The sequence below is a fragment of the Rhodnius prolixus genome, unplaced genomic scaffold (genome assembly GCF_049639745.1).
Source record: "Rhodnius prolixus isolate KJV_2025 unplaced genomic scaffold, Rpr scaffold_1, whole genome shotgun sequence".
In the NCBI taxonomy this organism is placed as follows: domain Eukaryota; kingdom Metazoa; phylum Arthropoda; class Insecta; order Hemiptera; family Reduviidae; genus Rhodnius; species Rhodnius prolixus.
Genome location: NW_027411581.1, coordinates 25,670,856 through 26,226,578, shown reverse-complemented (window position 1 = coordinate 26,226,578; position 555,723 = coordinate 25,670,856). Strand labels below are relative to the sequence as shown.

Below are 555,723 nucleotides of genomic sequence, written 5' to 3'. Positions count from 1 at the left end.
TCAGCTCTTTTTTTTTTTAGTCTTTTAAGAATCTTTTTTTGTTTTTTTCTATTTGATAAAGTAATCAAGTAATCATTATTATCAACTCCTCATATTCTCTTCAATGACCTCTCTAAGTCAGGGGTGCTTGTATTCTGTGAGAACTGACAGTAAATGTTATCGTAACGCTCTGTTTGCAGCGCTTAACATCACCCTTGAACTCACTATTCGTTATTTTAAAAAGTTTTTTTCCCCCATAACTCGGTAATTCAAATTATTCTATAATCTTTAAAATCAATTTCCGGAAGTAATATTGTAAACGCTTAAGGCTTACACCGAGAAGCGGAGGGGGGAAGATGACGCAAACACAAATTCTCTTACGCGATATGTACCCGAGGGGGCACCGCAATTGATTATAGTATGTAAAGCAAAGAAAATATATAGCAATAAAAAACGGCCTAGAAAACACTTACCTTTGAAGTACCGGAAGCGAGCGCACACAGCATCCGCCAGGCGGTGAAGGATCTCTAAATAAGCGGTAGAAGGGAATAGGAACTATTAAGGGAAGGGATTCGCTTTGCGGTTAGCGTACTGGACTCCCACGCGGAGGTCTCGGGTTCGAATCTAGCTGCTGACCCTTAGATTTTCTCTTCCTAGGAGCTTCTTACAGCTCACTGTCCGGTAATGGACAGTGTTGTCTGTAACGAGAGAACACTGTCCGGAGGCCGGCAGTGCACTGAAAAAAGCTGCGGGCGCCAACAACCTAAGATGTTGACGCGCCTTAAATCATTAAAAAAATAAAATAAAATAAAAAATAAACCGTTATAAATGATAAATGATTATTAGATATTAACTGATGAATAAAGAACAATAATTGTTGGAATAGGAACTATTAAGGAGCTTAGTAGAGATGTGTGTGAGTAATGTGTAGTTGAACTCCTAGAAACGGAGGAAATATTTGGGTTTAGGCCCAAAGAGGCGTATTAGAATTGGAAGTGGGGTAAAGTGGAAGAGTGAAGGGTAATAATGCACCAAGTGCACTAGATGCGGATGAGGAAGGGGTAATAGTACAAATCAATGCACTAGATGCGGATGAAGCGAAGTGCTAGATATCAGCGGAAGTGAATCGTAGCAGGCTGAGATGCGGTACGAAGTACACCAACAGGCAGACTCGAGTGACGGAAGGAGACAACGACGAAGCGTTGCGGAAGTACGAGAAGCTGTACTTGAAGCGGTGCTCCAGCGGACGTGTACTATATCTGATGCGGAGCAAGGCCAGACGTTGACTCACTATGAAGCGGTATGTAATTCAGGAGCACAAACTTATTAGCACAGGAGTCAAAGGCACACTCACAGACAGCAGTGGGAACCCTAAAGAAATAAACTACAAAAGAGTAGACAAATAAAATATTTAGCGGCGACAAGAAAGGAAAGGATTACCGCAAAATAACGTGTAGTGCGAGAAAGGGAAAAATGGGAAAGAGACAGAAACAGAAAAACAGAAAGCGGTACCGCCAAGAGGGGACGTCACGCGCCTCAACAAATATTTCGTTCAGATTTAATTAGACCAGCGCTGTTGCATGCCTATAAGTGGTCGATTACACAGATAGGAAAGCTGTTAATCAGTAAAGGTATCGGGAGGATCCTGCAACAGACTACGTCATACAAAAGAAAAGTGAGGCAGAGATAGCGCGACGTCGCTGTTCATAAATTAAGATTAAAAGCGAAGGAGCTCCTCTTTCCGATCCAACTTGCAATATCAGCTGACAACTAAGCCCATTGTTTGACTTATGAGTCACGGAAAACTTGGTACGGAATGCCCTACAATATTACTATTGTATTTTCACAGAACCACTAAACTTTTACATTTTTTTTTTACTTAAAAAAATACTTTTGTAACGAAATTATTCTTAATTTGTGTGCCTTTATTAAAAATAGTTCTACAACAAAATAAATTATTTATAACATTGATATAAATTTTTTGTTAAAGTTGAAAATAACTTTGAATAATTATCTTAAGAAATTATTTCTTTCACGTCGTAGCAGAGAAACTTATAATTTTCCTTTAAAAAAAATAAAATAAATAAAGTTTGTAAAAATGTATAAAATATGCAACAGACTGGGGAAAACAAGTCAGGGAAACCTCACATTTCAAAATTATTCTGGCATAAAAAATAAAGAAAAATACAAGTTAATTATATTTATCAAGTTGGGATACATTTACATAAAATAATTTTTCAGAAAAATGATTTAAAGAAGATTCGGTTTTTTTTGTGAGTGTTGAATTTAAATGTTTGGAGTTCTTGAAAAAATAATTAGTAAGCTAATATTTACAGTGTACACAAAGCTACTGAATCATTCTTCCAATTCTTTCCATCCTGTGAAAGGAATTCTCCAAATGATTCCAAAGCCCCACTAGCTCATTATCTTCGAAATTCTTAACGAGCCATCTACTATTAATTGCAAACTTATTCCATTTTCTTCACATAAACGTTTCTATTTTATTCTTTATATACATATCATTCTTACCTCCGCCAATTTAGATTTCGCAACTTTTAATTTCGTATAAAAGCTCTACTTTTCAATTTACTCCTTGTGAGGAAAGTTAATACTAGATTTGTCTTTTAATTTTAAAAGGAAGTAATAAATGCGCCTCTACAACTTCGCTTTGTTAATTTACCTTTGTAAATTTAACTCTTTATTGTTTTAAATTTGGTCCTACAATATTAATGACTTCCAAAATTAATTATAACCTACTTTATAAATATCTATTAATATTCTATTTTTACATAAAAAATTCTACTAATTATGCTGTTTTATTTCCCTTTTTGCGAATACTCAGTAGTTGAAATGCTGCAAATAAATAAATATTTTTAAAATAGATTATTTTTTTTTTTTTTTTTTTATTTGTTTATTTATTTTGCAACTGTATGCAGTACAATAAGCAAAAGAGATGAGTGATAAGGATGGCGCAAATACACATGCACGCATATGCATATCCATACACATACGCGCACATGCATGTGCGCCAAGGGTGTGATTGGAGTGAACGACGACCATCCAGTGATGGAAGCCGTTAGTTCGCCAGATTGGCAAGCTTACACAGCAACCATCCTAGGAGGTCGACGTTGTGTTGAGATGGTCGCGTGGCCACCGCCGCTTTAGTCTGCGATTAGGATTAGAAGGAAGTGTTGTGGTAGACATGTTGTGGATCAGAGGGTTGTAGTGATCGTGTAGATTTAAATGGAGTTTTGTGTATCGAGTTTGGGCTATTTCAGAAACGAGAGGAATGTTGAGATCAGAGTGTATAGTATGATTGGAGACGTAGAAGGGAGCGTTAACTATTGTTCTCAAGATTTTAGACTGTAAGGTTTGGAGTCGGTTGATGTTAGATTTTTTGGCGCTTCCGTAGAGCTGTATTCCGTACGTCCATATTGGGGCAAGTAGAGCGGTATATAGTGTTCGTTTGTTCGTCAGGGTCAGTTTTGATCGTTTGTCAAGTAGTCTTTTCAACATTTTATACCTCAGATTGAGGTCAGTTCGTTTGAGTCTCGTGTGGGGGTTCCACGTTAGTCGTTTGTCAAGATGTAGTCCGAGATATCGTACTTGGTTAGTGATTGGTATAGAAGTATTGTGGAAGGAGAGAGGAGGGAGAGTTTTCTTGTTTAGAGTGAATACTATGTATTTAGATTTCAATTCGTTCACTTTGATTCTCCACTTTTGCAGCCAAGGTTCGAGAAGATTGAGGTGAGTTTGGAGTGCACGGCATGCTATAACAGGATCTAGATGAGGAGAAAGAATTGCAGTGTCGTCGGCGAATGTGAAAGTAATTGTAGTCGGGTGAGTTGGTAAGTCAGCAGTATAGAGAATATAAAGTAAGGGGGCTAGAATGCTTCCTTGAGGAACTCCAGCGAGTATTGGAAGGATAAGAGAAGATGAAGAACCTTGTTTGACTTGGAAGAAACGGTCGGAGAGATAAGACTTAAGAATGAGGTAAAAGGTAGAAGACAGTAGGCGTTTGAGTTTATAAAGCAGTCCCGTGTGCCATACCCTGTCGAATGCCTGAGATATGTCAAGGAAGACACCCGGGCAATACTGCTTTAATTCAAGGGAAGTAGCGATTACATCCACCACTCGATGTGCTTGGAGAACAGTCGAGTGGCAACTCCGAAAACCGAACTGATGGTCAGGAATTATGTTTAAAGGTGCTATTTCAGTTTGAAGGCGGAGTAGTAGGAGTTTTTCAAGAACTTTCCCCAGGATGGGTAGAAGGCTGATTGGTCGGTAAGAGCTTGGGATATGAGAAGGTTTATTTGGTTTGGGGATCATTGTTACAGAAGAGAATTTGTAGAGAATAGGAAAGTAAGTGGTTCGAAGTACAGCATTATAAAGAGTAGTAAGAAATACTATTGCTTTCCTGGAGAGTTGTAAAAGGATGTTAGCTGTAATTAGATCATAGCCCGGACTTTTCTTTTTGGGAAGACAGTTGATTATGTCCATGATGTCTTTAGGAGTGAATGGCTTGGGAGGAGGTGAAAGTTGTAGAGGGATGTCCAGTTCTTTGAGAATATTTTCAGTATGTTGTAAGTCTTGTACGTCGGGATGAGGAGTGAAGACAAAGAAAGATGTTCGGCAAAGTACTGGGCTCTCTCTTCGTCGGATTTAGCCCAAGAATTGTCCGGGCGTCTTAGTGGGTGAGAAGTTTTTCTGTATTTGAGAATTCTTTTGGTTGCTGTCCACAGAGAGTTGTCTTCAGTTGTGAGTGATTGTGTATAATCAGAGAATTGGTCGTTAAAGTAGTCCCTTAGTTTTGTTGTCAGTTCTCTAGTGAGTTGGTTAAACAGCCTTTTGTGAGAGGGATATCTGGTGCGATGCCAAAGAGCTCTTGCGCGACGTTTGCGCGTTATCAGTTCTCTCAAGTGTAGAGGTAGATTTAGAGGTAATGGTGCAGTTCTGTTGTATGAAGTCCGTTGAGTAGAATGCCAAATACTTTGTTGAATAGCGGTAGTCAAGTATGCCACGTTATCGTCTAGTTGTTGTGGAGTTTTTAAGGACACATTTAAGTTCAGTTTTCCGTCAAGAGTTTCTCGAAATAAGTCCCAGTCAACAGTTCCGTTTATTAGGGTTTGTCGGGGAAGAGCTTGTTTTGGGTGAATGTCAAGGGTTAGAATGATGGGGCTATGATCTGAAGACAAGTCGTTTAATGTGTGTATATCAGTGTGTAAAGAGGTAATATTAGAACAGATAAAGAAGTCAAGAAGGTCAGGTCTTTTGCGAGGAGAAGTTGGCCAGTAAGTCGGTTGAGAAGGAGATAAAGGAATGTAACTATTTTGATTGAGGATAGTCCTAAGAGTTCGACCTCTCGGATTCGCCACCCGGCTGCCCCAACTCGGATGCTTAGCGTTGTAATCGCCACCACATATGAAACGAGAACCAAGAGAAGAGAGAAAGGATGAGAAATCGTTTTGATGAATATTGTGGTTAGGAGGACAGTAAACAGCTGCAAAAGTGTAGGAGAAGGGCTCTGTCAGTAAAGAGACTACTGTAGATTGTAGGAAGGGTGTAGCGTTGTAGGGAATTAAGAAATGTTGTAAAGAAGTTCGAATAAGTATTGCAGTTCCTCCGTGTCCTGTTCCGTCGGGGTGATTGGTCTTGTAAGTCGTGTAACCTGGGATGAAAAATCTTGATCTGTCAGTGAAGTGCGTCTCAGTTATAAGGGCGATGTCAATACGTTTGTCTCGAAGTAATATTTCTAGTTCATGTCTGCGGTTAGTCAGTCCATTAGAATTCCAGAGGATGATGGTGAGAGAGTGTTGTGAAAGAGCCATTAAGGAGATTGGTTAGGAAGGAGTCTGGAAACGACAGTTGTAAGGAGAGATATCAGAGGTGTGATGAGGGATTTGAAGTCTGTTAAGAAGCTTGTGAGAAGTGTATTGATGTCTCCTGTGGATGAGGTTGTGGGCATTTGAGAAATAGGAGGCGGCTGAGGTCCCGCGGCCACCCTTGCATAAGATAGATTTTGGTTAGTGATGGGAGTATGCAGAGGAGGAAAACTTCTTGACTGTTGAGTTGTTGGCGGTGGTTGTGGAATACTCCGTTGCGCTGAGCGATGTTCGTACACAGGAGGCTGTCTCCGAGCTCGCTGTAACTCTCTGTACACCATACATCCTTTATAGCTGGCTGTATGGTCGCCGCTGCAGAGAGCACACTTGGCTGGTGTGGTTGGCATCTTGCCGCAATCTTGGGTAAAGTGCTCACCGGCACATTTAACACACCTTGGTTTGTGCTGGCAGTAGCTCTTTGTGTGCCCGTACTCCTGACAGCGCTTGCACTGCACAACAATCCGCTGCTTGTGTGGCTCTTCGACCTTAATTCTCGAATAACAAAGAGTATCAATATTGAAAACATCTCTGTTATTTGGCCGTGGCTCGAGATCCACAAAGAAGAGAGGCAGAGTTTGTTTGGTGACTGGGTGAATAACTGGTGCCACATTTCGAACAGTGTGGCCCAGCTCATTAAGTTCTTCCTTTATATATTCGACGGGCACGCTTTGGTGGAGGTGTCTTAAGACTACCCTGTAGGCTTTGTCCTCCTCCAGTTGGTATGTGTGGTAGTCCGCCTTATTTTGTTTGAGGTACCTGATGATGCCTCTGTAACTGACAACGGTTTTTGCGTGGATGACTAGATCTGTGATCCTTGCTTTGCATATAAAGGCATCTCTTCCCACGAGTTGCGATAATGCATTGCATAAAACAGTATACTGACTGAGATTTTTTACGTAGATAGGAGGTGGCTTGTGGACACGTGTTGAGCCAGGTGGAGCAGTCTCCATGTCCTGTAGATCAGCCAAAGGAGCAAAGGGATTATTAGTCAGCACTCCTGGAGGAGCCGTAACAGTTGCTAGGCCTCGAGCTACATCGGGTTTCTCAGCTGAGGGCGTCGCTGGTTGCAAAAAGGCAGGAAGGTTTTGCGGTCGATCCATAGGGCCCTGGGGTCCTTTCTTGGCTGAGGCATTCCTTGTGCTTTTGGTTTTTTTGCATTTTTTGGGGGAGACACCGGAAGGATAGTTCCTCTTGTAGGATGTGGACGTAGTGGACTCGTTGTCCGTGGAAGTTGCTATTACCGTGCGATCACTAGAATTACTCATCGTGAAAGAGAAATAAATAAGAGAATAACAATATAAACGGAAAGAGAGTAATAAAAAGTCAGTAAACAAAAAAGAAAAGCGAACTAAATGCGTATCTACACTGCTTAACACTAATAATAATATTTACAATAATATTTACAAATTAACATATGATCATAATTATAAACAAAATTATTAAAGTTACTGTCCAGGTTAAATTTATAAAATTACTTTTTTAACTTTTTTAATACACTGCTATGTTATTTATATAGTTTATTAGGTCCTTAAATCGAAATACTCACTAAAAATAATAAATGTCACATAACTTAAGCTAATAATATTGTTAATAAATTGTCACAAAAAAAAAAAAAAAACTTCCGAACACAATGTACCGGAGAATGTTTTAGAATCAAGTACCACTTGAAGTAAGTTACTTACTTACCAAAAATCGGCACAAATAGTCCATGAATTACCGAAAAACTTTTAATTTTAATAAGCACAATAAATAATCGCGTCTTGCTTTCATTAGAGCAGTCAGCTAAAATAGATTAAACCTGATAATTTTTGTAAAGGTGTAAAAAAAAAAAAAAAATCATATTACAAATACTTATAATAATGTAACCACTTTATAAAGTGGTTTTTGTTTTGTCTCTATTTCTATCAGCCAAGGTTTCATCTGACATCAAATATAATTTTCACCTTACGCCAGTGAAACATGTAGATATTTTCAATAAAAATAGTTAAAAGACTATTTGAAAAGAATTTTGTTACAAAAGGTGTTGAATTGTTTTGTTAATTTTGTTTTATTTTTTATTTTTCTCTACAGCAAAAAGAATCAATTTACATACCTTCTTTTTTATATGAAGTTAATGTATATTAATAAATGTATTCTAAGTTGGTTAACTGTCAACGACGCCTTTTTATACAGCATTTTTCTTTTTATGAAATTTCCTTCAGTTGTTCTTCATATTCTAAAGGAGAGTGTAGACTACCTGGATGGACTGGCGTGATTCTCATTCCAGATTATTTGGAAGACAAATATGAAATGTCGATATTTCCTTTTATTTAGATTTGAAAATATTTTTTGCAACAAATTTAACTTAAATTAATCTTTAAAATAACAAAACCAAAAAACTATACTTGGCTTTCATATACTACACAATCATTAACGAGACCTCTGCACCTCTCACAACGATCTCTCACGTCCAGAAATAGAGAACAAGAGCAAATTAAATAAAAGATGGAGAGAAAATGGCAGTAGATCCTTCACTTTTAGCGAGAATCTCTTTTCCATTTTAGTTCCATCTTATGTAGGCAAACAATAAACATGAAATCGTCGCATTGAATCGATAACAAAAGAGGATAATTTCTAAAAATAGCCCGCCTACAACGTTATCGAAATAAGGAAATAATAAAATTTCTCTTTTTTTTCGATTTTTTCCTGTGTCTGCAACAAATTAGCCTAATTAGGTATAATCTTGACAATGATTCTTTTCAAGTCAGCGCTCGTTATTATACAAATACTTTTTTTATCCGTAATTTTTCAGATAATGTACGGTAGGAGTTTGTCTCTAGGATTGTTAACAAGATGTCTCATCAAATTATTCTGTGGAATTTAAAATCAGCATATTTAAGTATTTGTTGAGTAGAACTTTGTAGAACTTATCTTCTCAGCTAGAGTTGGACTTGACCTCTTAAATTAGTTCGTCAGATGAAATGGACAACGCAAGCGGTTTTGGCGCGCTTACAAGGAAATTTAAGTGGTGAATTTGGGGCCAGTAAGGATTTAAGTAAGAGGAAGCGCTATCATTACCTCTTAGTCATTATACAATATATAATTCGCATGGCTGACACCCAAAAAATGGCGCAACGTTCCAAAAGTGAGTACAAATGTTGACTTGCGTAGATCTTTTAAGGATATGAAAAATGCATTTTTTAACTTGATCCAATCTGCAGAGGAAATGGGTCCTCTCATCAGCAAAGTTCAAATAAATGCAAGCATAAAGGGCTGCAAAGAGCTGCGATTCATGCGCACAGAAGATACAATATTGAAAGAATTGACTCTTTCAGTCATCTTGGCACTAAAGTCATCACCGCAGACACGGATGTATCTGGCAGAAAAAGGAAAGGTATAAGCAAACAAATATTAGTTTGGCAATGGCCGTTAAATTGAAAGCGAAATTTTGTCTTGGATGAATAAAGATATTATTCATCAATAAATACTTAATTTTTTATCTTGATGGACTTTTCACAGAAACATTTGTGCTAAATGCAGTGGAAAGAAAAGGAAAGAAGTTATAGCTTCTTGCAAGTTCGCCATTAGTGCGCTATTTTGAATGTCCGGTGTTGTATGTAGTTTTTAGCCAATTAGACCCCAGCATAAAACCTTTACAGTTAAATCCTAAATTAATTTTTTCCCGCAACATCAAGAGGAATGATGTTGCATTACCTTTTTTATCAAATCATGCTCCCATAAAATATTTAAAAAAAACAAAAAAAAAATCAATTTTAGGTTTTTTTAAGTTACCTCAAAATGATTACTTATTGTGTATGGTAGATTTCCTGGTCGCTGCACTTTCTGCTCCAGAAATGAGAGAGATGGTAACTGGCCGAGACCTTGCTGCTTGTTTACGTAAAATACCTAATTTCCTTTTAACTTTTTATTTTATTATTTTATTGAAGATTTAAGGAAAAGGAAGATGAGATTTAAATTTATTGTTGCTCATCCAAAGTTCAGTGTCGCACACTTTGCCCTGCACAGCCTCTTTACCATTTAAATCTTGTTTCAGGACAGGCGGCTAGGGAATTTCTTTTCCTTGCTTGAAGACACCAAACTTTAAAGCTTTTAACATTTCAACTCCATTTCATTTGCAGTTTAAAATTTGTTTCTTAACTTTTGTAAGTTAAATGTTAAAAAAGCTTATTCTAATTTTAAATTATTATTTGCTTTATTTTGTCAATAAGTACAAATAAGATATAATTTTGTTGTACATTTTAAATCTTTTAATAAATAATTAAAAAAATAATAATGCAATGTTATAAATTTAATAGACTGTTAAATTATTTATTATTAAGTCCAATTTTATTTTATTTCTTTTAATCAATATGGACATAAATTAGTACAATATGAATGTGAAGGGAAGATGCGAAGGTGCGTGAAGGGCATGAGAAAAAGTACCCAGTGCTAGCACTCACTACAGGAAATGGATGTTATTTGATGATCTTTAGTTCTGAAAACACAGTGAGGGGACTAACTTCACGCGAATGTGATGGATATATTACTGAAAATACTACTCCAAAAATTAAATCAATTGCAGAAAACTAATAATAAATAATTTTAGGAACAAACTAATAAATTTTATAAGATTTATTTATAAAATAAAATGTGGGAATAGAGGCTGACTAAAAGAATATTGCAGAGAGCCTAAGAGACGTAAAGATGATAATGATTTTGGACTGGAGCCACTTCCACCAAACTTAGGACACTTTCTAGAAGCGACTGTCGATTTTTTTTTTTTCACACAATGTAATATATTCTACACTTTAAAAACAAGAAGACTGTAGTAAATCTTTAAACATACGCTGTTTAAAAGTCTTATAGGGATGTTTAAAATTCTTGCGAATTTCTTAAGTTAGGCTTACGTAAAGTTTTTCTGAGATTTACATTCTGAAGTGTAGCTGGGCAATGTTAAAAAACCATTAAGTAAAAAACTACTATTTTTTTACATTCATATGTGAACGCTAAAAATTCTAGCACTTGTAATGTTATCTTTTACTCGATCGTTTCTCTGCAGAAGACTTAATTATCTAATAAGAGGCAAATTTTTTATTTAACAAATTAACTAGGTAAGAAAACCATTGCAATCACGTCAAAATATCTCAAAAAAAAGTTGCAGCAAGCTGAAACTTAATATTTAGATTAGTTCAGGGCAACCTAGAGGGCACAATCAATCAATCGGGAGAACGCCGGCGAATGCGATTTTACTTTATGTTTTATTTTAGAGATTGGAGACCAAAATAGACTCCAAAGATTTCCGTAAACTACTTAAAACCATTTTATTCATAGTAATCTACATCTTTTTTTTTATTGAAAACATTTTTCTGTGTATTTGATCCCCGCCATTGAGAGGGAAATGGGTAGGCTGTTCTCTTAAGAACCATTCGAGAAAACTGGACGATTTGAATGTGCGGGGAAGGGTTGAATGTGTATCTGAAAAGTCCAAGTTTAAATGAGACAATAAGTTATCCTAAGTGAGGTTCAGGTGACAGATCTCTGGATAAAGGAGCGGAGGTCCCTCATCTTCAAGATCCCGCACCAGTTCCAAATGAGATTGATTCATAATTCATTCATCTAGGAGTCTGTATTATAACAAATTATTACGGAATCACCACCACGAAAAGTCCAACAAAACTGCTCCGCAAAATCTAGGCAATGTCAAAATGAGTGATCGCTTGATTGCTCCCTCTCACTTGCTTTCACTGAGAAAATGAGAAATTGATGATATTCTAGAAATGAATTTGGTTTAATTTAAAAGAGAGTCATCATCTGAGAGTAATCATTGGCCTTTTTCAGTGCACTGCCGCTCTCCGAATAGTGTTCTCTTGTTACAACAACTCGTTACAACATTGTCCATTCCCGGACAGAGAGCTGTTAAAAAGCTTTCAGCAAAAATAAATCCAAAGTCCGCAGCTGGATTCTGGACCCAGGATCTCCGAATGGTTAAAATCAACAGGCGTTAACTTCATTCTCAACTTACCAACTTCACGTATAATTAGGTAACTCTTTAGGATGTATACAGTGACGTATGATTGAAGAAGAGTATAATCCAGCGTTTCCGAACCTGTGATACGCGAAAAATAATCAATAATGGCGGACATAAACAATTTTTAAAAAAAATTAAGCATAAAAATATCATAGTAATGTTTTTTTCTACAATACATAAAAATTATTTTAATTAATAAATTAATTTACAGTAAGGTTATTTGATTATTTACTACCAAGTGGTACGCGAGCCAAAAAAGGTTGGGAAACGCTGGTTTAATCCATTCCCAACAGAAACTACAATTTAATCATCCATTTCCTTGAACATTCTTACTTTAAAACAATATTTTTTGGATAGTACCAAACCAATTCATATATCTTATAATTAGGGAACGGATTCGTATGTATTTACATATTTTTTTCTAGGCAATTTACAGACGTTTTTCAACTAGAAGTATTCATACTGACACTTTTTAAGCCGTTTGAGTCTACTTTTATTTCACATATTTCCACATATTTGGATGTTATCGCATATTTATACATATTTGATTAAAATAAATAAATATTTCTACATATTTAATCAAAAATATGTACTTATTTTTCATATTTTTCATTTTGGGCATATTTTCATAATTGGGAGGTGGTTGACAGGAACTGTGAACCACAGACTGTGAATCACAGTGGTTAAAAAAGTGTTTTTAAAAGCACCAAGTCGCATTAAAATGCTAAAAGATCTCTATCCAGACTTGTGCCTTCCACCAGAACCAATATTGACAAGATGGGGTACTTGGATGGAAGCAGCTCAGTATTACTATGAAAACTACAATAAAATCAAGAATGTCCTTTCACATCTCGAAGACGAAGCAGTAGCGATAATTACAGCCAAGTCTTTATTCGAGAAACCTAATTTAAGGAACGACCTTGCTTTCATTTCTGACAATTGCGTATTTCTTGCACAAGCCATTACCCAACTTGAGTCCCAAAATGTTCGACTGACAGAAAACGTGTCCAACGTTAAAAAAGTCATCGAAAAGGTGGAAGGAATACCAGGGAGTAAGGGAGATCTGACCAGATCAAAACTGGTAGAAGTACTGAGCAAGAACAAAGGGTGGGAGACCATCTGACAGATTTCTAATATTATCAGTGGAACAGAAGTCACCTCAGTACATCGTGTACCCTTTACAGCCAACGAAATAACTTCTTTCAGCAAGGCACCTATAACATCTGTAGATGTTGAACGATCTTTTAGTTACAAGTCCATCTTACGCCCAGATCGTCGTCACTTTACGTTCCAACATTTGAAATTTCATGTGGTTGCAAACTATTTCGAAGAGTGAAGTTTTCAAAATTGAAAATTTAACACATCTTTTTATAAATAGTAAAAATGTTCTTTGTTGTATAAATCATCATAACTTGTAAAAACAAATTATTTTGTTCCTAATAAATTATTATAAATTGTAAAAATATTCTTTTCTTGTATAAATAATTATAACTTGCCCCCCCCAAAAAAAATCCATTTTTATAAAACAAAATGTCCATTTTACTTAAATATTCCAGAAAATATTTTAAGAAAATCACATATTTTCCACATAATTGACGAAAATAAATGCATATTTTAGTTAAATATTTGGCATTTTTAAATACATAAAAATCCGTTCCTTAGTTATAATACTTTTAAGTTTTTGTAATTTTACAGAAATTATATTTTAGCCATCACCATACTTTTCTAAAAATTTTTAATTTTAAAAATAAATATAATAACGATTTTAATAGGATTAGGTAGGATAAATATATCGTATTTTCTTCTGATCGTTATCGTTAAGTAATATCTATTCAAGTAGTGTATCTATTATGTATGTAGCCACATCTGTTGATCTGTTAATCTCGAGAATAGTAAATTACTTCATTATAAGCCAATTATGCTGTCGCCATTGAATACAGAAAGTATGGTTTCCATTTTAAGAGCTGAGAGTATATCCCCTCTCTCTCAAAAAAAAAAAAAAAAAAAAAATCGTTGGTTCCATGAGTAGAAAAGGATGAAAAAATTTAAAAAAATCACAAAAGAGAAAAATATTTAATCTGAACCGATTTTAGGTACGAAATATCTAGTTTTCACTATCTATAACTTGCGCAGAGGCAATATCGTAACCAATGAAGGCCACCGAAGGTGCGATTATTGCCAGTTGAAAACTTCGACGAATACCCCCTCCGAGGCGCCGTGATACACTAACTTCATAATTTTTTAGGTGCCACGGTAGCCGAGCGGTTAGAGGCGAGACCCGTAAAGCTAATGTGAATCGTGGTGCTGGGTTCGATTCCCGGTCTTAGGCCTAGGATTTTGTTTAACGGTTAATAAAAGAAATTTACAGTAAAGTATGTTTGTTAGTCGCCTCCGCCTACGACACTTAATTGGTAGTTGGACGTAAAGCCCGCCTGAAAAAAAAATAGGCAATTACTTTACTTTTTTACTATTTATAACTCTTCATTTGTTAAAAATTCTGTTAAAGTACCCACAACATCTAACGGCTACGATGTTTATTTAAACTCTTCATTCTAACTGTTTGGATTTAGTTCAACTTTCTTCTATTTGGAACGCAAACCCTTCCCTCGTTAGCAGTAAGAGAAAGTAAAAATCTATTAATTTATAAGTATATTTAATTAGTAAATATATTTATTTAGTATTAAGCATTATATACATGTATAATGCTCTCTGAGTATTTAGGTCAGTGAGTTCTAGATCTCAGTATCTAAGGAGAAACCACAATTGTGAAGTCAGCAACTTGTACAGTTATGTGATGTCTGATCGATAGTAGGACAATGTTATTGGCTTCTTGATTTCTACATCAGCTTTGATAAACTGAATTTCCACAATGTCTCACTCACAACTTCTCTTTAGCTAAACCGCTTTTCCTTTGTTTTCAATTTCATCTTAAAATACATTTATAAATCCATTCTATTTATCGGACCTTATCTAAATAATAATGGTAAGCCTTCCAAATAGTTAGCAAACAGTTTACTCCATTTTGTCAATGTGTTATCTGCGAGCTTCGTAATTAAACAAAAATGATAAATTAATGTTCCCTCACCATAAACTATTTAACATATTTTCTTTGATTATAAAAAAAAAAATATCTCAACGATGTTCATACGAAGGTATGAACGGAAAAACTGGTTTAGTATGTAAATATTTTTTTTTTTTTTTTTTTTTGCGCATCAACAGCTGAGGTCATTAGCGCCCGGAGCTTTTTCCAGTGCACTGCCGGCCTCCGGACAGTGTTCTCTCGTTACAGACAACACTGTCCATCACCGGACAGTGAGCTGTAAGAAGCTCCTAGGAAGAGAAAATCTAAGGGTCAGCTGCTGGATTCGAACCCGGGACCTCCGCGTGGGAGTCCAGTATGCTAACCTCATAGCTAATCCCTTCCCTAGTATGTAAATAGCATTGCCTTGAAAATTATAAAATTTGTTGGAACTATGTACATAAAACAGAAAACAAAAAAATAAAATAAATGAATAAATAAAAAAAAGAGTAACAAACTGATGTTTACTTTGACATCTGGTGACTCACCTGACTTTCAGTTACAGAAATAACCATCCTAATTTTGAAACGAAGATTAAAATAAAAAAATATCTTTTCTATAAAATCATTTAAAAAAAGTGAAAAAACACGTTGAGTGGAACTGCCGAATGGGGATTTCCTCCAAATTTGAAAGCAGATTTCAAAAGGCCCCACAATAAGTGGCACTTTAAAAGAAAGCCTCGCATAACCCAAAATTGCTCATATATGCTCAGGAAATTGTCACATGTAATAGATAATAGTAGTACTAAAAATAATGCATACTCTATTTGCTGGCAAGGCGTTATATATTTGTATTAATGTAGCTATTTATCTGTAATGTATCAGAATGATGACCTCCATCTTCCAGGCTGTCCTTCCAACTGGACCTCCTACTAAACTTCTTTTCAACAAGAACACCGAACAACCCCTTTACAATCCCCATTCCCCAAATACTTAACAAGGTTTAGTAGAGATAAATTGAAGACCATTTTCAGTGGATCCAGGTGTTAAGATTGGTTTTCTAACATTCCTTAACTTTTCTCATTCCAAACTTCTTCTTCTTGTTCGCTATAAACAATTGTAACTTAGTTACGCCAGTTCTTCTTTAAAATCAGATTACAAACCGTACATAATTTGAATACATTCTTAATTCCAAGGAAATCTGTTTGTAACTTTTCCATTTCCGGTTAACTGCAGTTTATTCATGAATTAAAAGAAATAAAAAAGAAAACTTTCTCTTTTTTGTTAATAAAATGAAGTTACCCTCGGTTTGTCTGTTCCACTTGTAGTTGGAAAGTTGAAATGATGTACAGGTAAACTCTAAATAGTGTATGATTGTAAACTATAATTAACCAAGCCAAGAAATAACTTGTTAATAAATTAAATGAAAATGTATGTACCTTTTCCTTCTATGGTAAGAGATATTAGTGGGAAAACACTAGTTTTTACTTATTTAGCGAGGTAGTCTGGTAATGCATTTACATAGCAACAAATTTTTATCCTCTCTAGAGCTACAACAGTCCAGGCCAACTTTAGCTACAAAGCTCTAAAATTTGGGTAAATATCGCAACCAACACATGGTTTAAGAGAATAATCTATTTAAAGTAGAGTTAATATGGTGCAAGAAATAATTTTACGATTTCTATTTTTGCTGAGTTAAAAAATAAAAAAATGTTAGCTAGTTAGAAAAATTGGGCAAGAAACTGAATTTCAAAAAGGTCAGTGTCTAGATTTAAAGCTATACGAGTATTTAGCGCTGAATGAGGGTAATGAGAAGGCGATCAAACTGATAAGAAACAGTTAGTCCTTTAAACCACCACAACTCTTAAGACTTGCTTCTGTCAGTAAAGAAATCAGCTTCAAGTTCTAGGTTCGCAATAAAGCTGATGCCTGGTGCTTATTCCAACTAAAGGCACTGAAAATCCGAAATTTCTTCAAAATGGGTGTATTTTCAGGTTCCTCTTGCTTGTGAGCCGTTGCCTCCGGTTGTCATATATCTGAACTGGTATAGGACAAAGTGTAACAACCACTGTGAGACCTAGTTACCGTTGTGAGAGACAAGTGCAAAAGGTATATTAGGAGAAAAATTGGAAGCACTTCCTTCCTTCGGACATTCAACATTGTGCGCTAGCCTTTTTGAATGTTTGAGAGGATGCTGAAGATTCTTGCGAAGTGATTGCTGCTGATGGCACTTCCTTCCTGGAACGGTGAGGATAAACTGACCTTCCTACTTCTCTCATTCTAAACTGGGCACTTCTTTCTCACAGTCGTAAATGTTTCTTGTTATTTTTCCTGTCATTTAAATTTGTAAAGGAACATTATTTTGTTGTTTCGCCAATCTAGCAATTTGATAAAGTACCAAATTATGGATATTACTGTCCAAAAGAAAGGTTAATAAGTAAGACTTCGTAAAATTCTTAGATAAAAGGGAAAAAATTAGGCATTTATGCAAAGAATTAAAAGTTCGTATAAGTACTGCAGCAATTATGAAAGAGCATCTAATTTGACATCTTAAGTATTCAAATTACAGCAGGGAACAGCTCAAGGCTCTAATTTTATAATATTTGCGGAACAAATAATGAAAAGCTGTAAATCAAAAATAAAAAATGTCTTCTTGGGAATCTGGCAAATGCTACACGAAAAAATTGTCCTACTTAATATAAGCAGATGACCTGGTTTCAATGGCAGACTCGAAAGTGAAACACAAGGGAGCTTTTGAGATCAAGTGCTCGAAAAATAAAATAATTAAGTTTAGAGCTGAACAAAAAAGAGAAATGTAATTAAGAAAAAAGAAAAGCCACTGGAAAAGGTAAAAGCCTCTAAATACTTTTCAGAAGTATTGATGAGTTCTGATGGCATATTTAATGATGAGCTAAATGGATTAGCTGCTTCATCAAATAGGCTATCCCAAGAACATTAATGAACCGTTCTTCAGCAAAAGAGAGGTATCAAAAGAAACAAACTGAAAGTATTTGATATGTTACAATATAAGTTCCAATCCTTACATATTGTAAAGTTTTTCCCCAAAAAAAACTTTACTTACACAACTAGTGCCTGCCACTAGTTATTTTAAATATGTGGGTTTGATTAACTAATAAAACTCGCTAAAGTTGTAAGTAATAACCTGATTTATTAACACGTTAACATTACTCACATTAACATTTACAAGCAACTAACGCTATTCATTACAGTCACCATTTACAACAGTCACAACAGTTTACTGTTACTTACTCACTTCGTAACGCCACAAAACTATTCCCCGACTGACCACTGGTCCGCACTGCACCGAATTGCCCTAGTCTCAGCTACACTAACACAGTTCTACTCATCAACTGACTAATTGCCCAACTAGCTACCACTGAAGCACTCCGCAACACTGACTCTCCAAGACTAACTCATAAACTTGACTAATAACTATAAACTCTAATAACTCCTTAAAACTTGCTTAAAAACTTAATTGAAACTAACTTGAAAACTGACTTCTCCAGCTGTGTCTGCCTCCTTTTAACTGCGTGCCTCCCTCCAACTGGGACTGCCCTCCTCCAACTCTCTGAGCATAAGTTTCCACGCCCTCCTGACGTTCATTGGTTGGAAAACACATACCGCCACCACCTCAGCTGTGAGCTGCCTCCTCCCATTCTCTGTCTCTCTCCAACTCCGTCTGTCTCACTCACACCTGTCAATCACAGGCTGGGAAACACATATGCCACCACCCCAACTGAGGCCTTTCTCTTAGCTGGCTTTTACACAGGTCACTAACTCCTTGAACAATCTAGCCCTTTCCTTTCTAGTTCAATAAAGACCGGCCCTTTTGTCTACACAGTGGTGGCCTGTTACCGACTTTGGTCGTTCAACCTCTAGAACAATCTAGGCCTTTCTTCACCGCCCAGGTCAACTTCGTTACACTGCTCCCCTCTTAGAACTGTTCGTCCCGAACAGAAGTCTCCTTCGTGATGTAGGGCAGCAATCGGTCCAAGTGTACCACCTTCATCTTGGATCTGGGCGTGCGTAGAATCCGTTACACCAGGTCGTTGAGCCGTGAGACAGTGGTGTAAGATCCTACCCAGCAACTTAGGAGGTTTTCCCTTTTTGCGGACACGCTTGTACGACAAAACTTTCTCACCCCTCCGGAACGTTCTTCCAATGACCTGCCTGTCATACGATGTCCTCGTCCGGTCGCTGTCTAGTCTTTTCCTGCCGCGTGCCTTTCCACGTGCAGCTCTCCACTTACGGCGAAGTTCCCCAGCATAGCTGTCACCGTCCGATTCGTCCGTCTCTGGGCTGCCAAATAAAAGTTCACTGGGTAGGCGAAGCTCCCTACCGAACACAACGCTGGCAGGTGTTCGGCCCTCGGTCTCGGTCTCCTGAATTGCCGATCGGTACACCATCATTATGGGGGGTGTGTGTACGTCCCTATTCTCCTGTTGATCTTTCCCCAAAGTCCTCTGATGGCCTCCTAGAGTTTTGTTGAGTTGCTCCACCATGCCGTCAGAGTGAGGGTGTAGCGGCGTTGCCCTTTTCCTCCTGACGCCGAGGATCTGGTAGACCGCCGATGCCGGTGACGAGTCCTGACCTGCTAAGTCGTGGGCCTCTGCCCGCTTACTGAAGTGGTCCTTCACAACCGGAATGTTGCGTATCTCTCTTCTGGAATCAGGAGAAGGTCCTGCCATATCGAAGGCTATCCTCTTGAGCGGTAACCCAACCTTGTCCTGCCTCAGGGCGCCATTGGTTTTCCGGCTGGTTCCCTTTCTTGCTACCCACTCGGTGCTACGACTACCCCAGTCTACACCGTCCTCGTGGTAGCCTACCAAAGAGAACCGCTGCCTCCGCTTGGCCCATGCCCTCTTCACTCCAAGGTGACTCCCGGTGATACCTTCGTGAATTCCCGACAGCTCCTCTTCTTTCCTGTCCACACTTTTCCGGTCTCGCGACAAAATGCCCATTTCAATGGCGAGCGAATTCCGCTGGGCACAGTAGCTCGGTACTTCCCGACTGCTGGGGACCACTTTCCGGACCGCTTCCTTCTGACACTTGAGCACAGGCCCCGTATCCTCACCCAGAAGTTGTTCCTCCCTGGTCGCTTCAGGGCTCCATTCCACTCCTGGTTGAACAATAATGGTACTCTTACCTCGGTCTTGCTCTTCCTGTCCGCTGCAGTTTTCCAGCGCTCCTATGCTTTCTTTTGACCACGCAGATTCTTGAACTTCTACAAGGCTATTTCTTCCTTTAACCTGGTCAAGTTCACCTGTACATTCCGACCTGCTATCTGCGTCATCCTTCCTGCCTTCGTCTTCTTCTTGGATGTTGCCTGCTTCTTGGACCTTTTCACCTTTTATTCCGTCATGGCCTGTTTTCATCTCGTTCCGCCAGTTTCTCATATCTTCTATCATTCCGTCTTTCCACTTCCTATGATCTTCTTTTATCTCCTTCATCATTGCTATTAACTCTTCCATGCTGGGCTTCTTAGTACTCACGGGCATACAACACTCGTCGGTTTTCTAGAACTTCCAGCAATTTACCCGATCTAATAAAATCAACACTTACTCGTCTAGCGGTTTTACTATATCCCACTTCTGACACCAATGTAAAGTTTTTCCCAAAAAAAAACTTTACTTACACAACTAGTGCCTGCCACTAGTTATTTTAAATATGTGGGTTTGATTAACTAATAAAACTCGCTAAAGTTGTAAGTAATAACCTGATTTATTAACACGTTAACATTACTCACATTAACATTTACAAGCAACTAACGCTATTCATTACAGTCACCATTTACAACAGTCACAACAGTTTACTGTTACTTACTCACTTCGTAACGCCACAAAACTATTCCCCGACTGACCACTGGTCCGCACTGCACCGAATTGCCCTAGTCTCAGCTACACTAACACAGTTCTACTCATCAACTGACTAATTGCCCAACTAGCTACCACTGAAGCACTCCGCAACACTGACTCTCCAAGACTAACTCATAAACTTGACTAATAACTATAAACTCTAATAACTCCTTAAAACTTGCTTAAAAACTTAATTGAAACTAACTTGAAAACTGACTTCTCCAGCTGTGTCTGCCTCCTTTTAACTGCGTGCCTCCCTCCAACTGGGACTGCCATCCTCCAACTCTCTGAGCATAAGTTTCCACGCCCTCCTGACGTTCATTGGTTGGAAAACACATACCGCCACCACCTCAGCTGTGAGCCGCCTCCTCCCATTCTCTGTCTCTCTCCAACTCCGTCTGTCTCACTCTCACCTGTCAATCACAGGCTGGGAAACACATATGCCACCACCCCAACTGAGGCCTTTCTCTTAGCTGGCTTTTACACAGGTCACTAACTCCTTGAACAATCTAGCCCTTTCCTTTCTAGTTCAATAAAGACCGGCCCTTTTGTCTACACAGTGGTGGCCTGTTACCGACTTTGGTCGCTTAACCCCTAGAACAATCTAGGCCTTTCTTCTTTGCCACAAGTAGATACCGCCCCTTTTGTTTATGCATTGGCGGCCTGTTACTGACTTTGGTCGTTCAACCTCTAGAACAATCTAGGCCTTTCTTCACCGCCCAGGTCAACTTCGTTACAATATATTAAATATGAGTCTTGGGCATTCATGAAAAGTTGTAAAAGATGGTGGAAATGAGATAACTTGTAAAATTAAAGGTAAAACAGAACAGACTAAGTTAGGAACAACCCCGCCATTTCAAGGTATTTTAGGGTGTTAACCAGACATGGTACAAGTTATGTAAATACAAAGGACGTTGATTTGGATCCCTAAAAAGAATTGAGGAGGCGTGACACTCAAAAAGGGTGTAAGAGAACAAATGTTTGGTAAATAAACTGATGGAAAGAGAAGGAAAATAAAATAATAATGTAGAATGTTTGAGTGGTATAGATCCGACGATCAACCAAGCCACCTCTATTGACTGAGAAAGAGATTTCTGGCGCCTCTTCAGCATATCTTCGACTCTCCATGGTAAAGGAGAGAGAATAAGTAAGTGATTGAGAATATATCAATAACAGAATTTTGTATTTACTTTTTTCAACTAATATTGATTCTGAATCATCTTACTTGTCTTCGAGTTCATCCGAGGCATCTTTAGAAGCAAAGACTAAAAACTTTCCTAGATCTTAGTAGTTTTCTCAGGTATCTGAATCCCTAGTAATTTCTACCATCCTAGCTTCATTTATGAGTTAACTGAATTCTGGAATGCCTCGAACTTATGTTCAACTAAACAAGTAAATTCGCAGCAAGGTTGGAATTTCGCTTTTCTAGTTTCTCAATTTAGGTAGAATGCCAAAACCAAATTCTCTGAAGTAACTGAAGCCTGAGAATAACAAAATTCAACTTTAGCTCTGCGACCTTCATTGGTGATATATTATAATAAAGTTGTAGAAAAGTTATTACTTATCTAGTTATTGTTAACTATTTCTTTCAAGTGCGGTGTTGAGCTTTGCAATAATCTTTGATTAGAACAATAATAATAATAAAAACAGTTTCTATAAAATATAAACTAATGTAGCAATTTTTCCTTAATTGTAGTTATCGTCTAACCGCCTGAAAAAATAGGCGATTTCTTTACTTTATAGCACTTTTTCAAAAAGTTATTGGTCAAAACCCCATCAAATTATATTTAAAATTAAAATCGAAACGTGCGAAACTGCTTTGCAGACTACTTGGACGACGTTCTAAATTACCCATTGTCCTAAAACGCTTAATATGTAATAATATCCTCAAACCTATGTGGACTTACGTACTAGAGCTGTGGGATTCAGCCAAACCTACAAACATACGGACAGTATGGACATTTCAGTCAAAAGTACTCCGACAGATAGATGACGCTCCTTTCTACGTGGCTAACCTTCACAACGACCTCAATATTCCCTTCGAACACCCAACTCGCCAAGACTAAATATCAAAAATTCCATATTGCTCTCTCCACTTGCTCCAATCCTCTCGTACTTCCTCTCGCTTCCTCTGACATCTCTAACATACTCGCCGACTGAATCGCCAGTGGCCCTGCGACTTCCTCGCAGTCTGAAGGCCTAAAAATCATATCCTGCAGAGAGTGCTACCGCTGGGTAGTTTCTCTCCTCCTGCCTTTCACGCATCCATTTATCCTTCATTCTTCCTATTGATTTATTGCATATATGTATTATACAGATTGTTCATAACGAAATAAATTGTTTTTAAAAATTACAAAGTAAAATAATTTACGATAAATAAAGACAATATTATCAAATTTGAAAAACAAAAAACAAGGAATGATTTCTAACAGAACAGACACCAGGTTAACAGAGTATTCCAGGGTCAAACTAAATAAATAAGGGCAGGGTAAAAAAAGAAAAAGTATTTGAAGTAACCTAGAGGAGTTTTGGATCAACCTTCTCGAATGGTGGGACTTCGCGATGTTTACGTTAGTCCCGTACTCCCGGGTTGGCATCCCAAGTTCTTGCAGCAGTCCTAGCGTTGTTTACACAGGCTCAAAATGGCCTTCCTATTTCTTTAGACGTAAATTCCATTACTGAGGAAAACGTAAACTAAATATTTAAAAAGTTCAACAAACGAAATAATTTTCTTATATTTATTTAGCATGCAATAATTTGCAAATTGATTTTTAATTTGTCGGAGCTCTTATTTTTGTAGGAGGTAGTTTTGGAGTGAGTCTTGTCTATCTCCTATAGATAGCAGAAATTTGTTACTCATAAAACGTATTTGTTATCATTAACATGATAGAAATTTGTAATAAAAATTACGGTTAATAATCTGCGTTAAAAATATGGTGAAATGAATTCAAAAGTTGGTTGAAAGTTAATTTCAGAAAAGTAGATTACAAGTTGGAAAGCATGACAAGCGAATAGGGAACCTTCGCCCAGTCCACTCATCTGTATCCTTCCATCTCTCGTGTCTACATAATTAAAGGTAAAAAGCTCTCTCATATGATATTAGAGATGTTTGAATAACATTGCTTCTTGTAATTAATGTTGAAAATATATTCAAGTACTTACGAGCACTTTAATCATTAAAGAATTCCTCTCCATCGCACAAAATATTATTAATTTATTTATTTTGGCTTATCGATTTCGGGGTCATTAATGCTTCATAACATTAATTTTTCATCTTCATGGTTTCTCGAGCTGGGATGGGCACGCAGTCTTTAATGTTCAAGAAAAAATGTAATATCTACCGTTCAGAAAGACAAGCTAAAAGAATATTTCAACATTATATTATAAAACTAATATGATTTCATTTCGATAAATTATATTACTACTTCCCAAACATTGCCTCTTCTTTGTTTTGGAGAACAATAGGTATTTATAAATCAAATAACGTAAAATAAAACTAAAATATTTTATTTAAAAAACAAACAAAAAACGGATATTCCACCTTCCAAAGCGCTGATAAGCGTTTCCTCAGCATGAACGAAAAAACTCCATTACACTAATAGCACAAAAAGTAAATTCAGGTTTATATCTCTATATATATTTTTTCCCTTACCAAGACTGAAACTCTAATCTAATCGGCAGTAAAATTCACTCCGGATATTGCCGTGCTTCCTTGCGCACATGGTACACCCTCAGTGGGATTAGTACCAAGCAAAGCCCAGATTAGCTAGGACAAATCCTTTGAATCAATATAAGTAAATATTTACTTGCGATACGGTTAACACAAAATTTTGTGCTACTTTTTAGCAAACCTTTTACTCGAATTTATACCTTCACTCATGCTACTTACCCTTCAAAAATATTAAATTAAATACGAGTATTTTATCCAATCATTTATTTTTATTGCTGTCTTTATTTATTTAGAATTGAACATACGCATGCGAATAGAGAAAATAGACGACTAACTCCTAGTGATATGTCGCAGGAGTAGGACATTATCTTTATTATATGATCAATAATTTCCTCGTAAAGAAAAGCATAATAATAATACATAAGTGATCCAGTCACAACAGAAATAAATACTTGAAATAAAATCTTAGATTTCCCAAAAACATAAAATAATTAGTCCTTTCTAATAATAATTATAACAAAACAAATCAAATACAATAGCAAATATTCCCAATAAAATAGGGAGAATAAAAAAAAAGTGAAAGGAAAAAGTGATTAGGTAAGCATTGAGTCTGGGTTTATCGTATCATTTCTAAAGGAATAAGCTTTTAAAGTGTACTTAATAATGATAGGACAATCGCAAACGTTTGCCATTTCTTGGGTAGAACTGCGCTTTTCCTTAAACATTCAGTTCAAACTTCAGTTAACTTGGAGCATTCCACCAGAAAATGGTAGAACGTTTCTATTTCACCAGAACTACAGTAGATGCACAAATCATAGACATTACTTCTGCTTTTATGTTTAAAAGTAAAGTAATGGCCTATTTTTTCAGGTGCGGTATCGTGGACGTGGGCGGAAGCTCATACTTTACTGTAAACAATTTTTTCTAACAATAAAAAAATTGTCATACCTGGGGATTCGAACAGGGGACCTCCCACTCATTAAGTCACACACTTGACCAGTAAACCAACATGCACGCCTTTTTTAAGATTGTAAACAGTTTAGCTTTAGGTACCACAACTAAGCTTTGTAATCTGAAGAAGGTAAAATCATTGTTTAAATAGCTTCTTAAGTCCGGACCAAAGTTTGGTGCCCTATAATGATAATAATGATTCAGAGTTTTGTTATCACTTATTGTTTTAACTTATACATTTCGTAAAGCAAAGATGATTCTGATATTGCAATTATGCATACAAAAAAGAAAAAACTGTGACTGTGCCATGGACACGGCCGAGTGTTGTACGTGAATACGTTTACGTAACGGGTTATATTTTTTATATAAAATATTTTTATTTATGTATTTAGGATGAAATGAAGGAAACAAATCGACGATCGAACACAATCTATGCCTATACAGTCCGTTGTCGATGTAGAAGTGATTTCATCATCCACTTGCATAATTTCAACCGCCCCAGCTGCAGATGTACTGACACCGTCGTTGATCCGCTCGGCCGTATTCATTCTTTTACGTTCCCGGTACAGCTTGACTCGGTCATACGGTGTTTTATTATTGCCATTCGATTGTTCTTGAGAAGCCCTTTCCAACCGTATACGATCTCTGTAGTTGGTTTTGGCTTTTCGACGCGTATAGGCCGACATTATATATTTTATTATTCTAACACCTTATTATATTCACGGTCACTATTTTACACTTATGTTTTATATGCAATCGATAGATTGTGACGACAGCTCACGATTAAAACTTAAACGAACAACGTAGCTTCTCCGAGTCAAAAGTTATACCATTTGCAAATCTCGATACGCAGCAAAATGATCTCAAAATGGCGGCGCTTCCCTCTCCACCGCGCGCGATGCGCCACAGTCCTCGCTTATCGTAATGAATTCTTTGATCCTTTAGCTATCCAGAGGTCTAATTTAATTTTGGATGTAGACGATAGATTCGAAGCTATAATGCCAAACTGTATCCCCCGATTTTGTTATCATTAGGTTTTTTGGATTGCCTCCATATGATAGCAAATTTAAAGACGTATTCACGTCAAAATGTGGGTCAGTAATTCTCTTACAAAAACAAAACTAATGATATATAAACAAATTATTTAAAAAAACACCCAGTTTTTTAACAAAAGGAATATACTTAACCCATTAACGCCCTCTGTACCTGCTCAGGTACATCTAATAAAAGTGCAATTTGATGTATTGTAATGTTTACTTTTGAGAAAGTAGTTTCATAAAGTGACGATAGATGACTCTAGTAATCTATGCAAAAGTCAATTTTGCCGGTGGCGCGAAAACTAATGTCATATTTTATGCATTGTCACGTGCAGTCCAAGCAAGATTACTGAGGTAAGCTATTTGCTTTTATTATTTGTACAAATAATACATTATATGGACTTCTTTTTATTACAAAGTATAATAATATCTTATTCTAATGTTTAACATAATAAATGTGGTAATTTAGTGAAAACACTATGCGTTGAGCGACCTTGCTTCGGAGAATTTCATTCCTGAATCCGCCCATTGTACACAGCTGTGTACAGCTCTATAACTACAAAATTATATTTATATATTTTAATATTCTATAAAAAATGTTTAATTTTGTCCATATTGTAATAATTAATAGCAATAAATTTCAAAAAATAGCATTAGTTTCATTTTGGGCGTTAAACAATACGATTTCATTAATAATTTCGACAGTCTGGGAACTATAAATATTAGGTTCATTGTAAAAAATAAAAAATAAATTGTATTTCTTTTGTTTAATACTTTTAATTCACTAAATCTACAATCAACTTGAAAGATGAATCTTAATGCGGTCTGACCAACAATAAAGGGTTATTAACAGATAAAAGTTTGACAATGTTCTAAATTTAGTGGAAATAGGAACAGAATTATTATTATTAGGAGCGTATAAGGAACAAATGCATTTATTTACGCTCACTTTTATAGATTATATTCTAATAACGATGACAAACATAATAAAAAAATAATTACACTTTATAGAATAAACTTTGAAGTTTATAAAATAAGTACATCAACATTAAAATGAAAGTAAAGCTATAAAGAAATGCTTACTTTACCAAGCTGGCTTTTCGTCTAACAACGGAATACGGTACGTGGACGGTGGCGGAATGGTATACACACTTCGCTATATATGAACACATAGAAAATATCCAAGCCGAAGAACGAACCGAGCACCGCAATGAATCTTACTGCATTTCTCAAACCACTCGTGTATACTACTCGTATAAAAAGGGCAGTACTTATGAAAGTAAAGTTTGAGTCACGCATATAAGTTTGCATATAAGTTTATAAGTTTGTCGTCTAAAGAAGAACTCTAAGTGAATAATCAGAGAAGGGTGTTTATATAAGTACTTACTCCGGAGTATAATAAAGACTAGATGAAGGCTTTAGAGAAAATTGGAAATAAATGAACAGTCTGTTCGGTAGAAATAATTCTAACTTATTAAGAATTAAGTCAGCCATTGCAGCGCGAGAAGAAAAACGCAAATGAAGACTAAATCTTTCCAACAAACTGATTATTCTACCTATGGTGATGGATGAAGGTACGAAACCGGTAAAAGATAGAATTAACACGCGTGCTATAACGGTTGAAATTAAAGGCGTTTCCGTTATTCTGACTTACTGAATTTTAGAATAACCTTAAATAACTCACCGAACCTCAAACAGGTGGTTTAATCAACTATTCTTGGGATATTAGATTCTATCAATATGTTTACTTTATGTTAATATGATTTCTCTCATTGAATTCTCCGCCACATCAGAATCTTATTAATCTAGTATCCGTGGTTTATTCAAACAGTGTAGAGGAACAGAAACTTTAATAGAATTTTGTTGATGAGGTGAAAATAGTACACCAAGCACTAAGGCTCATTAATTCTTGCAACTAAGTCTAGATGGGTAGTTATCGTAAAACTACAGAGAGAACCCTGTCCGGAGGCCGGCAGTGCACTGCTCCGGGCGCCAATGACCTCAGATGTTAACGCACCTTAATTTAATTGATAATCATTTTCATTCATTTCATATAGAAACTTACTGAATCAAAGATACAGAGAAAATACAATTTCCTGATGTCATAGTGATTTCCATCCATAATTATGGAATTGCCTGGTTCTTAGCGCGAAAAAAACAACAAATTTATATAGACTTTCCCTAGAAAACTTCTAAAAATATTCGAAACAAAAATTTCAATTTCCTACCTTCTTTTCGCGTTCGGTGAAGAGGGATTCAAGCGTTTTATACAAATACAACGTATTGATTATTGATTTATTGATTATTGATTTATTTAATTTAATTTATTTATTTATATAATGCTTTATAGAAAATACATTCTGTAGCAAGAGAGTTGGCCTCTGCTAGACAATAAGAGCTACAATGGAAAATGGAAATACATAAAATAACATGTAGGCCTTAAAATACGAAAATATAAATGTTATAAAACCAATAACAATATTATATTTTAATGAAAGTATTGATTGTTATTGGTGCAAATTCCTTCTTATAATTATTTTAAGTAACTGAAAATGTTGGTTTATTCTTAAAAAAAGATATCCTTATAACCTTAGAAAAGGTTATCTACCAAAAATACAATTAATAAAGTTTGATCTCTCAACTGAAGCGCCCGCCAAATACAAAATACATTTCAACTTCAACTTCTCATTTAATATCAAATAGAGAGAGGAAAGGATCAGAGCAGGCCATTAAATACTTGTGGAGCCATTTCTCCCTTAATTTTCTATAATAATAGCAGCTTAGGACAAAATGTGCATCATCTTTTTGATTACTAAAACAAGTAAAACAGGTTCTATTAGGATAAACATGGTATCTTACACCAATGTACAGTACAGTTGGATAGTTATTACTAATTACTCTGAATTGAACAATTTCTCTGATCATTACTAAATTACAATTAAGACTAATAAGTTCATTATTCTGCCCTAGAGCCCGTAATAATCAGCAATTTTGATTGTACGTTGAGTTATTTTCAAAGTCTATATCCCTGCTAAAACAGTTATTAGAAAATTTTAAATTTAGCTCTTATAAGTTATAACTATCCGCGTTTTACAGTTGCCACACGTCCTGTGCTCCAATGGAGAACAGTAGATCCCTCAGGAAACCTGCACAATTAAAGGGAACATTAGAATTAGGTAAAAGTTATTATTGATTTATTTTAATCTTTTAATAAGGCCAATTGACAATATCAGTCGTTTGAGGGATATTTTGAACATTTTTTTATTTTATTCTTAAATATCGTATAATGAGAGTGTTAATTCAACTAGGAATGAACTTGTAATAGATTATCTTTCTTCCTTCAGACTTCTTAGTTTGAACAGTCAAATGTAATTAATGACATTCTAATTACAGAGACTAGAACATTGGTAGGACATTTAGCAAATTACAATTTTGAGAAGTGTATTCAAATCCAAATACAAGGTTTAGGAAGTCAGGAAAATCTGGTAGTATATTGTATATTGATGCTGCAGTTCTAGTGGTAGAAGACGTAAAAATTTAATTACTCATATAGAGAGAAATGGTAAATCAGAAGTGTAAAGAAATTATAAAGCCAACTGGAAGAAGAACATTGTGAGCTAAAGAAACAAAGGACGATTTTAGAAACTGCTAGAAGAGAAGATTGAAAGCTTAAGACAGTGAAGAGGAGGAAGTGGAATTGTGAAGAGAGCCAGGCTGTTCGAGAACAGGGGTAAAAAATTAAATTCCCACGTTTACTCTCTTCCCTCCTTCATAACCGGTATGAAGTGAGCGTATATTCTAGTTTTTTCCACTTTATAATCAAAGTTAAAACTAAATAATAATAATAATAATAATAATAATAATAATAATAATAATAATAATAATAATAATAATAATAATAATAATAATAATAATAATAATAATAATAATAAGGGAAGGGATTAGCTATGAGGTTAGCGTACTGGACTCCCACGCGGAGGTCCCGGGTTCGAATTCAGCAGCTGACCCTTAGATTTTCTCTTCCTAGGAGCTTCCGGTGATGGACAGTGTTGTCTGTAACGAGAGAACACTGTCCGGAGGCCGGCAGTGTACTGGAAAAAGCTCCGGGCGCTAATAACCTCAGCTGTTGATGCGCCAAAAAAAAATAATAATAATAATCTCCTTAACAAAAACTTTTAAGTATAGGGGTTGATTAATCGCCAAAAGGTTTCAAAACATTTCATTAATGCTTAAGTGATATCATTTAAGTAATTTTACTGCATTAACTTTTCAGTAATATTTTTTTTAGAATTTATGTGGCAAGTTCCATCTTTTTAATGAAATCCTTCATTCTACTTAAAACCTTGTCCACTCTTGCCAAGGCATCCTCTATATCTTTCTCATCGGGAGAACCAATCAAACCAGCTGCAAGTACTCGCGAGATTGCCGGGGTTTCACGCCTCTCTTCATTCACGCTGCGTCAAGCAGACGTCAAGTCTTCCTTGGCAGTATATTTGTTATCCCTTCTGGTTTCGGGTTATTCGTCATCCCCACCACACTCCCAACCATAGGCGGAGTGGAAGGCGGCGTTCTCTTTAATCTCAAGCTCCGTTGAAAGGGACTAGAATCACCTCTAACAGGCGGCGTCGAGACTCCATCAATCGGGGCCCTCGCCAATTTTTTTTTTTGGTTAGGGATCCCTCACTTCTTGTCTCTTGCACTTTTAAAACTATTTTCTTTGCATTACTTTTAATAATTTTTAATTTTTTTGGTTACATTCTTCTCACCACTTAAACTCTTGAACTCAATGGAGAATAAGATGTATTCAACCCTCCCCCCGAAGAGGAGCCATACCCTCGAAACCGCGGCCCCTCTAGCCCAGCGCGCCCACAGGTGTTGGCCACATCAGAGCCCCCCGCCGACCCCTTTTTTCTTAATCCGGTCGTCATCCGGAACTACCACCGCCGATGAGATTATGCGCCGAATGATAAGGCAGCCAAGTCGTGAAGGCTACTCCGACCCGGGCCAATACACTGTCCGGCGGCCTGGGAGCACAAGAGTAGAACCCAGTTATTAATCTGTACCGTACACCATACCGCGCGGGAGGAGCCACGAACACGGGGAGCATCCCCCCATGAGAGAACAGGCCGAAAAGGGCAAGGAAAAAGAAAGGAAATTAAAGAACGATAAGCAATCGATTTTAGGATGGGTAAAGAATGGGGAAAAAAGGATAACAGGTATCGGATCATCGGATAGTTGCCCCTTTAGACGCCTCCTACGTCAAGCGGAAGACAATGTGGCAGTATTCTACAACCCCGGAACCACAGGAGGATATAACAATAATAATAATAATAATAATAATAATAATAGGGAAGGGATTAGCTATGTTAGCATACTGGACTCCCACGCGGAGGTCCCGGGTTCGAATCCAGCAGTTGACCCTTAGATTTTCTCTTCCTAGGAGCTTCTTACAGCTCACCGTCCGGTGATGGACAGTGTTGTCTGTAACAAGAGAACACTGTCCGGAGGCCGGCAGTGCACTGGAAAAAGCTCCGGGCGCTAATAACCTGTTGATGCGCAAAAAAAAAATAATAATAATAATAATAACTACTAGGTACCACATCCCTCTTGTCGGCAGGACCGATAACCTATGAAGGAGAGTATGAACCTAAGTCGGATTATCCGGGGCTCCACCATACCTCACTGGCTGAGATATTGGTTGTACGCTAATCAGGTAGAGAGACATGTGCCATCCTAGTCCGAGAAAAGAACATAGCTCTAGGGACGCTATGACCGTAGTCGACGATGCGCCCCCCAAAAAAAATTAATAATAATAATAATAATTAGATAAGAGCACTAAGAGATGGGAGCTGGAACGATAGACAGCTCTGGAAAGAATAGGTTTCAGTCAGCAGCATATTGTAAAAGCCGAAGGAAAATAAATACATTCTAGATCACAGCATCATCAGAAGCGGGGACAGCTGCCCTCATAGATCCCTGAACAAATTGATATTTGCAAAATAAAAGAAACATGGAAAACTTTCGAAAGAAATACGTTTATACAACTGATGCCAAAACTAAAATCTCTTTGTATATTGAAGGAAGTAAACAGTGCTGTGTTTTTACAATTTGCAAAATCACACCTACGAAGATTCTCCACGGTAATACTAGTGTAATAGTGCTGATAACTTTCTAGGTAACTTTTCTTAGATTAAACACCTTCATCTTTTCATGATACTTGGTTCTTTCAAAACTAATATCATTATGAAAGTGATAGTGTTGTATCGTTAATGAAAGAATAAATCAAAGCTTCCGAAAAATATAGACGCTCCTACGTCAAGCGGAAGGCAATGTGGCAATGTGGCTACAACCCCGGAACCACAGGAGGATATAATAATAATAATAATAACTACTAGGTATCACACTCCCTCTTGTCGGCAGGACTGATAACCTATGAAGGAGAGTATGAACCTAGGTCGGATTATCCGGGGCTCCACCATACTTCATACTCCACCATACTCTACCTGATTAGCTTCCGAAAAAATCTGGGGTGGCACCTCTGATCACCAATAACACGATGGATAAAAAAAGTTAACAAAAAAGCAGGAAGCTTCTCTGAGTGGACATAGAATACAGCACATTCAGAATAGCTACACTGTATTCGAAGTTCAGCTTTCCTCACTCTTCAGCAGCACTGTCCAGAATAAATGAATTTACTAGAAGGAAGAATAAATAAATCCCATTTCTCATATTATTTTTGTATTTTTTGTCGTGCTTTCGACCAAGGGGCTGAGTTCATAAGCATGTAGGACAGAAGACTCACTTACCATGCATTTAACAACATAAAAAATGTTGTAATTATCAAAAGCATAAGCCTTGAAAATGACCTAGTCCGCAGTAAAACCTACTCGAAGCTTAACAAAAATTAAAAAAAAAAAAATGCCAGAAATGGGCAGTATTCTCTTTGCTTCTGAATTAATGAATCAGTCACCAAAAGCAATTAACAATATTTGAGTTTACTAGTTTGTTATAAGAATATACATTCTTATTCATTGTTATACATTTTAGTTTATAACAAAATATACATAACAAAACTTTGCTTATTTAAATATATTGTTTGATGTATGCCACTGATTGTAGTATCCTTTTTTCTTTTTATATTTTCTTATTTCTTACAGAAATCTTATTTACGGTTCAATCAGTAAATTAATGTAGAGATCTATAAATTAATTTCGATTGGTTTCCCATGAGTGACTAAAATTGAAAGTACATTAACATATAGTGCTCGAACTAAAGCTCAAAATCGTCTTAGAGAGAATTGTTTCATGCGTCAAATTGTTCCCAAATAAGTTCGCTTTCATTCCAACTGAAGAGCTTCCGACCATTCTGGAGAAGACAAATGTTCTTGTTGTCCTAAAGTTTGGAGACACCCACTAACTAACTCTTTAGGCCCTGTTTATAGTGCATAATCCAGCAGCTGAATGAAATTGTTCATGTTATACCGCGAAAGACACAGGGACCTAGTTCTCTGAAGAAGTAGTTAGTCCAAGGCTATCCCAGCCCCAAGAAATAAATAGCATCATTAACATTTCTAGGAACCGCATGCTATTTTCAATAACAATTCGAGCCCATTTAATGTAAATAATAATAATAATAAAAATAATCAAAAGTTTTTTAAAAATTTATTTTGGACAGTTCTTTACATAATATTAAATAGCGTTGCTTTTGTTTTTACCGTCATTCCAAAACAGTCTGTTTTAGAAGCATGCAGCCATCTGCGAATTTAAGTCGACACATTACAGTTGCTGGTTTCACAAAAAAGTGACTAATCTAGAGATCTGAGTGAGGAGATCACTTTTTTTTGTAAATATGTCAGCCCTCTCAGTTGATATATCTAATTTCCACACATTAAACCTTCTATATTCTAGTAGCTTCAGTTCTGAATTATTTTTATAACATTCTCTGTATTAAGTATTATTAAACATACAGTGATACTAAGGTTGCATCCTAAGTTACTACAGTTTCTATATCGTATTTTTAGTGCATTCATTTAGCTAAATTAGAATTATGAATATTTTCATAGTTGCTTTTTACTTTAGTTTCTTCCGAGGAAACATACAATAAATCTATTTCACTACTTCGTTGTAAATCTTCGCCATTTCTTCCTAGACAAAGTTTACAATAGATTTCGTTACTTTTAGCAAGTTTATGCGAGTAGTTAATGAACTCGTCCCTACAATTAAATTCATAATTATGCTCAAGAGATAAATTTATGCTCATGCCAACGTTTAAATCAGTTAGATGTGAAGCTGCTGGCTGTATCTCATCTTCTTTAATCTTGTTTTTTACTTCCATCCCATATTCTCTCACAGGCTGTTCTTTATTATTAATTGTGAATGCAGAATTAGGCTCAATTATTAAACATTTCTGCCCAATAACTTCATCCAAAACTTGCAGTCTACCGTACTGTTCTCTGTTATAATCTTCCCAATAGACGTACCGCTTTTTTACGCTTTTTCTCTCGTTATGACTATTCTCAACATCTTCAAATTGATTATTTTTCTTGATTTCCATTTGAGCTTCCTTCATATTACTTTCGTCAATCACACCTTTACTGACAACTTTCTCTTTTTGGCCTCTTTTAAAGTTGTTTTTTGTAGAAAGACTCTCATTAGAAGTATTTGCAAAAGTATCAATTAATTTTTCCATTCGAGTATTTCTTCCGTCCTCTTTGTCGAGAATATCTACCTCATTTCTGTCCTTTTCGTTATAGTACATGTCTGCATTCAGATCAATAAGGTCAGTATGATTTTCGAATTGTTCCATTGGATGAATATGTAATGAACATTTTTTATTCGTTTCCACCGATTCATGCATTTCGTTAAGGATTTTTTCCAGTTTTTGCGCAGATTTTACCAGTTTAACTTCACTTTTGCTCTTGTTCAAGTACCAAACAAATTGTGGTTTATAAGTAGTTTCGAGTAATTTACATAGAGAATGAAAAGAGCAATTAGATGAAGTATTATCAACTTGACTCATATTTGTAGATTTACGTTTTCTTGTTTGGAATTCATATTGCCAGTTGATATACATTTTGAAAGCATCCATTATATTCAATGATACCTGAAACTAGCAAAAAATTGAATTTTTTTTCATACAAAGAAACTGACTGTTCATAATTGCTGCATACAATGCACTTTTTCCAGTTTTAAGGTAATAGATGTACGAAAATACTGGAATATCCATAAGTTCTTTATATTTAAAAAATAAATCAATGCTCCTAAAACGCTTTTATTTAAGAGGCAAACAATTGCATGGGAAGCATATAAAGTAAAGAGTTCTCAAAACAAAGAGGAATTCATTGGCTAAGGGTATGAATGAAATAAGATACCAAATTATTTATGGTGATAACTATTTAAATATAATCAGATGTGATGTGATGGAATCAGGAGTTGGCTTAGAAGTCATGAACATAGATTTGAATAGGAGATCTCAAGTTCAAATCCCATGTGTAGCTACTTTTTATTTCATAGAAAACAAATTTGGTAGTCAAGTATTGCTTCCACCCCCGACCACGACACCTAATCGGTGATTGGACGTTAAGCCTCGCCTGAAAAAATAGGCGAATACTTTACTTATAATTAGTTGTGATGCTTGCAAAAAATTTATTTATTTAAAAATTCAGAACTAAATTATTTGTATCGTTCCAGAAATTTTGGTGACTTAATGGTATTTAGATGCACCATTTCGCTACGAAGACATAATATTCTCCACCAACATATATGTACTTAAATCTGTAGCAGAGCTAGAAATGAAATATGAATGTATTTAAAAGTTATAGAAAGAATGTAAGAAAATGATTAGAGAAGGATTACGGTGATTTCAATTTGGGTTAAGCTATAAGGATGGCAGGAGCACAGAGTACTGATCCATCCATTAGCTGTAGTTTAAGTAAATAGTTGTGTATAGTAGAGCGATGAATGTGTGAAGCGAATGTATTTATAAATAAGAATGGAGAGTGAGTGATATTCTAGTGATAAGCACCTAGATGATGCTGGCTGTATGGCGAAAGCCAATGCCAAAGAAAAAGCAAAACAAAAAAAAGTCATGGTGAAATTGAAATAAGGGAATATGTTTGTAATGATTTATTTCGGTGAAAATTAAAATTACTATAAAAAAAAAATAATAATAATAATGACAAGGTGAAAGAAATTACATTGTCACTTAAGAGCTTCATTGTGCTTAGTACCTGGTCGGTCAGATAACTCTTCAACAGTAGTTGTAATATATTCTGTGAAAACGTCCTTAAATGCAATCTGACAATATGAGGATTTAATTGTGGGGCAATTAATATTTTGCGTCTAAAAATTGACAGTGGAGTATTGAGTAGAGATAGTCAATTCATAGCTATGATTTCCCTGTATTCATAATCTGTGTAATTGAAGTGGTCTTCTGTTAAATGTTGTGAAGTAGACCATGTGAATGGTGGATACATTGGATTGAATTATTTATAACTTCTCTTTTTATTTATATAAAAGAAAGAGTTTTAAACTCTATATGATACAGAACGTTTGAAATATTCAAGGCGGAAAAGAAACGTAACAAGCAGAAAGACTTAAATGTTTCATCACTTCCCCATATCACGGAAACATCTATTTTCGCTAGAGTACTCCTATTATATCCCCCTCGGATGAAGTTCCTCGTTCACACTTTTACATCTGCCCTAGTTCTACCAATAAGAGCCCAGTTTCTAGCACTAAAAGCACTGTTTCTAGCAATAGGAGACTAGATTCTGAAATAATACATTTAAAAATATAAAAAAATGAGAGTGTCCGGATTACTAATTTGCTACAATTTTCTAAAGTTTTTATGACTGTGAACTTCGCACAATTTCTAAATTGCCCCTTTTTATTGACTGAAGCACTGCAATAATTTAAAAGCATGAACATGCAATACATTTACCTCACATTCTCTCGCTCTTAAAATTTCCAACGCTTTTCTACAAGTTTTCTCCACCATTGGCTTCATTATCCATTCCTGTTTCCTCTTATTCCATCGGAAACATTCTCTCGTCAACTTCTTTAAAAAAAATAATAATAATAATAATAATAAAACATTAATTAGTAGTCAGTGAGGAAGTGGAAGAGAGTGCTTGATTGTTAAAGTACCTATACCTATACGAGTGGTGTGAAATCAGAAAACCTGAATTGTTTGGTTTCAAAAGATTGGTTTGAGGGCATCGGACTGGAAAGACTGCATTCTCTGAACATTGTAAAGTTTGGAGAATCTCATGGTTCTGCTCTATACGTCTATGTATTACATAGCCACCGCGTATTTTTTTTTGTTTTTTGTTTTTTAACTCCAAAAATTAAGTAAATTGTATATTTGAAGCATTAGGTTCTTGATTATATTAAAACAAAAACAAATGCTGCACTACACTAAGCTTTTTTCAATCAGCATAGATTTCCTAACAACTAATTCCGATCTAACTTTCTTCTATGGAAGGACCTGAGTATTTTTATTAATATTAAAAATTTCACTTACTCTGCATGTTTGCAGGTCAGGCACGCCAAAGTTTTCTATCATTTTTGCATGTCCATAATTGAAATATAGCTTTTTGACCTTATTGATATCATTAAAATAATATTTCAGTATTTCAATAAAATTGTAAGACATAATTTTCTTTTCTTCATTAGTTAATTTTTTAACAATTTCGATGTCACTATTAATGCGTTCTAGTTCTTTCTCAAGTATTTCTATCTCTGACTGCTTACCACTCTAAACAATAAAAATAATTTGTTTGAATCTGGAAATATCATAAAAACTTACGTGGCTATGCGGGTTGGTTGAGTTATAGAAAACTAGGAGCCAAAAATGGAGTACAGAAATATATTTAAAAATACCTGGACTTACATGGACAAGTACAATAGAATAATTACAATGTTAGCTCTTCATTTTTGGCTCTTAGTTTTCTGTAAGTCAACCAAACCGCTTAGTCACGTAAGTTCTTATGATTATAATTTATTTCGTTTCTTATAGTTTTAATGCGATGTATTAATATGTTGTATTTGCAGTGGTTCAATATTCTAAATTGTTGTATTGTCTTATTTGTAATATCCAGGCCCTGAAGAAGGCAATAGATTTGACGAAACGTTGGCAAAAAAAACGGAGTTGTTTTTTTCTGTTTTTGGATCGATTCCTCGCCAATTAAATCCTCAACATAAATATTTTACGGTCACTAAAAGCTGATATAAATTCAAATTTTAAAAAGTAAAATGAAAATACAACTCTATGTATGCACAAAATTGCAATTGTGGCACTATACGGGCATCTGAATAAAGGGGAAGGGTAAGGAAATGATTGAAAAAGATTCAATACTAGACAAGAATCTCGATAAAAAAATAATTAAATATGAAATTTGCTTTAAAAGGAACTCCATCAATGGTGATCGTTCACCATTTCCGAAGTTTCTGAAGAATCACTTTCAAATGAAAAAAGTACTTGTTAAATACAGAGCATTAATTAAAGATCATTACCAAATTAATATTTTGCCCTGGTAATTGATTCCTCATTTTTTCAAAATGTTCTTGACTTTTAGATTGCCTGCAAAAAGCAAATTTTGACAAAGAAACAATTTAAATTTTTTTATTAATACAAATAATTTAATAAATTGTATTTTTATAGATCAACACAGTGTAACAGAAATATTTCGAGGGCATTTAAAATTGTTCTCACTTCCAACCTAAAATGATGTAAGAGGAAGAAGTAAGTTTTGGACTTCGAAACAGTCTACTTCTTAATGGTTCTTTCAACATGTAGGTTAGGTCAGTCTAATAATACGTTCCATGCATCATCGCTGACATATACTTATATGTGTAAATAAACTAATATAAATATTCAACCAACCCCTTCATCAAAGAGGCATGTTAGGGCCAATGCCCTCCTACAGATAGCCCTAGGAAAATTAATATTAAAAATAAATAAAAAGAAATGTGGAGAACAAAACAAAAGAAATATATTCAAACAATTAAAGAATATTTTGCCAGGGATGGGCGGGTGTTGGTCTAGTGGTCAAGAGCGTGGCTTTGTGAGTTGGAGAACCCCAGTTCGAATCCCGCGGATGCAGTCATTCTTATTACTTAATACTTTTTTAAATAAAATGCAGTCATAGGCAGGATTCGAACTGAGGACTTCCCACTTACAAAGTCATGCTCTTGGCCACCAAACACTAACACCCTGGCAAGAGATTCTTACCGTAATGTTAGGTCAAGAAGTCTTGCATACTGGGTGCTTTAAAATGATGTGATGATTGCTTTTATTTGACGATAAAACAAATTTATCCTGGTTCACCCATAACCATTACATTACACTACATGTTTTAAAATCTTCAATTATTATTATTTTTGTTATTCGCGTCACAAATAACATTTTTTGCAGTCAGAGGACCTCCCAAAACGTGTATTTGTGGTGGAAAATTAATATTGAAAACCGTTCACGAATAGATAAAATTGTAACTTTGATCTTAAATATCTCGACAAATATTAGGGATATCGAAACGGGGTTAACGTCATTTTTCACAGTTTTTATGTAGTTTTCATAATCATGGTCAAAACCAGTGGTCCTTATGAAACCTCAATGGGGTTTTTGGCTGTATCTCCGTGAAAAATGAAGATATAGCATCGGGGGAGGAAAATTTGAAAACTAGACCAAAAAAAAAAAACATATAGTTTACTTCATGGGGTTTTTCGAAATTCCGCTTCCCTAAAAAGTTATTAGCGATTGGTGAGTTTGAAATGGATCATCCTGTATACATATATGTACTACATCTACAACTTATGCAAATTGTAATTATTTTTTGAAAATATTTATTTCGGCTTAATAGATTGAAAGAATTTTATTTGAATAATTTGGAATAAATTAACTTACTTTATCAAAGCATCACTTTCTCGGTTTACTGCCCAAGTTTCTGTTGACTCATCATTTGGTACAATAATTCTATTCGATTCGTGCGATAATTCTCTCAACCCTAATAATTTAAAACAAAAACAACAAAATGAATTATCACCATGCGAATTAAAAATTAAAATAAATTACCAAAGGGATGAAAATCAATTTTAGATTTCAATTTGACTAAAGGATGGTTTCTGTTGTAAATTCAAGTTTCCATGTTAGCTTCTTCAGATAAATTGTAGCTGCTAAGTTTAGGAGGTGAACTTTAGAACTACTTTTAGGAAATCTATACATAGAAATGCAAAAAAAGATTGGCAGGATACTGGAAGATCCGAAGACGAAAAAGTAGCTTAACAAGAAATTCTGCTGCAGAAAATTAAAAAGAAAATAACCTACCAAGACGGGATGTATTCATCTAATACATACATTTAAGCCAAAATTGCCTTAATATTTCAGCAATAAAAGTTTTGGACCTTTACCAAAATTACCCAAACTATACAGATATTTAGGGAATTGAAAAAAGCAATAACTATAATAAATAGAGTTTACAAACGATAATCAATGTACATTTCAAATATAATTTAAAATAAATTGACTGCACTTCAATTTACCTCTAAAAACATTCTGAATACTTTTTTGGCCCAACTTCTTCTTTAGATCTGCTATTTCTATTTTACATTGTTCGATCAGTCCATCTCTATAGTCCTTCGCGTGGGCAGGTTTTTTAGGTTCCTCCTGGAAAAATTTCAGAAACTGTTTTTCACATAATTATGTCTTAAATTTATAACTTTAAATTAACTCTAATACAAATTTGTAAGCTGCTGCTTAACATTCTATTTGAATATTTCTTCGGCGATTTACCCATATGGCAATATTGTAATGATATGAAAGTAAGGTGAAAAGTCTTTCTACCAGAAATACATGAATACTGCTAACCCCAACTATGGCCTCAGCGGCACCAAGGTGAAACTCCGGCAACAAGCTTTGATTTAATTAATTTTAACATGAACAAGAGGGAAGGGATTTGCTATGAGGTTAGCATACTGGACTCCCACGCGGAGGTCCTGGGTTCGAATCCAGCTGCTGACCCTTAGATTTTCTCTTCCTAGGAGCTTCTTACAGCTACCTCATGTGGTGATGGACAGTGTTGTCTGTAACGAGAGAACTCTGTCTGGAGGCCGGCAGTGCACTGGAAAAAGCTCCGGGCGCCAATAACCTTAGATGTTGACGCGCCTTAAATCATAAAAAAAAAAAAAAAAAAAACAAGAAAGAGATGAAATTGTGGTTTATACCAGCGACTTGGTAAGCTGAAAATCATTAAGACTTAGAAAATGCAGACACGCACGAAAATCGATATGCAGTTCTGCCCAGAAAAAAAACGCTGGCGTTGGCCAATGCCCAATCCCCTTTCAATCAACGCCACCGTTATTAGTCAATCACAGAGACAAGAGGTAGCACACTCTCCTAAATTACTATTATATAGTAATTATTTCAATAATGTTTTGACTGTGCCATTTTTGAGCGTAAACTCCTTCAATCGCTCTATTTTTGGGAATAATTAATCAATTGGCAAAATTAAAATATTAAAAAAAGTTTTCTTATTTAACATTGGTTTGTAACCATTTCTCTCAGTAAAGGCAGAGTAAAATTTGAAAGTATATAAATGAAATAAAATTGATTCCTTTATTGAAATCGTTTTATTATTTACATAAATTACACAAAGATTGTATATTTTATTTTTTTACTCAGAATAAAAATGATTCCTATATTAGGCGACACCCATTCAAAATAAATAAATTATAAAATTATCAGTAAGTTTCATGAAATATTTGTTTTTTTATGAGTATTGATTTAAACCCTCATTTTAATATTTCTTTGTACAGTTAAATAAATTGTTTAGAATCCTAAAAGAAAGAGAATCTTGATGTAAATACCTATCTATTATATCGGAATAAATGAAATTCAAATTTCTATATTATTATTCATATAGGACTTCTTTTTTTGCATTTTAAATATATTCCAAGTAAAATAGAAAATTTCAAAACTATTAAGCATCACTTTACTGAATGGATCTTTTACTTTTGATTTCTTCATGAATGTTTCTTATGATTATTTATAAACTTCTTATAAATATTACATGCATTCTGTAGAAGACAAGCTTTTATTTGAATACTCATCCTGGAATATTCTTTTTTGGCTCTTTGGTGTAAGTTGTAAGTTTGTGTAAATTGAAGTGTTCCTATAAGTAAGCACCTCGAGAATTGTAATAAGAGGAAGTGAGAGTCTTATGAAATTATATTTTTTTAAGGAATAAGTTCAAGGGAAAAACGCTTCATTTTTTTTTCGTCTCCATCTACAAGCTAAATAATTCAAAGCGTTTTAATTATTTTAAATTTGATATAAGAATAGAAAAATAGGTGTAAAGAAGATAAAATATCAATACTTACTTCTACCTGGACTTGTTCCTTCATTAACGTCTTGTACAGAGAACGTGTGTCATGAAATATACTCTTAAGCAGCAGGTCAAAGTGAGAAACAATTATTCTTTCCCTTAATAAACCGGTCTGTCAATATTTGTCTGTATGAATTACAATCTTAAAATTAAAATTTTGTAAATCTAAAATACAAATATACAAATTAAATGTATTTAATGTACTTAAGTAACTAAATCATATGAATGTAAATTAAGTTTTGCTGAAATTATCTTTCTCTCTGACCAATGTACTAGAGAAGAGTAGCTTACAACTCTACGCTTACTTTCTTAGAGCATGCCATTGTTTCAGCAACTATCATGTCACTATTTTAAGAACCATATTTGTCCCTACCAATGTTTTTAAAAGAGACAAAAAAGATCCAAGTCTATCTGGTTCATCTTTGCAGTCGATAAGCATACTTATAGATCTTCTTTCAGCTTCTAGTTCATTCTGTTAAAATATAGAGAGTATTAACATAAAAGTAATATATAGCTAAAAGCTATTTAATAGTAAACAACTGCTAATTTCAAGTAGCGTTGCCTTACTCATTTCTGTCGTAATTTGTTATAACATTTCACGTGAAAAAGAGGTACAACAATAAGTGAGATCTTCTTTATTTCAGAAAACTTGAAGGGAAATATTTTTTGTGAGAACTCGCCGCTTACTAAATACTCAGTTTGAAAATGGTCCTCAGTACCAGTTTCGCTCTTATCACCTCTACATTGGTTTGAAAGCTTGTAAGATAAAGTTAGCAGGTGAAATTACACACCTTCCGTAACCTATGCTAAACTTTTTACAGAAATTACTGGAATAATAATCTGGAAGAATTCATATCTGTACATTGATGACAAATAAACGCCATGGTAGCCAAGCGGTAAGAGGCGAAGCCCTCAAATCTGCGGTATATTGTGATACTGGGTTCTATTCCTGGTTTCGGCGTTAGATTTTATTTCATGATTGTCATTAAATTTATTGATAAGTATATTTACTAACTGCGTCTGTCCAAAACACCTAAAGGTTGAGGTTATTGTGGATGGATAAGAAAAAAAATTGTACACAAATTGTTGAGAAGCTTCATAAAACCGTTCGTTAGTGTAAGCCTTGTTGTTTGAAATTCTCAAAAAAAAAGGCCGAGCTAGTTTTCGAAACAAAACTATTTCCTTAAATCTACCTCTGCTAAGAGACAATTTGGTGACGTAGAGCTTTTCATTAATTAAATAACTTTTAATACTTCCCGGATTAAATTGAGCAGATTTGTTCCTAAATATGGGGCTTTAAAGACATTATTTGCAAAGAATCACCATGTTTTGCCCATTATAAAATAATTTTCCCTAACAAAAATGTATAAATAATTCAGGCTACGCACTGTAACGTAGTTAATTAGCTTCTAATTCTAAAAATACCTGGCTTAAGAGGCCAATTACAAATCTTAGTCACACATTATGAGATATGTTTATGAGATACAGACAAAACAATTCATCAAAGTTGGAAGAAGTTGAAACTTCTCAAAAATTAAGGTCTTAATAATATCTTCAACATATAAACGATAATACAAAAATAATAATAAAGAAAACCTTAGAAAATGTAATTCTTATTGCGGGTTGACCAATTGTTCGCAAGCGTCCTGCTATCTTACAGAATGGATTCTCTGTTACAGTTATGACTATGACGCATAAATTCATTATTTCTTTTGGGAAATAACAGATTCTTTTTATTCCTAAAATAATATCAAACGAATTGTCAAGATGGAGTATATTTTTAACTGCATATATAACATTATTTAAAAAGATTACTGAATTTGACATAAAATAAAATCTTCAAATTTAGAAACATAAACTTGCCTGGAAAGTGGCCAAAACATACATACATTCAACATATAAACTGAAAGGGGTGTTTAAACTGAAAAGCTAACGTTCTATTATGTCCAATCATGTACATTCCTCGAATGAGGCAAATATAATGTATTACTTAGATTTTTGCAAATAAAAAATGTTAGCATTCCTTCTTTATTTCTATTTATTATCAGTTTCATTCTTAAAAATAAAAAAAATAATATTGCTCATAGCACTTTGCAAGCATACAATTTTGTTTGTTTGTTTTATTGCTATATAATAAGTACATATACTATACATCAGGCAAAGTGTACATACAGTGAAAACATTCCATGACGAAAACTGCCCAGCAAGGCTGATGCAGAACGCAACCTTAGGGACACAGGAAGAGGGAGCCAGTGCTGATACTCTCGAAGATTTAAATGATTGAAATTGTCTAGGATGTGACATCACGAGACCAACATCTTTTTAGACATCGCGGAGGATTATCAGAATGGATTATAGAGGAAGGAATTAGAGAAGTTGAATTGGCATGGCAGGATAGGCTTCTGTGGAAATTAAGGAATCGTGAATGAATTGTGAATAACGATCGTAAATAATAAATGAAGATCAAACGAGTCCGGCTTAATTTGTAATATCCATATGGAGGTTCTATTAGCAACATCCGGAATTCGGAAACAAAAAAATCTTTTAACCTCATATTCACGATTATTAATTACACAGGGCAGATCTGAGCATTAATTTCGGAAGCAAAGGACCTATTTGTGGGCTAATTGCATTCTTTATCCTCGACTGTTGAAATAAGAGGCCATCTTTGCCTTCTACTTGGGAGGATAAGACAGATAAACCCTTCTTTCAACGCAAGACACAAGAGGCTATGATATTAACTTGTTACATTAAAACAGTTTTTATAGCAACATAAATTTTCCTCAATAATAATATAGAATAACCAATTTGGGGTTGTCGCGGTGTCCTATACCAGGGGTCGGCAACCCGCGGCTCTTTTATCCACATTGTGTGGCCTGTCCAAAATATATTGTATATTTCAATTTTATTGAAACAAATGAAAATTTCATTTATTAAAGTAAAGATATTTTTTCAAAAAAAATTTTAAATGAGATTTGGTCTGAAATTGAATAGAATTACATTAAAATACAGTACGTAATATATAGGACTGCCGCCATTTTCATTCAAACACAGGTTTAGTTGTTATTTATTTGTATATTTACTTTGCAATATGTGAAAATAAATATATAAAACATTTAAATGTTATTGAATATCATAAAATAATAATTTGAGAATACAAATGATCTTCAGAGTTGTTTACACTATCATCCTTGCGGCTCTTGGAAAGATTTATTAAAATTATTTAAGGAGAAATGGCTCTCTACTTGAAATAGGTTGCCGACCCCTGTCCTATACCATAAAATTTAGCTGGACCTGTTATAAACCGTACGGTTTCAATAACACATTGTCCCCTGCAAATGGTAATGTTACTTGACTTGGGTCCAAATTAATATTAAATATGGCAAGCCTACTTTGAGTTGCAAATGCTCTAAAAGCCTTTTTCAAATCTTCTGTAGTTTTAATTCTCACACAAGTAATCATTCTCAAAATTGGCCCTAGATTGCTATCCTGGAGGAATCTGACCTTCTTGCCGTCTCCAAGCATATCAATGTAAGTCTGCGATATCTTTGCATAAGCTGAGCAGCACACATGTAAGTTCCTGTACAAAATAATAATTCCAGTATAAAATAAATAATCATAATAATCACTGTATGAAGATGGAGAATGTGTCTGTAACGACAGAGCGCTTTCTAGGGGCTAGAAGTGCACTAAAAAAAAAGCTTCGGGTTTAGCCGATAACCTGAGATGCGTCTTAAATTAAAAAAATTATCATAATTGAAATAGACAGCAATTATGAAAAGAACTAACTATAAATGCCATCATTTAGAAGACATGTAGCAGATTGTTTGATTCATTTTTTAAAAGTAAAATTAAAATGGAATTATTTCTACCAAGAGATAAAATAAAACCACATTCTGAGTCGAAACACGTGTATAAGCGAAGTTCTCGAAATTGCGAGAATTATAAGTGACGACACAGTTCCTTTGTCTTTAGGGAAATGTATCATAACGCTATATTAACGCATTTAAGATTATTTTTATAAAATCTATCTAATATGGGCTTTCATTTTATTTTATATCAGATGCATTTCAATTCAAGAACGAGAAAAATAAGCTAATTTTACAATAAAAAAAGTTATATTCATTCTATTCTATTTAACCTGGTTTTGGATTTTTTTTTAATTCGTTGAAATTAAAATAGCAGTAATTAATTTCTACCTTTTGCTGCGGCTAATATCCGAGAACAAAATAAATAGTAAATACTTGGGAGAGAATTATCTCAGAGGTTAACATACATGATTCCAACGCGGAGGTCCTGGGTTCAAATCAAGACGTTGGCCCTTAGATTTTTTCTTGCCTAGGAGCTTTTTACAGCTTAGAGTGTGTTAACGAAAGTAATTGTCCGAAGGTGACAATGCACCAAAAAAATCTTTGCTTCAACCTCATATATGACGCGCTTTAAATTATACAAAATATATAAATGTACATACTACTTGGTCAAAGAAATATAAAATGAAATCATTCAAGGCGATCCGACGAATATCTTCAATTTTGAAATTTTAGCAACACTAATACTAAGTAATAGCACATTAACAATTTCAGTTTAAAACATTGAAAAATCAACAAGCATTAAAAATCCATTCATATTTTCTTTTCAGCTAGTAAATTCGCCCAGATATAATCGTTCAAAAAGTTTTTTTTTGTTTTTTTTATTCAATTACTACTACTGAAGAACATTCGCTTTCTAGATAAAATTTGCCTAAAAGCAGAAATCACCAAACAACAGTCCGTGGGCCAAAATAGTCCCCTAGCACCATTAATCCCGCCTTAGTTTATTTTGATTACAACTTAAAATTTATAATGTAAGTTAATCATATAGAATAATAATCAGATGTTTTTATTTAATGGCCAATTATGTAACACAATAACTGACATACATAGAACACGTTAACTTCATTTATGATATCAGATTTATCCGAAAAACTTATAATAAGGGACAAATATAGGTAATTCGCATAATGAAAGTAACATTATATTTGTAATTAATGAGATTTATGTAGCTGTAACGTTACACTAGTCGCACTATATTTCGCTTTTCAGATCGTACTTATCAATCCAAATAAAGACGCGAGGGGATAGAGGCGAATCCCGCAAAGCTATGACGTATTGCCTGGATTCGATTACCGGTCCCGGTCTAGGCCTTGGATTTTATTAAATGGATGATAAAAGAAATTTATGATAAAGTACACTTGCTATTTGCCTCCGCCCATGACACCAAAATTGGTCACTGGACGTAAAGCCCGCCTGAGAAAAAAATTGGCATTACTTTATGGTTCAGCATTCAAACTCTGAAACTGCCCACCTCTCGGTATACCTCTCGTATCTGTTATATGTGACCCTAGTGCTTAGATTAAATTCGCAAACCCTAATCATCAGCCCCTAATGCTAGCCGTTTTTATTTATTTTGTTAAAATATTAAAAAGTAAATTCCTGTTCTGGAATAAGTGATAAATAATTTATTTTAACTATGTTCATAATTTATTTCTCCTATTTATCTTAATAGTGCTCATCATTTTAACCCTTCAGACCAACTGTCTCTAGAAAATCATTAAAATAATTTTTGAAAAATAACGAAAAAATAAAAAAATCGCATCAGTAAAATCTCATTTCAGTTGGTTAATTTTATCAAAAAAGGTAATAATAGCATACGTAGGAAATAAAATCAATACAGAATACAGAAGTTTGAGCTCTCTAAGAATTTTAAATAATTAAGATAATCTGACTATCCAGGCGATCTATAAGAAGATTTTAAGCAAATGTAATAAATCCGCTTTCTCAGGTGTAAGAATTTAACATAGTAATAAAAAAAAAAAAAATGTTATTTACATTCTACATAGTTATCTGTATATTTTAAAAAATTCTATCAAAATGACTTAAACAGTTTAACAAAATAAGAATGTTAATCCTCGTTCACTTATGATAATTAGAAATGAGTAATCCGTAAACATAAATAATTTAACAAAGAAAGAGTGCAAACATTACATTAGGTCTTAAATTAGTACTTTTTTTTATGATTTAAGGCGCGTCAACATCTGAAGGTTATTAGCGCCCGGAGCTTTTTTCAGTGCACTGACTCTCGTTACAGACAACACTTTTCATTACTGGACAGCGAGATGTAAGAAGCTCCTAGGAAGAGAAAATCTAAGGGCTAGCAGCCTTAAAATAGTATTATTAATAAATTAGAAATTAAATAATTATTTTTGCTGCATGTCCAGTGTCTTTACTTCTACATATCACGAGCCCTAATGCCATGAGGTTATGAAGCAATTCGTGATATTGCTGAGATTTAACTTTTCTACAACATAATCGTATTTAATATTAAATGGCTTTGAGAGTCTTTTAACTGGTTCCACAGATCTTCATTACGTTGCCTCCCAAATTCCTGACGAATAAAATACGCTAGAAATTAACCATCCAATCGATAAATTTTACTTTCCCATGGTTTGCGTTAAACTCATAAAATAATTATGTATTTAAATTAATTAGAGGAAAGGAAGTAATTTAACTCACTCAACTGATGGCTCTGGTTTCTTGTAAACACCTCTTGCTGAACATCGATATTCGGGATTTTCAAGGTTTAGAATCTGGAGGAAAGGGGAAATATTGTGAGCTTGCGTCGTGGGAATTTTGATGTTTTTTTGAAGTTTAGGACATTTATCCTGTTGACTATTTTTTTTAATATTCTGACAGTACTGGTCCATTTTAAGAATTACTTCCTCTGGTCTCTGGGCAACATCTTCTAAAAAATCGCGCCATTTATCAATATTAAAATTAATCATTTTTTTTTACTTTCTCTATCGACAAAATTACAGTTTCTATAGTGACTAAAAATTAGTTTAGCAATGCCATTATAATTTTTTGCCTAATTCTATTAATATAACTCAAAACCAAACAATCCTGGTTTCCTCGGAAATATAGGCGCATTTTGTGACCAGAAGATCAAGCTTTAAGGCTAGAGGAGCATCAGACAGCCACCTGTTCGAATTAGTGCGCCAGTGAGAAAGTGTAAATTTTTTAAGTCATTATTCCATCACTTTTTTAAAGTCATTATTTTTTAATTTTTATCATTGTAGTAAAACATAAACATTATTATAATTTTAACAAACCAGAATTCTGTTAAAAATACAAATAAAAGTATTAGGTTTTATTTTCTTTCAAATTTTTTCACATAATAACCACTTTTGAGATAGAGCTCTAAGAGTGGGGGGCGCTTAGCCCTCAGTAAGTTTATTATGTACAGTAAGTTTAGGTCTACTGTCTAATAGCACGTTTTATAAAACTACAAAAATATTATAATTACTAGCTGCATCCGGCCACGCGTTGCTGTGGCAAAAGTAATGTTTAAATGGTATTATTCCGGACGACGCAAGAGCTAAGGCTATGTCATTTTGGGGTCGAATTGTTGCCAGAATCAATCAAATTAGGAACGTTTTAGCAGTTCTTCTTGGCGCATCTAAAAAGATGTCTCCAACCCCGTAAATTACAATTTGCATTTTTGATTGTAAATGCTTTTTTGCTCAAGCGTTAGCCTGGGAATATTTAAACGCACATACGAAAAAAGATCACTGGTGCTGAAATTTTGTTCACGACACAGTATTGAACAAAGCAGCAGGAGATCGATTCGGTGATGGATTTTCTGATTGATTGTGAACTATATTCGCGATTTCTAAGGACAAACCTTCAACGCTTCGTTGTAGATTTCAGCTGACCTCAGTTTAGACTGAGGTAAAATAATTATATAAACAAGAAATAGAAGATAATAATTAAATAATTTCTAGGTTGTATAAAGCTTAGAGAACGTATATATTGAATAATACGTTTGGAAATTTATTACAAAAAGTCTTATAAACGAATGAAACATATATAAAAGGTCAAAATTAAATATTTTGGAAAGAACAAGGTGTAAAAAATAAAAGTATCTAGAGATATTAAGAAATAATTGGCAAAAATTTCCATCTAAAGACGAGGTAAAAAGCAACCTTTGTATTAGTAGAACATAAATTCGTAGTATAGGAGCAAATAGTAGAATCTGAGTGATGGGTGGGGCAGTGGAACGGGAAACATCAGCCAATGCGTATTTAAGTGCCCATCTGTACAAAATATGGCCACTATACTTCTTTCTGAGAGTTGACCTGTAGCTTTCGTAGTGAACGGTTGTGCTAGTACGCTCTGCATTTATTTTATGTTTTAAGTGATAAAAAGGATTATTTTTAATTGTTTTTTATGATCAAACTTGTTAAAAAACTATTTGCTACATAAATGTCCAAAATTTGTTGACAATTTAAAGTGAAATCTGTGAAAAATCGTCTAAATTTGAGTGGAAACTGTAAATAATAGTTAATTTTTATAAACATAAAAGGGCAAAAGTATCATATCAGTTGAAAGTTGGTGGGGTCTTTATCTATTCTGAAGGAGTGGGAGTTGAATAGTTGAGATCTATGTAGTGCCACGCCCACCGTCATTCTCGCTGAAGTAAGAATACAGATAACAGTAAATTGGATATATTATGAGCCAATGTTCAGGTAATGAAAAAATTAAACATAATATTAAAAAGAACGGTACTCCTAGTAAAATAACTAAGCGAAGAAGGTGTCTTAGCTCACCGGAAGAGGCCTCGAAAATTACGAAAAAATTAAGTTCCGATATGATGGACATTGATGATACCGTTATGGATAAATTGAGTGAATTGTTAGATTCAAAACTGTCTATTCATTTTCAAGTTTTGAAAAATATTGAGTGCAAATTAGAAAACGTTATGGAAGTTAATAAACAGTTAACTAAAGAGGTAGCTGAGCTCAAGGAACAAAATAAGGAAGTAAAAAGAAATGTGGAATTTTTGATGAGGAGATCAAAGGCCAAAAATATTATATTTAGGGGATTTTCTGAAATTAAGGAAGGTGAAAATATGACTAAGTTAATTCAGGAAATGTGCAAAAAATCATTTGGTATAGAAAATGTATTGATTGATAGAGTGTACACCATAGGGCCGGATCGTACATCAATTCTAGTTGAAATGATTAAAACTTCTGATGTACAGCATATATTGAAAAATGGCAAAAATTTAAAAAATACAGGAATATGGGTACACAGAGATCTCATACTTAAAGATAGGATAAGAAGGAAAAAACTGCTGGAGATGAAAAGACGCATATTGGAAATTGATAAAGAGGCTCGAGTACTGGTTAGAAATGATTACTTTCTATATCAAAACAAAAGATTTTCTTGGGAAGAAGGTAGTGGTTTTACAGCGGCTAATGAAGAGGATATGGTGTTAATTAACGGCTATCTAACCCCAGAGAAGAGGAATGAAGAGCAAAAAAATGTGAAGTAGTCCGTTTGCAGAAGGCGGAGAGTTATGTGTGTGGTGTTAGTGAAATTTGTGAAAATTCTGAGATTAGTTTTTCCATTGTCAGTTATAATGTGGCAGGTATTCGTAATAAGTTAGATAAAGTAATGTTCTTTAATTTTATTAAAAGCTCAGATATTTTTTTATTATTTGAAACATTCGTAGAAGAAAAAGATTTTAATTTCTATGAAAATTCGTTTGAGGGATATGATTTGTATTGGATAAGTGGTTTATTTATTTATTTATTTATTTATTTATTTATTGTTATAGTGGTCTTGTTTGCACATTAACCATTACTTTATATGAGGGCTGGAAAAAACCAACATATTGGCATGAACAATTACAGTTGGCTTCCAGCGCCTCAATTTACCAATATGTTGGTGGAAAAAAACCAGCCCTATCTTTTCCAATATTCAATTTGAGGAATAGCGCAGCCTCTTTCCCTTCTTTCTTCGTCATGCCAGCCACTCTTCTACTACATTCTGCGTCGTGGCTTCCATGAGATAAGGATATCTTGAGCGCTGCGTACTGACATTCCTTCCTAGAACAACACAATGGTCTCTGAATGTGACTTCGTTATTTGATGTGAGCTTAGAGTGGTGTAATTAGTAGTGTAGTTATGATAGTACTTGTTTGAGTAATTAAGAACTAAAATCGCAACTATGGAGTTTAGCTGCATCCTATATTTTTATTTTATTCTCTCTAATGAATTTGTAAATAATTCGTAGCGCATCAGGATTCATTATAGCTAAAATACTTTTAGCGCTACAGGGAAATCGTACATGTGTTGCCAATTCCTTTAGGAACTTGTCTCTATTTTTATTATATCTGCTGCATCTGAAGAGGAGGTGATCGATGTCCCCATCCTCCCCGCTATCGCAATCACATTTGGGACTATCTAATAACTTAATTTTATGCAGATGCGGATTTGTGAGATTATGGTTGAACCTCAGTCGCATTATTGTTGTGTAAAATTGCCTTTCCCCCTCCAGTACTTCTACAAACCATGGCTTGTTGGGAATCCTAGGCTGTAAATCAGCGTAATATTTACCCTTAATTTCTTTTTCCAGATCGTAGAGCTTTTGCCATGCGTCATAACAACGCTTTCTTAAAGCACCTTCGAAATCCGCTAAATTGAGCACTGGAGTATGTTCCCCTAATAAGATCGCTCTTTTTGCTAGCACGTCGACTTTCTCGTTATCAACTATCCCAGCATGCCCTTTCAGCCAAACCAGATGCAACCTACCCATTGCATTAATCAAATGACTTATAATTTCTATAATTATGGGATCAAAAACATCGCCCGGACGTTTTATTTTTTGGAGTGCACTTTTAGAATCACTAAGAATGACTATTATGTCATTACTTTGTATTTGTTCCGCCAGGATTACCGCATTCCAAATCGCTACGATTTCTGCGGTAAATATTGAGGCATTATTAGGGAGCTTGTATAGGCGAAAACTTCCCGTTTGCGGGTCAAGCACAGCACAACCTACTCCCTGCTCCGCTTTTGATCCGTCCGTAAATAGTAAATAAGGGTTGATTATGATTTCCCTCATGCGCGCTATAAAAGCTAGGTATGTTAAATCCCCCCATTCTTCTTTCACCTTATCATATAAATCTAAATGGACGTACGGAGATTCTTTACAAGATACTTCATAGTGAAGGGATCTGCGAGGAGACGCGTGCAACACCTCTAGGCCAGAGTATAATTTCTCCGTTACTCTAAACATTTCACACATTAATGGCGTTTTCTTTTTTAACCAAAACCTGTGTGAGCGAACCACTTCTGAGAGCTCTGAGACTCTCATCAAGGAAACTTCCTTAAACTTAATTAGCCTTTTGCTTAAGAACTTTCCCAACAATAATTCTCGACGTATCTGTAGAGGCATAATTTTAGCCTCCACCAGGAGAACATTTGTGGGAGTTGATCTCATAGCTCCCAGACAAATGCGTATTGCTTTGTACTGGACCTTGTCCAGCCCAGATAGTGAAGTTTGGCAGGCATCTCCGTAAATACCGCAACCATAATCTATTTTAGATAAAATTAAATTTCGGTAAAGCAGAAGGGCTATTTTTGGGTCGGTACCATATGTGACATGTGCAACATATCTAAGCACATTCAATGCTTTTTCACAACTTTGGATTATTCTCTTAATGTGAGGTCTCCAAGTTAATTTGTGGTCTACATAAAGTCCTAAGACCTTAACTATTGGCGATTGCGAAACTTTAAACGGCCCTAGCTGTATAGTGCCAGCAAGAATATTCTGACGCTTTCTACTAAACATGGTGACTGAGCTCTTATTTCCAGAAATGCGAAAACCCAAGTGGTTGCACCATGCATTGAGATCATGCAAGGCCTGTCCCATTATTTCTACCAAATTTTCTTCGGATTTTCCTCCAGTGTATACAGTGAAATCATCAGCAAACTGGACTATCCTGATTTCCGGAACGAGCCAGTCTCTCAAATCAGATGTATATATATTAAATAGCAAAGGGCTAAGCACGGCACCTTGGGGGAGACCAATGCCTGTTGTTCTGGGACCCGTTACCAAAACTCCCCTTCTAATAATTAATTGTCTTTGTTGTAACATATTAATTATATTTACTATTACCCTGCCAGGTACTTGCATTACCAACATTTTATCCTTTAGTATTGCGATATTTACGTTATCATATGCTTTATGAATATCTACGAAAGCCGCTAATAAGGGTTTGTTTTCCGTTCTATTTAAGTGCACTTCATTAACAAACGCTGCCAAACAATCTAATGTGCCACGGTGCCTTCTAAAACCCAGCTGATGTGGGGCCAGCTTATTATATTCCTCCACCCACCAATCCAACCTATGCTTTATCATCCGTTCATACGTTTTGCACACACAGGACGATAAAGCAATTGGCCGATACGACTGGTACGAGTTGGGATCTTTACCAGGCTTTAAGAGAGGAAATATTAAATGGGTTCTCCAACTTTCAATCATAGTTCCCCCAACCCACATTTCGTTCATAATTCTAAGAAGCGATAAAAGGGCCGGAAATGGAAGGTTTTGTAGCATTTGATAGTGAATACCGTCTTGGCCGGGCGATGTACTACCTCCTTTTTTTAGAGCATACTTCAATTCCCACAATTGGAATGGCAGATTCAAGTCCTCATCACCAATTGGGATATTTGATAGGTCGATAAACTGGCTAGCATAGTCCGGAGTCAGAGATTTATGGAATTCTTCAACCCAATGGCCATCATCAGTGACTTCTACTTGGGGAGAGTAACCTTTTTTTAGACTTCGAATTCGCTTCCAAATGACGTTAGAGGGAGTTTGTCTATCTAAACTATTGCAAAATTCGTACCACATTATTCGTTTTTTTTCTTTGTACGTCCGACGACTGATTGCTAGTTTTCTGTTTAAATTGACGTAATTTTCCAAGGTGGGTGCTCTCTTATAGCTTTCGTAGGCTATTATTGACTCTTGCTTGACTCTATTGCAATCATCATCCCACCATGGCTTGATTGCTCGATTTGGGTTTAAATAAAGCCATTGTGGGAATCTAGGAATGGATCCTAAGGCCGCTGATCTTATTTCTTGAGTCAAATAATCATAAGTGCAGCTGGTGGATTCCGATGTACTGAATTTTAAATCCAGTACCATCCGATACTTTTCCCAATCCGCCTTACTGAGATTCCAACCTCCTGCCTTAGGGTGCCTAATGCGTGCACCAGAGGTTGCCTGCCGCCCATTAAATGACTTCACCAGAATTCCCAGGTGATCCGAACCCAAGGGCTCTTGTATTACTTCCCAACTGAGCTCAGACATCAGATCTGGAGAACATAAAGTTATGTCCACAGGTTGAGCTCGAGCCCCCGGTCGGGGAATCATAGTGGGTGACCCATCATTTAATGTACACAGATTGTACGAATCTATTAACTCTGCTAGAGCTCGTCCTTCTAGGTTTTCCCGATGTCCCCCCCACATTGGATGAAGCGCATTAAAGTCTCCACCAAGAATAAGAGGACCCGAAACCTGATTTAGTACATTACTCCATTCCTCTACTGAGGCTTTATGCCCAGGACGGCAGTAAGTGCCAAGGACCGTAATACTGACGCTCCTAAATAGGATTTTAGCCCCACATATCTGAACTCTGCCCCTTAATGGATTATTCAGCACTATTGGGTCGAAAGGCAATTTTTTACTGATAAATATGGCACTTCCACCATATCCATCCTCACGATCGTCTCTGACAACGGGATAAGTGGTGTGAGAGATAAATCATTTGGCCGAGCGAAATGCGGAAGTTTGTACGGTATTAAGAAATGTTTAAATTCCCTTTTTAAATTTATAAAACTTGATAATTACACCGTGATTCATTGCAAAGTAGACAATCATGAATTCTATATTATGCCAGTTTATTTGAGAGGTGCGAATTGGTCGGAGGATTTTGAGGTAATAAGCAATATTTTAAATAATAATGCAAATAGTAAATTTGTCATTTTAGGAGACTGTAATATTAGAATATCTAATGCACAAGAAGTGTATTCTGACGTGGTTTTAGATGAATTTAAATTTAATTTAAAGAGAAATTCGAAAGATTTTGTTAAAAATAAAAAAGGGGATACTTTTTTGGAATTGTGTGAAGATTTTAACCTAGTAGTTTTAAATGGGAGAACGCCAGGGGACAGTGAAGGTGAGTTTACGTTCATAGGAGGTCCAGGGAGCTCAGTGAACGATATATGTGCCGTATCATTTGATCTTACAAATACTATTCATGATTTCAAAGTATTGCCTCAACATTACTCCGATCATATGCCCATTCAGTTATTGATTGAAGCTGCCTCCAAAAAAAGAAAAAATGAAGTATTTCCATTACTGCCTAAATTGATGTGGACAAATGTCGATGAACAAAATTTTAAAAAGAAAGCGGAAGTAAAGGTAGATAGTTTGAATTTGAGCGTTTGTAATGCGCAAGAAAATATAAATATATTAACAAATATCATAAGAGATTCAGCGTGTTTAGGTCATTTTAAACAGAATAGTGCATGTTCCGTTAGTAAACCAAAACAGATATGGTATGATTCAGAGTGTAAAAATAAAAGAGTACAATCATTTGCCCTGTTGAACCTTTATAGAAAATATAATTTAGACCTCTTTAGGCGTATGTATGTTCAGTGTAATAAACAGTATAATCAGTTGATTAGGAAAAAGAAACAACATTTCTATTTATCATTATATGAACAGTTCAAAGAAATAAAATATGGAAACAATTTTTGGCATATAATTAAATTTTTTAAAAAATCTAAATTTTTGTGTGGAACTCAAATTCATAGCGAAGATTGGGTTAAACACTTCAATAATTTATTAAATCCGCATCATGATATTTGTTCTATTAGTTATGTTTCGCCTTTTATCACCTTACCCTCTGTTGATAAAAATTTTACACTTTGTGAGCTAACAGACGTAATAAATTCCGCAAAATCTGGAAAGGCACCCGGAAATGATAGAATTCCGTATGAATTCTTTAAAAACTGCCCAACTAATTTTATTGAAGTGTTACTAAAGGTATTTAACAATATGTATGGCACTGCCAATATTCCGGAAACGTTTTCTCACTCAATAATATTCCCACTGTATAAAAAAGGTGATGTAAATGATGTTAGAAACTATAGGGGTATTTCATTTTCTGATTGTGTTTCGAAGCTATTTACAGGTTTGCTGTTGAAAAGAGCACAAGCGTGGGAAAACGAAAATAATATTCTTAGTGAGTCGCAGGCGGGTTTCAGAAAAGGATATTCTACAGTAGATAACATCTTCAATTTAACGAATATTATAAAGCTTAAAGTGGGCAGGAAGGGCCACAAACTGTATTGTTTTTTCATTGATTATAAGTCTGCGTTTGATACTATAGACCGAAATTCTTTATACTGTAAACTATATTCACTAGGGCTGTCTACTAGATTTATTGAAACATTAAAGGGTTTGTATAGTGATACTAGATCATCGGTATGGACCCCTAACGGATTAACTAGTACGTTTAAAACTCTAAATGGGCTTAAACAAGGATGCTTATTATCGCCGTTATTATTTTCATTGTACTTAAACGATATCGAACATTGTTTGGGAGGTGGTATACGTGTGGCCGGTGTAACTGTAAAATGTTTGTTATACGCCGATGATGTCGTGATTGTGGCTAGTGACCCAATAGTCCTTCAGAGTATGATAAATAGATTGTCCGCTTATTGCGAAACTTGGAATTTGTCGGTTAATCTTGATAAGTCGAAGGTTATGGTTTTCAGACGAGGAGGGAAATTAGCCAGGAATGAGAAGTGGTATTTTAACAGAACGGAAATAGAAGTAGTCAAACAATATAAATATTTGGGTGTTTGGTTAACTCCACAATTAGCTTTCCGACACCACTTTGAAGATCGACTTCGTGCGGCTAAAGCAAGTATTATAACGAATTACAGTAATGTATTCAATAAAAATGGTATACCGATTTCAGTTAAATTTGAAATGTTTAATGCAGTAGCTAGAGCCATAGTTAGTTACGCCGCGCAGACTTGGGGGTTCCTGTGGAGTGATAAAATAGAAAGTTTAAATACTTTTTTCATTAAAAGATTGTTTCTGTTACCAAAGAACACGCCCAGTTATGTTATATATTTGGAGTCGGGTTTGACACCTATATTCGTTTTTACACTGAGCTTACATTATCGCTACATCCGGAAAGTGCTTACTTTACCAAATACACGATTACCAAAGATTTTAGCGGAACAAATTATAAGAGAAAAAATATTTTGGTTTAAAGAATTTAATGATATTTGTGAAAGGCAGGATATGGAATTAATAAAATATGACAGTGGAGGAGAGCATCAATTTGAACTTTTAGTTGAGAAAATAAAACAGTCATTTAAAAGAAATTTGATGGCTAAAGCTGCGGATTCGACTTTTCATTGTTTGTATAAGGAGTTAACTATAGATTTGGGTGAAAATCATTACATTAAAGATACTAACAAGTTACACTTTATGCAAGCTATGATGAGGTTGAGAGGGCAGCTAATAAATTTAAACTACAGAGTGGGTCGTACAAGCGAGAGTCACCTCTGTTCAATGTGCAATCTCAATGTAGTTGAGGATTTATTGCATTATGTGGCTGAATGTCCAGTTCTTAAAGAATTTAGAATCCGGTGGTTCAATAAGAAAACGCTGACAAAAACAGAAATAATTAGTTATCTGAATGGGCAGAATAATAGTTTTAAGCGTCTTTATTGGTACCACTTGGAAGCAGCTAATTACAGACAGTTTTTGATTTCTAATTATAATTTTTAATTTTATTTTTTTATAAGAAGGTTTTTAATAGAATTTAGCGGATTTCATTAATCAATTTAAATTTGTTTATATTATTTTTGCAATTATTTTAATTTTCTGTTACAAAGAATCTTATTTGTTTATGTAGTAGTTTATGAAAAATATCTATAATAATGTATAATTTTTGTAAGTGAGGTCAACCTCTGCAGACGGACATAATGTCCATGCATTGTGTGGTTTTCTTAGTTTTCTGTTCTTTATTATTTTGTATCGTTATTTAATATTAAATAAACACACATTATTATTATTATTATTATTATTATTACTTCTTTCTGATTGGCTGATAATATCTTGATATTCTTCCACACCTCTTTACTGCGATTCTACACTCAGCTCCTACATTATGTTCTCCGGATACAAACTTTGCTTTTTGCAGCAATTTTAAGAGGATTTTTTAAAATTTTACTTCTCGCCTCTAACCGCTCGGCTACCGTGGCGCCTTACTTTCTTTTTAGTATATTAGTAGTTTCTGTAATTAATTTACTCTTAATAATTATGTTTTAATCACAAAGTCATGCATTATTATTGAATTCAAATTGTAAACGTTTAATTTTTACCCTAATTTGTAAACAAAATCAATAAAAGAGTTTAGTAATCATTCGTAAGAAAGCGTTTTAATAAATTTATGTAACAATAAAGCGTTTTTTATTTATCTCCTATTGAGTTTATTTTCTTTACTTTTAAGTTAGAACGTAAATGTAGACATCATTATTTCTGGTTGGGATTACATCGTGTGATTACATCTGAGAAACTTCTTTCTATTTGCTGATAACATCTTGATATTCTCGCACACCTCATTACTGCTCTCTTTCATCTCCAACAGAATTATGGGAGAAATATAAATCGAACATGATTAAAGATATTTTCCGTAGAATTCACAAGAAAAGTTCAAATATGAACATGGATTTCACAACTGAAATCCAACGATGCGTTGATCATTATCAAGATCAATCATTCAATCTAGATAATGCGTTCAATCATTATTGAAGATTTGTGCTTAGAAAAGGCGTACATAGTTCACAATCAATCAGAAATTACCTCACCGAATCGATTTCCAGCTGCTTCGTACAATATAGAATTGCTCGTGAACAAAATTACAACACGGGTGATCTTTTATCGTATGTGCAGTCAAATATTCCTAAGCTAAGACTTGAGCATAAGATAGGTTGGAGAAACTGATGTACCTAATTACATTGATGCTGGCTGCAATTCGATTCCAAACTGACAGCCTTAGTTCTTGCGTCGTCCATAATAGTTCTATTTAACCAGACTGTGCCATAACAAAGCTTGGCCGGGGATACCACTAGTTTTTAATGTAATTTTACTAATTATTATTAAACGAATACTTTATTTATGAATTATATCTATAAATGTTACTTATTATTAGTAAATAACCAAGGTTTCTTAATAATTATAATTTTTTTGGTAACTTTATAAAATGAACTATATACTGAATTACATGAGCTAACGTTACTATACATATGTCTAAGTGCCTCTCGCTCTTAGTGCTCTATCACAAGAACGGTTGATTGTATGAAAAATTGCATGGAACAAAATTTGTAGAGAATTTTATGTTCTATAACTTTTGTAATAACTTTCAGCAAATTTTCGAAAAGTAAACATTATTAGGTGATTGAGCCAAAACATCTCAAATTACTGAGTATTGCATTGAAATTACTTGCATATCTTTATGATATTTGTTTATCCTTTTCACTTTCTTTTTACTTTAGCACGGTAAGAAAAGGTACTGCTGTAATCGTGCTGGTTTGTCAATTTGATTTTTTATCAGAAGTATCCGTTTAGATGTCCCCTGTGTCCGAAAACATTTAAAAAATGAAAAATCCAAGAAAGTTGAAATCTGATATATCGCTAACAGAAGATTCTACTATAAGGAAAACCTTGAAAATCAATCAACCGAAAGTCGATAGTTCACAACTATGCTTGAACATTTGGCACGACTTTTCCAGACCTTCATAAACTGCAATTCAAATGTCAAAACTACGACCAACTTTCGACGCAGATTTAACTGTTTCCCAAAACGCTTTTACAATCAAAATAAAATACACTTTAAAAGTAACGCCCCAGAGGTGCATGTCTTTTTAACAATCAGGAATGGACTATTATCTCTCCGTCTCAAACACTCTTTATTATAGAGTCTATAAGAACAATGTCCGCACCTCGGAACCCTTTTTATTTTAACTAATTTATTATTTTATGCCTGTAGAATTTTATTACCTGGGAAAGGTAATTGCGGGATATTACTCTTAATCAAGAAAAGGTTCCCGTGAATGAAAGAGTAGAGAAAGCAATAATTTTTTAATATCTTGCTTGTATGCTTCGATTTTTCCGTTCCAATATAAGCTGAGATTTCTCGGATCTCTGTTTCATAAATACAGCATAAATCGGACTTCTTTTTTTATTTAAATCACTTAAATTTATTCTGCAGAAAAGTATTCTTTCTAAATGACCATCACACTACTATTCATTTTTACAATGTATACATCTTTCTTTTTTGTTTAATAATTATTTTATATTGTACACAATTTTCAGAATTTAAAATAAAATAATATGGTAACTAATTAACAACACTCATATTCTTTTTGGAATATAATGTAACATAATTCTTTAAAAATGCCAAAATATAAACAATTTAATTGCTGTTTAGGTCTATTTAATTATAATAATAATATACCAAATTCACAGCCCTAGACATAAAGGTTAAAAAAATCATAAAGTTTAATATTTCTACATAATATTGCAATTACAATTTATATCACCATAATGGCGTTTTTAACCATTCATCAGTTAAGTTTTATAGTACATACAATATTTATCATTGAATTTAATTTTTTGACCTAGTAAATACAGTTGATTTTTTTTTTTTTTTTTAAATATATAGTTAAACCAAAAATTTTAATTGCTACTTTCTTATTAGCCCACTCTGTTTATCTCGTGCACTCCCTCTACATATGCATAAACAGCAAGAGAAATGTGACAAATAAAATAATAAAACAAAAAGAAAACAAAAGATCAATATTTTTTTTTTAAGATACTTCAAATCTGTGATATCTAAGTGATGTAAGTAAACAATGTAAGCTTAAAAGAAAAAGTTATTTACATGGAATGACTTCAAGTTCGTCATTAATAAGAGAGGGATCGAACAATTAATGAAAACATTGGGTCACAATCTTAATGTCGTCTTGGATGATAATGGCCGACAGGGAAAAGCTCAATCTGGGTATTACTATTATGAGCAAAATAGTATAAATAAGAAGAACAAATATTTGCACTAATTTCGAAAATTAACACAATAAATATGTCTCGAAAAATGACTAAATAAATCTTATCAACTTGAGCCCGTGCTTTGTTTATGGTTACTTTGGAAGGGAAGGAAAAGAAAACTGCGAATATAATTAGATTGAAAATAAGAAAAAAAACAATTAAAAATTCACACTCTCATAATGGCCTCAAGAAAATGGGGGGAGAAGGAGAATAATCTGGTGTGATAACTGAACCAGATTACTCTTACTGCAAACATTATTACTACACTTTTATCACTTTGTCGAGGCGTTTAAATGTTTTATTTCTAATAAAATATTAATTTTAAATCAATGCTCAATCAAGTAGATTATGATTTTTATTGCAGCTAAAATTGTTGAAAATGAGCGACATTTCAAATTTACAATTTAATGCAATATTTATTTCATTTTACTTCAATTCAAATTCTCGTCGAAAAAATGTTTACTCAAGTTTTCTTGGCCTAAACAGGACATTTTTAATAACAGTAGAAAGGAATTCTCGATTTCATGGCTATTAACCAAACATGAGCAAAATATTTCGCCTAACTAAGTACTTTTGAAGAAACCATAAAATCAATCTCAATAAACCTACAATAAATTTGTCCCATTCAAATTCTTTAGAGAACGTAGATAAAATATGTTTAAAGTAGATATATTTTTCCGATTCTATCTTTCAAACAAAAGTAAGTAGAAATAAACTTGGAAAGAGGTAGCTTTCTAAGTTCCAAGAACTTTGGGGCTGTTTTTGGGGATATTCCATAAATTTCAGAAAAAAAATTATCAAAAAACTATTCAATAAACTTAAATTAACCCCTAATAGTTTTTCATCGCATTCAAAATACATGCGTAATAAATGGCCAGGAATAACTAGTGTACTAGTTTATAATAACCCGTAACTATTGTACGCGCTAGAAACGAGAAGACATCACGGCCAGCATCTAGCGGGACTTAGCAGATATCGCTGTACTTTGCATTAAATGAGTCTTTTTGAGGATTAGGCGCAAAACGTATTTTTTACACACAGAGTGATGAGTACCCGCAGAGTGCATGCACGTGCTGCCCGTTTTTTTGACCTTGAAGAGACTTGTAATACGACGTGGAAATATGCGATTTTGTGGAACTATTTATGTGTAAGGGTTACAGGGATCATTCCGAGGTTGTTCACTGATTTTTCACAATTACAAAAATTCTGAGTACGTTTGGGATGGGCTCTTTCGGGCCCATATTCAATGGAAAATGGAATAATACAGAAATTAGTATTAAGCGTTACTCTGATCTCGATGGCAATTTAACTGTCTAGCCGAAATTATAGGGCACTTAAGTAAATATCTTTGTATATAAATGACCTCCCATTTCTTTATCAGGAATTGTTCTCGGTGAGCTCTAAGTAAACTTACAACTGGATGATGAGGCTTCAGGTATGGATTTAAATTTTCGGAAACAAAGACAGTGTGTCTACTTTTTTCTTTTTTTTTTTTGTCCAAGACATAAGCATAGTACTCAAACATAGTACTCTTGAACGGCACTAGCATTTTTCGTGATTGTTCTAATATACATATATTGTGTCATACCATTACCTAAAAAACTATTAAATTTACAACTGCCTATTGGCAACAAGTAAATCAGATTACAATAAATAAATAAAAACACTTTTTTTCCAGACCAGGTGGTTTCTAAACGGATATTTCAAATGAAAACTAAGTTCATTATCGGAAAGATGGCACGATCACTACACTTTCTCTTACCTGTAGTACGAAAAGAACCCATATAATCCAAGTTTACAAGTGAATAGTTTCGAAAGACACTTACAGCACAATAGATAGGATAGTAATAAAAAGAACTATGTATTGGAAGAAAACCCAGATTTGTAACCTTTCAAAATATATGTAATGGAACTTGAAAGCCAAGAACCAAGAATTCCTAAAATAGAAAAACATTTAAGTAGCAAATCAAGTTTTAGAAAAAAATTGACAATAGCCCTTTGGAAGAGCTGTGGTTATACTTCCAAAATAAATAAAGACAAAATAGCTACAAAATAATTACTTTAAAAGATAATATAAACGATAGAATAAACACAAAAAAAATTGCACAAAAAATGATACAGTGAAACAAAACATATCAATAAATAAACTCTACAGAAATTTCCATAAAATAATTCTCTAAAGAAAGCCACAAAATCTACGAAAGTAATAATTATCAATGATTATTTATAAAAATAAAAAATTATCTATTTTTTTTAATCATAAATAGAAATAGGAATGCATGATTAAAATAAAATCAAGTAAACCTACATTACTTAGATTCAACAAATATCTTTTACATTCCCTCACTGACTTAGGATTTTATTTTTTTTTAGTAAATTGTGGGGAACTGCTTTCAGCACCAGTTTCATAGGTATATCATCTTAAAAGATGTTAAAGCCCCTTATTAACCCCCTATACATATACGAATATTAATTTGGCATCTAAAGATTATAAGTTTTTACATTGAAATACACAAAGTGTATATATATATTTTTTTAATTATTATACTTGTTTTAGTTGACAACTAACAATAACGGAAATACAAACTTTTGTTCTTTTTAATTTGTGATTTACCGCAGGTAGAGCTTTCATCCATTAAATTTCATTAATGAACATTCAGAAATAAATGAAACAGAAGAGGAATAATTTCTATGTATTTCCCTCCAAGTAAATAATATTGGACCCAATATAACAAATTTCTAATAATTAGCATTAACTGAAATGTAACCATTTAACCAATCGTATCAAAGATAAAATTAAAATAAATTTTAAGAGGCCGTTTCCAATTAATGACCCGTTTTACACAACGTCGATTTCTTTTTTTATCTATAATACATCTTTGTAATAGTGACACAAAGGGAAACATTAATATATTGAAATTATTCCTGATTTCCTATTATTTTACTGATCAGTCTCAAAATTTATCTCCTAGTCATTTTGTTGGTTCCAAAATTGATAACGATCAATTTTGATGTTTTTTTTAAAATAAAAATAGGAAATAAAGAATTAATCAATTATCATTTGTCGACGTATTATTATTATACATATAAGTAGAGCTTTATGACATAGAATCTCTCTACAATTTGTTTTCTCAGAAAGATTAATACTGTTATAAAAAGGTTTATACCGTATACCGCTTTCGGGAACATTAATTATTGTAATCTAATTTGCAAGAAGTTATTGAATTTTTCTTATTCGTCATCCATCTTATTTACTTTAAGATTAATAAAAATTGAATGTCATGTCAAGAGAGATAGGCCTGCCTTTTTAGATTGATATATTTTGTTTACAGTTGAAGTTGCCATTTGAAAATTCAATATAATTCACCAATAAAATAACAGCATTAAAATTTCTTCATATTCAAATATAACCTTTCATTTTGAAACTTCTTGTTAGTGTAAATTTGTCTTGAATAGCAACTAATAAGAGCTATTAAAATTTTTAACTTTAGCATGAACTTTACAAATTATTCAATTAGCTAATCTGATTAATTAATAAACAAAATACTAATCACCATGAGGGTTTTCAAGAGGTACCTCTGGATAAGTCGGAAACTCAACTGTTTCAACTACTTCATCGACCTAGAAAAAAAAAAAAAAAAAAAAAAGTTATACTTTTTCATTAAACTGCAATTTACACTACCTTGAGTAGCAAAGGCCTTAAGAACATTAACATAACAGAACCAGACAATCATTCAAAGAGAGAGAAAGATTAGGAAATTAGTGTCGGAATTGTGGGTAAGCCCCAAGACTGCTAGGTACGGCAATTGGATTAGAAAGGAAAGGATGCTCGGCTTCCTTGGAGATTTTGACACGTAATAGAGGCGCAAATTTAATTCAAACTTCGTCACCGGTCATTTTCACATTGGTACCTCAGTGACTATGGCAAAAAAGACACAGTCTATAATTGTACATGTACAAGAAATGCTAAGTCGATATGGCACTGCTTTCTGAGTTCGGTGTAAGCGGGGAAAACTTAATAAAAAATATAAATAAATAAAAAAAATAATAATAAATAAAAATAAATAATAATAATCATCATCGTAATAATTTTTTTTTTTTTGAAAGGAGGTGAAATGCTTTTTACGCACGGAGTGCCGGACTCCCAACAAAATGGCCTACCGGCTAAAACACCCCCTTCATCCCTGGACCTAGCCTGGATTCCTTGTGCAGCATTACATCAGGCTAGGCCCCCCCATCCTGACCCTAATTAGGGATTCGCTTCCCCCTCATCCAACTCCCTTTTTTTACCTATTAAAACTTCAGTGGCAAAAGTGGTGACCGCACTCCAATTCGCTCTTGTGAGCACTATACTTTGGAATCGGTCAGGAGTCCACCGGCAGACGCTCCCCTCCAAATCCCTTCGGAGACGACCCCACCTTTCACACTCAAAAAAGGTGTGATGGGCATCGTCTCTCATCCCTATACAATGGGGGCAGTCCCCTCCCGGCCTCTTGCCCATTTTCCGCAGATAGTCTCGGAAGTAGCCGTGACCAGTGAGGAGCTGAGTGAGATAGTAATCTACCTCACCGAAAGACCGTCCGGTCCAGCTATTCACGTCCGAGACTAACTTCGCAGTCCACCTTCCTCTGGTCTTCTCCAGCCATGCAGCCTGCCATTCCGACATAGTACGCAGCCGCTCCTCTCGAGTGACTGCTGCCTTGTCCACTTCTCTCCTTCTCCCGAAGATTCTCTTTCGTTCGAAGGCGAGAAATGCAATAGAAATGACCCCCGCAATTGATAATAATAATAACAATAATAATATTAATAATAATAATAATAATAGAGGCGCTAATAACCTCAGCTGTTGATGCGCCGAAAAAAAAAAAAAAAATAATAATAATAATAATATACCAATAATACTGGTCCACTAGAATTTGTGTTACTTATCGTCAGTCAAAAACGTGCCAACCAGGAACTACTTACTACCTGCTAGCTGGGGTAGACGGTGTACTCAGATACATGCAGTCATTGGCTCCAAGTGGATCTCTAACCTTGTTCTTAAAAGTGGATACTAGCAGATAGCACTGTATCCGGATGCTAAGAAAAAGACACCCTTTTTTACTGACATAGGCCAACGGTATTCACAATAATGCCCTAAGATAATTACTGCCCACAGTGTAAACATAATATTACGAGTATGTTTCTCAAGTGGATTTAAATAATTTTTTGTCACAAGTTTTATAGACAAACACGTAATCTGTAGGTAATAAAGAAACATAATTGTAAATTTTTCTTTTATATTATTGCGTTTTTCTCTCCAGTAATTATGTTATCATGCTGTAAATGTTTTTATTAAGAGATAATTTTAAAAAAAGATAAATGAAGAAAAGAATTTTTTCATATTGGAAAAAGGATTTTTACTAATATGTAAAGCAAATAAAACTGCCATCGAAAGAAACTAAATATTACAGTTACGGCCACTTCCCCTCTTCCATAAGTTTTACTTAAACCAGCACAGTTGTATATGTTGCTGACAAAGAGGCAATATGTACATAAACTTGCAAATACCTTAAAAGAAGGATACAATCCTATTCTATTGGTCCTCAGATTACGACCTTTGGAGTAACCATCCCAATGATTGCCAGCCACTCCAATTATGTCACCGATTTCCAAATCCATCTGGTTTGGTGATGTTGCTTTATGTTTCAATTTTGCCACTTTCCTAGAGGACAACAATTTAGCCATTAACAAAAAAAGTATATATACCTCAATTTCGATATATTTAAAATATTTTTCAAGTATTTAGATGTGCCTGTTGAACTAATGTTAATTTGCAGTCTCTATGGTTCAGCTTGTATTTATTATGGAAATGACGAGAAGTCGTTGAGATATCCAATAATCCCGCAACTCTCTACTCAAATATCATAAGCCACTGTTCACAGCTTCTCTTCAAACATAAAATTATTACTAAATACTCGTCCTCAAGTGATCACACAGTGGGGTAGGTAATAGATATAAGGCTATTAGAAGTATGAGTTAATTGTGCACTCTTGTGCACTTAAGTACACTGAAAAGATGTGCAAATCACAGGAAATTAAATTTGAAGTTGCTTTTCTGCTTCTACTAATGTTGGAGCTGATTAAATTGTGGGAAACCAAGACACGCTGGACTCGAACTTGGGGCCTCTCAATTACTCTTAATCTGTACATCAAAATTCCCCCTTTAGTAATTATTAATTAAATCCTTTGGGTTGATTTAGATATAAATAATTGACACCTAGTTCAACTTCCGTAAGACGAAACGAAGGCCTTCCACATACTACGCGGAATATTCACACGGTTTCTCTGTTTCGTGTAAATATTAACAGCACTAAAGTTTGAATCTTCTTGATATGAGTTGTAAGTTTTCATGTTTTCAACGCTGGAATAGATCTGAGAAGTTTTAACACTCATCATATTATGACTTTCGGAGCAATCATAAAAAAAAAAAAAAAAAATGGCAGAAAAAGGTTAAATCACCAACTTTCAAGTCCCCGGGTTACATATCGAATGGGAATGTACTTGATCGATAAAGAGAGACATACGAAAAAAAATATCAAGAAGACTGATGCAATGTTATTTAACAATGTACATTTAAATGGGCTCTTATGAACACAAAGTTAATTAAACACTCGAAATACTGAAATAAATTCAATATTTTTGTCCAATGCGCCCTTAGTACTTCGGTTGATATTGCTAAATTGTAGTTAAAGTTACTGACAAAGAAAAACCCAGGTCGAAAATCACCTACCTGAGGGGGAAGGATTACTAATCGGACGCCCAAGTTGATCTGTAGCCTAAGAAGACTGATCCTAGCTAGATCTAGGGCTCGCCAATGCTTTCGCAATAAAACAGTTAGGGTTTTGCTGATACCGTGCTAGTGCTCATACAAGAAGCTCTTATGGTAAATAAATGTTACAGGAATGAGGGGCTAACTTGAACACTCAGCAAGGAGACTTCGTTGGTGTCAAGTCCTTACAAAAAACTGATATATCAATTTTTGATGACGAATGTAAGTCCTTAATCGTTCGAGGATTAAAAACAAAAACACACGCGCTATGACGGATAAAACCAGTGTCATAAGTACATTTTTTTATTAGTTTCAAAATGACTATAGCACTATTTGACTATCCTTCAACAACTTCAAAGTTTTTGCCATATCTACAGGTAAAAATCATACATCGTCAATACTGAAATAAAGAACATAAAATAATTTTCAGTTAAGCTAAGACTGATTGTAAAATCCATGAAGAATATTATAAAGCAATAGAGAGCCAGAAGCGAATCTCGGAATCACTTAGGCTTGAAATCAACCTAAAAAGATGATTACTTTCTTGTAAAATAAGTCCAGTTTGGAAAACTGGATAAAACATGATTTGTAAGATATTACTGCACTATATGTGCAAGTTTTTTAAACTAATCTGGGGAACGAATCAATTATATGATAATCAGCCACTACTTCAAAGCACAGATTTTTCATCATTCATCGCCTCACCCACTTTGTACTTGATTGTATTACAGGAAGAAAAATAATAACCTTTAGTATTTTTGTGACTTCCCTCAACGTCATGTCTAACATTTTAGTAAATATTTAACTAATAATCATGTGAGAAAAAGTTAGCAATAACCAATAATTATTTTACAATATGAATAATTAGCCATGCGAGAAGAAATGTTTAATGCTTACTGATGGACTCCTTGTCCTCCAAAATAATAAATATCATCCAAAGATCTAAATCTGGTAGAAGCATCGTGATGTAGAGATTGCATTATTTCGTACGCAACCCGGCAAACCTGCCAAACAATTTGTTCTTATTTTTTTTGTATTCTTACTTCTTGTATTGTAACTATTGCTGGGTTTTAATAGCAACATTGTCAGAAGCATTGTTGACAGAACGATTTTTCACATTTAAAAACTAATGAAATGAGCCCTTTGTACTTTTTTTTTTAAACAGGAAATTACTGTTAAAGGGATTATTTTTCACATGTACCACAATAATATATCCTACATAGCATGAGGGAATACTTTCAACAGATATCCGAAATTTATTGTGCAGCAAGAAAAAGAAATCATTTTTTAATCAGTACACTGTAATTGCGCAACTTCTTTCATATTAAATTAGAGAAAATATATTTTCTTTCGCCAAAAAATATTTATCCCCCAATACCATGGAATTTTTGAGAAATACTATTCACATCTTTATAACTGGACGGAATGTCGCTATTAACATCCAGCCAAAAGTATCACAGATAATTTTTAAAATAAAACAAAAAATACTATACAGTCTTATATTTATTAGGAGCAAATGTTGGGGTAATGATTGAAGTATGGATTTGTGAGTGGGAGAACCATAGTTCGGAGTAGCTCATTTTTATTAGTTAGAAAAAAATGTTAGAAAGTAGTGGTTCGGCTCCCATCCTCGATACCTAATTAGAAATTGGAGGCTAAGCCATGCCTAAAAAAATGGACGACTACATTAATTTTATGTTTTATGTAAACTTGATGAGTGAGAGGCAACCAGCTTAAAAATAAAAGTTCTAAACAAACTTTTTTTAGTAAATGTTGTATTATTCGTGTTAATTATGGTACGCTTTCATATTATAATAAAAGCTATTCAAAAACCTTCTCACAATTGAAAGCGAACACAATAATCGGTAGGCGGCAAGTAGACGGGTACTCTTTGAATACTCGTCAACTGTAATGGCGGTACACTTCATTTCCGAAAATGTAATGATGTCACCAAGAGAAGCAGGAACTAGATTTTGGAGTTGGGTTTCCAAACTTGAAACTAATTTAAAGGGCCTCTTAAGAAGTTATTTTGCAACTAGCACTGGGTGATTACGATTACACTAACTCGGATCCAGTGGCGAAGTACTGGCGGCTAAGAAGGGTGGTATACCTTGAAGCTTTTAGGCTAGAGAGGTAATACTTACGATACTTAGCGAGATCCCAGCGATTTTACTTCTACTGACGGTGAGTTTGAACTGAGTCAAACCGTGATATTTCCAACTTAATCTGGAACTTTTTTGAAGGACAAGACACAAAAAATATGTTCCCTGGATATCACACAGTGAGTGGTCCAACCTATGAGCACACACACTGTGGAGAAAGAGTCGGATTTAATTTTCTGCTTTGCAATCGCTAGTTTACCTTTATGAGACCTCTGACACTATAGGAGATACATAAAACCCTAAATTTAGTAAAGAAGGAGAGGCCCCCACTCATTTGACTAAAGAGTGGTACAGGCTCGCCCCATTTTCTAAATTAATCCAATCAACAGTTTAATAATTTTTACTGATACAATTCTCAATAATCAAAAGTGCTACTGTAATAAACGAAGAACCTGTGAAGAAAATGTGCAGACAAGATAATCTGTTTGCGAGAGGAAGTAAATGTCCATGACTATCCCATTCAGAGAATTTCCGGAATATCTTGTAGATAGTGCGGCAGATTTGGCAATTTTGGAATCTCCAAGAACCTCATAGTCTGGATACCTAAAAAGACAAATTAATAAACCAAATTTGAATATCTTTAAAATTCTTTCATTTTTTTTTTTTTTTTTAATTCTAAACTTAATAAAAAAATTAAATAAGTTTTAAATTCTTCCATAAAGCATTTGATTTCAAAATTTACTGTAGTACTTACCGAGATCTTATTTCAGAAAAAACTTTGTCATCATCTGAAGCGAGATATATTCTTTTAGTTATGGGTTTAGTAGAATTGAAAGCTAACTGTTTGTAATAATCTTCCACATGTAACATATATTCATCTGATGAATGAAATGCTGCTTCGGTGCCCACTTTGTCTGTTCTCCGAATGTGTACCCTGCATATATGAGACAAAACTTTCAACATTCTAGTTAATAAAGATGTTTGTATTATTAACAATATTTATACTTATGTTTCTTGGTAAGGACTAAAAATTTTTAAATTTTTAAATAAACGTTATAATTAAAATAAAACTAAAAGTTTTTTTTTTTTTGCCAACGAAGATTCAGGAGCTATCCCTTTCTCATAAAAAAATGATTGATTCCTAGATGATTAAGATGATGATGAAAAAGTCATTGATGTTTAGGATGCCTGTAAAGTGAGTTTTCATATCGATAACTCTACTTTTTTAAAAAAATTTTAAATAAAAAAAATCCGTCATTTTCAGAATCTGAGTAAGAGATTACTTCTCCCGCAACAGAGTGAGGCGTCAGTCAAAGTCAAGCGGCTAGAGAAGCAAATCACAAAACTATGGAAGAGTTCTGACACTATTTAAAGCGATGGTTCACAAACAAAAAGACCCTGGACAAGAATGTTCTATAACAGAAAGGGATGAACCTTTTTTGTTTTTTTTTAATGAAAAAAAGTCTTAAAATTAAGGCAAACTACCAATACCGAGCTTTAGAATTTATTCAAAAAACGAAGTGAAGTACTGAAGTAAACAATTTCTAATTCTACCTTAATAAGAAGGCTTTGTCTCGTGTGTAAGCACTAAACTGGTAGGCTTAGTTTTGCCAGAGAACACCTTAATTGGACTGTTGAAAACTGGGAGTGGTGCACTGTTTTCTAACGTCGTGAGAATTGGTTTGTTGTCTTTCAATAGGCGAACTGGAATGAAAACGGCCAGGAGAAAGATTTCCCCAGAGCAATATTGTCCCATTTCTTGGTTTCTAAAGGGAGTGTGTTAGTTCTAGATGAGTGGGCCCGAGCTGTCCTTGTGCCATTGTCTTCGTGGATTATATTATGGTACATCACATTATGGTACTTACTGATTATTACGATATACCATGTTTATGATATAAAGGTTATTTCGAACAGTTCTAGAAGAGATTTCTATGGGGCATCGTTGTCATTCGAAAAAGAGTTTTAAATGCTGAAACGTATGTGAAAGACGTTCTCCAAGAACATGTTATGCTTTTTGCTCTTGGAAAAGGCTTTAATGCAAGATAATGCGAGGCTGCACAGAGTAATAATAACTATCTCTTCAAGATAAGGATTAGAGGTAGAACAAGCTTGCAGGAAATTAGACTAAAATCCAACAAATAATGTTATATCTCCTAAAACGACGTGTTACAGCTCCAAGAACTTTGGTTACTTGGAAAAAGCAGCTCTGAAAGAATGGGAGAATATTGCTCAATATTTTATAGAAATTCTTATAAGAGGATGTCTAGAAAATATGAGAGGATGAGAAGTAGGTTAGACACTATTATAACGCGTTAATAATTTTTTCCATTTTATCGTAAAAGAGAAGAATAAGTTTGCATTTTATTGTTATTGTTTTTTTGTTTTTGTTTTTTAAATTAATTAATTAATTTAATTTTAATCTTTTTATATTTTTTCAAAATTAATTTTTTCCTACCTTAAAATGAATTTTTTTTTTCATCAGTTAATAACTACTTTTCCACTTTTCCAATATCCTCTACATTAGGATTTCTCCAAACTGTAGAGAAATCCATATTTTTCTTTACAGTTCACTGTCGTAAGTTAATAATCAGAGAAAGGAGAAAAGAAGACAATATATTTGCTTCATAAACGTTAAATGTTTAATGCACTCTACAGCGAAGTAATAATTGCTAGTAGCATTGAACAGAGCTCATAAAGCGTATTAAAACTGTCCGGTAGTAGGGTTTGTTGTATAAAGAGTACTGATTTCAATGACGGACATTTTCATAAAGGCTTTTGTATAAATACATACAATTGTTGTATATACTATGTACAACATAATTATTGTATACTCGTATATATATTTCATAAATATACATATAATTTAATTTGAAATATCGTACCCTACTATAGGTCGCTGAAATTTAAATTTGTTAGCAGCATCTTTGAGCAAGTCAGTTGTAGCAGGTTGAGGTCGTAAAAGGTACTTCAAAAACTGTCCCACCCACCAAACCGATGGCTGTCCATGAAGTCTTTCAATACGTTCAGCTAAATCCTTAGGAACTACTAAAGGTATAAAAGGAGGTCTAGGAGTTACAGAATCCACTATTCCAAGCAATACTGTAGGAGAATTAAATGTTCCTGAACCTGCAATTCATAAGAGATCAGAATATTTTAATTTAATAAATTGATAAACCTAATTTGTACGGTTTTTTAGTCACAAAATTGAAGGTCACTTAAGTTCTAAAAGCTTATTTTTATTTTATTTATTTATTTTATTTTTTTTAGAATTACCAAAGTGCGATCAGCAACTCAAATTTGAAAGATTAGAAAAAATTAAACCTCTACGCCATTTCACTGTTATCAATTGGCAAGTAAAAGACATGTATGGTAAAAATTTGTTAACCGAAGGGTTATATAACTAATAATAATAATTTTGTCTTTTCTTTTTTTAACACGACTTTATTTAAACTCGTTAAATTTATTTTGGCATATTAATCCGAGAAAACTGATTTTGGAAAAGTGCTATGAGAATGAGTTAACAGTTATCTACAAAATTCTTTTTGAGATAAAAAGTGCGGAAAAGCAAATAAAATGAATTGTGAACTTAATTTAGAATGTAGCAATGGAAGTATTGAAATATTTGACGACTAACTGATGTTTTTTTCACTACTAAGGTAATAAGAGTCCTAATGATGCGTCAACATTTTTTAAAAAATAACGGTAAAAATCATAAAACAAACATTTTTGACATCACAAAAACATTTAAAAACGTCTGACAAAACATTTTAATTTTTTAGTCACACAAAAGTGAGGGTAAGCATCGTAAATATATTAATAGTACTTAAATTTAGTGTGCTTAAAATCTAGGAAGACATTATTAAATAAAAACCTGGCCATTTGTGAACTGGTTCAGTAACCGTAGTACATGTTTCACTCACAGGTTTAAATACCTGTTCCCAACCTTTTCTGTTATATTTCCATCCTTTACTTTGCAGAATTAACGTACGCTGTGTTCCATAAGCGACTATTAAACAATACACAGCATGATGTAGCTGACATCCATAACCACAGCCCTGCAGAACGTAAATATCGAGTATGATTTGCAAACCTATTTTAATTGCTTGGTAATAAATTTGGTAATTACAAATTTATTTATTACAATTATGACAATCTACCAAATGGTAAATGTAAAGAATAGCGCCCGGAGGTGTGGCCTAATTCGAAGTGATTCTAATTCGCTGTTACCATATAACCCGCCAAATTCAAATGTAAATATAAAAATATTTCTTTATTTTATATTTACATTTAAATTTGGCGGGTTATATGGTAACAGCGAATTAGAATCACTTCGAATTATTGATTCAAGATTATTAAACATTTTTCGTGGGGGGCTGTGCCCCCCACACCCCCTTTTTGTGGGGGCTTTGCCCCCACTCCCCCTGATCTATTTTTTTTATTTTTATGGGGGGCTTCGCCCCCCACACCCCCTCACTGCCCCACTAATCCACACGCAACTCTAATTTGTAATTCAGACACATGAAAAACAAAAGAAAAGAAGCCTACCTTATTCAATGCAATCCCTATCCTTCTGTTTCTACACTTTATTCACTCCCTTAAATAATGCTCTCATTTGATCGCCCATGGAAGAATGACTCCTTTTCATACTTATCTCACTTCCACACTTCGGACCTACATATCTATTACTAATTAAACCAACACTTATTCAAAATGATAAAACTTTCATCACTTTATCCTCCCTCAGACTACATTCATGCTTTAAATTAAAGAAAAACTGTAAATTCAAAACGCTCATCTTTTATGAAGTTTCAAAAAAAAGGAACCTAAAGTTACACACTGGCACTAGCGGGAACTGATAATACGTTGAAAAAGAAGCAGTTACTATGCAGTAAGTGTACTGCGCATGCGCGCTCAACATAAATAGCTAAGAAATTCAAAAAAATTATATACAGCACATTAGCGGGAAGTTGAGAAATTTAAAAAGCATATATTGAACATTGGCGTGAAGTAGTTTAAAAAGTCAACGGTAACTGTGCTGTACTGCGCATGCACCAAAAATAAACAGGCCACACCTCCGGGCGCTATTCTTTACATTAGCCCAATCAAATAATTACAAATTTATTTATTACAATTATGACAATCAAATGTAATGTAACAGCAATAGAGATAAATTGAGGCAAATAGGAGATTGTTTACAATTATCACGTTACAAAAGTCGGTCATTAATGAAATAGAACCCTAAAATTATAGCTTTTCATCTTGAAATTTAACATCTATATTCTTTTTAGGCTATTCAGTATATCTACTGGATCCATTGCATCCATTGGAGACGTAAACACTGATTTATGCATAATATGCATACAGCTGATCATTTGGACAGTAGTTGCCCCAGTCGCTGATAAGATTGCTGAAGTGTGTAAACCATTCTTGTTTATCAACAGACTTTTACATAGGATACATTCGACTTTACGAATTGACTTTAAGAACAAAGTAAATATCGTCCATTTTATCTGTCACAGCTCGCATATTATTGTAACCCTGACCGGTTTCGGATTTTCATTTATCATCAGAGATATATTAATCTGATTATCCAGCCTGCGGACCTAACCACATTTTCAAATTATAAGTAACTTTATGTTATAAATAACTTTTAGTGGGGCTTGCAATTCGAGGAAAATAAAGGAAAAAGTTAAGGGGAACTTTTAATAGTAAATTTAGTCAGGTAACCTCCAAATAGAATCTCTATTTGCTTAGTTTAATGGTATCTAGCACAGTTGTAACTAGGTAAACCGAAATCTTGAATTTAATTTTCGTATATTAAAACAATAAATTGACTTTAAAAAAATTCAAATTTGCATTACTCTTAAAACTTGCTTTCTGAAGAAAACAACAAAAACTTAACTAGTATAAAGTTTTGAACTACTTTGGTGGCCTTATTCAGAAACTAGGTTATAGGTACGGTGACCATACGTCCTTTATTTAAGAGGGCAGTCATTTATTTCACTGTTCTATCCACTAGTTTTATTCAGTAAAGTCCACACAAAGTTTAAAAAAAGAAATTGCATATTTTCATTGGTGAATAAATAATACGTGGACGAAGGGAAAAAATTCCAAAGTACCAAATATAATGTCTTTAACATAATTATTTATAAAAATTAATTTATCCAGTTCGGACACTTATTTTTATGTTATCTACACTAGAGTTCATAACTTATTGTTAATTAGACTATTTTTATGCTAATTTTAATTAATGTTTTCATCTAGGATAGTCGGTAAATTATTATTATTATTTTTAAATGAAAATTATTTTGCACATACAATTTTTAAACAGATTATACACGTACAATGCCACATAAAACATTTAGACAGATTATGTACGTAGTCACATTAAACTATTAGACAGAATATATATGTATGTATATTGTCTCAGAAAATAAATAGAACAAATAATAGAAGTCATTCTATTATTCCCATATGGTAAGGCAAAACTCTTAATACAAGGGTTAGTCATGGCGTGATGATGCAGTTACAGCATAAATAATAGTAATGTATACCTATCTAAAGTACTACTAACTTTATAAACCAACCTCCAATTAGTGTGAATAGATGAACTGTGAACAATGTGATCAGATTCAACGGCAATTATTGAGAAAGGAATCTCCGATTGAACTCCTCTTTAAAGAAATTTTTTATCCACAGTAGGATAGATAAAAGCTGTCTTAATGTATTTTATGTACCTCTAAAAAATACTTTACTTATATTTGAATTATTTACCATTGAAAAGTAATTTTAGAGCCTCTTTCAATATAAAAAAAAATATTTCTTCAAGCAATTTATGATTATGAAACTATTTTAACCATTATATCACGAAATTTAGTTACTTACTTTGTTTAATTTGCATACAAGTTTTTTAGCTTCATTGCAATCAGGTGGATTTTGGAGATGAGTTATCCTTCTTTGAACTAAATCGGACAACTCAACTGCTTCTTTTAATCGCCAAGCACTGTATCCATCAACTTCAGCTAATTGGAATACATCATTCAATAAAGCTCTGAGAAAAAATAAAAATAGAACTATTTTAAATAAGGATAAAATACTTAAATTTTAAATAAAATTTAGATTTAAAGATAAGTTTTTTAAATAATTCAAAAAGATTTAAACTTAGTCTAAAATATAGATTCCTAATTATTAAAAAAAAATCACTTGAAAAAATAACTGGATAAATTAAAATTACCTTTTATGTTCAATTCCTTCATTTAAAATAGTCTTCAAATGCTCAGCAATAATTGGAGATTTACCCTCACTTTTCCGTTGTAATAATTTGACTTGAGAACTAATAAAAAACCACATTTCTTCAATACCCGACTGTAAGCGTCTCCTAAGTTTTTCGTATTCCAGTGGAGGCTTTTCTCTAGATCCTGATCACAACCGAATTAATAATTTATTACAACAAATAAATAAATAAAAAAAAAAGAAAAATCACAAATTCAAAATAAATATATCTCACAAAACGTTTTTAGAATTTTTGAGGCTCCTTTAATGAACTTTTTATTAAATAATGATTGAACGTCGTTTTCAGTAGAACTATTTTGTTGTCAAAGCATGCTCAGTAATTTTTCAGCAGTAAAAGAAACTAATTGAGATTAACTTCGAAGTTTTCACCATTAACACAGCATGTGAACGTTAGGGTGCAAGATTAAGAATAATATACTTCAAAAGTGGTGGAGCCCAAGGAGCTCTCTAGGGTTGTAGGAAAATACTTTAGGATCAGGATTACTCACTTTTTAAAATAAAATAAAAAAAGAAAAAGAAAAAGAAAGAATGTTTGATAGTGAGGCCGAATGAATAAAAAATGAATTGAACAATAATTTGGTTGCCATGTTTGCTACTTAGCTACAACATTTGACAATTGTCTATAAATAGTGACATTTAGCGCTGAAGTGTGGGGACAGCAAATCAATGTATGGGAAAAGAGTTGTCTTGCCCAAAAATATACAATTCCTGCTTGGAAAAAATACCTACTTTATTGAAAACAAAAGAGAATTAGCTCTCAGAAATAATTAGTGCACTGTCCGTCACACGAAGTTCACCAGGTTGTCCTAAGATTGTCTTTTACTAGCAGACCTTTACAGCTCTCTAGACCTTAAGGTCCTCGAATAAATTAAAATTCAAACTTGTATGGATATTATAGCTAAACATTATCTTACATTGCCGCAAAAGCTGACCACAGTCTACTTCCCATGTAACCCAAATTTTAGTAGCACTATATATTAGAACTCCGAAACTCAATTTTCCTAAAAAAAATTCTTATAAAAGAGATACACTTAAATCACGTAGTTAGTACCCAAAATTCAGAGAAAATCATTAGAGAGGAGATAAAAAAACACCTACTACTAATTGCGCTCTTCTTATTTTTGTACGGATATCCTTCAACGTGCAATTTTAGCCCTAGCGTACACTATAATGAAAACAGTAGAGCACCCTCTTCACAAAAATAATGATAATAATAGATCCAAACTTATCACACTTATTTTCTCTCAAAACAGCTAGAAAACAGAAGTAGGGTGATTAGGTATGCAACAGAGTAAGATCTCACTCTGTAAGGTTAAAAACATTAAAATCTCAAGTCTAATTAAACAGATAGAACTGGAAGATATGCTCTAACTAGCGAGTGCCACTGAACAGAGCCCTAGGTCGTGGTGGCATAGGCTTTCAAGCCAACCCTTATAGAATCTAATGTAAGGTTCGGAATTCAATTCAAGATTTCATGTTATTTTTTGCCAAGAAATCTGCTTCTTGAAAGCTGTAAGAAAAGGAATGGAGTCTTCGATTAGGGATTGCTAGATTTAGAATTTAGCATTTAATAAATCATAATTTTCATAATTGCAGAACAGAATTTTCAGTTTGGATAATGGAATATATGGACACACAAGACTCATTACGGTTAGAAATCTTATTAAATATAGATTTATCACTAAACTTTAAAATAACGTCAACAATTATTACAGGGCTGCAAAAATCTTAAAATGAGTTATTTTACAAAAAAAATAAAGAATAAAAAGATTTAACGAAAACTTCCTTAAAATAAAAGGTCAAGGTCTCTTCTGATAACATTTAAAAGTTTCATTATTCCAAAAAATAAAAAGATAGCAACACAATTTTTTTTATTTGTATCATTATGTCACTGTATTAAATGTCAAATGCCAATATAGCAACAACGTATTATAATTTAATGGTTTTAGGGGTTCCCACTTAATATTTTTAATCTCATTAATATTTATTCCAGTTTTTCCATGTTTTTTTTTATTTTGTAAAGTAAAATATATCTTTTCTTTTTTTTTTTTTTAAAAAAAAAAGAAATTAACGGTAACTAGTTTTTTTGAACTGGCGACTGAAATTTTTATGAGCTTCCTAAATGTAACAAAATATGAAGCATTAAAAAAATATGAGCTCAAAATAAAATTTATAAAGCTTTTTACCCTTGAAAAATCCAAATAGTAAACAATATTAAAACGAAATACTTTACCTGTAGTAAAATCATTAAAGTCATTTCCAAAAACATTACTATTTTTCATCCGATCGTGCAAGTTTTTGAGAATAGTAGCTTTTTCTTCAATCTTCAGAGATACACTCCTAAAATAAATAAATACGATTTAAATGAAATACAACCAAACGAAAAGTTCTCTGCAATATATTGCTGTTTCAGCCTAAACTCTGGTTTTACTGATAGCTTTAAAATTCAGAGTCTACTTATCAAATACAATGAATTCAACCTTTTTTTATTTATTTTTTTTTTTTTTAAGTACAGACGTGAGTATTGTAACTTCACTATTTGCAAATAATCAGAACGCAAAGATTATAGATAAACGACCGACTTTTCCCGAACTTCCAGATGTTCAAATTGTGGATTGACAGTTTATATCCAATAATACACGAATTGCTGAATTGATTGGTATTGTTTATCGCCATTGTTAAATGATTTTTACATAAACCTTTATTTTTTTTAACCTTCTGCAAAGTTTTTCCTGATTCTAGAATTCACGGACATCTATTCCCAGATAATTTTGGATGAGTTAAAATGGACAAGAATACAAACTAGGTGGACCCCAATGAATAATAACTAATTGAACATGTACTTTCGATTCCCTCACTATTATTGCATTAAAATTTAAAAAATTAAATTTGCAATGCCACCAAATAATTATTAACTACTTATTACTAAGATCAGTATACCCATTGAATTCGGAAAGTGACTGTAACTAAAAAACAGCGGAACATTTCCTCTCAATCACAACACTTTCTTTAAATAAAAAGATCAACTCGAAAAATCTAATTGTATACGGATACATCAGGATTCTGGAAAAGGATATGTTATTCAATGTGGATGTACCGAACATTACTGTTCCTAACTAAATACAAGTGCCGATCCAAGGTTTCATTTACCTTCAAAGCCAATAAAAAATATAAACAAAAAAATCCTGTACATGTTTTATTTACATCTAATTAAAATAACATACCCAGAACTATAATCAGATAAAAACTTAGTAATTTCTTCCCGCTGCTGATGAAGATACTGAAGGTCACGTAAAGCTTGTGATATTCGTTGATTTGTTTGTTGATCAGGTTCATGCCTCACAAAGCTCAAAGCAATCACAATGAATATAAGCCACACTAGTAGGAGCAAAATCATTGTAATACCCCAAGGTATTTGCCTCATTAATTTGACCATCTTAAAACAGAAATAGCATACATTAATGATTATGATTTAATTTTCAATCAATAAGAAAAACAAATGACATACACATACCCAAAATAAAGTTACCAAATAATAGAAAATAATTAAAGAGAATAAATTAAGTTACCTTCATTTCGTTGTTATACTGACATATCAGTTACAGCTTAATTTAATATATCTTCTTACTACTTAAAACTTTTGTGTCAGAGAAAGTCCAATGAACTCACGCTATAATTACTTTCTTTACCTACATTCTTATAATACATTATGATTATTTACTACATTAGTTCATTCATCAAATACTACCTGCCATTAGCATTATACGGCAAGTCTACATTTTACAATCACAGCGACTCTCTTGACAACATACTGACTGATAAAACATAAAAGTAAAACCTTCACTGTTGTCATCTGCCAAACGGCCAAAGTAAACAAGCAATAGTAACCCACTAAAGGTTCCAGACAACATTAAAGCAAAAAATAGTGATAAAAAAGAAAATAAATGTAAAAATTTAAATTAAAAAAAAAAACAAGTTTGGCTGGATCTACCTCTGAAATAAACAAGGCGACGAGAATTAATGAGCGCTAAACGCATTACTATGTATAACAATAGTGGCGGTCTATTTCAAATTAAATATTCAGCCTAGAAATTATTTTTTCCAGTACGTTGCACAGGTTTCTAATTCCCTTCCCAATGAATAAACCTTAATTAACGAAATCCTATTATACAGGGTGTCCAAAGGTGTATGGATAACGACTTTTTCTCGGAAACTAAGATAGCTTGAAAAAAACTGAAAAATACGTGTCCCCGTAGTTCTTTTGTTAGAAATCCAAATTAAATTTCTAAATTTGTTTTGGTGCTTCCAGAAGCGAGCTGCAGGCACCAACTTCATTTTTTCAAATGGGGCGGTGTGGTTATTATTTAAGAATTAGATTCCTCTATTTTTAGTAAGAAAAATTTACTTGAACACTATTTTTCTGTGAGCAATATTTTACAAGTTATGAATGAAAACATGATTCTCATAAGAAATTTCAAAATGATAATAATATAACGGTTTTAGGGAAGGGATTAGCTATGCGGTTAGCGTACTGAACTCCCACGCGGAGGTCCCGGGTTCGAATCCAGCTGCTGACCCGGCAGTGCACTGAAAAAAGCTCCGGCCGCCAATAACCTTAGATATTGACGCGCCTCAAATTAAAAAAAAAAAAAATTATAACGGTTTTTTGATTGAATAAGAAGAATAGTTCTATTTTATTATAAATTTTACTCTTCATTAAAATTACAGTCTCCACCATTAGAGATCCATAAACAAGCTCTTTCCTGCCAATTGTCCCTTACTGCCAAAGAAATAGATTCGGCTTTAACAGAGTTACATGCATCTATTATTCCCTTTAGTTCATCTACAGATACAATCCCGGCTTGATTCTGATACACCTAGATTTAGAAATGCTTTTAGGTAAGCAGAAATAAGGAAAGAAAAAAAAGTTATGAATAATCACCTTGTTATTCAGGTATCCCCAAAGGAAATAGTCCATTGGTGTCAAGTCCTATGAACGAGGTGGCCACTGAATCGTCCCCCGTGTCGATATACTCGTAACACCCCCATCAAATTGCCTATCAAAATATCTCTACATGTCTTGCATTATGAGCAGGGCAGCCGTCATGCTGGTACCACATCCTTCACTCCGCTCAAAGGGTACATTCTCCAAGTGTAAAGGAAGAATGTTAGTGAGAAGTTGAAGATAAAAGTCTCCATTCATATTCCTTTCATAAAAGTATGGTCCTATAAGTTGATTCCAAACAAGACCACACCATACATTTATTCCAAGGACAGTCTGATGACGGGTTTGACGTATGTGACTCGAGGATTTTCTTCGGCCCACACTCTGAAATTCCTTCGGTTTATGATGCCGTTACTGGTGAATTTAGATTCATCCGTCCACAGAATATTCATTAAAAATTCTGGAACTTCTGACAATTCCACATCGATCATTGTAATAAATTCTATTCGGCGTTCATGATCTGTAGGGCGCAATCCTTGTATGATATGGGCCCTACAAGGTCGTAAGTCCTAGCTTTTTATAATCCTCCAAACAGCACTTTTAGAGATTCTTAACTTGGGACTGATTGCACGACGGATGAAGAGGAGTTTCAGAAAAGTACATCAAATTTATTGTCAAATGAATGGACAGGTCTTGGAAAAAACTTACGACAATATATGAGTTCGGAATAAAATTAGAAAGAAACTGTAGAAATAGGTTGGGTTCCATCAAAACTTTCTTGAGTACTTCAAAAGGAAGCAGCCCCAAAGGAAAATAGTAATACAACCACAGTTTACATATAGCAAACAATTAATCAGAACTCAGCTGTGAAACCCGATACAACCGATTCTCTCTAAAATTCATTTCACATTTATCTTTTAAATTGTTTTATTTAAAATTTATTTTACTTTTTTATCTATCTTCTGTTTTTGGCTTTAGGAATACTTTATGAAAATCACAACATAAATAATAAGCCAACTTGACCTGCACATTAAAACTAAACATTACTTTTGACTCATTCATTCAGAACTTCTATGTATAAGGTCAAATCTAATTGCATCATCTTTCCCCGACTTTAAGGAAAGTTGTCATCTCTCACCAATACCCTTTTTCTAACCAGACTAGCTATAAGATTCCAAATTTTCAATCATTTTAAATAAATTATGTCAATATGAGGTCAATTCTAAATGTATCAATATAACATATAGCTGTCATCTCCACAAAAACCAATATCTTATGTCCAAACTAGCTATAGGTTTCCAATTATTTCTTCATTTTTGTATAATTAATGTCAAAATAAGGCTATTTCGAGTTGTATAATTTATACCCGTTGGTATTAGCAGTTGACATTAGCCCAAAACTAACCATAAACATTCCAGGTTATCCTTCTTTTTTTTTATCATGTAAGTCAAAATAAGGATTATTCTAGATGCCTAGCCCTAATAGTAGCTTCATCTCCCCCAAATCACCCTTATTCTGACCGAACTTGAGATTTTAATTTTCTTGTTATCTTTTTGTCATGCATGTTTTTGTCAGTATAAGGTCAGTTGAACTTAATCACCATTCCTTATACTTACCAGTAATTATCATCCCAAAATATCTTTTTTATGCCCAAACTAGCTACAAGATTCTAATTTTTTTTATTGCATTTTTATAAAGTATGTCAAAATTTGGTCAATTCAAGTTTTATGTTTTTCTCCTGGATCTTATTATAGTTGATATTTTTCCAAAACACCGTTTTTCTGACCAAATTGTCTCTAAGTTTCCAACTTTTCCGTTGTTCTTTTAAAAATTATGTAAATGTACAGAAGATGGCAAGAATAACATACATATTTTTCGTTAACAATGGCGAGTAAGTAGTGCATTAAAGTTCAACCGTTCTTCAATAGCGTATAAATTAGGTGTGTTTGCGGAAGGCGAAAACGATTTAAAATAAAAGGAATGGATAAAATTTTTTTGTAATGTTCCGCCGAAGAGAAAGTATTTTGTTTCAATTAGTTCCCCATAATTTTTATTTTACCTATTTTCCCCTTTCTCCCGTATGATATATTTATTTATAATCATTATTTTATTTTTATCCAAAATGAAAAAAGAAAAAATGAGAATATGACTTATTTTATTTATTCATATTTTGCATGTTGTCTTTAAATGTACCTCCGAGTGACAGATTTTTTTCAAGCCAAAGATACTTGACATTTATTTATTTCTATATGTTACATTTCTTTTTCTTTTTTTAATTAAGTATTAAGGTTTCTTGAAGGCTTGGGCTCGCATATGTTGGTAGCGTGTAGCTGAGGAAATAGTTGGAAGAGACAGGAAAAAATTCTGTTAATTTGGTCATGATGTGTGGATATCTTGAATTTCTAGTTCTCTGTGAACTTATGATTTTAGTGAACCAACCTCGCCTCATATAAGTGATTATATTACTTGAACTTACATCTCGCATAACAAATGGAGTCCTAAAAGTAATAAATTACAAATGCATCTATAATTTAGTCACAACTGACTTTTCACTATTCATGAAACGCTCTCATTTCCCAAAACGATTAATGGGAGAGGATGTGTTTTGAATTCTTAATGAAAAACGTAAACTAAAAATTGTGGTTAGGTCCGCAGTGCTGGTTAATATTTTCCAAATGTATTTTTTTTTTATTATTTATTTCGTTTATAAACTATGTTAACATTTAAGCACAATAAAATGAAATATTTGGAATTCTTGCAAATAGGCTTGGCTCATACAACGGGTATCTTTGACGAAAAATTCGATATACGATAATGCAAACTGTATAGACGTGAATTCTCAGGCCACTTCACATTTTAAACTTAACAAGAGTCTTTTATACATCCAATTATATTGTGGAATAATGGATGTAAGTACGAAAACGCTCAAGGGTTCGACAAAAATGCATGCTACTTGGATTAAATTTGTTTTCAAAATTGAAACATTTGGTGAAAATGTTGTTTTCCAAATGTATTTTTTTTTATTATTTCACTTCACATTTTAAACTTAACAAGAGTCTTTTATACATCCAATTATTTTTAATTAATCATTTAAAAGAATGTTTGTTAAAACATGACTTCACCATTTTACTTCTTTCTTCTACGTTTGATAACTTCATTCGGATTCTTTCTCATCCAATATTTAATGTCACTTCTGTTATTTGCATGGATAACTGCGGCCCTTGAACTTACATCTCGCATAACAAATGGAGATACTCCTAAAAGCAATAAAGTGCAAATGCATCTAATCAAAAATTTTTAAACTTAACTTAGAATATCATGAAAATTTACCTGCTATGTAATCTGGATGCATAGGATTGTTCTTAGTGAGCGCCAACTTCGACAACCTTTGTTGTGGAACACGTTGGTCTTCACACAATATCGGATTTACAGCGTGTTTTCCGCCTTTGGGTCGTGGAAGAGGAAACTTAAAAAAACATAAATTAATAAGTTTGATAATATTCGCCAAAATTTAATTCAATTTAATCCAAAATCTCAACATTTGTCTAAAAGCCAATTTTTTTAAACTGCATATTAACTCGCTTCAATATTATAAAAGTTTAATAACAGTCACAGCGCGATACCTTTGAGGCACAGAAATTTCAGAACCCCTTTAAGATTAAAATGTCTGATAAATATAGTTATTAAATAACTTCCAAATAAACAGTTGGAGAAAATTATAAAAATAAAGTTTGGTAAAGATGTTGATTTTTGGCTCAACTTTAAGTCGCAGTGCCAGCCCTAACTACATAGTAAATTATGCAATGCAGGTAGCACTTCCAATCAACTGCGAAATGAAATGATCACTGCGATATTAAGAGATTAAAGAGGCTATGCGCTTTCAGCAAAGAGGGCGGTAGAACCAATTTTTGGCCGAGCAAATATTTTTAAAAGTATAAACATGTTGAAAGAACATAATTTGCCTTATTGACTCGAAAAGAATTTATTACCAATTTAGCCTAGCCTCCAATCACCTATCTTCCGGGCCACTTGTTCAAAATATGAATGAAAAACGCCCCCAGTTATCTTTAAGTGAAACAGGTGAGATAATAGGTGCTAAACCATTTTCTGGCACTTGCATTCAAAACTGAACTGGAAGCGACCACCAATTTATCCTATTTGTGGTCAATGAAAGAGGGCCGGAAAAACATCCTGCTAGGAAAGCCACTTATGTAGAACATGAGAGAACTAACCCAGAAAAATCGAATGGGAAATGTTGGGGATCAAGAATGGCAACCGAGAAGAAGAATATACATATACAGAAGAATGGCAACTGAGGAGCTGGTCTTTTCCACGATAAAATTTATCAGAAAGATCTGCAAGGCGGTATCTACGTCTCACAAGAGACTTCGACTTCAGAAACGACCTGTTTTCAGGTGGATCTCTGCCTTGCGGAAAGAAATGCTTGAAGTAAAAGAACAGCAGCAGGGTGTTTGAAGATGAGAAGCCAAAAAGCCTAGGACCTGACGGAGTTCCCTCCAAGATTCTGAGGATGGTTGCTCAGCACAGATTGCTCCTGAACATGTATAACGCGCATCTGAGAATTCCAGCGTTTGCTGGAAGTTCGCAAGACTGGTCCTGATAGGCAAGGAAAAAAAGAGACCCAGTTCAGCCGTCATTAATACATACGGCAGATAGGAAAAGCTGCACACATCTAGACTGCAGGAGATTTGAATCTAGGAATAGAGGTTTCGAACAAAACGTTCTTCTGCCCACGCTATTCAGAAGGTTGCGAAAGCTATGTGTAACGCAAAGAATCATTAGCAGATTTCGCGACGCGTATTGCCATCAGCCTACAGTGGATGTGAAGAATGTTTTCAATTTTGCCAAGCGATGTGAGATATGCTTTCGGCGTCGGAGCTTATCTTTTTCATCCCCAAATATCTTCAGAAAATTTTGGATGATTATCTGAAAGAGCGCTCGATTATCTTCGAGACTGAAGCGAAGTGGCGAGGTTTGGTGAATATGGTGGACGGAGTAGAACATCCCAACCGAGCTCCAATAACTTTTGTCGAGTTATCAAAGACTCATGAAGCCGCGCATTGTCCTCATGAAACACGACGCCCTTCCGATTCACTATTTCTGGAAGTTTTTGTTCAATTGCTATTTTTAATTCGTCTAATTGGGAACAATACTTCTCTGAATTTATCGTCTCGTTATTTGGTACAAGCTTATAATACAGGATTCCTTTCCAATCGCAACAGACACAGAGCATGACCTTCTTTGGTTGAAGGCCTTTTAGGTGGCTAAAAAGAAGTAGAATCAATAAGGGTCATAATAGCAGGCTCTAAGATATCTTGCAATAGCAATCACAATGGGATACATTTTGAGATCTGTATATATTTATATTTTTAGCGCATAGTCTGCTTATATTTGGGTGGGTATTATAATGGATCCCAATAATTTCTCAAAAATAGTAGGAAGTCCAAACACTTTTCAATCTATTGTTGCTTCCGTCTCAAAAGTTCTGATCAAAATCCTTTAAATCAAAAACCTAGATCTTTCATTTTCAAAACTCTTGTGCAGGAAAGTTTACTTATTTCCGTTGCCCTCATTTTAAAAGTAGTTTTTCTTTTAAACGATGATCCTTTGGGAAAATTGTGAACCTTAGTCTATAAAAATGCATCTTTAATGGTATTATTGTCATTTCCTTATGGAACCCTTATGGCTTCATTAGTAATTTTACATCATAGAAAATTGGTTTTCCTGTCAATCCCGATCTTTTAACAATCTAAACAAACCTCCAATCACGCCCAAAAACTCAAACATAATTCACTTAGGAACCCTAGAGGTGGTACAACTATTTCGGTTTTTGTATATAGCAAAAATCTTGCAGATTAATTTGCACTGTTAATCGAAGTAGAGAGCTATCACTGGCCAATAATAGTTTTATATAACGTGAGATTAGGTATCTCCAAGTAGACATGAATGAATAATACAGCTTTGATTAGAAACGAGAACACACAAATCTAAAGATCTACTTACCTTCTTCCCTCTGGCCGTTAACTGGCGACGAAAGTTGATCTTTATATGTTGTTTGCCCTCTGTGTCTACATATACTGTCACTCTTTTGAGCGTTTTGTTTCCACACTTTGGGCAAAATAAGCGTGTAGTTTGTGGTACTATTTGAAAACAAGCGTAACATCGTAATACAAACATGTTTATATTTCTAATAATTAAACCATCTTTTGCTACTACATTCAATCCAATCTGCTTAAGCACATTCTGTTAGAAAAAAAAAGAATAACAAGAATACAATAGTTGCTTTCACTTGTTTTTTGAATAATAAATTCTGAAAAATTAAAAAAAAATAATAAAAATAGTATAAAATAATAATCTCTGCTTTCATCCGCCTTAGAATGCAAGGTTTTACTATTTCTGCCTAAAAAACTTGCGTGCCACGACGTATGAAATTTGCGGTATAATTCAGCACTGCGGACAAACCACTTTTCCAAAACTTTCTATATTATGCAACTATTTATTTAACATTCTTACTTGCATTGAAAAATCTGTAGTATAACAAGCTACAGTTGCTGAGTTTTCTGCAGCCAAATCTGATTCAATGACACCTCTACTACGTGAAATTGACGGGGTAATCCATCCTTTGATATCATCATCTGTTATGCAAGGATCTAATCCTTCACAATCCTCGCCTTCATATTCATCCTCTTCTTCTTCATTTTCTGCTTCTTCTTCAACATCGTTAGGATCTCCGTACACTTTATCGTCACAGTCAGCATATGCTATAAAAGAGCAAAAGTTCGCGTATTTATATTAACATATTTTTTAGTTTAAGACACGTCAATATCTGAGCCATTGTCCCCATAATTTTTTCCTGTTCACTGCCGGCCTACGGACAATCTACTGCCGTTCAGACACTGATTGATGAACAGGTGTCGAGAATGAAAGAATGGTGAAAAAAAAGAGAGAAACATCTTCGTTTTATCGCTCTTTTTTATCACTTTCGAAGTCTAGTACCACTGTTTCGACAATCTTAGTTTTGTTTTGTAACGGATAAGTAGGAAATGATGTGTAGAAAACACCCAAACACAATTAATTATTTCTTTATTTATTTCGATAAAAAAAAAAAATCTATGTCTCTTTCATTTTAAAATTTTACACAGATTAACTGCCAAAGGGTGTGCCTAACTTAATGGTATAAGCGTAGTTTGAAGAACATGAAGGTTCCGATACACAACAATTTGTAACGCTGCAACGAGAATTCAATTCTCAAAAATTCTTATTAGAAACATTTAAATAGTCTCAACAAGCTGCTAGGACAAGACGGTCAAACAAAACTTCCACACGGAACACATCAGAACAGAATCACTGAAGAAGTCAAACACGTGTGCAAAACGTCGAAATAAAAAACGATCTTTCAAGACCTATCACCAACAAAGTTCTGATATTGCAGAAGTAAGTCTTTCAAGGCATTTCCCCCGAAATACCCCAAATTATCAATTTCCATAATTATATGTTTTTAATAAAAGCGATGCCTCTACTAAAACGAAATTTGAAAATGCTTTAGTAACTACCACTCCCTGAATGCTCTGATCAACTTCAGGAGAGCATACAAATAATTTTTTAAATGGGTATGTGGTATTATCACTTTGAAAAACCGGCTTACAAATATTTCGAGAAAATTAAAAGATCGTAGAGAATATTCAGCCAGCAATTACAAAAATGAAAATGGAGATTTTTGCAATCTGATGATCGAACCAGAGTGAAACAACATTTTAATTATTGTAAGAGACTAAAATTAAAAAATAAATAAAATAATTCAAGCTCTTAAAATTGTTTTATCAGTAAACAAAAAATCATTATACTAAATAGTTTTTATAGAAATTTATAAAATTAAATACGCAAAATAGTTGTGGTTAGCACCTTGGACACCAACGAGGAGATTACGGGTTCAAGCCCATCTACCAACTCTCTTCAAACCTCGCTCTGTCCATTGATGCCATTGTTGACTTAAATAAGAGAACACTTTCAAGGGCACTGAAGAAGCCTCCAAATCCCATAACCTAAAATGTTGACGCCCCTTAATAAATATATATATGAATACCTTGGTCACATTCAGGCTGACTGCCATCGCATGTAAGTTGTGAAAACGGTTTTAACACTGTTTCGTCGAAATCCTCAATGTAAGGAACCTTTTGTAGGTGGCTATCTACATCGTTTTCATTTCCCTGCTCCTCATTGTTCATCTTTTCTCCATTGCTCTCCTCGTCCTTGGCCAAGCCCTCTTTTACTAGCTACAATTAGGAGGGTTTACATAAATTTACTAATTCAAATTTGCTATTGAGGCAATTAACAATAAATTATAAAAAAAATAACATTGTTAAAGCTCGTACACTATCAGGCATGTAGAATCCTGGACAGTTTAAAGTCCCTTTGTGGCTAAGTGGTTCCACACTTTTACAGGCTATAATAGGTTCTGTTCTTAAATGGTCGGTACCAACAATTTCCTTTTCTAATTGGTACGTTAATGCTATTAACTTTATATCTGTTGCAGACAGAAATCTATAATCTCCAGTTTTCTTGGCAAATAGTTGTACTGTAAGTAAAAAAAAAAGTATAAACATCTATTTCTCTCTGAAAATTATATAATAAGTTAAAACTAGAAAAAGATGTAACAAACTAACAAGATTTTCTCTTACCACAATTATGATCGAAAAATAGTAAGTTAGTTTCAACAATAAATACAGATGATGGAGACAAAAATATCACGGAAACTGAGTGGAATCCATGTCCCCCCTCATTGAGCTTCTGACCATAAATCTCAATATTAATTCGCGTCCCTCTGAACTTTAGGGACTTTGTGCTCTGGTCTCCCAAGCGGTTGAGGCACTCACAGTACACTACCGACCTCCTTACAAACACCATTTCAAAATCACCTGTGGACTATAAAAAGTCCTGGTAAAAGAAAATCTAAGGGTCGAGATGGAATCGTATTTGTGTTCTCCGCTTGGGAGACCAGAGCACAAGATGCTTAGCTAATCCCTTCCCTTATTCATTTATTTAATATATCGCACCCCGCTAAAAAAGAGTCACAACTCAAAAAACATTGTTTTGAGAAAATTTATGTTAAAGAATTTAGTTCACTTGAGCCATTCATTTATCAGTTATCATGACAAAATACAAGTTAACATGTTGTTTTACTGTGTCAGGAATATATTAGCTCAATGTTATTGGTGCAGTAATTTTCTCAAAAAATAATTCGATTCTTGTTTCTTTTTTTTTAGTAATTTTTGAGTTGTGACTCTTTTTTAGTGGGGGTGCGATATATACATTTACATATACTTAATGAAAAATCTTTGTGGATCTAGAAAAAGGTACCTTGTGCTCTCCATTTTGAAGATCTTATAAAAGTAGGAATAGGTGAGCATCTCGTAAATATAACAAATGAAAGTAATCTACAATTAAAATAGAGTTAAGGATCCTTCCACATCTTAATTTTTGTATTGTTAGGGCGTACAATTATTATTAAAAAAGTTAAAGTGTATTAAAGAGCTAATCCTTTAGCCCTGCCGAAAGAGTTTTCCTCTTGTAAAGATCTGCTGCAAGGGTGTCCAATGTTTTCAACTCTATTCAAAATATATATTCATGTCGCTTTGAAAAAATGAAATCAAGCTTGCGCACTGATGACCATTACAATTAAGAATAATCTGCTTCTCAAAGCCTGATGTTTGTTAATGACCTAGTAATAATAGATCAAGATGAGAAGGATCTGGAATATATGACGCACAAAAGGAATAGAGGTACTTAAAAACTACGATATAAAGATAAATTTAGCAAAAACAAAGTACATGTCTATTACAAGCGGAGAAAACCTTACTATAGAAGAAATTATTATCATCACAATGTTATATACGTTGAAAATAAACTAGATGAAGATTTGCTATAAGATGAATTCAACCCAGAAATTTCGTTCTAACTCCATGGTTCAAATTACGACAGTAACTGACCAAATCTCACTTTCTCTTTTTCTACTTTTATGTTCATGTGAGTATGTGATGATTATTCAGAATAACGAAATAATGCAGATGAATAAGAAGTAACGTAGAATAGAGTTAAAACAAACTGCCTATTTATGAAAATATAATATACATTTCATTATTACTTTAACAAAAAATAAATTAAGAATCAAAATAGCATTAGGGTCTGCGACGTCTAATAAATTCTAAAAGAACATTAATAAAATTTTAATGCAATAAAATTACTTAAATGATAACTGATATCGCTTTAAAAATTCCAAAAGTACATTTCAATATTTACAAATCTTCTAAAAGAATTAATGAGAACAGTGTTCAAAGGCGAAATTAAGCTCAAACAGAAGTGAGAGAAATCAGTTTAAAATAGATTAAAAATTAGAAACAAATAAGCTTTCTTAATCGATCGTTCCTTCCAGCCTGAAATTAGGAGCTGTAGTATGAATGATGTCGTGTACTAGCTAATTGTGTACCATTGCCGTTTCCTAATCCTTAACTTTTGAAACTGTAAGTTCTTGTTAAGGAGATTACTATTAGAACTTCAAAAGGAAGTATTACTTAAGTCTGAGCAGAGCAAACCTTGTCTAAAAAAATTTAGTTTTTCTTGACATGAAATACAGGGTGTCCCAAGCTATATGGATAACGACTTTTTCTCGGAAACTAAGATAGCTAGAAAAAAACTAAAAAATACATGATCCCTTAGTTTTTTGTTAGGAATCCAAATTTAATTTGTAAATTTTTTTCGGTGCTTCCAGAAGCGAGATACGGGCACCAACTTCGTTTTTTCAAATGGGGAGGTGTAGTTTTTATTTCAGAAATAGATTCCTCTATTTTTTTTAAAGAAAAATTTACTTGAACGGTTTTTTTCTGTGAGCGATATTTTAGAAGTTATGAATGAAAACATGATTCTTATAAGAAATTTCAAAATGATAATATTATAACGGTTTTTTCATTGAATAAGAAGAAAAGTACTATTTTATTATAAATTTTACTCCTCATTAATATTACAGATCATGCTCGAACTGGCCTACACCATTAGAGATGCTCTTTCCTGCCAATTGTCCCTTACTGCCAAAGAAATAGATTCGGCTTTAACCGAGTTAAATTATTATTCTCTGCTTTAGTTCATCTACAGATGCCATCCCGGCTTGATTTAGATTTAGAAATGCTTTTAGGTAAGCAGAAATAAGGAAAGATAGAAAAAAGTTACGAATAATCACCTTGTTTTTCAGGTATCCCCAAAGGAAATAGTCCATAGGTGACAAATCCGGTGAGAGAGGTGGCCACTGAATCGCCCCCCGTGTCGATATAACATGTCCATCAAATTGCCTATCGAGATATCTTTTTACATGCCTGATGGTGTTATCTTGACACCTCTCTCACCGGATTTGTCACCTATGGACTATTTCCTTTGGGGATACCTGAAAAACAAGGTGATTATTCGTAACTTTTTTCTATCTTTCCTTATTTCTGCTTACTTAAAAGCATTTCTAAATCTAAATCAAGCCGGGATTGCATCTGTAGATGAACTAAAGCAGAGAATAATAGATGCCTGTAACTCGGTTAAAGCCGAATCTATTTCTTTGGCAGTAAAGTAAATTTTTCTTTAAAAAAAATAGAGGAACCTACTTCTAAAATAAAAACCACACCTCCCCATTTGAAAAAATGAAGTTGGTGCCTGTATCTCGCTTCTGGAAGCACCGAAAAAAATTTACAAATTAAATTTGGATTTCTAACAAAAAACTAAGGGAACACGTATTTTTTAGTTTTTTTCTAGCTATCTTAGTTTCCGAGAAAAAGTCGTTATCCATATACCTTGGGACACCCTGTATATTATTTCTCCCAACAATTAACTCGTAACAATAATAATGACACAATTAGTTTTAAATTTTAAATATAAATTAATGTTTTTAGTTACCAAAATTAACACAATCAGCGTCCACATCTTTCACTTGCAAATCGTAAGGAAGTACGATTAGATTTCTATATTGTCGTTTGCACCTAACCTCCTCAACCACTTCATGTAACGTGAATAAATTATCAGCAATTTCCTGAAAAGAGTTTAATAAAAAAATATTTAAAACAAAACAAAATCAACAAATTTAAGTTATCCTTATTGTACTATAGCACAATTATTTTATAATTCACATTCAAGCAGAGGAACCCAGACGTTAGTTTGTGACTGGATAAATCTGACTAGCTCCCAGAAAGAATGCTATCATAGCCATTAGGTTAAGAGAAGGACGGGTTATCTGCCATGCTCTAATGCTGATTTGAGCTACCGGACAAAGTTTTTAGAGTGTAGGACGTAATCTCTCTCTTGTATTCATTGATATTGTATAAGCAGGTCTTTCAACATTCTGGGATCCATCCTTGAGATTTAGTCTTATGGCTGATTGGTTCTGAGGAGTTTAGATTCAGAATCTTGGGTCGAACATAAGGCTAATACTGATGCTGTGAGCTGAAAGTCTGGACTGGAGATTTTAACTGTACACTGTGCAGCTGGTTGGACCCAGAGAGCCATTAGATAGCGTAGACCAGTGGCCGGCAATCTATCTAGGTCACCTAATGACCCAATGGGAAAATTTTGTGACCTAGTAAACAACGGTAGGTATTCTTGCCAACGAATTTAAGTGTGCTTGTATAGAGATGTACTGCAAAATGTGTTGAAATTCTATTATTATGCAGGGAGTACATGGTTCAAAATTTACTTTTCTGCCAACATTTTATTATTTCTTCCAAATTATAATTAAGGATTTGATGATAACCCCACCTGTAAACTGTGTTTATTATTTGTACTCTAAGATAATATGTAATCTAAAATAGTAGTGATATGACGCACCAGCAAAGCGTTTTGTGAAAAAATTGAAAAATTACCCACTTGTAAAAAACGTTGCCGACCACTGGCATAGGCCTTTAGACAGATCGTTAAATAACACTCAAAGCTAATTTAAAAAAAAATTATAGAGATTATATATAACAAAATAAATGGGTGATGGCGCAAGTGGGTAAATCACTTAACCATAATGAAAATTTAAAATATAATTAAACATATTTAGATAATGAAACAACATATTTACTTGCAATTGGACGTTATTGATAAATGCTGATGTATCAACAACTAAATTTTCAATTTTCCGCGACATTCTTTAAACAAACCAACACATGCTAGCATGCAACAATTGTAACGCTTAAGTAACCTTCTGTCAAGTAGAACGGGAGGTTACAACATTGCAACCAATATCTCTTAAAATTTCCCTAAATATATTATTTGTTTAAAAAATTCCTTCAATAAATAATGAATTATTAGGTGTTTTTATACAGCTAGTTTTCCATTTACCACTTAACTTTACAATGTTAAAACTAGTTAAAATTTTACTTTTTAAATTACTGAAATATTTTCTGTTTAGACTATTGATGATGTTGGGTCATACGCCTTATGAAAATCTTCAAAAGTTAAGTATAAGGATTTATTAAACGAAAAAAGGGCATAAAATTCGCAAATACCCAACATTTCGTTCATACTTCAGCTAATTATTTCGCCCATTTAGAAACGTTTTAAAGCTTATTAGCCCATAGTACGTTTTATCAAGTCACAAAAATATTATAATTTTTAAGATACCTTAGCTATTAACTAGTAATAAGTAATATTGATAGATACTGTTCATAAATAAAATATCCGTTTAATATTTAGTAAAATTACATTAAAAATCAGCTGTACCCGGGGCCACGCGTTGCTGTGGCTCAGTCTGTTTAAATGGAACTTTTCCGGAAGACACAAGAACTAAGGCTGTCATTTTGGGATAGAATTGCTGTCAGAATCAATCTAATTAGGAACGTTTAATCAGTTTTCCTAGCGGATTTAAGATTTCTCCAACCCCATTGTTGACAGTTTGCATTATTTGATCGTAAATGCCTGTTTGCTCAAGCGTTAACGATTCGGTAATGGCATTCCCGATTGATAGAGAACTTTGTTCGCGATTTCTAATTACAAATCTTCAATCACTATCAAAGTTTCGTTGTAGATTTCTGCTGTGAAATCCATGTTCATATTTGAATTTTCCTTGTGTGTTTGACGGAAATTATCTTCAGCCACATGCGAGCAGGCGGTCAATACTCGTATGACATTTGCGCAAACAATGCATGAATTTGTTTAGGATGTGGATTTTCCTTTTTTCTGAATCACTGCGAACAAAACCAACCGACTTAATGTGTATAAAATAAGGTCGTCCTAAAAATAAAAATTTAGAAACAGAAATTAAGGAACTTCCATCAAAATTAGTGATGATTTTGTATTTTTCTTTTTTTCTAAAACCCTACGTGCGAGACTAGCTGGCCTATTGTGTATACATTGACCTAGTGCCTGTTTCTAACATTGTATTATTTTTTTGTTATTCACGCTTGTTCAAATTCTTAGTTTCTGAAAAACGTTGAACCGAGCTTATTTAAGAAAGAAGCATTCATCTTGATTGGAACGCAGGCCTATTGGGATTCAGGGCTATTTGTTGCACTTTGAAATCTGGTGGCATATTTGTAAAATAGGTACATAAAAACACCCCTGCATTCGAATACAATCTTGTGTCCAAATTTCAAAGTAATCGGTGAAAAACTTTCAAAGTTTTAAGATTTTGAACAAATGAACATTTACATTTTTATTTATATAGATACATTAATTAGTTAGTAACTAAGATTTCTTAATAATTATATTTTTTTAACTTTATAAAACGTACTATATACTGAATTACACAGTTGACCTAACGTTACTACAGTACATACATGCTTATTATACAGCTAAGCACCTCCCACTCTTCGCGCTCTATCACAAGAACTGTTGATTGTATGAAAAAATGCATACAACCAAATTTGTAGAGAATTTTATACTCAACTTTTGTAATAACTTTAAACGTCATTTAGAGCAAAGAAAACAAGATATTTACAAAAAAAACTATTTTAGTGACCTTTGGCTACTGATTTTTGGTGACGCGTGCCCGAGATTTTATTTTAAGCCAAGTTATAAAATGCCAAAACAAAGATTTATACAAGTTTAAAGCTTATTATCTTCTATTCCGATGATAAATTTTAAGTTGACTGGGCTTTATTGGTTTTATTCAAATTTTATGACAATTTATTACATTTAAATAATTTTATTGCCTTACATTTTCATTAACTTAGGATTTATTAGCTATCGTGGCGCCCGACAAAGTACTTTTCAAGTACGACAAGCTTTTGAAGAATGGTAAATTATATACATTAAGAGAATTACAGTACTGTATAAACGTGAGAAAAGTCTATTCAGAACGATTATAAAACAAGAAAATATATTTTAAAGTATAGGAGGACCTAGGGAACTGTGTAAAGAATAAGATGAAGTGTTAAATAAATTAATACCAGGCCATGAAATGGACTTCCAAAAGGAATAAGACGCTATAAGGGTGGCGTTGGGAATTTGCGACTAAAAGAGCAAATAATGAAAGTAAGAGAAAAATAATTCAGAATCGGAAAACCAAACAATTATTAGACGAGACTATTAAGTAGATTGAAAAAAAGAAAATTATAATAAAATGATTAACAAGGCAGCAATTCAAAATGAACATGCAGAAGTGAGGAATCTAGTGAAGAAGAAGATTAGAACTGATCTAAAAAAATATGAAGAAATTATATTTACAACTGTAATGGAGGAAGGTTCAACAAAAAATGAAGAAAGACATTTCTAGTATAATGAAACTCTGAATTCAAAAGCTCAACGCCAGAGAGTATAATAACAGACGGAGAAAAAATACAATTGTACAACTGCTATGAAAAAGTTTATAAACGTTGATTGTCCGAAGCAACAATGCAATTTTTTTGAAAGGCTTCCTCAGGGCACTGCCAATCATCCTCTTCATAATATAAGTATGCAATTTTAAAATGATGGCAAAAATAGGTTGCTTTTTTCAATAAAAAAAAATGGATGTAATAATAGCAATTTTTAACATTTTAAAACTTCTAATTTAATTAAGAATTTGTAAAAATTTATATTATTTAATTTCAAATAATGTGAATGAGCGTTTCCACTCATTTTAAAAACATTGACCAATGCAGAGATTTGGACTTTATTTAATCTAAGCTGATTGTAAGTATGCATGAAATAAATGACTTTCATTGGCGACAGAGAAAAAATGGTTGCGCAACTCTTGTTCAAAATCCTTTCTTGATTGAGTCTCTTTCAACATATTCTTTAAAGATTCCTCGTTATTCTCTTTGGTGCAAACTTTGATCAGATTTACACAACTCAAGTTGAACGCAATAGCGGCCATGGCAATAGGCAAATAACCTACAAATTTGTTCTACATATTAACTTTTCGGAATGTAATTAATTTTAAATAAATTGATTAAAAGAAAATTTAGTCTTTCTTAAATACTGCGCAATTGAAAATTGATGTCAAATTCACCACTTAGGTGAAAAAAAAAGAAGCTGACTGTAGTAACCGTACATTTTGTTCATAAGATCGAAAACAGTACTACCTATACACCAACCAAGCTCCCCAGTTCGAATCCCGCGTATGTCTATATTTTATTAAATCAAGTATTATGATGTATTAAGTATTATAAATGACTGCATACGCGGGATTCGAACTGGGGGATCTCCCACTTACAAAGCCATGCTCTTGACCAGTAGACCAACACCCTGGCAAGAGATTCTTACCGTAATCATACGTTAAGAAATCTTGCATACGGAGTGCATTAAAATGATGTGATGATTGCTTTTATTTGATGATAAAACAAATTTATCCCGACTCACCCACAACCATTACATTACACTACATTTTTTAAAATCTTCAATTATTATTATTTTTGTTCTTTGTTTTTGTTATTTGCGTCTCAAATAACATTTTTAGCAGTCATATACATTTTTTGCAGTCATAGACATTTTTTGTAGTCAAAGCATCGGTGGTGAAAAATTTTAAAACTAGACCCAAAAAAATATTTTATTTAATGGGTTTTTCCGTATTTCCGCTTTCCTAAAAAGTTATTAGCGATTGTGGCATTTTAAATGGATCACTCTGTATATAAAACGATTAATGAAAACGCCGTTTTTGCCCGGCTTTGGTAAAGTTATTCTAAAAATCTTATTTATCTGTAAGAGTTACTGCAAGGGTAAACTCTAATTTTACTAAAAATATTGGGAATTTTTTCTGCATTAGAAAAAGAATAAAAAATTGTCTGTTATGTTAGGTTGTTATCGTTATTAATTACAGGCTAATACTGTTATCGTTAGTCGCTTTTCTGACGGTATTTATGTTATGAGTGACTATGTGTACACATACAGATATACAGAGCAACATACACATATGAACAGTTCCTATGATGTAACAGATCAAATACTTCACAGAACTGCAAAAATAAAAAATAAAATAAATAAATAAAAATATTAATATATAATAGACTTTAAATAACGTTGAATAACTTAAACGTAGAACTTACTATCCCCATTGATAATAGATGGTAACTATTTTAATGTACATATATACAAATGTTATCCAGAGCATCATCAATAAAATTGCAGCAGCAGTAAGATATCCAATATTGAGCTGAAAAGGTAAATAGAATTGCGAATAATCCAATAAATCAAGCATTTATTTATATAATTCTATTATTATGAGTAGAAAAGATTTACAATTCTCAGCATTTACTCATTAAAATAAGCAAAAAAGAAACTGGCCAAAGAAAATACATTTAAGCTTTTAAGCGAATAAGATCTTTATAAATAGATCTACTTGAAAAAAAGAAGAAAAGATGCATAATGTAAAAACATACTATTCACATATATTAAGGAAGAAATTAATAAATTAAAAATTAATATATGACATAAATATCTTATATACTCTGGAGACATTTATTTATTACTATCATCTTATTCTGGTGGAACAATATTCTATTGTTAACTGAATCTATCTTTTGAGTTAAAAACATAAAAGATTGAGTGCCAAAGAGTTTTTTTCAATAAGAATTATTACCTCTCTTACCCCTATGTATATTATGATACATTCAGGAGTAGTACTGGCAATTACCCAACATATCAGCATTATGTCTGAAAAAAGATTATTGTATGAGAAGTTACCTTAGTTCGTGATAGTTACACGAATTCTAAGTTAAAAAACTTCAGTTAAAAGTTATAGTTTAGTGAATCATATTTCAATTGGCAATGAATGTTTCTTCTTTTTAAGATTTTTCTAGATTGATTTTCTAACGTGAACTGTAGATTATATCAAAGCAAATAATTCAGGGAAAATAATTTTGTTATTGTTACTTCATAAAGTCGTTTTGGACAATCTGAGTCCATCTCCAACATAATACTCATTATGTATAAGTTAACACTCATTTAAAATTATGTTTTTTAATATTAAACCATTCAACTGACTGCCAGAGAATATTTTGACTATCCAAATCTACCATTTTAATGTAGTCAATTGAAGCTTTTTTTAACATTATGTTTCCTAATGTTTTTAGTAACAATGTAGTTCCTAAGACTTTATACTCAATCATTTTTTTTTTAATTCATTATAAAGAGGTGGGAAGATTCAGTGTTTGGTAAACATATTTTTTGAATCTCAGAAAAACAGTTCCAATAAATTTTACTTTACAAAACTGAGGAGTCTATCTGAGTGAAAAAAGTTTCTTTCAAAAAACAATAAGTTGATGCTTCTGGTAACATAAACGTTTACGTTTTGAATGTGGATTTCTAATGAAATACTAAGAAGTATCATATTTTTTTTTTTTTTTTTTGTCCTAGCTCTCCTAAATTGTAAATAGTCGATGTGCTTACACTTTGGAACAACTTTATATTATTTGCTTAGTTTCCGCTTGGATGATCACTTTAAACTTATAAGTCAATTAAAACTATTAAATACCATACCAGTTAATGAATAAATACCCAAATCCTCCAGAAGTAGGGTGAAACACGTTATATGAACCTGCATTCAAAAGTAATAAGTTTTGCATTATTAGTTTCTTAATCCTGGAAAAAAACTTTTAATGTTTTATGGCACGATAACAATATTTTGCAGAAGACAATTTTTCTTGAAGTTTTTTAGATATTTACAAGACTGAACAAAGCTTAATTGCTCTTTATAGGGAAGGGATTAGCTATGCGGTTAGCATACTGGACTCCCACGCGGAGGTCCCGGGTTCGAATCCAGCAGCTGACCCTTAGATTTTCTCTTCCTAGGAGCTTCTTACAGCTCACTGTCCGGTGATGGACAGTGTTGTCTGTAACGAGAGAACACTGTCCGGAGGCCGGCAGTGCACTGGAAAAAGCTCCGGGCGCTAATGACCTCAGCTGTTGATGCGCCAAAAAAAAAAAAAAAAAATTGCTCTTTATGGCAGTTCAGTTTATATGAATCATAACATGTTTTACAACTGTACAAAATACATCTCTAATTGATCATCTGATACTTTGAAAACTCAAACTATTTCTCAACTATTAATGTCACAGTTCATTTTGGACTTCCTTTATTAACTATAATATCCTTAATTATTATTTTATCAATTAAAACTATTAAATACCACACCAGTTAATGAATAAATACCCAAATCCTCCAGAAGCAGGGTGAAACACGTTGAATTTTATAAATATAAATATGTATATATGTTATATAATTATATATATACAATGTATGTATATAATTATATATATGCTTCTTTATTTTTAGCAGGGGGAGATGTACATTTATACATGCAGGCAGGAAAATTCTATCAGAAATATCCACCAAAACACTCTCCTCATCAGTGGGGCACTGGCCTAAAACCGTTAATGACATCATTTCAGACCAGTTCCTTAAAACGCCTGACAGGTTCTCTCCTGACATCTCCCTGGTCTGATCCAAGTTTCTTTAGCCGGAGAATCCCCTGCTGTTAATGCAGCAAACGATTCCATGTATCTTTCCCACCTTTCAACTGTTCGATGATAGAGCCAACCTTTCTCTCTCATAATCGGTGATTGTGGGTCTATCTATCCCTTACGAAGAATGTGTAACCCGCACCTTCCGGGCTTTAAAGTAGTTTAATGAAACCTCCATCCCCATTAGGTTGAGATACGACCTTAAAATACCAATGTCCTCTAAAGAACTTGGCAAGATTATAATAGTTGATCTCACCAGATTTCCTTGCAGCCTATGGTCTCATTCGTTTGGCGAGCCTCGCCGACTAGAATCCTCGTAATTCCCCGTTTATTTATTTGATTTTGGAAAATTTTGATTCTTTCATCCCGGAAACCATTGAAAATTTAGTGTTTTATCGTTAAAAATCAAATTTAACTCTAGTAAACTCTGAAAAAGATTTCTTAAAATATTACAAATCACTATTTTTTCATCAGTCAGTGTTTTCTTAACAATTCAATATCGTTGACATTACTTCGTTGTGAACATTCCTAGTCGACTGTGATAAATGTATATCTATATTTATGTATAAGCTAAGAAAAGTTAAGTTATAACAAATTTATAGAAATTCCATTAAGATGAAATACAAAATTTATCTATACTTGCCAATGTAAGCATTCCATAGTATACGCTAGTTATCATGGGATTTCTTAAACAAAAAATAAAAATATCTATCATTCCTACCACTAAATTTGAGCAAGCTAATCGTTATTTACTCTATTACAACATCAAAATGAAACAAGAATTATTAGTATCATCAATAAAAGACATGCTAAAGGTACATATGACGAGTTTATTATTATTATTTAGTAGAAATGGTAAGATATCACAGCTGTAGTGGAAAAGAAATACATTTAAGTTCTTTTTAAGATAGCATTTAGTATTTTGGGTCAACACTGACATAATATTGCTATTTTGACTTACCTATACTAGTTTTCTTATTGGGATTAAACGTTTTAAATAACGGGTTGTAAGTTTGTATTTTGTGATTTTCAGCTTTTAAATTAAATTCTTTTAAATTTCAGCTTTCCATCAGTGGACAATGAGCTGTAAGGAGCTCCTAGGAAGAGAAAATCTAAGGGCCAGCAGCTGAATTCATATCCGGGATCTCCGGGTGGCAATCCAATACTCTAAGTACAAAACTTCTCTTCAATTTCTTGTAGTACTTTTATTATTATTTAGTAAATGTGAGAATCTTTAGACAATGGTAAGAGAAAATGTGAGAATCTTTAGACAGTGGTAAGAGAAAATGTGAGAATCTTTAGACAGTGGTAAGAGAAAATGTGAGAATCTTTAGACAGAATTTCATTTTTAATTATAAAATTTCTGTATTTAACATTTATCGTCAAATTAGCCTTTGCAATTTAATCAAAAAGTGTGGTTTTAGATTTGCGAGTGGGGTGAGTCCCATACCAAGATAATTGTAAAAATTAACCTTTCCACACCCTTTCGGAATACCATCACATTTGATTTTGTTGAATTAAATTCAAGATTCCATGTATTACAGTAACTTATAAGCCTATTAATCATCATCTGCAGGACTTTTCGCTCAGGTGCTACCAAAACCAAATCATCAGCGTACATGAGACAGCGGACATTCACACCCCCTATCCTAATACCACCTTCAATGAAGTCGTAGAAATCATTTATAAATAAAGAAAAAAGACTAGGAGAGAGTAAACATCCCTGCCTCAACCCCACCGACGTAACAAACGTTTCCGATAGTCCTTTACTGGTCCAAACAATTGATTCCGTGTTTTTATATAAAGCCTGAAGGGCATTTATAAATTCATTTGACATACCTAATGTAAAAAGTTTATAAAATAATGAGTTTCTATCCGGCGAATCAAAGGTAGCCTTCAAATCAATGAAACAGCAGCATTTTTTGTCGTTTTTTACGAGTTTGTAGTTTAATTAATCAAAGAAAATTAAAGATATGGTCCACAGTAGAATATCCAATCCGAAACCCCGCCTAAAATGTATTTTAAACATTATTTTCCTCCATCCACAGTTGCAATGTCAACAATAGCAAACCAGAAAATAACTTGGCAATATAATCCATAAAAGATATTCTTCTGTAATTACTTACAATGTTGGTTGCCCCTGTTTTGAACTGCATGATAATAAGACTAGAAGGGAAATTGTCATAAAGAATGATCGATTACAAAAAACTAAATATTGAAAAATTAAATATACTATATGCCCAAATTCAAATAGTCCCTGTGGTGTACGCTGACTGCTTTTGACTTATTATATGCTACTTATGTAAATAATTATATTAGATTACACGTGATTAATTCTTTATGTTTGTGCTTAGCTCTAATGATGGGCTATCGTAACCGAAACGTTGGAAAAGAAATATAAAAAATGTATATAAAAAGCTGTGTTTGAAGCTATATTCTTTATTTTATTTCAGGAATACTACAATATTTTTTATTTAAACCATTACCTTTAGTGGTAAATTAATTTAACTGGGAAATGGGCACTCTTCTTCGGCTAGGCCTTCCTTCTACCATTATGACGCCTGGCAGATTACTACCAATAATAATAGCATTTAGCACCATAGCCGACAAAGCGATTGGCATGAAAGCTGCAGTATGATTATTCTATTAATATTTATTAAGATAATTAATTCTATTTTTATTGCATTTTTCTGATAGTTTTTTAATTTGTACTTACCCATGTGTAGTGTAGCTAGAACGAAAGACATCATATATTTAGCCGATCTAATGTAAATATAAAATAAATTGTTAATATAATTTTTTACCATGAATAAACTTCGAAAATCAATTGAATAGTTAAACCTACTTTCCCCACAAATGTTTGAAGGAAGTTAATTTAATGTACAAATAAGCAAAAACTATCCACAGTTGCAGCAAAAGAAATATAGCGGCGATAAGAAATCCAAGTTTTACCTGTAAAATTAATAAAGTATTAATAAACAATAAATATGATGCTGGCTAATTTAAAATCTATTTTAAAAAGAGGAGTACATATTGTCCCGGTGAGAATGAAAGTGGCGTAAGTCCATTTTGCATTGAAATCAAGGTAACGACAGCTTTCTATTCTACAACAACTGTTTTGTTTAATGCAGTAAGTTCTTAATGCACTTATTGGCCATCAGGAGAAGCACAAGTTTTAGTACTTAATCAAAAGCTCATACTGTTGAGAATGACAGTGGCGTAAGTCCACCAGATTGTTTGTTTCTTTATGACTGTTCTTCGTGAAGTTTATTGTCGTGTGGTGTTAATTAGTGAATTGTTATATGGTTTTAGTTAACTAAAAATAAGCCTTAGTTTTGATTTATTAGTTAAATTTTAATTTAGATTTTTTTTTTTTTTACTTCATTTACTTTCACAACTACACAATATATTTCTGCAATAAGTGAAGCTGATACATACAACATGATAGTAGATAAGTACATAAATAGCATGAGGGGAAAATTCACCTATTCCCAAAGAGGAGTTCACTGTTGTGCCCTGGCACTTACTTCATTTAGAAGATCGCGTGGTCACCTGCACTTCAACCGTCTTGGAGTATTTCCATGCAATGCAGTAAGTTGGGATACTACAGGATTAGGATGTGAGGGGATTGATGTGTGGAATTTAATATAACGGGATCTTACAGCTTTTGAAACATAAGGAACAAGGAAATCTCGGTGCAAGGTAGAGTTAGAGAAATAGTAAGGAGCATTACGATTCGTCGGAGTGTTTTTGACTGGAAGGATTGGATTTTGTAGATATTGGAAGCTTTGGCTGAGCCCCAAAGTTCCATTCCGCAAGTCCAGGCAGGTTTCAGCATCATTGTGTAGATAAGTTTTTATTCTGTAGAGAGAGTTTAGATCGCTTGTCGAGAAGTCTAGAGAGAAGTTTGAATCGTCTGTTCAGTTTATTGGGAGAGAGAGATGACTGTTGATTGAAGAGAATTGGTAGGATTAGTTGAGATCAGTTAGTGTTGAAGACAGTTTTTTATTAGAATTGCAGTGCCCATAGGCAGTAACATCAGGGTGATCAGTTCTGTGGATAGTATAGTCGGTTATGTTGAAATAATATCTGCTAGTAAAATGAGTCTTTGAAATAAGATCTGTTAGTAAAATGAGTCTCAGTGATGCTGATGAGTCTTCTGCAATTTGAAATAAAACCCTTATCATTGGTTTTAAAATGCCGTTGTGTTTAATCTTACGCCAGATATGTTGAGAATGACAATGAAGTAAGTCACATTTTTGCATTTTCCAAAATAATTTAAAATCCCATTACATTCTAATATGCACCAAAAAATTTGATTCTATGTAATAATAATAAAAACAAAAATAATAAAGCTATTTTTATTATCTGCATTTTTTTTACAGAGCAAATCACAAAACTCGTTTTATCTCAAAACTGCTCAAAATGGACTTAGGCCACTTCCATTCTCACCGGTTGTTCATTTTAAGATGGCTCAAATGCATTTTATGCTTAAACGGTTGATCTAAGCAAAAAAAGGCAAAGGCAAAATTTGTTGCCTGTCGCTTCTAGAATCAGAATATGATACTTGATTTTAGATTCCTGCCCGTGTACGCGGCAGACGCGCGTCTAAAATTAAGGGTTCGGATGACTCCCATTTTCATATACACAGTTTTAAAGAGTATAAAAAGGAAACCACAATTCGATATCTTTAAAATTAAAGGTGCTAGGCCATTTCAAAATCTGATATCAATTTTTTAACTTGTTATCAAAGAGAAAGAAGAGCACGCGATAGGTCATTTTTATGTATTTTTTTCATCCCCTTTCTACTGAAAATATTGCCAAGACAGTAAAGCAAGTATTTTTCTTAATATCGGGAAATTAGTATGCAATAATCAAATGTTAAGAGTTTTAAATGTTCACAAGCATAGAAAAAGAGTGCTAAAAAAATAATATTATATTTATTTAATGATTTAATATTTATTTATTTAATAATTTTAGCCAGAGGAGGCATCTTTGAAGGCAAAAGCTGGTAAAGTGCATTACTTGATAAATTAAGGAATAAGCTTGAACCTTTAAATGCGAGATATTGAACATTTAAATATGTGGCTGGAGGTTTCCAATATTTTTGGTAATTAAACGCAACTCTCCCAAAGTTACCAAAAAAGCCTGCTTGTACACTTTAAACCTGCTTGTTTGTAACAGAAATAAAATCACTTTTTAGGCATTTTTATCTACACGCATATAAGGTTTTTTCGAAATCAATAAAAAATAAAAGAGGAATACTGTGATATTCTTATGCTTTTCGAAGTAAACTGCGAATTACTAGAATTGCTTAAAAACATATAAATTGATTTATGTTTAAAACATTTTTACTGGAAACTTCGAATAAGAATACTTTAGTGGTATGGGTTGGGAGTTAGATTCCTTCCAAAGTGCAATTTTTCTATATTGTACGGTACTATCTCTTCTGTGCTATTAATGGGGGTTAAATGCACTTTTGTTATCCAGTTTAGCAACAGAAGCTGTAAGTGTTCACACTAGATCTTTGTGTTATGAGGTCGACTTGTATTTTTATTTTGTTTATGTTTTTTCTTATTTTTACTTACTGTCCTTCTTAGAGAAGGAGAGATAACAGAATTTAGGGCAGGACAACTAGCAAAATATTTAAATTAAGCAACTGTTATCTGACAGAAGTTTAAACTTAGACCTTAACTGGAGTGTTAAATTTGCAATTTTTTCCTATTCCCACTGATGGTAGGAAGATGTGAGATTATATATATATATATTATATAAAATATGATTCTCTTTAAGCATATAAAATCAATTTCATTAATTTATTCAGAAAATGTATTGAATTTCAGATTCATTATATAGATTGCGCGATTTCTTTGAGGTACATTTTCATAGAAAATAGTAATATTAAATATTTTTTAAATATAGGAAACTTTGTACCTTGTTCATTCCAATATAAATTAGAGCACATTCGGGAAGTATGGTCACCACTATCCATCCCAGTAGAGCAAGATCTGGAAACAGTGATTTATTGACATAATCTTGTAAATAAAGGTGAGGGTAGATTCACTGGAAGTCTGTTTACTAGCAGCATCTGATTGAAAGTCTAATGGTCGTCAGCCTAATAAACCATCACTAGTGAATCATATTATTAAATGTTTTCTTCTTTTTTTTCTACGGAAAAAAATCTATTCATCCATTTTGAAACTGATAAAGTAGAAAAGATTGCGAACAGATTCGGAAAGAAGGCGTTTCAAGCTATTGGTAAACGTAGATAAAATAGTTTTAGAAGTCAAAGGAATGGTCAAGATTCTTGTTCATGCTCTCATGAGCATGTTTTATAAATGTAGTACAGAGAGTTTTATGGTTTAAAATGTCCATGTGTCTTAAACGTAGGAGTAGTTTTGATTCGCCTGTGTAGCAGGAGACAACTCCTTACTACAAAGTAAGGAGTAGCGCAGGAAATCGGAGACAGAATTAGTTTTGTTAACGATGTCAACAGGGTCCATGAGAGCCTGAGGTTTTAGAATGAAAAAACGGATTGAAGGTTGGGAATGCAGGTTATTCAGGAACGATTAATTTTTTAAGATAGAGAGTCCCAGTTGGTGAGAGTGCGGAAAATAGGAGGAGAGAGTTGAGTGGGAGGTACTTGTTGAAAGTTTTATGTATGAGATGATAGAGGTTATGGTTTTTAGGAGAGGTGATAAGAGTTGAGATACGATGATGGTCACAATAGAATGGGTGTTTTGTAGTGTAGGACAAGGCAAAATGGAACAGAATGAAACAAAATGCGATTTAACAGAGGTGTGGTAAGAGAAATGGTAAAGTTAAGGGTGAAAATTCAGTTAACAGATCAAAACAAAGAAGATCATTAAGTTAACTAGTATTAGTAATTAATTTGTGCCAGTTTAAATTGTATAATATGTTGTAAATAATAAAATAAAACAACAGTCTCTTTATTAAGCAAAGGCTTTCCTCTTTCTCGAATCTCAATAAAGCTTATGACTATTGACATTATTATAGTTGTTTAAACGGTGGCAAAAATCATACAATAATTTGAAAGTTAACTTATTTGTTAAATGAATACTCGTACTATATAAATATTATATGATAACTCACCAACCCATGTATTAGATTTTAAGTCCTCCAGCATCAGGAAGTAAGAAGCTGAATGTGCCTGTGATAAAATAAAATTCAAAAGTTTGAAAGTAAATACAGTTAAGCGAATTTCTTAATGTGTGGCAGAATGTGGAGGGTGTGTAATACGTAAATTGAATTTAAAAAAGACGTGTCAAACGCTGATAAAAGATGGACTTGTGAAAAAGTTCGAGTGAAATTGTTTTTATGGAAGAACTCAACAAACTGGTGCCATTAACATGAGAATAAGTCATGAGAGAGCCTTGATTAATTGGCATAATATTAGGGAAACTGAGTTGAATCGGACCTCGGGTAAGTGTTAATAATTGTCGATTTAGAGGGAGTTTTAGGATCATTATTGGTGGGGAGTTGTACACAAGGTGCAGGGCGGAAGACGACTATGTTAGGTATGGAGCCCCGGCTAAAGGATTTCAATTGGTGTTTGTCAGTGAAGCGAAAGGAACTTTTTGAAGAGAAAAGAAAATTTAAATACCCGGGTGCAGTGTAAGCAGAATGGCTACTAGGAGTAGGAAATTACTCATAAGAAAGGAAGAGTTCGGTGTGTCAGGTAATGTTTGGGACGCATAATGTAGTGAATTTGCGAGGTTTGCAATTGGCAACAAAATCGGGTACTCTTGTATTTTGAGAGATATTGATAAAAAAGATATTTATTTGATGTCAGGCTATTTTTTTTTCGACGTTAATACTATGTCAAGGTAAATTTGTGTATTTTTGTCTGGTGGAATATAATTTTAAAATTATTCTGAAGCAACTTGTTAGTAACAAAATCGAGGAAGGTACTGATTATTTCCTAATATACTATTCATAATTTTTTTTTTGAATACGTCTTTAAATTTGAATCATATGGTGGCAATCCAAAAAATCTAATGATAACAAAATCGGGGGATACAGTTTGGCATTATAGTTTCGAATCTATCGCCTACATCCAAAATTAAATTAGACCACTGGATAGCTAAAGGATCAAAGAATTCATTACGATAAGCGAGGACTGTGACACATCGCGCGCGGTGGAGGGGGAAGCGCCGCCATTTTGAGATAATTTTGCTGCGTATCGAGATTTGCAATTAGTATAACTTTTGACTCGGAGGAGCTAGGATGTTCGTTTAAGTTTTAATCGTCAGCTGTCGTCACAATCTATCGATTGTATATAAAAGATTAGTGTAAAATCGTGACAGTGAATAAAATAAAGTTGTTAGAATAAAAAAATATTATCAAAAATATATAATGTCGGCCTTTACGCGTCGAAAAGCCAAAACCAAATACAGTGATCGTATACGGTTGGAAAGGGCTTCTCAAGAACAATCGAATGGTAATAATAAAACACCATATGACCGAGTCAAGCTGTGCCGGGAACGTAAAAGAATGATTGCGGCCGAGCGGATCAACGATGGTGTCAGTACATCTGCAGCTAGGGCGGTGCAAGTGGATGATGAAATCGCTTCTACATCGACAACGGACTTTATAGGCATAGATTGTGTTTGATCGTCGATTTGTTTCCTTGATCAAAAATCATGATATTGATGCTATGGGATCCTAAATACATAAATAAAAATATTTTATATAAAAAATATAACCCGTTTCGTAAACGTATTCACGTACAACACACGGCCATGTCCATGACACAGCCACACGTTAACGGCGGGGCTAGCTTATATTAAGTTGCCTTTAAGTATTAAAAGAGACTCCACCACTTTAATTGCGAATTCTTGCAAAACGACTTTTTGTCAACAAATTTGGCGCAAAATTTTTCATCAGGTCCGATTTTGGGTCGATAGATTTATTCGGTCGAGTCTCGGCGAACGTCTGCACATGTGTTTTCCTTGTGTTTATTGTAGAATCATAAAATCACCTGTCTAATATGTGTAATGATGTATAGTTTTATTTTTGTCAAGTAGAATCATGTACAAATGATTAGCGGAAATGGACTCTCCGTTACAACCAAAATAAAAATATGGAAAATTTAATGTAGTTTTCAAACTTAATGTTGGAACTAAAAGTAATGACTTACCAGTGATAACATCCCATAGTAAATGCAAGTTATCAAGGGAGTTCTAAAACAATATTCCATGAATTGCACCATTTTATTTGTAATAATAACATTAAGTTCATTGAGTTGAATCTGTTTAGTTAGTCATAATAAAATTTTTACAGATAGCATAGTGATGAGAAAATCATATGGCGGCAGTTCCGTACACATGTTGAACAAATAATTTTATTTATTTATTTTTATTTATTTAAAGAAAACAAGTTTAAAGAATGAAAGTAAACAAAATAATGATAAATCTATATATATATATATATATATATATATATATATAAAACTAACCTCAATGACAAAAGCCAAAATTTAAGATATCTTGCTGTATTATTCATAAAGGATATGGGAATGAAAATAAATATATCAGACCGTAATGAGACGTAAATACGTACTTAAAAAGTAATGGAAGATAGGTATCCTCAATAAGAGAGTTCGCTAAATCTATCATTCTATAAAGTAGGCCTGTTTTAAGAGTTTTTGGATTATAGAAAAGTGAAAAGAAGCATCGCTTTGTAAACGGTGTTGCTGTTCCTGAGTGAAAAAAGAATCGAGGAGACGATAAGTTGTTACAAAAAATGTAGTTTAAAACTGTCGGATTAGACTATTCTTCTGTATGTTATCGCCTAGAAATAAATGAAAATTTATTACAGAACTTTAAAATGTTTTAATTTGTATTAAATCAACACGGTTTTACATAACCAGAACAAGGCGCCACGGTAGCCGAGCGGGTTAAGAGGCGAGACCTGCAAAGCTAATATGCATTGTGGTACTGGGTTCGATTCCCGGTCTTGGCCTTGGATTTTTATTTATTATTATTGTCTTTATTTTATATATGTACAAACTGAAACTACAACTTTTTACAAAGAAAGATAAACTATAAAAACTGGCTAGAGGGATGGCTTTGGATTTTATTTAATGGTTAAATGAGAAATAGTAAAGTACGTTTGCTATTCGCCTCCGTCCACGACACCTAGTAAATGGTAGTTGGACGTTAAGCCCCGCCTAAAAAAATAGGCGATTACTTTACTTTACTTTAACCAGAACAAAATTTTAAGGAACACAAAGTTCATCACACAGTCTATTCTCAAAATCAATCTCTTTGTCTTACAATAAAATTTGCCGTTAGGAATTATATGATTTAAATCGATTCATAAATTTATCACTTATCAGAATTTGAGTCAATAAACATGTAAGTTGAGGAAGTAAGAAGTAAAAATTTTTATTTATCAAAAAAATACTAGGAAATTTAAAATATACAAATTAAAGACACAATAAAGTCAACAACCTTAGGCTTAGTGGAGTCCATCAGTGGAGTCTATTCTAAGTATTATTTTTAACAAAAAAATTGAACTTTAATTTGGTTAATGAAAAAATAACTAATAAAATTAATCAACTTTGTCTTTCTATTTTGCTAAATATTTGTTGCTGATTATTTAATGAACAATTACACAAAAAGTTAAATGAAAAGGTCTTTTTTAAAGGAAATTTAATCTAACACCTTCATTCTTCAGATGAATGCCATCCTACAAAAGTTAATGAGGGCATCTCAATCTCCTCTGTTAATATAATCCGCAGCATCGCTTCCTGAAAGAATAGGATCCTTTCTTCATTTAAAAAGAACCCTTTGCAATATTTTTTCCCAAGAATTCTATTTAAATAAACTATTTAAATTTCTCGTTTAGGAAGAAAATAAAAACCTCACTGACACACCATTTCTGGCACTTTTCTAATTAATGAAATGTTTAAGATATAATTTTGTGGAAAACAAATATTTATAGAAAAAAGTATTCAATCGAAGTGAATTAGTGGAGTTTTAATATATTGTGCTTTTTCCACCTTCTTTATTTTCACCCATTTCTTTTTCAAGGAGCTAATAAATATTTAAAGGCATTTGAGTTGATACTGCCGGTTGGTGGGTTGGATGAAATGAATAAGGGGTAAATGTATTTACCAAGGAGGCCCAAAAGAGTGCCTTCAAACAGTCAACAGAGTGGAGAGCCGCCCAGATGGACTTCTCGTGTAGCATGGCAACACTTAAATAACACAAGAAACAGATGAACAACTTAAAAGGATTTTTTTTTTCTTTTCCATTTGGTTTGTTATCTTTAACGCCATTATTCTTGTTTCTATTAAATTTTCCTAAGACTTTATAGGTAATAATAGCTTTTATTTTGAATAGCAAGTTCTGAATCTTCAATTGAAAATTGTATTACATTATTCCAAGAATGGTTTACATACTCAGATCACAGTTTAACTGGCTAGCTATAAACTAGTTACAATCTTAAATGTAAAAAATTTTCTGTTCAGAAATCCAAGTTTACTGCAAATCCGTACTTGTAGCGTAGAGAGATTATTTTATCAGCGAAAAATACTGACTACAGTCAGGATTATTCTAAATTTTATCGATTAAAACGACTCCTAACAATCTCTTCAGAATATCAAATTTGATGCGTCGCGGCCATAATATTCGTTTCATGAGAACATGTCGAGAAATAACGGACGCAGATGAACTCTAAAATACTTCAATTTAGCAGTGAATTCATTTTTTCAATTTCCTAGCAGAACTGTGTCCTTTTTTGTGTGTACGAAAAAACATTTTATTAAAGTATCCGTTAAATGTTTGTTTTCAAATAAGCCATGGTATCTGTCATACACAAATTATGTGACAATTCACTAAAAACTAATTTTCATTTTCTAACTGATTATTACTCACAATTGTAAGAGAGAAGGAAGGCACTCTAATAGCGAAAAAATAGATCCAGAAATCTAAATTTTTATTACATTAATCTTGTAAAATATTTTAATCCAATACTCTTTAGTAGAATCATACCTTAATAGAAACAATTTCTAAGTTACTTTTCAACTTCTACTACAATTTTATTCACTTAAAAAAGAGGTGTTCTTCTTGGTTATTGTATATAACGTAAAAAGAAAACATCGCCTCTTATAAATGGTCAACATCTAAAAGAAAGAAATAAAAGTAGATCTCTAAGAAAATGGTGAGCGAATGTTTGATAGTAAGAAAGGATAGGTTGGTTGAGAATGCAATTCTAGAAAGAACATAGATCCACCATCAAACAGAGTATGGTCGAGAAATGGTAGTCATAGCAAGGAAAAGTAGAATATCTGAGGCTATGAGGAAACGCTGGTGGATGTTTTATGTATGAAGGGGCTGACCACTGTTTATACAATGTGGTCGAGGGGTCTGCAAAGCGTCGCTCCTTGATATTGCTACTGATCTCAATTACCTAGAGATACTGTATACACACACACACACACACACACACACACACTGCTCTCTGAAATACTTCCTTTGATTTACTAGAAAGCTTACTCTTTGCCCACCAACCCTGCATATACCTAATTCATCAACAACCACCAACTCTGCCACCTCTTCAGAATCTGAAATGGAATGCACATGAATATGCAATATTAATATAAAGTCCAAAATATCGTCTTAAATTACAGTAAGCCCAATTTAAATAATTTTTTTAATTAATTTAATTTATTACCAGATCAACATTACAAGATTTTGTTGTTCTAAATTGGTAGTTGGGTGTTAATCTCCGCTTAAAAAAATTGCCAATTACTTTACTTTCGTTTCGTTAAAAGATGTTCAACATTTTAGTTTTAAGAATAACACAAAAATCGATAGAGAAGCTAAGCTTTTACTAACCAATAGCTTTTATTTTAATAACATCCGTGACTTATTATCTGTTTCACTATAAAAAGGAAAAAAAATTATAATAAATATATAAATGTTTGGAAAGGTAAGAAAAATCTTACCTCTCATCTTCAACCAAACTCCTATATCAACTGTGGACAAAGTACGCTACCTTGGATTACTCCTAGACAAACGGTTGACATGGAATCCCCCATACTAGACTGAAAAGACTAGAAACTAACCAAAGCTACAAACTTCTCGCCAGACTAGTTGACAAACGTTAGAAACTTAACATTACAAACAAAAGGCTCTGATACCTTCTGTTACTGCGACCTATTTGGTCATAAGGCATCGAAGTATGGGGATCAACTAAACGTTCCAACTCACTACGCCTCCAGACTTTACAATCAAAAATACTTCGAAAACTACTTAACGCTCCATTCTACATTTCTAATCTCACCATTCATAATGATCTCAAAATCCCTTTCATTAAAGATCTTGCTCAAACTCGTTTTCTCAAATTTCTTTCCTCTACAGCAGCTCATCATAACCCTCTAATAGAACACCTATCTTCTGCAATACCTGGTGATCTTCCGAGAAGATTGAAGAGAAGATGGCCTCGCGATCATAAGAGCAGACTAACGTATGTCCACGATAATCGAGTGACACTACTGGGTGCCATCTCCACTCGTATACCCTGATATGTTTTTTTATCATGTACCACATTTGCTTGTTGCAACAGTTGTAAATGTCAATAAAAGATTAAGAAATAGTTTACAACTAAAAAATAAGTATATACCCCAATTGTCTTATAACTTGCGAGATTCCAGTCGAACTTGCTATGTCCTATTTTACATTTCCTGCCCCACTAACTTGGGATAGATTGACGTGATCATTTCTAAATTTGTTACGGAAGTATTCCGGAATAGTTGGCATCTTTGGGCCCTGGTGCAGTTGGCTAATATGGAAGAACCATTGTGCGTTCACTGCTATTATTTAGACCTTACTTTGGAACGCACTTCACCTCCACAGGTGAGTAAAGCTTGAAAATAAGTACATGAGGGTTTTTCCATTGATGATTGGGACAGAACAAGTCTCGCATGGGTTTCTGTCGATGATGTAAATAGATAAAGATTATTCAAAGATCTAAAGTGAGAGAATGACTTGTTTAATCAAATGTATTAATGTGTAGGGGGAAAAATCAAATAAAAACTTGATCGAATATGACGCGTTTCCCATCACAGTTATGGAAATAGTTTAGAAATAACACAGTTATTATATGCATATAAATAGTAGATAAAAATGCGAAAGAAAATAGCGAAAAACTGAAAAATCTATTCAGGAACTTATAATTTCCAGGTGGCTGATCTTGCTCTGAATTGCAGGAGCCCAGTTTTTGAGTGATGCTTATATCACTCCCCATTCCACTCGAACCAATCAATAAAAACAAAATTTTCTGCCCCTAGAGGACAGAAAATCTGTGAAAAAGTGCATTACTTGTTTTTATAAAATTGAGAGAAAGCAAATAGAAAAATATTTCTCCATTGTCTTGAACACAACGTTTAAATTAACTATCTATTTGCTGCAAAGCTACTATTGAGCATAACTGAAGTTACTAAAATAAGGGATAAATAAATAATTTTCAGAAATTTTTGTTTAGCGAGATTGTTTTCATCTCAAATCTGTGTGCAAACTTACAGACTCATTCGCCAAAATATTAAGTTTCTATTGACAGAAACGGTTAAAAACGTTTCATCTCTTTACTAATAGGGATTCTTTCTTTTAAAACTATCAAATCTCAACTGCATTTAATACTATTTTATACATTTAAAGAAAGCCAATCAATGAGAACGACGTTTATTGCAATAAAAGATAGCTCTTTTTTTGTTGTAAGTTAGATTTGCCAGTTATGAAACGAAATAGAGCTTCTTTTAAAAATCCTAGGAAATGTAGTTTTAGAAGGAAGAAATGTTAAATGTCCCTGAGTAGAATGGATGACAACATAGTTCGTGATTAACCATAAAATCCATCCAAACGTTCATTAATCCATCAATATCAAAGTCCATTAACACATTATAACAAGAAGCTCACATCATTTAATTCCAAATACCTCTTTTACTAATAGGTAGTTTTGAGATCTTGTTAAATGTTTTGTAATCTCACCCGAAAAATAAATACCCTCTTGAGACACCGATTATTTGTCACCTAATATTTGTAATCTATTGTCTTTAATATTGATATATTTGGGTAAATGACTGTAGCAGACACTTTTCTAACACTATTATCAACGGTTACACCAGTACAAATACAAATATATGATTGGTATTATTGGTATTGGCTGTAGCCCGAAGTCTTCTTAAATAGTAGTACAGTGAGCAAGACAATTTCAAAGAGGCGCTGAAGTAAAGTCATAGACAACTACGAGAGAACGAGTAATTTGATTGGTTGTTAGGCGAATCAAAAGTGGCATCGCTTTACTATCTATTAAAGAATGTTAATTGTTACAATTCAAACTAAATTTTAAAATTTAATTAGTTGTCTTACTATTGCTATTTGTTGGCAACAAAAACGCTTCCATAACTTGTCTCCAATGTATGTATGCAATTTAATAATTTTACAACGGAAGTTTTTGTCGTAGAAAAAAATTTTGAGATAGAAATGTCTATCGGTAGTAAAAATATATTGAATTGTTTGCTTTCGCTGTAATAAGTGAACATATTTGTCTAAACGCTGTTTCCATATGGAACTGGTGACTTTATTACATAAAACAGACTCCTTTTAGTGAGTCCTGTCCGGCGCCGATCTTCTCAATTCCATCGTCGCCTTTGCTTTCCAAGATCTCGTTTGACCATACTACCGTCCCCAGCGAGTAGAACAACCAAGCCCTATCTAATCTAGTCAGACCTCTTCAATTGACCCTGGATGACCAATCCCAAGAGACCCACTATCGCCACCCTTAATTCTACACTATCAGCCAGCACTCTAACCCTCAATATCCAGTTAAACTACCCTCCTTATACATTTTATGCTACCAATTCCCTCTCTTCTCCCTTTTTTGGATCCCTTTGTCTTCTGACTTTATATTCAATTTCTACGGGTCGGACCACAATTGGTATCCACATTTAAGCTTCAAACTAAGTCCATCTAAAATCAAATTTGCATACTGTGCTAGTAGATGTTGTTGTTATCTGTAGCAGCAACATTAGACTGCTGGTAAGTAAAAAAAACAACCTGTCCACAAATTTAAATTAAACAAAAAGTTCTGGCAAATAATTTCTCTCCATTTATCAGCAACTGGATTCTGAAACTGCGATTTTCCTTTTATTTTTTCAACTTTTGTTTAATAATTATCTAGAAAGAATATTTTTTGTTAAGTGATGCGGTCCTCATTGCCTACTGCATCGATTGTATTGGACAAGGTAAGATTGGGGAGCAGCAATCAGGGATCCCTTGTTTCCCAACGGCTTTTCTCCCTTCGTCTCAGCAAACATCTTAAAATGTTCTGAGATTCTTTTGCTCACCACTCAGGCAGAAGAGAATTTGGAGCTCACCTTCCAAGTGCAGCTGCAGACGTGAAGATACAAATAAGATTTTACCTCAAAACCTTCTTTATGGAGGTCCCAGTTGCTGATAAAATTAGTGAAATCAGTGAGATAGGAGTTTATGATTAGATAGTGTTCCGAAGAATAAGTTCCTTCAAGTAGCCTTTTAGAGCCGCTTCGGACAGACTTTGGTCACGTCGATATGCATTCTGCAGTAATATTGTTTTGCTACTGGTGTAGAGAAATCCACTACTTGTGGCACTGTAAAATAAAAGTTCATCGTTGTCAAGAACGAACTAAATATGAAATGAACCAGGACGATTTCGCAATTTCAATTTAATGGATTTCTTTTACTTTTTATTGTGAAGCGAAAGATATTTCCATTTGCGGTGAGGAGGTTAAAGTATGAAAATGAATGGAAAAAGCCATCCGAAGTAGCCGTTTGTCCGAAATGCTGATGATCTATCATTATCATTACCAACAGTTACTGTTTATAATAGAGACAACTCGCGCCCAATCTTCTTTCTCTTAGTTTGTCTGTCTGTTTTAGCATTTCTCTTTCTAACCATCTAGCATCAGACAAACTGACTGATAGAATTCGTGCAAACATTGAGTCTTTAACTTCTGTAACCGTTTAATCGGATCTCAGCTGAATATGTAATGACTGGTAATCCAGTTTTCATCCCTTAAAAGCATACTAACAAACCAGAGTGGTTGGGATGAACAGAGTAAAGAATAGGAAACGATGTTTTCTACGTTAAGGGAGAAGAATAAATTTTAATTTCATCCCCACAAGAGAGCTCAAAACAAATGATGTCTGTTCGAAACTTTTCCATTTAAATCAGAATATAGTTTTTTTTTCCTTGATTTCTGCGGCCATCTTTGTGCAAATATATTTTGATGAGTAAAATCAATAATTTAAAAAAAGACGGATGCAGTTACGTGGGAGGCTGAACGTTCTGCAATTTGACTGCTACATCTCGTTTGTTTACCTTGGAATTGCAAATAAAATTTTATTTGAGAAGGTAAGTGGAAATTTTTCTTTTCATAAGAAAACAATCCCGTACTTTTGCTCTCCTTATTTTATACTGTAATTCTTTTTTGGGAATCTTTCAAAGAAAAAGTTCAGGCTAGGCGGATTCTTGTAGATGGCGACGAAATCCTGAGCTTTATTTCAGGCAGCACTCTTAATTTACCTTTCCATTTCATATTTTATTTAATCATTTACCTAAGGCTTGGAAAATTCATAAAATTAGTGGAAAAACACCAAACATTAAAATAAAGGAAGTTAAATCATCGTCAAATTGCAGGTCAAAGCTGCTTATCGCTTCAAATAACAAGGCTAAATTTATTGATTAGTCGGAGTTTTGGTGGTTGAAAATTCCATTCTTTACATTTATTTTGTACCTCCGTGGTCTAAGCACTTCAAGTACCCCGGCTTAACTTTAGGCGACAAACTAACCTTTTCTACTCACGTTCAGGAAAAAGGCAATTTGGTAAACTGACAGCGAGACTATTTTTCCTTTTACTCTCACGAGAAACGAACTCTACAAAGAGGTCATCAGGCCTATGATCCTCAATGCCTGCTCTACTGGAACGTGATCTTTTGCAGTAACATCAAGAAACTACACAGAACAGTGAACAAATTTCTCAGACTCATTTCGACATACTAGAATCGGCTTCCTCCAGTAGATAGCTTTCCTAATCCCTGAAAAGTCCTTTATACAAAATCTTCTGCTAAGATTTCTCCTCACTCTAGATTGTTAGCTTTCGGAAATAGCGACCAACAATCTTTCTATTCCCTACAGAAACAAATGAATTAAACATTTCCTCCTCTAATTTTCTCCTCTAGCTGCAAGTTTCTTTGTCTGTGTTCCCTGCAAATTCTTATCCTGATGTCCTTATTACATCCTAAACATTTCCTAAACCATGTAATGAAAGTTGTAATGTAAAAACATTAGCACTTCATCAGTTTTAAAATAAATATTTTAATAAGAAAATGAAGTATTTACCTTGCAATAAATTGGATGTCTATCAATCTTAGTATATTTTTCTTGAAGCTCAATGTTTTTGAGATTAATGTCATTTAGGGATTGTGATATATATAAACATTCCTAGTTTTCAATGTGTATTCATGGGTGTTTGCCTCTTCGCTAAACCTCACGTCTACTAAAACAGCACGATGGGGATTAACTCAGATTGTTTTGTATAAATACACTTTCCGTTTATGTTGCCTATGAATCATTGAAACTGACCTGAGTTTTGTTTATTTAAACGTCAGTAAAGAAATAAGTAAATGGTAAAACATCACCACACTAACCGAGATGTTAGAAGTGGGACCACAGAGTAATGTGTACTGTGGTACTGGATTAGATTCCTGGTCTAGGCCGTGTATTTTATCTGATAATTAATAAAAAAAAATTTATAGTAAAGTATATTTGCTATAAGTAGGTAAGCCACGACACTTAATCGGTAGTTGGCCCTTTTGATCGTAAAGCCCGCCTCAAAAAATGGACGTTACTTTACTTGATTTGAGTGATAAGTAAATCTAAAGCATTAAGTTTAAAATTACTTTTTTGCAATAGCTTTTACTCATTTTGTAATTTTGAAATCACTCGTATGCGTTTATGGAAATATAGACACATCTCCAGTGCTACCAAGATAAGATACTTCGTACATTTGGTAAAAGAGGGAACAGCTTGTTACTACATCTGTGAAAACAACCTATCAAACGTTGCTAAAATATTCACTGGACTTTTGCTTCGTCGTCTGGAATCGTTTGTTACAGACAACTCCCTTTTAAGTGAATTCCAGTCTGGTTTCAGACGTGGTTACTCCGCGATTGACAACTTGTTTGTTATAACCAATATAATTAAGCTTAAATTTATGCGACCAGGGAATAAGTTGTATTGCTTTTTTGTAGACCTAAAAGCAGCCTTCGATTCTGTAGATCACAATTCACTATTTTTGAAGCTCTTTAATCTTGGGGTTTCGTCCAAATTTATTAATACTTTGAAAAGTTTATATGTCCAGGCGTCTTCTGCTGTTAGGTGCAAAGATGGCATTTCTGACTTTTTCAGAGTCACTAGTGGGGTTCGTCAGGGCTGCCTGCTCAGTCCGTTATTATTCTCGCTTTTCCTGGACGATTTACCTCTGGCCCTTGAAGGTGGTGTTCGTATAGGTGGAGTTGTATTCAAGATATTAATGTATGCCGACGATGTGGTGCTTTTAGCGGATAACCCTACTACTCTCAAAAGAAATATTAAAATTTTAGAATCTTATTGTGATCTCTGGAATTTATCCTTGAATTTAACAAAATCTAAAATTATGGTATTTCGGAAGGGAGGTAGACTTGCTTCTTCTGAACGTTGGCTTTACAAGGGTTCACCCGTGGAAGTTGTTAACCAGTATAAATACCTGGGTGTTTTGCTGTCTACCCGATTGTCTATGACTTCACACTTGAAAGATAGAATCTCTTCGGCCAAATTCGGGCTCAACAGGTTTTGGTCCGATTTCATTGCAAATAATTCAGTCCCGCCTTCGGCTAAATATACTTTTTTTAATGCTGTTTCTCGTACCGTGGTTTGTTATGCATGTCAGGTTTGGGGCTTTCAAAGGTATGAAGAATTAGAAAAGTTTCAAAGATTTTTTATTAAAAAAGTTTTCAGATTGCCTTCAGTGACCCCTAATTATATGCTTCCTATTGAAACGTCCACAACTCTTATTAAGGTTTTTACTTTTTCTTTACATTTTAGCTACTGTCTAAGAGTTCTTAACTTGCCCGATTATCGCCTTCCCAAAATATTGGCTTTGGAGATTATTAAAAATAAAATTTCTTGGTTTAAGCACTGGTCTTCTTTAGCTCAGCGCTACTCTTGTGCATTTGATTCATCCATTGCAAATATGTCTAATTGGCGGACGCAACTAACGGCCATCGTACAAAGAATAGGGGTTCACCATCTTGAGGAGTGTGTGGGGTTGGCTCGTTGCTCTACGAGGTTTTTATTGTATAAAGAGTTGGATTATTCTGTCAAGCCTTGTAGCTTGGTGTCCAACTCAATGAAACTAACGCTTAGTCAACTTGGTTGGCTATTCAGACTTCGTGGTGAGCTACTCTATTTAAATTATACCCCTTGGGTTGAGAGAAGTAACTCCTTGTGCTCTCTGTGTAACTCTCGGGCGAGGGAGGATGTCTGTCATTTTTTGGCAGACTGCTCCATTCTCTCGGAGATACGTAGGCTTTATGTTGGTTGTGGCAGATTATCTAGATCGGAGTTAATATTGATGCTCAATGGCGAAAACTGCATTGGGATTATTAATTTTGCGAGACACGCCTGGCAATATAGATACAATTTGATCATGGAATTTAATTTTGATTAAGCTTTCTTTGTATTACACTATACAGGTTCTTTTTGCTTTAACTAAGTGTACTTAGTTTAGTAGTTCATATATTTAGTATATTATTGTTATTATTATTATTATTATTTTTTTGATTATATTTAGTTTATTTTTTTATTATTATTATTATTTTTTTTCTTTTTTATTATTTATTTTTTTTTTTTTATATTTAGTTTATTTCATGTATTTTTACTTAAAAAGAAAAAGAAGAAGAAAAAAATAGAAAATAATAATTTATTTAAAGAGAATAACTTTCTTTTCTTTTTTCTGCTTATTATTACTATTTTATTTGTATTATTATTTATTTATTTTTTTTTTTCCTCATCTTTTGTATTCTCTTTTAGAGTTTTTGTTTTTAATTACTTAGTCAATTTATAAAGCAATTTGTAATTGTTATTTTATATATGTATATCAACCTCCGGCAGACGGTTTTCCATTGCCGTAGAATACTTTTCTTTTCATTTTTTATGTTTGTATTAGAATTTCTTTTCAAATAAAGTATTATTATTATTATTATTATTATTATTATAACTTTGGAAGGGTAGCGATAAAATGGTAGTTTCAGAGGAAATGTAACAATTTCTAAAACATAATCGTAAGACTTCTTATGATTATGCAAATATAAATATTTAGCAGCGAAAGTTTTAAAACAGTTAGGGATTAAATCGGAATATATTGTATAATTGGTAAGATTCATGTCGTTGACAGGTATTAAACTGCATCAATGTGCGTTCATTGATAGGCTCTCATCCTTCTATTGAAATATCTTTTCGTTCAACTGTTGCCAAGAGAGTGACCTTTGAACTGATTAATCCCTGTTCTCTCTATGGTATATTGGCAGAATGGATAGATGAAGACTGTGGTGTTTGACGGAGTCTCAGTCTTGGATTTTATTCAATGCATCACTGAGAGATAAACTGCAGTTCCCAAGTGCAACTGCCTGAATTTATTTTCTGCACAAATAAAAAGAAAAGTTACATTCCGATTTTATTTCACTCTAGTACAACAGCAATAATTTTGAAAATTTTTTTTGCAATGGCTTTTACTCATTTTGTAATTTTGAAATCACTCGTATGACCTTTATGGAAATATAGACACATCTCCAGTGCTACCAAACTGGAGCTTTGATTAATTCACCAGATGCTCTTATTAAACCTGGGCCAGATGAAAGGGAGACAGCACTCTAGGCTCCACCCCCTCCAAACTCTGGTGGCCCCCTTTTGAAATTCAATATGTCTCTCTATTTCGCAAGATTGCCAGTTGGTAATTCACCTTGTGGCGCCACATCTAAGATCTAATTCTGTTTACATTATTCATCCAAGACCTAGCTGGATCTCTCACTGCGTGCTAACTACATCTATCATTATTCTGTGTTATTCCTTGTACGACGGTCACATTAAACCCTGGAGATGTTGATCCTTTGCTGACCCTGTGATTGAAGTTTGTTTTACATACCATGTTCTAATATAACTCAACTTCTATTATGCTAAATAATATCATCTCCAAAACGGCACAAGAATAGGGTTTTTTGTTGAAGGATAAATTGGACATTACTGCATACAAAAAATAAATTAATTGGTTAGATGAGTTATTAACTTCTAGTTTTCTCATTTTAGCCTGCTTCCTTTTTTTAATTACTTTTTTTATATAATTAAAGAAGACAATCTTAGCTGGGTCAAAGAAAATTTAACATTAAAGTGAAGCCTTCCGAAAGGGTGATTCCAACTCCCACAAAGTAACTAGGGACATACCCAGAATTTTTATTTAATTTATTTCATTTTTGAAGTAAGTGCATTACGTTTTTATTTCCGAACTTCTTTCATCTAGGATTTGAATACCATTTAGGGTTTCCATTTCATAACGCATTGGCCTTACTTATGAGAATGTTTGTAAGGTTTACTAATTAATTTAGGGAAAATAAACTCTTATAAACATGAAACAAAATTAATAATTAGGTAACTACCTCAAGCTCTTGATTTTGTGAGATTCTCAGACGACTCGCGTCAAAAGAATGGGTGCCGGCCGGGGCAGCTAGTCCGAGTTATGATATCTTGGTAATCCTAAGAAAGCTTCCAGTCAGTACTACTTGGAATAGATTTAGGTTGCTGTTATTCTAAGAGAAGGCTAATCACTTACAGGCTCTACTGCTTTCAAGTCCTGGGAAGTTAATTCTAAGTCCTGAGAGATCCTGATCAGTATTGGTTCATCGACAGCCATGTAATCGAAAGAAACGTTGAAATTGAATTGATAACGATTATCTAGCTACCTACTGATTACTATGGAGCAAACATTAAGTCAAGTACTTTACTCAACTTGTCGTCAAAATATTCAGCATTAATTGCCTCTTTTAAACTCCTTAATAAAAGACAATCACCTTGAAACTTGAGTAGTTTTTCGCTGCTTGGTAACTTCTAGCGTTTGGAAGCTGAGTAGTGAAGAGCATCCTTGGTTGGAGGAGCTAATTACTTTTCTTTATTACAACAACATAAAGATACTGAAGACCTATTTGTCTCTATGAGCAAGTTTTTAAAAAGGTTACTTATAACTCGAGTTAAATGTTGAGTAGAAGCACAAATATCCCAAACCGCCAAAACAGATTTAAGAGAGACGTTTTACAGAATCATTGGATTCTGCAGTTCCCTAACATAACGGATGTCCTTCACACATTTGCAGTTCTTGGTAACTATCAATTTAGAATTTACATTATGTATGTAATATTACATATCTACACAATTTGTCAGACACCATTGATTCTCCTGTGGGAATATAGCGGTTTGCTGTTGGTTTGCTGAGCGACAAGTCTGATTTTTTGATTGTTCGCCCAACAGTTGAAGTTTTTTTATTGGAAAGCGGCCAAACCTCCATCTTACTCAGAAGTTTAAAATTTTATATTGAACTTCTAAAAAGATGTATTTCTGTTAATAAAAAAGATTAATAAAAAAAAAAAAAATGTAAGAACACAGTGTGGCAGCATAATGAAATGTTCTATTTTTTAGTTCTACATTTTTCCTCTTGGTGTCACATTCAAAACAATATATTGAAACTGCAGCAATATAGTAGCAGTTTCCATGCAAAATCCAACCGTTCCAGAATGTCTGACTACATTCATATAAGTAGTTCTCCTTGAGGTGTTTTTGGTCCAGGGCTATTATATAAGTTACATATATGATATTGGGGAGCGTTACGTTTCTCTAAACCCTTCTAACTTTCTCCACAAGACCATCTTTATAGACACGTGGATATAACATTTACTAGATTCCTTTTTTCCATAGCTTTAACATAACTTCCTCATTTCCTTCTGCCAGCGTTCCTCTTCTTTACATATGTAAATACCAACAAAGAAAACATTGCCTATCTACCGATACCAAAGCTTTGTTATTTTTCGTGTTACTGCCACTTTGTCTTTCTATCGTAGATATTGGATTGAAATAGAACAAAAATATGACAAGACATTGAATTACGTAGCAAAAAACATTCCTTTTTCTTCTGGCAAACTAACATAACTAAATTGAATTGAATTTACTTATTCTGCTTAATTTACATTCTCTCCAGACTCAAAACCAAAGGAAAATCATTCCATTTTTACGACTAAATCATTTATTATTTTATCCTTATTATCTGAGTGTTAAGGCATATAAATGTTTAAAACTTACCCAAATTTTCATTAAAAACTCTGGTTTAAGTTTGGGTCCCAATTCAAAAATAGCCGATCTTCCCACGAAAACTTTCCGCAAAATAGCAGAAGTTAACATTACCCATCAACTAATGTTTGCAAAAATTGTTTTGCTGTATTTCATTATTGATACGTTTCGATTCCCAGTCGATTTCTCTATTGTGGGTAAAATACAGTTAATGAAAAAGCAAAAAATAGTGAGTACGTAAGATGAACGAAGAAGCGGATTCGCTAAATCTTCAAAATTCCATCGGAATTCATTACACAACAACTTAGAAATATTCCTCCTTAAGGGAGTAAACACTTTCAGACTTAAACCCATGAATTTTTCCTTGTCCTGAGTGTTAAATTGATGATATATGACACCTTTTTGGTTCACACTCTACTCAGTTGCAAAAATTCTGTTAAAAAAATAAACTAAACAATGCGCAGGAGTATAAATAGAAAACTCAGAATTTGAAAAATATAGTTTAAGACGTTAAGTATAATTAACGATATTTTCTTATCTTAAGTTTAAAGAATGGATGGAACAGAAATTATGCAGAGATATAATTAGTTTAATTAACTTTAACTAAATTTCTTACAACTCATTATTGAATCTCCTTAACAAAAACTTACAGTTTTAAAAGTTAAGTATAAGGGTTGATTAAACGCCAAAAGGTACACAAATCAGCAGTTCCCAACATTTCATTAATACTTCATTGATATAATTTAAGTAATTTTACTGCATTAACTTTTCCTTCACATTTTTTAGAATTTATTAGATGTCACAGACCCTTATGCTGGCCATTTTCGTCTACAAAATATTTACTCAAGTAGCACACCATTTAACTTAGATTGACTGTAATATCTATTTATCTATAATAATCAAACTATTAATCACAGGTGAAAAAGAAAACGTTATAAAAAATATAAAAAAAATAAGAGGCTAAAAAATTCATAAACTTTTTTTACATCAATAATTTTATGCATTTATTTTTATTTTTAAATAAAAATCATTGGTTTAAGTTCATTCTTCGATTAAAGTAATTGTTATTTTATGTTGTAGTCAAACGTTTGTAATAATAAGTAATAAATAATCTGGCTTTATCGCAAATAATATAGTTTTCTTCAATTACATTCTCAATCTAGGTGTTCTTCCCACAATGTTATATATATGTAATATAAAATAAAGAAAATAAAGATATGCATATTTTTAGGACAGCTAATTATTCCAGTATTTTACCATAAGTAAAATTAGGGGGACTAAATTAAATTACAATTGAGAAATGAGTAAATATTGTTGAATAATCTACTTGTTATTAAATGTATGTTATTTGTGCTCACGAATATTTCGGTAAGACGAATTTAAGACTGAAATATTGTTTTGAATCCTCCGTGATTGAAATTTAAAAAGTGGCCGACTCTAACTTTGTTTTTTTCTACTTTAACATGCATGTATATGTGACTACTCAGAATAATTCATCACTCATTTTATCATAATTATAATAAAAAAATATTATGAATGAACTGGCCAGCATAAGGGTCTGTGACATCTAATAAATTCTAAAAAATGTGAAGGAAAAGTTAATGCAGTAAAATTACTTAAATTATATCAATGAAGTATTAATGAAATGTTGGGAACTGCTGATTTGTGTACCTTTTGGCGTTTAATCAACCCTTATACTTAACTTTTAAAACTGTAAGTTTTTGTTAAGGAGATTTTTGTACCTTTTGGATAGATTTTCCTTTTTGTCTATTTGCAAAGTTACGTCTGCTTTACAGATTTTTTAAAATTTGGAATAAGGTATTCTATCATTATAACCTGATAAGGTGTTAAATCGGAACCGTAACTACCACTGGAGAGATCTTTTTAAAGAATGATTATAGTTACGGTCCCCAAACCATCCTCAATAACCATTTTTTTGAGAAAGCGTTTTGAATAAAATAGGAAGGTATTTGTACGTAAATAGCAAAATTAAACTGCGATTTCAGTACTTCCTTTTAAGAGGAGCAAGAAAAATAAACTGCGATTACAGTACTTCTCCCTAAAAGGCAAAGATTTTGAATCGAACGACAATTCATTGATGTAAATCGGTTCACTCATTGATAATTTTAACGATTGCAGTACTTCCTCTTAGTAGGTGTAAGAGCATGATGGCACTTCACAGCCACATAGAGGAGCTTTAATCACTTCTTCGTGCTAAATTTTATCAAAATCGGACTAAGCTTTGTAGAAATATTGGTAATAATAGTTTCAGAAAGGGCCTTATTTGGGTGGGGCGAACTCCCCTCCTTATGAGGCATAGCGTCGAGACTTTTAAAGTACAAATCTGTACAAAATTTCGATTCGAATGACACTTCATTCATGAAAATCGGTTCACGTGTCGATAATTTGAAACGATTGCTATACTTCCCCTTAACAAGTGTAAGAGCAGATCGTCGCTTTATTGTTAGGTAGGGGAGCCCTAACCCTATCATCCTACCAAATTTTATCAAAATCGGGCCAAGATTTACAGAGTAATTAGTAATAATAATTTTGGAGGGGGCCTTACATAAAGGGGGCTAACTCCTCTCCCATTCAATGTACAGGGCCGAGACCCCCAAAAGGCACATCTACATAAAATTCCGAATCGAATGACACCTCATTCATGAAAATCGGTTCACGCGTTTAGGCGCTACGTTGTTTACAAAAAAGGTAACAACAACAAGAAGAAGAAGAAGAACAACAAGAACAAGAACAACAACAATTTTTGAAAAAGCCGTTTTTGCTCATTTTCAGCAACTTTTTTCTCAAAACCTATTAGATCTGGGTTGTTGCAAAAAATTACAGTCATAAAGGAGGATTTGCCCTTTATTTTAAAGAAAATTTGGGAATTTTATCTTTTATAGAAAAAGAGAAAAAAATTGTCAAAGTTGGGTGTTTTTCAACGTTACGCTTTTTCGTGCAGTTTTTGACCATCAACCCTTATACAACTGTCCTACCGGACAGTTTTAATCTGGGCCTATCAACCTTCTTCCGCCAATCATATCTATTTGTTGGAGCAACCTTCCAGTTTCTTACCTGGAACAATTTTCTGGTATCTTCCCTTACTCCTTCCGTCCATCTCAATTTGCGTCTGCCCACTCGCCTAAGTCGGTGTACTTCTTCTTCCATGAGCACATCCAACATCCTTACCTCAAGTTTGATCGTAACGAAGTCTACTTCCTGGGAAAAATATTGTAATTCTTTCTTCTTCTCCAAACGATGCTCTCTCGGAATAGTGTATGTAACTGGACTTGTGGAATATGGTGCTACTCTTTACAATTATCGTCTCTCGCATCACCTTTATTAAGGCCAAAACCAAAAAAGCCAGGCTAGATCTGCTCTGGCGTGCTTCTGCCTCAAACCCTTGATGGTGCCAAATTTAGCGGAGAGTTGTCCCTGTATACGTACAACATACCTTGCATTGTCATTCTAATTAGGCGCTCTAGTTTTGGTTCTAGTTAACTCCAATAGTGCTATACAAAGCTCCTCTATTTGGATACTGACTAGAAGTCAATGAACAGGTGATTTTCGTTGTTCTGCAACTGTATTTTTCATTTCAACATCGTGTATATAATTATATTGAATTACATTGTAATCTCTGATAATAGTAAAACAAATTTGCTACAATTGAAAGTAAGTTTTTGAAGAAGTTGAAGTAAATCTTGAAGAGTGCGTTGAAGTGTAGGGCGAGTTAAATGTAAATTGGGAGTATTAACAAAACTTTATCATGCAAATTGGGAGCAAGTCTGTGGTGTATGTGTTAATTTCCACTAAACTCGTGAGATTAATTTATAGGGCAGTCCGAGCTAATAACTTCGCTTCACCGTGTGCCTTACTTACTTTGTTCACGTAACTTTGCTTTAATTCTACAACGTTTTATAAACACAATTACTCCTTTAATAAATCCGTTTAAATCTGTTTCTTGATAAATATATTTGGAAATAATTGGCTAATTAAATCTGTTTTTATTGAGTAAATGTGCTAGTCTTTATTTTAATTTTTTTTTCCATCTATGGAAATAATAGATTCAACATTTTCCACCATTTTTAGATGGGAAGTCTTGTGTTGCTGGACAATGTTCAGTTTTGTTCAATGGATTACATCCATTGGCATCTCTCTTCCTAACCGCAGACTTCAATCTTGATGTCAGCTACGTGATCGACATGTAGGTTTGAGAATAGTGTTGTATATTAAGCGTTTGAGTTCTATGGGTAATTTGGAGCGTCGTCCAAGAAGTCTGTAAAGCAGTTTCGCACGTTTTGTCTTTTAAGTCTAGTGTGTGGGTTCCACGTGAGTCGTTTGACTATGTAGAGCCCAAGGTAGCGCACCAGATCTGTACAAGGAAGAGGATTGCTGTTGAAGAGGGCAGGTGGACAGGAGCCCCGCCGGAGAGTAAACGTGGCATGCTGGCATTTCTGTGAGTTCATTTTAATTCGCCACTTCTTGGCCCAGGATTCTATTTTATGTAAGTGTGTCTGTAACTTGTATGAAGCTGGTGAAGGATGTGTACTTGTGGCTAATATGGCTGTGTCGTCTGCATATGTACAGAGTAGTGTAGAGGGTTGTACAGGTATGTCTGATGTGTACACTGTGTAGAGAACGGGGCCAAGTATACCCAAGTATTTCTAAAAAATAATTAACTTTTTAATAATCCATTTGTATTTAAAAAAACAACTGTATTTAGACTACATGCTTTACACTTGAATGCTGGACTCATTTTGTTGAAGCACCGTCTTCGCAAGAATATTTAGGTAACGGCTTCACAAAACTTTCTGCAGAATCTCGCAAGTATGACAAGTCTTCAAAGCTCACCGTTCCCCTACTCATCATTGATGAAATTCATTAGACGTTTGAAAAAAGAAATGTATTCTATAGTGAATAGTGTAACTTCTATAGTGAAAACCTGTAAGAAATGTATTTTTCACACTAATTTCGATTGATGAGTTTAAATTACAATGTACATAATTACACTTTTTGAATTACAGCGTGCAAAAATAATATCATTAATGAGGATACTTTTTTTCATGTTACATTGCAATACTTTAGTTAAATTGGACTTGATAAATAGTAGAGGGAGCAAGGAGGAATTTAAAGAAGCGGACGGGAACAAAGAGTCACTAAGTTTGAGATGGCTGAAAGTTAATAGATGCAGAGATATGTTCGTTATGTAAACTAATGCTTTCTGTATGAATATTCAGGGAATTGCTCTTCTGAAAAGCCAGAGCTTTTCTCGCGCGGTGCTCCAACATGTTGGCTAACTATTGTTCTAATTGTTTGTTCAAACTCCAAACATTTCTCAACATGGTACACATCTGCATCAGAACATCCTGAGTCTGTTAACAATAAAGTAATTTCAATTTTTAGATACTTTTAAGAACGTACATAAAAATACTACTTTAGAAAGACGCCTAAAGTAAATTAAATGTAATCTAATATTTAGTGTTAAAGGTTATGAACTACTGTTAAATTTATGTCTGTAACAATTAAATTTATCATAGTTTCTTTGTATTTCATTTGTGAAGAGAACTTATTAGCAGTGCGTTTACTGTATTTATTTATATTATATTTTGTATTTCGACTGGAAAACACCTACTAAAACAGCTAAATACTTGAGCCGACAACTTCAATTAGGAAGAAAAGTTCGCTCCAAACCTTTAAAAAGTCGAAGGGAACGTCACAGAGATTTTAGATTTGACTAAGACCTAAACATCATTATTCTTCTATAGAGAGAGCAACTGCTGGGTAGTTTCTCTCCTCCTGCTCATCAGACTTTTCATATTTACTCATGTATACATGTACACATGTTGTAGATTACTAAATAAATTGAAAAAAAAAGAAGATTTGGCTATTGAACTGCCAATGTGTTCTTGGACACTTCACACACCTTTAGAAGTAGTTAGTAGTAGTAGTAGCTTTGGAAATAGTAAGATTTAGTGTGCCCAAATTCATGGTGTCTCTTGCATCACTTATTAAAATTATTTCTTTACTTTATTATTATACTTCAGTTTCTTTTTCTCAATGATTTATTTTATTAAAAAGTCAAAATAAATTTGTATAGAAGATACTGTTTAAAGCCACAGTCTGTTGTTAAAATTACAATTTTAAGGATGGGATTATGAACATTGTAAATATTTTCTCTATCAAAAAGATCAACTGTATAACTTTAGCACGGGTGTAGCCAGATATTTGTACAAGTCTGGTCGAATGGGCCCAGTCGGTATGGTTCGCACCCGACAGACCGTAAACTTTGTGCTCTATGAGAGATTTTGTGTATGTTGCCCGAAGTAGGGAGGGCGCACCTCCAGGGCCGCCAGTAGGGGCGAGGGATGATCGAGTAGTTGTACGTCTCTTGGAAAAATACAAACGTTTGCCAAAGGGGAAAAACAGCCCCCAGTCAAAACAACTTATTTAAACAATGAACTTCTTTTTTTTTTTTTTTTTTAAACATTTTATGCAAACAGGATTTCAAACTTTATAATTATTAAAAATAAAAATGTATGAATTCTGAGAAAGCAGAAAGAAAAATAAATAATAATTAAAAACTATGCGGCAGGGCATTGAAAAAAAAGCCCCGAGCACCAATGACGTCTATGTTAAAGCGTCATAAATTAAAAAAAAAAATAAGAAAGAAAATGTTCACATTTAATACTGTTAAAACTAAAAGTGTAGGACAGTTGTAGATCGGTTGATCTGTTGAATAACTGTTCGAAAAACACCCAACATTAACTTAACAATTTTTTTCTCTTTTTCTATAAAAAATAAAATCCCCAAATTTTCTTTAAAATGTAGGGCAAATCCTCGTTTACAAGATAATACAAATGAATAAACCAAAAAGACTTTCGAATCAAAGGTACAGGACTGAGGAAAAATCCGCGACCCAGTCAAATCTAATGTGCCGATCATTGCGAGTCCAGTAAATCAAGTCAGGACATTTTCTCAGTCGATAAAATACAAAATTTCAGACAAATCGCTACCTAGCTGGAGATACCGAGCACTAGTAGAAGCGGATCTTCCCCTGGTAAATGGTAGGTCCTCATGAGCATTATCGGAACAGATCAGACATTTTTCTTGAACTGCATTTTTCTTCTTTTCTTATCGACCAGTGATTACAATTTAGTTACAATCGTTTTTATCTGATTTTAGAGAACAAGCGAATGGAGTCAAACTCAACCATTATATACCTTGATCAGGATACTTTAAAAATTAAATAGGAGTATGAAAGAAATTGAACAATCAATTTACATTCTAGCTCTGTGAATCACTTAAAACGATAAAAATTGAAATGTGTAAAATAGATATTCTGAGAAAGGCAGAATTGGAATGATAACAATGTGGTATACCAAGTTGGCATTTCCATACCAACATCCCTCTAGAACACAGTTTGTTATGGGAAAGGAACGTTTATATACAGAAATATAAGGTTTCGTAACATTGGCTAACCAACATTGTAACCAAGGTGTGGAGGCAGCAAGTGTTGTTGGCAGATTCTCCATGGCAGGCCGTTTCTCCTTCGCCCACAACTGTGTACATTCCCCACAGCCAGCAATATACTCTTCCTAATATTAAATGTCAATCACATATTTCCCATATCTGTAAGCTAGCTAGCACTTGTTTGAATGATAGCTCGCCCTTTTTCTCAGTGAGACATATTAATTTTAGTTTAGAAGTGCTAATTAATTGATCTCTAGAACCAAAATTCTCTTAAAAATAATTTCTTTTAAAGAAAACCATGAATTAAAAACAATTCAAAATTATTTTTCTAACCGTGAAACTGAGGCGTATTAAATTTTTGAAATTGAATTTTTAAAGAAAGAACTTCTTCTGAGGTTACTTGGACTCGAAGAACGAGTTTTGAATTTCTGGTTTAATTAGACATGAATTTATGAGTAGTAAATTCTTTAAAACTTCGAACTTTAATCTTAATGGAAGATTGTTGACTCTCCACTCGGTATATTCATTGCTTACTCAATCTATAATACATAAACATCTTTTTGTGTAATTAATTTGCACAATTACTCTTACTGAACGAGTGAAATTGGGCCTATAGTACGAAGTGATTTTATAACGTATATCCTGCCGTACATTTCACTGATATGACCCTTTAAATGGAAGCCTCCTTCCATTGCTCTCCAAAACAACTCCTACATGAATTTATCCAGGCAAATGTTTCACATAAAAGTTATAAATCTCCAAATAAGTTTTTTTTTTATTAAATATATCATCACCCCCACACTATACTTAAAAGAACAGAACTAAACTGACGCTATCGACTACTTAAAAGACTCTTAGACGATAGATCAAAACTTTCTCTGGACAACAAAAGACTGATTTATACTTCTATTTTGAAACCCATCTGGGCGTATGGGGCTGTGGGGTTCAACCAAACACTCCACTCTCCAAAGGATTCAATCGCTACAATCTAAAATACTTCGAACTATCGTACACGCTCCATTTTATGTCTCCAACCTGACTATACACACTGACCTTAACATTCCTTTTGTCACCCAAGTTGCTAAAACACGATACAGAAAACTCCACTTTAGTCTGCAATCTCATATAAATCCTCTAGCTCAAAATCTTTCTTCTAGAACTCTTTCTGATAACCTGGACAAGACGTCTTAAAAGACAGTGTGGCCTCGTGATCTCCTCTCAAGTGAAGGGAGTGACTAACCATATAATGTTTTGGAGTGTTACCACTGGGTAACTTCTCCACTCATTTACTTCTACGGTTTACTGTTATCATTGTTACTTATAGCGCTAACGCGCTGATTGTAGAACAATAAACGCAAAAAAAAAAAATTATCATCAGTCAATTTTAAACTGTATTAAATCGATTTAGTAAAGTGACATATTCAAAATAATTTGTAAAAACCACCTTCTTCGGGTTCAGGTGACCTAATAACCGATCTTTCCGCTAAACATTTAATTTTGGAAATTTAAAACGATTGCAATATCTTCTAACTTTATCTAGAAAGAGGAAGTGAGATCTCGTGTGAAGTAGAACATTTTTGGTTACTTGCAAATCATCAAGTTCTAGTTTACAAACTTTTAGTCAGAACTTGTGGATGTGCTGATGCAAAGAAGTAAGCGAAATAATGGCTACATTTTCCTTAGAATTGTTTAAATTTATTACGTTATATCTATACGTTAAATCTATTGGTGAATCGAAGAGACAAGGCCTGCGAGTGGTTGAGAGCTGAGCCGTACGCACCATAAGATTGCTCTGAAGAAAAGACGCCGTCCGTGCTCCCTAACTTGGCGTACCTGAAGGAGAAGACCCATCTAGTTTTTCTCTGACTGTTCGCCAGTTTTAAACACCTTCCTGCTATTTGTTTCTATTCCACTATTCGCGATAGATGGCGAACCACTAATAACTCTAGAAGGGCCTTAAGAGTAACAGTTTAGTAGATATTCTGTAACTGGGGCGATGCGTTTGTTTAATTGATCTGCTCCCTCTGGTGGAATATCCCAAAACTCATGAACATTGCTTCAAACAAGATTCGATTGAATACCAAACAGGAGCAAACAATATTCCTAAATTTCCAAAAATTTTACTAAAAATAGACGCTGCGGTTAGCCACTTTTCTTGAATTTGGATTTCTACCTAAGTTTTTAATGAAATTCATTTTAAGTTGATCTGAAAACTTAATTTTAATGGAGAAAATGTGTCATTTAAGGCATATCACTTAGTGCACTGCACTATCACTTGTAAGATGTAGATTATTTTGATGAAAATGATTTCGAAAGTTGGACGCCTAAGCCAAAAATTAGTAATCAATCCACTTTGTACGCCACACATGGTGGCCACTGAGGGATAGGCTCAAAACGGCACTCATTGAATTCCTTGATTGCTGAAGACCAAATTTTTACAGTTATTTCTATTAAATTGAAAGATTATTAATTGAATTCACAATTTTAAAGAATGCTCTCTGAGACTCGCAAAAATTTACTATATCGTGCTGTATAACAACTTCTGCAAGCACTTCCTTAACTTTCCTTGTCTATCTCAAAGTTATCTTTAGTACAGAATAAGCACTTATTTTTATCTTTCACTTTATCTGTCGTAGTACGCATATTTCTTGTATCCCTGACGGATTTCAGACTTTCATTCATTGTCAGAGGTGGATTAATTAGTTTACTGTAGAGCTTTAGACTTCACTTGAGTTTCTGTCTTGAGTCAACAAGTGTCAGCAAGTGAGATGGTAGCGAGATGGATGATAGTTGGATACCGGTCAGGGACAAAATACGCGCTACAACGGATAAAATCAACAATATTAGCCACCACTGCGGATCTAACCACTTCAATACTTACTTTTACATAGAACTTACTCAGTAGAACAATCTGGATCGCTTAGACTAAATCTTGCATGCAACCATAACTAGATGGAATAATTTCCATATCCTCATCTTTTGTTTCATTTATACCGTTAAAGGACACAATCATTGTCCTGAAATAACTCTCTTTTTCAACGAGGAAACATTTTTTAATAAGTTGCTAAACTCTACTTTTTTATACTTTCAATGACGAACACACTTACTAAGCGAAGTTTTACAACTACTGGTCTGATGGAGGCGTAGTGTTTTCTTCTATTGATGCAGCCTAAAATAAGAGGGACTCAGCTTAATCTTGGCCATTTTGCTTTAATTTTAATAGTAATTTCTTATTATTGTGTTAGCTTTTATTTTATTTTTATTTCGTTTGGTGGCAAACTGTTTGGTATGGGAGAATATACCTAACATATAATCACATAAATAAATCTAATCTAATCTACATAAATGATTTACGTAATAATAATTAAACTAAGGATTCAAGATTGGCGAGGAATCGGTCAAATCAAAAACAACTCGTATTTTTGCCAACGTTTCGACAAATATATTGTCTTCTTCAGGGCCTGGATATTACAAATACACAAATACAAATAATTTAGAGAATCAGTAAAAGTCATTAATACAAAAATAAACAGTAAAATACAATAAATTCTTTATAATTATTGAAAACTTACGTTTTATGCGGGTTGGTTGAGATACAGAAACTAAGAGCCAGAACTGGAGAAGCGGGTATATATTTTTTATACAGGTATGTATTTTTTATTTGACCGATTCCTCGCCAATCTTGAATCCTTAGTTTATTAATTTAAGGTTACGAAACCTACGTATATATTCATAATAATAATACAAAAATCAATGCAACTAAAATTATAGAGTGAAAAAACGGGAACAAGTGAACAAAATTTTAAAGCCTAATTTGCTTGAAGTTAATTTCAAAATTAAAGAAATATTTCTAAAAACCAGAATTTGTATAAAAAGATCACTGTGTTATTATTATTTTTGTTTTTTACCATATAATCGTATCGCGTTTATGAGCTCCTCGTGAATTTGCCCACTTCGGTCATTTAACCTCTAAAGTATAGGTATCAGTGGGATTTCTATTTTAGTACTGTTCCTGCACAATGCGAGTAATCCTTTACGTGTCTGCGAAGATGGAGGCAAAAAGGTGGACAATGTCTTGTTCAAATTGTTGAATTTGATTTAGCTGTTGATTTCAAATTTAGAACTAACGATTACTATTCTGTTAATTATGTTTTCGCTTAGCAGGCTTAGATTTTATTTGAAATTAAAACTATCACAGATTTAATATTTAAAAATCTTCATTTTTAATTAACTGTATCCAAAAAGTTGATGCGTTTAAAATTCATTTGCATTTACCTTTTTTCTTTTTTACACAAAATATTTATGAACTTTCTTGTTAAAAAATATTGAGATAATTTTATTTCAACCTTTATATATTCTTTATGTAATAAATGTTACTTTTTTCAAGATTATGTATTTTGTTCCCTTGTGCCAGTCTCTTTTTTTAATACATTTCATTAGAAGATATATTTCAGTACATTATTGAAGTTGGTGGAGCAAGTTGGCAGGGTGGACTTGGTCGATATGTGAAGGCACCTGGTTGGTGAGTTCGGCCATATTTGCCATAAATATCTTCTATCTTGGCGCGTTTTATCCCACAACCTCTACCTCTCTTCAACCCCGCCACTAACCACTTGTAATAATACATTTTTATTGACGGTACTTTGGATTTGGAGGCGGCAACTGGGGGCGTGTTAGCCCCGCCTTTCTGCGCCGCCGCTCGTAACATTCTCTGGAAACTTCCGAGCCGCCCATCCACATTTCTCAATTCCACCTTTATCCTTATTTCTTCTTCATATCGTTTCCTTCTTCAAGGGCTATACTTTGGAAAATATGCAATTGTACACTGGATTTAATAAAAGCTTTTATAAAAGAAGTAAATGTCAAAAAAATTATTACTTTACAGATATTTTTTATGATTTATTATTAATAATTTTACCTAAAGTACAAGTTAATAAAATTCATCATATTGTCTAAAATTCTAGTTACTACTTCAGTTATTCGATTAAAATTAAAGTGGGCAGCGATTCAGGCTTCGCATATAATACCCAGTGCTTTATGAAATGGCTGGAAGAAGGATAAAATCATTTAGGCTTGCCGTCTTTGAACCCGCATTCTGACGAAGAACTTTACATTGAAAGGTTTGGGTTCTCTGAATGCTGGTATAACCATAATTCCAGAAGTGTTTTGTACAGAATAATTTGTTTAGAAATAAATTCCTATAATAACGAAACATTGTTTGCAAAGATATTTTTGTAACTTTTAGATTAGTTAGTTGAACTTGTTATTAATTATTAGTTCTTAGTTTTTACATGTATTAAATGCTCGCCATAAGGTTTTATCGTTTAATTTACGTTTATTTCTAGTGGTATTTATATAAAAAGTAGTTTAATTTGTTTTAATAAAGTAAAATTAGTTAACAATAATGCAAGATCTATTGGTTTGGTTATTAAAACTGTCCGGTAGGACAGTTGTATAAGGGTTGACCATCAAAAACTGCACGAAAAAGCGTAACGTTGAAAAACACCCAACTTTGACAATTTTTTTCTCTTTTTCTATAAAAGATAAAATTCCCAAATTTTCTTTAAATCTTACTCCAAACCCTCCTTTATAACTGTAATTTTTTTGCAACCACCCAGATCTAATAGGTTTCGAGAAAAAAGTTGCCGAAAATGAGCAAAAACGGCTTTTTCAAAAAATGTTCTTGTTCTTGTTCTTCTTCTTGTTGTTGTTGTTGTTGTTGTTGTTCTTGTTGTTACCTTTTTTGTAAACAACGTAGCGCCTAAACGCGTGAACCGATTTTCATGAATGAGGTGTCATTCGATTCAGTATTTTATGTAGATGTGCCTTTTGGGGGTCCCGACGCTGTACATCGAATGGGTGAGGAGTTAGCCCCCTTTATGTAAGGCCCCCTCCAAAATTATTATTACTAATTACTCTGTAAATCTTGGCCCGATTTTGATAAAATTTGGTAGGATGATAGGGTTAGGGCTCCCCTACGTAACATTAATGCGGCGATCAGCTCTTACACTTGTTAAGGGGAAGTATAGCAATCGTTTCAAATTATCGACACGTGAACCGATTTAAATCAATGAATTGTTCGATTAAAAAATCTTTGCCTCTTTGCCTTTTAGGGAGAAGTACTGCAATCCTAGTTTATTTTTCTTACTCCTCTTAAAAGGAAGTACTGAAATCGCAGTTTAATTTTGCTATTTACGTACAAATACCTTCCTATGTTATTCAAAACGCTTTCTCAAAAAAATTGTTATTGAGGATGGTTTGGGAGCCGCAACTACAATCATTCTTTAAAAAGATCTCTCCAGTGGTAGTTAACACCTTATCAGGTTATAATGATAGAATTGCTTATTCCAAATTTTAAAAAAATCTGTAAAGCAGATATGTAACTTTGTAAAATAGACAAAAAGGAAAATCTATCCAAAAGGTACAAAAATCTCCTTAACAAAAACTTACAGTTTAAAATGTTAAGTATAAGGGTTGATTAAACGCCAAAAGGTACACAAATCAGCGAGTCCCAACATTTCATTAATACTTCATTAATATTTAAGTAATTCTACTGCATTAATTTTCATTAATAAGTTATTTTTTAGAATTTATTAGATATCACAGACCCTTATGCTGGCCACTTCATTTATATTATTTTTTTGTTATAATTATGATAAATCACATATACGTACATGCATATTAAAGTAAAGATAAAGTTAGAGTTGGCTACTGTCTTGAATTCGTCTTACCGAAATATTCGTGAGCACAATTAACACACAGTTATAACAAGTAGGTTATTAAACAATAATTATTCATTTCTCTATTGTAATTTAATTTAGTCCCCCTAATTTTACTTATAGTAAAATACTGGAATAATTAGCTGTCCTAAATATATGCATATCTTATTTACTTTATATTACATATATACAACATTGTGGGAAGAACACCTAGATGGAGAATGTAATTGAAGAAAACTATGTTATTTGCGATAAAGCCAGATAATTATTACCTATTATTATAAACGTTTGACTACTTCATAAAATAACAATTACTTTAATCGAAGAATGAACTTAAACCGACGATTTTTATTTAAGAAATAAAAATAAATAAATAAAATAAACAAAATCATTGATGTATGTTGGTGTAAGCATTTTTTTAAACAAGGTTTTGAATTTTTTAGCCTCATATTTTTATTTTATTTTTTATAACGTTTTTCTTTTTAACCTGTAATTAATAGTTTGATTATTATAAATAACTAGATATTACAGTCAATCTACAGTGCTACTTGAACATATATTTTGTAGACGAAAATGGCCAGCATAAGGGTCTGTGACATCTAATAAATTCTAAAAAATAACTTATTAATGAAAATTAATGCAGTAGAATTACTTAAATATTAATGAAGTATTAATGAAATGTTGGGACTCGCTGATTTGTGTACCTTTTGGCCTTTAATCAACCCTTATACTTAACATTTTAAACTGTAAGTTTTTGTTAAGGAGATTTTATAAAGTATCCAGGCAATAGATTAAACTCCAATATTGCACATTCTGCCTATAGCACACTTGATAATAGATTATTGTAAGAACATACAAAAGTTAATGAAAAAGGGAATAGAATTTTATTAATAAAAATTTATTGATAAAAATGAAGTAATTAATAAAAATACTGTTGTAATTAATACATTTGAACTCAATTATTAAGAAAACTATCGCCCGAAGAGACATTGTTTCTTATCTTGGCATAAAAAGCCATCTTGTTAGCCATAAAACAAGAAACTCTGAAGCTTTGAAACTAAAATCAAAATCTTTATTTTACAAAAATGTGCCAGTTAACTATCAAAATCTGCTTTCAATTTCACTTAATCAAAATTTTACAGTTGAAACAATCAAGAACCAAATAAAACTTTTTTTTTTTTTAGGGGTTAAAGACAATTCCTAAGGAATCATATCCCCAATGCCCAAAGTCCAAGATTTCCTTTCCTCCCTCTCCCCTTCCCGAAGGCCTCTAGAGGCCATTCCATCGGTTATTCCCTCCATCCAAGTTTTCCTAGGCCTGCCTTTCCTTTTCCTCTCACTAGGAATGAAATCAATCATCTTCCTAGGCCATCTCTCACCACTCATACGCATCACGTGGCCGTACCATTTTAATTTCCGTGTTTCAATGGAATACAAAATGTTCTTTTGTATTCCAACACGTCTTCGGATTTCCGGATTGGGCACGTACCATATCTTGGAGACCCCACAGTTTCTTCTCCAGAAATCCATTTTTAAGGCCAATAGCCTATCTTCCATTTTCTTCGTTAGGCTCCAAGTTTCTGCCGCGTAGATGGTTACACTTGCCAAGAAAACGTGGAAGAGCCTTTTTTTTTTTATCTCCATGCGGATAGATTTACTCCAAAGTACCGAGTTCAATGATTGGATAGCTTGCTTTCCCTTTACAATTTTCTTTTGGATATCCCATTCTGAAGACCCAGTAGCCGATAACCAGGCAGCCAGGTCGATCTGAACCTCAATCAAGAAACCTCAAAGCTCAAGATCATTGTCGATTGTTCAATTTACAAACAATCCCCTAATTTAACATTGTGTTAGTCTTGTAAATCACAGTAGTTTAGACCTGATGTCTTTCCATCTAGCAATTTCATCATAATAATTGTTCATAATAACTGTGAGCACTTTGTATAAATGATTAAGAAGTTTGAACTCAATGTACTCGTCTTGGACAGTAACTAATTAACTTCATTTATTAATTAAGTTTATTTTAGTTGAATTAATTATTCAATTCTTATTAAAATGTTTACTCCTGTATTCCCCTCACTGACTTAACGTCAAGATCTTTAAAACGTTACTTTTTTCTGGCACCACCATTGCATAAAAAATAATCTAAACTAACTTTAAACAAGTGATTTACTAATTACTAACTTAAGCTATAACGTTCGCCTGAAGTTATAGAGGCGAACTGTAGGGGGTTAGCCAAGCATCTAATTCGTATCGCCTTTGATCTTCAGAATCTAAAATCCTTAACAGAATAACAAATTCTCCATAAAGTGTATTATTCCTAAAGATCTTAACACACCGTTCAGCAAAGAATTCTTCTTAGTTCGCTACAAAGTTGCATTCTCATCTAATTGTACATACCGATCCTGTATTCCTATTTCTTGACTAAAAGTAAAAAAAGTAAAAGTAAAGTAATCGCCTATTTTTTCAGGCGGGGCTTAACGTCCAACTACCAATTAGGCGTCGTGGACGGAGGCGACTAGCAAACATACTTTACTGTAAATTTCTTTTATTAACTATTAAATAAAATCCAAGGCCGGCCTAAGACCGGGAATCGAACCCAGTACCACAATGCATATTAGCTTTGCAGGTTTCGCCTCTAACCGCTCGGCTACCGTGGCGCCTTATTTCTTGACTAAAACGGCGCTGGCTTCGCGATGTCCTCGAGATAAGGAGTCAATGGATAAATCCCGCATTTGGAAGTTACCACTAGGTGAGTTTCTTTTCACGAAACTCTTGGTTATGATCAAGAAAGATCAATTTCAAGATCAATAATTAGGACTCGTTAAATAGTATGCTATCTACTTGTTGCAGGAGATCTACAGTTGCTGTTAAAAATTAAAAAAGAAAACATTGTTCAATAAAGTTCAATTGTTAGATTTGTTTTCATCAAATCAATATTAACAAGGCTCTTCGAATTAGGTAACTTACGTCAGCATTAATTGATTTGAAATACTTGAAATTTACCCTCTATCTGTCTGTCCAATAAATTTTTACTATTATTAGTACTTTATTTTGAGGCGATTGTAACCTTCTCTTGAATAAATCCTAGGTACCCATTAATCTTGAATCATTTCTCTTTATTTTATTATTATTGTTTAAACCACAGAACTTCTGAAACTCACAATAGTTAATTTATGTAACAGAAATTGTTGAAAATATTGTAAAAATACTTACACATTGTCTCTATTTGTCTCTGATAATAATAAGGACTCGTTAGGGGGTTTTCCATAACTATTAAAGAGCTAGCTAATGAACTTTACCTCAGTAATGTATCTGTAATGTATCATGTATCTCAAAATTTCCATCTTCGATGGTGTAGTTTTATTTTTATGGCATATTATGTATATATTATATAATTTGAAATTGTCAGTTTTTGAAAGATTGTCCAGATAAAGTTTTTATTTTTAAAACTTTGTCAATTTTTATGGTAAAATCATTTTAAATTCTGACAGCCTTGTGGTTATAGGACTCTGTTTAATGCAATCGACAATTTCTAGACCGCAATTTAGCACTTATTAAAGCAATTATGAATCTGTTTCATGGTTTATTGTTCTTAATAACAAATAGCATTTTCTGTTTTCAAAACTATGGTCCAGTTTAATGAGCTGCCATTTTTTTAAGTAAATAACTTTCAACATTTTCTCCCGTTTCCAATGAATGTTCTATTGGATTTAGCACGATATTTACTCTTTTAAACTAATAAAAGACCTTGCAATTAATAATTCAGACAAACAAAATCCATATCTGATGAAAACATTAGGCCTTATTTAATAATAATTGTAAAGATAAAATTTCTAGCAATGGCACGAGTTATTTAAAAAACTAATTTTTAAAAGACTTCTTTACGGCCTTTATGGTTTTATTACATGATTCCTGTTCTTCTTAAAGAATATCAGAATTGTAATCTAATAAATTGGGCAAATTAAAAGCTGGAATTCTTCACTCTTTCTGAAGAATAATTATTAAATGATAATGAATTATTTATTTATTGATAAGAATTGTTTTTAAGGAGGTGTTGTGCTACAACCTTTTTAGCAAATTTATAATTCCTTAAAACATGTCAAGTAGCGAGACTGCGATGCCCGAAGGAAAGTAAAGATCGCTAAAGAAGTGGTTAGTAAACTCCTCTCTGCAGGGAAGCTGAGGTAAGCATACCGGAAAAATCTCTAGTCATATACTTTCAATAAGTAGTAATAACAATGAAATAAGAGAAATGAATTAACTCAGTGGTTAGTGCTAAGGATCTGGGGGACAAGTGTAACGGTATGCTTTAGATATATTTTTTTTGCTGAAGTCTTCTTAAAGCTCATTGCGATGGTTGTTTTCTATAACAAGAGAACACTTTGCGGAGGTGGACAGTGCTCCAAAAGTTCTGCGCAGCACTGTAAATATTATTATGAAGCACTTTAATTGAAAAAATATTTGGTTTTTCTTTTTGTAGAAAGCAGATTTGTATTTCATTTTCTTTTTTCTGAAAGGAAAAAGAGTGTTGAGGAAAGTGAAAAACTTAATAATTAAGTGATCAAAGTAATAAGTTCACTCAATGAATAGGATCTGACTTTAAACAAAGTTGGTTCTTTTCTCTTGAAAGACCTTTAAGCAAAATTCAAGCAGAATCACATTTATCTTTTTGTTTTCAAGAGACCTAATGACTAATTTTCGGTGAGATTCGAGTTTTCCTTCGTAAGGAATTAAAGAAGGAAATAACTTTTATTAACATTACACTGATCTTGACTGACCCATTAAATCAATACCTTTAACGTAAAAGCAGAGATTTGTATTATATGTGAATTAAAAGCGGCTATGATTTTATTACAGTAAATGTAATGTAGTAAATTATACATCTCTCAATATTACAGGAATTGCAGCGTGTTCAGCAATGTACGCGTCATATTTTAGAATCATTAGACGATGTCGGCAATCCTTTAATTTAAAACGGTGTTAAATAATTAACTAATTAAAAAAAATGGGATAGTTAAGAAATTCAGTTTCAGTATGATTTTATTTATTGCCTAAATAGGTAGCAGACGAAAAGATGCTGCGAGTTTTCAATGAAAGGTTAATCCGGATTTCTTCAATAGATTGTAAGGAAAGGAATCTTTCTTAATCAGAAACTGTAACTTTGCCTTCGTTATCACCAAGAAGTAACTATCGGAACTTACGAGAAGATCTGGATATCAAAGCCATAAATCAGGAAATGACTGATACTTTGTTGTACAGTAATTACTTGGAAAATCAACTAATATTTCAGATCCATTATGGGCAGGAAGCACTTTGAAAAAAGTCAAACTTGAAATTCCGAGAGCTCCATCTTATATTTATAACCTGGATTAAAAAAGGGCAGACTTAGGTAGCACGGTATTATAGGGGTAAGACTGTTGCAATAGTTGATTTTTGGTTTTATGAGATATCTTTAGAATGGTGGAGGAACGTTTCTCGAAGAAGCCAATGTTGATCACTTGTGGAGATCAACTTTTATCAGATATGCTGCAATTAATCTGGAAAAAATTGAGGGAGGAAATTTGGCCAGATGTGCGAGAGGGTACAGCGGTTGAGCAGGAGCAGATTCTCAGAGCCATAGCCAAGACTGGGACATAGTGGGAGAGATACGTATATTAGATATAGACATTGTAATTAAATCAACTAATAAATAATCAGTAGTAGAAATGTGGCTTTCAGAATAAGCTGGAGAATAGGCCCCTCGAAGTTAGATATTCTGACCCGCAACACAGCTCTGTATGACAAACAGTACTATAGCATAGTCACTAGTTTAACAGGCTTTTTAAAATTTTTGCTGCCAGTTCTTTAATCGTTTCAGTCGCTTTGTTATAATCTTTGATCAATAAATATAAAAGTTACCGACTTTGAGTTACATTATAAATCTAATACTAAGTTTTCCACCAATATTTGGCGATCAAAATTACTATTTTACTGTTGTTTTTTTTTAGCTAAAAGACTGATTATTTTTTGAATTAATTAGATTTTTTTCACTGTTATCTTTCCAGTCATCATTAACTACTTAATTGAGCCCCCTCACTAGCTTAGCTCGCAATGTTCTATTGTTTTCTTATTTAAATCAGAGCTGTATACTAACATTAAACCTTGAATTAATTGTATTTGAAATATGTTAGTAACTGTAAATAGAAATATTCCTTAGGTTATCGACAATTTTACAATCGAAACTGTTATAACTGCTTCGAAAACACTTTTACAAAACTTGAACTCAAAATTTCTGCACTTCACTTGTACGGCTTTTGAGGATCCCCTTACAATTATTGTTGATTGGTGATTTATTTGGTATTAATAATACATATTAATGGTTTAGGATATGATATCAAATATTTGGAAGTTTAATTTCTTCGGCAACCTTTTTCTAAAAAGCTATTTTAAAGTAAATCTCATATACGAGTATGTGCGGGGAAAAACATCTATCCTTGAGAAGGATTCGAACTTGCGTAGAAGTCTAGGAAACTCGTAATTACTGGGTTAATTTCTTTCTATTCAGTAGTTATAATTGTTTTCCCGATAGACGGTTTTACCGTCCTGTAAAATGCATAAAGTTTTATTTGTTTTTAATGATTGTATCTATAAAATACTGTTATTATTATTAATAAAAATAAAATAAATCTTATTTAGTTCAGTCCTAACATGCCTTATTTAGTTAAGAAACGGAGTCAAACACTATAGTTCCCAAAATGAATACTTCTGCCATCGCTAGAACGGTTGTTATGTAAGGGCTCACTTTAAAAGTTTGAGCCCTCACTGCAGTGAAAGTTTTATTTCTCACAACAAAGAATCAACATTAGGCAAGTAGCCTAAGAGGGGCATTATTTAATTAATATGTAATCACGTGATTCGAAAATTACTGCAGAGTAACTTCTTTCTAGATGTAACTGCTTTTAGTCCGAAGGGCTAAGAATCCTCTCTATGTTTTATCAAGAATGCATTGCTTCTGTAATTGGTGTAAGAAATAAAGTCTTTTTTAAAAGGGAAGGTGTTTTTTTAAATGTATCTCTCAGCAAAGGCGGAAATCCAAGAAGATTTAAATATTCAACAGCCATGTATTTAAGAGGATGAGAGTAATATTAGAGCTCATTTACAAGTTTGAAGAAGATTCCCAGCTGAAGGATATAGGAGGATAGAGTTAAGAAGTTGGAATGTAATGTTGTCAAAGGAAGATTACTTGCTCCTTCTATTGGCTGTAGAATAAAAAAGAAGTCTTTTACTCCAGCTCCAGCCACTTTAATGAATGCATATCGGCTTAAAGTTGGGCGGAAGTAAAGAAAAAGAAGTCTCTTAGGAAAATACTCTGGGAAAAGCGAGTGAGCGCCCCCTTGGCCAGAAATCTTCCACTTCTTCTCACTCTAGTTTCCTATCGACGGTCCCTATGCTAATTCTCAACGTACTCTCCTGACTCAAAATTCAAATTCTCCCCTTCCACATTACCTTCCCCATCTACCTCATTTTGTCCAGAAAGTAAAGTTTTCTTTATCTTTTAACCCTCCGCCTGGAGGACCCACGCCTGTCTAGGGGCTTTTTTTTAAAAAAAGAAAAAACTCCATGTAGCTAACTTGTCAATGGAAAAGTTTGATTTTTTTATTTATTTATTGTGCTTGCACAGCCATTTCCATTTTTTTGACTTGATCAGCAAGAAGACTTAGTTAAACATGGTAATTGTAGGATAAACATTTTATGAAAATATATCAAAGAGAGAAATGCTTTATTAATAAAGCAACTAGAAAACCCGTAGCCAACTAAGGTGGTGATAACTTTCATGCATAAAAATAAAATTAAAAAAACTGCAAAACAGGGAACTCAATTTTAAAAATAAATTTTTGCTTTTTCACTTTTCTCTTAATAGTTATTTTTTAAAATTTTATTTGGACTTTGCAATATTTAATTTGTATTAAATTTACAAACAAAATTCTTGTCGTGTATGAAAAGTAGTAGAATTTGAAAACAGAAATCGCCATGAAACACAAAAATACTTTAGTTTTTGGTAGAAACGACACTATAAATTACCTGAATGTTTAGCTATTTTATTAATTTAATGTTCCCCCCCTTGACAAAAACCTTATGAAATGCTAACAAATAAAAAGGGTGTTTTGTATTGAGAAATAGAAATGTGACATCAAATTCTAGCAAATATTAAACTATACATACTTAATGCCCTTGTTGTGTTTAATTCTTTGTTGTACACCCTAGGTGAAGGGTTCCTGAAGTAGTGAGGGTTTGTGGTTCTTCGTGAGAAGTCATTTGCACGGTCAAAGTTCATTCATCTTACATTCGGTTCTTAGGAGATTGGAAGAGAAAACGAAATTCTTGCACATTTTAGCGTGAAATATACCATGAAATTGGTTGCGTGTGGACTATCGTGGTTTCTGCACGCGCTGCGGAGGAAGTCCACAGGCTGGCCACATCATTGGATACTGAGTGGAGGAATTTAGCTACGCAGACTTCAATTACACTTTAAGAAGGATGTGCAAGAGGGATTTTCCAATGGGATTATAATCCTTAAGGATAATTAATTGAAGGAAACTTTTTTATCGAAGCAAATAGAAAAGCTGTAGATTTCCCACCGGTTAACTGTTCCTTTTACAGCTCCTTGTAGATGACAATGACATTGATGCCGTGCGGTGAACAGCTGAATCAAAATCACTAACAATGCCCCAGGTCATCAGCAACCAGTGTCTGTATTTACAGCGTTAAGAAAGATACATTCCGAATTGCGTATCTAAATATTTACTTTCTCATTCTTTTAAGTCATTTTGTAATGTTTTTGGTAGTTTGAGCAATGTTCGTGGTGTTCTAGATGTCAGGTTAATTTCTTAGTCTAACTAATCAGTAATCAGCAATAAAATATAATGAAAAAATTGTTGCCTAGACTCCGACTGACAATTAACTTCTAAAATAATTATTATTACAATAACTACCGCACTGAATTCATTCTATTTAATTCTAAAAAAATTTAAATGACGTATGAGCTTATAGGGCGGCAAGTATTAATTGAGCAAAGTGAAGAGTATTTCTGAAGATGGTAACAGCAGGAAAAAAAGATTATTGAGGCAGTTTCAATAACCAGTAACGCCTTGAAAAACCATGCTGTCAGAAATAGATTGACTCATTTCCTTTTAAATTGAGTCCACAGCAGGAAAAGACTTTGATCGGCACCTCATTGCATTTATATAGGGTAGTTGGAGCAAGAAGAAGGAGGTGAGGGTGTCAACGCCTCTTTTACCACACTTCGCCTACTTCAGTTAGAAACGTTTTCTTGGCTGGAAAATTGTAACAAGAACAACGAATAAAATGGGATCAGTACTTTATTTTGAAGACGTCTTCTCAAATATCTCTAACCATGTAACGACACAATCTTCTTGTATCGACTTGCGGTAATTGATTATGTCAGGATGTCAGTTCGATTCTTTTCCCACCATCGCAACAATGTAGATGACAAGTTGCGCTCCATTTTTATTTTATTACTTCTCTTAGTGAAGTATATTACGGCTTTCTTTAACTGTAAGCGTACATTATTAAAAAATAATTTAACTTAAATAATCGAAATCATGAATTATATCGATAGGAAAATTGATGATAAATTGCAAAAACTGAACTTTTTGTTAAAAAACATTTCCATGATTTTTAGTTTTCAGTTTTTATTGAATACCTTGAGTTTTTATATCTGTAACGTGTGAAACAAGCACCATGTAACTTATCGAAGAGTTTCACAATTAATTAAAACAACTTGGTTAAATATTACAAAGCATAACAATAAAAATGCCGTCTGCAGGAATAGCAGAATGTTTATTATTACATTTTAGTGCAAAGTTAGTAAAGCTGCGACTGGGTAAAGTTGTGAAGAGTTCTACCAAAACATTATTCTGAACAAGATTTCTGAACATCATCCCCGTTACCCGAAATTCTATTTCAAACTAGCTGCACATACAAATCCGCTTATCCAAGTCCTCTTCAACTTCCACTCTCCAAGACGTCTGAGACGTTAACCATGTCTAGCCGGAGAGCTAGTAGCATTCCATAACGCCTTAATGGCTATTCTGGCTTTCATTTTTGAATGGCCGCCGTTTACACAGTCACAGTTTAGTGGTAATCATTGTGGAGACGCTTCATGTTCACATCCATCTGTTTTACTTGTTGGACCATTTAGTAGTAATAGTAAAACTGTAAAATTCTTAAAATAAAATGAAGAACAAAATTTGTGCAAAAAAAAAGTCGAAATGAAGCACCACTTCTGCTCAGATATATTTTTCAAAATTTAGGATTAGACCCAATTGTTGAATTTATATTAATTCCATCCAGGAAATAAGGCTGCACACTACTCATTACGCTTTTGTGGGTAGCTTAACCCCGCCACAACCCCAGAACTACCTTAAGAAGCATTTATTGCGTACAATATTCTAAATATTTTCAAGTTTTCTGGTCTTGACCAAAAGCATATTACCAGTTTCCATAGTGACATCAAATCAAAATTTCCGCGATTTTCCTTTTTTTCCTCTTTAGCTCAAGGTATCTCAAATCGAATATTTCCAAACAATCAATTCTCTTTCTCATTAAAGAGTACGAAAAGGCAAATTGATTCACATTTCATTCTAATCCCTAAAATCAATCTTCCATAACTACGCTATTCATGTTAAAAAAAATGTAAATATTTTTTAAAATAAAAAATGCGAATGTCACTTAAATCTTATTGTGTTCAAGTTAATCCCCCATTTTAAAGGTAATTACAAGAAAAGTAATTAAAATGTACAAAAGTAATAAAATTTAATTATAGTTGAAGAAATTAGAAAACTCATTTAATCGTTAAAGTAGAACAGAAAGGAGAATGGAAATACATTTAAGTCTTTTTACATCTCAATTAACTATCTCAATAAAAAGCAAATCACGAACCAACTGCGCTATTAACACGTAGCGTAATTAACATATCAGTGATAAAGGGTTAAAGTCAGTTTCATTACAATTTTGTTTCACAATACGCTTATTGAGCAACAATGAAGTTGTTTGAATTATTTAACATTAAAAAAAATATGAATAAATAAAAGAAAATAACTCGCGTTTAGACAAATTCTGCCGAAAATATAATAATTTTTTTATCAAATATTTGTAAAATTGCAACGTACTTGTTAAAAACAAGAAGGGGAATGTTGTATAATTAGGATTGAACAGGAGGAAATGTTGTTCAGAAAACTTACCTCCACTTACGGAGGGGAAGGAAGATTAGGTGGTTCGAGGATTCTGTTGGCGCGAAGTATGATAGGCGCTGACTTGATTTATACATCTTCTTCTTCTTTCTTCAGCGGTGTTTTCTTCTCTAACGTCCTCCTTTACCCATCATTGAGTGATAATGTTATTTCACCCTCAGTAAATCCACTGATGCGGATTTGTGTTCATCCTTCAGGAAAAGGTAGAACTGAATTGTAATTTTGGTTAAACTCCTACGTGTAAATTGATTGTAAACATTTTATCTTTTTCTCAGCAAATAATAAACCATAATGCTCACACATTCTTTACCAAGTTGATAAATCGTTTAACGTTCCTCATAATATTTGTGTCATTAATTTTCTGTAAAATATGCCATTCACTCACTAATATGAGTGTGTATTGAAACGAGAGAAATGTAGATATTTCTTCAACATATCAGCACTAATAACTCGTACATAAAGGAGAGAAATGGAGTTATAATGTAAAATTATAAGAACTAATAACATTGTCGTAAACATTACCAAAGTTTATCTGCTGTAAAATCTAATAGATGATAGATATCGGTGTTACAGTGATGATTTTTTCGGAAAGTTACAGTGCACTGTGATTCTTAAGACCTCTCCTCCATACTGGCACCAAGCAGTCCCTTCACCACTCGCTACAGTCGTAGACATCCAGGAAATCCCAGAAACTGATAGTGCACCAGGAAATATAATATATACTTCTTACAGCACCTCGTAACTTTCCAGGCACCTAAATCTTCCTTTGATTCACCATCAGTTAACATAAAACCGCTTAAGATGTGGTCTGTGACGTGGGAACCATCGAAATGGTTAATCATAATTCACTGTCCTAAATCAGGGTAACGTTTATACTTAAAGTGGAAATAAAATAACAAAATGGCCTGCTCTGAGCGAAGTTGAAGAACTCGGTGACAATTGCCGCAGTCTATAGGAGTGACTTAATCCTCCTCGTAAACTTATGGCTCGCCTTCTAAATGAATTTCTCTTCTTCTCCCGGTTCTAACGTCTTTAATTTGTAGTCCGAGTCTTTTCGCTGACAGCTCAAAAAACTGAATTTACCTAGCATGCCATATTTGCCGTATTATCAGCGTTTGCAAAATACCAAAAAGAGACGATCGCTTAAACGAAAATCTAAATTAATCTAAAATGGACGAAGTGTTAGATAACAGAAATGCACTTTCAAAACCAATTTTTTCAGCATTTTTCTTTCTTTCTTAACTCTAAATTTAGTTACAATCATCGCATCATTCTGTTGTAAGAAACAACGATAATGTATGTAACATACTCAGAATGGAGAAGTTACATTTGCAACATTCTTATAATTAGAAATGATTTCTTTGATGTCAGTTTTAGTGAGTTTCATACCTTCTAATTGTCCTTGTGACAAAAAATTGTTCAGAGAATTATCATTTTATTTGAAACAGTTTTAATAGTGCAGTCCTGGTGTTTTATATTAAAGTAGGTCATTACTAAAATCCATATCTTAGTCGATAAAATGCAATACAATTATTCAAAGTACTATAATTAGAAAGTACTATAATTAGAATTAAATGAATTCTAAGCTCCAATTTTGCTAAAATACAGTACAACTCTCCGTGTCCTCTAAACTCTAAATGAACTGCTGCATTTTAAAGCAGAGATAAGTCTTGTTACAGTTAGCACCCTAAAATTTGGTTGGATTTTTTGAAATGAATGTCAAATGAAGATAGGTCAACCAAGTTGGTGCCTTGGCTGCAGGTGCCTAAGAAGCCTGATTGATCATAAAATAGCTGTTGTAACAGTCCAAGTTACTTCCCTGACTACAACTAGCTTAAAATTAAGAATTCAGCTTATTTTTAAATGATACATATTTATTTTGACATCGATTATATAGATATTAACCTTTAAAAAAGTTTTCTAAACTCCTACTTAGTAGTAATTTTTGTAATAAACTCATTTATTACAAAATTAAAGATATACTCCTAGTTCTTTCGGATATATGAGTGAATCTGTTTAAATATATAATGCGTATACTGAGCTGACTGCCGTTTGTATTAGATATATGTAGCACTCTAGGAAAGTGGTTAGAACCAAGCTAGTGCCAGCCGCAGGATCACCAACTGGATACGCCCAGATATATTGCTTTGCCGCTTCAACCCCTTGATCTACGTCTTGCTCGTATTTTTCTTTTTTAAGAGGAAGTAGGGGTGTTTTTGGCTCTAGGCACAGTTTGCCTTGGACCACGGAGGTGGCATAAATAAGCTATAAATTAACGCTTTACATGGGCAAGTAATAAAAGAATTGCAGCTAGACGATTTGTGGATTGTGTACATGTCAGCTCTTAAAAGGCCGTATTGTATTCAGATTGAAGCAACAGTGTTCAGCAGCTATGCAAGTTAGACATCCGCAAGTTGAACAAAATAGAAGTGGCTTCCTAAACCTCTGCTTCTCATTTTACTGTATAATTTCTTAACAAATCAAACACTTGGTAAAAATAAAGTAATTCGTGTGTAGGAAATACTCTTTCAATCTACTAAACAATGCTAATTCACACTTTATCTTCTCAAAATGAAATTGAACTATTCATTAACATAATATATTTATTACCAGTTAAGAATGTATTTGTTAAAAACATAATAAAACTGCGGTTGCAGGATTACAGCATTGAGATCTTATTTTTTTTTGTTGAATTTCAACTTCGTATTGACAAAAGCGTAGCCGGGACTGCTAACAACATTGACGAACGAACTAAGTGAATTGTTATCAGACGGACACAATATCTTCTATATTTAGAATACTTATTGCTCAAATCATACTGCGGAACCTAAACGAAAGAAGGGTGTCTACATTGAGTGCTAGAATTTTACATAAAGTATTTTAGAGACTTTTAAGTGTGAAGACATAGCGTTAACAGTGATAGTAAGGTTAGTAATAAAACTCAAAGATAAATTCGAATCAAAGGTAAACGGTAGCGATTGAATAAAAGTTAAAAATGAAATAATAAACCATGAGAATGAAATTGAAGACGAAAATGAAATGAAATCGAATTCATATGGTGGAGTAACAGAAGGATGAAGAAGACAAACAAATCAAGATGTCCAAAATGTTGCAGAGGAAAATACTGAAAAGGAAGTATTGGAAAAAGATAAAAGTGAAAGAAGTCTATGGAAGAAGAAGAATTTAACAATGATAAAAAGAGGATGGAAAGCTGAATCAGACGTAGTTTATACCAAAGCCAAACCTGATGGAAGCGCAAAGAGATTAGGTGATAAACTTGGTCTTTGGCTAGAAGATAAAGGATGCAATGAACGTTAGGCCTGTCATATCCACTAAGGCAGGTCCAGAAAGTTGAGCTTGAGGAGAACCTATGACCTGGGAGGAGCTTAAAAATGTATTATAATAAAAGGCAGCGAATTCTTTATATTATAATATATATCACATTGTTGCTTTATAAGTAGTTCATTGTGTTCAAATTTTTTTAGGAGTCATAAAAGTCTATTAACGGAATATTGTATATTTTTATTGTTTAATATATATATTAAATAAAAAATATATAAATGCTGTCTATCAACAAGTTAGATGATAAATAGCCTATTTGAAAGTATTAAAAGAAAATATTTTGGTTTTTATGCATTACCTTATTTTTAGACGTTTATTTACAATTTATAGCAGTGCTCTTTCTGGCCATCGCCGAAAATATAGCTCTAGAGGATCCTAGGCAGTGAAAATCTATTGTCAGCAGCAGGATGGAATTTGAACCTGAAACTTCCGGCTTACAGATCCACCTCACTGGAAACTGAGCTAATCCCTTCCTCTGATGATCTATTCTTGTAATTTTCAATATTTATCTGTAGACTATTAGATTTTAAATCAGGAAGCAAAGTGTGAACAAATTGAATACAAAAATCAATTAAAACAAACTTATTCTATACTTAACAATAATCAATTGTCAACATTTTTAATAACATTATTAATGATGAGAGTACCCTTTATGTAAATATCTAGGGGGATTAATTGTTGCAGGGGAGTTGCTGTACAGAGCGTAAACAGGGAACGGCAAGTAGGATGGTTACGGGCACTTAGTTCGGTCACCAGACCGGCACAAATCTACTGTTTGGATAATTTAATTTCAACTGTTTAAGCTGTACCAGACCGCAAATCAACTCGCTTCAGTCCAACTATGGTTGCTTTCCCATTCATTTCTATGATCTTTCAAAACTGCACCAGATACAGTTAAATATAAAAAAGAATAATAGAACAACCTAACACTACGAGGGGGTACCCAAAAAAAACCGGAATTATTTTTTAAAAGTTAGTTATTTACAAATTTTTTACAGAACAACCTTATCCCCTTCAAAATACTCTCCATTACAACTAATACATTTGTCCCACCGGTGCTTCCACTGTTCGAAACATTTTTTGTAGTCATCTTTAGAAATAGCTGACAGCTCCTTCTTCGTTTTTTTTTGACCTCTTCAATGTTGTCAAATCGGTGACCTTTCATGCCCTTTTTCATGCGTCGAAATAAGAAAAAGTCGCACGGAGCCAGGTCAGGCGAGTAAGGTGCGTGGGGCAGCGGAACCATGCCATTTTTAGCCAAAAACTGTGTAACAGAGATGGCTGTGTGTGCAGGTGCATTGTCGTGGTGGAAGAACCAGTCTCCTGTTTGCCACAAATCGGGTCTTTTTTGGCGAACACTATTGCGCAATCTTTTCAAAACTTCCAAATACAAGGTTTGATTGACGGTCTGACCTGGGGGGACAAACTCTGAATGGACTACGCCTTTGGCATCAAAAAAGCAAATCAGCATTGTTTTGATGTTTGACTTGACTTGACGACATTTTTTTGGTCGGGGTGAAGATGACGTCTTCCATTGGCTCGACTGTTGCTTTGTTTCTGGGTCATAACCATAGCACCATGACTCATCACCAGTAATGACCTTTGACAGAAAGTCTGGATCAGTTTCAAGCTGTTGTTTCAAAGCACGACATGTTTCAACTCGATGTTCTTTTTGATTGTCAGTCAGAACTCGAGGTACAAACTTGGCACAAACATCCCCAAATCTTCCGTTAAAATTCGCTGAACCGAGCTCCAAGATAACCCACTACTCTTGACAGTTGATCAATTGTCTGTCGACGGTCTGTGAACACCAGCTCTCGAATTTTTTCAACATTTTCGTCGATTCGGTCAGTTGATGGACGTCCAGAACGAGGTTTGTCATCAATCGACATGTCGCCATTTTTAAACCGAGTAAACCACTCGTATACTTGAGTTTTTCCCATAGCGTCATCTTTGTAAGCTGTTTTCAACATTAAAACACTTTCAGCAGCATTTTTGCCGAGTAGAAAACAAAATTTCAGAGCTGCACGTTGTTCACTTAAACTTGCCATCATAAAAAACGAAAAAAGAACAAAACAGCGTTGGTAAAAACAATCACTGCAGATGAACAGAACAAGCCAGGCAGACAACACAGGCAGGACTGAACTGGCAAGGAATTGCGCTATACACGTCTAGCGGCAGAAATGCGTACTACATAAGCTCCATGCGCGGCAACGCAATTCCGGTTATTTTTGGGTACCCCCTCGTATAACATGCACTTCAGTAGCTTTATTATCCTAGTGCATTCCACCTTATCCTTCATTATTACTGCAACCCTATATTTGCAGGGTTTGTGTATTCTTTGTTAGCAGCCAGAGTTTTCAGTTGTGTTTTAATTAAAATGCTAATTTATGACCAATGAGACTCCATAAAAATGTTTTAATATTTGTTATGGGTCTGAAAATACGCTTTTTGGCTTCGTTCGATCTGAAGTCATTCTTCCGCGCTTCGAATACGGCGATGCTAGTCTATGGTAGGCAATCAGCGCTGTCGTTTTAGCATTGGCCGTTCTTAGCCAGCAATCAAAGCGATGATAAATGAGTTTGAGTAGAGATTTGGCCCTTAAGATGATATGAGTTTATTGGATAATTCTTTTAAGAATGGTTATCCGTCATACGGCGCATAGTTTGATCTTGATTGCTGCTGGCCAAGTCGAAGGCTGCTGTCATTCTTACTTCATAAGTCTGGCTCTAGTGGTGCTAATAAGACTTCAGTCTCCAATCACTGGATCACATTATCTTAAGAGCAGAATTTGTCTTTTTTTGTCCCGTTTTTGTCTTTGAAAATGATCAATTTGTAGCGGTTAGAAAGTTCTTGGATTAACGACTCCTTTATCATCTGCGCTTTCTTCCTTAAAGGCTATATAACCTTTTTAGAAACCTTCTCGTAGCTTGGAAGCTGACGACGCCCTATTATCTACTTCTTAAAATAAATTTATGCAGCTAATGATGTAAAAAATAGTAAATGTCTTAATGTTTTTTTTTAAATATGTATAATAATTAATAATAATTTAATAAAGTAATAATAATTTAAGGCGCGTCATCGTCTGAGGTTATTGTCGCCTAACGATTTCTATTACAATTAGTTGTAAGAATAAATAATAAAAATTCAGAAGTAGGTCTGCAGAAGATTCCAAAGAATAGAAAGGTTGAGAACAAAAGCATGTCCTTGGATTGACTTCTTGACTGCGGACAGGAAACTCCGCGGCAGTACTGTCCACCAGTAAACTGTATGTACACATGCAAAGTTTTGGCCCGAAAGCGTTATTACCATAGATAAGTTAGTGACAGTATGGCGTGTCGGTTATTGCCGCAAACAGGAGCGACATAATTAGTAATAATGCATCACAACGGAGTGCTTGATAGTAAACCTAACGTACAAGTGAAGGGAGTTCTCCCCAACACTTCTACAGCAGAGCAGATAGTAGTCCAGGTAGTGGTAATATTATACTTTGAAATGCTGCTGTTCAGTATTATTGATAGAGGTCCGGCCAAGTTCCGGTACTAGCCAACTTCCGGCCTCTTCTTCTCTAATAACTGCGAACACGCCACCACGCTATGTTCTATTCCATTTTCTCTTCTCTTTTTCACCCTGCCATCCCATCCAGACGAAACTTTAATAACCCACCGCAGACGTAAAAGTGGTACCATCAATCAAACAAATAGATTTACTGCACTATGATTGGTAAAATTGCCTATAACTTGTTTGCTGTATTATTAAGTATGATTATTTTGTACTAAAGTGTTGTTTATCTAGTGATCACTGTTCTAGTTCACCTACGACGGCTTTATCATATTCTTTTTCTAACAGAGCAAAGTACTTGGACAAAATCCAGTCTAGTATTACAAGAAGAATTTTTCTAGGACTTGCACAAAAAGTTTATAAAATTTCCAAAACATGGCTGGGCCACTGACTGAAGCTATTGGCGATTCCAGTGTTCAGGTAAAAAACCATTTATGTTGTATGGACTGGAAGCGAAAGCCTAAAGCGATACGGTTAACAGGGCTCTGGTGGGTGCAACCTTCAATTTCCTTTCTACTCTATTCTGCTTTCGTTCTTTTTATTTCTTTCCTTAACGCCTAATCCTAGCCCTCGAATAGGCTTTGTGTGCTGCTGGTAGCTTTCGGTTCGTTGATAGATTTTAGCCTCGGTTTGTTGAAGTTGGCCTTGCCTGTTGAGGCCTTTTAGATCTTTTCTCTGCTGAGTTTCTGCAAGAAAGTGATTGAGGCTTCTACAGTCATAAGAGACCTTGTTAGTTGTGCACCAAAGTGGAATTGGCTGCGACTGAAATGGTTGCTACTATTCCGTTGGACGGAATTTACTTATATCCAGTTCTTCAAGGATAGTCATGCAGCCTTTAAGGGCCCTGAACTCTCCGGTGGTGGAGCAGTAGATTGTAAAAGAGCACCGGAATTTGGTGGAGATCCTACAATGATAGCCGTTAAGCCAAGGGCTGATAAGGACGGCTCTACTTACTTTTAGCAGGTCGTGGATTCATCAGTCGTTTCAGAAGTTTAGAAGAGTTTACCTAACGTATCATTTATTCAATTGCAGCCTAATCCAGTCTCCAATTGGAGACTATGGAACTATGCGTTACTAGGTAGGGAATGGTTGGGTTTATTTTATAACCGGATGAGGGTCTCTCTCTTTCCGAGATTATTACGTTTGGTAAATTAAACGATTCTTTCCAGTTTATACTAATTACTGGGTAACTGGACCACCCTGTTTCCCAATCTGCTACAAATATTATTAATATCCGGAAACTTATGATATTCCAGCATCTTACGACTGGGCGATTAATCTTGTCGCTCCAGTATCTCTTTAAATTGTAAGGGCTGGACAGGAAATAACAGGTATTCATTGCCTTCGTTCTTTTCTTAATAGAGTTCCTCTCTCACTAAAGGAGCTTTATTAATGACTAAGTTAGCGCAAGGAAAGTAGCGTATCACACTCAGTAGACATGACCGGAACTCAATTAATCAGCCTAAAACTCTATTTTGATCACCATAAGACACTCCTTAATCTTCCGAAACGCCATCTGAGAAGTGAACTCTTTTCTTTTCGCTGTCTGAATAATCAAAGCTCCAAATCAATAATATTTTTATAATAAAATAAATAAAAATAAGAAACTTACACAATTGGACGAGTAGTGAATTTGGTTCAAAACTATAACCTTTCTGATTTAAAATGACGATTTTACTATTTAAATTATCTGCACTGATATTTAAAGGCAGCATCTAACTAAAGGGACAAGTAAGACCATTTTATGCAGCAAAAACAGATTAATTTATACATAGTAGTTAAAAACAAAAAGTTATAATGGAAATATAAAATGATTCCTCTATGTCTGTATAAGTGAAACTATGAACACACGTAGCTCTAAAAAATGACGGCTAACGAAGACTTGTTAACGAAGATTGGGAACGTGTTGGACAATAAATTAGAGATGCGATTAGTTAACGTATGTACAAAGAGTGATATAGAGAGGATTGAGAATAACATGAGTGCATTTTTACAGAAATAAAATCATTAAAAGAACAAGTACAAAGCTTAAAAGAAGAGAATTGTAATTTACGTGAAAGAATTGATAATATGGAAATGTTAAATAGCAAAAATTACCTGATTTTCAAGGGAATTCCAAATACAGAAGAAACAAGTCCACAAAAGATAGTTAAAGAAATTTGTCAGAAAGTGTTAGAAGTGGAAGAACCTGTTATGATTAGCAATACGTTTATAATTGGAAATCAAGCTTCAAAAAGGATCATAAAGGCCGAATTTGCCCTTCAGACGAATGTTCAACAAATTTTTAGAAACGTTAAAAAGCTCGAAGGAAGTGGTATCTCTATTCAAAATGATTTACCTTTGTTAATCAGATTGAGAAAAAATAAACTCTTAACCATCAGAAGAGTGATGATGAAAGAAAATTATAAAACTAAAATAATAATTCGCCAAGATAAAATGCTAATCGGTGGAAAAAGGTTTCACTGGAACGATGACAAAGGACGGATGTTTGAAAGTAAGAAAGGATTAAACACGTTATTGCAAATTAGTGGGCTAGACATGAAGCTGGTGGTGCAGCGACTTTTGGAAGAGGATAAAGAGGAGCAGGACAACCACGATCAGGCGGAACGTCGACAAATACAGGAAGAATAAAAGAAGATTGTGCGATAGCAGCTGCAGCAGTGAAATGAGGTAGGTCAGTCTGTCGAGAAAATTTGTGAAAGTGAGAAAAGTAAATTTAAATTTTTATGTTATAACGTTGCAGGTCTCAGCGATAAATCATGCTCCTTTTTCAATTATGTAAAAAAATTATGATGCCTTTTTTCTGATAGAAACATTTGTCTGTGAACAAAGTAAACACAGGTACGAACAGCAGTTTCCGAGTTACGAGCTCTATTGGATCCCAGCTGTTAAAACTAAACATTTTGGCAGAGCTAGTGGCGGCATGTTGTTAGGTTTTGATAGATTAAAATTTAAATATAATAATGCAAAATTTATTGAAATTACCAACAGAGTTATATTCCAATTGGAAATTGGTTCTAAAGAAATTAATGTCGTACCCGTCTATTTAAATGTTAACAAGTGGGAGGATGATTTTTTGGAACTCTGTTATTTCTTGGAAGTTAATATAAATTTGAATTGTATCGTGATCGGCCGTCCACGACACCTAACTGGTAGTTGGACGTTAAGCCCCGTCTGAAAAAATTGGCGATTACTTTACTTTTCTTTACTGATATTTAAAAACAATTTACTCGTAGGGGTTTTCTTGTGGGTAATGTAAAATTACGGTGTTTGTTATATGCTGATGATTTGGTGATACTGGCAAAAGATTCGCTAACATTGCAGTCTATGATTAACAATTTAAGTAAGTATTGTAAACAATGGAACCTGGTAGTGAATCTAAACAAGTCGAAAATCGTGGTTTGTAGAAATGGGGGTCGGTTGGCTAGAAATGAGAAGTGGCAAATAGATGGGGAGAACATTGAAATAGTTAACCAGTACAAATATTTAGGCGTATTTATAACGCCTCAATTAAATTTAAATGCGCATTTTGATGCAAAAGCGTGTACTGCCAAATTTGGAATTAATGTAACCTGGAATAAACTCATGTTAAAAAATGATGTACCACTCTCTGCAAAATACAGTTTTTAACTGAGTATCGCGCGTGGTGGTCTGCTACGCGGCTCAGGTGTGGGGATTTCAGAAATTTGATAAGGTGGAGAGGGTTTTTAGATACTTTGTGAAACGTTTGTTTGCACTGGGAGTGAGTACCCCAAATTATGTATTGGCATTGGAAACTGGGATGCATTCACTATATCATTATACAGTGAAATTACATTGTGGTTACATCAAAATGGTCATGAATATGAGTCCTAGTCGTTTGCCGTATATTGTAGCTAGGGAAATAATTAATAAGAAATTGTCTAGGTTCAGCGAATGGTCGAGATGGGATGAGTTATATGATTGCAGCATGCAGGCGGCGGTCATAGAAAACAAGTTATTAACCAAAATAGATACGGTGGAAAGAAATAAGAATTTGGAAGCATTGGCATGCACTCAGTAACACACTCTTTATGCAAAATTAGATTTTAATTTGAAGGAGAGGCATCACTTAAAGGATTCAAATAATTTAAATTTTATGAGAATAATTTTAAAAACAAGAGCTGAGCTACGTAAACTTAATCGCAGACAAGGTAGATCGCAAAATGAAAATTTAAATAACTGCAATCTGTGTAACTTACATGTAATAGAAGACCATTATCATTTTCTGGCGATTTGTCCAATTTTAAAAGAGTTTAGGGTGCGGTACTTTGGCAAACGGATTCGTAATGAGGAGGAATTAATACTGATATTAAATGGCAAAGATTGGGATAATCTGTATGGCTATGTGAGCACAGCGTGCAGGTACAGAGCACTAATAGAGTCAGAATTCAGTTAAAAAAAATAAAATGGCTAGATCTGAATAAATTTAATATTTAATGTGTAATTGTTCTGAGATGTGGTTTATTGGAAACTTAGCAAATTTTAGGGATTTATTTTTACTTTTGTTTACTGTGTATAGTAATATGATTCGCTTAGAATGAATTAAGAAGTTTTATTTTATTTTTTGTATATGATAATGTTCTTTTTTGTACAAGTATTTTTTGCAATTCTGGCAGACGGTACTACCATTGCCATTGATGTTTTTTGTATTTGTCTGTATTAGTATTATAATGAGTTTCTTTTTCAAATAAACATCTTTATTATTATTATTACTCGCAGAAGATGAGTAAATAGAAACTTAGCAGTCGCAGTGAAAGTAATTGAAGACTTTCCTTCAAAGAAACAAAGAAATTCAGATATTTCGTTCGCTCACAAATGCAGTCGCCAGCACGAACATTTTTTCGTTTCGGTTTAAGAGGCTTTCAGAACATGAAACTATGATCACCTTGATACTGTTTACTAAATAAGCTAAAGTAAAAGTGGCTTAGTAACCAATTGATACACTTTTTTAGTCTAAGAAATGAAAGTGGCAGATTTGAAAAAAATTAACGTTAAAACTAAGGATATTACTGACCTAATGAATAATTCAACCCTGAAGAGGATGATAACATTTCTTACAAATTTTGTAAAGTTGTAATACAACATTAGCGATGGGGGTCAGTAGCCGTGATTGATATATTAACTGTGGGGATGCAAAGTGGGGTAACCTACCTGCCCAGGATGGGCACCAGCACCCCGCCTATCCATCTAATATCATGGCCGCTTTCCTCGTTTGCATGTCTCTCTCTATGTCAACTGTTATTTATTTACTTATTTATGAACACGCAAACCTACATATCATATATGTGTCAAGCTGAAATGTTATCTAAAATAAAGAAATTAGTTTAATCAACCAAGTGATAAGAAAGGCCAGTTTTGTCCCTTTTCTTAATTTTTGTTAAGACTCAAAATTTATAAATCTAAAGGTACGTTCTAGCTGAATGCGGGTGATAAGTTGCGGTTTAACTTTCAAAATACAAACTTAGGATAAGTCATGGTGTGCTACAAAACGCAATACACAAGTGTTTTGCGGAAGTCAGTTTATTTTTCGTATTTTGGCTTCGATCAAAGTATAATAAAAGAATGTGACCATTAGAAATATCTGCCATTAAATGTGTTGCATGTTATGTGTATTTGGAGGCGGTGTACCCTCAAATTTAAATTTCCTTCCATCTACTTGATGACTTAATATTTTTCTTCCAGTCTTTGCCTAACTGACCTTGATAGTTTAGAAGAGGACAGACAGGTTGAGAAATGATTTTTTTCATGCTTGAGCCATCTGCAGCCATTTATATCTGATTAGTAACCAGCAAACCGGTGAAGTTAACAGGGCGGGGTTTCTCTTCCAACAAACCGCACCATCATATTCTTATTTATTGCGGTATTTTCCTCACGCGGATATTCTGTCACTAATAGTAATAATAATATGTTTACAGGGATGGGACTAGCTATGCGGTTAGCGTATTAGATTCCCATGCGGAGATCACGGGTTCGAATCCAGCTCCTTGTCCTTAGATTTTCTTTTCCTAGGAGCTGCTCCCTGTCCCGGTGATGGGCAGTGTTGTTTGTAACTGTTCGCAGACCGACAGTGCTTTGAAAAAAGCTCCGTTCGCCAGTAGCCTCAGATGTTGACGCGCCTTAAATCATTAATATAATAATAATATGTTTATATTGAACAAAAAAATTCCGGAAGTAAGTGTTTAATATATGATTCTTGTGTTTTTCCTCTATGCATAAGCATTCCAGGTAATAAGCCATCTTTGCCAGGCTATTTATTGTTTTTTTATTTTATTGTAATTATGTAATAATTACGATACTAAACGAGAGAACTAATGCACAATTTAAGATTAAGAGTATACGACTAAACGGCATATAATGTTAGTGTGCACAGAGTAAATTGTCGAACTATAATGATTATCTGCTCATATGTAATTACACTGAGATGTCTGAATGCTGGGAGTTAACTGTTCTTGCCCTTTATCTACCTGAGCCTTCGCCCTTTTACACGCTTTTTCTAAAAAACCAAAATTTTGTCTAGTTTGTTATTTCTGACAATGCACCATCATTAACAGCAGAAAGATTGACGTAATGGATAAAGTCAAGTATTTACGTTGTGCTTTTGTATAACTTTCAAAGACCCAAAGTATTACAAACAAATGACCTGAAAATTTCGTTTTATTAGAACTAATTTAGGGAAAACATCCAAAATGTAAAGAAAAGATAACAAGGCAGTTTGCAGTAATACCGTGTTTGTATTGTCCCAAGGGATGCGTGCATTTGTTGAGGGGTTCTCTAGAAAACCGAGAATAACTGTCGGTGAATGGCATGAATAAGTAGAAAAATAGTTCTCTTGGTGTTGACACTACTCTCATGAGACAGTAATAAGCATCGAAAAGAGCTGTAACATGGTGGTGAGCGATGTGTTATATTTGGTCAGCGCCCTCAAATAAAAAAATAAAGAAGGGTCCGAAGACCTAACGCTTCGCTAACTGCTGCACACTGCACGCGTGTGAACACAAGTTACTGAACTGTGCACAGTGTAGCCGCTTCTGTCACTGACTCATTCTTTTGATCGACCTTACCAACCCTCCCTCTACCACTAAATGACTCATTAATCGCGGCCCACTGCCTTCTTGAGTGATGACTCTTTTGAATCAAAGTAGCAACAACAGTGGTAACAAAAAAATACTTTTTGCTTTAGTAAACTATTATTTGAAGCAAATGAAATTAAACGAATTTCACACAAGTATTGGCAATGTTAACAATATTTACATAAAAACAGTCCGGGGATATTTAGTGTTTTATACAGTAACGAGACAACACTGAATGAAAGGCACCGAAGAACAGATATTTTTATTATAATATTAATAATTATAGTAACCTCAGAGGGAAGGGATTAGCAGAGTGCTATTAGCGAATACTAGATTCCGTCGCGGAGATCTCGGCTTCGTACCCAGTTGCTGGCCCTTGGATTTTCTCTTTCTAGGAGCATCTATCAGCTCATTATTCGGTGATGGCCAGGGTTGTCTGTAACGAAAGAAAACTACCTGTGGCCGGCAGTACACTGAATTACCAATAACCGCGCGCGCTTTTAATACAAAACCAAAAAAGCTATTCCAGAGAGCCCTGCCTTTCTCTTAATATTTCCTTTCATACAGCTCACTTCCTGGTAAAAGAATAATGGAATGAAAATGGGATAGAGCGAGCCAAAGGCCTAAAGACACTACAATCCATACGGAGCTGTTAACATTTACCGGTTAACCTAAGTTCATAGCACTTTTGCAAGCCCTAAAGCCTGAGCGGTGTCTTGATAGATGCTCAATGCCATGGCTCTTTCAACGCTTACTTGAGAGAAACCTCGCTCTGCCTACACCCTACATCCTCAAAAGAGCGGAGCAATTGCTTCCTCAATCAAACTAAACTAAAAATAAATGGCTTCGAGCAGACCAAACAGGCTCACATCTTGTGAGCCTGCAGTTGCCAGTAAGCTCTAGGTTTAGAGTTACTGCTAATCTAGCGCATTCGTCACATCCTCACTATGAATAAATAAATGAATGAACAGTGGCTTTATAATTCTACAACTACAGCATGAATTCTATCTTCCTTTGATTTTCAATATTTTATTTAAAATACTCTACCAGCTGGTATTATGCAGCTAAATGTGAAAGAATGTTTGGTTAAGGAAGAGGTTTCAGAAAGGATAAATGGATGATGCTGCTTACAGTACCAAGATAAATCAAGTATGGAAGCTGAGTGACCACGGATAAATAAGATGACTTTTGGATGAATTTTTCTTCATTCTTTTCCCAATAATGGATGAACGTGTCTATGAGATCGTTGGCCGTACGCAGCATCTCTCCCCTCAACAGAGTACGTATAAACCAGGACTCAACTCTAGATATTGGTTCTTTAGGCTGGTAATAAGAGCACGTGCCTTTAAGGAAATCCTTCTGAAAACACACACACTTCCCCTAGAGTTTCTAGTACCCAACCAAACCTGGGATATTACAAGGCCATATATACGTCATATTTCTCTTTTTCAACGATTCTGGACTGGTAACACTAAATGTCAAACGTTATCATTGTTATGAATCATAGCGTAGCATTTCACTTCTCTACTGAAACCATATATCTGCACATTATTTTTTATATGCGTCTGTCTGGCAGCTTGGTGCGTAGAAAAATGTTTTTTTCACCCTTACTTCCGTGCTCATTTGGTACTTTAGCAGCATTGTCCAAAGTTTTGAAGGAAAAAATACCACGTTGATGCCTTAAAATGATTCAGTAGGTGAAACAAATCTTAAACTTTGAAGCGGTAAATATAAGAGCTCTTTCTCTTCCTCAAACATTCATTGGTTCGATTGACAAATTAATATTCTTGCTATTTAAGTGGTTATATGGTGGAGGAGGGATTAGTTCAGTGATTAATGCAATGGAGTCCTTGAGTTGAGACCAGCGTGTCGATTTTCAGTCTTTCTATTTTCACATTCTAGGAGCCTCTTAAGGTTCCTAGTAATGGACGATGTTTGTAAAAGAACCCTGTCTGGAGGCCGCAGGACGTTGAGAAATGCCCCGGAAGCAAGAACAGATCTTGACGCGCTTTAATTATACAATTCTCACCAGTCCAATTCAATTTTAATTTAACAGATAAACTATACTGTGAAGCACCCAGAAGCAGATCTTTTTTCGACTGCTTTTTAAAGAACAAATTAAGTAGTTTAGAGTTTGTTTTGAAATGATGAACAGTTTACAAAGGAAATCTTAGCTCCTAATTACGACGGCATAATAGTAAAGATGATTTAACTGTACCTGGTTTGTGGATTAAAAAAATAAAAATAGATATTATGAGACATGATGTTGTCAATAAATGCTACTGCTGCAAACACTATAATTGTTATACCAACACTGTAAAGGTGCTAGAATAAATTATAATTCAGTTACTTAGAAGTCTTTAGGATTGCGATATTTCTAATAGATTAAGGACATAGTCTCCAATGAATTGCTTAATTTTCTTCTTATTTTTCCCAATGTAGCAGTTTCTAATTTAGGTCCTTCACAATTTAGAGAAGTTTACTAAAAGGAAATATTCTATAGAAAGTTTCCAGTTGAGAAGTAAGTCTGCAAAGACTAAGAACTTGATCAAATCAAAATTTTCTCAGAACATTTTGAAACCTTAGTTTGCTTTATTACTGTTCTTGCATTTTGAACTGAACTTGGGGTAGGTTTAGAAATATAGTTCAATAAAAATGATTTATTTAAATAAAGCCCAGGGGTGAGAAGTAGTTGTTACATTAATACAATACCAAGGGCTGCTCAGCATGAGGTAGTCTCATGTTCTAGAATAAAACTTTTTTTAAAACTAATGAACAAGATAAAAAAAAGTTTAGCTGAGATAAAAAAAAAAGGAACGAACAATGCAGGTGTAATGCATTGAGTGAAAGTGAGAAGTTGAAATGCATAAACAGGACGAGTACACAAAAGATGCGACTATAGAGATGATAATGTCGTCGGTGAAGTGGTCTTTGCCACTCATAATACCCTATATCTTCAACAATAAGTAGCGAACACTCACAACATTCTAAATTACACAGTTGTGTACTTGAAGAAAACAATTACTGCCGAATTGTAAACGGCTGAGGGGGTTACTGCTCAACACACCGGCTGCTGCATAAACATATGCTTATTGCATTTACTGTGTACGTTGGTACTTCTAGGATGCGAGACAATCTCCAGGAGAATTTTTTTTTTTTTAAAGGGGGGGGCGAGATAGTATGAATAATTTACTTTTTATGTTATTCAAAATTCATTCTTAATTGAAATACAAAGAAAGAAATGGGAAGATTTGTTTGTGTGACGTTAGCAAGCATTAGGTTTGTCCATTATTCTAAAAACGTGTGATCTAATTGGCATTAAAATGATATTTAGAGTAATAAAGGGAAGTCAAACGATTGACAAAATTATCTTAGACCATTGTAGCATAAAATTATTTACATTATTAGATTTTTTTTTTGTATTGCTAAAATTTACAGAATCAATGTGGAAAAACAAGAGGGTATTGGATAAAAGCAGGTTATACTTCAAGGAGAAAAGCTCTAAACCCTTTTTCCAGTATTTCTGACAAACATTTCAATCGATGGCATCTTTATCGCACAGCAAGTTGGTGTAACGAGGTTGGATACGCAATCCTAGATCTTTCGAAATTAAGCAAAATTGTATACGACATAATGTGTACTCAATTGGCTAAGATTAGTACAGTTTTCTCTCTTCATTTCAGTACTTGCAGGTCCAAGAACAATACCAGCAGCTCGTTCTATAGATCTCTTTTAATTACAACATACGATAAAGTCTTTATTAGATGCCACGGTAGCCGAGCGGTTAAGAGGCGAGACCTGCAAAGCTAATATGCATTGTGGTACTGGGTTCGATTCCCGGTCTTTAGGCCTTGGATTTTATTTAATGGTTAATAAAAGAAATTTACAGTAAAGTATGTTTGCTAGTCGCCTCCGTCCACGAACCTAATTTGGTAGTTGAATGTAAAGCCCGCCTAAAAAAAAAATAGGCAATTACTTTACTTTACTACGATAAAGTCTGAAGTTCCTCAAGGAAGCTTTTTTTTTGGGGAGCGAGAAAATAAGAAAAATAGACTATTTTAAATTATATTTACTTGAAAGTGTATAATAATGTAAAATTGCGCAAAGATGAAGGGAGGATAGGTATAACGACAGAAAGAGCGAGGCTACAAGAGCATGGATACGCCCAAAGAAGACAAATGGTCACAAGTGAAGACGAGACTTGGGTATATGTCTGCTGGGTTTGTACAGAAGGGGTCCTCTTGAGTTTTTTTTTTTTTTTTGGACTGGCAGATTTATCTTTGGTTTTTGCCAGTACTGTAGACAACTAAGTCGGTGTGGGGGTTTAGTTATCTGGCATCTATCATATGCTAAGTGGTGGTCGTAAGTCAGCCGACTTGTCATCAACACAACACGGACTAACCCTGGACCACTCCAGAGAAGCGTGGCTGTATCTGGCAAAAACATTATTCTCTCTCTCTTACCCAAATCATCATTAAATACTTCGGAATTAGCGCTTGTTTCAAACACCTCACTAAAACATTCTTTACAGTAAAAAGAATAAACGCTTTCATCTCTTATTGTTTCAAATATTCTGATAAATACTTTATAAAGACAGGATAGACAGCGCATTACAGTGCGTTCAAGAAAGTCAGTCACTCTTGCATACGCTTTTATTATTATTATTATTTATCGTATTTTATCCTCATGAGAGACACCTAACTATTCGGCTCTTTATTTAGGACTGCCGCACTCGGATTCCTCTTACACCAGCGGTTCTCAACCTGTGGGTCGCGACCCCGGCGGGGGTCCAAAATATGTATTTGCCAAAATATGGCTTTAGCCGCTGAGAAGCCGCGCTACCGTCTGCAGCAGCGCTATTCAGCTAGAACGCACACCGTTGTGGCCGTTAATGTTATTTATTGGAATTAGTAATAAATATTTCTCAATATACAGGGTGTCCCAATGTCGTGTACTAGCTAATTGTGTACCATTGCCGTTTCCTAATCCTTAACTTTTGAAACTGTAAGTTCTTGTTAAGGAGATTACTATTAGAACTTCAAAAGGAAGTATTACTTAAGTCTGAGCAGAGCAAACCTTGTCTAAAAAAATTTAGTTTTTCTTGACATGAAATACAGGGTGTCCCAAGCTATATGGATAACGACTTTCTCTCGGAAACTAAGATAGCTAGAAAAAACTAAAAAATACGTGTTCCCTTAGTTTTTTGTAAGAAATCCAAATTTAATTTGTAAATTTTTTTCGGTGCTTCCAGAAGCGAGATACAGGCACCAACTTCATTTTTTCAAATGGGGAGCTGTGGTTTTTTTTAAGAAATAGATTCCTCTATTTTTTTAAAGAAAAATTTACTTGAACGGTTTTTTTCTGTGAGCGATATTTTACAAGTTATGAATGAAAACATGATTCTTATAAGAAATTTCAAAATGAAAATATTATAACGGTTTTTAGATTGAATAAGAAGAAAAGTACTATTTTATTATAAATTTTACTGCTCATTAATATTACACAGCATGCTCGAAATGGTCTCCACCATTACAGATGCGTAGACATGCACCATTACAGCCAATTGTCCCTTACTGCCAAAGAAATAGATTTAAATTTAACCGAGTTTCAGGCATCTATTATTCTTTGCTTTAGTTCATCTACAGATGCAATCCCGGCTTGATTCTGATACACCTAGATTTAGAAATGCTTTTAGATAAGCAGAAATAAGAAAAGAAAGAAAAAAGTTATGAATAATCACCTTGTTTTTCAGGTATACCCAAAGGAAATGTCCATAGTTGTCAAATCCAGTGAGAGTGGTGGTCACTGAATCGCCCCCCGTGTCGATATAACATGCCCATCAAATTGCCTATTGAGATATCTCTATATATGCTTGATGGTATTATATCGCCACCTCGTTCACCGGATTTGACACTTGGTTTTAGGCCTCTTGAGGAGGTAAGTATCTTCCAGGGTGGGAGACCTCTAGAGGAGGTAAGTATCTTCCAGGGCTTTAGACCTCTGGAGGAGGTAAGTATCTTCCAGGGTTTTAGGCCTCTTGAGGAGGTAATTATCTTCCAGGGTTTTAGGCCTCTAGAGGAGGTAAGTTTCTTCCAGGGCTTTAGACCTCTAGAGGAGGTAAGTATCTTCCAGGGCTGGAGAGAAAGAGAGAGAACGGTAAGGATTGTTAAAGCCGCAAAACATTCGAATAAATGTTGCTGCAGTACATCAGTAAACAATGTCAGATTGCCTGATTTTCTCATCAATAAAACTCTCATCTTTATCGAAAATTTTAATGGTTTATTTAAATTAGTGTTTTACTGATGCAGTTAAACAATGGTAACTAAACAGTCTCACATATCTAGAACATTATATTTGCAAAACATGAAAGTAGAAGTTCAATCAGTGGAATGAGCCTCGACCCTGGAAGTCATGAAAACCGGCTACAAATATAGCCAGAATACCACACTTTGCAATCACCCAGACAAGGCTGGGTTCACCATCTCTTGTTCGGCAGCAGAACGCCGAACTGTGGCAACAGAGTGAGCCCCTCTTTCTCTCTCAATTTCAACCTTCTCACTCATCGTACCTCGCGAATTTGCATGTTGTCTGGCTGTGTTGTTTCCGTGCCTTGTTTGCTCTGGCTCGTCTAATATTTAACCAACAGATGGCGCGCCAACGTTTCTAATATGCTCACCGCTCCGTGAACATGTAAACAGTGATGCCACGAATGCTCGCTCTTCTCTCTCTTCTGCCCTCCCTCTACGAGCTTGATATCTCCCTTCTATCTATAATACCATCTACCATTGCTCACTTGGATTCACCCCTTCCCCTTGCAATCAGATATTATTATAACAACATTCTGCAAAATACACTTTGTCATAATTTAATAAAATCTATAGTTCCCTAGAAAATCTCTCATAATTAAAACAATATTATTCATTCTCTCATAAACTGAAAATGTACGTACTAGTACTGAGAAATTATTTTTAGATATAAAGGGGATACTCTTACCTCTTTCAATTCCTCCAAAAGCATTCACAACCAAACCAGTCAATCAAGCATCATCCAAAAAAGAAAATACACCTGGTTACGACTTGAGTCGCTCCTTCGAAACGTTCTCCACAATCCACTTTATTCTTCGACTATCTTCACAGCTCCATTCTCCGTACATTGCTATGATTCAGGGTGACCATCTGGTCCATGAATTTGAATTAACAATCAATTATTTTAAGTAAAAAGAAAGTCTAAAAAAAATGAATTAGATAAGGCTGATGAATTGGATGAAGAATAGTTCAGTTTGTTTAACTGCATGATAATGCAGATAGATTGGACCGCATTTCATTAGTGTAATATGATTTTTGAAAACATTGCAGTATTTGTAGAACTCTGTTTTCAACTTGTTGCAAAAAAATCACAAAAATACAGTTTTAAAAATGGCTTTGTAGAAGTGCTGAGGGACAAGGGAAAAATTCAGGACTTAATGTATAAGTTTAAGTTGGCAACATGTGAACGAAGACGCGAATAGTAAGTACATAAAATTAAAAAATTAAAATGAGATTACAGGATAGAATTACAAGAAGCTAAGAGACGTTAAAATGGTCTCTACTTAAGTAGTAGTCAAAACCAAAATATTATTTCCGTCTGGAATCCGGGTACACTTAAATGATAATAAGAAACCTGATCAATTCAACAATCAGTGGAAAGCTTACTTTAAATATTTCTACTTGGTTTAGTTCATGGTTAAAGAGGTTTCTTCAACTAAATTTGATTCCACAAATACTCAGCAACTTGTTAATATTTTTCTTGAACTGCAGCTTTCTTGAACAGCTTTCTACACGTAGGTGTTCCCATTAAGTATTTTCTTTTTTGCAGAAAAAAGGAACAAAAGAAATATTTAAAAAAAAAAAAACAATTGTAGTTGACGGTGTCAATCAAATTGAATAGTCACATAAATTATTTTTAAAAAATAATTAAAATTACAAATTAATTTATAACTTTTTAGAAAAGGGGAACAACGGGATGTTTTAGCTTACGGCGTCACAAACGAAGTTAAATTGGCAGAAAATTGGAAAGCAAGGGACTTGGCTGTGTTAGAGAGGACAGAGAACTGGACTATGATAGAGCAGATATGGTTTGAGTTCAGCAAGAGCCGATAACAGGTTATTAATATGGAAATATCTATTGACGAGAGCTCATTGCTGTCTCCAGAGCTGATTAGTGGGACAGGAAGCGAGCTGTACACCCTGCAAACCTTCCACTAATAGCACAATCCGTGCTATAACTAGCCAAGATCTAGTTACACATCGTATGACAACATTAAACTGGATTCCAAGTTTCGTATCCGATTTAATTGGTAATTCAACTACTCCCAGAAATCATACCTCATTATCATTAATTATTTATAAATCATTATTTTAAATACCTAATGTTATCGAAAGATTTCTATATGATTGCGTTCAATAATTTTGTTTTGAAAAGTAATTTATTATATTACAAGTTTTAATATTAATTACTCCTCATTTGCAGATTTTTCGTCCAAAATATTGTCTATTCATTAAATAAATCACCACTGGCTCTTGTTCAGCGGAAAGAATATCCTGAAAAGAAAAAAAGAGTCAGATTAAAATGGAACAGAATGAAGAAGTAGGGAGCATTTGCTTTATTTCTCTGAAAAAATAAAGTTAGAAATCATTTTTTGAAGTTGTTGGTTGATGTAACTGGTTATTACCAAAGATACTCTGAAATTACGTCGTAAGATTGTTAAAATTATCTGGAACTTATGTGTTTTATGTGGGGAACAGGTTATAACGCACTGAACTCGTATTTTTATTGACCACTTGTCCTATCGCATCCCTTATAAAGTAAGATATCTGAGAATCCTCAGAATTTGAGGGTTTTGGGATTGGCACTCTCCCCTCCAGCATCTGGGCAGATGGTCTCCAAAACTAATGTGGCACTCTTCGCAGGAAATCGCTTTGAGAGCGCGTTTTAGAGTACAGTTGCTTGGGAACTTCAAACATGAGAGCTGATAAATTAATAAGTTCTAATAAAAAAGAAGTTCAGTTGGCATTCAATTGGAAAACAAGAGACTTTTTGTAACCAGCTGTTATTTAGTTCAAGATGATTTAGTTCAATGTCGGGAAGGACACCTTGGTCATTTCGGTTTGAAACTTGATAGTTATTCGGCGGTGATTTGTGAACTTAGGATCGCAGTAATTTCAGTATTCTCTAAAACCCTGATTGACTGCCTTCTGATCAGGTACTTTTTCATTTTTTTTAAATTACATTCACTATATTTTTCAATTACTGTGCGCTGTTGACACGGATCGGAAATTACCCAATTCGCTGCAAGTTTTTGCTGCAATTCGGACAGAAAATCAATTCTAGAAAGAGGTTTTTTTTGTGCCTTTCTATGAAAATTATGTAAATTTATCAAATAAGCATTTAGGCAATAATCTGGAGTCAAGTTAATAACAGAAAATCTACTTATATTGCCAATCAGGAGTTGAAATGATTCTTATGATTCAAGCAAACTATTTTGCAAAAATAAACTAAGAATTCCTTCGTCTTCAGCTCTTGACTATCGAATGGTGAGAGAGTGGGGATAGCATATCTAAGAGCATTTTTGGATAGCTATGGAATGTAAGGAAACAGAGACCATTCCTATTTTTTGGAGTCAAATTTACTTCAGATTGGCAATGCAGTGTTAAAAGCTGAGAGGTTAGAGCGAGGCCCGCTAAGCAAAAAATGTAATGTGGAATTAAGTTCTATTCCTAATCCAGGATTTTATTCATCGGTTAATATGAACAATTTAAAGTCATGTGGGAAATATTTAGACACATTCATATGTATCTGCGAAACCTAATTTGGTAGTTGGACCTAAAATCCGCAAGACAAATTCTTGGTTGGTCAGTGTTAGTTTTCCTCGCCGGTCACGTAGTCGAACTACAGAGCTATTGATCGAACAGAACATTAAAACATTGAAGTGACCAATATGTCTTGCATGGATTTGCAGTTTCATCTCCCTCTTTTTTTCAATTAATTAAAAGTTTCACCCTATGTGCAAAATGTGCCATTCTGCTAGGGTAAAGAAAATAGCGGAATGGGTAGCACAAAGTTAGAATCTCAAGCACAAAGTGTGTCCCTTAAAAAAACAAAGGAAAGAAAATCAAGTTTTAAAATGTTATGGTTCCATTCGACGTTACTTTCATTGCGGCGACTTCGCTTTCTTTTGTGGCCGACAATACAAAAAAGGGTGGAAAGAAAGAAAAGAAAGATAAATTAAAAAGATTTAATCCAATTAACCAGCTTTATTAGATTTGCCAGCGCCAGCGGCAAAGGCGTCATCTTCGCAAATTGAAAACTTCTACACTAATGAAACTTTCTTGGCTGTGGTGATTCTATTTTTGTTAAAATTCTCTTTGGTCTTGATAATGGCATTATTCTGTCAATTTTAGGCGCTCAGTAAAGAGAGTTCTTCTGGATATTCATCCATTTCAATAATAATAATAAATTAAATTACAATAAAATAAAATAAATAAATTAAAATAAAATAGAAAATCTCCTGCTACACACACAAGGCTCCTTCTGACACCAATCATGTTTAGTGATAACAAGGACATTTTTATGGTTGGGGTTCTTTCTTTATAAATAAAAATTCTGTCGATTCGCTGCCATTAAATTATAATCGTGAGATATTGCAAATGATTCCATAATTCCCAGATTTCCCCATAAATTAATTTCCTCTGAACTAAGTTCAATCAAAAGTGAAAAGTGATGCAGTCCACCATTTAGGACTTGCAAGTTCACAGTGTTGGTATCTACAGCGTAAAAGTTCAGTAAATTGACATTTCAAAACAACCCTTTTCCATAGGCTCGAAATTTGGATGAAATGTTAACTATTTCTTGATCTTATGCAGCACTAAAATATTGCAAAAGTCCACTCTCAACCCTCCAAATATAAATTCTTTCTCAGAGCATATAAAATTAATTTTCCAGAGCATTATTTCGCAGATAAAGTTGTGCACTAACCTATATACATTCCTTGAGCGAATTAAGCTTTACAAAAACTTCAAAATTATTTACTTCTTTCAATTTCGAGACTTCCAAAAGTTTAACTCAATAGCAAAATTAGAAAAATGTCTTATAATGTTATAATTATTACTTTTATAATGTTATAAATTATAAATTTATTTTTTTGTTATTTACTACAAGCCGATATGATACTAGAAAACATGAATGACAGTTTAACAATCAGTATCACTTAATGGCGTGAAATTCGTATAGAGCACGAGGCCTTGATGCTTCAGTCATTTAAAGGGAGTATTAGATTAAGCTCAGCTTGAAAGCTGTAATACAAGAGGATTGTGTTGACAGATTAAAAAGTTATGGAATATTTGATGGAGGAATTTAAACAGCATAGATAGGGAATGTGTAGCTCATTATGTAGAGTTATATTGGAGACATAGTAGGGAGCAATGGTGATTTTCTCGAAGGATTTTGGATTTTAAAGATTTTGATTCGATAATAATTGAAATATTTAGAAATATTAAAACAGGAAATCCATTTAGATCTCAGCAAACTTACTTTGTACAAAAGTTCGTTTTATAATGTTAAGTTTCCATCGGTTGTTCTAATAGTGTGGACAGGATGCGAAATCATCAGTTAGTCTCTATTATTTTCAATCAGATGTAAGGATTCCAAGTTAATCTTTTGTCCGTAAGTAACCCAACTTAGCGTAACTCTTTCAGAAGTAGGAAGCAACTATTATTGAACTTTTAGGCCTACAGTAGGACAAGCGAAATGAAACATATTTTTATTTGTCGCATAACTTCAATTTGTAACTTTTTAGAAGCATAAAATTGATTTTAGAGGAAGGAATCCAGAAATATTCGTCCACCTCCAACAAAACTTCTAAGAACAAAGGCAGCTCTCCTGAAGGAGGAACGGTTACTGTATGAAATAGGATAATGGCATATGTTGATTCATTTCCAGATATTTCATCATTCAAAAATCTTTATCATTCTTCACCATCAAGATGTAGTCATCAAAACTTTATCAAGAATCTCGAAAGGAAGGAAAACTTGTGTAGCAGTCTGCGCTCTGGCAACTTCCTTCCCCCCCTCCGTGCGGGAAACAAGAGAAGAGGTTGTCAAGGATAATCGTTTATACACTATTTATTTACGATCTCTTTGTTCAAGATGGCGACTATGTGTGTACGTGAGTCCGTTGCCTAATTGAGCTGAACAGAGACGGAGGTCTGGTAGAAATGCTTGCGCACATGATGGCGAGGAAGTGGAATTGAAGAGATTCTGAAAACAAGAAGCACAAGTTCACTTAGACTGCACGAGCAGAATAGGAAATCTGACATTAACTTATGGGCGCCACAAACATTGTCACTATATTGTCTACAGTCATTCTTAAAGGCAACGTCATTCTACCTGTTTACAATGAATGGCCACATGTATTTGCTAACTTTACATTATCTCTATGAAATCTTACATGTCTTTTGATAATTTCATTTTAAATCTGAACATGAGGAGCTAGAAAACTTTTCTGTTCCGAATTTTTGAACGCTAGTAGTGTATACTAACCCTTTTAGTTTCTTTAAATGGATTTCTTAACTTAAACACTTCCTTAAAACATTAGGCGCTGACAATAAGAAAACAATTTTTAACTATTGAAAAAGGCATTTTGAGAGAATACAGCCTGGAGACCGCAAGAACTTTGTACTAAACTCCTCGTACAAACATTACTTCAAAGACACATCTTCCTCCGCTCTGAAAAGAGAATTATTTGTCATAAAAATGACTACCAAATCAGGCTCAATAGCCGACTCAGGCTGACATACTGTAAATATTATAGAACTATGAGAGCTAATATTCTCTTCAAGAGATTTGTACTCGATGAGTGTTGAACCTGATGAAATCTCTATTTTAAAGTAATCGCCTGCTTCTTCAGGCGAGCTTAACGCCTATTAAATGTCATGGACTACATACTTTACTACTAAACGTTTTTTAATAAATGAAGAGTAGCTTCACGCGGGATTTGAACTAAAAGTAGAAATCCCTATTGTAACACCCATGAACCCAATTTCAAATTTGAACTTTCGGAGGCTTTCCGTTTTAGCTTAAAAAAAACGAAAGCAATCAATTAGTGTTTTCACCACTCAAACCTTTCTTTAAGAACCACTTTTTTGCAATTAGAGGTACCCAAAATGAACCTAAATTCAAAAGTTTGTACAAAAACAACACTTTCTTTTGTTAGAAAAGAGACATGATACTGTCAAAACAACATGATTGTATTGAGAAAGCAAGTAAATCGTTGTAGCTATTATTAGAACAATAGTTATTTCCTTTGTGGCATTTTTCTTTATTTTAATAAGTTCTGTATTAGAAGAATATTTATAGCGGACGATTTAGACAAGGGAAGGGAGCCTCAGTGCAAACAACTGGTTCCAATCCAAGCGTGGTTAAGGCAGTGCATGAAGGCTAATATGGTATGGAGCTTGTGATAGAAGAAAATTTGCATACTTTCCACATCATATTAAAAGGAATAATCTATCAACGGAGGAAGTCCAAGGTGAGTTGGGAGATAGCGAAGACGAAAAAAGAGACTAGAGTGTATGCAACGAAAACAAAGAAAAGAAAAGGAATAAAGACAGGTGTATGAAGCTACTAATTTTGATGAAACATTACAGTGTTTCGCGACCTCATCTGAGGTCTCTGGATTCTGAGACTACAAGGTCTGTCCAGAGTTTGAAGAGATATTGCAGCCATGGTATCACAGTTTAAAAAAATTCATTATCACAATCCGAAAAACTGTCTCATTACATACGAAAGATATAATGCTTAAATATTCTTACTTCAAAACAATTAATTCTTCACAAATTTAAATTTTGAAGATCCCCCAAAAAAACGCTGCATTACTTCCCCTACGCTTCGAATGTGCTCTGAAAGGCTGGACCGTATGTAAAGATATCGGTATTTCATTTACTCAATCGGGAAGTTTGACTGCAGAATGATCAAATTAATTGATTGATCCGGCTGAACCATTAATAACTTGTGATAATAGAAATTATGATTTGTGTACAGATTATTTGGTCTATCTCTGAGAAAGAGCCGGGTTGTCCAGAACCCTTCATACATAAAGTCATCTGAAAGAGTCATTACAGAGCTCTCTAGAATTCTCCAGCATTATCTTTCTACCAACTCTGTCTCTTTCCACTAGACATTATGACTTCCTCATTCTTCAAACTATTCAATAGCAATAGTGGTGGTATACGTCGGCCATTCATACGACGACTACTGGTGACGGATGATGTTTACATTACTAGACGAAAATGATTGCTTTTAACAGTGTAGAAACGCGGCAGTATTAATGCTATATGACTTGCCAAATGGACCATGCTCACTTCCCCATTGTCAATATGATCTGCCACTATTTCTTGATACCGCCCGATCATGGTGGGATTCCGGAGAAACTCCTTCTTTATCGCCCTTGCTCCACACGAACAGGAATACTTGGAAGGGAATGAGATTTATGTCGTATGTTCCCAAGTGTAGATGAAATACAATCCTATATTTCCGTTCTGTCCACTATTTGAAACTTTCTCTATCATCGTGAAAAATTTATAAGAAAAAACTATTGAATAAAAGAACATCGTTTTATGGTACAAACTTCTCCATTGATAATTTACTGGGATTTCTGACAAACAGTTATTTCTTTAACTTCCAACTAATGAAATTCTGAGTTTATTTCCTCCCATTTCCAGAAAGGAAAATAGTATTTTTGTATGTAACACAATTTCAAATTTGAGGTCAAAATATTCCTTTTGTGAATCTTTAAATTCAAAAAAGTGGTTTTTAAGAAATGTATTTGTGAGTGGTCGGCTCATAAATTTAATTATTTTAAGGGAAAAACTGATAAATGCAGATAGCTAAAAAACAATTTTGATATTTACAACTGCATGCATCCAGTAAATGTGATAGGTGCAAAAGATGAGGAGACAAGCAATTCACTGACAAACTTCCGAGATCTTTACAAGTGCTGGGGAATGAGAAGAAGATGTTTACATAAAAAGTTCAGAAATGAGAGCATTTAGGAGACCAATAGCGCTTAAAGTTTAACTGTATGAGAAGGGAGAGCCATATCTACATACTTTCCACTACATACATATCTAGTACTCGTAGATAGCTTAGACTTCCAGGAATAGAGCGAGCCGAAAGTTCTTGTATTAAAGGACTATAGTGCAGAGAGAGTTATACAGTTTTTGTAACGGGAACTGGAAGTGGACAATGGATCATCCTGGATGGTCAGGTTAGAAACATCAAACGGAGCAATTATGATTCTGTATAAGATTTTGGATCGAAGTTTTAGATTGGTCCGTGAAGAGTGCTTGGTTCAGCCCCACATCGTTAAATCATAGAAGTTTAAGTATAGTATTCTAAACAAGAACATTGTTGCCCAAGAACTGTAGGAACTGTGTCGAGTATTGATGGTAGCTTTTAGCCACGTTTTGTTCCTGACTCTTGAGTTTAGTATGCAACAGATTAGTAGGGAGCCTTATGTCCTGCCAGAGTCCTAAGAAGCAAACTTTATCTTCGGAAGGAAATAATCAACCTTTTGTAGATTATTCTGTTATATTTAAGCTAATATTCTAAGAGACAAAGCGACTCAAGAAAGCATTTTAGGACTTATACAAATTTTAAATTTCTCAATTCCCTTTTACAATCGTCGCCTCCTTTGCCTCTCTTCTGATCCAGAATCTTAAACCGACGTACAAAACAAATAAGGCCTTCTTACTGAACATAAAACATGCGATTAAAAAGAAACAAGAGCACCCTGAGTTAAATTTGGAGATAGTTTTACTCGTTCAAGTCTTCTGCGGAACGTAGAATCGAAATTCTTGGGTAACAACAAATTTTCAAAAACTATTCTTTCTTTTTACACCTGATTATTTATTGTACATTATCTCGCAGAAATGTTTGTCACTAAAACAAGTTAAAAAAAAGAAAGAAACTGAGAATCGATTAATAATTGCTTTGCTAAGATAATTTCTGTGGGATCGATAATATTCTCTATTTACTAATATCCCTTTGAAGATACAATCTCTGCAACCTCCACCAAATTAGATACCCTTCATCACATAGTTGGATTCAAATTATAATGGCACTGGATGATAAATTTACGTTAGCCATGTGACCGGGTCATTTGTTGGTATGATACTTCCGATGGTAGGGTTTCTGCATAGTGTAACTTGCCGAGCTACTGAACCCTGGACCCATTAGCAGTCATGTTTTAACCATGGAGTAATTAATACTCCATCCTCGGTCCTCTTCTATGAAATATTCAACGATAATACTTCTTCGCTCCCGCTCCACCACTCTTAGAGCACAACCTTACAGTACGGGACCACGGCGGAGTTCTCTTATTTCTTCTAAAAACCCCAGACTCTTTTTCACTTAAATCTCACTATTCATCTTCATCTGAAGAACGTCACAAGTGAATGGAGACAGCCACAGCCTCCATACAGATGAGTTTACTGTAGCAGCTTTACTGACTTTATTTTTGTATTCACGTCAGTTTACTTGTACATTTTTCTTAGAAAATATTATTTTTTTATTCTTACCTCATCGACCCTTTCGACACTTCAGAATTCACTGAACAGTTCTTTTTAAGAAGAACTTCATTTTCCATTCGGACACATCATAGAAAATTAATGTTCAATTATTAGTTTGTCGTTAATTGAGCTGCATTATCATAATTTGTTCTTCAAAACTATACCTATTGTTTACTTTCAAAGGCTACAAATGGTCAATGTTTAGTTAATACATATTACAAACAATGTTACATCAAAGAAGTGCGTCATGAAATTGAAAAGAACACCGCAGAAGCCAAAATTGGAGTTTAAAAAGAAGACAATCTAACCAACCTTCTTTCTTATGCTTTGTCGTACTTGGCTACGATTTTCAACTTTTTCCGAGATTTTTATTTCTTCTTCAAAACTTCTGATTTGTCAGTATCTTTGAGGTTTACCAACTTTCATTAATTTTCTTTCATATCTTATTATAATTTTCTTCTTTTTCATTTCAGCCTAATTACTTTTTATCTCATTATTAAACGTTTGGTTGATTTTGCACTTTCTCTAAAAACTTTACCATTTTATCAAAATGTAATATTTTTTTTGTCTTAACTTTTACTGTTTCAGCTTCTCTGTTTTTAATTTCATTTTGGGATCTTCCTTTCATTTCTTTCGCCATTATCTTCTTCTTTATCGCTATCTTTTCCTTCTTTTTTATTTGCCTTCTCAGCTGGTTCTGGAGGTTTATTGATTTTATTACCATTTATTTTACGCCCTTCTTTTACTAGTTTTGCATCAGGCAACGATATTTATTTAGGGTACCTTCACAGACTTCATCTAGAATGTTGTGAAGATTGTATGAGAAGTATTTTAGACACGAAACACTCTGTTTACACACTGTAAGTTTAACAATTGAACTTATCTAAACAAGTCCCATAAGTAAATTCCATAGGATTTTCCAAATTACATAGGATTGTAAAGGTAATTAGGAATTCACCAAAAAAAAAAAAAAAATGAGAAGTTCCATTGTTATAAACGATTTGTGCTTAAACTAAACAAACTTTCAAAGAACAGTTGAAATTAGTAATTCGGTGGAATTATTGTGGGAAATAGGATTAGCCAGGGCGAGATTTACCACTGTAAGTTTTGCTAAATTTACACGCAGATCTGGATTCAACACAGTGTATAATGAACCCGAAGCCGGGTGAACGATTAGTGTTGATTGATGACCACGAATCCAAGAAGTAATAAAAAGATAAATAATAACATGCAAATTCAGTTACACTAAAATTGCGCTAACAATGTTTGTGTTTACATAGTTAAACATAGCTCTAACGAAGGTAACCAGTTGCAGTAGGTTCCCTACCAGTAAGGATGACGTAGTAGGTGAAAATAAGATATTACCTCCTAGAATTTCCCAGATAATTTATAAATACAAATGCTATTTAAATGGAAATTTTGTTGAAATTTGGTGAAATCAATAGAAATAACAAAAGCAGACGTTTGGTATATAAATGGGCGTAGATAAGGAGATGTTAGTGGTGAGTGTTAGCAATGGCGCTGTTTGGTGGCAAGGGACCGCGATAATAGACTATCTTCAACACCCCCACAATTAGACACAGTCTACCGTCCCACATCAATTACAGCACTGCTAAGGGTCTAGAAATCATCCGCAAGCCAGTCTCAAGAGCGCCATCTACCATTCTTAGTGCTTATCTATCTTTCTTTCACTTACATTTCTATGTTAAGGAATTGTATAATATTGTTTCACTGGCTGAGGGTAGAATACTAAGTTATGGCCAAAGTTAAGATATCATTTATATTTCTTATGGTTATCTTAAATTTATTTATTTTTCAGCAGTTATTACTAATGAAGTAATCTATTTCGATTTAATTATTACAATTATATTCACGGAGAGTCAGGTTTTTTGAATTTTTGCTGCAGCTCTATCAGCTTTCCATTCAGACATTTTTTTATTCAACCACTTTCTGGTACAGGAAGTTGGACATTTAAACAAAACTGAACGGAACACTGTATTCGTTGTAGCGGCAGACAAATCTACATCAATGTCCGTAAAAGCAAAAGCATACTCTGGTAATAGGGGCACCACATTAACACTGCATCGCCAATCCGGAGTCAATTTGACTGCACAAAAAAAAAAAAGGAATGGTCTCTGTTTCCCCACATCTCACAGCTATCCCGAAATGCTCTTAGATATGCTATCCCCACTCTCTCACCATTCGATAGTCACGAGCTGAAGACCGTGGAATTCTTAGTTTCTTTTTGCAGATTAGTTTACTTGAATCATAGGAGTCATTTTGACTTCAGATTGGTATTACACGTAAATATATCGGAGTCATTTCGACTCTTGATTGGTAATATAAGTAGATTTTCTGTTATTAACTAGACTCCAGATTACCAATTTTGTCTGCCCATTTAGGTAAATTTACTTCTACTTCAAACCCTCTGCTGTCTTCCTCGCGAAGAATCCTGAGATTTTCTTCTTGATGTTTTTGAGTGTCTTAAAATTTATATTTCTATAGATTATGAAAATCAAAAGCATGATTCATTCATGTTTATTCTTTTTTGAGCTAAATGTTACAGCGGTATCGTACAAGGGGTAGCTCAATAAACTTGGTTGCTACACTTATCTTTACATAATGATTCAGTGTAACGAAATTTGTGTGCTAATCGTAAAACTTGAAGGTAGTCATTGTGTTTCTTTTTTATTATGATCAACATTTATTGCCTAAATGCTTATGTGATAAATTTACATAACTTTCATAGAAAGTATCAAGGCACAAAAAAAGCCTCTGTCTAGAATTGATTTTATGTCCGAATTGCAGCAAAAAACTTGCAGCGAATTGGGTAATTTCCGATCTGTGTCAACAGCGCTCAGTAATTGAAAAAATAGTGAATGTAATTTTAAAAAAATGAAAAAGTCCCAGATCAGAAGGCAGCCAATCAGGGTTCTAGAAAATACTGAAATTACTGCGATCCTAAGTTGAAGTTAATTCCTTCTGCGTAATATGTTATAGCTGATTTGGGCACAGCGCCAAAATTTGGTTTTTCATTCTTAGTTCCTATTCTTTCTCATCCTTTAATGCCAATTTTATTAAAATTGAAATCAATGTAGAAAAAAGATAAAAATAATTTATGGAGTCAATATGACTCCACATTGGCAATAAATGACTAAGTTCGAGCACTGGCAATGCAGTGTTAAATACCAGATCTGATGGATATTGTGTTCGAGATGTTCTTACATCAGTAGTTTTCTCCGATTGAGGTATCCATGGACCGTCACGCGCCTGAGGAAGAAGGTAGTGAGGCAATAGATAAAAGAATGAAATTATTTTTGTCTACAATAATCCAATGCAGCTGTTTTATTTTCTTTATTAAGGACAAATAAAAAGGTAAAAATAAATGGAACGAATGTGCGCATAATCTCCATTCTCAACTGAATCAGAATATGTATGGAGTAAATGAGTAAGAATAGAAACGAGTTATCCACTGTTTGTTCTTGTAAGAAACTCCCCATAAGATTCATGTTGGTAGCGGCAAGATGTCACCGTAGTTGCCAATACACCTGACATTTCTTCAATCGCATTCCTATACTTACCTGCTTGCAATATTGCTCTCCAGTTTTTGCGTGGGAGCCCATTTTACTAATGACCCTCCAAGCTACTGAATAATAAATCACTGCTAGACACAAGGTACATGATAGAATTTTAATTAGGTCTGCTAAGTTCTGCTTGTACATCGTGACGAGTGTTCACTCTCATTATTTAAGAGTATCTATTTGGCTCCTGCTTCACTTAAGACGGTGTCTCCATCCACCCACTTCGTTAACAAAAAAAAAAAAGCACATAACGTCATCGTTCTTTTTCCTCTTAACTTTATTTTATTCTATTTATTTTTTTATTGTTACTTTTAATTCATTTTCTTGAGACACGTACTTTAGGTTTTAGTAAGTTTAAACAGAAGAGTGATTCTACATCGATTACTAGATACTAAGTTTGTGTTCAACCAACTCCAGTATCATTATAACCTGTCATGAAGGTTTTGGCTTGTTTACTATTCGTCTATGTTTTGTGATTTTCTACAAACGAGTCAGAAATACTTTTATAGTGAGCGGGAATTGTGAGTTGAGAAAGATGAGGAAGGATAATCAATAATAGATATAAAGATATTAAGACTAAATTCGAATACACCTAAAAAAAAACATAATAAAGACTAATAATGTATTCAAGATTAATATGTATGAAGAATGAAGCCATAGAGTATGCGTCCAGCGCATATTAATGGTTACTCGCCATGTTAAACGTTTTCTAAAGTGCAGCTCGTCGTATCGGTTGAGCCGACCTACAGAGATGATTCGTAAGTTGTGCCGCAGTATCACCTCTAGTCTTTTCTTGACAACTGCACTTGTAACAGCTGATTTAACCTTTTAAAAGGGTGATTAACTCAGCAACATCGCGTTGGTCTAGCCCCTGAAAGTGTTCTCCTTTCATTTCCTTCAGTAGAAGCCCCAAAACGCTCACAGCTGTTGCCCAATACTGAGTTGTGCAAATCAGGGTTGGTTTCTGTAACCAATGAAAGCTACTGGAATGGTACATATTGGTAACACATCACTATATGTCAGTAGAGTTTACTGTTAATATTTTTTAATTTAAGACGAGTTAAGATCCGAAATCAACTGGTTTATAACCGCCAGCAGCCATTTTCAGAGCAATATTGGTCTTTTTTCAGTATTCTCTTGTTAAAGAAAAGGAGAAACTGAATTGAATTTGTATTTGTCTTTTAACCAGAAGATTTAACCTAAAAGACTTGCGTACGAGTGGACCAATCGAACCATAGATTTGATTGTTACTCGTTAGATATGTTTAGTTACGCCTACTTATTAATTAAGAAATGCATTAATGCATTCAGAAATGCACAATTTTATAGTAGCTGTGTTTATGATGAGTAAACTGACGATCGGTTCGTTGCTGATGTGACCTGAGCGAATTTCACTCTGGTTGCTAAATAACACGAGTATGTAATTGGAGTGTTTTCTTTGAATGTATAATTTCTTAACGTTTGAGGGTTTTATATATATAACGTAGTGAATGTTAAGTTGCTCTAAGCGATATAACATAAAATGAATATTAATGTATTCAATGAGTATAGTAGGTGTGCGCGTGTGGAACGCTAGAGTAAGAAGAGTTGGTGAGCAAAGAACGAACGAGCTAGTAACAAGGGTTCTCTGCTGGCCTAGCTAACTGAACATCCAATAGCCAAGCAATCCCAGGAAACCGAACAAGACTTCGGCTCTGTCTTTAAGACCCAGTATATTTGCATCTATTTAGCATACTAGTTGATCCCTATTGCTGTCTCTCCCCCTTTTGATTTGACTGTTGGGGAGAAGAACTTCCCACCACCCGACTGGCACTACAGTCTCTCACCATCTCTCTTACTTCTCTTAACCCAACACCGTCCTGGCAACCACCACAGCTTTCCCTAAACTTTATTTGCGGCTTCTTGATTCCTAAAAGCTCCCAAATGAAACGAACGTCTTTATTAGAACAGAGAGTAAGCAGGACTCTTGCTCCTACGCCACTTCGGCGGTTAATCTGCATACGTCCGACCTCTACAGTTCCTATCCTGTTTTCTTTATACCACTTCTTCACCATCCTAAAATCAAGCTACTGGAGGCTAGGTCTTATTCTTCTCTCACTTTTAACAGAGGAAATTAAAGAATATTCCAACGGTTGCGGCCAACACAACGTTTCACTCCCATTTTGCTTTATTAAAAGAGTAGCTCCTAAAGCTTCTAATAATCTTGCACAGAAAGATAAATTTGGGGAAAACATTAAAGAAGAAAGAAACATTAAACCATCGGACAGGTCACTTCTTATTTAAGCGCTTCTAAATGAATTTCCCTGCGGAAAATGATATTTTATTATTCCAAAAACTTTTCACCCTCTTAACTTAAACCTTATTTTATCTAGAAGCTTTAAACTAAAAGAACAATGGAACATAATGTTCAAGAAAAGATTAATAATAAAAGAAACGTAAAATAATACCCTTTTTTTAAGGTGGGCATTACGTTGATAGTTACCAAATTAAATGTCACGGACAGAGGTGGTTGCAAACATATCTTATTTAAATTTGAACACCATATTTCTCCAACATTACAATCTTTTTGTTGCAATTAAGTGCCTCCTAACAAGCAATTATAATAACCTTTGCCAGAATGTAGTTTGGGAGATCAACAGAGTTGCATCAGAAAAGTGTACCAGACTGATACTGTTACAATTGAGAGACAAATCTCTTCTTGCTTTTTTCTCTAAGCCATTATCAGGCATAGGATCTATACATGAACAATCAGCTGATTTTCTGATGAGGATGAGAATCATGAAGGAATTCACATGTTTTGTATTTACAATTGGAATTCGGAATTATTATTATTCGAAATTATTTTGAGGTTACTGCAAAGAGAAATCCGATGATAAAAAGGTTTGGAGAAATGAGGTTATGCTAATGAAAAGGTTTCCAATTGGTAAAATGAAAATGCACTATGAGTGCAGAGGGGGTTTTAGAACGAAAAACCAGATGGAGATTAGAAAATGCATATTTCACAAACAGTGCATTTTTTTTCAACTAGGTAAAAACATTTATAACAAGCAGTTATTGCAACTTTTTCAAAATTTCTTTCCCCTCCCCCCTTGGTTTCACCAGATAAGCAACACCTTTTCACGAACTGCATTTTCTCTTTGCCAACTCTCAACAGCTAAAACAGCCTTTGGTGGCCCTTTTGAGTGAAGTACTTTTAAAAGAAAGCTCAAGTAATGTGACTACTAGTTAGATGGAAGGTCTGCTGGCGTGCCTTGGAGAGCCTGAAATGGTCAAATAATGTAAAAGTGAGGCCAAAACCATTAAGGCAGGGAACCACTCCTGCTTGGAGACTTTATCTGCCTAATTGGTGAATTGCTCTGCTAATAGTCAGACCAAGAAAATATCCTTTGCTGAGAGAAGAAGTGCCGTCTTACGAGATTGCGGAAATGCGCAAATGATTGGAAGTAGTGCATTCAGTTCTTCAGAGGCGACCAAGGATATTTGTTCAACCTCAACCTAAGACAGCATTTATAAGACCCTCTTAGCTAGAATTCAGCCGACTATTGTGATTCCTTTTATTTACGAGACAAATAATTTTTCTTATTAGGCGCCTCGGTAGCCGAGGATAGAGGCGAGACCTGCGAAGCTAATATGTATTGGTAGTACTGGGTTCGATTCCCAATCTTAGGCCTTGGATTTTATTTAATGGTTAATATAAGAAATTTACAGTAAAGTATGTTTGCTAGTCGCCTCCGTCCACGACTCCTAATTGGTAGTTGGACGTAAAGGCCGCCTGAAAAAATAGGCATTACTTTACTTTTTTTTATTTTACTTAATTTTGCTTATTTTTAACGTCATTTCTGAACATATTTAACACAGACATCGGCAATATTTAGGTATATGACTGATTTGTTATCCTTTATGATATTTACAACTGTTAATAGCCTTCGAGTCTTTCTCATTAGATTCCCTATTACATTTGAGGAAGGAAATAAAACCGTCCATGCAGCAGGTACGAGATAACTTGATGAATAAATTAAGTCAGAGAATACACTGCTCAAATAAAGTATGTTACGGTCGGACATGTGTCACCCTAAATGCCTGTTTACCAAAATCATTTTACATTTCACATCTGCTGTTGAAATGCACATCAAACACGATATTTTAATGCGATTGAGGTATAAATCTTTTAGTTAGATGATTTCATTTCGGCGCTACATCGCTTTACATAAGTATATTAAAAAACTTAACCTTACCCTGGGAAAGCGGCTCGTTTAGAAGGCACCTGTTACAAAAGCATTTGAAGGACTTTGGAAACTGGGGCTAAAACCGCATTAAAGAACATTTTGCCTTGACGCCGTCTTTGGCCGCCGCCGCCGCACCAAAAGTCATTATAATATTGAAAATAATAATCCTGGGCGCAAGAAAGCGTAGAAATCTCCGCCATTAAACAGACTTAACGAAAGTTTAAGGTTTTTCCCTTTAAACTTGTTCCTCTCTCCCACCTTATCAAAATGCAAAACACTTTTTTGCGAGGGTTTTAATATTTTGTAGTCGAAGACGGTGGAAAGCGCCATCTGGTTGTGGCCAACTTCCCCGGCGTTTGTAACCTCTACAAGAGACCATCTCTTTCCCAACAGCATCTTTTCTCTCGTCACTTGGATACCTCTCACCCTTAATCTCTACCCTCCACATTTTAATAATGGTATTTTAATTAAGTCTCACCCTATTTTCTCTGGAAAGAAGTTTCTCTAATTGAGAAATCTTTATTGGAATAATCCGAATATCTGGAAATGTGGTACTCTCTCGCTTGCTACTTCTCTGTTATTGTCTTATCAACACCATCATTTAGTATTCTTACGTAATTTAAATCGTACAGTGACATAAATTAAGTGCACATTAAAGTAAATTTAGTAAAAACTGCTACAAAAAACATTAACTTTCCAAATATTGTCTTATACATACATGAAATTTAAAATTCGTTTTTGTCACTCACACTCACACGTCTTTCTTTTTCTTGATTAATTAAAATTTTCTTGAAATTTAGAATTTGTACTAAAAAGATAATTAACTTCATTTACACAGGGAAGGGATTAGCTATGCGGTTAGCGTATTGGATTCCCACGCGGAGGTCCCGGGTTCGAATCCAGCTGCGGACCCTTAGATTTTCTCTTCTTAGGAGCTTCTTACAGTTCTCTGACCGGTGATGAATAGTGTTGTCTGTAACGGGAGAATATTGTCTGCATGCCGGCAGTGCACTGAAAAAAGCTCCGGGCGCCAATAACCTTAGATGTTGACGCGCCTTAAATCATTGAAAAAAAAAAAAAAAATTTAATGTACACTGTGCACTAAAATTAACGTTCACGTCTCGATAAATTTAGGTTGAAACTCCCCAAGAACTAATTAAAATCAATATTATCAATTGAAAAAAAATTAACCAAAATTATGGTATAGATGCAGTTATCAAGTGTCTAGAGGGAGAAGCTGGCAGAGATACCATTTATCGACAACCAATTCTCTTAAGGGAATCACTATCCTCAGTATTTAAAGTATGAGCAATGATTTCCCTTCTCGTTGGAAGAATAAATTTGACGTCATGTAAGTAGTCCTTTGTTATACACTTAGAAAAAATTCTAAATATTTTGTGTTTCTGAGCGAACAAAATTTTAATGAATAATTAGTAGAAAGTGGCTGCGACATTTTGTCTTTATGAAATATTTAATCTGGTTTTTACTTTCGAAACTTATTTTGAGGTTATTTATGGATCAAAGACCAACTGGTTTTGGGCCAACTTATAATGTTCAAAGCCGTATATTCCTGTAGTAAAGTTAGTAACAAGATTGTACAGAATTGGATTAAAATGAAATGTGATTTAAAGAAAATTAGAAGTATTTTGGGTATAGTTTCGGAATGATTGGCTAACGATCGAAACGTCATTGATTTTCTTTCAAGAGAATAAATGTTTTGTTTCTTTATAAATACATAAACTTCAAAAATAAATCTGTTCTCAGTAAATACAAGCATATGGAATAGATAGAATAAAAGTAACTCTGGTAAACTGTGAATACGATCAATAAAAGAACAAAAGGTTTCATGAAGCACACTCAGTAGGAAATCCAAGTCCAGCTTACAAGAAGACGCGGCGATTAAACATAAATTTAGTCATCAAAGAGCTCTCTAACAACTTAACCAGCAAGAAGACGAAGAAATCAAATAGGAAATAGTAATAATTTTAACAAAATGAATAAATTAGCAATTACTTCTTTATTTAAACAATCTAGGCTAATATAAAGAAGCATGATTCGGTACAAACGAACTAACACTACATTACTCCAGTTAACTTGCAAAAGCAAACAAGTAAGAAAAGTTTAGACCAAAGACTGGAATATCTTAATAATTGTGCCAGGAGGGGGTTTGTTGGCTAATTAGTCTTCACTCAGTAGATGTGGAGAATGGTCTGGTTGGGGTTTTCAACTTCTAATGATCTCACTAAGCAATCATTTATTTTAAGGGGAAAATCTGGATATTTATCACGCCAGTCTTTATTCTCTAGAGAAAGGGTTGGCCCTGCTATTATTTAACGCCGAAAAATGAAAATTTAGTCACGTCCTATAGTAATGCCCTTTGCGCTAGAATAATGTAATTTGTTAAGTAAATTTAAATATTTTTGAGATTTTTTATTTAGTACTGCAAACACTGAAAATTGTGCGCAAGTAAACAATAATTTTAGTCAGTAATTTTTTGTTTTATAAGTTGTATTGTGCTAGCATATTGTTTGAACAATTTCAGTCATTTCTTGCTAGATAATTTCATCCATGGAGCGGAAGAACTCACTTTTAATTTTCAGCAATTATTTCTCTTAGTCCAAACATAACCTTATATTTTCATTCATTTAGAATTATTTCTGTTCTCTTGTGTACATATTTTTGTCTCTAACAGCTTCCGCTACATTAAAAATCTAATACCTAGAAAATTGGATGTTGTAGCAACAGATTGTTCCGATTGCTGTTTAGGGAGTCCATATTAGTTCGCGGTCCTTGCCTGAGAGATCGATTTCGAGTGAAACACAAAACATTTGCAGGAAAGGTGAAACAAGATTTTAACCTTCTTGCCACATTTCTGCTCTATAGATTATAATTCGCGAATCTCTAATAAATCCACAGATGTGTTTGGTTGTAATAATAATAGTTTATTGTTCATTGTTTTTTGGAGTTCATGAGCAGACAGGAAGAAGACACACCAACTTTACTCTGTAAAATAACAATGTAAATTGTTAATAAGCTCTGATGAAGGCCAAGTTCCTAGATCGAAAGCTTTGCAAAAATTAAAAATAATTACTGAAATCGGCATCATTCTTTCTTCCTTCCTGAAATAGAAGTTTAGTTTGTTCCTACTTTTGTGAAGAATCTTTGTTTGCTTTTTGATAGTAAAATTCTTCAAGAAACACGAGCATTTTTTTCCTTTCCAAGTTTCTTATGTTGCTAAAGTTCGAATATCTTAAGTTGGAAATAATAATGGAATGCTTAATTTTTTTTTTTTTTTAAACTGGCTTTAAATACACATCAATTAAGTTAGACTTTTAAATTCTTTTATTTTTCAGTTTTTACTTTAAAAAGTTTACTTTTTTTATTATATAACTGTTAAAAATAAGTTTATTTCTTCTACTAATTGATTTTCGTTCATTCTCAACGTATGTACCTAATGTTCTATATTTTGTTAGTACCTATATTGGCTGTCTCAATGGTTAAAGCAATTGTACCTTGCAGCCATATGTATAGTCTTCTTTTTTCTATCATGCCAAATAAAACTTTAGGCATGGACAATTTTTATTTTTTTATCATGAAGTAGAGAATCAATAATTTTGTTCATTAATATTTTAAAAGTAAAAAAAAAAGGAGCAGTTTGAAGCGTTTATTTTGGAAGTGTGATTCTGTAAAGATCATGTAAACACAAGGAGCAGGTGAGAATAGTGGACAAATGTATTAAGCAGGTGTATGATCTATCCACCTGAAAGCCCAGCGACACTCGGAGTACAGTATCAAGGATATTTGAATAAATAAGTGACTCAGTTCGATTAATAATATTCTGTCTTTATACTTCAAACTAACTAGCAGCTAGTCATGCCAGAGGTCGTCCTTCTCCCATTATGTACTTGCAGCTTGACTTCCGCTCTTAATTCCTTTTATACAAGAGTACACTTTAATAATTAACCTCTAATCTTTACTGGCGGCTCGGTTTTAATTAATCCATTAAGATACAGAAAAAAAAATCTAACTAGAGAACATCCTCCATTTTTAACTCTGGAACGTATCAAGTAAAAAAAAAAAAAAAATTTCCGACGTCACATTAATTTGGAACACTGTCCTAGAGAGTTTAAGCACACAGAGGTTCTCTAATTTATAAATCTATACAAGATATAATATATTTTAAAATTTGCCATCATCTTAGAACAAGTATCATTGAGGTATAAATGTATTTATAAATATGAAATTTGGAAATACTCGAATACCAATGTTTTTGACGTAATATTGGAATTACAACTTTATGGTTAAAATTTCACAGTCTTTCAGTGGTTGGTTTTTATGCGAGATTTTGCTGTGTACCAAGGCATCAAACAATCCAGAGTCCAAAACCTTTTGATGTCCATTTGTTTGCAACTATTGGGCTGTTAGAATCAATGTGTAAGTCCTGTAAGAAATGTACAAAAGATTTCGCTGACTCTTGTGCCCAATTGAAGAGTTTTATAAAGAATGTTGATCCTAATGGTTTCCCTGGAGACGGTCAAATAGAGGAAGAATGATCTAAGGAACCATGCAGCGCTGATTACAGGAGTACCAGTGTACTCGCCACTTGTTTATCATTAAGGTGATTCGGCAGCCTTAGCTGTAATTGTTAGTAGTTTTAGAATAGAGTCGGTGGCAAACTACCTTTGGGAATGCGAACGTTTAGTGCTATGAAAGGCCTTAGGGTCTTGGAGGGAGGGAATTCAGTGAAGTTGACAAACCAGTTTCGGAAGAATTTGAATTAAGGCGCGTCAACATCTGAGGTTATTGGCGCCCGGAGCTTTTTCGGCCTTCGGACAGTTTTCTCTCGTTACAGGCAATACTGTCCGGTGATGGGCAGTTAGGAACTCCTAGGAAGAGAATATCTAAGGGCCAGCAGCTGAATTCAAACCCGAGATCTCCGCTTAGGAGTCCAATACGCTAATCACATAGCTAATACTTTCCTCTTGAAAAGGTATTGTCATGAGGTTTAAGCGTATTGGTGCAGTTTGAATGTAAGAGTTGGAAGAGAGGTAGAGGTTTTCTAAAGGGCCCCATTCGTGACCTATTGCCTATGCCTTAGCCAACGATATCCATTAATAATATGCATTAAAAGGTATCCGTCAATCTTGTTGTCCATTACAACGGGACTTCAGTAACTTTCGATAAGGAAACGGAATTAAGTTGTAAACACTGTGAAAGAGGAGTCTTGTGGGAGTTTACTTAAGCTCAGAGACGTGGATATCTCGAAAACAATAAACTGAAACATGTATTATTAGGTCGCTACAACTATTACATTCCCGGCAAAAATTCATCATCTTGAAATTAATGGCATAGAAACTATGAATTAGATAGGTTGTGAAGATTGTCATGCTTGAAGGACTTTATCCCCTGAAAAATATGGCAACCGCTTGTTAGAAGCATCGGGATATGAAGATCCAGAGTGATAAATATAGTTATAGTGTCAAGATATTCCATTGAAATAAACAAGACAAGGGAAAGGAAAGAAAAAATATAAAAACAAAACCGGCCGATAGTTAAAAGATACCGCAAAAAGATAAGGTAGGAGAGGCGGTGTTCGGATCTCAAGTCTTTTCTCACTTGGCAACTAAATCACGTTTTAGTCGGGCAACCATCGTTTTCTGATTTTAACCAACCCACATGGACACTAGCTAACCAAACATAGCAGTGAGTGTGAAAAACTCGTTTAACACTTCTTTATATTGAAATCTACAGGTTTTCCAGCGGTTTGCGATTGGAAAGAAGAATAACCTGTGGCAATAATGAGGCGACAATGAAAGTGGCTGAAAGAATGCAAGCAACCCAGCCTGCGGCAGACATCTTTAAATTCAGTTATACAGTAACGAGACTCCATTAGATCGAAAGATATTCGTCATTAGCGCCACATTAAATTGCTATAAAAATTCTTTATCCTTCTTTATTAAGGGTTTATTGCTTCGCCAATAAAACTGTTGAATAAAAAAGTTATATGTTAAAGCAAAAGAGATTTCTGCACTACCATAAAAGTTGTACTATTCGTAAAAAACAAACAAACAATAACAATTAGGGCATAAGAACTTCTAAACAGGAGATATGCCCCCTCTTTGAAGGGAAGGAGTAGTTAGATATTTGGACTTCAGGAATGGCTGGTTATCCCAATTTGCCGGTTCCCCGATCTAAATTTCCCTAAACATCCTAGGGCTGTTCGCTACTTGAACGTGAGGACAGATAAATAGCAAAAGATGGCCCCAACTGCTCTGGCTTTTAGTTACACTAGTCCTGCATGGAGTTACTAATGATAGAGAGAGAATGGCGAAACCCGAGGCACAGGCAAACAGGATGTGGCCATTTTCCACTGGTTACCAGCATTAGATATAAAAATAACCTTCCATAAACCACCCTCAAGTTCCATCTTTGCTATATCTGGGAAGTGAGTCGTGGGGAGCAATGAATTGGTATTCCAGGGAATATATCCTCATCTCCTAAGCTGGGTGAACACCTGAAAAGCGTTAAGGAGGTGATGTGAATTGCACCAAGGAGAACTCAATTCGGAGATTCAAAGAGTTCATGGTTAGTTACTAAGAGTTCAAGTAGAATAAACAGCAGCTAGAATCATCTTGGGGAGCTTTAGGCAGGGAAATGGACTCCTGGATGTGGTATCTCTAACTGTGGCTCTCAATTCTCCTCTTAGTATGCCCCTGGAGACAGTGCAGTCTCATCACTAGCAGTGCGGAATACCTCCCCTAGTGCCCGAGGAGCTTGTTCAGAAGCATCCTTGCAGAAACAACTCGAACCGCCTTTCAGTAGCTTATCAGTTTCAGTATAAAGACAATTCATTCGGTTAACCATTAGATCCCCACATCCAAATCTGGGCATCCTTTGATCACAGCAGAGTGTGAACTTCTTCCTCTTCCGGTGCTAAGGCATATGATAAAGCGGAAATGTCATAGTACTGATCATGGAATTAGTAGATGCGGAAAAACTTGAAATTCCTGAGATCAGTAAATTAAAGAAAAGAAGGAATCCTTGCTTTATTTTATTCCTGTGCTCTGATTATAGAACTTGTCTGAGTACTGAAGCACAGGAAAACTCACCTCTCAAAGCTACAATTTCAATAGTTTAAATCCTTTTAACTTAGAACATAAACAGACCAAAGAAGACAGACCAACCTAAAATCGTACTATTTAGGTAGATGAACAAAATTTTCAGTATGAATTTTTTCGCATTTAATTTTCCAATTTACTAGCTGTCAAAAATTAAATATACTGTAGAATTTTTTTTTTTAAAAAAAGTCTTAATTATTAAAGATAAATTTGGACAGAGAAAGGTGATTTTGTTTCTGTTTTAAAATTGAATTAAGATAAAGTGCAGGACGCAAGTTCCATCATTAAAATTCACGTAAAAAGTTGAGTTTACAAAACAAAACATCAAAATAAAAAGTGAATTAACCTTGCCCCAACTTTTTAGATTAATCTGGTCATAAAACGCCCAAACTGAACACCTGTATCAAAGACTTTAACGATGAAAAGAAGTAAAATAACTACAATTTGTCCTACAAGGTTAGGCAGGTGTTTAAACGCTGACCTAAATAAAAGCCAAATTAATGTCAGAAATTAGTTTACTCTTTACAGCTGAAATCTTCACCTGCTTTAAAATATTTTATGTAAGATAATGCGCTGTGTATCACTGCAGCTATAGTCCGCTGTTATTGTGCAAGCTTATTTTGACCTGCATCGCGTATTTACATTTTTAATGCTTCCATTACAGGGGACAACAGCTCTAAGTAACAAACCTTTTTTTTTACCAATCAACCAGGACGGATTGATGAATTCAATGTCTGAAATCTACGTACTTAGAATTATCAATTCTTATTATCTTTTAGTGACTTCAACATTTAGGATGAAACTAGCGAGGGATTCGGTTAAAACAAAAAACAACTCCGTCTTTACCCCAACGTTTTTACAAATTTATTGTCTTCTTCAGGGCGTGGTTGGTTGAGTTAGAGAAAAAACTGACTGTACAATAACAATTCTTTTCGTTAAGAATTGATGAAATGCTCTAAAACAGAACCAGATAAGGGTGGCTAAAGCAAGTTAACAGACAAAAGCTTGAAAAGACGACAATGCGTTCGCAATTAGTTAACATTGCAATTAGATAACTTGGCAAAGTGAACTTGGCAACTAGTTTTAACTGCCCAAGACGCACTAATGGTTATTTAATTGGCGTCCTTTTTCTGTAGGCTATTAATAGCGGCATGTTTTTCACTAAATAAATACAACTTAAAAAATAATCTAACAATTAATCTAATAGGTTTTCTAGAATGTTAATTTCAATCTGTGTAGAAGCACCGAACAGAAAATAATGGAAACAAACATTACTATTCGCACGGGGACTTTTATTTTACCATAAACATCAACGTAAAACTGGCTGGCACATCGTTTAAATCTTGTTTTTGTTTAGATTCGTGCAGACTTGATTAAAGTTCTCTAAGGAGCCCGAATAAAAAAATATTGTTTATTCTTAAACAAACTGTACATTTTACAATTTCCTTACGTTCTTAGATCGTCGAATACATATTTCTGATAAAGTTTCTTGGGCACCTTCTAGACGTGTGATATCTTCAACACGGCTAAACTCGGAAAGAGTGAAAACTTACACAGGCTAACTAATATGAAAAAGGTGATGATGAAAGTCATACAGATCAATCTATTCGAGTGTATAGGTAGGCCTTTAGAGACTGTCCAAGCTTGTGAGGCATACATTAATACCAGGCGGATCTACGTTTTATAAAGCCGTAGTTTTGTATTTCTCGAGATCAAGGTGCTCTTCATGTTTTTAACCAGACTAAAAATACGCTCCATTGGCAGCCATAATTCTGTTACCAATCTGGAGCGAAATATTGTTGGAGTGGTCAGCTTGAGAGCCCAGGTAGCAGAATTCCTGTACCCTTAAAAAGAGGAAGTTATCAATCTCTATGTTCCCTCGGGAGGGCCCACTGCCACCTCCAGATGCATGTTTTTCGTCTTTTCCTCATTAATAGTAAGCCCTATATGACACGCTGCTTCTTGGAAGGCATACTTCAATGCGGAGAGGAATCTAGCTATAATGTCCACGTCGTCCGCGTATGCTAGCAGTTGAACGGACTTGTTCAGAGTAATGCCAGTTGTCTATATCCCAGTATCTATGGCAACCTTTTCTAAGACGAAATTAAAGAAGAGGCATGCGAGGGTTGCCTCAGTTCTTTATTAGATTTCAATTCTGGGAAGTATCAGACTGGAAGCACATTGTAACCTCCACCATCTTTAGCTTGATCAATCTATTAAGCTTGCGAGGTATACTCATTTCCGCCATAGCTTCATACAATTTGGGTGAAGAATGCTGTCATTGGCACTTTTATAATCAATAAAAAGATGATGGGTTGGCATTTTATATTCGAGACCCTTTTCCAAGAGTAGTCGCTAAGAAAATATTTGATCCACTGTAGATTTACCTTTTTATAGTGCCTAACTGTTAGGGTCCTGTTTATTTGTTGGCAAACGGAATCAATTTATTAAAGAGAATGTTTTAAAAATTCTAACCGATCGCCTTTCTTGTAGATTGGGCAGATGATAGTTTGGCTCCACTGCACCGACTATTTTTCATATTCTAGGGACGGTAGCCCTAGGATCTGTATTGAGAATGCCTTAATGGTTTATGTAGGGGTGTATGTGTAATGTAAGTGAGGTCTTTAAATGGGCATGTATTTAGCCTTTTAGTACCCTTTTACCCTTTTAGTCGCCTCTTACGACAAGCAGGGAGTACTGAAGATGTATTCTAAATCCCCATCTGCAGGGACACGCGCCTGATCTGAATTATACAATTTTTTATCGAAAACAGTTATATCTGTTGGTAGACTTGAGCTTAATTCTTTGTGTGATTTCATTGGATCATTGCTAATCCTCCCACTTTTTGCTGTCTATTGGATAATGACAATTTTTTATTTAACTGAGCGATACAGCGATCTCCAACATTTGTATTTGTTCATTTTATTTACTATTAAAACGTCTAAAAAAGTATACAGAATAAATAATTCATAAGATATCAATAGGATGCATTGAATGTTATTTGAGTCCGATGGTATATATGAAAGAGTTGAAAGCAAAATGAAAGAGATTCAGAAGAATATAATGATATGGAAACTGTTTTTGGAGATTTAGGTAATTGAACAAAAATTTGTTATGAAGAAAGTATTGGACGCGAAACCGAAATGGAAAGAAAATAAATTGAGCCAAGAGTCCTGTAAGCAATTGCCAAGACAAAACTTGAAATCTCGTGCTCGATTAACAACTATTAAGATTTTGATTAAAAAAAGTTAAGCACATTTTTCTAGCTTTTACTTAATAATTATCGGATCAATGTTTCAATTCTTTCGATTTTCATGTTCCACTACAAAGTAAATAAACATGACGTTCTAAATGTAAACTATATTATTTTTGTTCAAAAATTTCTTAATTTATTTATAAAATAATTAAACTGCAGCACATATTATTTGGAGCGATTTTGTTTAAGTTACCCTTTAAAGCATTTACCCTGAACTAATATTGATGTATCTCTATGAATGACGCAACCTTGGTTGCAGTTTTTTAGATCGTGATCCCATTGGATTTTTACGTTTTCCAGATGAAACATTTTGAGAGAGGAAACTGAAAAAAAAAAACAAAGCTGTAATTTAAAACAACTTTCTACTTAATATTTCAATATTACCCTTAACTTCGAACAGCTGAGGTCACAAGTCAGAAGGTTTGATGAAAAAAAAGATGTCTACACCTCTAGGTTGATCGAAATGGCAAAAACAAAGACTAAGATTCTTGGCGGAAATTAGCCAAAAGTTAATAATTTATTTTAAAATGCTTTCAAGAATTTTATCTTCTAAGCATTGAGTCTGAACAATAATTAGGAAAACAAATGAAAGTCAAATTTAAGAGCAAGTGCCTTTAAAAGAACAGTATGTGTATGAAGCTTCTCTCAACATGCCTTTCTTAAGTAACAAGTACAGCCAGGCAAAAACTGAAAGAAAAATATTAAATTGTAATATAATTAAAAGCACATTTAAATAGTTGTGAGGAAAATACTCACAGCGGCACCACTCCTTGGTTATGGCTCTTAAATAAAACTGTTAAACAAACTTAATGCGTTCTTAAGAACATAGAATAGAATGTGTACGCAATAGGAGTTATCGGAAGCTTAAAGATGGGGTTTATAATTAATGAAATGGCCGGAAAGTGATGAAAGAGTAACAGAAACTGTTTTGACTTATTGGGTGGATAGATGAGGGCGGCCGTCACGTGACCGTAGTAGCACGCGTCAGGATAACCCTCCACTGCCTACCTAACCTTCCCCTTTTATTCCATTCTTATTGTTATCTAACCCGTACTGTTAGTGTAAACAAACCAATATTTCATTTATTATCCATCCAATGATCTGACAGAATGTCCACGTGCCTTCCTCCTTCATCTTCAATCAGAATAGCTGCCATTTCAGCCAATCCTTTTTCAAAACGTGTGGCCCATTTAAAAGGTTTGACTTATCAGTTAACGTATTTATAATTTAAGTTACAGTATTAATAAAAGGGTAGATAATGTTCTTGTACTAAGATATTTATGGATTACCGTAAATATATTATAATTTAGTATGTCAGAAACTATAAAATTTCATGATAAAACAATATTTAACGTTACTCTTTTAATTAAGTATACCACCATAATATGGAGAAATACGATTTCAAACTTACTTCTTGCTCTCAGTTCCGGCTCATCCAAGGTGCTGCCTAAAATATCAAGTATTTTATATGTTTTGTGCAGAAATAAATTTTTCTAATATTGTAACAATAATATGAAGGTAAACTTTAAGTCTCGCCCAATTTTTTCCATAGTTTTGATTTATTGATTTATTAATTTGATTAATCCATTTGTACTTACTTCTTGTTTAAAGTACTTTTTGACGAATCGTTTCTGATTAAAGTCAGCCACTTACAAGATGAGATTTCTTTCGTAGAAGTGGGGAACACCGTATTCAATGGAAAAAACATACATAATGTGTACATTGACATTTCCAAAATAATATTTTAAAAAACGTTCTACCACACAGAACAGAACAGCAACACCATGGACGAAGTTATTATAAATGAACTGCAAATATCATCAAACTGACAGCAATCTTTATCGAATCTTTATTATGCAAGTTGAAGAATTATGAAACAGAATATCTTTTACCGATAAGCTGTTGCAGTTGAAAACAAACTTTATGGTAAATGTATTGGGAAATAGTTAAACTCTATACTGACTAGAAAAAGTTTTAGCGTCTGGAAGCCAGAATGCAGGTTCCTTGTCTGTATAAATTTGACAATAGAACACGTGCTACTCTGAACATAACTCAGTTCTGGAAGGAAAGGAACAGACGCGGGATAAACCCATTAAAAAAAAGCCCCCTTCCCTAACCACTTTCAGTTGACTGTGAAATGTGCTCGTTCAGAGTAAAATGCTAAAGTGAAGGCAAAAGAGGTTGCTTATGGGGGTGGAATGGAATATGAGTTTTATTTAGGGTGTATGAAGGTCGGTTAGAAGGATGAGTACAATAGCGGTGACGACACCAGCATGATGGCACATATGATACATCCAGGCTTAAGGAGACGTCACGCTGGTAAAGCTGAAGGAAAAAAAATAAATGGATGATACTTTTGAAAATTAAAACACTTAAAGCTTTATGTGACCATCATATGGGTCTTAAAGCTCCTGTAGAATTGTGTCTTCGGGAAAGAAGATTGGGGATTTTTGCTTTATACAGACAGTCTTACTCGCACATACAGTAATTTTTATATTCCTCTTACATTTTTTCATGGAGTATTGCGATTGTGACTAATTTGCGAAATTGTGATTTTGCCGGAAGTATTCGTCTTGAGACCCACTAAGACCGGAAGAAATGTAGTCAACAAATGAAACCTTAATCCAATCTAATCTCATCAAACCAAAATCCTTAGTGTCCTAGTTAGTGCCCCATCCTATATTGCCAACCGCACCTTATACAATGTATTTAAAATTCCGTTCGCCTACGGCAATGCCAAGTCCCGTTATTGCGAATTCCGTTACTTTCAGTCCTTTAATCCGAGCCTTCTACACCACTAATGTCTCTACGGATCCATCCCGCGATCGATTAGCAATCAAGTTAATGCGGGCTTGTGGGCTCTCACTAATATTTTATCGGTTTTATATATGATGTACTTCCAAGCAGTTGTAATTGTCTTAATAATAATAAAGGAAGGTATTAGCTAAGTAGTTAGCGTTCTGGATTACCCCATGAAGATCCAGGGTTCGAATCCAGCGTAGATTTTCTCTTCTTAAGAGCTTCTTACAGCCGTCTTGTTGGGTGATTAACAGTGTTTGTAACGAAAAAACACTGTCCGGAGGCTGTACCGGGCGTTAACTATCTCAGCTGCTATTGTGCCTTAAAATAAAATGAACAATTATAAAAAATTATAGTAAATAAATAAAACCGTATGGCTCTCTGGGGAAGTGTGTAGTAAACAAAATATCTCAAAAAAGAGAGATGTACCCAACTGAAACTTAATAATTCGATTGGATCTCTGCGAGGGTACCACAATACTATTTGGGGGGGGGGGAATAAGCCTAGCGATTTAATCTTGACGTAGTACTTTAGGCCAACAACCTTAACCCTTTGAGGGAAATTCTATTAAAAGTACTTTTTCTGAGCGAACTGATCCTTTCGTTTCAACGGCCAATACAGGACTGATTGAGGGAGTCTAGCATAATTTTGTAGCATAAAAATAATTGTCCCTGAAATGAAGCTTTTATAATAATAATAATTAGCAAATTTTCAAATATTCATTTCTACTTAACATATTCTTTAATTGCACAAAACTTGTTAGACAGTAACCTGCCATAAAAATAATCACGTAGAGATACATAAACAAGTAGACTGCAATTGACCCTTTGGCTCCAGGTACGAATCCGGGGTGTACCATTGATTTCCTCTTAGGAGCTTCTTACGTTTCTCTGACAGGACGGAACATTGATGTCGGCAACCAGAGGACTCTACAGGAGGCTGACAGGATCTTATAACATTCTGAATTTGTCTTGTCTTAAATATAATTTGTATACATACCCAAAACAAACCCACCGATATTTTGCCATCAAAATGTCTGAAAATTCTTATCAAAAATTCCCTGATAAATTTAAAATTAAGTATTGAATTTATAACATTGCGTACTATCTAATCTTTCTCAGTTAAAATGTTTAATTTGTTACATTGGTAGAAAAGGTGTTTGTTAGGCCCACAACCTAATTCATTTAAAGAACTAACGTAAAGATTTGTTAAAATCGAGAAGTAAATCAAAATCTATTGATTTCAACAGTGTTATAGATTAAAGAATCTATTTGATTTTATTGTAGAATGTTTAAATATAAAATGCCGAATTACAAAGTTAGACTAACTTCTAATTTGTAGACTAGCCAGAAATTAATAGGTCGCATTTGTACATTTATGTTATTTACTTAGAATCTTTAGAGTATAGCTTCGAATATTGATAGATATACCATCTGATTTCTCCTCAATGATCATCGTCTTTTTCCCATTATTTTCTTCGTTTTTCATCTTTCTATTCTGTTCTAAACGTTGTACGAGGGTCGTTTGAAAAGTCCGTGCAAAAATAAAAACTACTTAATTTTTTGGGGTAAACCTTTTTTATTTTTCAACATAGTCTCCTTTTAGGCTTATACACTTCGCCCAAAGCTGCTCTAGTTTGTTGATCCCTTCCGAATAATAGGATTTGTCCAAGTCTGAAAAATAGCCATTCGTTTCTGCAATCACCTCCTCGTTTGAATAAAATCTTTTTCCCGCCTGCCATTTCTTCATATTTGGGAACAAATAGTAGTCCGAGGGAGCCAAGTCTGGAGAATAGAGGGGATGTGAAACGAGTTGGGACCCTATTTCCATTAATTTTGCGACCACAACTGCTGAGGTGTGAGCTGGTGCGTTGTCGTGATGGAAAAGGTGGGCCAATCGTGGGCGTTTTTCTTGCAGCTCGTTTTTCAAACGGTCCAATAACGATGAATAATATGCACCTGTAATAGTTTTACTCTTTTCCAGATAGTCGATGAGGATTATTCCTTGCGAATCCCAAAAGACAGTCGCCATAATCTTTCCGGCCGAAGGAACGGTCTTCGCCTTTTTTGGCGCAGATTCCCCCTTGGTAACCCATTGTTTAGATTGTTCTTTGGTCTCAGGAGTGTAGTGATGTATCCATGTTTCATCCCAGTGACGAAACGACGCTTAAAGTCCTGCGGATTCTTCTGGAACAGCTGCAAACCGTCCTTGCAACACTCCACACGATTTCGTTTTTGGTCAAGCGTGAGCAATCGCGGCACCCATCTTGCGGATAGCTTTATCATGTCCAAATGTTGATGCAAAATATTATGTACCCGTTCATTCGAGATGCCCATAGGACTAGCAATCTCACGCACCTTCACTCTTCTGTCATCCATCACCATATCATGGATTTTATCAATGATTTCTGGAGTAGTAACCTCAACAGGGCGTCCAGAACGTTCAGCGTCACTTGTGCCCATATGGCCACTCCGAAAATTTTGAAACCACTTATAAACTGTTCTAATCGAAGGTGCAGAGTCACCATAATGTTTATCAAGCTTCTCTTTAGTCTCCTGAGGCGTTTTGCCTTTCATAAAGTAGTGTTTAATCAACACACGAAATTCTTTTTCGTCCATTTTTTGAAAATCACTCGACTTCCTCGATTCAAACGAATGCCAAACACAAAGAAATAGACCGATCTGGCTGAAACTTGGTGTGTGTTCTTCCAAGAGATGCTACTAACTAAACATAACCTCGATACGCACCAGTGACTTTGCCGGACTTTTCAAACGACCCTCGTACTTCTTGTGTTTTTCTGCTTGTTTTAAGGAAATTTACGTTTCATCTCCGCTAAACTACAGCTTATTCTTAAATGTATGTAAAGTTGAAAACAATTAAAGTTGTTATAAATAAAAATTACGTCAATTAGTAAATTTATCATTACGGTAAGCCAGCCATAAAATAGTGTAAAAATAAGCAAAATTCACAATGAGTGACGAAAAGAACGCATTACTCAATAATGGAGATTTCTTCCAATACTTAGGCCACAATTGCTCGTTTAAAATAGTGAACTATAGTTTAGTATGGGCTAGAAACCCTTATTTATCCCATATTGATGGTCTGTCGGTCATTCTTTTCATTTATGCGCTCCGTTTGCTCATAAAAGAGAACACAATAACAATTTAGTGGTAGGTCGGAGTTAACAGTTGGACATGTTTGTTTACAATGGGTGGCCTCCAGAATGTGAGGTACATGACTGACTCGGCGGGGCAGGGACAGACAGCTGTGTAGTGAAAGAAAGCTCGCACACCCCTTTCTTTCAAGTTCAGAGGACAGAGTGCGCCAGTAGTGCGTTCTGACGATCCATCACTGCAGGGTACACGCCCTCAGCAATCTCCCTTTAAATGTTTCCCATCACTCTGACACAACAGGTTTCACAATCTATCCCACACACCCCATAATATCCTAAAACTGCCACGTGCTCAGTGACAAAGGCCCCTGAGCAATAAGTAGCCGAATAAAGAATTCGAAAACTACCCTCGGGAGATGTTGAAACACAAAAATGCTGAGTCAAAATTTTACCTTTCAATAAAACACAACTTATTTAGTTGAAGAATTTAACTAAAGAATCGCTACTAATTGGTTCCGGAAAACCTAATGTCAAAATTAGTTTGCTTAGTAAGCTATAATTTGCTTTGAAGAAAAGTTATTTATTGTTGGTCGTTGACTCTTTACTTTCCGAGGAAGTAAAAACACTTTACTTACTTGGGCAATATTTTATTTTCTTTTGCATTCATTTCAAGAATTCAGAAGAAAAACTCTTAACTGAGGTGATCAATGAAGATTAAATCTTTTATTTAAAATTAACCGGTTAAGAACTAAACAAATTAAGAAACCAATTAAAAGTGCTAAATAATATTTTAATTTATTAATGGCAAATTATTTTTTTATTTTACGTGCAATGTACTTACAATTATTTCCAAAACTGGCAGCGGTAATCTGCTGTAGATTAGTTGCATTATTAAGTTTATTAGGCTTAGTGAGCAATCTATTAGTTTTCTGCATGTGATTTTGTTTTAGGAGGTGCATTTTCATAAAAATATTCATCCTTCGTAATATCCATTATTCTCTTTTCAGTCGTGGAGAACATTCCATGATATTCAAGATACCTAAAGTAGGTGAACCCTGGAACTGTAGTTGCAATTCTTCTTTTTTTCAATATTCCGTTGTACTCGTACTAAGAGCTATTTCACTTACAGTCACATTTCAAAATACGCCATTGAAAATGTTTCGATTAAATTATTCTGTAAGAGTTTAGGTTAGAGGTTTGTGACTGGTCTTAAAACCTTTCAAGGGCAGTTTAGTTTCAGGAAACAAGGATTACTTGGGCAGCCTTTAACAGAAGGAAGGAAAGCGTCTGTTATGTCCTGTTTGATAGAATTGTAGTCAAAAATGTACAAAAACAACAGTTAAGCTCTAAATTTTGTTTCCATCTGAACACTCGGTGTAACCAAAATTTCAGATTAATTATTACCCTGTTTTCTATTGGCTAATTAAGTATTATAAACCATATTAAACTAAGAGAACCCTCAGATTCCGTTATATTGTTTTATTTTTGAATTGACTTCTTACCAATCACTTGTAGTTTCAAACCTAATCGCAACCATCGTATTGGTTTCTACTGATTCTGTCTCATAATTTAATTAAATCCAAAAATTTTACTCGGAACCCAATTGACGTTCTTAGAGGATGGGATATAACGACAGAAGGTCGAACGGTACTATTTCATTAGTTTGAGCGAGTTAGTGTTGGCAGAATATTAGAGGAATCTACTACGTCCTGTGTGGGGGTGGCACCTATCCATAACGTACATTATGAAACCATAATCCATGGGTAGCCGGCTAATACCAGGGGGAGTTCATGGAAGCTGGCGTGTGGGTCTACGAAGGGATACACTGTTGTATTTTTGCAGGACAACGCTTATACAAAGAATGGCTGCCTCCACAATCTAAACAAACCTCCCTATTCTTCCTACAAAACTCTTCTTCTCTTTCTCACTGTAGCAGAGTAACAGTGCTGACTGCAAGAGGAACAATGGTAACCTCCCCTCATATGCACGGAGAATGTTCTTTTGTCCTTACTGTTATACATTGCGCTATGTACACCACGACCGACCCAATTCATTTGGAAAAATTGACCCTCGCACAACCCTCCCTTTAACTGGCATGTCTTTAATCCAGCAGGCTTATCCTACTGCAGTCAGTCTGCTACATCTGTTGAAAGTAACTGTGTACTCTCTGATCGCATTTTATTTAAAGTACGATAGCAATGCTTTGAACACTTTATTTCTACATTCATTGAATTTTTTTTTTTAATTTCTCGCAACAATTTTACTGCAATTGAAAAATATATAACCTGAGGAGGCACTCACAAAACTTCCTTTATCATGATTCTAACTCATACATTTTCTGCTGACACTGGATTCCAGAACATATATTACTAGATTACTCAGTACTTAAGACCATAAAACCCCATGAAACGCGTTTTTCTAAAAGCATGTACCGGTACAACTGCGTAAAAGGAAGAAAGAATATTGCCAATTTCAGTTATTATTTTTTATGATTTAAGGCGCGTCAACATCTGAGGTTATTGGCGCCCAGTGCACTGCCGGTCGAGTGTACGAGTTACACAACTTCATTTTAAACATTCAAGAGCAGGGGTGCCAACTTTAGGAAAGAAAGACAGTATTAGGTACACCTTCAGTGGGAGATGTAGAAGCTCTGAGATTTACCATCGTATTCTCCCTCTTTTATACAACTGAAATTATACCACCTTCTTTGATCGGCACCATCACAGCATTGGGCAGCAATAAACGGATAGATAGTAGTCAGGTTCTCAAGGAGATGAAATAGTAAAAGCTCGTTGTCGTTTAGAAACTTACCAGAAGATTGTAAAAATTCCAATATGCATATAACGACAATATATAACATAAAAATGTGACTCTGAGGTAGGGTAGATTCCTTCTAGTGTTAAACATCGGAGAAAATTTGAGTTATCACTTTGAGAATAGTTGTAAAAGGTTGAGGTGTGAATGTGAATGCATTGCTTAATTAAAACATTAGGATATCAATATATGAATATTTTATATAACAAATTAAGGTCCAAAATTTAATTTTCAAACGTTTCTAATGAAACTATTAACAAAAACCATATATTGATCAGCAATAGAAATTTTGAGTTATTTTTCAATGCTCCCAGGAAGTAGGAATAGACCATTATTTTATAAGGAAGGAAGCTAGGAATAGGCGACGAAAGAGAGAATTTGTAGCAGCTGCAGCTGTCAATAGACTATTGTAAAAATATAGATTGATAGACTTATAAACTCACCATTTGCTTCATCCCTAATCATCTATTATTAAGGCATCAAATCATATTATTTATAGAATTAAATCAATATTTTAAAGATTATTAGAATATAATTACAATATTTTAATTTTTTTTTTTCGGCGCATCGATGTTATGTTAATATGTTAATATTATTTACTAAACAATAACAATTAATAAAGGTGCAAACCAATATTCTATTTGTGTTTTTTATACTAGAAGACGTGGAGGAAATATTACATTATCTCTTTTATCTTTTAAGATAAGTACGAGATAGTAACCATTCAATCCGAATTGTCGATATTTTACTAGCTACTGCTCTTCGTTAAATTCGTGCTTAGGAAATAAGATCCTCATACTACACTTAAAAGAACAGAACTATACAGACGCTATCGTCAACTAAAAGACACTTAGACGATAGATCTAAACTCTCTCTAGACAACAAAACGCTATTTTATACTTATGTTCTAAAAACCTATCTGGGCGTATAAAATAGAGCTGTGGGGTTCAACCAAGCGCACCAATCTCCAAAGTATTTAATCGCGACAATCTAAAGTACTTCGAACCATAGTAAACGTTCCATTTTATGTATCCATTTTATGTATACATACTGATCTTAACATTCCTTTTATCACACAAGTCGCTAAAACACGATACAGAAAACATCATTTCAACCTGCAATCAGACGCTAATCTGTTCCTGGAGAAGAGACGGTGAAGGGTAAGAATTGTAGGCTCAGGATTTGTAAAGAATTGTAGCACAGCCCTCAACAATTGTATAGAGATGTGTCTGAAATAATATTTAGACCGCTATTTATATTGTTTAGATTTATTTTTCAGACCGTTTTTGGGAACCTCTCTTACCTTGATGTAATCAAAGACGTTGACTTTCACGAAAGTATGATAAAATACATTGTAATCGCAGATAGTTTCGGCACAAGAAGTGGAACTGTCCACAATGGTCTTCTCGTGTTGCACCAAGACACGGAAATTACAGCCAAACGCCACTTAGCACTCGCAACTCCATTGTACATTCTAGTTTTTGATAACCACTGCAATAAGCTCCATTCATAAATCATTCCTTACATTAATTCAGCTTAGTTGTCTATCCATACATAATGAACGAGTAGAGATTGTACATTACATTCCTTTAAGTGTTATCAATTTTATTCCTACAAAAATTGCCATAAATTATTTACATAAGCAAAGAATTTTGTTAACTTGAGATCGACTGTTCGGTATACATTTCATTCAGCGCTTACCATTCGACTACGAAATACTACTGTATGACAACCAAACAGTGCTTCTTGTTCCATTAAGCAGAAAATCATTATTTACTGCTAAATAATTATTCCGATTTTTCCAAAGTGTTCTCTTACTGATGGAATTTTCAACAGCTTGAGTTATCTTTAAAGACCATCCTTGTAATAATTATTTGAGAAAACTTAGAAATTAAAATATTTTTGACGGCTTTATACCGAATTAGAACAATTTATTTAGCAAGAATGTGCAGTTTTTGGAAAAGTTATGCAATAGTTTGGAATTGTATTTAATACACATTTAATGGTAACTACAGATGGGTAACTCTTACTCTCTGAATCAAGTCGCAACCCTCTATTAAAAGTGCATTTATCACAATACTAGAGGGTTGCAAAGAATTGTTGGCTGAAAAATGTGCCTATGCGTTGCCACGTCACATCGTCAAATACATCAGAAAGTTATTGCTGTGAGTCGGCACATTTTGACTTGAGCGAGCAAAACGTGATCCAGTATGAGTGCTTTTTTTAACATCCATGCTTCCTGTTCGTGCTTTCTAAGCTCTTACATTTTTCCCTTTTTTAACATCCCGTTTATTAACAACATATAAATAATTAAGTTGATGCAAGGTTTCTTCTTTTATAGTTCTATTGTGTTCTTCTCTTTCTCTCTACTATCACAGATTTCCTTGCAGCTGTAAGTTTTTCTCACGCGAGTAAGAGAGTGTATTCACCAAAAATTAGAACAGTAAATGTATTTGTCACAACACATTTGAAAGAAACACAATTGTTTCACAAACTGAGAAATGAACGAAACAGTATAGTTGTTTGAAGTCTTGGGTAAAAATTAAAAGTATAGTAATGCCTACTTTTTCAGGCGGGCTTTACATCCAACTACAAAATTATGTGTCGTGTACTGAGGCGACTAGCAAACGTACTTTACTACAAAATTTCTTTTATTAACCATTAAATAAAATCCAAGGCCTAAGACCCTAAATCGAACCCAGTAGCACAATACATATTAGCTTTGCAGGTCTCGCCTCTAACCGCTTGGCAACTGTGGCGCCTTAGATCGCTAATTATTTTGTTTAGATTTTTTTTTTTTTTTCAGACCGTTTTTGGAAAGCCTCTCTTATCTTGATGTAATCAAAGATGTTGACTTTCACGAAAGTAAGAGAAATATGAGAAAATACATTGTAATCGAAGATAGTTTTGATACTAACAGCTGGGGATTGTAAAACTAAAGAGGAAACAGTCCACAATGGTCTACTCGTGTTGCACCAACTCTTAGGTTCGGTCTTGAGAAACATAAAAGTCTCCCCTTTCCCCTCTTTTTTTTTATTTTATTTTTTTTAATGGTATCAGTGCTTACACTATTAACCAATCAACAACTAACTGTATGTGTGTTTAGCAATAACTGGCTGGTAGGTTTTTAAACATTGTATTGTTTAATAAATTCTACCAAAGACGAATACACATAGATATTATTTGAGAATATTATCTCCTTAAAATAGAGGGGAACAGTACAATATCTTGAGATTTCGTTAAAAAACTCTTCCCTTTCTTTACTATAATTAGGGCAAACAATAACTACGTGTTCAAAATCCTCCGTTTCATTACATCTCCTACACAGAGGAGAGGCCAATTTACCTATTCTAAACAAATATGACCTACAAATACCATGGTTTGCTCGCATTCTATTTATTATGGTAACAATTCTTTTACCAAAATAACCATCTTTAAACCATACTTTATGGTTAACCTGTGGTACCATTGTTTTATAAAATAAGCCCTTATTCGAATTTTCAAATTTACACTGCCATTTTTCCATGATTCTTCTTTTAACCCAGCCCTTTAAATCTGATGGCGGAAGAGGGATCGCTAAGTACTCACCAGAACTACTGGCCTCCTTAGCAAGTAAATTTACTGTTTCATTATTACTAATACCACAGTGAGCTTTGCACCAACCAAACTTAATATTCTTTCCTTGATTTTTCAGATTTAAAAGAGCTTCGGCAATGTTAATTATTAAATGATTGGCTGATGCCAACTTCCAATGATACAGGACATCTAAGACTAATGCATTTGGTCCAGCGATGTTCCAATGCCTTGATCCCATCTCGAAAATGAGATTCCTCCAGGCCTGCAAAATACCTCTCCAATTCGGCTGTCAGTTCTTCCGTTGTAGGAAATCTTCGTCCACCGAGGAAAATTTTCAGCTTGGGGAAGAGATGAAAGTCTTATGGTGCCAAATCAGGTGAATAAGGTGGATGTGGCAACAATACGTATCTCAGTTCATGAAGTTTTACCATGACAATAACACTTGTGTGCGGGCGGGCGTTGTCCTGATGAAAGATGACTTTTTTCCTTGCCATACCAGGCCTTTTTTCGAGTATCTTTTGCTGTAGTTGGTCTAGGAGGTTTGCATAGTATTGCCTCCGTAATTGTTTGGCCAGTAGGAAGATAATCTATCAGCAGAACGCCGTTTGCATCCCAGAAAACTGAGGCCATGACCTTTCCGGCCGAACATACTGCCTTTGCTTTCTTTGGTGGTAGTGACTCAGCATGTTTCCACTGCTTTGACTGCTGTTTTATCTCTGGGGTATAGTAGTGGACCTAAGTTTCATCTGTAGTCACAAACCGGCGCAAAAAATCTTGTTGGTTACGCTGAAAACGGGCCAGACTTTGTTCGGACATTTCCAATCTGGTACGTATTTCGAGAGATGCTCATTCTGCTTATTCAGGACAATTTTTCTAGGCGATTATACTATAATGAACAGATTAAAATATAAAAAAAGTTAACAGTCAAATAAAGGATGTATAATAAATGATACAAGAATATTTTTGTAGTTACACAGTTTGGGATATAAAGAAAAATAACCAAAATGTGAATAGCAATAAAAGCAATAAAAGAAGCTATTAAGTAAAAGCATTTTCCATAATAGCTCGCAAAGGAAGGTGATAGAAACGTCTAGGGGAATTGAAATAGTTATTTCTTTTTTCATTTTTCAAGTGAATTGCGCGCCCAGAACATAACGGTCCACACCCCATTGACCGCTGGACAGTATTTTACATTTTTATTTTTATGTTTTAGCAATAAAATTTCTGTTTCAATATTAGAGAAAGGCAATAGAATATTATTATTGTACAAGTTGAAGAACAAACACTTTATATCTATCTCTCTTCCACTGCTTCCTTTTCACTCAGTGACGTCATCAATCTCACTTCATCTTGACCGATGTCTAGGAGGGTCAGCTTGGTTAATCAATCACCGGTGGCTGGTCCTCCTTAAACCAACTACCGCTGTATTCCTCCTTCAGTATCCAGCTAACCACAACTTACATTGCTTCTCTCAACATCTTTCACAACCAAACAAACAGTTTGGTAATTCATCAACTTTATATGCAAATTTGGCCATTTATGGTTTTTGTTTTTGTTTTTAATAAAAAATTTTAAGATTTTTTATTAGTTACGTGTATTTAAGAAAATTTTAACATCCTAAAAGTACTAAATGGAAATTAATAATTCCTCTTCAAGCTGTGCGAGCAAACGTCTAATAATAATAATAATAATAATAATATAGAAGGGATTAGCTATGAGGTTAGCATACTGGACTCCCACGCGGAGGTCCCGGGTTCGAATCCAGCAGCTGACCCTTAGATTTTCTCTTCCTAGGAGCTTCTTACAGCTCACTGACCGGTGATGGACAGTGTTGTCTGTAACGAGAGAACACTGTCCGGAGGCCGGCAGTGCACTGGAAAAAGCTCCGGGCGCTAATGACCTCAGCTGTTGATGCGCCAAAAAAAAAAAAAAAAAAAAAAAAAAAATAATAATAATAATAATAATCATTTATTGAAATCTGGAACATTTTTTTTTTTTAATTTGTTTATTTATTTTGCAACAGTATCTAGTACAAAAGGCAAAAGTAGTGCTGCACGAGACCGAGACGAGGCGAGACTTTATGCAGTCTCGATCTCGGTCTCGGTCTCGGTCGCTCAAGTCTCGGTCTCGGTCTCGGTCTCGTCGAGATATCTCGGTCTCAGTCTCGGTTTTTTGAATTTTTGTTTAAGTATTAAAAGCGGTTTGCTATTAATAATCTTTTCAAAAAATGTTATTATTTTCTAATAATTATTTTAATTTATATATTGGTAATGAAAATGTGTGTAAAAGAAGACAACTACTTACACTTCAATGCATCATATATTACTATTACTGTTATATATCTTTATATAATTTCAAAAAGATGTTAAAAACGCGCCAAATGAAAGACCCAAATAACATATCTACCTGCTACAACAAGTCGATTCGTGAAATAAAAAATACACCTCCCAACAAACTTCCCGCTCCATTAATTATGGCTGTTGGTGAAGATAAAGAATCTGATGATTCACCTTTTGACGACGACGACGACTGCATCAATATTTTTGCACCATTTGCTCAAAAATCAGCAAATATCACCGAAGCATGGAAGACAGAAATAATTAATTATACCAAATTAGACCAAGCACCAGTAGACGTTGACATTTTAGAATGGTGGAAAACACTTGAGAATTCCTTCAAAAATTTGTCTAGAATGGCAAAAGATATTTTTAGTATCTGTGCAACTTCAGTGCCATCGGAAAGATTATTTTCGCAAGCTGCGATGATAATGACCAATAGAAGATCTTCTCTAACTTCTGACTCAGTAAAAGCTCTTTTATGTATCAATGCTTGGGCAAAGTGTATCTTAAAAACGAAAATTTGTGGCAATATTTTTTAGGTGCATAGATAGTCTTTTTTTTCAAATTCACTAATTCTAAAATTATAAAATATAATTCAAATAATATCAAAGTTCAAAGTATTAGATTATTAATAGTGAAATTTATGAAATTGAATGAATGAATGATATGAATAGTGAAATTTAGTGAATTTATGTAAAAATTAGGAAATTCGAAGGGGGCCGCTACGGTAGCCGAGCGGTGCGAGACCTGCGAAGCTAATGTGTATTGTGGTACTGGGTTCGATTCCCGGTCTTAGGCCTTGGATTTTATTTAATGGTTAAAATGAGAAATTTACAGTAAAGTATGTTTGCTAGTCGCCTCCGTCCGCGACACCTAATTGGTAGTTGGACGTAAAGCCCCGCCTGAAAAAATAGGCGATTACTTTACTTTGCTTACTTTACTTATGTAATTCGAAGTCAAATAGATGTAGTAATATTGAACATATATAATAAAATCGTATCTTTTAATAATTAATTCAATACCCGTAATGATTATTTATTAATAAAGAACACAATTTTATAATTTTGTAGCTAAAAATTAATATTTGAAAAACCGAGACGAGACCGAGATTTCTCGACGAGATATATATCATGTCTCGATCTCGGTCTCGGTCTCGGTTGCTCAAGTCTCGTCTCGGTCTCGTGCAGCACTAGGCAAATGTGATGAGAGATAAGGGATGGCCCAAATACAAATGCACGCATCTATATGTGTGTACATACATACACGCGCACATGCATGTGCGCCAAGGGCGTGATTGGAGTGAACGACGACCATCCAGTGATGGAAGCCGTTAGATCACCAGATTTGCAAGCTTACGCAGCAACCATTCTAGAAGATCAGCGTTATATGTTGAGATGTACGCGTGGCCAACGTCGCTTCAGTCTGCGCTGTGGATTTGTAGGAAGTGTTGTAGTTGACATGTTGTGGCTCCTGTTTCCAGACTCTTTCGCTCTTTCCTAAACAATCTGGAATATTTAATTAAATTTTATTGTATTTAATGCATTTCAGTACATATTTTTGATGACACACATTTTAGTACATATTTAAAGTTAGTTATTGCATTTGTGGGAGAAGTTTACTTGTTACACACGAGTCTACGTAATGTAATAGAGTAATGCGAGAGTGGCAGTTGTATGAGGGCGTAAAAAACCCCTGTAAACTTGTAATGTGGAAGGAAGGAGTCCATACTGAAGTTTAGGAGTCTATTGCATTTAGTAATTTGGAGTAACTTTACGTTCAGAATTGTAAAAATTATTTTCAACATTGATTTCTATTGCATTTTAAATTATTTCTATTAATCTTGATTAGTTAGTTGGTCAAGAATATAAGAACGTTTCTCTTAGTTTATAAGACTATCTATCGTAAATTTTCATATTAATTAGGTATCGCTAAATTTAAACTTACGATCCATGTTTTTATGATTCATGAAATCTAAAAACTGTCTAGTTTACGCCAAACAGGAATTGAAATCTAATCTTCCTACATTAAATTGATGATAATAATTAGCCCATTATTTAGCAGATTGCAGAAAAAATAAAAGTGTTTATAACCAGAAAATAATAATCTGAATTAAACAATATTGGCGCGAGAGACAATAACAATAATAGTACATAATATTGCACTGTTGTGTTAGATAACAAACTAATTGTAGCCGATATTTGCTTACAGAATAATATTAATCATGCTGGTTTTGTTACAACTAATTTACATTCCATAAACAATCACTTGAATATTGTAATACAGATATACATATGTATCTGATTGTGACAATATCTATCTATTTTATGTCAAATGTATTATTACAAATCTTTGTTTAAAATTATTATTGGTTACACGATTAATTTTTTTTTGTGTGTGTTTTGGCGGGTAGAAAGATAAACCTTGATTTTGCCAAAGTATTCACACCCTGAAATAGTAATTTTGTAAATACAAAATCAATGTTGCATATTATGACAAAGAACCAAAATTTTATCTTTAGTGCAGTTATTTTGGGAAGGCAGTGCACGAACACAGATCACCAATGTCAGCTTCGAGTCCATTGGCTTCTTCGCTGCGTCACTGTCTCTGGTAAAGTGCTGTTTGTGACGAAATTTCACCAATTTATATTTTTCTTTATAAAGGGAGGAGAAAGAAAAGAAATATGATTTTCAAAGTTGATAATTAATAAAAACAGAAATACAGGGGAAAAGTAAAAATGACTGAAAATATTTTTTATTTTATTGCTTGCACCTTTGAAATGGAATCATTATATTTGTCAATTATTCAAGAAAGTTAATATATATATAAAGTTAAGAGCAGTTCGCTGAAGGAGCGCCTGATGAAGGCAAGGCGGATAGAAAGAAATGTTGTAGAAGAGATGAGCGCTAATCAAGGTTCCACTTTATACACCAAGTGAGAATAATAATATTTCCATCATCTTATATGCAGCAAATATGTTTTTCAGTGAGAAAGAAGCAGACGGCCGAGAAGTAGAGGAGCTGGTAAAAAAAAAAAAAAAAAAAAACAGAAAAGAAGTCTCCACTTTGATCATCAAAGACCAGAGATATACTTCATCCCGGCCTCGGCCACTCAGTGATGAATTAGTATTCATATCTTTTTGCAACGCGGTGAATTTTGATAGAGATTATTAGGGTGAGAGAAGGTCGGCCAGGATTCTCTCTCTTTTAAACTTTTTTCATTAATTTCTATAGAGACGCGTCAAGTCGTATTTTTTCCTTCCTTTCGCCATCTTCCTTCTCTTGATATTCTTTATTATTATTATTTTTTCCCTTCCATCTAATAAAAACACTTTTGTTGTTTAGATTTGCTCCTCCTAAGAGGCTTTTTTTTTTAATGAATTTAGTCATTCATGAGATTTGTGTACCTAAATACAACTCTAATGTGGGCACCCGCCTTACGTACATTTACTGCAATTATTACACTAATTAATATTTTCTCCTTCTAAAGATATATTGTTTGATTAATCTTAAGTTTAATTAATCGATCGCTTTATTGTAAGTTGAACTCGTGGAAATTGATCGTAATATTGAAATGCTAGGAAAAAAGGTGCCAGTTACCTTATTTTGATGCACCTTAAAATTATATGACAGAATGCACATCCGTGGTATTTTACGTAATGTTAACTTACTTAGTAAAAAAATCTTGCCGATTTAGGTAGTGTTTTGCAAGCGTATAATTCTACACCTTCTACAAAAATTTCTATCGCGAAAATGTAAGTTTATAAAATAATAGTGATAAAGCGGAGGTCCCGGGTTCGAATCCAGCAGCTGACCCTTAGATTTTCTCTTCCTAGGAGCTTCTTACAGCTCACTGTCCGGTGATGGACAGTGTTGACTGTAACGAGAGAACACTGCCCGGAGGCCGGCAGTGCACTGGAAAAAGCTCCGGGCGCTAATGACCTCAGCTGTTGATGCGCCAAAAAAAAAAAAAAAAAAAAAAATAGTGATAAACAATTTTAAATTTTCGTAATATATATTGACCAAAATAAGACAAGCTATGAGAAAGTTAAAAGAATACCGAACATTTTAATACATCTCATTAAAAAAGTGTACTAAATAACATAACCTTTAAGTGAGTACGTAATACTTGTAAAGCTACTAACAGGTAAATAATATTTACAAGCACAGACAACTAACTAACCTGTAAATAACAACTTGTAACAGCAAGTTGTGTTGTTTTATATTCAATTCAATTTAATTATCTGCTTTAGACTAACTAACTCTGCATTAAACACTTCTGAGACCGATCCTGGACTTACGAAGCGAAACTGTGGTGATAAGCGATACCCTCCAACATCCAGATAATCCAATCCTTCCAATCTAGTCCTTCGTCATACTGTCAACGCTTTCTAAGACTAATTTAATGAGTATAGGAACCCTGTATGCAAATAGATTCACTGATTGGCTATTTCTTACATTTTATTAGTCATCTAGCCATTACATGTCGTAAATACTAAATAATAACATGGCTATGCTTAATTATAACCTATTTTAAGATGTAGCAATTGGCATTTAGGCAATTTGTTCAATTTTATAAAGTAACTAGGCAGTTTTTGATGTGTCAAATTTTACATCATAAGAAGAACTCACTGCAGTCGACATTCTTCGTGCAAATTGACACACAAGGAAGCCACTATAGTTAATATTTTAAGTTGCGGTGGATTTGGTTTTATTGGCAACTACATTAACTGAATAGTAATAAAATAATATCACTGAATATGAGAGTCCCAGCCTTTACATTATCCTAGTTTCAGGAAGTAACTACTAAGCCAAAGAATATTGAGTGCACTCGAGAGATAAGCTGGAAATAGCCAATGGACGCTAAGCCCATGATAGTACATATCGAATAGTTCTAAGCTGCATTTCATATGTACAAGTAGGTATTGTGATCTTATTGGAACCTTCAATGTGTTGCGAGACTGAGATACTTGCAGGCCAAGTTCCTTGGAAAAAGTCATAATCAGTACTGTAATTTAAAATAGAATTCAGATTAAGTCTCAAAAACCCTTTATCATATACTTAATCCCAACAATGTCCGATAGAGATGTGGAAAGAGATTGTTTATTAATAAATTAGTCACAAATAACAATAGAGAAAGGTTAAGACATGAACTGACAGTGTTAAGATGCAGTTTTTCATAAGCAACATAATAACTTGGAGGTGAAGTTGTAATTCTCGCCTTAACGAGCAAATAATTTTCTTCTAGTTAATAAAGAACTGATGACAAGCAGTTAAAGATGAATGGAATATTTCCATTATGTATTATACGATCAGAAATGAATGTGATGAATGGGTGGAGTGCGATCAGTAGCGCACTTGAGTGGACCATCTGAAATTCCAAGAAGTATGATCGCTTGTTGGACTGCGTGTGTCACATACAACGTGGGCCGGGTTTCACACGTGGAATTCTGCAGGTGCATTCCCAGCCGCCAATCTCCTGCTAAAAACTCGTCGATTATTTAAACTATTTTGTTACTCTTTTTCTTGTATTGTTTTTAATGGACTGTGTTTTCTTTCTTTTATTTATCAAGTTTGCTGCTTACAAGACTCAACTATATCTTTTTGGAGTTTTGTTTTTTCCCAACACAGTCGCTAACTCACTTTAACAATTCTAAATATGCATAAAGAAACAATTAGTTTGTTGCTCCTCTGTAACGCATGTATTATTCATATCACATAATCATGTTGTCCTCAAGTTTTATTCCAGTCGGAATGCCAAAAGTACTCTCTTTTTGATCTTCTTATTGCTTTATAAATAAAATGGTGATTTAACACAACAGAGCTAAATATAATTGCGTTGTTAAATTTAAATTTTAAATATAAATGAATACATTAATTATTATAAATATTAAATAATCAATTATCAATTTCATAACACGAAGACGAATTGATTGCAATAGTTCTTAATGGTTTTCGTAGATAGCAGCTTCTACAATGAAATTTAAACTTTGTGCAGTGAACTGTACAACTTTCATTCAAAAATTTACCCATAATTTTTAGATTAGGATTACTTCTAGGATAGATTCCTTCTAAAGTGGTGTCATTTTTTGTTACGCACTATCGTATTTTTTGTCTACTCTTTTTCTGGAAATAAGTCTAGGAATTTCTATGAATTTCGTGTATATTATGCTCACATTTACACTTAGTTTTTTTTAAGGTACGACTTCACAAAATTTATAATCTTGGAAGGAATTAACCTTGACTTTGAATGAAATGTTCATTCTTTGGAGGACAATTGTCAAATAGCATTTTGGTGAGTAAAAGAGCGTTCACACCTTTTTTTCCATTTATATTGACAACTGTTTAGGAATTTGATATAATGCACCCATCCAGTAAATTCACCTTTATAATCTTATAAATAGTTATTTATGTAGAAATAGATTTCATGATCTATGCTTCCATGTTTATCTGTTTTGTAGCATTGCACATCCCCCGGTCTTGGATTCGACGACCATTGAATAATAAATGTGACAAATTAACGGAAATTAGGTTTTTATCTGGCGCCATCCTCATATCTAATTGGTCGGTCATTTGACAATCAGAATCTTGAATAAATTATGGCGTTAATTGCTATAGACTTTTCTTGCAACAATTTTTCACCATTATTGCTTTGAAAGTTTCTGCAATCCATCAGTTTTCATCAAACAAAACAGGTTTCAGTGACTCGGAAGGTAGAAAAGGGACCTTCATGATCCAATCATACATAAACTTCTTAACGTTAGGGACATGAATTTATAAAATAAGTGCTATGAACTTCAAAAGCAAGTTTTGAATATTAATGGGCTCGAATAAGCACAAAATTTGTAAGAGCTACTTGGAAAGTAGGTGAATGAATGAACTTAGAAATCAAAAACTATCACAGTTTAAAACTTTTATTCAGAAAAATTAAAATTTAATTTATAACTTGAACTTTAAATAAATTAGTCTACACGTTATATAGTTGGTTCAAAGCCGAAATGAAATTCTGCTAAGCTGGAAGTAAAATATTTATAATGTACTCTTCTCTAGTTAATCAGTAACTGTTAGCCCTACAGTTGCCCTAACCCTTAAACTGGCGTTCCTCCTTCCAAACGGGGCGGTACTCTTGTTTAGAAAGAGGAAATAAAACAAAGGAAGCTAACATGAACAAACAAAGGGAAATAAAGATTGTACAAGGGTTTACTGTATTAGAAAGGGACGCCACAGCAATAGATTTTTCCTAACAGCCGTAGAAATCTTAGCAGTAATTTTATCTCCAACAAACTGTTAATATATAGCTACCAGGAGTAAATTGGTTGGCACTGTTCTGGTCTGTGGCCATTCTTTATATGGAGATCTCTGGGCGACAAGTCTAGTGGAAACTGGCTAACCAAAACTCCCTACCGAGCGCTGAAGCAGACAGAAAGAGAAGGAAAAAAGATGAGAAAAAAATTTAACCATTCGGATGTTGGATCCAGAATCAGAAAGGACAAACGTTTAAAAGGAAGGAGGGATGTATTTAATCTAGAAAATTGGTAGAGCAAGACTAAACTGAAATGATCCAATTAGCCTAAGTGCATTACATATGTGGCGGCCTTATTGCTAATTTATTGTTGTCCGACAGGAGGGCAAATGGAAAATATTTGAAAGTATAATGTTCTTGTAGCCAGGACAACGACAATCCCTACTACTCGCAGTTTGATTGTTCCCCTATAAAACACTATTATTACTTAAGCGTATCTTCTGCTCAAGATAACCCTTTACCGAGTTTTATCTCTCTTCTCTATTTATTTTCACGAATAAATCCTTTGCGAGATTTTGATTATATTGCGATTATCCATACAGGATTTGAAAGAGATCCATCAGCATCTATTAAAATGTCATGAAGAATAGTGCTCCGTTAGATTTATGAAGTAACAGTTAATATCAAACAAACAGATGCTTCAAATTAAAATTTTACTATCCATGATTTACTTTCCAACTTATTCCTTTTTATTATTATATTTTTCATAATTATTACTTTTTAGATTTAGCTCCATTGAATCGCGTTACTTCTTGCAAATGAACGTGCTATTAAAGTCAATAATTATTGTTTTTTCATTTTTCATTTGTTATGCTTGTTATTAATTCAACTATTTTAACAACTTGTTGCTGGTGATGTAAATTTTGATTTTATTTTTTTTTTATCATTTATTTAGTTACAATCAACGCATTTTGCGTTATAAGCAACAATGGTAACAATAAGCAACATATCGTACACATATCAGAGTGGAGAAGTTACCCAGCGGTAACACTCCAAAAACATTCTAAATTCTATGACTCTCTTCATCAGAGAGGAGATCGCGAGGCCACTGTCTTTTAAGACGTTTGAAAGTGTTGTCTGGAAATGTTCTGGAAGATAGATGTTGTACCAGTGGATTGTGATGTGTTTGAATGTTAAGATGGAATTTTCTGTATCGTGTTTTTGCAACTTGTGTGACGAAAGGAATGTTCAAGTCTGTGTGAATGGTTTGATTGGTGACGTAGAAAGGAGCGTTTACTATAGAGCGAAGAATTTTAGATTGCAATGACTGGATCCTTTGCAGATTTGAGCGTTTGGTTGAACCCCACAGTTCGATGCCATAAGCCCAGACTGGCTTTAATATACTTACATATATAAGTGGCTTTGAAAAAATAAATAACTATTTTAATAAAAATTTTCGCGATTTCTTTAGAAACTGGAATTACTTTTAGCCAGGAAATTCACCTCATCGTCTCCTTCAAACCTAGTGAATCGCTATATTCACACCAGCAGCATTCCATCAATTCAATGGATAACGGGTCCTCTAGTCCTGTACTCTTGAGATAACTATATCAGCTTGAATGGTTAACAATTTTGCTCAGTTTAATTTTGGACCACATTTTAACATCAAGCAATATTTATTAATACCAGCTGCGGAATAGTAATTTGTCCAAACATTTGCTAGCCACTAATAGTAGTGATAAAGGGCCCAAACTGGAGGTTGGAAAAGTCAATAGCCGTTCCAGTAGAAACCACACAGATGGCCGAGTAAAGCCATTTATACTTTACAATATTAAGCAAAAGGCGTTCATTCACACCACATATGCCAACAGTAGAGGGTAAATGCCATAACTGAGATTACCACAAACAAAAATAACATTTATCCGCATGAAAGTTAATATTACTCGTTTTTATTAATAAATCAATTATTATTATGCGAATTGAATGAGGTTACAAATTTTGTAAATGTTTGATCTTAGAAAGAATTGAAATTAGTTTTATGACCGACCAATATACAGTCAAATAAAATAACCTTTCTATAAAAATTTGTTTTAGAGCGCGGTTTGGGAGGCTTTTCTGGAATATTTCAATCCAGTGTACGGTCTTAAAAAGTGTGTAATGTTGGTAACAATTAAATAAAACTCAAAATTTAGGAGTATCGGTAGTGTTTGAGTTAGAACTGTGACAATTGAGGTTAGAGAATGCATTGTGACTGTTCATATCAGATTTTAAAGGAAGCCATTTGGTGCGATTTCACCTTCAGGGATTTCACCTTGGATTTGAACGCCGGCTTTTTTGACAGTGTTCTTCCGTTAGTACAATTTCATTCACCGAGAACATCAGAACTCTTGGAAGACCCTGGTTTAAGGATCATATTTTAGACAAAAATATTTCGTCTCACCCAACATTTTCTTCTGCTATTTGAGATCAAACCATGGCGTTTTCTGAGCCTTTTGAGTAGAATAGGGTTTCTATTTACCTTCTCTGTGCCTAACGCACGAAGATTTTAGGGACCTTGCAGTGATGGACTCAGAAAGTATCAGGTGCAAAGAGAATTCGCCCCACAGAACTATTAAGAGATAAATGATTCTCACAAGCGAGCTTAATGAACAGAAAAAATAAAAATATCTAAATAACACTAGACATACTAGTGTTTGAATAATTCTTAATATAATCATTATTAGTATGTTATTGTTGTAAAAGAATTGTTATGCAACTGCTGGCAGAATAACTAAACGCTAATGCTTTAAAAAAAAGTGCAAATAGTCAGAATATAAATACAAAGAAAATATTAATTACAGAATAAACATATCTCGAAGCAAGGGAGTGGAAATAGGGAAATTTATGTGAAAAGAATTTCCTCACTTCTTAACTCAAAAACAATTTTTGCAGTTTAACATAATCCCGGTAACCAGCAAACAGCGACTACTGGAAGCTTAAAGAATTTACTCAGTCGATTTGCAAAACTCTCCAAAGTCTTCAAGTTTATATATATATAAAGGATAAATGGTAAATACCTGCAGGAAAGACATGAAGTAAGGAAGGCTTACAGTTTAAAGTTTGCAAGACTGGAAGAAAGGAACCATTGGATCTGCAGAGATAGTTTAGAATCCTGACCGGCAATCTTCAGTACATCCTTACATACATTAGGCAAGCACCATCATTCAACTCAAGAACCATTTTAAGAAGCCACAGTAGTTCTTTTAGGCCACAGCAGATCAGGTTTGGAAGTGAATTGTCCACTACCATATTAAGTCTACGTCTGGAGATTTCTTATACATTATTTATTAACTGGTATAAACAAAAAATGTATAGACTTACTTTACTTTATAAAAATAGCCCATCTTAAAAGCATAGCAATATTTTTAGTTTAATAATACTGGAAGAGAGCTAATGTATAGCATTTAGCTCACTAAACACTTGACTTGAAGGGGAGTTAATGTAGCGTACTTTTGGTGACAAAACTGTGCGGCCGATTAGCGGGCAACACAGATGTGAACATGTGGCCCATCTGATACTCACCTCCAGGACAAGTGTTACTCACCCAGATGTCCGCTGCTTATCAGATGTGGATGGCAATTTCCATCAGTAAACTACATGCTACTCACAATCAGTGCTTCTCCGTCAATTCGATGAATTTGACAGAATTTCTCTATCACAATTTGTTAACTGTTAGCCTTATTAACGATTTTCTTTCCTTATTTGAAAAAAGAACAGTTAGTCGGACATTCACATATCCTCTTTACGTCTTATCCATCTAATTGAAAATTTATTGGTTAATTTCTTTAATTAATATACGGGTTTTGGTAATGGTTTTATATCATCAAATTATTCGATCGCCGTGGATCTAATGGTCTTTTCGTCAAGCGTAGGATGGAATTCTTCCTATTGACTTCCTGTAGCTAGAAATGGATTTTGGCCACGAAAGATTTCCTCTTTGCGGTTCACACTTTAGCTAGGATAGCTAATTGGGACTAAAGAAAAAAAAACTTGAACAATTTTTTAGTGGTAGTTTAACTGAGTATAGAGACAGACTCCAATCGTTATCGCGAGAAGCCTCAAAGAAAGGATTACCCTAGCACACAGGCTCGCCGCAAATTGTGTGGCTCTTCAGCCTGTCCAAAAATATGTTTTATATTTTAATTTTATTGGAAAAAATGAGAATTTCTTTTATTAAAGTAAAGATATTTTTTCAAAAAGAATTTTAACTGTGGTTTGGCGTGAAATTGAATAGATTATATTAAAATAAAGAACGTAATTATTAAGACTGCCGCCTTGTCATTCAAACAAAGGTTTAGCTATTATTATTTGTTTATTTACTTTCTAATATGAGACAATAAATATCATAAAATAATAATTTGGGAATACAAATGACATTTGTTTTCCATTATCATTCTTGCGGCTCTCGGTAAGATTTATTAAAATTATTTAAGGAGAAAATGGCTCTCTACTTAAAATAAGTTGCCGACCCCTGCCCTAGCAACATGTTCTCAGCGGTGGAAAGATCTAAGAAAGCAATTCTTGCCTCAAAACTAGAACAAAGGTAAAACATTATTTGTGGCTATTAACAGAACGATAAGCACTAATTGGAATTAATAATGCTAGATTTAGATTTGTGAAATTCTACCAAAGAAATCAGATTTGCATTCTTCAAGTGTCAAAAGTTTCAGGTCTGGGACTGGCCCGTAAATCCAAGGCTGTATTTTAGGTCCTACACTTTGAGTGGGATTTGTCGAAATCAGTACAAGTGTGCGGATTTTAGCTGGAATGCAGATAAGGACACCCAGTTCCTTTAAAAAGTGGCTAATCCACTTCCCGCAATGGGTATAATATATCTAAATGATTGAACCTCTCCGAGGTAAGATCCGTTTTATACAAAACATTAAAGTCCCGCAGCTCAATATTATTTGTTATAATTTCAGATTAGATGAAATAATTACCGCGAAAACAAACTGTCCTGCTTACCATAGTGAAAAAGGTAAATTGGTTATCACAGTAAGCTTGCATACACCATTTAGTGAATGTTAATTCCATTTCTTTTGAAAGAAATTTAATACTAAATTTGCGCTAAATGTTAAAACTAAAATTATTACACTTGAAAGAATATAATTGTAATAAAACCATAATAACTGATATTTAAATTTAGAGCCCTGCCTTTGCTATAAGAAATGAACAGACCTATTAATGTGGCTGCCTAAATCTCATTTGAAATTCATCCTTTAATATTGCGTAACAATATGAAATTCCGAGTAGGAAGGAAGATTTTCATTTCAAATTAACTTGATGCAATATTCAGAGTAAAAACTAATTCAAGCTTTTTATATGAAACCACAATGGACAAAAAAGATTCTTAAAGTTACTAATAAATAGTATTTTAAGAAATAGATTTATTTTAAAGTTACAGACATAAAACTTGTCATTAATTGAAAAATTAGTGTTAGTCGCGTTTTAAAACATTGTTAGCGTCAGTAATCCTTAATTGAAGGCAAAATCCAAGACCGCCCCCCCTTCATTTGGTAGTGCATATTCATCAGGAGTAAAGGTGTCAACTGCACTCTCGGTCGGTAAATCCAATTTCATAATCGACTGATCACATAGTGCACTCTACTGTAATCTACCGCACATTACAATATGAATAGAAACTGGGTGCGCCCCTTTCCACCCGCTCCATCCATGGTGGTTAAATCTCTGTTCACCCAGTTCACTTCTACCAGGCTTCTGTATGTTTTCATTTATTTTCCCATCTGAGATCTCTTCTGAAGCTTTTCCTTGCTATCTACCACTCTTGTTAGCAGTTCTCCCATTCCTCCTCAGATGAGCACAAAGACACAGTGCCGTTGGCGGCCAGTAATTAGCGATGGGGCCAGAGATTCACAACGCTCTGAGGAAATTAACATTCTAATGCGCTTCTCTTTAAAAACATATGCAAATTTTTGATGCTGTTTTACTCAGATATGGAAGTTAGGGTTAGAGTACATAGTATCCCCAGAAACCCTATGAAACCTCTCCCTTCTTGACCACTAATTAACAAAATATCCCTTTACATCTCCTAAAAGTAAAATTCTTTCTAAACTAATTTAAATGAGCTTTAACGATAAATATTGTACATTAAAGTAATTGACAAAAACAAGCGGTATAAACGAAATTTACTCTAACAAACAATAAAATATACTCGTGTTGTGAGCTTAACCAATATGAATGCTATCACTTCATGACTAGTTACTAGTATAATATGAGTTTAATTTTCGAAAAAAAAATAGAATTTAAAAAAAAGTAATAATTTGTAATAACTCTTTAAAAAAGTAAACAACGGTTTCTAATAAGAAATAATTGTAATAACGTCCTTCCAAATGGTAATGTCTAATCTACGTAAAGGAATAATAAACATCTCAATTAGATTTCAAATGCCAGAAAACAACTTAGTACTGAATATTAACCCAATTATTGCTAAGTTCCAAATAGTTTTTATTAATTTATAAAATAGTAACGGCTCCACTATCAATATCGTTAACAATCACATTTATCTCGGTGTTCCATTTTCTTCTTCAAATACCTTTAGTTCTGCCCCTAAATATTCTCTGGCTAGATTTGCCGCCGCCAACTCATCTGTGCTTACTTTACTGAGAAATGTCAACTCTGAATGCTGGGAAACGAAATGTGTGTTATATGAGTCCATGTCTGAGAGTGTACTTCTCTATCTATCCGAAATCTGGGCCCCTCTTCATTATGACCAATGGGAGAAAGGGCAGGTTTCTTTTTTTAAATCAATTTTAAGACTACCCATTCAGACACCGAGTGCCTTTGTTAGAGTGGAGACAGGACGAATTCATATTCAATTAAAAATCTTAAGTAGAATGCTTAGCTGGTGGATTGTACTATTAAAAATGGATAATAATAGATTACCAAAGATGTGTTACTCTAGATTAGCTCAATTAGACAATAATAATGTAAAGTCTCCTTCCAACTGGTACACCCATCTTAAACACTATTTGACTATTATTGGTTATGAACGGTTAATTAACCAGAACACTAGTGAGATTTCAGCCTGTAAAAGTGATATGTTAAACGCATTTAAAAATCACCTGTTGAGCAAAGACGTTGAATTTGTTATAAATTCCAGATTTAATGATCACTATAGATTTGTCAGTCCTCTTGGCTCTAATGAAATGTCTTATCTTCAGATAGAGGAAAATATTGAAAAGATAAGGATTTTAGCGCAGTTGCGTATGATCTCTAAAAAACATCCTAGAATTTTAGTTCGTGATGTGAGATTACAGTTTTTTCCAAATGAATTGTGCGACTTTTGTAACTTTGGTCAAAACGATTTGTATCACTTTTTATTTATATGCCCCAAGTTGAGGACCCACAGATTAAAATTTATTAATAAGTATTTAAAATCACATGATGTTTCTGCACTTGATGATTTAACAAACCTGTTAGCCACTAATTCTTCAAGCCAAATCAAAGACATATTTTTATTTTTTCTTAATGCCATTAAATTAAAAAAATAAATAAATAAAAATCATTTCCTGTTTATATATTGTAAAACTAGTATTATGAATTTTTCTGATTGTTAACTCAGTTTTTCACTATTGTCTTTACTAAATTTACTTTTTGTAATCTGTATTTTGTGACACATTGTACGTTATTATTGCCAATGTTCCAACTCCTTTGCCATGAAGATTATTCTTCAGTGCAAATAAATAAATAAATAAAATTTATAAAATAGTGAAAGTCAAGTTTTTCTTTTTTTTGTTAAAACAGCATTGCTTCAGAAATAAATAAGCCAATTGAACTAAATGGATTTTTGGACAAAAACTTAGTAATTGATATGAAGCAAATTCATGATGCCCAGAAGGAATTTTCCGTAGCCAAGTCGTAAACACCGATTTTCTGAATGAACTACCTTAGGGAAATTATACTGTAGCCCGACATATTGATACTTGAAAGATGTATCACCTTTCAGTTTCCTAACATTTGCCACTTTTTTTTTATTTGTATTATTCTTTGTTTTTTTAATTCGCTAACCAATTCAAAAAAATAATAAGTAATAATATTAACGAAATAAAAATTTAAACAAATTAAAGTAATGTTGATGATAAAATGTTACTTGTCTAATTATAAAACAATGTTCTTTGCAAGTTTTGCATTCAGTTTTACTCTTGTTTATAGTCTTATTGTTCGTTAAATGGATACGTTTTTTGTATAGCTCAATTACTTATTGTGTTAATTCAAGCATGTAAACGTACCACCTTTAAGTAAGGCTAATCGTTAAAAACATATTGAGCCATTATAGAACATATTCAGCGGGATGTGGAGGTAAAAAAGCTTACCATCGAACTTTAGTATAAATCTTTTAATAAACGAATTGATGTTTGTACATAGACCAGTGCTCTCGAGAAGAATCTGACTATTACTACCATGGCTCGAACCTACGGTCTAAACCAGCGTTTGAGTAATCCCATTGTTGAAATTTAATCGCAGCTTTGTGGCTAAGAGTTTCCATTGAAACTTGCAGACCCTGACTCAGTAGATAAGGGTGAAAATGTTGCCTTAACCCAAAAAGAAATGAAAATAACCTCAACTAGCTTCCCAGTATTATATGTTATTTCTAATCTAGGCAAAGCTTAGTATCTTACAGCTGTACAACCTTTACTTCGCTGTGGACCCCAAGGCTGACCTCATCTAGCACCGCTAGATCCTTACTATATCTTTATCTTTCCCTTCTTCCACTCCATATATAGTGGCAAAGAGAAAGAATTAACCACGATATCCTAGTTTCCACCATCCTTAACACATATCTTAACCATTCTATCCTCTTGGCTCTTACGAAGGACCCATACATTTTTCTTCGTATATTCGTCTTAATAGTTCTGTACGAAAACTTTTAGCATAGTGATTGTATCGATGCAAAGAATCATGTTTTCCACGAAGTAAATCATTGGCAGGATTAAATCTTTTCAGTTTTACCAGAAAATATGGAGGATGTTCAGGCTAGCGAACTTGGGGCGGTTTACTGACGTAATTTTTTGATTGAGTTTAACATGATGTAATTTTTTCCTATTCGGTTCCACTTCCAGGAGGTGAAGCATGCCACATTTTCGAAGGACAAACCCTCCTTTGCCTGATTCTGACAATTCTCCGAATTTAGATTTAAATATATTTTTTTTAATGATTTTGGGAATATTGAGGTGCGGTCAATCAATAAATTTAAACTCAAATTATGTTTCTTCTCATAACTATTATGATGATTCAGCTTAACGTTAAACTCCACAAATTTTACACTAGCCTGAAGAAGGTAATGGATTTGCCGAAACGTTAGTGAGATGAAACAAAATTTATATTTGAATTTATTGATTGAACGCACCTCAATACTCCCAAAATCATCAATTACATGACAATTCATTGGCTATTGTATGATAAGCCTTAGTCATCGAACGCGGGAAAACAGCGTCTATAATCGAATGTAGATACAGGGATATACTCGTATTTGACTTCGAAAGGAGATTTGGACTGTATTATCCAACTAGATGAAGTATTAATGATCGCCTAGTATCCCATTTTTTTTCAATTTAAAATTTATACAACAAAATACAATGAGTAAATATATTGAAGCGTTGCGCTGGGAGTGTGGATATAGAGATGCTACTCAATGGTAATACTTTCGCAGTATTTAAGATTACGATTAGCCGCGGAGAAGGTCACGAGGCCAACAGCGTCTCAGCCGACATGGAAGATTGTCTGGAATTGTAGTAGAAACCAGATTTTGCAAGAGAATTGTAATAAAAAATGAACACTCGACAAGTGAGCGACGTCACAAACAGAGACCAGATGTAAACAAAAATAAGCAGTCAAAACGATTTTCAATTAAATAGCGCCTACACAGGACTGAGCCTACTTGAATTTTATTTGTGAAAATATATTTGACGTCTATTGAAGCTGGGTTGGACAAGTATTTGAAGACTGATGATAGTGTATTGGGGAGGAGATGCGTGAAGGACAGGCTCTCCTATAGAGAGCGAGTATGCAGGAGTCAGTGATGTGTAACTAAATATGTGGAGCCAGGACAAGTGTATGCTTTTGACAGATCATTACACGGCTCACTGACCATCTACACTCACACACATGTAGCCAGCATCCATTTGGACGCCAATGTGTTGGTGACTATTGTGCAGCTACTACAACTATATTGGCGCTACATTATTTCCTAACGAGTTACTAATATTGCCTAAATGAATAAAAGTAATGATTCTTTTGAATGTTTGTGTTGGTGATTGTGTGGCGTGGTTATTTACTTTCCCTTTCAAAATAATTTGTTAAGGGAAGCTTAGATTGTCCATTAAAGTCGTAAAACATTTTTTGTTAACAACCACCAGACCTTCTCTGACTGCAATACCCAGTTTTAACCTATGCAGTTTCTCCAAACTCATAATTTCATAATCTATTTAATTCTTAATCCCATTTTAACATTTTGTGAACACATACCAGCTGAGGCAAAAGAAAAAAATAATCTCCTTATGTTAAAACATAAATAAAAACATACGCTTACTGCATACAACAGATTTAATTTTGGTTAATTGTAGATTTTAGATTCTATTAAAGGGTGGTTCCACCAAAAAGGTAAAGGAATGCAGGCAATCCAAACTGCCCATTGTTCCCCGCCATTCCTAACCTCATAAGCGGCACCGCGGCTTCAAGACCAACAAATCCGGCTAAAAATTGCCGGATAACAGTTTAACGAACTAATAAATTAGGAACAGGACTCTAAGAAGCACGGCGACTCAATCGCCCATTGCACTGAATAAACCTAGAGAGTTCGTTAAGATTACCAGATGCCACAATCTCCAGTAGGGAAACATTTAACCTCCCTAAGAAGAGAAATTTTGGTTACTAACTTACTTAATTTTGGTTATGACTTGGTTATGAAGTATTTCGTACTTTGTTTTAAAAAGGATATCGGACAAGTGGTGACCAATTGTCAATGCGTTGCTGCAAGCGCACTATATAGCTCTCAGTAACTCTCTCTAGTACAGTTTTTGTTTTTGCCGCATCCTGGTACATTACGTTGAAATGACCCTTCAGAGAGAAGTCTACGTCCAACCCGACCCAGAAGTGCCTAAAACGAAATCTCTTGGCAAAATTATTCAAAATAAGACTTACTAAAATCAAAGTTCATAAAATATAAGAACGAATTTAGTAAAATCGTGGGAGGCATTTTCCAAAACCTCAAAATATTTTAAAAAAGAAACTCTCTCAATAAACTAGTAGGTACTTTATATTCGGTTTAAGGATTTACTCCAAACTTAAAAATTCTAGCCAACCATTTAATCGTTCTCAATTATCAATAAGAGTTGGGACCATGTACTATTCAGAAAGTGGTCTGCCTGAGGTTAGCCTAATCATCCCCTCTCTTAAAAAGGTCCTTAATCAATTTATCTTTGAAAACGTAACAAATAAACGTTTTAGAACTAAACGTTGTAATGAAACTGCTGACAAATCCAAGGAGCATCCCATGATAGACGCCATTCAAGTGAAACGTCAGATTTGAACTTAAAAGTAAATTTAATGTCGGTCATCCTCTCACCGATTTCTTGAGTTCTTGGAAATACTGTGGCTAATAATATTGAGATTTTAAGCAAGTTCATTAGACTTGGATATTAATTAGATTTCCAATTTCTGTTTCCCCACATCTAATAGCTATCCCTCTTAGATAATGCTCTTAGATATGCTATCCCCACTCTCTCACCATTCGATAGCCACGAGCTAAAGACCATGGAATTCTTAGTTTCTTTTTGCAGATTAGTTTACTTGAATCAAAAGAGTCATTTTGACTCCAGATTGGCATTACACGTAAATATATCGGAGTCATTTCGACTCCTTATTGGTAATATAAGTAGATTTTCTGTTATTATCTTGACTCCAGATTATTACCTAATGCTTATTTGGTAAATTTACATAATTTTCATAGAAAGTATCAAGGCACAAAAAATCCTCTTTCTAGAATTGATTTTCTGTCCGAATTGCAGCAAAAACTTATAGCAAGTTAGGTAATTTCCGATCTGTGTCAACAGCGCTCAGTAATTGAAAAATTAGTGAATGTAATTAAAAAAATGAAAAAGTCCCTGATCAGAAGGCAGTCAATCAGGGTTCTAGAAAATACTGAAATCACCGCTATCCTAAGTTGAAGCTAATTCCTTCTTCGTGAAATGTTAAAGCCGATTTGTGGACAAAATTTGTGTTCTTAATTTCTATTCTTTTTCATCCTTTAATGCAAATTTTATTATCAAAATTGAAATCAATATAAAAAAAAGATAAAAATAAAATGGTGTCAATATGACTCCACATTGGCAATAACTGACTAAGTTCGAGCATTGGCAATGCAGTGTTAAGTAATAAAATAAAATAAAATCACGAAGTATTAAGAGGCATCCGCTACCCAAAAGCTTATCCGATGTGTCAGCGAATACGAACACCTGCGTATGTGAAGTAGTTCAAGTGTTGGCTCGTGTGATTGTGATTGAATTCGCAAGTGTGTCATTTCGGCGATCAGTTACAGTTTGCCTAACTGTAGGTAAACCCAGACAGTTGCACACACAACAACTATCTCTGCTTGTTCTTCTTTTTTTAGTTGTCGTCATGCTTCAATCTTTACAAATCAGAATCCGAAATCATATTATTCATAATATTGCTGAAATAACTTTTCTGTCATAGCAGAAAGATTCTTAACGGACCTTCTTCAATACAGGTCATGTTGAATATTACAGAGTGACAAGGACTGTAAAAAGTAATATTTTTGAGAACAGTGCAGACTTAATGTACATGATATTTTACAGGAAATAACTACTAAAAGTGTCTGTCTTAACATAAACAAAATAATATAACGTTATTCTGCTTGCAAATAATAATAATGGAATTTACGACATCAGATAGTGACATTTCTATCTAACTAGTAAATATTAATTAAATTCTTAATAATATCCTTCATTTCTTTACTTTCATAACCAGTGTCATTAATTTTATTGTTATTATTATTATTTTTAATTTCCTCTCAGTTGGTAAGTGTTATGGATCTGTGGCTAGTCGACCTTTTTCTAACAATGTGTCCAATCCCAAGGGTAATTTATGTGAGCAACTATTTGGGTTTAACAAACCCACTGATTGCCTTTACAAATCGAATCTAATATCCTGTCAACTGATATGACATCAATCATATTTATTCCTCAAATTGTAACCTCCCTATATGAACGTTCCTAAATCTTCTTTAGATTTAATTTTCAAAAAATATGTGTTTGTTTTTGCGAGCTTTACGATGAAATTTAAGGTAAATTTGGTAAGTGTTTAATCGGAAAAAAAATGGCGCGCACCATAATAATAGCTTAATTCGAAACGTCCTCCTTGAAACATATTAGATACCTGGAGCTAGCAGGATAATCTCATTAATAAAATCTATAAAATATTATTAGATGAATAAGTAAAAAAAAAATAAGGGAGCAGCAAATTCAAAGGAGATAATGTTATCTATCTTCCTGGATAGGTATGCCATTATGGAAGATTTATGGGATGTAAGTGATGCTAAGAATATTATTTACTAGAGTTTCTTACTCTTAGCGGCCAGCAAGTCCCATCTCGAATTGCAAACTGCATTATAGTTTTCTTTCTTCAAGAAAAATATGAACTGTTGATTTACTGCAGACTGTCTGAGGATATGTAATTGATAATTCTATAGTATGTAGTGCCGCCTGTCAGTCGGCTACATCAGGTTCCATAGACCTAAACTAGGGTGTTGAAGTGGGTGTGGCTGTACACTTGAACGCTGTAATACCTGACTCAAGAGACCAAGTGAACGTACGTAAGAGGGGATGCTCTGGAAATAGCAGGACATAGTGGTGGAGAGTAAGAAGGACTTTTGTAAGAAAATATCTGATAATGAGAGTGAGAAGGAGCAACTAAAGAGAAGCAGAAGGATGCAGGAGTGGAAGATGAAGCCAACTTGGAGTATGAGGTAGGACAGCGGTGCAGAGAACAGGTCAACAAGTACTGCTATTGGCTAACTCCAGGTCCAGCCTCAACTCTTGCCAGCCTCGCCTTCACCCACCTAGAATCTCCTCAAACCCAACCTACCCGTACTCGCTTTTATAGCTTTTCTTATTTTTCTCAACCTCACGACCTGGTTTTCCCGGGGAATCTAGGAAAAACCAACCGCTTCGTTTCCATCGTCCTTTTTACTACCACTCAGCTCCCCACTACCTAGCTGAGCACGCCCTCTACCGCAGTATGGATTGTTCTGGGCCAATGTTCTAAAAGGAAAAGCTTACCTTTTATTAAAACCTATGGTCTACTATATATATTCCACTATTGGAAATATATTGCAATCTTGAGAAAGGGTAAATATTTAATTAGCATACATATTCAACATCTGTTGTATTACTCAAATATTGTATTGATCCAATATCAAAATATATTATATTTGTACAAAAAGACAGGGAGAAGCAAACAATAAATTTAAGTGATATCGTTCATTCACTTAAAGGGGCAAAATATTTTTTTATCCGCAATTCTTTATCATTTAAAAAATAAATAATACGAAAAGAACATTAATTTTTGATATTCAGCATAGCTGTTCCCTCATTTTCCTGTCATTATGGTATTAAATTTCTTTCTGGCTAGAAATTTTTCAAAAAAACAAAAAACTGATTTTCCCGTATTACTTCATTTAAGCACCACTTAGTAACTTAACTGCATGCTTCTCGACAATCGACTTGAACTCTGTCCATCTTAATTCTGTCCTGATGACTCCTTTAAAACTTATGAACTCTGACACTGAATGTCCTCAACTAGACATCTCAAACTTTTTCACAGTTCACACTTTTCTCCTAATTACGGTCAAAACAGCCCTCTTAATAGATTGATGAAGTCTGGCTGTTAATTTAAGCCAACTGCAACACAGTTATTCCTTGCATCTACGCCAGAAACAGGTGCTGAATCTGATCGAATAGTGTTACATTTAACGGCCTTTATGCTTTCAGCAATTGTTCAAAATCTGAATTCTTATTATCGATACGAATGTCAATAATAGCTATCTAAGTGGTGAGTATATGAAGCAGTATAATTTCCTTTATGAGAACAAACTTATTATAAATAGATATTTTTGTTCGAATTAAAAAAGAAAAAGTGGTTGTGACGTGTTATTAAATGGAAACCATTGTGCTATTGTGTGGAAATGGTCTCACTCGAACTCCTCAGGCGGTAATTTCACCTTGTTAATTCTTAAGCTCTCATTAGCCTCCTAATAATCTGTTATTATATAATTATAAAGGCCCAGAGGAAAGCGCAAGCAATTTTTTTTCATCCATTTATTATTATTTCTTACTCCTACAAAAGATGGAAGGTGATAACAGTAGAGTAACGCTGTAATTGTTCACTGAGAGTTCCTGCGATTATCTATAATTTAAGTTCGGAACTACTGTAGCAGAGCTTGTAATTGATCCTAAATTATGTGGGCCATAGAACCTCCAAAAAACCATTTTTTTCTTGTAGGGTTTTTCTATAAAAAGTTTTCGCCTAGATGGGACTACTCTCCATAACACCTCTTCACCTTGGGAACAGACCTAGGCCTTTGCCCCACGGGATTGCTTTTCTCTCTTTGAGACACCCTGACGAAAAATCCCAATCATCTTTCTTCGCCCGAACTCTTTAAGTGCATAGCTTACTAGTGAGACTAATTTTATTGAGATATTGATGAATTAAATTAATTTTAAATGATATGGGGTTAATATTATTTCGAAATGACATCAGCCAGCCCGACTTCAGATTTTACGGGAAAGACTAAAAAAAAAAATATATAAAATTGTGGGATCCATTTGCAAAGATTCTACCAGTGGCTACTAAATTCGCAAGTATCCAAGAATCTGTGTAGAGCTTTCATGTTAGCTTTCCTGGTTTCAAGGAATATCCTGCTGCTGTTGTTGCTCCTTGAGTTAAACAGGGAGTCTCCTTCATCTACTACCCTCTTCTCCTGCCAGTGAATATGGCTAATAATTGTGAAAAGTGTGATTAAAACTAATTAATTTTCCGAACTCGCAATTATAAAAAACCACATCCGCACGACACATAAATAAAACCATTTTCCTTTTAAACAGACTCTACAAAATTAATTTTGGAATACAAACATTTTTGACATGTCCTTTTTTTATTAACCGTCAACTGGTTTCGTCGGGTCAAATTTGACCCGCGCGTTTTTCTTTTGTGTGGCATTTTGAAGGGAATTAACTATAAACATCTCCCCTTCTCTGAATTCTCCTCTTTCATCCTCACCAACAATCGACCATACAAATCAGTCGTTCTTGAGCAGTGCAAGTAAATAAAATATAGGTTTTGGGTCAAATTTGACCCGACAATACCATTTACGTTATAACTTTTGTTCTTAATATTTTTTATTTTTAGGTTTTGGAGTTTGTTTTCTATATTTATTCTATAATACTAAATACTATATTTATAATACTATATTAATTCTTTAATATTAAATATTATATAGTAAATATTACAAAATATTTAATATTATTGCTGATAACTGGTTCTGTTCAGTTAAGCTGGTCCATGAACTACTCGCATCATGATAATTCAGTACTTGCAGAATTATGGAAAACAATTTTTTCTCTCTTTAGGACTTTTCTTTTCTTGGAATGAACATCTAACTTTAAGAAAATAACGTTTTTCAGTAAATATTATTTTTTGTTCTTCTTTTTTTGTAACTTACAAAAAAATGTAAAAAAAATGCAACTTTTGCATTTTTTAACTTTTTTTTGTTTTTCTTAATCTTATGAAACAAATTTTAGAAAATATTCATCATTTTCGTGTGCTAAATAGATTTCCTAAGAAAAACTAAATCGACTTTAATTATATCAATTACCTTTTATGTGCAATGTGCATTTAAAGTTTCGGGTCAAAGCTGACCCGACGATAACTGTTGAAGGTGAGATTTTTGAGGATACCAGTTAAGGTAAGCAGAAAAAACAATTTTTAAAAAATAATAACAGACTAATTCACACCAAATAAACTAATAAAGTGTATCTAAAAAATGTAAGTACGTTTAGATGTAAAAACCAAACACATTAACTCTACCTTACTTCCGTTACATAATATGAAGATATTAAGAAAAAAAGAAGTGTCTGTATTTCAGCCATCATTATACTTTTTCCAAGGGTCTATCCTTGGCAAGGCAGTAGAATCGTGACAAGAAAGTAGAAACGCCATTAAAGGAAAAACCTGGTTGAATCAAAAGTGCCAGCCATCTAATCTTACTCATGAATAACTCATATTACCCAATTACCAACTAAGAAAATGGAACGCATTTTACGCGAGTAAAAAGTAACATTTTTTTTTTTACATTCCTTAGAATTGTTACAGTTACGTGGTAACACTCTTAATATAAATTTTCTAATATATGACGCGCTCACTACGTAATTTTTAATGTAAGTAGTTTTGTAAAAGATAGAGAAAATGCTTGAATTTTGTTTGTAATAATTAAAATTTTACTATTAATTACTTACATTTGACAAGTTTCAGTTATAGTGAGATTATAATTTTTTTTATCTTAGGTATTAATAGTTTAAATAATCATTTTTTTTTTACATTTTAAAACTACTGTGGAGTCTCTATTCTGTTGAAGGAAATCTTAGATCATAGCTCCTTTGAACGACACTGGAATCATTATTGTTAGTCGTCATTTTAAACCCATTCCAGCAAATGTCATATTCAAGTTCAAATTAAACCCTTTTGTCGATTTTCTAATTTAAACAGAAAATTCAAAAGAGCCATACTGGACACTCGCACTTCTACTGGACTGATATTTCACAAGCACTGATTCTCTTTCTCTTTGATTTTTTGTCTCAAAAGTTCTGGCAAATGTATTGTTTTGTGCAGTGGATAGAATATTGCATTACCAAGCGAAGATCAAGGTTTCAAACCCAGCTGCTAGCTCTTAGATTTTTCTCTTCCTCAGAGCTTCATTCAGCTCACTGTGATAGTGTTGTCATTGATGAGAGAACTCTGTCCGGAGGCCGACAGTGTTCTGACATGAATGTTGAAGCGCCTTCAATTAAAATAGAACAATCTAAATAGTAAAGTGGTACTTTCGGCCAACCGAATTGGAGCCAAACCTTACTTTCGTGTCCATTGGTAGCTCCTAAACGACATCTTGATTTTGAGTGAAAACTGATATTTCGATGGAACTCAAATTAGAAAAACTGTTCTATTGCCACACTTCCTTCTTACGACAAATAGTTTGACTCATCTAGAAGTTGGATTGCAATTACTATGCAAAACGAAAAACATATTTGTATTAATTAAATGTTTCGCTGATCCAAAGAAGCTGATGAAGATATTTTGCGCTAATAGAAGAATCTAGCCTAAATATAGACATAGTTTACATGAAACTTAATTACTCTTACATAAATAGTAATAATGGTGTTGCCGTGAGAAGAGATGGCAGACCAGTTCCCAAGGGAGACAGATGTACAGAGATATAGGTGGCCAGTTAGTCTACCGCCACCACAATAGACTTAAAACCCGGTAAAAACGTACCTTTTGACGTGATTTAGAAACGATGTTGAGTACGTTTCAGTATGTTGGCGCGTGCGAATGTTTGATTCGAGCGTCCGTATGTTTTTTTTAAACTTGTCCGTAGAAACTTTTTGCTCGTCTGTCAGCAGTGTGGCCGGCAAAAGAGCTCCGGTGAGTGAGTGGCTACGCGTTTAGAATAAAACTAGGCTCGCTGAGGGAAAGGACCGCCCGCAATGTTCTTCCACTGTATATAACCAGTAACCATCTTTCTTGGTGTACAACAGTTCTGCCAGTATTATTTCTCCATCAGGACGATGTTGTATTCCTTTTGTGGAACACATATCCCATTGTGAAGAATCATTGTCAGGTGTGACTTGGCCATTGAGTATCTTCTATTCTTGTTAAATAATACTGCTCCAAACTCACTTAGCAATCTCTTTTTCTCAGTTAGATACACATTTTATGCCCTAGCTTCTAGATACATTGCGTACATTACCTATTGTGTCTGCCAATTATCTTTATACTACTTACTGTTTTATTCTCTGTAGTGATCACTGCGGAATGTTAACTTCTTTATCAATATTTATCCGCAATCCACTTTTCAACCTTCGGCGAAGATTACATTCCTTTATTATTCCAAGGATTTAGATAGTTTCCTCTTTCAAATTGCGTGGTCCATCGAACGTAATATCGATTTCGCATTGCAAAGCAGGCCCAAAATCCATTCTAGTGTTGGCGATACAAAGCAATAGATTTTTGTTATCAATAAAATAATTTTGAACCCGAAAGGATTCAACTATAAAATATTTCTTTGCTAGTATAAAGAATAAAATAAAATAAAAATTGTAAAAGTAAATCTAATTTTAAAATGAAACAGAAAAAAAAGACATGGCAATGAAAACTGAACCCCTGGGAGGGGAGCAAGAACTAGTTGAAAGAATGACTCAGTCAGTAGAACTGGCGATAATCACAGGTTGTTGGATAAGACCAAATGACATCACATATAATAATGGTGGCAATTGTGTAAGGAGGGGCTCGTTAGAGGTGTCATTTTGTGCGACAATCATGTAGAATTATCCCCGTTCTTGATCCCTTGGGCAATCCCTATTTCCGGCAAGATATCACACAAACTTCTTCCTCTATTTCATTGAATTGCCAAGTAAAAAAATAATTGAAAATAATGTAACTTATAAGTTATGTTTTTATTTATGGTTGACTTGTTTCCAAATTTTGTAGAGTGGGTTGTTACAATTTTCTGTCACTGTTTATAGATAGATTCGTGCATCACACGCCCGATTTAGAACATTGTACAAAATGCTATCAAGTCTTCGTAACGCAACTATCGTAATTCCAAATGAAAAACAAATGTTTATATTCTTTATACATTCAGGTAATGCACTACCTTTTGGTCGAACCACTGTCGTAAACCTTCGCTCGACTTTCTTGTTATCCAGGAATATCCTCCAATAACCACAAATTTACCCCCAACGCCGAATGTTGAGTCATTTTTCAATCATATAAACTCTACACCGTTTAAACCGTACAAACCGTGATATGTCCACGTTATGTAGTGGAAAGAAAACGAATGTTTGAAGACATATACAGGTATTTAGATGCATCATTACGCTACGAAGACATAATATTCTCTACCAACATATACGTGCTTAAAACTATGGCAGAGCTAGCAATGAAATATGAATGTATTTAAAAGTTATAGAATGAATGGAAGAAAATGATTAGAGAAGGATTACGTGATTTTAATTTCGGTTAAGCTATAAGGATGGCAGGAATATAGAGTACTGATCCATCCATTAGTTGTAAGTTTGTATGTAAATAGTTGTATAGAGTAGAGGGATAAATGTGTGAAGCGAATGTATTTACGATATAAGTAAGAATGGAGAGTGAGTGATATTCTAGTGATAAGCACCTAGACGATGCTGGCTGTATGGCGAAAGCCAATGCCCCCCCCCCAAAAAAAAAAGGTAAAAAAAAAACGTACATTATATTAAAATTCAACTTGACAGAGAAAACTACGATTACCTATTTCTGTGAACTGGCCTAGAACGAATTTTGGAACAGTGATAGATGTAAAAGTTATGCGAATGTAATGTTTGTACGAAGTTTATCGAGAATAAACTAGAAGCCATTTTCATAAGTGAACTATTCAATTAGTAAACAGGTAGTTCCGATTTTTGAAGTTTATTAATACTAGTTTATATAAACAAAATTTACCTTCCAAACATTCTACAAGATATAGAACTGTACATTGCACCAAACTTGCCCTTTAAAGAGATCTACGATTATATCATTCATAAAAAAACAATAAAATTTTACAGAAAAATGTTTTGATTGTAATTATAGAATTTAATGTTTGTAATCACTATACCAAGTATTAAGCACAATTGCAACAATCGTGGGAATCTTATTCGAGAAAATCTCGAAATACTGAACATCTTTCCAGCAAAGTGGCATTTTCAGTCTGCCCACATTCTTCAAATTTGGATATTAAATACATATTTGATCCAGTTATTACCGTATGGTTGGGCAATACAGTACAGCAAATAATAATGGCACTTCAAGTGTCTCTCTTTTCCAAAATTACCCTAAATCGAATCTTTAAAAATTTGATTCAATAAAGAGATAATTAGTTGATTCTGACTAAAACCTTATTATGGAGTCTTTTACAGCCATTTTTTTTTGCATCTGGCGATTTTTCGTTTTCGAGAACAGTGGATAATACCAGACAAATGCACACAAGAAAAAAACTGCAGGGATGGCCAGTCTCCAATCCCTGGTTGCAACCCCTCTCCAGACAGTGAACCCTTTACAGTTACCAGTAAAAGATAAAGCAAGAAAGATTTCAGCCACGTTTAATGTTGACAATTTAAATTCATTTCATTTCATTTTTGTTTTTTGATTGTATTTAAGTTACGTAGTGTTGGTCTAGTGGTTAAGAGCGTTTCTTTGCAAGTGGGAGAGCCCCAGTTAAAATACAGCTTTGTATTTGTTAAAAGAAATTGTTTATAGTTAAGTATGTGCTTCTGTCTCCGTCCACCTGATTGGTAGTTGGACGTTAAGCCCCGCCTGAAAAAATAGGCGATTACTTTACTTATTTTACTTTATTAATCAGTAGCCATAGTTTATTCTGACATCATAGAAACATGTAATATTTTAATAAAACAAGTGGGAAACAAACAGTTTCTGAAAAAAAGCTTTTTTTATAGACCGATTTGGGAAATTAACTTTTTCGAAGTCCAAGTGCCTCAAAACGGATATTATCGGAGAAAACTGAGAATTGAAGATCTGCAAGAATCTGTCGCAGAATTAGGGGAACTTTAACTCTATACGCATTATCGACATTTAACTAAAGTAAGTCCATTCACAGTTTTAGAAAGCAACAATTACTTTTTTTCGCCCTTCTATGCGCCACTCTGAACTAATCGCTGCACTACAAACTTGAAGCTTACTTCCTTACTCTCATCTGATTATTAAACATTCTTGCAGTTTTTTGCTGAAAAAAAGAAGAAGACGTTATTGTACAAAAAGAAGACTGGCCGCGCTTGGAGGTTAATGATCCTATCCAACAGATAGTGCTGTATTATTAAGAACGGCATCTCTGACATACAATCTTTTGTGTAACTCTTAACACCTACACATACGCTGTACATTTTGCCCGCCTTGGGAGAGCATGTATGTAGGTATGTACATTGTTCGCCTTGACTTTAGATAAACATTTTATATATTGGACAAATCTTCTACTATACACTTACATTGTACATAACTTGGTCAACAAACATGCACTTTTACTTCCTTTATGTTATAAAACTAGTCATAAATTTTAAATTAATGTTATATATGTATATATTGTGCAATATGAAATCTATGACACAAGATTTGAAAATATTTTATATAAAACTACATAAATATATTCAATGTAATAAAATTTTCTATCTACAATAATATTATGCATGGGAAAAATTTACCATCGTGTAACGTAGATAACTACAATTTATGTTTTATAATAAGCGCATAAAGTTTATGAATTGTCAGGAGGATGTTTATGAATAAATATATTTTTGAAAAACTTGGCGCATTTATTTTGGGGAAATAAAACGAACAAATCGCATAATGGAAACTTTTAGTTAAACTTTAGCTACGAATTGCTATTTCTAGATTGCACTTTCAAATTTTTCAAATAATGGGATTGCTGCAGAAATTATTACTTTTATTACTGCGCATGACGGAGATATCGCATTGACTTTGTTTGAGCGACCACGGGGAATTAAAAATAAATAAATGATTGGTACACCATCTTTTATTTTTGTAAGTAGTAAAGTCAGGGCGAAATATGTTACATCCTAAGTAGAGTCTGCTGCCGGTTTCCATGTGTACCAGCTTTTTCATTTCCTTGCAGCCCACTAAACAATGTAAAAGAATTGCCTATTGTGATTTATGTTAATATATAAAAGCCTTTTTGAAGTTTCGAACAAACCAAGGTCCATTTTCAGTAAGTTAGAGTCCGGCTCTAACCTCATTACGTGTTGGCTGAGCTTACGGTCTACGCTGAGTTATGTGTGAATGAATAACTTAACTCTCAACAAGCTAAGGGTGGACTTGCGGTCCAAAACAACTTGATCAATCAAGGTTTTAAACTGAAAAGGTCTCTTATAATACCATAAACTCCACTTATTATTAATCATAGTTAAAAAAAAAAAGCTCATTTTTTTAGTCGGCCTTTAAGTCCACTTAACGATTAGGCAGTTGTGGTAGAGACCGAATAGGCAACTTACTTCATTGCAAATTTTTCACATTAACATATAAAATCAATTCAAAGGATAACATCAAGAACCTAACCCAGTAGTTTTATGGTTCGGGCATTAGATGGTACATCACCTGAACTACATTCTATCTGTAGAGAAAACAATCTCAGATGAACTTTTCGCGTCTTGATATTGGCAGATTTGCCTAAGGGAAATTCAGGAAGAAATATTTCTGGAATATAAAGTAATCGAGTGATATTTCTACACTTTGTAATCTCTCCGCGTCCCAAAGTCTAGGTTTCTTTCTAATCCATTTCACGAAGGCGTTTAGCAGCAATGATTTCTTCCATCCAAGACTTACTAGGCCCTTCTTTCTTCTTTTTTCTCCATGTAATGAAATTAATCATCTTCTCGACGGAAGCCATATTTCATGGACGTACCATTTTAATTTCAGTGTCTCGACAGAATGCATAATTTTCTGTTTTTGTTATCTTCTAACACGGCTTGGGATTTCCGAATTAGAGATGTGCCATAACTTCCACAGCTTCTTCTCCATAAACCTACTTTTTAAGGTCAGCCCTGATGTTCACTTTCTTAGTTGGGCTGCCTAGTTTCTGCCCCATAGAGGACGGTGTTTTCTATGAATACCCAGAAGAGCGTTCATATAATAATCATGTAAATAGATTTACTTCATAGTGCCAAGTTGAATAATTGGATATCTTTCTTTTAGCTTCCAATTTCCCTTTAAACGTCCCATTCTGAAATTCCAGCTGAAGAAATCCAAGCGCTTAGTTACTTAAATACGGAACACAGTTGGAAGTTTCAATCATTCTTGCCAAGGGCAGAGAAGTCTAGCTGTTCCAATGTAACTATCTCGTGGACTTATTCTCACAATGCATGCTAGGTCTTCCTCAACTCCAGCTGTAACCTGACTTGATCTCAGCAAACTTCAGCATGTACAAGGTTACCTATCCCACTCTCACATCCATTTGACATTTTCAATTACATTGATAAAGGCATTAGAGAGAACGGATTAGACTCCTACTTGTCTGTATGTAATTTTTTGAGATTTGTAATTTACTATATAAGACCGGAGTATTTGTTATTTACAATATTACTAATACATAATAAACTAAATTTCTGGGTTAACAAAGAGATAACGTTTTAGGGTAGTTCCTGAGGCGTGACTGGGTATTCTTCTGGGTAAGTTACATTTCAATGTAATGAAAAGTTTAAAAAAATGTATAATGTTGTTAAGAATTTAATATGTCTCAAATGTGAGGGATTCGAAGAACATTTGTGAGTTAGAACTATAAGACTAATAGAAATGGAAAGACACGGGGTTTCGCCAGATTCCTAGAGAAACGTGGAGGGTTTTACGAAAGATAACCATGTGGATGAATCAACTTGACTTAATGAACTATCATTGTAAGCGTTAATGTTTGAGGAAATGAAAGGTGGCAGCAGGTGGAGAGGGCTGGCTGCAAGAAGTGAGAGGTGCGAGGGTGCCAGCAACACCGCCCATTGTCCACGGCCACCTTCGCAATCTGCAAGTCTAATCTGTGCAGAGTGAATTAGCAAGACTGCCAGTATGGGCGAGATGGTCGTGTGATATAGCGATATGCTCCCTCCTCGCATACATACTCCAACTCTTGACTTTATCTTCCACGTCCTCCGCAGCCCACCACAAACCACAACACCAGCCACCAGGACAATATCTGTCCCTTTCATCCAAACCAACTCACGACGCTTCTGCATTCAACATTTCAAGTGAATCTTATTTTAAAAGGACTTTTTTGTTTTATTTTTTTTCGTCTGTTTCGTAACAATGAGTAAATTTGCATGAAATATGAAACTTAATTTAGAAACTAGTAGAAGAAAAAGACATGTACAAAACATTTTGTTTAATTCACCCTAGTTTGAAAAGTTAACGGAGAAATTGAGAAGGGTTTTATGTCTGAGGAAGTTTTGGGTTAGATTTGTATGGCGGCTTTTTAGAAATCTTGAATCACAAGAATTCTTCTTTCTTAAACTTTAATAACTTTTAAAGAAATCACTGTTTTAAAACAACGGTCACTTTTGGAAAAATAACTATTGTTAACATTATATTTGGGCTCAAACCCTTTATATAAACAATTTCCATAATAAAGAAGTTTCTTGATTTCTTAATCCAGGCTTTAGAAGTGGAGAATAAAAGTAACCATCAGCAATCCAGCTCCTAGTCTTCTTCTCAAACCGAAAAACCATCCTCTCCATAAAGTTCCCACCTAACAGTTATGCACTCCTGTTGAAAGGGACTCCACAAAGACTAAACTTGATTAACTTGGAGTTACCATTCTCGACTAAATGAACTGAACTGAATTACCTTTACTGATATTAAAATGATTCATTACCAGCGCTCCAAACTTACTTGGAAAAGACAGCTGATTATACTAAGTAGCTGCTACATGGTCGTGAGGACTCGAATTGTGCGAGACTTCCAAGCGGACAAAAGTACATCGCATTTAGTCTCTCCGATCAGAAGTTCTAGCCTCCATTTTCATTGTACGCTCTTATATGGTCCCCGTATCATTACCGTTAACCAGATAATTTTTTCAGCCAATTCGCTATTAAGCTATGATGTTCGGCCATGATTCCTCCTTTAAAGTTGTGGTTTTCACCAGTGCTGCTCTCTGGTTCTCGATGATGATGCTGCAATGTGTTTGAGGAGTTTTCTAAAACTAATTTAGAAGTTAGAATCAATTTTTAGTATACAATATGTCCACGAAATGAATAGTAATAATGTGCAATAGGCAGGTAACTTTCCTCAGCTGGTATATATGCGTGGTATATTTGGCGTCAGTGGTATGAAGAATGTGTACCACACAGAATCTAGAAAATTCTCTTTGTTTCCGTCTTAGTCTAATCCCGCAGACAAATAGTCCATTTGCGACAACCTTCTCATTCTAATCAATTACTCTTGTTCTCTCATTCTCTCTCCACTAACGTGGCAGAGGGCCGTTCGCCACGCAATCTCTTGGAGGCATAACAACGGCACTCTCTCTTACCTCTGGAATAGTCTACATCGGCTGTCCTCGGTGGATGGTGCTGTTTACGAATCCAACTACGCACTTACTGCAGTAATACTTGTGCAATTTAGTATATTTAGTACAAAAAAAAAAAAACAATTTTTTATTCCAACTCCTATTTAGGGATCATTAACACTTCCATTAAAATTCCTACTAAAATCGAAAACTATTACCATCTGGGACACCTCCTTCCCATCATTGTTGCCACACTCTGTGCACATGTCACAGCTGAGGAAAGTCATGTCTTGAACATACTGTATATCAAAATAGATGTAAACAGATAGATGTAAAGCAGGTGGACTGTACATTCAAGTCCCTAGATAATTTATCTGCATAAAAAAAAACTAAACTGTCTCTGAGTGTACACATATTTGCTGGTGAACATCATCGGCTGGACCCTAGTGATTTATCACGTGTAGAAAGAATGGCGGGTGTAAGGGCGACCAATTTGTATAGGTAGTAAACATAAAGGGCTACTGAATTGTCCTAACAGATGTTCAACTTTATATATAAACACTTGGTGCATTCTCTGCAGACTGCAGTTAATGATCCCACCAACTGAATGCTACTTCTTTTTTTCCTAAAGCGCATTAACAAATTGAATGCGCTCAATTTATTTTCCTTCTCAGTGGTAAATTGTGCCATTCGAAATCTCGGCAATCTCAGAAATGTTTTCCTTATTTATTACCGCATTATGCCATCGTATGAACATACATCAACCCCGGAGGAAGCTATGAATCCATTAGTTAAAAATTATGTTAAAAGTGGGTTATTTGATGTCGTCACTTCTCTTCCTAGGAGCTTCTTACATCTCACTGCCCGGTGATGGGCAGTGTTGTCTGTAACGAGAGAACACTGTACGGAGGCTGGCAGTGCACTGAAAAAAGCTCTGGGCGCCAATAACGTGAGATTTTGACGCGCCCTAAATAATTTAAATAATAATAATAATTTTTTTTTTTTTTTGGCCTTCTGGGCGTGCAGATTAGCCAATTATTAATAATACTATTATTATTATTATTATTTTGTCGTTATACCGTCTTCATTACGCTTTGAAAATTGATCACTTTCACAGCAAAAAAATAAAAGGGAATGAGATTCCTAAAAAAAGAAATATCGCAGAAAGTCCAACTTATATTTAACAAAGTTTGATCCGACGTGGCGGTCCAGGGTTCGAGTCCAGCTGTTGGCCCTTAGATTTGCTCTTCCTAGGAGTTTACTACAGCTCACTGTCCGGTGATGGACAGTGTTGTCTGTAACGTGAGAACACTGGAATTATCTTTGAACAATCTGGAGGCCGGCTGTGCAGGAAAAAAAAGCTACGGGCGCCAGCGGTTGACGCGCCCTAATAAATCAAAGGTTGAAAATATTTATGTTAGTGTAAGTTAGAATCTTAGGTAAGTGATCTCATTTTGTAAGTTAGATCTGCTCAAAATGATTGGTCAGTAATCATCCCACTAATACTGAATACCATAAAAAAAGATTATTTCTAATTTAATTAAACCCCTTCGAAAATTAAAAAAAAATAAAGCTATAATAAATTTAAAATGCTAATTACAATCAGTAATTATGCTAGTTAAGGTGTAGAGGTAAACATTTCAGGTTTGATCCTGCCGGTCTCAGTTATGGTATTACCAACTGAAGCGGGGTTATTATCATATTATCTGCCTAGATAAACTCCATCATGTGTTGAAATGTAACAATCTGCTGGTATTCTCCAACTTGCGTGCGAATCTATTTGAGCACAATTGTATACTTGATCACCTACATAACTTGTAGAAATATTTATGTACTGTCTTTATTAAATAACCAATTACAAGTATTTCAATTAGGTTATCTAACACAAACAAAAATTAAGTGGTCTTAGAAGGTTGCATCCTTTTCTTGCTATTTAAATCAAGAAATGTACTCCATGGATTAAAGCGAGCTTAAATTTGTTATAAAATTTTATTAAAACCAGCTATTTGTAATTATTATATTTAAATATATTATTTATTAAAACTGTCCGGAAGGACAGTTGTATAAGGGTTGATCGTCAAAAACTACATGAAAAAGTGTAACGTTCAAAAACACCCAACTTTGACAATTTTTTTCTCTTTTACTATAAAAGGTAAAAATCCTTAATTTTCTTTAAAATGTAGGACGTATCCTCCTTTAAAACTGTAATTTACACAGATCAAGTAGATTTTAATAATAAAGTTGCCGAAAATGAGCAAAAACGGCATTTTCAGAAAATGTTGTTGTTATATATTTATAGTTTATTAAGGCGAACGAAATCTGACGCCATTGGAGCCTGCGGTATTTTCAATGCACAACCGGCCTCCATGCAAAATTATTGCGAAACGGACGAAACGGAACTTATTGGCAGATGGGCGTAAAGTTTGGTGGATGAAAAGCAATTACTTTGCTTTGTAAACCACACTGTCCATCATCGGACTGAGTGCTGGGACGTTCCTATCCACAGACCATCTTCACGGCCAATGGACAGCCAATAGAACTAATGTTGCAAAGGTAAGGTAGAGTCTGCAAGCCTTCAAGAATTATTAAAGCTCTTTTCTGTAGCGCAACAGACTCATAAGGCAAACCAATACTAGCGGTCCTCTAGATCCCTTCTTAGTTGAAAATTATATTAAAGTCTCGTTAAGACAGTAAATGCTCTTCTATCTTATAGTCAGATCTATTCAGGGGCCATCTTTTCTTTTCTTTTATTTTGACACAAACTCTAAAGAAATATAGAAATCCAAAATGGTCACAATTAAAAATTTGTGTGAGTAACCTGACGGATAATCAATTATTGGTATTTTGCGCTGTTCTCTTAGGACCCAACTATTGTTCGAGCAAAGTCAGGAGATGTGGTGACCAAAAGATATCCCCAAGTTCTTCAAGTAGTTCTAATCGATAACCAATTAAAGGATCCGAACAGCACTAATACAATCAGTAAGATTCCATGAGCAGACATCACCAAAACTGCTGGGAAGATACTGGCACTGTCTAACCCCGAGGTCCAGTTTTGCGGACTAAATAATTTTTAATCGCATAATTCTTAAATTGCTGAACAAATAATAGAAACTGTTGGATTTTGTATTATTCAATCAAGCTCTATAAATCTTAAACATATCATTTCAAATAAAAAAATAGAAGTTATTGATGAGAAGAAGCAGTGGTCACTGGTGTATAATATTTCATTTCGATGATGCAGCAAGTTCTCTAGCCCTGGTAGCAAATCCCTTACTTGTGCCTGAACTAGTATTATTTTTCTCATCGTATCTATTGCAGAGCTAGGGGTTTTTAAAGGGTGTTGGCTAAAAAGTAGAGTGTGCCTGAAACAGATGGTTCTATATCTTGTCTCGACTGTGTGCGAAGGGTGAATGAAGAAATAGTGCAGAATTCATCATTCGATACCCACTCGTTGCTGAACTGACTCAGATTTATCTGTCAGTCTGGTCCAAGTTCTTCTTTGAATATTGTTATATTTTAATTTAGTAAAAGATAGAATTTTCTTAAAGAATATATTATTACAGTACTGTTTAATGGGTGCACTTAAAAAACATAAATCTTATTTCTTTAATGAGTGTTTGTTCAAGATGTCACTTAAGCACAGGCTCTGGAACAATAACGTTACTAGCGGTTTCAACATCAAAGATTTTCATCTTTTCTCGTCCTTCTATTACGGTCCTTACACTCGCAATGGCATGGTGTTGCTGTAGGTAGAATATACAGGGTGTCCCCAGCTATATGGATAACGACTTTTTCTCGGAAACTAAGATAGCTAGAAAAAATCTAAAAAATACGTGTTCCCTTAGTTTTTTGTTAGAAATCCAAATTTAATTTGTAAATTTTTTCGGTGCTTCCAGAAGCGAGATACAGGCACCAACTTAATTTTTTCAAATTGGAAGGTGTGGTTTTTATTTCAGAAATAGATTGCTCTATTTTTTTTAAGAAAAATTTACTCGAACGGTTTTTTTCTATGAGCGATATTTTACAAGTTATGAATGAAAACATGATTCTTATAAGAAATTTCAAAATGATAATATTATAACGGTTTTTTGATTGAATAAGAAGAAAAGTACTATTTTATTATAAATTTTACTCCTCATTAATATTACAGATCATGCTCGAACTGGCCTCCACCATTAGAGATACCATTAGAGATGCTCTTTCCTGCCAATTGTCCCTTACTGCCAAAGAAATAGATTCGAATTTAACCGAGTTACAGAAATTAGAAAAGAAAGAAAAAAGTTATGAATAATCACCTTGTTTTTCAGGTATCCCCAAAGGAAATAGTCCATAGGTGTCAAATCCGGTGAACGAGGTGGCCACTGAATTCCCTCGTGTCGATATAACGTGCCCATTAAATTGCCTATCGAGATATCTCTTTACATGCCTGATGGTGTTATATCGATACGGGGGAATTCAGTGGCCACCTCGTTCACCGGATTTGACACCTATGGACTATTTCCTTTGGGGTTACCTGAAAAACAAGGTGATTATTCATAACTTTTTTCTTTCTTTTCTAATTTCTGTAACTCGGTTAAATTCGAATCTATTTCTTTGGCAGTAAGGGACAATTGGCAGGAAAGAGCATCTCTAATGGTATCTCTAATGGTGGAGGCCAGTTCGAGCATGATCTGTAATATTAATTAGGAGTAAAATTTATAATAAAATAGTACTTTTCTTCTTATTCAATCAAAAAACCGTTAAATATTATCATTTTGAAATTTCTTATAAGAATCATGTTTTCATCCATAACTTGTAAAATATCGCTCACAGAAAAAAACCGTTCGAGTAAATTTTTCTTAACAAAAATAGAGGAATCTATTTCTGAAATAAAAACCACACCTTCCCATTTGAAAAAATGAAGTTGGTGCCTGTATCTCGCTTCTGGAAGCACCGAAAAAAATTTACAAATTAAATTTGGATTCCTAACAAAAAACTAAGGGAACACGTATTTTTTAGTTTTTTTTTCTAGCTATCCTAGTTTCCGAGAAAAAGTCGTTATCCATATAGCTTGGGGATACCCTGTATATCTCTACATCCCGGATAAGACACAACTTTGGCAGATAACTTTTCTTTCCTCCTAGACTGTAAAGGGATACAATATATATATTTAAAATCCTACTTTTTAAGTAAGTAAGACGTTTCCGGGATCTATTGCAAGGCAGTAATACTTTATTGTTTTCATCTCTTTGAGGTCTCGTAATCATGAAAAACTTAAGGCGTGCGGGTGATAAGCCTTTAGCGCCCAAGCCTGGTGGAGGGTTTGCCTCCTTGGAATCTCCAGACTTGGGAAATAGTCCCATCAGGGGCTATTTCTTAGGGACGGTAGCCCTAGGCTGTGTACTGAGAATGCCTCAATGGTTTATGTGGGGGTGTATGTGTAATGTAAGTGAGGTCTTTAAATGCGTTTAGGTGAAGATGCACCCTTTTAATCGCCTCTTACGACAGGGAGTACTGAAGATGTATTCTAAATCCCCATCGGCAGGGACGAATTCATTTAATGATTCGTGCACTTTCAGACCCAAAAATGAAGAAGGATTTTTGTAAAAATGTAAATTGTTTATTTTTATTTTATTTTATGGGTTTTTCAACAAGGAAAGGTTTTGAACACAATTAATTCAATATTAATTACGTTAAAAATTTATTTCATGTAAACTGTGAAAATATTTTTCTATTAAAACTTTAATTTTTAAATTCTCTTCGCAAACTGTATTTAGAATCAATCCAGTTATGAGGATCAGCATTTGCTCTTAAAATTATTAAATCTTGCAGGCTAAGGCAATGTTGGCATTCTCCGGCAATCTTGACTGCGACTGTCCCTAGAGTATTGCAGCTAACGAAGCAAAAGAGATATACCATTCGGCAGCGTAATAGCTCAGAAATCTTAGGCGTGATTACGCCTTCAAACGATTGAAAATTCAAAATATTATACAGCATTGGTCGAATTGACAGATTCTTATAAATGATCCTACATTTATTATATGCTGCAGATGATTCTATTATGTGGTTTTACTCTCAGGATGTCTCCCAGTTCTCTTGCAGCACTGGAGTTTGAAGGCTTATTGTACCAGAAGAGAAATCAATAAGTCAATGAAATAAATAGTAGAAATCCGAAACAGCCCTCATTTAATTTCTTGTTACGGACAATTTAAAAGAATTCCGTACTATTTATTTAAATAAATTAATATTGAACTGTCAAGAATGTAAAGAATTCTAATGTACCTCTCATTTATTGTTTAAATTTTAATAGATTTACTTAAGATAAAACTTTACAGGAATTTTATTACTCAGAAGAAAATAAAAACACATTTCATTCTGAAGTGTAATTACTTTTATAAATTTATTATTATTGGTATTAGCAACTTTGTTGCTTTTGATAATTTTAAGATGTTAAAAAATAAAATTTCTTAAAATAATTTACATACGTATAAACCAGTTTACATTCTACCTCAGCTGTTAATTTTCGTCATTGCTTATTTGAAAGAGTTGTTGAATGCTAGTAAGTGCTGCAGTCTAGTGGAGAATTTTGTCCCTTTCTATCTATCAAGGTATAAGTTCATATATATTTAATTTAATTTTATGGTTTCGAGAATGAAAAATACATAATTAGAAATTATGATTATTATTTATTTTATTTATACATATATGTATATTTTTTTGAACTGATCCCAGTAAATAAGAGTTTGCATGTAAAAAAAATCTGGTTTTTTCAAAATTTTTTATTTAGTTGCGGATCTGGATGAACATCTGACTTAAAATTTTTATAGAGAATTTGGTATAAAATTATTCAACTTAAATAATAGTGAAATTCCTTTAGAAAACCTGTAAAACTCATCTTTACAGATCGCATTTTGCTTTACAATTATTAAATCTTTGAAGACTGAAACTAGCAAAGAATGTTAAATTACAAGATCAGTTGATGATAAATCACATTAACATTTTATACCAGACATTGAAGATGGGCATGGAAAAATAATCATTCTAGTAGAATAACGAGAACGATGCCCGCTAGCTACTGGCCGCCCCTTGTTGACGTTTTATAAAAAAAGTACCTCGATGAAGGGAACTTCAGTTCTTCTCCGCAGTTCATTTAGTCGATCTGAGCCACACAGTCCCCTTCTTATTGTCGTATTAGTTCTCTGTCCCCTCAATGATCACGTGCCTCTTTCTCCATACTCTCTGTGTCTGATTTATGCCACCCTACTTTACAAAAACTCTAATATCACTTAGCTTTAAATGTTCTTCATTCTTTCAGTTGTTCCTGCCACCCTCTTTTCTAACTTACTCCATATAAAATACGGGAAAAGAACTTGATTCTGAAAGTGGTTCGGAAAAGAATCAATTTAATAATAATAAGAGCTATGAATTTATTTACAACAAGCCACTTTTTGAGGGAAGGAATTAGCTATGCGGTTAGCGTACTGCACTCCCACGTGGAGGTCCCGGGTTCGAATCCAGCTGCTGACCCATAGATTTTCTCTTCCTAGGAGCTTCTCACAGTTCACAGTCTGTAATGAGAGAACACTGTCCGGAGGCCGTCAGGGCACTGATAAAGCTCCGGGCGCCAATAACCTTACATGTTGACGCGCCTTAAATCATTAAAAAAAGCAAGCCACTTTTAAAAGGTAGGCCATCACTTTTCAGGTCACATTGTTAGTTGATCAATATTAGGTATATGTTTTTCCACTCTTTTCAGCTTCTTAATTTCACTAAATGATGTTATTCATAATTTAAGTTAACACGAAGCAAGCAGTTTAGTCATCAAATTGTCAGGCCCTAGTTAGGTAGTACGACAATTCTAATTTCCTAGAATTTTGCTTACATTATTTGTAAGCCTGCTGTTTGAAGTATAATTAGCGAATCAATGAAGTAACGTGATAAATATGACATTCTATAAGTATTGGTACATATTGTCGGGAAGGCTGGGCATTCAGAACCGTGGTAGACAGCAGCCTGCCTAGCCTGAGAGGGTTCCCGTGGTACCATCATCGGAAGGGAATCGTTTAAGGTGGAACAAAGTGCCGTGGTAGTGGCTTCCAACAAACTGAGAAAGTACAAGTACCATCAAGGTGTGTAAACCACAGGCATAAAGCTTTGCAAAAGTTCATTATTAGCTATTTGCAAAAGTAAAGTAAAGTAATTGCCTATTTTACCAGGCGGGGCTTAACGTCCAACTACCAATTAGGTGTCGTGGACGGGAGGCGACTAGCAAACATACTTTTACTGTAAATTTCTTTTATTAACCTTTAAATAAAATCTAAGGCCTCGAATCGAAGCCAGTGCATATTAGCTTCGCAGGTCTCGCCTCTAACCGCTCGGCTACCGTGGCGCTCTATTTGCAAAAATATACAAAAGTATTATTCGGTCTCATGAACGGCTACTACAGGCTGAGTAAACACATGAATTGTTTAATTCATGACTATAGAAAGTAGGAGAGAAAAGCGATCTAATCTAACCTTAACAATTGAATTTTTCTTTGCACATAGTCTGTATTAAAATTACAATTAGTAATTGTAATTTTAATGCGTAACTTACAGGAAATTTTTTCAGGATTTCTATCCCTAAACGCCCCCTTGGATACGGCTATGTATACGATTACTGGGTATTTTTATTAAGAATATCTGGGTTTCGTGACCGTAAATTATTGAACTAAGGATTGAAGATTGGCGAGGAATCGGTCAAATTAAAACAACAACTCGTCTTTTTGCCAACGTTTCGACAAATATATTATCTTCTTCAGGGCCTAGATATTACAGATAAAAAAATACAAACAATTTAGAGAATCAGTAACATAGAAAATCAGTAAAAAATCTGTAATATAAAAATAAAAATAGAATAAATTCTTTATAATTATTGAAACTTACGTGGCTATGCGGGTTGGTTGAGTTACAGTTAACTAAGAGCCAGAACTGGAGAACAGGCATACGTATATAAACAGATTTAGCGGGGCTTAAACGGGAATTTTGGTACTGACATTGGGACAGATACTTTAGACTAATTACAATGTTCAATTTTGACAAAAGAGTAATTAAAAAAGATATTGGGAAATTTCTTTTTATACAAAAAACAAACAGGAAAGACCAAAAACCCTTGTGTACTAAATAACACAAGAACCAAATGATTAGAAGCAAATTTAAAAAACAGCAATAATTATGTACAGAAGTTGGATATCTTTTTATTTCTTAATGATAAAATTGTAGCAACTGGCTAAATTCGACGTGTCTGTCCTGAAGTTTACTGTGTTGTTTCGTTTCACTATGTGGCACATTTCTAGAAAATTTCGTTTGTATTGGTTCTTTTCCCTATCGAGTACTGTCACATTCTTTATTTGCAAGCTGATTACATAGTAAACAAATCAGACGCTCCTTAAAAGGGAATTATATGTTTCTTTAAATGCTTAAGAAAAATAAAATGCTATGAAAGGTTATTGACGACAGGATATATGTATGTACTACATTATTTTTTTTTTTCTGATTACAGATAACGTTAAGTTCTCATCGACCTGATTCATTTTGTTGCAAGCAAATAGTCACATATTGGGTATTGAGGAAGTTTATAACGAGCAACTCCTCTACGCTAAGTAATACACTAAACCTCAAAACCAAAGTTAACGTGTAATGCGTAAAATAATCAAACCATTTATTTTGAAAAAGTCCAAGTTTTGATGGAAAATAATTATTTTTAACAAAGGTGTGAGAGAATTTAACAAAATTTAGAGGTTTTCTGTGTCAGCTTTAATGTTAAAAAACGAACAAACAAACAAAATGCATTCTTTAATTTAAATTGAACTTAAATAAATATTTTCTCTGACTAAAGGGGCTAAAACAATACCATGAGGCAGCTGTAAAGAAATGGAAAACCGTCAATCCCCATTTATATGTAACCTGCAGACCTCGTCTCCTGTCACTACTCTGTTTATGGTCAGACTACTTTGGTTCTTAGTCAAACCGAAACATTATGTTACGGGTTGAAGATAAAAAATGAAATAAAAAATCTGTATAGAAGAAATGGAACTATTTGAAGTCGGCCGGAAACTAGAAATGCCTTCTTGATGACTGATGTCATGTCCGCTGTATTATTTATAAAGCAGTGATTGACATCCTTTATCAATGGTTGTATAGTGAACTTGTTTATTTCTTTACCCTTTATTCTTCAGTAACTTGCATTGTGAAACCTGTACGCTAAACTGAATATAATGTTATTACAGTTTACAATTCCATATTTCCTTAAATGTTGTGAAATTATTCGACATAATGATAGAAATAATCGCCCGAAGTATGTTTTTGATTAACGTTAATGCTGTCCTTCGATAAAAAGTTATTTTTCAATCTTGAATTCCTGCTAAGGTGAGAAGATACTGTTCACAATTAAATGCTAAAATGTATTGCTTATGCCAATTGGCGTCCTTCTCAATCATCGCTCATTTAAGATGGATGTAGAAATACTTCCAAATTTTAGCAAAGCAACAGACGATCAGATAATAGTATTTAAATTAATGGGAATTTAAAAACGACCCTAACCATTGCTTGTGAATGGTAAACTTGCTTTTGCTGCAAAAATTCCCATGAGAGCATTAATAGTTCCCCACAGCATATTGAGAAAAACCGAAAAGCTTCAGTTTTGTAGCGTTTCCAGGAGTCAAAGAATCAGTTGGTAGCGTTTCTGAGAGCAAAACAAGAACCAAACATCACGTTCCTACAATATCTGACGCCTTGCAACCCTCAGCAATGTTGAGCAACTGGTTAAAACAGCTGCAAAAATGTTGAACACAGTTTCTGAAAAAATCGAAAAGTTCAAATGGTTAAAACCAATTTTTTTAAGAACATAAAGTCAATTTAAATCGCAAGTACTTTTCAAATTTATGTACTCTGTGATTGTTGTCGTATCGGTAATAATAAAAATATTGTAGGCGATAACTGAAAATAGTGAATTGGCAAACGCATGTGTGTTTCAGACTTAGATTAAGTAGAAGGCACTCTTCAAAACGGTAGCCCTGCTTCAGTTCTAAGAGTTGAGAAGACCAACAATAAATAAGTGGTGTCTCGCTTATATTTTACGCGGAACACGGAGTCCTATAGTTCGTATTTATCATCCACTATAATTGAGCTACTGCACTCAACAACCCTAAATATTGTCTACAGACCGGCCTACGATGATCTTGCCACTGTTTTAGCCATACTCATCTGGTGGCACTAAGGTAGTCATCATTAAACTCACACAATTATAAAAAAAAAATCAGCGCTAATGACCTTAACGATCGGTGCGTAAAATAATAATAATAAAATAAAATAAAATTACTTTTTGTAAATAAATGTATCACAGCAAGTCAAATGGCACTGATGTTAGGATAGTTGTGCGAATTTGTCTTTTCTATCTAGATCGCTCTTTCTAGTACAAAACATGGAGATCAATTGTGTAGTTATCGCCACATCTAACTAATAAGATCATTTGATTTAGATTATAGTCTGATTATAGACTTTAATGATTTTGAAGTAATAATTTAGAACTTAAAAACTGGGATTTTAGTTTGGTTTTAAGACGTTGTGTTTAAATTTTGTGTAGTTGTACTACAGCTTATTGACCCAGAATCTGTGGAATTTACTTCGAAGCTTTATGTTCATTTTACGTCATTATTAAACTGATCTCTTAAATCATATCTTAATTTATATTTTTTATTTTCTTGGCATTAAAAAAGTAATAATTCTGAAAATTGGAAATGGTACAATAATTTGGATCGTCTGATTTTCAAAATAACAGTTTTTATTCCAGAATTCAGTATGTTAAGTTTTAAAACAAAAAAATATAATATATTATATACTTCAATAAATTTGATGTAACATCTGACTGAAATTCTTTTTTTCTGCAAACTTGCAATTTAAAGTAAACAATCATTCATTTTATTATTTTTTCAATCAATGATGAGATGTCGTTGCTTGCAATTTAAAAAACAATAAAAGGTAAATTGGAGGCTGACGTTGGCCATGCCAAGGGGTCCGTTAGAACAGTTGGTAGCGCACCTGTGCCAAGTCAGTGTTCGCTCTCCCATTCTTACTAATAAATTCACCCACAAATTATCTGGTGGGTGGTTTGCAATGATAGATCAGGCGCCATCTGTCTAATACCATCTCGGTTGGACGGAGAGAGCAGCACAACCGAAATACTGGATACGCAGGTGCCTTGCTCACTTACTGCTTACCTCACTTACTGCACACCAAACGTATAATTATCACAGTTTAAACATATGTTTGATATCTTTATCGCAATATTAATTATTATGAAATAAGATTACATTGGTGAATATAATTGGGAGAAGTTAGCTAACAAGTATTTTAATATTGGGTTATCCGGAAAATAATGCAGGATTTTATGTTTTCTTTAAAATACCCTCAAAATAGAAAATTGTTTATGTTTGTTGGACTTTTGACTTCTATAATTGTAAACATTTATTAATCCCTTTCAAACAAAAATGTTTGTTTACCTCAGTTACATTTTGCTATTTGGAAATAATCTTTATTAAGATGTCAAAGCGTGATTTTCGCATAATTTTGTTTTACGAGTTCAAACTCGGCCGGAACGGGGCCAGAAATATCAACGATGTGAGGGGCAAAGAAAGGCAGCATAAGTGAGTGCACTGTTCAACGGTGGTTCCAGAGATTTCGAGAGGGAGACTTGAGCCTTGAAGTCAAAGAAGGCCGTGGAAGAAGTTCTGCCCTTGATGTCGATGTTCTACGAGCTTTGGTGGAAGAAAATCCCAGAACAACTGTTCGAGAACTGGAAGGGAAACTCGAAGTCAGCAAATCAACCGTCGATGACCATCTCAAGGCGATTGGAAAGGTAAAAAAGCTTGAAAACGCATCAAACGACCACCAAAAAGATCAGCGGTGTGAAATTTGTGCTGCACTTCTTTGCCGAAACAACAGCGATCCTTTTCTGGTCCAGAATTGTGACTTGCGATGAAAAGTGAATCCTCTACGACAACAGCCCATGCTCTGGACAGTGGCTTGACAAAGGAGAAGCAGCACGACATTTTCCAAAGCCCCCAAATCATCAAATAAAAGGTGATGGTTACTGTTTGATGGGCTTCATTTGGTCTGATTCATTACAGCTTCTTGAATCCTGGCGAAACCATCAATGCCGAATCGTATTATAACCAAATTGACGTAATGCATCAGAAATTGGCAATAATGAAGCCATCTTTAGTCAATCGAAAGGGGCCCACTCTGTTGCATGACAACGCTCGGCCAAATATCTCACGTTTGACTTCCCGAAAATTGTTGGAGCTTGGCTATGAGACTCGGCCATACCCGCCCTACTCACCGGACCTCTCGCCTACTGATTACCACTTTTTTTAGACATCTGGACCGCTATTCACAAAATAAATATTGACCAAAGAACATTAGAAAATGCGTTTACTGAATTTATAAATTCTAAGGATTCCAAATTCTATACAGAGGGTATGGAAATGTTACCCACACGTTGGCAGGAATGTATAGAAAGTAATGGAGACTATTTTGATTAGTAAAAACAGTTATAAATAATTAATTTTTATTTTTTTCTTTTAAAACCATAATCCTGCATTATTTTCCGGACAACCCAATAATAATAATAAGGTTGCAAGGAATCAGTTAATTAGAGAATCGCAAAATACTTATCACGTTCCATACAAAATACTTGGAAAATCTCTCGTAGAAGATCTGCGATTAACGATGCTGTTAAAATAGATGGTGCCTCTCTACCATGGCAGAAAGAAGCTAAATACTTGGGCTTAAAATTAGATTCCATACTAACCTATACAAAGCATGTGAATGATGCATGTAATAGCCTTATTCCTAGCGCATCTAGGCGTTTTGTGCAGTCTGTTCTCCTTGATGAATAGAAACTCAATCTTGGATTTCCGTTGCAAGAAATCGATCTCCTGTAAGCAGCCCCTGTCTGGTCTCATACTAGCATTACTAATTACAATAAAATACAGATAGTACAATATAAATGGCTCAAAATAAACGCTAGTAGTCAGTAAGACAGTAGATTGCATTTGACTAGTCTCAAACACTAATAGGGCTAATGTACCCTACAAGTTCTCAAATGGCTACCCAAGTAAATAGTGTGCGCTTTCTCTAAGAAGTCTAGCTCGCCAATTTTCGCTCGAAGTAGAGATGTCAATTTGGTAAACGTTTTGAGCCATAAGAATTACTTCTTTAAATGGTATAAAATGTTTATATCTTGAAATGGACGAGCATCTCATAAGATCGTTCGTTCTTGAAGACAAGAAGCATGTTTTTTTTTTCAAAGGAGAAGTAGCTTTAATCTTAAAATTTCTGATTCTAGTAAATTCTAGTAAACTTCTCAATTTATTGAAAGAATCTTTCATAGTTTTAGGATTCAACAAAGAAACGTAAGATTAAGTTTTTCTTTAAAAAAACAAAAAGGCAATAAGTAGACTGACGTAATGCCATAAGAGGGATACGCAGGTGTATGTACAAGAAAGTTAGTAAAGTATCCATTAAATATAGAAAAAAAGGGTTGACTGGCTGGTTGTAACAGTGGAAGCAGGTGGAATAGTTGATGATAACGATCAACTCTTAAACATTATTAATTTACTGTGAGCTTACATCAAGACTCTGACAATAAACCGACTAAAACCATTTTGATGGCATCAATTACATTTTGTTCCATTTTTATCGCATCAACTAAACAGTAAAGTAAGTGCCCACACTTATTATACTTGTTAATGGCAGTGAGACAAAACTTCAATTTCTTTATTCAGTACGAATTAGTTCCCTTCCAAACGGTTGTGGATTTTTTACCGACAGCTTTTTCGTTCTAGAAGATCAAATATCAATATTAAGTACTTTATTTAATTCCTTGAAAGTCAACTTCCAACTTCGTACCTTTGTTTTCGGTAATATCAACGTTTGAATTTAATCAAAATACAGTTGCTATCTAATGACGCTAATGCTTTGAAAGGTACATAAAACATGTTCATTCCATTCCTCGCATAAAACGATATTCGACAATTGTGTAATAATAGATTCTCATTTGATTGGCACTACAACTTTTCACAAGATAAGAGCCATCTTATGAAGATGTATTCATTTTTAATTGAATGATTTAATCCGAGTCTGCGAACACTTTTTATATTTATAGCTTTACGCATTATGCAAAAATTCAAATAATCTTTATTTGCTGCCAATTTGATTGTTCGTAAAACTAAATATTTTTGTTTTTTCTCTATTAAGAAAAAAATTGGTTATTGCAACTTATTAACTTCAGTAAATAGGCTGATTTCGACGTTATTTTGCTATTAACGAAATATCGAATTCGACTTTCTGCGATTTCCTGTTTTTGAATTCCGGGGAAGGACTCTTGAGGGAAGACACGCCCCCACAAACTAAGAGAGAAGACAGGGAGGCACTGAAAAAAAAAGACACGTAAGTAATGCAGTGGGTCTTTTTAAGAAAGCCCATTTTTAAAAAAATTCACACTTCATGGATAAACCATAATCTCTCAAAAAAGTAAAAATAAAGAAAATAATGATAATTATAAAAGGAAGGGATTAGCTGAGTGGTTAGAGAATACTGGATTCCCTAATCCCTCCTAGCGGAGATCCGGGCCCTTAGCTTTTACAGTTTACAGTCCTGTGATGTACAATGTTGCCTAAACTAGAAAATCCTGTCAGGAGATCGGCAGTGAATTAAAGCTTTAAAACTCCGGGCGCTAATAACCTTCAGATATTGACGCGCCTTAAATAAAAATAGACTAAATAATGAAAAAGAAGGAAATAGATAATCTCATTGGATAGCGCGGGGATTCCGGATTCGAATTCAGCTGTCAACCATTAAATTTCCTGTTTTTAGGAACTGCCCGGTGATGGTAACGAAATTACACTATCAGGAGGCCCGGATTTTCACTGCAAAAAGCTCCGGGTGCCTACGACCAAAGGTTCACGCGTTTTAACTTTCAAAAAACAAAAAAATCATATTTAAATATTATTTGCAATACAATTATTTGCTTCTGAATAAAACAGTTAATTTCTAAAATTAAGTATTGAAAAGTATAAATACAATTTGGTAGAAATGGCAGTAATAAGAGTCAAGTGAAAATAGATAATTCTGTTTTTTTTTTGTTTTTTTTAATTTATTTGCTATTCACAATCTACAAAGAATAGAATTCGTAATAAGTGAATACGATAAAAGAAGTCTTCCTGACTGGATCAACTTGAGGAGAGAAGCTGCCCACCGGCAACACTCTCGCTGGAGTTTCTTACATTACTGGAGATTGTCACGAGGCCAACATTTCAATCGTCGTGGAGGACGATCTGGAATCGTTGTGGAGGCGAGATTTAGAACAAGAGGATTGGTACAGAGTGGAAGAGAGTCAAAGAATTTTCTATACTTAGATTTAGATTCGTCAATTATGTATGAGATTTTGAGATCGTTATGGAGAGTAGAGTTAGAGACATAAAATGGAGAATTCATAATCTGTCGGAGAATTTTTGATTGGAAGGACTGTATTCTTTGTGAATTGGAATGTTTGGTTGAACCCCACAGCTCAAGTCCGTAAGTCCAGATCGGTTTAAGTACACTGTTGTATATTAGTCGTTTATGTTCCAGTGGTAGTTTGGATTGTCTGCCAATTAGTCGCAGTAGTAATTTGTTTCGTCGGTTGAGTTCAAGTCTTTTCAGTTTAGTGTGTGTACATCCCAAGGTAGCGAACTAAATTAGCAGAAGGAAGAGGAATTGAGTTAAAATTTAAAGTAGGACAAGAATTACGGCGCAGAGTAAAAGTTATCTGTTCGCACTTTTGAGTATTGAATTTGACTCTCCACTTTTTGGCCCAGGGTTCTAGTTTGTGTAGATGATATTGTAGATGAGAGGAGGCTGTAGTGGCGTCTGAGTTAGAATAGAGAATAGCAGTATCGTCAGCGTAAGTGCAGAGCAGTGTGTTTGAGTCAGTTGGTAGGTCAGATGTGTACACAGTATAGAGAAGCAGTCCGAGAATACTTCCTTGAGGTACACCAGCCCGTGCCAGAGAGTAGTCGGAAGAGGCAGATCCACAACTTATCTTAAAGAAGCGGTCGGTAAGATATGATAGTATAATCAAGTAATAAGTTGATGGAAGAGCACTCTTTAACTTCCACAATAGCCCTGGGTGCCAGACTCGATCAAAGGCCTGAGCCACGTCGAGAAAGGCCCCACAGCAATATTGTTTCCGCTCCAGAGAGGAAGCAATGGCGTCTACTACTCTGTGACACTGGTGAATAGTGCTGTGCTGTTGTCGAAAGCCAAACTGATGTGTTGGAATTACAGTCGCAGATTCCAGAATAGGGTAGATGCGTTTAAGTAGAAGTTTTTCTAATATTTTTCCCATAATCGGTAGCAAACTAATAGGTCGGTAAGAGGTTGAAAGGTGTAAAGGTTTATTAGGTTTCGGTATCATTTTTATTACAGAGAATTTCCAAGTTAAGGGAAAGTATGTTGTCCTGAGAACTGAGTTGTAAATGTATGTTAAGAAAACGATTGCTTTTTTTTTGGAAGATTTGGTTCTCAAATTTGTGAACGTTAAGACGAAATTAATTCTAACAGCAAAATGAATCATAAATAAATTTATTTAAAAATTAAAAATATAAGAAGAATTTAAATGCAAGTGATGTTCGCTTTGCAGTCATGGAGAATGCGCCCCACCTTAAACTGTAAATTAAAACTTTCCCAAAATATAGAAAATGAAATGTTATATATTTTTTCTTTTCAATTTCAGCAGAGTATATGACTTTAATAATACGGAATAGTTTTAATCATAGATTATAGGTCTCAATTCACATCAAGAATCCTTTTTTATTTGATAATAACAATAGCAAACTTTTTCCAAAAGTGTTACAGCTTTTTTGAACAGCAAATAATTAACTAGGGGAGAAATTTGATAAATTTTATCCAGCATATTCATTCGAGCAAATCACGGGGACATTTGTGTTTAAGTCGATAGGAGGATAGTCAGAAATAGTGCAAGAATAGAGGTGACAGACTTAAGAATTCGGAAGTGCAGGTAAGGTATTGTGGATTTTTTTTTTTTATAGCGGATTGAGGTTATATCGTTCAGGAAAATAATATTGAGGCCATTATGAATGGTTCAGTTGGATTTATTGAAGGAGCGTTGACAATTGTGCGGAGGATTTTTTATTGCAAGTTTTAATTCATAGAAGGTTAGACCACTAGGCAGGACCTTATAGTTCGATGCCGTAGGTCCATGTATGCCTTAGGTTTAAGTCAGGGGGCGGCCCCGAGGTAAGTGTTTCTAGGCTCGCAAAAAATAGAAAGTTCTGAAAAAAAATGAAAATATAAAAAAATGTTATGAAGAAAATAGCGCTTAGAGGAGATCGAGGCAAGACTGTCAATTCCCTCGGTTACCCATTAACTTCTGAAGAAGAGCATACACGTGGTCCAGTGCCTTTCCTAGGGTCCTATGTCTCGGTACCGGCAACGTTTAAAAGCGATATGTCTGCCACTATTAGTGGAATTCCAGAATGATCCGGTTTTAAAAGTTATTGCTGATGAGAATGAATGCAAGAAAATGATTAGAGAAGGATTACGTGATTTTAATCTAGGTTAAGCTATAAGGATGGCAGGAGTATAGAGTACTGATCCACCCATTAGTTGTAAGTTTGTATGTAAATAGTTGTATACAGTAGAGGGATAAATGTGTGAAACGAATGTATTTATAAGTAAGAATGGAGAGTGAGTGATATTCTAGTGATAAGCACCTAGACCCAATGCCAAAAAAAGCCAAAAACAAAAAAAAAACTCACAATTCCCAAAAATTATCTAAAAAGTTTGCTGAACAAACTTTTATGTTATTTTGGGAGCCCTTATTGTGTGGGCAACAATTGCCGACCATGAAATTAAATAAAACGGCATACAAATCAAGATTAAAAAGTCTGTCGGCCTTAATGAAGATTCTGTCTGCTCTCAAGCTTTGAATTGGAAAACTAGAACGAGGAAAGCTCTAGCTAGTTTCAGGTAAAAAAGAATAATTTTAGTTTTATAAATACTTTAAATTAAGGCAATTATACGGTGTTTTAATTACTCTATACATATATTCCCAAATCCTCACTATCGTATATAAATATAACAAAATTTGTGAATGTAATGTGGCCCGCGTGAATCTTGCCTGTTGCATCAAATAGCCCGTGCTTTAATTGAGTTTGACACCTCGTGGTTTAAGTAAACTGTTATACAAGTGAAGTTTGTTCCCACAGTTAGTGACAGTCTTGATCTGTTGTCTAATAGTCTTCAGAGCTGTCTATATCCGTGTGTTCACCAAAGAATTCAAGTTCCGAATGTTAACTACTTTCGGATAATCTCCAAGCAATAAGTACCAGCTATTACTTCTCTTTGCTTGCATGCACAGGCTCGAACCTTATTTAAAAAAATATTTTATGTAACTTAACTCGGGAACGATTATAATTTTATGCGAACGACTTTTTCAATTATTTCAAGTTTCAAATGGAATCAAACCCGTTCTTTCACAAATCAAATCCGATATTTCTGGAGAAAACATGAAAAATAAAATTAGACAGGATCGCAAAACCTAGTCTGGGTAACGGAAAGAAAAAAAAAAATATTTCAGTCTCCTCATCCTCATTTCCCCTGGCCAGATTTTTTTAAAATTCTAATTAATTGCTTTATTACTCGAAAGGTGCACTGTGTTGGCGGATCTAACATGGAATCGCTGAGCTGTTCACTTCCGTTCTTCCAAAGATAATGAAATAAACTTCCTTTGAATGAAATATTATTATATATTTAAACCTTATTCGACCATTTTAACTCTAAAAATCTTCGAAAAACCTTAGACGAAGAGCGTCCAGATAGACAAACATTCTCTTTCGTAGCCCACTCTCAATCGATCAATTAACCATACCGGATGATAACGTGCAGAATTGTTCAGATATGCTGAATTAATTTTAAAACTGTTCAAATTTATTAATAATAAATTAAATGATCGAAAATCAATAATGCATTTTTGTAATAGCAGAAGTATGGAAAGAGCCATAGGCAACTTAGTAACGGAAGCGGTTGTTCAAGAATGTTCCACCATCATCAATCAAGTACCTAATTAGTAGAACCTAACTGCAAAAGATTCTACTAAGTGATGAAGCGCAGACTAAAATAGCAACTATGTATATATATGTGTGTGTGTGTTTTCTGGATAGCGCCAGAAAACATGCTAACCCAAAAGTGTTCCTCGAGACATGTCTAAAAGTAATAATTTACCAAATAAACAAAGTACAAACGTATAACCTATTGTTTCATGCGACTGGATGCAAATGATTTAAAGGCAGCCATTAAAGTCTCAGAAATTCTCCAAATATTAAAGTTTTCTTAAACCATTGCAAAGAAATAACCTTACTTCTTGACTCTGAGCAAATTTCAAATTGGAATAAGTCATTCTTTCGAGCTCTTAGGGAATTAAAAATGAAACAAAACAAGTCTTTGATAAGTAACTGGGAGCACGGTTACTTCAATGTTGTTCAATTGCGGGTTTTATTTTATATCTCAGTCCCAAAAGTGCTAAAGAAAAAATGAAAAATGGATAATTAAATAAATAAAGCCATTAAAAATAAATTTATTTAAAAAAATAATACAGTTTAAAAAAAAAAAAAATCAATGCATTAATAACAATCCAAAATTATCAAACCTGATTCAAATCCATTTATTGCACATGTTTCACTAACACCACACATAGAACACCAATTTTTTTCTGTTTACATTTTTTTTTTTTTAATTCTTTTGAGGACAAAAATGGCGCCATCTGTGACGTCATCACTTGTAAAATTTACTTTCTGCCATATTGGTAATGATTTTCAGTTAATGACGCCACTGATTTCAAATATGTTTGAAAAATAACAGAAATGGACTTTAAAATCATAATAAAAAGTACGGGCTTAAAATTAATATGAAAATTGCCAACGTGGCGAGCAGTGAATCAAATGATGGAAGAGCAAGTCACCATAAAGGTTGAGGATATTTCCTTGAAGATTTGAAAGACTTGAAGTTGGTATGACAATTTAGGAAGCAGATTCGTGAAAGTGACTCTTTTTTTTTATCAATAAATTTAACTCCTGGCAAGGAGACGATCAAAAAAGTGTCTTGTAGGGGATAGTTTCATCGTTTCCTTTGGGAGGTTATGGATCATTTCCGGCGCACTACTACTATGTTGGATTCCGGATGGACACAAAATGCTATAGACACAGGTTATAGTTTGGCACTACCTTTCAAAGGCTCGTCCCGAACTAGAATGGCACCACTGACTCGTCCCAGCCCAATTTTATATGTAAGTCACAAGGCAGAGAGGGTTTCTGGGCGGAAAGTAGAAGAGAAGGGAGGGTAACCCTCTTTTTTCTATATATATTCTGTATTATTATTCATCCTGGGCCGTAGAGCGCTGGCAGCTCATCTGCAAGTCGTATAACAGAGCTAATTATCAAGTTAATATGGCCATTCTATATGGAGGAGGAATAGTGATGCGGCGAGGCTGCCAGAGGCGGGTGGAAGCAAGAGAGAAGAAAGGCTGGGACAGCACGCAAGACTGAGATAGAACTACTACATTGATATTATAAGTTGCTTCAATCGCTGTATTCATTTGTAAACTTAACCAGCTTTGGCCTGGGGAGGGCCTTCTCTTTTCTCCGCTCGTATAGTTCCCACCGTCCGGTCCACCGTCGGCTCTCTCTTCCTTGCTGCCGTCGAGCTTATGCCTCATGTAAGTTTCATACAATTTAAAGTGCCCCGCGTTCCATTCTCTCACACTCTCTTATTTCCTTCTCTTGTTATATTCAACATTTGAAGGATTATGCAAGCAGCCGGCACTTGATATCAACTTTCCAGCCTGTCACATAACTGTTCACATAAACAAACCATCTATTAGATACAGAAATAAGTGCCAATATTAGAGTTGGTGAGAAAGATTGCACTCGAGTGTCTAATTCTCTTATAATTATCAACAATTTTTCTTGAATGACCAGCTGCATTCATTACATTCTACCTGCAAATAAGACCAGCATGTATAATGTGTGTGCTAGACTGGCAATATTCAGACGGAATGATCTCTTGTGATAAACGAGTGTATATTGCTGAATTCTGACAAAAGAAACGTCGGCTGTTTTTCCGTAGAGCAATGTCATAGACGATCTTCCCTACTGTGCAGTGGTAAACTCCGGTTTATTAAATCCGTTGTCAAAAACGGTTGGGCATCAATCATGCGGTTGGAAGTAAAGAGAAGCGACCCTCCTTGCCTTATCCATCACAGTCTATTGTATTCTTTTCTTACTTCACCCTCTCTCGGCTCGGCTCTCTTTCTCTGCATCTCTCTTGGATGAAGAAAACTACACTTACTTATGCATTCAAGTTCTCAAGCATGGACGGAGCTTGGAATAATAATACACTCTACATTAATATATGGAAGTCGGTAGGTGGGGGAATCTGAATTTAAAATGTAACGATAATGCATAAATGTATGTGAGGAAAGTACAGTCGCCGCGTGGTAAGGGTGGGGCTGGAGTTCGCAGATGTCTAGTACAGTCCCAGCTCTGAGGAATTGGGTCATTGGGAGACATGCGCCGTCTTACAAGTACTACACCTACTCCTTCTGCGAGTACCGCGCATGACCTCCAATTTTTCATCCCATCTTTCAGAAATTATATTTTATTTTGATAGAAAATTACAGAAAAAGAATTATCTAATTCTCCTAGATTCACAAAAAGCGAAAGCAAGAAAAAAGAATGACTAAACGTAAAATGGAAATCTATTAACTAGAAAAAGGTAGAAAAGTCTTAAAACAAATAGCATTAGTCAAGAATTAATATCACACCAAATCAAAACACATCAAAAAATATGATGCGAACCACAAGCACGACTCAATTCACAACCAACATTTCTAAATATTCTGCATGTTTGGAAATGTTAAATAAATGTTTAAATATGCAAAACAGTCTAGTAATGGAAGGTCAAAAGTTACTAAATGCCCACCACCTAACAGCTGTACTGTCAAAATCGAAAGGGACATTTATATCCAAAATATTATTTAATAGAAGTACAATTCGAAAGTCAAATTACAATGCCCTAAAAATTGTTATAATTATAAAGAATTACGAATGTGAGTTTATAACAGCACAAATAACGTTCTATTGTCAAAAAAAATACTTAAGAACCTACACAGTAAAGTCGCTCTTTCGATACCTTAATTACTTCATCGTTTATCTGTTATCTTTCAACTTTGAAATCTTAGCAGTACCAAATCTCTCTTAGCATTACATACCTTAGTATTAATATACCGTGTAATTATTCTGAACGAGATTCTTTAGAGCTCTCTAGGTTCTCTGTGAACCCTTAAAAAAAGTGTATTTTTGGGAAAAAATTTGAAATAAAAATGATAAATAATTTTTAAAGTATGCCAGCCAAATAATAAAGTTTAACACAAATCTTTTATTAAAAAAAAAAAAAAAAAAAATGGATTTCCGGAAGTACAGCCGAGAATCAATGATTAATCGGGAAACTTGTCTCGGCTAAACAGGTTATTGGCAATGGTTGGTTACGCAAGTCAGGCGCCTCATCTGACTTGTAGAGTATCAGCTTACTCTTCTCTAGCAGATTATTATACTGTTATTTTATTTCTGTCTTCGCGTTAATACTACACGCTGTAAGTACATTAACAGCAGCGTTATGGTCTGTTGTACTTCTAAGGATCTGAGATGTGAAGGTTTCGCTGTGCCACTATTATTATTTTTTCCGGCTCACCGACGACTCTGGTCATTAGCGCCAATTATTATTATTATTATTTGTTTTAGAGAGGCGCCACGGTTGCCGAGCGGTTAAGAGGCGAGACCTGCAAAGCTAATATGCATTGTGGTACTGGGTTCTATTCCCGATCTTGGGCCTTGGATTTTATTTAATGGTTAATAAAAGAAATTTACAGTAAAGTATATTTGCTAGTCGTCTCCGTTTACGACACATAATTGGTAATTGGACCTAAAGCCCGCCTGAAAAAATAGGCAATTACTTTACTTTATTTTATTTAGAAATCATATATGTACATAGCCAAAATAAATGTACAAAATAAATAAAGCACTGGCAAAAGTCGTCTACTTGAGAGCACTGCTTAAATGACAATTATAACGTTATATCGTATATTTTTTTGAATTTGTTTAGTTTTACAGAAATTGCAAAATATGCAATCCATGAAAATTTATGTGAGATCATTTATATCACTATCGCAATATTAACCCAAGTAAAGAAGGAGTTCCACCGATAAACACATTTTTATAAAATAAATACTAACATGTTTATAAGGCGAAACTCTTCGCTTAAAATGGGTTATCTTGCTGATTCTGTCAAAATTCCCTCACTAATAATAATAATAATAATAATAATAAATTGTTTATTAATCTTTAAATTATAAAATTTACATAATGAACAAAAAATAAACCTTAAACAGACGAAGTGCATGGACATAGTCCATCTGCAGAGTTGCACTAATTATGAGTCATACAATCTATTGAATTTCACAAAATACATTATAAAAAATAAAATGTAAAATTAATACAAATTATAAATTCTGTTTGTACAAAAATAGTGAAGAAAGAAAAATAAAATAAAAATACCCTTTTTTACATACACACCCAATTAATAATTGAATTGTTGGATTAACATTTTCCTATAATTACCAGCTGAACGGATAAATTTATTTAACAATAGCCAATCTTTTCCATTTAATTGATCTATTAGTTCTGCCATGCTTAATTCTACTTTGCCAAAACACCTGACTCTAAATTCCCTCATAATTGGGCAAACCGCTATAAAGTGATAAACATTCTCCACAGCCCCCAAATTACACATGGAACAGTAATGCTGTGCCTCTGTACGCGTTATGTTGTAATTTAATTTAAGAAGCTGCCCTCTTGCTTTAAAAATATTACTCATTAGATAAAAATTATTGTCATCAGATATATAATGCTTATCCAAACTTAATTTAAGCTCTTTGTACAGAGAGTGAAAGGTTGAATGGAAAGCTTTTTTTAGACATTCATCTTTAAACTCTTGATTTATTTTCTCAAACAATCCATTCAACGAATCGACCCCATCTTTCCCAGTAATATATTTGTCAAAGTCAAAATTAAATTTAGCAAAAAGAGAAGAGCAAGCATCATACCAATAGATTTTCTTCTTGACGATTTCTTTCACAAGCAATTTAGGCAGCCTTTGGTCCGGCAGTGACAGAACGCTTTTAATATTCTTTAAAAACATTTTCAAGGTAAACAAAAACATAGGCTCAGCTCCTGTTTCTAAATAAATGATGTAGTGGGGTGTATTTTTAGGAAGAAAAAATATTTTTTTAACAAAGAAAGTATATAACCTCTCTACCGAATTGTATCGCTGGAAACCCCAAATTTGTGCGCCGTAGCATATAATCGCTCTGGCGACTGCTCGAAATACCTCATGTTTAGTGGAAAATGGGACATCATAACTTTTCAGTAAACGGCCATAACTTACATTCAAGGCAAATTTAGCTACTGACAATTTTTCCCGAAAATGGTGGCTAAAGGATAATTTTGGGGTCATATACATGCCTAAATATTTATAAATTCGAACATTTTCAATTTTTATCCCCTTAAAAGACCAACGCTCATTTTTTGCCTGTCTTCCACCGTTCTTGAACACAATAATCTTGGATTTCTCTAAATTCAAATTCAGGTTCCATTGATCACAGTAGGCGCTCATTCTGTTTATCATAGACTGCAATATGGATGGATGATCCGCCATCACGACAATATCATCCGCATACAAAAGGCAACGGATATTTACCCCTGCAACTCGCACACCTCCCTCTAAAACATAATAAATATCATTTAAAAAAATTGAAAATAAAAGAGGTGAGAGCACACATCCTTGTTTTAGTCCCATTCTCGTAACAAAACTCTCAGTAACACAAGTTTGAAACAAAACAAGTCAATCCAAATCTAATACATTCAGTTATTAATTAACTAATTATAGCTCAAATAGTAAATTAAACAACCTAATTTTAATTCAATTAAACAGTTCACACTTTAGGCTATAATTTGAAAAAAAGAATGATAAAAAACTATAACTTTTAACCAGATTAAATGTAAAATAATCAGAGCACACTGAAACACAACCTTCTCTCATGAACGCTGAGTGCAAACTCACTAAAGAGAGCATTTTATATTTCATATTAGTGACTATCGCTGATAATTCTTAAAACAAATTTTCGGGAGTCACAATTTAGCAAAATTTTGATCAACCAGTTAAAGGCCAATTTAGTATAATTAATTTGTATAACCTCTATGTTATTTACAAAATTTGCTGCAATACAGAAGTGTTGAACGCACCAAACTGTCGAATAGAATAGCTCTGAATTCCCAAGAAATTGGTTTAGATTCATAGATCATATGTTTCACAGATATTAAAGCCAACAACGACTTGGAGCCAACCAACCGGATATGCAATGCTCAAATTAGGAAAAATTATGCCCAGATATCGATAGCAAATTAATTTTTAGTATTTTTACTTATCTCAAGCTGTTTAGCTTTGTAATATCTTTCACGAAGATTCAGCAACACTTGCTTATTTGATGAGACCAGGATAATTGCGTAAATAAGCTTCACATCTGTTTTACGATCGATTGCGACTTCCTGGCAACTATTGCCTATTAAACATATTTCCCAAGTTTATAACTAAATCTGAAAAAGCATTGGAGAAATCGCCCTAATTTGATGAATGTACAAGCCAGAAGATTCATTTTGAATACGTACGCAAAGAAGTAAGTACCATGTACAATATAGGCTTTATAAGTTGTAACTCCATTTCCCACACATTGCGAAAAAGAGAAAACAATATGGTCTGTAGTGGGTGAAAGCGAGAAGAGGAATGATCCATATGCTCATGACAGCTGAAGAAACGGAGTTTGTTAATCAATAGCATAGCAGCCTTGAAGAAATTAATTTTATTGGATTTAGTAAATGGAGAATCAATTATTTTGATATGGTGTCAGTAGAACTGAAGAGGACCCTAGCCTGTAAGAACATTCACTGTCAGCTTGAGACACTTATCGTAAGCTTGCGCCTTGGACGTACGGGAGGAAAGCATTCTTTAGTTACTTACCCTTTAGCATGATTACTCCACTAACTTACTCAGCGACTGGCTGCTCTCTTGCTGCTTCCTTCAGTTTGCTAAGTAGATTCTCAAAATTATCTCCTCACTGTTAGCTGTTTCATTGGCCACCTGAACAGCTCCTCCATTTAAGGCTTTCATGGCCTTTCACCCATTGTAAGAAGTTTTTCAGCTTTATCACTTCCGCTTCTAGTAAATAATCATAATTTTCCTTTAATCGGTGTATGAATGGCTACGTTTTTAAGTGAGTCAGCAAAGTCTTGCTGATTGTCAGATTCAGAGTTCTACTTTACTTATGATATTCTTTAAACCCCACATTAATTAATATTATTTAGGTTCACAAACAATTTCGCGGTCAGTTATGAACTCTATAGCGGTCAGTTATGAACTCTATAGCAGTCAGTTATGAACTCTATTAGCTATGAACCATAGCCTATTTTTCTATTGATCCCATATTCTTTTGTTTAAATCTTCCAATTATTACTTTAAAAATAACTTCATTAATGTTTACCCACAGAATGAGAGCCAGATGTTTCTGTTTATTGCTCTTTTGAGATTATCTGCTGAAAACCTATCAATACTATACTAGCTAGTAGTTTCTCTAACTGCTACTATTTATATTTTATTTTAGTGACAATTGGTGTTAGCAACCATAGAAGCTGCCTCAGCGGAAATCATTCTGCAACCCTTTAGCATGCCAATAGCAAACTGCGCTGAACTCTATTGCCTTCCTTTGATTACATCCTGTATATAGTGCAGTAACCCACACTGAAGCAGAGCACTACTAATGCTCCAGTGTAATTTGCAAACTTTGAAAGATTATTTGTAAGAATTAGAGTATACGGTGAAGGGACCGGTAATTGACAGCTTAAGAAAAAATTCGAGAATATTAGAGCTCCGGGTGTAGGTTGTACCATTGTACCGCTCCATTTGGTTGTGTTTTGTACTATTAATATTTAAATAGCAATAAATTCTATCTTTATGCCAACCAAAAATGTTAAAAACCCTGTGGACTAGTGATTGACAAACTAATATATTCATGAAATAAGGCGCCACGGTAGCCGAGCGGGTTAAGAGGCGAGACCTGCAAAGCCAATATGCGTTGTGGTACTGGGTTCGATTCCCGGTCTTGGCCTTGGATTTTATTTAATGGTTAATTGAGAAATAGTAAAGTACGTTTGCTAGTCGCCTCCGTCCACGACACCTAATTGGTAGCTGGACATAAAGCCCGCCTGAAAAAATAGGCGATTATTTTACTTTACTTTTTATATTCATGAAATAACATTAGGTATGTATTTAAAATACCTAAATCACTTTTCCACTTGGATTTATAACAAAAATTACTCTTATTCATTATTAATTACAATCAGTTTTTAAATTGTCATACATAAATATGTAATATTTTTAAACATTACGCTTTTTCATGCAGTTTTGGACGATCAACCCTGATACAACTGACCTACCGGAGAGTTTTAATCACGTCCAAACCAAAACAGGTAATTTGAATGACAACCTTAACTTTCAATAGTACCAAGGAGCTATTATTTAGCTACATACTTGTTAGATCGTACACAATGTCTGTCGGCTCGCTTTTATCTCTTTCTCTCAACTCTTCCGCTCTCTTATCCTTTCAAGTTTCCACTAAACATTTTGTTACTTAAATCTTTTTTCGGGTTTATTTTTTTGGTTTTCACTTTACTAAACTACCCCCTCTAGTTCCGATTTGAGCATGTGGTCACATCTTTTTTTTATTCATTCCGCCTAAAACCTGCTACCGTTCGCATCTACGCGTTTTTGTGTTTGAGTTGTTAGTGCTTTCTAGTGAACCAAACTAACCAAAGGTAAGTTACTTATCATTCATTCTTCTTTTCGGCATCTATTCAGTATTTTATTGTGTATTATTGAATTACCTCTTTGGCACATGTATATACATTGTATGCACGCTCATCGCCTCAGTTTGTAAGCATTCGCGCTTTAGATTAATAAAACTAAAAAAGATTAATCATGTTGTTGTCTCTTTAACTTGGTAAGGGATAGGTATTAAAACACACACATAAATAAACAACTAATATTCATGTAACTAGGTAAACTAATTGACTAAAATAAGTCTTTTTATTGAAATAGGAAGAAATAGAAGAAAAAAAATTAATGAAAACACAAAACATTCTTTCGAAATCCAAAGGAAATGCACATCATAATATAACTTATGTAATTCATAATTAGCCACTTGAATACAACCCCAGACATCCACCCTGGGTCATATTTTCCTACTCCCAAACTGGTCGGAATGCTTCGAGCGATGTCAGGCCATTTGAAAGCCTCACAGGTCTACTACATCAACAGTTTTATTAAATTGGTAACATTCTCTACAAAGTAGCACAGGGCGATCCAACACATCAAGTATTTGATAATTAAAAATATTTTATGCCAATTTCATTTTTTTTGAATACAGTTTGAATGCCCTCTTGAACTAAGCTTTTCCCAAATATTGGATAATTCTTGGTCATCTATGTCTGATGAGTTCACTGCCATTCATCCCCACTGTCGCTTGTTGGAGGACAATTCACCTTTGCTCTCTTAGGTTTCTTCCTAATCTTCTGCCCTTGACTCTTAGATTTATTTTGAGCTTTTTTTGCTACCTTTGCCTTCCCCTTATTTTCCCTGTCAATTATCTTCTGTTTCTCCTTCTGTTTTATCTTGAATTGAGGTTCTTCCATTCTCTTTTTCGTAGCCTCTTCTACTGTTTGCTTCTGCTTGATCATTCTTGTGTGATAATCTTGCCATTGCTTGGATGTCACAACTGATGGTATTAGGGCATTTGTGCTGGTTCTTTTACGATAGAGAACTGGTGCAGAAGGCCAAATTAATGAGCTTTTTAAAGGAACTGGGAAGGTATCATTTGATTGCCTCAACACTGAAGTCACTCGCAGATGTGGATGGTTGTGGCTCGAATCGTGACTGAGATTGCTCATAGTTTTCTGGGTGTTGTTCATCATTTTCGAGGGGTTGTTGGAAGTTTTCAGGTGAATGCTGGTCATTTGTAGGAGTTCGCTGCATGTTTTCAAATAGTCCCAGATGGGATAGAGATGGTTCCTCCACATCTTGTTGTCCTTCGTGTGACATTAGTTGCATTTTCATTTCCTTCCAGACTTTAAAAAGTGAAGAGTCTTGTTCTTTTACTTCCCACATTGATAGCTGTTTAAATTCAGCCAAGGTCTCTGGTGGAATGAATCGCTCAAGTACCCTCAGGCCATTTTCCACTTCTCGATGTTCAAAATTTTGACTGAACATTTGAGAGACATTTATATTGACTGAACTTTCCTGTTGCTCGATAACTTCTTGTGGCTTCCATGGAAAGAGTCCACATTTTTTAAAACCGTTTTGTAGAATTTCAGGAGACAACTCCTCTAAAACTGATTTAAGAAGCAATGCGAAATCAGCTTTTCCCAATATACGATCATTATTATGGAAACGCCATTCATGAACCTTCTCTTGCCAATTTTGTTTGAGGGATTTGAAGACTGATATGTCCATGGGCTGGATGAAATGGGTGGCATTAGGGTGGAGAGCCACTAAAATTATCCTCTTTTCAACACAAAACTGACTTGTCTCCAGAGTCAGATGCGCGGTATGCCCATCGATGAAAAGAATGACAGGGAACCGTATGCCTTGCCGAACCAGCCAAGGATAAAAGATGTTAGCAAGGTATTCATAAAATACGACTCCAGTCGTCCACCCTGAGTCAGATTTTCCTACTCCCCAACCGGAAGGAATGCTTTGAGTAATGTGAAAAGGGATCCTTTGGTACTGGAACACAATTAGAGGGGGCGCCAGTTGTCCTTCAGCATTTCCCGTTATCAGAACTGTCAGGCAATCCTCGTCATCTGTGTTAAAGACTTGGTAAACGTTTTTATCTTGCTTATTTGAGAGAACCAAATTTCCTTTCGGATTCAGCAAGAATGCTGTTTCATCAGCATTAAATAGCCTTGCAGGTTCTTCAAGGACATCCGCAATACCTTCTTCATTCATGTATCTAGATACTTCATCATACCAAGCTTTCAAACTAGCATTGGTTACGTTGGCTCGAGAAACAGTGAGGTTTTCGCTTATTCTTGTCGCAGTTTCCGGATGACGGTTCCGGAATCCTTTGTACCAAGATTTACCTGGTAGATTGTTACTGAAAGGATTCGGCCTGTCTAGTTTTTTAATGAGCTGCCGCACACTCATAAGCAGTTGGGTTTTAGTGATGGGAAACCCAGCTCTGGCTACGGACGAAATCCACAAAACTAAAACTTCCTCTTCCTCAGAGGTTAGAACTGTGCTTGGGCCCATTCGCCTGCTGACTGGAGATATTCCCTTCACTTTGTACATTAGGGTTACTCGAGGCACTGAGTGTTTTTTAGCTGCTTCGCTGACTGTTGTCCCTTGACCTACGTCTTGCAACGCTGCCTTCATTTGGTCATCAGAATATTGGAATTTTGGTTTTGGGCATTTGCTTTTAGTTTTTTCCTGTTTCCTGGTGGTGGGAGCCATAATATTAGATCTTTACCTGAAAAGAAAAATGTTCATATAGTTATCTATTTACAATTACCTTGTCCGCAGCCTAGTTACAATGGAGATGAGGTGGATCAAAAAGTGAAATGAAATAAAATAAATATATTAATTGGTTAAGAAAATAAATCAGAAATATTTGGGCTCCGCGCTGTTCATTTCGTTATCCTAGTAACAGCGAAACCTACGGATAAATAAAAAAATAAAAACAAACGTAATTTCTCATACGTAGATAAAAGGAATCCTGGAAAATGATATACCGTTTGAAAGCCCATTAGACAAGGAAACTTTTGTAAAAAGTGCCAGCACCTAGGTCTGATAATGATCACATAAGGGCCTAATGAGTTTTCTTAAAAATTTCGATTACTTTTATTTTCCTAGGTTCCGGTGGAAGATTAAGGCAGTTTGGAGAATAACTTATGCTTCAAAATGGTGTCAATTTTTAGGAAATTTATCTGTCTTTCTAACCGTGTCATCAGAATCGAATTCGGACTAAAACTTTCTGAGTAATAACATTTTTATTGGAAAAAAGTAATGATTTTAGAAAAAAAAATTAAAAGTGACGTCACTCAAGAACAGAGGAAAATATGAAGTTGGCCAATACGTCATTGAACTCCACTTTAAATGTACTGCACACAGTAGGCCTATGGACAATACTTACTGGTTCACCCTGTATAATGTAATTTAATGTATTAAAATTTAATGTAAATTAAAATAATTTAGTTATCGACTGCAAATGTACTCCTTTTTACAAACAGTTAAAAGTAATTCAACAATTTAATCACAGTAGTTCAAAAAAATGTATTAGTTAAATTACTTGTTCTCAACCCAAACCCCAGAAGCTTACTGTTCACAAAAAAAAATAGAAAACAAATACAAGAAAAACTGAAAATGTTCAATAAAAAGTCAAATGTCTAATAATATTATTGAAACTCAAATATTCGTACATAAGTTTCAAATAAAACTAACTATTCTTAATGGTTGGCTTCACTCTTCGGGCCCACTGCAGGAATCTTCCTGGTTATTCAGCTCCAGAATCGTGCTCTCTCCTTTTCTATCCTTCAACTTGTTCGTATTAATTCCTCGCTGGGCAATTTCACCTTACTCTCATACAGGAAATAATAAAATTGTTTTTGAGAACTTTTAATTTTCCTGGCCAAAAAAATTAAGAATTGGTACTCCGGTCAATCCGAAAAAAAGAGTTGCATGTACTTCAAAACTCTTTCAGAAAGACTTCTTATTTTCCACTCTGGGTGCACTCTTATATTCGCTTCCTCAATCCACAGGTCTAACTTGTGTCTATCTTTTTCTGTTTGTCCTGTTTTCGTGATGGTCTTCGGTTTGTTTCAATGTGGAGATGTTCTCTTGCTGTACTCTTTGACAGCTTGTTTCTTCCTTGATCCTGTACTGCTAACACAAATAACCTTCCACTGACACCAAGGAACCTTCCAATAGTGATTTTCTGATACTGCTGCCACAAGGCTTCTTAATAACGAAATTGAAAGAAATACCACTAAAAATGTCTCATATCCTTTATAATTCCCTTTTATTGCTGGAAAGTCAATTACTGGTGCCAAGTCAATTACCGGTCACTTCACCCTAGTTGACAATATATTCTACTATATGGGCGTCGATAGTTAATTTCTCATCTATCATGGTACTCCAGGCACATGATTTTGACATTGTCCATTCGAATTTCACTAAATTATATTTTACAATCCCATCTGTTTTTTTGCTTTAAATTAACGTTGTCTTTGATTTTTTTAAAATAATTTCTTTACCATTTACTAATCTATTATAAATCCCTATTTGCTACGACTTCTGCATGTATCACTTTTCTTCAATAAAGGTTGTCTACAAAAGTTATTACTTTAGAGAATTATGAATAATTTAGTCTTAAAAGAGAAATGTATCGAACTGTCCAGAATCCGGTCCCACTACATGATCCACATGGACAAACTCTATAAATCTCTGCTCAGGCTTTAGTTATGGTGCACATATTTATTTATTTATTTTTTGCCTGTGTACATAAATACAATATAAAAGGCACGTCAAACATAAGAAGAACAATAACAACTATATGCCACTAATCTAGAATAACGGACTTCGCACTGTGTATTAAAACATTATATTATATATTAAAACTTTCAGTCTTGTTTGAAATGTTCATCACTCCACTTTGCGTTTATAAATTCTTTTATATCATAAAAGCAGTTCCTCATCAAAAAACGGGTGATGGTTCGTTTGAAGTGATTCTCACTTAACCGTCTTACACCTAAGGGAATTTTATTAAATACTCTCGCCGACGACACTGCAAAGTTGATTGGACATCACTAGTCGTTTGTAAGGTATGCATATATCATCTTTATTACGTAGATCGTGATTATGCTTATCACCTCTAGTTTCAATTGAAGGCTCTTTTTTCTTATACAGTGCTTGTTTCAAAATGAATACTGAGGGTAGCGTCAATATATTTAATTCTTTGAAGAGAGGCCTGCAGCTGACTCGAGCTCTCTTCTTCATCATGGTTCTAATAGCTCTCTTCTGAAGTTTAAATACAATGGAAGCTTCGGAGATTCCACCCCATAGCTCAATACCATATACCATTCTGGAGTGAAATAGACCATAGTAGGCAGTCTTTATAACCTCAGCTGGAACTTCTTCACGCAGTTTTCTCAATAAAAAATTATTTTCGATAACTGGTTACTCAAGGTATGTACATGACTTTTCCAAGTAAGCCTGCAATCTATTGTGACGCCCAGAAATGCTATAGTTTCTTCTCTTTTTTTTCAATCAGGCTAAATATTAGGCTTTGAGTTTTCTTCTCATTTAATAGTAATTCATAGTGAGCTGGATAGTGGTATTCTGTTTTCGAAATAACTTTTGGGAATTCATACGAATTATTGGGTATTTATTTTTAATCAACTATTGTGAAATACTTGGTCAGCAAGTGGGCATTGATTCCGTACTGTCTATACCGATTATATCCATTTAGAGCAGTGGTTCCCAACCTTTTTAAGACCAGGGACCATTTCAATATTTTTTTGTTAGCAGAGGCCACAGGTTCAATACCACAATGAACTACTTTTAGATTTTTAAAATAAACTTCAATTAACATTGTGATTATGTTTTCAGTTACATTAATTTGCTTTTTGTGCTTGCATTTTCTTAACAATATGGGTAATCCTGATTGATGAGATTGTTCAAAGCGACCCGCACATCATCATTTGCTTTTAATCAGCACTTGGACTTGTTTTTAGGCGCTCTAAGCTCGCACGACATCCCACTCACCGCTCCGTTGCCGCACACGCGGACGCATGTCAAATAATTGTTATTTTAAAAATTTTAAGTGTTTCGCGGTCCATATTGTAGTTCTGGCGGACCACAGGTTGGGAACCACTGATTTAGAGCCTAACAGTAGAACAGTACAGTCTTCTTTTGCTGCGAAGTGTCAGTTTCAAACTTTGTCTAGAATAGTATATACCAGGTATTTAATTCATTTCATTTTAGTGGTTTATGGGGATACCAGGTTAGTCGTTTGTCGAGAGGGTAATGAGCTTTTTTAGCGTAAGAAATATGGCAGAAATTTATGGGAGAGCGATTTTTTCTGTTTAATACGATATACGTGGATGAAAAAGGATTTTAGTTGATAATCCATTGTTCTTCACTTCCGAAGCCAGGGTTCAAGAAAAATGAGATGGCCTTGAAGATAGTGGATTGATATACTAACAGGAATATTATTGGAGGTTAGGATAGCTATATCGACGGTGAAGTTGAAAGTGACGGTATTTGAATTTAGAGGGAGACCAGCTGAGTTTATGGCGCTAAGATAGACTCCATTATGAGATGAGGAAATATAGTAGAAAATGAGGTACTTTGCACTACAAAAGTGACGATCACCAAGTTATGATTTAAGATGAAGTAATAAGTGGAAAGAAGGATACTATTAAATTATCCCAGCAGACCAGATACCAAACCCGATCATATTGAGAAGTGTGCAGGAAGCTCCACCGGGCAGATCACTTCCGATAATTGTGGCTGCTGTGATGAATATAACACAGAATTTGATGCACTATGGACTGATAACTTCGGAGCATAAATTGGTAATAAGAAATTATGTTGGGAGGAGCTACATTTTTGACGTGAATTGTTTTTCAAACAGTTTACCATGTTACTTAAACTTGATGAGTTTCAGAATCATGCGGATAGAATTTTCAATGTCTATACTTTGACTACATCCTATGATGTGGGTAGTTATAAAGATGTTATTCAACAATAAATATATAATAATACAAACTGAAGTAGATGGCATGAACAATGCATGCAGTTAAAATGCAGTTATGTTGGCTATGTTTTTAGACTACGCTGCGGCATGTGACTCAATCTAATGTACTCAAAATTATGAATGAGCAACGCCTTGTCAACACTACATAAAATATTTGACATTCTAATATAGACTAAGAGAAACTTCTTTTAATCTAATCTATCTCCATGGGATTCTGAAAACTAAAAAAAATTCGAATATGCATTTTTCAACATGATAGTAGGCAACCAATCATCAGCAAGGTTACCTACCACCAATGCTAGTAAGTAAATATCGTTAAGTCAGTGTGAGGGGCTCGTGTGGCTAAGGATGTTACTTCTCGGGGAGGAAAAACCAAGGCCTGTGAGTTTTACCCAAAAGTCACTCTCCAGCATTAAGAGTCTAATTAACAGGACAGGTCTGGAGGGTGAGCTTTAAAGTTAGGGGAGCCACAATAGACCCAAAGGGGTCGCAGTGGCGTAGGCCCTGAGGCCGCCCTAGTCTAATCTAATCTAAATATCGTTAAGTGCAGTGTACATCAATAAAAAATAAATAATTTTTAAAAATTTAAATTTAAATATAACTGAGTCATTTCTTTTTCCACGTTAACACTTCTCTAGATCGTTCAATCTACCGTTCAATAAACCATTCTTAATCAGATGTTAGCCTTAATATCTAAAGATTTAAAGAACATATCTTTTTAACTACTGAAACGATTGCAGAATGAATTATATTCAACTCATGATGAAAATGTTTCCACTCGGTCATGCAGATGCTTACTCTCTTAGCTCGTGTGGTTACGCTTGAACCCGTGAGTGAAAACCAACATTTCCTTTGAATTTTATAATCCCTTCTTTTGTTTTAGTCTTCTTTAAGGTAATCTCAGCTTATTATAGTGTTTTTTTGTTTTTAAATCACGTTTGATTTCTCTGCATATTCATAAATAAATACTAATCTAGACGAGAATGTCAACTCCATGCTAACAGGTGTATTCTTATAACAATAAATATATTCTTCTTCTTCTATAATAATCTAGAGTTCTCAAGAAATCACCCAACAAATCCATTGAAAATCTATTAAGCCAGCAGGCATGTCTTATGAAGCTATACCTGATATCAGAAATATACATTGTAGTTTTCAGTTAAAAATAAAAAACACTAATAAAAATAAACATCTAAAGAGCCTTAACTTTATTTGTATCTGCTTAAAGGAGACATTAAATATATAAAAATCACGATTATGCATAGGTAACCACCAATACTGAGATCTCGAATTCATCTGCTGGCCCTCAGATTTTCTCTTCCTGGGAGCTACTAACTGCTCACTGTTCGGTGATGGGCAGTAGTGCACTGTAATAAGCTCCGGGCTCCAATAATAAACGTTGATGCGCCTTAAATTCAAAAAATAAAAAAAATTATGGAAACATGCCTTATAATGGAATAGATCTATTAGTCGCAATTCCAGTCCTCTTGTAGCCTTTAATAACTCAATCCTTCGAAGAAAGCGCATTCTGCAGCTGACTGAAATTTGTTTTTCAGGTTGGAGCACGCGAATATCAGTTGAAAGTTATGAGACCTCCTCTCTTCAAACACTGCGAACTTTATTCCGGCCAAGGATATCTAATCTTAGTGGATTAAAACATCATTGTCAACTTTTCCCCCACATATTTATTGCTGCTGATTTGTGTCCATAACCCCATGATGGCTATGGACCCTCATTCCATTCTTGATGCGTCAAATCCCCATTTACCATAATCGTCCACGCATCATGTTAATTTTTATTGTAGCTTAGCAGCGATTATTCGCAAAGTCAATATGGACCACAAATACCAGGAAATTAAGTCAGCTAGATAACATTTTGCAGCAAATTTCGCTTGTTCTTTTTGGCAACATGAAAGCACATTCAGATAGCTGCAAACAACTAAATAAAGCTGCATTCTTTTAACGTTACACATTCTCTAAACCTGACTCTGGGGAGCTCATAGGAGGTTTCATTTAAGACTTTTTAACCTAGTTTGCAGGGAGGAATGAAAAGACTAATTCTACAATTAATCATCAAGACAATGTTCTCTACTGTTTCAGCGCTTAAAACTAAGATTTTTGGCACTTTTAGTCTCCTATTGCACTACCAGCTTTCAAACAGTACTCTTTTATTAAAACTTAGACCTTCAAAAGACTCATTCCTGAAGAAGCTCGCAAGAAGGTAGAACCTAAGAACAGCCAGCTGAATTCGAAACTGGGACTCCACCAGTAAGCGGTGCAATAAGCCCTCAGCTACAAATCCTTTCCTATCTTGAAAATTATTTTTTGTCGCAGTTTAATTCAAGCGCTGGTAAAATTGATTATATTTATGTGAAAAAGAAGGCGCAATGTTAAATTTATGTCTCTCAATTTATGTCTGGCCTTAGCGGCAATATCCAAGATTTTATACAGTTAGAAAATATTATACACTTCATTCCGCCTTATTTGTGTAAAAATTTTGGTTTTCAAAAAACACAGTTTGACATACTTTAAAATGAAAAAAATCATTAAGCAGCAAAAGAAATCCCCATGTTCTGTTCAGTCGGCAGACATCTCTCATTCAGCTTCATCAATTCTCTCGAAATTTGTTTAAAATATGTATTATTTGTGTTAATTTACGTTATCAGTGATACTTGTGGTTCCCAAATCCATTTATACTAATATACACACTACATTATACACTCAACAGCAAAAAAAAACCGGACACTTAATATTTTTTATATTAAAAGCTGATTATCAGTAATGTGTTTGTTTTTGTGGGTAATCTGGTTATTACAGAGAAGGAAGGGTCTAAGTCCATTGAACTAATCCCTTCAGGATCAGTAGGGCATGAGATAAGACTCAGATGTGGCTTATTTGTCTTGAGGCTGCTTTATCTGACGGAACTCTTCTAAACTGTAAGCAGGTTTTCGCACCTTTAAAGATCTTTAATTTATTAACCACGCCTTTTCTATCATTATTAGACGTGTTTTTTTTTATTTTGGTCCAGAATAATGGTTCTTTCGAATGTAGACTTAGCCCGAGCTGATGCCTTGGCAAGAGAAGGCCGGAGGATCCGATCTATCGCAGAAACCCTTGGAGTAGCGAAGTCCGCCATTAATGATGCACTCCGGCGTTTCCGGGAGACTGGCAGTTATGAACGGAGGGCTGGCAGTGGCCGGCCAAAGTTGATTTATCACGCTCTCAGTATTGAGAGACCGCCATTTAACTGCTCCTGAGGTTCGGGACAGGCTGTTAGTGGCGCGAAATACTCGTGTTAGCTCGGACACAGTACGGCGGAGACTGAGGGAGCGTGGACTTGAAGCAAGGCGCTCCGCGACAGTGCTCCAACTGCTGGAAAGGCATTGTAGAGAAAGGCGATTATTCGCCAACCAGCATTTTCATTGGACTGTAGTGCAATGGGGAACAGTTTTATTCACAGATGAGACTCGCTTTGGACTATATCACCCAGACGACCGAGAAAGAGTGTGGAGACGATCAGGGGAGCGATTTGCTCAATGTCCTCTTCGCGAGTCACGACCTTTCGAAAGGAGATCAGTTATGGTTTGGGGTGGAATCAATTTCCACGCCCGTACTGAACTGATTTTCATTGATAATGGGGGGCTCTGGAGGTACATTGAGGAAGTGCTCCTAGAGACCGTGATCCCGTTGGCTCCATTTATTGGTGACCAATTCATTTTGAAGCAGAATAATGCTCGCCCACATACCGCCAGAATTGTTACCGAATACTTGGAGCAAGTGGGAATCACAGTTCTGGACTGGCCTGCACGAACTCCCGATATGAATCCCTTAGAACATTTATGGGATAATTTAGGAAGGCGTGTTAGACATCGTCATCCTCCTCCTAATGACTTAAATCAGCTCCAAATTACTCTTCGTGAAGAATGGGATGCTCTGCTGGTGGCGTACGGCCAAAATTTAATTTCTTCTATGCCTGACAGGATTAGGGCCCTTCGCCGTAGAAGAGGGAGAAATACCCGCTATTAGAAGAACATCCCTTGTCAGAAAACCTGATAAAAATGAAGAATCGTTTTAAAAAAAAGTTAATTTTTCATTTTTTCTTAATTTTATAATTTTGTGTTAATAATTAATAAAAATTAGTCATTTGTGGCAGATTTTGTGTAAATAACTTATAAATAAACCAATTCTAACCATAAACTAAAAAGATTAGCGTATTTAACAAAATTATGAGACCAAATCTGAGTGTCCGGTTTTTTTTTGCTGTTGAGTGTATATTACTAATTTGGCAGTTGGGCGTAAAGTCGGCCTGTCAAACGTTACTTTACGAGGGTCGTTTGAAAAGTCCGTGCAAAGTCAGAGAGATAGCACTACTGGCGTGTATCGAGGTTATGTTTAGTTAGTAGCATCTCTTGGAAGAACACACACGAAGTTTCAGCCAGATCGGTCTATTACTTTGTGTTTGGCATTCGTTTGAATCGAGGAAGTCGAGAGATTTTCAAAAAATGGACGAAAAAGAATTTCGTGTGTTGATTAAACACTACTTTATGAAAGGCAAAACGCCTCAGGAGACTAAAGAGAAGCTTGATAAACATTATGGTGACTCTGCACCTTCGATTAGAACAGTTTATAAGTGGTTTCAAAATTTTCGGAGTGGCCATATGGGCACAAGTGAGACGCTGAACGTTTTTGAATTTTATTCAAACGAGGAGGTGATTGCAGAAACGAATGGCTATTTTTCAGACTTGGACAAATCCTATTATTCGGAAGGGATCAACAAACTAGAGCAGCGTTGGACGAAGTGTATAAGCCTAAAAGGAGACTATGTTGAAAAATAAAAAAGGTTTACCCCAAAAAATTAAGTAGTTTTTATTTTTGCACGGACTTTTCAAACGACCCTCGTACTTTAGATACATACATGTATGTATAAAAAGTTTCCTTGTGGTTAAAAAAAAAAAAAAGAGTAAACATTTTTATATTTTGTTTCAAGGATTTGGAAACAATTCACTTAAATTTATTCTAAAAAATTTTGGTTAGTCACAAGCTTTAAATATGTAGTATTAATAAATACTGAATTAATTAAATGTATTTTTCAATATTTTGGTTGTGAATAAGCTTATTTACTGTATCATAATTATGAATTTAAGGGAAGGGATTAGCTATGAGGTTAGCATACTGGACTCCCACGCGGAGGTCCCGGGTTCGAATCCAGCAGCTGACCCTTAAATTTTCTCTTCCTAGGAGCTTCTTACAGCTCACTGTCCGGTGATGGACAGTGTTGTCTGTAACGAGAGAGCACTGTCCGGAGGCCGGCAGTGCACTGGAAAAAGCTCTGGGCGCTAATAACCTCAGCTATTTATGCGCCAAAAAAAAAAAAAAAAATTATGAATTTGATAAAAGAGTCAACAGCAAAAAAGTGATGAAAAATAAATTATGTGGAATTTATCTAATTTATTTAAAAAATTATTTAATCCATGTCTGTATAATAAGAAACCAGCCCAAAATTTGAATAAATTTGTTTAAGTAAACAAAGTATTGAATGAAATTTCAATTTTCTATGAAAGATTGCTTTAAAAATATCGATCTAGGAAAAGATTGTGCTAGTAGAAATGGCAAGAAAAAGGGGAAAGGCTTTGTAACAGTGTCAAATCAGGCATTTTCGTTTATTTAAAAAAATTAACAAGATTGCGCAGTTAATACTAAATAGAATAAAAAAAAACTGATAAATAGAAGTATAACATATGAATAGAGATGCTAAACAAATTTAAAATGTTTATTTCATGATTGAGAAATCTCTGATCTTTACATAAAGTATACAGTTATGTACAAAAAAATTAAATTAAAAAAAAAGTCATAAAAATTGATAAACTTCTTGTCTTAAAAAAAAGAAGAAAAAATTCTTTCTCATAATCGCAAATATATTTACATATTTACAAGGATTCAATATCAAATTGGAACATTTTTTTGGGAATTTAATTTGAGGTTAAAGATATACAGTTATGAAGTCCAATATTTTAAAATAATCTTTATAATTATGCTAATAGTTTTGTTTTTTAATTTTTTTGCATTATTTTAATATTTCTCTTCTATCTACACAAAAAAGTTATAAACTATCGCACAGAGAAATTTTACCTTCCCACAATTTCGCTTTATTTCTGATTTATTTTTTGTTTTCCCTTAAACTGAAGAAAATGACTATTTAAAAATAAAAATAAAATAAAGCAATACTGCTTTTGAAAATTTTGATATTGCAAAATTCTCTGTCAATATTCCGTCAGGCTCTAAAAGTATAAAATGATAAAATAAAAATAAAGAAATAAAGTATATAATAAATATCAGTTGATGCCAGTTTAAGATTTATTGCAAACATGAACAGACAACAGTCAACACTTTCTATTTTTTCTCTTTTTTTGGTCAAGTAATGTTATTGTTAAACTGCAATATTTCCATAAATGAAGACGTATTTCTTTTTACCTCTCACCGGTTGTGTAAAGTTGTTATATAAAAATGAAAATAAAATTGCACACTAACAAAAGGTAATTTATTTACAAAAACTGATAAGCATCGCGTTTTCTACTTGTTTTTGCCCCAATTTTTTGCATTTTCCAGAAAAAAAAAAAATTTAGGGACGATCCTCAATTTCACTATACCTTATATGCATCATTTTCTTTACACAATCTTTATAAGTTTCCCCAGGTCCCGGAGTAACGCCTACACTTTTAGTCCCCAAACCGGCAGTGGCTGATCTCCTCTCCGCTTGTATTATACTTGTACGACCCTGATTAGATTTACCTAAACCCATCCCTTCTTGCCAACCCATTTTTTGCAATAATTTATTTCCTAAATTATCCGATTTGATTCCGGCTTTAGTTGGCTCCTCATAATTAACCGTTGACTGTCTAGCTTTAATATATGTTTCTTTTAACTTACAAGGTTGCGGTGTATCAGGTTCGCCATATTTCATTCGTCTTTCCCTAGCCCTGTCACGGTATTGTATATTACGTTTTTGAGCATCATCAGGATCTAAACCTCTTGCTTTATACCAAGATGATAAGTTTTGTTTATGTAAATCAGATAATTGTTGATGTTTAATTAAAGCTTCTTTACTAGGGAATTGCCTTTTACACAATAAACAAGCCAATTTAACCCAATCAGTATGCAATTTATCTTCTTGCGAAGAATCTTCAGCTTCTTCTTCACTTTCACTTCCTTGACCATATGCAGCTACTAAACTTTCATTTTTATTGCCTTTTACTTCTAACGTGTTATTAACAAACATTGGTATTGACAGATCTTTTCTTTCGAGTACAGCATACCCTATATCTGCAGCTCCGGCTGCTTTAAAGTTGGAAACAGCTGCAGCAGCTGTGACAATATTTTGTTTGGCATTCTCCTTTTTCTGATTCAATGTTTTGGCCCATCTTTCCATATCTTTTGCAATTCTTTTTGCAACTTTTACTTTATCTTTTTCAGTTTCTTTTTCTTTTAGTTTCTTTTCATCTTCTTTTGTACCAACAGTTGGTCCTTTAGAAATTGTAGCTGAATCATTAAATGCACCAGTTGCTGATGGTGCTGCTGAAATTGAAGCGTTAATTTGATCAGTAGGAGCTGGAAGGTAAGTTTTCTTTTTAGCATCCCAATAGAGAAATTTTCCTATCTTGTTGTTGTAATAGTACTGGGAATTAGAATCGTAGTACAGGGTAGTATAAGGATCATAATAATATCCAGAGGATTTATCGTATTGGTAAGAACTGATTTCAGGAACAGGATAAGTTTTACTTCCGGACCCATCAGGAGCTTCAGACAATGGACTTCTTGGAGAATCTTTTGACTTTTGATGAGCTGCCAAAGCTGCTTGTGCAGTAGCCAAACCAGAAGATGTATTATCTGGAAGTGATATTTGCGCTCCTGCTGAAATCTGCTTCCGATAATAATCTTCGTAATATGCGTAGTATGCAGTTTTCTCCTGCGGTGTTGTAGCATACATGGTTGCACTAAACTCTGCCAATCGGGGTACGTCTGACAGTTTATATGTTGTACTTTCAGTCTTTTGATGGCTCCATTGTGCAGCTGCCACAGCTGTATTAGCCATTTTACCGCTCATAGCAGCCGATGAGTATAAAGTTACAGGATCTAATTTGGCATATGACACTATAGCTGTTCTGCCATCAATCACTAATGACGAAGTTCTAAGCGCGTCATGTAGATACATCGCGTCCAGTACACTGTTCATATCGAGGTAGCATACACCTTTAGATGTGTTGGTCGCTGCGTCTCTACCGATTCGAACACTTCTGATAGGTAGTGAAGATAAAGTTTTTATGGACTGCAATACACTTTCTTCAGTCGTTAAAGCATCGAGACCTCTAAGAAGTACTGTGTTCGTAGGATGGGCACTAACTTCATCATTTTCCATTCCGTCAGAGACTTCCGCTTCGACACGAGACATATTACACTTGAAACACGTATCTCTTCTTCTAAAGTTGTGAGCCTGACATTTGCAATACCAGTCTGTTAGCCATTTATCTCTGTAATGATCTTTAGGCAAACTGTACTGCAACAAAGCGCGGAAATTTTCTTTCAACATCAACTCACCATTATTTTCTTCTATCCACTTCTTGGCATCTTCTACCGTACAGAACTCAACAAAAGCAAAACCTCTTGAGGTACCAGTATCTTTTCTTCTCACCAGTCTGATATCTCTGCATGTTAATTTTGAAAGGGCTATGGCCACCTGAATATCATGTTCGGTAATATGTTGTGCAAGACCTCTAATAATAATTGTTCTTTGAGGAGTTTGTTTTTTATAAGAATATCTATCTTCGAGTCGTAAAGAAGCATCTACATACGGCCTGTGTGCAAAATCCGGATCTTCTGCACCTTCATCTTCACTCGACCAAGCCCCCCCACCCTTTCTATCATCATCTTCCCTCGACCAACGCCTAGATGATGACGATTCATGCCGTTCATCGCTCCAATCATGACGTCTAGGCCAACGATCACTCCTTCTTTCATCACTCCACCTATCACCCGACCTATCAGAACCACTTCTTTCATACCTTCTAAATTCCCTAGAATTTTCATCGTCCGTCGGAGACCTTCTCCTTTCCCTATGAACCTCTGCATCCCTACTCGAACCCCTACTGCTACGTTCCCTATCCCTAGATCCCCTCCTCTTTTCTTTCCTATCGCCCCTTTCTTTTGAATCCGACTTAGTTCTACTCCTACTCCGACTACGACTTCTACTTCTTTCCCTATGTTTATGATACCTATTATTCATATTCTTATCCTCAAGTAAAAAATCATCAACCGATCTCTTCCAAAGTTCTTTGTCTTTATCTTGCCTATTCATCCATTCTTTACTGCGTGCAACCAGATCCTCTTCAGCAGCTTTTTGGAGGTCATGACTGGATTGGAAGTATGGTGCAGTTGTGTTGGCGGTAGTCGTGGTTGGTGGGAAGTTTCTACCATAGAATGTATTACCTCCGCCATAAGAAGGCCTTCTGTCCATCCCTCTATTTGATCTTAATAATGAACAATATTCAAAGAAGAATTAGTACATAAATAATAATTTCTTTAACAATCCAATATACGTACTTTTCTTCCGGATGAACACATTTTGAAATCCCATAGGTCCGCAATGGGACACCATGAATATAGTGTTTTAAAAGTTAATTCAAAAAGTGAACAGAAGTCAGCCTAAAACGTTGGCTGATTTTTCCTCCCCAAGAATATATTAATATTCTTTTCTTTATATATAAATATATATATATATATTTTATATCTAAACATAAGGACAGACGAAGGAGAACAATATTCTCTAGGCACTTATTTTAATGTATATAGTTCTAGATTTCATTACATTATTGAAAGAACAAAATAAATAAAATAAAGGCCAGATCAATGAAATTAATTGCAAGCAAATAATTGGAAGTAGGAACGCGAATGCATGTCCCAGAAGATTCTTACCGTTAATAGACAAAGCAGTCAAGATTGTTCCACCAGAAGGTTATCTGATGCGACAATGCCAAAACAAATCACTCCAGTTTTCTTTTTCTGAAACAAATTGTCCACCAAACATCTATTTAATGATTTTCCAAAGTACTTGAAATCAATGTACACGGTTATATCGCCAACGATATCCATTCGAATATTGCAAGACGGGGAAACATTGTAGGTTGTAGTGGCTATTCCGTTAAAAGCATTTGTTATATTTCCACATATGAATATATCTTAAATTTAATAATTCAAAAAAACACTCTTATACAACCCTACAGAGAAAGAAATATAGTTTCTAAAAGTTGAGGATTAACTATTCTACCATTATTATACGTACAGAGATATCATTTAATAAATTTTTGAACATTAAAAAAAAACTTATAGTATTTTTAGCCAAACAAAAATCTTTAAGAAGCATTATTATTAATATTCGAAAGTTTAATTAAATCGGCTTATATTTAACACAAAACCAGAAACTCACATTTTGTCGTAAATCTAATGGAGTACATTTGAAACTAGTTAAAGAACTAAATATACCTACGTGAATTGCTAACGCCTAACCGCATTAAACAATCGAAATGTTTACGTTTTACACACACAAACGTTTTAAATACACATAAAACATAATCACCGGGAATGAATATTTTTCCAAAAATCTATTTGCAGCAAGCAATAGACAGGATCTTTGCATTATTAATTTTTAAATTTGGCCGCTAGCACTTTAAAGGCCAGAAAAATGCGAAAATTATCAAAAAAAATTGAAGAGGATCTGTTGAAAAGTAAATTTAAAATTTTCAAAATATTAATGAACTAAATTCATATTACTAAAACTTTAAATTATGGTATAACTTAAAACTGCATCTGATTTACTTTATTTTTGCACTTTCTTCAAATAGAGAGAGAGATAACCGTGCATCGTTTTTTCGTTTAGGAATGGGTGTGCAAACAATGCCTATACGATTTCGAAGTATCCAATTGGTCATGGAGTCAGACTTAGAAGGTATAAAGTGACCAAGTAGAGATGTTGGGTTGTTACATTCATATAAACCAAGGAGCGTCTTCCACATACAGAAAGGAGAGGGTACTGTCAACATTTTGTGTTCAGCAGTTTGAATATTTTCTTCTGACAGAAAGAAAAAAAAAAAAAAAAAATGGCAATTTTCAGTCAAAAAAACATTTTTACTTCTGGCATGCTACAACCTTAAAAATGTCCCTTGGTACTAAACTCAAGATACTCTCGGACAGAACCAACAGAGGGTTCGGCGAGCGAAACATTTGTCTTAGGTGATAAGTAAAAAATGGGCGCCAAGTTGATGAAGCATAATAATTAATAAGGAAATAGTTATTTATTTAACAAGTGTGGAAAGTGGTACTTTTCCTCACACGAGGCAGGGTTTGCACGCACGAGCGAGCGAAGCGAGGCGAGTGCAAATTGCCAAGTGTGAGGAAAATACTTTACACTCGAGTTAAATATTACATTTTTTCTGCAACCATTAAGGTTATTAACTAAAAAAAAAAAAAAAAACTAAACAAGAATCACTAGAATCCATTTTAAATTTCTATAAGGTAACACTATAACCTTTTAAACGGTTATAATTAAAAATATCTATTTATTAATTTTTTTTTTTTTTTTTGGCGCATCAACAGCTGAGGTTATTAGCGCCCGGAGCTTTTTCCAGTGCAATGCCGGCCTCCGGACAGTGTTCTCTCGTTACAGACAACACTGTCCATCACCGGACAGTGAGCTGTAAGAAGCTCCTAGGAAGAGAAAATCTAAGGGTCAGCTGCTGGATTCGAACCCGGGACCTCCGCGTGGGAGTCCAGTATGCTAACCTCATAGCTAATCCCTTCCCTTTTATTAAAATATTATTTTTATTTCTATATTCCTGTCAATTTTTATTTTATTTTTTAATATTCGTTTTTTAATTATTTAGTTACGTTAAATAAGCTTATTAAAGTTTTACAGAAAATATTTAATAACAAAACTTCTTATATCAAGGAAGCACAATTAAGTTTTTCCACTCACTAGTGAGGAAAGTGGCACTAATGGGAATTTTTCCCCACTAGTGAGGTAAAGTTGGGCATTACACAGCTGATTTTAATTGAGTAATGAGAACATTCCTACATGGTTGCAGAAAAAAGTAATTACCTTAACAATTAGTAATATTTTTTTTTCTGATTTGCTTTATTCACTATCAAGCTGGAATAATTGAAACAATGTCAAAAATAAATACGTCGCCCTTTGGAATTTGGTTCCGTCCGCTTTGGCTTATAATTTACAAGCTCGTAAATAAGCTCACGTAATCTTAGTTTTCATTTATATTTATACATTTATCTTCGAGCCCTACATATACCCTAGTATCTCTCAGTAGACAGATATTGTGTCTAGATCCGGCTCTGCTCTCGAGAAGTCTACAACCCCTTTCAACCAAATTCTTTCTAACAACAAGGTTAATAGGATTTCTGGAAAGTATTTACTACCAGTGAAATTTGCCATATCAGGAAACGTTCAGTAGCTTCCTTCCTACTGTACTAATAAATCTTCCGAGTGCAATTGGTTTAGTGCCTATTTCATTTGTAAGCCTTTCTTCAGTTTAAAGACCGGGACAGAAGCGATTAATCTCCTCTTAGCATTGTATTAACCGATAAATGAAGTTATTTTTATTCAGACGATGTACACCTCAATTACAGAAATAGTTACCAAAAAGTGCTAGCCTAAATAAATAAGCAAATTTTAAATTTTTGCAACCATTTCATTGGCTCCAAACACACTTTCTCCTAATGTCCTTTTGTTTTATACCCAACATTAACCAAGAATGATGGTTTAAAGTATGGTATAAACTTTTAAAACGTTGTATAAATCATAAGGTAAGTTACGATTTCACACTATTTTAGATTACTTTATAATTTTACTTATTCCCTGCAAATTTACGTTTGAGACACAATAGAAAAATAATTTCGTTAGGGATAGTTGCCCTCAAGAAGTGAGCAAGCAAACTTAAATTGAATTCATCCGTCAACAAATATTTGCAAGTACGATATATTTTTTTTAATTCACCATTCTTCACTTAGTACACAGCATTAGTACACAATAACGTGAATACAAAAATTCTGTTCATTTTTTTTTAATCTGTTTATTACAGAAAATAAACCTTCCTGAAAATAAATTGGTTACAAAACCTTCCTTGATAAAATGAGTCTATAGAAGGATATTTTAAGATAAAAAGGAAGTCAATATAAGACAAATTTATAAATTAATTAATGACATTTTTCCATAGATCTCCTAATTGGATGGAAAACAAAAAAATTAAAGCATGTTTAGAACCGTACTGGTATCTGGCTGAAGGGATAAGGATATTCTAACAGAACCTGTGACTGGTTTGTGATTATACAGAGCATGCGCATTCTTTTGGATGTACAAAAAAAGAATTTCAAAAGTTCTTAACGATTATTTCTTAAGCAAATAATTGAAATATAAACCCACACTAAAGTATGAGTAATTTTCAGACCATCCGCGAGCACAAAGACTGGCAGATGCCTTTAAACCAAGTATTTAAATCAAGCGACCAATTCATGGAAAAGATTAGATAAACTTGATTTCCGATCCCCATTGGTAATGGCGTACAATTACCTTTCTGCAAATATTTTATCAAGGAAGGCAATACTTCTTTTTTTTTTTTTTTTTTTAAAGAAAAATTAGAAAAATAGTGGGTACAATTCGCACAATACCTCTAAGACTGAAAAGCAAGGTCAGACAGATCTTGATAATTGTTGATTTAGCTGACAGTTTTACTTGTATGCCATCTGAAATTCACAATACATCATCAGCTAAATTATTTAATAATGAATGACAAGCGATATAAACGGTCGAAAACGTAATTTATCTTGAAATATGAAGATGTGTCACGCAATGACGTATCTTCCTTGAAAAACTAAAAAAAAAATTGTACATTAAGTTATAAAAGACATAGTAAAAAACAAAATAAATGCAACAGTTCATAACAGATATAAATCAATACATGTTAAAATAAAAAAGAAATATAAATAAAAATAGTCTTGTATTATCCACAATCGACTTCAACACTGCTTATCAAATAATGATCAAGTTCAAGATTTGAAACTCCAAAATTAAAAATATAACACCAAAGAGTTGCTGAAAAATTTAATGATTAATATGCGAAGTATTTTATAATTTTGAAAAACATTTTTGCAAATATCCTTTCTTCCATTAGTCCTGAATGAAAAAATATTGAAATTAAGGTAGGAATTGAAGTTTTAATTTTTGAAATAACACAAACTTTATCTCGAAAGATTATTTATTTCATTTATATATAATACATAATTTAAAAGAACTAAAAGTAATATAGATAACCAAAATATTAAAATACAGCTAAATAAATTTTAATATTAGCTTAAATTCAAAAGCAGTTCACGAAAACCTGAAAAATTCCGAAATTTAAAAGCTGTTCCCTTTTTTCTTTCACTTCCTTCTTTTTGAAGAATCCTGCAATTTCGTCCTTACTCAGGGCCAAAAAGGAGACATAGAAATTCGCTAACAATCTAAATACGATCACAACCACAATTCTCACTAACGTAAAAAATGAATTCCCCTCCTTCCACAATCCAAACACACGCAAGCTGAATTAGAAATATAATTTTTGTTAGAATTGTTTACGCGTTCCCAACTATTTAAATAAATTTTCATTAATCATAGTCTACAGCTTCTACGTTTCAATACTTCAGCCTGGGGCATTATTAATCCGAACACTGCTGCTGATTATGCCCTGCAAAACTTTTAATCCTTGTGGTCCATGTAGTGTAGGATGAAATTATGTGCAATATTCTTATTAACGCAGAATTCACTTTCTTACTTCCTTCTGAGGTAAGGTAAGTTAAATTACGATTATATAAAATAGCTGGGGTCAACGAATTAGACAGAAAACGTACGAATATATATTAACCATTTTGTAAAAGTGCTACTTTAATTTTTACTGCAGGCATTGATCTAAGATGTCCTAAAAGCGTGTTACTGACCAATCGAGATTGGTGGCTTCCCATAAGCTCTTATATAGATAATTGTAGTTGGCACTTAAAATGGAGTAGCTACTTTCTTTCCAAAACTATTTATTAACCATCAAGTCATCAAGCTTTTGAATTTTTTTTATACTTCACCATTTGGAATAATTTGGATTTAACCAACAAAAAAATTATAGTCAGAATGTAGAAGGGCAACAACCAAAATACTGAAAGGACAAACTTTATTTCAATAAAAAGTTGTGTTATTTTTTTCTCCTTTGCTCTCAAGAGTAGCCTCCACATAATCTTTGAACTTTTATCTCTTAAATCTCAATAGAACGGAGCAAAAATTATGATTCCAAAAAAAAAAAAAATTGCAGGTCATATTTTAATTAATCCTAGATTTTTATTTAATAGAAAAGAAATGAAATAAGCAGTAATTTGGTTTAAAAGTTAAAAGCGGAGTTGAAGTACTCACGAACCCATTCAAAAGAATAAAGAAAGGGAAAGAAGTCAAAAATAAAACTATCTTACGAATTCGATGATAAATAATACGGTTATAGTTCATTAGGCTCACTGACTTACAAAACGTAGTTGCCTCCAAAAGTATTGTATGTGCCTAGAGCATGATGTTGATTAAAAAGAAATTTACACTGATCTCAAAGATTGGAAGTGAGAGATTACTCGAAGATTCTGTCCCCATTTACCCCACAATTTATGAATCAAGAGAACAAAAAAAATGTATCCACTTATATTTTACCTATTGTATATTAACTGGCCAAAATCCATTGAGATTTACTTCACCAAAATTTTTGAGATTTACTAGATAGAATAGGCTTTGTAAAAAAAGAAAGCATCATTAAAGATTAGAGCAATTTTAAAACTAAAATTGAAGAATACTTCACTAATTAAGAACAGTAATAGAAGTGTAATATTTTTTACACAAATGTAAAATATAATATCAGAGAAATATTTCTTGAGGATGATGATATTGGGTAGAATTTGAAATGGATATGAAAATACAAGCCAATTAACATGTGCCTATTATCAATGTGGTACCGCCCTAGTTATGACAAGAAGAATCTAGAGAGCAGTAATTTATGAGACGAGATGCTTCCCTTATTGTAAGATAAAATTTAGTTGGAGGATAAAGTAGATAAAAATTATTTACTGAAGGCAACTAGACTAACATGGCAAGAAGAGGATTTTTCTAAATTACAAAATGAACAGTTTCAAATTAGGAAAAAGCGAAAATACTAATGTGGTGGTCAACTTTCTATTCTACTGTGAAATCAATTCTATAGTAAAAGACTAATTTTCAAAAGTTAGATTTGGGGGTTATAAATTTGAGGAAAAAATAAAATAAAAAAAGAGAATCCTTTCATAAATTTCTTTGAGGAAGTCAATTAAGCCATATTAGGCAATAGAAAAAAAATGGAAGCTTCGAACAGAACTGAGCTTTGAAATTATTAACAAGGAACAAAAGAGTAGACTTGAATGTTGAGGAGTGACAAGAGAAATAGGATAATCTGATTTTGGGTACCTAAAAGAATTCAATACCTTTTGCCCTAAAATAAGAAAATTGCCATTCCCTTTTTGAAGAGAACATTGTTGCACTGAGATTATCATTTTATTTCTGCACAACTAAAGATATAATGGTTATTCGAGTAAGTAAAAAAATAAAGAAAGGAAATTTGAGCTAATTAGATACTACAGACAAGAACTGTATTAAGAATGAATGAATGTGGTAAAAGATTAATAAAAGAATAAGGGACTATTTATAAATATTACCATATAGATTTTATTATAAACATAAAATGCAACTGCCTAAAAAATAAACGTTCACATTTAATAGAGCGAATATGATATGTCTCTTAATCTTTAATTCAAAGTGAGGTTTCGACCAGGCTATCTTCAAGAATGTAACATGCCAAACACCTCAAGAATTGTTTTTATTCACACCAATTTAAAGGTGATAAATTATCATAATATAAGAAATATAATAATGCACATTAGAAGAAATTATTTAAAATTTATAAATATACTGCCTCCCTGCTTCAAAAGACACAACTATGATGCAATCATTTTACCATTTCTTTAGGTATTACTTTTCGACATAATTTCCTACTGGTATCTTTTTTATAACTTAGCTGAAACGATCTGTGTTGAAAAAGAAATTTGAGAAACGTTGCCTATTTAAATTATTTGAATAACTTTCTCCTCGCCAATAACAAACTCAAAAGTTAAATTTGAAAATAACATTAACAACTTATAGTTTAAGTTTAAAGATGTACTTCTAAATAAAAAACTGTTATTCATACTTAATGGAAAATGCTAAACGAAGCACAGACTACAAGCCATATTGAACCAAAAGAAGAAGAAAAAAAAAAATTCTACTGATCTAAGCAACAGAACCTCAGAACAGAAACCTATATAGCCTTATCAAAAAATTAAGGGTGAAAGAACCAGAGATATTCCAATAAACAGCACACAAACGTTTGTTAAATGTTTTAGATGCTTCTATTTAGTATAAACCTGTAAACAACTCATGTAAATGAAATTGATGCATACATACCAAGTAACTAAGTTAGAGCAAAAACAGCAATAAATTCTAAGTTTGTTTCATGTAAAAATAATTCAGGAAGTAAACTAATTTTAGTTTCGCAAATCTATAACTATTTATACCTTAATTTTTTACTAATTACTTCATCATTTACAATCAAAAGTAAAACAAAAGAATGTGATGATTGATAATCTAACCTCATCAAAAACACAAGCTGAATTGTCTTCTTTTTCAATGATAAGTACATCTTCAAAAGTTAAGTAATTTAAAATAATATTAAACCACCCAGGTGATACAAATGTTTCTTTCTCAAAAACAAATGTTATAAAATAAAATTGTATAAACTGACGAGCCTTTTTTAGTACTCTTGTTGCAAAAATTCACAGAAAATCGCACTGCAAACTAAATTCAAAACTACTTCAATCAATGGCCAAAAATTTAAATTTTAGCTCCTTGACAAAGGAAAATTAAAAAAAGAATAATAATTGAACAGCTATCTAACCTCCCTAGGTTACTAACTCAAAATGGATTAGAACCTTATGTTTAATGCATGTTAAAGTAAAAGAACTCATTTTCGCTAAGTGAAAACAATTCTAACATAACCAATAAAATAATTTTCTTATGGTAGAAAGATGAATTTAGTTTTTAGTCCACATAGAGATATCTCAAAAAATATTATTAAAGGAACTATTACAAAATAACCAATAAGATTTATATTTAAAAGTATACATCTCAAATCAAAAAACAATTATTTAAAACAAAAGTACACTTTTAATTAAAAACACCTTAGGCAAAATGTAATTTGATCATAGAATGCCAAGGACTTGCATTAATTGCATTATTATCGAGTCTCTTGAGAAAACAAAAGTTTGTGTAATATTACCTGATTATCATGAGAAGTCTTGAAGAACAAAGATTGATCAACATTTAATAACTAAGTTTAAAAAATCACAACTCTAACCACATAAAAGCAAGATGGCGGTTTGTAAGAAGTAAAAGCAAGCCTTTCCCACTCGCTACCAATCCACATGCAACTTATACAGCCACAGCCTTTTTGATTCAAATCGATAGCTTGTAGCATAAAGCTATTTTTTTTTTAATGAACATCAAGAAATAAAAAATTTGAGAGAATTTTATTTTTAGAAAAAGAAGGTTTATAGTTAACACAAACATTTTATATTTTTATATAAAATAAGTCAGCTGACTGAACAAGTAGAGGTTAGTGAAGGTATCTCTCTCTTTCTGCACCACACCCCACATAGCACACTCACACATTCTCAAAAACTACACCGATAAACTACAGATGCGGCACGTTGCCGCGCAAGCGCAGGTGAGTCACGCTTGTTCTCAAATCATAAAATTAGAAATAAAATTTTATTTGTTTATTTTATGTAATTGAAACTTAGTTTAATTTGAAAAGTACAATTAAGCTATATTCTTTTCTAAGAAGAAGTAAGTTTTTCAAACGTGCAAAAAAAAAGGATTTTTTAAAAAGTTGGCTATGTAGTTTTTATTTTTTTACTTTACCTATGCTAGGAAAGTGTTACAGGTACTAATTTGAGATTTCACTGGAAATACTAGTTTTAAAGTCCCAAAATATCTCAATATTCACATTATTAAGAAACTATTTTGATTTAAACATATGAAAATTGGGTGTAACTTAGAGCTTAAAAATCCTGGGCATCAAACTTTTTTTAAAAATCAGTTCAAGAGAATTATTCACTTATTTGAAATTTTCTCACAAATAACTAGGAACTAACTTTGTATGAACATTGTGGTCGACTAGTTTTAGTTTTGTAGAAACATTTTTTGTAGAAAATTTGATAAGCGGAGGGGATAGGCTTCCCATTTCAGTATTATTGTACGGGGTATCTTCTATGTTAATTATAAAGGTTAATTAATGTGAGACTAAAATACTCCACAACCAGTTTTGCTTTATCTTTTTTTTTTTAAGGCGTCCCTCACCATGATCATATGAGCCGTTTATTTTGAAAGTGGCATAAGTCACTTTTTCAAAAAAATCGAGTTAATGGCAACACTAAATACAATTGAACGGTATCTTTTCATTTTTAGAAAATTTGCAATCAATAAGTTGAGAACTATTGAGATTTGTTCGAGAGAAGTGTTGGTAATTAACGGTATAACATACATGTTTATTTTGAAAGTGGCGTAAGTCGCTGTACTCAGGAAATTAATTACGGGGCTTAGTGTGAAAGAAATAGAAACATGTGTGAAGTATTGTTTTGAATTATTTTCAGTATTTTTAAAAAAGTTGTGATCGTGGGACTTATTTTTATAAGTGCGAAAGAATAGTGCAGTTTTGTAAATTATATTATTACCAAAAACTGATTTTAATTCTTCTCCTTTGGAGGAGCTCAGGTGAGAAGGGAGGGTCGAGTAGTTACAGAGCCCAAGTTAAACGAAGTAAATCTCTGCCCTTTCAAAACATCACTTCAGTAAAATACGTCGGACAAAATTAATATATGTCAGTCATTTTTCTAAACTTTTTATTTTGAAAGTGGCTTAAGTCACTTTACCGTAATGAAAAATGGTGATTTTTTTAATGTTTATACGAAATTATTTATACTGAGAAAAATATCAGTATCATGAGATAACAAATACAAGTAAATCTTCTCGAAAGTTAGCATCCATATTTTTAAACGTGTTAAAACGCAAACCCTTAAATATCTCGACTTAAAAACAAAGTGACTTACCTATGCCACTTTCAAAATAAACGGCTCATATCGCCCTAAATCTGTGTAGTTTGTACTATGTATAAAATGTCGTCGTTTATTAAAACTGTCTGGTGGAATGATCGCCAAAAACTGCACAAAAAAAACGTAAAATTGAAAATCACCCAACTTTGACAATGTTTTTCTTTTTTTCTATAAAAGATGAAATTCTCAAATTTTCTTTATAATATAGGGCAAATCCTTCTTTATAACTGTAATTTTTTCGCAACAACACAGATCTAATAGATTTCGAGAAAAAAGTTGCTGAAAATGAGCAAAAACCGGCATTTTCAGAAAATCTTCTTCTTGTTGTTGTTACCTTTTTTGTAAACAACGTAGTGCCTAAACGGATGAACCGATTTTCATGAATGAGGTGTCATTCGATTTGGGCCTTTAGGTAGATGTGAATTTTGGGGGTTTTGACGCTGTACATCGAATGGGACAGGAGTTAGCCCCATGTATGTGAGGCCGACATCCTCCAAAATTATTACAAATAACTCTGTAAATGTTAGCCTTATTTTGATAAAATTTGACAGGATGAAAGGGTTAGGGCTTCCCTAAGTTACATTAAAGTGACGTTCTGCTCTGTTATAGAGATAGTTAATGAGATCAATTTTGGAGGTTTTCAAAATCGTTAAAATTTCAATCCTTTATATCACTCTTTGTAGTGTTCAGATTTTAATGAATTCTTTACCCAATTGTAGAGAAAGGTTCGCTCTATAATCGTATAAATTGCAATGTTTTAATGATAATACGATAGTTATTGAGATATAGAAGGTTAAATTTTGGAGGTTTTCAAATACGTTCAAATTTTAAACGTTTATATCTCTTTTCATATTCATCAGATATTAATAAATTCTTTACCAAATTGTAGAGAAAAGTTAGCTCTATAACTGGTTCAAATTGCAATTTTCTGGTGATAATAGTTAATGAGATTTTTAAGTCTTGTAAGGGGGTTTTACTTCAACTTTTAATCACTGTAGAGGCTAAGGTAGCGAACGACATCAACTGTACAGAGTGGGCTTTTGATTGTGGTATAAAAGTAAAGGAATTATCCGGCGCAGTGTAAATTCTGTTGATATTCAGTTTTATTTCTATATTTTGTTTTTGAACCAAAAAACATTCCATTTCTGTTATGTAGGTTTTTGTGTGAAAGGATAGGTTCAGGTTGAGTGGAAACTATCGCAGAATATGGTGAGCATCTGCAAATAGGAATTAAGTGTAGGTCCGAGAATTGCTGGTTTAGGTCTTATATTCTTGCTGGTAAGCAGGTATACAAGGTGTTCATTTTAAGGCGGCTCAAATACATTTCATGCTTAAACGGTTCATCTGAGCAAAAAATGTTAGAGGAAAAATTTGTTGCCCGTCACCTCTTGTTTCACAATATGTCAGTTGGTTTTTGATTTCTGCGCGTCCAAATGTAAGGATTTGCAGTTGACCCCCATTTTCATATACACAGTTTTAAAGAGTATAAAAAGTTACGAAAGAAACCGGAAACCGAAATTCGATATTTTCAAAATCTGGTATTTATTAATCATATACCAATTTTTTTACTTGTTATCAACGAGAAAGAAGAGCACGCGATAGGTCATTTTTATGTATTTTTTCATCCCCTTTCTACTAAAAATATTGCCAAGGCAGTAAAGCTAGTATTTTTCTTAATATCGGGAAATAAGTAGTTTTCTGAGTGATTTCCTAGAAAAATCAAATGTTAAGAGCTTTAGATGTTCTCAAGCATACACAACATGGCTAAAAAATAATTTTACATCTGTTACAAACAATAAGGTTTAATAATTTTTTGGTAATTTTGGGTGAGTTGCGTTTAATTACCAAAAAAATTGGAAATCTGTCACATATTTAACTGTTCAATATTCTTACATTTAAAGGATCAAACTTATTCCTTAATTTATCAAATAATGCACTTTATTTCACTTTATAATAATTATATATACTGTGTCTTCAAAGGTGCCTCCTCTGGCTCGCAAGCCAGGTTAGCCAGGAGGTTATCAACTGCTCTCTATATCTGAGGAGGCACCTTTGAAGGCACATACATGCTGCACAAGCTGAATAAAGTGCATTATTATGAGAAAGACTTGAGAATCACACCTAGTGCTCACAAAGTCATACTAGAATTTGAAAAAATGAACCCAAAAGGAGTAGAGGAACTTAAAACAGACATGGCATAGATAATGTTGAAGAAGATGAAAAGTTGCTGCTCGTTAGTGTGTAAAGACTAAGGTGAGTAAGAAGGAAGAAGTAGAGTATCATGATGGCAGTAATAAGAAGGTAGAGTTGGTGTGGAAAGTGGAAGAAAGGAAATGGTGTAGAATATGTCTGCAACTCTCACCACTGGCTTGGAATATAGCGTTATATAGTAGCATCACTACCTCTGTATGATATAGTTGGCCCAGCAGCGTAAGAAACTTTTATGTGAAGCTAAAGTGAGAGGGAAGTTCATTGAAGACGGTCATCAGTATCCATAAGTGATGAGCTAAGGCTGATGTTTTATGGAATGAACCACTTCCATACTTTCCTACCATCTTCTCCGCACTATCAACTCCAGCTTCTTATACCTAAAACGGAGGTAGAATTGGAACAGAGTTAGAGTGGGTGAAGTAAAAAAAAACTAGAAGAAGCCGACCTTCTAAAGGTTGAGGATTTAGTTTGTTGGGTAGGATAGATGTTCTTGTGTCTGTGAGTTTTGTATGTGTGTGCTCACATTGAAAGAGTGTATGGGTTTGGCGCTTTGTAGCCCAGTAAGGGCCAATATATCTAAAGGTGGATCTGTTTTATGTCGGGATGTTAGGATGCACTTCAAAAGGATATCCGCTTCATTTAAAAGCTCAACTTTCCAAACAAAATGGACTGTACACTCGCTACATCCAAATATTATCATTTTATCAAACTTTTAAACATAAGTAATATACTTTTTTTGGCTTCTTCTTTACTTTTCCTGAGCTGGTGTAAGTAGTGATGGTCGTCAAATTCGCAAAATGGTTTTTTCATCAAAAAGAAATATTTTTTTTTGGCCACAATTAAACAAAAAAAAAAAAAACTGTTATATTCAAACATTACAACTCAAAAAACAAGCACAGAGAGTAACTTAGTCACTGTCTCTGTTCAGGGATCTATCAAGTTTTAGCTGTTTCCAGATTTGTCGAAGAATTCTCTGTAATTTACTTTATCCTGACTGAGTACCCAATAAATTTTTGTTGGTGGTTTTGAGGTTTTTATTCTTAGAAAATTAGATTCTTTATCAGAAGATAGCCAAGTCCACTGCACCTAATAGAACTAAAAATGGCTCCCTTGAAGTAGGGTTTAATTGGCGTCTTTAAAGTTTACAATATATATGTGGAAACTTGAGTTTGGCCTGTGGGTACGCTAAACCCATAGAGTTGATCACTCACATACAAACAGAGGTAGTTGTTCTGAAGACCCTAAATGTAAAGTGTTCGGCTGACTGGATAGGCTATGTTGTTAGACGAGATAAACCAAAGGAAAACGGGATCTCTAGGGAAGTGGTTAGTCCAGTTTCCTCTAAGGTTCTTACTCCTACAAAGATTTTTTTGCATTTCAACATTGTTGGTCATCAGCGTTTTTTAATTCTTATTTATTGCTACTATTTGTTACCAAGTCTTTATCCGAATGTATGCGCTGGTAAGACGAAACAACTGGAAGTATGAATTAGTTTGTCTCACAGGTTACACTATTCAAGATATCGATACTTTCTTGTTAATCGTCATATTTTCTTGGTTTTGATGATTCTAGTGGTTTATACCGTTTATATATTAAAATGTGTGGTTTTTATTTTTGAATAGATTGAGATGTGTGAACCGTTTAGGGTTTACCTAATCATAAATTCATTCTATAGTCTTGAATAATTTTATTTATTTATTCTGTTAAATTGACTGCGAATCAATTGAAATATCACGGACTTTAACTAGAACCCTCTTAATCGTCCAAAACGCAGAGACTTTAACTTCAGATTCGGAATGTTAAAACGACTACTCGACAGACGCTCTATACTAACACTAACAAATAAAAGAATGCATAGTAATGCTTTTACTGGTTCTCAAATCGACATACAGGACTCGAACTGTATGGGACAGCTAAACGATCCAGAGTTTAAAAGATCTTCGAGTTCAAATTCTCCAATCCAGAATCCTAAGAATTGTTATTAAATGCTTCTTTTTTACGTGTCAACCTTACAATCCACGCCTACCTAATCATTCTTTCAGTATTCAATCTTGCCTAATCTCGCTATTTTATTTTATTTATTATACAGTTGCGAAATAAGGAAATATTAACAAGTCGTTTTCATGGCAAAGTGTGAGGAACATCACCTTCTTAGATGCGACACATTGTGCGGCAGGTATGAGCTTAGGTGACATAGTAAAGACAGGAGCAAAATAAATAAATACATAATATTTCGTTTGGCCTTAAAAACGGCTATGATTTTATAGATATTCCTATTTTACGACGACTGCAAGTAGAGAACCTTTGTACTGTTCAACCAGATTTCTTACTTTCCTTTTCCTGACAAGAAGTGACATATTTTACGAGCTTTTCATATTTTTATTTATTCAGTTATTTATTTTTTACCTAAAAGTAAAAACCATTTAATGCGAGGCAAAATCTAAATACTCGATTAACGTATTTTTTGTGACCAATCATACTCGTATTGAATAGACACTACGAGGGTCGTTTGAAAAGTCCGTGCAAAAATAAAAACGATGAATAATATGCACCTGTAATAGTTTTACCCTTTTCCAGATAGTCGATGAGGATTATTCCTTGCGAATCCCAAAAGACAGTCGCCATAATCTTTCCGGCCGAAGGAACGGTCTTCGCCTTTTTTGGCGCAGATTCCGCCTTGGTAACCCATTGTTTAGATTGTTCTTTGGTCTCAGGAGTGTAGTGATGTATCCATGTTTCATTCACAGTGACGAAACGACGCTTAAAGTCCTGCGGATTCTTCTGGAACAGCTGCAAACCGTCCTTGCAACACTTCACACGATTTCCTTTTTGGTCAAGCGTGAGCAATCGCGGCACCCATCTTGCGGATAGCTTTGTCATGTCCAAATGTTGATGCAAAATATTATGTACCCGTTCATTCGAGATGCCCACAGCACTAGCAATCTCACGCACCTTCACTCTTCTGTCATCCATCACCATATCATGGATTTTATCAATGATTTCTGGAGTAGTAACCTCAACAGGTTTTCAACATAGTCTCCTTTTAGGCTTATACACAGGGCGTCCAGAACGTTCAGCGTCACTTGTGCCCATATGGCCACTCCGAAAATTTTGAAACCACTTATAAACTGTTCTAATCGTAGGTGCAGAGTCACCATAATGTTTATCAAGCTTCTCTTTAGTCTCCTGAGGCGTTTTGCCTTTCATAAAGTAGTGTTTAATCAACACACGAAATTCTTTTTTCGTCCATTTTTTGAAAATCACTCGACTTCCTCGATTCAAACGAATGCCAAACACAAAGAAATAGACCGATCTGGCTGAAACTTGGTGTGTGTTCTTCCAAGAGATGCTACTAACTAAACATAACCTCGATACGCGCCAGTAGTGCTACGAGGGTCGTTTGAAAAGTCCGTGCAAAAATAAAAACTACTTAATTTTTTGGAGTAAACCTTTCTTATTTTTCAACATAGTCTCCTTTTAGGCTTATACACTTCGTCCAACGCTGCTCTAGTTTGTTGATCCCTTCCGAATAATAGGATTTGTCCAAGTCTGAAAAATAGCCATTCGTTTCTGCAATCACCTCCTCGTTTGAATAAAATCTTTTTCCCGCCAGCCATTTCTTCATATTGGGGAACAAATAGTAGTCCGAGGGAGCCAAGTCTGGAGAATAGGGGGGATGTGAAACGAGTTAGAACCCTATTTCCATTAATTTTGCGACCACAACTGCTGAGGTGTGAGCTGGTGCGTTGTCGTAATGGAAAAGGACTTTTTTGTGGGCCAATCGTGGGCGTTTTTCTTGCAGCTCGGTTTTGAAACGGTCCAATAACGATGAATAATATGCACCTGTAATAGTTTTACCCTTTTCCAGATAGTCGATGAGGATTATTCCTTGCGAATCCCAAAAGACAGTCGCCATAATCATTCCAGCCGAAGGAACGGTCTTCGCCTTTTTTGGCGCAGATTCCCCCTTGGTTACCCATTGTTTAGATTGTTCTTTGGTCTCAGGAGTGTAGTGATGTATCCATGTTTCATCCACAGTGACGAAACGACGCTTAAAGTCCTGCGGATTCTTCTGGAACAGCTGCAAACCGTCCTTGCAACACTTCACACGATTTCGTTTTTGGTCAAGCGTGAGCAATCGCGGCACCCATCTTGCGGATAGCTTTGTCATGTCCAAATGTTGATGCAAAATATTATGTACCCGTTCATTCGAGATGCCCACAGCACTAGCAATCTCACGCACCTTCACTCTTCTGTCATCCATCACCATATCATGGATTTTATCAATGATTTCTGGAGTAGTAACCTCAACAGGGCGTCCAGAACGTTCAGCGTCACTTGTGCCCATATGGCCACTCCGAAAATTTTGAAACCACTTATAAACTGTTCTAATCGAAGTTGCAGAGTCACCATAATGTTTATCAAGCTTCTCTTTAGTCTCCTGAGGCGTTTTGCCTTTCATAAAGTAGTGTTTAATCAACACACGAAATTCTGTTTGTCCATTTTTTGAAAATCACTCGACTTCCTCGATTCAAACGAATGCCAAACACAAAGAAATAGACCGATCTGGCTGAAACTTGGTGTGAGTTCTTCCAAGAGATGCTACTAACTAAACATAACCTCGATACGCGCCAGTAGTGCTATCTCTCTGACTTTGCACGGACTTTTCAAACAGCCCTCGTATCTCTCTGACTTTGCACGGACTTTTCAAACGACCCTCGTATTTTACTCATTTGCAAAATTATTAATTTTTGTCTGTATTTTTAAGAAGAATTTTACAAGTATACTAGTAAAATAGATGCTGTGTACAATATGATACCTCTAGTAGGTAAAAAGCTTTATTTTTTTGATAAATAAATTTAGTACAATATATATGATACACTAATATTATTTAGAAGAATAAAGTAACAAATAAATTCATCGCCTCCTAAAAGATAAGAAGATAAATAAAGCGAAGCTTGTTTAGGGGGTAGAGTGCAGCATTGCCAACACAAATGTAGACAAAATAAAATAAAAGGAGCAGAACAGTGGAGTGGGTGCGCGTGGAAGGAAAACCAGCATCCCCTGAATAAGAGGGGAGCCCACTTGATCTGCACAGAGCGGAGCAGAACATCCTCTCTTGTCTTCTTCTTTACCCAATCCTTCTTGGATAAATCTTCACTCAATAAAAAGAAGCCTTACATACCACTACCCCTCAGGAAAAATAATAATAAAAAGCAGAAGGGCTCGAAGAGCAAAAAAGAAAGATGGAAACATAAAAAATGAGTGAAATAGAAGGTTGTTTGAAAGCGAGAGAGAGGCGCAGATAGAAATTTAAGAGCCTGCCGTTGTTATGTTGTGACGTAAAGATGTGCTGGCAGTATTGTTGTGAATTCTGCAAATGGACCCTCAGAATTCTTGGTCCAAACAGTAACCAAATGCTCCCAGCCGTTGGTATACGATACCTAATGTTTCTGTTAGTAAGTGTTATGTTTATATCTGTAAAAACTCTTAAAGTACCGTTTGCGCTCTTAGCATATTGTCTCCAGTACAATATAGCTGGGTAGTGTGATAAATTATAATAAAATTCTTTTATGTTTGTAAGTAGGATATATACTTATATGTACTTGCCAAAATTTTATCTGTTGCTCTTAATAATACACTCCTAATTCCTGCCAACTTGATTATTAAACTGTTGTTCAACAGAAATACAGCTCTAGTCTCTAGTCTGAAAGGAAAAAAAAATACCTGTGTTTTACATTGTGGGAGGACGGAACTAAAAACACCCAAAAACGGAAAATTGTGTGAATGCCACCGGCCACCCAAAAAGATGATACTTTTTTTTTTAAAGATTTAAGGCGCGTCAACATCTAAGGTTATTGGCGCCCGGAGCTTTTTTCAGTGCACTGCCGGCCTCCGGACAGTGTTCTCTCGTTACAGACAACACTGTCCATCATCGGACAGTGAGCTGTAAGTAGCTCCTAGGAAGAGAAAATCTAAGGGTCAGCAGCTGGATTCGAACCCGGGACCTCCGCGTGGGAGTCCAGTATGCTAACCTCATAGCTAATCCCTTCCCTAAAGATGATACTTATCCATTAATCGGGTGTGGGGCTTTCTACCATTTTTATTAACTTCAAGCTTTATTTAAAACAGGATAACTAAACTGTGCCTAAACTTTATACGAGCTGCTCCATGCAGGATGTGTGTAATCTGAAAATGATCCTGTGCTCTGCGGTTAAGTCTGTGACGGTTCTTGTGCATGGACGAAAAGAACCTTTAGACCAGCGGTTCGAAGCCACTAACAAAAAATTAACTAACATACAGTATTCTGAAAAGTTATTCTCATGATCGGCTTAATGATTAATTGGGTTGGCATGAATTAATAGCAAATTTTAGTGGCAATTCTGCTCGAGAATCGAAATGAACAGATCGTGAAGAATCAAAACTGAGAAAAAATACATTTATAACCACATCTCTCAATAATAGTATCTTCTTTACCTCAACTGTGTACTTCTTAACAACCAATTATTACCAAATTTCCCAAACAGTGAATTTTCATTCTCTATCTGCGTATTTCCTAAGCCTATCCGCGTATCTCCTATTAAGCAATTATAACCACCTTTTGCCAGAGTAAAGAACAACAGAGTTGGCATAAAATAAGTAAATGAGACATATAGATGTAAAGTAGAAGCATAAGTTCCTCGTTGCTAACATCAGACATAACGATCATCTGTTATATTTCCTATTGAGGATGTGCACAATAAAGCTCTCGCATATGTCCCTCACCTTGCATCGAAGCTGATCCCGGAAGATCTCTTGTATTTTAAATATTATAATTTTAAATCATTTTGAACCACCGCAGTGTGAGATGAACTAATTTATTCTGTTTGAATAAAGAAGTTATAATTGTTTGTCTAACATTTGAAATGTTGAAGTGTTTTCTAACTTTCGTTGGATTAGATTCTACGAAAATTAGCTGTAAAATCTTCGCCATCGTGACCAAGAAGGTCAATTAAAGTCTGCTGGAACAAGTATGAAGGCGTGAGTTTTTCTTCTCTCAAGAGCTGAACCATGGGCCAAACTAGCCCTTCAGCACAAAACATGCAGTGCCTGTTCATCTTCTTCCTAACAGAACCTAGACTGGATGTCCTCTGACAGCCCCAAGCGATGCATGTGTTAAAATTGAATCTACAATGGCAGTGAAAAGAATTATGATCACCCTAATGACCGCCCGGCTTTGATGGAATAATGCCACCGTTAGTTTAGGCGAATACCTGCTAATACAAATTTTGGCCTGCTGCGACTCGTTGTACCCTCATATTCTCTGATGGCCGCACTGACAAGTATTTTGCAATGCCTCTGAAGGGTTCATCTGGAGAAAACAGCGTAGAATCCTTCCTTAGTCATTGCTCCTGAAGCCTGAATACCCGGGACCTTATTTTGGCTTCCAATTCTTGTCAGGAATTCTAAACATACCCCAATCAGCCTTGAATACTTCGAAGGATAATGGCCTAAAAGGCGGCCAGGTGTCCGAGAAAATGATCACTCTGGAATTATTCCTCTCTTGTGAACTCGGTAGCAAAAGATATGTAGGAACTAGTTCTATCTAGCCTAACTGAAATATCAAACCTCGGTTTAGCCCCATATACTCTTGCTGCCAATTCTTCTCCGTCTTGCGAGAATACCACTCGAAATTGCCTGACTCTGGAAGCAAGCGCTTCCAAGTCTCTTTCTCCGCAATAAGGACTTTAAGAGGCCTCGAAGCTATCCTTCAGAAAGAAAACCCAAAACCGAGTCAGCCTTCAGTTCCTCGCACAGAATAGAAATTTATGAGTTCAGTATCGATTTTTTTTGTTGATACCTTCATTGCTTGTAAAACATCTGAAATGCAGGGGTCCTGCTTGCGAGCTATGGTGCCCACAATAAAAACGTCAAACGATATAACAAGATGCTCAACCCAAAAAAGTTAACTTTAGGTGAGTTTTAAATATATGTCGGAATCCCTGTAAGGGTAAATGGACCATCCACTTCTGGAATGTGGATGTTTCCGCGGGCATCCCAGCCTGACAACTCAAGCCGTACTCAGTACAGTAAACCTCCCTCTCTCACACAATGATAGGACCTGAAAGAGATAGAGCTGCAAGTGGTTGGGTTCAGCGTTCCTTTTGAAAATTCAACTTCCTCATCACATACTCTCATTCACATTTACACATTATTTGCTTGACTATTCTTTATGCACAATTATTGTCACTAAAGGAGTTCGAATGAATCGCATAGGTCGCTGGGATTTCTGTCTTTTAGGCCAGTCCTCTGTACGATCTGCAATCTCTTCTTAGACGACGCGCTGTCTTGCCCTTTCGAGAGATTTCTCAAGAAAAATAATTAAAAGAAGCTCCCTAAATCGGTTGCACCTCTTTCTAAATAACTGATTTATTAAGCTTGAACATTGAATTATCATTAATTACTATTCTAATTTGAATTCATTACACGAAAAATTAATACAGCAAGTTTTATCACTTCCAAAAAATCTAGAATTATTTTACTCAAGTTAATTATTAAAATAATGTTTAACTTTGCATAAAGTTATTAATCAAGATTTCAGTTACATAAACCATTAAACGATTCTGGCTGAACACATCATCTACTAAACTGATCCATCATCTTCTTGATTATGCAGTAAGATCTTTTATAATTAGTACCTGCATAAATATTTCGAAATGTAAACAATTAGCTAACTTCATTTCCTGAATTAATTTTTCACACGGAAGTTTAGTTCTAATGCTAATGTTAGTTACACGAATGTGTTACAAATGTGCCTGTACATTAATAACTAACGCAGTATGTCTTGAAATGCCCCTTCATCTTTAGAAATTGAAAACCTCTCAAAACAAAACGATTTTCAATAACTAGACCTCGTCTTTTGAATAAAAACATACTGTTAACTGTAACCTCAACTGACGAAATTAATTTAAATTAGAACTTAAAATTATGTTTAAAAGGCAAGTTGACATCAATATTTATACATGTTTTCTTAATGAAACATTACTGTTGAAGAAAAGATGACGCCATAGCTCTCTCAGAACACATCTATGTTCTATGAGAATAATTTTCTAAACAAATTTATTAGTTCAATACAAATTTCGTCTATGTTCAAGGTAGAATTGGACCCCTTTGACAATAGCCTAGATAATTACAGAACTTTAAAAAGCCTTTCTATTACGTCGCACTTTCATTATAATGTTTCTATTCAGAATGATCAAAATACAGCTGTTAGGACCGTGCAATACCTAAAATAACTTCTATGAAGAGCCTTATTCTTTGTTTCCCTAAGAATCACGCATAAATTCAGATGTTATGTAGAAAAATGTTACGTTTCCGTGAAACATTGATTGTTCATTGATTGTCGTATTGCATTGATCAAAAATACTTGAGTTCCTATTTTTACCTTTTTTACTTAAAATGACTTCCCTAAAAATTCCTGAAGTTTTTCACCTTTGTTTTGAATTTGATTGAATCCGACGTACAATTTATAACAATATATAATTAAAAAACAATTTTACATTTCCATTTCACATGAAGCCACAAGTGTCGCACAATAGAAGGCATGTAGACTACACATTCTGCATTTCGAACTTTATATTAAGGTATAAATATGTCCGCTTTAAATGTGACTGTAATGAAAGAATAAAATTAAAGTGTCCAATGAGAAATTCTCCGCAACGCCTTGTTTCTCCAGCATATTTCTCCTTGCCGTTCTGATCATTCTGGTGGTTAAATAACCTCCCTCCGACTAATGCAGACCTTCCTAGCCACCTAATTCGGAACTACAACTGGACTAGTTCCCGTAAATCGGAGCTCATCTTCAACGACCCCAGTATTGTAGGGCGCTCAACCAAAACCTCTAACAGATCTAATTATGTTATACGAGGTCTGTAAATTAAGTAATGAGACTGATTTTTAAAAAAAAAATTATTCAAAAAGAATTACAATTCTATATTGTCACCTTCAAAATAACTTCCTTCTGAAGCCACACAGCGCTGGAGACGTTTCTTCCACTCCTCATAGCAGTGCTCGAACTCCGATACTGGAATAGCCTTCAGCTGGTCGGTTACAGCCGTTTGAATGTTTTCGACTGTCCCAAAATGAGTTCCCTTGAGGTGATTTTTCAACTTCGGGAAGAGAAAAAAGTTACAAGGACTCAAGTCAGGCGAATAAGGAGACTGAGGAGCCACAGGAATGTTTTTACTGGCCAAAAACTCGTTTATTAAAATTGATGTGTGACAAGGAGCATTATCGTGATGCAACACCCACTTGTTCTTGATGTTTGGTCTCACACGAATGACTTTTTTTTGAAGTTTTTCAAGAACCTCTCGGTAAAAGTGTTGATTGACCGTTTGACCTTGAGGTAGAAACTCTTTATGGACGATTCCGTGGATATCGAAAAAACAAATCAGCATGCAGTTGATCTTCGACTTCGCCATCCTTGCTTTTTTGGGCCTTGGAGAGGTTGAAGTGTACCCACTCCATGCTCATTCCTGTGGCTCCTCAGCCTCCTTATTCGCCTGACTTGAGTCCTTGTGACTTTTTTCTCTTCCCGAATTTGAAAAATCACCTGAAGGGAACTCATTTTGGGATTGTCTAAAACATTCAAACGGCTGTAACCGACCAGCTGAAGGCTATTCCAGTATCGGAGTTCGAGCACTGCTATGAGGAGTGGAAGAAACGTCTCCAGCGCTGTGTGGCTTTGAAGGTGACAATTTAGAATTGTAATTCTTTTTGAATAAAAATTTTTTAAAAAATCAGTCTCATTACTTAATTTACAAACCTCGTAGTTTATGAGATAAAATTTAACTCTCAGTTTCATGCACAGAATTTCGTTTATGGAGTTCCAATTACTAAAATAATGCCTTGGACCAAGATTTACATTTAATTCTTTGTACTAATAATAATCCCAAGTCAAAGTTAATACAAGGAACTGTTTAATGATGAAGTGAAGTGTGGGAGGTGGCGAGGATTACGCAATAACTGCGCTCGTTCAGAGGTAAAATCAGAATTTGCAATGCTTTTGTAATTATATGCTATTCCTCAGCATTTTGGAATAATATTTAGCTGAGATAGGTTTACTTATTGCAGACAGTTTCCACTCTTACAATTCTGAATGAAGTGAGGTAAATGAATTCAGAGGAGTTGGTGAATGAATTCATTAGAGTGGCTATAAAGAGCGCCCGGACCAGATCAGGGCCCTGTGACACACTGTACACCGCACACAATAATGTACATATCTCTGTCACCTTGCGCGCAGTCTCACTACAGCTTCTTAATTACATTAGATGTTCTTTTAAATTACTTCTTCTTTTTGTGTCTCTTTCTTCCCATTTATTTTGCCCGTTTTCACAATTAATTACCATGTAAGATGTCCCTTCATTCGACCTGATTGGCCTCTAATGAACTGCGCTAAACAAATGTATTTGGAAAATATGTACGGCTAATATTACATCTTTCGAAATATATTAATTTTTTCCTTTAAAATGAGCTTGCTATTTTCATAATATAAGCATCATATTTTCTGATATTAATCATGATGTTTTTATTTCAATTAAAATGACAAATTCGAAAACAAACTGCGCTACATTGATACGAGTAATTCAGATAGTTTTTATCTGGCACTGCAAACAATCGACAACTACCTACATCCCCGTCGTATTGGTGTAGCTAACAGTACATTTAGATTTAGTTTTGAACGGCGGGACGGGACCCATGCTCCACGGCACCGCAGCCACCAAGAGACTTATTGGGCCTTCTCCTTTAGGTCTAATAGATGAAACCACTCCTTCTAAGAAGGTTGAGGGCTTTCCCTACCAGTTCCTTCTGCGCTACAATCTCCTTTGGTCTCAAGGTACCAAAGATATCGTAGCGCAGTCTCTCGATTGCAACGCAATAGAATAACAGGTGAGAGGCCGTTTCTTCCTCTACCTGGCAAAATTAAACCCAGATGCCCCAGCTCCCATAATAGGGTGACTGTGTTACTTTCGTCCAGTTCGTTGAGTTTGCTGAAGAATATTCACTCCAAATCGAGCCGACAATACAAGAGTTCAGCGCTTTAATGGCGCCCTAGCTATTCTCGAAAAAGTTTTTACGATAATCTCTAATCTTCGGGTACAGATTGTACTCATGTTTCTTCTACAGCGTTTACCTTAAACATTTTTTTCCAGAAAAATTCACTTAAGAGCACTTTTTGAGGGGGTGTTCTGGAGGATTGTCTTTGAACTGCAATTTTAGTATTATTTACCGCTCTATTTATTTTATATTGCAAAGAGAGAGATTTAGCTGAATTCGTTTGAAGAAAATTCCACAACATAAACTACTACTACACGGAATGGATTTATAACCTTTTTATTTTTTATAGAATAAATCCGGACGATTTCCTGTAATCTTTTTTTTTGTAGATTAACTACGCATTGAAGAACTTCATCAATTACAGTCAGAGAAATGTAGAGAATATTTAATTTTTTTTTTTTATAAATAAACGTTCTGTTTTCAAGTTGTTACAATTACAATTAAAAACAATTTTTACCTTAAAGTTACAGTTACTTATTATGAGATTTGGAGTTGTGGTGTAGCAGATAAGGCTGGATTTAGTGCAGTGATAATGAACATGGACTTCTATCTTAAGAATTCATTGTATAATAGTCTAATATCAAAACTTTTTTGTCTGCCGTTGTCGTCCATTCTCAAAACAGACAGAACTTACCCAGAAACATGTCAGGTTTTTTTATAATTTTTTTCGCAATAAAAGTAACACAATTAATGTTAATCAAATTCAGTTATATATATAATTTGTTTGTCCTTTGTCTCTTAAAACATGGTTTCCTCTTCACATGGCGTGCAGTAATTGTTCAACATTTCGTCTAATGTTTTTAATTATGGTTTGTAGCAGTGCCTGTAAGTCGTCCGTCCACAGTTGTAACAACTGTCCGTCCGTACTGCCGCTAAATCAGCTCATGTTTAATTCATTTTCCTTCCCGCTCAGACTATTACCTGCAGGACACTTCCGCTGGTTGGTCACCAGCCGGGAACGCTCCTGGCGTTTCACTGCCCACACGTATAACAAAACTAAAAGTGTGTGTGTGTGAAGAAAGATAGAAGGTCTCGGATCTGGGAAGATGGGAGGTACTGATAAACATCAACCGAGCCGGGACCTAGCAACTAGTGTTGCTAACGGACTTCTTACCTTCATTTTCATCTTTATGTTATTATTTTTATGAATACTTTTTAACTATTATTCACATGTTATCCAATCTCTGTGTGTAATTCTATAAATTTTGTGGACTTCTGACTTTGCCACCAATAAATTTAAAAACGAGTGGATAGAACTCACAGAACTTAAGAACTATTCAGTCACATCACCATAATCTGAACAGCTTTAAATAAGACATCTCGCGATAAATGTAGATGCAAAACCAAACCGAATTATTATTAATATATTTATTGCAAGTTGAATTTTTGCAGTGCTTCTTATTTTGTATGTTTTTTTATCTTGTTTTGAATTATCATTATTATTATCTCTTTTAAATTATAATCTTTTATTTTTTGAAAATTTGCCCGCCTTAAAAATAAATTTATAGGATTAGCAGGCGTCTACATTTACAGTTATCTATCTGTCCTTCTTTATTACTTCTATGGCTAATATGCTGACCGAATTTCTTCGTTAAATCTCTGTGTCTGAATTCTTTGACAGAAAAATATCTCTGTCTTTATTGGAATACTAAACAAAATCTTTCGGATATTCCAAGCAAATCAAAACAATAATATTAATGAGACAAAATCATGAAATTCCATTCTTCTGGTTACCTACCATTTTATTGAACGGACTTCTCTTCTCCTTAAAATGCATTTTGGTGCATTGCAGTTTTATATTGTACATATTGTTAGTAATAATTCAGTGTATTCTATCATCAGAATTTTAAGATGACTAAGTTAACACCAAATTTTTAACTTTATCTCTGATTGAGAGGGTTAGAGAAGAGAAGCGGTTAGTGAGGAAGTGGTACTAAATTTTGAAAATACATTCTTAAGTTCTGGAAGCAGTAAGCAGGTTTGTCGTTGAATAATTTTTGGCTTTTTGTAAAGGAAAACTTACTTAAAATTATCGACTACATAGATTGCTTTTGGGAAAGTAAATAAGTAAATACTTCGGCATCAACAAAACTTGCAACGGGATTAACAAATGCAGTTTGATATGCAGGTAAAACAATGTTACTCCATTGCTAGTTTAAAGATAAATAAGATAAAAAAAGAGAGTAAGTTGTAGTAGGTGGGCAGTTGATGCGAAGAGGATAAAATCTGTCAAAGGTGGGAGACTTTACTGAAGGCAGACATTGTTTCAACCATCTGAAATTACTTGAAGTTAGTGCTGAAGCAGAGTTACGATAGAATTAATAATAAAAATGCCGAGCTGACAGCTCCTGATTTATATTTCAGCTATATATCTTGAATTCTAAGTTGTTAAAGCGGAATGGACAGAATGCATCCCAATGAACTAAACCTTCAAAAGAAAATGAAGGAATAATAAAAAAAAAAAAAAATGCAGTAAAAATAAATAAAAAAGGATAGATAACAGTTGAAGAGAAGGTATTAAAAAGAATTTAGGCAAAAGTTTGATTTACCCGTGTGGCACAGGAAGAACAATGGGAGTGTGGAAGGAGATGAAGGCGGTGGTATCTTTAATCACGTATTATAGTCTTCTGAGTGTATCCTGAGGATATAGAAGGAAGACTGTACATAAAAAGCCCTTTGGTTCTGATCGGCGTATTAATGAGAACAGTTTGGTTGGAGCAGAAGCGTCTTTGACAGTGAGTGATGCCTGGCTGGTCTGCTGATTGATGTATTCGCAATGTCCTTTCTCGCCGGCCGGCTACTCCGCAACACACGCCGACGTACGCACCCATTAAACCAATACAGCGTAGATATTTATTCAAAGCAACAAAGTAAGGAACCAAGTTAACCACAAGGTCGGTAACATTGGCGGCTCGTTATTGTTCTTCCTACTCAATGGTAGCTTCGAACAGACTGCAAGGAGTCTTTCTTGTTACTACACCATTCAGACCCTTACTTATTTTAGTATGCTAGTCTAATCGTTGAATTCTTACCACACATTCAGGTACACAAGAAGATCTTTTAATGTAAATTTATCCCAAGAAATCTAAAAGAATATTTAGAAATAGGAGTTTAACACTTTAAACTTCTGTAATTCTGATTTTTAGAAAATATCTCATTATTATCTACCAACTTAAATTCCCTAATCAGTTTTCTCCCTTATCTAGGCAGTACGCTTAAGGACCACCCTTTGCCTGCTTCTTTTCATACCTGTATTTTGCGTTTATTTGTCATTTGTATTGAATACAAACGCTTAAATAAGAAAATAATAATAGAACAATATTCTTATCTGGACATCGTGCTAACAAACATGCTTTACTCAGTATTGGCAATCAAATGCAATCGTAATCTCTTAAATGTAAGGCCATGTCTAAAAGTCGAGCCCAATAACACTTGACTACATAAAGAGCAGAAATCTTTACTCCAAGGCCGATCATAAAAGTGGGCTAAAATTAAATCTCCTAGAAGCTCTTAAAAACTCAATTTCGAAAATTAGGCGCGACCGCAGTAAGAGAATCTAATAATTAAATATTGTCGGAGTCTATCGTCTTTACGATTGTTGTATTTTATTACAATAACATGTGGATAATTAATATCTTACAAACTGTTATATGAGTTGGAATCGTACCGTTAAATCGGCAGGCTTGACCATGGGACATATTTTTCTTTCCCATCACATCCTATCCCATGGGATTCCCATTATAATATTAATACCTATACAGAGCCTTTAAAAAATCTAGGAAAACCTGAATTATTCTTTAGACTCGAAATCCTTCTCACAGCACCATGCAGTTACATAGATGATGAATGAATTCTATTTTGTTGCACTTACGCAACTGCAAATTTCAGCCTAAATTTATTTTACAATATCAAGTATCGACTACCATGGGAAATACAAATGTGTGCTGTCCCATCCCATCCCATTCCATGGGACGTTTCCCATGGGAATAACATTCCTATGGACAACACTGTAAATCGGCCAGAAAGTATACGTAATTGTCATGACAACTCTAGCTGGAAGCTGCGATAGCATAAATAAGTCGTGCTTACCTTCCTTCCCACTGCTTGCAACCTCCAATTGCATTTCCGAAGGCACACATTAAAGCCGGTTTCCCTTCGTACTCTGTTCTGGCTTTTTTATATTCCTTTTTGTCTTCTTTCCTCACAATTTCTCTGTTTCCTTTCTGATGTTCCAGAATAGGATTGTTTTTTATCTGCGTGTAAATGTTTTCTTTTCTTAAGTGTAATTCTGCAGATGGTGTAAAAAAGTGAGAAATGGGGTGCACCGCAAGGTTCTTGCTACTTTCCGACCCTCCATCTTCTACTGGGCACCCCTAAAATACCATATTTTCCTTACTACACATCTCATCCTCTAACTTACATTACCAATACTTCTATATAACGCCTTTTTAGTCTTTCCAATTTCAAGCAACAATTTAAATTGGAAAATACGTTATTGATTATATTGTTCCTTAAACATTTTTCGTCAGCCTTCCTATTCCCTGTTCAGACCACCATTACTCTTTTTTTCAGTTTTTGTTTTACATCTGAAAGAAACCCACTTTTAGAAGAATTTAAAAAATAAATTAAATGAGTATTTGACATCTACCCTTTTACAAGTGTCGTTACAACCCTTATATCAATCTTTATTCGAACTGTACTGGAGTTACACACCAGATTTTTCGTGTTGTTAGTTTCATTTTCCATGACTGTACATTATAATGAATTTATTTATAGGGGTCCTCCTTTAAAAAATAAATTTATAATTATAATTCATACGACCTAAACAGTGTAGATAAGTTCAGACAACTTAAACTGAAAAAATTCGCTTCGGCTTCAGTAACATGGTGAATCTTTGGTCAATCCACGGCATTGATTTAGAACTGTCAAACTACACAACTCCGTGAACATCACAAGTCTGCATATTGTTTCGACATAATAACGTCGACTCACTGAAAATAAAACGGAAGAACTACGGCCAAATGATAAAAGACAAATTAATGCGATGTGAATGCTAGAGAGGACGTTCTAAGAATGGAATCTTTAACAAGAATACAAAAAGGAATGCTTGAGAATAATGTAAAACAGTTTGGTTGATTGGAGTGGTTTTCGTTGCAAAAGGGCTGCTGTTGTTGTACCTAAAGGTAGGTGAAGTAAGACATAAAATATGTAGGCAACATTAAGGAAGAGAGTTGGGAAAGATAAAAGAAGTATAAAAAAGAAAAAAAAGTTATATCTTTATTTTTCTAAGGAGAGCCACGTTAATTTGTGAAAACAAGTCCTCGGTTCTCAGGTTGCATAACCATTTCCATTCTTTATTTCTTTCTCTTGAATTCGGTCCACCTCTTCAGAACGCCGTTACATTTGCACTTCTCTATACTCAAGTCATTATACTTTTAGATTTTTCACCCTGGTACCGAATTAGCCATGTTAAGGTTGAATATTTAACTGTCTAAGGGGACTGCACCAGTAAGGTACAAATATTGTAACGATAAAAATACAATGAAAAGGAGCAGAAAAGACAATAAAAATAAATGATGTAAGAATAATCTTCATGGAGTGTTTGTTTTTTAAAAAAAGGAACTGATGATGCTGAGAGTTAAAGAAATGAAAATCTCATAATTGTAAAACAGGGATAGAATGGTAGATAATGGTTGAGCCTGGTTGCATTCATTAGACATTAATTTTCAGTAATTTTATTCATTCCGAACCTGCTCTTAGAACATAAAGTATTTGTAAATGATTTAACGATTCGATTTCTAATTTCTCTTATTGTATGAAGTAAGAGGAATTGATAGAGTCCAGATTTCACCAGAAATATCCGTTTGGGGGTCCCCTGGGACCAAAAAAAGTGGGTTTTATGGTTTTTCTGGTGGAGCATGTGGTCAGCATAACTAAAAAACGCAGAAAGGTTAAATTTAATATCTGGATTAGGTGCCACGGACCCTATAATACGTTTTGGGACAAAATGTGCCAAACGAAAGTGCCAGTTTATTGAATAAATTTTTTAGTTTTTCAAGATTTTTTCAATATTGGTTTCTAAAATTTTCTTTAAATTTGGTTACTTATTTGCTCAAACATAGTTCTACAAATTTTATTTGAAAAGTTTTCCCGTAAAAATTCGAATAAGTAAATTTATTGGCGTGACAGGTGGTTGGGATATCCTAGAAACTGTCATTTCAGCGTTAGTTTAGTATTTACAAGAATTAAATATGAAACCGAAATTCAAAATTTAAAGAAATTCAGGGGTTATTTATAACATTGGCTGATCGGTTCTCGGGAAGAGCAACAGACGAGAGGTGATAAAGTAAATAGTGTGATCAGAAAGAGAATTATAATTTTCTACAGGGAGATGATTAGTATTAAGACGTCAATAATGAGTCTGAGGTCTGTATGAATCGTTCTATTGGGTACAATATATGGTGCAGTAATTATTGGACGATGAATTTTGGAATGCAATGTACTTGGAATAAATACTTCGGAACATATGTCTAAATGGGTTTAAGGAAATTGTTGCCAATTAATTATGTAAGTAATTACTTTGATTCAAGATTTGGAATGACTAAGTAAAACTAAATTGCTAATTACTAAGTAACCTCCAATCGTTCTAACTGTTCTCCAGATTTCTTGAATCTTTAGCGGTAAATGTGACTCATTTAGTCATAACAATACAGAATTATTTATGACTTAAGTTTTTGCTTAACACTGAACTCAGTTGACTGACATTGATCTCATATGTGGAACTTTTTGAAAATTTGTTTTAATTAGAATCCCGAGAAACTGCGACATCACGCTCCCGTCGTTTTACTATGCGAACTTTTTCAATATTGAAGCAAAGTAACACTATTTGAATTTTCCAAATTTAAAGAAAATATATAGTTCAGAAGACTGGGAATTATAGTAGACGAAATCATGAGTTGTCGCAACGATTTTTGTCAGACACAGAACTTTTTGTATTGCATTGCTCGCTATGTTTTTGAATTTTTTGCGGAGGTGCTCATTGAACAGTTTTGTAAAATGAATTAATCCCACCCTTTGTCCCATTTCTAAGGCCGACGTTGCTATTTATGGCTTAAACATTCCGTCTAAGTACATCCAGCTAATTACAGCTTACACAGCTTACAATCTGTTCCAACTTCTTTGCTCCTGTTCACCTAACCGCCAACACAATGCAGTCCATCTCACCGCAATGAAGACTCTTTTATTAAATTGTCTAATAAACTGAAATGGTTTCTACAATATTGTAAACCCACTGGCACATGGTTCTAAATTTAATCATTTCTTTTGTCTATTAGCAAACAGGAAATATTTGAATAAAATTCATAAATCAATAAATTATTCTCATTTCTCCAAAATTACTATTAATTTGAGAATAATGTGTAATTTGCTTCTTTATAACATTACTATAACCCTTTAAACATATGTTTTCTCAAAAATCATGTGAAATTCTTAAGTGAATAGATTATTAACCTAGTTAGTCTTTTAACGTCATTTAGGAGGTTGCCCCAGGGAGTAAGGGACATGAGCAGCCGAAACCAGTTGAACATCAGCGAATTTGACGGTATGTGTGATAGATGATGTTTTAGAAAGAGTGACCGGAAAAAAAAACTCTTGACAATGACGTTTTTGGTCACTTTTACTGGTGTTCAAAATGGCTGCCCCACTACATATTTGCGGCCAATTTTAATTTGTGCATTTTTAGCCACTATTTACCGACACTATTTACACAAAGGATCTCTTTTCAAGTGTGACACTAAATTCAAGTGTTTAATGAAAATTACAGCATCGAAGAAACCGATTTTATTGGATAGATCTTCGAAATTTCTAAGATTTCTTTTAAATTCGAAAATGTCTTTTAAATTTTTTCTAAACTTTGAATTTAAGTCAGATTTTTAAAAATAACTTTTCCGAGAAAATTTTGAGCATCTCGAGGTTTGCGGAAATTTTCCTGTAAATCAAGAACTCCAAAATAACAGTAGGGTGTTCATACCAGAGTTATTTATAGATCTTTTTGTTTCCGCCTTAAAGATTATAAGATAATTTAAAGGAGGAACCAATTGTGTCAAATATTATGAAGACTATCAACAACAAAAATCTCGAGTACATTTTCAGAGCACTGACGGCCTCCGGACAGTGTTACTCACGATGACCAGACTAGAAGAAGCTACCAGCAAGAGAAAGGACATGCAACTGGTTCGAAAACAGGGTTTTCCGCGTGCGATGATCACTGAGCTTATCCAACTAATCAAACACTAACTTATTATAAACAGTTTTTTCCAGTTCATTTAAGAATTTCAAAGAAATTTTAGTTCACTTATATAATGTTATTTATGTCCAACAGATTTGCTTGCATTCGAGAGAAGATTGACTGAAATAATGGTTGGTACCAAATCAAGTGCCAAAAGGAAATTAGGTAAGTTACATTATTCTGAACAATACCAATTAGAATACAGATCCTGATTAAACAATAAAGATGAATCTTTGAACATAGTTAAAAAATATTAATTTTCAAACCCAATAAATGGTGGCTGAATTCGTGAAATAACAAATAAATAAATATTTTCCGTAAAGTTTGACGAAATGACATGAGAAAAAGAGAAAATAAAGCAGTGGCGTCTCTTTGGGGGTTCATTTGCTCCCCTGTAAGTTTTTAATCGATGATATAAAATTTTATTTGCATTATACATATTTATTATTCATTAGCAATTTAATTTTCATTAATGTGAATGTTTTACTTTTCATTTTTTTTTCTTCGTATTTTTCTGTATTGTCATTTGTTGTTTCTGCCGCAATTCTTTCTGAAATAATTTCATGAAATTAATTAATTTTGGTTTGGCTGCACTTGCACTCAAGCCTGCCTCCCCAGGTTAGTCCGATCATTCAGTTAATGTTTTCTGTTTCTACATTCATATCCTGCAGAAAGCAAAATCTCCATTTCTGAATACTCTCGGATACGATAAAGTATCGAAAGATAAAAATATTTTATAATTTAAATAATTACTATAACTAAATGAAATTATAGCTCAAGATTTTTAGGCAACCCTTATTCCATTAAAGAGACAAACATATTTCCTGCAATTACGCGAAGCGTTCTTTTTTTCTTATTTAGTAATGAGTAGGTATCACTGTTCTGAATAGTTCCTGTACCTGTCAAAGGGGCTCACATCCTCTTCATCACTATTAGACAGATCTAGGGAGCCAGATTGAAAATGTAGTTCGACCATTTAGTGATGACACTACTAGGATGGAGCTACTTTACCTTAAGTGCCCTTTGGTCGCTTGACCAGTTAACATCGTTAGAGAACTCTGTGCTACGTATTCTTCAAACTTTACTACTTTTATTGCCTTTTTCTTTAATAGTTTTGTTCTTATTATTGCAAAGACTATTTTATTTAAATTTATTTATTTGACTATATTTTTCTTTTTCTTTAAGTTCACCCAGTTTTTTTTTTTTTTTTTTTATTTATTTTTTTTAAATTTCATTGTACATAGTTTCTGTAAATAGTGTAAATAGTGTGCGTGGAGACAGCGGAGAGCTGTAATATAATATAGCACGGACTACAGGTAATAGAACTCTTGTTATCAGTTTAGTTAAGTAGCCTAATAATTGTGGAGGGGGTTCTCCCCTGCCACTATCATTATCTTGCCATCGCCTCAGCACTGCCCTAACTAGGGCTATCATGAGTATGGGTGACGTTGCTGACGCTATTTCTCAAACCATGCCTCACACTAGTAATGCAAATTTTAATAGTAATCCTAGTCCGGTGAATACGGTACTAGCATCGGATGCTTCAGAGGCATTTGTAAGACCAAGAAGGAAAAGGCAGCTCAAAAAAACATCTAGTGCACCTAGCTCGCCGAAAACAAAACAAATAAAGGGCACTACAACGGATAGTGACGCGAGCACATCTTCATTCACCACCCCAAAGGTGACAGCACCGGTAAATAACGAGAAAAGTTCCCCCAAACCCCCACCGATTGCAGTGAAAAATATTAACAATTTTTCTACTCTATGCCAGCAGTTAACAAATATCACTGGCCAGGATAAATTCTACTGTCGTTCTCGACTAAACGACATGCTTATTTATACTCATGACAGCGACAGCTACCGAAAGGTAGTAAAATATCTACATCAAAAAAATAAAGATTTCCATTGCTACCAACTAAATGAGGACAAGTGTTACAGAATAGTCATCAGAGGCCTCCATCAGACTACAGCACCAGACGAAATCAAAAAAGAGCTGATAAGTCAAAATTTTCAGGCGATCAGGGTGCACCAAGTGTTGCACACGGTAACCAAAGCCCCGCTTCCTTTATTTTTCGTAGACCTCGTCAACGCAAAGGCCAGCAAGGACATTTTCAAATTGCGCTACCTTCTCTATACCAAGATCAACATAGAGGAGCCCCGAAAGAGGACTCATGTAGTTCAATGTGCAAGGTGCCAAGAACTGGGCCACACAAGAGCCTACTGCAATCATCCCATCAGGTGTGCCAAATGTGCAGGTCCGCACTCTTCAGCCAATTGCACCAAGCCACTTGACATTCCCCCCACATGTGCACTATGTGGCGGCCCCCACTCTGCCACCTTCAAGGGTTGTGAAACACACAAGGAACTCAACCGACAAAGAGAATTGCGCTCACTTTCTAATCAAAGACAGGAAACCTATAAAGAAGCTATTCCAGTGATCCAGCCTGCACCAGCCGTTCATCTCAATCTTCAACCCTCAACAAGCCGAACATTTCATAGAAGACAGACAGCCAGTTACGCCCAAATAGCCAGTACCACAACCAGACACGCTCCCACTCCTATACCGTCCAAACCCACTCCAGTCTCATTCAAGCCTACTCCTTCTCCCGCTCAACATCCTTCTATCCCGGCACCCGGACCTGTACCTTCTCCTTACATGGATATCACTTCTCACCTTACCTCTTTCCTTAATGATTTCAGATCCTTAATTACCCCCTTAATTACCCTTCTCACCACTCTTGTTTCTGAACTCCTTCCCAAGCTCATCCGATAAACCCAACCTCTCCCAAACCCCTCACAATACTGCTCTGGAATGCAAACGGAGTATCAGCTCACCGACAAGAACTAGAAATTCTACTGACTGACAGAGAAGTTGACATAGCACTTATTACCGAAACCCACTTGACTGACAGACATCACTTCTACATACCTGGATATCGCACTTACAGGACTAACTATACTGGACAGAGAGCTCAAGGTGGCTCTGCAATCCTCGCTGCCAACTCCCTATCCCATCACGAGCACATCCTTACATCAACCGAGTCCTATCAACTCACTGCAATATCTCTCTCATTCTTTCCTTTTCCTTTAATTTTGTCAGCAGTGTACTGCTCCCCTTCCTCCACCATATATTATCCTCAACTAAGATCCCTCTTCCAATCCCTTGGTCCCCGTTTTATTGCAGGCGGAGACTTCAACGCTAAGCATCCACAATGGGGCAGTAGGGTAGCCAATTCCCGTGGTCGCCTTCTGCACAACCTTACCCTTTCACACAATTTTTCCATTTTGTCTCCTGATTACCCTACATACTGGCCTTCCGATCCTAACCGTGATGCCGATATAGTGGACTTCTTTGTCGCCTCTGGAGTAGGAGCCATTTTTTCATCTATACAGACACTAAATGAATTATCCTCAGACCACTCTCCCGTACTCCTTAACCTCAATATAATCCCCATTACCAAACCTCCCAGGCCATCCTTGACTCAAGGTCCGGTTAATTGGGACCTATTCCAACAGATAATTAATGATTCCCTTAACCTGAATATTTCCCTCAAAACGCCTAATGAGCTAGAAGAGGCCGTTGACCTCTTCACCAACTCCATCCAATACGCAGCTCAACAATCTTCTTCCTACCTACGGACACCCCCACCTTCACCCAACCAAAGCCTCCCTAACCATATCCGACTCCTACTTAACGCCAAGCGCCGGGCCAGAAGAAAATGGCAGCACACCCGTTATCCTTCCGACAAAAGAACTTTTAACCAGCTTACAAACCTCCTTAGATCCCAGCTCTCAGACTTTCGATTTTCTCAACACCAAAAGTATCTTGAATCCCTATCCACGGACGATAACTCCCTCTGGTTTGCCACTAAAAAAATATTAAAATATCACACTGCTATTTCCCCTATCCGCTCTCCTAATGGCTCCTGGGCCAGGGGCGATAAGGAAAGGGCTGATGTGTTTGCCAACTATTTACAGCAAACCTTCACTCCACATCCTGATGTAGTTGATCCTCTCCATGTGAGTCATGTCCTTCAAAATCTCGACATTCCCCTTCCACTCCACCTTCCTTCCAAACCAATTCATCCTTCCGAGGTTAAATTCCTTATTGACCATCTACCTCGAAAAAAAAGCCCTGGACATGATCTCATTACTCCTGTCATACTTCGCCAACTTCCACGGAAGGCCATTATTTTCCTTACAACCATTTTCAATTCTATCCTACGCACAACCCACTTTCCGGCTCAATGGAAATATTCCTTAATAACTCTTATCCCTAAACCATATAAACCTCCTAGCGAGGTATCTTCTTATAGACCTATTAGCCTTCTTCCTACTCTATCCAAAGTCTTGGAAAAATTACTCCTTAAGAGACTTATCCCCATCCTAGAAGTCCAAAATATCATTCCTACCCATCAGTTTGGTTTTCGCACCCGTCACTCCACTATCCAACAGTCATTCAGAGTCGTCGACACTATTTCCTCGGCTCTAGAACAAAAGAAGTACTGCCTGGGTGTCTTCCTCGACGTGGCCCAGGCTTTTGACAGAGTTTGGCACCCAGGACTACTATTTAAACTTAAAAAATTCCTCCCCACTCCTTTTTACCAACTCCTGCAATCCTACCTTACCGATCGCTGTTTCAGAGTGAGATGCGGTGGAGAGGTCTCTGATCTTCATGCAATACACGCTGGCGTGCCACAGGGCAGCATACTTGGACCAATCCTATACACCATCTATACTGCTGACATCCCTATCCATCCCCAAACCCTAATCACAACCTACGCTGATGACACCGCCATACTATCTTCCCACCCTGATCCTCTTCAAGTCTCTAACATTGTCCAAGAACACCTTGAGCTCATAGAAGCTTGGTGCCGAACATGGAGAATTAAACTTAACACTACCAAATGTATACAGGTGACATTCACATTACGAAGACAGACCTGCCCTCCACTAACTATTAACAATACTGACCTACCGACTTCCACACAGGTTCGTTATCTGGGGCTCTACCTAGATAGCCGTCTAACCTGGAATCCTCACACAAGACTTAAAAGACAAGAACTGAACAGACGCTACGGACTACTAAAGAGACTCCTTGGACCGAAATCCTCCATGAACGTACAAAACAAACTTACTCTTTACAAAACACTATTACGACCAATATGGACATATGGAGCAGAATTGTGGGGCTCCGCCAAACCATCTAACATCCAACCTATCCAATCTTTCCAGTCTAAAGTCCTCCGCCGAATCGTTAACGCACCATTCTATGTCTCCAACCGCACCCTCCATCATGATCTCAATATTCCCTACGTAAATGAGTTAATCCACACCCGATTCCTAAATTTCCACAGCAAACTCTCTGATCACCCAAATCCTCTGGCTCAATCACTATCCACATCGTCCCATCCTGACAATCCTCCACGTCGTCTAAAACGGCGCTGGCCACGTGACCTCATTGCCTCCTAAACCCCCAATAAGTACCTAGAGAGTTCCAGCGCTGGTTGGTTTCTCTCATCCTGTCATCCTGGTTGTGGTACTGAGCCAGCTCAGTGGCACAATCGAATGTTACTAGTATTTTTGCACTTTTGCTAAATGTATATTTTTGTACAGTTGCAAATAATAATCATAATAAAAAAAAAAAAAAAAAACAAAAAAAAAAAACTTTACCTTAAGCAGTAGGTACTGGATCTCAGGTGCAAAGTTTAGGTTTCAAGAAAATTTGGATGGCACAGCCATATTAGAAGACTTGAAGTTGGAAGAATGGCTAAGGAAATCCTAGACTGGGAAGCCGAAGGAAAAAGAAAAAAGGGCAGATCCCACGAAAAGTGGATAATGTCGTCCGAGAAAGCGTATTTTTTTTTTTTTTTTTTTTATGATTTAAGGCGCGTCAACATCTAAGGTTATTGGCGCCCGGAGCTTTTTTTCAGTGCACTGCCGGTCTCTGGACAGTGTTCTCTCGTTACAGACAACACTGTCCATCACCGGACAGTGAGCTGTAAAAAGCTCCTAGGAAGAGAAAATCTAAGGGTCAGCAGCTGGATTCGAACCCGGGACCTCCGCGTGGGAGTCCAGTATGGTCTCTCTTCTCTCTTCAAAACTCATATGGTCTCTCTTCAAAACGCATAAATCTTTCGCCTTTTTACTTTTCATAGTTTAATTATTTCTCATAACTTTTTTCTTATGTTTGTAGATATTTATTATTAACTCTGTATATTAATAAAACATCGACTCTTTTGAGAACATTAATGTCTTTCGAACATTATTAACTAGCCAACTAACATGGTTTTTGAGAATTTTAATTATTTATGGCAGCACAGAAAATAGCCTTCGCATTTATAAACCCATTCTTACTAAATTAAGAAACTAAAAGTTAGAGCTATCAGTATTAAATTTTATAAAAACAGTTTGCCAGGAATGAATTTATATTTATAGAGTAAGAATTATCTGTTATGTTAATAATGTTTCTCTGAAAAGTATAAATATATAATGAAGTTGCTTTTTGAAAGGTAGAGTGCAGTATTCTGTTTTATGCCACAAATTTTATATGGTGCATATTTACTTTCTAAAATTAATTAATTGCCCAAAATGCTAGTTACTATTTCTAAATTCGATTGAAATTAAACTAAAGCGGACTATTATTTAGACTATACGTAGATGTAATGTCTAGGCCTAGGTGTCTTTAAAATGTCAGGAAGGAGAGTGGGATAGTAAATTTGGGAAACATTTTGTCGGGTAGAGTTTGAATTTCAGGTATCCCCTTAAAAAAGTTAATTTCAATAGCAAATTATCAAATGAACGTACAAAATTATTTGGATGTAAGGGATAAAATTACAACTTCCTTGATAATTTAAAACTCAGTGTTAGGTTATCTTGCTTAATTCATTTATTATGTACAATTGAGATTTATTATTTAAATTTTCCTTTATTTATTAATCTTTTTTCTTATTTACTTTGACATTTTTAAATTATCTAATGAACTTGCATTTGTGTTTTATAAAATCCCTTTTTCCTATATTTTTTTAAAAATAAATATGTATTGCATAAACTGCTTAAATTGACAGAAGTACGAGTAACTAGGCATCCTATAAACCGAACCCACATTCTGCAGGTGACTCTTATAAATAAAATAATGAATACAAAAGGTTTTAATTCATCCTAATATTCAATTAAGCATTATTCTGGTCTAATAAAGAGAAGTAAAGATTCGAATTTGGTTTCAGGAAAGTTTGCAATTACAATGTTATGCACAGCGATTATCATGTGGTACATTTTGACTGTGATGCCACCTGTCAAAGAATATGGATACTTTATTGGACCCATCTTTTTTGGAACTGTGTGCATTATTAGTAAGTTGCTCTTTTCTTTTTTTTTTATATAATTCTTTCAAAAATAAAATATTTTCTTCTATTATTAAAAATGTAGATTCATTACCTCTTCTATTGGTGGGTGCGTTTCTAGGAGGGTGTGTTAAAATATGGCCGGAATCAATTATTGTCGTTATTTTTGGGATTTTCTCATCGTTTTTACATTTATTATCATTTACTTCTCGTTTTCTTCACTAATATTGGACAATGTATAGCTGAATTAAGAAAATCCGTGGGTGATAAGATAGCAAAGATTTTACTAGATCTTTAAAAATTGGGGAGCAGATGAACAAATAGATCATCTTCAGTGTAATAAATTTTGTATCGTCCACTAAATTATGTATTGTACATTTTGTTTAACGCGAAAATAATGACTTTCAAAACCTCCTTTAACTTAATTTTTTTTAAAAATAAACTTGAGTAGGATTAGTGCTTTAATAGGGTGCAAAAAGTGCAACCAATTGTCATCATTGTTAGGTGCGACAGAATGTTCTCATCTTGCAAAGAGACGTCTCGATAGTTTAAGATTTTTTTAAAATCGAAATACAACTTCCCAGAGCAAATTTTCAAATCATTTAGAAAGATAAGTATCATGCCAATTTTCGTATGCTTCTAAGTGTCCTTGTCTTTTAGATGAATCCAAAAACTGCCCACCTATTCGGAATTATTCGGCTTCTTTATTAGCGCTATTTGTATTAGTAAATTGTATAAAAACTTAATGCTATGGATTTTATTCATTTCAGTGTATCGATTGCTGTCAAACATTTTCTTTGCAATGAACACGCCTCAGGTAATTTGGAGCAGAATGAGTGACATACTAAGAGAGTTCAATTTGTCTTGCGATGAATGCGGTAATGTAAAAATTAAACAAATGAAGAAATAAGATACTCTTTCTTATAATTATTACAATTTGTTAATAAAGTTTGTTGTAAAAATTCTATCCGCTTTCCCAAGAATACTTTTAAGTTAATGTTTTCCTGCTTGATGGTAAGTTACTAAATAAATATAATTGCCTTTATTATTTCAAAATTGATCGTAAATGTATTAACTCTTAAAGTATATTAAATATGTTGGCCTATATTCGTATTTATAATTAAAAATGCCGTGAGCTAAACCAATCGTTCGACGTTCCTTTATCGATTTGAAACCTTCATCGATTAGGAGTCCTATAATTAATAATGGTGGTGTAGCCAGTTGAAGAAACTCGAACTAGATGTTAGAATATTGTTATCTAATTAGCAAAATGCAAGCTAAATTCGAGCTCAGTTCATTTTTTTCAAAGCAACGTTTAGACCTTTGAGGTCTAAACAGTATTATTCATAAAGTAAATTCCATATACATTAATTCTTACCATCACTTTATTGCCATAATTAAGTCGGGTAGTTAATAATTGAATTCCATCAAAATTGAATAAAAAGTGTCAAATAATTAGAGGTAGCGTATGAACCTCAAAATTAGGGTGAATGCCGAAATATCAACAAACCTCTGTAGCAATTTCTTAAGATAGAGCCTTAAAAATTATTGGCAACCAAATACGAGTATACGTATTTATTCTGCTTCAATAATCATTGATAACAGTTTGATTACAATAACATTATACGGGGCGCCTGTAATAATAAATGAAGAAGCAAAATTATTTGTTAATGTAAACGGTTTAGGGAGTATTAACCACGATGTTACAAATGGAGAGCTACCATCGTGAGGCATCTCCAATCGTGACTACTGTTTACATTGTTCTTGCTGTCCTTTTTTAGAAGTTTCAGAGCTACTGTCTTGTTCATACCATAAACAGTTTAGAACAGATACCTCTGATGAACCATATAGTAGAAGTTTTTTTTTGTTTTTTTTTGCCGATTTGTAAAGATAGTTTTGAATATTTATTCATTTCCTTATTTTAAACTTCTCTTACACTACTAAGTAAAAGAAGATACAGTAATTGTACCATTTTAGATTTGGGGATTTCACCTGGAACATCCATCCGTTTGACGTTCCTAGAGTATGAGGTAGTGGTTTTTACCGACTGGTCTCTTTGTTCGTGTGTTCACCGCAACTCAAAAAGGAAAAAAAATCGTAAAAAGATGAAATGTGATTTATTTTTAGGCGCCACCAGAGGATGCCACAATAAGTTTTGTGCAAAATCGGTGGTACCATTTTAAAGCAGCTACCAGCAAGCCGCAAGAATCTTCGAAAGGAAGATATTGAGACATATTTTCGTCCCCGTATACGCTCAAGGAGCATGGCGCATCAGGACCAACCAAGAATTACATGACTTTATTCAGCATGAAGATATTGTTAGGTTTATTAGGTCCAGAAGAATCAGCAGATAAGGACATGTAGAAAGGATGCCAGACATAACAATGGCCAAAAAAGCTTTCCAGAAGGCCTTCCTTGGAAAAACTTCTCTTTATTAACTGCGCTGTATACAATAATTGCAAAATAAGATAGAAATTAAAGTTATACTTTATTAACCCTCAAAGAGATTTGATAGTTTTTAAAGAATCTGTTACAAAGTAGTATGAGTGATATTAAATATTTTTAACATAATCATCATTAAAATCTTGTTGCAAAGACTCCAATTTGAGATGAATGTATTTGATTATATTGTAATAAATTATTTAGGGGCAACATCAAACATTGGTCATGTTAGCAAAAAATGAGAAAATTTGAAAATTAAAGTGTAGTCATCCGCGGGATTCGAACTGGGGATCTCCCACTCACAAAGCCACGCTCTTGACCACTTGATCAACACCCGCCCAACCCTGGCAAGATACCGTAATCATAGGTCAAGAAGTCTTGCATACTGGGTGCATTAAAATGGTGTGATTGCTTTTATTTGATGATAAAACATATTTATCCTGATTCTCCCACAACCATTACAATACACTACATTATTTAAAATCTCCAATTATATTTTAGTTCTTTGCATCGCAAATAACATTTTTTGCAGACAGAGGACCTCCCAAAACGTGTATTTCTGGTAGAAAATTAATATTGAAACCCGATCACGAATAGATAAAATTGTAACTTTGATCATAAATATCTTAACAAATATTAGGGATATCGAAACAGGGTTAACGCCATTTTTCACAGTTTTTTTTATGTACTTTTCACAATCATTGTCAAAACCAGTGGTCCTTATAAAATCTCGATCAGTTTTTTGGCTATAACTCCGCAAAAAATGAAGATACAGCATCGGGGGGTGGAAAATTTGAAAACTAGACCAAAAAAAAAACATATAGTTTATCTAATGGGTTTTTTCGGATTTCCGCTTTCATGAAAAGTTATTAGCGATTGGTGCGTTTTAAATGGATCACCCTGTATACAATATCTTTGACCATAAATAATTTCCCTGTGCAGGCAAGCTATCAGGCTCGATAAATTTTACTTTCCTTCCCTTAATTAGCATTATTTTTTATTTATCAAATGGGACAAATTCCTTTTCTTACTTGGCTTTGTCCCTTAGAAACATATTCTGGAGCCAACTTAGACAGGTTTAGGTAAAAAGCTGTTAGTATTAGAGGCCTGTCAGTTCACAAGAACAGCTATGAATCTGCTTTATATGGCTGAGGTACAATAAATTTAAATTTATCAAATAAAAATATACAGAAGGTATAATAATGAGATTTAAAGGGGGCTTTATAGGTGAGAGACTTCCCCCCAATTTCCGACATAACTGTTGGAAGTACGAAGGAACTGACCACTAATCTGCTCTTATCTATGCTAAATAGGAAGTAAGAAAACACATTCACCCGCTAACCAACCGTTCACACAGCCCTACCTACTAACGGATACACTAGACACCCTGGAACTTCGACTGACTACCGTCGTTATTTATGGAAGTACCAACTGTTTGGCACTCCTGTCTTTAATTATTAAGGAGGGCTTTCTGACATTCCCCGCCATAAAACCGCTGATTACTTCCTCTAGAAAATTACCGCTACTTAGAATAAAGATCGCCATTAATCTTCTATGGCAGGTTTATTTCTTATTTTTTATTTTATTTATTTATTTTTTTTTTTTAAGTTTTGCGTTAGATACAGTTTTTCAAGAGGTTTATGGTTGTAACCCAGAAGTAAGAATTTTTTTATCTTTAAAGTAACATACATAATATATTTTCATTCTTGTTCTAAACAAGCCATTTCGCTACATTTATTAAACTGTCATATTAAACTGTCGTGCATGCAAACACGAAACTGTATCGATTCATCACTAACGTCGAGAACCAAAAGCTATTATTCCTACTTTATTTTTTTTTTAGTACTTAAGATTTTTTGTTAAATTTTATTAATTTATGAGATTTATTTTATTAATAAATAAAAATGTCAGAAAAATTTATTAATTTACTGAATTCAAATAAGAAAGATATTCCTTTTTGCATTTTACATTTTACGGAGTTTCGCAGGGTTAAGGTGATCTGAGAGTCAAGCCGTTCGGCTTGTAATAAGTACATCTGTTCGACGAAATTAGACTGATCAACAATGGCAGATTTTACTATACGCCTGCAGACCTTCTGTCGATGTCTTCTGAGATGGAGGGCTGAAGCATCCCCTCTACTAATTGGCCTGTCTAAATTAGAGATCTTGTTAAAATTGTTTCAGCAAATGGAAATTTCAATATATGAATAAGGCTGAATGGCTGCAGTTTCGAAAACTTAAGAGAAATATTCAGTAAAATGGTCCTACCGTTTGATACATTTTTTCCTAACTCAGAGTTTCAGCAATATTTAAAACGTTAGTTGACGTTTATAGTTGCAAAAAAGTGAATTGTTGGGTAAAGGAAAACATAATATTCTAGTTCTTTGAGAACTTCACACTTCCCCTCTCCCAAAAAAACAATATTCTTGAGAAATATTTCTAGCCCGAGTTTAGGGAAAGTTTAGAGAGCATTTTTGAGAAAATCACGACACTTATGAAACTATAACTTCGTAATAGTTGAGAATCGTATCAAGACAGATCTAGTGCATGTCTATTATTCGCCAGCTTTTTAAATAAATGAAAAAAATGAATATTTTCAGATTGCTTAAGCAATGCCAAGAAACTATAAATTGTTCATTCTGTTTTCCAAATAAAAATGGTTTTATTTATCTATAGAACTTTAAAATCCATCGATTCATCCGTGCATAAATAAAAACGTGCTTTAGAAACCTTTTCTAAGGTGGCTGCAAAATTCTTGGTCATCGATCGGATTCAAAAAGATCTCAGGACAACAAATTAAAAGGGCTTCAGGAATTTGTAAGACAAGTACAGACTTAAGCGATAGGAGATTTCCAGATGAACAGAATAAAATTCAACGATAACGAGTGAATTTATTAAAATAAACTACAAAAACATCCTCAACACTTTGACTTCCAGGACATCCTGAACGATGTCCTTGACCAAAAAGTAATGGAGACAGAAAAGGTGGCTGCTGTTTTCTAGCTCTGCAAATTCAGCCAGTCCAAAAAATCAGCTTGAACCAATTTTCTTTTTGGCCATGTTTACTTCAAGATCTTCACTCTTCTTCATAAAGAATATCAGCCTGAGCAGGGTCCTTTCTTTTGCCTCTCGCATCTCTGAAACAGATTAGGGATTATTCTATATTATCTTTAATTTACTAAAATAGAACAGTATTTTAAAATTTTCAAAAAAATTTGATGTGATCCTCTAAAGACTTGCTTAGGTAATTAAATTGTCTTGAAATTTATAATTCTTACGAGAACTAATACTTGATTTCAATTTAATGCATGTTATGGAAGAGATTAGATTAGTGGTTAGCGCTCTAGATTTCCACGCGAAGATCTCTGGTTCGAATCCAGGGGCCGTTCCTTATATTTCCTAGGTACTTCGTACAACTCACTGTCCGTTAATGATGTTTGGAACAACGTAAACCTGCATTAACTTCAGAAAGCTTCGGATACCAATAAAAGTTGACGCGCCTCAAAAAAGTAAAATAAAAATATAATGCAATATAATGGCATAGTTTAAGAATGCTTGTCGTGATGACTTCCCCTAAATCAATATTACATTAGAAAAAATTGAATCTAAAGTCATAAGCCTTACACAAGTTCAGTCCAACTTCAAATGAAAGCTTATATATAATTTATATTCTCAGTTTCGAAACTTGATCCAATTTCTGATCTGTGCAATCGCAATTAAGTAGGACAGATGTAAATATATATTGCAATTACGATTTGTTTATACTCGTATATATAAATAATTTCTGTATAATTTATTCAAAACATAGAATTTAAATTGATTGTACATCAATAAGGAAAGATTCAATATGAAATGGTTGAACACCAGTAAATAAGTTTAGTTAATTATATTTCAGCAATCTTCCAACTATCAAGAAAAATGCAGATGAACAAACAGAAAAAAAAAAAAATTAAAGCAAAAGATTTGAAATTCTTTTACTAAATTATCATTTTAAAATGTTGCTTTATTTAATAATAACAATATTTGTTGTTAATGCTTTGCAAAAAAAAAAAAGGATTATTCTAGAAGATGAAGAGTATGTAGAGCCAGGTTGTGATGCAGGTTTGGTTGTGTTTATAAGTGAAATATATGTGCATAATTTAAAGTTGGCTAGCAAGCACGAAGTACAAGGCGTGAAGTACCTTGTTCAGATAGTAAACAGGGTTTAAATCGTCTACACAAGCGATCGCTGCCAACCTTACAGAACTTATCGCCACAATCAAGGATAATGTCAACTTTAATGTTTTCAAGGATTCCTTGAAAATTCCATTAAAAATACTGGAAATTTAGAGAGGTCAAAGTGTTATTCATATTTGAAACAAGTTATCGTACGTTCACCTATTCGTGACTGGGTTTCCAGAATGAAAATAACTCGATTTAAGAATTTTAAAATTTAATATTAGGATACGTGGTTTGATGCTATATTTTCGTTTTATTTAAGTATTCTTTTCGAGGAAATTAGAGAAATCATGCTTGTGGTGGCTATTGGTGGTGTTGGATGAAAAAGTGGCTATTTTTCTGTGTCTTAAGAGTTGATCAGCGTGGGCTAGAATTCTGAGTTTAAAGAATAGAATAGAATAAATATTTATTTCAATAAAAGTATATATAAAAAATAAATAAATGAAGTACAAAACATTGTAACCTTCAGTACAGTGCTACTAGATAGGTTAAGATGGGCAGAATAAGAATGTAGGGAAAAAAGGAAAGGAAAAACCTGCAGCTATAGTTTAAAGAAAAGTCTAAATCCAAAGTACTGCTTTGCAGAATGGAGTTTTCTTATTTCTGGGACTTTTTTCGAAATGGCTGTTAATTATTAGTTTTTATTTACCTCTTTACTTATACCCATTTTTACGTACCTCTTTTTAGTACCACTTAGAGAAATCAGCATTTTATAATCTAGTGATGTCAGTAATAATGAAATAAGTTTTAAAATTTTGAGTTCAAAGGAAGTGAAGGAATGAATTATTTTGTTTAAACGGACTTTTTTTCTCTTTGTACGTTACATTATATTTTCATTTAAATTTAGCTCAAGATAATGTATCATCTTGGTGATTCAGTTACATAGAACTTATCAATCTTTACTTTCCCGCAATATAAAATGTTTTTATTTCACTCAAAAAAATCGTAATATCGTTTCTTCCTATTGAATTAATGAATCAGTCACCAAAAACAATGAACAGTAATATTTTATGAATTGTGTTTAAGAAATTAACAGAATAGAACAGAACAACCGTTCAATGTCACTACAATGCTACAATTCATAAAATATTGTTACCATAGAAAAGGTTTTGTAGACCGTAAAGCAGCAAGACGTCATAGTAAATGTAACATGATGGATACATTGGCCAGAGTAAGATTTATAGCCTAATCCATCAGACAGTGTCCCAACTGTGTCAGCGTCTGGATCTCCTATCCTTTATCCCTTAACCTAGGGAACCTAAATGTGCTTACTGCGGATAATACCCAGCTATGTAAGAAAGGTTTGTTTACTAAGTGTTGCAGAGCCAACTTCACTGTTGCGAATGTCCTTTTACAGGAATAGTTTCACCATAAACAGGATATTTGCTGTTATATAATTGGAAATAATTTATAATTTTGTGAGCTAAAAATTAGTGCTCTGATAAGAGTGTGGGGAATCAATTAAAAAGTAATTGAGTACTTAGGTGTTCAACAACAGACGTAAATAAAAAAAAAAAATATTGCAACGAATCTCCTGACATTGAAGTTTGCAGCAACATTAAAGTAATCTCTAATAAATTAAAAGAGGCAAATAATTAACACCAACAAGGATGCTTTCATTGTCAATATCTGTTGAAAACAATAATTATTGTAAGAACATAAAAATTCAAAATAAATAAATAATTAAATTAAAATGTATTTTAGTAATTGTTAATCTTGTTCTTAATTTGTATTCTTGCCTAACTCAGTTAGTCACTGGCAGTCCAATATACTACAACCTAGCCTAACCTTCACCAGAGTTAAAGTTAGAGTAATTTATCTTCTAAATTATTGAAACGATTATTAAACATTGAGAGGGCATATTAAATTACTATATTTTCACCAATGCAAAGCTGTAATAATTTTTCTTTTTTTTTTATATCTTTTATTTGAAATTTACACCTGCACTCGTGCAGTACAATAAGTAAATATGCAGTGCGTACAATAAAAATGGCGTGGCAATCATGAATGATGATCATCCAGTGATGACCATCATTAGTCTACCAGTTGGTCACGGGGCCAACGGCGCCTCAGCCGTCTTCGGGGGTTGGAGGGAAGTGTGGTTGAGAATAGGTTTGCAGCTAAAGGATTAGGGTGAAATGATAGTTTTTGGTGGAATGTGTTGTAGCGGGTTTTGGCAAGTTCTGGTATAAATGGAATGTTGAGGTCTGTGTGTATGGAGTGGTTACTGACATAAAAGGGAGCGTTTACAATGCGGCGGAGTATTTTAGATTGGAGTGTTTGTAATCTGTTGATGTTAGATCGTTTAGCTGTCCCGTAAAGTTCAAGTCCGTAAGTCCATATTGGAGCAAGAATGGAAGTGTACAGTCGACGCTTGTTCTGTAATGTTAGTTTTGAGCGTTTGTCCAGTAGTCTAGCAAGGAGTTTGTATCGTTTGTGTAATTCAGCCCGTTTAAGTCTCGTATGAGGGTTCCAAGTTAGTCTTTTGTCTAGGTACAGTCCAAGGTACCGCACATGGTCGGCTGGTGGGATGTAATAATTTAAAAAAAAAAAAAAAGAAAACAAGCAGTTCTGCCTTTGAGAAAGACCCTTGTTAGTCCAAAATGTTAGCAATTCAAAAGAAATTGAACTATTTGACCGAACCTCATTGTAAGGAAACAGAAATCCTCCACGATCGTTAATAATAATAATATTTATTAAAAAGTTTTAGATAATTATAAACCTGTAAATACAAATACAAAAGCACAGACAGACATATTCATGGTTCTTAGAGCGTCTGAAAAGTCGTCAAACACCAAGAAATTTATAATCAGCAACTCAGGCTTCAAAAAAGACTATATAAATAAATAAATAAATTAAAAATATTACTTCTTGCTAAGGAGAAAAAAAAAAAAAACTATAAAAAACACAAAAGTAAGAGTTACAATGAAGCATGTACTCCGTATGCAATAATGTAAGGAACAGTAGTAACAAAGAGGTGAGAAATAAACATAAATAAAAAACTTATAAAAGGACACCCCTAAATCATTTTTATTATTTATTACAAATTTAGAAGTTAATTAATAGTTAAACTCCGATATTAGGAGGAATCTATTTTGGCAAGCATCTTTGCAAAATTTGATCAGACTTAGCCAATCCTTCTCATCCAAATATTCAATAAATTCATCAAAATCTAGACTACGCTTTTTAAAAAATCGTTATTATTCTTCTAATTAAGCCAACTCGAGTATTATACTGCTATGATCAATAAATTTTCTTCTATTTTATAATTTAATTTTCCGTTTTGGAATTCTTGAATACGAGTATAAGGAAAGAGTTTTGTTTGATTACTTTTTTTTTCATTTAATTACCTCAATAATGATTATCGATTCAGTGAAAATGACAATGGGCACCAGTATTTTAATGAGCATTGTTATCTTTCTAATCGGTGGAATGTTAATAAAAATTAAAGATAATCACTTAACGGCCAGAGGAAACTATCTAACTAAAATAAGGAAGTGGAACAGCTGATACTCTGGAATAACAGATAGCGTACATACATACAAAATGAGAAGCCGCCGTACTATATCTACACTTAGCTGGGCCACACTCACAACATAGCCACTACTTTATGAATTATTAATATATTTTTTAATTCTTGTAACTCCCTGCGGAAAACGTACGAGTGAGTATAAGGTATTAACAACTCGTTGTTCCGTCACTTTTTTTTTTGTACTCCGTCTATTGGGGACTTATTTTACTGGTCTTATAATTGGGTTAATTGATGTAAAGATGGAGTGGTGAAGACATCCATTCGCGTGACATCCTATATCCCCACCGCTGATTTACATAAATTTGCATTGGACATTTGGTCACAAGGACATCCGATAGAGCGACTGTTTTTTGTTTTTTTGTAAGGAGTAACAGAGGTTGCCTGAAGTAAAGAAAAGTAGTTATAATAAAGATAAGGCACCGTCGGAAGGATGGAGAACATGTTACACTTATTTTACTAAAGTCGTAAAATATACTGTCTATTTTCTTCACTTTTATAATTTTATTAAATAAAATGTGAGGTTGCGTGAATATTTCTGTTGAAAATGAGAAAAATAAAGAAATAAACTGAATCAGAGTGCAAATTTTTATATGCTACGCCTCTTTTGTTCATCCAATAAGATATTTAGAATGCATCCACCGTTCTGTAAGTTACAATGCTGCAATATCTACCTTACATTTTAAACAGTTCTTCTTGTTGATTGTATCTTCAAAGCAATGTCACATTGTTTATCCAGATTTCTTTTCTGTACATGTCCATCTTTCTTTGTCTCATGAGTTTTGCGACTTCAGTCAACTTTTTATTTACAAATATTTAGCGGAAAATATTCAGATTTAAGATTGGTTAAGTACTGCACCAATGAGCTGAATGAATTTTTAAGTCAATGGAACTGTGGTTTGGCAGTTTGCTGGGGAGCCAAGTAGAAGATCTGTCAGTGGCAACAAAACAGGATTTGAATAGTTATTTTAATTATTTATTTATTTGTTTTGTGAAAATGCATACAAAGAGTTGAGCTAATGAATGTACAAGAAAACTAATACTTCCAAAAACAGAATAAGTTAAGAAAGAAACTTTCATTTAATTAAAAATATAAATGAAACTCAATAAACTATAAGATAACATAAAATTAAGATTAAATAGGCAAATTACAATTAAATAAATGAAGTTGGGCTCTTCTTCTCAGACATTCTTTTAAATATATAAAAATATAATTCATTATTTAAAATATTGTTAAACTGCACGGGTGTTTAGAAATAATAAAATTAATTAGTAATAATTTGGATAAATTATATTCTATATTTTGGTCTCTTTCACTTCTTTTATAATATATATTTACTTGTTCATGTAAATAATTGGATTTTATAGTCTGTAAAATCTAAACAACCTCCGCTGATGGTCTTTGACCCCTAGCGTAAATCTTTTATTGTAAAATATGTTTTAGAAGTTATTGTATATTATTATTTTTTGTACATTATGTATGTATGTATAATTCACTATAAATTTATCATTTGATCCTAACAGAGAGTATAATACAAAAAGAACATCTTTCTAAATACTTCGGTCCGATTGAGTAGTAAGCTGGACAAATAAAGAATATATGTGGCAAATCTTCGTACACTTTCAAATCACATAACTGACAGAAAGTTTTTGGATTGATTGATTGATTGTATCCAATAACGATGAATAATATGCACCTGTAATAGTTTTACCCTTTTCCAGATAGTCGATGAGGATTATTCCTTGCGAATCCCAAAAGACAGTCGCCATAATTTTTCCGGCCGAAGGAACGGTCTTCGTCTTTTTTGGCGCAGATTCCCCCTTGGTGACCCATTGTTTAGATTGTTCTTTGGTCTCAGGAGTGTAGTGATGTATCCATGTTTCATCCACAGTTACGAAACGACGCTTAAAGTCCTGCGGATTCTTCTGGAACAGCAGCAAACCGTCCTTGCAATACTTCACACGATTTCGTTTTTGGTCAAGCGTGAGCAATCGCGGCACCCATCTTGCGGATAGCTTAGTCATGTCCAAATGTTGATGCAAAATATTATGTACCCGTTCATTCGAGATGCCCACAGCACTAGCAATCTCATGCACCTTCACTCTTCTGTCATCCATCACCATATCATGGATGGAGTTTAAATTGTGAAGCGCAATTGCTGAAATAACTTCCCTAAATTTAAAGTTGATCGCTCATAAACAGAACTTTTGGAACTTAATTGTGATACTTATCTAAATAAAATCCAATTTATCTCTTTAAAAATTAATTAAATAATATTAAATTAATAAAAAAAAAAATACTTTAATAAGAAAGATATAAATTGTTACTAAACGATGTCAAAACCATACTTCCTGGCAGCATATACTTTTACGCATCTGTTTTGTTTGGACGAAATACATCACTTTTGTAATTTACTATAATTAAAAAGAAGCAGATTGTGGCGATAAAGATGGCGTAGAGAAAGCAAAATGCGTGATAAGACACCAAACAGGCTGTGTGTAAAAGACACTGTTTTATGTCGGCGACAACCGTGCCGACATCCTCGTTTTGACTGTCGATAGCCATCTTTTAATGAATTGTCGTGTGGCTTGTAAAGTTGATTGTTGCTAAGAGATCTGGCAAGACGATAAGTGTTCCGTACCATAATAATATGTTGTTTTCATTGGCTACTTTACGGTCGGTAAAAAAAAAATAAACAAAATAAAGTAAAAAAAAAATAGATAGAAATCATTGGTCCATCTTGGGATTATCTGAAACATTTACTTCCTCTGCAGTGTAGAAATGTTCTTCGTAAATTGCTGTGATGTTGGAATTTTTTGGAAAATGAATTGTGTAGATTTGGTGAAATTTTGAACAGTAACTACAAGACATGGCACTTCTCTTTAGTCAAATTTTGTTTTTGTTTTTGAATAAATGGCTTTCAAGAATCCTGAGGGATTTAAAGCTGAAGTATAATTTGATTGTAAAGTTCTACCTTCGGTTAGATTACGAGATTTCCCACAAAGTCAGATTGTGATCCCTTATCCATTTAATGTGACTAAAAATGGTAGAAAAAAATAAAAAAAGTTTGATTTTCCCTTCTCAGGGAAGGGATTAGCCATGAGTTAGCATACTGGACTCCCACGCGGAGGTCCCGGGTTCGGATCCAGCTGCTGACCCTTAGATTTTCTCTTCCTAGGAGCTTCTTACAGCCCACTGTCCGGTGATGGACAGTGTTGTCTGTAACGAGAGAACAATGTCCGGAGGCCGGCAGTGCACTGAAAAAAGCTCCAGGCGCCAATAACCATAGATGTTGACGCGCCTTAAATCATAAAAAAAAAAAAAATACGCTTTCTAGGACGACACTATCCACTTTTCGTGGGATCTGCCCTTTTTTCTTTTTCCTTCGGCTTCCCAGTCTAGGATTTTCTTAGCCATTCTTCCAACTTTAAGTCTTCTAATATGGCTGTGCCATCCAAATTTTCTTGAAACCTAAACTTTGCACCTGAGATCCAGTATCTAAGGTAAAGTAGCTCCATCCTAGTAGTGTCATCACTAAATGGTCGAACTACATTTTCAATCTGGCTCCCTAGATCTGTCTAATAATGATGAAGAGGATGTGAGCCCCTTTAACAGGTACAGGAACTATTCAGAACAGTGATACCTACTCATTACTAAATAAGAAAAAAGAATGCTTCGCGTAAGTGCAGGAAATATGTTTGTCTCTTTAATGGATAAGGATTGCCTAAAAATCTTGAGCTATAATTTCATTTAGTTATAGTAATTACTTAAATTATAAAATATTTTTAGCTTTCGACACTTTATCGTATCCGAGAGTATTCAGACATGATTTGCTTTCGGCAGGACATGAATATAGAAACAGAAAACATTAACTGAATGATCTGACTAACCTGGGGAGGCAGGCTTGAGTGCAAGTGCAGCCAAACCAAAATTAATTAATTTCATGAAATTATTTCAGAAAGAATTGCGGCAGAAACAACAAACGACAATACAGAAAAATACGAACATAGTAAACGAGTATTCTATGTTTATTTAAGTGCGGAATTATGACGCTGTTGATCATGTAGGCATACCAGAAGACCAGGTAATTGTGGAGGGAAGCAAGGTGTAGGCTAACACCTGTCCACGTGCGCTGGTCATTCTCCTTCAGCTATATTCCAGAAAATGTTCTTACATAATCCAGTAATTAATGGACTAATATTCTCTATATTATTTTTATTACGGCCCATCAACATCTGAATGGAATTAATACTGGTTATTTATAACTGTAGCTCCTGTGTTATAAAAACCAACCTTGGGTACGATGTGTTACAACGATAAAAGTGTGAATAAAATATAGTAACTGTTCTTTATTTTTTTGTCGTTAAAAAAATAAAAAATATAACCAATGAACCACAATGTTCGCGAGGGATGTTTGACACCCTGTTATAAAATTATGAAATTAGCCATTTCTCCAAGGATTATACTTTCTGCAAGTTCCATTGCCGTACAAATTATGCATAACTGCCAGTGGAATATGTAGATGCGTTTAATGCGGCGCATCTCATGTATTTTACTATTATAAATGAAGTGATTCAATAGTCTGGTCAAAATTTTTAGTTTTATTTGTATGAATAGATTCATATATTAGATTTAATGAATATGAAGTACACGATTGTGTACATGATTATATACCTCTACATAATTTTCTTCCCCATCTAAAGTATCGCCTATCATTAAAACCGTCAATGTTAAAGAAGTACTAGAAAACTATTTTATGCCCCTGAAATAAAAACTCTGCCAGGGGAATGGATTGCCTTTCTAATTAGTATCCCTTCAGTTAGAGCTACTCCTCTAAAAGAAACAGAAGAACGCATTGTTCCAGAATTTCTTAGCGGATACACTTGTCTTTAAAGAGATAAGTAGAAGGAGGACTTGGGGGTGATGTACTAACGTAGGTTGTTGAAGCAGAAAATAAAGAGAAAGCTACATCTTCAGAGTACGAGGCTGAATAACAAAAAATGGAAATTGCCAAACGGCAAAATCTCCGAAAGAAGAGTCTAAAATTGAGGTATACCTAATTGAGGTTTTGAAAGAATGCAAAAGCTAAATGTCCAGTAACTCACCCGCAGAATACCCTAGTAACTTCTTCAAGTCTAGTCCTTCATTAGCTTCTTCTGCAGCAGGAAGAGATGACATTCAGAAAAAAAGTGATATTTTCGCAACTACTAGGAGATGTTACAAGTAAATGTGGAATAAGGGAAAGTATGAATGGCCAAATTCCAGGATCAAACTAAAAAGAAAAGATATACGACTAAAATACATTTATTTTTTACGATAATTGAGCTCTAGTTTTTCTTGAAGGCAATAAGTATATAAGTATAAGGAGTTGTGTTGTTTGCGAGGACTGTTATTAAAATACAGTATACTCTAGTTGGTACCGTCAATGAGTACATTTATTTGGTACCAACTGATGGGGTCGAAGTGGAATAGGATCACCATGATAGCCGGTGTCCCACCACTTAAGTGTGGTCAGTATTTTATATAATTGTAATGCTCCTTCAATAGCAATAGACATTGAAAACTAATATGAAACAATCAACAAGGAGCTAAAAGAAATTTGTGTTTTCATCACAGTGAGGATCGCTGAATGTTCTAAAATAATGTTAACTTAGACCCACTTAAATTAAAAACTGATGCCAACATATAAATTATTAAAACTTTATAAAAGTTATTAAAAAAGATACAAATATCATAAAAATGTAAGAAATACATTTTAATTTAGAACAGACCAAACTTTACGAGGCAGATATTATAAAAACAAAACATAGCTCTACTCTTGTAGCATTTAGGGACATATGTTTCGTTCAGAGAGGATACTTCCGGATTTCAAAAAATTAATTCTAACCTTTAACCTCTGATACATCTACCAGTAAAAAAAAAATAAAAAATATTAACTTTGAATACACATTAATTTAAAAAAAATATATTGTTTACATTGAAACCGTTATAGGTGGAGAGGTTACATTTCCGGATATTGTATTCAAATTTATATAAGAATACCCGCATCCTATTCAAGTATTTCTTCTATTAACAGAACAGTTAAAGCGGAAACAAATTTAAAAACAAAGAAACGTAGTGAACAAAAATCTAGTCCTAGAAGCTTATGAATGCTGTAATAGGGGTTTGAGATGTTGCAGATGCAATATTTATTTATTAGCCCCGCGGAGGAAACCCACATATCGCTACTTACTAGTTTCAACTAAAAACAGAACTAGAAAAAAAGAAGAATATAATTATAGTTCATCTAGTGCACATCCCAAAGGATCTTTGCCCTTATCTGCAAGGTATGTAGGTAAAAACACCTGCATCTAATACAGAGCCTACCCTTTATAGTGTTGGTTTGTTAAATTGTTTAATATTTTTGTGGATAGCTGTTTAACTACAAGAATTTAAATTTTTAAATAATAGGAAGAACCAAGAAATCCAGTCAAAAGTAAAGAAACTACAGACTAAAGAAAATCCTCAAACTATTTTAAGCAATAAGCTATAAATTCAAACTTTACAGGAATGAAGCAAAGTAGAATTAATAAATATAATTTTTAAAGAGCTGATTGTCTCAATTATTGAAAGATGTAATGTTTAACTACAGTCATATCAAGGAGCTACTTTTTGTGATAATTTGATATAAATAAACAGATTAATCAGTTAATATATATTATTATTATTAACTTTAATTAGGCGCCACGGTAGCCGAGTGGGTTCAGAGGAGAGACCTGCAAAGATAATGCATTGTGGTACTGGGTTCGATTCTTGGCCTTGGATTTTATTTAATGTTTTAATGAGAAATAGTAAAGAACGTTTGCTATTCGCCTCCGTCCACGACACCTAGTAAATGGTAGTTGGACGTTAAGCCCCGCCTGAAAAATTAGGCGATTACTTTACTTTACTTTACTATTAACTTTAATTACGTCATTTACGGTGGATCCTTGAAATCGAAAATATGATTTGATCGCCGCAATACTTTCATTAAAAAGCAAGAGAAAGCAGAAATTTAGCTAGCCAGAGAGATAATATCTTTACTAAAACCAGAAGAATTTTTCTTCAAACTGTTTAGTCAACTTTAAGAATAATTTTAAACGCTGTAAAATTCTAGAAAACAAATCTAAAATGCATTTTAAGTTGTTTGCTTTAGCAAAAATAAGCGGTTCTCTAACTCTATTTATACTTTAATACAACTGCTTATTTCTCGTAGAGTTAGTGAAGTTACTTTACAGAAAACACAAGCTCCAGGAATCTGTCTGTTTTGCACTACAGAATAAGTTATTGAATTCGCGGCAGCTTTTTCTGAATTGTCAATCCATGATAGTGTTTAGATTGAAGCTATGTATAAAAATTCTAGTTTTTAATAAAATGCGTCATTTAGGATTGTTAGGCCAACTGGTAAGAAGAAAATCTCTTCTTTTTTTGACAGGAAATTAAAAATGAAATATTTGTTTGATGAAGTGTTAACAAGTTTGTTTCAATGGTGCCAACCTTTTTTTATCTACATTCTAGGATATAAGGATGAGTTAGTACGTTATAGTGTAGATTGATAATATCAACTAATATAAAAAAAAGAGGTAACAGAAAAAAAAGGATGAGGGTAAGAAGAAGAGGGTACGGGAGCCGATGTTCTAGTAACCGGCTGGATGTCCAGAGCCGGCAATTATGACAATTGAGGCAACCTTGGAAGTGCAATAGAGATCTGTATCTGAGTGGTTGGGAGCGGAGGTATGTAAGTTGGCAGTGTCAGCTTTAGTAAGCCGAAGAGGAGGCAGGTGTGGATTCCATGGACCGTACTCCGGACGGCCAGTAAGCCGGCAGGTGTGTGGGAGGGAATGGTCCAGTAGGTTAGTACCGAGGTGCCCTGCTAGCCGCCTCTCACTGTGTATTGCAAGAGGATATGCCGGCGTATGTACAGCTCGTGTCTGCACCTGATACTTTTCTACTCGCTTTCCGGTTTACAACTTACAGATATTAGCAATTAAGTTTTTACTTTATGCGACAATAGCCAAAGGTAAAAGGAGCTTTACTAATGTAGTTTTCATGATTTGTTTTTTTAAATTTTTCATTTTGATAATGTCCGCAAAAGAACAACATGGCATGTCCTGAAAACACGAAGAATGGAGAGGTAACATTCACAACACTAACCTCTCGTACTAAGAATGAAGGTTAAATCTCCTCAAGCAAATATAAAAAAAGTACAAATTATCCGAAAATTTGATAACTTTTGTTAAATTACAGTTTCGTAATTGTATTAAAACTGTCCGGTAGGGTTGATCATCAAAAACTGCACGAAAAAGCGTAACGTTCAAAAACACCCAAATTTGACAATTTTTTTCTCTTTTTCTATAAAAGATAAAATTCCCAAATTTTCTTTATAATATAGGGCAAATCCTCCTTTATGACTGTAATTTTTTTGCAACAACCTAGATTTGATAGATTTTGAGAAAAAAGATGCTGAAAATGAGCAAAAACGGCATTTTCAAAAATTGTTGTTGTTGTTGTTGTTGTTACCTTGATTTGTGTACCTTTTGGCGTTTAATCAACCCTTATACTTAACTTTTTAAACTGTAAGTTTTTGTTAAGGAGATCATAAATGGTATCAATTATTTAATAATATTTCGAGTTAAAAATAAATTAAATGGCCTACTCTTCTACATCCATGATGGAACATGTATCTATCGGTTTTCTAGATTCTAAACATAATTCTATAAGCTAAATTTGAAAGTAAGTTTAGATTAGGTTCCGTAAAGGTTGGCCTGGCAGAATTCGCCACTTCGTCCTAGAGTATATGTTGTGTACCATCTCGATGGGAGTGCCCTTCCACTGAAGAAACGATTTAATTTCTCCAGAGTCAAAAATTCAACCATAAACTTTCTTCATACTGGCAGAAAATACTCAATATGCCAGGAAATAGTGCCGTTACTTCTTTGTGACAGGCTATCTATTGACAACCTATACATGCATGTGTTTACTCATCAAAGTAAACTCTGTAAAGCGGCAATAGTTGGATTTTGAGCCGTAGAAAACTTATTCGTGTGTCTATTAATGAACTTTTCCTCTGGCCTGAGTTTTCGCCCCCACTATTTGGGAATCCACGCTTTGCTGGATACACTTTACTAAGCCGTGCTAGCTTAGGTCTTTAGTGGGTCCTTGAATAACCTTAGTAGGACTTGATAGCCTTTGCAACTAATTGACTGAGAAAATTAAAACTTTGAAATTGATTATTCTTCTCTGATAATCTCTGCAACGCTAATGAATGGCAAGGTCGAAAAACTCAGGGAGTTTTTAAAGTAATGACTTAATTATTAATGACTGAATTACAATGAATAATGTTTATTAATGTGGGTTAGAAATAAAGAGATTTTGAAAGAAATGGTTATAAGAAAAACGATCGATCCAAAAATAACAGAAAGGAAGCTGAGATGGTACGGGCATGTCTGTAGGATGGACCCAGACAAGTGGCCTGAGAAGATTTGGAGTTGGATCCCCCCTCCTGAAAGAAGACGAAGAGGAAGACCAGCGCGTCATGGGCAGCAGGATATCCAGGAGGAGTTGATGGGCTGAGATTTGAGAGATGGGTATTGGAATTGTAGGAAATTAAAGAAAGAACAGCTGACTTGAAGCAGACACATAAAAAGTAAAGAAAGAACTTTTCAAACTAAAACCCTGCCGCAAAAACATTCCGGGAGCGCCCCTGCTAACAACTGTATTTATTTGTATGAATATAGTTCGTGTGGATATCAATTGTATGTACATTTCAACAACAGTAATACTCGGAAAGAAACTTTGTCAATCAGAACGGTAAGTACTTCATATTAGGATTTATTATTAACAATGGCCTATTATTAACCTTGTTTAGTAAACTTTTTTGCTGGCCGTTTTCGCAACGGTTACATCTCAATTAAGTGAATGAGGCCTAAGTGGCGTTAGTACTGTCGCTCCATAACGACAACTTGACCAAAAGTCCCAAACTTGAGCTTTGAGTTAGAATTTAAGTTTAAATTTTATTCCTTGCTTTGGGTAAAGAGCTCGCAGAAAGTTTGAAAATTCTCAAACTATTTTTAGTGAGTACATCAGAAAGATTTTTGGTGCTACAGAGCAGTGTTCCGAAATTTTCTCACAACCTCGGCATTCCATATCAGGCATTCCAGAACTTTTTCCTTTTTTAACATTTTGAGGCATAAGATTTTTGCAAACTGTTATTAATTTATTTATAATGTTGACGTCAATGTTTGTTGTCATGGAATCCTTTTCCGTTTTCCTCCATCAATGGTTTTTTTTGTTTTGAAACTCGTGAAACAACACACCCAGAGTTCCACAGAGAAGTACTAAGGAGAGCGGCTGCCAGGGATTCTTACTAGCATCCTCAAAATACGCTTCCTTTCCAATCCTTTCCCAGATATCCTTAGGAAGAATCCCTTGAATTAAAATAAACTGGATAGATACTAATTCAAATCCATTTTTCTTTCCATGGCCAAAGAAAGGGCGAAGATCCGGCAGTTGGAAATAACCACTCCCTTAAGCCAACCCTTCCTAAGCTGCAAACAGTATACATCCTTCTTCATTAAAGCTACTAAATTCAGTCAGGTAATCAACACTAAAAGAGAAAAGAAATAAAAGTCATGCCTAAGTCTGCAAATGCCTTGGAAATAAGGATATTTATCCAGTTTTAAAAATTCAAGTCCTAACTTTGAACAGATATGCCAAATTCTGCTTTAGAGCTAAAGTAATGATTCTAAGAGGTATGCATCGTTTAAAAACTATAAAAAGGATCACGTTTTGAGATTTATTACCTAGCTTTCTCTTTACGAATTGAACATACTTTAATGGCAATGTTAAGACACGAGAAGGTTTCAGTTATTTTATCGCTGTGATCAGCAGATCATCATGTAGGCCACTACCTTTGGCTTAGTAGTATGATAATAAGATTTGGCAGCTCACCAGTTCTACAGTTAGAGGGAATCTTGTACTTCTGTTCGGCCAGGAACACTATCAAGCTACTAGTCATGCTTCCCTGCACTCTCCTTGCAATGTTCGTCCAAATTATTCTCTTCTTTCAACCAGAATATATTCAGTTCTTATCAGCTAAACATGCAGCTTGGTGTGTCTGTCTAATATGTGAATGAATAAAAGAAATTGTTAAAATTTTATTGTTCCACAAATGTTTTTCCTAAACTATCGTGTGAGTACAATGAGCGGCCTCATTACTTGTGTAAGTTTAATAGGTATTAAATATCGAGAAAAAATTCAAATTTAAGGAAAATTTTGGTTTTCTAAGTGAGAGTTCCTCTTTTACTGGATTTTTTTGCCCAAAAAATTGTCAGCAAAAATTTTATTAGATTGCGGATTGCGGTCAGTGAAAGTTTTACGTCAGAAAGTTATTAATTGTTCTAATCAGATGCATTAATTAAGTGCATTAATTTTATCATATGTGTTAGATACACTAATGAAAGACATTGTTCTTAATTACGCAATTAATTAGGAAATAAGTTGTCGCCTTTGGCTGTTTAAAAATTAAACAACTTGTAGTAAAAACGGCAATGGAAAGATCTTCATCTCTGTGTCAAATGCAACATGCGACAGTTAGTTGGTGTTCGTGTGTGGCAGCAATTAGGCTGCAACCAGGGTACCACTAACACACACCTCTCCAAAACCGACGTAATTAAACACATATACAAAACGCCAGAAAATATATTTATCTCGCAAATTATATAATTAGTGACAAGATCATATCAGAACAGTTTTACTATCCACATAACGATTGTCACCTTTAAACCCTACCCTCATTCTTTGCACATCACCTCCTTTATGTCCGCTTAATTTTCACTCTATCTCTGTTTTATTAATTGTCCCATTTTATTATCTGAGATATTTTTTGTTTGAGGTAATTTCCAAACATATTCATTCCAAACAACCACCAACCAAAACTCTAATTTCCTGTTGTTGGTATTTATTGTCTTCCTAGAATGAAGTAAAGTAATCGCCTATTTTGTCAAGCGGGGCTTAACGTCTAACTACCAATCAGGTGTCGTGGACGGGGGCGGAAGCTCATATTTTACTGTAAACAATTTTTTTTAACAAATAAGAAGTAGTCATACGCCGTGGGATTCGATCTGGGGTTCTCCCACCTACAAAGCCACGTTCTTGACCACTAGACCAACACTCGCCCCGTCTTTAAAAAAGCGTACATAAACTATAGAACATTTATCGTTCAGAATGGGACACTATGATAGAACACTTCTTTGCCTGACCAATTTGAAATACTGTCTCCATTTCTAACATACTTCCTTTTAAGCAAAGCAGTTATAAAATAAGGAAAAACTTTTTCCTATACCATAAGCATTTAGCGCATGCGCGTTACATTAAGTGAAGGGTAGTGAGTTTCATCAAGAAAGATTCTGGGTTCCATGAGATTTTCTCATATATACGATATATATTATGTACATAAACCCTTATACAACTGTCTTACCGGACAGTTTTTAATATATAATAAATATTGATATAACATATATTTATAAGCTATAGTGATAAGCAAGAGCCTTTACAATACGAGGGTCGTTTGAAAAGTCCGTGCAAAAATAAAAACTACTTAATTTTTTGGGGTAAACCTTTTTTATTTTTCAACATAGTCTCCTTTTAGGCTTATACACTTCGTCCAACGCTGCTCTAGTTTGTTGATCCCTTCCGAATAATAGGATTTGTCCAAGTCTGAAAAATAGCCATTCGTTTCTGCAATCACCTCCTCGTTTGAATAAAATCTTTTTCCCGCCAGCCATTTCTTCAAATTGGGGAACAAATAGTAGCCCGAGGGAGCCAAGTCTGGAGAATAGGGGGGATGTGAAACGAGTTGGAACCCTATTTCCATTAATTTTGCGACCACAACTGCTGAGGTGTGAGCTGGTGCGTTGTCGTGATGGAAAAGGACTTTTTTGTGGGCCAATCGTGGGCGTTTTTCTTGCAGCTCGGTTTTCAAACGGTCCAATAACGATGAATAATATGCACCTGTTTCACCCTTTTCCAGAAAGTTGATGAGGATTATTCCTTGCGAATCCCAAAAGACAGTCGCCATAATCTTTCCGGCCGAAGGAACGGTCTTCGCCTTTTTTGGCGCAGATTCCCCCTTGGTAACCCATTGTTTAGATTGTTCTTTGGTCTCAGGAGTGTAGTGATGTATCCATGTTTCATCCACAGTGACGAAACGACGCTTAAAGTCCTGCGGATTCTTCTGGAACAGCAGCAAACTGTCCTTGCAACACTTCACATGATTTCGTTTTTGGTCAAGCGTGAGCAATCGCGGCACCCATCTTGCGGATAGCTTTGTCATGTCCAAATGTTGATGCAAAATATTATGTACCCGTTCATTCGAGATGCCCACAGCAGTAGCAATCTCACGCACCTACACTCTTCTGTCATCCATCACCATATCATGGATTTTATCAATGATTTCTGGAGTAGTAACCTCAACAGGGCGTCCAGAACGTTCAGCGTCACTTGTGCCCATATGGCCACTCCGAAAATATTGAAACCACTTATAAACTGTTTTAATCGAAGGTGCAGAGTCACCATAATGTTTAGTCTCCTGAGGCGTTTTGCCTTTCATAAAGTAGTGTTTAATCAACACGCGAAATTCTTTTTCGTCCATTTTTTGAAAATCACTCGACTTCCTCGATTCAAACGAATGCCAAACACAAAGAAATAGACCGATCTGGCTGAAACTTGGTGTGTGTTCTTCCAAGAGATGCTACTAACTAAACATAACCTCGATACGCGCCAGTGGTGTTATCTCTCTGACTTTGCACGGACTTTTCAAACGACCCTCGTATATTTCACCCCATCACCAATATACAGATAATATGGCGTTAATTCCCACAGAATGAATTTTAATTGAATAATGGAAGAACTATAGAATTCAAGAAGGAATGTTAAAAGTATGAGTTATTTACAAACAAAAATAAAAATAAATTAAACTGAAAACGACATGAAACAATCAAAGCGTTTAGTAGAGAGTTTGGCTGTAAAAAAGCAAATTTTCAATTGTATTAACCCAAATGCAGATAATTTTCCCGGTAATTTTGAGTATATTAAACGACTGACTCGTTTTCAGATAATTGTTCGAGAGCACTAATGCGATTATCACTTTACAAACACTGTCCGATCACCCGACAGTGGTGAGCAGTAAGAAGCTCCAAGGAAGAGAAAACCTAAAGACTGTAGCTGGATTCGAACTCGGCATCTCTGCGAAGCATCCGATACGCTTACTGCTGAGCTAATCCCTTCCTTAAATTATCCTCTCCTTAGAATTAATTTAAATTTTAATTAGTTTAAAATAGGCTTATAGAAAACACTGGTAAAACTGGGGTTATAGGTTCATTATTGGTTACAAATATTAAACCAGAGGTAAATTGAAACGCAAATATTCCTAACTTTTTTAAATAGTTTATAACGAATTGAAACAAATATTGTTACCCTCATTATAAAGAAATCACTTCTTAATAACTTTGTTTGTCCAAATGATTAAAATGTTCATATACAAATAAATGGTTGGGAGCCATGAGAAAGCGAATCAACCGACTCTCCGTGAATGAGACTTATTTTGGAGGGTAAATAACTAGAAATATACTCAAGAGAAGATATATTTTCTAGAATGAACCCACGCCTCATATAAATAATGCTAATATAATATTAACCTAGAGAAGTAATGTAGAAAAGTTAAATATAAATTTATTATTACACTGAAGTAAAATTGTTTAATTTTTAAAACGAGAAAAGAGGATATGATCAGAAATGCTTGAGCAAAAATAGAAACATTTCAAATTTACATTTAAATAATATTTTTACTCGAATAAATTTATTTTTTTACGAAACATGTCTGATTGCAGCAGTTCCAGTTCAAGGATTTGAATTTAATCTGTGAAATAGATTCAAGCCCATGTGCGCATCGAATTACTCACTAATAAAGATTAAGAAATTCTATTAATAGACAGTAGTCAGGTTATTTTTATCTTTTATGCAACCAGTAATTATTAAAGTATTAAAGAGTTTATAACGTTGAGAATGTTTTGAATAAAGAAAGAGTGTTTTACTGTAAGCTTTATGTCCATAATAACTTATTATTTAAGTCTAGAAATCAGTATTAGTTTGTGGCAGTTTTATAATTTGTTACTATTATTTTCTGTTAGCTGACCAAACTACTTCCCTTTATGAATTCCTTTTTCACTTCTTCAGGATCTTATAACCTTGAAGGTTAAGTTGTATCAATTACACCCACTAATTGGTTTGATAAGGAGGTTTACCTAAGTTGTGTTTGCCTTGGATTTTTCTCCCGCTCTAGTCAATAAAGGTACTATCATAAAACTATGATAAAAAAAACGGTCAAACAATTTCGTAAATACCATTGTCACATAAGAGTAGTTAGTTTCGATTAGCGCACTGTTTCCCAGTTTGTTGCCGGACCTAAGCACGGTTTTGAGGCCTAGTTTCTAGGAGAGGTTACTTAGTTTTGTACGTCTCATCTCCGACATGAGTAAAAGTGGCGAATATGTTGGGTGGGTTATTGTTTTAGCCTTAGTTTGGGCAATGTTTGTTTGTACTTTATTAATGTTAGTAATTTATTAATAATGTTGTTGGTATAACTGTTATTTGTGGCTCAAAGTTGGTCAGTACAAGAGGTTTAGTTCTTAATGTGTCATGTGTCCGAGAGCGACTAGTTTATGTTGAATAGGATGGTAGGAACTGTTATAATAGTATCAGTAGACGTGAGCTTTCTGAATATTCCGAATTCTGAGTTATTGTCTCTAAGTGTGATATGCAGGAAGATATGAATTTTATAGTGGTTATATTAGTGTGTGAAATTTATGTTGGGGTTAATGCTGTTTGGTTAAGAAAATAATTTACATATGTCTACGAGTACATCTAGTTTGAGTAAGTGATCAACATTAAATAGCCTACATAACCGGCGGAAAATGTTACTCCGTATTCATACTTCAATTGTGGGACATACGTTCATGTTGCATAAATATTCCAGACTACATTGTCGAAAAGTAAGTAATTTTATTTGAAGGTAGTTTCGGTTTGGGTTAGAGCTATTAGTTGGTCAATGTACTGTAGCTTGTTTTCGTCTTTTAGTTTCTGCTTTATGGAGTTTAAAGAGTCTCTTACAGGGTTTGTAATGTCAAGGGATATGAGGCGTGATGAGAATGTCAGTTCTGTGTCAATCAATAAGAGGATAACGTGTTTTGTATTTTTTATTTGTAAACTCTGAGAACTGTTCTCAGGTTAGGTGCTGTAGGATTAGTGGATACGTATTTGAGTACTCCATTTTTAGATGCGTTAAAGGTGGCTGTTTTTTAAAGCTGCCTTGATTTGCTTCGGGTTGATCTTAAGTTTGGTTGGTCCGTTTTTGTTTAAGAAGTCGTTTTGTTAACATAGACTGAGGGTGTTCAAATTGCCGTAGAGTTGCCTTTGTCTGCTTTACTTAATGAGATCCTTCTTTTTTGGTTTCTATCTTAGATTATTTGCTGTGCGCAGTTCCTGATATCTGTTTTGTTCTGTATCTTCAGTTTTTTAATTATATTTTTGATCATATCAGTCGCTAAGTCTCCTTGCGTATACTTCATCATGTGATAGTAATGTTACTGCCATTTCTGCGCCGATCTTTGGGTTCATATCTGGGCCTCAAAACCGCATTCAGGAAATAGAATAAGTGAACTCAAAGACTGATACCAAGAAAACATTCGCTCGTACAAATACAACAAAACAGACTCAACTTACGCCAACCACCTTCATCTCAGGTTAATGGCGCCCGAAGCTTTTAATAGTGCGCTGCTGGCCTCCACCAGCCAGAGTAGTGTTCTCTCTTTAAAGACAAACGCTGCCCATCACCGGACAGCAAGCTGTAAGAAGCTCCTAGAAAAAGAAAATCTACGTCCAGCATCTGGATTCGAACCCGTGATCTCTGCGTTGAAATCCAGTGTTCGCTAACCACTCAGCTAAACCCTTTCCTCAATAATATAATTGCTAATTTAGTTTTTATCTTTTGAGCTATAATGTACAAACTCGCGCATCCGGTCTATTTTCCTGAAACTTTTTTTTTTTGAAACTCTGGGTACTGAAATAAAAATATTTACAGCCGTAAGAGATAGTAAATATTTACTCACTTATTTCCAATAATTCTTAATTTCTGCTATTCCGCTTTAACATAAAATTATTATTTGGAAGTTGAGCTTTAAACTTTCGATTTATTTAATTTAGTATCCAGTTTTCTTTAGTTGTTTGTCCTTTCTGTTGTAATTACAGTTGGTATAGTGATGTTAGGTATATAAAGCAGAGCGAAAGCAATGCCTCTATCCAGTAAGCACTGAAATCAACCCTCACAACCAGCCATTCTCCGCTTACAAGCCAAGCAGTACAGCTTTCCCTTACATTCAACACTTCATATCAAAACTCATGCATTTTCATTAAGCTTGCTAATTAGAATTAACCACCAGGCCAGTGCTCAAAGTACCAACCCTTTCACCAAAACACAAAGTTTGTGATTACAGTTCCAAAACTGAGTGCGTGTGTTTGTGTGGGTGCTTCATTCTCTCCTTTCTCTTTACTTACTCCTTCATAACTATGCTCTTCTCTTGGCGAGATGGTGTCTAAGTACGGCCGTGAGAGTGTTCGGCAAGGAGCGGAAAGGCTCTCACTTCTAATGAGACTGGAATAGTATTAGTGGAGGTCGACAGCGCCACCAAACCCGGCAGCCTCTCTAATTGATAACTTCATTATAACTTAAGGCGATGTAGATGCTCCCATATGGTCGTATCACACCCCACAACATACTATAAGTGCATACTTTAGACTCAATATACCACTAACCAACAACATACCCTAATGCTCTGCTACTATACCGACCATCCTCTCCAAGTAATGCGATATATAATGATCCCAGAACAAGTTACACATCTTCTACAACATCACCTTTTATTTGTTACTCTTTTCATTATAACAGAAAAATATATTCTATTCCTTTTCTTCAATTTGCTTTTATTGCTTCGAGGGACTAGGTGAGGAAAGTATTGCTTCCATGTCAAACTTTAGATTTAGAAAGCATTGGCTGTTTCAGAATTCGTAGTTTGGGAAATATTTAAAATTACTGAGAAGAGTAACAAGAGAGAGAGAGTCGAGAAAGTGTACACTGTTAGCCTAGCAGGCTATTTCACTGTAGATATCATTGCTTAACTTTAAGTTCCCGGCTGCGAAAAGTTCTGCTAATATGTATCTAGATATCACAGCATGAGATGTAACTGGGCATGATATTAGCGTTTTCAAGATGTCGCTTTATTTCCATTTTTTTCTCAGTTGCTCTCAAATCCAAAGAAGTTCGAAAATTTAGGGAAAATACTGTCAAATATTTCATTTTGCCAGGAAACATTATCGTAAGCTTTCAGGCAAGGAATAGGCTATACTTCCTTCCCGTAATTTAAGTGTACTGACGTAATGGATAAAAGGGAAATCTATCTAATTCTGGTTAGCTTTACGCGCAATAGTACAGCGCTCTTTATAGAAGAGCTAGAGTAGCGTTTACTCCGAAATTATCTAAGTAGGTTGCCAGCTTGCCGAAATTTTTGATAAAGTAAAATTAATGCCCTTTACTGCAATAGTAGACCAAGAGTCAATTTTCTAGTGATTGAGGTTCTGGACAATGCCCTATGGATTGAAATCAATATGCATTAAATACGAAAAGATCAATCCATATTGCTCATTACCAAATGGTACTATAGATGTAACCTGATGTCTAGGGATCAGCCAATAGCGGTTTCTTTCGCATTGATGGAGTATTCAATTATAAATAAACGCTGCCAGAGATGCGCTTGTAAAAAGGAGAAATGAATGACATAAAAGCAGAGAAGCTTGATGGTGGTATTATCCACAACAACAGTGAACTGAAGTAAACCTCATTAGAGTATTATCAAGATAAGTGTCGTCAGGGATCGGGCTTAAGGTATCATTAACTAACATTCTTGAGGCGACATATATGTCGCTTGGCGATTGTTGAGCTTACGGAGATTTCGGATTTTTCCTGATGCTTCATCTCCAAAGTTCATGAAATCTAAATTTTATTTCTTGGCTCTACAATTTAACTTTGCTTGCAATAAACCGATAATAGTAAGAAATAATATTCAGGTATAATTGGTGATAAAATCTTGAACTAGCTCTTCCCAAGGCCCATTTTTTGGTGCTTGAAATGTAAAAGTAAGTAGCCGGTATCCGGGAATATTTTTAAAAAATATCAACTGTTTGTAACCCCCTCTCACATGGATAGCTAATGCATATTCAAAAGACATCTGCCGTCCGGTATTATGCTCCACTTGGGCAGAAACATAATACAAAAGTGATAAAAATAAAACAGTTTTTATTTACTTTATTCGAGTCACTTGTTCATTCGTAATTAATAAAATTAGTTATAAACTAAACATCTAATAAAAAGCATTTAAGCAGATTTCAATTCTTGTTAGAATATTTATTTTACCTTTAACATAATGCAATATCAAGTGATTTTAAATCATGATGTATGATCTGATTGAAGTTGGATACGCCAAATAGGTAGAGGGTGTTGTTTGACCGATTAAAACTCATTCTAGGTCACTGGTGAATGAATTTCTGTTAGTCTTAGGGCGCCACGGTAGCCGTATTAATAATAATTTTAATGGTAATTTAATGGTTAATAAAAGAAATTTACAGGAAAGTATTTTTGCTAGTCGCCTCCGTCCACGACACCTAATTGGTAGTTGGACGTTAAGCCCCGCCTGAAAAAATAGGCGATTACTTTACTTTTAGACTTGGAATAGCTCCATGGCTGAATTTATAGAGACATCCAACATAGGGTAAGAGCCTCTATTTGTATGAAATGTCCCTGATTCCTTTTTCAGCGGCCACGTTTGAGAATCTAGTGGTGAGTTTAGAAGCAGAGTCATTATCAGAAGGCATGAAGCCTGCAAAACAGACGATGATAATATAGCCAGGATTAAGTAAAATAAAAATGAACAGAAATAGAAGCTACTTCTTCAGGGTTCTTGAAATCCCTGCAGTAACCTAGCTAAGGCACCACTCCAGAACCCTAGAGAATCCTACGGGTTTTAAAAAGTCTAAAGGCTATTGCCAGGAATGTGTGCCACTTATGAGATCCATAATCAGATGATAGCTCGCTCTCTGCCCACAATTATTTACTCTTACAAGATGTACTGTTTACAATATACATATTTCATCTAGGAACAAACGTAGACTTCCAAAAGAGTCTCAACATACTTCTTAAAGAACCACTGAGTTTGAAAGCCTCCTCTAACTATGAAACTGCCAGCAATTCAAGTAATGTTACTTGGTATATTAGAGACGGAAATAGTTCTGACGGGAAGCTTTGAAATCATTCAGTTATTGACTCTGAGTAAAATACTAAAGCTGCAATTTGTAGCTCACTCTGGTTGCATCGCTAAGTTTGTTGAATTATTCATGCAGTAGAGCCTTAAAAATATCAGATTGATAAAGCCTTGTCGGTGTTTCATCGTCTCCTGATTTACCGAATTATTTCTAATTTGTTTTTAAGTGGATTAACTAAGAGTAGTTTGAATAGAAAATAAATAAATAGACCAAGAATTTAATAGCGTTTTTCTTCGTGCAAGTTGTGGAAGATCCAATATTATAATGAATGATTAACGGATTAGTTGGAATACATTGACAACAGGAGTCAAGTTGGCAAGTAGTAGACTACCCTAGTGTTGATATATACCCGGATGTGGGAACATGTTGAGGTAAATGTCAACAGGTGCGATAGTGTCTCCTCTATCTTTAGGATATAATATTGAGTTATACCTTCCTGGTAGACAACAGTTTATGTATATTTGTGTATGTATGTATGTGTGTTGAGTGTAATCGTGTATTTGTATGAGTGAAAACGGACTTGAAAGGAGGGACGTGTCGTAGATTTGGTGGTAGCACGTTTCATTCATGTCTACGTGGACAGTTGTGGGAGGCATATCAAGGGAATACGTGCTTCAGCCTGCAGGAACTATATATCATGGTGAATAGAACAGACCTTCTACGTGAGACGCCATCTTTACCTGGCCCACACCGCCACACGGACATATATGCTGCGCATACGAGCGCGCTTCACTCCATACTCACGCACACTTTAACAAAAAGCCAAAAAAAAAAAAAGACTATTGTTATTATTAGCGTGGTAATCAGCCGAGCGTACAACAATAGTAATTGCACCTCCATTGTTGTACGCGGAAAGCTGTTGAACGAGAATTCCATGAGCGATACACAAGAGTAGGAGACATTGTAAAAATGGAGGACCGATTAGTTGGTCATATTGTGTGAAGCAATGCCACTCCTGCACTAACGGCTGGACGACGCCACTACACGGACTTGTCGCGAATCTTAAGTTGTTGAGATAAAATTGTTTTCCTTTACAAACCTCGCTCACAATCCGACCAGTTATGATGAATAGTTTTGCCAAGGTTGCAATCTACGCCACTTCCTCTTCATATTCGAGGCAATGTTAGCAGTGTAAAACTTTCAATATGTTACACAATCGCATTATATCATTTCCTTATAAAATGCATTTATTATACGATTAATATATCATACATATTTCTCTGAATGCAATAAATATATTATATTATAACTGCAATTTTGAAAATTTGCCACAAACCAATACTTATTTCCAGCAGCATTTCAACGAAATTATAAACTGTAATTTTAAACGAATATGATCGTCAATCCACCGTAGACAAATTATTGCAAGAATGGCATTTAACTGGCTAATTTCACGAACACTCAAAAGATCGGAGTTGAGAAAATTGCTTAATTAATTGATAATGTGTAACAAATCGATATTTTCAATATAGAATAGTTTTTTTATTCATTTATTTACTGTTCATTATTTTAGGTGACTGAATCATAGTTTCAATAGGATGAAAAATTAATGCCAGTTTCAGTCATTATAAACTTTATTATGCCGAGCTTTCGACCTAGGGACTAGGTCATCTTCAGGGCTAATTTACAATATACTGTTTTACATCATTAGAGGGTTGGTGTGTCTTCTGTCTTGTCTGTTCATGAATTTTCAGTTATTGCAGTAAATTACAGCTGTGTATGGTAGTATTATAAACCTATGGTAGAATATGATAATGGTAATAAAGGATGGTGATATATTATCTCTATAGTACAAACTCATTGGTTAAAATCATTGAAACGGTTCACTTTGATTAGCGGTTAAGTTTACAACTGAAATAATAGCTTAAATACGCTCCCGATTTGTTAAAAACATTGAAATAGTGCAAATGGAGTAGAATTTGGGTTATGAGTGAAATTATTATAGTAATAGGGTGAACTAAAAACTTGTAATATTTCATCAAATTTATTTCATCAGGGAAGGGACTAGCTATGAGGTTAGCATACTGGACTCCCACGCGGAGGTCCCGGGTTCGAATCCAGCAGCTTCTTACAGCTCACTGTAACGAGAGAACACTGACCGGAGGCCGGCAGTGCACTGGAAAAAGCTCCGGGCGCTAATAACCTCAGCTGTTGATGCGCCAAAAAAAAAAAAAAAAAAAAAAAAAAAAAAAAATCAAATTTACACGAGCCTTAAGCTAGATACCAATAGGCACGGCAAGTTCACATATTCTCAGGCTTGTCAATGGGACATATTTTTGTGTCCCATCCCATCCCATCCCATGGCAATTTATGCCTGTTCCATCCCACGGGATTCCCATTATAATATTAATATGGAATACAGTTCAAATAAAGTTATTAAATTTATGACAGTTTACGTTTAGTGTCTACTAAATAGGACTACATGTACAAAGAGACATGCAAAACGACAAAATTTATTAACTTTAACACTCAAAAGTATAATCTAAGTATGACAATTCAGTATCATTCTGACACTCGAAATCCTTCTCACAGCACCATGCAGTTACATAGATGATGAATGAATTCTGTTTTGTTGCACTTACGCAACTGCAAATTTCAGCCTAAATTTATTTTACAATATCAAGTATCGACTACCATGGGAAATACAAATGTGTGCTGTCCCATCCCATGGGAAACACTGCATATTCTGTTCTTTGGGGTTACATCAGAACCTTTAACTTTAAACTTTTAGAATCAACTCAATCGTGACAAATTAAAGTATTTTCTGGCCCATTGCGCGATACCGGGAATCTCTCCATTGACACTCAACATCAGTGCTAAAGTAGATAGCAAGCAAGCGTTCCCGACTAGAGACCTAATTCCAAACCCTAGTCCCTACTAGCAATTCATGGCATGACCAAGTCTCGGAAAAGAAATGAAGAAAGTTGTGGGTGGTTAGAGCAGCTACATCCCGCCTAATTCTTGCTTAGAATGCTCTTTTAGAATCAGTCAATGAAATATCCAAATTAAAATATTATCCCGTCTCGACAAACAAGGTGTGAAGTGCTTTATTCTCAAATTTGTAACTAAATTTTTTTGTATAATTTACATATTTACAATCAAATACCAATAATTTATACTAAATATTAGTTACATCTTATATGTACATAAATTCGCTTTTATAAAACGATGTAGCGAGGTGAGCCGTGCATGCCAACATTCGTACATCTATTAACAAGTTACACGCGCTTAAATAAAAGTGATAAGCTCAGTATACAGATTGTGTAGCAAAGTTTCCGAGAAAACCGCAGAAGAAATTCAAATTTTCAAGTTTTCACCAATTTCGGACTTTGGCAAGGAAGTATTTTACTTAATAACTAAACAACGTTTTGGAACTTCACCACTACGAGTACAAACAGAAATAGCACTTGGTGTGGAGCCAATAATAATTTTAATAACTTTAAAAACATCAGTTCAGGAGAGGCGAAAATAACAGGGAGGTGGAGGTAGTAATGTCCAGTTAGTCCATAGAATGCTACCAACATTCTGCTACTGCGAGAGATATTAAAATATTTTACTTACAAAGTGATTGCTCCGGTGCATTATTCATGTTATGGAAATGTTGATTCCACGGAATGGCTAGTATATTATAATCACTATTATGGCTAGATAAACTAGGTCTAGGATATTTAGAAATGCTGGTCATATTGTGCAGGTCAATGTTTTTGTTTTCGAAGTTTATGCATCAGTGAATTTTCCTTTAGTATATTTTGTTAATAGTACAAAGGATTTTATTTCTGTAAATTACTTTTTTTAAACATCTATTTTTAGATATTTTTAATTGCGTATTGTTGGTTATAGATTTAAGGTCACACCTACAAGAATTCATTGTTTGAAAAATTTGATAAGTGGAAATTTTAATTATTTTTACTATTCCATTTTATTTAGCTTTGATTACTCTAAAGAGGTAATTTGTGTAATCACTTTTTCTGAAATGTTAAGGTTGAGTTCCTTTATGTTAAATGAGTAATCTAAAGAGATTTATTTATTTATTTTTTAAATTTAACCTTTTTTTCCTCTTCTTCCTGTTTACATTCTGGACTACCGGATGTTTGCTTACAGAGCTTTGTCCTATGAACATATGAAGATATTATTATTATAGGTATAAATGATCGGTTTATAGCTAACGTGAATAATTTAGTTCGCTCCGATCACCGAAGTTAAGCATCATAGATGAAGTTGGCTCTGGAGCAACAAGTGTTGTTCGCAGAGACATTTCGTCTCATCTAATCGCAATAATACATTTTTTTTATTTGGAAGGAATCAAATGAATTAATTTTTTTTAGTTCAAATTAATGTATTGTACATCATGATTTTGTTACTGTAAAATATGTTCCACAGCCCTGAAGATGACGTTTAGGGTGTGAAGTTCGTAGTGCTTAGCTTGAAAGCTTGGCAAAGAAATAAAAAATTATAACTGAAATTGGCCGTATTCTTTTTTGCTTTTGAAAATATGGTAATATTAAATCATTAAAGTTAGTTTAAGTCACAAATAGTGCACGTTAAGCGACCAAAAATTCACTAATATCCCAAAAATAGTAGATAGATTATGACCAAAGTGCGTTCGAAATAATTAAAATCGACAATGTTGAATAGGAAAGTATTGGTCTCATAATTACAGAATATTTAGTTAATGAACATTTATTATACCCTCCATACTTACAACTGATTGTCAGGTGTAAAAAAATTTCTCCCTTCACAAAAAAGAAAAAGAAAGGGCATTAAGAGAAATTCTTAACTGTAAATAAATTAAAAAATGGTATTCATGAGGTACAAGAAACAAAAAAAAAAAGGAAGGCGGGTAGGTTTGTTTGATAGATCAGCTGGTGTGTAAGATGGGATTAAAGGAAGTGGCTGGGTTAACGTTTCCCAGGGGTTCTGTGACAAGCATGCAAATGTAGGGATTAGTTCGGCTTCCCTACACACACTACTTATCACAAAACTCGCACCCTCAGTACCTACAGACAAACCAACATAATCACTCGAAATATACATTGCAATAATTATATTATAATCAATAATTTGAAAATCGTCCCAATTAAGCAATGTATATGTTGTAAGGTACACTCTTTAGTTGTCATGAATATATCTTAATTTTCCACTTTACACAAAAGGATTTTAGAATTGTCCTCTTTATAAATTTGAGAATACCATTGCAGTCATTAAGCTCATATTAATAAAAATCTGGGATTTGGATATTTGATAATCAAATAAATAATTATCTAAGTAAATCAAGTACCTAAATCTTGATGAAACAAACATAATCATAAATAATTATGTCAGTTAAAAAAATATGATTTTTCTTTTTATACTTTGATCATTTTTTTTAAAGGTTAATTCAAATAAATTCAGCCCTTCTAATGTTCTATGGCTGATGTTCTTTCGACAACGTTGGAATCCATGCCGATAACTTATCACTGCAATGAATGCAACTGCAGCTGTGAAAAACTCTCCAAAATACTGAATTCCTTAGCAAGAAGTAAATTAGGCATTGTTGGAATCAGGTTACAGTTGAATTCCTTGTTTCTTGAATATGATTACTCGCATGGCTCAATTTTGGAGATCGTGCACCATCCTTCTGGAGAAGTACTCAATTTCGGTACATATTTCTGAGCCAGGTATGCATACAAATGTTCCAATTGCCAAGAACGGATGCCAACCAACGATTTTTTATTTTTTAAACCAGCTGACCATATTACGTAACGGATTGAGTTGGTTGTTCCTGACTTATATTCTGAAATCGGTATTAAGGTAAGAACCAATTTGTCATCACACTAAATCATAATTTCATTAAAGAGCCTAGTTTCTTTATTCCTTTCCAAGATTGTGTAGTTACTGCAGTTCAGAACTTTGATGGGTCTTTGCTCATCAGAGTTAGATAAATTGAATGCAATTTATTGTCTGCATTTAGAGGTTTAGGGATAATATAGGATTTAGGTAGATTTTAGTATTAGGTATTTCCTCTAATTCTTTTAGAATATTGAGTTCTGGGGATCCTTTGGAGTAGTTTCAATTGAACAAAATACAAAAATAGTTAATAAGACCATTACTTCATATTTTGCATTTCTCTCTTTTTCTTTCTGCCTTTGTTGAATTGGTTGAATAATTCATCTATTACTTTTGAACAGTTCAAAAGTGAACTCCGATACTGTTCTGATGGGTCCTTCCGTCTTCGGACTTCCTTTTTCTTTCATAATCTGTCTACTACTCCTTGTTCTTCCCTGGAAGCTACTTCTCCCTAGCCTCATTCCTTTAACTTATTATCAAATCCTTTTCTGGATCAAGTCTTCTGAGCATCTTCCCCTGTTGATTCAGAGCACTTTCAAGTATGTCCAACTTATTTTTCTTAATAATATCTCCTCTTGACTTTCGCATCTTTTCTTTATGTACTTTTTTCAGACATTAGTTTTAATATTATTTCACGTTATATAACTGAAATTTCCTTCCTAGTTTTTGGATCGGTTTTACGTACTCGTACTTCATTTTTTATTCTAAAATGATCTTGAATCTCTTCTCGTTGTAGTTTTGACACAGTGTCTTAAAATAACTACAATTTCTTATTCTTATGCATATCGATCAAAGTTTAGAATAGAGAATTAGAACTATTCTTTTTAGCAAAAGTGAAGGATTAAGAAAATCTGGATAAATGCTAATTTTTCGCAAATAGAGGAAAGTGGGGTAACTGTGCGCATTTTCCCCCAAAAAATAATAAAAAATTCAGCGAACATGTAAAAACATCCAGGATTTTTTTGTGAGTTGAAAAAAGCTTTGTTTATATTGTCTGAGGAGTAAGACTATCAAAAGTAAGTTAATAAAGACCTATATTTTTTTCGCCTAAAAGCTGCACTGCGCACCCTTACCCATCCTATATGGGGTAACTGTACGCAATAGTCGGGTAACTGTACGCATTACTGTGGCATTTGTATGAATGGAAAAACAATGAAAAAACAATACCTTGAACAATTAATTATATTATATACAAGTAATGAATTATATTTTTAGTGGTCACAAAAATCGCACACATAATTTTCAGGTGTATCCCAACCAGAACATAGAGCATGTGCCCAACGAGAACATTGTGTGCATCTATACCATAACTCATTTTTTTCGAGAAAAATCGTCACATATTACACACTTCTCGCATCCTCTGACGGCAAATCGTCCAGTTCATCATCATCGCATAGTTGATTCACATCAACTTCTTCTTCTGATGAACTGTCGCAGTTTAAAATCTTCTTGAGCCTATAACCTTTTTTTTTGTCAAGGATGCTTTTGATTTCACTTTATTTTTTAATCGTTCTTCAACCGCACGACGTCTTCTGTTTTTTTTAATCTCAGGTTTGCGGAGACTTATTTCTGGATGTCGTTTTAAAAACTGATAGTACCAGTCTTTGCCGGCCATTTTTCTGTTTATATTAAAACTGTGTTTAATGTTGTTAGCCTCAGCGTAGGCAAAAGCCAGTTTACGGAACTGAATGCTAATCATTCCATAAAACATTTTAGCAAGATTCAGCACATGTTCGGATAATTCCTTTTCTTGCTACTCAGAAAAAATAGGAGATTTTCCCATATTGGGACCCTTTGATGATTCTTCAGCATCCCCAAGCTTCATTCTCTTCCTTATGGTAGCTTCAGGAATACCATATTCCCTGCCTGCTTCTCTAATGGCAATACCCCTCTTTACCGCTGAGATCGCTTGAAGTAACTGGTCAGCGGTCCAGTTACCAATATTGGTTTTTCTCTGGTATTTGCGTGGCATCTAATAGAAGCAAAATAATTTATATTACTTATTGTTTTAAAGAAATGTTGTCGGGGTAGTCGTACGCACGCAAGGTTACCCCTGCAATATTGCGCACAGTTACCCCGATAGCATAACCTATAAAATTACAGTGAAGAAATATGTTTAAAAAAAGATAATGGAATTTAACAAAGATGGATCATAGACCCTAGAGTGGATCTTTTCAATGACATATACTTTAAATAATAATAATTATATAATTCCAACTTACGGCTTAACTTTGCACGGGAAGAACTTAGACGTAACCAACACAAAACCTTTGCGCGCCAATAATTCATGTGTTAAATGCGCTACTTGTACTGCTTGCCATATTTATGTTTCCAAGACTAAAGGATAGAGAACAGCACCGACATTATTAGCCAAAATCAGTCTTATTGTTGCATATCTCAATGCGCACGATTACCCATCGCGTACGATTACCCCACTCTCCCCTAAACTCAGTTCAAACATAACGAAACTTGAAAACGGCTATTTTTATTATTATTATTAAACGCTCCATTAAATAAATGTAAAAAAGGGTTCTGGATCATGGATTAAGGAATTAATTTTTAAAAAAGTAAATTTAATCTAGAAGTAAATGTAGAGTGAAAATTGTGTACTTTAAAGGTGTGTGCTTAATCAATCTTTTATAAACTCATTTTCTTGCACGAGGGGCGAGCTGGACAGGGAAATTCTTCTCTTGTAACAAAAGATATTAATTAAAAGTTAATTATGTCTGTTTGGCTGGTAAACTAGATAGGGGCCCTTGATAACGGACAAGGAACTCCTCTGACGGCGGAGAGCTGGCCGAAACTATAATTATAAAGGAAGCGATTAAAGAAAACTATTACGGGCAGAGCCCGTGATATGCTCAGTTTCACTTACTATGTGAACTAGTCTTCCGGAGCGCCGTGCTTTTATAATTGCGAATAAACACGATTCTGTCTTATACAGGTACGATTAGTACAGTTAGTTTTTACTTTGTTCAAGTCGAGATATTTAGAGAAATATTTGTGACCAAATGTTCACAATTCCCAACCAACTTATTTGTACTAAGAAATACTCCGATAGATAGTTGATGCTCCTTTCTACGTGATTAACCTTATACTTCATAATATCCTCAACATCCCATTCGTACACCAAGTCGCTAAGGTAAGATATCACGAATTCCATACTGCCCTCTAATTGCTCTAATCCATTTGTACAGTCTCTAATTCCTTACAATCCACCATACAGACTGAATGGCCAATGACCCAGGGACATCCTTGAGCAATGAAGATCATCGTTATCATCGATTTCCAGAAGAGAGTGTTACCGCTGGGTAGTTTACTGCTCTTCACGCTCAAATATATCCTAATTACTTTCTTATTTACTTCTTGTATATATTTATATACAGATTTCAATTTATTAAATCAATTAAAAAAACAAAAAATGTTCTTAGTATTATTCTGCCAACTTCTTAAGTAATTTTATAAATATAACAAATTCTTTGAGTGTTCATAATAATAATAAAAAGTCATAAAAATAACAGTCATAATTCAATTTAATATAGTTCAGATTTGTCACAATCAATATTCTGTAACATTTCCAGAAATTTGGAAAAATAATATACCAAAAAAAAAAAAAGATATTGGACGAGAAGGTAGAAGAGCGTAGACTAAGTAGCGATAGGCTATCAGTGGCTTAAGAGTTTGAAAATTTTTAAAAAGAACAGTACATCATCGCTTAAGAGAGTTAGCTAACGGGTTCCTGGAGGGAAATAGATCTTTGGATGGCATGGCTTGGATACACTTCATTTCGAATTATAACAACAAAATGGAGCAAAGAATCCGACTGCTTTCTCCAATAAATCTCCTCGGAGGACTTATCTCACACAATCATCTTACATCTCTTTGTGTCTTGAATCTGAAGGTCGGGTCTTGATCAGTGCCATTATTCTGCTGTCCAACCTTCGGAAAGTCCGGAATTCAACTCAACTATTTTTGTATATTTTAATTAGGGAAATAAAATAATATTCGTTTAAATAAATTATTACTTTTGAGTACGCACTGCAAGGTAAGCACTTTGTATTTAAGTCTATTGGTAGGTTCATGTTGGTCATTTAGGCTGATTGCCTTCCGCCGTTCTTTGCTCTGTGATTTTCCAATAATTTAAATTTATGAACTAAATTTTTAAGGCGGCCAGAACAGAGCTAAAGTGAAAACATTCGCAACGTTAGAGAGTGAACACGCTGAAATAAAACTAAGGTATGTTATTCTAGTGCGGGCCGGCTTGGGAAGCCGTGGGACCAGTACAAGATGTTTGCCTCTCGGCCTGCTTTAGGTATATCTCTCAGTCGCTCTTCTCTTTTCTATGTTTCCTCTAGTGTACTCTTTATTCTCTGCTATATTTGCATAAGCCTGCATTTCCCTTAGCGCCATATATTATGCATAACCAGCCTAGTGGTACTCCCTTTCCAATTGTGCCTTATCCCCGCACTGTGTGCTCCATCTTCACAATAACAACACGCTACTAAGAGGTAGGAATCCGCGCGTTCCACCACCTCTTCTACTAACACCTCCAAAGTAGTAGAATTTACCAGTATTTGTGTAAACCAAGTAGAACATACAACCTTTCTCTAAAATGCTGAGAGATGAACAAAAAAGGGGAAACTGATATCAGATTACTTTCCAAAACTTTATAACACCCACGCCACTTCAAGTTGCTGCAGTTACATTTGAAAGGAATCGATCCTTTATGAACGCACTTAATTTTATCAAAACTACTTTTCTTAAAATAGATTTCTTATTTAAATTAGGAAATTAATAAATACAATCAATATAAATGTTAGCTGCTGAAGTGGAACGCTGTAAGTTGTTGACAGTTCAGCTAACAGTAGCTGAATTATAAACCGAGTGTAAGATCAGAATGTTAGAAAGGGCTGGTAGAAATAAGATAGCTTAGAATATAATAAGTTTAAAGACGCCATGACACTAACTATACTAATAAAACAAAACAGGGTACTAAATATACAATTATTAATAATAACTAAATTGGTTGATCGTGTAATTATAGTGCTGATTCAAAATGTAGCACTAGAGAACTGAACTAGGAATGATGTTCGCTACAAAATTGACAGAAATATCTCGTAGTCTAGGGAGCCGCTTCTTTACAAGAGCTTTAGAGACAAACTATGGTTGGTAACAGCGGTTCTTCTCTCAGACTTGCCAATATCACTTCCACTAGTTTCTACATTCTAGCACTTCTAGTATCTACTGATCCTGACCCTTCTCAGAAGATAACTTATACAGACCTTCAGGGATGCGACTCACATGATTATGCATTGCTGTCCAAGATTTAAAATTTTCTTTCATTTTGACAACAGTAGTTTGTTATCGAAGGCATTTCCAAAATCCCAACAGTAAAATGATAATTTTAATTTCAATGATTTATTGGAACTAAACCTACTTTACCCAGCAATTATTCTTTTCTTAGCTGCAGAGAGAAAATTATGGAACACTGTATCCTATTCCTGCCTACTCTGCAAATGCTCTAAATTAATAAAGTTTTATTTTTGAATCAATTAGTAAAATATGATACTAAATTTAAATTTCTGGAACTCACTGGCCACTTTCCCCTGCCGCAATTTTACCTAACGAAAGAACCCCTGAAACAGAGATTTAGAGAACAAGTAGATATAAAGTGTGAATAGAAAAATTATTAATTGAATTGTCACCTTGAGGACGCAGAGGTAGGGAAGAACAATTGTATCAGAAGGAGTCTAAGGAGACACCTAATCAGGACTAAACAAAGTGATTATCCTTGCCACGATTTCAATTTCAGGCTATTTAGATTTCCAGTTTGAGTGCTCAGTGGGGCGTGGGAAGGAGTGATCACTTCATTTGCCTAATCCGTGAGAAGATGGACAGTCCGCCTCAAGTTCTCTTCCGCACTGTTTATCTATCTGTACGGCTGTTGTTTATGTTAGTTTCCCTTTCCTTTATTGTTTCATATACGTGTGTGACGTCATAAATTTGAATAATTGTTCCTGTATAGGGATCTTCCAAATCTCCCGCTTAGTATTAAAACTGTAATATAGACTAAGAGTGAGAGAGTACTCACTGAAATGACAATGCCACCTGGATCAAAAATTTACATACGTTATATGATATAACTCTATGGTTTTATGATTGCCTATAATAGATTACATTACCATTTATCGGTATTCTATACTTTAATCTGTTATTATAACCAAAACCGAAAAGGTTACCCCGGCCTTCTATAGTTTGAGGTGTGAGGAATCCTTGATTACCTTTATAATTAACGGTATCAACACCTTTAATTCGATACACTCTCTGTTTCATTCTTACCTCTGCCCGCACGAGCCTTCTATTTCAACACTCTAACGTTTCCTCTGTCTTCTCTTTCATTCTAATCATCACGCCATCTTGTCTCTCCTTTTTGCCCAGTCACCACATGTAGAAACAATAGGCTACTTGAAATGCACATATTTTGTTAACGTTGAATAGAGTTCCACCACTGTCCACGGTTGATAATATTCTAGCTTATTTTTATGATACAAAAGTAAAATAAACTAAAAACAATAGAGACACTCGGTGTGTAGGTTTTGTGAGTGAGTTCTGATTATGAATCAAATATTACTAATTATTAGTGTGACTCTAATAATAATGATAATAATTTTCTAGAGGTATAATGACATTAATAATAACCCTTTTCCAAATAATATGAGTGAAAATAAATGGGTAGCCTGCACTTTCCAGGTAGGCCCAATGTTACCAATACCAATTTTGTGGTCTTAGACCAGTACATGCTTTACGGTATGAAACATGTATCCTGTAAAACAATAAGTATTCTCTGCTATGAAGTGACATATATTCAAGTTTTGGATAATTAAGGGACAAATATTTTTAGCAAAAAGATTACAGGTTAAGATGTCACTGGGAGCATTGCCCCCTCTTCATTTTTAAGTCCTTTTTTTATTTTCAGTATTAACGTTGCAGAATTCATATTTTACATAACAAGAGTTAGTCTTAGTACAGTGGAACCTCGCATAACGAGCACCTCGCTTAACGAGTAATTCGCATAACGAGTAAAACAAATTGATTCTTATAGCGAGCGATGTTTCGCATAACGATAGTTTTCTAATGACATTTCGCTGACTGCGCAGTTTTCGCTGACTCATCGAAAACTGCGCATTCTTCGATCAGTCATTCCTGTTTACGCATATGCGTTTCATATTCTCCACGTATCTAATGCACTGATACAGTAAATTCAAAAAAAGAACCGGCATTCACAGCGTTATAAGGCACGGTGAAGCAGCAAGTTCCGATAAGAAGGCAGCTGAGAACTACGTCAGCGACTTCAAAAAACTTTTGATTTCCGAGGGTTACTTGCCACAACAAATTTTTAACTGTGACGAGACAGGTCTCTTTTGGAAGAAAATGCCCAAGCGAACCTACATAACAGAAGAAGAAAAAGCATTACCCGGCCACAAGCCCATGAAAGATCGCCTCACGTTGCTGTTTTGTGCTAATGCAAGCGGTGACTTGAAAATTAAACCATTGCTGGTGTATCATTCGGAAACTCCACGAGCCTTTAAGAAATGCAACATCCACAAGAACAAACTAAATGTAATGTGGAAAGCCAATAACAAGGCTTGGGTGACACGTGACATTTTTGTTGAATGGATAAATGAAGTGTTTGGTCCTTCTGTGAAAAAATATTTATTGGAGATGAATCTGCCGCTCCATGCGTTGCTTGTACTGGACAATGCTCCCGCTCATCCTCTAAGTCTACAAAATGATCTTCTTGACGAATTTCAATTTATCAAAATTCAATATCTGCCTCCTAATACTACACCGTTACTTCAGCCTATGGATCAACAAGTAATTTCCAACTTTAAGAAACTGTACACTAAAGGTCTCTTCGAACATTGTTTTGAGGTGACTGAAGAGACAAACCTTACTTTGCGAGAATTTTGGAAATACCACTTCCATATTGTTACATCCCTCAAGATAATCGACAAGGCGTGGGACGGGGTTACCAAAAAAACTCTAATTTCTGCATGGAAGAAGCTCTGGCCTGAAATCCTCGTCGAATCTGGTTTTGAGGCGATTGAATCCGAACCTGTGGAATCTCTAGATAATGAAATTGTGTCTTTGGCCACGGATATGGGATTGACAGTTGATAAAGATGATATTGATGAGCTTGTAGCAGATCATAGTCAAGAGCTATCCACAGAGGAACTTGTTGAGTTGCAACACATTTCACAACAAGAATTGGTGGAAGAGAATTTATTAGACAAAGAGGAGAAAATATCAGAGGAACAACAATCTTCCAGCGCAATAAGAGAAATGTTGAAAGCATGGGAAACTGTTGCAACACACGTAGAAAACTATCACCCGAATAAGGCTGTGGCTATGCGATCTATAAATTTATTTAATGATAATGCTGTGTCACATTTTGAAGCGACGGCAGAAACAAGGAACATTGGACAAATTTATAATTAAAAAGGATTAATTATGAATGTACATATTTATCTCAATTAATATATGTAATTTATATTATATTACATCATATGTACATATGTATATAATTTTTTCGAAATAAATGTTATAAAAAAAAAATTTATCAATATTTTTTTTTGCATGGAACCAATTATCCCCTTTTATTTTAATTTAAATGAAAAAAATTGTTTCGCTTAACGAGTATTTCGCTTAACGAGTAAGGTTCTGGAACGAATTATGCTCGTTAAGCGAGGTTCGACTGTATTTTATTTTGGTAAAATTATGTACAAAAATATAAATGTATATATAAAATGTAAATATAAAATAAACAGTAATATTTTACAGCTAATATTGATATAATATTAAAATTTGATCTAATATAATGTTAATTATTGATTGTTTTCAAAAAATATATTATTTTTTAACTTCTGGTCTTATCCTGATTATGGCATATTAGGCCATACCTAAACATTCTTAAATTTATAGATAAAGAAACGAAAATGAGATGTTTTTACTAAAAACTAATTATTTAAAGAAACATTTCAATGTAGTTCCTTACAAATTACTACATAGGCTTCAATGCTCAGCAAAAATGCTTAAAAAACAATTCAACATTTGGTAGCAACAATTTGCTGATTTTTTCTTTCATCCAAGTTTTTTCCGAAAATTTATCTTAAGATTTTTTCTGAACTTTGTGTATGTATTCCATTGATGCAGATCAATAACATTCCTTTGGATAATTTGTCTAAGGACTCTAATGTTAAAACATTCTGAGAGCCAAATTAGGCTTCCTCCATCGGTCCATTTCTGAGCAATGTGCCGTTCGGCAAGCTCTTATTAACACTAAATGAGAATAAATAAGTTTCCAAATTTGTAGTTTGAAGATCATTTCGAATTTGAACCTAGACAAGCACTGAGAGGGAGCGATTGGTGTGACTGTTCACAAAGTTTGAAAAACAAGAAAAGTTTGAATTAACTCCCACTTGAGTAAAAGATTTTAAGTAAAAAGTCTTTATGACAATTCATAAAACATTAAATGTCAGTAGTACTGAACTACAACTTATATGTGAACCACCTAAATCCATTGAAATCCATTTAATACATGGAATTTCATATTCTTTTAATATTTGCGTAAGAGTTTTGCAGTGTATTTGCGGTTTCACAGGCCGACGCATGCGATTAATGCAGTATTGATTGTTACTGTTAGATGACTCAGTCGGCCACAGATATGTAGATAGCCAACTGAACTCTAATAGGACGCTACAGTGTGGGTGAGTAGTCCCTCGACTTGCCAGATACTTTATTAAGTCACTCAATCCTACTGCAAATCCCTTCTAAACTTGCCCCAACCCCTTCATTCATCATCGTTCGGTCTCAAACAACTTCATCCTTCCCCTCGCAAACCAAAAGAACCAATTTTAAAATTTCCTCTTCCAATTGTGACTTCCGCTAGAGAACCAATCATCTCTACTGCTAGTAATTTCACCCTCACGCTGTACCCCACAATTGAATTTAATTTCCGATTTCATTATTGTCCCTGAAATAGGAGGTCATTGTCTATCTTACTAGGCGCCAACGGACTGTCTTTGTTTCGCTTGAACAACTGTCATTTTTTTTTTTTTCAAGAATCCTGCTATCTAATTAATAACAATAAACTTTTATCATTGAATTCCATCATTAAAATTGAAATAATAAGCTTTAGGAAGAGTAGGAGATAACTCGGTAGTAAGACCACTGGATTTCCTTGGTGATCCCGGGTTTGATTCAACTGCAAGCCTCTAGATATTACCTTCCTGATAATCACTTACAGACTAGTAATGGTTAGAGTTGCCTGTAATGTGAGAACACTACCCGGAAGCTGGCAAAAAAAATGCTCTGAGTGCCAAATACCATCAGGTCCACATAAGATCGTTACTTTAGCCTTCATTTACACAACTTGATTTATAACTGGTTAGTTGATTGCAATAGCTCATTACTGACTCCTGCTTCTATTGGTGTCTAATATGCAAACGAATTAATTTTCCTAAACTAAACGTTTAGGATGGACAACATAAAAATCAGAACAAGTTGTTTTTGTACATTTGGGAATTGATCATTCAATTGCAGCCATATCTTTTGTAATAAAAGTATTTTGATATTTGGCAGTATTTCTTTTCTTTGCAGGTATTTGTGTTTGCCAGTGCACCTTTGAACTACACGAATTCACCATACATATACGAGTGAGCAATAAAAATATCAGATATAAGAGTGGATCCTCGCATTTAAGTAATTTTTTTATGGAGCAGAATATAAAAATCTTTCCATGAGATTAAGTGAGGATGATGTATGCTCTGAAAAACTATTAATAGTTTTATTAAGAAGGCTTTAGATCAAGAAGCTCGTGCGCCTAACTTCCGTGATCGATCCAGGAAGTGTTGCCATAAAATTTTCTCCATAAAAATAAGAAACTCTTCAGTAAAGTCGCACTCCTGTTTACCAGATTTTGTTTTTCAAATACGGAATTTTAATATTATTTATTTTTTATAAAGAACGTTTTAAAGCAGTACATTATTCAGAAAACGCACTTTCGAAGGGGCTTTTCCTTCCCCTTTTTCCCATCCAGAATTCTCTGAAATGAATTTTCCTTAAAAAAAATGTATACGTATCCTTCCAGTGCAATCATTGATGAATTTAAAAATAAATTATGATGGCTATTTCACCAAATTGTAAAATCTCGTTTTGTAAATTGGTTCGCCCAATAGAACAATTTTTTTCCAAAAACCTTAATGATACTTTCTGTAATTTTTGTGGATAAACATAATAGATAAATAAAAACTTATAACTGGAAATTTGTACGTCTGCAATACTTCCTTCTAGCGTTATGGTTATGTTATACCTAACACAAAATTAAATAAGAATATTAACATAAAAATGTAGAAAAAATAAAATTACATATTTAAGTTTGGGAGGTTGTCGGTGCTGTGATTATGTGGCATTGATTTGTAACTAGGAGATCGCCAGTTCGAAATCCGCGTGTATCTTTTTTGTTATAAGAAATATTGCTATAATATATGTGTTTCCATTCTCGTCCATGATATCTAATTGGTAGACCGACATTAAGCCCCTTCTGAAAAAATGGGCGATTACTTAATAGAACCTTACATACTTAGTGAATTCCTCACCCAAACACCAAAATGTATAACAAAACTGTCGTTCAGCGGGACTGTACGGAACATTTCTTGTTCTCAGAGATGCTTCTATGGAGTATGAACTCCCTAAGGTTCTTTGTTTAGGAGGTAGTTCGTCACATATATACCTAAAGTCTTCTGATAGGGAGCACACAATTATTGAATTTCAGCTTCATAGCTGATTCATGTGATTTTCTGAAACTGTTTCTGAACTGTTTCCTGAAAACTACTTTTACGCACTCAGGGAAAACAGACATTTCCGGTAAAAAGTATAAATAAAAAATTTCACCTGGTCGTAACACTGCCTTACGTAGTAAGAAAAAGAAATAATTTAAGCAGAATGCTACAGCGATGGCGCCACGGTAGCCGAGCGGGTTAAGAGGCGAGACCTGCAAAGCTAACATGCATTGTGGTACTGGGTTCGATTCCCGGTCTTGGCCTTGGATTTTATTTAATGGTTAATGAGAAATAGTAAAGTACTTTTGCTATTCGCCTCCGTCCACGACACCTAGTAAATGGTAGTTGGACGTTAAACCCCGCCTGAAAAAATAGGCGATTACTTTACTTTACTTTACTTTTTTACTTACAGCGATGGCTGAAAGTTCTTTTATGAGGAGCAAGAACTACTTTCATAAATATCTAAGATTAGCTACGAACATTCAGACCTTTTTTTTTGTGAATTTAGTAGCAATATTAAGTACGACGACAATTTGTCGGGAACTTGACAGATTTATAGCTTTGATTTTTAATTAATGAAACTTTTGATCGCATATAAAGCGCCAGAATTAAGGACAAAATGTCTTGTATTCGCCCACAGCATCCCACTCTTTAATTGCTTAATTATACTACGGTTGGTGTCAGACCACACCTGAACAGTATTCCATCTAAAATCAAAGTATATCCCTTCCTTTTACTGATCCTGATGCATTAATTAAGACTTGGAAACAATGGCTGAACATTTATTTATACATTAACATTATTGGTCTTCATCTATTTGCCTACTTATTCTTACCTCTAAATGGTGAAGTTTCCCACCAATTGGGCAGATCTTCTGTTTTGAGTTTTCAAATGAAATATTCATTTGAGGTGCCCTGAAACTTTTTGTTTTTTGTTTTTCAATAGGAAGACAAAAATCACTTCATGAAATATAAGGCTAACTCCTCTCCCGTTCGATGTACAGCGTCGACACCCCCCAAAAGGTACATCTACATAAAATTCCGAAGCGAATGACACCTCATTCATGAAAATCGGTTCGAGCGTTTAGGCGCTACGTTGCTTACAAAAAGACAAGGACAACAACAAGAAGAAAAAATTTCTGAAAATGCCGTTTTTGCTCATTTTCAGCAACGTATTTCTCAAAATCTATTAGATCTGGGTTGTTGCAAAAAAAAAAAAAAAAAATACAGTTATAAAGGAGAATTTCCCCTGTATTATAAAGAAAATTTGGGAATTTTATCTTTTATAGAAAAAGAGCAAAATATTGTCAAAGTTGGGCGTTTTTCAACGTTACGCTTTTTCATGCACTTTTTGACGATCAACCCTTATACAACTGTCCTAGCGGACAGTTTTAATTTCTCCTTTTTTCCCTTACATTGAATAAAACGCTAAGCGAAAAATGAGGATCAACCCTGAACCATGCAACACATCAGTTTGATTAGTACATACTTCTCAGAGGTCAGTTACAGTTTCACATTACTAAATGAAGTAGTTTCATATTCAATATTTATTGTAATGTAAAACCAACTTGATCAAGTTTAAGTAAAATGTTTAGTGAAGTTAAACTGGTAATCTAAAGTGCAGAAAAAAGCCTGAATCGAGCTAAGAGATGAATTAGAATGTAAGATAACTGTGTGTGTAATGGTCATTGAGTACTTCGTGGTGAATAAAGTGCAATAATCTATCTCATAGTATACATGTGTATGTGAATATAGTAATAAGAATAATAATACAGTATTAAATGTATAAATACAGCCGGGAATTATTATTAGTTAAGAATATATTAATGATTGTTTGTTTTCATCAGTTTACTTTATGAATAATTTATCATTTTTATGGTTGGATCTCCATTTAATATTCTCTTTGAGATTTTTTTGTTGTTGTTGTCTTAATAAGTAAATTAAAATTATGTAGGTGATTTGGTTAGTGGGTCAATTAATTCAACAATATTATAATTAATTATTCATTCTTAGTTTTAATGCAATTATAATAACATTAATGTATCGGATGTGAAAAAAAGAGTAGTCTTGTTACACTGTTTAATGATGTGTTAAATTCGCCTTATTTAGAGAATAATGTTTATTTAATTGGGTAGTTAACCAATTCAGTTTTTGCTTTTCAGCAACTCTTTCATATTTCTCATCAAAACGTTTAATAAAAGAACATAAATATAATTCTGGAATCCTAGATAGAATTGTGACTTCCATCGCTACAAAACGAAGGAAAAGATTACATCCAATGGTAGAGTAGGCATTACTTATATCTAATTGTTAATCTTGGATCTTCCTAATCTTCATTATATTGTGAATATGCAATGTCTCATTTCGTAGAAATCGCTTTCCTAGATGCGAAATTTCTTCCATTTTTTGTTAATTTTGTCCAAATTTTCGAGAAAACAACTCCGATTGACTTCATATAAATTGTCAAAATTTCTTTTATACAAGAAATGTTTAATTGCATTTTATTTATGCAAAAATGTAATTTAGGAACAGTCAGAGGAATTGGGACATCCACTCTCTAAAATGTAATTTTCAGCTAATTTTATTACTTTGTACTTTTCATTATTTAAGAACCGAAATTCTATTAATAAAACCATTAGTCCAAAAAAAAAATTAAACTTTATTTTTTTCAACTGAGATATGTTAAGAGAAACTAGAAATTTCTGGAACTGCCCAAAATGAAGTTTAAACTTAAGAAAATTAAGGAGGACCGTCGGAAGAATTGTCAAGATCAAAGGATGCCGTAGCCATTACCTCTGCCATAATTTTGAGGAAATAAATGTGTTGCTAAAGGTTCAGAGATTAAAAAAAAAAAAAAAATGCTTGGAAAGTAGGCCGTCAAAAGTATCGATTTATTGTGATCAACTATTTTGAACCCAATTTGGTTAAAAAAAAGATCAAAGTTCTTAGGGAATATATGAATTATAATTAGGAAAATTGCGAAAGAAAGGGAATGTTTACGCTAGAACTGCTCCCTTATGACGTCCCTTAGAATCTTTTATTAATTTGAGGCAGCCCCGATTACAAAATTTCCGTAAAAACCTCATGCAATCACCCTTCACTTAAAAAAAAGAAGAAGTTTTAATCGTTCTGACAAACGACGATATTCACGAAACAAATCTAAAGGAAAATTTGAAATTGGTTATAATTAGGGAACGGAATCGTACGTATTTACATATTTTTTTCTAGGCAATTTACAGACGTTTTTCAACTAGAAATATTCATACTGACACTTTTTAAGCCGTTTGAGTCTACTTTTATTTCACATATTTCCACATATTTGGATGTTATCGCATATTTATACATATTTGATTAAAATAAATAAATATTTCTACATATTTAATCAAAATATGTACATATTTTTTCATATTTTTCATTTTGGGCATATTTTCATAATTGGGAGGTGGTTGACAGGAACTGTGAACCACAGACTGTAGGGCTGTGAATCACAGTGGGTACAATGGTTATTGTAATTTACACAGAATGCTGCTAATTTGTTTCTCTCTGATGCTGCCCCCAACATGGTCAAGGCTGGGAAATCTATTCAGGTATTTTATCCTAAGATAATTCATGTGACGTGTATTGCTCATACCTTGCATCGAGTAGCAGAAACTGTCCGATCTTTGTTCAGTGACGTAGATTCCTCAATCTCCTCGGTTAAAAAAGTGTTCTTAAAAGCACCAAGTCGCGTTAAAATGCTAAAAGATCTCTATCCAGACTTGTGCCTTCCACCAGAAACAATATTGACAAGATGGGGTACTTGGCTGGAAGCAGCTCAGTATTACTATGAAAACTACAATAAAATCAAGAATGTCCTTTCACATCTCGAAGACGAAGCAGTAGCGATAAATACAGCCAAGTCTTTTTTCGAGAAACCTAATTTAAGGAACGACCTTGCATTCATTTCTGACAATTGCGTATTTCTTGCACAAGCCATTACCCAACTTGAGTCCCAAAATGTTCGACTGACAGAAAACGTGTCCAATGTTAAAAAAGTCATCGAAAAGGTGGAAGGAATACCTGGGAGTAAGGGAGATCTGATCAGATCAAAACTGGTAGAAGTACTGAGCAAGAACAAAGGGTGGGAGACCATCTGCCAGATTTCTGATATTATCAGTGGAACAGAAGTCACCTCAGAACATCGTGTACCCTTTACAACCAACGAGATAACTTCTTTCAGCAAGGCACCTATAACATCTGTAGATGTTGAACGATCTTTTAGTCGTTACAAGTCCATCTTACGCCCAGATCGTCGTCACTTTACGTTCCAACATTTGAAATTTCATGTGGTTGCAAACAATTTCGAAGAGTGAAGTTTTCAAAATTGAAAATTTAACACATCTTTTTATAAATAGTAAAAATGTTCTTTGTTGTATAAATCATTATAACATGTAAAAACAAATTATTTTGTTCCTAATAAATTATTATAAATTGTAAAAATGTTCTTTTCTTGTATAACTTGCCCCCCCCAAAAAAAAAATTCATTTTCATAAAAAAAAATGTCCATTTTACTTAAATATTCCAGAAAATATTTTAAGAAAATCACATATTTTCCACATAATTGACGAAAATAAATGCATATTTTAATTAAATATTTGGCATTTTTAAATACATAAAAATCCGTTCCTTAGTTATAATAAACTGGAATAGAGTAAAACTACAAACAGAAGTTGCACATTGTTAAAAATATGCAAATTATTACTGAAATCAGCTAATTCCCATGTCGCTAGGAATTTGTAAGATTACTGCAGTTGGTCCTCTTACCTTTTACAGTTCCTATCTTCAAATAAAATGCAATATAAGAAAACGGAATTAACGGATTTACGTAGGAGGCAAATCTCGTCCCTTTCATATCGACTCAAAGGTCATTTTCAAAGATTGCTTTTAAATTAAATACGAAAAAATACATTAAAAATTCTCTATAATTTTTTTTTGTCTCTTAACCTTTGAACTGAATTTCAAAAGTGACCTTTTTAAAGGTTATTCAAAAATATTAACATCATTATTACATTATTCAGACTGAAAATGATAATCAAATGATTATTATTATTATTATAAAAGTTGGATTTATTGGATATATTGGGCATGTATGTCGGCGGAAATATTACAAGACATGATAGAAAATAATGGAACAGATTCGTTAATGAAGTTCATTCTGAAAACAACGTGTATGAGTTTGTTGCGGACGGCGAAGTGGTGGCTGCAGAACCAAGAGTGCACGGTTCGTTTAGCCGGACCCGGCTATGCTAATGCTTGTGCGGACACTTCCTGCATGGCCAGCACCATGATAAATATGATCAACATACCCGCCAACATCCGGAACATTGTCTCCCTTTCTACAGCCACCAACTCCACCTTCCTTTGCTCTACCCTCTCTCACTAACACACAGAGAGTTCCTAATTTACTGGTTTATGTTAAAACAGATGTAATTCCGCGCTACCCTTGCACGCTTTCCTACATCGCCATACACTCAGACGCTTCAACATTGCAAATACATATAAATACAGAATTACAACTACAACTACCAACAAATAGCATGCTCCATGCAGGAGTTAATGTATTTCTATTGTATTTGGCGGTACGGTGGTTGGAGAAACGGGCCGAGTCCTGGCCCCATTGTCCATACCGCCTACGACAATGAAACCTCTACCAGTGGACTGTTGGCCTCACTCTATCCAGCCACAGTTTAGTCAACTTCATAGTAATGTGAACTGGTCAAATATTTATTTGCCACTTGCGTCAAACTTGGGTAGCAAATTGGTAAATAGAGATTTCGACTTTTTAGATAATTCTAAGGAACTTTCGAAGAATTTTTTATTTCTTGTCAGTAAATGAATGAATAAGTTTAAGTTACTATTATATTATTAAAACTCAACAGTCGGACAGCAGTTGATTGTCGAAAACTGCACAAAGAAGCGTAATGCTGAAAAATACCCAACTTTGACAATTTTTCCCTCTTTTTAGTGCTTTTTATTCCCGCAGGGAGTCGCTGTTGCTTGCAGCTTCCTGGGAGTTGCAATCGCTCTGTTTCCTAGCACAGTACACCATGCACTTTCACTGAATACCAGGGACACAATTACGCTACATTCACGTGACAAACACTCCTAGGTACATTTACTACCTCTTCCCTTGGAGATAGTTTGGGCAAAGGGGAATTGGACTGACAACCTACCCTGCGAAACCTTAATACAGCTCGAAACCTCAACTGGAAAATTGAGGAGACTAAGGCCCTTCATGGGCTTTAATGCTAAGAAAGTATTTTAATAAATAATAGGAACCACTTCTTCTTGTCTCTGCATACCCTATTCTCAAGAAAGTATTGTGATAAATGAAAATACAGAAACTATAACCGACAATAAAAGAATGGAGTCTGAGAGAGAGATTAGTACATAAATCTATTCCCAAAATTTAATAATTTACCACATTATGAACGACCAAATTAATAACTCGGATACACTGTTCAAAATCATTCCAAATTAATGAGAATACAAACTGGCTCAGCGAAAATGCAATGAAGAACTTCTTACAATGAAGATTGAAACATGATATCATCTAGCATTCAGCTTCAGGATATCAACGCTTTTTGGTTATCACAATTTACATTCGGAATTAATTCTTTATTGGCATCAGTTTCTCACAAATTTACAAAGTTCAAATTAGCTGCACATATATAAGAGAAAGTTGAACGTATATATTATGTACTTCACTATTTAGAGGCATTCTTTTCAAATTATACCAGCTCACGCATTTATAAATTAGCATCTCGTGAGTACAATTTTTTTTTTATTTTTAACAATTAATACTAACCAGCATAAGCATAAGTATCTACATCACCAACATTGTGATAACCAATATTTAATAACACTAAGTGTACTTAGCACTTTATTACACACTAATTATCGTTATCATTGATTTTAACCATCGCAGCACGTATGTTTATTTTTTCTCTGACCACATTTGGATTTTCATCCATATCAGTGAATTCGGCCTCAGTTTGGTGCACAGAATACAACTGCTGATAATGGATGAAGTTCTGGAGCCGATTAGAGTTTCAATAAATATGCGTGATATAGTGTGTATCGATCATATCTATCATGGCGGACTTAACCACATTTTCAATAATTATCAAAAGCTTTAATATTTTTAGAAAAATGTTTCTCTCATTAATAACACCCTAAATACTGTATATGAAAGGCGCCACGGTATTCGAGCAGTCTGAGGCGAGACCCTCAAAACTAAGTATTGTGGTTACTAAGTTCGATTGCCAGTCTAGGCCTTGGATTTTATTTAAAAAAAGAAATTTGTTTAATAAAAAAAATTCATAGTGAAGTAGGTGTGCTAGTCGCCTCTATGCACGATGTCTAATTTGGTAGTTGGACGTAAAACTCGCCAGAAAAATAGGCATTATTTAACTTTTTACTGCATACGAACTGTCCTTCCTCAATTTTGAGACTTTTTCTCCATTTAATATATTCTGGTATTTTTTTGTTACTTTGATTAAAATATATAACGCTACTGGGTATTGCAAAGATTTGTAGGCAGCAGCGTATGAGAAATACGAGGGTCGTTTGAAAAGTCCGTGCAAAAATAAAAACTACTTAATTTTTTGGGGTAAACCTTTTTTATTTTTCAACATAGTCTCCTTTTAGGCTTATACACTAAGTCCAACGCTGCTCTAGTTTGTTGATCCCTTCCGAATAATAGGATTTGTCCAAGTCTGAAAAATAGCCATTCGTTTCTGCAATCACCTCCTCGTTTGAATAAAATCTTTTTCCCGCCAGCCATTTCTTCATATTGGGGAACAAATAGTAGTCCGAGGGAGCCAAGTCTAGAGAACAGGAGGGATGTGAAACCCTATTTCCATTAATTTTGCGACCACAACTGCTGAGGTGTGAGCTGGTGCGTTGTCGTGATGGAAAAGGACTTTTTTGTGGGCCAATCGTGGGCGTTTTTCTTGCAGCTCGGTTTTCAAACGGTCCAATAACGATGAATAATATGCACCTTTTCCAGATAGTCGATGAGGATTATTCCTTGCGAATCCCAAAAGACAGTCGCCATAATCTTTCCGGCGGAAGGAACGGTCTTCGCCTTTTTTGGCGCAGATTCCCCCTTGGTAACCCATTGTTTAGATTGTTCTTTGGTCTCAGGAGTGTAGTGATGTATCCATGTTTCATCCACAGTGACGAAACGACGCTTAAAGTCCTGCGGATTCTTCTGGAACAGCTGTAAACCGTCCTTGCAACACTTCACACGATTTCGTTTTTGGTCAAGCGTGAGCAATCGCGGCACCCATCTTGCGGATAGCTTTGTCATGTCCAAATGTTGATGCAAAATATTATGTACCCGTTCATTCGAGATGCCCACAGCACTAGCAATCTCACGCACCTTCACTCTTCTGTCATCCATCACCATATCATGGATTTTATCAATGATTTCTGGAGTAGTAACCTCAACAGGACATCCAGAACGTTCAGCGTCACTTGTGCCCATATGGCCACTCCGAAAATTTTGAAATCACTTATAAACTGTTCTAATCGAAGGTGCAGAGTCACCATAATGTTTATCAAGCTTCTCTTTAGTCTCCTGAGACGTTTTGCCTTTCATAAAGTAGTGTTTAATCAACACACGAAATTCTTTTTCGTCCATTTTTTGAAAATCACTCGTCTTCCTCGATTCAAACGAATGCCAAACACAAAGAAATAGACCGATCTGGCTGAAACTTGGTGTGTGTTCTTCCAAGAGATGCTACTAACTAAACATAACCTCGATACGCGCCAGTAGTGCTATCTCTCTGACTTTGCACGGACTTTTCAAACGACCCTCGTATCTTCTAAGAGGAAGTCTAATACCCTCAACCCGATTGATGAATGAACCCGTAAAGAATGTATACCCGAAACCAGTCAAGAATAGAAAAACACGCTACTTGGACAAATATAATCAATGATAAAAACCAATAGATTATTATCCTAGCGCTAGAATGGTTTTCAGCAATTAAACAGTGTAGATAAATAGATCGAATCATTTCATGCTTTTCTGACAGTCATTTTCATGCCAGCTATTTAGAATTGCAAAATTAAAGTTAAAAACATTCTTTTTTTCTTTATTTTGAGTGAAAAAAAAAGAAGTTAAAAACAAATTACGAGTAAAACTAATGTATATACAAGGTTGATCGGAGGAAATTAGTACGCGCAGGTGCTAAACCCCTCTGGGGGAATTTCTAACTACTAATGGGTTCATCTTCAGTTGTAAACACATAATTAACCCGGAGAATACAAAAAAAAAAGCTGCTCTATGTTGAACTTAATGAAATATGCCTAAGGCAGCTCAGCCAAGAAACCTTACAGAAGGGATAATGAAACTTTAGTACAAATGGCTTCCTTATACTACTTACGACATTTTGTACTTTCTTGGTTAGTAGCTTCCTCAAAAACAATTTCATTTTTAAATATTTTAATTAGTTTAAGGTTAGGTATTTCCTATTTAGTGCTTTTTTTTTTTTTAATCGCCACGATTTCGATTTCGATGAAGTTGTAAAAGAGACTACCAGATGAAAACCATCTTACGATTTCCCACATAAGATTAAAGCCAATCATACAGATTCTTGCAAGAATTTTCTTTTAAAATAAAACATAACTATGTCCGTGACCATAAATAACATAAAAAAAGATTAGTTAAGATGAAGTTAAATATTGTTTGGGTCAAAGAACTTAGCATCTCCTGAAGAAGGTCGACGTTCTGCTCTGGTGAGCAGACTTACAATGTATTCCTAGGCATAAAGAATTTTCAGAAAAATATTACGACGTTATATTAATCTTTAATGTTTAAAGTAGAAGGACAAAAAAAATAAAATGGAGGAGGAAACTTAGTAATCAGGAATTATTTTGGGTACATCTATTTTTGACGTGTGTGCATTTATCAGAGCGAAATCTGGTGTATTTTGTTTGTGTAGGCAATTTAATTCCGGTATATTTACAATACTGACATCAATTTATTAGGTGATGATAACCAGTTCATAATGAAAACATTAAAAATTGTTCTTAGAAGTTTTATTGCTGGTCAATTTTGTGTTCCATAATCTCTTTTAGTTCATTTTCATTTTCAACATAAAAGCAACTGTTTTCTGTTGATTTTCGACTGTAAGTTTTCATCAGAAATCCGCTGTGTTCGAAAATTTTGTAGAAATTTATCTTTGTTTAGGCCAGCATAACTCAAAAACCAAAAAGGAAATAATCGCAGAAAGGAATTTGCGGATATTACGTCAAGTCACAATGAAGTAACTCGGCAATAAGTGTTTGGATGAAACCGTTGAAAAGAAAATACCGCTTTGCAATTTTCTGAGAGCAGCTTTCAACGATTATCTTTAAACTCAAAACAGACTACCATTGTTTTTGTGTGCTTTCCAGAGAACATTGATGTTCTATAGTATTTGGTGTTATTTCATTATATAATACAGAAGCCAATTATTTATTACTTATAAAAAACTATGCTTTACAAGTACTTTTTTAATGATGGAACTCTAAGAATTCCATTTAGAGAATAGATCCAAATTATTCCATTATTCTCCACTAGCCGCACTATCTGTTATTGTACGCAGCGGCAATCACTTGAAACACGGAACTATTGCATTCTATTATGTGAATCCAACTATTGTTAAAGAGGAAACTCCGGAACCAGAATTGATGAATTACAAATAAAAGCCCTCAAATTTTCTATCCAGACCTCGACACCACCTACAAGCGTCTTCAAATTTTTGGATGAACATAAATTAACTTTTAACTAACTTTTCAATATTTCATTTTTTTTTTTTTCTGTTTTCTTTTAACAAATATAGTTAATTTAGTGATTAGAATGGATACTGAGCACATCGGTCTTCAAAGGCATTCAGCAACACAGCTACGATTGCAGCTTATACAACAAAATAGGCATTTCAATAATAACAAGTCTGAAGCAAAAACTGAATCAGATTTCTGTTTTGGTAATCAAAATGTACACAATTAAAATGTGAAATTAATATTTTATTTTTTCAAAATGTTTTAATCTAATTAGAAGTTAAACAGTAAGTAAGTATGCATATATATTGGTTTTTATAAATCAATTAACTTGCGGATCAATCTCGACCAGTTAGCAATCGTGGGATTTGAACCATTCGTCGGCCGTAACAGACCTCTCAAGCAAAGTTGATTACTTACTAGACCATTTGACGGGAAAATGTCATCTCTCAAGTAATTTTTACCTCTTCATTTGAGTCGTATAATTCATTAGCTGAGAGCAATCCCCTGTAAAGGCTACAAACATTTTGGCCGTCATAGCTCCTGATGTTGCAGCGGCATACATACTTAAGCTTGTTTATTTTCTGTTACATAATCTCCTTGAATAATGTGTTAGTATTATTTGGGTTTAATATTTCGTGTAAATAGTAACTAACCATCAGCATTCTTATAGTTATTGAGCCTTAACAGCGTCAGTCCTTTTAATACGTGGAGTTTTAATCATAAAAATTATGATCGGCGATCTTCCCTAGTTCTTCATGAGTCCATAAAATGCTTAAGATTCAGATTGTGAACTAGAGCGTGAATACGAGTGTAATTCTTTAGTAAAGATCCAGAAACCTTAGTTCCGATAAAAGTTATCAGCAACAGATATTTGAAAAACATTAAAACGAAATTATCTCTTACTGCTTCTATTCCGAGAAATTCGAAACCACGAGCTCATAATTTGAAAACACAAACTCAAAATGCTACTTTACAATTTTATTTTGTGTACAGCTATTTCTTTGTGAATTTCATTGACGTTATAAAACGAATGCAATCACAAAAAATAAAAAAAATTATGTGAGAACTTTATTTTCACGCGTGAGCTTCCCAAGCACATGGCGCCACTTTGTTTTTTTTTTGTGCCCGACGGAAGTTAAGAAGTATGTATTTATAGTAACAATGGAAATTGTTGAAGATGATGTTTTAGTTAACAATGTGAAGTGAGTGTGCACTTGAATGTATGGCAAGAATTTCATAATTCCAGCACTTTATATAAAACTAATTCAATAAAATAGTTCAGGCTAAAATACACACATTAAACACATTTTACGACAAAGTTGCAAGAATGTGCAAAGTTTTATAATTAAAAAGAAAAGGAATTAATATCATTTTTAGACCAAATTATTTTATGCGACTCCAGCGGAATGTAGCCTGTCTCTTCTGCAAGCTAAATTTCGCTAACAAATAACTCAAATTTGTGATTATCTTGTTTTTTATATCTAGCTGGACCACTAAAATTGTTTACCCTAACGCCATTTTAACATTCTCCAATTAACAGATCTTTTGATAAATCTCAACTAACAAAGTCAAAATATTAATTTAACGGATTAATGTTAATGTTACGGATGTGTAACTCTGGAGCTTTAAAAAGATCCAAAGAGGTTTTATACAAATTTTTTAAGCTTCTTTGCAGATTAACCTAAGATTCGAATATTTAAAAGTAAAATCAATATTCAGAAGCGGAAATGTCCGTCAAAAAAACAAGAAAACTATTTCCAACATTATCGAATTTATCATAGATCTTAAGGTACATCAGCTAGCTACTTACCCTAAAACATCAGCGCCATCTATTTAAATCACCGAACTAATTTCCATGGATAAAGTGTTTAAAAACCAAATTAACGAAAAGCGAGTGTATTTATGCGGGCACTTTCACATAACTGAGGTGTTTAAGCCAGTAACATTGTTTGCCCACCCATCCTCTATAAGTATATGTACATTTAACTTCTAATTAACATCAATTTCAATAATTTAAATGTTTTACGAGCGTGTTTTGTTGTACACTTCTTCATTCACGGCCTACCTAATTAGGTGTTACTCAATTATAACGATTCCATGTACACCTCTTTTTGTTTAAGTCAACATAAATTTAAAAACTGTAAGGATTTAAATAATATGATGGACAGTGGTGACTTCCATGAGTGAAAACTGTCTGGAGACCGACAATGCACTAAAAAAAAACTCTTAGGATACGTTTACAACGGAGCTGTGAGTATAGATGATAGCAGAGATGATAACTGATAGAGTAAAATATAATCGCTGATTAGTGTGCACAACAGAGCTGTGATACATGCAACATGTCCGAGAAGTGAAGAAGAGTTTTTATGTTCAGCAGCAACAAAATGGTATATTTTAAAGAAAAAACGCTTTAGAAAATATCATGTACATACCATAAATAAAAAACGAAGTACTTTGGGCGAATTTCACTATTTATATAAGGAACTTAGAAATTATCCGGATCGTTTTTTTGAATATGTGAGGATGGGTCCACCCACATTCGACTATATTTTAGAAAAAATAAGGTCAAAATTAAGAAAACTTTGGAAAAATTGTCATGGAAATCCTATAACCATAGAAGAAAAACTAGTGATTACTCTTAGGTAAGTAATGATTTTATTGAAAAAAAAAACAACAAATAAATACACATGAAAATAAATGTAAGCACGATTTAAAAAACAAAATATTGTTTAAAAGTAAGTAATAAAAAATAATGAGTAAAGACAGCACTAAATAATTTTTCGACGTCCATTTTGAAGCTCCGATACTGGAGTTCAGCTAGCAGAAAAATGAAAAATTGAATTCTATCATCTATGCTCGTTTATAGCAGCGAGTATGAGTCACTAGTCGAAGCTTCGTTGTGCACGCTCACATAAGAATGTACTAGGTTATTCTATAAGCGCTGATGCATCACTGCTATCATCTCCGCTATCATCTATGCTCACAGCTCCGTTGTGAACGTACCCTTAGACATCAACGACTGTTAGCGCGCCTTAAAATAAAATAAAAAAGAATATAATCTAGATTTTTGATTCGCAAAAAGTTCATCATTACAATAAATTATAATGACCATTTCTTTAATAACATCGACGACACGATAGCGAAAAAGAAATAAAGGTCAGTAGTACCCCTCAGTAAATAATAATGCTGTAATGTAGATGATTCTTTCGCGAAAAATTTGAGATATAATTTATTTTTAAGTGTTTTCTATAAAGTGGTATTACATTATTTAAAAATTTCAAAAGTCATAAATATCTCTGCTTTAAAATATTTGAATTTCAACATTTTATTCTGTAAACAATCTTTTAAAACTTTATTTGATTAAGTTCTGATTTAGGCAAACAATCATCTTTAGAAATCAATTATTTCGCAAAGTGTCTTTTAAAACTTTATTTGATTAAGTTCTGATTTAGGCAAACAATCATCTTTAGAAATCAATTATTTCGCAAAGTGTCTTTTAAAACTTTATTTGATTAAGTTCTGATTTAGGCAAACAATCATCTTTAGAAATCAATTATTTCGCAGTCTTTTAAAAAATTATTTGAATCTAAATTTTTGATGACCAGATGAACTATTAGAACTTTTATATTTATTTCTTTGTTGAAATGAGAACATTGATAATAAAACAGAGTTTTGCATCGCTTAATCTAAACTTAAATTAACATTATAAAAAATACAGAAATTCCAATTAAAAATAAAAACAATTATATTTAAACAAATGCAAGGAACTAACTTGGTTAGCAAAAATTGAGTATCAAATAAAGTTTTAGAAGAAGCCATTACGTATTATGCCAAACTAATATATTTTGTCGGCTACAAAAAACACTAAAGCATGCAGTTCCATGTCCATGAGATTCGTATGGGATTTTTTTATATCGTGTTTTATCTATAGTAAAGTGAAATTATTTTTTCAGAAGGGCTTTACGTCCAACAACAAAATTAGGTTTCTTGGATGGAGGCGACTATAAAACTACTTTACTATAATTTCTCGTGTTGATCATTAAATAAAATCTAAGTCTTAGACCGGGAATCGAACCCAACTCCAAAATACTTCTTGGCTTTCCGGGCCCTAGCCTCTAACCACTCGGCTTCTTATCTACAATCTTAGACTTCTGAGCGGTCCTTCAAAATTATTAAGAAATTTAGATTTGTTTTCTTCTGTAATTCTCATTATTGCTAGGTCTAGGAATAGGCTTGATAAGGCATGTTAGTAAAGGAAGATGGTTTATAATTTATTTTAAAATGTACTCTACATTTTATTTTTACCATACCGAGGTATGCAATCCATTCCTAGCCACAACCAGTTATGCTAGGTACTGGTTGAAGGTGGCCGTTGTCAGCGTACTCTGTGGGAGGTTGAATTTGGTGGGTGGAGCAAGGCTGATGTCTAGCGGCCAATCATCGTGACTCCCGCTCCCCGGCCACGCTCTGGCGGAAATCAACAACAAAATGGTTGAACCTTGAGCTTCTTAAATTTTCCGCTAGATATCGTGTAAGACTCTGTTATGAAGCTGCAATCTTGCACCTATACTTTCTAAATAATGTTACGTTTTAAATTTAAACTAACTTCTTTTTGAATCCTTTTATTTTTTTTTTTTCAACTGTAATTGTATTAAATTTTTTTGTCTACTTTAAATCTGCCTCAGTTGGTCATAAATCGGATTAAGTAGGGGAAGTGGTGCATTATGATTAGTGTGGTGAGAAGGGGAAAGAAGTGGGTGGGGCAGAGTTTCCTATTCTGTGCGTAGACAATTATGTGATCCCAACTGACAGTACGCTCGTCAATAGACAATCCAGACGGATTATTTTCTCCTTCCGCCCGACACGTTGTCATAATGCCTGTAATATCATTGCCCTTTTATACAGATTTACAGTCTCACACAATACTGTCAGATACTACATATATTTTAAAAAAATAACTTAAATATTTGAATGTTTTTCTTTTAAATTTCTGTAATAAAATAATAGAATAAGAAGTTATGGTCTTCTCTTCGTACATAAATCTATCCAACCAAGAATTAGTGTAGCCTATACCTGTAATTATTATTCATTTAAAGAAAATAAATTGTAGTCGTGAGTAAAATGTTTGTATTAGTTTTTTTGAAGTAAAAATTTATTTGGTACAAAACGACTCATGGCTAAAGGCGCATAAATAACTGTGGAATATGACTACCTATTGCTAAACATGAACAGAAAAGTTATTTAAATTTGTGAACTATGAGATTTGTTGAATGGTCGAGAATCTGACCACCGTTTATGCAATCTTATTCATAGAATCACCTCCTCTGCAGCAGCTATTTCAATCTAGTATTATAAAAATATTAATAAAATACGCTCATTTTTCTTGAAAAAAACGTTTTAAAGTAAATCTGCCGTATAATTCCTCTATTTTATAATGAATAATTTAGTAAATACTTTTAATGCAATTTAGATTAAATTTATACATATTAAAAATTGAAACTTTGATTTAAATGATAAGCCGGACGGTGTTTGAGGTAACAAAAGGGAAAAATAAATGGTCTGAGGCATAAATTAACAAAAGTAGAAATCAACGATTAAAGATTAGTATGCAATAAGGAGAAATATTATAAAAGTGACTATTAATTTTAATATATGTAGATAATAATATATTATTATTTACTAAGATTTCGGTTGGATTATTGAAGTAACCCAAAAAAGCAAGGTATACCTAAACGTTGGAATAAATGAAAAACCTATAATTAAGACAATTACATAATTATTAAGCAGTTTTTCCATCCAGTTTTCTTCATTATTAAATAAACATTGTAGACTCTCTTTAAAGAAAACTTCACGAAAGTATATAGTTAATTTCATTTTAATTTAAGGCAGCTCAATATCATTGCCGTCCGGAACTTTTACTGATAACACTTCCCATCATCGAACAGTTCTATAAAAGATTCCCAATAAGAGAAAATCTAAGGGTATCTAAATACCAACCAGGGATTTGTACGTGGTAAACCCTTAGGTTACTTTTCTCTGTGTTATTATTATTTTTTATTTTTTTTTTATGATTTAAGGCGCGTCAACATCTAAGGTTATTAGCGCCCGGAGCTTTTTCCAGTGCACTGCCGGCCTCCAGACAGTGTTCACTCGATACAGACAACACTGTCCATCACCGGACAGTGAGCTGTAAGAAGCTTCTAAGGGTCAGCAGCTGGATTCGAACCCGGGATCTCCGCGTGGGAGTCCAGTACGCTAACCGCATAGCTAATCCCTTCCCTATATTATTATTACATAGAATTAAAAGGCAAAAATAGCATTGAGTTAAGAGCATTGATATTGTAAAATGTAATTTTAATCTATAAAAATCTATGAAATGTATTTATAAAAATTATGAAGCTGAGCTATTAGTTATTCTTAGAGGACTTCAATAATACTATTACGAGTAGTAAGAACCAAATTTGACGAGTAACATTCAAATTATGAGGAAAATCTTTAAAAAATTGCGTTTTTTTTTTGTTTTTTTTTAATTATAACAATAAAAATCACTATTTCTTTGAAAAAAAAAAAAAAAAAAAATAGGGAACAGTTGGATTCACCGATTTCAACAATATTTTTTCTTTAGCTGATTCTTCATGAGAAATAGACTTGTGTCCCGGAGTTCCGTCCAATGAAATTTCTTGGCCCTTAAAATAAAGTAAGTATTGCGGCCATTTTAATTCATTTTAATAGGTTTTTCGTTCCATCGTAAAATACGATCGTGTTGCATCAATTTCATTATAATTTCAGGCTGAATAAAACTAAATATTTCATATTAAAAATAAAACATCCATAAACCTACTTATAATGTAAAAAAAAACGTGGTTTAAAGTGTGTGTTTGTTTTTAACCCATTTAATTCTAAAAATAAAATTTCATTCCAATACGAACACAACTTTCGCAATCTAAACCCAAAAATACATTTTAAAAAAATTGTAATTCTTTGTATAAATTTACCAAATTAGTTATACTACAATTTTTTCTTGTATTTTTAGGGAGAATAATGCTCGCTTTGTGCCAAGAAATTTTATTTCTAAGATTAAGCTATTAAATAAGTAGGAAACTAATTAAAGGAATAGTGAAATAAATGAATAAGTGAACTCACAGTTGTGAGAATGTCAATGAAGATATTTATAACAGGCTTACGCCGGAAATAGGTGTTTCACTGTCTTAAGACTAACTCTAAGAAATAAGGACATCACCCAAAAAGCCAACCACCGAATGTAGAATGTACCATGCGAGTAAAACCCCAGAGCTAAAGAATCATTTTTAAATAGAAGAATCTAACATTGCTAGAGCTTCGGTGGTTGGAACGCATACCCTGCAAGAAGAGAAATCTTGGTCTGAGATGGGCTTATAAAAGACATTACAGGAGTAGACTACCCTTATTCTACCGCGTTTTAGATGGTTGAACGAAGTGGAGGAGAATTTGGAACGAATGGAAATGCGATAGTGGTGGAAAAGGTAGAACTTTATATAGAAGGAGGCAAAGGTCCTTAATGGCCCAAAGCGCCACAGAAAGTAAGAAGACACTACATAATTCTGAACCTAGCCAATATTTCGGCAAATTCCAAAAATTCATTCGCACGTTAAAACTATTTAAACTAAGCTCAGATTAATGATCAGACGTGGGAGCATTGCAAATTTTCACAAGTGTGCTCAATTAGATTACTTAATTAGAATAAATTTGTATCCAAATAATTACCTGAAATAATAGAAATATTTTTGTATCCTTGTAATGGAGTTATTTGGTTGACGGTGTCATGTGTTTAAGAGAAGTGTTGTGTACATGAATAATCATGAGCGACATGACTCAACCAGTTGCTTTCCCACTCAATACCGTTCTAGTAAAAGCATTTTTTCAACTATATTTAATAACAAACAACTAACTAAGGAATAAAACGAAAAATATATCTAATTTTATTATTCAACATTTTAACGATAATACAACATTAATGAAGTTGATTTTTTTTTTTCATATTTTTATCCATCATCAGAGTTTGAGGCACATTAGGTGAGGGTAGAGAGATTTACAAAGAGCTTCTATGTTCGGATAATAAAAGTATTGTTAATAGAAGTTAAATTTTCTCTGAAGCAGCATTAATCTCTTGCACTAATCTCTTGCTAATGGATACAAATTCGAGAAAAAGAGACAGTAAAAAATAAGCTTTTTTATTTATATGGCACCAATTTACGCGAAACTTGTTAAAATAAGACTTTGGCACTTTTCTCTCCAAGAAGGTGACCAGCGCTCAAAAGAGGCACAGTGCAGATTGCAGCGGCCATGCAATCATACTTGCAACTTGTCTCCGCATCTTGCGCTTTCCAAGCAATTCTCTAAAGATCACTTTTTATGGAATAAATTTTTAATGTCTCTTTTACAATTCTAAATGGAGAGCTTATTTTACTGCCGTCACGAAGGATTCACGTAGCTGAATTTGGAAAACGTAGCATTAAGTGATTCGCAATCATGTTGTCCCGCAAGATCTCGATTCATTTATTAATAATCCAATTAAAATATATTTTGAAAACAAGAGTTATGTATTTTTTTTTTTTTTTTGCAATTATTAAGCCAGGGTTTGTATTAAATTTAATTACATATAATTTAATTTATTCAACGAGATTTTGCTGTTAACCTAATCAGTTTAAATTGTTAATGCAATGCAGCTTTTAATTAATTCATGTCGAATTTATATGAATTTAGTTTGGTATTTACTTTTTTTATTGCACTTTGTTTAATTGATGTATAAAAATACTTTTAATTCCTACGATTAGTGGTTGTAGTATATACCTGGAAGTTGTATCTGGCTAATGGGTGTCCTGATAGAATTACCCTAGGCACAGTGAGGCGTACTGAGAAAGAGAGGGTGTGGACGAACGGCAAACTCTCCCTGGCTCTTTCCTGTGCTACACAAATTACATTATTACCTAGCAATCGAGTTATGATAAATACACAGAGAAGAGGGAGTATGGTTCGCTGGGGGTGGAATGGACCACAGCTAACAAGATCTGCAGCAGGACATTGTCTCTCACAGAGGATGGCGTACAAGTAGTGGTAGTAGTAGTTTTAGGACCAAAAGGGAGTTGGACATAAGAGCGCTCTGATGATGGTAAACCTTCAACCTTTATCCAACATTCTAATCAAATTCCAGTGTTTTGTTAAAGCGCCGTCAAACCTAGTTAAGTTTTGGCTCTTTCTGAAATTTTGGTTGGACAATTTCCCAACGAAAAGGTGAAATATTGGCAGAAAGAGGAAGAGAAAACAGAACATTGTTATAACAGTGCCTTGAAATCCATAAATCAATATTTACTTTTTCGGCAAGAAAAGTGTGTACAAAGAGTGGGCAGAACCGTAGGTCTAACGAAGGGAAAAATGATTTCTGTTGGTCTTTAGACGGGTTAATGAGATTTGGTCAGCAGCCCTGAGGGCTAATCCTGGCCAGTGTCCGATCTGGCTAAACTAAATTAACCCTTGTTACTTCTTCAGCACAAACTTTATCAAATGACTTTTTATTTTTTTTGCAAAATTTTATTTAAAAGTTCTGCTTTCTACCTTCTCTTACGTTTTTTAAAAAAATCTGAGGAAGTAGTGTAATCACGTCAAATTTCTATATCAAGTACTTACGGCGCTACAACTCGCGGCGAGTCCTGGCCTCCCTGAAGAGCATCCGCCATCCTGCTCTATCTTGTGCGGCTGCTTTCCAGTTGGAAATTCCCAAAAAAGCTCTAGCATCAGCCGCCACTCCATCTACCCGCCTCATCCTTGGCCTTCATGCCTTTTTCTATAGCTAGTAATCACCGAAAATATGCGTTTGGTGGTTGGATGACTTCAAAAATAACGGTTTTGACAAAATGGTCTTTGTGTGAGTGAGTACTCCAAAAAGTAAAATAGCCGGAAGCGTACTAAACAGGAATTGAGAATTGAATGTCCTCAACCGGAAATGCCAATTACAAAATTCATTGGTTTTCTTCAGGTATTGGTTTAAAAGAAAGTCGAGCAAGTGTTCGCCCCCTAATTTCCTGTCTCTTACTTCAATAAGTAAGTGGTAGCATTGCCATTTTGCCCAATCGATTTCCAATTTTGACAGAAACTATCCGCTTTGAGGTCCCCCGTAGTCAAAAAAGAGTTTTTTTTAACAAATTGGTCCGAATTGGTTTTGTCAGTCTCCTGTTTATTGCGTGTACAGCCTCTAGGTAAGAGATCAAAAATCGCAGAAATTGCATTTTGATGCTATGATCGGACCTAAAAATAAGGTTTTAGAAATGGAATCAGCCAACGAGAAGTCCTAAATCACTAAATCATTTTTTCTAGTTTTTTAAAATATTATCAAAGACGCTCATTTGATTTTTCTTTGTAACTTTGTATACTTATTGCGCCCAGCTAGTTCTACAATTCTTAATTGAATCTTTTCTGAGATAATTCAATTAAAGGTACTTCCCAACGAAGGGATTAATGGGAATTACCTGTAATCTTATTTCAACGAATGGACGTGATTACCATTCATTAAGTATTAATAAGGATGTAACCAAAATATCAAATTTTAAAGAAATTGGCCGGTATTGCCATCACGGACCAGAGTTCTGTCCTATTTAGCGATTTCCATTTGCGCGCGGTTCGTGATTGAGGTAACTTTTGAAAGATAGATCATAGGCTGTTCTTGAGAATTTAGTATCTGGTTTTAGTGTCGCTATCGGATCCAAGAATAGGCTTTTAGAAAAATAGTCAACTGAATACGCCACTTACTGAATAGATTATTATTATTATTTTCTTTTTTCCCGGCGCATCGACAACTTGGACATTAGCGCCGTCTCATCACTTCAAAACCCACGTACTCAGATGGCACCTCCTCCTCCCTCGTTACATTCTTTACTGCTTCTATCAGGAAGTAGTATGGAGCCGAGGGACACTGGAGCACATCTTCCCTCTCCAACCATTATTATTATTATTATTTTATTTATGATTTAAGGCGCGTCAACATCTAAGGTTATTGGCGCCCGGAGCTTTTTTCAGTGCACTGCCGGCCTCCGGACAGTGTTCTCTCGTTACAGACAACACTGTCCATCACCGGACAGTGAGCTATAAGAAGCTCCTAGGAAGAGAAAATCTAGGAGCCAGCAGCTGGATTCGAATCCGGCACCTCCGCGTGGGAGTCCAGTACGCTAACCGCATAGCTAATCCCTTTCCTTCCAACCATTATTATTATTATTATTACTATTACTATTATATTACCGCTAGTTCTCGTTATAGGCAACACTGTCCATCACCAAACAGTGAGCTGCAAGAAGCTCCTAGGAAGAGAAAATCTAGGAGCCAGCAGCTGGATTCGAACCCAGGACCTCCACGTGGGAATCCAATACGCTAACCGCTTAGCTAATCCCGTCCCTTTAGATTATTAATTTAGATTATTAATTAATTTTTTTTTTTTGAGAAAAAGATGCCTTCTAATAAACAGATATTTTTAAAACAAGTTCTTTTTTTCTTTTCTTTTTTTGTAAAATCTTTAAGTTTCAAGAAGATTTAACTACCTAAACGTGCGGCCAGAGGAAGCCATTCGAGTGTTTATTGTTGGTATTGTCTATTCAAGATGATCTGACCATCAAGTGTTGTCTACAAATAATTTTATGACACTCTAAATAACAACGACAGTATTATATCTTATGCATTATTTATAACGTTGTTATACACTTCCAGCCTCTGCCAGTGAATGGTGTCCACACAGTGCTGTCTCAGGGCACGTGATCATAACTCTGTGTGTGTGAGAGCGAGCTAGTAATTACAGCTTGGCCAGGGGGTCTATGAGCCAGGGAGATGCTCCCATTTATAAAACATTGTCGGCTGCAATAGAATTCTAAGGTTAAAGGCAACTATATTAATTACATGATTCTTCTCAATTAATATTGTATTTTTTAAATAAATAAAAAAACGTCCATCTGCTTTTTGGTTTTTATAAAAAAACGAGAACCCTACCACGAACTTCTCTTACTAATTCTCAAATTTCCTTGAAATATCGAATATTTGAGCCTTACTTATTTCTCACCAACACTGTAGTTTGTAACCGCATACATTATACTGAAATGTAATCTTACAGGAAACGGTAATAACCCCTCTTTATTCATCATGAATATACTACCTCTATTGAACACATTGATTATTAACGTTAGGCCAGTGTTCTTGATATGGAAAATGGGTCATAGAGATATGATCGGGAACGAATTAGCGGACAGAAAAAGGCCATTCTTTGACAGCAATCTTACATTAATACCCCCCTCCGTTTGACTTAAAGAATCTTTTGAACTGAATGGAAAGGAAGTGACTCAATATAAAATAAAAATAATGATAAATGCTGTTCAACTACACTATTCTTGATTCCCAAAAGATAAGAAATTCTGGAGAACAGAGAATTCGAAACGATCATTTCCAGGCTCCGATATAACTCCAATTTTTTGCTTTCCACCATCTTATAGATCCGGTATGATCGCATGAATCAAAACCTATAACTCATTTGATTCTTGCCTGACACAAATAATATAAAAACCAAACAGGCTCACTGCGGAAACCTACATTACTTCCGATTGTCGTCTAGCAGTTGATTTCAGCAAGATGCTTGTACTCGGCGGCATTGCCTGCATTTAGCATTATTTAAATTCATTTAACTATAAATTACAAAAAATACTATAAATTCAAACAAATAAATTAATTTAAAAAAACATTTCCGATGGAATCTCAAAAAAGTGAAAAATCCATTTGGTATGGATTTTTTTCCGATTTCTGTTTCAATCGGAATTTCAGCTACACATTAAATACACCTTATCCGGTACATAAGAGATAGGGCCGTACTTAGCACCACCAAAATAATACTAGAGGGAACCTATGTATCCCTTTTTCTAAAGTCCGGGAAAGTGTTAGAAATAAAAATGAAAGAATTATGTGTTTCCAATGACTATACAAAATTTAAATAAAACTGTAAGGGCGGTTTTTAACCAAATATCAAAACATTGAAAAACTAATCATTAAATGTCACTTCCTGAAAACTGCGGTTTTCAAATTTGTAAATTTGATTCATTTTATTATTAAACAGGTGGTAGGACAGTACAATAAACAGAAATGGTACTTTAGAGAGAAGCCAGCCCACCGTGTGCTCTCAAGGGAATTCTCCTTGAAAAGTATGTTTCAAATAAAATGTTCAAATCTATAATATATCCAGTACTAAATTCTACATACTATCTACAATTAATGTTAAAAGAAAAGCGTGGGAAAATTTCCGAAAAACAGGAAAAGCCAATTAGGAAATTGGCACTTCTGGTTGCCTAAATTTATTGTTGGTGGCATACTCTGGTGGTATTTAAGCGAAATATCCACTCTATGGATCTTTCTGCGCTTTTTCGATTTTAGAGTTACGATTAATTCGGACAGAGAAACACACACAGAGAGCAATTTGTAAAATCAGCTTTTCCTCACTCTGGGGACCTCAAAAAAGGATACTTTCATTGACAAATCCAAATCGAAAATTAGCACGATTACAATACTTTGCCAAACTATAGTAGATTGGCGAATTACCGCTCGCTTATAGAATAGAATTACTGTCCGATCGATATGTCTTAAAAAAATTAGCCACGAACCGAATAATTTATAACAAAATAAGCCAATTAAATACCGAAGTCCTCACTCACAAATATTGGACAAAAAAGAAAGGCCCCATTTACACAGAAAGTTTTATTAGAATCTCTACCTTTAGAGATAAGGTATATTCTAATAATAAGTTAGATGTGTACAACTTAAAATACGAACATTTATTGAGCGAATTAAGTGTTAACACTTCCTTCGACTTGATAAAGGTACCGGAAAAGATGAGAACCGCGGCCTTCGAAGATTACATTTCTTCCCATTATCCGGGCTCATATCGTTTATTTACAGATGGGTCCAAAATCAATAATAAAGTCGGAAGTGCTGTGTATGATCCGGTTCGGAACTATTTTACGATAATTAAATTAGAAGATGAGGCGTCCATCTATACAGCGGAGCTAATTGCTATTTTAACAGCTTTAAAATATATTTATTCGTTGTCGGAGAAAAAATATACCATTATTAGTGACAGCCAGAGTGCGTTGTGTAAGTTATCACATATAAACAACCAGTCTACAGGAATGAATCACATTATCGCAGAGATTGTAGAAACTATTGCCATTTTTAAAGAGAAGGGAGTCTGCATTAATTTTTTGTGGGTAAGGGGTCATTGTGGTATAAAAGAGAATGAAATTGTTGATACACTTGCAAAGAAAGCCACCAATAGTGGGGAAATGGCTAATTATAAATTACCTCACACCGATATCAAGGGTATAATTACAAAAGCAGCACTACAAAAATGGCAGACAGATTACAATAATGGTGATAAAGGTAGATTCTATAAAACTATGGCAGATCAGTTACCTAGACAACCATGGTTTAAGGGAACTGTCACTAATAAATGGGTTGTTACGACAATAAGCAGGCTGAGAGCGAACCACGCGGTGTGCGGATCGTATCTACACAGGATCAACAAAAGGTCCTCTCCTCTTTGCGTAGATTGCAATGAGGAGGAGGATTTCAAACATGTAATAATGATATGTCCACGTTATGTGGTAGAAAGGAAACGAATGTTTGACGATATATACAGGGCATTTAGATGCACCATTTCGCTACGAAGACATTATATTCTCCACCAACATTTATGTGCTTAAGTCGATAGCAGAGCTAGCAATGAAATATGAATGTATTTAAAAGCTATAGCCGAATTAGAATGAATGGAAGAAAATGCTTAGAGAAGGATTACGTGATTTTAATTTTGGTTAGCTTTAAGGATGGCAGGAGCACAGAGTGCTGCTCCATCCATTAGCAGTAGTTTATGTAAATAGCAGTATATAGTAGAATGATGAATGTGTGAAGCGAATGTATTTGTAGGTAAGAATGGAGAGTGAGTGATATTCTAGTGATAAGCACCTAGACGATGCTGGCTGTATGGCGGAAGCCAATGCCAAAAAAAAAAAAAAAAAAAAAAAAAAAAAAAAAAAAAAAAAAAAAAAAAAAAAAAAAAAAAAAAAAAAAAAACTATAGTAGATTAAGAGAGTAAAAATCGTTGTCCTTCTCTATATTTTTAAAAATAACAATTTATATTTTGTTCATACAAAGTAAAAAATGGTGAACAGAGTGGCACAAAGAAATATTAAAGTTAATTTTAATCTTTTCTTTTTTTTTTAGTAAAAACTCATATTAATCGCCTCTTTTAGCTGAGCATTCTGTAATTATTATAATAAAAAAATCAACCGACTAATTAAATGATCGACAGGTTGTCAATGAAATGTAAACATTCAATTTTTTTCTTTTTTATTATCACTGTTTTATTTTTAGTTGATGGTGATTGCGTGCGGCAAATTGTTACTGTTCATGTATTATTTATTAAAACAGTAATTATCTACTTGACTTCACTTTCATTAACTGCGTTTAATTCATTAAATTTTTTAATTAATCCATCAAAATCTCTTTTTGAAAACGCTTTTTTAACAACTTTATTAACAATTGAATTTTATTTAATCTTTTTTTTTCTTTTTTTTAATCTTTTATTGTAATTTACCACTGCAACAGTTGTTGCAACAAGCAAATATGGTAAAAGAACAAAGAAATAAAAGAAAATCATGAGTGGAGAAGGCACCCAGTGGTGCCACTCCAGTAACGTGCTTTGCTATACTGCTCTCACGATAAGAGTAGATCACGAGGCCATCTTCTCTTCAATCTCCTTAGAGGATTACCTGGTAATGTGGAGGAGTGTTCTATGAGAGGGTTAGGATGAGCTGCTGTAAAGGAATGAAATTTGAAGAAACGAGTGTTAGCAAGAACCTGTAATGAAAGGAATTTTGAGGTTATTATGGATAGTGAGGTTAGATACATAGAACGGAGCGTTAAGAAGTTTTCGAAGTATTTTTGACTGTAATGTCTGGAGGCGTAGTGAGTTGGAACGCTTAGTCGATCCCCATACTTCGATGCCGTATGACCAAATAGGTCGCAGTAACAGTAGATATAAGAGTCTTTTGTTATGTAAGTTACGTTTCGAACGTTTGTCAAGTAGTCTGGCGAGAAGTTTGTAGCTTTGGTTTCTTGTCTTTTCAGTCTAGTATGGGGGATTCCATGTCAACCGTTTGGATCTAGGTGCAGTCCAAGGTAGCGTACTTTGTCCACAGTTGGTATAGGAATTTGGTTCAAGATGATAGGAGGTAGGATTTTCCGTCTGAGAGTAAATATTATAAACTTTGACTTCGTAACGTTGGTTTTGATTCTCCATTTGAAAAGCCAGTCCTATAAGTGGTTGATGTGTGTTTGTAGAGTTCGTATAGCGATAAGAGGATCGGAATGAGGAGATAAGATTGAAGTATCGTCAGCAAAGGTAGAAAGAATGGTATTTGATGTTGAGGTATGTTTGCTGTATATAAGGAGTAAAGAAGAGGACCTAGGACTATTTAATCTACTCTTTATTAAAAAAAAAAAAAAAATCAAATATTCATTAATTAAATAATACAAAGATTACTATGATGCTCACACTTATGAACTTATGTGTAGAAGTAGAATAGATATAGAGTTCTATATTTATGTAAGTCAGCTTTGTTGAATCGTAGAATGTTTTAACTTTATCTGCGTAGCAACAAATGTACCGAGTTCTAGCCAAACTTAATTAATTGCAATTTCATTGTTGCATTTAGGTAGATAAATTGCAATAGATTATCTTAGGGTAACAAATTTAAATGCAGCGAGAAAAGTAAAAATTGATAATAATCTGCCGTCGGTGATATCAGAGCAAGAGCCGCGGATGTTATAGCGACTGATGTCTACAGTATACAGTGTTACGTTTATGGCCAAGCAATTGATGTTTATATTAGCTGCTAAGTAGTTTCCATATGCCGAGCAAATTAATTAGCAGCCGATAATTAGGATACGATGGTAATTTACCCAGTAGATCATAGGTCATGTTTAGCAAATGGCCGTGTATCAATCACTTGTGCTTTAACTTTTATACTCATCCATAGGTATATAATATTACTGCAATATATAATTTTATTGAAATATGTTTCTTTGTTTTTCCAAAGAGAGATGTTTATTAGGTTCTACAGTTTACTATGAACTTGGTCGTTTTACTGAGTGCAAGCTGCCTCTACTTGTTACAGATTCGCTGCAATAAAACCTGTTCATGTGAGAGAAGCCTGACGTACTCACTAGCTTCCAGAACCTGTTGATCAAATATTGAAATTAGATAATAATGATATGCCTATATGTTGAGATGCGATTGTGGAATATTATGAAATAACCTAAAGGCGCAGTTTTGTATTGGGCAGCAAGGAGCAAGGTAGAATTTGTTTCCAAATATGGAGTCATAAAGAAAAAAAAAAATTAGCCTTGGGGCAAATCCAGTTTTGATACAGTGATCTCATGATAGACTGATACTGACTAACTAAATTCTGGAGATGTTCTAAGATAAAATATTATATAGAAATGCAAGTTGCATTGCACCGAATGAAGTGGAACGTATATATTATTAAAATTGTGGTATTTGTATTTATTTGTAGAAGAGAGAATGAGGAGATAGTCGATAAATAATTAGTGAAAAACAAAGAAGTTGCAGGACAAAATTGGGAAGAGAGAAAAAAAAGAAGTAAAAGTACAAGATGGAAAAATATCGAATTATAATAAATACAGAAGACTGAGTGGCGAGTAGAGTATAATGGAGTTGAACTGGCTTGATTAATACATACTGTTTATTATAAGGTGAGCTCTGGTTCGGGGCGGAGACCAAAGTGCTACCGGGCTTAACTCATAGCATTAATATTCTAGTGGAGAGACTGTGCTCTGGCCATCGTCCTGCTCACTCTTAGTTACATCAACTCGCAGCGCTCTCCACGGCCACTAACTCACTTGCACATGGAGCTCGCCGTCATTAGCACTTGACTGGACCACCAAAGCATTTCCGACCTTCATTCACCCAAAACTAATCTACTCTAGTGATTCACTATTTCTGACCCCTAAAATATACAAATAGCCAGACTGGCAAGTCATCTTCCAACATTTATAATTTTAAATGTTTATACCAAGAAAATTATTTTCAAGTTTATTAATTACTTATCACGCTGACTTTCACAATTTTTTTTTATAAAATCCCGCCATTTTATCTAGTGACTAGTTAGTTTATAAAATTCAACAAATAACCTAAAATCCTAGTTACCACGTAAATTATTCATTAAAAGTTCAACTTAAAACGGGTAACTATTTAGGCTTTATAGGTGCCTTATGAAAAACTTGGAAGGATAGTCATATTATGAAACATTTTTGGCATGCAGTGTTTGATCATGCATTAAATAGCAGACTTAGGGAGCGTTGATAATATGACTAAGGACTCTAGATTGGATGTAATGGTTTCACTGAATGTTGAAGGTAACGTGGAGCCCTACAGTTTGGATCAACAAATCTAGATCGATCTTGAGAAGTGTTTTGTTCAGAGTTAGTTTCACTAACCGCAGATAAATTTAAATTAATCGACATAAACTTATTTAAATTGTTTTCTTATTCACAGGTTAGTTGGTTGAATGTCAACAATATTTACTTCTTACTTCACTTCTTTAAACAGCATGGACGATTCTTCTCACTTTTATCCAGTGGCGATGTCTTACAACTGTTCCAAGGAGTACATCAACAACGTCGTACCTTGATACTTTTAGGTAGTGAGTTGGTTATAACTGTCTAACTCTGAGGGTCCTATATAAGCTCATTCTCAGGTTACCCCACTAGTCAAGACAAATGGCTTGCCAGTAACTGGCCGCGGGTCCTGTCTAGAAACAGGCTAAGTGCTCAAGCCTTTCTTAATTCTTGTTCTTATCCAAATCCAATTAGTGCTTGTGGACAGTCTAAAAAACTTCTTTTCTTTCCGACAGTACCACTTCCAATACTCTGTGATGACTGCAATTAGGCTAAATCCGATGGAGAAATCCGAAGCTTTTTGCCACCTAGCAAAAGTATTTAAACGACACCCCATTTCCTTAGATCCCTCATTCTTATCTTCAGACAGCCTCGCTTTGTTAGCTCCACTGCCATTATCTCTACTCTCGAAGCCTTCAGTCCTCCTGATTTCCAGATTTCAGATTTTCTGAGCGAAACTCGATACAAGTATGGCTCTTGGCTTTGATCTTACCACTGCCAGAATCCTTAAACAATTTCCCAAAAAAGCAAACCTGTTCCTTATCTAGATCTACAACATTTTTCTACGTACACATCCTTTCCTCTCTGTTATAAAAATGATCCACGAACTCGAAAAACCCGTTCATCTTCCATCATCCTTTCGCCCCATTCGACTCTTTCCTAAGATAGACAACATCCTAAGGCTACTTCAGAAACGGCTACTTCCTTCACTCGATCTTTATACAAGCTAACACAGAATACCAGTTTTGGCTTCCGGCAAACTCGACTGTTCAACAGTTCCATCGGTTCGTAGATGCTGTATCCACCTCGCTCGAACTGGGACCACCCGGTTTGGTGCCTTCCTGGACGTGGATCAGGCTATCGACATTGTCTGGCATTCCGGACTGTTATTAAAATAAAAATTACTCGTTGGAAATATTTGCTCAGCAATTTAACATTTATTTATTTAATATTTGTTTTTCCGTTTTCCTCCTCTCTTTCTTGTTGACCATGTTGCAATTTTGGTGCAATTTTTCGAACGGTAAATCGTTATTTTTTTTAACTTAATAAATATTCAGTTCGTTACTTCTCATGACTATGTATAGGTATACATAAATCAGTATTCAAATATCCCTTTGCTTTTACAAAATAATGGCCGAATAAGATCGATAAGAACGACATCGCGGTGTACACATATTTTGACATCAGTGACGTTTCTAACTGCAGTTTACCATGCAGTATTAATCAGGAGATCATTGTAGATATTATACACCTAATTAGAGTGAGGTTAGATACATAGAACAGAGCGTTAAGAAGTTTTCGAAGTATTTTTGACTGTAATGCCTGGAGGCGTAGCGAGTTGGAACGCTTAGTCGATCCCCATACTTCGATGCCGTATGACCAAATGGATCGCAGTAACATTAGATATAAGAGTCATTAGATAAGAGTTTTAAAATAAAAATCTAATCCGAACTAATTGTTATTTTGCTTATATAATGCTAATTCTATGAACAAATAAACCTTTGTGTTTATAATATTGAAAAATGCAAATGTTATTCGAGTGTCGGTGGGTGAATGAAGTGTCAACGACAGACTTTGACTTCGCAATTAATTTTTTTTCCTTTTTAATTGTCGCGCTATGTTCAGTTTTCTTTATTTGCTCCGGCTTCAGAAAACAACAGTAATCAATTCAAGGGTCCTGTCGCCTTCACCCGCTTACCCTGCGCTTTCCTCATTTTTCATTCGTCTCCCCACTCCAAACTACTTCAACCTTTTTTTTCCCAAATTTTTATTCTCTTTCTCTCTTTTGCTAAGAATAAAATAGTAATGGTCGACGCCATTTCTGAAACCTGTGACCCCGCTTCATCACCCTCTTCTACTATTGGTTTCACAGTGCTTTTTGATCTCTGAAAAGGGGTACATACCCCGAAGGCGCAATTATATTTCGTTATCTCGGTACTGTTGCCTGGGAGACCAGGTCGGTACATCAAAGGGATACAAATTTCACCCACACTATGGGAGACGTTCCCTTGCTGGTAGAGATATCCAGGGCGAACTACCGCTTTACCACTGTTTCTATACCTTCTCCTTTTTTTCCTTTTTTTTTTTTTAATACTTTCTTGCAATAATAACAATCAGGATTTAACATTTGTAAGGAAGTAAATTTAAAACTTTATGTTGTGTTCAATGATATAGAGCAGCGTTTCCCAACCTTTTTTGGCTCGCGTACTAACACTTGGTAGAAAATGATGCTAGATTGTACCACTTCGTAAAAATGATTGTATTTCGTGAAATTTGTTATACCGAGTGATATTTTATTATAATTACTATTATTATTACTTGTCTAGAGATACAATATATCTGTTACAAAGGAATTCCAGTTCATGTTCACTTTATAAATTTTGTAAATTGTAAGATCTTAGTTTTAAAACTTTTTTTAAATAGGTAAAGTCGGGTGAGATGGCCAAACGGGAGAGATGGCCAACAACCGAAATTTAACCGAAATGTCGTCTGACGGCTCTGCGTGATCTCTGCAGAACATTCATGCCTGACTACAGTGAGTTCATTTTGGTCTGCGTCAAAGCGTTATTAATTAACTCAGAGAATAAAAACATTATCGTCTCAACAAAATATTTTTTGATAGTTGCATATTGCGTGCTGCAGCGAATGTAAGTGTCGAAATTTTAGTGTTGTTTTTTTACATATTAGGAAAGTACAATATACATTAATGAACCCTAACTTCTAAAACTGTCAAAAAGTACGCGTTGCGTTATGTTTATCATGATAGCCATCTCTTCCTAGAATTCGGGACAGATGGCCATCAAACAGTAGGGATAGATGGCCAATTATTTTTACTTTTTTCTGTTATATTTTGGCTCAGTTTCCAATTCACTGCAGAAAAATGCCAATTACGCATAAAAGAAAGAACACAAACCGCGGAAATTATACTGAAGAAAATTTGAGATCGTATTAACCCCACACTCAAACTGTCGTCTCTGCAAGAAAATGAGCCAAGTCTATTGTCACTTTATTAACTTCTCCCGAGCACATTGCTATTGTGAAAAACAGATTAGCAAAGAAATCCAAACCAACAAGAAATACCATCCCCAAAGAGACAATTCTGAAAGAAAGTATTGTCCGAAAAAGGAAAGGCTCACCTTCCCCAAGTTCTGATGAAGAGGACGAAACAGGAAATCGAATTTGAAGAGGAAAGTGATGCCATTTCAGAAATCGATGTAACTGAATGTTCAGGATATGGGGAAAGCTGCAACAAGACCAGAAAAAAAGATTGGTTGGAATGCATAATCTGCCGGAAGTGGTTTCACGAAAAATTGCTCTTCTTTTGCATACGCTTGCCAAAATTGTAGTAAAAGCGCATTTAAAAAGAAGAATACTAAGTAAATATTAAGTAACCATTAATTTTTTCTGTTATTTTTACGTTTTACTAGTGCAATTTCATTTACAATATGTGGCCATCTCTCCCAAGTTACACTGGCCAACTCACCCAACCCAGCGGGGATAGATGGCCAAATGCTATTTTTTTTTTTTGTAAGAATAAAAAAATGTTTCCCTTAACATTTTTTCTGAAATTTTGTCCTTATCTTATGTTTGTGAGCGTATGAGGTTACAAAAAATAATAATAAAGTAAGCCTAGCCCTTACCAAAAATGTGCAGGCACCCTCCAAAAAAAATGGTGGCCATCTCACCCTACTTTACCCTAATTAAAAATTGCGTACATGTATTTTCGCTTCAAAATTATTAATTAATTTACAAAGTTCTCCTTTAGGATGATTATATTTGTGCCCAAATCTTCTAAATTAATTTCTTTTAAGCATTCAACTACCTGTAAGTACCAATTAAATTTAATGTTGCTTGGATAGAGCTTACTCATTACAATCAGTCTCTTTGAGCAGATTTTTACATAGTTATCATTTAAGTTCTGTCACATGATAATTCTGTTAAATTTTCTTTATCTTTTATTGATGATGTAGCTTTTCCTAAATTTTCTTTATAGAAGGGGTTTCAAATCTAATTATCATTTGTATTTTCGGGTTTTGGAAAATACTCCATTGAAGACCATTCTAATCCTGTTAAATGTGCTATAATATTTTCTCGTATATCTTGAGACAGATTAACCTTAATGCTGTACATATTAACAACTTTATTGTATAATATTATTAATTAAAATAATTTTTATGTATTATAGGAAAAAAATGTTACTATGATATTTTTATGCTTTATTTTTTTATAAATTTTTTATGTCCGCCATTATTGATTATTTTTCGCGTACCATCAACCAGTAACTCGTGTACCAGGTTGGGAAACGCTGATGTAGAGTCAAATTTTACAGAACTGAGAGCTATTACACCACCAATAAAATGAATTAAAAAAATCAGGAATTAAATTTCCAAAAGTGGATCATTTTTTTTTTTTTTTTGGGCGCATCAACAGCTGAGGCCCGGAGCTTTTTCCAGTACACTGCCGGCCTCCGGACAGTGTTCTCTCGTTACAGACAACACTGTCCATCACCGGAAAGTGAGCTGTAAGAAGCCCCTAGGAAGAGAAAATCTAAGGGTCAGCTGCTGGATTCGAACCCTGGACCTCCGCGTGGGAGTCCAGTATGCTAACCTCATAGCTAATCCCTTCCCTAAAAAGTGGATCATGTTTTCATTTCCGTAAATTAATAAAACGTTACTTTCATTTTTCACTGCGATTAAAAGAATTTTTGAATTTTTTTAAATGGGAATCGCTTAAATGCAAGGTATGCTGAAGCGCTTATCCTTTATTTTGCTGTAGGCAGACCCTATATGGCAAGAAGCCACTTAAAATGAATTAGATAGAGTTTCATAGTCATACCCCCTCAAAAGGGCCGTTTCAGAGTGTGGTCTGTTCGCAAACTGAATAATTTTAGGCAGAATAAGAAAGTGTTTCAACATAGTTTTGAAGCTTGGACCCCAGCGGCCGGAAGTGAAGTGTTTACATCAGAATTTTTTAACTTCATAATTTGAACCAATTTTTCATTCTTTCTTTTTAAAGGAAGATATTATTAAGGAAAAGAGTTTGCAGATTGGAACGCCCTCTATGAATCCCCAGGCTGTCATACAACTATCTAACAGTAAATCAACAAGCCAGCACGTTCTTCATTATTAATTATTTCCAATTACCTTGTCGGCGTAACCTCATGCAAGCTAGTCTGGCCATTTTTTTTTGTTTTTTTTGTTCCCTTTTTCAACTTTATAATTTCACATCATTGTGAATTTATTGCAATGATCGCGCAAGTGTTTTGTGCACCTGAAGGAGCGCGATCAGTTGAACGACTTGCAACAGCTCGCATTTTCATCGCCAATGTTTTTATCACTCATTCAAGCCTATCCTAATTATGTAATTACCTTATCGAACCTTTAAAAAATGTTTTTTGTCCATTTAACACCATATAAAAGACTTCTTGACCTATGATTACGGTAAGAATATCTTGCCAGGGTGTTGGTCTAGTGGTCGAGAGCGTCGCTTTGTAAGTGGGAAATCCCCAGTTCGAATCCTTCGCAGTCATTCATAATACTTAATATAGTCATAATACTTTTTTTAATAAAGTGTAGTCATACGCGGGATTCGAACTGGGGATCTCCCACTCACAAAGCCACGCTCTTGACCACTAGATCAACACCCGCCCATCCCTGGCAAGATACCGTAATCATAGGCAGAGAACCTCCCAAAACGTGTATTTCTGGTGGAAAATTAATATTGAAAACCGTTCACGAACTGATAAAATTGTAACTTTGATTTTAAATATCTCAACAAATATTAGGGATATCGAAACTGGGTTAACGTCATTTTACACAATTTTTTATGTAGTTTTCATAATCATTGTCAAAACCAGTGGTCCTCATGAAATCCCAATCAGATTTTTAGCCGTAACTCCGCGAAAAATGAAGATACAGCATCGGGGGTGGAAAATTTGAAAACTAGACCAAAAAAGGCATATAGTTTACTTTCATGGGTTTTTCATAATTCCGCTTTCCTAAAAAGTTATTAGCGATTGGTGCGTTTTAAATGGATCGCCCTGTATAATAAAACTCATTAAAACTATGTTGATACCTTATACACACCTTTATATAAGGCGTTAAATGGACAAATAACATTTTTTAAAGGTTCGATAAGGTAATTACATAATTAGGATAGGCTTGAATGAGTGATAAAAACATTGGCGATGAAAATGCGAGCTGTTGCAAGTCGTTCATCTGATCGCGCTCCTTCAGGTGCACAAGACTCTGCACGATCATAATTCCGTTTTCCTAAAAAGTTATTAGTGATTGGTGCGTTTTAAATGGACCACCCTGTATAATGTCAATTACGCACGAAATGTTTTTTCAAGAAGAACATCCAACCGGACATTTCGTGAGATAGAAATAAAATAATAAGAAAAGTTTTGGATTTCTGGCATTGAAACTATAGTTAGCAAACAAAAATCGTTAATAATTCGATTACTCAGTAAGGCTAAATTCGCTCCACTCTTCTTCTATTCGGGAATTTTATTTAAATATTTAGTTCCAATCAAATTTCAATGGTAGGTAATGAGACCGCTCATGACATGAAACTTTGGAGCGAATATGTTAAACTCCTCTACCCTCGCGACAAACTGACAAACACTCTGATGAATACCCAGTTTTGTGATCCCAGCATCTTTAGAAGGGATTTCTCTAGTGAAAACTCAAATTTGAAAAAATCTAATCGATCCCAGAACCTCCTTTTACTGGTAACAAGAGAAAACAAAAAAAAAAATACATTTAACAGTTTTCTAGAGGCTGAGAAAAGGGGTATATTTTGATATATGATAATCCTTTAGGCATGAAGATGGAGGTCCAAATGCCTGCAGTATTATTAGTGATTACCTTAAACGTTATATAGCTGTGTATCTCTATGTACATAACAGAACCATGGTTACCTTGGCAACCTTGCAAATGCCAATATGGGCATTTAGGTGGAAGGAACCAAGTAACTAACTACAGCGTAGATTAATCGATTACCAAGCTGTTATTGCACTGATTAATATCACCAGACACTGACACTCCGTGTATTTCATCTGTTTATAAGAGATTATTCGCTCTTAAACTTTGTGTTCTTAATTTGAAATAAAAAAAAAGATTAGTCATTTTAATTATGATCTTCTTTAAAATAATTTATTTCAAACTAATGATTATAGTAAAAAAACCGAATAATTTTATTTAGTTCTTCCTGTAACGCAGCGGTTTTCGGAACAAAATTCAATGTATATCTCATGTATTCTTAATATTTTAAATAATTGTCTTACTAATGATCTTATAGAATCTTCTACATAATATTTAGGTCTTTGGAAGGAGAGGTGAGTTGGTACTAAGGAGTGGTTGCACCTAACTTCCCTTCCGGCACCTTCCGCTCTTTCTAGAAGTTCCCTGGGGAACCCGGATATTTCCTCACAATTCAGTGCTCTCCTCTGGACCAGTGTCAAGAGAGGTATGATAGGTCTATTTAGGCTGAGTAGAATACTCTGTTACCAAAATAAATAAATAGAAATAACAATAACTTTCGATCACCATGTGTTTTCTCTAATTACTGCAATTTGCAAAACAAAGAAAGGTTACACAGTTTGTGCAAGCGCAGTTATCTCAATTTCGATAACTTGCACTAAGCTAAAAATTGATATTGCTCTTAAATGAGGAAGAAAGTTAGGGATTTTTCATTAAAGTAATCGCCAAATACTGATTAAGAGTCGTGGATGGGGGCAGATGCACATACTTTACTGCTTAATTTAAACAAATAATAATAAAATAAAAAAAATAAGATAAGTTAGCTCGACCAGGGGATCAAACCGGATATCTCCTACTTGAAAAAAAAAAATCATTGTGCAAATCACCATTATTGACTGAAGAAGTTTTAAAATTTTGTCAAGTGTTCTAATAGTAACTGCAGTGGTTCTACACAATTGGCCCACATTAACGCAGGCGCCGGCAATTACTGAGAGAATTCTGGGAGGTGATAGAAACTAGGCGGAAGATTGAGATGCTATTTTTGGAAAAAACAAAATGCACTTCAGCAGATGCGCGGCCATTGGTGGCTTAACGGAAACGAGCAAGCCACTGCCTCAACGTTACTATCCTCAGTGTTGTCCATAGGAATGTTATTCCCATGGGAAACGTCCCATGGGATGGGATGGGATGGGACAGCACACATTTGTATTTCCCATGGTAGTCGATACTTGATATTGTAAAATAAATTTAGGCTGAAATTAGCAGTTGCGTAAGTGCAACAAAATAGAATTCATTCATCATCTATGTAACTGCATGGTGCTATGAGAAGGATTTCGAGTCTAAAGAATAATTCAGGTTTTCCTAGATTTTTTAAGTGTATATCAGATTTGCATGTAAGATGAAAATTGTGGAAATGGTTCAGGGATTACCTGGATTAACTGAATTATTAGAAACGGTCGATGAACAGGAAATTGATAGTGTGCTGAATGAGCAGAGTGACTCAGAAATAGAATGAGAGTGTCAGAATGATTCCGAATTGTCATACTTAGATTATACTTTTGAGTGTTAAAGTTAATAAAGTTAATAAATTTTGTCGTTTTGCTTGTCTCTTTGTAAATGTAGTCCTATTTAGTAGACACTAAACGTAAACTTTCATAAATTTAATAATTTTATTTGAACTGTATTCCATATTAATATTATTATGGGAATCCCGTGGGATGGGATGGGATGGGACAGGCATAAATTACCATGGGATGGGATGGGACAGAAAAATATGTCCCATGGACAAGCCTGACTATCCTACTCTTCAGCAAAACGCATTAACAATGTACGCCTCAACGAGAAGATGGAATTTATATCCAATTTAAGAAAAATAAAAGTCCATTCTTTAAGGAAACCATTTTGCTGCGTTCTAGCAGGGATAGTGGCTGAATTTTAACTGAACACAACTGAAGCACTTATTTGGAGTAGCCAATAGCCACTTGTTCTCTTTGGCTTCAGGAAGAATTACACGTTCAACATAGCAGCGATGTATGGGAATTGCTGGTATGCTCCTCGCGCTGAGATGCACGTCTACGAGAGAGTGATAAAATTATAATCTGTTTCTTTAAAAGTCAAATTAAAGAAATTTCCTTGGCGCAGAATTTAAGAATATCCTTGGGTGGCTCCTAGAGAGTTGTAAAAATCTCTGATTGTTCTTTTTTTTTGGAGAAAGGAACTTCTAAATACTACTACTCACAAGACCATCACACTACTTTTCGGACTCAGGTAATCTTTACAAGACAATTTCTTGTGAAAAATGAAATTCAAAATACAACTAGATCTCCATCTCTACTTGGCGCAAATATGAGCAGAGCAATATTCTACATAAAATACCTCCTCTTCTGAGAGAGACAAGGAAAAGTAAAAAGAAAATATTTACCTAGGATGAGGTTCCTGTTCTCACCAAAATATACCCCAGGCAGTTTTATGATGAACTAGCTCCTCATGATTCCTTCAACATTATCTGTAAAGAAAAATTATATAATTAACAATGAATTGAATTACTGCATTTCCAATTACATAGTTTTGTGTTTTTCCAAACCATTAAATATAATTATAAGAGGAATACCTATTTCAATTTACCCATCAATCAATAATTTACCTGTAATAATTTCAGTTAAATGATGCGTATCGTTTTTTAATTTCCTGTGTACGGTATGATGGTAAGTGGTGGCAGCAAAAAATAGAAACTAGATCAAGTCTACTATGATCTAGCATTACATCCCCAGGCTGGCTGAAACTGTTCCAAGTGCCTTGCAGGTTATAATAATAATAAAACTACCTTCATTCCGACCTTCAAACTTTAATTTACATTTTTCACCGCCTTATTATACTGTATAATAGTTTACGCGAATCCGAGTTTATAAAAATAAATGTTTAAAAATCATTATGCGGTACTAGAAAGATGGAGTTATAACTTCTTAACTCCTTATTATAGTCCTGTAATAATGACTTTGTTTGACCATTACAAAGGGCGTAACTAACAATTAGTGTCAAACATTAATCACGTGACCGGATAACGACCATAACATCCCGTAGTAATTGGTCGGAACTCTGCGGAACGTTCGCATTAGTGGAAATTCTTCTTTCTCAAATACAACCATACTTGTGTAAAAACAATATAACAACCAGCTGCAAAAATTTACAAACACATCTACATACATCAAACACATAATTCGATGAATTACATAATTAATTTGCGCTGTATTTTATTTGTTTTTATTAAGTTGATATTTTTTTTTGTGTGGAAAGACCCAAATTGGACACATGTTTTTCAATAGTTAAAATATTGTCCCACCTTTACTGTTTGTCTCAATTTGCCAGTAATGGTCGATGATACTTTAGCTTTACAAGTAAGAAATTAAGGGCATCAGTTCGTTTAATAACCAGCAAGAAAGGTCACTCATTAAATGCAGTTTCACATAGTAATAGTCTACCATTACAAAGATATTCTTGCGATTTTAATAATACCCCCTTATCAATCAATATTACTATAACATTAATTAATTCCAAAAACATTTATAACAGATTGACCTGCAATTATAAGTTGAACTATGAAAGGTTTAGACCTCATTGAATCAAATCAACTCGTAATTTTGCCTAACAAAAAAAAAAATTGAAATTTATAATTTTTTTAATTTTGTATTGATTGATTGATTGATTGATTGATTTTTTCTTATTCATATGGTTCATCAATATTTCGAATCAATAAATAATATTAGTGAGAGTGCGTTGGTCTGCAAACGAGGTACATATTTTCTGAAGTGTTCATTATTAAATCTTTTTCCGCAGTCCTTTCAGTAGTTTGAACATAAAAGAAAAGGCTTCACGCTGAAAATTTAGATAACTTATTGAATTTAGAATTTTGAATGAATTAGAGTTTTGGAAAAGTAAAAACTAAGAAGCAAACTGGTGATTTAATAATTACTGTATTTGTAATACAGTGCAGAATTATAGTGTTTGTAGTTAGTAGTGTTTGGAATGTTGGGCTGAACTCCACAATCCGAGTCCGTAAGTTTTAGTAACGCGTTATTTATAATAAGTGCTTTGTTGTTTAGCGTCAACTGTGATCGTTACCAGCAGTAATTGAGTTTTTGAGTTCCTGCCGTTTAAGACGTTTCATGCCAAATGCCTGTCCAAATATAGTCCGAGTTATCTTACAGTATATTACAAGAAAGAGCAGTCCGGTTATAGTAAATTAGAAGGTCATATCTGAGAATGAATGTTAATTCGTTTGCTTTAATTTTCAGGGTTGTATCACCTGCACAAGTGAAGACGTAGGTGAATGGAAGAATTGGAAGGCATTACAGTTTTAACACTGAATTTAACATTTTCTTGAATATACAGGGTGACCAAAGTTATATGCTCCACCCACTTTTTTTTTTTAAATGGCAGGAAATTTCGAAAAATTAAAAAACACGTATTTAATCATTTTTAGTCTAGTTAATTTTCAGTGATTGACCAATTTTTTTAAACCCTTCTATCTCGAGATACAGCATCCAACTTTTGTTTTTCAAATGGAACGTTATATTTTTTGTTGCACATTTTTGTAGTAAACTGAAATTTGTTTTTCATATTTTAAATTACCATAACTTTTGAAAAACCTAACCGATTTCAAAAAAAAATTTTTTGTTGTTTTTAGGGGCTCAAATACTACAAAAATATGTAACAAAAAATATAACGTTCCATTTGAAAAACAAAAAACCTCGAGATACAAGGGTTTAAAAAAATGGGTCAATCACGGAAAATAAACTAGACTAAAAATGATTAAATACGTGTTTTTTATTTTTTCGAAATTTCCCGCCGTTTAAAAAAAAAGTGGGTGGAGCATATAACTCTGGTCACCCTGTATAATACTAAATTATATTGTTTTTGCGATTGATGTAAAAATAAACACCTACAAATGAAGCTCCCACAGCAATAATGCAACAATTTTTAGTCACCAATATTTTAAGTGATTACTTCACTAAATTCAAAATTAATAATGCGATTAACATTGAGCGCTTGCAGAAAAATTTCATTTTATCACCTTGTCCTAGTCCGATTTGTCGTAAATGACAGCAGCTTGCTAAAAGTCAATGCAATCAGTTCTTTAAAAAATATTTCGGGACAAAAAATACATTTTGAGAAGTTAATATACACATTACATTGATAGGCTCTTTTTTTTTTTTTTTTTTACATGTTTCTTAATGAAGTCAACAATGTAGAGATTTGAGATTTGATTTACATATCGACAAATATTAGTACACCTCTACTACTTGTGAATTATCATTATGCAAAGTGTTGGTTGGTTTTTTTGACCACGTAATTTGCAGCAACGTTCCAGAAGCGTCACAGATTGGGCTAATCAAGTAGCAATAGAAATATAAAGGAGTAATTCAGGCCAACTGGTGTTAAATATTATTACAGATTATTTTTTTTTAAACAACGGCGACATGCTTTGGGAAGTCTAACTGCAATTTAGCGTGTTCACTTTAATTTTGCTATCGTCAGTGACATATCGCCCAGCAATAACTCTGTTTTAATGATTTTTGTTTTTTGGTTAAATTTAAGGCGTGGCATCATTTAGGTCATTGACTTTCGAAGACTTTGCGGAGCCACATCTGGACAGTTTTCTCTTGTAGAGGCTTCTAAGAAGAGAAAACAGCGCCTGCTGTTGAAGGCTTTGGCTTACTAGCCCATCGCACCACCAACTAAGTCCTAAGTAGAATATTAACTAAGAGTTTCTACCATTTCATTTGAAAAAATAAACTAGTTATTTTAATAAGGTAAGATTTCTGCGCATCTTCTTTGAAGTCTCTCAGACCTACTTTTCTTCTCTAGCTCCGTCCGCTTTTCACCACTTGGTCCACCAAAACTTTATATATAACCTTATATTTTTCCAAGTTCTCTTATCCTAATACAGGTGGTAATTATATCTAATTCCATATCAAAATTTTTCTCTCGTTTGCCGATTATGACCATGCTTTTGTTTATTATATTTTCAACCACATTCCTAACTGCTTCAGGCTTGAAAAGAGCAAGTTTGGTACGAATCTCGCTCCTAATCATTAGCTGTGATAGGCTGTCCGAGGTCACTCCCGTGGTTTGTGAGGGAACAGTCCGGTTAGTTAAGAGAAACGAGGTTCACTATTTCCTTGTATCAATCCTTGTTATGAAGGTATTTAAAAGTTATAGCCGATTAGAATGAATGCAAGAAAATTATTAGAGAAGGATTACTTGATTTTAATTTCAGTTCAGCTATAAGGATGGCAGGAATATAAAGTGCTGATCCATCCATTAGTTGTAAGGTTTATGTAAATAGTTGTATATAGTAGAGGGATAAATGTGTGAAGCGAATGTATTTATAAGTAAGAATGGAGAGTGATATTCTAGTGATAAGCACCTAGACGATGCTGGCTGCATGGCGAAAGCCAATGCCAAAAAAAAAAAAAAATCAGTCCTTGTTTCTAGGGGTCCATATCTATTGTCTAAACGTTCTTTATTTAATTTTTAAGTTACTGTTCATTATTTTTGGTGAATAATTCATTGTTTCAATAGGATTTTCAATACGATTTTTCAATTGACATTTATTTTTCAATACTATTAATTTTTAAGATTTAATTTCTTTTTTATACCATAAAAGTGTCTGTTCTTAGTTTGACGATTGAATAGACTAATAAATATTGCCTGTCTACTTTATTAGTATGTTATTATAAATCTTTAGTACGTAAAAGATAAAATCTGTAGAATTTTGAAATGTGTTTAATGTCGTGAAAGTAGAAATCGGCACAGGAATTAAATAAGTTGGTAGTGGCTTGGCGAAGGAAGTTTTCTTGATGGGACACCCGGAGCATGAGGAAGTAGAAGTAGTTGTGGCAGAGAAGATGTGTGCTTTATTTTTGTTTGAGAATGTGTTGAACGTCACAGGGCTATTAAGGTTTATTCCGCCCGGTGAGGCAGAACTAAAGTGCGTGCTCGATGAACGCGATGTAATATATATATATATATATATAGTTTGTGTGTGGTGTTGAGAAGTAGCAGGGTGTGATGGTGGAATATCTGCTGGTGATACAAAGGGAGAAAAGATGAGAGATGTTGAAGTGATAGAAGCGACAGGATGAGGAGAGATAGTGTGAGCCAAGGATTGTGTATGATCGAGGAGGATAGGAGCCATGTTGGTTGGAGAATCAATGGTGTGTTGTGTCAACAGAGAGCGCGTTGCCAAGCGTTGCCGGCACTCCCTCGGCTCAGCTCCTATCTCCAGTACAATCCTCCACGAGAGTTCTCTTCAACTCACTCCATCCAGCCCAACAACTCCTTCTCGTTCTGCTCCCCAACTCTTCACTTCACCCTCAACACAAACCTCCACCCTTTCTACGCTACCTCGCTCCTCTATCCTATTTCCTCACAACTCTGACGTCACAAGACTATCTCCTCTTATTGTACCATATATCAGGAATAGAGGGATGTTTGCCAACCCCAAACTCCAGCTCTATCCTTTACTTTTGGCCCAATACTCTCTTCACTAGAATCCACCGTCCATTACTTACAAGTAGATAAACAATATATCATCACAAACACAACTACGGAATTTTTATGTTAACAATGGCTAAAGAAAGACGGTCGACAACCCCATTCCAAAATCTTTCTATCTTCCCAGCTGGCCGCAACTATCACCACCCTGTCCAATAGTGGATGATACATAACTCAATGTATTTGGAAAAACTTGTATTTAAAGAAATAAACCTTGTGCATTATATCAGACTACAGCAAACAGGACATTCATCTTATCTGGGATGAATTTATATATATACGGGTCAACAGTCGAACTTGGTCAATATATACGAAATCTTTAATCAGATGCACCCCTCACTTTATTCCGGCTACTCTATATGCTAACCACGTTTAGAATCCCCTCGTTCTGCAGTATTCCAATAAAATTAACGAAACACTATCTGCTCTGAATGTTCACTTTTAAAAAATATGTTTTGATTTTTGTTTTTTTTTGACTAGTATTAAAAAAAAAAATAAGAACTTCTAAGAGAAGGTATTGTAATGTAATCTTACAGATTTTCAATTTTGAGTTCCACCAAAAATACTTGTGAGGCCAAAAAAATTTTATGTGAAGCTTGTGTGTTGGTAATCCAATTTATTCGCAATGGTGCCAACATTAGATGCGGTAATAAGTTTTTGGATGAAATCAGTCAACTAGAAGTGCCACTTTGAAGAATCGATTCTTCAATTTAACTCGAAAACAGTTTTCACGATTTTCTTTACACTTGGAATGTTAATTGTAATCTTGAAAATCGAATTGAATCTTGAATTTGAAACATTTTCGCGATGCTTTTCTCTAAGACCGTACAGTACTTATAGGAGTTCAATATGTAAGCCAAATTCAGAATTTGGGGGGGAAAAAATCAGTTGAAAGTGTCACTTTACTGAATAAATTTTATGGTTTTTATCTTATTAACTGGCTCTTCTCGCGGTTGTTGTTCTAGTGGTCAGGAGCGTGGTTTTGTAAGTGGGAGGTTCCTAGTTCGAATCCCGCATAAGGCTACTTTTTATTTGTTAGAAAAAATTGATTATAGTAAAGTATGAGCTTTCGCCACCGTCCACGACACTTGATTGGTAGTTGGACGTAAAGCCACGCCTGAAAAAAATAGGCGATTACTTTACTTACTTTGAATGGCTCTTCTTTTAGTCCTAATTATAAGTTTTTGACTTAAATTTTCAGTATTTGACAAATGAGTATTATTTTTTTTTTTCTAAACTCTAGTTCAAGAACTGATCCCCGACTCGAGCGAGTTATTTTATTTACGGCTAACGAGTTTTCCCGCATTGATTAATTAACGGGAAAATTATTTTAAATCTAAAGGAGTTGAACTATAATTACTGTTATTGTAAATATTAATCCAATCACTGACGCTTAGTTTCATCCTAACTTCAGACATCCACAAACACAAACTTGAAATGTGGTATATGTTAAATTCAGTATTTTTTTTTTTTTTTTTTGCGCAACAACAGCTGAGGTTATTAACGCCCGGAGCTTTTTCCAGTGCACTGCCGGCCTCCGGACAGTGTTCTCTCGTTACAGACAACACTGTCCATCACCGGACAGTGAGCTGTAAGAAGCTCCTAGGAAGAGAAAATCTAAGGGTCAGCTGCTGGATTCGAACCCGGGACCTCCGCGTGGGAGTCCAGTATGCTAACCTCATAGCTAATCCCTTCCCTAAATTCAGAATTTATAATTAAAATAATCAAACATCTAATAACACAGCTGCAATCTTCTCTTTCGACACTTTATTAAAGGGATTGCTGGATAATGTCGCTCACAGATTTGACGAAAGATTAATCCCTAATATTTACATAATTTAATATATATTTACTTTGAATTTTTGTGTTTAATTATAAGGTCTTTTGCCTCTCTTGGACGATATTAGTGTTAATAATTGCTGTAGTTTCATAATAGAACCAGGCAATTTCTAATACTGTTTATGAATTCAAATATTTTTTGAATTTTAGTTAGATTCATTTCTGGACTAGTTTTCGGTCATACAATAGATATTAAATTTCTCATGTTCAGTAGTTAATTTTTTCTACGAACTTATCAATAATAGAGCAGTTCGACTAAAAGACTTTCCGCTGAGTTTGGCCAGATTATAGAAATAAAAAGTTAAAAATTAATCACAAATTACTAAAACCAATTCTATTCTTAATTTTAATTGCTGATACTTGGAGGACAGAATGTATGAAGACTTAAATAACTGTATCAACTCGTAGGTTTAAATTGAAAATAAGTTTTATATATTTTTAAATATAACAGTCCATTATGTTTAAATTTGTTTTTTTGTATGATTATTGTGAAAAATTAATCTAATAGCATAGAGCAAACGAAACAGGGATTGAAATTTGATCTCCCTTCACTAATTTTATATAATTATGGGACCATTATTTTTAGTGATTTCAGCAACAATATTTTTATATCTTTTTTCTGTACACCTAAATATTAGAAAGCATTTGATTCTTAAATCTATAATAATTTATGGTCAAACATTTACGTAATATGCAAATATTTTAGCTCTGATCTTATTGTCGAAAATCTGCAGTCAAAGTTATTACATCTATAAAGAAGATCCACTTAGTGTTAACATACTGGTGAGCAAAGTTGGGGTGGATCTGAGGAATGTAACTTATTTTATTCTCCAATATAGAATTTTTCCCAAAATGGTTGTATTCTCTTCCTCTAACGTGGTTCGTTGTAGTTATTTTACTTATTTTATGCATTAAAATAAAACTGATTCTCTCGAGCAAAACGTGAAAACTAATAATCAAATGTTATTGAATGAAACCTTAACACCGATTTGGCCCTCTTGCTGAATATTGACAAATCTACAAATTACAGTCTCTAATTAGTTAACATTAAGACGCTACTTCTACGATTAAAGTAGCTTTTCTTTTTCCAAGCAAAACCAAACTATGGCTGACAATGAAAGTGCATTGTTTACAATAGAAGGCCATTGACCGGGTCTTTGGGGCAAGCGTGCCACGGCCAACCAACTACCGGCTGACACACATAAACCAGCGCGTCGGAATAATATTATGGTATTCGGCCGTGTATGCCTTGCATATAAAGATGAGAGAACATTGCCGCCACAGTTTGTATTATAGGAGGCAGCACAGTATACACACATACACCCAGACAAAAGGGAACGGAAGTGGTTTTGGTAGTGAGTGAGCGAGATAGAATGATACAGGCTTCATAGTGGAGGCGGCCAAGACTGGAGGCGGCTCTTGGTGGGGGCAGATATACTGCGCATGTGCTGGGCGCCCCTTCGAGTAGAAGACCAGCACAATGCAATACACTATTACCCTTCTTAGGGTCACTTTTCAATGTTTTCCTTCTGCACATATTACATCCAAATACACCAGTCTACGATGGTGAATAGAATACTTTTCGCTTCTTTGATGTACTTGTAAATATAACTTGCAGTCTCCACATAATTTAGTAATCAAAGTTAATTTTGTAATCACTATTTTATTTTTAGGCTAGGTTTGCCTCACAAATTAGCTAATTTTCTTCTTTCCCCGATGTCGATCAATTCATTTAGAGATTGAAGACTAGAGTTGAATCTAATACTGAGCATGAATTTAAAACTTCAGCATCCAGGACGTGGAAAATATAAATAAATAAAAACATAACTGGAAGTATTGATATCGATATATTTTCTGAGGCCTCTTCATAGCATGTTTAACAGTCAAAAGGTGCTTACTACTAAGCAAAATACTTTCTTGATTATGAGATTAAAGAACAGGGAATTGTACAGAATTTATTTTATTCGAAAAAGTGGATTTATTAACATAAAAATTAATTGTAAAATATAGAAATAATGAAGAATTTCACAGTCCCATCTCTCAAACATAAATAGCGCCGCCATGTTATGAGTCAAATTCTTTAACTTAAACTAATATTTCACTAACTCTCGGCAGAATGAAATTTTAACAACTTCACACTATTTTCTCCATTAAATAAATAAGTTTAGTATTCGTTCTGATTTAGTTTCTATTGTAAACTGGTAAAAGTTTTATCCTTTCTGAATATAGTAGTAATTGACTCCTAATATACCAATAATTATGGTTTTTGGTTTATTTCGACCGATGTTGATGGATGATTTTTGGGGAAATCGAGATGCGGTCATCAATAAATACAACTTTTTTCCTTTATACCAACTGTTGCACAGTTATGATGATATAGCTCTACATTAAACTTCACAGACTTTTTTATAATACCCTGAAGAAGGTAGTAAAAATTACCGAAACGTTGGTATAAAGCAAAAAATTTGTATTTATTGATTATCGCATCTCGATATTCCCCAAAAATCATTCATATACCAATAATTTGACTTGGTTCTTATTTCCTTTTAATTTTTTTCTAGCACAAAATCTGTTTTTAAAACAGTCCTGTTCATAACAGTTTGACTCTTTTTCTAATTTTGAATCAGATAATTTGATCGTGTATTAAGGTGAAATATTTGCTTGTTTTATTCTCAAAAGTTGGTTTTACACAAAATTAATAAAAATTCTTTATAAATTGTTAATTTGATTTTTGAAAAATCATAACATTATAGGTAATTGGTGCCATTATATTTTTTTTTTTTAAGAAAGTAATTCTGGAAAGATTTAGCAAAAATCGAAATTAAGAAGCTAGCAATGAAGAGAGTTGTTATTTGCTAAGCAGCTCGGCTGGCGCAACCACGGTACAGTTTTGGACAAGATTGGTTCTTAAATGGTAAAACAAAATAACACTGCAAGTTATTCTAGATAATTTGATATATCTCAGAAATTTCGCCAAGTTATTTACCTAGTCATTTCCAAAACAGCCGCGTGTTTTGTATAATAAAAGTTGATGTGCTAGTATGTGTGTAAGGGTGCGTATGTCCGTACAAAGGACAAACGTGGCCAAATCTAGTTTAGTAAACAATGAGTAGGAAAGTGAGTCATGCGGTAGTAGTAAAGAGAAGAGGCGGTAGGTAACAGGACGGCTGGTGAGTGGAGGCGGCAGGTCGCTCATGAAACATTCATAAGATGCAAAGTAACTCTGCCTCCACTACCGCCCCCCATTGCCTTGCAACTCACTAACGTAATACTACCTTCAAGCTGAACAACCCCCTGATGCAATGACCAGAAGGTCGAATGCTAACAATTAGTTGTCAGACGGTTGCATGTGTTTGGGCAGGTCGTAGTCTTTGCGTATGTATTCTTCGACGATAAATCTTGGAAGTAAGTAAGAAATAGACCACCATTAATATATTGAAACGCTTTCCATTCGATCTAATAAAAATTAGTGTGTAAATTAGATTCACCAAAATACTGAAGGTTAAGTTTATTGTTTCCTCAGCCATCATCAGCCATTATTTAGGCGTAATAGAGTTTATTTCGCCGTTACTTTCGGAACTTAACTGAGTTAGGTAAGTATTGTTATTATGGGATTGCTGAATTGAAAGATATTTTGGGCATTGCGAGATAAAATGTTTTAATAGGTTGTAGAGATGAATGATGTTTATCTGCCTCGAAATCAGTAAATGGATCAGTTAGATTTGAGAAAGAAAATTGGTTTTCTTAGAAATTAGTACAATCGTGTTCTGCGCCTAATATATTACGTTTTGGCCGATTAAGCAAATTTTGATAGAATAACATGTACAAAACATAAACAGTCAAAATCGGAAATACTTTTTTTATAAAGTATAATAATTTGATATATTAAAATGCAAAAATGCCAGGTAACAAACATCTAGATATGAAATTTAAAGTCAAGTCTGGAAATGCTGGCAAAACAAACAACGATTTCAGCTGAAATCAGTGCTTTGATAGAGGTTAGGCTAGATCCACTGGACATTTTGATCTGTACTTGGAAGGACGCACTCTTGTAATAAAATGTTGAAGTTGTTTTATTTAAAGCTCAGTATTCCTGGTTTCTTACTTTTACTGTCTAACTATTCAGGGGCAGATGGTTGTTGGCGGAAATGTACTTAATTAATCTCATACGATTTTAAGAAGATTATTATGAGATTATGTATGACGGAAAGTTTAAGAGGATATTTTGTGAGTTAGCTTCCTGTATTTGATAAACTTCATTTTCTGTTAATCTGTCTAATTTTTGTATTCTTACGGTTCTTAAGAGTGGAGTGATTGATGCATGGTGCAATGGATCGTATTTATTGATACAAAAATGAGCTATTATTTGCAACGATAATAAATCTATGCAGTGTTAAGTTAAGCAATTGTAATAGTGTTTGTGAATTGATTACATTTAGGAATTGAGAAGCAGTATTATATATTTGAATCACGTCCTCTAGAGCTATCCTCAAATCGGCTGTTTGGATGGTATGTTGCGGCAACCGTTATGAAAAGCAAAGGAATAACACGGGGTGGGTGACAGCAGTCTGATCTATGAGCTTGAACACAAATCGGTGCTAGGTTGAAGGCCACGAACTCTCCTGTTCGACTAGAAGAAGTGGACAGGGAGTTTTAACGGAGGCGGCCTACGCTACCGCCACAATTCCTGGGGAAATATATTAATTACCGTTGTGTGACGTCACAGGGTGTGTTTAGAAAGTAGAGGGATAGTGGAGGCGGTGGTGGTGGGGTGGCGGCGTCCGTGGGAGGGGCGGCAGAATCAGAGCGACGACGCGGTTCCAACATGGCTAATGGCCCTTATATCGATTCTTCAGCCGCCCGTCTCCCGCACCACGTGCGCGCTGCTTGTTTCTCTCGTCTCACTTTCTCACACCATATCGCTTGCTCTCACTGTCTCCCTCTTATGCAAATCACAATGGCGACCCCTAACACAACACACTAACGTACGAGCGCGCCTAACAACGCACATACACACGTACCCAACACCTCAAGCTTCTACTACATTCGCCAACACTCTTCTCTTCATAGACCATTCTCTTCTACTCAAACTCTAAACACCTTTACTTTGAATAATATAAAAATGTTCTCACGTTCAAGTCTCAAAATATATATAGAAAAGGAGAAATATTCTTTGTGGTCGTACGATCGTGAAAGGTGCGTTTCAAATAGCATAAATTAACTATTAACCCAGAAATTCTTCACGATCAAACTAAAATAAAAATTGAATTATGCAAATAAATAAAAAAAAATCACACCCAACATCTTTTTTTTTAATGTATTGTTCCTTTCCAGGATGTCTTGTAAGTTTACAAAATACTAAACTAAACTGTAACTTTTTTTGTCTAATCTCATGCATTATAATAAATTCAAAGTTTATCTGCATTTGCAATTATGGATAGAAAATACAGGGAAGAAAAAACTGTCTTGATGTCCAGGAAAATGCGTTTTAATAGGATTAATCTAAGGATAAAATATTAGGTGGAAGGGAAGATGCTCTTGAGCTCAGTAAATCCGGTAGCTAGATCCGGTCAAGCGCTTGAGAAATGTTGAGGGAAGATACCAGCGGACAGTTCTGATTCTGTCCAACGGAGGAAGCCTACATGGTTAATCATAGGCGATTATTATTTTGTACGTATAAAACGTACATCATTATGTGTAGTTTTTCTCACCGTTATACGTATTGGTGCCTTGATTATAGTATATTTATATTATAATTAATATAAGTAAACAGAAGCAATGGTATTAACACAGAGGAACCAGATTGTAGATTAAGTAGCGGAGAAATTAATGTATTTGGGACATGAGCCGTCGTCGACTACTGGGTTACCAGGAAAAAATGCCGAGACAATAGATTTAACATTGGCGATGATTGTCAGATATTCATAGTCAAGTCTAATTGTAGATTGTATTCATCAGCATAACACGCTCGTATAACTATAAATCTGTTTCTCTGGATAATGGAAGCCAAAATTAGTAGTTAGGCACGATGTTGAATGGAATTTTTAGCGTTTGGGTTCGGGTTGAAAAAGAGCTTTTCGAAGATTATTTCCAGGAACCGCAAGATGAAGGAGAATGCACTATTTGTTAGGTTATGAATCACAGGGAATTGAAAACATTTTTTAGGGAATTCAAAAATGATTGAATCAAAGCATAAAACCGTTTCAGACATTAAGTGAATTATTTTACGCAAGATTTAAGAAGGAACTCTAGTAAGACCACTATTATATATATCACTATAAGACCACTATATATATATATAAAGATAGAGTTAAATTACTCTAGTTTCAAGAAAGGATTCAAACCCAGCAAAAAGTTTGAAAATTGCTATAAATTCGTATAATAAAATAATATACCAGATTATTTTCTTAATACATTTTGTATGAAAAACGTGTGATTATAATAAAAAGTATTACATAAATGTATATATTAAGTTGTGACTATTAAAAACTGAATTATTTAGAGTTGAGCGCATTGTGCGATTATTGTTCGTGTGGGGGGGCCACATTTATGGCTAGAAATCATTAGATAGATGGCATGATATATTTATCTTCTATAATGCGTTGTTTGTATGAATGCGAGCTGAACTCAGACACAATAGTCTGACCGGCCAGTATCTGACAAGCATCGCCATTGTCATATCCATTGTCTGGGCATTGTTTCCTGGTTACCACTAGTCGACGGCTTATGTCCAATAGAACGTCCCAAATACATCACTCTATCCGCTCGTTAATCTACAGTGTAGTTCCGCTCGGCTCATTATGTCCCGGTTCCGGTCACCTTGTCGCTATGACCATTCTCCTCTTGTACAATCTCTGGTGGCGAGTCTCTACCACCTCCAGTGGTTCCTATATCCCCATATTCCTAACTTCTCCACCCTCCTTTCCCTTCGGCCCTTCTGTGTGTGTGTGTGTGTGTGTAGATCTGTTGACACTACGGTAGATCACTCCCTTTCACAAAACCAATAAATAACATCTTCGATTGATTTGCATCCCGTGTACACTTCCGTCCCTCTACTGGCTGTAATGGAGTAAACAGTAGTGTTGCCCTCAACGGTGGCTGAACAGTGACACATAGCCACATAGAGACGCATGCAACAATTTAACTGATTTATTATTTAGAGCCTCCTATGGTATATGCTGACCGCTACATCCGTCTGCCCAGTAGGAGCCTTGTTTTTATTTCTGTTGACAATCAAGCCGGTAACAGTGCACCGCATGCCCAATTCAACAAACCTGGTTATATAATTTATCTTCCAATCGCCGTTTCATTGGTTTGAAACAAGTTTATTTTATCCAATTTAATTTCCGTATATTCGACTTGTTTTTATCTATTTCCATTTTTATATGAAAATAAATATTGCATTAAAGTTTAACGAGGGTCGTTTGAAAAGTCCGTGCAAAAATAAAAACTACTTAATTTTTTGGGGTAAACCCTTTTTATTTTTCAACATAGTCTCCTTTTAGGCTTATACACTTCGTCCAACGCTGCTCTAGTTTATTGATCCCTTCCGAATAATAGGATTTGTTCAAGTCTGAAAAATAGCCATTCGTTTCTGCAATCACCTCCTCGTTTGAATAAAATCTTTTTCCCGCCAGCCATTTCTTCATATTGGGGAACAAATAGTAGTCCGTGGGAGCCAAGTCTGGAGAATAGGGGGGATGTGAAACGAGTTGGAACCCTATTTCCATTAATTTTGCGACCACAACTGTTGAGGTGTGAGCTGGTGCGTTGTCGTGATGGAAAAGGACTTTTTTGTGGGCCAATCGTGGGCCTTTTTCTTGCAGCTCGGTTTTCAAACGGCCCAATAACGATGAATAATATGCACCAATAGTTTTACCCTTTTCCAGATAGTCGATGAGGATTATTCCTTGCGAATCCCAAAAGACAGTCGCCATAATCTTTCCGGCCGAAGGAACGGTCTTCGCCTTTTTTGGCGCAGATTCCCCCTTGGTAACCCATTGTTTAGATTGTTCTTTGGTCTCAGGAGTGTAGTGATGTATCCATGTTTCATCCACAGTGACGAAACGACGCTTAAAGTCCTGCGGATTCTTCTGGAACAGCTGCAAACCGTCCTTGCAACACTTCACACGATTTCGTTTTTGGTCAAGCGTGAGCAATCGCGGCACCCATCTTGCGGATAGCTTTGTCATGTCCAAATGTTGATGCAAAATATTATTTACCCGTTCATTCGAGATGCCCACAGCACTAGCAATCTCACGCACCTTCACTCTTCTGTCATCCATCACCATATCATGGAATTTATCAATGATTTCTGGAGTAGTAACCTCAACAGGGCGTCCAGAACGTTCAGCGTCACTTGTGCCCATATGGCCACTCCGAAAATTTTGAAACCACTTATAAACTGTTCTAATCGAAGGTGCAGAGTCACCATAATGTTTATCAAGCTTCTCTTTAGTCTCCTGAGGCGTTTTGCCTTTCATAAAGTAGTCTTTAATCAACACATGAAATTCTTTTTCGTCCATTTTTGAAAATCACTCGACTTCCTCGATTCAAACGAATGCCAAACACAAAGAAATAGACCGATCTGGCTGAAACTTGGTGTGTGTTCTTCCAAGAGATGCTACTAACTAAACATAACCTCGATACGCGCCAGTGGTATCTCTCTGACTTTGCACGGACTTTTCAAACGACCCTCGTATATTGTTGAAATTCTATAATTTTTGTTAAGAGTTTTTTATTATTTATTAGTTTTATACTAAGTCCTTCATAGAGATAACAAAAATTCTGTTTTATTTTAGTTATATGTGACCTTAGAAATAATGACTATGAACTGGGATATCGCATCCCCCTCAAGAGATTTAATAGATAATCAAGTATGACATCAGTGTTTTTTCCCGTTCAAAAATTGCTTCCTTACGAAAAATTTGCAATTCCTTCCCTCTTTAGGACTGGTTTTAAGTGATAACTTTTCAACAGAAAGTTTTCATTCCTTCTATAGAATGTCTGTGCCTAGTTAAGTTGAAATCGGTGCAACATTTGGAAACCTTATTTATACATTCCGCAATGAGTTAATTCACTGTGAAAGAGATTTACCGCAGGGTGATTACTATACCAAGTGAACTGAACCAATAATAAAATCGTGAATATTACCAATAAAGTGAATAAAAGTAATGAGTTAACTCACTCAATATAATAAATATCGATATATTTTTTGGTTTTGTGTTTTTAGAGTTACGGTGGTTACATCAGGGCCCTTTTCAAAACCACTTTTTGTGCTAAGGGCACCTCACAGCGAACATTTCTAGCGCAAACATGAAAATTATTAAGAATACTACACTTATTTGCGTGCCATAAGATAAAATAATAAAAGAAGTGCAAATGAGATGGGTTTAAAAATTAATATTTCACATGAAAAAAGATTGTAATGGATACGAATTATAATTTACAATGCTTGGGCTAACGTAGGAAATACGCTATGAATGTTTTGGGTTTTTCTATTCGCTTAAATAAAACGAGTTAGGGACGAATGTTGGTATAGTGGTCAAGAGCGTTGCTCTTTTGTTTAGATCCAGAGTTCGAATCCCGCGTATGACTAATTTTATTTGTTAGAAAAAATTGTTTATAGTAAACTATGAGCTTCCGCCCCCGTTCACGTCACCTGAATAGGTAGTTGGACGTTAAGCCTTGCCTGAAAAACAAGTTATTCTATAAATAGAGGAAAGCTGAATTTAAATCTTTATGCTTCTTATTTAAAGAAAACAATCAAATTAAAAATGAAGTTTAAAGTTAGCAGGTAAAACCTGACAATCCTCATACACATTTAGTCGTGTGTGTGTGTGTGTGTGTGTGTGTGTGTGTGTTAGAGAGAGAACGAGGGAAGAGTAGAACGAGAAAGACAAAGACAATGGAAGGACAGTGAGTTTACCAAGACATACGATTTCCTGTGTTAAGGAGACGGCCACAGGATAAGATCGCTGCTGGCCCAGACATGTTAGAGATGGTTTTTGTGTCACTTCTCCACAGTTAGTCGATACAGCCTGACGAGTGCTTTGGGTAGACAGGACGTCGTCGGAACTTTCTGTGTTGAAGAAGAAACCTCCAATACAAAAACTAACCAGTTCTCTCTAACGTCAGTGACTTTTCAAATGTACGGACTATAACATTCAGCTGAATAGAAACTCGTTTCTTTAGTTAAAAAAATATATCCCATATATATATATATATATATATATATATATATAACTCCTCTCTCTTTCTCTCTCTCCATATATATGTCTTTCTCTCTCGTGCCCTACGTATATATACATATACTACTGAATTCGATAAACATATTTTAGCTATTCATTTCAGTAATAAATTGCAATAAATCGCTCAAAAAAGTATAACTTTCTCCAAACAGAAGATTCATGAGATTGATAATCTTAAATTTATTGCGGTTGAAGACTGTTTGCTAGAGTTATCACCAGATGAAATTAGGATGAAGGGAAAAGGCTATTTATGGCTCCAAAACAAACAATAACTGAGAAATAGAATAGAACTTCAATGGCGCAGTACAGTTAAGAAATTTGGAAAGCCAAGAGGGTCGACGCTAGCAAAAATTAAGCGAGGAAATTACTAGGACTATCGAAATATGCTTCGATACATAAGTTTGGGGCGAAAAAAGTCGTTGCCGACAGGTTACTTTACTTGAAGAAAGATGACGGAATTTACAACACCTGAGGAATCTTGAAAGTTAATACTGGAGGTATATTTTTCTGGATTTGACCGTCTATTGGTAAAACATCCGATAGATATGCCTTGGAAGGGTCTAGAATATAAAACAGAGGATATTTACTCTGTTAAGTGGCAACACCCTCTTAATGTTCGCCAGTATGCCTGCCTGCAAGGCAGGAACCTTGTGTTAGAAGTCCCTTAAAAACAAAGAAATTGCGATGACTGCTTTTGTGGTGCCATTAGTACTCGTGCAGTGGCCGCTACAAGTAGAAATTACATCGCTAATGTCCTCAGAAGGTTGAAGGCCCAAAAACAAAAAAAAAAAAAAAAGAAAATGCAAAATCTTGAAGAGATCCATAATTTCTCATTTTTGAAATTATTTTGAATTGAGACTGAAAAAGCTAATCAATAAACCCAAAATTAAAAAAACTTCATCGAAGAAGATAAAGTAAAACACACAATATTTTAATGAGTTGACAGGAACAGTAAAATGTTTGATTAATTTGGAGTTTTCTCCACATGTTTTCTCTAAATCTCTTGAGAAGAGATATTCTAATCGAGCTGATTTTCTATTTTTAGTATTCACGGATTTTGAGGAGCACTGAAAATAAAACAGAAATAGGCCAGTACATCTACAGATCTGTCGTAATTCCAAAACAAAAAAAAATCGCATTTGTTGCGAACATATCCTTAAGGGTACTTGTGGGTGTGGTAATTGGCTAGGCGTCCATATTGAACACAACATACTTTATATTTTAAAGGGATTAAGTACGAAAACTAAATTCCAAATTTGAAGTTAGACAGCTGACTGGAAAGGTCACTTTACCGAAGTGATATTTTTATTTAGCTCTTCATTTTTTTTACCGGTTCGTTCCAATGAACAAGTACACTGTACTGAAGTCAAGTAACTATCTAAGCAGTCACATTGAACCTTATGAAGTTGAAATTTTAAGAAAAGTTAGTTACGTAAATTGTCGAAGAGATGGTCACGTGAGTGTTCTACGCCAAATTTTAATTATTATTATTATTATGTTTAATCTGGCGTTCTGAAACTGGGTTCAACAGACACCTGGTTACGAGTGACTTTGTGTTCGACTTGAGGAAAGTTTCTTGCCAGGTTAGACTCTTGTATTTTTAATTCAAAATATATCAAACAACTACATATATAATATATATATACACGAGTTAATTTAACAGATCCGATTAACCCATCGTCGCAATAAATTTAACTAATCCTACAATAGTGCTTTGGAAAAGGCCATAAAAATGTGTTGATCCCTGCGGATTAGAAAACAATAGTAAAGGCTTAATGGAGCAGCTGAGTGAGAATCAGAAGACATTTAAGCGATATTTGCATAGTGCAGTTGGCGGTAGGGGGTGGCAACCAATGTGGCTGATGCTCAATATCGAGACACCCTTGACTGATTCAGTAGTCATTGCTTTGTTGCTTTGTACAAACACCGGGGACTACCGGGACTGTCCTACAGCCAGCGGACCGCCAAGCCGCCCCCGCCTCCTAACTTACTCCACAAATTTTGCTCGCCCAGTTTCGTTTTAATAAAGAAGCAATAAAGAGAGTCGGCTAGCTCATCCGTAGTTTAATCAGCAGAGAAGTGTTGTTAGCCCTTCTGCTCCTATGTTCAGTGCTAAAGGGATGAGAGATGGTGGATAGACGAGAGACTCTAGGTGGGGTTGATAGGTTGTGAGGGCGTTAAGCCAGATATATGAAGCCCGGTGACATCCAACTAAAAGGGAGTGGGTTGTTGTATCTTCTGCTGCTGTTTTAGTACAGAACACCTTCCCCCTCGAAGTCTAAACTTATTTGCAATGTAGTTTAGAGACAGTCCATTGACTACAGCCGGAGTGTACCCTGCTGGAGGGTGGTAAGCTAAAAGAAAGGGAAGCCTTGCTGACGCCTACCACTTCTATTCTTCAACACTTCTATTAGTCAGCCACCAGCCAGCAGGGCAATGCACAACTTCTACTTCTTGCCCTAAACCATCATATCTCCTCCAGTGGTGCTGGTTTTTTTATACATCCTGAGTACACCAAAATGCATTCTTTATGGCTACTGAACACTGAACTGCCTCTAGGTCTAAAATTAATTTCAATCGATAAATACAACTATTAACTAAATATTGACTACCTACTTACCTGTGTTTGTGTAAGTACAAAAGAAAGGATTGAGTAGCTTTCCACAACATAATAATTTAAGTGTAACGCAAGGTTTTGATTCCAAAATATTACAAATGAGGATTAGATGAAATGCCGAGTTTCACAAAAATTCTACTTCCGGAATTAACCACTGAATAAGTCTTCCGTGATTTTAAAGATTGTTGGTCTAACAATGTTTTGAAATAGACCATAGAAATAGACTTGGAATTGTTACTATTTTAGAACAACGTAAGACCACTTTTCCGGCCCGGTTTCAAGAGCTGCTGAAAATTTCGTGATTGGAGAAAATTCTAAAACCAGTAGTTTTTACTGAGTGGATTTTCCAATTTCTGAGATTGTTTCGAAAATGCCTTCATTGATTGCCTCTCAAAAAAGTTTTATAAAAATAATAAAATTAAATAACTTTTCCAAGAAAATTTCGTTTTTGTAAGTAAATTAAAATTTACTTACAAGTCAGGACTACGAAAATCGTAGTAATGAAAATGAATTCAGTGCTTACAGTTCTGTAATGGCAGTCCAAAGAGAAAACTTGAGAAGAATTTAAGGCGTATTTTTTCTGTCCTGTCTAACCTCCGAAAAATTAACTGTAGTAAATTCACTTACAATAAACTTACGAGTTTGAAGTAATGAAAAAATAACTTTTTCATTCATTTTTTCCTACAGTCAAATTTTTAAAATACGTTTTAACGAAAAATTCGTCATGAGGTTCCCTTCAAAATATGAAACAGTTAGCAAAAGAAACCTACTTACCACTCGAAAAGACTCGACCAAGATAGTGTTCTCTTGTTAGACAATGAATCCTGAAAATAAATAAATATTGTCAACTCAAGACAAAACGAAACAGGAAACAAGTCTGAGATTTAAAGAAGTAGACAGTCTTACCTCCATGTCTGCGACCTATTGCCAGCTAACACGTGACTCTCTCTTTTTAAGTCGACTACATTTTAATTGCAACTATCTAGTTAAATCCCATCCTTTCGATTCTTGCAGCTCAATCATCATATTGTCTTTTCTGTCTCTGGCGTTCCGTTGCTCTTAAACTTTGCTTGCAGCCTGCAGTGCAATTCCATCAATCAGCCAATCGAAAGCGCCAGTGTGGTGAAAGAATATTTGAGTTTTTAAAATGTTCTCGAACATGGTTCTATCGATCATGTCATCTATCGATTTTCTTTAAAATTGGAACACTCTTGGATATGTGTAGATTTTGAATTATTATTTGAATCATTTTCTAAAGAAAATCCTTCTAATGCAGTTCTAGGAAAAGCAGGGGGTTAGCTTCCTTAAAGTGTCTCTTGAGCGCAATCTACGGCTCATATCTTGTAAAATAATTATTGTGGTTTAAGAGATGTAATTTGATGTAAATAATGTTCCAAATTTGAAGAAACCCGTGCCGGAAAAGTTTGATTTTGCTGAATATATTTTGTGATTTTTTGGCAAATTTTCCCGGACAGAGTCAAAGTTTGAAAATTGCATTAAGTAGAGATAATTAAAAATTTACACGTGTATTGGCATCAAGGTGTCCACGTGCAACGTCACCACATATCGCGTGTAGTAATGACAAAATAACGTATTTACCCACCACTGTAATTGGATTTTGAACTTTGTTCCAATCAAAATTAAGAAATTATTTTAAATTTTTTTAAAATTGAAACTGATCACCCAGAGCTGTAGATTCAGAAGAAGCCAGAGCGTTTATAATCCATTTTCACTTACCCAACATTATATTGTATATAACTAATATTAAAATGAACCCTTCTTTATAAAAAAATGTATATATTTATGTCCATACATAAGTATATACTAGAATTTATCTATTTAGAGAACATAACGTTTACTAGGACTATGCATCATTGTTTATTTACTTAGCAATGCATAAATAAACAAACAGATTACATAGCAAATACGCTCCTAAACATATGCGCACTAATTGTAATGCTAGTGTGCAGATTGCATATACTATAGTGTATATATTATACAAAGTGTTTCAATGTGTATCTATGATTATGCTATATTCTGGCGTTATTTATTCAGAAATAAAATTTATCCTTTTATTTCTCTAAAACTTTATTCTAGGTGATTTCATTCCAGAAAGCTTTGTAAAACTGTCGCCCTCCTATCCAGGAAGATCGCCCTTGTTTCGACGCACTGTTCCTGTTGTTAAATGTGGAGATTCATTCTGTTCGAAGGCACTTCTTATCTTTTCCTTTCCTCCACTAAATAAGAGAAAGATTATTGCCAATTTCAGTCATAATTCCTTTATTTTTGGCCAAGACAAATGCACCAAAAACTGACGGAAATAAAAATAATAAATAAATCTATAAAATCGAACTGTGGGGTTCAACCAAAAGCTCAAATCTGCAAAGGATCCCAGTCCTTGCTGTCTAAAATTCTTCGCTCTATAGTAAACGCTCCTTTCTACGTCACCAATCAAACCATTCAGACAGACTTGAACATTCCTTTCAAGTCACACAAGTTGCAAAAACACGTTACAGAAAATTTCATCTTAAAATTCAAACACATCATAATCCACTTGTGCAACATCTATCTTCCAGAACATTTTCAGACAACACTTCCTGACGTCTTAAAAGACAGTGGCCAAAGCGATCTCCCTCTCTGATGAAGAGAGTCAGTAGAATGTTATTGGAGTGTTACCGCTGGGTAACTTCACCACTCTGATATGTGTGATATGTTGCTTATTGATACCCTTGTTGCTCATAACGCAATAAAATGCGTTGTTTGTAAATAAATAAAAAATGATTTAAAAAAAAAAATCTATAAACTTAATATAAGTGACAAAATCCATTCAGCGATGTGCTGAATTTCAGCTGTTATTTGATCCTCCTTAACATTAAGTGAGTGATATAAGTGCATATGACGAATTAAAATTCCATTTTAGAAGAAACGACTTAACTTCTCTCTTCAACAAATGCTGCTAATCGAATTACATAGAAAAATGTTCCCAAATTAAAGTTTTAGATCTACATGTTTAAATGAATTCATCAAGTTTTATGAAATTAATTGGAATCATTTTCGGAATATCGGTTAAGTAGTTCCACCAGTTAAAAGATAATTAATTCAAAAATGGTATTTTAATAACACAATTAACCCTCCGAAGTGGGAGAACCATAATACATATTTTCGATTGGTACTTTATAGAGAAGCGTCCCTACCCCTCTCAGAAATATCTTTAATAGAATTTTTCTGAAAAAAAGAAGAAAACTCAAAAAACTTTGTAGTTCTAAATCAGTGCTCTGTTTACAGAAAATAATGGGCATCATTATAGAGGAAATCTAAAAAAAAAAAATTGTGAAATCCTTCAATAAAGAGATAGCTTCCGTTTAGGAGATAATGGCCGATAACTTTCTGTCACATTTAAAAGTAGTGATGACCAATCGACGACCCATCCAGGCAATTGAAAAATAAATAAAATAAATTAAAAAATAAAAATAATTAAGTAAAAAACTCTTTTGGAGACTGGGGACTGTAAAGCACATAATTTTGAGTTCATAACATTCAGTCAGAAACCCACATACACACAAATTTTAAAAAACCACTTCTTAATCAAAGGTCTCAAAACTCGACTCGAATATCAGTACGACGAAAGCACTTCCTCTTTGAGGGGTTAAGTTAAAGTGACCACATTTTCATTGAGACAAAGCGGGACAAATGAGAATTACAATTTAGTTATATATATTTTATTGTATACATTCATATACCTGCACAAAAATGTATTTCTGTACCTCGGAGGGAAAAGGCACCATGTCCATTTTTTTCGATTTTCAGATTTTGGCATCATTTTACAAATTTTTGGTTGCTCTTTCTAGCGGAGTAAAGCATTATGACCTATGTTTACAATTAAGCGATTTATGTATTTTTAAAAAGCGCTATGATACTTCATTGCTTAAGGGTAAAAGGCACTACACAGACATAATTTTTTTTCACAATGGAGATCAAAATAAAATATTTTAAAATATGGGAGTTAAAGTGGCCATACCTAATGTAATAATTATGGTGAGAAGTACAGGAAAGAGTATAACCGGAAAAGTGGAACAAAAAATGAATTTGGAAAAATATCTTCATTTGGCTCCCCTGTAAAATTTACTTTTTGTGACATGGTGCCTTTTCCCTCCGAGGTACAGATTTATTATTAATTATTGGTAACTATAAAAATATTTGTAAAAAATAATATTTGAACATGATTTTTAATCAAATTAAATTTTTTATTTAAAAAAATTATGATTTTCTTTCACCGGTCATATTTTTGATCCGAGTGAATACTTTGCAATAGATTCGGATCATTTATTAAAATGTCGTGAAATATTTCACATGAATTGGTCAAATTATATTTTACACTTAATAATATAGATTTTAAAGTTTTAATGTTCAACTGCGTTTTTTCAGTTGTCCATATTTTATTGATACTAGAAAAATCACGTTCTGTTGCTCCATTTGTTCCTGGAAGGGAGAGCGCGAATTCTACAATTTTCAAAATATTTTGATTTGGAATATTATTCTGTTTAAAATGAAGGAATAACTGCGTCCATTTTTTGTCTGTTTCCACATTTGCAGACAACCAACATTTAATTTTTTCATCTGTAACATATTTTTTAACCAATGAAACCTCATCAAAAAGATCATTTTCGCAAATATTATTTTTCGGAAAATGGTTACTAATATAAAGTAAAGTAATCGCCTATTTTTTCAGGCGGGGCTTAACGTCCAACTACCAATTAGGTGTCGTGGACGGAGGCGTCTAGCAAACATACTTTACTATTTCTCATTTTTAAACATTAAATAAAATCCAAGGCCTATGACCGGGAATCGAACCCAGTACCACAATACATTTTAGCTTCGCAGGTCTCGCCTCTAACCGCTCGGCTACCGTGGCGCCTGGTTACTAATATATTCAAAAGATTTTTTCCACATATTATCTGAATTAAGCCGAGACGTAACGACAATGATCGAACACCACCGAGTAAATCTAACTCGGTAAATTGCCTAATTTAGTTTACTCTGCATGCATTTTATGTGTTTTTTTTAATGTATTTTTTATTTCTTTACATTCACCATAATACTTAATAAATAATAGGTAATATATTTTTACAGTACATTTAAAATAAGAAATGCAAATATTTTTTAAAAAGCGGGACATTTTTAAAAATCGGCGGGACGCGGGACAGCCCACCAAAAAGCGGGACTGTCCCGCCAAAATCGGGACGTGTGGTCACTTTAGGTTAAGTGAAATTAAATAAATTTCTGCAACCGGAAGTTCAAACTGGTATTCAATCAAATTGATTTTCATCGAGTTTACAACCAAACAAATTCTATCACTACATTTGTCAGTAAAATGGTTTCAACAAACATTTAATTACTTTTACAAAATTTACACGCTGCCAGAATGTTATAAAAAATGAAGATGATTGTGCAGAAAAGTTATAACATTATTCTGCTCTCACTCACTTACGTTAAGTTATAAATAAAGAAGTTAAATTATAAATAAATGAAAAAAAACTATTGCGAAGAAAAATTAACGAATAACAACAATGAACAATAAGGAACAACTCGGTAAGTTAACTTTACATTATTCTCAAGTTTCTTAATATCTTCCCACTGTTTGTGATTATTTATTATGTTCCACATATTATTCTACTAGGTTTATTAGGAAAAATAATAGTACATAAATCTTAATTATATGCAAATGAAAAGAACTATGAAGGCTGTGATATCGTTATATAATACTAGAATTATATTTTATAATTAATATGTACATTGTTTAAATTGAATAATAATAATAATTTATTAAAAATATTACAAGAAATTCCTTAAAAATATTGTAGAAGAGCGAGATAAATTTTACTACGCACACTGCTCACATTAAATACACTGATTTTTAGGAAGGGATGACGTCAGGACTCCCTTCGTAAGTGCCACTTTTGTCAGTACGATTCTATTCCCTTTACTTGCAGTAAGTATCAAATTTGTTGACAAATTTAGAAGTTTAATGGAAGACAGAATGAACGGGATCTATTAAATATAATTGTTAATCTGCGGGAAATGTAATTTATTAAAATTCATTAAAATATGCCAATTTTTCTGCTTTTATAAACGATAAACTAGTTACATTTAACAAAAAAAATTTATTGGCAACAGTTACATTAATGTAATTATGTCATAACTTCTATTTTCATTCTATAGTTGTTAACCATATCCATATTTGTTTTAAAGACAACCAATGCTATAACTAAAGAGGAAAAAATGGCAATTTGCCATATTTTGTAATAAAAATAAAGCCTTGAAACGTCAGTGTTTATAATGTTTAAACAAAAAATAAATTAATTAATAAATGAGATTTCCCACTCTATTTAAATTAGTAGAAATTAAAGAAGGCTTTGATTTCCATGCGATTTTTTTAACTATGAGGAAAACGTGTACTATTGAGCCATCGCTACAGTTATTTACTGCGTAGGAAACGCACTTCTCCGCCATCATCTTCCGTATTTAGCTAGAAATATTCGGCGTTCAAGAAAAATTGGTTTCTTTCATGTTAAAAGTAAAGAAGTAAAGTAATTGCCTATTTTTCCAGACGGGTTTTATATCCAACTCTTAAGTTAGGTGTCGTGGACGGAGGCGACTATCAAACATACGAGGGTCGTTTGAAAAGTCCGTGCAAAGTCAGAGAGATAGCACCATTGGCGCGTATCGAGGTTATGTTTAGTTAGTAACATCTCTTGGAAGAACACACACCAAGTTTCAGCCAGATCGGTCTATTTCTTTGTGTTTGGCATTTGTTTGAATCGAGGAAGTCGAGTGATTTTCAAAAAATGGACGAAAAAGAATTTCGTGTGTTGATTAAACACTACTTTATGAAAGGCAAAACGCCTCAGGAGACTGAAGAGAAGCTTGATAAACATCAAGGTGACTCTGCACCTTCGATTAGAACAGTTTATAAGTGGTTTCAAAATTTTCGGAGTGGCCATATGGGCACAAGTGACGCTGAACATTCTGGACGCCCTGTTGAGGTTACTACTCCAGAAATCATTGATAAAATCCATGATATGGTGATGGATGACAGAAGAGTGAAGGTGCGTGAGATTGCAAGTGCTGTGGGCATCTCGAATGAACGGGTACATAATATTTTGCATCAACATTTGGACATGACAAAGCTATCCGCAAGTTGGGTGCCGCGATTGCTCACGCTTGACCAAAAACGAAATCGTGTGAAGTGTTGCAAGGACGGTTTGCAGCTGTTCCAGAAGAATCCGCAGGACTTTAAGCGTAGTTTCGTCACTGTGGATGAAACATGGATACATCACTACACTTCTGAGACCAAAGAACAATCTAAACAATGGGTTACCAAGGGGGAATCTGCGCCAAAAAAGGTGAAGACCGTTCCTTCGGCCGGAAAGATTATGGCGACTGTCTTTTGGGATTCGCAAGGAATAATCCTCATCGACTATCTGGAAAAGGGTAAAACTATTACAGGTGCATATTATTCATCGTTATTGGACCGTTTAAAAACCAAGCTACAAGAAAAACTCCCACGATTGGCCCACAAAAAAGTCCTTTTCCATCATGACAACGCACCAGCTCACACCTCAGCAGTTGTGGTCGCAAAATTAATGGAAATAGGGTTCCAACTCGTTTCACATCCCCCTATTCTCCAGACTTGGCTCCCTCAGACTACTATTTGTTCCCCAATATGAAGAAATGGCTGGCGGGAAAAAGATTTTATTCAAACGTGGAGGTGATTGCAGAAACGAATGGCTATTTTTCAGACTTGGACAAATCCTATTATTCGGAAGGGATCAACAAACTAGAGCAGCGTTGGACGAAGTGTATAAGCCTAAAAGGAGACTATGTTGAAAAATAAAAAAGGTTTACCCCAAAAAATTAAGTAGTTTTTATTTTTGCACGGACTTTTCAAACGACCCTCGTACTATACTGTAAATTCCTTTTATTAACCATTCAATAATCCCTAGGGAAGGGATTAGCTATGAGGTTAGCATACTGGACTCCCACGCGGAGGTCCCGGGTTCGAATCCAGCAGCTGACCCTTAGATTTTCTCTTCCTAGGAGCTTCTTACAGCTCACTGTCCGGTGATGGACAGTGTTGTCTGTAACGAGAGAACACTGTCCGGAGGCCGGCAGTGCACTGGAAAAAGCTCCGGGCGCTAATGACCTCAGCTGTTGATGCGCCAAAAAAAAAAAAAAAAAAAAAAAAAAAAAAAAAAAAAAAAAAAAAATATCCAAGGCCTAAGACCGGGAATCGAACCCAACGCCACAATACATATTAGCTTTACAGGTACTCGCCTCCAACCGCTCGGCTATCGTGGCGCACCTCTTTCTTGAATATCGGTACCTTCCAGTGAATCTACATAATGTTACAGCTTACATTAAATAAAAATACTATTTTGGAGGAATGTATAAGCTGGTAATAGTTACGAAATGTTTGCCCGGTGTTACTTAAGATTTTTAATTCGACTTTGTTAAGTTAGGAAACCAAACACTTTGTTTCTTTTAAAGATCTTAAAAGTAACGGTTTTCTTATTATCTAAATATCTTACTGGCTTTTGTGCATTATTTATTATCGGTAAATTTGGTAAATACATGATTCTATTTCTAGCTTTGCAAGAATCTGTTAATGGACATCGCAAGTTGGCCAGTAAAGACATACTACATAACTTATAAACACACTGGAATATATAAAGATATATGTTTAATGTGTGAGTGAAATGTTGGTCACTTACTCACTGAGTTTAGTCAGAATGAGTGAACACAATCTCTAACTTAGCGCGCCGTGACGACACAACAAAGTGTGAATGTATTTGTGCGTGATGCTCCTTGAAGGCAGGAGCTGAATATGCATGAGCCTGATAGCAAACTAATCGATAAACTGACAGACAACCACTCCCCAAGACAAGACTCCCAGATTTAACCACAACATTCAAATTTCAGACGTCTCTTTAGACACTCCATTACTTTATGCCCAAATAATCACTGAGAAAATTAACTGCATTTTAGTTGAATGTCAATTGAACTACAGTAAATCTGGAGTGTACACTTACTCAATTTTTCCTTAATCGATTTACTAAAGTTTAAAACTACATTTTATTCAAACATTGCTTCACCAAACATATCTAATTCTCCTTTACAATTTAGTGAATGCAAAAACGAACTGAAATGAAGCCTAGCTCTGTCCCTTCCTAGAACTGCCTCAAATGATCCTCCTAGGCTGAGGATTTAAATAAAAGCTACTGATCTACGAGCCTGAAGTATAATTACTAAGATTAGAGAAAATCATCTTAAAAAGTCATTGTTGAAAATCTCAACAATGTAAAAAACCAATTATTGCATAAGCAGTTCCGGTCCATTTGAAATTTTACTCCTATAACCGATAAATATTAATATTGTATAAAGTCAATATTACTCTGAAATTACCATAAATATTCTTAATTTTTAATGCACTTACACAACGGAATATGGGAAACAAGATGCGTTTTTCCTCAATAAATGTTAATCTTCGGGAGAAAGCATAACTACATAAGTCACTGCGTGGCACGGAAGGCTCGTCGAAGATTGCTACCGCACGAATTTTGTTGGTTTTTCCAACAGGTTTCATTTTACTACATCGCTCGTTGTAATCTTGCAGTCACCAATATGAAAATATAGAACAGGAATCATTGACGCATTGCCATTACTAAGATAGATTTTTTGTCAGTTAGGAGTGCGATTCTGAAATTAAGAAGTCGGGATTTTGATAGTAAATATTGTTAAATTTATTATATATGTTTTAATTTATTAACGATATTAAATTTAACTTATTAAAAGTAATTAAAAATGTTAAATCGAGCTGTTTTAAACATAATAACGTTACATTCAGAAATAAAATAACCTAACCTCTAAATTTATTGCCTAGTTCTGAACCACACACTGAGGTTATTAAAAAAAACTAGTTTTATAAATAAGAGTATTTATTTGCAAAATTTTAAAAGAGAAAAAATTCCATAAATGCTTTGAAATGATGGCTACTGTAATATTTAAGAATAAATAGACAATCTATTTGTCTGAAAAAACTACGGAACCTCTATTTGAAAAGCCTCTAAATTGTATTCTGCGAAAATTGTCAAATAAAGGTGTTAGTTACTCTCGTTAATAATCTTAATATAAATCAAATGTTTTCTGTTACCGCACTTGTTGCTTCTTCTGCATCGTTGCGGTGAACGCAATTATTTGCGGTGCAGGAACCGGATATGGTAGATTCCGTCCCAATATCTAGCGGCCACCTAGGAAGAGTGGAAAGCTGGCCTACAGGAATGACCACTCCCTAAAGTTTAGCATCTCTTTCCCAATGTGGGGTTCATTCTCCTCAACCACCCGAAGGCTTTCTGGATAGTCAAATGACCTCATAAGCCCTTTTTAACTTGGAAAGCCACCTTACTCAGCCTAAGTTATCTTGGTGGCTGCATCTTCGAACCAGTCTTTTTCTTCGGGTTCGCATATCGCTTTGGATAGGCAGCTAGTTTTTAAATTGAGGCTATAATAGAGATGATACTGAGATTGAAGAACAAAATAATAATAATATACTATGATATTCCTTTTCTAAAAATTAAAATAAAGTAAAGTAATGCCTATTTTCGGGTATGAGCTAGCGCTCGGGGACCGCCCCTAAAAAAAAAAAAAAAGTAATGCCTATTTTATCAGGTCGGCTTTATGTACAACAACCAATTAGATGTCGTGGACGGAGGCGAATAGCACACATACTTTACTGTAAATTTCTTTTATTAACCATTAAAAAAAATCCAAGGCCTAGAACGGGAATCGAACCCAGTACCACAATACATATTAGCTTTACAGGTCTCACCTCTAACCGCTCGGCTACCTTCTCAGTATTGCTACTAATAATTACTTAGGTATAAATACTGTTTCATGCGCATTTACTGGTAGGTCATTACAGTATTATAAAGTACTGTTATTTCAAAAACTAACCAGGTTCAAAATATTTCTCTAAACATAAATGATTTTTATTTGTTTCCATCGAAATGTTTCGTCGCAGTTTACAGTGCACTGAACAAGTCTCAAAAATAATTTCTTTTTTTATCTGTTTCGGGTCAACAACAACTTCGTGTCAGCAACAGTTTCAAATATTAGAGAAAGATAAGTTTCTTCCCTTGGTTGTTCTAAGAATTCTGTTAGCTGCAACAGTCTAAAATTAGTGTAGTATTAAATTGAAATGTTACTTGCAATTTAATAAGTTTAGTGAAACGTAAAGATGCTGAACTGCAACCTTCTCATTAAACCTTAGATACAATAAAAAAAATGGAAAAAATCAAAAATTTCATTATTTCCATGTAGCTCTTTTTTTTACGATCATATAAGGCCCTCTTTCACCATCTTAAGGAACTAAACTGGTTGGAGCATATAAACGCCAGTATACCCAAGCAATTCATACCCAAAACATACACACATACAAAACTTATACACTGTATACTTCTACGTATATGTTTATAGTACTCTAAACTTTTATGACGTCATGGTAATAAAATAAATTTCACTCACAATTACGTGCTCTACACTTTTATATCTATATTTATTGTACTAGCAGATTTCTCTTTGTACGCCATATAGCTTATTGCTTTGTCACTTCATTCTAAACAATTAATTATTTCGTATATTATTTAAAGATTAATTGACAGTAATTTTGTGGGGCGATAGTTATTTCCAGGCAGTGGTGCACCCAGAAATTGTTTTTTTCAAAAGGGATTGATTTGAAAAGTAAATTCGTTACTATTCTATTTTCATTAATCAAACTATTAATTTCATTTGGGATAGAACTCATTTTTTTTTTAGTTTCAACTCTTTTATTAAGATTATTTCTGAGAATTAATTCACTAATAATTTAGGTCATACGATTTCTTTAAGCTATAACATAAACAATAATTGAGATTCATCAATAATTAAATAATATGTACTTCAAACGTTTGACTCGGTGATGTTCTTGGACCGTTCCAAAACAGAAGAAGTATAGAGCCGGAATGTACCATGCAGTATCTTAGTGGTAATCCCACGGAAACTGGCCTAAGTCATTGAGACAGAGCTAGTTCGAATACATTAGTGCAGCTTAGATTATATGGTAACTTTCTTGAGCATCCAGATAGGTTTATTGGCTATCAAGTCGTTCGAAGCTAATTGTATACAGAGTGAGACTTCCTAATTCCGATGAGAATTAGTATTGTCTGGATGCCTAGCCATTCAGGACAGAAGTGTAATGAGATGGCAGCCTGCCTTACTTGGTAGGATTCCCACGGTATACTCAATGCAACTAAGCTATTTCTGCATTTAAAAAAAATAAATTGCCGTATTAGGCAGTCGACCAAGCGAGGACGCACAAAAGCAAAAACGAGAACTAACGAAACCAAATGAGCAATGTTTTGGAGACGAGTGTCTCTCAAGATGTGTCGGACAGGTTACCAAGATTCTGCAAATAATATTCTTTTGACAATCACTAAATGTTGGACCCATTTCCTTAATTCGGAGAAGGAAATTCAAATATGATCAATATCTTCTTATTAAGCTGTTTTAGCTTAATTAGTAAGTTTTCATTTTTGCATTAATCATACAAACAAAATATTGTAACATTATATAATACTTAAAATCATAAATTAGCAAAATATTTGACATTTTAGGCACCTTTATTCTTAAGAGAAACCTTCTTACATGTTGACCAAACATCGCGATGCTGTGACTAAGTTCATGCCTTTATGGTGCCTACTTTTTTTTTAAGTATTAATAAATTAATTCAAAAAAATAATTGAATAATTTGCTAGCAATTTATATGCCACCGCCATTTTCGGAAAGAATTTAAAGTACAAAAACTTCGGTACGAAAAAATAGTTTATAAATTATAACTTGGCAATTTTAATTTTTACACTTTAAAAGCTCCAGGAATTTTGTAAACTTAATAACTTTCCTAACCTTCAGCTTTTTCGCCTAAGTTTAGAGTTTATTTTTTAAATTAATGAAGAAAATTATAGAAATAATATAATGCTGCACACTTGAGCCTTTCTCTAGGCTCTAATAGGCGAAACATGAACTCTCTAAGTGAAAACTCAACTTCCCACACTCGCATGATAAATAACTAATCACGTTATAAGTAAACGATCACGTTATGATATTACATCAGAGAGCCGGATGCAATAAAATGAGCTGCTCTGGATCTGCATCTACTATCTTGTACAGATTTTATACAAATCAACATTTATACTTGCAAAACAGACAGAACTTCATAGTAATTAAATATAATCCTTTTTATAATAAAGTTTTTGTTATCTCTTTAGAATAATTAAACACTTAACAAGTTTGAAATAAGTTTCGAGAGTATAGGGAGGAAATGAAGTTGCTAAAGTAGAGTAAAATAATGTACATATACTCGGGGGCTGCAAATGCCGACAAAGGGGATGGCCAGGATATAACTGTATTCATATTAGCAGCACAAGTCTCATAGATCACAACCTATAATTGGACAAGCAGGATGGATCCTGATGAACTGTGACTTAACAGGGGGAGAATGCAGCACTGTGATGAATAACGGCGGCACCGCAGGATCTATTTAGCCAATGATAAACCATAGCTTCATGATATTAAGCCTCTCTGTCTTTGCTCTCTCACTCACTTCCTCAATGAACTCCTGCTGCAGCGATATATACGACGTCTTTTCACTTCTAAAAGAGGAACTATTGCAATAGTGGATTGATTTCGATGTTGAATTTTCACCAAAATGAAATCTGTTACGAACACTCACACGATTTTGTCAACCTAATGTTTTCCTGGTTCTTACTCACAGTTTTCTTCAAATTCAATCGATTTCCTTCATATCGGTTTAACTTAACCAACTAATCACTATTAATATTACTAAGGAAGACGCAGACATAGTGCTAAGGCTGTCCCGCTTTTTCAATCTATGACTATTTTTTTTTTTTTTTGTTAATTTAATATAGTACTTCTTACATTTACTTTTATACTGTAACTTAGGCTCCATGATAGCCGAGCGGTTAGAGGCGAGGTCTTCAAAGCTAAGATGTATTGCGGTACTGGGTTCGATTCCCGGTCTAGGCCTAAGATTTAATTTAATAGTTAATGAAAAAATTCATGTGAAGTTTGTTTGCTAGTCGCCTCCGTCCATGACACCAATTTTTTAAGCCTGCCTGAAAAAAATAGGCGTTACTTATTTAATACCTGTAGCAAAGTATTTTCAGCTATATTAGCTAAGGAAAAAATCATTAGCTTCCCAAAATAATTAAAAAGCACGATAAATTTCACTTTCAGCCTTTTCACCCACGCCCAGCCTTCATTAGGACCTATCGCACTCTCTGAAAACTGAATACATGAAGCGCAAGTGGTCTCGGGTAGTTCAATTTGCTTGAACTTAAGAAGCGTCACTGAATACTTTATCAAGTACCTCAATTGTGTTTGTATAAATAATTTTTGTTTCTAGCTTAATTTCACTAATTATGACACAGTAAAATAAATAAAAAAATAAAATAAAAGAATTATGCTAAAGAAATTTGGAGGATTGCTCATCTTCAAGTTTACAACAAATTTCTGAATTCAAATTTAAAAAGAAAAATTAAACTTCTTCTACAGTGAATCTTAAAATAAAGGAGATAGTACTCAGGAAGTGAGTAGCAACCCTTTCTGGTGAGATCAATTAGAGGAATCAATACGACTAGAAGGGCGAGGTTTGATGAAGACAAGAAAACGAATTTCACCCGCTTCCTTGTTGGCTGTGTCAATGAGGCTGTGCCAGCGAGTTCTGGAAGTTTACGAAGAAGAAGGGTGTAAAGGAGGAAGTCATCTGCCACTTGCTCTACCCCCCTCTTGGCGGACTTTTCGTCTTCAAAAATTCCGACTAACCCTTCCAGCACCACCAGCCAACTATTCCCATTAAGAAGAAGACAACTAGTGCGCGGAGAATTCTTTATTAGACCAGCTTCATCATCGCCCAAACCTCCGTATCACTGGTGTTTAGCAGCCCTTCCTGCACCCTCCAGTGCTATTCTGAAAAATTGTCCCCGTTTTACTGTACTATTTCATTATATGGCAAATTTGGCCAAAAAAAGAGAAAAGAGAATATAGCTTTTAGTTATTATAGGAATAAGATAAAAGTTTGCTCAGCAATATATCATATGTAGCACCAGGTCTGGCCAACTGTTCAGCTCCAACTACAAATAGTTACAGGAAGGGGAAAATGAGAGAGTCATACAAAAGAAATATCCCAGTGTTGTTGGTTCATGTTGGCCACCCTGCCGTGAAACAGTAATTAGCCTTTATGGCACAATTTGTACTATACTGCGGCATAACGCTTTGTTATATGTAATAGACTTTCTGATTTATTACTATCTACTAATACGTATATATATATAATATATGTTATATATGTGTGTATGTGTAAACCGGAAATAACTTTTAACAATAAATTTTCGAAAAAAAAAAATAGACACACTATCAAATTAAAAGCACACTCACTCCACACTCGAATAATTATTATTTTTAATCTAGATGAAACACTAACCATCATATTCTCACAACTTTTCCCAAGAATCTAATTTACAACTTTTCTTCACATTCCGAACATTTTGAGTCATATTTAATCATTACCAACATTATGCAGTGTGTAAAACAGTACATTACACTGAAAAGTAAACTTACAAGAAGCCAATTCCAGCCACTCCTCCGTTTCTAAATAGATGCTTCCTTCATTCGATTTTAATCTAAATATCCAATTTGAACTTTCTGCAATCCTTTCTCACTAGCGGTGGTGGCAATCCATCTAGCGTACGTTCTTAATAAGGCGATTAGGCTTGGGCAGAATGTGTATCCTCATATTCGTTGCCACATATCCTGCAATGAATCCTGCGCAAAACCAATTTTTTTACCAGCCTTAGTGACATCACCTAACTTCCGGCAGCATCTGCAAACCGTGCGGTTATTATTTTGTGTGAAGTAATGTATTGTTATTTCATTATTTATTTATTTATTTATTGTAACTTGCTCATAATATACAATTGTAGCAAGGGGTTGCTCCGTGCCTTTACATGGATAAAATATAAAAGATAAAATACACGAAAAAAGAAAAATAAAGAGAACAAAAACAAAAATAAATTCACTTTTGCAAATGAAACAAAAGCTATTAAATTAACGAAAACAAATTTCTAAATTTTATAGAGTTAATTATAAAAAAGTACATATATTTTACTTTGTCTACCGAGTCGAAACATAAGAGACTCTCCAACACAATTTTTGGTTGAATACAGGAAGAAAAGTTAATGTTTTGCGTATGAAAATTCCTTGGCTCTTAAGACATCCAATATCGGGCAGATAATTAAGAAATGAATTAGATCATCTTTATTTTTTTTGCACATAACAGGCAGGGGGAATCAGTATTAAATTTATAGACCCTACCGAGGATATATAGAGTTGAAGCTTCTTCTCAGACATTAATCTTAATTGACTGGCAACTCTGATCATATCAATGTGACATTTAAAGTGAACGTAATGAACACCTAAACCAAAACTGCTAATATTCCGAAGGAAAGTGTTAATTCTGGCGTTTAACAGAGATTCAACATCCTTACTAATTAGATTATTGTTAAATCTTGCCATGATATCAGTCAGTTTACCCTCGGGTATGTACTGTTTGTCCCAAACATCATCGGAGCCAATAATCTCAAATTGCTTTCACAAATCAGCGGTCCAAAGTAATGTATTATTAAAATTAAACAGTTAAAAAACTTCATTGAAAGCTGCAAATATTTATAATGAAGAAGAAGAAATTCAGAAAGTGTGGTGAACAGTGGCCATCATGTCATCTAATGAACTCAAGAGACCAGGAACGAACTTCGTGATTTTAGAAAATATTTGAAATGATCTGGAGAATTATAGCAATTTATGAGTAACAAAAAGAGTTCTAGCTCAACTAATTTTAAGCAGCTTGAGGAATAGTATTGCTTTAATGGCATCAAAAAGAGGCTGAGTTTTCATATATTTTTGATGAAGTTGTTATTTAAGAGTTGCAATTAATAAAAGCGCCATAAAATGCATATTTCGGGTTAATTGGGTAACTTTAATTATAAAACAAGACTTTAACTCTGCAGATGGTAGAACATATATTATTGTATTTTTATACTAAACAGATTCAAGGTTGGTAGACCATTATATTAAACTTCCTATGTTCCAGCGTTCAGGTCCAATCAAAATAAAAAAATATTTTGAAGAAAAGCAATTAAACATGCATATATATCAGGGCCAGCTCAAGACAGATTCCATTTAAAAAAGAATGCTCGGCATCTTACCCATGAAAGAGGCCCATTATAAATTACTGAATCCAGCTCCTCTCTCTCTCTGTCCGATATTCCGCTCTCTATTCGCCCGTACTTATAATTTTTAAAGTCAGGTAAATGTGTAGTAGCCAAGGGGTAGGGATTGAGTAGTGGGCGGAGTTGGTGCCAATTAATATAGTAGAGGCAAGAGGCTCCCTACTTTCTAACATCCCCAGGGAACTCCTATCAATTATAACGCCTCCGCATTCAAAATTCCGATTAAAATTTCAGGGTAGAACATTAGGCAAGTTGTCCCAGTGGGAGGTGGTTGGATAGTGTGCTTTGATGAAGGGTGAACCCCTCCACAAAAAGGAACTCATCGCTGTAAGCAGGGGAATAAAAGAAAGGAGATGGTGTTTGTACAGAGAGTCAAGTAGACTTGGTACACTTCTATTGAGTGTCAAGGGTACGCTGCCGTTTATCCACTGCTGTCAGCAATCTGGACGGACTCGCAAAAGGGCTCATTTAGCTCACTTTAATGAGTTCTAAATCGGCCTTCTTAATAAATAAAAAAAGATGATTTCTACCATGACGCGTCACTTCTACAAATACAACATATTCTCTATGAGAAGACGACTAAGCAATGAAACAGCTCCTTTAACAGCAAATAATAATAATTACATTTATTCCGAATTTCGAATTTAGTTTTCTACTGATATATCCTTCGTAAATTGCTAATTGACTTTCCTCCAGTTAAGGGAACAGTTTAAAACGGGCGAATACCAATGGAATATCAAGTCCTAGCTATACAGAGAATATTATCCAACAGCAAACTGCGTTAGGGTACAAAATAAATGTTTGCGGTTAGTCGGGTCCTTTCCAGATGGACCAATTGTCCATATGCACGTTGTTCTAGATGTAGCTAGTGTATCTACCGTTGTATGTAACTGAACCGAAAGGTTTATTCTGTCTTGTTCGAACAGTGTACACAATCATATTGCCAAAATCGTGGACTATAACAAAGTCACAATGCTGGGCAAAGTCATAAACACTGAAGACTGAAGCATTTCTTGCTATAAAATAACTTTCACGTTAAGATTTTTTTAATTATGCTTAATATTTAACTCAAGACATATTTTTGACGTGAATACGTCTTTAAATTTGCTAACATATGGAGGCAATCCAAAAAACCTAATGCTAACAAATTGGGGGGATACAGTTTGGCATTATAGTATCGAATCTATCGTCAGACATATCGTTAAAACGACAGTTTAAGTGGAAAACTGAATCATCTCTCCTCCATTGAACGGATTTCCCTAGAAATTGTTTCAAATAAAACTTAAAGATATTCATGAAATTCTTTAAAGTTAATTCTAACTTCCATTATTGAGAAAATGAGAAAAAACTGAGAGCAGAGTACCTCAAAAAAATGAAAAATCGGAGAATGAGCTGGCTTTTACTAAGTTTAACTGCTACGACGAGATTCTGGGCATAACTTGGGAGTTCAAAATCTCCCAAAGGTAGTTCCACACACAGTCTTTTATTTTATTATTATTTTTTTAAATCGAAATACATGTGTGTTCTTCGTTTTAAATTCGTTTACCTTGGGGCCCAAAAATTTTTAGGGTCCTTTTTAATCATATATTTATAAATAGAGCAGGAGAAAAGGGACTTCTGGATTTTGACCTTGCATTTAGTCCCATTTTGATTCATTCGTGTCTACCTGATTAGTTTTTTCTGGTTGCCTAAATGTTGCATAGCTTCTAGAAGCTCTTCTACAAATTGCTTCTCTATTGAATATCGGTTTACTTACATAGAGGTGATTAAGAACACTGAAGCTCGTTGCTTTGTCGTAGCGAGAAGAAAGGTCTACCTCCAATCTCCTTGGAAGGAAACAATACTGCTATTTGCCAACAGTTTTACCAATCCACGATCTCGATCATAGCGGTAGTGTTTCATACCAGAATTTTAAAAATACCTTTACAACTTGAATAGTAAACAAGTTACGGCTTAGAAGATAATAATGTGCAACACCACATTTACTACAAAGCCTTAGTTGTCCAAATGACATTGGCTTGCTGTTTGCCAAGACTATACCGTATGTGCATAGTTGAATGGAGGGTGGGGGATGCGTACCAAAGAGGATTAACACCTCTGTCAAGTCTATTACGGAGCAATCTAGTGTCTGGCGGACACTTTGCATATTGCTGTTTAACGAGGCTTGGGCCACTTCAAAGGGCCAGGCTAATCAGGGCAGATGGCTGCCCTTGCTCCATCACATCCTCTAACTATATGTTCTATACTAACTCTCTGTGTGGTTGTAGACAAGGCTAGGATAGTGGTGAGTTCCACACCCTTCTGGTGCTGCGTTCCTTCCTTCAGCCAGCTCTGTCTATCTGCCGGTCATACCCCAGCCCCTATAATACGTCGAGATAGAGAGATAGCATCACCCCTAACCGATATATAGATATATATATGTATAAGTTGTGAGAGTATGTGTTTGTGAACGAGAAAGAAAGAATGGTTTTGAAAGGGCTCGCGTTAAAAAGCAGAGGAGACAGAAAATGAAATTTCCTACAACAGAGAGTAAGGGGCAAGTAGGCCCCTTGGGGGGCAAAGTCCCCTCCTACCACCCTCTTGCTCAGTGTATGTCCCTTTGCGGCGAGTTACACTATCGCACTAATCCGACACCCTAGCCTTGCCTACACGTTTTAAATTTAACGCCGTCTCTCTGGTACGAATCCTCTACATAAGTGGTACCCTATACTGCACCCACTGGTTCTTTCTATCCATTTGCCTGTTCTATGGGTGCCAGAGTCCTTTCTAGTCGACGACGACGAGATGAGTACGATAGTGTTGCCCTTCGCATTAGCGAGGGTGTGAGCCAGATCTCATTTGAGATAGCGCACTCTGGCCCTTTGTAATGAGTCCGGGCGCGCCTCCTTTGTTACACACGTAATTGTTAACTATTTTAGATGCTCTTATCTTTATTTAATATTAGATGTTTCCTCTCAACGCGCACTTAATGTGGAGCTCTTCTTAATTTACATTCTGTTCTTTAAAGAACTTTTCAAATTGTAAAGATTTTATTTTGACTTTCTTAGCCTCTTGAAAGAAAGTCAACATCACTAAATTTTAAAGAAAAAGGATAATGATTACGAAGTGATGAGGAAACAATAGCTAGGTGGGTAGTTTTAGTGTTGGTAGACTGCATTGTGTAGAAATTAACTGCATACTTATTTGATTGCGGTTGATATGAATTTAATTTTATCTAAACTTCGCACTGTATTATTATTATTATCCAAGCAATTAAACTCTGAGCGTTACGCAAATTTTTAGTTTGATGAGAACGAGCTAGCTGGAGATATTTGTCAAAATTAATAGAGTAGACCAGAAAAGCTTCTTTACTTTAATGGCAGCATATTTCTGTGTAATGGAAAATTAAAAATACTTTAAATTAATTAGTTTAAGTTTTGTAGCGTTTTTAATTTATTTAATATCGGCGTTTAGGTCCCAATCAGTTTCTTTGCATTCTTCAGCACACAAATACAACCACAATTTTATGAGGCAAAAATATCATTGTTGTGTAAAAGACATCAGTTATTTCCTCTAAAGTACTGTAATCGTGCGGATTTCCGATTTAGATATTTTACCGAAAATATCCATCGTGAGATTCTCCGTGACGAAGAATGGTCTTGGAGCTGTGTTTGCGCACGTGGGAAAGAGTGCAGAGTCGCGCGTTGATGTATGAGAACACCATAACTCGCCATTACACCATAAATAAAAAATCGAATGAAGCTAAAAATCGATATTTTGCTTAGATCCAGATGTTACCAGATGATAACAGAATTTTATTGTTTTTAGGATTTTCTCACAAAATCACTTACATTAAACTTGGACTGATAATTGTATATTCGTTGATCTATTACGCTTATTGTTAAATTTTTCGTCCGATAATCTATTCTTTAATAGATATGGTTCTTTAACCATAATCTTATATTTTACTTTCCTACCAGCTGTTTTATAATTATTACTCCAGACCTGCAAAGCTAATATTCATTGTGGTACTGGGTTCGATTCCCGGTCTTGGCCTTGGATTTTATTAAATGGTTAAATGAGAAATAGTAAAGTACGTTTGCTAGTCACCTCTGTCCATGACACCTAGTAAATGGTAGTTGGACGTTAAGCCCGCCTGAAAAAATAGGCGATTACTTTACTTTACTTTTTTTTTATAATTATTACTCCTAAGGAATCTGCCATATTACCATATAATACTCTTATTTTTATAAGAATCAAATGTAGACCTAAATTTCCCAATTTGTAGATCGGCTGACTGTAATTTTTACTGAATGAACAGCAATTTCTAGCTTTTTTCTAATTTCTCAAAAACGTAATCCTACGAATTTTTTTGGAAAAACATCTTTCCTGAAAAAAAAAAGTATACTTCTGAAAATGGAGTTAGTAAATTCTCTTAAATGTGCAACTTTTTTCTGTAATAGGCTGTTCGAGCTCTTGTGTTATGCAAAGAGAGGCTGAAATTGAGTATGAAGGAAATTTTTCAACTGAAAAAGCCTCTTTTTTCTGCAACCATGTAGGAATGTTCTCATTACTCAATTAAAATCAGCTGTGTAATGCCCAACTTCCCTCACTAGTAGGGAAAAATTCCCATTAGTGTCACTTTCCTCACTAGTGAGTGGAAAAACTTTATTGTGCTTCCTTGATATAAGAAGTTTTGTTATTAAATATTTTCTGTAAAACTTTAATAAGCTTATTTAAATTTATTTTATCTAATTAATTAAAAATCGAATATTAAAAATATAAAATAAAAATTGAAAGGAATATAGAAATAAAAATAATATTTTAATAAATAATTAGATATTTTTAATTATAACAGTTAAAAAGGTTATAGTGTTATCTTATAGAAATTTAAAATGGATTCTAGTGATTCCTGTTTAGTTTTTTTTTTTTTTTTTTTAGTTAATAACCCTAATGGTTGCAGAAAAAATATCTGTAACCTTATTGTAAAGTATAGTGTAAAGTATTTTCCTCACACTCAGCAATTTTCACTTGCACTCGCCTCGCTTCGCTCGCTCGTGCGTGCAAACCCTGCCTCGTGTGAGGAAAAGTACTACTTTCCGCACTTGTTAAACAAATAACTGTTTCCAGTAGATTGTTCACTTTTCAAAACGCTGTGGCTATTCTGAAAATTTGTTATGCACATTACAGTAAAAGCTCCTTATTCGCGCTTCCTTCATTCGCGTATCGCCGAGGACTTTGACATAAGCCGCCTTCGCCACGATCGGTGTTTTTGAGAATGTAAACGCACAGAATGAAAGCAATTGTTCGTGATCCAGCAATAGAAAAAATGGAAGTGGCGTTGTCATTATGGATCGAAGACCGCATCCAAAAAAAGGGTGCCCCTGAGTGGTCCAATGGTCCGGGAGAAGGCAAAGTATCTTTACGCTCATTTTAAAGAACCTGATGGGTGGCAAGTTCAAACTTTGACTGCAAACAAAAGCTTTTAAAAACTGCCAAGCAAGAGAAAATTACAAAATTCTTCAAACCATTGCCTAAGCCTTAAGATAATTAATCAAAATGTTCAAAAACTTCAATTAAATTGATTTTTTTATATATTAGGTTTTTTTTATTTTGTCACCTAGGAACGTATCCCCTATAATCCCATATAAATTACCATTCCGTATTCACGGTTTCTGTATTCGCGGCATATTTATGGAACATATACCCCGCGAATAAAGAGCTTTTACTGTATATGCAAATAGATTGATAACTTTTGCTATTATCACTTTTCTAGAAAAGTACACTATTGGTGGAAATTGGAACATAATCTTAGATAACTGTTTCAGTACAGCAATATCTTAATTATTTAAATTTAACAAAATAAATAAATGCATACATAATAAAATGAAACACCACTAGAATAGTTCAAAAAAGATTGTTAATCCAAAAGAAGAAGGAACATAATATAATTTTGGCGACAGTGAATGTTATAACAAAATAGCTTTTGTCAATCGTTCAAGCATTAAATAAGTGAATAAACAATGCCATATCCAAATATTATTTCTACATTCTACTAGGCCGGCTGTAAAGTATAAAACCCCTTTTGATAATTCTGGTGTCTGTCTGCGCTTGTATTATCGTTCCCCTAGCTAATCCACTCAGATAAGGATTAGGCAACCGCTTTTTCCCATTCGTTTGCTAGTTAAGGAGAGGGTGTGTTTCAAATGTGGTGACATAACAAACGGACAAATAATAATATAGAAACTACATCTAGCCACGTATCTAAAGAATGCTTACAATAATTATTTTTTTTTGGAAAATACTATCTTTAGGCAAAAAGTGGGAGGACAAAGTCAAAGTTAAATTGAAGTGACTTAAAAATTGCAAATGCAAGGAAGTCAGAAATACAGAAATATTGATCTGCATCATGAAGTGGATAGAGTTCCTCACGAGTGTAGTGATTGTTTCTTGAGATTAGTTTCGAAATCCTAGTATCCTAGAAGAGAGACGGCCGAACTAAATTAGTGAAGATAACTGACGCGCAAAAAAAAAAAATACAATATAAGTTATGACGTTATATTTTAGAGCGTTGTGATTGTCTCTTGCAATATTGGGATGATTAATTTACTATTGTTAATTCTGGAATTACTGGCGACTTCAGCCAGGGGATCTCGTGAGGTCAAGTTAGAATTAAAAATATATAATGTAAAATAATAATTAATACTTAATATCAAAATTTATGCAAGTAAATAATTTATATAATAATTTTATGAGAACTTATTTCTGTATAAAACTTACACATGATTTTGTAGCTGAAGGCTACTCTTGGTCAGACCGAGGAGAAACATTTCTCCTGGCACTAATCATTGAACTGGCTTAGCAATATTACTATTTCACAATGCTTACATATTTATCCCAATTTTGGGCATCATAGCTCTCTCTACAGCATTTATACTTTAATTTATTTTGAGCAGCATCTCTTCCTATACTGTAACTAACGATCTCTTTCGGGCAGCGTAACTTCTCCAAAAAACTTAAACCTTAACTGTGCTATATTTTTAAAACTTAGCTCTGTTTCTACCTAACAGGAGATCAGAGAGTTTCACCACCACCTAGCGGTTCCATCATTGTTTTAACTTATGTAATTTTGAAAGTACTATTTAATATAAATGGTTGTATATAATTTTTAAAATATGATTATTTAAAATTAAGTATAAACTCCAATGAATACTCATGTACACATTGCTATGTATGATCTGCATGAAGCTGAATACGTAGTTAAGTGCGAGCGAGACTGATAGCGAATACTTGATTCATTTTCGGAAAAGAATAAATATAAGCAACTAGGTACAACTAACGACAAAATTATTAAGACCCTCGCTTCCTGATGTTATTATTGAAAAAGGTCACCAATGAACAAATAAAAGTGGTTATTGTTTGAATCCCAGTTTCTAAGACCTCTTCTGAAAAGTTTTAAAGTGATAAATAAAAGAACCATTTTAGTTTTATTTTTTTGAAATGTGAAAAAAGCGGTATTCATAGAAATGTTCAAAGAAGAAGACAAAATATTGTCCATCAGACACGGATATAGCAGTCAAGCCGCACCGCTACACGTGGAAAATGACAAGAAGTTAACGCTGCTTGACGGTTCCAAAACCTCCGGCTGAACGGCCATTATATCTGTATAATAGTAAGGCTAGTGTACTTTCTAACGAGGATAGATTGTACTATTCCTATAGAGCGCTCTGGAGTCGGCATTGCTTAATGCACATCAAAGGTGTTTAAAGTCGCCGACAGATCTGAATAGTTAGTTGTAGTGTCGTCTACTTATGAGAATTCGTGTTTTGTAATTCATGAGTATTGAATAGAATCTTTAAGTGGTACACTTTGTAAGGTGACTTTTTTTCTTATTCTATTTTATTTTATACCTACTTCCGGTTTCTTTGACCTCTTCTTTATCTTCATCATCCAGAAAGTGTAATCTTTTTAATGTGTGACCAGGAAAAGAATTTAAAAAAAGTACAACTTTTTCTATAAGTTCTATCAGGCTGAAATTACAAGATAAAAAGGAAAATATGAATGAAGTGTTACACATACTCGCTGATCTTGGAATCTTTTGGGATTTAATCAAATTTTTAAATAGAAAATAACAAGGCTGACTATATGCAAAATAGAGGTTCTATGCTGTGAGTTGCTATTATAGTCACCCATATATTTGACACCTCGTACATCTTGCAGAATCCCAAACTGAATTTGTTTTTATTGTAATTTTTGGGGTTGGAGAAAGAATGATTCAAATGAAAGTTGTTGATATTATAATTACCCATGATTACCATTCCATCTTTAAAAAAAAAATATAGTGTTTTAAGAAAATAGATGCCAAAAAATAAAAATAAATAAATAAACTTGGAAAAATATTTCAGATTAAGCTGATAGACATTTAAATACGGTCTTGAGATAAAGGTACCTTAAAAGGAATTTTATTTTTATGTGATCAGATTTTTTTTTTTTTTTAATTTAAGGCGCATCAGCATCTGTGGCCATTAGCGCCCGCAACTTCTTTCAGTACTCTACCGGCCTCCGGACGGTGTTCTCTCGATAAAGACAACACTGTCCTTCACCCCCTGAAAAAAACCTTCCTAGCAAGAAAAAACTTTAGAGCGAGCAGCAGCATTCGAACCCGAGATCTCTACTTTGTGTACGTTGACCATTGAGTTAATCTCTTCTCTCCTCTGATTTGTATCATATTTATTAAAAATTTGTTCAATAACATTTAAGCGTTTAAATGGCATAGTTAAAAGAAGAGTCGGAGCTTTTTTCGGTTAAAGTACGAAAAGTTCGTGTTAGTAAAAGTCCCGTACTCTGTGATTTTTAGTTTGAAAAATTATATGACGCCTCTTTTGCATGCCCATACAGGCCATTTTCTAAAAACACTTCTTTTTATACTTTTATACAAAAGAGATATTCCCTGAAAACTCAATATATACATTAGCAAAATAATTTTAGCATAATCATAAAACGTTTCTTATTTATTAAACAAAAGAAAGTAAAAATTAAAATTTAGATATTTCTGCTGCTGAAGAGTGTTGTTTCTCAACAACATCTTGCCATTACAATAACCTTTAATTTATTTAAAAAACGAGAAGAACAATAGATCGTTATTAAATGACGGCTGCGAGTTAGAATTATAACAGTTATAATATACAACAAACGCTCACTTTTATAATTGCATTGCGACGAAGGATGGTCTGCGTTTGGATTATTACATCAACAATATTTCATACTTTTCTTTAATGTTTACAAAGTAAATTCTCTTACGATAGCGGCTACTCTCTAGAGATAGCAGTTATATTAAGAAAATTTGCTTGGTTTTAGCTGCAGAGAAGGTAGAGAAACGCTTAAAAAAGAGAACAAAGAAGAAGCGAATATTGTGGATGTAGGTGCGAGGTGGCAAAGAAGAAGGAAAGCGCGCTGTTTGGTTCAGACAAAGGGGGAGAATATAAGAGTTTGAATAGGGGCAGACACCTTAGCTAATGTTCCAGCCACGAGATCTGCATTCAAATTACAGTGTACACCCAGGCTGGACTCCCCTCAAGCGTGCCACCCAACCATTCTTATTAATATAATTTAAAAATATTAAAACACTAAACACCCACGATGAAAAATTTTAATTAAGAAAATAAACTGAATTTACTCGAAAGTTATTTTTAAATAATTTATATTGGCTTAATTTTTTAAGTACATGAACTGTAGTATCAGTATTTCGGTGTGTTTAATTCATTTTATTCTTGCTCTCGGAAGTATCGATTAAAGGAGGCTTTTGATGAATTATGAGAATAACTAATCATACAATGAGTTTCATACGAATCGTTCTTTGGTATAACAAGAGCAAAGTCCACTTGTAGATTTGTAAATGGACATAGTGAGCTCCGAAACGTGTCTGAGCCAACATTAAAAGAAATACCAATCAGTTATCTATTTAAAACAGACAGCATTAAGTTTTTTCTACAATAAATGCCAACCATAACAGTGTACGTATATAAATACATATTCATGGTAAACATCAGAAAAAATAAATAAATAAAATAAAACAAAAACTAAAATTTGACAGATTAATTAAAGAGAGAACGAAGTATCTACGTGTGTTAAAATTTTACGTCATTAATATACACATAATTTAAAAAAAATTCCTATCCAACGTAAAAAGCACAGTATACGATATACGAGGGTCGTTTGAAAAGTCCGTGCAAAAATAAAAACTACTTAATTTTTTGGGGTAAACCTTTTTTATTTTTCAACATAGTCTCCTTTTAGGCTTATACACTTCGTCCAACGCTGCTCTAGTTTGTTGATCCCTTCCGAATAATAGGATTTGTCCAAATCTGAAAAATAGCCATTCGTTTCTGCAATCACCTCCTCGTTTGAATAAAATCTTTTTCCCGCCAGCCATTTCTTCATATTGGGGAACAAATAGTAGTCCGAGGGAGCCAAGTCTGGAGAATAGGGGGGATGTGAAACGAGTTGGAACCCTATTTCCATTAATTTTGCGACCACAACTGCTGAGGTGTGAGCTGGTGCGTTGTCGTGATGGAAAAGGTGGGCCAATCGTGGGCGTTTTTCTTGAAGCTCGGTTTTCAAACGGTCCAATAACGATGAATAATATGCACCTGTAATAGTTTTACCCTTTTCCAGATAGTCGATGAGGATTATTCCTTGCGAATTCCAAAAGACAGTCGCCATAATCTTTCCGGCCGAAGGAACGGTCTTCGCCTTTTTTGGCGCAGATTCCCCCTTGGTAACCCATTGTTTAGATTGTTCTTTGGTCTCAGGAGTGTAGTGATGTATCCATGTTTCATCCACATTGACGAAACGACGCTTAAAGTCCTGCGGATTCTTCTGGAACAGCTGCAAACCGTCCTTGCAACACTTCACACGATTTCGTTTTTGGTCAAGCGTGAGCAATCGCGGCACCCATCTTGCGGATAGCTTTGTCATGTCCAAATGTTGATGCAAAATATTATTTACCCGTTCATTCGAGATGCCCACAGCACTAGCAATCTCACGCACCTTCACTCTTCTGTCATCCATCACCATATCATGGATTTTATCAATGATTTCTGGAGTAGTAACCTCAACAGGGCGTCCAGAACGTTCAGCGTCACTTGTGCCCATATGGCCACTCCGAAAATTTTGAAACCACTTATAAACTGTTCTAATCGAAGGTGCAGAGTCACCATAATGTTTATCAAGCTTCTCTTTAGTCTCCTGAGGCGTTTTGCCTTTCATAAAGTAGTCTTTAATCAACACATGAAATTCTTTTTCGTCCATTTTTTGAAAATCACTCGACTTCCTCGATTCAAACGAATGCCAAACACAAAGAAATAGACCGATCTGGCTGAAACTTGGTGTGTGTTCTTCCAAGAGATGCTACTAACTAAACATAACCTCGATACGCGCCAGTGGTGCTATCTCTCTGACTTTGCACGGACTTTTCAAACGACCCTCGTATTAAGCACAAATTACATCTAATATGTCCGCTATAAACAACCACATTAAGTTCTCCCAAGACTTAATTAAATTGTGGTGGATAGCATTGGTAAAGCAGACAAAGTTAGCGAATCTAAGTTTAGAGCAAAAGGCATCAAGAGGAAAGCGGAAATATAACGATGAAAAGATTAATAAGATGGCCAGAGGAAGTCTTTTTTAAAGCCACTTCCTTTATTGTTTCGGGTACCTTGATGTCCTTAATCAGGAGCTTCTGAGTAGCACTAATTTCCGAAACGTAGAGATTTATTAAGTAAGCCTCCTATTAAATGGCTCAATGCAGATAAATTCACTTTATTATCTTTTTTAAACCGTCCGAACTTTACTAATAGAAATATAATTAATTTTTGTGAGTCTGAAATATACTTTATTTTAATAGCTCTTCAACCAGCATCAGTTCAGTCAACAATCCAATAGAAAATCACTAAATGTTTTTCCCTCAGTTTCCCTTTTGTATGTGAGTGTGTGTACATTAACAGAATACATTAAAAGCTTTAGACTAATAATGTGGCCAAACTGCTAGTTAAAAAAAAAAAAAAAAAAAAAAAAAAATGGACGCCAATATCCACATTATTAATTAATCTCAAATAATCTTCTGCTCAGACGTGAACACAGCTTCGGATTAAAACAATTTTTTTATCAAACAAGTGGGATCTTAATAATGGACTTGTTCGCAGAAAGATTGGCGAATATAATGTTGAAATGAGTTCAAGCACAGGAGGGTCAACAATGCTCTTATTGGCTAGTTCAGGGTTGTTAAAATTTCCTTTAATTCAAAATTATTATTTTTAATAATTTATAAAATTACGAAGCTGGAGATTTGAATTGTGCAAACTGAAACTCTACGTAGTTTAAATTTTTAAAAATATTGCTTATTTATCTTTGTAAATTACATTGTATGCAATGTAAATAAATTTTAAATTAATTACAGTTAAACGAAAACGATTTTTTTGAACTAAGTTGTCATTATGAAATTTGTAACGTGAACGCCTTCGATGCTGTTAGTAAGCTATAATACAAACATTTCTCCTTTGGAGACATTAAAGTTCACAAATGTCAATTGTTATTGTTGGAGTAAATATATTGGCTATTAGAAGTGAATGAATACTAAGTAGTGGGTGGCAGAGCCATAGTTTGCACAGGGTTGCTAAAATGTACAATGTAAATATCAATAGCAATTAGTCCTTCAGCAAGTGTGCAGTGTATACGGGGAGCAGAGACTATATTGTTACTTTTTATTAGCGCACTAAGACAGATTCCATTTTCATCATGGCTATCCACTCCGTCACTATTAAACTAGCATTAAACTGACAGGTCGGCTAACGCCTAATGAAATCCCTCTGCAAACAGTACTCTTCTATCTAAACCAACTGTGCTTTAACTTGGCTAGTATAGACCTTTCGTAAGAATAGAGAACGCTTGGCTAAACTAAAGGACGGGTAAAGAGGTTTACTGCAGACATAGGGATTAAAACCTCGTGGGTCAAACATGGATTGAGCAGAATAACATTGAGTTAGATAGGGGATTTACCATACTCCTAGGAGAGTTAGTGGGTTTACCGGAAGAACGCCTTGTTCATCTGACACTAACCAGCAAAACTGGTTGATCCTCACTTAAGGGTCCATCTCTTGATCCGAACTGAGGTCCACCACCTGACCAAAGTGAACTAAATGACCACTTAGCAAACAAAAACAATTCCAACTTGTTTATATTCATTAAAACCTGCATCAGAAAGAAAAGCCGGTGTCTCGAATGCTGACCAGTGGAAGGGACGACAGTTCTGTCTTGTTACGTCCACTTAACCTAATTTCTTTCGGTATATCTTTTCTTTTAAATAGATTACAATTATTGAGATATTTACAACAGCACAAACTAAATGTGAAAAATGCAAAAAAGTGATATAAGTCAGCAGAAGCTTGTCACTGACAACCAACCGAGATATTTACAAGTGCTGAGGAATGAGATCTATGCAGCCGATAGAGATGGTGGTTGTGTTGAAGGTATTTACAGGAAAGTTGAGGCAGGTGAGAGAGCTAGGAATAGAGCAACTGGATAGAGAGATGATTGAGTGAGAATAGGGAGGATATTATCATATTTCATTCATACTTTAATTTTATTCCGTCCGAAAATCTCTTTGCCATCGGCGTCTTCTAGTGGGATTTCCAGTAATGGAGGGACCCGTGAGTTACTGGATTATGGGTTGAGAGTAGAGAAATCTTGTGGATGGACTGGTTGTAAATGTAATATGGTGATTCTGCGAAGAATTATGGATCGGAGTGCTGGTAGTCGGTGATAATTAGAGCGCTTGATGGAGCCCCACAATTCTATCCCCAAAATGTCCATAATGCTTTACAGTTCAGCGTTATAGATGAGAAATTCGCTGTCTTGAGTGAACAAAAGTCAACAAAAACCAATTCAACCTGCCGGAAGTGTCATGCAGACAACGAATTGTTTAAAAACAAATTATTACAGTTTTATCATGTACTTAATGAAATCTGACATTTTTAACATAAACTGAGATAGTTATGTTGGGAAAAAATTATGTACATGTATTGAAAAGATTGAAAAAATGAATGTACACTTTGCTGACAAATTAACCGAATGACAAAGGCCATTTAAACTATACTTCCGATTCCAATAATTTCCAGGAAATATCAATATTCTACATAATAAACGACAATGACAAAACGCATTTATTGTCGCAATTTGTGTGGCGCATGTTGAAAGGAGCACAATGGGTTTGCACACACCAAATGGTATGGAAAGGTGGCCGAAGAGACACTAGCCGTTATGTTATTAGTGCCGGGTGTTCCACAGACGACAGTGTGGCTTACCCTCCGGCGATATGTATATATTCTTCTAAAACGATCAATCGGACCTGCCCTGAAGCTACACTTAGCAACCCTCAGTATGGGTGTACGCAGGCGTTATCTAGTGGCCTTAATTGCCTCGTCAAATAGAGACTGTTGAAAAGGCACTTCAATAATTTATTTAAGCGATGAGGGCGGTCAAGCGTTGCCGCATCATCGAATGCTTACAGACGAAATAACCAAGCGGAATATTTAATTCTAAAAACCATATAGGCTGGCTTAAAAGAAAATAACAGCTAAACTTTTAGTTCTGAAAACACATAGATGAAATAATTCTCCTATATTTTATTATTAACTAGTTTCAAGAATTCTGCGGAAATTTCTTTATTTAAATATTTACAAGTTGGTCGCATCAAATGCACCTAGTTAGAGATGCATGCGCACAAAACTGCCCTAAACATTAATAACTCATCGTAAAAAATCCGTTGCAGTATAATTAGAGTTGAATTTCTCCATCTTTCTAGGATCATATCCCTGTCCATTTGAATTCAAGGGTACAGGAGTACAGGCAAACAACAGTGCGATACACAAATATAAAGGTTACTGTTTATTTGAAGAAAAGGTATTACATTCGAGACATCGTTACCTTTTTTTAGTAAATTACTTGGTACCTAAATGAGACGTATTTTCAGGTCAGTCAGGATTCCTACCTCTCCTCAGGCCATAGAGGCTGGCGAGAAATTGTCCGTGGACCAGTCTAATGCACCCAGTTTACAGCTGATCTTCCTACTCATCCTGACCCAATCCTCTACTCCTATTGCTGATAGATATTACGCGATCCTCTCTCGTAATACCGATTTAGTTGTTGCTTGAAGTATTTTCTAGAAATGTAACTGATTTCGAAGAATAGTAAATGGAATATTAATGGGAATGATACCAAAAGCAGTGATTTAAAGATTAGTAGCTCAGCCAAATCCCCAATACGGACCAAGTACGATACCTGGGATTAAAGTAAAGTAATCGCCTATTTTTTCAGGCGGGGTTTAACGTCCAACTACCAATTAGGTGTCGTGGACGGAGGCGACTAGCAAACATACTTTACTGTAAATTTCTTTTATTAACCATTAAATAAAATCCAAGGCCTAAGACCGGGAATCGAACCCAGTATCACAATACATATTAGCTTCGCTGGTCTCGCCTCTAACCGCTCGGCTACCGTGGCGCCTGATACCTGGGATTATACCTAGACTGCCCAATGGAGATTTCAGACTGTAAAGACAAAAATGATATGGTGCTACAAAGTTTATTACGAAAATACTGTAAAAAACTGATAAATTCAGCAATTATATGTCGTACCTTGCCTTACGGATCTGAACTATGCAATCCCAATTAATACTTCTAATTCCAACATCCAGTATAATCTAATTGTTTTAAGTAAATAATCTAAGATTTGTATTTGCTTTAAGTCTTAGCAATTTGTAGTCATAGCAAAAACTATGATGTTTAGAAAAATTAACAAAGTTTACCCATTAGTGTATTATCATTCAATCATTCTCAGGTTGACCGAAATTCACTATTTATAGGTATTCCACAATGCGCATAGTTCGCCATCAAAATTTGGTATCTAGTCCAAGGCAGGGCCAAAATATATGACTGTGATTAATTAAGAAACAACCCTGTTCAAATATTATTCCCAATCGTAACCAAAACTTACAAACCTAGTCACCTACAAATGAAAGCGCCTTTCTTGTTGATCACATAGTCGTATTTGAAATTTTTGAAATTGAAAAAGTTTATTTACAATTTAAAAACAGTTGTACAAATATACAAAAGGAGGTTTCAGGCTGTAGTGCCTGTAGTATACACTCCACAACCATGATTTTTACTTTGATAAATAGTCCAGGCTTAATATTAGGCAAAAAAAAAAAACCTTATAACATAGAGTTAGATTATAGCAGGATATGTTTTAGCCTTTTGTGCTTGTATTTTTTATAACTAAGTGAACTTAAGTTGTAGTCTACAATACTTCTTACACTCGTATTTGAGAATAAGCTAATAATTATGTTCATTATTCCGAAAAAAAGTAATAATTATTACGTAAATAAAATTTTCAATTAAAATTATAAATTATAGGTAAGTTTAAGAATAAAAAGTAATTTGGAGGAGATAACCATTTTTTACTGGTTTTGTTTTTTGTATTTTACTTTTGGCATACGTTTGGGCCCACCTGGGCCATCTAAAGAGACTTTTTATTGAAAAGTTTATTTATTTATATTTTTAAAAATGGTCTTTTTATTTGTTTTATTATTTTAGTCGTCTTTATTATAAAATATTTTTTCTTCTTAAAGACTTGTTAACCTTGTCTTTTCAATTTTGTATTTTACGCAGTTTTTTTTTAAGCCAGCAAGTTTTATCTTCATTGAGAGATAGAATGCCAATAGTGTCCTGGTTTTGTCGTCAGTTTAACGATAAATATGTAACAATAATCAATCCAAATGTAACGACTTCAATCTATGTTTGTGTTGACTAAACACGAACACAAAGAAATTTCCTGGGCATTCAACAACCCAAAATAAATTAATTTTCTAAATTGGGGCTGTACTATCTACTGAAATAGCACTTTAGATGACCCTTCCTTCCCAAGGACGCCTGGGGCCCCCAAAAGACCCTTAATCGATTGGCTTAAAAAAAATAATGCTTTAAAAAATCATTTAAAAAAAAAAAATTGCATATCATTTGATTACCCATAGTGTAAAATGGTTCTGTCGCTTGTGAGGTACTGTCGCTAAGTCACATCTGCTCCTTTGGTGAGATCCAATCAAAATATAAAGTTTCAGCAACTTGCGATTTCTCTTCTTGAGTAAAAACGATGAAAACAAAGATGGAAATTTAGCATGATTTTTAGCAGGTAATGGTAATAAAGATGGGTATCGGGTGATCTGGAATTCGCTTTTCCATTTGTGGTCGCAGAACGTCCTCCCCTAAGAGGAGCGAGCGAAAGTGAAAGGAGCAGCAGAATGGCGAATATCTTCTAATTCATTCTTAAAAAAAAAGATTAACTTTACAGCGAAGCATAGATAATAACCAATTTGTGGGAAATTACAGGAAATAGTTAATTAATATTTGTAGGCAAATGTAAATTGAAGTAATTGGCAGTGTACATACCTAGGGTATATGAGACACGTGGAGCTTGGGTACATCTAGGGAACTAGGTTTCTCTTGTAAAGGGAACATGATAGCAGCAGTATGTTGAAAGGCGGTTTAATTTCCCTTCTCCAGTGTTACATACAGGCTGTACGCTGGTGTACATACGGTTAAGTTCCCGTCGGCAATGTTGTGGTTGTCTTGACTGGCTGATATTGAAGCCTTGTCTGCTGCCTTTTGCGCAATGACACCCCACCCCTCTAATGAGCCTCTGTTGCGGTACATCTACAACTCTGAACCTCCGAGAGTATTGCCTCCTTCCTGAGACCCTGTATCTACCGAATAAGGTAAACATTTCCTAACAATGCTCAGTGTTCACTGTATTATAATTTTATTTTATATTTTGTAGGCTCTAACCAGATTTTGTTCATTCTTAGAATGCGTATTTTTGGTTTTTAATTTTATAATTGATTCAATAATAAATTTAGAGGAGTAAATCTTTTATTTGTTTGCATTAAATATTCACATTTTTATAGAAAATAATCTTTTTAAATTTAAAACGGGCGTGGCTAAATTAGGTTGACTCATGGGCGAGCTTAGTGCCGCCTCCTCGATCTTGCAACAGCTTTCTCTTGTTTATTCCTCTATAGTATTTTTGTGCTCTGGATGCTTACAGAGTGAAGATAATTTTATTTTGATTGATCTGATATACTTTTCTGTAACTAGATTGCTTAAAATGAAAAACATTTTGTACAATAAGTAGTTGGTGTAAATCATCCCTATCACGTTGCAAAGCCAAAGAAGTTAAACCAAAAGGACTGGCAGACTGGTGATTGGAACTTTTCAAATGGAAGCAAGATTTTTCAAAAATCTTAAACATGTCAGCCAAAATTTTTGCACACTTTTCTGAAACATAACAAATTACATATCCTTAGAAATAAACCGAGTATACCTTTTTCTAGCTGTTTTAGTAATAACTAAAGGGAAGGGATTAGCTGAGAGGTTAGCATACTGGACTCCCACGCGGAGGTCCCGGGTTCGAATCCAGCTGCTGACCCTTAGATTTTCTCTTCCTAGGAGCTTCTTACAGCTCACTGTCCGGTGATGGACAGTGTTGTCTGTAACGAGAGAACACTGTCCGGTGGCCGGCAGTGCACTGAAAAAAGCTCCGGGCGCCAATAACCTTAGATGTTGACGCGCCTTAAATCATAAAGAAAAAAAAAAAAACTAAAGACTGTAAGAAAAGTTTATGAAGACTGACCGTAGATCAACTTAAAGAATCTAGAGATTTAGAACTTGTTACTGTAGCTCCTTATCTGGCGGAAGTAAACTAAGCTAACAAGTTGGAACTCCTATTTTTTAGTTGTATTTCTTATCGATAATCTGAATTAATATATACATATATATTTGCAAAACTTTTAAAAGGATTTTCTAAATAAGGAAACCAGTAATCTAGCAATAACATTCTGATGCCTGTTCATTTCGCCTCACAATTCTGTTGGAAATAACACTATTGGTTTATTTTCCTGAATAGCGACTCACAATTTACGTATTATATTAGCGTTTTTGTTCTCCCAAATATTTTCTAAATTTTTTTATTGTACTCATTAATCTTTTCTCTTTCACAGCCTTCATGTTTAAAATTAGGTTTCATGATTTCCTCTATGTTCATTTTGGAATTGATTTCTATAACTTTTCAATGTATTCTTTAATTTTTTTCTTTTTAATCAACAAAAGTTCAAAATTAGCATTCTTCGTTTCCCCTTTCAGTTTTTTTGGACTGGGTTCCTTACACTTTTTAATAATATATTCTTGTATTGTCCCTTTTTAATTGACTATAGATGTTTCCGCAAATTAAATTGTAAATTTGTTAATGTATTCTCAATTCCAATATTTCTTGTAAACAAGAAGTTTGGAATATTTTGAGGCCATCTCGAAATAAAAAGAACTAATAGATACATAGATATAGTATGAATTAGTCTTCGTAAATGTATCCTTGTCTTTTATTAGTCATCACTGAATCAATAACGAATACATATATTGTGCTAGGCTAGACTATGCAGTAAGTGGATGAGGATCCTTTTGTTCCCTATTTACCTGTATTCAAGAGGCTTTTTTTGGCTCATGTGCGGGATTCAAGATTTTGCGATCATCCAAACTGCGTCGTGGGCTACTAACCTGCCAAGATATTTCCCTGCATAATTGTTTATATTTTATCATCTGGTCAGGGATTCATTTGCATAAATACCAGTCTGTAATGTTGCGACTTACTTGGGATAATTGCAGCAGTGTGCATTCTTTGTAATTTAGTACTTCTGCAAGGAGAGTATTGAGTAAGTGTTTACATAGTGGCACCAGGTTTTTCCGAGTTTTATGATCCTTTGTCGGATTTCCTCATGACACTTTATCATTTGAATGCGTATTTGAGATAATAAGGTAATTTAGAAAATATTTTTGTCCGATCGAAGAAAGTAAACCAGTGTGTAGCAAGCTGTTCCCAGATCAACAACAATAGTATATTCGAGTGCAACGAAATTTATTTTTGATGTTTTTGGTTCCTATTTATATTAATATAAATAAATGAATAGATGTACATGAAACAAATAACGAAAAAAATATATGTCATTTCATTGCAACCCAATTTCATATCCAACATACTCTGGGTTTGACGAATATATTCATCATCGCTTATTTTGTACGACGCACATAGGGGACACATTTTTCATCGAGATCGAAACAGTTACCTGATTAAATAAAATCCAAGGCCTAAGACTGGGAATCGAACCCAATACCACAATACATATTAGCTTCACAGGTCTCGTCTCTAATCGCTCGGCTACCGTGGCCTTTCATAATCAGATCCCATATTAAGGCATACATTTGCAAAAAGGCGAATATTTAGAGATCGGCCTTTAGCAAAATTGATTACTTTAATTTAGAATTCTTCAAAATTAAAAATCTCTCTATTAATGCTACACGAAAAACTAAACCAATTCGCACTAACGATGTGATAATAACGGTAATGCTGCAAATAAAATAAGAACAATTCTAAAAGTTATACGCTACCGCTCTGTGTAAGCTTGGTAAAGTAGGAATTTTAATTTCCTAGGTGAGATAATCGCCCCTGCTAAACCCCTCTGTTCTACCAAACCACACTCTAGGAGAGTAGTTAGTTCGCATTGAAAGAAAGGTAGAAAAGATAAGTATATAGTTAAAGGTTTACACATAAACACAAATAGCAAGGGTACAGGTATTAGAGGTGTTAAAGGGGCGGTAGTAGACCGACAACAGACCTCCGTTCGCGTTAAGGGAGGTTGCTGTGTCGGCTTGTACTATGTGCTGGAGCAAGGGGAATCAATACTATGGCCGAGGCCAGCAACAGAATGTTAAACACAAAAGTGGCAGACTTAAACCTTGTTGTGCAGTCCACGGCTTACAACTTCCGTAACCTCATCCTTGGAACTTCCAGATATCTTCGGAAGGAGTCATTGCTAGTAGGTTCATTGCTAGAAATGAACTAATCTTAAAGAAAATTCTACTTTTTTTGGTCAAACTACGGCAGATTATATTGTAAAGTGAGTTTATTGAATAATACCAGCTAATGCCCACCTTGGAACAGATTCCAAGATCCTATTAACTTAGAGTAAAACTTGACTGTACTTCCTGGAATGCTGAAAAAGATAACCCTGGAATCGAGTAGAAATGATTAGATTCCTAGTTTCTATCTAGGATTTAAAGAAATTTCAGCAAAGACCAATATCCAAGATACCTGATAGACTTTGGAAGTAAAACCTTAAAAACTGTTTTAATCTTTTACTGTACTTGATAACTGTAGAATCAAGAGAATTTGTGAAGCAAAGCGGATGTTCGTGTCTGTCAAAACGGCTTCTTAAATCGCCGAGAAGTGAGCAAGTATATGAAAATGGATGTGAACAGACAGGTTTCCTTGAAATGTGTTCCTTGTCCACCACGCCTCCGAGAAACTAAACCTCCAAAATGCGCTACTTAAGGATGTTGGAAGGCAAAATTTAGAGAGAAGAATTCGTAACGTAGCAATCAGGGCAGATTTCGACGTCAAACCCAGCCATTGAAAACATTCCAAGTTGGCGGGGACACCTATTCTGAATGGGTGCCAGCAGAACTACCAGGACTGTATATAACGCCAGGCTGGGCGGTAGAGGAGAGAGCCAGAGGAAGACCCAGATTGAAATGGAAGAAAGGAGCTAAGATAGTAGAAAAAGAGGAATGGGTTGGAGGAGAAAACACGATTATCACTGAAATTATCACCAATAATAGATTATCCTCACACCTTACCAATGCTTGGGAGTTACGAAACGAAACCTGAATATGAAGATGATAAACTCTAGAATCAAGAATTGTTAAGTTCTTGTATTGTTAGATTGTCATGTCGTGCAAGGAGATTCCATTGATTGAATTTGATAAACACATGATATCTGACTGCATTCTGCCAGCTAACCAAAGTTCATTAAAAAAAAATCTATCGGTGGAATGTGATATAAAATATCAATTTGAATGTTTGTTTTATGATCCTAGAAGACTTTTGTCTATCTAGGATTCTGCAGATAGTTACTTCGTCTTCAGTATATTCAAGAAATAGGCGGTCAAACATTTGTCTCGAAGAAAATTTAAAAATATGAATACTTAATTCTTTTTGGAGCTTGCTTTAAGAACAGCTTTACCAGGAAGATCCTAATGTAAGCATACACTGACGAAGAGAGAAAGAAGTTCTATGGAGATAATCCTGTTGTATGCCCTGCCGACTCAACTGCATCATCCAGGGTAGGTTCACCTTGTGGTCGCCCTGTTTTAAATGTTTGTTTTTTGTTTTTCAAACGGATTTTAAAATCTGAATTTCGCTCAATGCAATACGAGTACTTGGTGGGATACTCTAGGTAAAAGAGCTGTTTATTTCTCCTTTGTACTTCTTGATACTTAATATTTTAATTCTTCTTCAATTACACCTTGAAATTTATAGAGTACTTATTAGGTAGAGTGTATGAATGTCAGGAGTCGCGTAGTTCACCACCAGAAAAAGAAGATTATTTAATGCAGAAAAATCACCACTAAATGATCTCTGATAAACACACAAAAGTTTGATTTACAATCATAAACGTTTCTATTCTCCTGTGGCTGGTAAATGTTTTTCACAATAATTTTGAATCCCTTGGAGAGTAAAAGTTATGTTAGGTATCAGAATTTAATAAATATTTTGTTTTGTGCTGCAATTAGTTTTGTTCAGAAAGATTGTAGTTACCGTTGACCTACAAAAATAAAAGTTAAGTTTTGCTTTACACATTTGCTCACTGAAATGGATTTTTATGATCCACTTTATAGGGAAATTGTGGACAATTTATTGTGTCGTTTATCGCTACAAAACATAATATCGAGCAGTATGTAGTTGCCCACAACCCGGAAGCCTTCATTAAGAAACAACTGAATATATATTACAGAAGAGCATTGCTACAGATGTTTGTTTAATCAAAGATTTTTGAAAACTGCCAATTGGTAATTCTTCTCAATAAATTGACGAGTAAAAACTCAAGTCGATTGTATGAAAAGTAAAAGTAAAGTAATCGCCTATTTTTTCAGGCGGGGCTTAACGTCCAACTACCAAATAGGTGTCGTGGACGGAGGCGACTAGCAAACATACTTTACTGTAAATTTCTTTTATTAACCATTAAATAAAATCCAAGGCCTAAGACCGGGAATCGAACCCAGTACCACAATGCATAATAGCTTTGCAGGTCTCGCCTCTTAACCGCTCGGCTACCGTGGCGCCTATATGAAAAGTAAATTAATGATAAAATTAAAAAGGGAAAGGATAAGCTGAGTGGTTAGCGTATTGGATTCCCACGCACAGACCCCGAGTCCGAATCCAGCTGCTGGCCCTTCCTTTCCGGGTAAGATGTCTCAAATAAAAGATTTATTCAAAAGAAAATTATGCATGTGCAATAAGTGCAACATTTTTTAGAAACTTTTAAAAAAAACTGGAAAATCAATTCTGTAAAAAATATACGCATTTTCGATTTTACTGATTTTTCGCAAAAATTTGTTATTGTCAGGTGCCGCTATAGTTTCGGAACCAGATAGCCAATTTGAAATTTCTGTAAATTTTTCGTTTTTGAGATGTAATGCAAGGTGACTCCTCATGGCACACACACCGATAGTTTACTATCACTTTTTTTGGGTCTCAAGAATCATGAAAATGAACAATTTTTCCGGAAAAACGAAATCGAAAATTTGGTACGACCACAATACTTCTTCTAACCTGGTATTCTAAGAGGAAGAAAAAGCAAGAAATGGAATTTGCACTTCTTAGAGCTAACAGTCTATTAGAACGTTCATTGTCATTCAGTAATTCAGTAATTCAAAGACCATCGCGTTTAACCAAGTATCCACCCTCCTGTTGTATCTGAACATCAAATTATTCTTACATAAAAACATGTAATAAAAATTATCCTTTTAAATAATCGATGCATTTATTAAAGTGCATAATCGCCACAGAAATTCTAAACTTTCAATTTCCATATTATCTCCTAATTTGGCATTTTTGACACGTTTGGTTCTATTTCGCATCATTTATTTAGAGAAGTAATCTGGGTTTCAAAATTTTAGTGAATCTAAGTAAAGACAATATTGAATGACATTTTCAAAAATTGAAAAAAAATTATACAGTGACTCCCATTAATATTGGGACAGTACATACAGAAGTTCAAAATTGACGAAAATTAAAAGTGGCACCCATTTATTCAAATTTTTATAAATTCATTTCATTTTATAATTACTATTAATTAAATAAAAACTATTTAAATAAGTACATAAAAATGTTTTGGTAGATTAAAAAAAATATATATAATAATAAGAGCAAATTCTACCTCTCATAAATATTGGGACACTATTATAATTTATAGTTTGTCCAAGGTTTTGCCCGAATATTTATACAATTTGTAAATATATACCTTAAGCATATATTCAATATGAAATTAATAATTAAATTAGTTTATATAAATCAAGTCAGGTGTAACATGTCGCGCAAAAATACAAATACAACGATTAACAAAGAAAAATTGTAATTTCTTTGCACAAAGACAATAAAAAGTGTTAGAGAGACGGAAAAACTGATCGGACCTAAAACATCTACTGTGTGGAACATCATTCAGCGTTACCAAAAAGAAAAAGAATTGTTTCAACCCCACAAAAAGGCCGTCCTCAACTGCTCTCTGAGAGAGAGCAGCGTTATATATTAAAAGAATTAGAAAAGATCACCGACTTAGTGCTCCAAAACTTCAATGTGAAATTTTTGACATGTTCAGAGAGCAAAAATGGAGCAGAAACTGTTCGGAGAGTGCTAAGAAAACTCGACTATCATGGTAGAGTAGCCTGGAAGAATCCTTTTGTCAGTAAGATAAATCGTGTTAAGAGAGTGAAATTTGCCGAAAAATATTTTAATGAAAATAGTGAATTTTGGAATGATATACTCTAGCGATGAATCAAAATTTAATATTTTTTAGCCAGATGGAAGGGATATGGTCTGGAGGAAAGCGAATGCTGAACTCGAAAAGAAGAATTTACAGCCAACTTTAAAGGGTTTTAAAGCTGCACCACCGGGTGGAGGTGGGTCAATTATGGTTTGGGGCTAGATGTCCGCATCAGGATTTGGAGAATTAATGTTTGTTGATGGAGTGATGGACAAAATGGTTTATAGTAATATATTAAAAAATAATTTGAAAAAAAATGCCCAAAAATTGGGTATTTTAGGGTCTTTTAAATTATACCAAGAGAACGACCCCAAACTTACGGCTTGGGTGATACGCCAGTGACTGTTATATAATTGCCCAAAAGTATTCCAAACCTCTCCGCAGTCTCCAGGTCTTAATCCCATTGAAGATTTATGGCAATATTTAGCTAGTGCTTTAAGTAAACGAGTAATATCTAACAAAAATGAATTAAAACGATGTTTCCTGGAAGAATGGGAAAAAAACACCACCTGAATTAACCAAAAACTTGTTTCACCTATGCCTGATCGTTTGAGGGCTATTGTAAGTCAAAAAGCAATTATTAAATTATTACCAACCAAATATTAAATAGTAGGAGATTTTAAATATTGAACATTTAAACTCTAGCACTTCTGTTGTCCCAATATTTTTGAGAGCCTTATTTTACACTTTTTCAAAAAGTGCTACCTAACAGTTTGGAATTTCATCGATTTATACTTATATATAATTTCTACAGATGTTGCTAATGTAATTTAAAAAAAAAAAAATTCCAAACTTTTGTATGTTGTTTTCATTTTCCTTTTAAATCATTTTGTAATAGGTGTCCCAATATTAATGGGAGTCACTGTAGGTACTTCAAAGTTGATTTTCAACAGATTGGCGAAATTACATTGGTACATTCCTGTCGCATTTCTCAAAATAGTGTATCACATTTCTGTATGTTTTTTGGTACACTCAAAATACTTTCTGTGACCCTAAGTAATGAAAAATAAAGATGGGAAATTAATAAAAATAAATAAGATAATAACAAAAACAGATATGCGCATTTGAATCGATTTGTTTTATAAATCTATCTAAAATTTTGGAAAGATATTAAAAATGTTAACTTTCGGAGATATTTGAATTTTTATAAAAATATATATAAATATGGATAAACATGTGCTCACGGATAGAGTAAATATGAAAAAGGTTTGTTTATATGTGCTTGGTTTATTGAAAAGTTATATAATGTTAGTCCACATATGGTGTTGGAACGGGAAACAAAAATCAGAATATAAAATATGAAGGGTGTTTAGTGGTGATATTGTGGTAAGTGCAGGGTGTGTGTGTGGTATTGCAACATGCCAAGATGAGAGAGTGTGAAGGGAGAAAGTGTAACCCTTGCTGTCAGTCGCTGTTCTGGTTTGACGTTTGTTGCGTGACGGAGGAGGCGTGCACCTCCCCCGGGCACCGCCACCGCTGGCCGGCCCATTAAAGAGCCCCTCTTCGCTCCTACGCTACGGCTAGACATACTTAGTTAACATTTTTGAGCAGTTTGACAGCTGTCACAGATTTCCCTTTTAGAACCAATCCTGGGTGTATGTTACTGCAGCCTTCCTAGTACATGCACATAGTTCTCATTTTCCTTCTGCATTTTTACACACTTTTTATTTTATCCATAATTTCGTAACCATTTTTACTTTTTAGAAATAAATAATAGACAATTAAGTTATTTGATACTTCAATTATTAGAACATATAATAAACCCTTAAGGGATAATATTCCTTATGTCGAGAATTTGAATCCATTTAAATTAATTGAAAATTGAAATGGAATAATTCCATATTAAATACTGGTAACTAAACAGAGTGGAAAGATTTATTTATTTAAGTGTGCAGCACTGCTGCTATGAGCATTATACCTCAGGTTCATTTTCTGGTACCATTTACCCTATCTGACTATTGATACATGTCTGCGAACTACAAACTTGGATGTCTAGCTTGTCTAGTGTTGCAATACAGGAATTCATAGAAATATTTGCAAGCTACAAACTCCAAAGATCTCCTTCAGTAGAGTCAGATAGGCTAAGTAGAACCAGGAAATTAACTTCAGGCACCACCATTGTTGGCAACATTGTAGAAACATAGTTGACTTTAAAGATAATTCAATATTATTGTGTAGTAATGCGTATTTTTTTTCAGGCGGGCTTTACGTCCAACTACCAATTAGGTGTCGTGGACGAAGGCGACTAACAAACATACTTAACTGTAAATTTCTTTTATTAACCATTAAATAAAATCCAAGGCCTAAGACCGGGAATCGAACCTAGTACCACAAGGCATATTAGCTTTGTAGGTCTCTAATATTATTGTGTACAATGCAGTAATTTATACTGTTGAAGAACGCATAAAGTCACAACTCCTCAAAAACTGAACGAAAATAAGTATTATCTGAGAAAAAGTTTCATTCGTTATGCAAAAAAATAAAAATGAAATCTACTACCAAGAGAAATGCAAAGAAAAGACCATCGGATATAATCCCAATTGCATAATGCAACAATTTGACTATCTATCAGAAAGTTATTTCGTTCAATGAATTTCATCAAGGTTGGCAAATGAAAGTCAGATATTTGAATCTCCGAAAGATGTACGGTTTGCAGTAAGAAACAAAAAGAAACAGTTCTGTTTAATTCGACATCAGAATGGGATTTTGCGAAAACAAGGCTACATTAATGGATTTTTAGAAATATAGGATCTTTCCAAAGGGTGAAATAAACAGATGACAATAATATTAAATTGAAATTGAATAATTAAATAATAAAAAGTGAAGTCTTACTTCATTTATTGGAAATTAAAGAAAAATATCAAGTTTATTTAAGTGTATTAAAGTTTGAAAAAACGAAACAATATTGGAAAGAAATAGATGGACAAAATTATCTTATTAATTGCTTTAAAAGATAGATTGATGTAGTTTGTTGGTTCAGACTGATTTGTTTGTAATAAGTTAGTTCGTCGGGTTTGTGGTTTGTTCGGGAGAGACCCAACTCTATTCCATATACACTTGAACTTGGTTGCGGCTAATGAAACCGAGCTGCTAGAGACCCAGATGCAGCTAATCCTTTGCTAATCAACACTCCATGATTCATCTCTTCTGTGTTTGCTCTCTCACTCTCCATCGCCCCTAACCCTTTTCAATACCAGCCCAAGGGGTAGTACATGCAAATTCAGCGATTAGGTCTTGACTAGAGTTACGCCGGGTTTCACTACTTCTCTGCAGGCTCAACACCAACCCTTCACTTCATTTATTTGTCTTATTCCATCTCTGTTAACTAGTCTTCAACTCAGTTTGTGCCTCAACATCTCCACCACATTCTGCACCCCTCTTAGAGAGTATGAATTCGGCATCTCTCTCTCTCTCTCTCTTTTGAGTGGGAGATATAATTGAGAACAATTTAGTATTGCAACACAGAGCAACGAGGTCTGTTAACCTCACCACAACAATGTTCATCACAGATGTAATATTGCTAACTTACTGAAAACCATTTGTTCAACATCAGCAACAAATAAATATTCCCAATAAACATGACACAATTTATAATAACCGTACTTAATAAAGACAATAAATCGTTTTTAGAGACATGGATTAATATGGTTAGAATCAGATGGATTTGTAGACTAATAGGTAAATGATAAATCTACTAAGATATTTACTTTGTTCAGTTCAAATATACATACATTTCAATTTGCCCAACCTTTCGGCTGTTTAAACCAGATTTTAACTTATTTCTGATTTAAATATTATAAGAAATATTGATTTAATACTTAATAATATCGTTTTGCTGGCACGTTTTGCGCCCTATAAACTCAAAATATAAACTCGATGAGTTCTATAATTCTAGTTCTGTTAATAAGCCATCTATAGAAGTCTAGTTAAAACACTTGCACTTTTTATTACCACTCGAATTACATTGCATTGTAATAAACATTATATAATTAAATTATGTATATAAATGAATATATGTATATATACTATTACAATATTAATTATATCTATTCTAACTACATTAATTACATTCTAATTAATACCTGCCCATCGCAATTTGGACTAATCAACTTTGAAATTTGTAATAAGAACAAATAGTGTGAACGTAAGCACCAAATTTTTATGATAAAGTAACAAAAAGATGACTAAGTACTCCTATTAACGATGATATGCAAAAATTATGAAAGATTTATTGTTTATCAATAATAATAGATAATTTCACTCAACAACCAATCAATTGGCACAATTTCAACCAATCAACTGCGTATTATAACGATGATACATGTCATACTGTATTTCCAATAATCAGCTGATAATAATTTAGTTTATTAGTTAAATATCGGCTGTAATTTCTGAAGCAATTTACTGGATATTTAATTTTATATTTTACTTAAACAAAAGTATAAATTAAAATTCATAAGATAAATACTTTCTATTTTGAAAAGTAATGGATACCTTTTATTTTCAAAAAAGTGAAATTAATATCAATTTAATAAGTAGTTTACCTTACCTCAATCATTTCATTATTCTGGAAATTATCCAATTAAACATCAGTCGTGCAATAATTTTTTTGTAAGATTTCGTTCATATTACAGTAATAATGCACGGAAACAAAGCACTCAAAATTACCGGAAGAATTATTAGTACTAGTAGTATTTATCGTTGATAATTTCATTCACAAAATCGATCAATTTGCGCCATTTTAATTGTTTCCACCAATCAGGGACGTATTACAGCTATAATCTATTTCAAAAAGTACAGATATGTTTTTAAAAATTAACAATTTAAGGAGCGCTTACCTTACTCCTAATATTTAATTGTCCGTAAATTGTCCAATTGAATGCTGCTAATTGTTCACTAAGTTTTCATGGGTGATTTTGAACAGATTAAACGATTGCCTTCATTTCTTGACGAAAAGCGCAAATAATTTATCGTATTCCCATTGGTTAATTTTCTTTAATACTTTTGTTTTTAACAATACATTTTATTCAACAGTCTGCTAGTCGAAATTTAAGAATGTAGGTTAAAAAAAAATTAGGGTGATTCATGAAAGTATCTGGAATCCGATAAAGTAACCACAAACAAAACAAAGAAGCGAAAGAAAGAAAAGGAATCTGTATATACATTTATTTTTATCTGGATTGTAATTTATCAGGCGAGTTTGTATTGCTACGGCCGCTCAGAAGCTACTACCGACCGTTTCAAAGACACCCTCCCTTCGAAACAAAAATAAAAGAACCGCATATAAGCTATAAATCGCCTTTCACCAACGGCCGGCTTATTGTTTAGTTTTTATACCATACAATCGGCTGTTCCTAAATCGTTCAATTTGTTTAAAAAAAAGAGAAAAAAAATGCGTAAAAAATAAAATTATATAAAATAGACGCAATTGTGATGGGGCTGCATCTGTATATTTCATCAATCTCTAGTTGATTGTGGCATTATTTGGAGGAAATGGTCAATGATGCTGCAACGAATATAATCAATGATATTATCTATAACTGCGGACCTAATCAAATTTTATTTGATAGTGATTAGATAGATAGATAGATAATATAGATAAATGTTCTGTATTTAGTGTTTAAATATACACATTACAGGGGTTCTGTGCTATAATTTTCCAATACAATGAAATAAAAATCAATATAAACTGCGTGCAATACGTAAACTTAATTAAACTAATTTATATATATGTACAAGTATATTAAACTGAAATATTAACTAAAATTTAATAACAGAAAATAATACCTATTCGTTAAGGCAAAATGATCTTATCTTTAATGCTTCTATTGTAAACAAATATATTCTATTTAGGTGGTCCTTATTTTCAATTCATAGAAATTTATTAAGAGCATTTCCGTTGACAAACTCTGATAGATGGTGGCGCCTAATTGGTTGATAAATGGGGCATTCTATTAGAAGGTGTCTAGAGTTTCGTACTTATTCAAATTACATATTGTGCAGACCGATTGGGTATCTATAGAGTGGTAGCCTCCACTTTTAAACCAGACTTTTATACTTTTATCGCTTGCTACTCGTAGCTGGCTCACAACCCTAATTTACGTTAAATTCAATTGTGCGATCGATAAAATTAGGGTTGTGATAGTGATTGATAATTATTATTTTACTAATTTATTTATTTAGTCATTTCGTGTTTTATAATGAGTTAAGCAAGTTGGCCTGACTTCATCAATGAACAATTCGTAGACGTAAGAATCAAGCAGTAGATTACCAAGTAGTTTTCGGTTAGTTTCTAAGTGACGCTGAGTTCTTGATGGTTTCTACACAAGAAGAACCTACAGGCGTGCTTTTTTTTTTACAGAACGTTTTACAGGCCCCAAAATCTTATGATAATTGATGTATTTTCACTTGGTGTAGACTTCCCTGGTTCGAAGGAATCCATATGTCCAAATTCAATTGGCGACTATAGTTATCAATCCATAGATAGCCATTCGCAAAGATGAACTGATTTCTGCGATGCATAATATTAATGTAATTGATACCTGCAGGCCAATTATTAATAAAAAGATATTGCTGATTAATGAAAAAGTGTTATTAATGTCAAACGTGAACCGATGACGTTTTAGCTGACCAGAAAAATAGGGAACTACTTCATTTCATTTTTCTGAATTTAATAAAAATATTTTAGATTTACTACAATAGAGCAGGGGTGGCCAACTTTTCTGTATATAAGATCTACTTTTTATCTAAAAGTGTTAAAAGTGTGTCGCGATCGACTTGATGTCATAGGCGTAGTCTAAGGGGGAAATAGCGGTGTGAAATGCGTACACTGTGTTTCAATATAAGGTGCATTCCAGCAACGTATGGGTAGATAAGTAAAACATATTATTTTTTTAAATCACTTATTAAGTTTTCGAGATATAGGCTCATGAAGAAAATAAATTTCCAGACCCAACTTTTGGTAGAAGCATTCCGTACATGCGGTACCTAAACAAATCGGTTTTCTGACACTTTTTCAAGACAGATTTTTTACTAACTTAAATGCAATTTAATTTTATTATCAACTATGAATATATAGTTTTCGTGACCGCAAATTGTTAAACTTAGGATGGAATATTTGCGAGGAATCGCAACTGTAACTCAACCAACCCGCAGAGCCACGCCCTGAAGAGGACAATATATTTGTCGAAACGTTGGCTAAAAGACGAGTTGTTTTATTTGACCGATTCCTCGCAAATCTTCCATCCTAAGTTTATTATCAACTGCAATGTATTAGTTGTTGTACTATTTGTTCGTAAATATTAAAAAGTTGTTATAAAAATGCACAGTCTGGCTGATAATTTGATTTTAATGTTCCACTTTCGCGTTTTTTTTTTTTGCCTGCAAAATTCATCATGAAAGAATAATATGACTTACTTTTTGCTAATCTATCAATAGCTCGCTGAGTACACCTCGTACTGAAATATAGATATACGGCTTATCTACCTACGTAATAAACTACAACAATAATTATTTAAAGGTCCAAAAAACTCACATCCAGGGGAATTAAAAGAACATGGATAATTATTAACAATATTTATTAATTCAAAGTAGCTACAGATAAAGACAGATTTAGAATTTACTTTGTTGCCTTAACATTAATCATCGATCAAATTTATCGACGATCGACTTGTTGGCCACCCCTGCAATAGAGCATAGTTTTTGACGATAAGATTCAATGGCGTTCTCTAAACAGTTTGTTTGTTTAGACAAAGCAAAACAAAAAAAGCAAAAAAGGCTTTGTAATTAACGAACTCAGCTTGAAAAAATTCACCTCAATAGATTAATTAATTAATTTTTTTTTAATTACGAGCTGGTTGGATTTCAATTACCAGTTTAATTAAAAATTAAGCCTTCTTTCCTTCATTTACATCTTTTTAAATAATTTCCAAAAATTGCTAATTCATCGAAGGCTACAACTAGATAATTTTGAGTTATCTAACTTGTCATTAAGTCAGGTTAGGCGGTTACGTGATAATGATAATCAATATAAACAATTATAAAATACAATATAGCACAGCTTGCTTCACAGCGTTTCATTTTATTTTATTTAACTGTTGGAAGGCAGAAAATTAGGTTTACCACATGGTTTCGGGTTTGGAAAGTCGTTCTTTGCCACATCAATATTCGCGTGAAAAGCTGCTCTTTAAGCTACTGATATCTTCGTTTCAAGCTGGAATATGTGCTATATTTTATGCAAATCAATTAGTTCAATTTGGTTGACTTATTCCTATTAAAATACTCAAAAATACTGTTTTAATTCATTTATTTTAGCAAAAATTGCAATGAAACTTAAGTTAACCTAATTTTTGCTGTTGGATAAATTAATAGCATAAAGTAGATGATATAATTTTAAAGTATACAGTTTTTTTTTTTTTTTATTATTGTGAAGAAGTGTCGCAAGTGTTTTGTTATTCGTGCGACTATAACGTCCATCTACAGCTCGTGTCCGCACATCGCAATATTCCGCACTAGTGACACTAATAATTGAGTTCACTGCACAAATCGATAAACTCCACTTTTTGAAATATCTGAAATTTAAGTGTCAAAGCAATTGGTTCAGTCATAGCTTTTTATATTTTTAATAAACCCAAATAATAAAGATTAACTCCATTAAACGACAAAAAAATTTGGGTCATTAAATAATAAATAATTTATTTTATAAACCATTTTGATCAACTCCGTGCTCTAATGTAAATCATTGTAAAATTTCATCTTAAAGGTACATACAGTTGTTAAAGTGAGTAATTTTTATGAGCAAGAAAGAGCTACCTGATTGAGATTTAGGATCTGGAAGTTTTGTGTATTCTCAGTATTTAGTCTGAATGGAATCCAGGTTTAGTTAGTAAATCCTGAAAATATGAATTAAAACTGACTGGTAGGACAGTTGTATAAAAGTTTGATCGTCAAAAAGTGCACGAAAAAACGTAACGTTGAAAAACACTCAACTATGACAATTTTTTTCTTTTTTTTCTATAGAAGATAAAATTCCCAAATTTTCTTTAAAATGTAGGGCAAATCCTCCTTTATAACTGTAATTTTTTCGTAATAACATAGATTAATTAGTTTTCGAGAAAAACGATGCCAAAAATGTGCAAAAACGACATTTTCAAAAATTCTTCTTCTTCTTCTTCTGCTCGTTTTTGTTACCTTTTTTGTAAACTGAGTAGCGCTTAGGTGTAAGAATGGCTGCTGAAGTTGTGCTAAGTAATTTAGATCTGTCCAGAGAAGTAAGGAAAGAAATGTGACTGGAATTGGTCTTTGAAATAAAGGAAAAATCGGAAAAGTTTTTTTAAAAATGATTTTTGAAAAAAAAAAGCTTCAATTAGAGATGAATAAAAATAAATTAAGTTTTGCTGCTGTTTATTTCAAAAGTTTATGTGGTTGAAAGTGGAATAAATAAATTGTAATTATACAAAGGCTGGAAGCAGGGAAGAACTGAAGAGAACAAGGAGAGCAATTCTTCACTAAGTGGAGTAGTAGAGCGTGGTGTTCGCCCAGCTTGATTGAGTCACTTTTTCTGGAAGTTCTAGATGGACAGCGTCTTACTCCTTTAATTGGTGACATTTCCTTTTTTTGGACCTCCTCTTTCCTGCTATCTTTTCTTCTATTTTTGTTTATCTCTTTCTGGTTTCATTCTTTGCCCAGTTACAACTCTGAAGCACACACTGACCATCCTTAAATGGTTGGAGATAATGTGCAGCAGTGTGAGTGAGGTGATGGCCTTATTTATATCTCTGCTAGCTACAGTACCCAGGAACTCGCGCCGTCATCCAGACTACATAATCCAAGATAAGCGGGGTTACATTCTGTATAATGATACAAGCAACTTTAGAAAGAGTATTTCTACTTTTTGGTCGAATACACTCTTCACTTCCACCAACAGAAGGTTCATTTATTAACTTGTATTAACTACCCACCCGGAGGTAAAACACACCGGTGGCTGATTAAGATTTCAATTCAGTAATTCAAATTCACTATCTCTGGCTGCTACCGAAAACATTTAAAGAAAAAAGTGAAAACAGTCCCAGACACCGGGTGGTGTTCATTATTTAAGTGCCTGACCAAAATAAATTAACAAATTCCTAAATTGTTTAAGAACAAGGACTCGTGTGACCTTTTTTTTTTTTTTTGTAATGGGACGACGAATACGAACGGATGGGTTTGGATTAATACGTATGTAACTGTAGCGTGAGGATCAACTAAGGAAACGAAAACACGCACTAGACTATATTCTTAACTATGACAGTGATTCATTATGAAATGATAGCGATATGAAACGAGGGTAAATGTTGGCTGAATTATCGAGAGAACTGGCTAAGACGAGTGGTTAACGGTGGACATTTTCTATGTTAAATTCTGTTGATGAACTTTTTTTGCGAGCATGAGCGTGTTTACACGTAAATATTCCTTTGGCTTCTCCCCACCAAGTCATTAATGGAAAGTGAATGGCATTCCCATCGGCTTGGTGAAAGGGGTAGAAGAGGGTGCTTTCCCTCCTCTTATTTCGCTCCTGTAACTGGGTATACGAGGGTCGTTTGAAAAGTCCGTGCAAAGTCAGAGAGATAGCACCACTGGCGCGTATCGAGGTTATGTTTAGTTAGTAGCATCTCTACTAACACCAAGATTCAGCCAGATCGGTCTATTTCTTTGTGTTTGGCATTCGTTTGAATCGAGGAAGTCGAGTGATTTTCAAAAAATGGACGAAAAAGAATTTCGTGTATTGATTAAACACTACTTTATGAAAGGCAAAACGCCTCAGGAGACTAAAGAGAAGCTTGATAAACATTATGGTGACTCTGCACCTTCGATTAGAACAGTTTATAAGTGGTTTCAAAATTTTCGGAGTGGCCATATGGGGCACAAGTGACGCTGAACGTTCTGGACGCCCTGTTGAGGTTACTACTCCAGAAATCATTGATAAAATCCATGATATGGTGATGGATGACAGAAGAGTGAAGGTGCGTGAGATTGCTAGTGCTGTGGGCATCTCGAATGAACGGGTACATAATATTTTGCATCAACATTTGGACATGACAAAGCTATCCGCAAGATACGCTTGACCAAAAACAAAATCGTGTGAAGTGTTGCAAGGACGGTTTGCAGCTGTTCCAGAAGAATCCGCAGGTCTTTAAGCGTCGTTTTGTCACTGTGGATGAAACATGGATACATCATTACACTCCTGAGACCAAAGAACAATCTAAACAATGGGTTACCAAGGGGGAATCTGCGCCAAAAAAGGCGAAGACCGTTCCTTCGGCCGGAAAGATTATGGCGACTGTCTTTTGGGATTCGCAAGGAATAATCCTCATCGACTATCTGGAAAAGGGTAAAACTATTACAGGTGCATATTATTCATCGTTATTGGACCGTTTGAAAACCGAGCTGCAAGAAAAACACCCACGATTGGCCCACAAAAAGGTCCTTTTCCATCACGACAACGCACCAGCTCACACCTCAGCAGTTGTGGTCGCAAAATTAATGGAAATAGGGTTCCAACTCGTTTCACATCCCCCCTATTCTCCAGACTTGGCTCCCTCGGACTACTATTTGTTCCCCAATATGAAGAAATGGCTGGCGGGAAAAAGATTTTATTCAAACGTGGAGGTGATTGCAGAAACGAATGGCTATTTTTCAGACTTGGACAAATCCTATTATTCGGAAGGGATCAACAAACTTGAGCAGCGTTGGACGAAGTGTATAAGCCTAAAAGGAGACTATGTTGAAAAATAAGAAAGGTTTACCCCAAAAAATTAAGTAGTTTTTATTTTTGCACGGACTTTTCAAACGACCCTCGTACATGAAAGAATTCTTATCTTTCCTTCCAGTAAACTTTGTGGTTTATAAAGATCTTATTTTATTAATCTGTAGTAGATGCAATAGATCACACATTTTATCGTGATTGCACAATAGAATATATAGCAATAACCTTAAATGTTGCACTTTTACATTTAATTGAAGTTCGAATCCTTCACTTTTATAACAAAGTTGTCATCAGGGCAGAGTTGAAGGAACTAATATACGTTAGGGACTCCTCTGACAATAATTGCTGATAGTTTGATTAAGATGAAATTTCTTTGTCTTAAACTGCTGAGTGAAGCACAGTTACACTAAAGGCAGACAATTAAAAACAAATATAAATATACAAACTTCAGTTATTATTTAGTTTAATTGTAAATAGTGACTCATCTGGTCGAAATAGCGATCAATATCGAATTTGTCTTGATTAAAGATCAGAACTGTCCCAAAACATAAGCCTGTTTGCTCCACCTCGTCGCTGCATTGAACTTCTCCGTACCATTTCATCGCAATCTTTATCTATCTCCCAACGGTGTCCTCGCAAGATAGCACAGTTGACCATCCCACTCGATACCGTTCTTACAAGCTCAGACTAGATACTTCGCTAGGATATTACCATAAAACTGACATAAAATTATTACATATTAATAAAACAAGTTTATCCGAAAATGAATCCTTACATTTATTGTTCATTTTACTTTTTAGAATTTTCTTAAGAAAGACCCTTTCTGTTCGCTTCTGGTGTGTATTTTATACACATAATTCATACTTTCATAATTACACAGGGATAATTCATAATTAAAGGAATCTAATAACATTCAGAACATTTTGTTTTCATTCCAAGTTTCTTCAAATAAAGATAACATAAAATAATTATTTTATACATCATTAGATTGTTGTAAAAATGGTCTTTGACAATTCTGTCAGCACTAGACTGAGAAAAAAATGTGCGGCATAAAATTAAATGCCCACATTGTTCATAATTATCATTTTTTCCCGACTCACTAGCAATCATTTTCTCCGCAATTTCTTATGTGACATTCTGTAACGAGTAGAAAAATTATATATAATAAGCAATTATGAAAGACAATGGTCGGATTACGAAAGGAGTCGGAACGATCCGCCTACAACGCCAGGTAACAAGCGTAAATGCCAAGGCGAAACTATTATCCGCATTCTTGTTTACTCTCCAACAGAGGCGAATCCAGGTCTTCCACCCCTTATTATCTCCACCTGAGTTTGTGTGGGTATGTAGGTGAGTGTGCGAGAGAACGGACCCTTACTTGGCAGTGTACATCCGCAGCGTCCAGCCCTCCAGCCTGCCAAAATGTGGGCATCAATTTACGAGTGTTTGATTTATACTTTCCTGCATGAGTTACCCAACATAAGTCAAATATAATTGCTCATTGTTTTGTCGAATGGTTTTTGAATGATGTCCACAAGGGTCCGCGTACACCCAATTAATACATGGCCAAGATGATATTGTTTGTTAGTTAAGATTAAACCATCTCCTTTTTTTTAAATATTCATTTTCATTCATAATTCATGTCATTTCTAAATTTCACCTTTCATTTTTCTTTCATTGCTCCACTCAAAATAGATTTTTAACAATAATGTAAGGGACACGACAAGTTATTCTATAAAACACTCGAGCCTCCCATAAAGGACACTCTCACTAGCGGCCACCTCCATTTGGATCTGGATTTCCCCGTTTTACCCCTATACACTTTCTATATAAAAGAATCTCCGTCTAATGGTCACTCTACATAGCGACTGCGGGCATTGATTTTGGGTAACGGATTATATGTTTCACCTCCCACCAACGACCACCTTATTATTAAAAGTTCGTTTGACGCGGTGATAAAAATAATTATTTTTTAAAATTTGATAAATTTTTTGGATAATTAAGAAAAATTCGATGCAGATCATACAGCTAAATAATTATGCAATTATGTACGTTTTTAAATCTATTAATAATAAACAGTTTTTAAATAGATGTTTGGAGAAAAATCCATATTTTTTCATTATGAAACTTGCCTACACTCCTACTAACGACTACCTCCAAAAACAGCGGCCACTTTGCTTTCCCCCGCCAGTGTCCGTTATTGAGTGGTTCTACTGTATTAATATTATAGCTATTCTTTAATTGATAATAATTTTGAAGCTAAGGATCAGCTAGAGTGGTCAGATCCAGTAAAATGAGTATTTTCCTGCTGTCGGAGACAAAATGAAGTCAAACATTCTTGTCAGAAGAACGTTCAAGTACTATTTGAATATTGAAAAAATGAGGCTGCTTTTAACGTTTTCACATCCTGCAAGACCCAACCTGACAGTGTGATTACTCTTCACAGCAAACTTGGCGTCACACTCTGTTCCACTGAAAGATATTTGAAGCAGAACCTTCACGATTTATGCGGGATTCCGTCCTGAAAGGTTTCAAGTGGACGCCGATAAGTCACTATTGGTTACTGGCTGATCTGTATATTTTATTTTATCAATACATTAAACAAATTAGATTTTGATAAAGTGCTTCAGAACTAATTTCGTTTAATGACGATTTATTTTGCATTTTTGTTTTTATTCTCTCCTATTTATTGAATTGAATTTTTTAATCAACGTGCTTGGACATATCCATAGCGATAATTACGTTCATACTCCTCGTCTGAAAGCAAAGTAATGTCTTGCGTACAGTGGAGAACACAGAGATAATTTGTAAAAGCCACTTTTTCGAATTCAGGGGACCTCTAAACGGTTAATCAGCGATAAATCTGTAGGGTCCCAATATCTTCAGTTACTAGAAAGTGAAATTGTTTACAGTTAAAGACACTTAAGAGAGAGTATCCAAGTAAAAACTATTAGGAATGTTTGAGTAATTCCAAACTTGGCAAAGAATTTACGTGCTTTTGGAGTCCATAAAGAGCTCCTTAAGTTAAGGCATTTATTTACTTATTAAGTAAACAGTAGATTAATATTCTAATGGTTGTCACGGAGTTACAAACACATAGTTAAACACATCTATGCGAGTGTCCCGTTATCACAACACTGACATATCTTCGTGACTACACGCATCTCAGCCGCATAGCGTAAATGGTTTATGTAGAGCAAATTGCCATTCATAACTAAAATAAGAATGGTATTTTCTTTCTCTCACTAACCGAGCGATATACATCCGTGTTGGCTATTTTAAACGGATTTACAGTAACAAACGGTACAATGTCCGTCCATAGAAGATGATTCGAATATTCCACATAACGGGCAGTCCTCTGTCGTGATGAACAAGACAGAGCTAGGGCAAAAAGCTTACGCTGGAATGTTAGGGTCGATCCTTTATAGCCAACTACACTAGTTGTTGTCATGACTTCCCGTTTCCTCAGACGAGTTGCTAGGTGCAGAAGATTACGATTTACTACTACTAAAAGACAATGCAAATTATTTCTTAATAAAAAAATAATAATAATGACTGAAGATCAAGCTGAGAAAATTTTAAATTCTTTTCAGAGCTGAACATGCCTCTGTTTATTGTAAAATATTTTAATAACTTCATATTATTCTTCAGAAGCATTTTTGTGCTATTTATTTGAAAAAAACTGCCGCACTAAACAAACAACATTATGGGTTACAGGTGTTAACAGCACCGAAGCAGACAATATTAATTACATCTGTAAAATTGTATGCCTAGAAGGTAATCCATTTTGAAAGGAGCTAATTTCCTCGACTTGCCCATAAAAAAAAAATATATACAGGGTGACCAGAGTTATATGCTCCACCCACTTTTTTTTTAACGGCGGGAAATTTCGAAAAAATAAAAAACACGTATTTAATCATTTTTAGTCTAGTTTATTTTTAGTGATTGGCCCATTTTTTTAAGCCCCTATATCTCGAGATACAGCATCCAACTTTTGTTTTTCAAATGAAACGTTATATTTATTTTTGCAGATTTTTATAGTATTTGAGTATTTTCTGAAAGAATCTGTTCAAACTGGGCACAATCAACGGATAGGCAAGCCAAAACTCTGGACTCCCACGCTTTGCTTGTAGCAGCACTTATGGTGGCGAAGTCAAGATCTAGACAGGCTAGAGTTATTCGACGTTCAGGTTGTTTATTCAACAAATGTTTGGTGTGGAGTTTCAGGGAATCAACAAATCGGCCCATACTTCTACAGAGAGAACTTAACTGGTGCAAGGTATCTAACTTTTTTTTTTAAGATGCTGTATCTCGAGATAAAGGGGTTTAAAAAATGGGTCAATCACTAAAAATAAACTAGACTAAAAATGATTAAATACGTGTTTTTTAATTTTTCGAAATTTCCTGCCATTTAAAAAAAAAGTGGGTGGAGCATATAACTTTGGTCACCCTGTATATAAAAATTAAGAACTCCTTTAAACAAACTAACTTCCAATCTGTAGACTTACAAATTTGATAGAATCAAAATCTGTGCACAGTTTAGTGTAAACCTCTGAAATCTGGTGCAACTTTCCCTTACTAATGTTCTGAAGGTTCTAAATCCACAAAATTATCTTCAAAATCTGATCATTTGAGTCATTTTAAATTGTTATCAACGTTTGTAAAAACTTTCCATTACATTGAAATTTAACTTACAAAAGAAGCCTAATCAAACCCTTGCCCAAAACTAGGCCTAAATCGAATTTTATTTGAAAGATTATTTTAGTACATGCAATCAATCTAAACGTACGTAATATTGACAGGGAGGTTTACAGATATACTACGATCTGTTTTTGAGAAACTATCAAAAACTGTAATTTTTTAATATAATTTAATTTGTAATTTTTCAGAAATGTTTTAAAAAAACTGTAAAATTGATTCTGTAATTTAGTACTTTTTGGTAAATTCTCAAAATCAATAGATCAGCACGATTATAGAACCTTCTCTAAGAAGGTAAAGAAATAATAAAAAAAGTAACAACTTGTGGTCTCCATTCATTAAGTGCACATTCCATTCATCTTATAGTGAAATGAAGTCTTTCTTTTTTTATGGTTGTAATTTATTCCTTATTGTATTTATGGCATACCAACAATTCTTGCTTTCTTTGGCCATACAAAAGGGGTGTTTATCGGCAGAAGTGGAACCATCTGGTTACTTATTATTATCTGGAAGCGCTGACTGGCAAGCCATCGTCTCAAAGGAGTTGCTGGCTCCTTAATAACACACTAACTGCAACATACAGCCCAGCCTCTACTCTAGCATTATCTCATACCTCTAGGGGGGTGCTTAAAGGATACGGTAATATGGAATTTTTGGGGATGATTCCGGCAGTTAATATTATTTAAACAAAACAAAAAAATTACTTTCTTTGGAATTTGTTAATAGAAGGGTCTAAATTTCATACAACCAAATGTAAAACCGCATTAGCATAATTTCACGTTTCTAGAAATTAAAGCTAAAGCCTGTACACTAACCACTGGTTAACACTGTTGGCAAGTTATATATTTATTTTTTCTGTAACTAATAAAATCCTCCTCGAGACAGAAGCGTTGTTGAATCGGTAACAATAAAATAGAAAATATCTCGTGTGAACTCTCACATGTTTTCTCTCGACTCGAAGTCGAGGATTTAATTCAATTATTTCTTAATTGAGGGTGGTAAAACATATTTATTGCATATTGAAATGTCATAATGACCCGTATCATCCTTAGAGGCCTAAAATGATTTTTTTTAATTATTTTTTTCTAGAAAAATATTATCAAATAAAATTTGAAGACCCGCATGTTCAAGACAAAATTTTAAGAGCCTTTTTTATAAAACTGTTTAAAAAAAAAGCAGTCTGTAAATTGGCAGTAATAGCGGATGTAAAATTTCCTTTAGACTCGAAATTTACTAAACCGCTTAAACCACTGTATAATGTTTAAGATAGAGTAAAAAGTATTTGGGTAGAAATTAATTTAGTGGTTAGGATGTACTGGATTCCCATTTCAGAGATCCCGGGTTCGAATCCAGCTGCGGGCCTTTAACTTTTCTCTTCCTAGAAGCTTCTTTCAGTACTGAATTCCTACTTTCGTAACCTTCTTTCTCTTAAGAGAAAACACTGTCTGGAAGCTGGATATCGGATGTTGAGCGCCTTAAAAAAAAAAAGTCTTCTTGTTCTGGCAGGATTGACGGTCAACTAAAAGTAGTGTTGTTCAAGAGCTAAGCTACAAGGCTATAAGGTTCGAGCCTTAAGCGCTCGAGCTTTCAGGGCTTAGCGAGTGGCTCGAGTCAGAGCTCGAGCTGAAGCCTCACAGAAAGCTCGGTGAGCCTCCAAGGCTCGGCTCAAAAGGCTCGAGCTTTTTTTTTTTGTATTTTTAACTGAAGCATTTTATTTGTACTATTAATAAATTCATTTTTTAAAATAAAATGAACTTATAGTAAGCTAATGAATTTTTCAACAGATTTTTGTATAAATGAATACAATAATTTTTAAAATGTTCATGGTTCATTGATTACTCGTCATTCCTTAAGAATTTAAAAAGGCTTGCACTTTATGAGCCTACAACTCCAGGTTTCTGAGCCTTTAACTTGAACTTCATGGTTCGAGCTTCGAGGGCTATAAAGCTCAAGCCGTAAAGGTTTGAGTCGAAGCTCGACTCGGTTAACCCTTCAGCTCGAACCTCAACTGAACCACACCAGTTTTGCGGGACTCGCCTCAACCATGGCGAGGTTACCGTGGCGCTTTATGAGTCCTAGTAAAAGTAATTGACGCCAACTAACCGTGAATGGAGGAAAAAATTATTCAATCGCGACGAGCACAATTGATTTATTGCATATTCATTCAATTCTATTCAATTGATTGTAAACTGATGGGCACACTAATCGAAAAACCTTTCCATTTTATTCTAAAAGAACTACATCTCCTTTCGGAGTGGAAGATGTGGGAACTATTAATGTTACCATTTGGAAAACTATTTTTGATCTAAAGAGATGACAGTTGTAGTGGGAGAAATCTGACCAAATCAACCTTGGTTGAAACAGGTACCGCAGGACCCTGGGCTGGCAGACTACCAAAGAATGTCTCTGGTTAGTCACAATGTTGCAAGATGTTGCCTTTCTCCTGCCATTACTATTCCATCAGCAACAGCTACTAACAAAGCAAAAGTTACCGCCGACACAATAATAAAATTTTCATTTACTTATATATTCCATTTATTGCAACATAAGATTGTAAACTGCAGTGATAGGTTCCAAGATATGCATTTTTAAGTGCGAACAGAAATAGTAAATTAAGATTGTTAGTCGCCTCTATTCACGACACCTTATTTTGTAGTTGGCCGCAAAATCTGTCTAAAATCTGTTTTTTAATAAACATCTTAGTTAATAAATCTATTCTTTGACTAAATTATTTGCTCAAGCCGAATTAAGTGGTTCAAAAACACATCTTACAATCTCCAAACAAACCCACAACCACTTTTCAGGCCTAACTAAAAAATTAACTTTGAAAATATTTTCTAAGAAAATCATTTTTTGGAGTTGCCTATTTCTCTAATCAAAGGAAGGATTAATTTGAATCTTTGTGTACAGCATTAAAGAATTTCTTTGTTTTTACTTAAAAAAAAAAAAAAATGGCCTTAAAAATGAAACAAAATTTTTTAAACAAGTCTCAAACAAAAAGTTATTTCAGCTGAAAGAAATATCTATTCTGACTATATGACCGCCCTAAATGTATTCATGTTGTAATAAATACAGTGTAACTAGACAGTATGATTAAATCCAAGCCAGTTGATAGAGCTGTCTGTCGCTCTTTTGTCAATCGCCCGTGACAAGCTGGCAGCATGGTGACCAGTCTAACGGACGGCCGACTAATTAGTCCTGTAAATCAAAGGACCATTATGAATACGATGCAAGTGGGATGAGGGATATGTAGCAGACATAGTATTGTACACTGGAATTGCTTCTGCTGCTCCCTGCTTTGTCTCGAATTACCAGAGATGTTATACAAGGGTCTCTGTCACGCATTGCACGCTCTCACTCACCTCGGCTGCAGTTATGATTGATGTCCATCTAGTCGTTGCCACGTCCGTCACCTCTGCTGGCATCCAACATCTATAACTCTCATTAACATAAACTTACAAGATGTATGGCGAGCTTTGAGGAACGCTACTGTCATCTGCTGACATTAAATTTATCCAACCATAAATTCTGTCTTCATGCTAAACGATGTCTTTTACCATAAATAACAGAAGGTCTTTTTATTTGTTACTTTTTTGTAAATGTTATAGGGGAATGTGGAATGGAAAGAGAGGTATGGTGGAAGATTTAGAAGCTATACCGAAATCGGAAGTTACACTCGGGAACGTCACAGTACAGTGTATCAAAGCCGTAGCCTTAGGGTTTCTAGTCAAACCTTTTAGAATCTAATTCAGCGAAATTTTCATTTTGGTATTAAAAATAAAGACCAAGATAGGTGATTAGAAGTTCTATAGAAAAAGTGAAAGATCGTTAAGTAGGAGGAGAGTAATGGTGAAGATTGTCTTCTTTAGAATCATCTGGGCATGGTAATTAAGTAGCTTTATGGTACACTGTATGGCGAGACAAACTGACGACGGCTGTTTATGCGAATGATATAGGCGCTCAATTTATTACTTCCAACTACTAAGAACTAACTATACCAAAGTCTGTAAGTAGACTGTGATTGGATACATGGATATTATACGATAAAATGTTTTGGTACGTTACGAGTATTTAAGATATTTAATCTTGACGCTACGTCGATAAGGTTGGATACTTTGGAACACCTACCTCGAACACGTGTTGGTTATACCTCCCACATTCTTGATTTACGGCGGATATCTAAAAAAACCCAGCAGGAATTAGGGTACTTAGCTTCTCGGACAGTCAGATTACAGTTGCCGACCTAGGAGGAAGTCAGTTAAACGTTGCTTTATTGGCCTCAAATAAAATAGAATAACATTTAATATGCCAAAATAAAAATATTGGGCACATATTTTTTTTTTTTTTTTGCAAAAATATAAACATATATTTGTGATATTTGAAAAGATTTGTGGACACCTCTTTTGATAACTTTTAAAAAATGTCCAAAGTGGTACATAGCTCATCAAAATAATATACAATAGATTAAGTGTAGAAAGAAAAAGTCCAGATTCAATAAGCTCGAAGAGATACATATCCATAGAAAATGTAAAACACCCGATACATTGAACTTGTATACATCAACTTTGCTATCTTCAGATTATTGTTGTAATAAACAGCCATCAACAGAAGTGACAGACGCATCAATAAAAATAATTTCATCCGTCAATAAAACCATCACTTTTTCAAATAATTTTTGAAGCATATAAAGTATAAATAATTCTAACTTGCAAGGATTCAAATCAGAATTGCCTACTAATTTATATCAGTTTGACAAAAAATCAAAACCAGCCACTTACAGTGATATTATCATACTGATAGAGGGTAGGAACGCCATCCATCTAATGCAGATTGTGCAGAAGGCGGGAGATAGCGTGGACAAGAGGGTAGACATTGCTGTGTGCTGCCCCCCCCCCAATGGAGGCGGCAAGCATGAAACATAGATGAAAGGGTTTCACCGTGAGATATCAGGACTGAGTGTGGGTATATAACACTTCAGCTCGGTAATTAATGCGTGCGCAGGCCGCCAACGTCACGGCCATTAGGACGGGCGGCGTGTCTCCTCTGCCTCCGCTTCTCCCGCTTCTAAACATTCTCCGCAGGACATAGTGGATTGGCAGTCCGTTGTCTTAGCTATGGCATTGTTAACGCTGAATGATCCGTCTTGTCCAGTAGGTTTATTAGATTAAACCTGTGAGCTGCTTGTTACTTTGTTATTTTCTCTTTCTCTGTTCTAGTAAGAGAAAATATTGTTTTTTTCATTTTTGGGTATTCATTATGAGAGATCCGATTTGAGGCCCCACGAATACGAAAAAGTGGCTGTTACAAAATGGTCTATGTACGAGTATGTATCAATCGCGTCCAAAATTGTAAGACCACAAAAAAAGTACCAATTGGATATTCCCCTTTTGGTCCGCAGAAGATGCCTCAACAAGGTTGAGATCAAAATTGATTAACAGGATGTACTGAATCCTGTTTTCGTTTATTTAAGAAATTATCGAAAATGCCCCATTTTTGTTTATTTTACAGGCTTGCCACCTTTACAGTAATAATAACAAAATGTGAAACAAATTTCTAAATTTAAACAAAACGGCTGAATGAAAGCGCTATTATTTTTTTTTTCTTAAAGCGCGTTAACATCTTTTGTTTTGTCATTGTTAAGTAAATTCATTAAAAAATTTGGATGTTGTGGTTTATCATCAAACAACAACAAGGTACTTTGTACCTTGAGTCGCAGTCTGTCTGTGTAGGGCAGTCGGTCATGTGAGTTGGGCTAGTGAGTGCGTGTTTAAATCATATCATATCAGGAGTATACTCCACTATCATTTTTGAATTATTCTTTAAACCAACTGTAACATTGTAAATTGGATATCCATTTAACTGTAACGTATGTTGAACTAATTAAACTATATATCAATTTATTTCTTAAACATTTTCTGATCAATCAAAATAATTTACTAAACATTTTCTGGTCCCATCCGGACCGGATTTTGAACTAACGATCTACAGATATACAGTCCACATCTATTATAGAACATTCAGATTAAACAGTGTTTGTCTCAATCAGGCTATAATGCCTAAATAACCAAAAATAATTGTATTTTCAATCAAAACCATTATATTATATTATTCTTTTTGCTGTTACTGTGAATTACTGATTAATATTTTCAAAAAAAAACCAGCTATAGTTTCTTAACACACTTGAAAAATTAAAATAAAACTAAATTCGTCATTTCATCTAAATAATCTTTAATAATCTTTAAATTATAGAAATAACTAACCATGCGGTACTCGAGTTTTGGAGTACGCTGTCGTTAGTTCTGATTTTTGCCGTAAGTTAAAGCGTCATAGAGCTATCGCTTCCGTTAATTTTTAAAGTGTGTTGCTTTACGAAGTGTGGCAATAAAATTTAGGTATAATCCTAAATAGAAGAGTAATTAATTATTGTATTTTCATATTTACAAACTGCATTTCAATATTAACTATCAATATCTATTAAGCTCTCATTTATTCAATGTAATCATTTCTTATTTATTTAATTTGTGTTTATTTTCATAATTCTTTGTGTTTATCTTGAATCAAAGCCTATGTTAAGTTAGAATTATATGTAATATTATCTTGTTGTCTCTATTTATAGACGTTTACATTAGTTATTAAGTCATGCATATTTTATGTTATTTGTATTATTTTTCTAGCTTTCTGATTTTGCTCTAATCTTCTGAATTCTGTAACTTTCCTTTCCCCTTAATATCTATCTTTGCTTATTCCGGTATATCTCATTTTATTTTACATTTTTTAACATGACGGAACCTCTCAAGCTGTCATTAGATCAAAAAATCATCCTGCATAAAGACAAGGCCTTTTCGCTAGCCGATGATATTAAGTCAATTTGTGAGACTGGCCGCCGAATTAGCACTGATTCCACAGCAATTTCGTTATTTAAAGGGATGTTTAGATCACTTGATGTAACTTATGAAAAATTTATGAATGAATGGGCTGAAATTAAGTCACTTTATTTGGCAAAGGATGCAGAATCGGAATTTCCGTCTAAACGAGAATCGACAATTCTTAGGGCTACCAAAGACTTTTATTATGAAGCCGGGGCTATTTTTGAAATTCATTGCGCCTCATATCAACCCAGGCCTACCACTTCAATTCAGAATTCACTGTTAGACTTATCTCAGTGTATTTCTATTCGATCACGACTTCCTCATATCACAATACCAGTATTTTCTGGCAAGTTGCAAGATTGGCCCTTATTTAGAGATACTTTCAGTTCCATGGTCCATGATGAAACTTCGTTGGCAGCTGTTGAGAAATATCACTTTCTTCTTGCTAACTTACAGGGTTCTGCCCTTTCTGTCATTAAACATGTACCAGTTTCTGAGGTAGGCTACGAACAAGCCTGGTCAGCATTGCTTCAACATTATGACAATAAGAGAAAACTCGCAGCATTCTACCTTGACCAGATACTGAATTTTAAACCTCTCACAGGTAAAGCTACAGCAGCGTCATTGCAACACTTTATGCAGGTTGTCATTGAAAATGTCACTTCCTTCGAAAAAATTAAAATTCCTAATTCGTCAAAGTACATTATGTTTGAACTAGCTCTTCGCTGCTTGGATGAAAGCACAAGAGAGTCATTCGAATTGGCTGCTGCAGATGAATTTCCCACTTGCGATGACCTAGCCAAATTTGTGCGAAAGAAGGTAAACGCCAAAGACATTACAGAAAGGGGCAAAAGGGATTTAACTCCAATCCTTAATCAACCTTTTAAGCCCAATAACACTAGATCAAATAGAACTCATATCAAACCTTCCAATTCATTCTTTACAAATACAACCTCTTCTCCATCAGTAGTAAACGAGGCGAATAAACTTGTTTCTTCCTCTCGTTCTCCAACATGTTTTCTATGTAAGCAAAGGCATAAGCTTACGGAATGTCCCACTTATGTTCGAGGCACGCCTAAACAACGTTATGATATTTTAAAAAATTGGGCTGGCTGTAAAAATTGCCTTTATCCGGGCCATCGTACGAGAGAATGTACTTCTCGTTGGAAGTGTCGCCAATGTGGAGGACGTCATCATACCACCTTACATTTACAGCCATCCATACCTAGTATGCCATCCATTACTCAGCCAACTCCTCAATTACCTTCTACTAATAAGAAGGAACCATCCGCTACAAATGTAGCATTCTCTGCTATTTCTGCTAATCATACACCGGAAGTGCTTTTGGGCACGGCAATTGTTCAAATTTGTGACGTTAATGGTGTTTTCCATCCGATAAGAGTAATTATAGATTGTGGTAGTCAATACTCTTTTATAACAGAATCATGCGCTTCCATGTTACAATTACCCTCTATTCCCTTTAACATATCTGTATCTGGAATTGGTCAATCCACGTTATTAACACCAACCAAGAAGGTAATGTGTACATTACGATCACTTTGCTCCGTATCACCTGACCTCCACACAGAGGCTGTTGTTATCCCAATCATTACACAACAATTACCCCATCAAAAGTTACCCCCATCAATATGGAAACGCTACATTCATCTGAATTTAGCGGATCCTGACTTCTGGAACCCAGGTCCTATTGATTTTCTTCTCGGAGCGGATCTTTTCTTACAGATCTTAGACTGTTCTTCACCTCCCTGTGAGTTTAATTTTAATCAAAAGGAACCAAAACTACTTAGTACCATCTTTGGTCAAATTATTATGGGTAAATGCACGGAGCTTTCCTGTTCTCAATCTACATCATCATTCTTTATTACTTCTTCAGATGTCTATTCCCTTATGGAAAGATTTTGGGAAATCGAGACCATCAAAACTGAGCAGCCCACTTTATCACCCGACGATCAATTTTGCGAAGATCATTTCAAAGCTACTCATTCTCGAATGCCTGATGGGCGTTATGTCGTTTCATTGCCATTTCTCACCGTACCTAATTATCTAGGCCCAACACATTTGTGTGCTTTACACAGATTACGCAATGTGGAGTTTAAACTTGCACGCGATTCCGCTCTTTCCCATCAGTATCATTCATTTCTGCAAGAATATCTTGACCTGGGGCACATGGTAACAACTAACAGACCCGCAAAATGCGTAATACCTCATCATGGGGTTTCGAAGATTGTAAATGGTGAATCGAAATTGCGTGTTGTTTTTGACGGTTCTTGCAGAACAACTTTTGGATCACTAAATGATTATCTGGGTGCAGGCCCCAAGCTACAAACAGATATCAGTGACATCATTTTGAATTTTCGAAAGCATCGATTCGTGATTACTGCAGATATCGTTAAGATGTATCGTCAGATACTTATATCCGTTGATGATAGAGTCTATCAACATATCTTGTGGCGCTTTTCTTCTGATCACCCCATTGAAGAATTCGAGTTAACCACAGTTACCTATGGACTCAAATCATCTCCCTTCTTGGCTTTACGGGTCATTCATCAGCTTGTGACTGATGAAGGAATACCTTTTGCTCTAGCCACTAAGGCTCTTACCCATGACACCTATGTTGACGACATAGTCACTGGTGCTTCCACTATTGACGGGATATTATCTATTAAAGAGCAATTAATTGCCCTATTATCAAAAGGAGGTTTTCAGTTGAGCAAATGGACGAGCAACAGTTCAGACATTTTCAAACCTAGTCCTGATCAATGTAAGGTAATGCCAATATCCTTTAGCGAAATGGAAGAACCAACTGTTAAACTTTTGGGGTTGCAATGGGATCCAATACAAGATGTCTTCTCATACAAGATACATATGTCTGCTTTACCTCCTACCAAACGAATGATATTATCCACAATAGCACGTATTTATGATCCTCTAGGTTACGTGTCCCCATCTGTGTTTATCGCTAAAATACTTCTACAAGAGACTTGGAAATTAGGAATTGGTTGGGATGAGAATTTGCCAACTGCTATCTTGCACACTTGGGAGAATTTTCTTCTAGATATACCTAACCTTCAACAAGTTCGTATCCCACGCTACCTTATGTTGGACGATACACAGGCACCATGTTCCATTGTTGGCTTTTGTGATGCTTCGGAACGAGGCTATGGTGCTGTACTATACATAGTCTCCATCGTGAATTCGAAGAGGAAAGTTTTCCTCCTTAAATCTAAATCTAAATTGGCTCCACTAAAGCCCATGACAATTCCCCGCTTGGAACTTTGTGGTGCATTATTGCTTGCTTCATTGTACACATCTATTGCCAAATTCATTAAACACCTCCGAATCGAATCTACTTGGTTTTTCACCGATTCAGCTACTGTGCTTAGCTGGTTTCAAATTCCAGCACACACATTGAAGACCTTTGTTGCACATCGCGTAGTTCGCATCAGCGAACTAACCGAGATTAAATGCTGGAAGCATATTTCTTCCCATGAAAATCCTGCAGACTGCTGCTCAAGAGGTTTGCTACCAACCCAGTTATTGAATCATCCCTTATGGTGGGCGGGCCCCCCGTGGTTGATCCAACCTGAGACCTTATGGCCCTCAAATGAAACTAGTATCTCGTCTGAAAACATACCTGAAATCAAATCCTCTCATGTAACGTTAACTGTTACTTTTCACGCATCGGATTTCATCAACTGGACTGAAAGATTTTCTAAATACCGTCGTCTGGTCAATTCTTTAGCTTACGCCCTCAGATTTGTACCAAAATCAAAGTTTTCCGATCACATCAGACCTAAGGGTCCTATCACTGCTTTAGAATTTGACGCTGCTAACATCAAATGTATCAAACTTTTACAACATCATTACTATCCGGAAGCGTTCAATGAACACCTTAACCCAACTCCATTAATGTTATGTCTTAATGTATTTGTCGATCAAACTGGTATTCTTAGGGTGGGCGGTCGCTTACGCCATTCTTCCTTACCTATTGAATCCAAACATCCAATTTTACTTCCAAGACGTTCTCAATTCACTAACATTTTGATAGATTATTTTCATATAGAACATGCACATGCCGGACCTGCAACTCTTCTTGCTGCTATTCAACAACAATATTGGATTCCTGCTGGACGAAGTTTGGTGAAACAACGGAAACGAACATGCATCATCTGCCATAAAATGACCAAATCAAACCGAGCACCACTTATGGGCGATCTACCTCCCGAGCGGCTGTCTTCAGTCAGAGCTTTCTATCAAACAGGAGTAGACTTTGCTGGACCATTTCTATGCAAGGAGACGCCTCGACAAAAGTCACCGCTGGTGAAGGTGTATTTATGTTTATTTGTAAGCTTATCTACCAAAGCAGTTCATCTTGAATTGGTGCATTCACTATCCACTGAAGCTTTCATTGATGCTCTAGATCGTTTTATTGCAAGGAGGGGCAAACCTGTTAAAATGCTCTCCGAATGTGGAAAGAACTTTGTTGGCGCTGCTAACTATCTAGCTGAAGTAGCTGCCTGGCATGACTCAGAAACTACTCAAGCATGCATTCTTGATCACATCAATCATCATCACATCACATGGCTATTTAATCCTCCTCAAGCACCTCATTTTGGGGGAATCTGGGAGGCAGGAGTCAAGTCTACCAAAACTCTGCTTCGCAAACTTATTGGCAGTTCTACATTTTCATCCCAAGAGTTGAACAACATCTTCATAAAAATCGAAGCTATATTAAACTCACGGCCACTTCAACCTCTGTCTACAGACCCTCAAGATCTTCAACCTCTCACTCCGGGGCACTTTCTAATCGGAGCGCCACTCACTGCTCTTCCTGAAGCCACGTTAACAGACGTACCTCTTAATCACTTAACTCGTTGGCAATATCTGAGAGAGCGAGTACAACATTTTTGGAATCGTTGGCAGAAAGAGTACCTCCAAACGCTACAACAACGTACCAAGTGGATTACTACAACAACCAATTTAAAGGTTGGTGACATGGTCCTCCTAAAAGATTTACACACCTGGCCATTACAGTGGCCCCTTGCTCGAGTTATCAGTATTCATCCTGGCCCTGATGGTATCGTTCGAGTAGCTACTGTGAAGACAGCTCAAGGAGTCTATAAGCGCCCTGTAACTAAGCTAGCACCTCTACCTCAACTGAATGAGAACATGCCTTAATCAATTTCTACATCATATCCAGACCACCATCCACATCATCACGCAACTTCTCATCACATCACATCACATCTCATATTATTATCTTCATAGTTCTTCAAAAGTTCCAAATTTTGGTGGGCGGTATGTTAAGTAAATTCATTAAAAAATTTGGATGTTGTGGTTTATCATCAAACAACAACAAGGTACTTTGTACCTTGAGTCGCAGTCTGTCTGTGTAGGGCAGTCGGTCATGTGAGTTGGGCTAGTGAGTGCGTGTTTAAATCATATCATATCAGGAGTATACTCCACTATCATTTTTGAATTATTCTTTAAACCAACTGTAACATTGTAAATTGGATATCCATTTAACTGTAACGTATGTTGAACTAATTAAACTATATATCAATTTATTTCTTAAACATTTTCTGATCAATCAAAATAATTTACTAAACAGTCATCAAATCATCAAACTTACTAGACAACTTTAAAAAAACGGAAATAATTTACATTAATTCTACGAGTAAATAAAAAAACAAAAGAAGGAAAATCTATACTTTTAAAAGTATAAACACAAAAGTTGGAGAATATCATATACACATAATGATAAAATAAAGGTGAATAAGTGGAGTGTAATTATGGAAGGATAATATTTGAAGAGGTTGATGCTGGAAAAAAGTTTATTTATATTTTAAGTCCAAAAATTTCCAATAATTAATGGGTGCCACGATGTGGGATATCAACAATTATTATCTAGCCATCAATTTGGGCCAGAATGCCAATTGTGTATACAATTTAGTTTCCAGCCACAGTCCACCAAACTGTGAAATATGTCAACCTGTTATTGGATTTGAAGTTTAGAACGATGATCTCACGGAAGATTTGTCAAATTATATGACATATCCTATTAGCTACTGACTTGTTGATTGAAATTAATTCTGGAGTATTCGAGTAATAGTTAGTGTAAGTTTGTGAAATAGTGAAACCTGTAAAAGGAATACCGACAAATTGTGTCAATTCTATTTTGAGCCTACTAGTGGGTGACCTAATATCGTGTGATACCGAATTACTAATTTTCAGTTCTGTTTAAATAGTGACCGAATTGTATTGCCAAATTTATTTCAATATGGTGTGGTCGAAATGGACAGCAAACTATAAAACAAGTTGCTCTACCAAGCTGCAAATGACCATCGCAGTCTGCCACTTTCTCTTACTCTCTGAGGAATTACCAGTTAGCTTGGGTGGTTCCTCAGCGTTTGCGCGAAACACGTTTTCCGAGTGGAATCGTGGGAAGGGTCTGACGCCATAAAGTAGTTGTCCTAATCTGCAGGCTCCCCGAGACCTAGGTTTTCCTTACAGAGTCTAGATTGTTAATGGGAATTAATTCAGCTTAAAACACTCTTAATTGCTTTAATTAGATGCCAGTTCTGAAATTTTTGGGAAAGTGTTGCATAAAGCACTCGGGGAAGGTTATCTGAGCACCGGCTCTCTTCCGTTCTTGGAATTTCACTAGCTCTTGTCCTAAGAAGTCATCCTTAGAATATCTGGCGATTTTTAGTAGCTTAGAGTGTGGTCTGGAGCGCCCCCTCGCTGGAGAGTCTGTGTACTGACTGGGTTCGCATATACCAGTTTGGGGGCATAAATACGCCCCTGCCTAGAATCCTCTTAATGGGAGCTTACCACAGAATATACAGGGTGACCAGAGTTATATGCTCCACCCACTTTTTTTTTTAACGGCGGAAAATTTCGAAAAAATAAAAAACACGTATTTAATCATTTTTAGTCTAGTTTATTTTCAGTGATTGACCCAATTTTTTTAACCCCTGTATCTCGAGATACAGCATCCAACTTTGTTTTGTCAAATGGAACGTTATATTTTTTGTTGCATATTTTTATAGTATTTGAGCTCTTAAAAAAAAACACAAAAAAAAATTTGAAATCGGTTAGGTTTTTCAAAAGTTATGGTAATTTAAAATATGAAAAACAAATTTCAGTTTATTGTCAAAATTACGTTATTTTTTTTTAAAGAATCTGTTCAAACTGGGCACAATCAACGGATAGGCAAGCCAAAACTCTGGACTCCCACGCTTTGCTTGTAGCAGCACTGATGGTGGCGAAGACAAGATCTAGGCAGGCTAGAGTTATTCTACGTTTCAGATCATCGACTGAAGCCACGGGATTAAGGATACTATACACTTTATTTTTTAGATATCCCCACAAAAAATAGTCCATTGGGGTCAAGTCCGGAGATCGAGGTGGCCATTGGATCGGACAATGAGTTCCTATGCTCTTTTCACGGAAATTTCTGTCCAGGTAACCTCGAGCCACTCTCGCATTATGTGCCGGGCAACCATCTTGTTGAAAATACATATCTAGCCGACGTTGTAGAGGAACATCTTCAAGCAGAACTGGCAAAATGTCTTTTAAAAAAAAACTTAGATACCTAATACCAGTTAAGTTCTCTCTGTAGAAGTATGGGCCGATTAGTTGATTTCCTAAAACTCCACACCAACCGTTTGTTGAATAAACAACCTGAACGCCTAGATCTTGACTTCGCCACCATAAGTGCTGCTACAAGCAAAGCGTGGGAGTCCAGAGTTTTCGCTTGCCTATCCGTTGATTGTGCCCAGTTTGAACAGATTCTTTAAAAAAAATAACGTAATTTTGACAATAAACTGAAATTTGTTTTTCATATTTTAAACCGCCATAACTTTTGAAAAACCTAACCGATTTCAATTTTTTTTTTGTGTGTTTTTTTTAGGCGCTCAAATACTATAAAAATATGCAAAAAAATATAACGTTCTATTTGAAAAAAACAAAGTTAGATGCTGTATCTCGAGATACAGGGGTTTAAAAAAATGGGTCAATCACTGAAAATAAACTAGACTAAAAATGATTAAATACGTATTTTTTATTTTTTCGAAATTTCCCGCCGTTTAAAAAATAAGTGGGTGGAGCATATAACTTTGGTCACCCTGAATAGAGTAGCAACGCAGAAGAGGAGTTAGTTTTATGGAAAATTCTGGCTCCCACTCCTCGAACCTCCCTTCAGTACCTAGGTGGGTTGTTTCATCACCAGATGTCTCTCCTGGCACTAGTGTGAGGGATTAGGGCACTAATTAAAGATGGCAATCAGAATATCCAAAAAACGAAAAGTCTGCGAATGAGGTATACAAGTGATAATTATTACAATGTTTCTTAATTAACAGGCTAAGTCAGTACATTTGAAAAACGTAAAACATTTGAAAACTATATCAGACCGGCAAATAGCCTTGCCAGCTGAAATGTTGATAAGTAAGTAAATAAAAAATCATAGTATAAACAAATCGGAATGAGACAGTTGAGAAAACGAGCTGAGAGACATCGCTACTTAAATTGATGAACAAACAAAATAAAAGCTAAAGACTTTGTTATTATTTTGAATGTGATGAACAAAGGAGTAACTAACAGTTTAAAGATTTATTTTTATGTTCAGTAATATTTATAAAAATAAAATAAAGATTAGAGGAAAAAGAGGACAAAACCAATATCACTGATAATGAATTTAATGGATGTAGAAGAGAGCTTGAGATAGACATTCCTCTCCAAATAGGGTTGGTATTAATTCTAGTACAAGAAGTCCTGATCGAATTCCCTGCCTGATGGATGGTGTCCTATCACCACCTCACTCTCGCCGTCGATTGGTAAAGACACAATATCAGCACAATCGGCTAAACGTAAATCTTTTGTCCATTGATTAACCACATGTTCTACTATTACAAGTTACTACAATGTCCTTCAATGATAGCATGATTATAAGATAATGAAAGCAAATATTTCAGTTTTAAAATTATTCTGAAGTCAAGTCGAATTAGTATTTCAATGTAAATATACTTAAACAATATAAAAATAGTAATTTTCGTACTAAATTTATGATTAGATGATTACGTAATATTGCTTCTCTTTTTTTAAAATGTTAATTATTCTTTCCATGGCTGTAACATAGTTGTAATTATGTTATTATTATAAATAACATCAATGGCGGACAGTGGGATCCGTGAAACTCACGAACGGGTACCTCACCAAAGAAAACAAAAAACGCGAACAGTGAGTGCTATGGATTGAAGGAACTATCACAGTATGGTATGCTCGCAATGTGGCAAACCGCCTCATACTTGGAATATTTTGTATATTTATAATGTTACTGAACACTCGCTTGACGTTTTCTTACTGCTATAGCCGAGTTTCTTTGTTTTTTCATTTTATTAAACATATTTACCTCTTACATCACCTACATTGTGTACCTGTATATTATACCAAAATGTCACTAAAGGTAATTAATTCATCTCTCTCTTCAGGAAAAATAAATAAATAAATAAATAACAAAAATTAAAATCTCAAGCAAAGTTATGAAATTTTCTTTGAAGTCAGAAATTTAGCAACTTTTCCATTTTTAACAATGAATAAAAATGGTTTCAAGAGGGATGCTTACCAATCTTTTCTCACCAAAGTGCTCTTATTCGAATCGAAATTACCTGGGAAGATGTTTCAAATAAAACTTTCATGTTTACATAGGGGCGGGTGTTGGTCTAGTGGTCAAGAGCGTGGCTTTGTAAGTGGGAGATTCCCAGTTCGTATCCCGCGTATGACTACTTTTTATTTGTTAGAAAAAATTGTTTATAGTAAAGTATGAGCTACTGCCCCGTCCACAGCACCTAATTGGTAGTTGGACGTTAATACCTACCTGAATAAATAGGCGATTACTTTACTTTGCATGATTATATAAAACGTCTAGAATGATATATTTTTTCGATATTCAGAAAATAAAAGTGAGCTGAGAAAGTGAAAATTCCATTCAGTAAAATGGAGAATCCAGAAGAGCGGTCTTGATCGCCAAGTTGCAGTCCCGACCCCTGGAAGACCCCCACAGAAATGTCGAGATTTTCTTTCTGCGAGATATTGTTTTATTGTATTTGTTCACACATACACACTGCTTTGTAGGATATTATTGGCCGGTTGAATTCCTATACTTTTACTATAATATTAGCTGATTATTTATACCTGTAAAATAATTCCCTCACAATTAATAAATTTAAAAAAAATCGTAAGTAGCATTCAATATTTATTTAGCCTTCTAAACGTAAAACAATAAGAAAAAGTTAACAGATTTTTATTTTAGGTTGCTTAGAAGATACCCTCTATAAGGTAACAGCGCCTTGAGGGCACAGGGCTAAAGGGAAATAGTAACCTATTCCCTAATAAATCTCCCTACCTGACCAGACCATTCAAAAGGGCTAGGTTATTTCTAAGGCCGTGGTATATCTTCAAACCCTACAGGCTAAAAGGAAGGGCTGTGGGCCAGAATAATAATAATTAAATGGTGGCCAATGCTGTCAGTTGCCCAAATATAGATAAAGCGCTCTATCGACTTTATCTCATGAAATATTCAAAATAAAAATCTGGCATTAAATAAAAGTATTTATAGACATTTAGTTTATTTTTTCATAGATCAGTTTTATTACTTTCTTTCCCTAATAAAAGTCATTCTTGGCAGTAGCTACATTTGGATTTGAAACGTCAATTCACCACTATTAAATGTTCAGCTTCTCTTCGTTCTAGTAATTAGTCGGGTAATTAACAACTACATTATAGAGATACATATATACAAATACGAGTCATACATTAAATACAAATAGGATACTAAAAATACAGAAATACCAAATATATCGTAAAATATTTTTAAAAAAAATGCACAGTAGTATCTTGCGAAAGGAGATTTATGTCCACGGATTATTTAGACAGTCCTACGTCAGAAACCAAGACTGTCAGGAACACCATTACTCCAACGGTGCATTCTCGCAGCTGAGAAGTTTTACACATAATTTTGAGCATTTACATTATTGAGAACAGTATCAATGATCTGGTTGGATTTCGACAGGAAAGCCAGAACAATCAATGATTGATTGAAATTGGTAGCAGTAAAATTTTGCCAAAATCCCTTCTTCTGGACTAAAATAGATTTATGCTTAGCTGAGTCAGTAACTGGCAAACGAAAATATTCCAAATTGGCCGATATGTCATCTTGGTATCAGTTTAAATGCAGAAATTATTGGAATGTATTTTAAAAAATATTGAGAATTAATAAAACAAAGCCTACTTATTTGCCTAAATTATTCTACTATCTTATTTATAGAGAACTTACTTAATCTTTTATAGTTGGTCACCACAGATATCAGTTTTACCCAAATATTGATAATGTTTTCCTATCCGCGACTAACTTTAATGTTCCATAACATAAAGCATGAGTTACTAAACTTACTTAAGGCCAGCAAAAGAAATGGCACTAGTTGGTAACTAAAGTCGATTATAAATTGAAACCATTCTTGCAATATAAATAAATTATTAATTGAATAAATGCTAATAAATTTATAAAGATATTCACGCTCGTTCTTGTTAAGCCCAAGACTCGTTTAAGCTCAATTTTGAAGCTCAAATTACATGAAATGATGAAAATACGCAGAATAGAAGGTGATGAACTTCACTTTCCCAACCTAACCTAAAATAACCTACTATTTTTTATTGAATTCTTGGCCCTTTTTTACGTTTATTTTGATTTAATTTTTTATTTGTTGGCGACTAGTTGAAATTTGTCATAGAGTCACGTGACAGCTAGCTGGTGGGATGTCCGTAGGCGGGGCTAAGACTTTGATGGATGCCCCCTCTCGATGCTGTCCCGTCCGTAGCCATTGATAAACCCGATTAAAGTAATTACTTTGTTCAATCGGAGTTTTATAATAACCAAGCGATATTTCATTTGGTTCTCCACCTTCGTTCTGCCCAAAGTTGTAGCGTTGCAGCCTGAGGCAATACACATCCACCCGGTGTATTCTATCTCCTTTACCTCTTCGTCTACAGACAGAAACGTCTTCTTGTTATTAGAAAGTAATTGGTGATCCAGGATGCTGCTACTGATTTACACTCGGCTAGTAAAAACCCGTCGTCCCTCGGCTGCCTCTCCCGCTCCCTTGCATGACCGGTTATTAAGATTCCTGGACGTGAGGCTAAGATAGTGGAATGTTGATGAGATGGGCTATTCCTCCTTACTCAATACATTCCAAATTAACGCCGCCTTGGACACAGTTCCAAGCTCCCCGCCATCTAGACTATCTTCGTCATCAATGGTCCATCTGCGCGTATAAACTAGCTTTCGAAACAACTAGGGAGGTTGTTTTGAAAATAAAAAGTTAAATAAATAAAAGGGGGTTTACAAACAGTACAAAAGTCAGATAGGAAATGCAAGAAACGAGTTCATTAGACGGTGGACTCGCTGCTATCTGTAGCCCGATCGGCCATAGTTTTCAGTCTTAATTTACTCAGACCGGCATTCATTCTATCTGGGCTCTGATGTTTATTAATTTTTATACAACAGTAGCTGCATTCTCTACTAGTAATCTGTTATTATTTAATTTCAGAGAATTTTTTCTTTTAAAAATAGACCTAACACTTCATTCACGAGCTTCCATTAATAACAGAAAGTTAATTAAATGCAATACTTGATTTAACCCTCCTCATTAACATTTATTTTTCCATGCTTCCAATTTACATCCACAATCCTTTCACTTTCTTAAGCTATTATAAGATGGAATTAATTTTTCGAACTGTAATACCTACTGAGATTTGGGAATGTTTTATCTGGTTTGTAAATCATTTTAGTTAGTCTAATCTAAAAGATAGACTTATCAAATTGTATTTCAGTGGCCAGTTTTAGAAACGCTCTGTTATTTCCACTTTTTGATTTCCAATTACTTCCACTAACCATTTTTTTGTTTGCTTCCGCAGAAACCCATGGAACATACACCCCACTCACACATAAAATTTGCAAAACTTTAATTTTTTGCTACATTTTTGATGTCTACTTTAATTTTTTTTTTTTTCCATTTTTTAATTATGAAGAACATCAGTTGACCAGAAGTTCGACCGCAACAACTTTTTGATTTCCTATAATTGCATAGGTTTGATCACTAAAATATTTCATTTGTATTTGGACCGAATAGAAGCTCTATCACTTTGGGTTGAAACATTTTTCAGAGAAGATTGATTTTAGTTGGGTTTCCATCATGTTTACTTCGACGCTATCATTTCTTGTTTGATGGGTACAGGAGTAAAGGAAGCTTATTTTTAAGGGGCAGATTTGGTGTAATAGCGCTACTACTTACAAGTGACAGAAACCAGTTCTAATCTCACAAGTGCATTTTATTTGTTGGAAAAAATATTCACAGCCAAGTATGAGCTTTTGTACCGTTCCTGACACCTAACTGGATAGCTGGAACTTAAGCCTCCCGGAAAATATAGGCAGAAAATTCCTCGCGAGTCAGATGATTTTATTTATGGTGCATGCCGTAATCCTAGCCCCAAGCATTGGTCATTCACCTTTAGTTTTCATCTTGAGCTTGAATCCTTCAAACAGATTTAGATCTCGAATTAACGAGGAAAAGACATGAGTACTACTCGTACTACTCGTGATCTGGTTTACCACGCGGGGCTTAACTTCCAAGCAGTGGCGTAACTAGATTTTTTAGGCCCATAAGCAAATTCTAACAACGGGGCCCCACCCCTACTAACATTATGTGAATATAATTTAATAATGTTGTTTTGTAGTTATAATTTAATTTTAAATAAATGAATGTATTTGATACTTCAATACTTTGCATTTGATATTTCAATACGACTAAACTATACGTTTAGTATAGTTTAGTCGTATTTATAAACAAAAAAAAGTTACTTAAATATACTAGGTATATGATTTTTTATAATATAAATATTAAATAAATAAATTTTTAAAGGGGCCCCCGGCTTTAGGGGGCCCGAAAGCGTTGCTTCCAGTTGCTTCCCTGAAGCTACGCCACTGCTTGCAAGTACCATTTTGTTCAGATTGGGGCGGAAGCGCATACTTTATGACAAACTTTTTTTCTTTAACAACAAAATGTACATATCTATCTACAAGCGGGATTCGAACTGGCGATCTAGCTCTTACAAAGCTACGCTTCATAACCACTAGACCAACACTCGCCATTAATGTTGGTAATAAATTAATACGACTTAAATGTTTCCGTGTTTTAAAAATTTTGTGAGTTAAACCATAGTAAGAGAATCTGGAATGAGTGTTCATTCAATGTTAGGAGCCTTCAGCATAGGGACAAGGACTTCTTCAGGACTTACACTGGATTAACAATAGTAATTTGTTTAATTTGTTTCAGATTTTGTCTACTATCCTTTAAGAGTAACTAGGATTTCTAGCATTCCCGCCCCTACCTGGCACCGTAATCATAGGTCAAGAAGTCTTACATACGGGGTACATTAACATGATGTGATGGTTGCTTTTATTTGATGATCAAATTTATCCTGATTCTCCTACAACCATTACATTACACCACATTTTTTAAAATCTTTAATTATTATTATTTTTGTTCTTTGCGTCACAAATAACATTTTTTGCAGTCAGAGGACCTCCCAAAACGTGTATTTCTGATGGAAAATTAATATCGAAAACTGATCACGAATGAATGAAATTGTAACTTTGATCTTAAATATCTCAACAAATATTAGGGATATCGAAACGGGGTCAACGTCGTTTTTCACAACTTTTTATGTAGATTTCATAATCATTCTCAAAACTAGTGGTCCTTATGAAACCCTGATCAGTTTTTCGGCCGTAACTCCACCTAAAACAAAGATACACCATCGGGGGCAGAAATTTTGAAAACTAGACCAAAAAAACATATGGTTTATTTAATGGGTTTTCCGGGTTTCCGCTTTTCTAGAAAGTTATTAGCGATTGGTGCGTTTTAAACGGATCACCCCGCATAATGAGCCAAAATTTAATTTGTTTTACGTTTTGATAGAAAGTTTCCAGGCTGATATAAGACCCAAATATAATCCAAAAGTTTAAACTTAGCCAGATACAGTAAGCCTTAAACCTCACCATCTATTTAATTTAAGAGAATTACAAAATTAAGGGAACATCAAGGAAATGTATCTAGATATTATAAAAAAGAGATTCTTACTTGCATAATAGTCACATCGTAATTCGCCATGAGAGAAATCTTCACTCTTTGTTAGTGAAGGATGTTTGGAAAAGCAAACATTTGTCTTTCTATTGTCAGCCGACCTACTGGGATGGGATGAATTGAATGGGCGATGGTATAAAGCGGATATATGTGTGAGTGGGGTGTATGTTCCATGGGTTTCTGCGGGAAGCAAAAAAAATAATGGTTAGTGGAAGTAATTGGAAATCAAAAAGTGGAAATGACAGAGCGTGAAGGAGCGTGTAGAATTGGAGATAATCCATTTATCATTTGTATCGCAGCGCGGCGCTAGGATCGTCTCACTCGGTGAGCGTTTGCACGGACTGGACGCCCCGACAAATCTATTAGTTGGCAATATGAATGGACCGGCTTCGACCATTCATCTGTCTCTACTATTCGCATTATAAAAATTCACCATCCTCTTCTTTTCATCTTCTTCCATTAAAAACTTTCGTAAAAGAGAGAGACATTAATAAAATACGGCTAAATAGAATCAGGAAAAATATCTATTTTTCTTTCTGTTAGAACTCCATTATAATGAATTATTTACTCGACTATTGAATGGCGCAAACTTGAGAAGATCTCTACTCTAAAACATTGATTTTATCCATCTCACCGCGCTTGTTTTTTTGTCAACCTCACCGATTTCGGATTTTCATTCAATTTCAGTATGAAGATAGAAAAATCAGGTATTTGTCGAGTAATTTTAGTATGAAGAAAAAAACATCAAGTATTTGTCGAGTCATTCCAATATGAAGATTGAAACATCAGGTTTTTGTCGAGTAATTTCAGTATGAAGATAGAAAAATCAGGTATGTGTTTTTGTCATTTCAGTATGAAGATAGAAACATCAGGTATTTGTCGAATAATTTCAGTATGAAGATAGAAACATCAAGTATTTGTCGAGTCATTCCAATTTGAAGATTGAAACATCAGGCATTTGTTGAGTCATTTCGTATCATCACTTCAGAATTAGAGGGTATCCCCATAAGTTGAAGTCAAATTTCTCTGCACAAAACCATAGGTTTCTATATCTCTGAAGAAAATTCGAAACTAATTTTTTTGACAAAAAGCGAGCAATCCATGGTGCTAGTATTTCAAATCCAATCATGAGGTGAAAAATCCAGCGATCAGCAATCTTATTTCTTTATTTCTCATTAAAACAGATCAGTTTGTAGCAAGTTGTGAAAAACAAAATTTAAACAGATTTGACAAACTTAATTAGATTAATTAAAACAAAATCCTGATGTAAATTCTCAAACGACTTTTTCCTACTTCTATCCTCAAACTTCTTCATACACACAGAGACTAATTCGTAAAATAAAACTTTTTCGGTCTCAACGGAACTTGAAACGGATTCACCGATGATAACTTGAAATAGAAAACTGTAAGATTAAAAATGGACTGTCTTTCCAGACCTTCAGAAATATGTAAACATATCTGATTAATAGGACAAAACTAGTGTCTGAGCTGTTCGTAATAATTACGTAAACTGTATTAGCAATGATAGTTAAAAAGCAATAATGGTATAATTTTTCCTCCCTTTTGGTAAGATAAATGTACAAGTGCAGCATAAAAAGCCAATAGAAAAAAATAATATAATAAAAAATAACGTATAGATAATAATAAAACAAAATCACTTGAAGGGCTAGAATGAAGGTCAACTACCGATGGCCATCATAAGTGGGTGAGATGGCGTACTTAATAAACAAATTTTCTTTGTCCAAGGATATCAACATACAAGATACGAGAATTTATGAATGTTTGGTACAGTGATTCTGAAACGGATTTTGCAGTAAACAACGTGATTAAATCAACGAAATGGAACAGGCATGCATGTTATTTTTAATATTCCTGGCAGGTTTTGAATTTCTATCAATCATCATAGGTTGATTCATCACATTGGAGTAAAGGGTAGTGGAAGTCAAAATCTTTGTAAGAAACTGATCAATCATTCAACCTGATGAATCTTGTAAAATCCAGCATAGCGAGGCCTAACCACATTTTCAATCAGATCGAAGAGGTTGTTAGATCGTTTAATAAAATGTTGATTCAAATTAAAACTGGGTTCTAATTTTGTCACTAGAAGCTATTTTTAATCGACGGAAGTAACAAGAAAAATTTGGAGTCTAATGACCCTCTTGCAGGTGAGTTGGCGCCAACTGTTTAACAATAGTATTACAGAATATCTAGCTACCTGCTTGGGCGATTATCTAAAATTATTTAAACGAACCTACAATTCATTTGTCGTTGCGCTTCATAAATTGTGGTTTGTTCTACGTATAGTTGGGCGATAAAAAATAAATAAATATTATTTATTCATTTTTTGCGAGAAAGAAAATTGACATTAATAACTTCTATAATTCTATTTAAATCCGTTACTGACATCATACAAATTTTAAAAGATATCATGAATCAACTCAATACATTATCTAACTACAGTTAAAGATTCTAGTAGACAATTTGTTGGTGAACATAGAATGTTTAAACGTTTCATATATCTCTATAAACTAATTGTCTCACTATGAGTGTACAGGATCAGAAATGTGATTGCAACAGCGCAATTAGTGGTCCTGCATTATATCCCAGCATCAGGTATTAAACTCACTTTTAACTTACAAATTCTATCCAAACTTTTTTCCGAATTTCGTAACGAAAATAGTAATTAAAATGAAAGTGACAAGATTACCCAACAGCACTTTCGAATTTCGAAATAGCGGAAAACGTAGAAATCTTTTCTATAAAATAGCATTAGTTCAAAACCGCAAATTTGGACAAAGTATTGTAACGACTGTGAGTGCCGAAGATAATTAGACCGTAGTGTCCTGGAGAGATTTCTTTATTGTATATAATGGAATTTGAAAACAAGTTCTTCGGTTTTTAAATTTGGGCTTCGACTTTTTGGATTTACAGAAGTATAATATAATAGTGATTCTTTAAACAGCTAACATTAATTAAAAATTTGTAACTATCTGCCCAAAATTCATTCAAACAACATTTTTTCCCACAACTCGCAGCACTTTATTGATGGATAAATTCTCCATTTGGCATTTTAGCAAAAGTAGATCGTGAAATTCTCCCTAAACTTCGTTCAGACATTACTCACACGTAGGGGTCTAAACCTTTTTTTCCCTTTATTTGAGCTACAATTAGCGCGTGGGTGCTGTAAGTATAAATGATAACAGTGATCGATAGAAATAAACGATTCGAATCCCGCGTACGACTACTTTTTATATGTTAGAAAAAAATTGTTTATACTAAAGTATGTGCTTCTGCCTCTGTCCACGACACCTAATTTGGTAATTGGACGTTAAGCCCGCCTGAAAAAGTAGGCGATTACATTACTTTAGAAGTAAACGAGTGGAGGAGTTACCCAGTGGTAAAACTCCAAAACACTGAACTCTTCGATCTCCTTGTGAAAGGAGCACGAGAACACTGTCTTTTAAGATGTCTTGTTGGGTTGTTCTAAAAGAAAGATTTCGAGCTAGAAGATTCGCGAGTGACAACAGGTTAAAGTGGAATTTGGTTGATAAAAACAGTATTAAGATCTGTTTGTGTATTGCAGGTGTAGACGTCAAAAGAACTGTTTATTGTAGTACGAAGTATTTTCGATTGCAGATTGGTGCGTTTTATTGAATCCTACAGCTCTATTTCATATGCCTAGATGGGTTTTAAAAGAGATGTGTAAGTTAGTCTTACAAGAGATAGAAGCTCTATCTAGCTAACGGTTTTTTTTAGAAGGTGTTGAAAGTTGGTTTAATTCTGTTCTTTTAATTCTGTAGGGGATTGCCATAATTTAGATTTAAAAACCATGGTCTTAGATTGATGGTCAACATTCAAATCACTGTACCGATGAAGTGATGTTAATTGTAACACTCAAATGTTATCTGTACACTCAACACTGCCAGACCGTTTAACTAGTCTACCCTCATGATGTAAGTAACCATGCCCTGATCCTTCACAAATTGCTGTAACATTGCATTACTGCACTAGTGCTATTTGGCTGGCCGAGATGGATAAGTATAATTCTCCTAAAAAAAAATTATTTTAGGCAACTCTGGAGAATGATGGGAGAAGGCTTCTCTCTAAAGTGCCACTTAGGTGCGCTGAACGGTTCTCAATTGTATGCAGTTAATAATAACCAAGAATGCTATAAAAACTCTGCGTCTTAAAGAGTTAGAGTTGCAGTAAGAGAAATTCGTGTGAAAATTCTCACAAGAGTTTTGATTATTTGTAAAGGAAGAAGGCACCAAAAAATTAAAATAGATAATTCCGATTAACTTCCTTACATCTTTTTATTTTGTTAGCATTCAAACCTTAATGTTGATTAGCTGAACATTCCAAAAAAATAATTTGATTTACAAACTTCTTTCTCACGATTCCGCGCTGGACACATGTTACATGCTTCGTTAAGTAGTTTGGGAATTTGCAACATCTGTCAGATATAGAATTGAATTAAACCACAAACTAGTTCTGGAAATAGTCGATGTACAAACAATAGTGCCAAAATCTGTATTACAAAAGCCAATATACTCGTATCTAAATTCGCATTATATTGCGTAAATATAAACTCGTACTTGATCTATGTTGTGGCAAAAAATTACACTTATAAACGAGGATGCACCCTATATTTGAAAGAAAATTTAGGAATTTTATCTTTTATAGGATTTATTTTTTATAGGATTGGACTTACGGTCTAGAGGTGTGGGGTACAGCCAAACCTACAAACATACGAACAGTACAAACATTTTAGTCAAAACTCCTCCGACAGATAGCTGACGCTCCTTTCTACGTTACTAACCTCACTCTTCACAACGACCTCAACATTCCCTTCATAGACCAACTCGCCAAGACAAGATACCAAAAATTCCATACTACTCTTTCGACTAGTTCTAATCCTCTTGTACTGTCTCTCGCTTCCTCTGACATCCCTAATACACCTCGCCGACTGAATCGCCAGTGGCCCCGCGACTTCCTTGTAGGCAGAAGCTGGGTCTTCAGATGATTTAGGAATCATTATTCTCCTATCTCTCCTCTCTCCTCCTCGTATTCTCCTCTCTCCTCCACACAACCTCCTCTCTCCTACAGAGAGTGCTACCGCTGGATAGTTTCTCTCCTCCTGCTCTCCTACCAGTTTATCATACTCTCCTCATTTACTGATTGTATACAATGTATACAGATTGTTAATTGCAAATAAATTAAAAAAAAAAAAAAAATATAGGAAAAGATTTTCAAAGTTGGGTATTTTTTTAACACGCTTTATCGTGCAGTTTTTGTTGATCAACCGGACAGTTATATAATTATTCTATCTTAGCAACACAACGCAGTAACTCTTCTTCAACCTTCTTAAAATCTGGGAATAACAGTCTAATAACTGTATATAAGATGGTGAGAGTCAAATTTTAGCTTTACAAGTTTTTTCGTTTTAGAGATCATTGGTTCGCTCGCAAAAGGAATATATCTATTTTTTTTAAAGCTTCAACATGCGTTACTTAATGGAGAGTTAAAATTTTGGAATATTGCCTTGCACTATTTACTTTCTAAGACTAATAACCTGATGCCTTAATTATTTCATGCACATTTATCTTACTGTTTACAAAACATGGGTTAGTTTGGAGTGTAAATCTATGGCTACGTTACAGGAAGTGAATAAACTTTTTGTTGCAGATGGAATACAAATGTACACATTACTGGAGGAAGTAGTTGCCAGTTTTTAGGGCTGCACCAGTGGCAGCGATAGTAGAAATGTGACTATCGGAATCTATTAATCTTGTTTATCCGGGCCGGTTGCAGCTTCACTCTCTCTGCTCTGTAATTGTGCAGCGTTCAGTGGCCGCTAGTGTGAGTAACTGAGAGAGCGTCATCTCTCCCTTCTCCTATTATTTCCGTCTATTCTGTTAGCGAGCGCAACAATACAAAACAAAACTCTAATGTGTATCTTTTACTTCTACATCCATTTCCTTTTTCCAGCTAGACTGTTCGTCTCTTGATCCTCTAATACGTAGATATAGTAGGGGTGCCTGGGTGGTAGATAATCTAGCCGAGCACACAGTACCATGGGTGCCTAGATCGGAAGTGGATAGGCCAAATTATAGCTTTCCTTTCTCTACTTCCCCTCGAACAAACTGTTTTCTCCTCTACCCCGCCCACTCATTACACTAGAACAAAAGACCGATATCTTTCCCACATATACAAAAAAAAAAAAAAAAAAAAAAATAGCCAGCGAATGCATGCGTGCACTTTAATGTCCATAAACTTATCCACTTTCTCTTACGCTACTAATTAGTGAAAATATTAGTGCTCAGTAAGGTGTTTCAAAAAAATGATGACCTTTAAATTTTAAAGAGCACCGAGCGGAAAATCAAAGTTCATTTAAAAACAAAAAGTTTCGTTCGAAATAGAGTAAAATCGATTGATATTTAGAGGTCGCTACCATCGATCAAAAGATTTTTGTTTTGCTTTTTTTTTTATTATAAAAAATCCTTATTAAATGTTTTGTATCTTTTCAAATTATTAGCAAAACATGTAATTGTACAAAGTTTATTTAAATATAATTTGCTATAAAGACAATGCAGTTGGAATCATTTTGATGGCCATTTTATTTTCAAAGTTGTAAATAATTAAAGAAGCTGTATTTTTTTAAAAAAAATATATTTTTGAAAAATTTCGATTAATTAACGTTAAATCACTTCATTTTTTATGTGTTTCGTACAGAATTTAAAAAACAAATAATTTTGGTGACTGAAACTTCTAAATTAGGGAATATTTTGCATTTATTGTTATAATTTGAAATTAATTTACTATCAATCAATCAATTAATTGCTTTAATTAACTAAATGTACTAAGGTTTTTTTGTCTTAGTATTACGTTTGACAGATTTACCAAAGTAAATATTAAGTTTATGGAGTGTACGAGGGTCGTTTGAAAAGTCCGTGCAAAGTCAGAGAGATAGCACTACTGGCGCGTATCGAGGTTATGTTTAGTTAGTAGCATCTCTTGGAAGAACACACACCAAGTTTCAGCCAGATCGGTCTATTTCTTTGTGTTTGGCATTCATTTGAATCGAGGAAGTCGAGTGATTTTAAAAAAATGGACGAAAAAGAATTTCGTGTGTTGATTAAACATTACTTTATGAAAGGCAAAACGCCTCAGGAGACTAAAGAGAAGCTTGATAAACATTATGGTGACTCTGCACCTTCGATTAGAACAGTTTATAAGTGGTTTCAAAATTTTCGGAGTGGCCATATGACGCTGAACGTTTTGGACGCCCTGTTTAGGTTACTACTCCAGAAATCATTGATAAAATCCATGATATGGTGATGGATGACAGAAGAGTGAAGGTGCGTGAGATTGCTAGTGCTGTGGGCATCTCGAATGAACGGGTAAATAATATTTTGCATCAACATTTGGACATGAAAAAGCTATCCGCAAGATGGGTGCCGCGATTGCTCACGCTTGACCAAAAACGAAATCGTGTGAAGTGTTGCGAGGACGGTTTGCAGCTGTTCCAGAAGAATCCGCAGGACTGTAAGCGTCGTTTCGTCACTGTGGATGAAACATGGATAGATCACTACATTCCTGAGACCAAAGAACAATCTAAACAATGGGTTACCAAGGGGGAATCTGCGTCAAAAAAGGCGAAGACCGTTCCTTCGGCCGGAAAGATTATGGCGACTGTCTTTTAGGATTCGCAAGGAATAATCCTCATCGACTATCTGGAAAAGGGTAAAACTATTACAGGTGCATATTATTCATCGTTATTGGACCGTTTGAAAACCGAGCTGCAAGAAAAACGCCCACGATTGGCCCACAAAAAAGTTCTTTTCCATCACGACAACGCACCAGCTCACACCTCAGCAGTTGTGGTCGCAAAATTAATGGAAATAGGGTTCCAACTCGTTTCACATCCCCCCCTATTCTCCAGACTTGGCTCCCTCGGACTACTATTTGTTCCCCAATATGAAGAAATGGCTGGCGGGAAAAAGATTTTATTCAAACGAGGAGGTGATTGCAGAAACGAATGGCTATTTTTCAGACTTGGACAAATCCTATTATTCGGAAGGGATCAACAAACTAGAGCAGCGTTGGACGAAGTGTATAAGCCTAAAAGAAGACTATGTTGAAAAATAAAAAAGGTTTACCCCAAAAAATTAAGTAGTTTTTATTTTTGCACGGACTTTTCAAACGACCCTCGTATATAGGCACTGTAGCCTGAAACCACCTTTTGTATATCTATTTTAAATTGTGAATGAATTTTTTCAAATTCAAAATTCAAAAATTACATAAAGAAAAGTCGTGCAAATTGTTCACACACTAAATTTTTCTTCCATGCACTCCCATTTTAAAATATCTCTTTTTTACGTTTCTCTTTCTGGATTAAGGATAGTATTACAATGGTGTCCAATTTAGATCTTCAAATTTTCACCAGTTTTATCCATTTTGGGACTCCTCAGCCCATAAAAATGGACTTTGTATGTGGGAACAAAATGTCTCTATAGGTAACTAAAAACCGCGGGAATGATAGACATTATCTTTTGATTGAATCATTATTAGTGGACCTCAGTGCAACTTAGCGGTCGAAAATCTTAAACTACTACGACTTTACTCAATATAGTGGTTCATTTTTTGAGGCTTTCCCAAAAAACGGCTCCCACATCCTTTATTTCATCTTTTATTTCTAATATGTTCCCAGAGAAATCGCAATGAAGTTACTTCAGGGAGAAGGGATGGTCTTTTCTGTGAAGGATATTAGATTATATCTACATAATAGCTGAGCTTACAATTGTATCATTTTAATGACTCATAAAATTTAATTAATTAAAGTTAATAACAATTTTTTATTTTTAGTTTTTGAAAATTGGCAATTTGCCATAAGTTATCGATCAATTTGTCATAAGTTATCGATCGATTAAATATTTTCTTACTCCAATCATTCGTGAAATTATCCAAATAAATATTATTTCTGGAATAATTTCTCTTCTTTTATTTTGAGTAGTTTATTAAACTTGTGCCTTCTTTCCACCGCATTCTACAAAGAAACAAGACGGTCGTTTAATCTAATCGAAATTCCCGAGTAAATGATAAGCACTACTGATAATACCTTTGATAATATTTCACTAATTGATCAGCAAACTGACTATCTTTTTGCTAAGTAATATTAAAATTTAAAACATGTTCTGGAAGGTTGAAAAATAGAGATTCAAAATAAATACAGTATGTTTGCTGCTACAGCCCACGTTACATTTAATTAATATCTTATTAAACATACAAGTGTTATCAACTCGGACAGGTGGTAAATAGCAGGTGTATGAGGCACATGCATTGAATGTAATAGTAAATATTTGAGACAGGAATAGCTTCTTGACTGAGGAGCCATCTGCTTTTGAAATAGTGAAACAGAGAATTTTATAATTTACATAGAAAATATAGTAAATAAAAGTGGCAAAGCTTGCTTTTGTTTGTTAGCTGTTAATGTAGGAAGGTTAAATATGTTTACACATTGGTTGGTCAGGTTAAGCCGGTTGTACGGAACAAGTTCTAACGTGTCAAAGACCTTTTGTATTAAGTGTTTTTGTGTGAGTGCTTATATAAAACTGTTTATATGTAATAAATAAACTAAGTTGTTTAGTATTGAACTAGTTTATATTGAATGTTTTGATATTGTAAGGGCTAGTTTCTTTTAAAGATATTTATTTTTATAATGTACAAGTTGTTGTTTTCCTTCTCATTTTAAACATACACGAATTGCAATAAGATTGGTGGTATTGTAAGTTACCTGTGGTGGAGAACAGCTGAACTGCACACATGCTGGCGTGTGGGCGTCCGGTCATGTGTGGGCGAGACGTCCTCTTCTAGTCGCCGAAGAGAGAGACGGCGCGATACAGCGATTCCAGTGAGTGACTGAGAGAGAACACCAAGAGAAGAGTTGTGATATTTTGTGCGAGAGAGGTGTTGATCTGGCTAGAGTCCCCGGGACACTGGAAGAGACCGCCGCAACTCGACCCAGCCCCACTACACCCTTTGCATGTTAAAAAGGGACTTGTGTATGCAAAAGTATGAATGAGATACGGCCCCGGCCGCCCGTCGGCCCTATTAGCAATTGTAATAAGGCTCCGGCCAGCGGCGGGGAGCAACTGACAGAGCGCGCCGCTGGTAAACTATACTCTTCTATATCTGTGCATAAAATCCGGGTCACACTTGGTAAATCGATTGCTCTGTTGGATATTTAGGGCGCTCTTAAGATTCCACTGTTGAGGATTGGACCTCCATCCAGCAAGAACTGGTCGTCTGACAAAATCTACTACGACATCCCCACTAAACCTACAATATCAATTATGTATACATTCATAAAAACGTCGTTTGAATAATTTTATACTTAGAATATTAATTTGAATTTCAAAGCTTCATTTTGAATCAACCATCCCTGTTCATTCCCAATTATATTCTCGTAAAATAGATAAATTATCAACCTATTTGAAGAAGGGAGAATTTCCTTCCATTTTCGCCGAATATTTTAAATTTAATTTACAGAAGTGGTTCTCAATTTTTTAAAATCATATTTGACTTCATTTTATTTTTTTTTTTTGATGACACAAAAGAGTTATGAACAAATTCGGAAATCCGGAACTATCACTTTACAAGAATGGTTTGTTTTTTTCAGTTACTTAAGATTTTCTCAAAAACGGCTCTAACCACTTTTCTTTAAACATGGTGATACTAATTTACATATTACAAATCTATTCCTTTAAAGTTCAAAAAAATTTGTCCAGTTGATTCAATATACGGTTGCTTTTTGCTCATTATAACGGCTCATTGCACCAGAACGATGTAAGAAATGAGTATATGTGTATGAAGAGAAATTTTGACCTATAGAGTGGTAGGTTCGTACTCTTTGACTTCCTGAGGAAGCCCTTGCTGGCTGCGCCTAAGCAACCTACCAGCGGCACCCGTTCTTTCCATAATTTTCACATACATGCCCATGCACGCGTAGATGGTCTCCTTGAACTTCGTGATCTGGTCCTACTTTTCTTCTCCTATCCCAACCACCCTCATAATTCTATGCAGCTTCCCTTTTCGCGTAACCTTCGTCTGGTTTGTGACTTACTAAATTTACCTCCAAGCTTATAATTAAACTTACATTTAAATTCACATTTTCAAGTAAAATTTTAGACTTTTTTCGCAGTACTTCTCAAAGCGACATTTTATTAAATATCTGTACCTCGGAGGTGTACAACACTAAGTCTCTTTTTTGAAAAATTTCTTTTTTTAATGTTTCTACACAACCATCTGTTGCGCATCTAAGTTACTTATTAACCACCAAAGATTTAAGCAAAATAACTCTCGTGAGCTTACGAGGGTTGTTTGAAAAGTCCGTGCAAAAATAAAAACTACTTAATTTTTTGGGGTAAACCTTTTTTAATTTTCAACATAGTCTCCTTTTAGGCTTATACACTTCGTCCAACGCTGCTCTAGTTTGTTGATCCCTTCCGAATAATAGGATTTGTCCAAGTCTGAAAAATAGCCATTCGTTTCTGCAATCACCTCCTCGTTTGAATAAGATCTTTTTCCCGCCAGCCATTTCTTCATATTGGGGAACAAATAGTAGTCCGAGGGAGCCAAGTCTGGTGAATAGGGGGGATGTGAAACGAGTTGGAACCCTATTTCCATTAATTTTGCGACCACAACTGCTGAGGTGTGAGCTGGTACGTTGTCGTGATGGAAAAGGACTTTTTTGTGGGCCAATCGTGGGCAATTTTCTTGCAGCTCGGTTTTCAAACGGTCAAATAAAGATGAATAATATGCACCTGTAATAGTTTTACCCTTTTCCAGATAGTTGATGAGGATTATTCCTTGCGAATCCCAAAAGACAGTCGCCATAATCTTTCCGGCCGAAGGGACGGTCTTCGCCTTTTTTGGCGCAGATTCCCTCTTGGTAACCCATTGTTTAGTTTGTTCTTTGGTCTCAGGAGTGTAGTGATGTATCCATGTTTCATCCACAGTGACGAAACGACGCTTAAAGTCCTGCGGATTCTTCTGGAACAGCTGCAAACCGTCCTTGCAACACTTCACACTATTTCATTTTTGGTCAAGCGTGAGCAATCGCGGCACCCATCTTGCGGATAGCTTTGTCATGTCCAAATGTTGATGCAAAATATTATGTACCCGTTCATTCGAGATGCCCACAGCACTAGCAATCTCACGCACCTTCACTCTTCTGTCATCCATCACCATATCATGGATTTTATCAATGATTTCTGGTGTAGTAACCTCAACAGGGCGTCCAGAACGTTCAGCGTCACTTGTGCCCATATGGCCACTCCGAAAATTTTGAAACCACTTATAAACTGTTCTAATCGAAGGTGCAGAGTCACCATAATGTTTGTCAAGCTTCTCTTTAGTCTCCTGAGGCATTTTGCCTTTCATAAAGTAGTGTTTAATCAACACACGAAATTCTTTTTCGTCCATTTTTTGAAAATCACTCGACTTCCTCGATTCAAACGAATGCCAAACACAAAGAAATAGACCGATCTGGCTGAAACTTGGTGCGTGTTCTTCCAAGAGATGCTACTAACTAAACATAACCTCGATACGCGCCAGTGGTACTATCTCTCTGACTTTGCACGGACTTTTCAAACGACCCTCGTATAAGTAAGAAAACATCGCGAAAAAATCTTTCATTTGCTCTCCTTTAAAAAATTAAAAATGTGACATAGTGTTGTGTACCTCCGAGGTATATTGTGTCCCTCACTAATTCCACGAAATACTCTGCATCACCTCAAGCGATTAAATGAGGTTCCTAGGGGTTCTGGTGCTGTGGTTATAAAGCATGAATTAGTGAAATTCCCAGTTCCAATTCCACGTGTACCTACATTTTTTTCTTTTTTGAAAATTGTTAATAAAAGTCTGCGTGAATTAAAACTGTCCGGTAGGACAGTTGTATAAGGGTTGATCGTCAAAAACTGCACGAAAAAGCGTAACGTTGAAAAACACCCAACTTTGACAATTTTTTTCTCTTTTTCTATAAAAGATAAAATTCCCAAATTTTCTTTAAATTATAGGGCAAACCCTCCTTTATCACTGTATTTATTTGTAACGACCCAGATTTAATAGGTTTCGAGAAAAAAGTTGCCGAAAATGAGCAAAAACGGCTTTTTCAAAAAATGTTCTTGTTCTTGTTCTTGTTCTTCTTGTTCTTCTTGTTCTTCTTGTTCTTCTTGTTCTTCTTGTTCTTCTTCTTGTTACCTTTCTTGTAAACAACGTAGCGCCTAAACGCGCGAACCGATTTTCATGAATGAGGTGTCATTCGATTCGGAATTTCATGTAGATGTGCCTTTTGGGGGTCACGGCGCTGTAAATCGATTAGGAGAGGAGTTAGCCCCATGAATGTGAGGCCCCCTTCAAAATTATTGTTTACTAATAACTCTGTAAATCTTCGCCCGATTTTGATAAAATTTGACTGGTTGAAAGGGTTAAGGATCCCCTATATAACATAATTAAAGCGAAGTTCTGCTCTTACTCCTGTTAAGGGGAAGTATTGAAATCGTTTCATATTATCATCTCGTGAACCTTTTTCATTGAATGAATGGTCATCTATTTCGAAAGTTTACATAGATTTGCATTTTAGAAGTCTTGCGTTCTGCTCTTACACCTATTAAAAGGAAGTATTGCAATCGTTTCATATTATCACAGCGTGAACCTTTTTCATTGAATGAATGGTCATTTATTTCGAAATTTTACGTAGGTTTGCATTTTAGAAGTCTTGCGTTCTGCTCTTACACCTATTAAGGGGAAGTATTGCAATCGTTTCATATTATCACCGCGTGAACCTTATTCTTTGAATGAATGGTCATTTATTTCGAAATTTTACATAGATTTGCATTTTAGAAGTCTTGATGCTGTGCATCATGAGGAGAGGAGTTTGCCCCGTGCTAGTAAGGCCAACACTAAAACTTATTCTAATGACTGAAAATTGTAGGCCAATTTTGATAAAATTTAGCAAGTAACATTGGTTAAATCTTCCTTACATGGTAGGACCATCATGCTTTTAACCTACTAAGGGGAAGTACTGCAAGACATCGACGCTTGAACCGATTTTCATGAATGAAGTATTCATTCTAAATTTTGGGTTAAATATTTTTTGGGTTATTCTAAATTTTACTTTAGGGATCTCAACGTCATACACGGTACAGGAGAGGAGTTAGCTTCACCAATTATTATTAACAATTAAAACTGTCCGGTATAACTATAAATCTTGGCCCGATGTTGTTAAAATTTCGCAGAAATTAGGGATTAGGGCTTCCCTGTTTAACATTAAATTGCCATCCTGCTCTTACTCCTACTAAGGAGAGAGATTGCAATCGATTCTAATTTTCGTACCGATTTTTAGGAATTAAATTACATATTAAAACTGTCCGGTAGGACAGTTGTATAAGGGTTGATCATCAAAAACTGCACGAAAAAGCGTAACGTTGAAAAACACCCAACTTTGACAATTTTTTTCTCTTTTTCTATAAAAGATAAAATTCCCAAATTTTCTTTATAATATAGGGCAAATCCTCCTTTATGACTGCAATTTTTTTGCAACAACCTAGATCTGATAGATTTTGAGAAAAAAGTTAAAGAAAAAGCCTAAACGCGCGAACCGATTTTCATGAATGAGGTGTCATTCGATTCGGAATTTTATGTAGATGTGCCTTTTGGGGGTCTCGATCCTGTACATGGAAAGGGAGAGGAGTTAGCCCCCTTTATGTAAGGCCCCCTCCAAAATTATTATCATTAATTACTCTGTAAATCTTAGCCCGATTTTGATAAAATTTGGTAGGATGACAGGGTTAGGGCTCCCCTACGTAACATTAAAGCGACGATCTGCTCTTATACTTGTTAAGGGGAAGTATAGCAATCGTTTCAAATTATCGAAACGTGAACCGATTTTCATGAATGAAGTGTCATTCGAATCGAAATTTTGTACAGATTTGCACTTTTAAAGTCTCGACGCTGTGCCTCATAAGGAGGGGAGTTTGCCCCACCCAAGTTAGGCCCTTTCTAAAACTATTATTACCAATATTTCTATAACGCTTAGTCCGATTTTGATAAAATTTAGCAAGAAGAAGTGGTTAAAGCTCCTTTACGTGGCTGTGAAGTGCCATCATGCTCTTACACCTACTAAGAGGAAGTACTGAAATCGTTAAAATTATCAATGAGTGAACCGATTTACATCAATGAATTGTCGTTCGATTCAAAATCTTTGCCTCTTCGCCTTTTAGGGAGAAGTACTGTAATCGCAGTTTATTTTTCTTACTCCTCTTAAAGGGAAGTACTGAAATCGCAGTTTAATTTTGCTATTTACGTACAAATTACCTTCCTATTTTATTCAAAACGCTTTCTCAAAAAAATTGTTATTGAGGATGGTTTGGGGGTCCGCAACTATAATCAGACTTTAAAAAGATCTCTCCAATGGTAGTAACTCCGACTTAACACCTTTTCAGGTTATAATGATAAAATTAAAATTTATTATTCCCAATTTTAAAAAATCTGTAAAGTAGATTTGTAACTTTGCAAAACATACAAAAGGAAAATCTATCCAAAAGGTACAAAAATCTCTTTAACAAAAACTTACAGTTTAAAAAGTTAAGTATAAGGGTTGATTAAACGCCAAAAGGTACACAAATCAGCAAGTACCCAACATTTCATTAATACTTCATTGATATTATTTTACAGCATTAATTGTCATTATTATTTTTTTGAATTTATTAGATGTTTCACAGACCCTTATGCTGGCCAGTTCATTCATTTTCTTTTTCTTTCTTTTTATAATTTAAGTCGCGTCAACATCTAAGGTTATTGGCGCCCGGAGCTTTTTTCAGTGCACTGCCGGCCTCCGGACAGTGTTCTCTCGTTACAGACAACACTGTCCATCACCCGGACAGTGAGCTGTAAGAAGCTCTTAGAAAGAGAAAATCTAAGGGTCTGCAGCTGGATTCGAACCCGGAACCTCCACGTGGGAATCCAATACGCTAACCGCATAGCTAATCCCTTCCCTTTGTTCATTCATAATATTTTATTTTTTTGTTATAATTATGATAAAATGTATATTATATCTTCATAATTAAATAGGTACTTTATTTTAGCTTTATTCCAAATTATTCCTCTGATTTATCTTTATTATGCTTTTTATTCTGAGTAGTCACATGTATGTACGAGTATGTACATGCACGTTAAAGTAGAAAAAGACTAAGGTAGAGTCGGTTACTCTTTAAATTTGAATCACGGATTTAAAACAATATTTCAGTCTAGAATTCGTCTTTCCGAAGTATTTGTGAGCACAAATAACGCGTAGGTAATATCAAGTAAATTATTCAACAATAATTATTCATTTCTCAATTGTAATTTAATGTAGTCCCTCTAATTTTACTTATAGTAAAATACTGGAATAATTATGTTAGCTGTCATAAAAATATGCATATCTTATTTATCTTATATTCCAAATATATAATACTGTGGGAAGAATACCTAGATTGAGAATGTAATTGAAGAAAACTATATTATTTGCGATAAAGCCAGATTAATTATTACCTATTATTCTTAACGTTTGACTACTACATAAAGTAACAGTTACTTTAATCGAAGAATGAACTTAAACCGACGATTTTTATTTAAAAATAAAAATAAATAAATGAAATCATTGATGAATGTTGGTGTAAGCATTTTTTTTTAAAAAGTTTTTGAATTTTCTAGCCTCACATTTTTTTTTTTATTTTTTTTAATAAAGTTTTTATTTTTAACCGGTGATTAATAGTTTGTTGATTAGATATTACAGTCAATCTAAGTTAAATGGTGTTCTACTTGAACAAATATTTTGTAGATTAAAATGGCCAGCATAAGGGTCTGTGAAACATCTAATAAATTCAAAAAAATAATAATGACAATTAATGCTGTAAAATTACTTAAAATAATATCAATGAAGTATTAATGAAATGTTGGGTACTTGCTGATTTGTGTACCTTTTGGCGTTTAATCAACCCTTATACTTAACTTTTTAAACTGTAAGTTTTTGTTAAAGAGTCATTTGATTTGAGATTAAATGTATAGATTTATCTTTTAGGTGTTGATGGAACAGAAGCTGTATTATATACCTAACTTCAGGCATTAGCCCCACGTAAGTGGGATCTCCTCAAATATTATTAAAACTGTCCGGTAGGACAGTTGTATAAGGGTTGACCATCAAAAACTGCACGAAAAAGCGTAACGTTGAAAAACACCCAACTTTGACAATTTTTTTCTCTTTTTCTATAAAAGATAAAATTCCCAAATTTTCTTTAAATTATAGGGCAAACCCTCCTTTATAACTGTAATTTTTTTGCAACAACCCAGATCTTATAGGTTTCGAGAAAAAAGTTGCCAAAAATGAGTAAAAACGGCTTTTTCAAAAAATGTTCTTGTTCTTGTTCTTCTTGTTCTTCTTCTTCTTGTTACCTTTTTTGTAAACAACGTAGCGCCTAAACGCGCGAACCGATTTTCATGAATGAGGTGTCATTCGATTCGGAATTTTATGTAGATGTGCCTTTTGGGGGTCTCGATCCTGTACATCGAATGGGAGAGGAGTTAGCCCCCTTTATGTAAGGCCCCCTTCAAAATTATTATTACTAATTACTCTGTAAATCTTGGCCTGATTTTGATAAAATTTGGTAGGATGATAGGGTTAGGGCTCCCCTACCTAACAATAAAGCGACGATCTGCTCTTACACTTGTTAAGGGGAAGTATAGCAATCGTTGCAAATTATCGACACGTGAACCGATTTGCATGAATAAAGGGTCATTCGAATCGAAATTTTGTACAGATTTGCACTTTAAAAGTCTCGACGCCGTGCCTCATAAGAAGGGGAGTTTGCCCCACCCAAATAAGGCCCTTTCTAAAACTATTATTACCAATATTTCTATAACGCTTAGTCCGATTTTGATAAAATTCAGCTCGAATAAGTGGTTAAAGCTCCTCTACGTTGCTGATGCTCTTGCACCTACTAAGAGGAAGTGCTACAATCATTTAAATTATCAATGAGTGAACCGATTTAAATCAATGAATTGTCGTTCGATTAAAAGATCTTTGCCTCTTTGCCTTTTAGGAAGAAGTACTGAAATCGCAGTTTAATTTTGCTATTTACGTACAAATACCTTCCTATGTTATTCAAAACGCTTTTTCAAAAAAATTGTTATTGAGGATGGTTTGGGGGAACGCAACTATAATCATTCTTTAAAAAGATCTCTCCATTGGTAGTTACGGTTCCGACTTAACACCTTATCAGATTATAATGATAGAATTGTTTATTCCAAATTTTAAAAAAATCTGTAAAGAAGATATGTAACTTTGTAAAATAAACAAAAAGGAAAATCTATCCAAAAGGTACAAAAATCTCCTTAACAAAAACTTACAGTTTAAAATGTTAAGTATAAGGGTTGATTAAACGCCAAAAGGTACACAAATCAGCGAGTACCCAACATTTCATTAATACTTCATTAATAGTTAAGTAATTCTACTGCATTAATTTTCATTAATAAGTTATTTTTTAGAATTTATTAGATGTCACAGACCCTTATGCTGGCTATATTTTTTTGTTATAATTATGATAAATCACATAAATATGTACATGCATGTTAAAGTAGAAAAAGACAAAGTTAGAGTAGGCTACTGTCTTGAATTCGTCTTACCGAAATATTCGTGAGCGCAAATAACACACAGTTAATAACAAGTAGATTATTCAACAACAATTATTCATTTCTCAATTGTAATTTAATTTAGTTCCCATAATTTTACTTATAGTAAAATACTGGAATAATTAGCTGCCCTAAAAATATGCATATCTTATTTACTTTATATTACATATATATAACATTGTGGGATGAATACCTAGATTGAGAATGTAATTGAAGAAAACTATATTATTTGCGATAAAGCCAGATAATTATTACCTATTATTATAAACGTTTGACTACTTCATAAAATAACAATTACTTTAATCAAAGAATGAACTTAAACCGACGATTTTTATTTAAAAATAAAAATAAATAAATAAATAAAATAAACAAAATCATTGGTGTAAGTTTTTTATAAAAAAAAGTTTTGAATTTTTTAGCCTCATAATTTTTTTTATATTTTTTATAACGTTTTTCTTTTTAACCTGTAATTAATAGTTTCATTATTATAGATAACTAGATATTACAGTCAATCTACAGTGCTACTTGAAAATATATTTTGTAGACGAAAATGGCCAGCATGAGGGTCTGTGACATCTAATAAATTCTAAAAAATAACTTATTAATGAAAATTAATGCAGTAGAATTACTTAACTATTAATGAAGTATTAATGAAATGTTGGGTACTCGCTGATTTGTGTACCTTTTGGCGTTTAATCAACCCTTATACTTAACATTTTAAACTGTAAGTTTTTGTTAAGGAGTAGTAACGCATGCGTTTCCGCCCCCGCTAATTTGATAGTTGTACGTTAAGCCCCGCCAGAAAAATAATAGGCGTTTACTTTACATTTAACTTATTAAATTTTTAAAGCTCTGTGTGAGCTGCCCTGAATTTTAATTTGTTTATAAAATAATATAATAAAAAATATTTCCAAAGAATCAAAGCAAAAATTATTTTAATTTAACTAACAATAGCCGAAATAACGATATTTTTTTTTATTTTATTTTTTTGGCGCATCAACAGCTGAGGTTATTAGCGCCCGGAGCTTTTTCCAGTGCACTGCCGGCCTCCGGACAGTATTCTCTCGTTACAGACAACACTGTCCATCACCGGACAGTGAGCTGTAGGAAGCTCCTAGGAAGAGAAAATCTAAGGGTCAGCTGCTGGATTCGAACCCGGGGCCTCCGGGTGGGAATCCAATACGCTAACCGCATAGCTAATCTCTTCCCTATTATTGTTATTATTGAAACCGTTAAAAAGTGGTTTAAATCCTTTTCAATGCGGAGTGAATCGCTACATCAGTACACGGATTCTAGGCAGTTGAAATGCAGTCAATCAACTCCGGCACCAAACCGGGTCTTTTTCTTCGCAATGACAACTCCAAATAGTTCTGTTTTTGAATAAACCTATATTTTTCAATATTCTTCGTAATTTATTTATTTTTTTGATAGCGTTAATGAAAATAATAATAAAACAAAATCAATTTCAGAATATGTTATAATGTTAATGTGTGCTTATGACAACTAGAATACTAAAAAAATATCTCAGATCTACAGATGTTTGTAAAATATGTAGTTAAAACAAATTAAAAGAGTGTAGATCGCTGATTATGTGTTCTCTAAGAGAAAATTGGATTTGGTCGTAGGTTATGAGCATCCTTACTGATATTTTACAAAAACCCTATGCGTGAATAGTTCACTAATTGTACATATGTATGTAATTCTATTCTTTCAGATGATCAGATTCAATTCACACCAATAGTGTGAACAATATTAATAATAATTACAAATTATACGGGGAGAGCGCGAACGCAATCCCGGAAACAAAAATTTTGCACCTGAACGTCCCGACTTGGGATATTCACAGAGATCAACTATCAAGTCTCACTCCGAGGGAACCACCTTCCTGATCATGGTTAACCCAGATGCAAGGTTAGTATGAAATCAATTATAAATGAATTGTACGTCATATAAGGTCTATCTTCTTTTCCACTGAGAACGATATACACATATATTGAAAAATCTGCACCATTTTTAATTTATTTATTTCAAAACAATAGTAATAATAATGTTGATACATTATTCCACTAATAAAGGTTAACTTTTATAACAATAAGTTTCTGGTTACAAAATAACAGTTAGAACAATTTAAGAACAATTGAAGATCAACTGTAATACACTAAAATGCGCACAGATGGCGCTGCAGTAGTTATTATTCTTTACAAATTAACTGTGAATACTTATTCTTAAAACTCCATTTTTTTTAAGTTTTAAGCACACGGAGGGGTTACACCAAAAATAGAACTATTTTTTAAAAATATAAAAATTGAGCGAATGTGTAAGCGTTGATTATGGAAATCTGTAAGAAAAAGCGTACTGTTAAAGACACCCAAATTTTTTTGACAAATATTTCCCCTTTTTGCCCAAAACATAAAATTCTCAAATTTTCCTCAAAGTGATAGCTTATCTTTGTGTACAATATAAATGTATCAAAGCAATGCAAATAAAATAGATTTAAGAAAAATGTGCAACATGAATAAAATCGGCATTTCGGAAATAGTTATTTCTTAATTATAATTGTGTACTTTTTTGCGAACAACGCAGCGCCTGAACTTGAAAACTAATTTTTATGAAAGAAATATCATTAATTTCGAAATAATAGTTTTTTGGGAGTCTCAAAGTTGTGAAAGATATTAGCATCAGAGTTAGCTCGCACACTTGTGAGACCACTCAAATGAAAAGTTGACAGATTAAAGAGTAGAAAGCTTCCTTAATTACGAACAAATTGCAATAGTATTTTTACTCTTATTTAAGAGAAAATATTGCAATCGATCTGAAATTTCGTGGGGATGAACACTCGTAGGGCATAATTCACAAAACTAGAAATCGCAGCAAGCGTAAAACGTTTAGTAATTTAATATACCACCACTGAAAAATTTCTTTTCGGTTTTTAGAGATTTCCTGCAAAACCAACTTCTGCATATCCTTAAACATTTACAGGAATCCTAAATTAATATTTCATGAATATGTTCAATGGAATGGAATACAAGACGTACCTGCAAAATTTTATCAATACTTTCGGTTGACATTAAATTAACAAACTTACTAATATGCTCGTTAAAGTTTATTTATATTTCTAGACATTAAAATAGTTTTTATAAAAAACCGTTTTCCCTTTAACTAGCTATCCACTAGCCACGCGATTTATTAATTTAGCTCCATTGACGTCATAACTTCTATGACGATTAGTCTAATTTTAGAAGTTGATATTTAGCGGTTGCTAACGTTGATTTATAACTGCACATAATTAAACAAATTGGTTGCACCATCGGGTTGGTGAACCATTTTTGTTTCTGCAATGCTGTAATTTTTTTTTTCGACTATGATCAGTAGATAACTTCCTTACAAAATCTTAGACTTTAAATAGTAATTCAGTGTATTTTGTCACCACTTTAAGGTGACGAAGGGATATATAAGCGTCGCCAGCATATCCCAAAGAGCCCTGTTGATTAAGAAAGATAAATGAAAATAAAGGCTTTACGACAAGAAATAAATATATAAAAAGCCAAACGTTTTATCTCTGTTTTTACATTGATGGGCTTAAAGAGAGCTCAGCATTATTGCAACCACTCTCTTGCGAATTTTTTTGATTCTGCAATATGATACAATAACGCCATGCACACATGCTCATAGAATTCGAACAAAAAGACAAATGTTATTTTGTATTTGTTTACAGTTGGACCAAGATGCAAAGTTGAAACTTAGTACGGAAAGAATATAAATTTGGTAGTAAAGAATTAAGACTTGAAGGAAAATGAATCTTCCAGCGAAGAAAAATGCTCTATTTATACTGATCGGCCAGCCAAACCCCACAAGTTTGCAGGGAGTTCGAGAAAGATCAGGGCATGGTTACGTACATCATGAGGGTAGACTAGTTAAACGGTCTGGCAGTGTTGAGTGTACAGAGAACATTTGCGTGTTACAATTACCATCACTGTTCTTGTTTTTTTAAAAATCTAAATTAAGGCAATCCCCTAGACTAGATTTAATAGAACAGAACTAAACCACCTTTCGACACCTTCAAAAAAAAAAAAACCGTTAGCTGATAGAGCTTCTATCTCTTGTGAACTGAAGACTAACTTACACATCTATTTTAAAACCCATCTAGGCATATGAAATAGAGCAGTAGGATTCAATAAAAAGTACCAATCTGCAAAGAATTCATTCGCTACAATCGAAAATACTTCGTATTACAGTAAACGCTTCTTTTGAAGTCTACACCTGCAATACACAAACAGATCTTAATACTACTTTTATCACCCAAACTCCACTTCAACCTGTTGTCACTCACGAATTTTCTAACTCGAATTCTTTCTTTTAGAACTCTTCCCTGACAACCCAACAAGACGTTTTATAGGATAGTGGCTCTCCGAGGAAGGAGACCTTCTATCTTCTGGCTCCTGATTATTTCGCCACTAATACATTTAATTAATTTTTGTCTAAAACTTCTAAATTCAGAGATTATTTTTTACCATATTAATGAAGATACTTTAGCCGTAATTCTGTCTATTTCTACGTAGATATTCTACTTTACATACTGCTCTAAATTAGACTCAAACCAGATTTAGAAGTAAATTTTTTTTCAGACTCTGAAATGAATATATTTCAATCCAGGAACGTTATAAAGCAACTTTACATTATTTTTTAATTTTTTATTAAAATTGTATAAAGGATCGTTATGGAGATATTTCGATGTGGTTTTTAGATACATCATCCGTGCAGAACATAGCAGATGCGTCACGTAGTGATGCATTCTTTGAACATACTAGGCTCACTGACTCGGTTAGAAGCCAATGCTTTCGAGTGGAGGCGGTAGATAATATAAAGATAAAGATCATCATGTGTTGGATCTTATCTTGTACAAATGGGGCATTCTTGTAGATCGGCCTCTTTTATGAAGGGAATAGTGTACTTTCTGGTTACTTACACTGATTCAGCTCTCTCAACAACTTTACATCTTGTTTCAAATTGCAAGTCTATAACTTTTATCAGAAAAATTTAAGAGTTCTCTAAATTGCCGTCAACGAATCTAACAACTGAAAAATATTTTAAAAAAAAGAAGAACAAATTTATTTTTTTAAATTATACAGTGATTAAATTACCAGTTTTTGGGAAAGTCTATCTTTTGCTATTTCCATTTTAGAAATATTGTGCAAGAAAATTGAAGAATAGTTATTTATTAACCAAATGAAAGAAGAGTACTTGTAACTTTTGGAGTTCAAATAATGCCTAGACTAAAGCAGCGAGTGTTTCATCTTGATTGTGGGAATGCATTTACTTATTTTAGGCATTTAATTACGTTTTTCCTTCTATCGCTAATTAATTCAGTAGAGTGACTCCAAACATTGGTTAAAAGCTACCAACTGAACACTAAGTAGCCATTCAATTTAGTAAATTTGATTAAATTGACTTTTAAAAGTATAAAAATTAAAGTTGCTAAATTGAATTTATTTTTACAAATTATTTTTTAAATTGTGGTTTATGTACTTTCAATTACATCCACAACTGGCAGTGGTAATAAATATTGCGGTCAATTAGTTGCTACTTTTGTATTATTACATTTTAAGTAAGTTATCTATTAGTTTTCTGCAAATGATTTAATTTTAGGAGGTGTATTTTCCAAAATATATTTGTTACTAACGCGTTAAATCAGAAACATCATCGTCAAGTTAGTCCTGCATTTATAAACGTTACTTTAACAGCAGAGACGGATCTAAAATTACTTAATTAGGGATATAATATTCAAAAGGCATTGCATGCTTGGAATTTTAAATTTTCATTTCTAATTATTCAAAAATAATAATAATAATAATAATTTTTTATTATTATTATATCACCACTTACTTAAAGCTTCGCCTAGCATACCTCAGGGTAAGGAGAGTCAAGAAGATTGTGTACATTGTCCAGGAATGAGGGACGACGCCTACCATACCTTTTTTGTGTGTGAAAGGTGGGGTCGCCTCCGAAGAAATTTGGAGTTGATAATCGGGCAGTTGACTCCAGAGATGCTGATAGAGACGATGCTCTCTTGCAGGACTAATTGGTCGCTAGTGGCTGGTTTTGCAAGAAAAGTACTCGTCTCTAAAAAAAAAAAGGGACATGGAATACAATTGAGTAGGGTCCCCTGAGTAGGGCTAGGACTGAGGCCTAGCCTGATGTAATGCTGAAATCACAGCGAATCCAGGCTAGGCCTGGCAGTAGGGGGGGTGTTTTAGCCGGTAGGCCGCGAGGGAGTCCGGCACAGTGTGCTTATTATATTAAAAAAAAAAAAAATTAAAGCTTTATACATACTGTTCAAAATACCGGTATGAAAGAATTATTTACAATAGTGCAATTCTCAGAGCTAAAATTGGGAAGGCTTACATCAGGAGAGGTGTTTGCAGTTCCTAAGTGGCGTATAATCAGCTGATGGCTTCTATCTCAAGCTTTTGTTATGTAGCAAGGAGAAATACCTTCGACAAAGTGGCCACTCCACCTTAAGATACACGTGTGGCTCTGTCAGTGTGATAGGGATTATTTCCTGATCCTTAAATGGGTCTGTAGAGGAGAGGTGTGTTTCGAAAATGTCGTTTCTAGAGAGAGAGGGCCAGAAAATTTAGAAAGACGTGTTTTTTTTGTTCATTAGCGTTTCAATTTACTAGAGTTAAGTTGTGAGAACGATACTGTCAATGGTTTTTGTCCATCGAAAGAAGATATGAAGCTTTGAATTAGGTTCGAGATTAGTTGTTTTTTAGTTCTGGTATGATAGGAGTAAATATGAAAAGAAGCAGAACTTTTATAGACCTGCTATTGTTGTCTCAGGTGCAGAAATCAGGAACGCAGATGGAGGAACAGCTTGCGCTTTGATGTTCTGATTTTTAAAGGAACATAACGTTTATTTCGGATAGATTAGAGGCTTGGATTTCTTGCTGAGTGGTAATTTTTAAATTTTAAATGGTATTTATTATACTAAATTTAAAAATGTATTGAATTTTATAATATTGAATTATTTTATTCATAACATTATTGTAAAAATTTAGTTCACTTAGCGGTTCGCACAAGAGAGTGATTAGAATTGATCTTACACTCTTTTCGTTCACTTAGTGATCAAAGTTGAATTTACTTACTAAATTTTGTTTTATAATGGTCTTATTATTTGCGATTGAGATAAATATTATTAATGTATTTATATTCAGTGTTCCAGTATTAGTAGAATTTGCAAATATATTAGGGAGAATTTCATAATATTGATAATAAGTGACAATATTGATGGCCAAAGAATTGTTAGATGTGATTTTGACGCTGTCCAGTCTGCGGAGATCTAATTTGACGTCAAACAAAACCGGGAGTCAGCTATAACCATCTAATGGTATTAGCATTGCCCAGTGTAGTTCCTCCACATACTGTATGAACTCACAAAACTAATATTGATCCTCAAGGGTTCAGGACCTTATCCAACCAACACCCATCCTCTAATCCTGATTCCACTTACTCTAAATTACTAAGCACTCTCTAAGTGAATGTATTTTATTATGTATTTATGTTAACTAAATAGTGACGTCACAATGCTAGCTGGTCTTATCGTGTCACGGCTTGCTAATTAAATACGGACGGGGCAAACCCTGGAGGCTCTCTGGCTAGAGGAGCGGCAGAGCTGGTTTATGCTTTGCCCTGTGACACCACTATTGGGCATTCCTCTCTTTCCACCTCTGCCTCTTACCGCCCTTCTATAATATACTATCCTCACACACACACACCAACCCTACATATACGGTGATGGTGCCACGTCCACTTTATAACAAGGCTGTTATGTCGACAAGCTTCATATCGATCTAGTTCGACCGCTGAACTCGGCCTCTAGGGTTAATATAAAACCGCGTGTATTTGTCTAAACTACATCAATGTAAAAGCCTTGTATATCTGCGTTTTTTTTAATGTATTAAACATCCTCCAGGTTACAATAAAATACAATTTGTACTTGTATTCAACATGAATTCTTCTAAATATTTAAAATTATTTATATTTGAAGTTAGGATTATTTGTTGTAATGATTAATTTTTAAACGAAATAAAAAATTAGCAAGGGTCAGAGAACTACTGACTGATCCACTATACTATTTACTGTCCCGAAACCTAGACAATCACCAGCTTTGGTGATGACTAATGATGGATAGCCCAGAGGACGGCACTCTTAAGATAAGGAAGGCATGTAGCCTTCGTCCATCCTCACCTTTGAAGGGGCATGAAGCCTTCGTGCATCCAAACAGGCGAAGCTGGATGATGACAAAGTATTGTTTTACCGAGAAGAGGATTGACGGTTCAATCTCACAATGATTAGAATGTACTTAGAGAGCTTGCATAATTCACCAAAGGCGGCAATCTCAGAAAAGAACATCTTTACCTCCCTGAACACCGGAAATCAGGTACATGTATAACAATCCTCTACAATGTAGCGTTAGTTTCGCGATTAAATAGGTGATAAGCAGAGTGTCCACATCCACGGCGCAGGTGTGTGGGGACACCATCGCCCATCCCAAATGGAATGTAATCAGCCACTGGCCTTCCAGGTTGGGGATTCCCCACCTTTCTCTTTCCTATCCCCTTGCACGGTTTCCTGCAAATATCCCTTGTTACTGAACCTTTGCCCTTACGGCAATGGACACAAATCGGTAGCTATCAGTCACGTTATACTTAATGTATGAAATACTGAACTACGGGTGCAAACCAAATTCCTGGCCAGTTGCTTGCAATTAAGTTGGAATCGTAGCGGTCAGTGGGTTTAAAAATAACTCCAAACACTGCGGATATAAGTTGAACGAGAGGAGAACCGAAATATAAATTTATGCCGGGGCCAGCCTGTAGTTGGAAGTACACTGGCTACATGTGCTTCGCCGAACTTTGGGAAAAGTTAGCTTAAAGTTTCCAGCTAAATATTGTTATTGTTTCTCCAATTATAAAACAAAGAAGTACACACGATAAAATATGTATTAACTAGATAAGCGACATCTCAGGTTTTGGTAACCTTCCCATTTCCGAGAATGTTTTTGCATTTTTTGTCCTGAGGATTGAAAAGGTATGAGCTACCAACTGGACTCACGTCATGTCTTGCGCGTGGAAGTTCCAGTGTAACCACCATCCATTCCATTCGCTCGCGGTTACTTTTATTTTTATCGATATTCTTTTTAAAACTTAACATACAATCAACAAAACACGCATTTCGCTTACATACTCTAAGCAATGCTAACCCCATTTATACTTTTTAATACCAAACATATTAATAACCCTTATAAAAGTTATCAAATTAGAGCAATAATGTTTGTTGCCACTGAAAGTACAGTAAGTTTGATTGGTTAGCAAGCAAAATGCCTTATAGTTGGCAACTAAAAGGATCGCGTGAGAATCCAAACTGGCGGACTGCCTCTTTCTAACCACAATCTCTTATCGGCCCACTATCGCCTATTTTTATTGGCGCTCCATTTGGCTTAAGTAATTGGCCCCTATTCTCATTTTAGTTCAAGATACCGTTTGGGGCGTGACATTTATTCGGGCGGTGAATAAAACGCAACGTCTCTCTTTGCTCCTTTAAGATTACAGCGTGGCCGTAATAAACTGCAAAAGAAAGAAATAACAAGTAGGAAGAGAAATCAATAAAAAAGAAAATTAAATTATTTTATTTGATTATTATTACCTGTTGTGCTTGCATGATTGTTCGGGTTCATGTTTTAAGTGCACATTTATTCCAACTGATGTTTACAGTTCTTTTAATTATAAGTTAAATAAATAATATATATGACACATTTATACTATTAATTTCTACATATATACTTTTTACTCCTCAATTTCATTCAGTACTTTTGTATCGTTCACAACTCTCAAAACTCAGATGAAGGCCCCCACGACTAAGTATACCCAAATGTGTGCAACAAAGATTCTTACAAATTGTATCTTTCATTGTCAAATAAACCTTTATCTTATTACAAATTTTACTTAATTCAAAGCAGTGTACATTTCTCTCACCAACTTTAAGCAATGGCTAGACCAACGTACTGAGTACAGCATCTTCAACTTGGATGTAGTAACCATTTTTTTTATATTCATATTTGTACAAATGTATGTATACTATTCTTTTCAATAATTAAATACAGAAACTCTAAACTCAGACGAAAAGGTTACCTGCTGAAGGTTAGGAAGGTTATTTAGACTTAGATTAATGGAGGTTTTAGAAATTTGAATTTGAGGAGACAAATTAAAATTGATAGTATACATTTTATTATTTTATATTGATGTTTACGCACTAACAACTTACAATGGATTTTTTTCAGATCTGGCGTGGAAGACAATCTTGCTGTTGATTAATTGCTACTATTCTATCTACCATGAGTTGTAAATTTATCTAATAATTTTCTGCAATTGTTTAATCTCTTAGTTATCAAAAGTGGGTTGCATAAAAATCCATATAATACCTTTATAATTATAATTATTATATTTCTTATAATATTTACAATAAAGTATTACTAACTTATACTTTAAAAAAATAAATAAAAATGTAATTTAATAATTTATTTATCTTTTATATTACTGTTAATATTATGTATTATTTCTACGATTACCTAATACGAAAATGAGAACTTACTAATTTTTTGTTTTGGTATTCAGAATGTTTAGGTGACTATTCACTAAAACATAACACACGGACACTTTCGGATCCTCATTTTATACATATTTGTATAAATTCTAATGTATATGTATATTTGTATAAATTGTAAATAAATTTTTCAAATTTAAAAAAAAAAAAGAACTTACTAAATAAGCTCACATCAGTGAGCATCATCAATATTTTTATTGTTTTCATTTTTTTTAACTTGCAAAAGATAATTACTTTATGGGAAACGTGAGCAGCTTGATCCGATCTTCCGACAAAGTGTCGCTTTATCGTAATAAACTCGCGCCATATTAAAAGCAAAAGTGAAATATTTTGCAGGCGGCTACTTTGACTTGCAACTATCAGATTTGGGAGTAAACGGGAACAGAGGTAAGTATTGTTAAACACTTTTTTCTAACGAATAAAAAGAAGCTATTTTGGTAGGGCTTCAATCAACTAGTATGCTAGTTCCCCAAATTATAAAGATTATTACCATTAAACGACCAACATGTTTTTGGCTATTCAATAATAAAAAATTTATTTCAGAAGCCATTTTGATTAACTCCATGCTTTTAAAGTAAATCCTTGCAATAATTCAACTCAAATTCAGTATCAGGGGCTGAATGATAACAGTAAGTTTGTTTGAATTTATATTATAAACGGAATTTTTAAAAACGATGTTCTTTATTTCATCGCATTTCTTCACTTTTTGTTTTATGGAGCTAATCGAGTTGCGCAGTATTATTGCAAGTTCTATGTAAACTGCAAGTCATAAAAGTTTTTTTACCACAAAACATATAATTTACTTAACAGTAAAAATATTGACTTCACTGCTTTAATAAATGTTGAAAATTTTTTGAAGTAAACGTTATCCTGTATGTTATATTTAGATAATTGTTATGGAACATTCGGTAAAATAACGGCCATTAGTGGAAGAAAACTGCAACCATGGTTTGGCCAGTGCCACGGTATGTGAGTGGAACGCTCTATTTCCTCAATTGCGATATGGCTAGCAGCTCGCCAAGCAACATATCCGCATGACCATATTTAATTGCTGCCAACTAAGAGAGAAAACAACGTCGCGTGCCATCCACCATTCTATATTATTATTATTATTATTAAAAAATCATATATATATATATATATATATATATATAATACATACATAAATGTAATAAGTTTTCATGACGTTTTATGAGGCGAGTCGTTTGCGCACAATTAAAACTGGACATCCTGTTAATAATATACTCATAACTGTGTTGC

At 34.5% G+C, this 555,723-nt stretch overlaps 8 protein-coding genes, 4 long non-coding RNA genes, 1 other non-coding gene and 1 pseudogene across 27 annotated transcripts; 5 read left to right on the top strand and 9 right to left on the bottom strand.

Annotated features, from left to right (window-relative positions):
• Window positions 1-13,989: 13,989 nt before the first annotated feature.
• On the top strand, window positions 13,990-14,126 carry LOC141446332 (U4 spliceosomal RNA). The gene has a single exon (XR_012453641.1). It is a non-coding gene; the product is annotated as a U4 spliceosomal RNA (small nuclear RNA).
• A 19,942-nt stretch (window positions 14,127-34,068) lies between these two features.
• Window positions 34,069-49,674, bottom strand: LOC141458191 (uncharacterized). 5 transcript variants are annotated; one of them, XM_074135881.1, is made up of 11 exons: window positions 49,353-49,674; window positions 46,194-46,381; window positions 44,398-44,540; window positions 43,175-43,273; window positions 42,797-42,913; window positions 40,961-41,102; window positions 40,326-40,425; window positions 38,936-39,002; window positions 37,944-38,177; window positions 37,362-37,478; window positions 34,069-35,528 (listed from the first exon to the last, which is right to left on the bottom strand). In XM_074135881.1, the coding sequence occupies exons 1-11, from the start codon at window positions 49,619-49,621 to the stop codon at window positions 34,446-34,448; spliced, it is 2,559 nt and encodes an 852-aa protein (XP_073991982.1). In that variant the 5' UTR covers window positions 49,622-49,674; the 3' UTR covers window positions 34,069-34,445. The 5 variants fall into 5 exon arrangements, with proteins under 5 accessions (XP_073991982.1, XP_073991991.1, XP_073992000.1 ...); XM_074135890.1 differs by having other exon boundaries at window positions 34,069-35,522; XM_074135899.1 differs by having other exon boundaries at window positions 40,961-41,084.
• A 34-nt stretch (window positions 49,675-49,708) lies between these two features.
• On the top strand, window positions 49,709-64,737 carry LOC141458217 (uncharacterized). The gene is made up of 2 exons (XR_012460790.1): window positions 49,709-49,847; window positions 64,504-64,737. It is a non-coding gene; the product is annotated as an uncharacterized lncRNA (long non-coding RNA).
• FucT6 (alpha-(1,6)-fucosyltransferase 8) lies at window positions 61,362-82,952 on the bottom strand. The gene is made up of 12 exons (XM_074135928.1): window positions 82,600-82,952; window positions 82,255-82,466; window positions 81,264-81,370; window positions 78,972-79,155; window positions 78,623-78,788; window positions 75,609-75,792; window positions 74,620-74,863; window positions 72,492-72,671; window positions 72,190-72,340; window positions 70,533-70,639; window positions 68,376-68,529; window positions 61,362-66,446 (listed from the first exon to the last, which is right to left on the bottom strand). The coding sequence occupies exons 1-12, from the start codon at window positions 82,603-82,605 to the stop codon at window positions 66,372-66,374; spliced, it is 1,770 nt and encodes a 589-aa protein (XP_073992029.1). The 5' UTR covers window positions 82,606-82,952; the 3' UTR covers window positions 61,362-66,371.
• A 3,660-nt stretch (window positions 82,953-86,612) lies between these two features.
• Window positions 86,613-97,222, bottom strand: LOC141458212 (RNA-binding protein NOB1-like). The gene is made up of 8 exons (XM_074135937.1): window positions 97,087-97,222; window positions 95,925-96,057; window positions 92,369-92,571; window positions 92,080-92,269; window positions 90,510-90,757; window positions 90,000-90,239; window positions 87,306-87,441; window positions 86,613-87,232 (listed from the first exon to the last, which is right to left on the bottom strand). The coding sequence occupies exons 1-8, from the start codon at window positions 97,150-97,152 to the stop codon at window positions 87,102-87,104; spliced, it is 1,347 nt and encodes a 448-aa protein (XP_073992038.1). The 5' UTR covers window positions 97,153-97,222; the 3' UTR covers window positions 86,613-87,101.
• Window positions 97,223-99,971: 2,749 nt separating this feature from the next.
• LOC141458168 (uncharacterized) lies at window positions 99,972-104,726 on the bottom strand. Of its 6 annotated transcripts, none has more exons than XM_074135823.1 (6): window positions 104,530-104,726; window positions 102,903-102,960; window positions 102,004-102,077; window positions 101,471-101,577; window positions 101,243-101,380; window positions 99,972-100,319 (listed from the first exon to the last, which is right to left on the bottom strand). In XM_074135823.1, the coding sequence occupies exons 1-6, from the start codon at window positions 104,599-104,601 to the stop codon at window positions 100,238-100,240; spliced, it is 531 nt and encodes a 176-aa protein (XP_073991924.1). In that variant the 5' UTR covers window positions 104,602-104,726; the 3' UTR covers window positions 99,972-100,237. The 6 variants fall into 6 exon arrangements, with proteins under 6 accessions (XP_073991924.1, XP_073991943.1, XP_073991933.1 ...); XM_074135842.1 differs by having other exon boundaries at window positions 101,334-101,380; window positions 102,921-103,004; window positions 104,530-104,723; XM_074135832.1 differs by having other exon boundaries at window positions 101,334-101,380; window positions 102,903-103,004; window positions 104,530-104,722.
• A 1,583-nt stretch (window positions 104,727-106,309) lies between these two features.
• On the bottom strand, window positions 106,310-113,236 carry LOC141458187 (uncharacterized). The gene is made up of 6 exons (XM_074135867.1): window positions 113,047-113,236; window positions 111,000-111,057; window positions 109,821-109,894; window positions 106,732-106,838; window positions 106,603-106,649; window positions 106,310-106,513 (listed from the first exon to the last, which is right to left on the bottom strand). Exons 1-6 carry the CDS (start codon window positions 113,116-113,118, stop codon window positions 106,386-106,388), a joined length of 486 nt encoding a protein of 161 aa, XP_073991968.1. The 5' UTR covers window positions 113,119-113,236; the 3' UTR covers window positions 106,310-106,385.
• A 166,860-nt stretch (window positions 113,237-280,096) lies between these two features.
• LOC141458151 (uncharacterized) lies at window positions 280,097-284,734 on the bottom strand. Its single transcript, XM_074135763.1, has 2 exons — window positions 283,540-284,734; window positions 280,097-282,568 (listed from the first exon to the last, which is right to left on the bottom strand). The coding sequence occupies exon 2, from the start codon at window positions 282,550-282,552 to the stop codon at window positions 280,915-280,917; it is 1,638 nt and encodes a 545-aa protein (XP_073991864.1). The 5' UTR covers window positions 282,553-282,568; window positions 283,540-284,734; the 3' UTR covers window positions 280,097-280,914.
• Window positions 284,735-284,739: 5 nt separating this feature from the next.
• On the top strand, window positions 284,740-290,420 carry LOC141458163 (uncharacterized). Its single transcript, XR_012460763.1, has 3 exons — window positions 284,740-284,918; window positions 285,004-285,282; window positions 288,412-290,420. It is a non-coding gene; the product is annotated as an uncharacterized lncRNA (long non-coding RNA).
• A 2,080-nt stretch (window positions 290,421-292,500) lies between these two features.
• LOC141458134 (RNA-binding protein 5-like) lies at window positions 292,501-305,472 on the bottom strand. 5 transcript variants are annotated; one of them, XM_074135729.1, is made up of 4 exons: window positions 305,313-305,472; window positions 300,580-300,654; window positions 296,821-296,907; window positions 292,501-296,375 (listed from the first exon to the last, which is right to left on the bottom strand). In XM_074135729.1, exon 4 carries the CDS (start codon window positions 296,360-296,362, stop codon window positions 293,474-293,476), a length of 2,889 nt encoding a protein of 962 aa, XP_073991830.1. In that variant the 5' UTR covers window positions 296,363-296,375; window positions 296,821-296,907; window positions 300,580-300,654; window positions 305,313-305,472; the 3' UTR covers window positions 292,501-293,473. The 5 variants fall into 5 exon arrangements, with proteins under 5 accessions (XP_073991830.1, XP_073991840.1, XP_073991832.1 ...); XM_074135739.1 differs by lacking the exon at window positions 305,313-305,472 and adding an exon at window positions 304,627-305,242; XM_074135731.1 differs by having other exon boundaries at window positions 292,501-296,907.
• A 152-nt stretch (window positions 305,473-305,624) lies between these two features.
• On the top strand, window positions 305,625-338,048 carry LOC141458158 (nuclear envelope phosphatase-regulatory subunit 1 homolog). 2 transcript variants are annotated; one of them, XM_074135785.1, is made up of 4 exons: window positions 305,625-305,759; window positions 329,834-329,905; window positions 336,967-337,092; window positions 337,854-338,048. In XM_074135785.1, exons 2-4 carry the CDS (start codon window positions 329,869-329,871, stop codon window positions 337,991-337,993), a joined length of 303 nt encoding a protein of 100 aa, XP_073991886.1. In that variant the 5' UTR covers window positions 305,625-305,759; window positions 329,834-329,868; the 3' UTR covers window positions 337,994-338,048. The 2 variants fall into 2 exon arrangements, with proteins under 2 accessions (XP_073991886.1, XP_073991876.1); XM_074135775.1 differs by lacking the exon at window positions 305,625-305,759 and adding an exon at window positions 328,920-329,053.
• A 4,347-nt stretch (window positions 338,049-342,395) lies between these two features.
• On the bottom strand, window positions 342,396-535,573 carry LOC141458128 (uncharacterized). Its single transcript, XR_012460753.1, has 4 exons — window positions 534,869-535,573; window positions 444,965-445,014; window positions 424,350-424,433; window positions 342,396-342,661 (listed from the first exon to the last, which is right to left on the bottom strand). It is a non-coding gene; the product is annotated as an uncharacterized lncRNA (long non-coding RNA).
• Window positions 535,574-545,574: 10,001 nt separating this feature from the next.
• Window positions 545,575-545,720, bottom strand: LOC141446405 (U1 spliceosomal RNA; annotated as a pseudogene).
• Window positions 545,721-549,434: 3,714 nt separating this feature from the next.
• LOC141451402 (uncharacterized) lies at window positions 549,435-554,510 on the top strand. Its single transcript, XR_012456747.1, has 3 exons — window positions 549,435-550,755; window positions 551,956-552,241; window positions 554,141-554,510. It is a non-coding gene; the product is annotated as an uncharacterized lncRNA (long non-coding RNA).
• Window positions 554,511-555,723: the final 1,213 nt, after the last annotated feature.

What these genes read in the sequence shown, in the direction of transcription:
- LOC141458212 (XM_074135937.1), bottom strand. Translation starts at nt 97,152, where the DNA reads ATGTCGCGGAAAATTGAAAATTTAGTTGTTGATACATCAGCATTTATC. An exon ending in CTACAGATTTTTCAATGCAA is followed by an intron (nt 90,240 to 90,509) that starts GTAAGAATGTTA and finishes TTTTTCTAACAG; the next exon opens with AATGTGCTTAAGCAGATTGG. An exon ending in TAACGGCCAGAGGGAAGAAG is followed by an intron (nt 87,442 to 89,999) that starts GTAAGTAGATCT and finishes TGTTTTTTTAAG; the next exon opens with TTTCCTCTTCCACGACCCAA.
- LOC141458151 (XM_074135763.1), bottom strand. Translation starts at nt 282,552, where the DNA reads ATGGCTCCCACCACCAGGAAACAGGAAAAAACTAAAAGCAAATGCCCA.
- LOC141458134 (XM_074135731.1), bottom strand. Translation starts at nt 296,362, where the DNA reads ATGGACAGAAGGCCTTCTTATGGCGGAGGTAATACATTCTATGGTAGA.
- LOC141458158 (XM_074135775.1), top strand. Translation starts at nt 329,014, where the DNA reads ATGAGCAGCCGAAACCAGTTGAACATCAGCGAATTTGACG. An exon ending in GAACATCAGCGAATTTGACG is followed by an intron (nt 329,054 to 329,833) that starts GTATGTGTGATA and finishes TATGTCCAACAG; the next exon opens with ATTTGCTTGCATTCGAGAGA. An exon ending in TGGAACTGTGTGCATTATTA is followed by an intron (nt 337,093 to 337,853) that starts GTAAGTTGCTCT and finishes TATTCATTTCAG; the next exon opens with TGTATCGATTGCTGTCAAAC.
- FucT6 (XM_074135928.1), bottom strand. An exon ending in TTTTCTGAAATAAGATCTCG is followed by an intron (nt 72,341 to 72,491) that starts GTAAGTACTACA and finishes TTGTCTTTTTAG; the next exon opens with GTATCCAGACTATGAGGTTC. An exon ending in GGAGGACAAGGAGTCCATCA is followed by an intron (nt 68,530 to 70,532) that starts GTAAGCATTAAA and finishes GTTGTCCTCTAG; the next exon opens with GAAAGTGGCAAAATTGAAAC.
- LOC141458168 (XM_074135806.1), bottom strand. Translation starts at nt 104,601, where the DNA reads ATGATAGATATTTTTATTTTTTGTTTAAGAAATCCCATGATAACTAGC. An exon ending in TATACATAGGGGTAAGAGAG is followed by an intron (nt 101,578 to 102,003) that starts GTAATAATTCTT and finishes TTACCTTTTCAG; the next exon opens with CTCAATATTGGATATCTTAC. An exon ending in CATAGGAACTGTTCATATGT is followed by an intron (nt 100,320 to 101,333) that starts GTATGTTGCTCT and finishes ACAAATTTGTAG; the next exon opens with GTTATTTGCCTATTGCCATG.
- LOC141458187 (XM_074135867.1), bottom strand. Translation starts at nt 113,118, where the DNA reads ATGGTGCAATTCATGGAATATTGTTTTAGAACTCCCTTGATAACTTGC. An exon ending in AAAATCTAATACATGGGTTG is followed by an intron (nt 109,895 to 110,999) that starts GTGAGTTATCAT and finishes CACTGTTTCCAG; the next exon opens with ATCTTGCTCTACTGGGATGG. An exon ending in TCTAGCTACACTACACATGG is followed by an intron (nt 106,514 to 106,602) that starts GTAAGTACAAAT and finishes ATCATACTGCAG; the next exon opens with CTTTCATGCCAATCGCTTTG.
- LOC141458191 (XM_074135881.1), bottom strand. Translation starts at nt 49,621, where the DNA reads ATGATTAATTTTAATATTGATAAATGGCGCGATTTTTTAGAAGATGTT. An exon ending in TAAGAATTACATTTTCTAAG is followed by an intron (nt 43,274 to 44,397) that starts GTTTTCTTTATT and finishes ATATTTTAACAG; the next exon opens with AATGAACTAGAAGCTGAAAG. An exon ending in TAAGAGCGAGAGAATGTGAG is followed by an intron (nt 35,529 to 37,361) that starts GTAAATGTATTG and finishes ATTTTTTGCTAG; the next exon opens with TTTCAGGTATCATTGAATAT.